General features: G+C 40.4%; 4 protein-coding genes and 1 long non-coding RNA gene across 7 annotated transcripts; 2 read left to right on the top strand and 3 right to left on the bottom strand.

The window, feature by feature from the left end:
* Positions 1-6,465: 6,465 nt before the first annotated feature.
* On the bottom strand, positions 6,466-98,256 carry smad1 (SMAD family member 1). The gene is made up of 7 exons (XM_073042939.1): positions 98,113-98,256; positions 56,981-57,613; positions 29,239-29,490; positions 26,321-26,443; positions 24,433-24,654; positions 21,051-21,307; positions 6,466-10,049 (listed from the first exon to the last, which is right to left on the bottom strand). Exons 2-7 carry the CDS (start codon positions 57,381-57,383, stop codon positions 9,906-9,908), a joined length of 1,401 nt encoding a protein of 466 aa, XP_072899040.1. The 5' UTR covers positions 57,384-57,613; positions 98,113-98,256; the 3' UTR covers positions 6,466-9,905.
* Positions 98,257-160,820: 62,564 nt separating this feature from the next.
* Positions 160,821-173,636, bottom strand: LOC140726490 (uncharacterized). The gene is made up of 3 exons (XR_012098650.1): positions 173,528-173,636; positions 161,730-161,889; positions 160,821-161,374 (listed from the first exon to the last, which is right to left on the bottom strand). It is a non-coding gene; the product is annotated as an uncharacterized lncRNA (long non-coding RNA).
* A 27,780-nt stretch (positions 173,637-201,416) lies between these two features.
* lsm6 (LSM6 homolog, U6 small nuclear RNA and mRNA degradation associated) lies at positions 201,417-209,148 on the top strand. Its single transcript, XM_073042938.1, has 4 exons — positions 201,417-201,543; positions 205,547-205,663; positions 207,743-207,856; positions 208,829-209,148. The coding sequence occupies exons 2-4, from the start codon at positions 205,570-205,572 to the stop codon at positions 208,861-208,863; spliced, it is 243 nt and encodes an 80-aa protein (XP_072899039.1). The 5' UTR covers positions 201,417-201,543; positions 205,547-205,569; the 3' UTR covers positions 208,864-209,148.
* A 29,916-nt stretch (positions 209,149-239,064) lies between these two features.
* LOC140726006 (reelin domain-containing protein 1-like) lies at positions 239,065-279,786 on the top strand. Its single transcript, XM_073041905.1, has 6 exons — positions 239,065-239,242; positions 261,809-262,031; positions 264,138-264,307; positions 269,580-269,835; positions 271,520-271,595; positions 277,656-279,786. The coding sequence occupies exons 1-6, from the start codon at positions 239,065-239,067 to the stop codon at positions 278,304-278,306; spliced, it is 1,554 nt and encodes a 517-aa protein (XP_072898006.1). The 3' UTR covers positions 278,307-279,786.
* A 7,268-nt stretch (positions 279,787-287,054) lies between these two features.
* Positions 287,055-521,013, bottom strand: slc10a7 (solute carrier family 10 member 7). Of its 3 annotated transcripts, none has more exons than XM_073042940.1 (12): positions 520,639-521,013; positions 518,489-518,571; positions 512,196-512,332; positions 510,010-510,085; positions 442,992-443,030; positions 364,951-364,986; positions 348,917-349,000; positions 327,549-327,714; positions 323,947-323,998; positions 320,216-320,289; positions 298,161-298,306; positions 287,055-287,359 (listed from the first exon to the last, which is right to left on the bottom strand). In XM_073042940.1, the coding sequence occupies exons 1-12, from the start codon at positions 520,736-520,738 to the stop codon at positions 287,165-287,167; spliced, it is 1,188 nt and encodes a 395-aa protein (XP_072899041.1). In that variant the 5' UTR covers positions 520,739-521,013; the 3' UTR covers positions 287,055-287,164. The 3 variants fall into 3 exon arrangements, with proteins under 3 accessions (XP_072899041.1, XP_072899042.1, XP_072899043.1); XM_073042941.1 differs by lacking the exon at positions 287,055-287,359 and adding an exon at positions 291,692-293,799 and having other exon boundaries at positions 520,639-521,008; XM_073042942.1 differs by lacking the exons at positions 287,055-287,359; positions 298,161-298,306; positions 320,216-320,289; positions 323,947-323,998; positions 327,549-327,714 and adding an exon at positions 339,384-339,499.
* Between the last annotated feature and the right edge of the window lie 4,261 nt (positions 521,014-525,274).

Here is a 525,274-nt window from a genome sequence, read left to right as displayed (position 1 = left end):
TGCTTTTCCAGAATGTATCACTTGACACTTTTCCAGACTGAAATCCATCTGCCACTTCTCCGTCCAAGTCTAATCAAAGTTCAAAGTAAATTTATTATCACTGTATACTACCCCCAGATTCATATTCTTGCAGGAATTCACAGTAAATACAAAGAAGCACAATAAAATCAATGAAAAACCACACACAAGATGGACAAACAACCAATGTGCAAGAAAAACAAACAAAATAATAATAGAGATGAATATTGAGAACATGAGATGCAGTGTCCTTATAGATTGTGGGAATAGTTCTTTTTTGGGATTAGTCAAGTTGAATTAAGTTATCCCCTCTGGTTGAGGATTAATAACTGTTTCTGAACCTGATGGTTTAGGTCCTGAGGCTCCTGTACTTTCTTTCTGATGATAGCAGCAAGAAGAGAGTATGGCCTGGATGGTGGGGATCTTTGATGAGACAGCTCTCCTTGTGGATGTGCTCAGTGGTGGGGAGAACTTTACCCGTGATGGATTGGGCTGTATCCACCACTTTTTGTAAGCTTTTCTGTTGAAGGGTATTTGTGTTTCTATATTAGGCTGCGAGGCAAGAGTCGGTATGCTCTCCATCACGCATCTATAGAAGTTTGTCAAAGCTTTAGATGACCTGCCAAATTTTTGCAAACTTCTAGTAGAGGAGCTACAGAGCTTTCTTTGTAATGGCACTTACATGCTGAACCCAGGATAGATCCTCTGAAGTGATAATGCAAACAATTTAAAGTTGTTGACCCTCTCCACCTCTAATCCCCTGATGAGGACTGCCTCATAGACCTCCAGTTTTCTCCTCTTGTAGTCAGTAATCAACTCTTTGGTTTTGCTGATATTGAGTGAGAGGTTGTTGTTGTGGCAACATTCATCCAGATTTTTAATCTCCCTCCCACGTGCTGATTCGTCACCACCTTTGATTCTGTCAACGACAGTAGTGTCATCAGCAAATGTAAATATGGCATTGGAGCTGTGCTTAGCCTTACAGTCATAAGTATAAATAAAGTGAGTAGAGCAGGGGACTAAGCACACAGCCTTGTGGTGCACCTGTGCTAATGGTGATTGCGGAGGAGATGTTGTTGCTAACCCAAACTGACTGGGGTCTGTAAGTGAGGAAAACAAGGATCCAGTTGCACAAAGTATTATTGAGGTCTAGGTCCTGAATCTTATTGATTAGTTTTGAGGGGATGATAGTATTGAATACAGAACTGTTGACAATGAAGAGGTTTGAAGAGCCAATGAAATGGCATCTGCTGTTGCAATGGTAGAGTTGCAATGCTGTTGCAACTCCTCTGGCAGGAGTTGATATGTTTCATCACCAACCTCTCAAAGCACTTCATCACAATGGATGTAATTGCTACTGGACAATAGTTATTGAAGCAGGTTACCACATTCTTCTTGGTCAATAATCAAAGAATGACCAAAAATAGGTCATTGAGGTCAAGAGTAGCCTTCTCAGGTCCCCTTCTAGCTCTCCTACTTCCTTTTTTAAGCTTCTTGGCTACCTTATAATCCTCAAAAGCTCTGAATGTTTTTGCTTCCTAAACCTTAAGTATGTTTCCTTCTTCCTCTTGACTAAATGTTCCACAAATGGTTTTTAGCCTATCATTCTTTCCCCATCTCAGTGGAACAAACCTATCCAGAACCCCATGGGAGTGGTGGCCTATACTATCTCCATATCTCTGCTGTGTATTTCCCTAGGATATCTGTTCTGAATTTACACTCAATTTCTGCCTAATACCGTCATAGTTACCCCTACCCAATTAAATACTTGCCCATTATCATCTGCTTCTGTGCTAAATGTCAGGGAGTTATGGTCACCATTTGCAAAATGCTCACCCATAGAAAGGGCCATCTAAACCTTTTACACTAGAGGTGCCAATCAATATTAGGGAAGTTTTAGTCAACCATGGCAACCACCCTGTTACTTTTCCAAAATCTGCCTGTTATTTGCTCCTTGGTGTCATGGTGTGTATCGGGAGATCTATAGATTACTCCCAAAAGAGTGATTGCTTCCTTCCTGTTTCTGACATCCATACAGCCTCCCCTTTTGCAGCTGTGATACCATACCTGATTAGCAATGGCACACTGTCCCACCCCTCTTTTTTAACCTCCCTCCCTATCCCCTTTGGAGTATCAAAACCCTGGAACATCAAGCAGCTATTCCTACCCTTGTGACAGTTAAGTCTCTGTAATGGTCACATCATAATTTCATGTACCAATCCATGTTTAAGTTTGTCACCTTTATTCTTAATACTTCCCACATTTAATACATTTCAGTTCATCCAACTGACTGCATTTATGCCCTTCCTCATTGCATCTACTTTTATTATCACCAGCAGGTGTCATGAAATTTGTTAACAGCAGCAGAAGTTCAATGCAATGCATAATATTGAAGAAGGAAAAATAATAAAATTATAATAAGTAAATCAATTACAGTATATGTATATAGATTAAAAATTGTGCAAAAAACAGAATATATATTTAAAGAAAGTGAGGTAGTGTCCAAGGGTTCAATGTCCATTTAGGAAATCAGACGGCGGGGGAAGAAGCTGTTCCTGAATCGCTGAGTGTGTGCCTTCAGGCTTCAATACCTCCTACCTGATGGTAACAGTGAGAAAAGAGCATGCCCTGGGTACTGAAGGTTCTAATAATGGACACTGTCTTTCTGAAACACCACTCCTAGAAGATGTCTTGGGTACATTGCAGGCTAGTACCCAAGATGGAGCAGACTAAATCTATAACCCTCTGCAGCTTCTTTTGGTCCTGTGTAGTAGCCCCCCTCCCCCACACCAGACAGTAATGCAGCCTGTCAGAATGCTCTCCATGGTACATCTATATAAGTTTTTGAATGTATTTGTTGACATACCAAATCTCTTCAAACTCCTAATTAAGTAGTCACTGTCTTGCTTTCTTTATAACTGCACCGATACGTTGGGACCAGGTTAGGTCCTCAGAGATCCTGACACCCAGCAACTTGAAGCTGCTCACTCTCTCCACTTCTGATCCCTCTATGAGGATTGGTATATGTTTCTTCATCTTACCCTTCCTTAAGTCCACAATCAGCTCTTTAGCCTTACTGACATTGAGCGCCAGGTTGCTGCGGCACCATTCCACTGGTTGGCATATCTCATTCCTGTACGCCCTCTCATCTCCATCTGAGATTCTACCAACAATGGTTGTATCATCAGCAAATTTATAGATGGTATTTGAGCTATACCTAGCAACACAGTCATGGGTATAGAGAGTAGAGCAGTGGGCTAAGCACACATCCAAGGTGCACCAGTGTTGTCAGTGAGGAGGAGATGTTATCACCAATCCGCACAGATAGTGGTGATCCGATTAGTAAGTCAAGGATCCAATTGCAGAGGGAGGTACAGAGGCCCAGGTTCTGTAACTTCACAATTAGGATTGTGGGAATGATGGGTACTAAATGCTGAGCTAGTTGATGAATAGCATCCTTACATAGGTGTTTGTGTTGACCACGTGGTCTAAGGCTGTGTGAAGAGCCATTAAGATTGCATCTGCTGTTGACCTATTGCTATGGGTCCAGGTCCTTGCTGAGGCAGGAGTTCAGTCTAGTCATGACCAACCTCTCAAAGCATTTCATCACTGTAGATGTGAGTGCTACTGGGTGATAGTCATTAAGGCTACTCACATTATTCTTCTTAGGCACTGGTATTAATTGTTGCTTTTTTGAAGCAAGTGGGAACTTAAGCCCGTAGCAGTGAGAGGTTGAAAATGTCCTTGAATACTCCCGCCAGTTGGTTGGCACAGGTTTTCAGAGCCTTACTAGATACTCCATTAGGACCTTCTGCCTTGCAAGGATTCATCCTCTTTAAAGACAGTCTAACATCAACCTCTGAGACAGAGATCACAGGGTCAATGGGTGCAGCAGGGATCTTCACAGCTGTAGTTATATTCTCCCTTTCAAAGCTGGCATAGAAGGCTTTGAGTTGATCTGGTAGTGAAGCATCACTTCCATTTATGCTATTGGGTTTCGCTTTGTACAAAGTAATGTCTTGCAAACCTTGTTGTCGTACATCCCATGTCCCCTCCAACCTCGTACAAAATTGTCTCTTCACCCTTGAAATAGCCCTCTGCAAATCATACCTGGTTTTCTGGTATAGACCTGGGTTACCAGACTTGAATGCCACAGATCTAGCCTTCAGCAGATGACATACCTCTTGGTTCATCCACAGCTTTTGGTTTCGAATGTACAGTAAGTCTTTGTAGGCACACACTCATCCACACAGGTTTTAATGAAGCTGGTAACAACTGCAGCATACTCATTCAGATTCGAAGATGAATCCCTGATTACAGTCCAGTCCACTGATTCAAAGCAGTCCTATAAACGCACCTGTGCTTCCCTTGTCCAACTGCTCCATCATCTGACAACACTCGGCTAACTACCCCTCTGCTAATCTAGTTTAAATCCTTTCCAGCAGCTCTATCAAATCTGCCCACGAGGATATAGGTCCCTCTCAAGTTCAGGTGTACTCTATTCCTTTTGTGTATGTTATATCTTCATCAAAGATTCACAAATTTGAAACCCTGCCCTCTGCACCAACTCTTCAGCCACATCTGTCTAGTCGTATTTTATTTTTACCCTCACTAGTGCTTGGGACAAGCAGCAATCCAGAGATAAATACACAAGATTCAGCTTTTGAGCTTTCTTACCAACTCCCTACATTCTTCAGGACCTCATCCCTCTTCCTATTTATGTTGCTGGCACCAATGTGTACCATGACTTCTAGCTGCTCACCCTCCCTCTAAAGAATTTGTGGACTCGATCCAAGACGTCTCCCTGACCCTGGCAACTGTGAATTTTGTTCCTGTCCACAGAATCTTCTGACCAATGAATTCCCTATCACTATCACTCTCCTCTTTCCTTCTGAATCACAGAGCCAGACTCAGTGCTAGAGACCTAGCCACTGCAGCTCTCTCCTGGTAGGTCATCCCCCTGCAGTATCCAAAGTTAATCAGAGGGAACAGTCACAAAGGTACTCTGCACTGACTGACTCCTTTCCTCTCCTGACAATGACCCAGCTACCAGCATCCTGTAACCTAGATGTGAATGCCTCCCTGTAACTCCTGTGTATCAACCCCTCAGCCTCCTGAAAGATCCTTAGTTCATCTAGATCTAACTCTTTCAATCTTTGAGAACTACCTAGTTCTGATACAAAGTGAAAAGGATGGTTGTCCAAAGTTGTTGGATGAAATATCAAGTCCTGAGAATTATAGCTTGCCCAGTCAGAAGTCAAGATGCTGCTCTCCTACTGGAAGTGAACGAGACAAGAGAATTGCAAAGGGGAAGCTCAATGTCAGGTATCCTAGAAAGCAGCTGCATTTTTGTTTAAACAACATCATGAACATCAAATGCTAGTATGTACACATTAACCACTGCTTCGTTAAGCAATATATGGCTCACTGACTGGTGGGCAGAGGTACTGAAAGAAAGGGGATATACTTTAGTGAATTTGGAAGAGCCAAGGAGATGTAATAGAAACAGTCCTCATAGAATGCTGAAAGAGTGTGTGACTGGTGGTGTTACTATCACTTTGAAAGTGGTAGACATTAAGGATAATGTAATGAATGCAGAATTTTGTGGGATGGAAGGACAGGACAAAGGAAACTCAATTCTTGTCCTGTATGAAGAAGGCCACGAGAGCAATAGAGGGGAAGATATTCCCGATATGGATGATACCCTTGTGAACACTGATAAAGAGGAAACCATAGTTATAAAAAAATGGAAAATATTAGAAGCCCTATTATGCATTTTTGTTTTGTCTCTTCCCTTTTTCATTCAACTCCTCCTGGTTGTGATTTACAAATTTTAAGCACCTTCTCATAGATGGCACAAAGAGATCTAATTCAGTCCTTTTGGTTATCACTCAATCTAAGTTGTTCCTTTTGTTCTTCCCTTAAATAAACCTTGTCTGTTGAAAGTTTCACTCTGAAATGTCAACTGTTTCTGTCAACACAGACACTGCTTAATCTACTGAGTTTTCATCAATTTTTGCTTTTATACAAGATGCCATGGTCTGTGATAAGCTTTACAGAAAGATCTAATTAGAAATGTACCAATTGTAAATATGCAACATACTTCTGATTATTTGAAAACCATACTGAATGTATATATTCTCTATAATGAACTAATTAATTTTGTAAAATGTCTACCAAGGTGAAAGTATGCATTACATTGTCAGCTGCATTAAATACTTCGCTTCTGTGTATGTGGAAAATCTGGGCTCAGGACTTTCTAATTCTAGATTACAAACACCATACAAAAGAAGAACTGAATGTGAAGACAAAAGGCAAATATAAACATACCAATGAAAGTTTGAACTTTAATTATTCTCTGTTAAGCAGCAAGTAAAATAAATTAATATTACTATAATATTTATTACTTCTTGAAGCCAAATGTCACATTGAAGAAATGGTCTAGGGTAATGCACAGAATTTTTTTTATTGAAACATTTCATGCAATTTGATCACAGCACAACACGGTACTCAAGAATATCTCAAATTGTTGAGTGAAAAGTATGTTTATTTTGTACGTTATTTCTGCAAAACACTTCTTTGCTGTCTTCAAGTCTTTTGATTTCTGGGAACATCAATTTACATACTGGTCCATTGTGGATGGAGACATGAGCAACAAAGCAGAAGGTCAATCATATTACATGCTTACGAAAATAATGAACATGATTGAAATAGTTAGTCTGCAATATAATAGTACAAAAAGTGAAATCCTTTCATTGATGTAATTTAGTGAACTGAATCAGCTAAACTAGTCCCATTTATATGTAAAATAGCTGAAATGAAGATAAATAAATCCATAAATAATGCAAGACTTGCCCTTTTACCATTAGAATCTTGATATATCTTAGACTATTATGAAACTTCAAGTTCTCAATTAGTTTCAACGTTGATCTAAATCGAAAGGCTAAACCACCTGAGCAAAATAATCAGTATATGACATTTTGTCAGTAGGAGGGTGAATAGAAAGGGCGTAAATGATGGAAAAATCTTAATATACAGATGACAACACAACCATGCTTCAGCTGACAGTCACTTATTGAGCACCAGGGCAGATACAATAACTTCAGCCAATAAGCCTTGGCTCTCAGCTGGCTGAAGATTCTGCACTGTAGCGCAAACATCTTACTGATAAATACCACGAGCAGTACACTGACTTAGTTCATGTGGGCAATCTACTCATACCATTAGTTTCTCGAATGTCATTTTTGCTGACACTCATTAACCCTTCAACAAAATACATTTGATGTTTCCTAATGGTACTAACAAGCCTCAGCAAAAGCCGTAGCTCACAGTAAGCAAACAAACAGCCCATGTGTGATGATCACAAGGCAAAAGAAACACAAAGTCATACTTATTTAATGAAGTCTTAACAGGTTCAACCAGAGTTGTTCCTATAAAAGTTAGGGTAAGAAACTCGCATCTCTTTAAGTTGGGCTGGCTTCCCATGATCAATGGTATGAAAATCTGAGTTCACAGAATAATCTCATGAATAGTGACCGAGGCACATGGGTATCAAAAAGATATCCCTAGCTGGAGGAGACTTTTTGAAACCAGTACGTTTAGAAGGAACACTTTTTGTACTGGTTTGTTTACAAGGAAGCTCCAAAACACTAATCTATAGAGGAGTAAGACTTAGAAAAGCAAACTCCATCACAAACTATACAGCACCTATCTCAATACCCAAAGACACTGAGAAGACTACTGTGCTATAACAATGTTCTGGCAACCACCAGAACCTGTGACCCAACACTATTTGTCCCCTTAAGAAATGAAAACAGTTATACAGCCTGCTGAATAACATTTTAAGAAATATATCTAACAATGACAAAAATTCTGCAGTTGATTGACATCAAAGCACAGCAGAGATGACTCCATCCTTGAAACCACATGGGGAATGTAGATATGGATCTCCAAACACAAACAGAAAATTCCTCCTAACAATCTGCAGAATTTGTGCCAATACCTTGTCCAAAATGTTGGAAAGTGGTTCTGTTTTATTCTGTGTAGGTGAAGTACTTTACACATGAATGTTGATTCACTGCAGAGTTTTCAACTATCTTTTAGAATGCTTTCATTTTTTTGCAGCACGCTTGTATTATATCACTAAATAATGGTAAATTCAACCATTACAACATTTGTAGTGCAAAGTTATGTGGTTTATTGTAATATTTTGAGCATGTAATCATGGTGAAATTTCCTATTATAAACCATGCACCAATGAACATTCATCAAATATGCTTTTGTTTAAAAAAATCCAGTCATGGCCTCTCATTGCTCCTATGTCTTGTGAGATTATTTTGCACAGGTCTGGGAACAAGGTGACAATCTATACAATCTTGCTTAGGAAAACCCAATTTTTCCCTTGTATAATTCCCTCAATCCCACCCAGCATGCACACAAAAAGTAGATAGTAAACTAAAGATAGTTAGATAAAATATTTAAACAAATAAATCAAAATACTTGCAAATCTGGGTTAGTTGATAAAAGTCAATGTCTTCAAAGATAGAATTTTAGAGATACGTTACCATATAGAATTTGTTGTGGTGCAATTCTCAAATTTGTTACAAAACGTCAAAGGAGACATGTACTTTAAAAATAATGGCAAAAAATTACATGATTTCTAGTAAAGGACTTGTGATCCTCAAAACAAATGTTGATTCCCAATTCCACAGCACAACAGCAAAAGTCTGTGTAAAAGTGCATATACAAGAACTGAAAAGAATCGGGCATTATTTATAAAACAAGCTATCTGGAAAACTACAATGTATTGCAAACATCCAGCCAACTTTAACCAATAAAACTGGAAGATGTACAAGACTATCTTTATCATTGTATAAATAGCTAACTTGTTGGTATCCACTGATCAGCTACTCAGAGGATTTATAGAAATATCTCACTGCTTCTCTTCAAAGAGAAATTAGCACATAAAAGGTGACAAAGCCAGAATAAGGTATACACTACAAATCTTGCTTACCAAAATTGTGTTTTAAAAAAAACGTTTAATTAACAACCTCAAAACTAATGCTTAGCTACTAGTAACTGAACAGTAGCTTTATAGACTTGAAAAAGTACACATTATACAGTATGTAATGGTTAAAAATACTGAATTCACCAAACAGCACAGGTCACATTGCCCACTTACCCACTTCTTCTACTATCAAATTTGAAGTCCCAAAAAATTGAAATGAGGACAAATGTAACAATTTTAAATCTCATCATATCTGTGCATCCATACACACCTTGGAAATCCACTGCAAATTAAATCATAACTTGACACTCTTCTGATTTAATTTTTTTTTTTAAAGTTGACGTCAGCACTTAAGACAGAGCTGCACACAAGGCTCATTTTGTCCACTTCCACATTTGTACTTTAGATTTAAAGTGACCTAATGTATAGAAGATTTGCAAGTCATCCATGCAATATACCTTCAATTTTAACATACCAACTGTGCAGCAATTGTGCTACAATGAATGAAAAAAAGATGTTGCATCTCTTTTTTGCCCACAAACTAGCATTTAAAAACATCAGTTAACATTCAAGAGAATTATCTATGCTTGGTCACCTTTCATCATTTTAGCATTCTAAAATCATAATCTATACAAGCTCTTCAGATTAGGCAGAAGTGGAATACTACAGTGTAAACTGAACACTTTCACAAGAACAGCAGTATACTAAAAAGACTGATCATCTTTCTCCAACAATTGGTCACAAAAGGTCAAGTAACTTCCAGATTCCCATTCATTACAGTCCAGAATGTACCCACTTTATTAGTCCTTCACGATATTACAAACTCCAGAAAATCAACACAAAGATTTATGAGCACTATGAGGCAGCATAACAAGCACTGTTATGACACAGAGGAGATAGGATTATGTGGGGAACCCATCTGGGTGAGAACTTTATCCAGCCACTGCAGAGGACCATGCAAATGAATCTCAATCCAGCAAGGGGTACTTGTTACATCCTGTCGATGATACTCAGCTCCCCAACCCTAAAAGTGCAACAAAAGCAAAATTCATTTTACTACTAAAATATTCAAATACACATAAAATATTTCTTTAACCAAGACAGCAAACAATTGTTAGGTTAGATATGTGATAAAATTCATTATCAATGTGCTAACACACTGCAAAAAGCGGTCTGTCAGCCTAGTGAGTCTGCCCTAGCTATGGAGCACCTACCTACACTAATCCCGTAACAACCCATTTTCTCCTCATATCTCCATCACCTTCTCTCTCAGTTTTCCTATTAGCCACCTATACCAGGAGCAATTTTGGTAGCCAATTAACTTACACCCAGGTATGTATAAGAAAACCAAAATACTCAGTAAAATGTAGTCACATGGAGAACATGCATAGCACTCAAGGCTAGATTCAAACCTGGCAATCCTAAAGCTGAACAGCAACAGCACTAACTGCTGCTCCACCCAGCTTATCCCAATTTCAGATTAGGTTCTGTATGTATTCTTGGTCAAACACAACCTCTCAGTATGTAGAGCCTGGAGTAGCTACTCATCGTGATGTCATTTTAACAAGCCAAGTTCTAGTCTATGTTGCAGAGGATAGAAGTGACGTAATGTAGCTACTGCCAGGACTGAGAATTCCCAACATTGCAAAATAAATTGGATAAGCTTGGTTTCTTGTCTTTTTAGCAAAGGATGCTTCAGAACTATTTAATACAATCATTCCTACAGTTCTGATTGAAAAGCTCCAGAACCTGGGTCTCTGTAACTGGATTCTCAACTTCCTAACTGGTAGACCACAATCTGTGTGGATCAAAGACAACATCTACACGTCACTGACAATCAAAACTGGTGCATCTCATAGATGGGTGCTTAGCCCACTGCTCTACTCTCTCTACACACACGACTGTGTGGCTAGGCACAGTTCAAATGCCATCTATAAATCTGCTGAAGATACAACCATTTTTGACAGAATTTCAGACAGTGATAAGAGGGTGTGAAGGAGTGAGGTATATCACCCGTTAGTTGAGTGGTGTGATCGCAACAATCTTGCACTCAACATCAGTAAACCAAAGAACTGATTATGGACTTCAGAAAGGGTAAGATGAGAAAACACACACCGGTCCTATTAGAGGGATCAGAAGTAGAAAGAGTGACCAATTTCAAATACTTGGGTGTCAATATCTATGAAGATCTAACCTGGATCCAACATATTGATGCTGCTACAAAGATGACAGCAGCTATATTTCATTCGGAGTTTAAGGAGATTTGGGTATGTCACCCAAAAACACTCGAAAATTTCTACAGGTGGAGAGCATTCTAACTAGCTGCATCATGGTCTGGTATGGGGAGGGCTACTGCAAAGCATTGAAGTAAGCTGTAGAGAGTTGAAAACTTAAATCAGCTCCATCATGAGAACTAGCCTCTGTAGGGTCCAGGATATCTTCAAGTAGCAATGCCTCAAAAAGGCGGCATCCATCATTAAGGAGGTACAGAAGTGTGAAGGCATACACTCAACAATTCAGGAACAGCTTCTTCCCCTCTGCCGATTTCTGAATGGACACTGAACCAATGAACCTTACTTTTTAAATTATTTCTGTTTTGCACCATTTTCAATTTAACTAAATATATATCTGTGTATGTGTGTATGTATATATTTACTGTAATTCAGTTCTTCCCTATTATTATGTATGCATTGCGCTGCTGCTGCAAAGTCAACAAATTTCACGACATATGCCAGTGACATTAAACCTAATTCTGATCTTAAATGCCTTCCTTCTATTTCAGTTTGAAGGGGATATGGACAGAAAAATTGTAGATGGAATTTAATCCTATCAAGTGTGAGGTGTATACTTTGGAAAGCTTCATTTAAAGGAAACGTATACAGTAAGTGATAGGACTCCCAATAACACTGATGTATACTGGGACGTTGGGGGCCAAGTCCATAGATCATTTAAAGTATAAGAGTCAGGAAATCATGTTGCAGTTATTTAAAACTTCAGTTAGGGTGTACTTGAAGGACTGTTCTGCAATTCTCGTCTCCCCATGACAGGAAAGATGTGGAAGCTTTGGAAAGGGTGCAGAAGAGGTTTACCAGAATGCTGTCTTGCACTAGAGGATATACAGTGGCATGCAAAAGTTTGGGCACCCCGGTCAAAATTTCTGTTACTGTGAATAGTTAAGTGAGTAGAAGATGAACTGATCTCCAAAAGTCATAAAGTTAAAGATGAAACATTCTTTTCAACATTTTAAGCAAGATTAGTGTATTATTTTTGTTTTGTGCAATTTTAGAGTGAAAACAAAGGAAAGGAGCACCATGCAAAAGCTTGGGCACTCCAAGAGATTTGAGTTCTCAGATAACTTTTACCAAGGTCTCAGACCTTAATTAGCTTGTTAGGGCTATGGCTTGTTCATAGTCATCGTTAGGAAAGGTCAGGTGATGGAAATTTCAAAGCTTTATAAATACCCTGACTCCTCAAACCTTGTTCCAACAATCAGCAGCCATGGGCTCCTCTAAGCAGCTGCCTAGCACTCTGAAAATTAAAATAAATGATGCCCACAAAGCAGGAGAAGGCTACAAGAAGGTAGCAAAGCTTTTTCAGGTAGCTGTTTCCTCAGTTTGTAATGTCATTAAGAAATGGCAGTTAACAGGCACGGTGGAGGTCAAGTTGAAGTCTGGAAGACCAAGAAAACTTTCCAAGAGAACTGCTTGTAGGATTGCTAGAAAGGCAAATCAAAACCCCCGTTTGACTGCAAAAGACCTTCAGAAGATTCAGAAGACCCTGGAGTGGTGGTGCACTGTTCTATTGTGCAGTGACACTTGCACAAATATGACCTTCATGGAAGAGTCATCAGAAGAAAACCTTTCCTGCGTCCTCACCACAAAATTCAGCGTCAGAAGTTTGAAAAATAACATCTAAACAAGCCTGATGCATTTTGGAAACAAGTCCTGTGGACTGATGAAGTTAAAATAGAACTTTTTGGCCGCAATGAGCAAAGGTATGTTTGGAGAAAAAAGGCTACAGAATTTCATGAAAAGAACACCTCTCCAACTGTTAAGCACGTGGGTGGGTCGATCATGCTTTGGGCTTGTATTGCAGCCAGTGGCACGGGGAACATTTCACTGGTAGAGGGAAGAATGAATTCAATTAAATACCAGCAAATTCTGGAAGCAAACATCACACCGTCTGTAAAAAAGCTGAAGGTGAAAAGAGGATGACTTCTACAATAGGATAATGATCCTAAACTCACCTCAAAATCAACAATGGACTACCTCAAGAGGCGCAAGCTGAAGGTTTTGCCATGGCCCTCACAGTCCCACGACCTAAACATCATCGAAAATCTGTGGATAGATCTCAAAAGAGCAGTGCATGCAAGATGGCCCAAGATGGTAAACCTCTTACCAGGATGCACCCTCTCTAAAGCCTCAACATCCTTCCTATAATGGGGTGACCAGAAATGCGGGGCATGCAATACCCCAGATGTGGCCCAACCAGAGTTTTATAAAGTTGCAAAGCAACCTCCTCACTTTTGAAGCCAATGTCCTGACTAATAAAAGCAAGCATTCTTAACTCCTTTAATGACCTGTGTAGTCACTTACAGGGAGCTAGGAGCTTGGATCCCAAGATCTCTCTGCTCAGCAACACTTTAAAGATCTTGCCCTTAACAGTGTACTGTCTTCTTGCAATTGCCCTACCGAGGTGCAACACCTCACATTTATCTGGGTTAAACTTCATCCGCCATTTCTACAACTGATTCTCTTATCTTTCTATCCTTTTTCTTCCTCTTAACAGGAATGTACCTTTCCTATACCTCTCCATGTACCTATCCAAGTACTTCTTAAATAACACTTAAATAACACAAGCACTTTCTCTGGCAGCTCATTTCATAGACCTGCCACCCTCTGAGTGGAAAAATTGTCCCTTATGTCCCTTTTAAATCTTTCCCTTCTCACTCTAAACCTTTGCCCTCTAGTTCTGGACTCCCCCATCCTGGGGAAAAAGCTATTATTATCCACTTTATCTACGCCTCTCAATTTTAAATACTTCTATAAGGTCACTCTTCATTCTCTAATGTTCCAAACAATAAAAACCTAGCCAGGCCAACCTCTCTCTCAATAATTCAGGCTTTCTAGTCCTGACAACATCCTTGAATATACAGTACAGGAATGGAGTGATATGGATCATGCACAGACAGAAAATAATTAGTTTAATTCAATATTGTGTCTGGGGCAGACTATGCAGCCAAAGAGCCTGTTCCTGTGCTGAACTATTCTGTGTTCCATCTGCTGATTCTAAAATCAAACAAATAACCCACTAATAGGATAAGGAATGTAATTGAGAATACGAATGTTAGTTCCTCCTGCATATACAACATCGTTTCATATACCAATGCTTTAGTTTATCCCAGTGTTCCTTTGAGGTAAAACGGCACTTTACAGAATGCCAAGAACATAACCAAGATGTTGGAGGGAGATGAGAAGAGAAAGAGATGAGAAAAAAGAACAAATCTTGCCTTAAATGAAGCATGTTATGAATGATAAATTATTCAAGTGCTAAAAAGGTACCCAACAACTAATTTTATGTAAGGAATAAAACCAAGTGATCAATCTAGCATGTGCAGCCTTCTGCAGTCTTAGCAAGATTACACATCATTGATTTGGGTATTTTGTTATATATTGATTTTACAGTAGACATTCAAAGGATGGAAAAGAATTGCATTCTCTGCTGTCTTAAAGCTAAAAATGTAAGGCGAATTATTAAGATAGAGGATTGGTTAGGAAGCATCGACAGAAAGTTGATACATACTTGAATCAGAAGGAGTAATATCTAACAAGGATAATATGTTATTACGATTAATTACTGTAATTAATGAATTAGCTAGCATAACAATGCCCTTTGTCTGGGTTTGCTAAATGATATAGAAGAGTATAGATAAGAACTTAGCATTAAAACGAGAGATATTGATATATAAATGGGTAGAGAAAAAATTGGCAGGCAACCATTAATAAGTATGAAGTTATCAATCTTGGACTGAAAAGATAGATATTTGAAATAGTGAAAAACTAGAGATAGAGTGAATCCAGATATTTACCATAGAAAGGTCACTAATATGGGAAAATGGCACAAAGTTTTAGAAAACTAATGAACTAGAGGTTGCAATTCAAAAGTCTGAAAACCTCTGAAATCTGAAGCTTTTCGAGCACTTGCACCTTACACAAACGGAAAATTCCACAAGGTGCCGGGAAGGTTCCCAGACAAAGTGCAGATCTCTACGCACTACAGACAGTCCTGAGAAGTGACTTCATATGTAATGAACAGAAGTTAAATGAAAAATAGAAAATAACTGCATAAAGCGAGAAATGAAGATCTCGATCGTGTATTGAAAGAGTGAATTCATCAGCATCACAGGGAACATATGCCTCTTAAGGGTATACTGATGATGAAACAAGCAAAGATCTACCATGACAAACTGAAAATTTAAAATAATTATGAATATACAATGTAGCAGGCTGGTTGTAGAAAATTAAGAAAAGGCAAGGCATTAATTTTTATAGATTAAAAATTTTTTAAAGATAAAGCATCTGCTGATCACAAAGCAGCAGAGAAATTCATTGATGAATCTGTGAAGATTGTTGCGGATGAAAATCTATCAGAACAAGTCTACGATACTGATTGTTTTTATAGCTTACATAAAACCTACAAAAACATACAATGAATTGTAACCTTTTAATCAAAACATGGCATTGTAGGCGGAGACTGAAAGCCTGTTGTTGCTTGTTGTTCAACAGCTGATTCAGGTATTCTCTCAATGCTGCCATGCTGCTTTTGTTACCCTGCAAGCATTATATTTTCATTATGTTGATGGTATGTAATGGTTTTTACTGTTATGTGTGATGAATGAGTGCAAATCAAATACAGCTTACTGGAAATGATGGTGATCCCATGCTATTACATTATATTATACCAAAATCTGAAATACATCTGGCCCAAAGCATTTCAGATTAACTTTTACAAATTTGCTACAGTTGTATAAAGCTCTAAGAGGCAAACCCAGAAGGGAAAAAATGCAGCACAAATTCATGAGGTTACAACTGCATTCATTTTGCAGACTTGGGGAGACAAATGTTTTACTAATGCTGAAATGGCTGAATGAATGTTATAACTTCCATGCTATAACCCAATCATAGAATTCAAAAATACAAAGTGTAATCAGGATAGTCAGGGGCGCAGTAAAGGCAGGGAAAGGAATACCCAGTTAAAGTGTATTTTATTTCAATGCTCAAAGTTTAACAGGTAGGGTAGACAAACTCAGAACATGGATTGATTCTCAGGACTGGGATGTAATAGCCATAACAGAAATGTGGCTGAAAGAAAGACAGTACTGGCAACTCAATATTCTAGGATACAGATGCTACAGGCTTGTGAGATACAGGTAAGGTGGGATTACTACCTTTTGGATAAGGGATGACCTATCAGTAGTATTTAGAAATGGCATTGTTGAAAGATCATCCAGTGAAATCATATGAGTAGAACTTAGAAACAACAAAGGGAGAGCCATTCTACTGGGACTGAATTATAGACACACCAATAGTCAGCAAAATATGGGGTTTATAGAGAAATTGCTCATATTTGTAGAACTGATAGGGTTATATTAGTGGGATATTTTCACTTCCCCAGTTTTAACTGGACTATCTTAAGTGTTAAGGGCATGTATGAGGTGAAATTTACGATACATGGCCCAGAATGTTTCCCGAGCCAACAATAGTTAGGGCCCTACTTAGGAGGGTACAATACCAGACCTCTTGGGCAGGGCAGATAACTAAAGTGATAGTCAGGGAGCACTTTGACTCTGATGACCATAATTCTATTAGTGATGGAAAAGGTTAGGACAGGTCCACGGGTTAGGGTCTAACACTGAAGCAGGACTAATTTTAGGGAAATCAGAGATTTCCCTAAACAGAGGTTGATTGGGTGAACCTTTTCCAAATAAATGGAACAAATGGCAAGTGGGAGGCTTTTAGAGTGTGATATCAAGTGTCCAGGGGCAGCTATTTCCATTAGGGTAACAAATTTAAGGAACTTTGGTTGACATGAGATATTGAAGCTCTGGTGAAGAAAAAGGGAGGGAACATACATTGGGTTTAAGTGGTTGGGGACGAGTGAATCTCTTGATTACTATAAAAGGATTAAGAAAAGATGAATCTGTCAGTTAAGACTACAAATTACATTAAAGTAAAAGGGCGACTCAGGAGAGAACAGGTCCTCGTATAGATCAGTAAAGAGGAGAAGGGTGGGATTTTTAATATATACCCTCTGCTTCCTGAGGAGAGTAACGATAGGTAAAGGAAACAAGTGGGGATGTTTTGGAGGACATTTGTATTAGCAGGAAGGAGGTATCTGCAGTTTTACAGCACATTAAGTTGGAAAAATGCTCAGGGTCTAACCAAGCGTGTCACTGGACTTTGTGGGAGACCATGGAGGAACTGCAGAGGCTATTAGGAGATACTTGCTTCATCATTAGTCACTGTTTAAGTTCCTGAAGTCTGGAAGGTAGCTACTGTTGTTGTATGGGTAGCAAGGGCTAACCATAGAACTACAATTGCTGAGTTTGACATCAGCAATGGGGAAGTTACTGGAGGGAATTCTGAGGGACAGGATCTGCCAGCATTTGGATAAATAAAAGAGTTAGTATGACAATGTGCATGGGAAGTTGTGCTTGATGGTTCTTTGAGTTGTTTGAAAACGTAACCAAAAAGTAGAACAGAATAAGGCAGTGGATGTCGTCTATTTGGACTTTAGCCCTTGACAAGGTCCTGTATGGTATAGGCTGTTCTGGAATGTTAAGTCCTATGGAATCTAAGGAGAGGTAGAAAGCACAGGGTGCTGGTTGTGGTTATTTCTCAGTTTGGAGGCTAGTGACTAGTAATATGCCACAGTTATCAGCATCGGAATCCTTGTTATTTATTAACTATATAAATTATATTTCGGTGCAGTAAAGGAGATTACAATGGCATGAGAGAAGAAATGGCTAAAGTTGACTGGAAAGGGACACTAGCAGGAAGGACAACAGAGCAACAATGGCTGGAGCTTCTGCAAAAACTGAGGGAAGTGCAAGAAAGATATATTCCAAATAAGAAGAAATTTTTGAATGGAAAAAGGACACTACCATGGCTGACAAGTGAAGTCAGAGCCAAAGTAAAAGCAAAAGAGAGGGCATACAAGGAAGCCAAAGCTAGTGGGAAGATAGAGGATTGGGAAGATTTAAAAAAACTTGCAGAAGGAAACTAAGAAGGGCATTAGGAAGAAAAAGATGAATTATGAAAGGACTGGTGACTAATATTAAAGAAGATACTAAAAGCTTTTGTAAGAATACAAAGGGTAAAAGAGAGTCAAGGGTAGATATAGGACCGATAGAAAATGATTCCGGAGATATTGTAATGAGAGATGCAGAGATGGCAGAGGAAATAAATGTGTATTTTACATCAGTCTTCAGTGGGAGACATCTGTAGTATGAGAGTGTCAGGGAAGTGAAGTATGTGCAGTGAAAATCTCCTGGACCTGATGGAATGCACCCTCAAGTTCTGAAGGAAGTAGCTGGAGAGACTGTGGAGGCACTAGCAATTATCTTTCAAAAATCAATAGATGCTGGCATTGTACTGGATGACTGGAAAATTGCAAATGTTACTTCACTATTTAAGAAGGGTGGGAGGCAGCAGAATTATAGACCTGTTAACCTGACATCAATTGTTGTAATCGATGGTTAGGGATGAGATTATGGAGTACCTGGAGGCAAATGACAAGACAGGCCAAAGCCAGCATGATTTCCTGAAAGGAAAATCCTGCCTGACAAACCTACTGCAATTTTTTGAGGAAATTACAAGCAAGGTAGACAAAGGAGATGTAGTAGATGTGGTGTACTTGGATTTTCAGAAGGCCTTTGACAAAGTGCCACACATGAGGCTGCTTAGCAAGATAAAAGCCCATGGAATTACAGGGAAGTTACTAGCATGGGTGGAGCATTGGCTGATCAGCAGAAAACAGAGAGTGGGAATAAAGGGATCCTATTCTGGCAGGCTGCTGGTTACCAGTGGATTTCCACAGGGGTCGGTGTTGGGACCGCTGCTTTTTACAACGCATGTCAATGATTTGGATTATGGGTTTAATGGATTTGTGGCTAAATTTGCTGATGATACAAAGTTAGGTGGAGCAGCGTGTAGTGTTGATGAAACAGGGAGCCTGCAGAGAGTCTTAGATAGTTTAGTAGAATGGGCAAAGAAGTGGCAAATGAAATACAATGTTGGAAAGTGTATGGTCATGCACTTTGGTGGAAGAAATAAATGGGCAGACTATTATTTAGATGGGGAGAGAATTCAAAATGCAGAGATGCAAAGGAACTTGGGAGTCCTTGTGCAGGATACCCTAAAGGTTAACCTCCAGGTTCAGTCGGTGATGAAGAAGGTGAATGCAATGTTAGCATTCATTTCTAGAGGTATAGAATATAAGAGAAGGATGTAATGTTGAGGTTCTATAAGGCATTCGTGAGACCACACAAGAGTATTGTGTGCAGTTTTGGGCTCCTTATTTTAGAAGGGATATACTGACATTGGAGAGAGTTTAGAGAAGATCCACAAGAATCATTCCAGGAATTAAAGGGTTACAATATGAGGAACATCTGGCAGCTCTTGGGTTGTATTCCCTGGAGTTTAGGAGAATGAAGGGGGATCTCAAAGAAACACTCCAAATGTTAAAAGGCCTGAAAAGATCAGATATGGCAAAGTTACTTCCCATGGTAGGGGAGTCTAGGACAAGAGGGAACAACTTCAGGATTGAAGGACGTCCATTTAGAACAGAGGTGTGGAGAAATTACTTTAGTCAAGAGAGTGGTAAATCTGTGGAATTTGTTGCCACGAGAAGCTGTGGAGGCCAAGCCATCGAAGGGTATGGGGAGAAGGCAGGGGAATGGGGATGACTGGGAAAATTGGATCAGCCTATGATTGAATGACGGAGCAGACGTGATGGGCCAAATGGCCTACTTCTGCTCCTATATCTTATGGTCTTACACGGATGGCAAATGCAAAGGCTTGATCAGTAAGCTTGCAGATGACAAAATTAGGAGTAACACCAGGGGGAATTTCTTTACTCGGAGAGTGGTAGCTGTGTGGAACGAGCTTCCAGTAGAAGTGGTAGAGGCAGGTTCAATATTGTCATTTAAAGTAAAACTGGATAGGTATATGGACAGGAAAGGAATGGAGGGTTATGGGCTGAGTGCAGGTTGGTGGGACTAGTGAGAGTAAGCGTTCGGTACAGACTAGAAGGGCCAAGATGGCCTGTTTCCCTGCTGTAAATGTTATATGGTTATAAGAGTGCAGAAAATATATATGAGATAAGTTGGCAAGTATAAAAAGCCTGAGTTATAGGAAGAGGCTGGCCAGACTAGTTCTTTACTCCTTGGAATGTAGGAGGTTTATAAAGTCATGGGGGCATATTTAAGGTGGATGGCAACAGTCTTTTCCCCAGGGTAGTGGAGAGCAAGACAAGGGGTAAAGGTTCAGTACAAGAGAGGAAAGATTTTAAAAGGTACTGCACGGGCAACTTTTTAAAGTAGAGGATTGTGAGTATAAGGAACAACCTGCCAGAAGCAGTTGAGGCAGGTACAATAATAGCATATAAACAGCATTTTGGATAAGTCAATGCAGAACTTGGAGGGATATGGGCTGAACTGAGGAAACTGAGACTAGAAGGGTGGTATGGATTTGTTGGGCCAAAGGGCCTGTAGTCATGCTGTATTATTCTACAAACAGTTCATTCAGTCCAGAGCATGACTCAATGAGCCCAATGATCCAAAACATCCTGGGGCAAGAAGTTTCACTTCAGCAGCATGAACGAACCATTACAATACAAATATACCAGTGTGAACACAGCCTCGTCTCATTCTATTTATTTCATTTTCCCGTTTTGCACTTAGTTACTTCCCTTTACTTATAAAACTAGCAATGTATGTTCCTTTTATATTGAATTATTTTATTACCTTTACAAAACTCATTCGTATGGTGCACATCTTAGTTAGTTCATAAACTGCTTCAAAGCCATGGTTTACTGACTGGGCCAAAAGCTGGGCAAACTCTTGATTGTTGAAGATCTTCAAACTGCATCCACTGGGGATCTTGCAGACAGTTGTTGGATGGAATCCATGATGATAGTTGCAGTTTCGACTTTGTACAAAAATACTACTGTCGCTTAAGCATTCAGCATAGACTTCTCCACCAACATAATAGAGATGAACACCTGAAAGCCAATAGATACAAGTTTGCTTTCTATAAAATACTGCCAATTATGTCCAATAAAAATATTTCAGTGATTGCAAAATGCTTTGATACATGTTCAATAAAATTTACGATACATTTGGACTCCTCTAAGCTATGACAATATGCAGAAACACATCTTCCAAAATATATTCAAAAATATTATATGGGCAAAATAATGGCACAGGACATACAAGTATTAATAAAAGTACATTATCTGGTTTGATGCTTGGAGACAATCAGTATAATTTTAAGGAAATGCTATTATCTCAGAAGCCATGTGTTGTAAATAAATGGTGAAAGTAAAGATCCTATGGTACCACTTAGAAAGGAGCAGATGATCACCCTTTTATTCTTCTCAGTTTTAATATATTTTAGCCCTACTAGCTTGTTAGTAGGAACAATGCTTGCTTTAAGGTCTTTGCCCAAAGCGCTTAATGTAGGCACATGCACTAGGCTTAAAAAGTGACTAAACATACAAAAAATGCCTTAACGTTCTCTGTTATTAAGTGAAAATTTTTTATATGGCAGTTACCTATTCTGATTCCCTCTTATGCATTTCCAAAAGGCAACACTAAAAGGTTCTACCATAAAGGCTTATTCTGGCCTATATGCTCTTTTCTGGTCAATCATTCCCATTTAAGTCAAAGTAGAAATAAAAAAATTCATGGCAGTTTTAGTTCCCTGGCCAACAATTATCCTCAGAAAACTGTGTAAGACTTGTCATTAATAATGTTGTGTAACCTGCCTGCATTACAGCTGTGGCTGCTTTTCAGGTAGGAACATCAGCTACTTGCTATTAATACACATAATTATTTCAATTACAAATTAGGTGACAAAATTTTAAACATTAATGGCAAATAAAGATATAAAATTGAAACACAACCCTCACAAGGGCCATTTTCAGACTGCTACTCTAATTTAAACTCTTCCACCATTCCTGCATGTTGCTACTGCAAGCCATGTAATGGGAAGGCTGAGGGGCAGGTGGGATGGATAGTCAAGAGTGGGGAAGAGTGGGAATTAGAATGGGAAGGAACTGGTAAGAGATTGAGCTGGGCCGAAGTATACAAAATGTTGCCAACGTCCATTCTCACTGTGGCACAGACACCTGCACTTGGTTCTTGTGAAATGGCAGAACTCAGCGAGATGTGATGCCAGCTCTTCAGCTAATGGGTCAAGAATTCACCATGTTTAAGGCAATCGGCAATCACTGGGACTGAAGAAAATTAGTTTTACTTCAGGTTGCAACTTGGATCCTCAACATTTTGAGTTTGATTTGCATCCTTTATTTCACCCAAAAATTGAAATTTTCCCTCATTTTAGTCCATTACTAACAATGAATGGTTATTGAGTTTAGTCAAACTTCTACCAGACTCGGACTGATTTACTTAGGCTCCACATTTTCCTTCTCTGGCAGCATCTCATCCAGAAAAAACAACTTTAATAAATGTACAACCAACCAATGTGATAAAGGACCACAAGGTTACCCAATCAGTAAGGCAAAAGGAATAAGTATATAAGAGGCTTGCATTGAGGAACACCAAGATCCATGGAATGCAGTACTAGGGAAGGCTATACATGATGGAAAGCCCAGAAACATCTAACAATGAGAACTTCAAAGTATACTGAAAGCTTAGACATGTTAAAGTGCCTTCCATTAGAACATTATAGAACATCAAAAATTATAGAGAGTCGTTACGCTTTTTATATAACTGCCATCAGATGATCATCTGCAGTTCAACATCTTCAACTTGCACCACTGCTTACTATTATAGCACATCTGAACCCCACCTCTGCAGCTTGATTTACGTCTGCCTTTGCTATCATGCAATAGCTCCAGAATGTATTGAACTGATGTGCCAAATGCAACTCATTTCTGAATCCAGCAGGCCAGGCAGCATCTATAAGGAGAAGCACTGTCGACGTTTCCGACCGAGACCCTTCATCAGGATCGGCCTGAAACGTCGACAGTGCTTCTCCTTATAGATGCTGCCTGGCCTGCTGTGTTCCACCAGCATTTTGTGTGTGTTACCAAGCTAAATACTTAATTGCCTAAATCTTACAAAATCATTGTCAAAACATTGTGAAGTTGATGTTTGGTCAGTAATAGCCGTATGGCAACAATGTTTGAATTTCCAGCATCTGCAGATTTCCTCGTGTTTGCTCATTTCTGAATCTGCAGCTTCTAGTCAGCTTATATGAAAAAGACATATGTAGCAAAGTCTTAAACTTTACTTATTTCACTGCATGGTAATTTAAAAAAATTAATCCATTCTATGGGGACACTTAAGAAAGAATTCCTTTGATAGCAAATGATTCAATTGCAAGTACAGCTGACGGGTCGGATTGAGCACTATTCTTATTTAATATTGCAATTTTTTTTTACAGCATTTGGCATTTATACAGTGAAAGAACTTTTGATAAGCAGAGGCCTTGAAAGTGATATAGAAATCTATTTTTTTTAAAAAACAGAATGCTCACTGAATGAAACCAGTGTCTCCTTTCATTCAAGCTACAATTTTACTCAAGGCTTCTGGAAGCTTATGTATGGGCTGCTGCAGACTTCCAGGAAGGAGCCCCATACTGTTTAGATTTTCACACTGCTTAAAACAAAATTTGAGGCCAAAAGCCTGAACAGAGAATAAAATAAATAGTTATATCCTCAAATCTTGATAGCAACCATGATTTTGTTTTTGAAAAAAAAGTTCAGTGGTCGCTCCAACCTGAATTTGGAAAACAAATGGTCACATTTATTTTGGATTTGTAAAAGTGAAGATTATGAAGTACATCTAAGAATGGGCTTTAGGTAACTGCAAAAGGTGTTATAGTATCTCCTGTATCTGGGATCAGAATACACTTTCAAACATGGGCTCCTGAACTTTTAATCATTAAGAATAACTGAAAAATGCTGTAGCAGTGATCTTTATCAGCAGAATGCCTTCAAAGCATTATTTGTTTTTTTTTAAGTATAGCATCTTCAACAATTCCATCTTTATCTTCACAGTGCAGCATTCAATCCAAAGAAGGGATGTAAAATTGATCTGATGCATCAAATTCCGAGTCAAGTTGCCAAACTTTGCCATAAAATGGGGAGTGTAAGATTACCTTTGCCAATGTGTCTCCTGGTGTTCTCAATAGTTGAGTTACGATTCACATTGGAAAGAAGACCGAGACAAAATCTATTCTTGTTATTCGAGGGATCAGTAAAACCATCAACCAGGACACTGGTAGAGGAGGCTTGGAAAGCTTCTCCCACGCGATTATTTAGCTCATAATAGACAATGGAGCACCAGTGTTTTGGTTCCTCATAAGCAACTGGTTGAACATCTGTAAGGAGAAAATTCTGCATTAATGTTTTTATGTATGGCCTCATGCGCAATGCCCAACTCCCACAAATTAAAGAATTTAACATCAATACTATACGAGCCAACTCAACCTATTGCATTAACAGAACCACTGTCGTCTCTACCGTCCCTCTAACTTCTTGGAAATTACTAAGGTCTACAAAGTTTAACTAGACCAGCTATTTTAAAGCTATTAGGACATTCACAGGACTTTGAAATCCTCTCTGCCATCTACAAGATTTCAATCAAGCGGTATGTTCATTATTAGCGAATGGCACTTTAGTTGTACCCATTCATGAGGCATAACATCTAAACATACTTCATTTAGCTGTACTCACTCTTATAATTTATCCCAGTGTCCACGATATATGTGAACTACTGAATAAGTAAAGGATGAAACTTGATTCAGTGGTACCCCTACCAGTGCTCTCTACCTACCAGAAAACCTGGCAGAAAATTACCACTAAAACATCTCAAAATTGCCGATCATACTTACATTGCCATATATTCCTCGACTTCATTGGATCAGTTTTGGAATTCCACACATAACTTCCTTATAACATTACTGTCACAACAGGCAATACAATTCAAGGGGAAGGCATTCTGTTTCCTTAAACAACAGTTGGTGACGCCACATATGGAATATTGTCTTCAGTTCTGGGTCATGCTGCTATAGGAAGGGTGCTAGTAAGCTGGAAAGAGTGCGGAGGAGATTTATGAGGATATTGGCAGGACTTGAGGGACTGAGGTATGGAGGGAAGTTGAGCAGGTAGGGACTTTTTTTTCACTGGAGCATAGCAGAACAAGGGCTAATGTTATAAAGATGTACAAATTGATGGGCATAGACAGAAGGAATGTGCACAATGCTTTTCTCAAGGTTGGGGAATCAAGAACTACAGGTTAGGTTTAAGGTAAGAGGGGAGAGATTTAATACGAACCTGACGGGCAACTTTTTCACCGACAGTGGTCAGTAAATGGAATAAGCTGCTCGAGAAGTGACTGGAGGAGGTATATTAGCAGCATTTAAAAGGTACGTTAGATAGGTACATGGATAGAAAGGCTACAGGGATATGGGCCAAATGAACTAGCTTAGATGGGAAACTTGGTTGGCATGAACTGGTTGGGCTGAAGAGCCTGACTTTCCAAGGTGGCCTCATCCCAAAGAAAACAATGTAAACTTACATGGGGCAAAGTAACCAAATCAATGAATCAGTACAAATAAAGAATTTATAATTGACCATACTTTTAAAAAACTTTATTTAAATATTCATTAGCATAAAGCTCAATTGGAATTCACTTTTTCTTCCTGCCCACTATTGCTGAATCACCAGTAGAACCCTTGCTGATATAATCCCTCAGTCCAGCTAAATTAGAGTGCCCTCATGTTTTACTAACTGAGATAAATAGTAGCAACCTGGAATTCTTTTACCTCAGCCCTACACTGAAAAAGGTCTTTATCCACAGTATCAGAATGAAATTAAGATAAAGAGTTAAAGCATATAGCAAAAAATATCATCTTTAACCAACTGGCATATACCTCCAAATACAAATAGACAGCCCCCTATGTAGCTCAAATTTTCCAGTTTACAATTTTAATATACTTAAGAAACAAAAGCTGTATTTTTTTTCCTACAATTCAAGTATTTTACCTGCTCTGTTGGATATATTTGGCGGAACTGTAGATACAAGAACATTTGATGTATCCATGGGTTGTGAGCCATCTTGTGTCATCTGATCATCTGGAGGCATATATGCAGGAGGTGGTGTATCAGCTGTAAACAGGCAAAATAGTAAGAACCAGGTAGTTACAAATCATTATATCAGCACAAACAGGATGTGTGATGTAGATGCATGAGTAGGAAACACTACAGGTACTTAACATCATGACACTCCTTATGACCCTGGGGAAGGAAGAAGGAAACAGTGAATATCTGTTAAAGAGATATATCAAATGGGGAAAGAGCCATAGGTGAAGCATATAGAGTTTAGGGCCAGTACACGAAGTGCCTTACAGCTCAGCCACGTGACTACAGTGCATCCTAGGTACAGTTAGATTAGTTTTACTACTAGCCAGTCAGATTTACATAGGGTGCCTTTCAGGTGCCAGATACCTGAATGTGTTAAATTACATTTTGCCATAAATGAAATAGTAGGCTGGAGGATAGATTTTAACAACTGTATTATGAAAGTGATTGAAAGAATTATAAAATTATTATAAATCACTAAATCAGCATCCTTAGAAAAATGAATGCAGGCTAAGATTACCAGAATACAAACAATTAAATAGATTGCATTTCATTCACTGGAAGAACAGAAACCACAAATCAGAGGAGAGGTCTTCAACCAGCACAATGACTTTATTTCCCCTTCGGTTGGTGCTGCCTGACCTGCTATGTCCAGAACACCTGTTATTTCAAGATTTCCAACATCTGCAGTTGGTTATTTTCAATACCACCATATGTTCACTTAAAACTGTGGTCAAGATAACCTTTTCACTTTTAAGTAAACAATGTTAAAGGATGATAAAGAGATAAATAACAGAAAACAAATAATATTTTTACACACATATTGTGATAATGTAGATTCTGTTGAGATTAACAAAGCATAGATAAAGCAATGGGTGGAAAGCAGCCCATCAAGTTGGACAAAATCTATGTACTTAATTACTGATATGACACTGAGGCTTTACAAGACATTGGTCAGAATGCACTTTAAGTATTGTGAGCAGTTTTGGGCCCCTTATGTACGGAGGGATATGCTGGCATTGAAGAGGGCGTTCATGAGAATGATAACAGGAATGAAAGGATTAACGTATGAGGACTATTTGATGGCTCTGGGCCGGTACTCACTGGAGTTTAGAAGAACGATGGGAATATCTCATTTGAATATTGAAAGACCTAAGTAGAGAGGAAGTGGAGAGGACGTTTCCTATAGTGAGAGAGTCAAGGACCAGAGGGAACAGCCTCAGAATACAAGGACATCCCTTTAGAACAGAGACGACGAGGAATTTCTTTAGCCAGAGGGTGGTGAATCTATGGAATTCACTGTCACAGACAGCTTTATTGGCTGATCATTGGGTACACTTAAAGCAGAGGCTGATAGGTTCTTGACTTGGTAAGGGTGTCAAAATTTACAAGGTAGGAGAGTGGGGTTGAGAGGACACTAAGTTAGCCACGATGGACTGGAGGAGCAGATTCGATGGGCTGAATAACAATTCTGCTTCTAGTGTTATGGTCTTATGAGTCTGCTAAGATTTTGTATTTCAACAGCTGTAAATTTGGTTTTCAATTCTAATAGAACACTGATTTTAAAAAAGGGATGCCTTGAATTGAGCATCTTTGCTCTGTCCACTGTAATCCTGGATATTTTTTGTGCTGCACCTTGAAATTTTCATCTTGGAAAAATGGCAACTGATAGGGCCCCAAGGATACAAAACACCATATGGAATAAAGTAATTTCTAACACTGTAAATTAATTCAAGATGGTGGAATGGAATTGAGGAAGTGATCAAGCGATACAAAGGAGGAAACCTATAACTACTATCTAGAACTTCTTCAAACAAAATTAAGTAACATCTTGGTCAGATAGTGGAGAAAAACAATGGGAAAATAGCCATGCTGGAAATTAGTTAAGTTCTTTGGGGTTTATACAATCTAAGATGGACACAGCGGTATTGTGTATATCCATTTAAGATAATAACTGGATAAAGATGATAGAAATAATACTTTAGCCTGTCAAGACTGTGGTTTAATTTACTGCAACCTCTATTTACTCAAAGGTGTATTTAACTTTTTACAGGTCCATGACAAATGCATAAAATAAACTTTAAGTAAATCCATGATATAAAATAATTGCAAATGCAAAATTAAATAATGGGCTGCACATTAAACTCAGACAAGTGTAACATCTTAAGTATTATGATGCTTCCTATGTTCAATGTACTGTGTTAGTGTTGCATGACTGACAGCATGGCATTAGTTTCTTCAGTGAAATGAAAGGGTTGTGTTACGTACCCATGACACGTGACAGTGGTACCCTTGTCACGTGACTGGGGTTGAAGTTATACTGGACTTGAGGTAATGGTCTTGTGATGGTGGAGTGATGTCATTTTCCCGCCAGTAGAGGTCATGTGACAGGTTTTTTTTTACAGGGTATAAAAGGTGGGGCAGTTCACCTAGTATGACTGCAACCTTCATCAAATCAGTTTATTTTCATTACAATAGAAAAGTATTCAATGAATTGTACCTGATAAATTTGGTGTAACAATGAAATACCATGTCACATTTACAGAGAACAGACTTTTTTACAACAATGAATTCTAAGCATCCATTTACTGTTCTAAAAATGTTACTATTTCTGTGCTCAGGGTCAATCATCATCTTCTTTCCTCTGCATCTTCTAAAAAGGACAGGAGCTTCAAGACTACTTTTTAAAAAAATATCGTAGTCTGTTTCTGGAGAATTACTCCTAAATCAAAATGTACTGGGTTGAATAAGGTCTAGCTGACCGTTAACACAAATATGAAGGGTAATAACACTGTATTGTAGTTGAATGTTACTGCTCTTACCTGGCATCTGAAATGGGCTGCTTGGGCCAGAACTTGCCGGAGAATGAGGATACGTGCTACTTCCAGGGGAGCTTGGATAGCTTCTATTGGGAGAGTTAGGGAATGGGTGGTTGTTTGGTTGCTGAAAGGAAACTGGAAAGGCAGCATTTTGTGGCATAGGAGGATCACTGTGTCCCAAATTACGAAACTGTGCAAGTAGGCTATGCTGTGGGTTAAATTCACTGTGCCTCGGAACCAACACTGGAGGAAGAACTAGAAAGAAAACACAAATATTAAATATTTTACAAGAAAATGAAGCAAATACAAATTGAAAGATTGTAAAATACTCAAATAGCTTCTCTAAAACTACATCAGTTTTAAAACAAGCATGTAGCCAACACAATAAAAATTTCCACTACCCAAAGACAAGCAGTTCCATTAAACCAGGGGTTCCCAACCTTTTTTATGCAATGGACCAATACCATTAAGCAAGGGCTCTATGGACTCAAGGTTGGGACTCCCTGCGTTAAACCGAATTGAACAATGACACCGAGAGCACATTTGTAGGAAGATTAAAATGCCTTCAAGCTCATATTTCTGCTACAACACAGTTTACACTCCTACTGTACTATCCCTATCAGTATATCCTCACCACATACAACACTGAATGACCTTGAATTAATTTATTGTGTGGATCAGAGACTGAAGAATCTAGCAAAAACAGTATGAGACAATTGAATTAACCTTTAAAACAAAATTTTGGAACAATGTATCAACATTTCCTGTCACAACGTTAAGAGATATCAGCCGACCTAGAAGGCTGAGCATGGGCTAATATTCTACTGATAAATGAGGTAAGATAGCCAGTAACACACGCTAGCCTTCATCGAGGCATCAGCAGTGGAAAGGGTAAGTAGTTTCAAGTTCCTGGGTGTCAACATGACTGACAATCTATCCCAGGCCCAACATATTGATGCAATTACAAAGAAGGCATGGCAGCGGCTATGGTTCATTAGGAGTTTGAGGAGATCTGATACGTCACCAAAGACTCTCGCAAATTTCTGCAGGTGTACTGTGGAGAGCATTCTAGCAGGTTGCATCACTGTCTGGTATGGAAGGATTTACTGCACAGGATCAGAAAAAGTTGCAAATTCAGCCAGCTCCACTATGGTGATATCCGTTATTAAGGACCCTCATCACTCAGGACATGCTCTCTTTGCTGATCTCCCATCAAGGTGGTGGTACAGGAGCCTGAACAGCTTCTTCACCTCCACCATCAGATTTCTGAATGGACAAAGAACATTAACTCACTATGTTTGTATTTTTTTGCTCTCTTTCTGTACTACTTACTCAATTTATATAGATATACATTTTTTAATGTAACTTAGATTTTTATTGTTATGTATGGCAATACTGCTACCACAAAACAAATTTCATGACATATGCCAGTGACGTTAAACCTACTTCTGATTCTGACCTTTTAATTTAGAAATCTGCCAAGGAAAGAGCAGTTAGGAAGACGAAAGTAACAGCGTGATCGTATTTCAGATGCTACAATCTTGGTATTTGGGTGAAGAATGAATTAATCTCAAAGGAAGCTCCTAGTTGATCTCAAAACTTACACGTTGAACACATGATGACAATTAAAATTTGACCACACTCCCAGACAACTTGGCTCCCCAAAAAGTTCTATTTCCTTTTCTTTATTGGGAAAATTTAAACACATGCAGGCAAGCTACACTAATTTTTGCTTGCAAATTCTCCAGTGGTTATCTTGTGAGGATTTTTTATTTTTAAAAATTACCGTGAATCATTTGCTGTATGGACTATATCATAACATACAAAATATTCCAAATACAGCATGTCATTCATATGCTATACAACTTGAAAATTATGTTCTCCTCAAGGTTCCATTTCCTAAAGGATCTCCATGCCATGCCCCTACAGGCTTCAGAAGTGGGCATCCCATTGACAAGTAACTTCCAATAAACATACCAAAAATCAGGCAAATAGACAGGAGCTTGAAAGATCGCTCTCTCCTGTCCTTCTTTAAACTCTAATATTAAGGATCATATGGATTAAAATTCAGTATTTAATGACAGATTTTTTTCAACCATTACTTTACAGAATGCACATATTTACAAAATGCCATAATCATTTGAGGAAGGTTCATGCCGCTTTAGACAAACAGGATGCATTTAATCTTTGATTGCATGAAATTAGCTGACTGCTCACAATTAAAAAAGCTTCTTATCCACTGCTCAACAAGACAGGATCCTTATTACATACTGTTGATTGCATTACTCAGTGAAACCATGTCATCCTTTGCCTATGAGTTTGTACAGAACCTTGATATTAGCTAACGAAGCTATCTGATGATCATCTCACCTACTGCAATCAATTGGCCATTTCTCTACCATAGCAAAAAAATCAATATGGAGTTTGTGTACGAAAAGCAGCTAAAGTAATAAGCATCAAGAGTAAGTCAGCAATACTGATTAATCACAAACAAGAGAAAATCTGAAGTTGCTGGAAATCTGAGCAACATGCACAAAATGCTGGAAGAGCTCAGCAGGCCAGGCAGCATCTGGAAAAAGTACAATTGACATTTTGGCCAGAAATCCTTCAGTAGGACCGGTTAATGATACTACTTTTCACACCCTTCAGAAATAGAAACCCTCAATAGAATACACTCAACCCCACCATGACTACATTTCAAACGGACATAAAAACCATACCATATATTGAGTCTATGTTTCATATTTTCATGGGCAAGATAAACTGCTCATTAATTCATCAGGAGTTAATACGCATAGTCCACCTTTACAAAGATTACATCTCATGCGACCTTTACTCTTGCAATTCCACTCATGGACATAACTAATTCTTTTGTTTATTTCTGAATTATTGGTCTACGCGTTGTCTAGATAATACATCATACATACAGACCTTCAAGTTTCTCACTTTGACTTCATAACATCAATATAAAATTCACCACTGGCAAGAAGAGTTGGGAAAAATTAATCATTTGAGGTACATTACACAATTTATTCACTATGTTATACCTACAGAAATATTACTTATACATAATTTTAAGAAAATTGAAACTAGCACCAACTACAAGTATTATCATAGGTCAACGGTAATTTTTTTAAACGAGGCTTTTTATGCATGACATTCATTTTCTGAATAGTGAAACATGAAATATATATTGGCTTAGATGAGGTTATATCTTTAAGAACAAGGGGACATGCCCTGAAATGCTATTACTAATGACTCAAAGTTGATACAGGTTTCCCCCGCTATTTGACGGTAGAACGTTCCTATGAAATGGTTCGTAAGCCGGAATGTCGTAAAGTGAATAAACAATTACCATTTATTTATATGGGGAAAAATTTGTGAGCATTCGCAGACCCAAAAAATAACCTACCAAATCATGCCAAATAACACATAAAACCCAAAATAACAGTAACATATAGTAAAAGCAGGAATGATCTGATAAATACACAGCCTATATAAAGTAGGAATACTTTTCTACAATTATTGCAGCACTGTCCACCGTAGCGAAAATCTCACGCAAGCGCTCTTGGCAGAAACACACAGCGCAAGTGCTCTCGGCAGAAGCACTCTTTCCAGTAACTTTTAAGCCATGAAGCTACCAAATCATACCAAATAACACATAAAAATACATAGCCTATATAAAGCAGAAATAATGTATGTACAGTGTAGTTTCACTTTCCGAAATCGGGAAGACAGTGAGCACACTGATGATAGTGTGTTAGGCTGAGTCGTCAGAGGTTGGGGTGGTGGGACACTGAGGTGTCATCTCATCGTCGTCTGTTTCCATCAGGGCAGGCAGGTCATCTTCTTCTATGTCTACCTGCCTTGATGTCGAAGGTCAAGTTTCATCGTCTGCTGTGGCTGATGTGGAAGGCTTGTAAAACGACAGTATGCTTGACTGCTTAGCCCTGCGCATTTTTCTATCATACAGTTCTTTGCAAGCACTCAAACCATCCTGCAAATATGCCTTAAACCTACTTATCCTTTCAAAATTAAGGTCATACTTTTCTGCAAACATTGCAGTATTGTCAATCGCAGCGAAAATCTCATGCAATTGCTTCACGTTCAGTTCCTGGACGACTTCACTTTCAGGCCGTTCACTACTGTGTTTGGTTTCAATTGTTATCCTTTCCTCTTCATCAGCTCTTCATCTCTCAGTTCTTGGTCATGGAATGCCAAAACCTCTTCAACATCATCTTTGTCAACTTCCACAAACCCTTAGCCAAAATCACTATGTCCTTACTTCGTTCACCACGATTGAAACACTTAATTATGTCTAGTTTTACGCTAAGTGTAACACCTTTACGCGCTCTTTTAGGCTTTTCTGATATCTCAGAACTCAGCTTGCTAACGGATGCACAAAATAAATTGACATAAAGCACAGATGCTCTGAGGCATGTGTTTAAGCAATGCCGGCTAGAATGCAGTTCCGGGGGAGGAGCTTGGCTGCTCGGGGCACGTGCTGCCTTTTTTCAAAACAGTGAAAACACCTTCTGTTAGCGAAAACAGGTAACTAATGTAGGTCTTTCATAACAGCAAGGTGTCGTAAAGCAAACGTTCAAAAAACGGGGGACACCTGTACAAAGGTTGCAACCAGCAGCATGCTGAAAGAATACCATTTGTTCGTTGCTACTACAAAATCAGGTCAGCTATTCTACACATCTTTTGTTAAACTCTTCTTTTATTTTCATAATACCCCTCCAATTTGGCTGCCTCAATGAAAATATACACTGAACTTGTGTTTGAATAATCCAAACCACGTAAAGTGAACAGCAGTGATTCCCATGGAAAATAATTTCTCAGCTCCTGTCAGCCTGAACAAATACTTCTGACTCCTCCTGAATTGTTGTCGGTTTGATATCCAGTCTGTTTTTCCAACTTCAGATACTCTAATTTTATGAATCCAATATACAACCTCAGAAATATGCATTTTAATCATCTACATGTAATGCCCTAGTTAAGATTTCTACTGGTATGCTCTGAGTTATTTTATTTGAGCAGTTTTCTGTAAAAGCAATGTGTCCTGCTGGTGAGAATGTTTTGGCATCGGCTAAAGATAAAGAGCCATGTTGTGTCAGGTAATCAGGAGTGGGAATGGCGTGGAACATTCTCGAGAGCTGGGTGGGAAGAGTTTTCTGAAGGACAGTAGTCTGATTGGGTCTATTGGTGGGAGGTGTGGAGAGAAGAGCACTAGGGAAGATGCCTGGAGGATCCCATCCAAATGGGAGGCCTGATTGCAAGGAGTGTTTCACAAGGCAGAGGATTCCAAGAAGGGATGTTCTACCTGTGGTTGGTGAGAATTCAGTACCATGAGTAAAGCTACGCCCAGCTTTTACAGAAATGCTTATGTGCACATTTAGACTGGTTTAACTGTATTAAGCCCTTTTATCTTCCTTTTTCTTTCCCTGTTAACTGTTTGATAAAGTTGAAAATTGGTAAGTTTACTTTCTTTATAATTTTATGCTGGTGTATGGTCTGTCATTTCTGGGCTACCATAGCTGTGTATGGGCAATATCTACATAACCTGCTGGTAAGAGGTTCCTTTATTCGGAACATCCTAACCATCCTGTGTGGTTGAACCCCAAATCATACTGATCCTAGACGTATATTACTTATGAAGGGCAGCCCTCTCACCGCCTAGTCATGTGGCTTTTAGCAGAGTCGGCTAATGAGCCAAGTTGGTGTACAAGCCCCAGTGAGAGGACTGTATACAGTTGCAAGAAAAAGTTTGTGAATCCTTTGCCTGTTTTTACCTGTTTTCTGCATTAATTACCACAATATGTGGTCTGATCTTCAACTAAGTCACAACATTAGACAAACACAATCTGTCTAAACTAATTACACACAAACAATTGTACTTTTTCTCATCAATACTGAGTACACCATTTAAACATCACAGTTTACGTTCAAAAAAAGTATGTGAAGCTCCTGAGTAATGCCTTCTACAAAAGCTATTTGGAGTCAAGTGTTCCAAATAGTGAGGTGTGAGTTGTAGAGGTGCCCTGCCCTATATAAAAGCCAATCAGGTTACTGATAGAGCCTTCTCTTTTCCAGAAAGATCTGTTTATGTGCACCATGCCTCAATCAAAACAACTGTCAGAGGACCTTTAGAAGAATTGTAGAGATGCATGAAGCTGGAAAAGGCTACTAAAGTATCTCTAGAGACCTGAGTGTTCATCAGTCCATAGTAAAAGAAATTATCTACAAACGGAGGATATTTAGTACTGTTGGTACTCCCCCTAGGAGTGGCAGTTTTGCAAAGATCACACCAAGAGCACAATGTGCAATGCTGAAGGAGGTGATAAAGAACCCAAGGGTAACAACAAAAGACCTGCAGAAATCTCTAGAACTTGCTAAAGTCTCTGTTCATGTGTCCACTATAAGAGAAAATACTGAATAAGGAGGGACACCATGGAGGAAACCACTGTTCTCCAAAATAAAGCATTACTGCACATCTCAAGATTACAAAAGACTACCTGGATGTTCCACAACGCTTCTGGAACAATGTTCTATGGACAGATGAGACAAAAGTTGAACTTTTTGGCAGAAATGCACACCGATATGCTTGGAGGAAACGGGGCACTGCACGCCAGCACCAAAATCTTATTCCAACTGTGAAACATGGTCGAAAGGTCATCATGGTTTGGGACTGGTTTGCTGCCTCAGGGCCTGCACAGCTTGTAATCATTGAGAGAACAATGAATTCAAAATTGTATCAAGCCACTTTACAGGAGAATGTCAGAGTAGCAGTCTGTCACCTGAAGCTTAATAGAAGTTGGATGATGCAACAAGACAATGATCTGAAACACAAGAGTAAATCAGCAAAAAAAAGGAAATTTGTGTTTTGGAATAGCCACGTCAGAGTCTAGACCTTAAGCCAATTGAGATGCTGTGGCATGACCTGAAGAAGGCTGTTCATGCAAGGTATCCCAAAAATACTGATGAATTGAAGCAGATTGTGTACAGAGGAGTGGTCTAAAATTCCTTCTCATTGTTGTGCAAGACTGATCAAAAAGTTTTTGTTGTACAAAAACTTTTGGTGGAGGTTATTACTGCTAAAGGAGGTTCTACCAGTTATTAAATACAAGGGTTCATATACTTTCTCCAGCCTGGACTGTGAATGATTAAACAATGTATTCAATAAAGACATGAAAAGTACAATTGTTTGTGTGTTATTAGTTTAGGCAGATTGTGTTTGCCTCTTATTGTGACTTAGATGAAGATCAGGCCACATTTTATGAGTAATTAATGCAGAAAACCAGGTAATTGCAAAGGAATCACAGACTTCCTCAAAAAGCCAATAACAACAATGTAGACTCTCTTTTTGAAATATGTGCTCACTACCAACAGCGATGTTTGATTTTTGGGTAATTATTACATCTTTCTCGGAAAAGATTCCAGTACTTCCTGCCACCAATATTGGGTGGTGGGATGGAGATACATCTCTACCAAAGGTGGTGTAAAGTGGCTCTTCCCACCACTAGCCTGAAGCTCACTGTTGGGCAAAGTGGCACCCGCTTGGCCACCCAATCAAGATCACATGAAGACATGGGAGCTGGTAGTGGATAGTCGCAAGAGGAGCTGGTGCACATCACAAGTCCTAGTTATGTGAACACTGACACCAGACAAGCAATCTCTGAGGACTACTGAGAGTGGCTGGGGTCACCCGTCTAGTAAAGACACTGCCCAGAAGGCGGCAATGGCAAACCACATTAGAAAAATCTGCCCAGAACAATTATGATCATGGAAAGACCACAATTGCCCACATTATATCACATAGTACCCAACAAATGAACCAATACTAAAATAATTGATTAATAATTAATTAAAATAATCTGCCTAATTTATTCCAATCAAACATAAATGGTAGTATACAATGGTCATATTGATTCACAAAACAAAGACAGCTGTGAGAACAGATGTTGGAAAGATCATCAAATACGGCTAAATGAGCTAAACTAAAAGACAAAAAAGGGGAAACCACAATGTTGTGAGTATACTATAGACCTTCCGTCTGAGAGATTGAAGGCAAGCTCTTCACAAGTGCAACATTATGTGGGTTATAATAGTGGAAACATTTTCACCATCAAAATATTGTCAGAAGATATAGAGGGCACGGAATGATTGATCTGCATTTTAGCCAGTAAGCAACAAGTTAAACAAGAGGGCTGGGGGTGGAGAAACTGCATGTAGGGAGTGCAAGGTGAAATGAATATATCAGTGAAGTAAACACTTGTGGTAGAGATCATGATTTGGTTATATTTAGCACAGTTATGCCAATGGACAAAAATAAAGAAAGAGTAAAGGGTCTAAATTGGGATATGATCAATTTTGTTTGGCAGATAAGTGATTTAGCAAAATTGGAGTGGAACCACTAATTTGAACAGTCAAAAAGCAGTATCAATGTTATAAACACAAGAGATTCTGCAGATGCTGGAGGAACTCAGCAGGAAGGACAACATCTATGGAAAGAAATATAAAGAGTCGATGTTTCGGCCTGAAACCCTTCATCAGGGCTATCTATGTTGTCCTGCTTCAAGTGGATCTTCAGGCTCTGTAGCATCATGTTTTTTTTAAAATCTTGCATTCACCAGAAACCTTTCTTTAGTGTCCACTATCAACATTACTTTGAACAAGGCACTAAACGATCGGCAGCAGGGTTGGTTCAGTGGCAGTATCTCCTACAAACCCCAAGTATATGCTAGTACCTGAAATATTACTGGCACAGCAGCAAATGCTCAACAACTAGAGACAACATAATTGACTGATTTATAAAAATTCATACAGAACTATTCGTTGATTCACAAAAGTGTTTACACGAGAACATTCCACAAATTGAAGCTATGCATTGACCTTGTATTACAGAAAGTAAACAAACAGTCCAGTAGTAAAGAATTATCCTCCAGTCTGTCCTCTGGCATTATTAAGGATGTTTGCCTGTTGCCTTCTTGTTTCCTTGTATTCTAGCTAATAAGGCTCACTTTTTACCACTCACAATATTCACACTGATGACAAATTAATATATCCAGACATGAACCTGTTTTTAGAGCCTGTAAGGCCCATAGTTTACTTCAAGACGAAGGGTTGGTAGTTTTGCTCCCATTGTGCAGACCCTTTGTCAAGCCCGTTTGAGTAATTACAATTTCCTGTATTCATGTCTTCATTAGATAATACAGCTGTCGATAAGTCATTGACCTCATGGCATTCTTCAGGCTTGAGAGATTGTGAATTCACTCTCTATATAGTGCACTCAATCAGCTGTGGTGCAGCATCTGTTATGGCTATTGAGGCCCCCACCAGAGCAGAAATTCATGTTACAGCTGCTGCATTTAAAGATGAGTTTAATTACATCCTGCGCCGATTTTTTTGTGGGTTCGCCTTCCCTGTGCATAGAAGTTTTTCTCTGCTACTTTGGAGGTCTTTGCAGGGCTTGCAATTCCACTGAATGAAATTCTGAGCAGCTGTCTTCCAGTTGTCCTTGTTAACATCTATGGTGCTTTTTATAGATGTCTTTGAAGCTTCTAAGAACACTTCTACCACACCCTCTTCATTAGCCTGAGAAGAGTCATGGCATGTTTTCCCCCAATTTTCAGCTAGAGAAAATAATATCAATCCAAGACTCAATAATCATCAAATCAACCAACAGCCAAGGCAATTCTGGTAGGCAAGTAGGGAAAACAAAATTGTAAGCCAGAATGTTTATAAACACTGTCCTGATGTTCCGAAGGGTCTTGGCATGAAACACTGAATGCTTATTTCTCTGCATAGATGCTGCCTGTTGTTCTGAATTTCTCCAGCATTTTGTGTGTGTTACAGGCAGAAAATTTATGTAGTAGTAAAGCCGAATGTCATGTTAATATCATGAAATTAATCCAACCAGTTATCTGCATATCACAAAAATGCCAAATATCCAAGAATCCTTTTGAGTCTCTTCAGGTGATAGTGGTCAGACAGCTTTTTTTCCCCAAATCAAAATATGAAACCAAGTGAAGGGAGGCACAAGCAAAGCAGAGGAATGGAACCTTTTATAGATTCAGGCTGACTTATGTTGGTTACAACTTAAATGCTATGTTTGTACAAATTACACATGACATTGTGTACCTACATCTGTTTTTTGTAAAAGACATGTGTAACGCCCTGGTTAAGATTTTTACTGCCATGCTATAGGTATTTCATTTTAGCACTTACGTAAGAGCAATCTGTTCTGCTTTTAGCATGTTGGGTTTGAGCTGAGATGGGGCTTTGTTGTTCAACTTAGGAATATTGTGTCACCAATCAGGATGGTAGAATTGGAAGAAGGTTCTAGAGAACGCTGGGTGGAGAAGTCTTTGTGACAGACACTGGTGTGGGTCGAGGTCTATTTGGTGGGAGCTAGGAGAAGATGGAGAGAAGATGACTGAGGATGCCGCCCCTGTTGCACAAGGTGCTTTCTGCAGACAAATGGCTTCAGGGACCAATACTCCCGTGGAGGAGTCCGTACATTTGAGATGGATTTCGAGCAACATTCGGAAGGTGATGTGTGCTTTCACACAGATTGTGGGTCCAGCGTGCAAGTTAAAGATAACTTCAAGATGAGCTTCAACTTATGTGCACATTTGACTGTTTATTAATTATGTTGGGCCCTTTTGTTTTTTGCTTTCTTTTCTTCAATAACTGGTTAACATTCATAAATATACTTTCTTTATAATTGTATGCAGTATATGGCCTGTTATTTTTTGCTGATGGGCAATTGCATGGGGGCAGTAAATTGCACAGTATTCATGCAGATCAGAGTTCGGGCGCACGGGTTTGGCGGGACCCAAGTCACGTTGACCCTAGACATACAGAGTCTGAGAAAGGTGGCTTTCTCACCAGAGCCCAGTGGCTGTTAGCAAGGGGCTAATGAGCCGCATCTCTAGAAACGCCTAGTAAAAAGGGGTTTCGCATAGAAATGCAGATTTTCAAATTTATCTTCGAGGTTTCCAGATTCTCAGTAAAAGTGAATTACATCACCTCTAAAAGATGGAACTTGTATACAATCATTTACATTAGAACATTAAGGCACAGTACAGACACTTCACCCCCAATGCTGTGCTGACCTTTTAACTTACTCTAATTAACCTAACCCTTCCCTCTTACATAGCCCTCCATATCATCCATGTGCCTATCTAACAATTTTTTAAATGAACACCAGGCCTGGCAGATGCTCTATGCACTCACTACTCTGTGCAAAAAAACCTACCTTTGACAACCCCCCCCCCCCCCATATTTTCTTCCAATCATCTTAAAAGTATGCCCCCCTCATTAGCCGTTTCCACCTTGTTAAGTAGTATCTGACTATCCACTCGATCTACATCTCATCATCTTGTACATTTCTGTCAAGTCACCTTTCATTTTTCTTCACTCCAAAGAAAAGTCCTATACTCATAAGGCATACTCTCTAATCCAGGCAGCATCCTGGTAAATCTCTTCTATACCCTCTTTAAAGCTTCCACATCCTTCCCATAACAAAGTAACCAGAACTAAACACAATGTTCCAAATGTGGTCTAACCAGGGTTTAATTGTTGCAACATTACCTCGCAACTCTTGAACCTTCTCCCCTAATGAAGGCCAACACACCCTACATCTTCTTAATAACCCTACCAACTTGCGTGGCAACTTTGAAGGATCTATGGGCATGGGCCCCAAGATCCCTCTGTTCCTCCATAATGCTAAGGATCCTTCTATTAACCTTGTATAACACACACAAAATGCTGGAGAAACTCAACAGGTCAGGCATTATGACAAAGGATCTCCATCAAAGCATTGGCTCTTTATTCTCCGTAGATGCTGCTTGACCTGCTGACATCCTCCAGATTTGTATGTGTGTTAGTCTGGATTTCCAACATCTGCAGAATCACTTGTGTTTATGATTAACCTTGCATCCTGCCTTCAAATTTAAGAATCTGAAGTAAACACTGAAGTAAAACTCACTGGTCTATAACTCCCAGGGTTATCCCAACTCCCTTTCTTGAACAAAGAAACATTAATCACCCTCCGCTCCAATCATTTGACAGTAGTCCTGTGGCCAGTGAGGATGCAAAGATCATCGCCAAAACGCAGCAATCTCTTCCCTCACTTCCCATAGTAACCTGGGGTTTATGAGTCTGGCCCAGGGGATTTACCAATCCTAATATTTTTCAAAAGTTCCAGCATATCCCCTTTCTTAATTTCAATACGTTCTGGCATGTCAGCCTAATTTACGCTGTCCTCACAAACGTCAAGATCCTTCTCACTGGTGAATATTGAAGCAAAGTATTCATTAAGGACCTCCCCTACCTCCTCCGACTCCAGGCACATTTCCACTTCTATCCCTGGTCATCCTAACCTCACTCTACTCATCCTCATGTTCTTCACATATGTGTAGAACGCCTTGGCGTTTTCCTTAATCCTACCTGTAAAGGCCCCTTCATGCCTACTTCTATTGGATTGACTTTATTACTAACATCCTTCATACACGAGGAGTAAACATCATTGTGTTACGTCTCTGTCTAAATGTGCAAATTACAGTAATCTAAAATAAATAGTATGTACAACAGGACAGTCAATATAACATAGAAATACAATTGTATCAGCATGAATTAATCAGTCTGATGGCTTGATGGAAGCTGTCCCGGAGCCTGTTGATCCTGGCTTTTATGCTGCGGTACCGTTTCCCGGATGGTAGCAGCTGGAACAGTTTGTGGTTGGGGTGACTCTGGTCCCCAATGATCCTTTGGGCCCTTTTTACACACCTGTCTTTGTAAATGTCCAGAATAGTGGGAAGTTCACATCTACAGATGCACTGGGCTGTCTATATCACTCTCTGCAGTCCTGCCATTGAGGGAAGTACCAGGCAGTGATGCAGCCAGTCAGGTGCACTCAAATGTGCCCCTGTAGAAAGTTCTTAGGATTTGGGGACCCATACCAAACTTCTTCAACCGTCTGAAGTGAAAGAGGCGCTGTTGTGTCTTTTTCACCGCACAGCTGGTACATACAGACCACGTGAGATCCTCGGTGATGTGGATGCTGAGGAACTTAAAGCTGTTCACCCTCTCAACCCCAGATCCATTGATGTCAATAGGGGTTAGCCTGTCTCCATTCCTCCTGTAGTCCACAACCAGCTCCTTTGTTTTTGCAATATTGAGGGAAGAGGTTGTTTTCTTGACACCACTGTGTCAGGGTGATGACTTCTTCTCTGTAGGCTGCCTCATTATTATTTGAGATCTTAGCTCTCCTAAGATCATTCTTCAGATTTATCCTGGCTACCTTGCAATTCTCTAGAGCCCTGTCCGATCTTTGCTTCCTAAACCTTAATAAAACTTAATCCAAAATAATACGCCTGTTATTTTTGTACCTTTCCAAAATGTCTCCCAATCTCAGTGCCTCTATTGCTATTGGGTGGTCTATTAAAGACTCCCTACAGAGTGATTGCTCCATTCATGTTGCTGTCTTTCATACTATCCCTGACTAGCAATGCCACTGACCACCTGTTTTACCTCCCTCCCTATCCCTTTTGAAGCATTTAAACCCCAGAACATCCAGCAGCAATTCCTGCCCTTGTGACAGCCCAGACTCTGTAATGGCAATTAACTTCAAAGCTTCATGTACTGACCCATGCTACAAGTTCATCACCCTTCTTCCTGATTCATTATTTGTGCAGAATCAAACAAACAGTTATGATGACAAATGCCAATACCAAGAGACTTTGGTTGCATATTTTGAGTATATACAGCATTCTAGATGAATCAGACCTTGTGCCATACACAAGCAAGAACCTACTAAAATGTGCACTTAAAACAAAGAATTTTTAAGTTGGTTAATCCTGCCCATTCAATACTGGCCAGCTGTCCCTGTCAAATCAGATAACCTTTTACTCACTACTAGTATTATTACTTTCTAAGAAAAAAAACATCAAGACCAATGTTCATGTGTTCAATGTCACGCAGGTCAACAGGTTGATAAATAAAGCGAATATCAAATTCCACAGCAAATCATGCCAAAAAATAGAGTTCCATTACGTAGTAACTAAGCTTTATTTTTTAAAGACTGTCTGGATTGAAATTAGGTTGGACAAGATTACATCCATTTTATATAGAGGGGATATAAAACATGTAGAAATAAAGCAAACGACCAGGTTTCAAAAATTTAGCCTTGCGACACATCCAAGGAAAGTCCAGGTTTGGGCTGATACGTAACCCAGGAGTACAAATAAATAGGAGCAGGAGCAGGCCCTCAGACCCTTCAAACTTGTTGCATCATTTAATGTGATTATGACTGATTTCAGCTGGCCTTAACTCCTATTCTATGTCAAAAATAGTGAAGAATAACATTTGCTTCAAAAATAAAAATAGGGCTGCTTCTATGTTGTGGTAGAGAAAAAAGTGAAGAGAGTCAAAGCCCGAGGTTTATCTTTAATCTCCTGGATAATCAGTTTATGTAAAAAGTCAACAAAATCAAATGATGCTTGACACAATTCATCCAGAGGTGCTGTCATATGACCAAACATATTGTAATATATTCTCATCCTGGAAAAGATCGAGATGTATTTAGTACATGGTATAGCATTCAAAGATTGCAAATGGAGGATGAAGATGGATGGTAGTTTACCAGCACTGAGGAGTCAGAGTTCCAAGAGAGCTCACTATGTCAGTTTTCAAAGGAAGAGTGACAATGCTAGTAGAGTGAAAAACATTTACTTAGCAGCTAGAGAAAGCGTTAGGAAGAATAGTCAGCCACTTATTCATCACGTAGGAGTTGCTGTAGACAAAACCAGCTTAGAAAAACTTAAAATAGGAAATGCTGAGGCAAAGAAAGCCTCTAGTAGTTTGCAGTTGGAAGGAAAGCACTATATAGATGATCATATCATTACCAAAGAAGTTCATGAACTTCTCAGGTATGAAGAAAACATTTTGCAGGTCACCTTTTACTGCTGCCACTTCCAGGTGCAGAGGTTGCAAATTTGACATTACCAACCTACACTGTTGATGCGCCATATATAGTTATTGAGGGGCCAACAGTTTAGGTGACCTGATAGGAAATTCGGAGGTATAAACCACAAAGGGAGAGATGGAATAGTTAAGCAAAATGACAAATACTTAAGTTTAAATAGCATGCCAATGTCTCAACAAAGGAGAAAGTTTCATCCAGGAGTACATGTGGGAGAAAATGAAGTTGGAAGGAGATTGGGAGACACAGGATGTATACCCCTTATCCAAAATCATTTTGACCACTGACATAACGTCCCAGATGCAAAATTCCACAAAGTGCTGGGTAGCGTAGCTTCACAGGTGAAGCGCATCACAGATTATTCTGAGAAGTGATCTCACGCATGTAGATAAAATTAGAAAACCACTGAATGAAGTGAAAAATGAAGATCATAATTGTATATTGAAAGAGTGGGAGTGAACATATGCCACTTAATGGTATGCTGATTATGAAACATGAATTGAAGATTGAAGGTTATGTGAATATTCGGCAGGCTGGTTGTAGAAATTTAAGAAAAGGCATGGCATTAAATTTTTAAAGATTTGTGGTGATAAAGCATCTCCTGATCGCAAAGCAGTTGAGAAATTCATTGATGTGTTTGCCAAGATTAGCACTGATGAAAATCTTACATGCTGAATGGCTGCATATGTACATATGCGCGATGAACAAGTGTAAGACAGACTGCTTACTGGTAGCACATAAATTCAGAGTCAGAAATGATGGCAATCCCAAGTTATCTCATTATATGTTCCACACTCTGATAAAATCCAAAATGTTTCCAACCCCAAGGAACTGGGAGTTGAAAAGTGCAGCAAGGATGAAAGGCTCCATCCTCACATATTTTTAAAGCTAGTAACCAGTGATACTATATCACTAAAAAAAACAACAACTCATTGCCAGTTCTTCACATTCACCCCAACATTACACGAAGTACTTTAACCAAGTCCTTAATTGTAACAAAGGTTAACCTCATACAAGGTATTAGAATATAAACTAGATCACAGCCCACAGAATTTGTTACATGATTCACTAAGATCATAATTAAAATTGTAGAACTGCATTGTCATTTGGAATGGAGTTGTACATGTTAACTATGATCTTAGTGAATTGTTTCAATGGCCAAAATTATACATATTAAATCATGTTATTGATAGATACACCCCACTTCACTATGGAGTAGATAATTCAAAGGATTCTCAAGTAAGAAATTTGCACCTTAGTCCTAGGTGGACAGTCCCTTATCCTGAATTTGAATTCCAGTCTCACCAGAGTTCAATTTGATTATTTCCTCAATGGCCTGAAGAAAGTTAGTGCGATTGGAACTTTCTCTTCTGAAGTCATACAAATTAACAATTCATTAGCTTATTAGGGAACAACTATTTCTAAGATTTTCGATTGATAAACAATCCAGTAACATTATTCTAAACAGAACCAAATCTAATGAGTTTGTAGTTGTAAGTTATTCTTTTTACACCTATTTAAAAATAATTATGGAGGTTTATTTCTGATCAACATCTACCATCCTCCGGCTCCTCAGACAATCCCTTGCTATTAAGGATAACTTGCTTCCACACTGGTTTGCAGGTCATGAGGTCAAGAGGTAAATGATGAGATCAATTTAGGAACCACAGAAGGTAGCCTGGGAATGCAGCAGCATTCATGACTTGACATTAAATTTCCCAACTTTCATTGATTCTCTTTGTATTAAAATTCCTATCGATTGGAGCTTATTCTCTGTTGCTGTTTTGTTGTTTGTTGTGTTCTCTTTTGTCATGTTCTGTTGTTCTGCAGTGTATTGCAAGTATGCCATGCTGGTATATGGTGACACTTCCAGGCTGCCCTCTGCACATCCCTAGCTGTGTTGGTTGTTAATGCAAATGATGCATTTCACTGAATGTTTTGAAGGACACGTGACAAATCTGAATCTGAGAATTTTAATTTAAGTCATCCAGTTTTGATTTTAGCTTGGAGTTTACAACAATAAAGCCTCTAACATTAACCCAATTGAATTGGTCACATTTTTTTTGTCCCATCTATTCCTCCCACCAAGTTCTTTGCACCTTAAAAACCTTTTTTTCCTCCTTTGAATGAAATGAGCGAAAAGAAAAAGATTGGTCAAGACAAATGTAGGTCCTTTACAGTCAGAAACAGATGAATTGATCATAGGGAACAAAGACATGGTAGACCAATTGAATAACTACTTTGGTTCTGTCTTTACTAAGGAGGACATAAATAATCTTCCAGAAATAGTAAGGGACTGAGAGTCTAGTGAGATGGAGGAACTGAGGGAAATACATGTTAGTAGGGAAGTGGTGTTAGGTAAATTGAAGGGATTAAAGGCAGATAAATCCCCAGGGCCAGACGGTCTGCATCCCAGAGTGCTTAAGGAAGTAGCCCAAGAAATAGTGGATGCATTAGTGATAATTTTTCAAAACTCCTTAGATTCTGGATTAGATTCCTGAGGATTGGAGGGTGGCTAATGTAACCCCACTTTTTAAAAAACGAGGGAGAGAGAAACTGGGGAATTATAGACTGGTGAGTCTGACATCGGTGGTGGGGAAAATGCTAGAGTCGGTTATCAAAGATATGTTAACAGCACATTTGGAAAGAGGTGAAATCATCGGACAAAGTCAGCATGGATTTGTGAAAGGAAAATCATGTCTGACGAATCATATAGAATTTTTTGAAGAAGTAACTAGTAGAGTGGATAGGGGAGAGCCAGTGGATGTGGTATATTTAGATTTTCAAAAGGCTTTTGACAAGGTCCCACACAGGAGATTAGTGTGCATACTTAAAGCACACGGTATTGGGGGTATGGTATTGATGTGGATAAAGAATTGGTTGGCAGACAGGAAGCAAAGAGTGGGAGTAAACGGGACCTTTTCAGAATGGCAGGCAGTGACTAGTGGGGTACCGCAAGGCTCAGTGCTGGGACCCCAGTTGTTTACAATATATATTAATGATTTAGACGAGGGAATTAAATACAGCATCTCCAAGTTTGTGGATGACACGAAGCTGGGTGGTGGTGTTAGCTGTGAGGAGGATGCTAAGAGGATGCAGGGTGACTTAGATAGGTTAGGTGAGTGGACAAATTCATGGCAGATGCAATTTAATGTGGATAAATGTGAGGTTATCCACTTTGGTTGCAAGAACAGGAAAACAGATTATTATCTGAACGGTGGCCGATTAGGAAAAGGGGAGGTGCAACGAGACCTGGGTGTCATTGTACACCAGTCATTGAAGGTGGGCATGCAGGTACAGCAGGCGGTGAAAAAGGCAAATGGTATGTTGGCATTCATAGCAAAAGGATTTGAGTACAGGAGCAGGGAGGTTCTACTGCAGTTGTACAAGGCCTTGGTGAGACCACACCTAGAATATTGTGTGCAGTTTTGGTCCCCTAATCTGAGGAAATACATTCTTGCCATAAAGGGAGTACAGAGAAGGTTCACCAGATTGATTCCTGGGATGGCAGGACTTTCATATGAAGAAAGACTGGATCGACTAGGCTTATACTCACTAGAATTTAGAAGATTGAGGGGGGATCTTATTGAAAAGTATAAAATTCTAAAGGGATTGGACAGGCTAGATGCAGGAAGATTGTTTCTGATGTTGGGGAAGTCCAGAACGAGGGGTCACAGTTTAAGGATAAAGGGGAAGCCTTTTATGACCGAGATGAGGAGAAACTTCTTCACACAGAGAGTGGTGAATCTGTGGAATTCTCTGCCACAGGAAACAGTTGAGGCCAGTTCATTGGCTATATTTAAGAGGAAGTTAGATATGGCCCTTGTGGCTAAAGGGATCAGGGGGTATGGAGAGAAAGCAGGTACAGGGTTCTGAGTTGGATGATCAGCCATGATCATACTGAATGGCGGTGCAGGCTCGAAGGGCCGAATGGCCTACTCCTGCACCTATTTTCTATGTTTCTAAATCTTTCCCAGTTAAAGGGTCTCTGATCTGAATAATGAGCTTTTTCACCTTCCTGTGGCTGACTACTGAGTATTTCCAACTTTTTCCATTTTTATTATAGAAGCCACAGACTATTTTACAGATGAGCTACAAGGTACTTGATGGAACAGATATATGGGTAGCTTGTCCACCCTTTCTGTCATTTATTCAGGGCCCATTTATTCCTATTATTAAATGAACCAGAGGTCTCAAGTGTTCATTCCCCACTTTGAAAGGTCATGGCCAGATTCCCAGGGATCAATGAGATGTTGCATTTCTTTCTGGCCACAATGAAGACATCCTTAAACAAAGGAAAAGCCATGACAATCTCTTCCTATGACAGTGATGTCACTGCAAAGGCAGCACCTCAGCACCTCTACTTTGTTAGGAATTTGAGATTCAAAATGTCAAAGATATTTAACAAATTTCTATAGATGTACATTGGAGAGCATTCTGGCACAAGGATCAAAGGAGGCAGCAGGTGGTATGTAGACTGAGCTAGTTTCTTCAGAGGCACAAGCCTCCATACCATACAATCATAGAGAAGTACAGCACAGAAACAGGTCCACTGGCGCACCTAGTCCATTTAAACAGCCTATTCCTATCAATCTGCACTGGGACCATAGCCTTCCATATCCCTACTATCCATGTACCTATCCAAACTTCCTTAAACATTGAAATCCAGTGCGTATGCATTTGTGGTGGCTGCTCATTCCACACTCTTAATACCCTCTGAGCGAAGAAGTTTCCCATCATGTCCTCAGACGACTTCTTCAAGATATGGTGCCTCGAGAAAGCAGCATCCAACACCAAGGACCCTCACCATCCAGGACATACTCCCTTCTTGCTATTAACACCAGGGAGAAGATACAGGAGCCTGGAGACCCACACTCAATGATTCAGATAAAGCCTCTTCCCCTCTGCCATCAGGTTTCTGAATGGCCCAAGACCCCTTAAACTACCTTCCTATTCTTTTTAATAAGTACTGTTTTGTAATTTATAGTAATTTTATGTCTTAGCAATGTATTACTGCTGCAAAACAACAATTTTCACATCACCCAAGTCAGGGATAAATCTGACTCTGATCTCAGAACAGATTTTCAGGATTATGGTATCTGGCATGCAAACAAAGAGGCATGCCCTTTAGAACTAACTGTGTATAAGGTCAATCATCTCACTTAATTTCCAAGTTGTATTCCATCTGGCATACAACCCACTTGTCCATGTACCCTCAATGTCTCTCTTTATTCCTGTACTTAAATCCTACCTAGTAGAGTCGCATGTAATGGTACAAAGGTAGATTTGCCTTGAGCCTTGGTTCCCAAAGCGGGCAATATTGCCCCCAAGGGGGCGATAAAGGAGAAGCCAGTAGGTGGGCACTTGGTAGCAAAGCAGGCAGCTGAGCGATTACAGGCTTAATTAAAAAATGACTTATTATAAGCATTTGATCTTCACTGCCTCAATTGATTACAATGATCACATATTACCTCATCTCTTGCTAACCCTCCGTTCTCTTAAGACTTTGCTCAAAATGCATTTATAGTTGTTGAAAAGCAATTTAACACTTCTGTATTTGGCATACCATGAGCAATTTGGACTGAAGAAATTGTGCTATTTACAAGCCCATGCCACACATTATTGCCGTTCATTACTGTAGTATAGTGTTAACTACTACAATTCCCATACTCTAATCACTGAGTGATTCAATTCCTGTGAATTAGGGCATGGCGTTCAGAATCTGGCCTTTTGAATGGTCTTGACCACATTTCTCTAGCCCATGGTTCAACTGAGATATTGCTGCCCTACTTATGTACCTTCAAGAGAGTCGTGCTTTGCCTGAGGTGTTATGATGTCGTGACTTTCCCCCTTTATCGATTGCAGTGTTTGAGGTTGGACTTCTAATAGGTGGTTGACGCAATGAAAATGGCAGAAGTAGACCAAACGAAAAAGTGTAGACAGCATAATATGGAATATCTGAAATATGGATTTATACCAGCACTAAGCAACCAACACTAGCCAATGTGTCTGTTGTACAAAAAAAACTTTTTTTCCCAAATGAGGCAATGAAAACATCCAGGCTCCTTGAACATTTGAAGAGAATACATTCTGAAAAAGCAAATAAGCACTGTTTATTTTCAGTCACTTAATGAAAACTTTCAGAAACAGAAAACACTTCAAAACATGCTTGCCAGCACCTTACAATGAAATAGTGATAGTTTGTCTGCTTCATACATTTCATTGCTAAATCAAGAAAGTGCCGTACAATTGGAGAAGAACTGATTCTGCCAGGAGTAACAAAGGTTCTGAGTACAGTTTTGTACAAGTCACCAAACCAAATAATTAAAACAATTCCACGCAGCGACAACTCTGTTCAAAGACGAACAGATGAAATGTCTGAGAATGTGAAAGACATTGTGCAATACTTAGGCCAATAGAATTTCCTCTGCAGTTGGATGAGTCAACTTTGCCAGACAAAAAAATCTTTGCTTCTTGGTTATGTTCGCTTCATAAAAGATGAAAGCATGTTTCAAGAATTGTTATTTGCAAGGAGACTAGAAACAGATAAGGGGAAGTCAATATTTTAGGGTTATTGAGCACTTTTTCCCCCAAAGAGAAATACATTATGCTCACGAACATTCTTCCTTGTGCAACAGATGGGGCATCATCAATGACAGGACACCACTGTGTTTTTTTAAACCTTTTTTGAAAAAGCTACCCAACAGATTTACTATACATTATGAAATTCACAGGTAACATTTTGTCACAAGAAAACCAGGTAATCAGCTGCACAAGTCATTAAATACTATTATCACAGTGACAAATAAAAGCAAGTCCCGTGCTCTCAATTCTCCATTATTTTGAGAGCTTTGTTTTGAGAACTAAGAACAATTTGAACACTTGCTGCTGCATACAGAAGTTAGATGGATCTTAAAAGGAAACTGCCCGAGATACTTCTATGCACTATGTAATAAAATTCTTTGAAGACATGAATGCATCATTCAGTAATCAACTCAAGAATATTTGGCATGACATTGCTTATCTGTCAGAATTATTTGCAAAGTTTAATGAAATCAATCTTCAATTACAAAGAAATGTGAATCTTATCAAAGTCACATCAGTCACTTCCACATTTCTGTTCAAGTTAACCCTATTTAAGTGTAACATCGGCTGTAGCGACCTCTTCCAATTTTCAAGCCTCGGAGTTGGAAGAGGAAGAATATCAGATAATGATCTTCAAGTATACTGTGCCTTCCTGGGTGAGCTGCATAAAGACATGCCAGAGAGATTTTAGGATCTTCTCTGGATCCAAATTCCAGATAGGGTATTAAATCTACTCCTGAACACTTGTAATGAGGAATTGACAGGAAGAACTATTAATGAGAAGAACTGATCTCACTACAAAATGACTGAGCTGAAATTGAGGATAAAAAAAAATCATAGCATGATTTTTGATTGCAGAAAGAGATCTCTGAATGCTATCCTGCTCTGTGGAAAAAGGTCAAGATGTTCTTTATTGCTTTTCCAACATCATACTTAGTAGAATGCAGTTTAAGTGCAGTCACCCAACTTCCTTCTAAGCAACAAAACAAACTGCAAATGTAGGGATCTGAGACTTGTTCTGACTGACATTGAGAAGCTGATATCACTGCATCCCATTTAAGACGAAAAAAACAATAAAGTAGTGAACAGCTGCATTGCAATGTACACTCTAAAACTGCTGATGAAAATTGTTTTAACTGCAAAATTATTTTATTACAGCTTTAAATAGATTTGAGTAACTTTTGCAATTATTTGTCACTGCTTTGAATTTGCAGTTCCTATTTTCTTTCACTGTGTATCGCAAATCAAAATGCTTTATAGCTTTCATGGTATGCTTGGAAAAGGAGAATGTGTCACCTAGGGGTTGGTGACCCAAAAAAGTTTGGGAACCACTGGTCTAGAACGTAATGGGTAAACATGCTAAGAGACAGGTTTGTTAATGAGCAGTGGCAGATATTCAAAACAGCTGGTCCCTAACACTCAGAAATTAATTCCAATTAGAAACAAGGATTCCAAGAGAAAGAGGAACTGCCCATGATTGAGGAGCCAAGGGTAATATTAATATTAAATCAAAAGGTACAGCACAAAGTGGCAAGGGGTTTGGGAATCTGTTTTAAGAAAGAGTAACAAAAGGCTAAGAAACACAGCCTGCATCTTTGCCTCACTGCAATAATTTTCCAATATTCAGCATTTAGAAGACTCATGGCAAGAACCAATTTCCACCTGATGGCTTGCTGACAATCACATGCAGTGTATCAGATGGGTGGAGAAAGAGCAGGGAATGATCAAGCATTGTGTTAAGGCAACCCTATAAGCATTGTCTGCATAGTCAAAAATAGAAGATGGACTAGAGTCCTCAAAGTTTCATGTGGAAGCTTCAACGGAAGCTTAACTATCACTTTCTTGGTCCACCTCTCCTAGCTTCCAGAATTTACACAGGCAGGTTTCGGACTGCCACATAAAATAGTGCAAGTGACACTGGCAACAAAGGGCATGTCACACTTTCTCAGGAAGACAGCCTCCCCGATGATCTCACAACTTTTCAAAACACTTGAAAGACTGTGTAATTTGGGTCACGTGCAACTCTATTATACAACAATTGGAAACTGGAAGATTATTAATGCAAGGAAAGGGGGAGGGGCAATTTTACTAAAGTGCCTCCAGAGATAAGAGTTGTCAAGAATATTCTACAACTGACAAAGAGCATTGTATTTCTCCCGTTTTATTTTGTAGCTGTAGAAAGGAACTAATTGGAGAGAATTCTTAGGGATAGGATTTGAGCATTTGTAAAACCATGTCCTAATTAGGGAGAACCAGCATGGCTTTGTGCAGGGCGAATTGTATCTCACGCATGTTTTTTGATGATGTGATGAGGGCAGTTGATGAAAGTAGAACTGGGGATGTTGCCTATGTAGATTTCAGTAAGGCATCTGACAAGGTTGCTTATAGGAGGCACATCCAGAGATTTAGATGCATGGGGTCCATGGTGAACTGGCCATTTGGATTCAGAACTGGCTTGCCCATTGAAGACAGAGGGTAGTGGTCAAAGGGACTTATTCTAGCTGGAGGTCTGTCATTAGTTCTGCAGCCACCTCTACTGGGACTTCTGCTGTACACTGGTGAGCTGAATGAAAATGTAGATGCGTGGGTTAATAAGCTTGCAGATGACACAAACACTGTTAGTGTTGTGAATAGTGTAGATTGGCAAAGAATACAATGGGACATAAATTGGTTGCAGATGTGGATGGAGAAATGTCAGATGGTGTTTAACCCTGACAAATGAGAAATGCTGCACCTTGGTCGGTCAAAAGTAAAGAGATAATATACATAAGAACAAGACTCTTAATAATGTTGATGAGCAGAGGGATCTTGGAGTCCAAGTTCATAACTCCCTGCTACAGAGGTTGATAGGGTGGTTACGGCGGCATATGGTATGCTTACCTATATCAGTTGATGCACTGAGTTCAAAAGTCAGGAAGTTATGTTGCAGCTTTACAAAACTCTAGCAGGCCGTATCTTGAGTATTCCATAGTTATGGTCACCGTATTATCTTTATTGAGATAGTTTAGAATAGGCCCTTCTAGTTCTTCAAACCATGCTGCACAGCAACCCTGATTTAACCCTAGCCTAATTATGGGACAATTAACAATGATCAATTACCCTACCAACCGGTAAAACTTCGACTGTGGGAGGAAACCAATGCACTCAGCAGAAACCCACCCGGTCACAGGGAGAATGTAGAAACTCCTTATAAACTGTAGCAGGAATTGAACCCAGGTCACTGGAATTGTAAAGCTTTGTGCTAACCACATTAGTGTGCTGACCAACTCCCAAGTCCCTTTGCATCTCTGGTTTTGAATTTTCTCCTGTTTTAGAAAATAAGCCATGCTATTATTCCTTCTAAAAAAGGGCAAGGCCATTCACTTCCCTAAACTATAATCCATCTGCCACTTCCTTGCCCATTCTCCCAATCTATGTCCTTCGGCAGACTCCCTGCTTCCTCAACACCATCTGCCCCTCCACCAATCTTGGTAGCATCTGAAAACTTGAACACAAAGCCATCAATTTTGTCATCCAAATCTTTGACATTCAGGTCAAGGGAGTTGATAAATTTAGTTAAGAAAAATATAAAGTATGTAAAGCTTAGGAAGCTAGAATCAAACAGTGCCCTTGAGGATTATAAAGATGCTAGAAAAGAACTCAAGAAGCCAGTCAGAACAGCAAGGAAAGGCCTTGAAAAGTCCTTGGCAAGTAGGATTAAAGGCTGCCAAGTCTCACATCAGTGTTAGGAAAGTTAATGGAGAAAAATTTTAGGGATAGGATTTATGAGCATTTGGAAAAACATGGCCTAATTAAAGAGAGTCAGCATAGCTTTGTGCAGGGCAAGTTGTGCCTTACTAACTTGAGTTTTATGGAGTTGATAAAGCTGGGTTGTTGTCTACATGGATTTTAGTAAGGCATTGACAAGGTCCCTCAAGGGAGTATCATTCAGAGGATTAAGATTCATGGGATCTATGAGGAATTGGCCAGACAAATGTTAAGTGTTACACCTTAACAGGTCAAATGTAAAGAGACAGTACACTGATAAGGGCAAAACCCTTAACAGTACTGGTGAGCAGAGAGATCTTGGGGTCCAAATTCATAGCTCCCTGAAAGTGGCTACACAGATTAATAGGTGGTCAAGGTGGCATATTGCATGCCTGCCTTTATTAGTCAAGGCACTGAGTTTAACAGTCAGCAAGTTTTGTTGAAGCATTACAAAACTCTAGATGCTCTGCAATAATCCAGATGCAGCCTATTTCTGGTTGCTTCATTATAAGAAGGACGTCGAGGCTTTGGAAAAGAGGTTTACCAGAATGCTACCTGGATTAGAGGGCATGTGCTATAACGAGAAGTTGGACAAACTTGGGTTGCTTTCACTGGAGCGACGGAGGCTGTGGGGACATCTGATAAAGGTTAATAAGATTATGAGAGGCATAGACAGAAAAGACAGAGCATCTTCTTCCCAGGGTTGAAATGTTTAAATACCAATGCCATGCATTTAAGGTGAAGGAAAGAGGGGTGGGGGATAAGTTCAAAGGAGATGAGGCAAGTTGTTTGTTTAAAAAAAAGTGGTAGGTACCCGGAATGTACTGCATGGGGTGGTGGCAGAAGATATATTAGTGATTTTTAAGAGATGTTTAGATAGGCACATGAATGTGAGGAAATGGAAGGGTATGGACATGTATAGCCAAAAGGGATCAGTTTAGTTGGTCATTTACTAATTTAATTGGTTCAGCACAACACTGTGGGCCGAAGGGCCTGTTCCTATGGTGTACTGTTCTATGCTCTACGCCTTCTGCTGGAGTCTGTTATCTGTGTGATGCAAACATACAGCTAGTGGCCTGCTGGTGTGGACAATGCTCATTTCTTGGAACATCCCAAAAAAATAACATTTCACAGACTAAAACTCTAGGCCATGACTAGTGATAACTTGCAATCAGGAACTGATTTTCCTAATGGGACTGTGGAACTTCTTTACATTGCTTTGCAATGAATTGTAAAGGTCATTTATTGCCTGAACACTTTAGCTTTCACTTTGCAGCCTTCCCCTGCCCTTCAGGTTTCTAGACTGGTGTTGTTGCTTCTCTGTGTAGTAATCTGGCCACAGTGCTATCTTAATCCAATCTGTAATGCCAAGTAAATGATTTCCAGAAGACCTCGACAACAACCAAATCAGCACAAGTATTTAAATTCAGCCAACTAATGTTGTACACAGAACTTGAGGTTCCTTTGAACAAGGCTACTCTCATTCATTGCTTGTATTTTAAGATTACGTCTCACTGCAGTTGCTAAAAATAACACAAATCAGGTGGTCAGTGCAGAGAACTACTTGTAGCTAAAATGCATTCATTCAGTTTCCAGTAAACAATGGTGACCATATATTAGACCAAGATATCTCATTTCAAATGCTCACAGTACACAGGTAACTACAGATAAAAATAAATAACTACAAATAAAATACATGGTTAACTCGTACAATGCTAAGAATTTTCTAACAAGGCTGTCTGAGCCATTTATATAATTTTATTTTCAAGAAATTAAATAATGTCATTTCTTATAATGTGATTAATTGCTACTGGAAGAACCGTTGCAACTTGTTTAACCAAGTACTACACTGCAAGTATCTAAACAGCATTCAGGTGCTCTCCTGCACATCCTTCTAAACTTGGGGGAAACATGTTGGAAAAATAACTCATATCTTCAGTTTAAGGTTTCCAGGAGGTTTTCATTGAAATTAATTTGGAATCTTTGCCTCATTATGTAGAAAAGGGTCAGAGGTAAAATATCATGGAGACCAAGTAAATATTAAGAATTGCCCAGTTTAATCATAGAGGCAGTTTTGCCCACACTGTTTTTATTCAATGGAAGGATCTGGATATCACAAGGTCAGCATTCCCTTACTAACCTTGACAAAATGGTAGATGAGCTGTTTTTGAATCACAGCAGTGATTCTGCATTTGCTCCCACAGCACTGCAGGGCTTGACTTATCTTTTAATAAACCATACAATGTGATAATTAAAAGTCTTGAAAAAATATAAATGTAACCGGTAAAGACTAGATCTGGTTCAGATCATCATTTCCAATAGAGAAGGGGAGAGGAAACACAATCTGGTAGTGCATTTTTCATCTTATCACATGCTTTCAAGGAGTTAACATTATCCAAGATACACATTCTCTTAGCCACCTACCAGGACTTTCTACTCGTTTATAGTGATATGGATTAATGCAGACTTCTTTCTGCTTTGAGCCAAATGGAAATTCACAACATTCTAATGGCTTCAGTTCATGATGACTCTGAAGATCGGGCCAACGCCATACACGACAATAAATAACATGTGGTAGGCCCTTTCGATGCGATACCTGAAGACGACCATCTAGAGACCGAGGAATAGTGACACAGTTACTAGGTTGACCAGGACTGCTTAATGCCTTCTCTAGCTCTTCCATGGCTCCCTTCTTCTTTTTGAGTTTCTTCACCAATGCATCAACTGCTTTTTCAGCCCATTTTTCCTCTTCATCTCCTTGCTTCCAGCCCAGTAGGCGTTTCACAGCCGGGCTGGTGAATGAGAATAAACTTGCCATTGTAGTCATCTCAACCAGTTTTGAAACCAATAGCAGGGTTGCTATTGTGTTTTAAGAGATCAACAGTAGTTCTGAAGTATTTTAAAAAGGAATATTATTTTGGGCATCAAACCAATCTTGAGATACGAACTCTGTTTCTTTGTTCAGCAGGATTGCCCCTAAAAGTCCAGTTTAAAATCCACAGGGTAAAAGAATCTTGAATCGGTTTTGGAATGTATTCAGATAATTTTCTTCCGGATCTATGAGAAAATAAGAGCAAAAAGTTAGATTAAGAAATTAGTTCAAGATTAATTGTACATTCACTCCCACCCTGCCTATGTTAAGCACAATTTCAAAGTCATTTTCCCTACTATAATATTGGCCTCACTTTTAGTTGGTAATTTTGCTAACAAGGATGGAATGGTAGAATCAAAGACTAAATAGGACTCTCATTAATTGGAGTTGCATTTTGATTCTGGTAAACAAATTGTACTTGTCAAATTAACATTTCAGAAAAACATAATTGCAATTGTACAAACTTCATTTGTCCTAGTAATGATTGTTTTTTGAAGCAGTATTTTTAAAAGTCAACACGACTACTCAAACACAAAATATATTAGTTTACGTGTAGGTGCAAAAGGAGTACCTGCCTCTATCCCATCATCTTTGACTCCCAAGACAGCCCTAATAATTGAAATCCTGCATAAAAATTAAAGTATTTCAAATAAATGCAAGGGCAGATTTCAGCAGTATTTTTTTCCTCTCTAATCAGAGAGGACCAAGAGTTAAGCAACGAGAGCATTTTCAACAAAGAAATGCAACTTTGTCCATGGCTGAAAAACAGTGGGAATATTTTTTTTCTCCTTTCTGTTTTATATCTGATGGCCTTATAGCATTAAGCAAAGCAAAAAATGCAAAACCAAACCAGTCAATGCACATATTTCCCAGGATTTATTCTGCATTATTTTTACATTAGTATTCACTCTGGACTTTTTTTATTTGACAGTTACTCAACTTTCTAACAACCCAAGCTTTTCCCATTCAGTATCATCAACATCACCCTTTCAAAGTAAAATTCGAGGAAAGAACTAAAACATCCCCCCCCCCCCCCGCAAAAGGACAGCATTGCAATTCTTTTGTTAAATTTAGATGTGTCAATGAAGATGAGCAATCAGATTGACTAAAAAAAATACCAAATCACAGAATCTTCCAATGGAAAAAGTGGACTGTCAAGCAAGCACAAAACTGCTTCAGAAATAGTAGGTAAAGGCTATACTCATCTACTAGTACCAAGGTGTAGTAAAAGTAATGGGTTTTCTGAAAGCAAGAATATTGGCATTTACATTTACAAATCCCAGTTCAAATACACCAAGCAACTCCAAAGACTGAAAAGTTGATACAAGGCACAAGAAATCAAAAAATTAAAAACATCAAAACTCTGGCAGTAAAATATGTCTCTCATATCAAATTGTACTTTTATTCAAGGCAGCAGGGAAAAAGCAAAGAGGGCAGTGTTATCTAGAGTGGCTCTGTCTAGATAACACTAATATTTCCCAGATTGCTCCTGCATATTTGCCAAAGCTTTGCTTTTGTCAGCAGTTTGAGCATGTCATGATAGTTCATTCTGCCATCAGCCAGCAAGTGAATGCGTCTCTACAAGTGAACCCACCCCCTTTACTTTAGGGGTCCAAGGTGGACAGAGGAGTCTCATGCAACAGATTTTAAAAGTTGGCTGACAGAAACAGTGACCTGGAAGATTCGTCTTCATGATTAAATGAAACACAAGAAGCCGCAGACCATTTGAGTATTTTGAAGAGGTTGCTCTTCAAGTTCCAGTTGCACTTCAGCCCCACAAACCTGACCCACTCCCACAAAAGATAACAGCCATTAACTGGCATTGTTGGTCATTGAAATGTTTAGTAGAGTGCTGCAGTAAGACTGGCAATTTAGAATATCTACATAGTAAGAACACTGTGTGCATCTGGGAAATTCAGTTAATCAAGTTTGGTAACCACAATCATGAGTGATGTTGATCTTCTGTTCATTGCTTTCATATTTTAAACTAGCCCAGCTTCGTTACTTGGCAGCATCTAGCTGGATATACTGTCAACCTGAAATTATTAACCTGCTCAGTTGACGAAAATCACCAGAGACACAAAATTACCTCTGAAACGGTTTTTATTCAGAGAGGAGTTCGCAGCCCCACGCACTTCGGGCGTAAGGTAGCCAACTCCCAATTTGTCGGTTTACAAAGGTCATACTTATACCCAAAAGCTGGATACTACATTCGCAAATATGGTTACCCATTCAAATCCATCAATTGATTGGCTATTGCATAGCTAAGCATGCGAAATACTCAGAATTAGCAAAGATTCAAGCGTAACATTGGAAGCACTTCAAAACACTTGAAATAGGTATGACTCAGAATACTTTGCCAAACACATTGTCTTGAGGTCGCAGGTTCCCTTTTCCTTGTGGTCTCCACGTCTGGCCTGGCACCTTATTTTAGCTACCTCTCCTTACTTCCCCAATGACGTACCTCTCTCTTGTCCTGTCTACGTATTTTGCTACACTTACCCCTCGCCCACCCCCTCTACACGTACCCCTTACCCTTTTCACATTCTCAATACCATAATCTGACAACATGCTCTTGAAGCAGTCATCCATCACCCCAAGAGACCATCTGAGAACACCTTCAAAATAATCAACTACTCTTCAATCTAAATGCTCCCCTTGCTGACTCAAGAAATATAAAACAGAACTGTAAATTTATTCTCACAAAATGTAATTTACAAACTTTGCTTTAGAAGCCAACATTGCTGGATTTCTGGAGTACTCCTAACCTGGAACAAAAGCTCAAATCAAAGAATGCTTGCACATTCAGCCACTTCAGAACTGTGCAGCAAAACTAGATTTTCAATAATTTAAAATATCAGTTTTGATCTACATACATGTCATGCCTTCAAGCCAAATTATAGCAAAATGTTTCCTTTCAATCAAAGACAACTCAGTCACAAGGTTCTAAAGGGCACCACAGAAACACAGCAGTTAGCGTGATGCTATTACAGCTCGCCGTGCTCCAGTGTTTAATTCCAGTGCGCTGTCTGTAGAGTCTGTACATCCCTCCTTGGGTGCTCCAGTTTCCTTCCACAGTCCAAACTCGTACCAGTTAGTAAGGTCATTGTAAATTGTCCCGTGATTAGGTTAGGTTTAATTGGGTTTGTTGGGGGTTACTGGGGCAGTGTGGCTCAAAAGGGCAGAAGGGCCCACTCTGCAACAGACAGACAGAGGATTGTCCAGCAGAGGGAACCGTTTAAATCTTTTCAGATAATGTTTTTTTAAAAAACAGGAAAACAGTAAAACTCCTGTCCAAAAATATGAGTAGTCATGCAACAAATGCTCCCACCCATCAATTTTGGCATTAGTTTATTTGCAGAAATGATACAAGATGCAGAACCCAGATATTACTCTTAAAATGCCTTGTGTCATGCAGTGAAAAAAATCTGGGAAGGCTTACAAGCAGATCACTATTGGTCACTTGATGTACAGTACTGTGCAAAAGTCTTAGGCACCCTAGATGTTTTAATACAAATTTTGTTTTAGATGTTTATAATAAAAATTAATAAACCACTTTTCAGATAAAAGCTTGATGACTTTGTAGATATATAGCCCAGTGCTTGATTAAACAAAGATGACAAACAGGACGCTATGATGACAACATAAAATGAACTAAACTAATTGAAACAGAAATTGTACAATGTACAATGCATCAAACTGGGTAAACGAACAACCAAACTAAAAAGATGAGAGTGTGGCAGACATGTCTGTTTAACCTTCAAATCATCAATTCTTACACCATGGCAAGAGTGAGCATAGCCACAAGGTGGTCATCCTGTATCAGCAAGGTCTCTCCTGTGCAGAAATTCCAGGGTAGTCTAGAGTTTCAGGACATGTTGTTCAAGCTCTTCCAAGGAAGCATGAAGAAATGGGCATAGCTGAAAACCAGAAACGTGGTGGTCAGCCATGGAAACTGAGTGCAGCTGACATGAAATACATCAAGCAGACGTACTTTCTAAATCAGAAGAAATCCATCACTACTATCAGCTCTGAACTCACAGAAAGCACTGGAACCCAAGTACATCCATCTACAGTCCAGAAAAATCTTGTCAGAAGTGGTAACAAAGCCAAAAGACTCACCTAAGGTCTGGAGTGCTGAACAATGGCAACAAGTGCTCTGGAATGACAAATCAAAATTTGAAATTTCTGGCTCAAACAGAAAGCAATTTGTACGTAGAAGAGTTGATGAGTGCTACACAGTTGAGTGTCTGCAGCCAACAGTGAAGCATGGAGGAGGTTCTCTGCAGGTATGGGGTGGCATTTCTACAAGAGGAGTTGATGATCTGGTCAGATCAATGGAATCCTCAATGGCAAGTATAAGCAGATTCTCATCCATCAAGCATCATCATCAAGGAGGCATTTGATCGGTCCTAAATTAATCTCTGCAGCAGGAAAATGACCCCAAACATGTGGTCAACGTCATAAAGAACCATCTTCAGTAAAAAGAACAAGGAGTTCTACAACAGATGGTATGGCCTCTAAAGAGTCCCGATCTCAACATCAAGGCTGACTGGGATTACCTGGAGAGACCGAAGTACACGAAACATACAAAGTCTGCAAAAGAAATGTGGCAGGTTCTCCAAGATGCTTGGAACAACTGGCTGATTTTCAAGTTCAAAGATTCAAAGTACATTTATTATCAAAGTATGTATGCAGTATACAACCCTGAGATCCTTCTTCCCATAGAAAGCCACGAAACAAAGAAAACCATGGAACCCATTCAAAGAAAATCAAACCCCCAATGCACAAGGAACAAATTGCACAAACGGCAAAAAGTGAGCAAAAAAAAAGTATAAAACATCAAACTACAAGTCATCCAAACAGTCCAGGAATGTTCAGTTCACTCAGTCCAACCTAATGCTGTGTCATTCGTTAAACTGCAGACCACAGAGGCAGTTTGCTCCAATCAGAATCGCACAAAATAGCAACAAAAAGGAGCAAACAGAAACCCATAACATGATGAGTTTCTGGTTTCTATTGTGCAGTTTTCTGCTTATATAAGTGCTCAACAGTGTACCGAAAAGAATTGATACAGTTTTAAAGGCCAAGGGTGGTCACACCAAATATTGATTTTATTTCGATTTTTCTGTTTACTCTTGATAATAATTTTTGATATTTAGAAACTTTTCATTTTCTTATTTGAGAAAGCATCTTTACAGATTTTTTCAAACGTACCTGAGACTTCAACACAGTACTATAGATGCAGTTGTGGGTTGTGCAGTTGCTCATGCCTACCAGTCCCTTCAATGTTATGGCTGAAACTTTTACCTCACCGTCAATTTCCATTTTCTTCTCCAAAATCCCTTGGTTACCTTAGAAAAATCTATTAACCTACTGAATTTGGTCAGCAACTGAGCCTCTATAGTCCTTTTGAATAGAAGATGCCAAAGATTCAGTGTTCAGTCAATTAATAAATTTCATTTCAACTACCCCAAATGGTTGACCTTGCTTCCAGACACCTCAAACAAGAAGAAATACCAATTCTGCATCTATCCTGTTAAGTCTATAAAAATAAAGTCTTATATGAGATCACTTGTCATTCATCTATGTTCTAGAGAACATAGTTCCAAATTCACTTAATCTCATCTCAAACAAAACTCACAAATCCCAGGGATTAATCTAGTGAACCTCAGCTACATTCCATTACTTCCACCATAAATCTGTACTTCCTTAGACAGTGGAAGCAGACTCAAAAGATTTTCCAGACCGTCTCACTTTTGTACAATGTCCATATACTCAAATCCTTTAGTAAACATATCATTTGCCTTTCAAATTGTTGCTGAATCTGCAATATTAATTTTCAGTAGTATGTATACAATAGAACCCTCAGAACACCACCTTTAATTATTTCTTTATCAAATGGAGAATGATCTCAGATTTCCCCCCACCCCACATTAAATTCCGTATATTTGCCCATTCACTTCATCTACATTCCTCATCACATTTGATATCCTCATTTAAATCAATGATATAGATTGAGTACAGCTGGGACATTGATTCCCTGGGACACAAAGTAATTATAGCCTGTGGATTCCTACTGTTTTTGGTCCATTTACAAATTCTCAAACGACATCAGTAAAACTGTACACAAAAATCACTTGGAGTAATCTAACAATTAAGTACCTTATGCTATTGCTTTTTAGCTCAAAACAAATTTTTGCTAATACTGTGTTTCTTAGACCAGTGTAACAGATCCTATGAATTTTTGTCAAAAGGAGAATTTTTTACATTTATCTGTGCCGATTCTTCATCTACTTTCTCCAGTTCAGTAAAGCAAATTATTGTCTCCTCAGCAGCCGAAGGGATATTGTCAGCCAATCGCTTCATAGGTCTGCTTCTTTTAAAGACTAGTCAATAAGGCTGCACACTTAACCATCTTGGCCAGAGATTTAGGCATGCAAACATTACTGCCTTACAAGGATTAATTCTAATTACTTCACTAACTATTCACTATGCCTTTGCAGAACACTCAGTCCAGAACACTTGCTGCTATTGTCCAGCACGCCAGTCCTTGTGTTTTTGTGCATTGGTGAGTCTCTTGGCTTTGTAACCACTTCTGGCAAGACTTCACTTGATTGCAGATGGGTGTACTTGGGTTCCAGAGGTTCTCGCGAGTTCAGACTGATAGCAGTGCTGGATTTCTGGAAAATCACCTGCAGCATGGGCAGTTTGGAGAAGGGCTCTCTCCTGCAGACCAAGTGCAAGGCTCTCATATGCTTCAGTGAAAATGTTACCAAAGGTTTCAGCTCAGCCTCTTGAGATACAAGGAATCATCTACACACTGCTGTTCAACTACTGAAGTTTGAATTCTGAACTACAGTTGATTGAACAACTTCTGAAATTTTCATGATTAACTTTACTCTCTCAGTAAGTACATTGGAAACAAAATCAAGACAGATTTTATGCAATGCTGTAGCCTTGTCTGATGCCAGTCTTTGCCAAGACTGGTTCTGCTATACATCTACCAGTTAGGGTGAAGTCTTGCATGCAGTTGTGGATTCATGGGCATCAAATTTGAGGAGCCTGTTCTAAAAGCCTGAATACACAAACCAACAAGCTCAGGAATAGCTTCTATCCTGCTATTATCACACTACTGATTGGTTCCCCTAATAAAACAACATAGATATGCAACCTCTCAATTTACCTTGTCCATCCTTGAAGATAGCTGCAATCATCCCTTCCCAGATGTGAGTGATAAAGCTGTAGATTTATAACATACTCTACACTAAGCCTCAGGATTTCAGTAGTCCTACCATTTATTTGAAGTGTTGAGTAGGAATGTACCATTTTGACTTCTTGTTGGATAGGAGTGGTGGTTTGCTTACAAATAGGTCTCTGTAGGATGGGTGCTCATGCCAAAGAGAGAATGACAGTTCAGAAGGTTTTTTTAAGTGCCTTTCAGCAATGATTGCCACATATCTGATGAATTAACCCCCTCAGCCTTGGGTGCTTGTGCCACAATGACTTTTACAGTGCTGAAGTTAGCCAAGTTTACAAATCCACTACATACATTGCTAAGATTTGTCACAAAGTTCTACTTTCTAGCACAGTTCTTTAAAAAAATGACAGCTATTTACATAAACAGGCTGGGCAATCATCACTATAAAGTGAGGCTGCAATGAGCAATGGTAAAAGGAAAAGTATGTTCTAGAGCTAATTAGCTTGCATGATATTGTGATCTATGTGAACTTTCTGGTGTAATGGGATTTAATTTGCATTAAGAACAAAGGAAATATTTATGGAAGATATCCTTGAAATGATAGGCTGTACCATTACATTTTTCCATTGTTGCATAATGCTCAAGGGAACATTCCATGTGGAATTCTCCTTCTTATATAATTTCCTCCTCCTCAAAAACAATGGAGTTTCACAGGTGTTTGACAGAATCTGCCAGCTGCACCAAGATTTGGTCTAATCTCTAATTAAAACCACTTATTCTGCTCAAAAAAAAAATCACATCCATACTTCAGTGCTTAAAATAGTAGCAACAATAATTAATAAGAAACCAAGGGAGGCAACTGAGAAAAAGGCAGAGCAAGAAATTCATCAACCCAAGAAAAATATTCTTGACATTATCTCCTGGCCTCTACTGCTTGCAAAGTATCCCATGTCTTCGATGTTTTCGAAAGTTGGCTCTGAGCAAACTACAAGTCACCTGCCATTAGTAACAGTCAAAATTAATCACATTGGCATGGCTCCCAATCCAGCAGTGCACCAATTTGAAAATTCCCATCTTTATTATCAAATTCTGCCAGGACAGCATCCTTCCTGACATGTAGTGATCTTAGCCTGTAACTTTCTGTACTCCTCCATTACACTGGACAACAAAGGTTTTGCTTCCTGAATCCTTTGGGGTGTACCATGGATTTCGGGCCGATGATTATGAAAATCACCATGAAATTTCTCTATCACATATCATTTTTTAAAAATCTCCTATATTTGTTACTTCAATTCATAATTCAAGTCAGAAAAACTGATTAAGGAAGGCATTTTTGTTGGTCCACACATCAAACAGTTCATCAATGGCAGGCAACTCAAAGAACTTCCAATGGGACTGGAGAAAAATCAGATGGAAGGCATTCAAGGATATTGCTGTAAATTTTCTTGGCAATTATAGAGTCACCAAACTATGTGCAGGTGGTTGACAACATGCTTCATGCATTAAGTGCAACATGTCATTATAGATTTATTTTCTGCATTCTTATTCAGCCATCTTCCCTGCAAATCTTGCCACTGTCAGTGATGAGAATGGTGATAAGTTTCACCAGGTCATTGTGGTCATGGAGCAACTGTAATCCATCAATGCTGGCTGATTACTGTTGGACACTTAAAGCAAGAAGCCTCAAGACACTGAGCACTGACAAAAATAATTAACAAAACATTTTAGCTTAGTTGTACTATTGCAAAAGCATATGCAACTAAATGCAGTATTTTCAATAAAAGTTAATTTCTTGTCTCTCCAAATTCCTACATGATACAACACGTACAAACGAGTTGGAGGAACTCCGCAGGTCGGGCAGCATCCGTGGAAACGAGGATAGATAGATAGATACTTTATTCATCCCCATGGGGAAATTCAACTTTTTTCCAATGTCCCATACACTTGTTGTAGCAAAACTAATTACATACAATACTTAACTCAGTAAAAAAATATGATATGCATCTAAATCACTATCTCAAAAAGCATTAATAATAGCTTTTAAAAAGTTCTTAAGTCCTGGCGGTAGAATTGTAAAGCCTAATGGCACTGGGGAGTATTGACCTCTTCATCCTGTCTGAGGAGCATTGCATCGATAGTAACCTGTCGCTGAAACTGCTTCTCTGTCTCTGGATGGTGCTATGTAGAGGATGTTCAGAGTTATCCATAATTGACCGTAGCCTACTCAGCGCCCTTCGCTCAGCTACCGATGTTAAACTCTCCAGTACTTTGCCCACGACAGAGCCCGCCTTCCTTACCAGCTTATTAAGACGTGAGGCGTCCCTCTTCTTAATGCTTCCTCCCCAACACGCCACCACAAAGAAGAGGGCGCTCTCCACAACTGACCTATAGAACATCTTCAGCATCTCACTACAGACATTGAATGACGCCAACCTCCTTAGGAAGTACAGTCGACTCTGTGCCTTCCTGCACAAGGCATCTGTGTTGGCAGTCCAGTCTAGCTTCTCGTCTAACTGTACTCCCAGATACTTGTAGGTCTTAACCTGCTCCACACATTCTCCATTAATGATCACTGGCTCCATATGAGGCCTAGATCTCCTAAAGTCCACCACCATCTCCTTGGTCTTGGTGATATTGAGACGCAGGTAGTTTGAGGAGTCAACGTTTCAGGCCTAGACCCTTCGTCAGGACTGTGATGTACTTGTACATGATACAAGTAGCCTGATATTGTATTTGTGTTCAACTTCAAGTCATATACAAAACAAAATTCTGAGGAAGCAACACTTCCAAAATAATTTGTTGTCCAGTGTTATCAGCAGGTCTTTCAGCTGCCTTATCTGAACTATAAATCTATTTCTAGATCTCTCCAAAAAGTTTCTTAAAACTTATGACTTGCTCCAAAATAATTTGCCTTAGAAGTTTAATTTCACTAGTTAATGTTGCTGGAAAGCAGCCTGGAATATTTTACTCCTTTTAAGGTGCTAGATAGAGTTAAATGGGTGTAACAAGTACTGGTGGTTTAACAATAAAATGTTTCAACTTACCCAGGTGTTACTTGAATGACACGTAAGCATACAGACTCACACTTTTTTTTCCCTTTAGTACAGGTACACATTTATGATTAGTTTTTTTAAAATGAAAAACTCATTTTAACAGATAAACGACCCAACCCAACCAGATAAGCTCACTGAAGGAAGGCACACTCAAATTCTATGAATAGACAGCAATGCAGCAAGGCCAGGAAGCACAGCATGCCATGTCATCAAAAGCAACAGAGGAAGATCAAAACTGGAGGAGGTTGCATTAAGTGGGGGAAATTTATATTGAATTTCATGGACTGCTATGGGAAAGCAAGGACAAGGATAACTGAGAAATTGGTAGTGACAGTCAAGCGCCCTTCTCGAATTCCCTTCTCTCCTTTCACTTAAACACGTGACAGCATCTTTGAGTTCCAGTTAAAACACAGATGTGTTCAGCATCTACATTTCCACATTTGGCCTTTTGCCATAGCATTTATGAAGTAATGGAGACAGCTCTTTTTCTTTGAATTCTTTGTTTGAATCATCTATCCTATTTCAAAGGCAAATCCAAATTCAACAATTAAAGTAAAATTACAAGGGCCTTGCTTTCCAATGAGCATGGCATCAATGTACATAAGCAATGAGATGCATGACAGCGGTTATACCAAGCCAGAAGAGGATAGCTTAAACATAGCAGGATCAAGATGTATATTTTAAAGATCATGGAAATGCAGCATGGTTCAAGGTGAATTCCAGAGATTAGGAATTAGATAAATAAACACAAGCAGTTCATACGGCAGGAAGAGATTACAAATACATGCAAAAAGGAGGTCAGAGTCAAGGATACATCCCTTGTGAACAAGGGAAATGTCCTTGTAGGAACATTAAGATCTGCTACAAGTATCCTGACTACAACCAAGTTGTGAACAAGGAAATGCCCGTGCAGAAACAGAAAAATCGGCAATAAGTACCCTGACTACAACTAAAGGTCACACTTACTATGGCAGTTAACTATAAATACATCTGTTTACCATTTAGGAACATATACCAAAGGAAAAATACAGTTACCGAAATCAGGACACGGACTTGGCCTACAAGAAATTTGCGTATAAAATGGCTTTAATTTGTATAATACATTTTAAACTCTGTAGACACTGTAACATGCATACTCATATGCTCCAAAGGAATTACAAACCAATGATTCTGAAACATGCAACTGCTTTGAAATTAAAATGGACATACTGGACAGCAACTCAAAACTCAACTAAAAATGCAAGCACTGAAGTTGCTTTTCTCCAAAATATTTGGAACAATATTCTCATTGCAGATTTCACTTTTTATAAATAGACATTCTTTCAATGTCATCAGGAACTTAGTCAAATCAAATGTTCTATTCAGATTTTGTTAAATTCTTTACAAGTCACAGCACATTTAGCATTGTTTGATAAATTAAACTGCTTACAGATGAGACTGTACAGAAGACAGATGCAACCCAACCTCAAAAGTTTCACAATTACATTTGGCATACTTACTTGAAAGATGTAGTACTGTGCAAAAGTCTTAGACACATACGTGTATGTACACATACCCACCCCTAGGGTGCCTAAGACTTTTGCACTGTACTGTGTTTGTCATCATAGATTGGAGAGCAAGTTTGTAAATTTGACAGGAGCAAAGGATGTTGAGAATGGCAAGAATGGAATACAGCAGGAGGGGTGGGGCCAAACAATTGGTTTATTGATCATTATAGAATGCCTCTCTGGTGCTTCCCAATCTCTTCCCCCTTTTCCATGGTTCCCTTCTCACTCTCAGTCCACATTAGAGACCCGTATCAGAATCAGGTTTATCATCACTCACATGTCATGAATCTGCTTTCTTTTTGTGGCAGCAGTACAGTGCAATATATTAAATTACTACAATAGTGTGCAAGTCTTAAGAACCCTAGCTATAATATTTGTATCCAAGACTTTTGCACAGAACTGTAGAGGCAAACAAATCTCCACTGCCTTTGGGTAGGTATCTAGAGGCAATGGAATTTAGCCAACTCACATAGTAGTTGGATCTACAGATGGATTATGGAGTGTGTGGATAAATAAATTATGATAGACTGTATATTTAGCGAGTAGGTTATACCAGAAAAAAAGATAAACAAACATTTCAGGTAAGCAGATAGTGCAGGAGTTGCCTGTGATCATCCCTATGGTGTAATACAGCAGGGAAGATAAAATTCTAGGTAAGCTGTAGTGGTAAGGGATTCATTACTGAGGGTAAAATATAGGTAATTCTATGGCTGAAAGCGAGACTGCGGAGTGGTGTCTGTTGTCCCTAGTGCTAGATCAGGGATGTCTTGGAGCAGGTACAATGACATGGGTAGAAAGGATAGGAGCCTCCAGTTAATTTACAGAATTCAACAAAATTAAAAAAGACCTCTCACATCACAACCTTGGTATTACTCCCTGTGGCTAGCGAGAGTAAAAGAAGGAACACAGGAGTGATGTATGGCAGAAAAGCTGTAACCTGCTACTGAGAGGACAGGTGACAAGTAAACTGAAAAAGGATCACTACATTAGCAGGGAATTTTGTTCACACTTCTCAGGAAGATTAAAACTAACTTGGCAGAGGTTGGAAATATTAATGTGTGCAGTAATTAGGGGGATCAGCTAAATATAGAGAATGGATCAAGGTAGCTCAGTATGCATTACAGACAGAGGCAGATTAAGGAGTATGGTGGGGGGTGTGGTAGGTTCAAGAAATTATTAATTTAATGCAAAGAGACACGTGGACAAGTCAAATGGGCTCAGTGCACAAACTAGTACTTGGAAGTATGACTTTATTGAAATCACATAAATGGCACTGAGTAAAGAGAATGACTAGCAGCTTAATATTCTGATGAACTAAAGTCTTAGGGGTGATGGGGATGTATGCAGGGGGCAAGGAAAAATATTCTGACTCAGGGTATTATCACAGCAGTGTATAAAGCACTGTTCCCTAACACTGAGCTAAAAAAGCTCAATGTCCCTCTAAAGCATGTTCATACTTTATGAACGCCCCCAAAAGTACTTTCATTCTTACCAACCCCCTCTTAGGCACAATATACTTTCTGGCACCCAGTAGAGTAAAAGCACGTTTACCAAATGCTAACATGAGAAACAGGATTATGCTTTAAATTTTTATTTGTCTTTAAACCTAGCTTACACAGTCAATGTGACCCATAAGCTTAATAGCAAGAGTTGAAATATCTGGTTCAAGTTGTGACAGCAAAAGCGTCAAGTCCCCACATGTAACAACATCCAGGTGGTTTGTTTTTTCTGAGTATGCGGTTCACTTCACCAAAGCCTCTTTCACCAAGATAGAAGGATAGAAATCCAATGAAGAACAGTTTGGCTCTTCTCTTAAGACCAGGAAACTTCGTATGACAGTGTAGCCACATAGCACAAAAGCCAAAATTTTTGAAAATCATTTTTGGCTTCTTCATTATTCTGAATTTCGATATTTTCCTCTTGCAAGTTCTTTCCTGTTCTTCCACCTTGCAAAGAAATGAGTTAATTACCCAGTCCAGAATTTCCAGATCGTTCAGTCCTGCTGAAGGGTCTTGGCCCGAACATCAACTGTACTCTTTTCCATAGATGCTGCCTGGCCTGCTGAGTTCCTCCAGCATTTTGTGTGTTGCTTGGATTTCTGGCATCTGCAGATTTTCTCCTTTGCGCAAGTTTTAAGCTACAGACATCACACTTCAGTGTGAAGCAGCAAGCGTTCTAACTCTTTGTCTTGGCATAATTGTCGAAATATTCTGCTCCTTAATGGATGAGCTGTAATTTTGTTGATAAAAGATATTATAAGAGTCATGCTTGAAAAAAAAGTAGAGGTTTTTGACTGCGCGATATTAACGATGAATTACACAATGTTTTGCAAACAGACCTGCAATTTCTTTTTTCATAAATACCATTACACCAGCATGGTGACCTGTCACATTCGGTGCACAAGAAGTCATGTCCCTAATCTGAATACTTTCATCCTCAAGATACATTTTGAGCTTGTCACAGATATTTGTTTTCAAACTTTTTACAAAAGAGCATCTCCTCATAAACTTTTCCATTATTGATAAATTGTACATATGCCATTAGCAACGCCTCACTGTCTTCCACAGTTAACTCACCAGTCGATTCCCAAATCCTGTTTTTTGTAGCTCTGTGCATAGTTGATACTCAATTTCTTCACTCATTTCGTCAATATGAATTACAGAGGAATTGATTTTAAAATACTGGTATCCATTTTGAGAACAGTGGTGAGCACTTCTGATACAGCAGGCATTATTAATCTTCCACCAATTGTAGAGATTTTCCACACATTGCTATCATTTTGGAAATGTTATAATGAGACCACCATCAAGATCATTTTTAGCTTTCTCAGCAAATGACTCGAGTGTGCAATGCTTTCCAAATGCTTCTTTCATCTTCTGGAACTGAGTAATATCATAAGTAGCCTTTTCAGTGTGTCTTTTACAGAAGTGTTCCAGCAACCTTAATGATTTCATGGTTTCATTAGACAGTACAGTATTACAAATAAGACTCATGGAGTGTTGCTGATCTAACAAGAATACACCATACACCAGGTATGTAACATTGTATTGATAAGCTTTCTGTAGTTTCTCTTTCTTAGTAAGATTAGAATTCAAGGTTTCACTGCCTTCAGACTCAGAGATCAATCACACTACGTATTTATCCATCCATCATTAACGGGGCTAAATTAAAATAACAAAATTATCACAAACTAGAAATGTCTATTGTACAATGATGATGGCTGTGAGTTGACATGGTCAGCCAGGTCTTGTGCCTCAAATTAGGGTGCAACTTACTGTCTTCTCGACACCAAGAATCTTGAATGCCCCCCAACAACTTTTATTTCCCCAACACCCCTTCAGTATATGTAACCGCTCCCATTGTGAATCACTGGTATAAAGAGATTGTCCTAGAGGGATTTTACAACAAAATCATGAGTAAAACTTTCCTGAATGAATTGCCTTAGTACAAGCTTAAATGAGCAGATTTCTAGATTATCATCATTGAGGATTTCTAGATTATCATCATTAATTTTTAAAAACACAAAATACAGGTAATCCTATCAAAGGAGGAGCTATACTTGACCGTAGGAAATTAGACCCAAGTATGTAATAAAAATGTTGTTTGGGGAACTCCACGGAAACGATGACTACAATTCTAATCACAAGAGATTCTGTAGATGCTGCCACTCTCGAGCAACACACACAAAATGCTGGAGGAACTCAGCATCTACGGAGAGGAATAAATGGTCAATACTTCAGACCAAGACCCTTCATTAAGATTGATAAGGAAGGGGGCAAAAGCCAGAGAAAGGTGGGAGATGGGAAAGAGGAATGACCATAATTCTAAGTTTCAAGGGATAAAGTTAGTCTTCAACTTAACATCCAAAGCATATGAGAACTGAAAGGAACTAGAGAGACATTTTGATAGCAGAAGAATAGAGCATCTGGTGAAAGCAGACTGGGAACATACTCATGCAGCTTAAACAGCAGCTGAAATGTAAGAAATTTTAAAAAAATTAGTAAGGGCCAGCATCTTCTGCTAAGGATGAAAAGCAAATATGGCAAAATTAGGGAACTTTGGATGTCAAGGGTTATTTAGATTTGATCATAAAAGCATATAACACGTCCAAGCATAGACAGTCAAGCCAGTTGCTTGAAGAATAAAGAGGGTGCAAGGGAATACTGAATAAATTAAGAGGGTAAAATGAGCCCATGAAATTAAGATCAAGAACCAGCCTAATTATTCTCTGAATATATTAGAATACCCCTTTGGTGTCTGTTTTTTATGTGTGGAGCCAGAGGATACAGGTGAGGTCCTAAATCAATTCTTCTGTCATCACAAAGGAAGGAAGGATATATTGATAATCTGAAGCATGCAGTATTAAGGTAGTAGAGGTGTTACAGATGACTGGGAACACACAAGGTTAGATAAATTTCCAGGAATGGGATGAGATCTAACCCAGAATGGTATGGGAAACAAAGCAGGAGATTGCTGGGGCAAGAGATTTCGCCCGGGATTTCTGCACCAAAGGATAGCTAATGAGTTTTTTAAGTGCAGCAGGGATAAGCCGATAAACCTTCACCATCTATGAAGGTCCATCAGTGGAATGACCTCCATCAGTGGTAGGCAACTTATCGGAGAAAATTCGACGAGACAAGACATTTGGAAAGGCATGAACTATTTAGAAATAGTTAGCATGCCTTTATGGAGGGGAAAATCCTATCTCACTATTTTAAATGCAAGCAAATGGGATTAATGTTGAGGGACGAAATAGCGGACATGGGCCTGCCAGGACAAAAAGGTACATTTCTCTACTGTATAACAATGTTTCTACCCCAGTAATACAAGATTAGTACATTTGAAGTCAACCAAGTGTGGGAAAGGCACCATTAGTCTCAACCATCGTACATCTAGAATGTATCCAAAAATGTAAAATGGCACCTCAATTAGTATGTTTTAAACCAAAGGTCCATTCTTATAACTGAAAACAACCCTGACTTACAGTACAAGATTCTACATTTTCTTTAATTTCCTCAATAGCTTTTCCACCTTCAAACAATCTAAGTATAGATTGCTTAATTGACAAGAGATCTATGTTTTATTCAACACTCTTAAGTAATTACAATCTTAAAGCAGCCCTTCTTCTAATCAACCCACATGTAAACTGAATTACTGTTAGGGACAGGTGACACATTCAGCATCGCTGCCCAATAGCCAGAAGTAAACTTACTATCAAAGTGTATGTTAACTAATTCTACCTTGATTAATTTTCTTGCCAGCATCTACAAAATAAAGAAATACAATAGAATTTGAGAAAAACTATACAAAGACTGACAAACAATGACAAATTGTGCAAAAAAAACTGAAAACATGACCTGTAGAGTAATTGAAAGTGAGTCTGTAGTTGTGAAAACAGCTCTGGGGCTCCCAAGTTCAAACATGAACTTGGATGCTATGTGTAGAATTGGCATGCTCTCACTCTGACTGCATGGGCTTTTTCCTACACATCCCAAAATTACAAGTTAATTGGCTGCAGCAAAGCAACATGTGGGCAAGTGGCAAAAGAATTAAAAGTGAATGAAATGGCACAGGAAAGCAAGTTGCACAGTTACAAGAAAATGAGGAAAACTGAACAGTTCTGGGATTATTCAGCAAAAAGCTGGCCTGGACCCAGTAGACTAAAATGATTCCATACTCTAACAAACAGCCACAAGAGTCCAATATGGTAGAATTCCCAATACTTTGGAACCAATCCCATTTAGATGAGTCACAAGTAGCAAATAATTTGCACATGATCTTAGGAGCAACTGCCTAGGTACAGTTGATCACATCAATACAAAAATTAAAACAGTTAAACTAAATTACCCTGCTTTATTGAAATTCATCTTGAATGGTAGCTTATAGTATAACAAAGTAAATAGATTACATGTATGAAATTACAGTATTTACTGTTCTAACCTCAATTTTAAATTATCAACACTTGGTCGTGAACAAATTGAATAGGAAATTTGAATTGCATGAAGTTGCACAGAACCATTGCTCTGGATTTCTTTCAGAAAGTTTCCATTGATTAAAATACTTTAAAACAAAGCTTGTACACAAACAGTGTGAATATTTAGCCTTTAAAGCATACTTTGTGATTAAGATCATGGCTGATCTGATCTTGACCTCAAGCCTATTTCCTGTCAAATCCCCATAACACTCATTTCTCTTGTATGCCAAAAATGCTCAGATTGTATATAATTAATGATTTAGCATCCATAAGCTCTCAAGTAAATTATAAAGGTGCAGAATTGCAGAATACTTTCTCACCACAGTCTTAAATAATCAAACCCATTATCTTAATGCTATCTTACCCCAGTTAAGCTCCAGATTCCCCACCAAAATATTTTCCCAACACTATCTACTACAAATCCTAAGTTTGGTTTAAAGTGGCAACTCGGTTATCTGAAATCCAAATTATCTATTAAGGTCAATTCTTCCACATTAAGCAAACCATTCAATCCAGCAAATTAATCTAGTTCATTTTCACACCACAGATGCACTTTCTCAAACAGAACAAAAAGTTTGGGTGTTGTATTACCAGAGCCCTGTGAATAGCATCTAGATTTTATTACAACTACAACCAATACCCAACAGATCGTACACATTAGTCTGATATAGCCTTGATATTACATGTAGCTTACAAATGTCATCCAAAAATTTATGAAGCTATGTACATGCAATCTGCATATTGATTCAAACTTACACATTTTAACAAGTATTGTAAGCAAATAAATGCAGTTGCAAGAAAAAGTTTGTGAACCCTTTGCAATTAACTAGTTTTCTACATTAATTACTCATAAAATGTGGTCTGATCATCAACTAAGTCATAATAATAGCCAAACACAATCTGCCCAAACCAATAACACAAACAATTGTACTTTTTCTCATCAATACTGCATACACAATTTGAACCATCACCGTCTATGTTCAAAAAAGCATGAAACCCTGGGGTTTCAAAAGCATGAAATGCTGAAGAGAAGGTGAAAAAGAACAGCAAAGGACCTACAGAAACCTTTAAAACTTGCTAACGTCTCTGTTCGTGTGTCCACTATAAGGAAACACCAAACAAGGAAGGTGTTCATGGAAGGACACCACGAAGGAAACCACTGTTCTCCAAAGAAAAAAAAAGCTGCACATCTCAAGTTTGCAAAAGACCGCCTGGATGTTTCACAATGCCTCTGAGACAATATTCTGTGGACACGAGACAAAAGTTGAAGTTTCTGGCAGAAATGCACACCACTATGTTTGGAGGGAAAAGGGCACTGAACGCCAACACCAAAACCTCATCCCAAATGTGTAGTATGGTGAAAGGAACATTATGGTTGGACAGCTTGCAATCATGAGGGAACAATGAATTCAAAATTGTATCTAGACACTTTGCAGGAGAATGTCAGGGTACCAGTCCGTCAACTGGAGCTTAATAGAAGTTGGATGATGCAACAAGACAATGATCTGAAACACGAGTAAATCAATGGCAGAAGAGTTTAAAAAGAAGAAAATTTGTGTTTTGGAATGGCCAAGTCAGAGTCCAGACCTTAACCCGAGTGAGATGCTGTGGCATGACCTGAAGGAGGCTATTCATGCAGGGTATCTCAGAAATATTGATGATCTGAAACAGTTTTGTATGGAGGAATGGTTTAAAATTCCTCCTTGCCGATGTGCAAGTCTGATCAGCAGCTATAGGAAATGTTTGGTGGAGGTTATTGCTGCTGAAGGGATTCTAGCAGTTATTAAATACAAGGGTTCACAAACTTTCTCCAGTTTGGACTGTGAATGATTAAATAATGTATTCAATAAAGACATAGAAAGTACAATTGTTTGTGCTATTAGCCTAGGCAGATTGCATTTGTCTGTTATTGTGGCTTAGAAGAAGATCAGACCGCATTTTATGAGTAATTAATGCAGAAAACCAGGGAATTGCAAAGGAGATCAAAGTTCTTATTGAGTCATTTCTTTTAAGTAATGAACTGGACTTGGTAGATTATCCCTAGAATAGCTTCAGGTTTACTTCCACTTTAAAATCAGAGCATGCATGTTGTCACTGGGCAAAAAAATCATACAGCACTAGATTTTTGCGTACACTGGTCATTACAAATTAGAGGGAATATTGATAGTGGTGTCTAACAACAGATACTTTGTCTGAAACTCCAACTATATCAACTGCAAATGCCATCAAAAATTAAGAAGGCATGCAAAAATGATTTTTTTCCCCACATCAGTTCTTTATAGCCTTTCACAAACAGTAGGTGTGGACAGTACTCAAGGTCCTAAAGACTAATTTACACAAAACTTTGGGTTTAAGGGGAAACGGGGACAACACAAAAATGCTTTTGGCAGAGAATACACACGATCACCAACTTGGTTCAGAGGTTTACTGGGTCACCATGTCAACCTGTAACTGTTACCTGCTCAGTTGAGGAAAAACACCAGAGACACAAAATTACCTCTGAAACGGTTTTTATTCAGAGAGGAGTTCGCAGCCCCATGCACTTTGGGCGTAAGGTAGCCAACTCCCAATTTGTTGGTTTACAAAGGTCATACTTATACCCAAAAGCAGGGTACTACATTCGCAAATATGGTTACCCATTCAAATTCATAAATTGATTGGCTATTGCATAGTTAAGCATGCAAAATACTCAGAATTTAGCAAAGGTTAAAGTGTAATACCTAGAATTAATACTGACGTACTTCAGGACACTTGAAATAGGTATCCTTAAAATATTTTGCCAAGCACATTGTCTTGTGGTTGTCGGTTCCCTTTTCCTTGTGGTCTCCACGTCTGGCCTGGCACCTTATTTTAGCTACCTCTCCTTACTTCCTCAATGACATACCTCTCTCTTGTCCTGTCTACATATTTTGCTACACTTACCCCTCGCCCACCCCCTCTACACGTACCCCTTACCCTCTTCACATTCTCATTCAGTATAAGTCACAATTATTACTAACATATGGCTTTGAAGAATAAAGATTTAAAGACTCCGAAGTAAAGATTTCTAAGGCTTCTGTGCCAGCAAGGAAGTTCAAAAATCAGATTGATATTTCCAAGAAGTGGATAAAAAGTTACAGAAGCTCTTTAAGAAATGAGGGGAAATTATTTCAAATATTTCTAGAAGAGGTACAATGGTTCCTTTCAACTGAGATAAATGAACACAGCTGGGATTTTAATGCACTTCAGTATCAACAATCTCTTGTATAGAATTTGGCTCATCTCACCTCTCAATACCAGTAAGAATAGGTCCTATCAGCTTAATATTTACTCATATATCAGCCTCTTTATCCCAAGAATCAAGTAATGGAAGTTTCAGTACTTCAAGTAAACCCCTCTTTAACCAAGGTGGAGCAAAGCTACATGCAAATCTCCAGTAGTGGTTTCATCTACACCCACTACAGATGTGACAAGACTTCACTCTGCAATAAAAACATTCATTTGTCTTCCAAATTATGTATTTCACCTCCAAGATAATGCTGCTTCTCAGCTATCAGACCTCTAAATATTCTGCAGATTTTTCCCAGTTAAATAATAACTGCTTCTTCTTACAAAAGCAGGCAAGTTCTCATTTCCCATATTAGAGTGCTTAAATTTTGCCCAGTCCCTTAAAACAATTCATTTCCCATTGCAGTTTTAGGTCTTTTTCATAACTTGCTTTTCCCACACTCCCCTTCTCTCTATACTGGCCACCTCACTCTGCACACTCAGTCCTGGCACAGGGATTTGACAAGAAACACTTACTATCCCTTTCCTCCTAAATGCAGCTCAACCTGCTGAGTTCTTCTAGCAGATGGCTTGCCTTCAATGTTTTCCTACCTTAGTACCATGGCACAATTTAGTTAAGTACACTCAGTCTCCTTATTCAAGTCAAAGATAAACAGCAAACACTGATGTGCCAGCATCTATCCCTATGGCACAAAGCCAATAGTAGTCTGGCAATCTGTAAATGACTGATTATCCTGACTCTTGTTACTCAGCTAATTTCTATCTATTCTTATGTATTACCCCCAACTTACTAAGCTTTTATTTGGCAGCTATAAAATACATTCAGGAAATTCAAATACAATATAGCTACCAGTTCTTCTTTATCCAGAACACATGTAACATCCTTAAAGAGCTCTAATAAATTTGTCAAATAATTCATTTCATAAAACTTTGTTCACCCATTAAGGCCAAACAGAAGAGGGTAACACACTGACAATGCAGCTGAACAGACTTTAATTCTGACTGAACTCGTTGTGCTGTGTGGAACTGGGATGTCTCCCTGTGACTTTGAGTTTTTCTAGCACTTGCTTTGTACCACATTTCAAAAGTGTGGGAGTTGGGTTAACTTCACTGCTCTCAGTGGCAGCAAGGAAAACTAGGACAGGAATAGCAGACATGATGGTCATGAGGTGGTGAGGTTACAGGGGAAAGGTTGATGAAGAGAGATCAATGGGATTGCTTTGATAGATGTCATGAATCCAATGAGCTGAACAGCCGCCACTGTATAGGAAATTATGGAAAAATAAATTACCCTTATTAGCCACACTAGCAATTTTTACCATCCTATCCGCATTCATGATATCACGAGATTGGTGATGGCTGCATGTTGGGTATGACAAATGACATGGAATTAGGTATCTCAAATTTATTCTGAAGTTCTAAAGTCAAAGCCAAAAATCAAATTTGAATTTATTCTCATAAGCACAAGTACACACGAGCTCAACCACAATAAAATAACTCCTTGGAGCAGCATAACAGCATTCACAAAAACAAATGTTTTTACAAGAAAACAATTAGAACAAAGTCTGTTTTAGTACACTCCAGAACAAGCTGTGCTAAATAACCAAATATATTTACAATACAGGTATTTACATATGTGGAAAATTGTCCAGGTAAGATAAAGCTTTCGTTTCTCACAGGTACATCGAGACACTGAAACATACAGTGAATGTGATTCACTCCATCTGATAATCAATAAATGCTGGCCTTGTTTAGAATGTCCAGATCACAAAAACATATGATCAAGCTGTATCAACATGTGTTACGAATTTCTAAACATCCAGCTTCTCCTCTTTTACTAATGAATTGCAGCTCCCTCCATTTTATTGTAATCTCAAATATGGACATTACATTTGAAATCTTCCACCTAACTGCAAAGTTCCTACAATCCAGTAAACTTTGGAAAATCACATTTTTTCTATGCATAAATGAAGGACTAAGTCCAGTGGACCTGTTAGCCTTCAGTTCCACAAACTTGCCTAGTACTTTTATCTATGTGGTAATTGCTTTTAAGTTCCTCCACCCCTTTTACTCCCTGATTTTCTATTACCGGTATGCTTTTGGTACTTTTCACCTAGACAGAAAAAGTATTCAATATCTCTATTTTTCTGGTATTAGCTCCAAAGAAAGGTTCACCCTCAAGGTGACTAACATTCACCTTAAGTAACTTCCCTTTTATATTTCTGATAAAATTTCAATTTGCCTTATTTTATTAAATATTTCTAAATCAATCCCTTTCACGGCTAAGAATCTGCACTACAAAAGAGCCTCTTCTGGTTTACATACAAGATCCAGACTCTTGTTAAGAGATAATTTGGCAAAAGAGAATGTTCTCAAGGAAAAGTGCTTGTAATTTATCACAGTGAACCTGAAAAATGTTGGCATACACTAGATAAGTTATTTACTAAAGCACAAGAAAGCACTTCCTAGTTCTCATTTAAGATCTTCTTTAGAATCCTCAAATGGTACTTCTTGGTAACATCTTCCACCAATGCAATGGACATATCATCCACAGCAAACAGAGTGAACTGTAAACTACTTCTGACAGAGAACAAGACTGTAAATAGTGGAGGAAACAAAATGCAACAACCTCCCAATACAAGGTGCAGCAATTTCTCCAGGAACATTTTAATTGAGGGAATATGCATTACGTGCCCGAATCAATTTCAGGCACATAATGCAGAGTGGTCACCAAATATGACTGATAGCAGAATTGCCCAACATCTCATTCTGGCTGGCATAAGTACTTTCAAAGGACTACAGAAACATTACAGCATAGGTACTGGTCATTTTGCTCTAAAATTAATGCCTTCTTGTGATAGTAATCTAATCTTATTCTCTATAATTCTAGGAATGTTTTGTACCTTACTGGATATTTTCCCATCCTCAATCCAAGTACTTGGTCCAGCAAGGAGTTACTTACCTGTTTCTATTCTGACCATACAATATCTAGATCAATCGTCTTTATTTTGTCAAAACCACCCATTTCTTTAATGCATAAATAAACAATATGTACCTGAAGACAAAATCCAATTCTCTGAAAACTTTCTCTATATCAAAACTCCAGTCACCTCCTCAGGATAAACTATTCTGCATGCAACCTGAGAAACCTGTGTGCTTTCATTCCAGTCCAGTAACTTTTCCTTCTCAGAGGCTGCCTACTTTCAGTTTCAGTATGTTGGACAACTAATCCCAAGCAAATGTTCATTTATTCACTATTTCAAGACTTGATAATCTAATGATAATCGACAAAGTCTCCCTCCCTCACCTCTGAAGATATACTTACCCTGCACTGTCCAATTCACACAATGCTATATTGGCTCCCGATCTTCTAAACACCTCAATTGTAAAGCACCCAACCCTCTGTTTAAATATTGCCTTCTTCTATATCTGTAGCCTCCAAGTTTAAAAGCATAACTTCACCTCAAGAAACCATTTGGTTTCTTTTACAAGACCCATCCCATCAATAATGAATTCACTACAGCCAAGTAAATCCACTTCCTGGAATTTCCTTGTGAAACACACAGCTCCTTAAGTCACTTCTTTGCTCAAACTTCTGATATTCTAATCATCATTCTACAATGACATTTTTTTAAAAGTGCATTTGTTTAATAATAAATTACATTTATGGTTGTGCTATACTTCTCATGAAAATTTCCCCAAGACTGATATCTACCCAATAAGGCTCAAAAAACAGGGTATTCACAAATGCTCAAGCAATAACCAATGGTCAGCAAAAAGCGGCAAGAACCATAATAAAAACACAACATGTTAAGACTGTTATAAGGTACTCCCTCCAATACACATAAATACTCAAAACAGTCTGCTGTAGCATGTTAATAATGATCAGAGGATGCATAAGTACTTGGTCCAAAGCAGGGTTTCCCAACCTGGGGTCCACCGACAGCTTGCTAAATGGTATTGGTCCATGGCATAAAAAAGGTTGGGTACCCCTGGCCCAAAGGAAGAAAAATGATTTGTTTCCCTACTTGGAGCTGCAGATACCTGAAGAGAATTGATACGTTTTGGATGTACAATTTTCTCATAGTTCAGATGACCATTACATCTGCAATGGTAATAGTTTTCCAATGCGCCAAGCACATGATCAGAATTTAATTTTGTTCTAACAACCAAAACTATTAGAAACCAGATAAGCAGGACAAAGGTCTCTTAGAAAATTGTACTCAAGATTAGATGAAGAAAACACTGCTTTTGTGCCCACACTACTTGAGCAGTTTAATTCAACAAGTTCATGAAGTAGAACTTAACACTATACAATACTTTACAATAATAACTTTAATTTTCATTAATGAACATAACCCAATGAACTAATTCAATGAGATATTTAAATGATAAATTGTCACAATTATGTCAACATAGGTGGAAATGTTTATGTCTAGTCTAGCACCCGAGAGCAAATATCAAGATTATTGATTGGTTTAAGATATTTATAAACCCATTTGATTCTTCTTTGATCTGCAAAAAGTCATAAAATGTAAATATATTTTACTATTTAAACACACTTATTGGTGGTTTTGTGTCCATTTAAAGGGCCTTGAATCCTTACAAATGAGTGGATTCATCAGAAGCTTTACAGAATTGTTATTGAGAGTTGGACAGGTGCTTTAGTTCTTATAAAACAATGAGTGCCTGTAACAAAATTAAAATCAATACTAATGATCAAAACCAACTAGATCACACAACTTGTGCTTTAGTCTAATCTGATCTGCTGAGTCGGCCAATTTCTGATAAATTACAGTCAGTCTGAAATTACTGAAATTAAATTTAATCTCATATGTTCTAGTATAAGGAAAAATGTACAAAAAAGTTTAGTAAATGATTAGGTAGATCCAGCGGGAAAAAACTAACATACATACATATTTTATATATATCATACACACACACACACAGTGCTAAGATTTCTAGGCTGATGGACCAAGAATAAGCAAAGTAACAGAAAATTCACTATGCACAGATGGCAATACAGATTACAATCAGGTAAACCACAGCCCTATTAGATGGGATACCAGGCTCAATGGGCTGAGTGGCCTCCTGCTCCCAATTCATATTTGTGAGCATAGAATTAATTAACTTTGAAGCTAAAGCACTTGTGCTGAAAACTAAGTTTTGAGATAAATGCAGTTGAACTGAATTCACAAAAGCATGTGTCTGTCTAAAAAAATTATAGCTTTCACATTTTAAAAAAATATCTAGAGTAAGAGAACCAGTAGTGAAATCTAAAACTTAATCCCGTTATCAGCTTCCCCCACAAAAGTGAGGAATTTATACCCATGTCAATTTTGGGCATGATTTAATTGTCCGATTCTTTAAGAACCCCATAGCAGTGGAAAGTGATGCACCTACCAAGACGGAAAAGAAAAAAAATCAATGAAATCAACAACCCAAAAGGTGCATTTACTGATGTATACAACACTCCAGACCTTTTCCCCTTCTCTGGTTACACAAAACTAGTAGTGAAAACAATAGAGTAAATCACACCAACAAAAGGAGTGAGCACATGATGACAAAGTACTAATCTAATTACTGGATATCCACTTGACATTCATACTCCTCACTAGTTTGTGTAACACCATAATACATTGATTAAACTAAAATGTTATTTCCCTTGGCATAAACTCTTGAAGGAAAAGATGGATACATAACGACCATAAAAGATCACTAGCACCTTGCTTAGCATTAAACATCCACTCCTATGAAAAAGAAAGTTAAATAAATTAGCTCCACTTATTAGCACCATGAATTTGCATCATTGGTGTACCACTGACAGTACTGCTTAACTGAAAACCGGACAAACTTCTTCCCTCACCAACCCCCCTCCCCATACACTTGTGCCAGGAACCTGGTGTTCCAGCAGCAAATATCCATGCCTGATCAAGTGACTGTTTATGAGGCCTGTGACTAGGATTACCATAGTGAGCAATAACAAAGTGAGAGCTTACTGTCTCTTACACATGTACTGGTGAGCTTACACAAGTATGCATATGCACAGAAACAATGAGAAACGTACTGCAGCACCACAAGCACATTGTATAGCAGCATTCGCAAGAACAAACAAAATACCAGTTATACCCAAAAAACAATGTTCAAATTACAACTACCAATATATCCTGTTCACCCTGCTCTGCTGGGCGAGAAGCTGACAGTGATGCAGGTGGATGCTTCCCTGGTGTCATGGCTACGGTGGGAAACTTTGTCACATGGTGCAAGCAGAATCATCTGCAGCTTAATGTGAAAAAGACTAAGGAGCTGGTGGTGGACCTGAGGAGGGCTAAGGCACCGGTTTCCATCCAAGGGGTCAGTGTGGACATGGTGGAAGATTACAAATACCTGGGGATACGAATTGACAATAAACTGGGCTGGTCAAAGAACACTGAGGCTGTCTACAAGAAGGGTCAGAGCCGTCTCTATTTCCTGAGGACACTGAGGTCCTTTAACATCTGCCGGACGGTGCTAAGGATGTTCTACCAGCCTGTGGAGGCCAGTGCTATCATGTTTGCTGGGGCAGCAGGCTGAGGGTAGCAGACACCAACAGAATCAACAAACTCATTCGTAAGGCCAGTGATGTTGTTGGGGTGGAACTGGACTCTGACGGTGGTGTCTGAAAAGAGGATGCTGTCCAAGTTGCATGCCATTTTGGACAATGACTCCCATCCACTCCATAATGTACTGGTTAGGAACATGATCTCGGCGGTACTGAACATCGATTTACAACCCCATCTTATTACCGCAATTTTTGGTTTACCGATGATGGACTCACTCCATTTATCTCCTTCCGCCTGTCGAATGATTGCTTTTCTCACTTTGATGGCTAGAAGATCTATTTTGTTGAATTGGAAGGAAATTAATCCTCCCACGGTATTTCATTGGCTTTCTCAAACTATGTTATGTCTAAATTTAGAAAAAATTAGAAGTGCTGTATTTGATACTTCTATTAAATTTGAAAAGATATGGAGACCATTTATTCAATATTTTCATATGATGTAATGGCCCTGTGCCAAGCTTATTGGTTTTTTCAGCTTTAATCGTATGTATGTTGAGAGGATCGGAGTTGACGACATTGATGTTTATGTATGCTTGTGAGATACTATAAACAGCCCTTTTTTTCCCTCTTTTTTTTGTTTTTTTTTTCTTTCTTTGCTTCTTTTTTTCCCTTAGATATTAGATTAGTAGGTTAGTTAACTTTTCATATATATATTTTTTTCTTTTTTTATATTATATATTATGAAATATCTAGATTTACCTTGTTCATATATATACTATATGGTTTATGTTTCGGGAAAACTTATTTATACTGTATTCATTGCTTATGTATTCCTTCATGTGTAATGGGAATTTGTATGTTTGTAATCCCTTTATTAATATTTTAATTGTATTTTGTTCATAATATTTTTAATACTAATAAAAAGATTGAAAAAGGAACATGAATACATTCAGCCAGAGACTCATTCCACCGAGATGTAACGCTGAGCGTCATAGGAAGTCATTCTGACCTGTGGCCATCAAACTTTACAACTCCTCCCTCGAAGTGTCAGATACCCTGAGCCAATAGGCTGGTCCTGGACTTATTTCCACTCGGCATGATTAACTTATTATTTATTTATTTATGGTTTTATATTGCTATAGTTCTACACTGTTCTTGGTTGGTGTGGCTGTAACGAAACCCAATTTCCCTTGGGATCAATAAAGTATGTCTGTCTGTCCCCATTTTATTCATTAGTGTCATTTCTCGCTTCTTGTTTCTTTACTAAGCACAAGTCCTACCACTTAATGCAATACTGTAACATATTAGCATATCAAACAAATTTACACTACTCCATATTTTTCAGATAAAAATCAGCCACAATCGTACAGATTTCCAGAATCTGCAGTTTTTCATTGACTGATCAATAAATATATCCACAAATTAAAAGCAAACACCATTACCAATTATATAATACATTTCCTTTCCCAAAGAAGAACATATGCAAGAATTGTATTTTTTTTAAACTTTACTTTGCTGGACTTGGAAGTCCCATACAACCCAAAAGGTTTCAAAATAAAACTCTACCATTAAGCCATCACAAGACCAGTTGACAATAACCAGGAAGTGGAGATGCAAAGCTCAGAGTAAATTTATTATCAAATTTCTTATATGTCACCATACAAGACACAAGACTATAAGACATTGGAGCAGAATTAGGCCACCTGGCCCATCGAACCTGCTCTACCATTTCTTCAGGGCTGATACACTTTCCCTCTCAAGCTCATTCACCCGCCTTCTCCCTGTAACCTTTCACACCCTAACTAATCAAGAACCTATCAACCTCCGCCTCAAGTAAATACACAATGACCCGGCCTCCACAACCATCTGAAGTCCACAGATTACAGTTAAAGAAATTCCTCATCTCCATTCTAAAGCAAAGTCCCTCTTATTGAGGCTGTGCCATCTGGTCCTAGACTCCTTCACCATTGGAAACGTTTTCTTCACAACCACTTTTTCAAGGGCTTTCAATGAGATCCCCCACACCCCATTCTTCTAAATTCCAGCAAGCAAAGGACCAGAGCCATCAATTGTTCATGTGATAAGCATTTAATTCCTGGAATTTTTCTTGTGAACCTCCTCTGAAACCTCAGGATATCATCCTTTCTTAAATAAGGGACCCAAAACTACTCACAATATTCGAGTATTTTATCTCTTGTATTTACACAGTTTAAGGCACACTAGTGCCTTATAAACTGTGCAAATATAAGAGATAAAGTAACAAATATCGAGAACACAAGATGAAGAATCCTTGAAAGTGAGTCCATACATAGGTTGTGGAAACAGGTCAATGATTGGGCAAGTTGAATAAAGTGATGCCCATTGGATCAAGAGCCAAAAGGATGAGAGGTAATAAATGTTCCTGAACGTGGTGGTATGAGTCCTGAAGCTCCTGTAACTTCTTCCTGATGGCAGCAATGAGAAGCGAGCATAACCTGGGCAGTGGTGGATCCTGACAATGGATACTGTTTTCCTGCCACAATGTTTGGTTTCCTTGTGCTCAATAGTGGGGACAGCTTTCTACGTGATGGTCTAGGCCATATCCACTACTCTTTGTAGGTTTTTCTGTTCAAGGACATTGGTGTTTCCATACCAGGCTGTGATGCAGCCAGTCAATATACTTTCCACCACACATCTCCAACATTTGTCAAAGTTTCAGATGTCATGCTGAATCTTTGCAAACTTCTAAGTAGAGGCAATGTTGTACTTTCTTTGTAATTGCACTTATGTGCTGAGCCCAGAACAGGTCCTCTGAAATGATAACACTGAGGAATTTAAAGTTGCTGATGCTCTCCACCTCTCATCCCCTGATGAGGGCTGACTCACGGACCCCTGGTTTCCTCCTCCTGGTCAATAATCAGCTACTTGATCTTGCTGACATTGAATAAGAGGTTTTTGTTGTGGCACTACTGAGCCAGATTTGCAACCTTCCCCCCCCCCCCCCCCACCAAATACTGATTCTTCACAACCTTTGATTCAACCAATGACAGCGGTGTCATCACCAAACTTAAATATGGCACTAGAGCTGTGTTTCATCGCACAGTCATAAGTGTAAAGCAAATAGAGCAGAGGGCTAAGCACACAGCCTTGTGGTGCACCTGTGCTGATGGGGATTGTGGTGGAGATGCTGCAAGGCATGAAACCTAACTAAAAGGAGTCACTTAAAACGAGTGAAAGGAAAAGAAAATTGAAAATAGGATGCATGAACCTGCTCTCAGTGACATGATACTGGATGCATCCTGAGAACTATTTCACAGTAAACTGCAAGATGAGGACAACAGATCTAACAGGCAAATTTAAATCCAAAGTATTCCTTCACATAAAATGGAATTTCAAAAACAATGAAAACCTTATGGATTCATGAATGATTGCAAAGCACTTGGTAAAAAGTTAAGATGGACTGTAATAAAGTTTGCATTAGTGATCCCACCCAAATTCAATCCCAATAATCTCTCCCCACCAGCACACTAAAGTATTAGCAACTAGAATTCAGTAACTGGTTGCATCACCATCCTACTTTTTGTAGGATTTTCTGTTTAAGAGCACTGGTGTTTCCATACCAGATTTGTGATGCAACTGCTGCATAGGATCAGAAAAAGGCCTCAGAGTGTTTCAAACTCAGTCAGTTCCATCATGGGTACTACCCTTCCCAGCATCAACGATATATTCAAAAGGTGATGTCTCAAAGGCAGCACCCATCACCCACATCATACCCTCTTCTCACTGCTACCATCAGCGAGATGGTACATAAGCCCAAAAACACACACCCAACATTTTTGGAATAGCTTCTTCCCTCTGAACCAGCCCATGAACACTTTCTATTTTGCTCTTAATTTGCACTACATATATCATAAGACACATACAGTACTGAGCAAAAGTCTTAGGCACATGTAAATTCTGTAAAGTGAAGCTGCTTGCAAAAGTGAAGTTTCTAAATATCAAAGTACTATAAAGAGCAACAAATAGTAAAAACTAAATCAGATCAATATTTGATTTAGTTTTTTGTTTACTGATCAGAGTAATTTTTTGATACTTTTTATTTGATTACTTTTGAAATCATCTTTGTTTTACAGAAATAAGACTTCTGCACAGTACTGTACATACACACAGTACATTGAAAAGTATTCAGCCCAAAACTATTACACATTTACTGTCTCATTTTCTAAATTTAAAATATATTGAAAAAGGATTTTTGTGCAAATCAAAACATTGTGCATCATGACCAATCAAAAGAAAATTTCAAAAACTTGTCAACAATTTACTGAAAATTAACAACCAAAATTGTGAGGCTGAAAAAGTACTTATTCCCCTGTAATTACCATGCTAACTTTCCTCCAGTGCAATACTGTATATTGCCTTACCAAGTGACGAATAAAAATTCTCAGTTAAATTGATCAAAATCCCTGGCTGTAATACTCACATGTGAACAAAGGGGGCTGAATACTTTTACAAGGCACTGTATAATATATACACAGTATACGAGTGGTCACCAACCTTTTTAAGCCCAAGATCCCCTACCTCGGCTTTAGTGAAAGGCGAGATTGACCCCAGATCGATTAGTTACACACATGCGCACTGGGGCAAAAAAGACCGGAAGTAAAACCCCACAACCCAGAAGTAAAAATAATGTATAAACACCAGGGGTCACCACCCTTTTTGCACCACGGACCAGTTTAATATTGACAATATTCTTGAGGACCGGACGACCGGGAGGGAGTGGGGTGTTAAACACGACCGGAATACAGCGATACTCAAAACAGGTTTCTTATGTCCAGTCTATTCCGCAATTTAGTTTTTGCGGCTCTCGTCACTTAACTTCTGTCCCACTTGCTCACGTTTTTTTTTTCTGCTGAAAAAACTCAACGCGTTTGTCTTTAAGTGCAGGGTGCTTGGACTCAAGATGCCGAAGCAGTTTTGGGGGCTTCATTGCCTCGTTAGACAGCCTCCGGGCCCAAACTGCAGCCTCTCACCTGCCCGCCACCAGACGCTTTGGCCAGGTGCTGCTCGTCATGGGTGGGGTGAGAGGACAAGGTACAGGCCGCGGCGGTCGCAGTCCAGAGAGAGTGACCGACCAGCGAGGAGTGCGACAGGGCCCGCGCCCGACCCCTTGTAGGATCTATCGGCCGAAAGAAAGCCTGTTTCAGTAGATCGCAGTGCGGTAGCTGCTCTGTTAACTTACAAAACCCAAATTAGGTCGTCTGCGAATATTTTAGCACTGGCTTCCCCACGAACATTCGGTGTGCTAAACAGGTTTAGAGGTGGCGCCCATCTGTCCACTCTCCAGACCGGTAGCAACGGCACTTCCCGTCGGCTGCGTGAGGCCAACCAGTGATCCCTGGTGTGAGGCTGTCACTGCGTTTAGATGACTGATGACCTCGCGTGTATTCAAGTTCAACAGTGGCATGACAGGGAATGAGGAAATTACATTGTTTCCTCGCGGCCCGGTGGTTGGGGACCACTGAATTACACTGTGTAGTGTTTGGCGGGGGAGCTACACGCATGCACACTGGGCAGAAAGAACGGAACTAAAACCCCGCAACCCAGAAACAATCTCTCAACAGTATTTGTGTATTTTTCTTTTTTTTCCCTCCGGGATCTACTGGGAAAGCCTCAAAGATCGACCAGTCGATCGTGATCGACGGGTTGGCAACCACTACTGTATACTATATTTAGTTTTTATGTATTACACTTTACTGCTGCAACAAAACAAATTTCATGACACGTCAGTGATATTAAACCTGATTCTGAAACTTCTAAGCTACTTCATCTATTACAGCCGTGAAATACGAAGAACTAAAATTTGAAGATTAAAAGCGATCAAAGCATAATTTTAAAATATGAACGTAAAGAAAACTACTGTAGAAAGCATACAAGCTGCACTTACACCACAGATTTAACCAAAAAGTGTTAACTTTTCACAAATGTCAAGCTGTTTGTAGATCCAGAATTGGAAACCACCATGACACCAGGCAAAACGGCAAATCCTCTCTCTCCAATTTATACTGTTGCTAGAGCCATACAGCTCACTAAAAAGCCTGGCAGAGAGTAATTCAATCTTTCAGATCTGATGTTCACCAACCACTCACATTGTACAGCATTAGTAAAGCACAACTGAATTACAGCCCTGTAACTCACTCCCAGACATTTGTTACCTCGCGTAGAATATAGATACCACAGTGCAGAGAATGATGCATCGGTGTATTGCTCATGACATTTTTCACTTTAAAGGTGGGAACGTATGAGAGTATGGGACCAAGCCTACAGAAATAAAACCCCCTTGGACAGCAATTATTCAGTTTTCACAGCAAGAGCAAACATTAAAAACAAAGCTATCCTGACCTTCTATCAGTCTGCTATTCCAAATGTCAATTTACACAGGTCAAAGACTTCTCTAAAAATTGTATCAGATCTACTGAACTGGTTTAAACAGGCATTTTTTTTAAAAAATCTCAGTAATAATCAAATCTATTGGCCACCCACTGCTCAGAACACTAAGGCCACACCAAACACTTTGATTTCCTGTCCAATCAAATGGTTTAATTACTACATCTGGGATAATGGGCTTACTTCTTGACTTTCACTGACTGACCTGATGTAGACGAGAGTATCATTTTGCACCATTTCTGAGCTGTAAATCAATTGAGGATTTCAAAGAAGGTTGAAGAGCCCGGTAATGATGCTTTCTCTGCAGTCTCTGGGGATTCCACATTACAAGGAATGTACATTATTTATAAAGAGTAGCTGGTGTGTCCATTAAAGCTTTCAGGCTCAGAATAAACAAGAGTGTTTGCATTTCAACCCTGACAATCTATGCTGCACTCTTAAATTTTCTCTTTACATAGCTCCTGTCAATTATAAATTATCAGCTGCAGGCAACCACCCTGTTACAATAGTTCAGGTAATGGAAATTCACAAATCACAACCAAAAATATGAGATAGCGGTTGAATATTTGCTCTCACAGAACTTGTGTCAATTTTAATTGTCCCCAAACTTGTATTTCCTGATGCACGTGCAGATGATGTGGCTTCCCATTACACAAAATAGCATTACAAAAACGTTTCCAGAAAGATGTTTAAGAGTGTAGCATAGATATTGTTAGGATCACCAGTATTTTTCCTGGTGCTTGCTCAGCATTTCCACTCTACTGAATATCACAGAATTTTTAACCTGAACCATCAGGCAAGACCTCATGTTTACCAAAACAAGGTGACACACTGACAGCCAACAGGCTGAAGCTAGTAAATATCAATAAAGTTAAAATTTAAAACCCACTAATTTGTAGAACTAGAATGAACAATCAGTTGCGAACAAAACTTTCACATCAATGTCCCAAAGCTAATGACAGCCGATAAGCACTACTTGGTTACTGTTGCAATGTCACTAGAATATGGAGACGAACACCGCATCTTCAAATTAGTAGCACAGAGGAGCCAGGATTATATGTCTCATTCAAAAGCATGGCAGCTTAGCAGTTAGCACGACACAGTTACAGCTCCGGGTGGCATTGCTCAGAGTTCAATTCTGACACCATCTGTAAATTCCACCGCTGTTGTGTAAGGAGTCTCTGTCCATCTTCCTTGTGGATGCATGTTTCCAACCAACCCCCCCCCCCCCCCAAAGACACACCAGTTTCCTCACACAACCCAAAGACATACCAGTTAGTAGATTAATTGGTCATTGTAAACTGGCCGATGATTAAGCTTGGGTTAAATCAGTGGTTGCTGGGCAACATGGCTTCAAGGTCTGGAAGGGCCTATTCAATGCTGTATCTCAATATATATATAAAGCAGCATATCTCAAATAATACAAGATCCACAATACTGCATTGTAAAATCAACGCAGCTGCAAATATTCAGACACAAGAGACTGCAGATATTGGAATCTGGAGTGATAATCTGCTGGAAGAACTCAGCATGTTGAGCATCATCTGTGAGGGGGAAGAAATTGTTGACATTTCAGATTTTCTGAAAGAAACCTGAACACTGAACCTCAAACTCAAGAAAAACACCAAAATCTATCAATTAAACCACATATGTGGGCATTTCAGCTTCTGGGAAGTTCTGACACTAACTCATTTTAGTGGTAAATGTAGAAAACTGACCCAATAGAAGAAAAAAACAAGAGAAAATGAAAATAAGCATGGTTGACATTTTGGGCAGAAACCCTTCAGCAGGACTCTGGTGGGTCTCACTCTGAAACACTGACTGTCCTTTTTCCCCCCCATTGATGACCAGCTGAGTTCCTCCAGGATTTTGTGTGCATTCCTATAGGAGAAGAGTTTAGTACATCTTCCTTACTTTTCATAACTTGTCACACCAGACAGTCAGCCATTCTTGCCTGGTGTGTAGTGTCAGGATTGGTCTCCTTTCAGATTAACCAGGTCATGATATGAATGTTCCTGACTCGACCCAGGTTTTTTTTAAACAAGGCAGAGTGGTTAGCTCGACGCTCAACCCAGCACGGATGGAAAGTGTGCTCGGGGAGAGGCTGACTGAGTTTGAACTTGGGAGACTTTGCTTCTGAAGTCCGGCGCTGATGCCACTGCGCCACCAGCCAGCTATCTTCCTTACTGATTGGTGCTTACAGAACACCTTTCACTGTCTGATCTCACACTAGACAGCTTCAGTGGGCTCAGACTAAAGCAAGACATGTACATCCACAAGGAGAAAGTTATGTTTATTAACATCGTCTTCCTAGAAAAAAACGTTTTAAATAGTGTTAAGTACTCTCAACATACATTTTATTCCTAAAACAATTCCGCAACAATATTAAAGGGAATACAAGATTTTACCCTATCTACTAGTCTTTCCAAAATGGATTTGATGTTTAATTCTAACTCCTAAACATACTCAGTCATTGGGACTAGTTCAAAAAAGGATAAAAAAATGTCTAAGATACAAACTGGTCTGAGAAATTCCTGTCCTACATACCCAAAATACAGTTACTACACTTCAACCAAGATCAACTGATAATAATGAATGGCAGTCTGGTTGATTTTTCTCAATAAACATTACCATATATTCCATCTTTACAGGTGGAAGAGGGCAGACGACCTAAAAGAAAACTTAAAATTATCCTGGTTTGTTTTGCTCATAGCAATATCTACAATTGTACTTTCTCAATGTACAGACTAAAATTTGATGATTCATACATCCAATATGTTGTCAACCATGAATCAATTGATGTCATTGTCTCCTGAGATAAAGTCACAAGTTTAAAGTCCCATTTAACTGACCCAAGCCCAAATTCTGGGCTGACACCTTATTGAAGTAACAAGAAAGTTCCACTTCCAAGGCAGAATTTAGAAAAGAACATACTGGCCAACATTTAAGATGCAACAAGCACTAAAAACTGATTATCTGGTCATTATCACATTACTATTTCAGAACACTTAGGCTACGTCCACACTACACCGGATAAGTCCGTAACTGAAGCTTTTTCTCTTCGTTTTTACCCTCCATCCACACTAAAATGGCGTTTTCATCCCCCGAAACCGGAGCTTTTCATAAACGCTTTCCAGGGTGGGTATTTTTGAAAACGTTGCTCGGGCAGATCAGTGTGGACAGCATAACCAGAGAAATCTGAAAACGCTATCAGACAGCAGCGCGCTATTTCATTGTTTTCTTGAACGCAACCTAACAATTTCAGAACAGACGGCAATGAGACTGAAGCCAGAAGAGTTAGAAATTCTTTGACCCATAACTTACTGAATAAGTAAGTATACTCACTTTGCCCTGTTTTCTGTCCTTGCTCGTATGAAGGTGGTTTACTTATTTATACAAGTACTTCTCTGACAATAGATGTGTAACAGCCTAATGTAACATTGTATGGAAATACAAGATAATACTGATGCAGGCATTAAAACATTTATACATTTAACAAGGTGCTTTATTAATGCAACAGAGTTAGTCAGTTTTTCAATGTTTGTCGTCAGCCGGGTCAATCTGTCCGTGAACTCCCTGTCGGTTGCCTCCATACCCTCCAGTATTTGTTTTTTTTTACTTTTAAGTTCTCCTGCACAACAGCCAACAGCTGTCCGTCATTTTAAGTTTTTCTAGTCTGTAACTACACAAACGCGCACTTTTACGGCGAGATTCAACACCAGACACGTCGCTTGTTTTCGGTAATGTGTCCTGCACATGCCCAGTAGGAGGAGATTCGCCAAAATCTCCGTTTCAATGTGGACAGAGGTATTTTCAAAAACGCATAGTATGGACGCCTATCGTTTTTACGTGAAACCGGTGTTTTCAAAATTATCCGATCTAGTGTGGATGTAGCCTTACTGCCTAGTTATTTAGCAGAAATACTTCAATAGCAAGAGTGCTTTCAAACACTGAAAGGATTGATGTAAAACATATCTTATTTGCTGCAAAAGCTCTTCTACAAACTCACTTGCACCCAATACAGAACAAGAAGTCTTCGTTAAAGATCAAACCTCCTGTCATTAGGTTTGCCACACGGTGTAAGTTTTAAAGATGCAAAATGACACTCCCCTTCTTCTATAAACTATAGTTTTAAAACTCAATCTTTTTTCACTTTCCCCTCAGTACTACCCAATGAAAGGAGGAAGGTGACAATATGAGCAAAATGAGGAAAAGTGACATAGGCACTGTACAATAGCAGTTTACAAACTAAAGGGAAATACATCACAATTCCACATTCAGTAATAATTATCTGCCGCCCACTGAAATCTATTTGTTTTCATTTACACCAAAATCCTGAGATAAATCCTCTTCTAAGACCCAATATGGTTCAGCTTAAAAAAAATTCTGTTGGGGACTCGTTTTTTTTTAAAATTCAGATCAAAAATCAGAATTTGACAAAAATGTTCCCCAGCAGTAATGTCTATAATACCTACCAACTGAAATGCTTTTATTCGCATTCAGTTCAGCAGTAATAAGACTACACCTTCAAGGATCTCAATACCAAATTCAGTTATCTTTTTAGTTAATAACAAGTAATGAATTACTCACCATTGTAATGAAGAACCAATGATGCCACTCCATCAGCATTTTCTAGCCAAGTCATAATCTTTGTACAAAATCCAATTATCCATATTCATTTGAGAATTTTATCAGCCAGCCTGAGGTGATGCTTTCAAACTAGGCACAGCCATGCAGATAGAAAGATTGCACCACCAACATCTGGCTTGCTATACTTAACCAAAACTGCTTTTCTACTGCCCATTCACACAAGCAACTTATCTGCTTGCAAAACCTATACAAACCCAGTAGAGGAGAAGGGAATGCATAAGCACAATTACTACAATGTACACTGGAATCTTGTTAAATGCCCAAAATTAATCTAGGTTTCAAAAGTTACTGAAGACAAAGTTTGCTGTTAAGAAAATACGCCATGACAATAATACAACATTAATTACCTGAATAAAAAAGGTCAGAGGATATACAGATTTATCAATTACAGGGTGAAATTGATGCCAATGTGCATATGAACTGTAGATCAGCTTAATAACTTGGTCAGAGACTACCTACTAATTAAACATAAACCAACATTTATGGGTTAAAATTTTTAAAAATTAACAGGGTTCTGGATCAGCTACAGCATGAACTGGCTTTGTGGCTGTGGACTAACTTTCGTGAACTTTAGTCCTGAGTAAGTGTTATTTGTTTACATTTTTATTGTTTGTACAATTTGTTCTTTTTACACACATTGGGTGTTTGAAGGTCTTTTAAAAAATGGGTTCTATTGGGTTTCTTTGCTTTTGTGGCTGCCCGTAAAAAGACAAATTTCAAGGTTGATATAGTATACATTGATAATAAATGTACTTTGAAATTTAAGGATGTAACATTAATAAAACAACTGGGAAGATATTTTACAACAAACAGTTGAACTCAGAGTGCAGGAAGAACATAAATGAGGGTGAAAGATACTAATAGTGAGAGGATACAATGAAAAAAAACAACACAAGGACAAATTTCCTGTCCTTTCGGTAACTGAATCTCTGCCTTGAACTGATTCCTGTCAAAGTGCCAAAAAGGATGCTTGGCAGATAATGCACTACCACATGCAAAAAAAAAGGTCCTCAATACAGATAAAGGAAATCTACTGAATACATTACATCGTAACGTAAATGTTAATTCACACTAGACATTTCAGTCACTGCATTGATTTGCAGTTTAGACAGACACAAAAAAATCAAAACCTCTGTTATTTTTGGATATAAAATTTTCATACAAATTCAAAAGACTTCGACAAGAACGTAATACCATATTCTATCATATTCAGATAATGTTCAAATATTCATCATTTAAATTCGATCGCTTTACAACACAGGTATTCTTTAAGGAATATTTACTTAAAATATTCTTCATCGCAGCATTAGACTAAATGCTTTAATTACAAGTATAAATGTGGGGCATCTTTGATACTTTGCGTTTTACTGGATGACCCGTGAAATGGAAATTGAATCAAGATGATTTCACAGGATTTATATCAAAGCTGGATATAAACGAATCACATTCAAAACCTGTTTCATTTAATAAAGTACATAAATGAAATATGATCAAAAAGATAGGATTCTTAAAGCTATAAAGCAGTACTTGCCGCACAACCAGAAACTGTTAAATGTAAATGAAATCATTCAATGCATTAGTTTACATCGTTGGAGACTGCAGTGAGTGGTTGTTACAACTCCATTCCAAAAATGTTAAAAAAAATCTATCCTTTCTTTTAACTTTCAGGAGGGAAAAAAAACTTTCACAGCAGCATTCACGATACTGGAGCTAAAATATAGTTACACAAAGGGACCAACAAGCGAATTCAGCAGCTGGAAAGCGGGGAGTGTTGAAACTAAAACGAAGTTTCCCCGGAGATCAGCTACATTTCCCCCCACCCCGGCCTCTGGATCTGACTACTTTTTGCCCCTTTCCCCGGTGACGCCATGTTGGTCGAAAAGTACTTTTTGGAAAAAGGAGGCACAAGAACGCGGCAACTTTCCTCGTTTAGAAGGTTTAGCACCCCCGCAGAAAGAGAGCAAACGGGAGCCGAAAGCGCGACGAGGAAGCGGCGATTGCGGGGACGGTCGGTACCGGGCGAGTTACCTGGGCCGCCGAGGCTGCCTTCCCTGAGCCACCTCCACTCCATGTGCGGCTCGATCAACAAGCTGCGCAGCGCCGAGCCCGGCCCGGCCCGGCGTCAGCCAGCCTGCGCCTCTTCACCGCGCCCGCCCTGTAGCAGCCCGCGGCAGCGCCGCACTACTTTCCCAGGAGGAGCTGGAGCCTCTCCGATCTCCCACCCACCCATCCATCCATCCATCCATCCCCAACCTTGCAACGCTGCCCAGCCTTCCCAGTGCCTCCCGCGCTCTCTCGTTTTGCAGTTCGTTCATTAGTTATTTACATGGTCCTATTATTGTTCTGTGCGCATTATTGCTAATTTTCCATTTATTTTCCAGTACAGAGTTCTTTTTAATTAAGCACCATTACATATAGAAATTACCGCCGGAGGCTTTAACAGGCTGAAGTTTAAAATCAAATCTGTGTTACTTCATCAAAGTTCCTGATATTTGTGAGAAATGAAAAAAATATATCTAATCAAACCGTCATTGGTCTAATTGTAATATTAAATCAGCATTTGTATAGATTCTGCTACTGTGATTGCCATAGTTTCTTGCTTTGTAAAATAACTCCGATCTCCGATAGAGTATTTCCAGTTTCTTTTTTTTAACTCCTTGTAATTTTTTTTTAACTACACAAGATGACTCTTTAGAGTTATAATTGATTTCTTACTGACGCCTTTAGGTGCTGGGAAAAAAACTGCGGTATTGAATGAAATAATTTTGGCAAGAATTAAAAGAACAAGAGACCAGGAGAGAGACAAAACAACCAAATCTGTTCTTTCCTGAAGACGCCATTAAGACAATTACACCTCTCCCCAATTATGCTATAATGGAAGAATCCCAGAAAGGCTCACTCCCCCAAGTTTGCCATGAAAAAAAGACAACATTAGACTAGATTAACTCCACAAGAACAAGATTCTGGTCTTTCATCAGCCTTGAGGCCAATTTCATTCCCCCCCCCCCCCACATGACTAAACGAAGCATCACCTTCAAAATCCTGCAATAATTTAAGTCCGACAGATTTCAGACTGAAGTATTAACTCTATTTCTCTTTCCTTAGATGATGCCTGACCTTTTGAGTGTTTCCAGCTCTTTTTCTGTGTGTGTTTACTACTTATAACTTATAGACCTCAATGTGACCCATCAGCTTCCTTTTATCCTTCCAGCCTTTTGGGGCCACAGTTTCATTACATCATTATTCTGACCTTTCTCTTGTTGTGTGTGGTGTTTCATTGTTTATGTTGTGTTTCTTTGTAGTCACCATGGATGCCCACTGGAAAATGAAGCTCAGGGTAATTTATGATGACATATATGTACCTTGATAATAAATATACTTTGGACCTTGACTTGGCTGATCAACAACTAAACAAGACATATAGATTCCAGGGGGCAGAACATTACCTGACAGGAAGGGGAGTCAATACATTAAAATCACTAACTTCAAAATGCAGAAATGTTAACATAGAATCACAGGTTCTGTTCCTCTTAACCAGAAAAAAAACGTGATGTACTTAAGATCTTGAGGAACATAAATGTCTCCATATATCAAGAGGACCTAATTTAACATTTGTTGGGGTTGGCTATTCCACAATGTGCAGAATAGCTTAGCTTTCTTTAGTAGCTGCAAAGTAATAATTCTTCTAACAATGGTGGCACATCCTACCAAAATATATTTGTGCTACAACCTGAAGTACTTGATTTCTTTTGAGATCTGGGAAAGAACAGATCACCTAACCACCTACTTTGGTCAACCTACTCCCACAAAGTGGTCCAGCTGCTCTTGAATCCAGGAAGGTCATATTCCCAAGTCTAACTGATCAGAACTTGATCTTATCTGATGCGTCATCCATGGCTAATTTAGGACTCAAGGCAAAATAAGCTGCCTCAAATGATTCTAAGTAATAAAGAAATTCAGAAATGCTAACTATTTTCATTATTTCTCTGATTCATTAATAAAAAAACAATATTCTTTGGGAATATTACCCTTTTATCAGCCTATATACACTCAGTGACCATTTTATTAGCTTGTTAATGCAAATATCTAATCAGCCAATCATGTGGCAGCAACTCCATGCATAAAAGGATGCAGACATTGTTAAGAGGTTCAGTTGTTGTTCAGCTCAAAATTCAGAATGGGAAAGAAATATGATCTAAGTGACTTTAACCATGGCATGATTGTTGGTGCCACTTGGGTTGGTTTGAGCATCTCAGGAACTGCTGGGAATTTCATGCACAACAGTTTCTAGAGTTCACAGAGAATGATGCAAAATTCAAAAACATCTCGTCACCCAACCCACTCGTCTCTCGTAGTGGAGACTCTATGAAGACGAATAAAAGAGACAACCCGAAGACCCTCTGAGAGGTGGGATGAAAGATGGGTCCAAAGGGATAGATTACATAGCAACAACTGGAATGAACATGGACCATGAGATAAAGGCCCTTCAGAAGGGCAGGTGTGGATGGGAGAATGTGTTGACACATAGGGGGCTACAAATCCATCGGGGGAGAATGAGGCAGAGCAAGAAAGGCCAACAGTGACCTTGCACTGCAGCGGCAGATCGACAAGAGGGACCCAAAGCCAGAGAGAAAACCACCACGCTGAAGGTCCCAACATTCAAGTGACCTACACATCATGTGGCCGGATCTTGTGGATGCCTGTGGATCTGAGCCTCACTAGCTCATCAACATTGCGATGGAGTTCTTTTACATTCCCCACTGCATTAGGGGCCTGTTTCTGATTACTCTGGTGACCTCCCGATGGGCTTGTCTTTTCGAGACTTTACAAGGGGGTGGTAGCAGCTTGAAGTAGGCATGGCAATGGGGTGTTCCATCTCTCCCACCCTGTTTGTGGCAGTCTTGGAGATCATCCTTATTGGAGCAAGGCAGGTGGTTGGAAGATAAAGCTACAGTCAGAACAGAGGCTTCTTCCACTGAGAAGCAACATGGATGATGTCACAAGCACTCTTCAGCCGGCCACATGCACAAGAAGGCTTCTGAAGAGGCTGGACAAGTTAGTTATATAGGCAAAGATGAAGATCAACTTGTGAACCCTATCCCTCCAAAAAGGGGTAGGAAGTGACAACATCACCTTTGTTGTAGGGGGCTGGGGAAATCATACTGTTGGCCAGGCAGCCCATCCAGAGCTTTAGGAGGCAGTACGCTGCACGGCTCTCTGACAGGCAGATGGGAAAAGCAGCACAGGAGCAGCTCACAGAGGGCCCGGCCAAAATTAACCAGAGCTAACTACCCAGAAAGTATGAAGTGTGATACTACCAGTCCACACTGTACTAAAGGGTGACGTGGCCCCTAAAAATGTGTAAAATTCCCTTATCAGCAGCCAGTAGTATGGATGGGAAAGCCAACTTTTACATCTGGAAATGGCTGGTGATTTTTGGACATTGGCTTCTTCGGGACAACGTGTTGCAACTGAGATCCATCAGCCTGGGTACAAGCAGGAGAAAACCCAATTGGTCATTGAGCTGAGGGAGTCCACTGACCCGCTGGCGAGGATTGCCAACACCCCAATCCATTCCGGCCACAAATGGAGAGCTCAAGCTGAGTTAGATCTCATGGGATGATAATCTCTTGTGAGTGAGAGAGGTCAGAGGAGAATGGCCAGACTAGTTCAAGCTAAGAGGAAGGCGACAATAACTTAAGTAATCATATGTTACAACAATGGTGTGCAGAAGAGCATCTCTGAACACACAACATGTCAAAGCTTGAAGTGGATGGGCTACAGCAGCAGGAGATCATGAACGTCCACTCAGCGGTACAGGAGGTCACATGCCGGTGATAATAAATCTGATTCTGATTCTGAGTGTATTTGTATAGATAATTAAGGAAATATTTTCTATCGCTAACACTTACCAAGTCTTTGTTAATGGACTATCATTATGAGTTGAGTCCTACAGAGATCAGTCATAGGATTTCTGGTAATTTATTAGAACTCATTGTCCTCCACTGTTAGATAAAATACTTATCGAAGTCAGTGTTGTTGATAAGGCCATTTGCATTTGTTGAGAATACAACATTATGAATAAAACTCATTAGAAAGTAGAAAGTTCTCAAATTGATTTGAGAAAGTGATTAATGTCACTGAAACTAAAACGGGTGTAAAAAATCACCTCAACAATATCTTAATAAGATATTGCAAATACTTAAAGTGCCAAAATAGTTTGTGACACACTGATAAACTCATGGGGCATATTATACTGGATTTCATATTGTTAAAACTATTATAATGTGCACAGTGAATGTACACTGGAAATGGGCAGTGCAGACAGATAGCAACATCAATCAATATACAAGGCACATTTGAGCCAACGCTGTATATTCTGGATGTGCATCAAAGTTCCAGCCAACATCTCCCCTTAACCTTTCATGACTAAGTGCACATTCTGCAGCAAGAATAAGACCCCAGCAATTTCAGCAGATTGTCTTTCCTTCATCGTTTCATTCCTATTGATTTACCCTGACTGCTGCTGCAATTCATCAGTTTGTTGCTTTCTACAATTGTTTCAAGTTAGAGAGGTCTGTAGGATATGGTGTGCTGGGTGCTGAAGTCCTGTACTCAGATTCATGGATATGAGTGCTTTAGTAAGTATTACCCTTGAAACATTGAATAATTGAACAAAAACTATTCAGAACATGATGTGTGCTGGAAGCGAGGGCTGGGATTTATGACAGGGAGTTCAGCAGGAGACCATGCCAACCAAAGGCATTCAGGGGAGCAATTTTCTTAATGTTGATGAGGACAATATGTAAGATGTCCGCACTCCATAAGGTGAATCTCACTGAAATCTATCAGTCACAACAGTGCCCTCACACAGGGTACAGACTATATTGCCAGTCAGATGAGTTCATTTTAGCTTCTTTCTGATTGGAGCTCGCCAGTTCCGCAGCATCTCACAGGTTACTCTCCTTTTCCTTCAACAGATCAAATACAGTCTCCATTCAAAAGGAGTGATTAAATTTCATCAACCATTGTAGAGAGAAAAACAATAGGCGTGATCGTCTGGTTTCAGTAGACCATGGGTTTCCCCATGGAGCAGAGCGTCATTTGCTATGCACACATAGTTTAGCAGAGAATGCTTGTTAACCCTGCTGTATACCAAGAGTGGATACATTCACTCAACCTGCAGCTAGAGAAACACTTTACACAGCAAAGCACTCTGTCAAAGCCGGGTTTGATAGCAGTAGGTACAATACTTCCATCATGATACCTCTTCATCTGTATTTTAACCGGCAAATGGTAGCTACATGGTAACTTAGGTTTTCCCACTTGTAACAAGGCTATTGACCCCAATGTACAATTGCTGTTCTTACAAGCAATCAGACAGTCTGCACAACAGTAAGATTACTGCTCTAGTACCCAAGGAGATGGCCTTGAATTCTATCACAGAAGCTGGAGAAGTTATGTACAATTACATAAAGAACGCTGGAATTGTAAAACATGGCATTGGTAATTATTCTAACATTCTAGCAAGTATTCTAGTTCACCATTGTCTGTGTGATCAGATCCATGAATGATTGGTTGTTAACTACCCATCAGTTTTGAGTCAATGGAGAATGGATAAAATTGTTGGCATTGCCAGCAAGCGCACATCCTGTGAATGAACAAGCACATTCTTAAAAATGACCCCAAACATCATTTTATCCCAGGGTCTTAAAATAAATGGCAAGTTTTCCAGACTGCACTAATTTGCAGAAGGTCCTATTAGATTGAAAGATAGGAAATGTAACTCCTTGATTCAAAATGGGAAGGGGACAGGAAAAAGGAAACTTTAGGCTAGTTAGCTGACATGAGATATTGGAAACTATTTTTACAGATGTTACAGAAAGGCACTTGGAGAAGTACAAGGCAATCAGTCAAAATCAATGTAGTTTGGTGAGTTTGACCTATTTATTGAAGATCTTTAAAGTAATCTGTGCTATGGGTAAGAGGGAACCAATAGTTTGTTAAGATTTCCGGAAGGCATTTGATAAAGTGCCAGATCAATGATTATTGTAGAAAATAACAGCTAATGTTGGAGGAAGTGACATTGACATGGATAGGAAATGACTGGCTTACAGGAAGCAAACAGTAGGCTCAAATAGATTTTTTTCTGGCAAGTAAGGTGATGTGCTACAGGGATTGTTGCTAGGACCTCAACATTTGACAATTTTTGTAAATGACTTGGCTGAAAATACCAAAGGTATCATTGTTAAGTATGCTGATTACCCAAGGATAGAAAGGAAAGTAAGATGGGGAAAAGAACATAAGTTACCAACGGATATACAGAAGATAGATTAATTGTGGGCAAGGATCTGGCATTTGTAGTATAACATGGGAAAATCAGAAAATGCACATTTTCACAATCCAAAATATAAAATTACTACATAAAAGGGGATAGATTAAAGAACTCTGAAATGCTGAAAGTACAGTGTACACGAAGAGCTAGAATGCAAGGACTGCAAGTAATTTGGAATGTTATTTATTGTTAAGGAAATTAAATACAAAAGTAAGAGTCCATAATAAAGGGCATTGGTGAGACTACATCAGAAGCATGATATACAGAAATATTCTACTTATTTGTGAAACGGTGTTACTGCATAGGTAATAGCTCAGAGAAATTTTACCGGACTATAACTGGAATGGGCAAATTGTCTTGAGGAAATGAAAAGGCTAAGATGTTTTACACATACTTGAAGAACAGAAGGATGACTAGACTCTTCTTCACTAAAGCTTACTTAAGCCTTTTGCACTGAGGTGATGCTAATCAATATTAGGGAAGTTGAGGTGACTATGACAATACTCTGTTGTTTATGCATTTTCCAAAATCTGCCTCCCGATCTGTATTTCCGAGTCTCTGTGGCCATTTGGGGGGGGGGGGGGGGGTGGAGTCTATAGAATTTGCCCAAGTGAGTACTTGGCCTCTTCCTGTTTCTTACTTCCACCTACACTGACTCTAGACAATACCTCCCTTTCTGAAGTTGCGATACTGTCCCTAATTAGAAATGCCACCCACCCCATTTTACCTCCCTCCCTGTCCCTTTTGAAGCATCTAAATCTCAGAATATTCAACAGCCTTTCCTGATCTTGTGACAGCCAAGCCTCCGTAATGGCCAAAATATCATAGTTCCATGTACTGGCCATGCTCTACATTCATTGCCCTTGTTCCTGATTCTTCTCATATTAAAGTAGCCACATATCAATCCATCCTACTGTCAACAATCATGCCCTTTCCCCTGTCTATCCTTCCTCACATTCTCACTACATGCTGCACCTACTTGAACACAAACTGTCCCATGCTCTGCCATATCACTATGGTTCCCATCCTCTTGCCAAATTTATTTAAACCCTCCCCAACAGCTCTAGCAAACCTGCCTGCAAGGATATTAGTCCACCTTGGGTTCAGGTGTAACCCATTCTTTTTATACAGGTCATACCTTCCCTAGAACAGATCCCAATGATCCACAAATCTGAACCGCTTCCTCTGTATCAATTCCTCAGAGATGTATCAGAATGAAACCAGGTACACAAAGAAGAAATTAGATTAAGAGGAGGAAGAAAAGAAAGATACAGAAAGAAAGTATAAGAAATGTATTTAAAGTGAAGACTTTGATTTTAAAACATCTCTAACTGCAATTGATTACATAGAGGAATGAGAAAAAAAAATTTAGATAGTATCATTCTGGGCCAGAGAGATACATTGGTATTGTAAAGTTGTACTTTTAGCAGTGAGGTCAAACATTCCATAGGATGCTTGTTATGGGCAATTAATGTGTAAAATCAGCAAGTTTTCAAAAAGAAAGAAACTCCTGGTGAATAATGTTTGTGTTCATAATAAATGACAATGTTAATTGACCAGCAAGTCAAAGCTCATGGTATATATCTTAATCCCTGAATCCCTTATTTTTCCATTGCTAACAAAGTGTATTAGAAATTCACACATTTTTTCCTAAAAGGACTTGGTCAACAATTTTTAGACAGCTAACAAGTTGTCTGCAATTCTTTGTGTCAAGTCCTCAATTTACACGGTGATGCCAAAATAATACTTAATTTGCAATTGTAAAATTGTTCAAATGTCATTAATGTTTTAGTTACATTAATAACCTCTTAACTTATCACACTTACATATTTATCCAATTTAAACTAGGATTGTAGGTATTATTAGATAGATAATTAATCCCAAAGGAAATTAGAGTGTCACAATAGCATTGCAAGTACACAAATATACAAATATTAGAAGAGAAGTAAGAAAGAAGGAAAAAATAAGTTACCACAGTCTAACAGGAGGGGGTTATCACTTCTCCGACTGTAGGTTGACTCATTATGGAGCCTAATGGCCAAGGGTAAGAGTGACCTGATATAGTGCTTTTTGCAGCAGTGCAGTTGTCTTAAAAGTGCTTCTCTGCTCAGCCAAGGTGGCATGCAGAGGGTGAGAAACACTGTCCGGAATTGGCAGGATGTTTTGTCACGTCATTTGTTCTACCACAGCCTCCAGTGTGTCCGGTTTGACTCTTACAACAGAGTCAGCCTTTCTAATCAGTTTATTGAGCCTGTTGGCATCACCCTTGTTGATGCCATTGCCCCAGCACACCACCGCATAGAAGATTGTACTGACAACAACAGACTGGTAGAACATGTGAAGGAGAGACCTGCACACTCCTAAGGACCTCAGTCTCCTCAGGAAGTAGAGGCAACTCCGGCCCTTCTTGTGCACAGTCTCCAAGTGGTGATGCCCCATTCAGGACAGTGTGGAGAACCCAGAGTCCATGCGTTGGGAGTACATAGAGGCCTTGCTTCTTAGAAGGAGGGCATCGCCCAGCCCATTAAGCACATCTGCCCGATCTGTGAAGGGCTCTGCAGTTCAGAACCCACAAAACCAGACAGGCAGCATGGCACCCTCAGTGCCAACGGACTGCCTAAGGACAACAATGGGAAGAGGAAAAATGGGGAAGTGAGCGGAAATCAAGAATTTAACATTAGTGGTCAATGATTAGGTGAGAAAAAAGAATATTTTGGTTAAGAAGTAAATCGTGTTTATCTTCCCATAGATAACTGACCAGCATTTTCTTCTTTTGATTCAGATTTCCAATAATTTGATTGAGAGGAGATGGAAAATGTTGAGGTTGCAGCAAGGCCATAGTTAGTGAAATTCAGTGTTGCAGTGCCAGATTGAATGGGGTAGTGAGGGGTTAAAAGTGTTAAATCATCAAACAAGGGAGTGCTGGTTCAAATAAAATTGGCATGAGACAGTATATCAGTGACAGGGGTTTGCGTGGTTAGTAGTAGTAGTAGGTAGCTGTCGATCCCAGGGGACCGTGGGTTTGTGCCTCTGGTGGACTGTGGCCTCTCCAGTGTGCAAGCCGGGGCGGAAAGATTTGAAGAACCGGCTGTTGCCCATGCAGTGGGTTTCCCCCTCTCCACGTCACTGATATAGTTCAAGGGAAGGGTAAGCAGAGGCTGCCAGAGTGAAGTTGTAAACAACATCAAACTGCCTTAATGACCCCAGCTCTGGATTTCTTCTTTGGGGTTTACTCACGAAGCCTTTCCCATGAGTGGGTATGGCCGCAAGGCAGCGGAGGTTTAAAATCAGAATTTTCCTTTTCTTAGGCAAGTTGCCGTCCAAGGCTGACGAGCCCCACCTGCCCGAAGCAACTGGTTTTGAGGTGCCAGTGGTCCGCCTTTGCCCCATCTCTTGTCAGTAGAAACGGTTCTGCTGGGCCTAGTGGGTAAGCCACACGTGAAGGGCAAGAGTTGGACTTTGTTGACAGAGGCTGTTAGTGACGCACGTCATTTGGAGCACTTTATAGGTATTGGGAGCTTATCCCCACTATCACCCCTGGCTATGACAACCTTAGGAATGTGGGATTAACATTATATATATTGGACATTGAAAAACTGAAATCTAGAGGGAACAAAACCCCACAGGATAATTTTAGCAGCCGATGGGTTGACACTGAGACTGAGGGTAATATTATACAGATAGAACTAGATGGTCTTCATATTGAATGCAATAGCAGCTGGAACTTCATAGCTGAAGCACTTTCCAACCAGTCTGCACATAAAAACATGCCTGCAAGAGAATGCATCTTAAGGTAGTATATGGTAACATATATGAACTTTGATAATGAGGTTTGCTTTGACTTGACTTTGAAGTTTTCTGTAAATTATCAGATAATTTGTTGGCCTATTTTCCAAACACTGGGGAACTGGAACAAATTGAAATATTCTCTTACTTTCAGTTCTGAGGGCCATTCCCTCTGACCTCTTGATTTCATGTCCGTGGGCAACTTAAAGTGAAGCAAAATACATCAAGGGTACAGTAACATGGTTACTGAACTAGTCGCCAAAGTTCTGGATGATTGACACAAAAACAAATGTTTGAATCCCTTCAAGACAGCTGGGGGAATTGATATTATAGCAATTAAATAAATCTGGGAGGAAAAGGTTGCTTTTGTAAAGGTAACCCCTAAACTACCGGATTGTTACAAAAATCCGTCTAGTTCATCATCGTTCTTCAGGGAAAGATATCTCCCGTCCTTACCCAGGTTGGCCTAGATGTGTCTCCTGACACATCAAAGCTGATTCTTAACCACACACACACACACACACACACACACACACACACACACACACACACACACACACACACACACACACACACACACACACACACACACACACACACACACACACACACACAATGCTGGAGGAACTCAGGCAGTATCTATGAAGGGGAAAATGCAGTTGATGTCTCAGGCTGAGACTATTCATCGGAACTAGTCAGGAAGGGGAAAGAAGATGGAATAAGATGGAGGAGTCCGTCCTCCCTTGTTCTTCTTCTGGCTTCTTCCCCCTCCCTTTGCAGGTTTCGGCCAGAATCATCGGCTGTTTATTCCGCTCCATTGGTACAGCCCGACCAGCTGACTTCCTCCAGCATTTTGTGTGTGTTGCTTTGGATTTCCTCATGTTTGCAGCACTGGAGCCTGTTTAAATTCTCTCACTGACAGCCCAGGTAGGGTCTAACTCCCTAGTGAACTACAACTCCGCTAATTTTTTGGGCTATTCTACAGAAGCAAGTAGCAGGTTTCTTCATTCAAAGGTCAACCATTGACACGAATTTCTTCCTTGCGTTGAGCTAAATGAGCTGAATTTCATTAATTAATATCCCCCTGTTGAGGAGGCTGTGGGTTTGACGGTACGTGCTCTTGAAGCAAAGTGGATGTCATTTATTGCACACTGGAAGCCAACAACTCCTCAAGATTGATTGGCCATATTTCATCTTGCTGTGACATCCTGGGATGAATTCTCTGTAAAATGTCCTGTAAAGTACATCAGTCTCATGATAAATGCATGCTTGTTCTTCACTTTGAGTGATATTTTAGAGATTCCTGCGCATGGCATCTTGAAAAGCACCACCGCTATTAAGGTTGAGTACAATTTTCACTTTCATAGCCATCGACTAATGCAAGCAGATCTGTGTTGCTTCAGCTTTTCATGAAATATGTGAAGTAATTATTTATTTGTGAAATGCATTTGTCTAATGCACATCCTGCCATGTATTGCCTGCATACTTTATGGGGCAGGGTGGTAAGATCTGGTAGGACGAATGACTCACAAATGACTCCGCCTTCTTTTCATGATCTTGCCTGCTCTTCCTCTGACAATAGTATACAATGATAAAGTCATAATAATGCTATACAGTTCTCCTAGAAGCCCTCATGGTGACTGGATAAGTGATGGAGGGTGTGGTTGTGGAGGAAGACATCATAAATCTACATTGCAAAGACAGATAGAAGCAAACTCAGGGTTGTACAGGAAGGGTAAGCAAACATTTTCCAATCAGGTCACCTTTCCACAAAAGGAAGAACTTGTACTTATATTAAAGCTCAAATCTTAGGATTCTCAAGTGCCTTCAAAGTTCAAGTTCAAAGTAAATTTATTATCAAAGTCACCACATACAAACCTGAGATTCATTTTCTTGTGGCAATCAAAGTAAGTACAAGACAATGATAGACTTTTGAAAGGTAATGTGGAAAACTGTTTCCACACCGGTTTCCTCTAGTTTTGTAATAATAGGTGTATAATTTATTGTTGGTGTGGTGAACTACATATACCTGTCTGGACTGCTCCTGTGGCTCCTCCCACAGACCCCTGTATAAAGGCGATTGAGGCCTGATGCCCGGCCTCATTCTCCAGGATGTAGTGTTGTTCATTCTTCCAGTCAATAAAAGCCGATATCTCGCTTCTTACGTCTCAGAGTGAGTTATTGATGGTGCATCAATTTTATTGACTGGAAGTTAAAACATGGAAACCGTTTTACGTCTGGAAAGATTGGATTTGGACCCCCAAGACCCTGAAGCAGCTCTTGCCTTTGAACTCTGGCTTGCATGCTTCCAATCATACTTGGAGGAGGTTCGTGCAACTGACCCCGCTGCTAGGCACAGAATTCTCCTCTCGAGAGTCGCCCAAAAAGTTTATTCATTCATCAGGCACCTCTCGACCTACGAAGGGGTGCTTGACGCCCTCAAAAGACAGTACCTGCGGCCGGTGAACGCCATCTATGCCAGACATTGCTTGGCCACGCGCAGACAGCGCCCTGCGGAGTCGTCCGCCGAATTTCTCCGAGCTCTACAGGCACTCGTGCGGACTTGTGACTGCAAAACGCTCACGGCGGAACAGCATGCGGAACTCTTGGTACGAGACGCCTTTGTGACCGGAATTAGGTCAGTGTATGTGCGCCAGCGGCTGCTGGAAAATGCCGATCTTACCTTACGCTCGGCGATCGAGACGGCCAACACGCTGGAGGCTGCTCTGCACAACGCTGACGCTGTCCAGCCGCGCGATTCCCCGCCGGTTCCGTGGACACCTCCGACTCCGCCGCCACCGGTTCCCGCGAGCGAATTCGCCAACGCCGCTGCCAGTCGCGGTTCCACGCACTCCCCGAACTCGAAGCAAAAGCTGTGTTATTTCTGTGGGCTTGAGAAACATCCTCGATACCGTTGCCCAGCTCGAGAAGCGACCTGCTCCAGCTGCGAAAAACCGGGCCATTTCGCCAGAGCCTGTAAGTCTAAACCACGCGCGGGGTCGAGCAGCGCTGCGTTTGAGATGTGGGGGCCGCCTTCTTCCATGCCTGGATGTGGGTGGCCATCTTTGCCGGCGTCACCATGCCTCGCCCCCGACTCGCCGGTGTTTACCGGGCACCAAGACGGCATTTCAACTCTGGCCACCGTAACCCTCGACCAAAGCGCACCGCACCAGCTCGCAAGGTCAATGATGGACATCCTGGTGGAGGGACACAGGACTAGCTGCCTGTTTGACACGGGCAGCACTGAGAGTTTTATTGACCCGGACACAGTGCAACGCTGTGGACTCGTGACACGGCCGGTAAGTCACAGGATCACCTTGGCTTCTGGGTCACATCCCACAGACATCCGGGTGGGTTGTGTAGCGATATTGATGGTGCAGGGCACAGAATATCAGAACTTTGCGCTACTGGTCATGCCTCGACTGTGTGCACCTGTGCTATTGGGGCTGGACTTCCAGAGCCATCTCGAAAGTGTGACTATGGCATATGACGGGCCCCTCCCACCGCTCACTGTCAGGAATCCTCAGTTTGGTGGGACTTCACCATATACCCCGTTACCGCACGCACATACACACCGAACCACACGTCCCGCCCAGCACCATGCCGATAGCTGTGCTACTGACACTACTTGCAGCCTCTCCACCCTCAAGATCCCTTCCCCATCGCTGTTCGCCAACCTGGCCCCCGACTGTAAACCGGTGGCGACTAAAAGCAGGAGGTACAGCGCAGGGGACAGGGCCTTCATTCAGTCAGAGGTGCAGCGGCTGCTCAGGGAGGGGATCATCGAGCCAAGCACAAGCCCTTGGCAGTCCCAGGTGGTTGTTGTTCAGACTGGGCAGAAAAATAGGATGGTTGTGGACTATAGTCAGACCATCAGTAGGTTCACGCAGCTTGACGCGTACCCCCTACTCCGCATCACGGATATGGTCAAGAAGATCGCTCAGTACAAGGTGTACTCGACAATAGATCTGAAATCCGCTTATCACCAGCTCCCCATCCGGCCAGAGGACCGCCCCTACACCGCCTTCGAGGCGGGCGGCAGGCTCTATCACTTCCTGCGCGTCCCATTTGGTGTCACCAATGGTGTCTCAGTCTTCCAGAGGGAAATGGACCGGATGGTGGACCAGTACAACCTGAAGGCCACACTTCCCTATCTAGATGACATCACCATCTGTGGTCGTGACTGGTCGGATCACAACACCAACCTCCAATGATTTTTCCAAGTGGCCGAAGCTTTGAACCTTACTTATAACAGGGACAAGTGTGTGTTCAGAACCACCCGACTCGCTATCCTTGGGTATCTCGTGGAAAACGGGGTCATTGGCCCTGACCCCGACCGTATGCGCCCCCTGTTAGAACTCCCTCTTCCCACCACTCTCAAAGCCCTCAGACGGTGCCTGGGTTTTTTTCCTATTACGCCCAATGGGTTCCCCATTATGCAGACAAGGACCGCCCCCTGGTCAAGTCTACCACTTTTCCCCTCTCTGCTGAGGCCTGCGCGGCCTTCAGCTGCATTAAAGGGGACATTGCCAAAGCAATGATGCATGCGGTGGACGAGACCATTCCCTTCCAAGTAGAGAGTGACGCCTCCGATTTCGCGCTTGCCGCTACCCTTAATCAGGAAGGTAGGCCAGTAGCATTCTTTTCTCATACCCTTCAAGGCTCTGAACTTCGGCACTCCGCGGTGGAGAAAGAAGCCCAGGCCATAGTGGAAGCTATTAGGCACTGGAGGCACTATCTCGCCGGCAAAAGGTTCACCTTGCTGACCGACCAGCGCTCGGTTGCGTTCATGTTCAGCAACCAACAGCGGGGCAAAATCAAAAATGATAAAATTTTGTGGTGGAGAATAGAACTCTCCACCTACAATTATGATATCCTGTACCGGCCTGGCAGACTCAATGAGCCCCCTGATGCCCTATCCCGGGGAACGTGTGCTAGCGCACAGCTCGACCAGCTGTATGCCCTTCATGCACATCTTTGCCATCCAGGGGTCACCCGATTTTACCATTTCGTTAAAGCCCGGAACCTGCCGTACTCCCTGGAGGACATCAGGACGATGTCCAGGGACTGCCAAATCTGCGCTGAGTGCAAACCGCACTTCTACCGTCCTGACACGGTGCAACTTGTCAAGGCCACCCGCCCTTTTGAGCGACTGAGTGTTGACTTTAAGGGCCCCCTTCCCTCCACCGACCCCAATGTCTATTTTCTCAATATTATTGACGAGTACTTGCGATTCCCCTTTGCCATTCCCTGCCCCGACACCACTACCACGTCCGTCATAAAAGCCCTGCGCCAGCTCTTCACTCTGTTCGGATATCCCTGCTATATCCACAGTGATAGAGGGTCCTCCTTTATGAGTGATGAGCTGCGCCGGTACCTGCTAGCTAGGGGCATTGCTACTAGTCGAACCACGAGTTACAATCCCCGGGGGAATGGACAGGTGGAGAGGGAGAATGCCACAGTATGGAAGGCCACACTTTTAGCCCTTAAGTCAAAAGGGTTGCCGGTCTCTCGATGGCAGGAGGTCCTCCCTGAGGCACTCCACTCTATCCGCTCCCTGTTATGTACGTCCACCAATGCCACCCCTCACGAACGCCTATTCTCTTTTCCCAGGAAGTCTGTCGCTGGGACCACCCTACCAGTTTGGCTGACGTCCCTGGGGCCAGTGCTGCTACGAAAACATGTGACGAGTAATAAATACTCCCCGCTGGTCGAGAGGGTTCACCTTTTGCATGCTAACCCCCAGTATGCCTAAGTGGTCTTGCCTGATGGGCGGGAGGACACGGTCTCTGTCCGCGACCTGGCGCCCGCAGGAGCAGCAGACCACTACCCCGTACACTCCACGGTAACTATGAACCCTGTACCCGAGGTGACACCGCGCACACCGTGCCCCACACAGACTCCTCACGACGCTTATGTACCAGGGATCTCGCACGCATATATTCCAGGCGCCTCGCACACACGTGAGGGATCCCTGACACCTCCAGTTAGGCCAGAACCAGCACAACCTCCGTCTCCTGTGCAATCACCACCACCGGCACCTGTGCAATCACAGCCAGAGCTACGTAGATCGCAGCGACAGATTCGACCACCTGATAGACTTAACCTGTAAATATACTTGTAAGAAACTTCGCCACCTGGGGACTCTTTTTAAAACAAAGTGGGAGGGGGGGGGGTGAATGTGGTGAACTATATATACCTGTCTGGACTGCTCCTGTGGCTCCTCCCACAGACCCCTGTATAAAGGCGACTGAGGCCTGAGCCCGGCCTCATTCTCCAGGATGTAGTGTTGTTCATTCTTCCAGTCAATAAAAGCCGATATCTCGTTTCTTACGTCTCAGAGTGAGTTATTGATGGTGCATCAGTTGGTGATGTTATTTGCTGTGCAAGCAGGCCAGGACTTCTGCATCATTTACTATAGTTCATCAGGTTTATCAGAGAAGGGGCCATTTTGTTTGGAAAAGCTGACGACAGACGTTTTGGGAATCAAATCTACAAAATGGCTTCTCATCCAAGCAGGTAATAAGAAGAACAAGATAACACAATTTGCTGCTATAACATACTGAAAATTATATGGAATACGATGGACAATTTTTCAAGACTGACATTTAAAAAGTTATTTTTCTATGTTCCGAAGTAGACAAGAATGTTTTGACTGAGTTTACTTACTAGCTATAGTACATAGAATGCAAGAGTCTTCAATGAGTAAATTTATTTTCAGCTTTCACTATCTATATTGAAATAGATCTCCAACTAAACATTTATTTACTTCTGCATCAAACGCAAAAAAATGCATTTAGACACTTATAGTAAACTGATCAATATCTGCAACGTGGAAATATTTAATTAAAAATTCATTTTTCAAGAACAACTTAAAAGTTAAGTGCTAACAATTTTATTAATTTGAGTTTTACACTCAGTGGCCAGTTTATTAGATACGCCTGTACACCTGCTTGTTAATGCAGATATCTAATCAGCCAGTTACGTGACAGCAACTCACTGCGTAAAAGCATGCAGACATGGTCAGGAGTTTCAGTCGTTGTTCAGACCAAACATCAGAATGGGGAAGAGATGTGATCTGAGTGACTTTGACCATGGAATGATTGGTGGTGTCAGTCGGGTGGTTTGAGTACTTCTGAAGTGGCTGATCTCCTGGGATTTTCATGCACGACAGTCTCTAGGGTTTACAGAGAATGGTGCTGTATGGTAAAGGGTTAACCTTTCCACTTGTCGAACATCTCAGCACCACGGCCTTGAGCGTAACAGAACCAGCTGCAGGAGCTGTGAGAATACAACACTGCACGAGAATGCGATACATTGTGAGAGAACGTGAAAGTCAGGTGAACACAGGCGAGGATTCGTGAAGTGTGGTGACGAGATGATTGGTTGTGGTTCGGGGGTTTGAGCTGGTGCTAGTGCATTGGTGTAAAAGTAGACCACTCACGGAGCTTGAGGTCGTTCTTTGCGGCTTCACCCACGGCCTGGTTGTAAGTGGTTGCTGTGGATGGGCAGAACGGGAGGTGTGCTGCAGCGAGTGTGGCCCGTACGCATCCAAGTATTTTAATGCTTGCTCTGTTCAGTCCTAATAAACATAGTTTTAAGTAGATAGTCGAAGATTCATCTTTCTGGCTACCCAAGGTGGATCCAAGAGCCTTTTGTTGTAGAGTAACAGGTACGACAAACGAAAAAGCATCCAGTGAGCATCGGTTCTGTGGGCAAAGATGCCTTGTTAATGAGAGAGGTTCAATGAGAATGGGTAGACCAGTTCAAGCTTGCAAGAAGGCAACAGTAACTCAAATAACCATTTAATACAATGTTGGTGTGCAGAAGAGCATCTCTGAATGTACTTATCGAACTTTGAATATTAACATGATGGAGGCGGAGTTAAGATGGCACTAAAAGGTGACTTCTTTGCTTGCATCTTCGGAAACAGCTCTATTTCCATCTTTAGTATCTTTATTTCACCCTTTCAGGGTTCTTTTGAAGACCCTGACCTGGAGTTACACATTGACTTCGGTTCTTTGTGGGAATGGGACCTATTCTCAGGGTTTCAGGACTGGCTGTTGTTCGGCGCACCAAGGGTTCAGCCTGAGAGTCTGGCTTGGATTTGGAAGCCTAAAATCTCAGGGCTCTGGAAACAGTAGGATTGAGGGTTGGTGTCACAGCAGGAGACCCGTTTGTCATTGGGGAAGTCTACTGCTCTGGGCCCGAAGACCTGAGATCTTAGCGATCTTCAGGCACAGAGCTTGAAAAGAGCGATGTAACAGACTTTTAACATCGTGAATCAGTGAGTTGTTGTTAGGTCTCCCCACTTAATGGGAAAATGGAGAATGGAGACACTTTCCCTTACTAGGGAGAGAGAGAACCTGAGGTATGTCGAATGCAGGATGAAATGCGAAGTCTCTGCAAGTCTGTGTCTTTGCTATTGCCTTGTTCACATTTGAGTGCTCGGTGGGTGGTGCTGATACTTTCTTTTTTGGCTGGTGGGGGGAGGGGGGATTGTTGCTCACCGCCGCTTATGCGCAGGAGGGGGAGCTGGGGGGGGGGTTTGGGGTTCTCACGTTTAACTGTCGTTCATTCTTTGGGGTACTTCTCTGTTTTCGTGGATGTTTGCGAAGAAAAGGCATTTCAGGATGTATATTGTATGCATTTCTCCGATAGTAAATTGGACCTTTCAACCTTTGAAGTGGATGAGGTACAGCAGCAGAAGCCCACACTGGGTGCCTCTCCTGCACCTAATAAAGTGGCCACTGAGTGTATATTCCGATGACTGGAAGGATGTGTTTTTTTCTCCTTTTTTCTAATTTTCTAATTTTATCCTCGAATGGACTGCTCAATCTTTTTTTTGTTTTAGGTTAGTTTAGCGGGGTTTTTTTCCTTCTTATTAATAAAATTTCCAATCTTTTTTTTCTTTATGACTTGTCAAGAGGAGTTGTGGTTTCTTGTTTATATACCATATACAACAGCTTAACATTATATTTAATTGACCTTGACAGTATTTTTTTTTTGTTGTCTCTACGTCTTTCGTATTATGTGTTTGCCTAAACTTCTCTGATTTGTAATTTTCTCTTTGTTGGAAAATTAATAAAAAAAAGATTGAAAATGAAAAATGAGTGTATATTCCAATTGCTAATCAAATTTAAAAAATTACTTCTCCCAAGCTGTCAGACTGATCAACACTTCCACCCATTGACCCATCACAACATCTCCACCTCCACAATATACATATCACCTGGCATCACCTTGCATACATAAAATAACTCCATGTATATAACTGTTATGTGTACATAGTGTTTTATCAGATTGCTTTTATATTTCTATTTATTGTGTTCTTTATGCTGCATCGGATCTGAAGTAATAATCATTTTGTTCTCCTTTACATTCATGTACTGAAAATAACAACAAACAATCTTGAATCTTTAAAGTACCATAGACCATAAACCAATAAGGCACTGGAGCAGAATTAGGCCATTCAGCCCCTTTGATTCTGCTCTGACATTCAATCATGGCTGATTTATTTTTGCTCCCGCCTTCTCCCTGTAGCCATTGATGCCCTTACTAATCAAGAATTTAACAATCTCTACTTTAAATATACCTAATGATTTGGCCTCCACAGATGTCTGTTACAATGAATTCCTCATATTCACCCCATACTGTTAAGAAATTCCTCCTTGGTTCTATTCAAAAGGGGCATCCTTTCATTCTGAGGCTGTGCCCTCCGATTCTAGACTCTCCCACTGTTGAAAATACCCTCTCCATGGCCACTCTTTCCAGGCCCTGTTCAATATTTGGTATGTTTCACTGAGATTCCCATTATTCTTCTCATCACTGACGAGTACAGGTCCAGGGCCACCAGAACTCCTCACACTCAGTCCTGGATCATTTTTGTAAACCTGCTCTGGGACCCAAAACTGCTCACAATACTCTAAATGTAGTCAGACCAGCACCTTATGAAGCCTCAGCATTACATCCTTGCTTTTCTAGTTCCCTCAAAATGAATGCTAACAGTGCATTTGCATTCCTCACCACTGACTCAACCTTCAAATTACACTTTCACTAGGGCTCCCAAGTCTACTTGCACCTCTAATTTCTGAATTCACTCACTTTAGGAACTAGTCCATGCCTTTACTCCTTCTACCAAAGTGCATGACCATTCAGTACACTTCCCTACACCATATTCCATCTACCAGTTTTTCATCCATTCTCCCAATCTGTCCAAGTCCTTCTGCAGACTCCCTGCTTCCTCAACGCTACCTGTCCCTCCATCTAATTTTGTATTATCCATAAATCTGGCCACAAAACCGCCAATTCTATTATTCAGATCTTATTTTGTTAAGCAGCTTTGTTGAAGGTCTTCTGAAAATCCAATTAAACAGCATCCACCGATTCTCCTTGATCTATCCTGAGTGTTACTTCCTTGCAGAATTCCAGCAGCTTGACTTTTCCCTACTGACTTTGCCCTGTTTTATCATGTGCCTCCAAGTACCTTGAAACCTCATCCTTAATACTGGACTCTGACGTCTTACCAACCATTGAAGTTGGGCTAACTGGCCTATAATTTATTTTGCCTCCTTCCCTTTTTAAAGAGTGGGGTGACATTTGAGATTTTCCAGTCCTCTGGAACCATTCCAGAGTCTTGATAATTCTTGAAAGATCTCTTGGTACATGTTGGTACCAATGGCATGGTTAGGAAAAGGGACAATGTCCTGAAGAGCGAATATAGGTAGGAAGCTTTAAAAAAAAACAGGACCTCAAGGGTAGTAATCTCTGGATTGGTGCCTGTACTGTGTGCCATGTGCCATGTGCCAATGAGGGTAAGAATAAGATGATTTGGCAGATTAATATATGGCTGAAGAATTGGCTGCAGCGGGAAAAGTTTCAGATTTGTGTTCTTTGGGATATCTTCTGGGGAAGGTATGACCTGTACAGAAAAGATGGGTTACACCTGAATTTGAGCAGTGAAAATGTCCTTGTGGCCAGGTTTGCTAGAGCTGTTGGTAAGGGTTTAAACTAGACTGGTAGAGGGATGGGTAGCAGAGTGATAGGTCAGTGGATGGGGCAGTTGTTGTAAAGGGATATGCAGGCTGTAGAGACACTGTGAGGAAGGATAGACAGTGGACAGGGCATAAATGTTGCCAGTTGGATGGGTTGAAATGGGTCTAAAGTGAGAAGTATCCGTGACAGGGGTGATAGATTTAGAGCACGGGTCAGTACATGGACCTGTGACATTGTGGCCGTTACAGATACGAGGCTGTCTCAGGGGCAGGAATGGAGGCAGGTTGTTCCTGGGTTTAGATGCTTCAAAAGGGACAGGGAGGGAGGTAAAAGAGGTCAGGTAGTGGCATTGCTAATCAGAGATAGTATCACGGCTGCAGAAAGAGAGGACGTTATGGAAGGATTGTCTACTGAACTGTGTGGGTAGAGCTTATAAACAGGGAAGGAGCAATCACTCTGTTGCAAGTATCTATAGGCCTCTCAATAGCAAAGGAGACAATGAGGTGCAGATTGGATGCAGATTTTGAAAATAAATAATACGGTTGTTTTCATAGCTGACTTCAACTTCCATAATATTGATTGGCACCTCCTTCTTTCTTTTTATATCTTTTTATTAATTTTAAACAAACATAAGAGAAACATAGATACAGAGAGTTTGAGAATACATAAATAGGTTAAAGTATAAATACAAATAGATGATAATCCATATATAATAACCTCCCAAACTCATAGTGATTACGAAAAAAGGAGTAAATAAGAAAAAAAAACCCTCCAAAAAAAAATCTAACCAACATGGGCCATTGCATTAAGTCAAATATACACAGCAGTGTCAATAATTCCATACCTCCATCCAAATAATTAAGGATAATAAAAGTAAGGTTTAGGAAAAGTCAGTTTAGCTCATATGAAAATGTTGAATAAATGGTCTCCAAATTTCTTCAAATTTAACTGAAGGGTCAAAAATAACACTTCTAATTTTTTCTAAACTCAAATAAGAAATAGTTTGAGAAAACCACTGAAATATGGTTGGAGGATTAATTTATTTCCAATTCAATAGGATAGATCTTCTAGCCATTAACGTAACAAATGCAATCATCTGCCGAGCTGAGGGGGGGATAAACAACTATTATCCACCATTGGTAAACCAAAAATTGAAGTAATAGGATGCGGTTGCTATTTAATATTCAGAACTTTTGAAATAATACCGAAAATATCTTTCCAATAATTTTGCAAGCAGGGGCAAGACCAAAATATGTGGGTCAATGAAGCAACTTCAGAATGACATCTGTCACAGGTTGGATTAACATAAGAATAAAATTGAGCAAGTTTATCCTTAGACATATGAGCTCTATGTACAACCTTAAATTGTATTAGGGCATGTTTAGCACAAATAGAAGAAGAATTAACTAATTGTAAAATTTTCTCCCACTGCTCAGTGGGTATAAGACAATGAAGTTCTTTTTCCCATTCCTTCTTAAGTTTTCCTGATACTTCTGGTTGTATTTTCATGATCATATTATAAAAGATGGCTACTAAACCCTTCTGGCAAGGATTCAGAGCTAAAAAAATTTCCGTAATGTCCATTGGACATAATTTCGGAAAAAACTGTAACATGTTATTCAAGAAATTTCTAACTTGCAAGTATCTAAAAAAATGAGTTTTAGGCAAAATATATATTTATTAGATAGCTGTTCAAAGGACATAAAACTATTGTTTAAAAAAATCACGAAAACATGTTATACCTTTTGTTTTCCATAATACAAAGGCATGATCCATAAAAGAGGGTAAAAAAAAGTTAGATATATAGGGCTTGATAAGATAAACTTATTCAAGCCAAAAAATTTACGAAATTGAAACCATATTCGTAATGTATGTTTAACTATGGGATTGGTTATTTGTTTATTCAATTTAGATAAAGTAAAAGGAAGTGAAGATCCTAAAATAGAAAACAATGAGAAGTCTTGTACAGATTTACATTCCAAATTTACCCATTGTGGGCAAGATACTATAATCGATTCTTGTGTCCGAAATATTAAATATCGAATATTAACTGCCCAATAGTAAAATTTCAGGTTTGGCAAAGCCAAACCACCCTCCTTCTTATGCTTCTGTAAATATTCTTTACTTAATCTAGGATTTTTATTCTGCCACACATACGAGGATATTTTGGAGTCAATAATATCAAAAAAAATTTAGGAATAAAAATTGGTAATGCTTGGAATAAATATAAAAATTTGGGTAATACTATCATCTTAATAGCATTAATTCGACCAACCAATGACAAAGATAATGGGGACCACCTGGTAACAAGTTGCTCGATTTGGTCAATTAAAGGTAAAAAATTAACTTTAAATAAATCCTTATGTTTCTTGGTAATTTTAATACCCAAATAAGTAAAATGATCTGTAACAAGTTTAAATGGTAAGTGTTTATAAATTGGAACTTGCATATTTAATGGAAATAATTCACTCTTATTAAAATTCAGTTTGTAATCAGAAAAGCTACTAAACTGAGTAAGCAAGGACGAAATAGCAGGAATAGATCTCTCAGGGTCAGATATGTATAGTAACAAATCATCAGCATATAATGATAACTTATAAGTCCCTTCCCCACGAGTAATACCAAAAATATTAGGTGATTCACGAATGGCAATGGCTAAAGGGTCCAAAACAACGTCAAATAATAATGTCAAACAAGGACAGCCTTGCCTCGTACCACGGGATAACTGAAAAAAAGGAGATCTCTGATTATTGGTAAGAACCGAAGCCAAAGGTTTATAATATATTAATTTAATCCATGATATAAATCTTAAACTAAAATTAAAATTCTGCAACGTATTAAATAAATATGGCCATTCAACTCTTATCGAATGCTTTTTCAGCATCTAAGGAAATAACACATTCTGGTATTTTAGATGAAGGAGTATAAATTATATTAATTAATTTTCTGATGTTAAAATAAATCCGGTCTGATCTTCAGAAATAATTTTAGGTAATATATTTTCTAAACTAGTGGCCAAAATTTTGGTAAAAATCTTAGAATCCTTATTCAGCAAGGATATAGGCCGATAGGATGCACATTCAGTGGGGTCTTTATCTTTTTTAAGAATTAGAGAAATAGAGGCATCATAAAAAGATTGTGGTAATTTACCTACAGTTAATGCATCTTTAAAAATTATACAAAGCCAAGGAGAGAGTATAGAAGAAAAGGATTTTAAAAATTCTGCAGTATAACCATCCGGACCAGGGGCTTTACCTGAATTCATTGAAAAAATAGCCTCTTTTATTTTGGTTTCCGTAATCGGTGCATCTAGAAATATACTGTCTTCTGTTGTTAATTTCGGGATATTCAATATTGGCGCCTTATTGGGATATTGGATATTGGCACCTCCTTAGTGCAAAATATTTAGATGGGGCTGAATTTGTTAGGTGTGTCCAGCAAGGATTTCTGACACAATGTCTGGACAGGCTGACTAGAGGAGAGGCTATGCTGGATCTGGTTCTAGGCAATGAATCTGGTCAGGTGACAGATCTCTTGGTGGGTGAGCATTTTGGTGACAGAGACCACAACAGTGACGGTGAGGGTCAGGTCATGTCTCATGAATCTGAACAACATCTTTGAGAAGTGACAAAACAAAGTGATGAAGGTAGAGCGGTGGATGTTGTGTATTTGAATTTTATTAAAGACTTTTATTATTTTTAGCCTTGGACAAGGAGAGCAGCAGACTGTATGGCAAAGTATATAATTGGGATTAGTGATGTATGATGCTATTAGGCAGGAACTTGGGACCATAAATTTGGAACGATGTACTCAAGTAAATGCACAATAGAAATATGGAGATTGCTTAGCGAGCACTTGCATGCAGCTCTGTGTAGGTGTCAGGACACTGAAGCAGGGACCCAAATCACAGACCACGTACCGTGCGCACTGTGATATTTACTGAGTAGCAAATCCAGAGGGGCAACAAAGTCAGCGTCAAAGTTCAGGCAGAGATCAAAAATTCCAGAGAAATCCAAAAACCAGAATCGGAAAACAGGCAGAGTCAATATTCAGACAGACAGAGTACAGATACGAATGCCGGAGAGGCTCAGGAAAACTCACTGGCACAATCTGGCAATAAAAATGTGACAACACAGCACTAAAATACACTGAGCAATAAACAGAGAGGCAGATGATAGGTGGAGCACAATGAGACAGAAGTGGCAGCAATACAGGTAATAATGAGGAACAAGTGAGAGACAGAGTACTCAGTAATACAGGGGCTGGAGTAGAGCAGGAGTGGGGACAGGAGCACATGGGGCATGAAAACAATCAATAGCACGTGGCAATACAAAACCACAGAGTGACGGCTAGGGGGAAAACATACAAAAAGATGAAGTTCAACTGGAGGTACTGACAATAGGATTGTCACATTGAGACTGGAAAAGGATGGTAGGATGAAGGAACCACAGCTGACAACAGATGTGAAACATTTAGTTAAGAGGAAGAAGGAAGCACATTGAAGTGTTAAGTATGGACCAGACAGGGCTCTTCAATGTTACAAGGTAGCCAGGAAGGAGCTTAGGAATAGACTTAGGAGAGCTAGAAGGGGACATGAGAAGACCTTGGTGAGTAGGGTTAAGGAAAACCCCAAGCTGTTCTACATGTATGTGAAAGACGGGGATGACTAAAGTGAGGTTAGGGCCGATCAGAGATTAAAGTGGAAACATGTGCCTGGAGTCAGTGGTGGCAGGGGACTTTCTGAATGATTAACCAGTGAGAGGGACCTTGACAACGTGAGGCAACATAGAACAGAGTTATGTGCTGAACCATGTCGACAATAAGAAAGAGAATGTGCTGAAACTTTTCTAAAAACGTTCAAATAAGCAGGTACAAACATGAGGAAATCTGCAGATGCTGGAAATTCAAACAACACACACAAAATGCTGGTGGAACACAGCAGGCCAGGCAGCATCTATAAGGAGAAGCACTGTCGACGTTTCGGGCCAAGACCCTTCGTCAGGACTAACTGAAAGGAAAGATACTAAGAGATTTGAAAGTAGGAGGAGGAGGGGGAAATCTGAAATGATAGGAGAAGACCGGAAGGGGAGGGATGAAGCTAAGAGCTGGAAAGGTGATTGGCAAAAGTGATACAGAGCTGGAGAAGGGAAAGGATAGTGAGATGAGAGGCCTAGGGAGAAAGAAAGGGGGAGGGGAGTACCAGAGGGAAATGGAGAACAGGCAGAGTGAAGGGCAGAGAAAGAGAAAAAAACAAACAACTAAATATGTCAGGGATGGGGTAAAAAAGGGGAGGAGGGGCATTAACAGAAGTTAGAGAAGTCAATGTTCATGCCATCAGGTTAAAAATGTTTCACACATTTTAATTCCACATCCCATTCCCATTCTGATATGTCTTTCCATGGCCTCCTCTATTGTCAAAATGAATCCAAACTCAGGTTGGAGGAACAACACCTTATATACCGGCTGGGTAGCCTCCAACCTGATGGCATGAACATTAACTTCTCTAACTTCCGTTAATGCCCCTCCTCCCCTTTTTTACCCCATCCCTGACATATTTAGTTGTTTGTTTTTTTCTCTTTCTCTGCCCTTCACTCTACCTGTTCTCCATTTCCCTCTGGTACTCCCTTCCCCCTTTCTTTCTCCCTAGGCCTCTCGTCTCATTATCCTTTCCCTTCTCCAGCTCTGTATTACTTTTGCCAATCACCTTTCCAGCTCTTAGCTTCATCCCTCCCCTTCCGGTCTTCTCCTATCATTTCAGATTTCCCCCTCCTCTTCCTACTTTCAAATCTCTTACTATCTTTCCTTTCAGTCAGTCCTGACGAAGGGTCTTGGCCCGAAACATTGACAGCGCTTCTTCCTATAGATGCTAAACACAAAAATACAACTGCAGATGCTGTGGATCAAAGAATATGTACACAACGCTGGAAGAACTCAGCAGGCCAGGCAGCATCCTGATGAAGGGTCTCAGCCCGAAACATTGGCTACTCTTTTCTCATGGATGCTGCCTGACCTGCTGAGGTCTTCCAGTGTTGTGTACATATCCTATAGATGCTGCCTGGCCTGCTGTGTTCCACCAGCATTTTGAATAAGCAGGTTCCCAGTTTCAGGTTGGATATACCCCAATTTACTACAAGAAGCAAGTGAAGAGAATACTGTGCGTTTGCTGATGATTTTTGTGCCTTCATTAGCTACAGGAGTCGAACCAGAAGACTGGAGGGTGAAAAATGTTACTCCTTTGTTCAAAAAGGGTAATGGAGATAGTCCTGGGAATTAGCTCAGTGAGTCTTACATCAGTGGTGGGAAAACCATTGGAGAGGATTCTTATGGACAGGATTTAGGAGCTTTTGGAGAAGCATAATCTGGTCAGGGATAGTCAGTATGGCTTTGTGTGGGACAGGTGATGTCTCGTGAACCTGAATGACACCTTTGAGAAGTGATAGAACAAACTGATGAAGGTAGAGCAGTGGATGTTGTGTATATGGATTTTATTAAGGTGTTTGATAGGGTTCCCCATGGTAGGCTTATTCAGAAAGTCAGGAAGCATGAAGACCAGAGGAACTTGACTGCATGAGTTCAGTATTTGCTTGTTCACAGAAGGCAGAGGGTCATTGTAGATAGAGCATGTTCTACCTGGATGTCAGTGACAGCTGGTATTATGCAGGGATCAATTCTGGGCTCCCTGATCTTAGTGATTTTGATAAATGATTTAGATGGAGAAGTGTGAAGGCGGGTTAGTAAGTTTGCAGATGACACGAATATTGGTGGTTGTGGATGGTATAGAGCATTGTTGTAAGTTACAATGGGACATTGTTAAGATGCAGAGCTGGGCTGAGAGCAGGAGATGGAATTCAGTCCAGAGAAATGTGAAGCGATTCACTTTGGAAGGCCAAACTTGAAGGCAAAGTACAGAGTAATAACTAGACTCTTAGCAGTTTTGGAAAACAAAGGGATCTTCGGGTCCATAACCAGAGAACCCTCAAAGTTGCCGCACAAGTTGATAGGGTGATTAAGAAGGTACATGGTGTGTTGGCCTTATTAGTCAGGGACCACAAGTTTCACCTCTATGAAGCCCTGGTTAGACCACACAGGAAGTATTTTCAGTTCTGGTGGCCTCATTACAGGAAGGATGTGGAAGCTTTAGGGAGGGTTCAGAGGAGATTTACTCATTTGTTGTGAAGGAGGATGAGACCTGACTTGATAGATGAGAGGATACTTGAAAGAGATGACTTGATCATAATCTTAGATCTGTGAAAACTAATTTGCTTAGTGTTGCAAGAGCCAAGCATATAAGAACTGGTGATGTGGCATTTTGCTCTTATGGACCAAAAATCTGCAATACTCTGCCACCTGAGGTACACCAGGCTAGGACTGTGGAACATTTCAAAACACTTCTAAACATCTTTTTTTTTTAAAAATCTGGACTACTTATAGGATCACTTAATGCCTATTGATGTTGGTTACATTCATATAATTTTGTATATTCAAATACATTTTATTCTATAGAATGTTTGTCTTATGATTTTGAATTTTGTTTTTTATGACTATATTGATTTATCTTCACAATCTATGGAAAACACTTTGAGTCTACATCTTAATGTATGAAAGGTGTTAAGTAAATAGTTATTAATGATAGAGGTGTATAGGATGATAATAGGCATAGATAGGGTGGACTGCCAGTGCCTTTTTCCCAGGGCGGCAATGGGTAATATGAGGGAATAATGTTAAGGTGATTGGAGTAAAGTATAGGGGGGCGTCAGAGGTAGGATTTTTATACAGAGAGTGGTGAGTGAGTTGAATGCACTGCTGAGGTGGTGGTTGAGGAAGATAAACTAGGAATATTTAAGAGACTCTGATTGGCACATGGATGAAAGAAAAATGGAGGGCTATGTGGGAGGGAAGGGTTAGATTGATCTTGGAGTAAATTGAAAGGTTGGTACAATGCCATGGGTTCAAGAGCCTGTAGTGTACTGTACTATGTTCTATCACTACTAATTCCTCCAATATCAGCTTCCTCTTCAGAACCCTGGGGTGTAGACAATCCAGTCCATGTAACTTATCTACTTCAGACGTTTCAGCTTCCCATGCACATTTTTCATACTATCAGTAACAACACACATTTCTACCCCAAGAATCTCTCCATTTTCTGTTGTGTTGTCCATGTCTTCCACAGTGAAAACTCATGCAAAATACTTTTTCAGCTCATCCACCATTTCTTTATTCCCCATTACTACATCTCCTGCAACAATTTCCAGCAATCAGATGTTCACTCTTGCCTCTCTTTTACTCTTAATATATCTGAAAAAATATTTGGTATCCCCTTTTATATTATTGGCAAGCTTGCTTTCAGATTTCATCTTTTCTCTCCTTATTGATTTTTTTTGGTTGCCTTATGTTGGTTTTTAAAAGCTTTCCAGTCCACTAATTTTGCTGTCTTTGACTTCCCTTGTCAAGATTAAGCTCACATTTAATTGTCATTTAACTATGCATGAATACCCAGAATAGAGCTAAATGAAACAGGATTCTTCCAGGGCAAGGTATAAAACACAGTACCGTCAGTCACACACAACACATGGCACATAGAGCATGTATAAGATAGCAGCAAACATACAGTCATATAATATCACTCAAGTCATTGAGTGCCATGTCCTGTAGATTGGTGATGCATGGATGTTGTCAGCTAGAACATCCGCTGGAGTTTGCAGATAATGCAGCCAGGTTTGTCTTCCGCCAGGCAATCTGTGGAGGAGAGCACTAATGCGAGAGGCTAGCCCCCAGCCCAGGATGGACGCCACATCACACCCTCCAGTGTGTCCACTCCTGGGTGAGTGCAGCAGCTGGCCCCATGGCGTGAGGCCTGGTCTGTGCTACAGCTGAGGCCACGCAACTCCCCTGCTGTCGGTTTCGCCAATCAACCATGAACTGGGCTTGCAGAATTCTACATTACCAATGTCCACCAGGGTCTTGTAATCACAAGAATAATGTCCAAGATAATCATTTGTTGTTAGACCGCACACCACCTTTGTGCACCAACTCCAATGCCTTTCTAGTCGGCAGCAACATGGGGTTGACCTGCAATACTTGAAGTTCTTAATATCCAACAGTGTCTTGCGATCATAAAAACAGCACTTAAAAAAGACAATAGCACCTTTGGTTGGACCTGGAGAAGCTGCTGTGCCCAAGCACACCATTATCTTACTGAACTTACAGCTACGGTTGCTTCATCCTCCCTTTACAATACTTCGTCTTCTCTAGCATGAACTGATCTCACATCTTCCAAATTACTCCTAGAAACTCAAGCTATTGCTCCTCTACTGTTATCCCTGCTCGCATTCCCTTCTAATCAACTTTGGCCATTCCCTCTCTCATGTCTCCATAGATACATTCACTCAACTGTGATACAGATACAAGCAATTTTAGCTCTCCCTCTCAATATGCCGGGAGTATTTTATCTTAAATAGTGGGTACTGGTTGGAAGCCTGTACATCGCCCTCATTAGGATCTTCTTGCCCTTGCAGTTTCCTAACTCTACTACATGGATTCTTTTGATACTGTGTCACTTCTTCGCAAGAATATCCGCTAATTTTTTTTTTACCAAAAGAGCCACTGCAGCCTCTCTGCCCACCCACTGGTCTCTTCTATAGGATACGTGTCATATAGTGAATGGACTGAAAATGGTGCACTTTTCATATAACTTGTTTTCTTCATCTAGATTTTAAAATTACATTTAAGTAGCATCCATAAGCTATGTCATTTTTTATTTTAAAAATCCATGATGTTTTGCCTCATGTTTAGTTGCAATCTATAATTGTTAATGGACTTAAAAATGGTTTGTTTATTAATTAGTGTTGGCATCTTCTTAAAGATTTGATTTAAATGCAAGGTAATGGGGCTGTTGGGATATGTAAAAGGAGGAGTATTACAAGTTGTGATTGTAATCATTCAATTATTTCATGTGCATACAATTTGTCTTAATAAGCATATATTATGTGCACACACAAACTAATTTTACAAGGTGACTTAATCAAATAGATTGGAGACAGTAAGCTTGGCCCTCAACCAAATGTCTTTTCTGTTCATTTCTGCTTAAGTTCATCAATTCAGATTTAACCAATCAATTCTTTCCCTTCTAGCAGTTTATTTTTACCCATTTGATCAGTAAACAGATTACAAAAGTAAAAACTAAACAATTAAAAACATGATGGCATGAATATCAATTTATTCTTCCAGTAAACAAATTCCCCCCCCCCCCCCTTTCTATTCTGCACTTTGACCATTTACCTTTTCTGATCCGCCTATCACTAACTTCTGGGTCCCTTCCTCCTTCTCTTTCTCCCATGGTCTAATCTCCTCTCCTATCAGATCCCTTCTTCTCCAGCCCTTGACCTTTCCCACCCACCTGGCTTCACCTTTCACCTTCCAGCGTAGCCTCTTTCCCCTCCCTCCCCACCATTTTATTCTGACATCCTCCCCCTTCCTTCACAGTCCTGAAGAAGAGTTTCAGCCTGAAATGTCGACTGTACTCTTTTCCATGGATGCTGCCTGACCTACTGAGTTCCTCCAGCATTTTGTGTGTGTTGCTTTGGACTTCTAGCATCTTCAGACTTTCCTGTGTTTATAATTAAAAAGATGTTCCTGTTGATTCCATTCTCAGAAACTTGGAGAAACAGTGTGCGGCTCAGGGTCAAATTGAATGTTGAAGTGGTGAATGATGTGGCGGTGCTAAAGATTATTCAAGAAAGCAAATGGAGTCCTGGTGAGAAATACCACTGAAGCAGGCTTTTGGCCCACTGAATCCATGGCTACCACCAATGACCCATTTGCAATTAATCCAATTTGTTATTCTTGCCATATTCTCATTCAAATTTCTATCACTTAACTGCAGACTAAGGGTAATTTACAATGACCAAGTAATCTACCGACTGGTGTGTCTTTGGCATGTGGGAGAAAACTGGAGCACTTCGAGGAGACCCACATGATCGCAGGGAGAATGTGCATATGCAAACTCCACACAGTCATCGCCAGAGGTGAGGATTGAAACAAGATCTCTGATGCTGTGAGGTCACAGTTCTACTTACCTCACCACCACACTGCCCAGATATCATCTCTGAGCCAGTGGCAAATGCCCCAAGTTTGTTGTGTAGGATTAATAAAAAAAAAGGAAATGAATAATTGTACTCTTTTATGGCTTCAGTATATCCCAAAAATCTTTAGAACCATTGGCATAACTTAAAATCAATTTTTTGCACAGAACTGTCCAAAATGGTAATGCAATAACGACAAGATATTTTATTTTTATAATGTTAGTTGAAGGATAAGTATTGGTCAATAAATTCATATCCTCCTCTTTGATGTAGTCCTGCATCATATCTTATTCACTATCTGAGAGGGATGATAGGCTCTTGCTTTAACCAAGTGCAATGCCCCATTGGTAGTGCACTGGACTGACTGAGTAGATTTTTAGAACCGTACAACTCACTACGGGCTCTTTGGCCCACAATGATTTTTTTCTTTGTTGCCCCAAGAGATGGAATAATGTGGTTTTACGGGATAATGCAGAGATCATAACTGTTTGATAAGGGTAAAGTGTGATAGCTGAACTGTGATTGACGTGGAAGATGATAATTTTCAATGTAAATTTCAAAGTTTAAAGTAGAGTTATTATCAAGGTACATATATGTCATCATATACAACTTTGGGAAAACGGAATCAATGAATGATTCCTAGCTAGAGCAGATAAATGCGTGGCTGAGGATTTGTTGCAGGGGGCAGGGTTGCAGATTTCTGGATCGTTGAGATTTCTTCTGGGGAAGGTATGACCTGTACAAAAAGGATGGGTTGCGCTTGAACCTGAGGGTGACCAATATCCTTACCAGCTGGTTTGCCAGAGCTGTTGAGGAGGTTTAAAATTGTTTTGGCAGGGGATGGGAACTGGAATGATAGAGCTGAGGATGGGGCAGTTGGTATACAAGTAGATGTAGTGTGTAGTGAGACTGTGAGGTAGCACAGGCAGAGGACAGGTCAAAAATTGCTGTCAGTGGGATGAGTTGAAGTGTAATCTGGGGGCAAAATCAAAAAGGTGATGAATACAGGACTGAAGGACAAGTGAATGCACGCAGTGTGCAGAACAAGGCAGATGATCTTGTGTCACCAGTTGGAGCTTGGCAGGTACGACATTGTGGGCATCACTGCTGAGCTTAAGTGTTGCGAGTTAAACTATTAAATATTAATAGTTGGAAGCTTAAATGCAAGGATACACATTGCATTGAAAGGACAGGCAGGTAGGCAGAGGGAGTGGGGTGGCTCTATTGGTAAAAAATCAAATCAAATCCTTAGAAGGAGGTGACATAGGAGCGGAAGATGTAGAATCGTTGTTGGTAGAGTTAAGAAACTGCAAGGATGAAAAGACCCTGATGGAAGTTATAAACAGGCCTCCAAACAGTGGCCAGGATGTGGGATTAAATTATGATGGGAGATAGAAAAGGCATATCAAAAGTGGAATGTTATGAGGGACTTCATGGGGGACTTCAATGTGCAGGAAAATCAGTTGGTGCTGGATCCTAAGAGAGGGAATTTGTAAAATGCCTATGAGATGGCTTTTTAGAGCAGTTTGTGGTTGAGTCCACTAGTGGAAAGACAATTCTGGATTGGGTTTTGTTAATGAACCAGATTCTGATTAGGGAGCTTAAGGTAGAGGAACCCTTAGGGAGCAGTGATCATAATATGATAGAATTCACCCTGCAGTTTGAGAGGGACAAGATAAAGTCTCAGACAAGAGCACAGCCTCAGACTAGAAGGATGTCCATTTAGAACAGAGATCAAGAGGAATTTCTTTAGGCAGAGGGTAGTGAATCTGTGGAATTCATTGCCACAAGTGGCTGTGGAAGTCAAGTCATTGAGTATATTTAAGGTGGAGGTTGATAGCTTATTGATTAGTCAGAGCATTAAAGGTTACAGGGAGAAGGCAGGAGACTGGTGTTGTGAAGAATAATAAATCAAATCTGATGGAATAACTCGATGGGCCAAATGACTTGATTCTGCTCCTATGTCTAATGGGCTAATATATTAGAATGCTCACAAGAGGAAAGGAAGGTTAGAGTTAACCAGTGGTTTGTAAAAATACAGGACTGAGGTTGTTGCAAGAGAAGAGTTGATGGCAAATTGTCCACTTTGTAACCAATACAAAAGTGCCCGAGTATATTGAACTATTAATGATCTTGGTTAGTTGGAAGCCAGCCATGGTGGTTAGGCGGTCAGAGATTTAGCAGAACTTGGGCTCAAGGGAAGAGATAGTAGATTTCATGGAAAAAATCAGATCAGAGTAGGGGAGAAACTAGAAGCAGGTGTGGGCTCCTTGACAGAACATTGGGAGGCTGGAGGAAGGTTTGGCTCAGTTGGCAGAAGGAAATAGCAGAAACAGCTATGGATGGTCTGGCTGTAATGAGGAAATGCCTTCTTGTACTTATGAGCAGGGCAGGTAGCACCATAAGCACTGGGAGGGGATTACCAGTCTTCCTGTATTCACCGTCCACCATTACCTCCTCAGCAATGATAGCTTTGTAATTCCACATAAATAAAGGAAAACATTTTTTAATTGTTGGTTGGTATCTGTCCATCTCGAAGGACAATGGGTGATGATGTTCATCATCACAAGCCTGGGTGGAAGGTATGGAGATCCTGAGATGTCCAGTCATCAAGATCCCCCTCTCGGCCTCACCAGTGCAGTCTAAAGGAAAGTTTATGAAGCAATACGTTTGGCACCAGCTTGGCTGCAGGAGCTGCCGGAAGGATGTTCAATGATGTCCAGCTGCCTTAGGAACTCCATTCTGGATTTGATATCTGTGTTTACTCCCACAGCCTTCATCTCTCCAAAGGCTGCCCACAAGGCAGTGGGGCTAGTTACCCATAGCTGGGGATCTGGTTCACGAGCACCAGGGAGTGTCCACACACATGTGGGCCAGTGTACTATGTGTGCAGGGGCCAGACCTCCTCCCTGTTCTCTGTAGTTCAGCCTGAGCCTGAAAGGAGTTCAATTTCTGTGTGTCACCAGTGAGGAGCCACTGCATGAGGCTTGCTGTTGGAGAGACTGTGTACCGGCAGGGAGAGATTTACATATTCAGCTCTCCTTTTTGTAAGACTGCTAGCCAGTGGTGGAAGCTGAAAGTGAGAGCGACACGCACTACCCAGTACACTCCCACACTAGATGCATCACAACAGCCATTTTGACACCACTTTTTAACTGTACAACCAGACTTATCCTATGTTTTGAATGGTGACAACCCTGTTACATTTAGTGTGTTATCAATATAAACCAGAAGCAAACAAAAAAAAGTCGATGTCGAAAATCTTATACTAAACAAAAAACACTGATGAGGCAACATTGTGCAGAGTGAAAAAGTTAGTTTTCTGATTCACTCCAAAGTGATTGCCCATAGATGAGAAACTTAGGTTTAACTTTGCTCCATTCTCCACAGATCCTACCTTGTCCTCCCAAAGATTTCAGTTTAATTCCCAGACAGGTTCTGAGTGAGTTGACCTTGCAGACAGCTGTTGGTACAAAATACAAGACCTCAAAATCAGTCAAGAATGCTGAAAAATAGCCATGATTCCTGTTTTTGATTTGTGCACTGGAAGTGCATGTCTCAACACTGGATGAGATCCAGCTTGGTTGTAATACTCTGCAAGTAGCTAGCCGTTACTCACAAGCTGGTCTCATAAGACCATTGAGATAAGGTTTTGGAGAGTCCTGATTTGATATGTGTTTCCACTTTAACGAAGTGTCTACACTTACATAGAACAATACAGCACAGTACAGGCCCTTTGGCCCACAATGTTGTGCCGACCTTTAAACCCTGCCTCCCATATACCCCCCACCTTAAATTCCTCCATATATCTGTCTAGTAGTCTCTTAAATTTCACTAGTGTATCTGCCTCCACCACTGACCCAGGCAGTGCATTCCACGCACCAACCACTCTCTGAGTAAAAAACTTTCCTCTAATATCCCCCATGAACTTTACACCCCTTGCCTTTAAGCCATGTCCCCTTGTACTGAGCAGTGGTGCCCTGGGGAAGAGGCGCTGGCTGTCCACTCTATCTATTCCTCTTAATATCGTACACCTCTATCATGTCTCCTCTCATCCTCCTCCTCTCCAGAGAGTAAAGCCTTAGCTTCCTTAATCTCTGATCATAATGCATACTCTCTAAACCAGGCAGCATCCTGGTAAATCTCCTCTGTACCCTTACAGAAGATGATTCATAAAACACAATGTAGCAAGAAGCCATTTGGCTCAACTGTCTGCACTGGTGATTTCCATCCCTGTGAAACAATGAATCCAATCCTATTGACCCCCTTTTCAGAATCAGAATCAGTTTTGTTATCACTGACGTATGTCATGGTATTTGTTGTTTTGTGGCAGCAGTACAGAGCAAGACATGAACAGTTACAATAAAAATAAGTGAACAGTACAAAAGAGGAATAATGAGGCAGTGTTCATGGGTTCGTGGATCATTCAGTAATTGTGGTGAACTACATATACCTGTCCGGACACGCCCCCCCTGGCTGACTGCTCCTGTGGCTCCTCCCACTGACCGTGGCTCCTCCCACAGACCCCGATATAAAGGCGATTGGGGCCTGAGTCCTGTCTCTCAGTCTCCAGGATGTAGCATGGTGGTCAATTGCTGCTTGTTCTTTCTTCCAGTCAATAAAAGCCGATATCTCGCCTCATGTCTCAGAGAGTTATTGATGGTGCATCAGTAATCTGATGAAAGGTGGGAGGAAGCTGTCCCTAAAACGTTAAATGTGGGTTTTCAGGTTCCTGTACTGAAAGCAGTATTGAGAACCAGGCACATCCCAATCGTGAGGTCCTATGATTGATGCCAGCTTTTTGAGGCACTGCCTTCTGCAGATGTCCTATTTGTGGGGAGACTAGAGCCCATGACGGAGCTGACTGATTCTGTTTCCAAATAAGGAAGAAAATACAAAAACAGTTCAGAAAATAAAGATGGGCTTACTATGAAGATTGAACATCTGTTTGTTACTGGGCGGCATTTATTTTATAAAGAATTTAATGGGATTTAGGTAGAATTACCTGTTTAAGTACAAAAAAATTTAATAAAATTATGAAGTCCTTCAGCCCAGAAGTTCTACACCAAGCATCAAGCACCAATTTACACTAATCATACATTAATTTTATTAATTCTCACCACACTCCTGTCGACTTCTTTCAATTCTATTACTTGCCTACACGTTAGGGACAATTTGTTTACAAGGGCCAATTAAACTGCACAGTTTAAGGATGCAGGGCGATACGTGAACACCCAAGGAAAACCCAAGCAGCCACAGTGGCAATGTGTACAATCCACACTGACAGCACCAGGGGTCAGGAATGGCTTCAGGCCACCAGAGTTCTGAGGCAGAAATTAGGAGGCAGAGGCTTTCAAATTTAGAGCAATATTTTAGGAATGAATCATATACTTGCAATTTCTTCTTGGTCAGGATAAAATTCATCAGGATCCCTCATAGAGGGATCAGAAGGGGAGAGAGTGAGCAGCTTCAAGTTCCTGGGTGTCAAGATCTCTGAGGATCTAACCTGGTCCCAACACATTGATGTATTCATAAAGAAAGCAAGACAGTGGCTATACTTTATTAGGAGTTTGAAGAGATTTGGCATGTCAACAAATACACTCAAAAACTTCTATAGTTGTACCGTGGAGAGCATTCTGACAGGCTGCATCACTGTCTGATATGGAGGGGCTACTGCACAGGACCGAATGAAGCTGCAGAAGGTTGTAAATCTAGTCAACTCCATCTTGGGCACGAGCCTACAAAGTACCCAGGACATCTTTAAGGAGCGGTGTCTCAGAAAGGCAGCGGCCATTATTAAGGACCTCCAGCACCCAGGGCATGCCCTTTTCTCACTGTTACCATCAGGTAGGAGGTTCAAAAGCCTGAAGGCACACACTCAGCGATTCAGGAACAGCTTCTTCCCCTCTGCCATCTGATTTGTAAATGGACATTGAAGCTTTGGACACTACCTCACTTTTTTTAATATACAGTATTTCTGTTTTTGCAGATTTTTAAAAGATCTATTCAATACACGTAATTGATTTAGGTACTTGTTTATTTATTATTATGTTTTATTTTATTTTATTTATTATTATTATTTTTTCTCTCTCTGCTAGATTATGTATTGCATTGAACTGCTGCTGCTAAGTTAACAAATTTCACGTCACGTGCTGGTGATAATAAACCTGATTCTGGTTCTGATTCTGAAATTCTAAATATAATTTTCTTCAAGTATGCAATTTGTCAGTGCTTCCAGTTCCCAGGAATTTGTGATCAATCGGTAGTGAGTTTCTGAGTTTGTGTGTGGGTGGATGGGGATTCAGGAAGGAAGTCATAATGATTCACCACATATGTTTAATCAGTACACCCCATCAATCTATAAGTGTAATGTTAATTACTGTAGATGATCAAAGCACTTCCACATAAGTCCACTGCACTCTCTTCATGCAGCCTCTACTTGTTCCCATCAAAAGTAATGATATGGGCCACATTGATTTTGCAACTTTTAAAACCTTTGTAATTCCAGGTCATTGAGAAGGATACTGTCACTTTGAAATGTCCTTATCTTTTAGATTTTTTTCCTTAAAACTAGCAGAAAATCAAATTTGTAAACAAACCATTTTGTTGATTTCATCCCACTCTATATTTTTGAAAAATAAATTCGTTTATCGGCATTATGTTATAACAACTTCCTGTTCTGGCTGTTTTAACATTCAGCAAATTGATCGCTAATAGTTTAAAAGTTAAGATCATAGTTTTGGTTTCACTAGTAAAACTTGGAAGACCATTATAGGTTAAAATGGTCAGGCATGGTCTTCTTCTTCTACTTCAGAAAAAAATAGCACTGGTATGAGGATATTATAAAATTTTCTTTGTTGTTTCTGTAGAACAAAGTATAAAAGACCAAAGGAATGTAAATAGATTTTATCCAATTTCTTCACTTTTAAGTGTGACTTAAGAGGATATCGCAGACTTTAAAGACCATAGGCCCAGCCCAAAGGGTTCTTTGAAAGTTAAAAGTTTAAATTTCAACGTAAATTTATTATCAAAGTTGGGGGTATTGTGGATAGTCTGGAGGGTTGTCAGAGTTTACAGTGGGACATCAATAGGATGCAGAACTGGGCTGAGAAGTGGCAGATAGAGTTCAACACAGATAAGTGTGAAGTGGTTTATTTTGGTAGGTCCATAGGACACTCAAAGCTGCTGCGCAGGTTGACAGAGTTGTTAAGAAGGTGTATGGTGTGACGGCCTTCATCCGCTATGGGATTGAGTTCAAGAGCCGTGAGGTAATGTTACAGCTATATGTCATTTCAGATCCCCCAGAACTGAAATGGCTAACATGAGAGGGGACATATTTTTAAGGTGCTTGGAAGTAGGGTACAAGGGGGAGGTCAGAGGTAAGTTTTTCACACTGAGAGTGGTGGGTGTGTGGAATGCACTGCCAGCAAAGGTGGTAGAGGCAGATACAATAGTGTCTTTTAAGAGACTCTTAGATAGGTAAGTGGAGCTTAGAAAAATAGAGGGCTATGCAGTAGGGTAACTAGGCCATGTTTTAGAGTAGGTTACATGGTCCATACAAAATTGTGGGCCGAAGGGCCTGTAACGTGCTGTAAATTTCTATGATAAAGTACATATATTTTACCATATACAACTTGAGATTCATTTTCCTGCAACCATTTATAGTAAAAAGAAAATAAATCAAAATCAGATTCAGGTTTAATATCACTAGCATATGTTGTGAAATTTGTTGTCTTTGCGACAGCGGTACAATATAATACATGATAATAGAGAAAAAACTGTGATTTACAGTAAGTATCTTCTCTCTCTCTCTCCCCCCTCTCTCTCTCCCTCCCTCTCCCTCCTAGAAGTAGTGAGTTAGTGGTTACGGGTTCAATGTCTATCCAGAAATTGGATGGCAGAGGGTAAGAACCTGTTTCTGAATTGTTGAGTCATTGAGTGTGTGCCTTCAGGCTTCTGTACCTGCTTCTTGATGGTGACAAGGAGAACAAGGTGTGACCTGAGCGAATGGGGTCCTTAATGATGGATTCATATAGTTTTTGAGACTTTATAAATGAACAATTACGGAAAAGCACCAATGTGCAATAGAAGACATAAAAATAATCCCAAGAACGTGAGCTGCAAAGAGCTGGTCCCCATTGAAGATGCTCTTTAGCTATCTGTAGCTCACTGAGGTGATGGCAGTGAGATCTGATGTTCAATATTATTGCTGCTTGGGTCTTTCCATTCAGGCAAGTGAATGTTCCTTACTTCATATCAGTAGAAGCAAAGTTCTAGGCTATCATGTTAATTGAGGAACCTATCACATTTTAAACGAGGAAAAAATGTCATCAATCTATTTTCTTTTAGATTTTTAAAATGACCAGTGCAATTCAAAAATTATTTTAGAATCTATAACACTGCTTCACCACCATCCTAAACCTCCCCAAAACCTAATGTTTAGGAGCATGCCAGAATCGGGCTGGGGAGGCAGTTGATGAGGATGTGGCAAGAATAAACGGGATTAATCCAGGACCAGTAGAATTATCCTGAATGGGTGCTTGGAGGTTGGTGTAGACTTGTTGGACTGAAGGGCCTTCTTTTATGGTGTATGACTCCATCAAAATCAAAGTCAGTATCTGATTTATTATCATTGACTTACGTGACATGAAATTTGTTGTCTAGTGGAATCACTAGAGAACAGGCATAATGATATTAAAGTATACTGTGCACACAAACAGGTGTGACCACTTAATTCCTATTGACCTCTTTCTGTACTGAATTTGTTTTTTGTTACTAGCTGTGGTGAACATCGCTTTGCTTAGATCTTTGGCCAATCTGCCCGAGTAAAGACTTTCAAACCTCAAATCCCAATTGAGAATTAGGAAGATAATGGGAGCTTACGTGTTGCTTGTGTTTGGGCTGGTGTAGGATGCTGGTGATTGTAACATAATTCCATTCATTTCTCCATTCCCATTCCAACATGTCGGTCCATGGTCTTCTCTTCTGTCATGATGAGGCCACTCTCATGGTGGAGAAGCACACCTCATATTCCATCTAGGTAGCCTCCAACCTGATAGCATGAACATTGATTTCTCCTTCTGGTAATTTTTCCCCCTTCCCTTTCCTTCTTCTTCTGTTTCCCACTCTGACCTCGTACCTCTTCTCCTTCCCTTTCTTCCATGGTTCACTCTCCTCTCCTATCAGATTCTTTCTTCTCCAGCCTTTACCTTTCCCACCCTCCTGGCTTCAATCACCTTCTGACTTGTCCTCCTTCCCCTTCCCCCACCTTTTAAATCTGGCATCTTCCCCCTTCCTTTCCAGTCTTGATGAAGGGTCTTCACCTGAAACGTCGACTGTTTATTCATTTCCATATCCTGATCTGCTGAGTTCCTCAGCATTTGTGTGCATTGCACTGGATTTCCAGCATCTGCAGAATCTCTTGCTTTTATGATATTGTCTGAGCTGCTGATTGTTTTAAAAACCTCCCAGTTCATTTTATTTATTTAGTTATCTTATAACGAAACAACTGAAAGTGTTTAGTAGAAAAACCATTTGGAAGAAAATAATATAAGCCAACCACCATAAAATCAAAATCAATGGACTTCAGATGACAAGTTGATGCCAGTGTCTCTATGACTGTGTAGGAAGTCAGACAAGGGTGAGAAACTGTGAAAAATCAGACTAGAAATTAAAATAGAATTTCCAATACTTGAACAACCAGTATTGATGAAATATATATAGGTAGAACAATATAGAATTATTAAAATATAGAGATATATAGAATTAAAGGTTTTTATCCTCAAATATTAACTCCATTTTTCTTTCCACAGAAATAGTGAGTGTTTTAGCATTTTCTTGTTTTCATTTGGGGATTTATATAATATCAATTCATAGTATAAAGTATGTTTTTTTCAGTCTGAAGATATAACCATTGTATATAGATCAGCTTTACGGTAAGAAGACTCTATATGCTTGCTTTTATTAGTGCTGTCTTTAAAAATAGCAATTCAATTACTTCACTTTAACAGCATAAGTCTAATGCCATTTATTCATTGAGAAAAGGTGCAGCGCCTGTGTGGATAGTGTAGAGGGCTGTCAGAGGGACATTGATGGGATGCAAAACTGGGCTGAGAAGTGGCAGATGGAGTTCAACCCAGATAAGAGTGAAGTAGTTCATTTTGGTAGGTCAAATAAGATGGCAGAATATAGCATTAATGGTAAGACTCCTGGCAGTGTGAAGGATCAGAGGGATCTTGGGGTCCGAGTCCATAGGACACTGAAAACTGCTATGCAGGTTGACTCTGTGGTTAAGAAGGTGTATGGTGTTTTGGCCTTCATCAATCATGGGATTGAGTTTAAGTGCTGAGAGGTAATGTTGAAGCTATATAGGACCCTGGTCAGACTCCACTTGGAGTACTGTGCTCAATTCTGGTTGCCTCACTATAAGAAGGACGTGGAAACCATAGAAAGGGTGCAGAGGAGACTTACAAGGATGTTGCCTGGATCGGGGAGCACACCTTATGAGAATAGGTTGAATGAACTTGGCCTTTTCTCCTTGGAGCGATGGAGGATGAGAGGATGACTTGATAGAGGTGAACAAGATAATGAAAGGTATTGATCATGTGGATAGTCAGAGGTTTTTTCCCCAGGGCTGAAATGGCTAGCACGAGAGAGCATAGTTTTAAGGTGCTTGGAAGTAGGTACAGAGGAGATGTCAGGGGTAATTTATGCAGAGAGTGGTGAGTGTGTGGAATGGGCTGCCAGCAGTGGTGGTGGAGGTAGAAACGATAGTGTCTTTTAAGAGACTCCTGGATGGCTACGTGGAGCTTAGAAAAATAGAGGGCTATGGGTAAAGCCTAGGTAGTTCTAAAGTAGGGACATGTTCAGCACAGCTTTGTGAGCCAAAGGGCCTGTATTGTGCTGTAGGTTTTCTATGTTTCTATGTTTCTACCACAAAACTCGAGGTGACAATAAATATCTGCACAGGAATTCCATTTTGTGTAATGTCACAACCACAACTCATTATCCTTGTTTCACTTTATCCTTTGTTTCCCCTCACTCCAGTGACCCTCTTGCCCCTGCTTTCATGGCCTGACCATCATCTCCCTCTGTTTCCCCACCTCCTCCCTTTTATTCTATGGAAAACTGGCCTCTCCTGTCAGATTCCTTCTTCTTCCACCCTTTGCCCCTTCCACCTACTGCCTTCTAGCTTCTCACATCAATCACTTTTATCCCTCTCTGCCACTCACCCACCTTCTTATTCTGGCTTCTGCCCCCTTCCTTCCCAGTCCTGGTGAAAGGCCTCAGCCCCAAACGTCTACTATCAATTTCCCCCCAAAGCTGCTGCCTGGCCTGCTGTGCTCCCCCGATATTTTCAGTGGAAAAGGCAAAGCTATGGAGGGATTGGACATGAGTATTGTGAAGCTACCATGTGGTGAACAGGGGTCAATTTAATTTAACATGCAGGGATGATAGGGTTTATGTTTCTAGGGCTTGATATGAGGACAACTCTGAACCACCACGTCAGTGAAACCTTGAAACATAAGGAATCAGATGTTTCACATTAATCAGCCCAACTTTCTCTGTGGAAAAGCAATTAAAACGGAGGCCTTTTAGCACACAACTCAAAACAAGTGAGTGAGTTTTGTGATACACACAGTTCCTAATACACCTGCATTATACTAGTCACATCACCTTATAACTTCTGTTGGTGCTGCGGGCAGTACTGAACTGAAAATTGAGCACCGATAACAATAGGATTGAGGCTTTTGAAATTCATTTTGATACTGTCTATTCAGCCAAGACAGTGGGTTGTTTAGGTTACAATTAAGCCCTGGTCCTTTAGGTTCTGTACCAACAACATTTGAAGCTAATTTCTCTGAGACTAGGTTGTAAATCATCAGTAGGAAAGCAACATTCTTTTGTTGCTGCAGATCGTGAATACATGAACTCGCATTCGCTACACAAGACTAGGGACCTCCAGAAGAACACTACAGTGTCTGTATCTAAGGCATTAATCCAAAAGCAAAGCACTCCAGATTTTGAAAATTTGTAATAAAAACAGACTATGTTGGAAGTACTCAACACGTCAGGCGGCATCTGTGGAAAGACAAAAGGAACTAACAATTCTGGGCGATGACTTTTTGTTTAGAATTGTTGAGAGTTCTAAACCTTTAAAGTCTCCTTTCATCTGAGTCTATCCAGATTCATTAGGATTTACCTTGGTACATCGAAGCGCACCGAGCATTAGCCAACATCCGCCGTGTGGTTCAGAATTGCAGTCAGAGAGAATTCTTCCCATCTTTTGGTATTATGCTTGCATTAATCCACTTCATGTGACTCATTGTTTATCTAGTCAGCTTTGAGCCACCAGTGCTGCAGGCAAAGACCACTGTCAGAATTTTGAAATCTAATAGCAAATGGGATAAATTCCAACCTGATTATTCACCGCCCGCACCTCCAAACAAAAAGGTAACTTAAGTGTGACTCCTGTACTATTCAGCACAGCCAGAATTCAATAGCTCACTGTTTATTTAGGCTCATTTAGATTAGATTTAGAGAATTTGGATTCAAAAATACCCCGGTTTGCCCTTTCCTCCACTGAAGAAAAGGATTCATTAATTATTATGGTTCCGTGAATAATAAAACTCTTGGTAGCAACTCTAAGGCTATCTTCATGTGTGAACATGGACCATGGTTAGTTAATAGCTCTCTTTTGAAGGATACTATAGCTCTTTTCATCCCAATAAATATCCCAGCTTTAATATTAACACACAGTTAACAGAATACGTATCAAAGCCAATATATAGAATACCATCCGCTGTTCTGTCTTCAATTCACCCAGACTGTGTGAATGTTGATAGTTTGTTTTCAACTACATTGCTGGTGGAATTAGTCGTGTTGGCCAGAAAGAACTACAGTCTACAAATCAGTGGATTCAAATGAATCAAGGACAGTGGAAGCAGACAGACCAATTGCCTTTGTTCTCGTCATGAGGGAGGAGATGGAGGCTGCCATTTTATGAAGAGACTCCAGTTTGTGAGCTGAAGTCATTTGGCTTGATCAGTGTTTTAAAGTAGACACAATGATGCCTTAGGTAATCTGCTGAACTAGGGATAATTTCCAAATAAAATGTTACTTGTGAGGTGTTCTTGGTTGAATATAATATGCAAGTTTGTGAATGTTGGGATCTGTGTCTGGTCTGTGTGATTCAAGCTGGTTGCTGATTGGGAACCCAGAGCCACAAATTATTGATTGTCACTTGCTGGAAAGAGGGCAATAAACGGATGCAGGCCTGGAGCAGAGCTAATGAAAAGGTGTTAGAGGTCAGACCCAGGAACTACAGCCAATGGCACTGGGCTACAATATTTGAATTGGTAAGAAATGAATATAAAAGCAAAGATTTTCGCATACAACACAGCAATGACTCAGTAGGAGGTTTATCATCGTGGATGTGAGGTGCCCCTCAAACACTACGACATTCGAAACGGGGCTACGAGGAACATGTGGCCAGCAGCAGAAACTCCTTATTAACTGGTATTATATTTTCTGTTCTTTGACTGTTCATAGAAGGTCAGTAAAACTCAGGAGGTGTGCGCACAGGTAGTCAGTTGTGTAAGTTCCTGCATTCTTCCGCTGAGACAACAAAGGTATTTGTCGGCAATTACAGATTTTCTCTGTGCCTCCCTGATCATTATAACAAGGGGCGATTGTTGCAACAGTAGCAAGCCTAGACCTGGATTCACACATATCCAGTTTGCAGTCGCTAATTGATGAATACTGAGTAATTAACCTCAATGTTGAATATGTGTGGGTGCTTCATTGCCAAATGTAAAGATAATGAGATTAGATCTGTACTATCTTGAAACAAATCAATGTTTAAACTTGTATGTAATTGTACTGATAGCTGATTGTGGAACCAAAGGTGGTACCCACTTGCCTAATGTTTAATAAGCAAAAGGCAGGGCAGTGAACCAGACTCTCAACTTTTCAAAGACTTAAGTAAAATAAATAAAGTTAATTTACTCAGGCAATTCATGTTTCATAAATAGCCTTATAATTAAGCTGTCTCTTTTATCAAACTTAATCAGGCTGGAATATCTGAACATTTTATTCTAAGGATGGTGCTAAAAGTCAGTTTTGACTTCAGTGCTGTATATTTTTAATGTTAAAATTGGACGTATTTAATGTTTACCAATGATAAAAGAAACAAACTTTCCAATTTATTTAAGTTAGATCAAGTCAAGTTTACTGTTATTTAACTATATGCTGTATTTGTATATCATCAAAAGAGATCATGTTTCTCTGGACCAGGGTTGAAAGCACAGTAGTACATATAATACACACATAACACACATATAACACACATAACATGCATCAGTGGAAGATGTCACTTATAATAGTAAAGCTTATAATAGCTTTCTCACTGGGTACAAGATTTCACTGATGAATATTTCACATGAAACCCCAGCCCACATCTGGGAACGAGGAATGGCCTGCTGTTTGGCCAGTGTAAGCACGGAGCCAGACTGGAAAGGTCAGGGTGTTGGAGCCGGTGTTCAGCTTACTGTTCGATGAGGTTTACTTGACCCTGTGCTGAACTGAAGCTGAGGCCTGAAACTAATGGGCTCCTGGACCAACCTGAGTGATGACTGGTTTTGTGGCACCATCATGAACTTTAGTTCTGAATGTTATTTCTTATCTTTATTATCTGTGCGAGTTGTCTTTTTTTCTGCATGTTGGGTTCTATTGGGGTTCTTTGTTTTCTGGCTGCCTGTAAGGAGATGAATCTCAAGGTTGTATCATGTATACATGCTTTGATAATAAATGTACTTTGAATTTGAACCCTTTTCTATCTGTTATCCTGAAATCCATGAACAGCAATGGCCTGAGGAAGGTGAATCTGCACCAGTTCTTTCATTACATGTTGACAGAACTTTTTTCAATGAGATTACAAGAATTCTGAGCAGTCTGGGAATTTCACCACCAATCTGATTACAAAGACAAACAAAGTGATCGTGTTGGCTCTAAACTTTAAACACCACTAATAGTGACGACTTGCACGATGCCTGATCTATGAGCAATGCAGAGTACGCACCTTGTAGTGTGACTGTGGTGAACTACATATACCTGTCTGGGCTGCTCCTGTGGCTCCTCCCACAGACCCCTGTATAAAGGCGATTGAGGCCTGATGCCCAGCCTCATTCCCCAGGATGTAGTGTTGTTCATTCTTCCAGTCAATAAAAGCCGATACCTCGCTTCTTATGTCTCAGAGTGAGTTATTGATGGTGCATCAGTGACCCCCTTCAGAATTGGTGTGGAACCCAAGCACCAAGATGATCTTCTGAATTCAAGATGATAGAACCCTATCACTGTCACATCTTACACCTTTCACGGGAAGTCAAGTTTTTTGTCATTTAACTATATACATGTATCCTGTCAAACTAAAGAGCATAAACTAAATATTATATGGTGCAGAACAGATTAACCAGTAACACTTTGAATGTGATGAGACAGGGAGTTCAGAAGCCTAATGACCTAGTGAAAGAGGCAGGTTCCCATCCTGACCGTTCTTGTTTTTATGTCACAGTCTCCTGCCTGATGGTAGAAAGTCAAAGAAGATGCTGGCTGGATGGGTGGGATCAGCGTTACATCCTTGCTTTTATGTTCCAGTCCTCTCAAAATGAATGCTAACATTGCATTTGCCTTCCTCAACACAGATTCAACCTGCAAGTTAACCTTCAGGGAATCCTGCATGAAATCTCTCAAGTCCCTTTGCACCTCAGATTTTTAAATTTTCACACTCTCTTATTCTTTCTAGCAAAGTGCCTGACCATGTACTTCCTGACACTGTATTCCATCTGCCACTAATCTGTCTAAGCCCTCCTGCAGCCTCCCTGCTTCCTCAACACTACCTGCCCCTCCACCTATCTTTGTATTGCCCACAAACCTGGCTGCCAAGACATTGATTCCATCATCCAAATCATTGACATAGAATGTAAAAAGAAGCAGTCCCAACACCAACCCCTACAGAACACGACTAGTCACTGGCAGCCAACCAGAAAACCATCCCTTTATTCCCACTCTTTGCCTAATACCAAACAGCTAATGCTCTATCCATGTAAGTATCTTTCTTGTAATGCCATGGGCCCTTACCTTGTTAAGCAACCTCATGTGCAACACCTTGTCAAGTGCCTTCTGAAAATCCAAGTATACAAATCCACCAATTCTCCTTTGTCTATCCCGCTTGTTATTTCCTCAAAAGAATTCCAAGAGATTTATCAGGCAAGATTTTCACTTAAGGAAATCATGCTGATTTTGGCTTAATTTATCATGTGCCTCCAAGTACTCTGAGACCTCATCCTTAACAAGAGACTCCAACATATTCTCAATCACTGAAGTCAGGCTAACTGGCCTACAATTTCCTTTCTTCTGTCTCTCTCCCTCTTGAAGAGTGGAGTGACATTTTCAGTTCTCCAGTCCTCTGGAACCATGCCAGAAACTAGTGATTCTTGGAATATCATTACTAATGCTTCCACAATCTCTTCAGCCACCATTCAGAACCCTAGGGTCCTCCTTTAGATCATGGATCAGATCCAAGTCATCCCTGACCCTGGCATCTGGGAGGAAACATCCCATCTGGGTGTCTCTATCATGTCCACAGAATCCCATGTCTTCTCCGCTAACTATGGAATTCCCTATCATTATTGCAGTCCTCTTCTGCCCCCCTCTGCCTTCCCTTCTGAGCCACAGTGCCAGACTCAGTGCCAGGTACCTGCCTCCTGTAACTTAGAGGCAACTACCTCCCTGTAGCTCCTATATATCTCCTCCTCATTCTCCCGTCTGAACTGAAGGTCATCGAGCGCAGCTGAAGTTCCTTAACACTTTCCCTGTGGAGATACCACTCGGTGTGCCCAGTACAGAAGTCATTATCCAGCATGTTGAAGGTCTCCCAGATTTCCCATATCTCTCATAAAGAACACAACCCAGACCCTGGAGCCATTCTCACTGCACTAACTGTGCATAACAGATGAGGAGTGAAGACGAAGAAACCTACCTGAAACTTATCTCACCAAGCCTGTTGTTGCTAAAGTCTGCTGAGACAAAATCTTCCTACTCTAACATTGTTCTGCTCCAACAATGGCCACTCAGCTTTTCCCTACCTTATTTATATTTGCCATTGCTAATGAATTGCGATTCAATTGCGCTGCTAGATAAAGTCAAAAGCCCAAGGACGCTCCTTTTGATATCTCTTGCTCCAATCTATGTGTAGTCTCCTCTCTCAATTCAATTGGGCCACTGGAAAAAAAAATCCCTAAGGTATCCTCTAAATCTTCTACCTCTTACCTTAAAATTATGCCCTCTAGTTTTTTGATACCCCAATCATGAGAAAAAGATTTGACTATTTAAGCTATCTACACTTCCTATGATCTTCTATCAGGACACCCGTCAGCCTCCTTCACTTCTGGGAAAACAAGTCAAGCCTTTTAAGTCTCTCCCTGTAATTAAACATCTCCAATCCAGGCACCATCCAGGTGAATCTCCTGTGCACTCTCTCCAACACAATCACATCCTTCCTACAGAAAGGTGACTGGAACTATACACATTACACCAATAAGCCAAGTATACCATGATGTCCCAACTCTTATTTTCTGTGCCCCAAACTTTGACGGAGTCAAAACCCTTCTCTACCCCTCCCCTGCCCATATGACCTGCTCATCACCTCTGGTTCTCCACCTACTTCTCTTAAGAGTCATAGAGAAGTACAGCACAGAAACAGGCCCTTCCACCCATCTAGTCAATGCCAAACCATTTAAACTGCCTACTCCCATTGACCTGCACTAGGACCGTAGCCCTTAATACCCCTATCATCCATTTACCTATCCAAACTTCTCTTAAATGCTGAGATCGAGCTCGCATGCACCACGTGCTGGCAGATTGTTCCATACCCTCATGATCCTCTGAGTGAAGAAGTTTCCCTTCATGTTCCACTTAAACATTTTTACCTTTCACCCTTAACCCATGACGTCTAGCTGTAGTCCCACCCGACCTCTGGAAAAAGCCTGCTTGCATTTACCCTATCTATACCACTCATAATTTTGTATCCCTCTATCAAAATGCCTCTCTGTCTTCTACATTCCTCTAAGTTCAGCTGTCCTCTCCTATTAGATTGCTCCTTCTTCTTCAGGCCTTTACCTCTTCTATCTATCACCTCACAGCTTTTCACATTATCCTTCCCCCCCACTCACCCAACTTTCCCCTCACGTGAGCTCACCTATCACTTGCCATGTAGTATTCCTCTACTTCCCTCCACCTTCTTATTCTGACTTCTGCTCCCTTCCTTTCCAGTCCTGCTGGAGGGTGTCAGCCCAAACTGTCAACTGTTCATTTCCGTCCGTAAGTGCAGTCTGTCCTGCTGAGTTCCTCCAGCATTTTGTGAGTGTTGCTCAAGATTTCCAGCCAGAATCTGCAGAACCTCTTGTGGAAGGTAATCGTGCCATATGCTTTCTTCACTGCCCTGTCCACCTGCGTTGCTATTTCCAGGGATCTATGGACTTGGATGTTTGGGTCTCCTTTGACATAGTCTACATGGATTTTAGCACAGTGTTTGACACATGGAAAGATGCCCTAATCGGGAGATCCAAGGGAGAGTGGCAAACTGGATCCAAAACTGACTCATTGCAGGAAGAAAAAGTTAAGAGCCCATAAATGAAATTTTAAAAAAAAACCTGTTAATGCTGGAAATATATAAACAAAAAGCAGAAAATTCTGCTCAGCAAATCAGACCTCAACCAGTGGGAAAAGAAACAGTCAATATATCAGGTTGGAGATGCTCTGTCAGAATTTCAAAGAAGACAAAGAATGCCAGTAAAAACTTCAAGTGAGAGCATGGGAGGGGCAGACATCAAAGTAGCATCTGTGTAGAAGGTTTTGTCATCTGATGAAACTTTCCATACAAATGCCTCTGAAACGCCTTCTTATTTTTCCGGACAGTGGCTACGCCTCTGCAATTGGCAACAAAGCCCTTCACCATATCTCATCCATTTCCTATGCCTCTGTTCTCACCACCACCCCAACTCCTACCTCCTCTGGTACAATTATAGAACTCCTCTGGTCCTTATCTCCCATCCCACCAGCCTTTGTATTCAACAATGAATTCTCTACAATTTCTGTCACTTTCAAAGAGATTTCACCACCAGACATATCTCCCCTTTCAGCATTTTGCTGGGACCATTCCCTTTGCAACACCCTGGTCCACTCTTCTGTACCCATAAACCTCCTCTCTTCTTACAGCTCTCTCCCTTGCAAGTGTAGCCGATGCAATAATTGTTTTTCACCTCTCTTCCACCTCATAAAAGCAAAAGAGACAGTATACCAAATAGCAAAATTAGTGGGAAGCTGGAGGAGTTGGGTAACTTTTAAAAACCAACAGAAAACAACTGAAAAAGCAATAAGGAGAGTAAAGACGAGATATGAAGGCAAACTAGCCAATATAAAAGAAGATACTAAAAGATTTTTCAAAGTAGAGAGGTGAGAGTGGATATTGGACCGCTGGAAAATGACGCTGGAGAGGTAGTAATGGGGAACAAAGAAATGGTATTTTGTATGAATCTTCACTATGGAAGACACCAGCAGCATGCCAGAAATTTGAGAATGTCGGGGCCCAATAGAGTGAAGTTGTTATTAATAATGAGAAGGTGCTTGGGAAACTTTAAAGGTCTGAAGGCAGATAAATCACCTGGACCATATGGACTACATCCCAGGGAGGGCAGGGGAGCTGGGCGGGGGGGAGTGCTTTGGGGTTCTAACATTTAACTGCCATTCATTCTTTGGGGCACTCCTCTGTGTTCGCGGATGGTTGCGAAGAAAAAGTATTTCAGGATGTACACTGTATCCATCTCTCTGACATTAAATATACCTTTGAAAATAGGTGGCTAAAGAGATTGGGGAGACATTAGTTCTGATCTTTCAGGAATCACTAGATTCTGAAATGGTTCTGGAGGACAGGAACATTGCAAATGTTGGGAGATGTTGGAGTCCATTATTAAAGTTGAGGTTTCGATGTACTTTGGGCTCAAGATAAAATAGGCCAAAGTCAGCATGGTTTCCTTAAGGGAAAATCTTGCCTGGCAAATCTGTTGGAATTCTTTGTGGAAATAACAGACAAGGTAGACAGAGGAGAGTCAGTAGATATTGTTTACTTGGATTTTCAGAAGGCTTTTGACAAGGTGCCTCACAAGAGACTGATAAGCAAGATAAGAGCCCATGGGAGATAATAACATGGATAGAAGAATGGCTGACTGGCAGGAGGCAAGGAGTGGGAACAAAGGGGGCCTTTTCTGGTTGGATATCGGTGACTAGTGGTGTTCTGTAGGGGTTGGTGTTCGGACTGCATCTTTTCATGTTAACAGCATGCCAATGATTTGGATGACAATTAATGGCTTTGTGGTCAAGGTTGAAGGCAATATGAAGATAGGTGGAGGTGTTGATGAAGCAAGGAGTCAGCAGAAGGACTTAGATAGATTATGAGAATGGGCAAAGCAGATGGAATAAAGTATAGGGAAGTGGGTGGTTGAAGGAATAAGGGCACAGGCTATTTTCTAAATGGGGAGAAAATTCAGAAATCAGAGGTGTAATGGAACTTGGTAGTTCTTGTGCTGGATTCCCTAAAGATTGACTTGCAGGTTGAGTCAGTGGTAAGGAAGGCAAATGCAATGCTAGCACTCATTTCAAGAGGATTAGAATACAAAAGCTGAGGCTTTATAAGGAATTGGTCAAACTGCATATGGAGTATTGTGAACAGTTTTGGGCTCTTTATCTAAGAAAGGATGTACTGGCATTGGAGAGGGTCCAAAGGAGGTTCACAAGAATGATCTTGGGAATGAAAAGGTTAGCATATGAAGAACATATGATGGCTCCTCGCTTGAGTTCAGAAGAATGAAGGGTGATCTCATTGAAGTCCATTGAAGAATGAAAGGCCTAGATAGGGTGGATGTGGAGAGGATGCTTCCTATTTTGGGGTACTCTAGGACCAGAGGGCACAGCCTCAGAATAGAGGGGCATCCCTTTGGAACAGAGATGAAGAGGGATATCTTTATCGAGAGATGGATGAACATGTGGATTCCATTGCCACAGATGGCTGTGGAGGCCAAGCTACTGGGTATATTTAAAGCAGAGGTTGATTGGATCTTGATTAGTAAGGGTGTCAGAGGTTATGGAGAGATGACAGGAGAATGCTTTTGAGTGGGATAATAATTCAGCCTTGACCAGTCTATACATTCTTCTTTGACCTCTCTCATTTACAAGGCATTCCCCCCCCCCCCCCCAACAGAACTGCCACTTCTTGCACCATCCTCTGTAAACTCTCTGTGGTCTATACTCAAGGTGTATCGCATTCCCATGGTCACCGTACTGTATTCTCACAGTGGTAATCAAAGCTTCCATAGCTAGTGCTGTTACATTCAAGGCCATGGTGAGGAGACATTCAACAAGTACAATGATTAATCCTTTACAATATAGCACCATTCTCAGTAAAAGCTAGAGACTATTGTGCAAGAAAATGCCAGGAGATCAGCAGTTTCTAATAGTCTCAAATTGGCCTGCCTGGCACCAGCAATCATTCCATGGTCAAAGTCACATTCCTTCCCCATTCTGATGTTTGCTCTGAACAACATCTGAACCTCCTGACCATGTTCACATGCTTTTATGTGTTAAGCTGCGGCCACATGATTCACTGATTAAATATTTGCATTAATGGGCAGGTGTACAGGAGCATCTAATAAAAAGGCCACCCAGTGTATATGAACAATGTAGAACTACACACTGGGGTTTAATTAAATGAGCACTCTATCCCTAAATAAATTAATTAATAAATATGTTGCAAATGATTTAATAATTGGCTTTGAGGTAGGCAAAGTACAGTGGAAGATATAGATGATGTGGTTGGCTGGGCAGAAGAATGACAAATTGAGTTTACTTGAGAAAACTATGAGGTCATACATTTGGAGACATGCACAGGACAATGGAATACATAATAAATGAAGAGTATGAGTTTAATGATGTCTTTTATTCGTTTCTCTCTTTTGGTCCCTTTAGCAGCCTGTCCCCTTCTACAAAATTTAAAATTAATAAACCAGAATAGTTTCTACAAACTTGAAACCTTTTATATGAAACAATTTCCTTTTTCTCTAAGAGCTCTTCCCTAATCCAGTTTTCCTTCTCCTCCACCAAAGTACAGAACCTGACTCTGCAATGGTGTAAAATGCGATCAAGTCTGTTTTGACTCTCCCTGTCCAATATGTTTATTCAATGGAGATATAAAACAGATTCCTTATTTATTATCATCTCCAAAAGTACTTCTGAAAGTCATTATCTAACCTATGATTCTGTTTCTGGGATGCAATTCCCTACTGTCCTCTGGAACTGGTCTCGTCATTGAGTCCTGGGAGTGAGCATTGGCAGATAGTCTGACTGCAGAGATCAACTCTGACAATCCTGCTTCCATTGTGCAACTTATAAATAATTCTAGTTTTGTTTTCTCAAACCCCATTGACTATTGACAACATTCGCAGAACTGAAGAAGATCACATAACTAAACAAAATGTGGACCTTAAACCTAAGATCCTCCTAGTTTGCTTCGTGAATAAAATATACAGCCTAAAAAAAACCCAGCCATCTGCACATTGTAGTCAAAATGCTCTGAGAGTTCAAATAATCTAGTTGTCTAAAAATATGGACAACAGGAAAAAAGAAAACAAGGTGCAGGAAATCAGTGCCCGTGGGTCAGGGACAAAACAACATCTTGTGTTTTGATTAAAGTTTCTGTCATCACAATTCTGCTTGTGCATCTGGCCTGAAATTGTAAATAAAGTTTGTGTTTAATTTCACAAGACTGACGCTCTCTTTTGTTCCTTCAACAGCTCCCAAATACAAGGAAATAATAAGAGCAGGAGCAGCAGTTTCGCAATGGCTTTTGATCTGATTCAACAATCCTGTCTTAGTTAAAGATAAGTAAGCTTCAGATCTGACACTTTAAAGCTGCGATATGCCATATTAAACAGAGATTGCTTTCAAATGTGCCAGAGGATATGTGATCTGTGTAACTGCCTACAGCACAGCTGCTCATTTGGGATTGGATGTATCCTGCAGCTGTTCGGATTTAACAGTCTGTTAACCCTAACGTTACTTCAGGGTTAATATTGAACATTCTACCACTGGTTGGAAGGATCAAAATGATTTGACTTGTGCAATCACTCTGATTAGACTCTTTCATGGCTTTCAGCTCCTGAATGCACCAGTGAGCTGAACTGTGAATTGAGAAGATCTGACACACATGGTCATCTTTAGACACTAGAACATCTCAACTCCAAAGTAACAAATTGGAACATAAAGCCAGGCTTCCATAAATGAGATGCTATGCACAGTATTGCAAAGTAGTTACTATAATGTATGGTGTCAGTCGGAATCAGCATTGTGGTTTTAAACTTACAATGTGCTTCAAACTTCTGATAAGTTATTTTAAATCAAAAATATTAATGAGTTACAATCAAAGTAGAGAGTGATAAAAATGAAAGGGTAACACAGAATTAAGGAATTGGGACTGAAACTGGATGAGCTCTGGATCATTTGGGAGACTGAAGGTGGGTGGGTCGTGTGTGGATGAAAATTACACCCAAGGTGCAGGTCACAGGAGACTGGGTAACAGTTAGGATGGGGTGAGAGGTAAATGAGCCAGTGCAGAGAACCCCTGTGGCAATCCACCTCAACAACAGGCATACCACTTTGGATACGATTGGGGAGGTGGGGTGAATGACTTAGCAGAGGAAAGTCACAGTGGTCAGTTCTGTGGCACTGAGTCTGGCTCTGTGACTCTGAAGGGAAGAGGGGAGAAGAGGCGAGCGGTGGTGATAGGGGATTTGTTAGTTAGGATATGAGAAAGGAGGTTCTCTGGACGAGAATAAGATTCCCAGATGGTATGTTGCCTCCTGGGTGCCTGGGACCAGGACATCTTGGATTGAGTTCTCAGCATTCTTAAGTGGGAGAGTGAGGAACCAAAGATTGTGGTCTGTGTAGGTACCAATGACACAGGTGGGAAGAAAGATGAGGTTCTGCAAAATGAGTGCAAGAAGTTAAGTGCTATGTTAAAGGGCAGCACCACCAGGGGTTGTAATCTCAGGACTGTTACCCGTGCCATGGGCTAGTGAGGCCAGAAGTCAGAGAATCATACAGTTTAACGTGGCTAAGGAGTTGGTGTAGGAGGGAGGACATAAGATTATTGGATCATTGGGCTCTCCTCTAGGGAAGGGAAGGTTCGCACCTGAACTGGAAGGGGATTAATATCATAGTGGGAATATTTGCTAGATCTGCACGGAGGAGTTTACACTGGAGTTATGGGGAATGGGAACCAGAGTGCCAGAACAGATAGCAGAGGGCTTGTGGAGACTGATGTTGTTAAGACCTCAGATAAAGAAAGTAATCAAAAGGTTGAGCACGGTGGGACTAGTGTTCTAAGCTGTGTACACTTCAATGCCAGAAATATTGTAGAAAAGGCAGATGAACTCAGGGCATAGATCAATACGTGGAATTATGATATTGAGACCTGGTTGCAGGAGGGCCAGGACTGACAGCCCAATATTCTGGGGTTCTGTTGCTATAGATGTGACAAAGTGGGAGTGAATAAAGAGGGAGGGGTGGTGTTACTAGCATGGGAAAATATCACAGCAGGCTCAGTCACGACAGACTGGAGAATTTGTCTAGTGAAGCTTTATGAGTGGAACTGACAAATAAGAAAGGTATGACCACAATAATGGGATTATGTTACAGACCACCCAACAATCTGAGGGATTTAGAGGAACAAGTTTGTGGAAAGCTCGCAGATTGTTGCAAGAAACACAAGGTTGTTATAGTGGGTGATTTTAACTTTCCCCATTTTGAGTGGAACTCCCATAGTAAATGGGATAGAGTTTGTCACATGTTTTCAGGAGAGTTTCCTTAATCAGTACATCAAAGTCCTGACGAGATAGTGTGCAATATTTGATCTGTCATTAAAGAACGAGACTGGGCAGGTGACTAAAGTTTACATAGGGGGACTTTGCATTGAGTGATCACAATGCCATTAGCTTCAAAGTGAATATGTAATAAGATAGCAACACACACAAAACGCTGGTGGAATGCAGCAGGCCAGGCAGCATCTATAGGGAGAAGCGCTGTCGACATTTCGGGCCGAGACCCTTCGTCGGGACTAACTGAAAGGAAAGATAGTAAGAGATTTGAAAGTAGGAGTGGGAGGGGAAAATGTGAAATGATAGGAGAAGACCGGAGGGGGTGGGGTGAAGCTGAGAGCCAGACAGGTGATTGGCAAAAGGGATACAGAGCTAGAGAAGGGAAAGGATCATGGGATGGGAGGCCTAGGGAGAAAGAAAGGGGGAGGAGAGCACCAGAGGGAGATGGAGAACAGGCAGAGTGATTGGCAGAAAGAGAGAAAAAAAAGGAGGAGGGGGGAAAAAACTAAATATATCAGGGATGGGGTAAGAAGGGGAGGAGGGGCATTAACGGAAGTTAGAGAAGTCAATGTTCATGTCATCAGGTTGGAGGCTACCCAGCCGGTATATAAGGTGTTGTTCCTCCAACCTCAGTGTGACTTCATCTTGACAATAGAGGAGGCCATGGATAGACATATCAGAATGGGAATGGGACGTGGAATTAAAATGTGTGGCCACTGGGAGATCCTGCTTTCTCTGGTGGACAGAGCATAGGTATTCAGCGAAACAGTCTCCCAGTCTGCATCAGGTCTCACCAATATATAAAAGGCCACACCGGGAGCACCGGACGCAGTATACCACACCAGCCGACTCACAGATGAAGTGTCGTCTCACCTGGAAGGACTGTCTGGGGCCCTGAATGGTGGTGAGGGAGGAAGTGTTAAGGGCAGGTGTAGCACTTGTTCTGTTTACAAGGATAAGTGCCAGGGGGGAGATCGGTGGGAAGGGATGGGGGGGGATGAATGGACAAGGGAGTCACGTAGGGAGCGATCCCTGCAGAAAGCAGAAGGGGGGTGGAGGGAAAGATGTGCTTGGTAGTGGGATCCCGTTGGAGGTAGCGGAAGTTACGGAGAATTATACGTTGGGCCTGGAGGCTGGTGGGGTGGTAGGTGAGGACAAGGGGAACCCTATTACAAGTTGGGTGGCGGGCGGATGGGGTGGGGGCAGATGTGCGAGAAATGGGAGAGATGCATTTGAGAGCAGAGTTGATGGTGGAAGAAGGGAAGCCCCTTTGTTTAAAAAAGGAAGACATCTCCTTCGTCCTGGAATGAAAAGCCTCATCCTGAGAGCAGATGCGGCGGAGGCGGAGGAATTGTGAGAAGGGGATAGCATTTTTGCAAGAGACAGGGTGGGAAGAGGAATAGTCCAGGTAGCTGTGAGAGATAATAAGATAGGTCTGGTCTCTGGGTTGAAATTCTAAATTAGAGAAAGCCCAATTTTGATGGCATCAGAAAGGATCTGACAAGTGTGGATTGGGGCGGGCTGTTTCTGGCAAAGGTGTGCTTGGTAAGTGGGAGGCCTTCAAAAGTGACATTTTAAGAGTACAAAGCTTGTATGTGCCTGTTAGAATAGAAGGTAAAGATAACAAGTTTAGGGAACCTTGATTTTCAAGAAATATTGAGGCTTTGGTTTAGAAAAAAAAGGAGGTGCATAGTAGGTATAGACAGGCAGGAATAAATGAGGTACTTGAGGATTTAAGAAATGCCAGAGAACACTTAAGAAAGAAATCAGGAAGACTAAAAGAAGGCATGAGGTTGTTCTAGCAGACAAGGTGAAGGAGAACCCTGTGGGATTCAACAGATATGTTAAGAGCAAAAGAATAGGAAGGGTCAAAACTGATCCTCTGGAAGACCAGAGCGGTACTTTATGCACGGAGCCTAAAGAGATGGGGGAAGTCTTAGATGGATCCTTTGCATCTGCATATACTCAGGAGACAGACACAGCAGTAAAGCAAAGCTGAGGCGAGGTTATCAACCCTATACAGATTACAGGGGAGGAGGTGTTTACTGTCTTGAGGCAAATTAGGGTGGATAAATCCCCGGGGCCTGTTAAGGTGTTCCCTCGGACCCTGTGGGAGGCAAGTGCAGAAATTTCAGGGGCCCGAGCAGAGATATTTAGTTCATCATTAGTAACTGATGAGGTACTGGAGGATTGAAGGACAGCTAATGTTGTTTTGCTGTTTAAGAAAAGCGTTAAAAATAAACCAGGAAATGATAGGCTGGTGAGCCTGGCATTGGTAGAGGGAAAGTTACTGGAAGGTATTCTAAAGGAAAGATGAGTATTTGGATAGGCACAGACTAATTATGAATAGTCAGCATGGCTTCGTGCCTGGTAGGTTATGTCAGTGTTTTTTGAGGAAGTTACCAAGAGGGCTGTTGAAGGTAAAGCAGTGGATGTTGTCTACTTGGACTTTAGCAAGGCATTGTCAAATGTTTTCAAGAGAGTTTCCTTATTTCCAGAAGGCGTTCGATAAGGTGCCGCACGAGAGACTTATAAATGAGATACGGATGCATGGAGTTGGAGGAAGTGTATTAGCATGGATAGTGGATTGGTTAACCAATAGAAGGCAGAGAGTTGGTATAAATGTGTGTTTCTTCGGTTGGCAGTCAGTGGTGAGTGGGGTGCCACAGGGGTCGGTGCTGGGCCACAGCTGTTTACCATTTACATTGATGATTTGGAAGAGGGAATGAGTGTACGTAGCAAAATTTGCTGATGACACTAAACTGAGTGGAAAAGCAAATTGTACAGGGATTGTGGAGAGTCTGCAGAGGGATATAGATAGGTTAAGTGAGTGGGCCAAGGTCTGGCAGATGGAATACAATGTTGGTAAATGCGAGATCATCCACTTTGGAAGGAATAATAGAAGAGCAGATTATTATTTAAATAGTGAAAGATGGCAGCATGCTGTTGCACAGAGGGACTTGGGAGTGCTTGTTCATGAATCGTAAAAAGTTGGCTTGCAGGTACAACAGGTTATTAAGAAGGTAAACAGAATGTTGGCCTTCATTGCTAGAGGGATTGAATTCAAGAACAGGGAGATCATGCTGCAACTATACAGGGTACTGGTGAAACCACATCTGGAGTACTGTGTGCAGTTCTGGTCTCCATACTTGAGGAAGGATATACTGGCTTTGGAGGCAGTGCAGAAGAGGTTTGCCAGGTTGATTCCAGAGATGAAGGGGTTAACCTATGAGGAGAGATTGAGTTGCCTGGGACTATACTTTCTGGAGTTCAGAACAATGAGGGGGGATCTTTTAGAAACATACAAAATTTTGAAAGGGATAGATAAGGTAGAAGTAGGAAAGTTGTTTCCATTGGTAGGTGAGATTAGAACTAGGGGACATTGCCTCAAGATTCAGGAGAGAAGATTTAGGATGGAGATGAGGAGAAACTGTTTTTCTCAGAGAGTGGTGAATCTGTGGAATTCTCTGCCCAGGGATGCAGTTGAGGCTTCTTCACTAAATATATTTAAGATACAGTTAGATAGGTTTGTACATAGTCAGGGAATTAAGAGTTATGGGGAAAAGGCAGGTAGATGGAGCTGAGTTTACAGATAGATCAGCCATGATCTTATTGAATGATGGGTCAGGCTCGATGGGCCGGATGGCCTACTCCTGCTCCTATTTCTTATGTTCTTATTTGCCGCGGTCCTGCATGGGAGGTTGAGTCACCCAGCATTCAAGGTGAGGTAGTAAATTGGAATAGTCTTTGTCTTTGTGGAACAAGTTAGAGGGTGGTAGGAGATGGCTGCATCTTTGACTGGAGGGTTGTGACTAGTGGTGTGCCACAGGAATTGGGTCTCAGCCCAAAATGTCGACTGTTTATCACTTCCATAGATTCTGCCTGACCTGCAGTGTTCCTCCAGCATTTTGTGTGTGTGTTGCTTTAGGTCCATTGTTATTTCTCATCTGTATCAATGATCTGGTTACCTGGATCAGCAAATCCGTGGTTGACACCAAGACTGGGGTGTAGTGGACAGCAAGGAAGACTATCAGAGCTTGCAGCAGGATCTGGACCAGCTGGAAAAGCTGGCTGAAATATTGCAGATGGAATTTAATGCAGCCAGTGCAAGGTGCTGCACTGTGGTGGGATCATCCAAGGTAAGTCTTACACAGTGAATGGTAGGATACTGAGGAGTGTGGTAGAACAAGGGGATCTGGGATTACAGTCATTGAAAGTGGCGGCATAGGTGGATAGAATCATAAAGAAAGCTTTTGGCACATTGGCCTTGATAAATCAAAGTATTGAGTACAGGAGATGGGATGTTGAAGTTGTAGAAGATGTTGGTGAGGCCTAATTCGGAGTATTGTGTGCAGTTTTTGGAAAGATGTAAATAAGTTTTAAAGAGTACAGAGAAAATTTACAAGGATGTTGCCGGGGCTGGAGGAGCTGAGTTATAAGGAAAGATTGAATAGGCTACAACTTTATTCCTTGCAACGTAGGAGGATGAGAGGAGATTTGCTAGAGATATACAAAATTATGAGGGGTATAGATAGGGTAAATACAAGCAGGTTTTCCACTGAGGTTGGGTGGGACTTACAATAGAGGTCACGGGTTAAGGGTGAAAGGTAAAATGTTTAAGGGGAACATGAGGATCTTGAGAGTGTGGAATGAGTTGCCAGCACAAGTGGTGCATGAAAGCTCGACTTTGATGCTTAAGAGAAGTTTGGATAGATATATGGATGGTAGGGGTTTGGAGAGCTGTGGTCCGACTGCAGGTCAATGGAAGTAGGCACTTTAAATGGTTTGCACGGACTAGATGGGATGAAGGGCATATTTCTCTGCTATGACTCTAAGGAACTAAAGGAGTTTTACGTCAGACACAAGAGACTGCAGATGCTGGACTCTGGAACAACAACAATCTATTTAGTGGGTCAAACAGCATGTTTGGGATTGAGAAATTGACAAATTGACAATGCTTTGTGTCAAAACCCTGCATCAGGACACTCCCCCACTGAGGCCGTTTGACCTGCTGAATTCCTTCAGCAGATTCTTTGTTGGCACATAATGTCACACGAACACATTCTACATGTGTTTCTGCAAATGAATAAGCATGTCAGCAATAATGAGATAGTAATTGGGAAACATCTGATGTTGATGATGTCAGTCTCACGCTGTGAATACTAACATCATGAAGCAAATTTCCAGTCAACATTCTTAGCAACATACGTATCAAACAAAAAATAATTAAAGCAAAAAGTGATTAGAATACCCTGTAAAATTAGGAGTATAATAAACATGACAAAAATAAGACTGCAATGTCTGGAGCATAATCAAATAGAGGAATTGAAAAAAAAAGTTATATATCAAAGAATTTTATCTCTTACAATTTATGTTGTTTTTGGAACCACAATTCCACCAGCTCATGGTGTTTATTCCAGATAAATGTATATATGCATTTTATTGCAGTTACAGATATTGGCGTGTTATATTTATCTTTAGCTTTACATTTGATATTTTTTCACTCCTTGTGTTCAATATAGCTAAGATTAAATGTTTTATGATGTAAACTATACAGTACATATTAGAAAATGGACAGCATTGAATTTCAGAGCAGTAATTTAATCAGTTTGGCTCTGCTGATGTTCGTATAAATTGCTTGAGCTTCTTTCTGAGAACTTGTGGCGATGATGTCATCTGAGCTGCATGATTGAATGTCCTGTCAGCCGTCTATTAGCATGTAGAATCCTGATTTTGTTTAAATCTTCAAAAAATACATTGGAAGTAGAAACCTTGCTTAGTTTTGCTCTGTGACTTCATCTTTTTGAAGTGTTATGAATGCATTATACTGGTGTCATTCATTAATGCATGATGTCAATCATAACTCACTGAGTCAGAAATACTTGTGTTCAAGCCCCGAACAAGGTGACTAAGAACATAACACAGGCCAACAGCCCATCGAAGAGCTGAAGGAATGCAACCATTTCGCAGCTGCGATCTATCTGATCCCTCTTCCCTTTCAGACAGATGCAAAACAAAACCTGCAGCAGTATTTCAAGCAGAGCCCCAATGCCGGTTAGAAACTGTGGTTGCAAAGACCAGAAGTAACTGAAGAAGCGGTGCAGCCATAGCTAGTAGAAAATTCGAAGTTAGTATTAGATCAAACAAATTTGGTTGCAATAGGTACATTTAATGTCAGAGAAATGCATGCAATATACATCCTAAAATGCTTTTTCTTCACAAACATCCATTAAAACAGAGAAGTGCCCCAAAGAATGAATGACAGTTAAAACATTAGAACCCCAAAGCTCCCCCCAATTCCACCTCCCACGCACAAGCAGCAGCAAAGCAATGACCCCCCCACTCCCACCAGCAGAAAAGCGTCATCACCCTCCATCGAGCGCTCGAGCGTGTAGCAAAGCATCAATAAAGACACAGACTTGCAGTACCCCCAAAACTACTCGTTCACCCAGTAATTTGACATACCACTGGCTCTCTCTCTCCCTAATGAGGGAAAATGAGGTGTCTCCGTTTCACAGCGAGAGGGGACACATAACAAACAACACGCTGAGGGCTGGGATTGGGACCCATTCCCACAAAAAACCAAAGTCAAAGTGTAACTCCAGGTCAGGGTCTTCAATAGAACCTTGAAAAGGAAAAAAAAGAGATATCAAAGATGGAAATAGAGCTGTTTATGAAGATGCAAGCAAAGGAGTCACCGTTTAGCACCTTGACTGCCCCGCCTCCGACAATGCTGATAATGTTGCTAAAAACAGTCAGCCCAAAGACTGGGAAAACTTCAGAACTGTTCAAAGGAGAACCAAGACACTTTTGAGGACAAGTAAACTAGAACACAAGAGTAGAAGTGAGAAATGTCAAAACATTCCATAACAGCTTAGTACAAAGATCAGGATTAATGTTAACATGGGTCCCTTACAGACTGAGACAGAAAAATACACTGGGGAACAAGGTAGTAGGAGAGAAATTAAACAATTTCTTTATGTCTGTCTTCACAGATAAAGGCACACAAACATCTCAGAAATGGTTAAGGATCAGATGCTTGGAGTAACTGTGGAACTCAAAGAACTTTTTCCCAGTGTTTCTTTGTTGATTAAGGGGGTCTGTGCATGGCCCCACAGATTTCAACAAAGTTCGAAGTAACTTTATTATCAAAGTTCATATCGCTGTATATCACCATATACAACCCTGAGATTCACTTTCTTGCAAGTATATTCAACAAATCTATAGAATAATAACCATAATAGAACCAATGAAAGACTGCACCGGCTTGGGCAATCAACCAGTGTGCAGAAGATAACAAACTATGCAAATAAAAAAATAAATAAATACTAATAATAAATAAATAAATAAATAAATAGATAGATAGATAGATAGATAGATAGATAGATAGATAAACAATAAATATTGAGAATATGAGATGAAGAGACCTTGAAAATGAGTCCATTGGTTGTGGTAACATTTCAATGATGGGACAAGTGAAGTTGAGTCATGTTATAATCTTTGAGTCAAGAGCCTGATGGTTGAGGGGTAATAACTATTCCTGAACTTGGTGGTGTGAGTCTTGAGGCACCTGTACCTTCTTACTGATGGGAGTAGTGAGATGGCCTGAGTGGTGGGGGTCCCTGACGATGGATGTTCCTTTCCTGCGACAATGTTTCACGTAGAAGTGCTCAATGGTGGGGAGAGCTTTAACTGTGACGGACTTGACCACATCCATTACTTTTTGGAGGATTTTCCATTCAAGGGCATTGGTGTTTCCATATCAGCTGTGATGCAACCAGTCAATATATTCTCCACCACACATCTATAGATGTTTGTCAAGGTTTTAGATGTCATGCCATATCTCTACAAACTCTTAAGGAAGTAGAAGCAGCTCCAGTGCTTTCTTCATAATTGCACTTACGTGTTGGGTCCAGGACAGATCCTCTGAAATAATAACACTGAGGAATTTAAAGTTGCTGACCCTCTCCGTCTCTGGTCCTTGGTTGAGGTCTGGCTCATGGACCTCCGGTTTCCTTCTCCTGAAGCCAATAACCAGTTGCTTGTTCTTGCTGAATAAGAGGTTGGTGCTGTGGCACCGCTCAGACAGATGTTCAATCTCCCTGCTATATGCTGACTCATCACCACCCTAGATTCGGCCAACAACAGCGGTGTCCTTACTTTAGGCAGGAAAGAAAGGAGTCAGGGAATTATAAACCAGTCAGCTTAATTGGGAAAGTGCTACAAGGAGACAGCAACAGGGGGCACATCAAAATAAAACGATTGGCAAGAGTCAACAGAGATATTGAAATGGAAGTCATGATTGAGAAATCTGATTTTTTTAAAATTACAACTAGAAGATTAGATTAAGTGAACCAGCCGATGTTGTTAATTTGGAATTTCAGAAAGCCTTTGGTAACAAAAGATTGCTAAACACGATTAAGAACATTTTATTGAGGTAATATACCAATATTGAATGTACTGAGGTTAGGCTGATGGATAAAATGCAAAGGACAGGAATAGACAGGTTACTTTTAATTTAGTGAGACTGTGACTGGTCCAGCACTGTATTACAGAATTTATTGTTTGAACCCTGGTTTTCACAGATTATATCAATGGTTTGGATGAGGAGATCAACCATGATACATCTAAGTTTGCTGATGATGTTAAACCAGGTGACCGTGTGGGGGCTGTAAAGACACTACAAAGTAGGCTTCAGGTAATACAGACATTTATGTGAACATACACGGTCTAGAAACAGAGAACGTGAGCTCATCAAGTCTGGTTAGGGAAATAGGAATGCGGAGTGTTTTATAAAGGCTGATTGATTAAAATATGTCAGTTTGCAAAGGGACCTGGAGATAATTGTTGACAAATTAACATGAAGTTAATATGTGGGTACAACAAACAGGTAGGAAGGCAAACAGTATGTTATAGAGTCATAGAGCAATAGAGCAATACGGGTGTTCCAGCCCAACTCGTCCATGCTGAACACGGTGCTCACCCAGCTATCCCAATTTCCTGCATTCAGCCCACATCCCTCTATGCCCTTATCCACGTGCTTCCTGAATGATATATGGTACCTGCTTCAAGACTTCCTCTGACAGCTCATTCCACATACCTTTAGATCTTTTTCTTCTCACCTTAACTCTATGCCACTTAGTTTTGGCCTTCCCCACCCTGGAGGAAATAACTGTTACCATCCCCCTTATCTATGCCTCTCATAATTTTAAACATTTCTATAAGTTTGCCCCCATCCTCCTGCGTTCCAAGGAATAAATACCTAGTCTGACCACCTTTTCCCTATAGCCTCTCATCCTAGCAATATCCTTGTAATTCCTTCCTGCATTCTTTTCAGTTTTACCACATTTTTCTTACACCAGGACAACTAAAACTGCACGCAGTAATCTAAGTACGGTCTCACCAATAATTTGTACAACTACAACATTATGCCCAAACTCCTAAACAGTTTGTTAAGTACCTTCTTTAGCACCTTGTGCTACTTTAGCTGCTGTCAATGAACTATGGATTTGTACTAAGTCCCTCTGTTCCAGCACACTCCATGTTGCCCTACCATTCATAGCATGAGTTCTATGGTGGTTTGACTTTCCAAAATGCATCACCTCACAGTAATCTGCATTGAAATTCTTTTCCCATTCTCTGGCCCATTTCCCTAACTGATCGAAACTCCCCTGTAATCTATTACAGCCTTCTTCACTTTCAATACCTCCTAATTTCATGTCATCCGCAAACATTTATACAAATAATGAATAACAACTGTCCCAATTCTGGACCCTGCAGCACACTACTACTCAAGGTCTGCCATTCCAAGAAACAATCTTCAACCTCCACCATCTGCTTCCTACCTCTGAGCGAGTTTTCAATCCACCTGACTGTCTCTCCCTAGAATTCTATGGGACCTAATCTTCCAGACCAGTTGACCATGTGAGACTTTGTCAAAGGTCTTGCTCAAGTCAAAATAGACAACATTCACTGACTTATGCAAACTTACCTTTTTGGTTATATCTTTAAAAAACATTAAAAAGTTAATTGAGCATGACATCCATGCACAAAGCCATGTTTACTCATCCTAATCATCTATCAAAATGCTGGTAGATCCTATCCCTCAGAATTCCTTCCAGCAGCTTCCGCACTACTGATATTTGGTTATAGTTCCCTTGTTTGTCCTTGCTACCCTTCTTAAACAATGCAACAATGTTAGCCACCTTCCAGTCTTTGGGAACTTCACCAGCGGCTAATGATGAAGCAAATAGCTCCCCAAGGGTCTCCGCAATTTCCTTTCTAACCTCCACAATGTCCAAGGATGGACTCAGTCAGACCCTGGGTATTTGACCACCTTAATATGCTGTAAGGCTACAAGTTCCTCCTCCTTCATGTTATAAATGTCCTCCATAATATTTCCACTTGTTTCCTTTATCTCTTGAGCAACCATGATTTTCTCTTCACTAAACACCAAGGTGGAATATTCATTAAAAATCTACCATCTCTTGTGGCTCAAGGCATGTGTGGCACTGCTAACCTCCGAGGTTACCTACTCTCTCCCTGGCCAACCTTTTAATCGAACAGTAGAACCTTTTGGGATTGTCCTTAACATTACCTGGCAGATCCACCTCATACACTCTCTTCGATTTCCTGATTTCTTTCTTAAGAGTATTGCTAATCGCTATACAGTCTTCAAGGGATTCACTTGATCCTGACCTCCTAACCTCAATACATGCTTCTTTCTTTTTTCTCTTTATTGATTGTCACCCAAGGTTCCCTAAACTAGCCAGGATTACCCTTTACGCTAACAAGAACATGCTGTTCCTGGACTCTTGATATCTTAAAAGACTCTCAGTTGCTGCTTGTTCCTTTCCCTTCCAAGAGGTTTTCGTCTATACTTTATGGACCTGTCCTGCCCATCTCCATCACTATCTTAAAACAAATAGAACTATAGTCACTAGAGCCAACGTGTTCCCTGACTGCTACTTCAGTTGCTTCTCCTGGCTCTTTCTCTAAGAAGAGGTCCAGCATTGCACCTTCCCATGTTGGACTCTCAATCTATTGTCTCAGGAAACTTTCCAGGACACATTTCACAAATTCCACTCTGTACAAGGCCCTTAGCCCTCTGGGTGGCCCAGTCAATATGGAGGAAATTAAAATCTCCCACTAATATATAACCCTATTATTCTTACAACTATCAGCAATTAACCTTCATTGCAAGAGGATTTGAGTGCAAGAGTTCAGACATTTTGTTCTAATTATATATAAAATAGCATCTAGAATGTTCCTACATGAGGAAGGATAAACTTGTGACAGAAAGACTGTAATGTATGTTCACCAGGTTGATTCCTGGCAAGGTATTTTTGTCATATGACAGGGCCTATAGTCTAGAGTTCAGAAGAATTACAGGTAATTCACTGAAATGTACAAAAGTCTTGTCTGGATTGATGAATTTGAAAGATGAATGAGATTTCCCCTGATCACCTGATCATCCCTGCCTGGGGTGTCTAGAAGCAAGAGTCACATTTTCAAAATAAGGGATTGACCCCTCCCCAAGACAGAGGGGAGAGGAAGTTTCTTTAGAAACTTTGAAATTTTCCACCTAAGCGGCATACAGAGACTCGGTTATTGATTATGTTCGGAAAAGAGATTGGTGGATTTTTAGATATTAAGGGAATCAAGGGATTATGGCTTACTGAAAGCAAGTGACATGAGGTGAAAGTTAAGGTATGATCTTCTGAAATTGGTGGGGGAGGGAGGACACACATGGTCTTCTGCTCTATTTTGTATGTTCTTGTGTTCTTAATCAAATACTTTAAGTATATATTACAATTATTCTTTTAAATTTCATAACACTTTACTGTTTGCTTCTGCTGATTTATTTTTTCTAGTTAACTTAATCAAAGTATAGTAAGTCATTGTCATTGCTATCCAATAAGTGTCACAAACCAACCCGATGTTTGTTTCAAGCTGATCCCCACTTTGCCTTTTCAAATCCATAACATCACTCTCTACAGACTTTGAAACAGCAAGCATCTTTCCTGTACACACTACCTCACTTCCATCAATATGACCATCTGTGTTTAATCACCCTAAACCTGTGGAAATTTTACAGCCTTTTCTCTAATACGATCCTTCACCTAACCTACCACAATTCATCTCACAGGTACATCGCTAATTAGAAACATGTCTCTCTTGTCACATATTGTGACAAAGGGCAATGTGAAGCACCAGACAATGTAAAATGGAGCTGGGATGCCATGGACTGCTCGTAACTAGTACAACTGGTAACATCCCACCTTCCTGGCAACATGTAACGTGAAACCCTGTTGGTTTGGTCTCAGCAGTAAAAATGAAATATAATCATCTTCCTGATGATAAGATATAACATTCTTTTCTTGCCTTTTTTTAAAATCACATTGGCAAAGCTGGCACTTATTGCCCTTCACTGTTTGCTTTCGTGAGAGTGATGATGAATTTCTTGAACTGCTGCAGCGTATCTGGCAGAGATATTCCCATTGTGTTCTGGGCCAGGAAGTTCCGGGGTTTTGACCCAGCAACAATAAAGGAGAAGCCGCTTTAGAAGGCATGCAGCACTTGTTTTTCAATATGATGGATTTGGATGTGGCTCCAGAACATTTCTTTTCGATAGCACATACTGTAGATAGTACATGGTGTGAACTTGTTGGAGGGAACAAAAGTTTAGGCTGGCAAAACGAATGCTGATCAAGTAGAATGTTTCCCTGGATGGTGTCAAGCTGCTGGAATGTTGTTTGCAGCTGCTTGACACCAGGGGAAATATTCCTTTGAAGTCCTGACTTGTGTCTTGTCAATGGTGGAAAAGACTTTTCATGTGAGTCACTTACCTCAGAATATCAGAGTATTCGTGTGCCGATTCCAAGTAGGTTTCTGGATGTTTCTGGATGTTCTGGATCACTCTGATGGCAAGGCCAGTGAGTCCCACCTCTAGCAAATTAGCTGAAGTTGGCTGTTTCTAGGACATTGCTCTGGGGAGCTTGTGTGGAGATATCTTGAGTTGACTCTGGATAGCGAGAGTTGACTGTAACCATTTTCCTTTATGCAATTTATGTCCCTCCACTCTCCCAATGGAGGATTTTCCCATCGATTCCCATTCACTTCAGCTTTACCACAGCTTCTTAATCCCTCACCCAGTTACATCTATAGAGGCTCCCATACATACAGCAGCAATTTAGCTCTTTCTAGCTGAAGAACTCGTCGAGGAAGCTGCTTCATTCTGAGGGTACATTATTACATGAATCATGCTTACTGCACATCAGTTCAAATATACACAAGAGTGTGGATCCAGTTACATAAACGGTTGGGCTTTCATTTGGTGACTCTTAGTTCACCGGTGAGCCAGCCATCTGTGGGAGGGACAGCTTTGGAGAGCCTGAGTAAAGGGCAGAGCCCTCTCCAAGCCAACACTGTACTCTGGAGATAGTGATGAAAATGCTTATCTCTGAAGGGTTGCAGAAGATCGGCATTGATTCGGCATGGCTTCCAGCAACACAATTCGTGATTGCAGAGTTGATGGTCACATCAAGCATGGATGCTGTAGGGAACTGTGTGGATATTTTGCACTGACCAAAAATTTGACTCCATGGAACATGCTTCAAGTCAGTCAAATGAGTACATGGAAAATTGGATCATGTTCAGAAGATGTTGCTCAAGCTTAATGAGGAATGGCACAGGAGGAGATAAACAGAGAGGTCCAATTGGGTGTGGAATGGAGAACTAAAGTTACTGATAACTGGAATCTGAGGATGGAATGTGGAAGCTACTGTGCTCTGGATTCAACAGTTTCAGATAACCAACCATCCAGTTGGTTTCAGAACTGGCTGCTCTGATTAAAGAACCAACTTGAATTTGTTTCTCATTCTCCACAGTTGATGGTTCAGGATTCTCTTTCATTCTGGATTTCCAACAGCTAGAGTGTGTCGGATCTCACAATTCCAGCATTTGTTTTCTTTTCTGTTTTTAATTGTCTCCTTCTGAGCAGATGAGCTCCATTTTAGCAACCCTCCGCCACCCTCTCTAAGCCGGCACAACCACCAGAATTTCAACATTTCAACCATAGAGCCCAGCTAAATAATGCAATGGCTGGCAGCCTTTACATTGAAGCATATTGGGTATTAGTTTCCAATATTTTGCAGGATAAATGCCTCTTGCAAATGCACAATGCCGTAATTCACTGTTATTGAATGTACTATGAGTTAGGGGATCTTTTCAAAGTTCCAGAAAAATCCAGAGAAGTTCAAAGAGAATTTGCATCTGGATACCCTTCTCCTTGGTATAGGTGTGAACATCATTACTACTATAAGCTGTTAAAATTAAAAGAGATATAAATCTCCAGTAAGAAATATACTTTTAAAAAATCTTATTTGTACCTGTTATTTAAATTGGCCGCTGATTTCTCTTGATTACAATACCAATTATTTGTTAGAAATACCGCATTTCCTATAGAGCTATTTGAGAGATTCTGATGTGAAAATGTTATATAAATATAATTTCTTGCATACCTTGTTCATAAAGAATATCAAAAATAAAAGTTTAGTGATTGGAAACAGAAATAAAAATGATCATAATTGTCATGATTGATATTTATTAGCTTATAGGTCAGATATACGAAAGCACATAAAAGGTGGGGTGGAGACATAATGCATGAAAATATATACTCATTTAAAAGGCTCAGATCATGATATATCTGCACATTAGCCATAATAATTTCAAGAGTCCCATGCCCCTGCTGAAACTAACTGACCTGTCCTGATTCACACCATACTGTATATCTGCACCTGCACTAACTCATTATCCAGCTTGGGTTGAACTGTAGAAATAAATGTTGGCACCGACCCAAGATTGGGCATATTCTTTTACTAATGCCAACCTGAACATCCTGATCAAAGTGATGGGCATTGGAAGAGAGGTCCGCTGCACTTGGGAATCCTGGAATCCCCCCCCCCCATGACAAAATGAGAAGACAACGAGAGAAGTCAATCAAGAAGGTAATCACATTCAATATTGCCCATGGAGCATGGTTCCGGATTGGTCAGAAGTTTGATGACCTCACACATATGATCAAGGTCAGAGTAAGAGTAAACAACAGTAAAGTCCACCTGCCAACTATTACACATGGACCTGTTCCGTGCACTATCACCACATTATTCACATAACAATAATGCCCAGCCATCAACACTCCCATCTATGCCCCAAGACACTCGCATGCTTAATACTGTTCCAACAATCATAGGTCCATTTAAAACCTTTTACACTTCTAGCTTTCAAACCTGGCAGAACGTTACACAGACACATTGCAACAGCCTCATTAATATTCTTCAATCCACTTGCAGGGGAGACTAATATGCTAGTGCAACGGGCAGCCATAGATGGCAGGAAGCCCTAGCCACATTAAGTGAAGGATGTCCATGACCTTGGGCTCAGCCACTGCAGATCAATGATCAGCAGAAGAATAGACCTTTTTATATATCTGAGTGTTCAAAATCAATCTTTCTTCTTGCAGTTTACTTCTTCATCCCACAACTCTCCTGCTTTATTCAACGGAGGTGGCTTAAACTAGCTCCTCTTGTAACCATGACTGCCCCATTGAGCCAGATCCATTTCAAGTACCTAGGAAAAAGCACCCGACTTGTCGCAGTTGATGAGCTACCATAGCTGGATAGAGAATACACGGCCTGAAAAATCTGTATTCTCTCTATTTTTTCAGCATTATCAGTACGCCACCCATCCACTTCATGAACACAAAATAAAATCACCAGTGTTCAGTCACTTCCACGACAGTGCTAGTGAACTCCTTTGTTTCCACTCTGTTTCTGCAACAGTGCATTTTATGATTGAATGTTCAGTGTTAGTAGCACCTTTCTTCAGAGCTGGAATCTCAGGAAGTGGCACTGAATAACACACTTACCAAAGCTGAGCCATGCAGCCAGCAGTCCTTCAGTTATCAGTCAGTGTGCGAGAGGAATGAGTGTTTGATACATTGGTGGGAGACAGTGACAGAACCAATATGGATGATAAATATACTTGGCATTAATTTCACCGGCTTAGCTTTTGTAGATCAGCTCCCTGTGACAGTACCAACAGGAATGATTACTGCACAGTGCTTGTGGAGACAGAGTCCAGTCATCATTTCCATTATACTGTGTCGTACTACTAACATACAAAACGCAATTGTCTCTGGCAACTGAAAACTGGGCAGTGAGTCATCAGCTGATGAAGGAAGAGATACCACTACAACCTGTACCCACATGTCCTCTTTGGTGTTAAAATTCTTGAGCGTTGTTGAAGCTTCACCCAGCCAGGCAGTGGGAGAATATTCTGTCACACTCCTGACTTAACCCCAGTAGACGGCAGACAGGCTTTGGGTGAGTTTCTCGCAGCAGGATTCCTAGTTTCTGACCTAGTCCTGAAGCCACATTGTTTATGTGACTACTCCATTTTAATCTGGGGTCAGTGGTATTGACGGTGGGTGATGGCAATGCCATTGAATATCAGGAGATGATAGCTCGATTTCCCCTTGTTGAATGTAGTCATTGCCTGGTGCTTGTATGCTGTGGCTTTTGCTTCACCTCTATCAGCCCAGGCCTGGATATTGTCCAGGGCTTGATTCATTAAATTGTGGTCTGCTCCATTCTCTGAGGAGCTGAGTATGGTGGTGAATATCAGCAAACACCTCTAGCTTCCTCTATTTAACACTGTACAACAGAGAGGGCATAGTCACACAGCTCGTTGATCAACTGCCTCTATTCTGACTTGTGGAGTTTGCATTTCTCTCTGTAATTACATGATTTCTTCTGTGTGTTCCGGTTCCCCACCATGTTCCAAAGCTAGAACATAGATTATAGGACACTACAGCACAGTACAGTCCCGTCAGCCCACAATGTTCAGTCGACCTTATAAGCTACTCGAAGATCAATATAACCCTTCCCTTCTACTGGTTTGTATTGGTTACTGTAAACCTTGGGGGACCATTAACGGGAATGTGGAGAGTATTTTACAAAAATGGTATGAGTGTAGATGAGTACGGTGGCTGGCATCAGTGGCTAGAGTCTGTTCCTATGCTGTCAGACCCTCTCTCAGTGAAATTTTATGGCCCGCTTGTTGTACATACCAGCTCCATAATTTTAAATGTATTTTGGGTAGAAAACTCAAAATATTTACAAATATGCCCTAATCAAGATATATTTTCTCAGCTGGTTTAGTTCTTTGAAAGAAGTGTAAAAGTACCTTTTGTGGCACGATTGTGGTTCACAATTAAGATTCCCTGAATTAACAAGTTGGCAGTTTTCTGAAATCATCTGAGAAAATAGCTGTAATAAAATGAGTCCACAGCACAGCTCCATATTGCCACATAAAGCTTTTGGATCAGGAGCTCCCACAGCAGGCAGATTTGACTTTGTGGTGGGGATCTTACGGGCAGGGGAAAAAAGAGGATATTCAACTCTCCGCAGCTTGGGGCCTGGGAAATTTTAACTGTCTGCTAAATTCAATTTGTTTTCTCCTACTATCCTTAAACAAAGCTCTGTTTAGAATGTTTGAGTTTTTAAACTTTGCAGCTGTTCTGCCGACAAGTTTACTGAGAACAGCTCAGCCACAGAAAATCTGTCAGCAATTGACGTGTTTTTTTTTGTCTCTGTCAGCTGACAAAACAAATGGGCTGAGGATTCCAGAGAATCTGTTTGCAGAGTTGGCCATTCTGATTTGGACGAGCTCACTTTCAGCTGATGGAACAAAGGGTAGAGGTCAAAATGCTGGCTCAGAATTGACTGACTGCACCATCTGTGTTAAGTCAAGAAGAAAAAAATCTTTGTAGTTTGAACAGGGCATCCTGTTCCACCCCTTCCCAGAGTTCCCAAAATGTGGTAATTAAAATATTACACTTAACATCTAACAGAAGCATCCTTTGTTTTGTTTTGTTAGACTGAGAAATAGTTAAAATGAAACTGTGCAGTAAAGTTAAAGGAACGTTGTTGTCTCTTCAGGGAGTTTTCAGGCAGGCTCTGTTTTCTGGAACAGCCTGTTCTTGCAGTTCAGCTGCACAGGCTGCATTTGGCACCAGCAGGAAGGTGGAACTGTTACTAACTTTTTATTGGCTGCCACTCAAACTTTTTGATCAAGTTATTTATTAATCTTGCTTCTTATACTCCTTTAAAAAAAATTTCAACTTGTCCAAGATAATGCTATCAGTTTCATCACCAGTTCAGTTGGTGAGAAGTGATGCATGGCAGGCTTTCCCGTCTCACCTTGTCAGTCAGGTCTCATTGGGTCCTGAATCATCTTATTGCTGCACATATCGGGTGGTGTCGATCATATTTCATATATTTTCAGTTTAAATATAGTGGTTTCTCATACTGAAGTAAAACAGAATATTTATCATTTACCATTTTGATTTAAACTATTTTCCTAAACACTACAATATTTCAATCAATGTCTGAACTACAAATTCTGTACAGTACTTCAAATTTTTATAAAGATATACTCTAGACTAGCTTGTAACTTGGATCATGTGAATGAAAGAGAGAACAGGGGGGAGAGAGGGAGAGAGGGGAAGAGGGGGGAGAGGAGGAGAGGGAGGGAAAGACAGTGAGAGAGAAGGAGAGAGGGAGGGAGGATGTGAGAAAGAGAGGGTGAATAGAATGAATAACATTTCTTCAATGTGAATTACATTAATTAGTTAACCTCCATATCATCTTTAAGGTTTAAGGTTGTTCAAGGTACATTTATTGTCAAAGTATGCGTGTACTATATAACCCTGAGATTCGTCTTCTCCAGATAGTCACGAAACAAAAAAACCATGAAAGGTGTTCAAAGAAAAACAACACACCCAGCACAAAAAAACAAGTTGTGCAAACAGCAACAAGAACATCACCACCCCCCCATGAGCAAAAATACAAATCGTGTAAATGGCAACAAGAACATCAACACCGCCTCCCCCCCAACACCCACCCGCCCACGCGCAAGAAACAAATGAGCAAATCTTGGATATATCAGCAAAAACGTGACTGATCATCAATTCAAAATTCATGTGTTTATTCTTCCAGTATATTGCAAAGTAACTGGTGGTTCAGAACCCTTGACTCTAAATGGACAGTGAATATTTTAGTGAACTCAATGTCTACTTAGAGAGGACTACGTCTACATGCCACAGTAACTGTAGAAGTTCTTGGCACAACACCATTAAAATAGATATATTAATACACACCTCTGGGAAATGATCTAATGGGTGGGTAATTGATAGATAATGCACAAAGTGTCATGTTTAGAACAATGTGACATTATAATGATGTAAAGTGAATCAGAGGTAATCACAAGCCTTCAAGCTATGTGGCCTATCATTCAGAATGTACTGTGCCATTTCAATGTTGATTCTATTAACATTATGATGTACTGACAGACATGATTTTAATGGGCAAATGATCTCAAAGTTTTTGTTAGTTGAAGGATTTGTTCCATAAGAAGACAGTGAACACTGAAAGTGTCATAACTATTACTCAACTTTCCCCATTGTGAAATACTGCAACAGGAACATACTGGGATTCCAATACCTTATGTATTATACACTGCAATTTTCTATACTTCCTGCATACAACAAGAACAACATTCTCATCAATAACCAACAAATGTCAAAAAAAAAGATTATTGCTTTAGGAAATTGGGATATTTATACTCAAAATATTTCAGAGTGGAAGTCAATAGTAATTTCAAATTTAATCAAACATATTAATCTTTTAATCTTGTTCCTGACAAATATCTTGTAAATAAAATTTAAAGTACTGCATTGTACCTTTCTGAGAAATAAAGATATTGGTTGTTCATGTGTAAAGTACCCAAGGTGGGGTTGGAGTGATGAGGAGATGAATGAATGACAGAAAAGAATGAACAATTAGCTGCCACTGCTGAGAAGATTATATGCTACATTAGGCTGGAAAGACAGAGAAATGTAAGGATAGAAGCTCTAAGTAAAGAACTGTGCTAAAATTCTGTGCTTGCGTCTAACAGAATCTTAATTGCTTCATTTAATTGAATGCCTTAGATTTGAATTAGCCTTGGGCGTTGTAGGGAACTGCCATTGGTCAGCTTGTTTCTGACTCCTCTGTGAACACATTGAAAAACAGAAGTCATCGATGAGCGGGGGGTCAATGCCAACCTTCTCTGCTGATCCTGGACGCTCCACTGTGTTCAGTGGCAAAGCACTTTGCATTCACTCTCTGATCTACACCACCCATGCCCAGCATAAGTTGCATAACGACGCTGAATAGATAAGTAGTTTATTTCTTTTTCTTTATGTTTTAATCAATTTCTTTGAACTTGAAGGACCGTTTTTATTAAATTTACTTTGTAACTAGTTTTTATTTTGTTTAAAACATGTTTAAATTGCTGTTCTTGGTCTCTAATTATGTAATATTTAAATACACCAAACAGAGGGAACCATGAGAAGAAGTCACTGGCTATATACTCTATCCATGATTCTCATAATTTTATACACTCAGTGGCCAATTTATTAGTTACCGCCTGTACCTAATGAAGTGGCTGCTGAGTGTATGCTTCTGGTCTTCTGCTGCTGTAGCCCATCCACTTCAAGGTTGTGTGTTCAGAGATGCTCTTCTGCACACCACTGTTTAACAGGTGGTTATTTGATTTACTGTCGCCTTCCTGTTAGCTTGAACCTGTCCGACCATTCTCCTCTGACTTCTTTCAATACCAAGGCATTTTTGCCCATAGATTTGCCATCCACTGGTTTTTTTGCACCATGCTCTGTAAACTCTAGAGACTGTTGTGTGTGAAAGTTCCAGGTAATCAACACTTTCTGAGATACTCAAACCACCCCGTCTGGCACCAACAATTATTCCACGTTCAAAGTCATTTAGATCAGAATTTTTCCTCATTCTGATGTTTGGTCTGAATAACAACTAAATTTCTTGACCTTGCTCACATGCTTTTATGTGTAACTTGCTGCCACATGATTGGCTGATTAGATATTTGCATTAATGAGTAGGTGTACAGGTGTACCTCATAAAGTGACCACTGAGTGTAAATTTCTATCAAGTCTCCCCTCAGCCTTCAGTGCTCCTGAGAAAACACCCCAAGTTTGTCCAACCTCTCCTTACAGTGCATGTCCTTTACTCCTGGTAAACCTCATTGGAACGAACTCCATAGTCCCCACATCCTTCCTATAATGGGGTGGCCAGAACAGAATGTAAAAACTCCAGTTGTGGCCTAATCAGAGTTTTATAAAGCTGCAACATCACGTCCTGGTCCCCTTACTCAATTCTTTGACTAATAAAGGCAAGCATACCATACATCTTCTTCACTGCTCTATCAGCTTGTGTGCCACTTTCAGGGAGACATGGATTTGGCCTCAAAGATTCCTCTGTACATCGGCCCTGCGTTAGTTCCTTTTACACTTGACTCTCAAGGTATAGCATCTCACAATTGCCTGAACTAGATTCCACCTGCCATTTAACTGCCTTTATTTATAATTGATCTATATTATAGAAACATAGAAAACCTACAGCACAATTCAGGGCCTTTGGCCCACAATGCTGTGCTGAACATGTCTTTACCTTAGAAATTACCTAGGATTACCCATAGCCCTCTATTTTCTAAGCTCCATGTTGTGTCTGGCTCCATTCATGAGTGACCATGGTGATCTTCAAGAAGACCAACTTTGTCTCCCGCCATACCCCTGCTCCCAGAAGCTATTGGCACCCCCCACCCCATCCAACCAAGCAACCTCACATCCCCCCCCAGCCCTCCTGATTCCCCTGTCCAACATTCTCCTACATCTCTCACACTCGCCAAGTGCCTCACTTAACAGTAACTTTCAACAACTTGATAGTAATTTAATTTAATAGCAACTTGCTATTAAACAGGTCAGTCAGCATCTGTGGAGGCAGATGGATGGTTCATGTGTCAGGTGTCAGGGTCAAGGTAAAGTTGGTTTACCTTCATCTGAAGAATGTCACTCTTCCTTCAGTGTGACACTGAAGTGTTTGTTCAAAATCATTGTCTTACTGGAGGGGCACATCTTGGATTTGCAATGTTCTCTTTCAAAGATAAGAATTATATAATTGAGCCAAGCGTGAAGAGCATTTAGGTCACAAGCAGTAATATCCCTCACTTAAATTAGGACAGTTAACATACATTTGGCCAAAATAGATTTCTAAACTCGCTTTAACTGTATTACAAGGTCAGAGAGTCATATGTCAGATCTTTCTTCCCTTGTTGGTCCTACATATATAAGTATTTTATGCCCCTCCCATAAGGTGCACTCGAAGGAACAATCGAATAGCTCAGTCATTGGGATCTGGGATTCACTGACACTCTCTTGCTTGATTCTGATACTTTCCTATATGAGCAGCACGGTAGGGTAGTGGCTCATGCAGCTGCTCTACGGGGCCAGCAGTCAGAAGAGTGAGGTTCGATTCCTGCAGCTGTTTGTAAGGAGTTTGCACGTTCTGCCCGTGACCGCATAAATATCCACCAAGTGCTCATCATTTATGATGTACTGAAAATATAGGTTTATGGTGCACATGAGTTTCCAAAACAAAAAACAATTTCACTTTATACTTATGTGTCTGTGTAATACACCTTCCCCTACTGACAAGATTCGTGATGGGAACGTAGTCTTTCTTTGTAAGCCCCTATCATTGCCAAAAATGATTGTAGGAATTTCCCAAACTTCTCATCTCCTGAGGGGGTGAGGGGAGTGTAAATTTAAAGACAGCTGTTCCCTGAAGTAATGCTATTGAGCTTGGAAACTCCTCAGAGGGCAACACAGTAAACTTCATGAGTCACAATGCCCAACACATTATTATTAAATTCTATTTTTTTCCTGTCTTTTAACAAGGGAAGATGTTTAATAACTACATCCTGTTTATGAGAACAATTTGTTTCACAGGTGAGAAGAGGATGTCCTTGTTCCAGACTTGTACAATGCTTGTGAAAGGTCATTGAATGTTTTTGACTGTTATTCAGGTGCACAATCATAACAACTGCACCCAAACTTTTTCTGAGAAATGCTTTTCTACCTGGATCATCCCTGGAGCTGCATCTTAGCATCATCATTCATCAGTACTTGCGAAAGAGAAATGCTTTTGACAAGAGGTAAAGGAACATTGGCAGTGATTAATTCAATGTGAAACACCACAAAACAGCCGGATTGTTTTCTGATTTCTGGGTCAGATAATATCTTACAAAGTTTGTAGTTATTTATTTTGTTCCTGAGGTGTTTACATTCCTCTTTTTTTGTTATCTATTTTTGTATATCTATTCCATTGCCCTTTTGTTCATGGTGTTCAGCTCACATACATTTTTCTTTTCTTTTTACAATATTTTTATTCAGAAGAAAAAAAACAAGATTTACAGAGTGCAACACATAGTTACATCTCAACATAACTTGTGTACATTCATATATTGTAATAAAATTGATCAAAATGTTGTAGCATAACACATAAAGGTATACCACTCTGTAATCAAAAATTTAAAGATAAGTCATACATCATAAAAGAAATTTTTTATATAAAAAAGTCAACCCCCTACCAACTACCAAAGAAAAAAGTTGATGGATGACAATGGATAATTAGAAAAAAAACATATTCACTTAAGAAGAGAAGATAAAAATATACATAAAAGTCTGTGCACTGTTAAACTTTATAAATTGGAAAAGTAATTTTGGAAAGGTCCCCAAATATCATAAAAAGATTGTTTCAAATTTAAGACTGAGCAGCGGATCTTTTCTAAATTTAAATAAGACATAATATCACGTAGCCATTGAAGATGTGTAGGAGGGGTAGACTCCTTCCATTTAAGCAAGATTGCTCTTCTTGCTAAAAGAGAGGTAAGAACTAATACCTGTAGGTTAGTATTTAAAGTTATATCTTCATTTGCAATAATACCAAACAAGGCAGTAAGGGGATTTGGGTCAAATTGGACCCTAAAAAGTTGTGAGAAGGTATGAAATACTTCCTGCCAAAACTTTTCAATTGTAGGGCAAAACCAAAACATATGAATTAAAGAGGCATCAGCAGAGTTGCATTTATTACAAAGTGGAGAAACATTCGGGTAAAATACATCTTTGGACATATTATGCTGGCTAATAGTTTTAGTGCCTATGGTACTCTTCATGGTTTTCTGTATGTTATATTTAATTCCAATTGTACTTACTGCGTTTTGCTTAACTTTCTTCAGATTTTGTTACTATCAAAATTTTAATTACAATGAACAGTAATTGAATGTTGGTAAATGCAAGGTCGTCCACTTTGGAAGGGAAAATGGAAGACAGATTATTATTTAAATAGTAAAAAATTGCAGCATGCTGTTGTGCAGAGGGGGTTGGGAGTGCTTGCGTATGATCACAAAAGGTTGGTTGCAGGTGCAGCAGGCTATCAAGAGGGCGAATGGGATGTTGGCCTTCATTGCTAGAAGGATTGAATTTAAGAACAACTGTACAGGGTACTGGTGAGGCCGCACCCGGAGTACATGTGCGGTTCTGGTCCCCTTACTTGAGGAAGGATATACTGGCTTTGGAGGTGGCGTAGAGGAGGTTCACCAGGTTGATTCCAGAGATGAGGTGGGTAGACTACGTGGAGAGATTGAGTTGCCTGGGAATTCCAAAGAGTGAAAGGAGATATTATAGAAACATATAAAATTATGAAAGAGATAGATAAGATAGAGGCAAAAAAGTTGTTTCCACTGGTAGGTGAGATTAGAACTAGGGAACATAACCTCAAGATTCATGGAGTAGATTTAGGATGGAGATGAGGAGGAACTGCTTTTCCCAGAGAGTGGTGAATCTGTGGAATGCTCTGCCTAATGAAAGGGTGAAGGGTACCTCACTAAATATATTTAAGGTAAGGTTGAATAGATTTTGCATAGTAGGGGAATTAAGGGTTATGGGAAAAGGCAGGTAGGTGGAGATGAATCCATGGGCAGATCATGATCTTATTGTATGGCAGAGCAGGCTCGATGGGCCAGATGGCCTACTACTGCTCCTATTATGTTCTAATTTTCATGGTTACTAACTATAGCTGCATTATCAATAAAAAAGTGCTATTTCATACCACAGATCTTTGAAACATGTAACAGTTAATGGTTAAACTTTGTACTGTGCTAAATATTCTGATGCATTTCCATTTTGTATCATGAATCTGAGAAGCTGTTGGATACAGAGGTCAATAAACAGGTCTTCAAGGTCCACACAATAATAGGATGTATTCAAAATCGTGGTGTGGGGTATATTGGTTGATTGAAGTTATGATACACAGAATGCTTTCAGTATGAAATAAATGCTGAAGAGATTCATTGGTATTGCAATCCATTTTTGGAAAGTTATATTCAAAATATATAATTAAGACATGGGAACATAGGAAATAGAAATAAGACATTTGATGCCTTATATATTTTATCCCTGGATTGTTATCTTGGAGGTATGATTAGCTATTTCTACAAACTGAGATTGCTGTTGTCTAAAATTGATTCACAAGAAACTGCAGTTGCTGAAATCTGGAGCAAAATGCAAATTGCTGGAAGAGCTCAGCAGATTGAGCAGTATGTTTTGCGGGGAGGGGGGTAATGGGGGGAAGAATTGTTAATATTTTGAGTTAAGGCCCTTTAACAGTCCTTTAAAATTGATATCCACCAGAAACTACAATACATGAAGAAAAGCTAAAGTTGCAAGACAGAGATAGTCAGATCTTTGCAGACACTTTCACGATGAGTGGTAAACGTCATAGGGTTTCACTGATGACTGCTCGATCTAGGCTAACATGCCAGATATAATTATTTAGTTGATCTTAGCTCATAAAGTGTTGCAATGCTGCTATGCCTCAGCAGCCATGGGCTTGGACGGATCAAATCACCTGAGTTTAGTTTCATAGATTCATTGAGTTATACAGCATGGAACAAGTCCAACTCACCCACGTTGACCATGATGCCTATCAAAACCTTTCCTATCCACGTAGAGTTTCTAATATTCAGTGTTTCCTGTTGAAAGACACCCTTGCGTGATTGGCTTGTGGAGCCAAACTCAGATGGCGCCAAACCTACCAAAACATTTATTGCTTGGGTTCACATTTAAATGTGTCCACCAGGGGCAACTAAAATTGGCCAAAGAGATGTACTTTATCATTATTCACAAAACACTGGGAAAAATATATTTGAGTAAAGAGAATTACTTTTCATACTCACCCTTGTGTTGCCAAGGAATTTGTTGATGAATGTTATTTCTGTAATACTTCTTGATGCTGAATATACTGGGATCTGTGCCATAAAACAATATGAAATTTTACGTTCCCTAATGGCTTGGTATTTAATTCAAAATATTTTCAACAGAAGAGACTAACAAGACATTAACACTAACCAGTGACATAGTAAGACATGGTGGCTATGATGATCCAGATACAGTCTATGTTGTGCATGGATTTATCCAAATTTTGCACCATAGTCATGGAAGCGAGAAACCACAAAAGTATCTGACTTGCCCACACCACAAGAGCTGGTCACTGCTGGACTATACATTGCTCTATTCATTCTGTTATCTCTCTCAGTCTGGTCCCAAAACAAAAGTTGCGACTCAAACGATGTCACAAGAAATTTGATGTACATAGATCATTTCAAGAAATCTATAAAGATAGCTTTCTTCGGAGAGTGCCTCAGAGGTAACATGAGAATCCATAACCAAAAGAAGATGAGATGTCGGCGCTGTAGAAGCCCACCAGAATTAGCACGTGTGATAGGACTCTTTGCTCCTTCAACAGAAATTACCAGGATTGGTTCAATGGGAATGATTTGAGATCTTGGAGCTAATTATCTGCAAAGCTGTGCTTTAATTGAAACTTTTAGCATGTCTCAAGAGAAAAGAAACAACTCCACAAGCATCTGAAGGTTGAGGAACCAACAGAAAATCTATGACCTAAGGACAGATGGGGGCTTAGAGAGCACAGGAGGTGCAGGACATCTGTAGTGTTCTCGCACAGGTGTAAAAACTCTGAACTAAACACCAAGTATAAACCGGGGTCAATGAGGCACGGTCCCAGTAAGATTAACCGTTTACTGTTCACTCTTCCACATTAACGTATGGTGAAAACTGTTGATAAAACAATACAAAATATATACAGTATTTTTTTCCTTCTTGGCATCACATTTACATCATAAATACTTGGAAAAATAAAACTACAACAAACTATATTACATTAAAGTACAACATACAGTCAGAATCTACCTACGCCATCAATTGCTTTAAACACACTTCAACACAAACTATCCACAACTCTTTAAATAACAAAGAACATAAACTTTATCAACCGTCATTACTTTTAACAGAATCAGCGTTAACATTTTTACTTCAACATATCAATTATCTTATGAATTTACGAAGTTGCTTCTATGATGTTTCTAGTGCGTAGAGAGAAAACTTTTCTCGTGCTGATCCTGCACACACAAGCCCCCTCCTTCCCGTTTCTCCAAACCGGTATTTTCCTACAAGACGCAGCGAAACTGGGTGTGACGTCATCGCATGCTGTGATATATCACAAACAACGAATTTACTTTCAACAACCTTAACTTTAACTAGAAAACAATTACAAATGAATTACTAAAGCGAAAATATAATAATCTAAATGAATGCCTTAAGGACAACACACTCCCCGCCTGTCCTTTGTAAGGTCACTATGAACATAATACAAACTTCAGTCTCTAAATCAGTCCTTAGGTAGAAGTAGAATGACTTCTGCAACTGGCCTTTGGTAAGTTTTCACATCACCTTGGTCAGAAGTTTTCAACTCAACCTTCCTGACATATCCATCCCTACCAGGGAATGTTGCAGTGATTCTGGCCATTGGCCAGCAGTTGCGGGCGATTTGCTTGTCCCTGAGCAGGACTAAATCTCCAACTTGAAGATTCCTGTGAGGTTCTGTCCACTTTTGTCTGTGTTGCAACAAAGGTAGATATTCATGTCTCCAACAAGACCAGAACTGATTTGCGAGAGCCTGAACCTGTCTCCATTGCTTTGTGTACAAATCCTTATCTGAGAAGTCCCCAGGTGGAGGGGGAGCTCCTGTCTTTTGTGTAAGGAGCATTAATGGCAAGAGTATGAAGGGGCTTTCTGGGTCAGAAGACACAGGTAGGAGTGGTCGTGCATTTATAATGGCTGTGACCTCTGCCATCAGTGTGCACAGTACTTCGTGGGTCAGTCGGGTGCGTTGCTGCAGAAACATTGAATCAAGGATCCTTCTGGCGATACCAATCATCCGCTCCCATGAGCCTCCCATGTAAGAGGCGTGTGGTGTGTTGAACTCTCAGTTGCATCCCTGCTCAATGAGGTACCTTTGCACCGTCTTGTCCATCCCGCGCTCCTTGGACGCTCCAATGAAATTCGTGCCGCAATCAGATCTTAACTGTTTTGCAGGGCCTCGTAGTGCAAAGAAGCTCCTGAGAGCGTTAATGCAGCTGGATGTATGCAAAGATTCGATGACCTCAATGTGTACCGCTCTCGAACTCATGCAGCTGAACATGATGGCCCACCGTTTGCTCTCTGCTTGTCCTCCTCTAGTGCGTCTAGTGGTGATAGTCCAGGGACCAAATACATCGAGCCCCACATACGTAAAAGGAGGGCAGGGCTTCAAGGCATTCTGGTGGGAGGTCCGCCATACGTTGAGCTTCCATCTTCCCTCGCAGTTTCCTGCAGGTTATACATCTGTGGAGTACTGAATTGATCAGTGTTTTGCCTCTCAAGATCCACAGTCCCGCTGCCCTGATTGCTCCTTCCGTCAGGTGACGGCCCTGATGCCTTACCTGTTCATGGTGATGGCGAGTAAGCAGTAAGGACACATGGCTGTCTTTGGGCAGGATTACTGGGTTCTTTTCTGCAGCTGAAAGGCGAGAGTGTATTAACTGGCCTCCAATGCGAATGAGATCGTTCTTCAGGATCGGGTTGAGTTTCCTCAAAGGGCTGTCCTTTGGTATTGGTTTATTAACTTGGAGGGCCGAAAACTCCCTTGCAAAAGCTGCTCTTTGAGTTGCTTTAAGGATGACATCCTTTGCCTGGGCCAATTCGTCCTCAGTGTACCTACGTGGGATATGAAGCTGTTTTAGATCTTGAAGTGAATCTCTCCAAGCCTCTCATCTGTTTAGCTTGTCTTCTGGTAGGGGAGTATCCCAGTCGGAGAGCTCAGAGGTAAGTTCTCTGAGAAGGACTCTTCCCTGGATCGTAACTGGTGCGAGTAGACCCAAGGGATCGAAAACACTGTTGACAGTGGAGAGAACTCCACGGCGGGTGAATGGCTTGATCACGGTCGGCACGGAGAACGTGAATGTGTCAGTCGTAATCTCCCAAAGGAGGCCCAAACTCCTTTGTGTGGGTATGGTTTCTCCATCTAGATCTAGGTCCTTGATTGCGGGAGCACAGTCATCGTGTGGAAAGGCCTCCATTACTGCCTGACAGTTTGATGTGAAACTTGTGCAAGCGGAGGTTTGACTCAGCGAGTGAGGCTTGTGTACGTCGGAGCAGATCGATTGCTTCGTCTTCTTTCTGTAGCGATATCAAGCCGTCATCGACATAGAAGTGTCTTTCTACAAACTTAACGGTGTCATCGCCGTGCTCCTGTGCTCTGATGGCTCTTCGCAGCCCATAGATGGCCACGGCAGGTGATGGACTATTGCGAAAACATGGAGTTTCATCCGGTACTCAATGACTTCCTTGTTGATGTCATTGTCCTTGTGCCATAAGAAACGGAGGAAATTGCGATGGTCTTCCTGTACTAAGAAGCAATGGAACATCTGCTGGATGTCCGCTAGGATTGCGACCTTCTCCTTCCGGAAGCGCAGCAGGACCCCGAGAAGGGTATTGTTAAGGTCAGGGCCTGTAAGGAGCACGTCATTAAGGGAGATACCAGCGCACTGAGCACTGGAGTCAAAGACCACCCTGAACTGATTGGGCTTTTGTGGGTGGTAAACCCCAAACGTTGGAAGGTACCAGCACTCCTCACCTTCTCTCAGTGGCGGTGCTACTTCAGCATGTCCATTAGCGAAGATCTTCTCCATGAATGCTATGTACTGTTGCTGCATCTCAGGTTTCCTTTTCAGGGTTTTTTGCAAAGATGTGAACCGCTTGACTGCCTGCTCTTTGTTGTTTGGCAAGCGCTGGCGTGGTTCTCTGAAAGGTAGTGGGATGACCAAGTTATTTGCTTCGTCTCTGAAGACCTTGGTGTCCATTATTTTTAAGAAGATGGCGTCTTGTGCTGATGGAGCAAGCTTATTATCATGCTCAGTTTGAGCGAAGACTGACTGTCCCAGTGTCTTGTCAGTTACTTTACTACACTTGTTGAAGCCTTGTCGTGCCTCCTTGATCCGCATGAAGCTTGTGCAGGGTTGAAAAATTGAATGGCGGCCATTCTCTAGTACATTGGTCTTGAGTGTGTTAACTGTTGGTTTGTGTACATTGCCAAGGCACACCTCTCCTATCACCACCCAGCCCAGATCCAGGCGTTGGGCAAAGGGGGCGTCGTGTGGTCCATTGACCTGCTGCCTGACCTTGTGCACCTGGAGAACGTCTCTTCCTAATAGCAGGAGTATTTCTGCTTTTGGGTCCAGTTCTGGGATGTGCTTGGCGATGTGGTGGAGATGTGGCTGGTGTCGCACAGCGCTTGGCGTCGGGATCTCGGTGTGGTTATTCAAAATTTCATTGCACTCTAAGAGCGGAGGGAGACAGATGACAACTTTACCATCCACCGACTCAAGCTGGAAGCCTTCTGCCTTCCTTCCATATCTTTCTACGCTGCCTGAGCAAGTTCTAAGGTAGTATGGGAACTGATTACTCTCTACGTTGAACAAGTCAAAGAACTCTGATCTGACTAGTGAGCGATTGCTCTGGTCGTCCAGAATTACATAGGCTTTGATGGCCTTGTCTTTGGCTCCCTTAGGGTACACCTTAGTGAGACAGATCTTTGAACAAGAACGGCTTGACTGACCTTGACTGCAAACTTCTGTGCAGCTCGAGCTGACAACAGTTGTCCTGGAGTGAGCCTCTCCCTCCCCGCTGTCCTGTTGTGAGGGTGAAGGAGCTTTGGCGGTTTGCAGTAACGGGCCGGGTTGCATGGCCCCATCATGATTAGTGCTATTACATTCCGAGCACCTCACGGGAATCGTACACTCTCTAGCAAGGTGAGAGGTAGAGGAACAGCATTTAAAACATTTTTTTCTCCTTGAGAAGGGCCATTCTCTCGTCAAAGGGTTTTTTCCTAAAAGTTCTTCATTTTTTGAGGGGGTGGGGTTTGTGGACAATTCTTGCTAGGGTCATTGTTAGTTGTAGAGACTTCAGTTTTATGCACTGAGACAGGTTTATTAATGTTAAAGTTATTTGAAGTGGATTTGACTGGCTTGGTGTGAATTGTACTGCTACTTTGACTCATGAAGCTGGGGTCGTTTCGATTCTTCGCTTCCTTGCGCACAAACCTAGTGAAATACTTAAAGGGAGGAACTCGACCATCGTTCTTTTCCTTGTACTCTGAGCCAACAGAGACACACCTTTCCTGCAGCCCAAATGGAAGTTTGTCCACGATTGGTCTAATTCTGTATGAGGTATCTAAATATGACAGGCCAATTAAATAGCCGTCTTCTTTAGCGCCTTCAATCTCCATGAGTAGATCTCTGAGCTCTCTTAGCTTAGTGTGGTCCTTGGCTGACACCTTAGGAAAATTTTCCAGACGTCGAAATAGTGCCGTTTCAATAATTTCAGGGGCCGCATAGCACTCCCGAAGTCTCTCCCATGCTTTGCGTAAGGCTAGCTTGGGGTTGTTGATGTACACTGAACGTATGTGTCTCACCTGTTCGCATGATTCTTTTCCCAGCCATTTTGTCATAAGATCCAACTCTTGGGTTGCTTCGAGCTGGACTCCGCCAATAACATTGGCGAATGAGGAGTACCATGCATGGTAATTTTCAGGCTTATCGTCAAACTGGTATAGTCCTGAAGTGACGAGATCTCGTCGTGCTAAATACTGTGCTATGGGTTCAACTGCAAGTGGCATGCTGGCTGGGGGAATATGTCGGTGGGTATATGACTGAGGGTGTACATTTGTTATGGGATTTGCTGTTCTGAATTCAGCCTTTGCCTCTCCTCTTGCCAAATCTGGTAATTTTGGTGTCGAGAAGTATTTGTCATCAGCCCTTTCATTCTTGAATTCATCGCAAAGTTGCAAGGGTAAATTGTCTTCCACAGATGGATGTGATGCAATTGAGCTTCTCTTTGACTCCTCATGAAATGGGACGTTAACAATTAAGTATGGAGAGGAAGAACGAATCTTCAAGTCCATTTGAGATCGGATGTAGTCGCTAGTGCGTTCCAATCTGGTCCTTTCTGAAGTAGATTTTACGTCATCCAGAACATGCATTTCTTCAGCATTTTCTAATATTTATGCTTCCACCCTGGCAGCTTCGGCTTCTCAGTGTAGCGTTAGCACTTCTAACTCTGCTTCTATCCTTACCCTTTCCAACTGGTTTTCGGCTTCTCAGTGTAGTGTCAGCACTTCTAACTCTGACTCTATCCTTACCCTTTCCAACTGGTTTTTGGCTTGTCTGGCAGCCTTTTCCATTTTCAGTTTTGCTACCTGTTCAGCATATGACGCTCACACCTTAGCGGTTTCTGCTTTAGCTCTTGCATGGGCAGTCTTATTTGGTGATGCCCTACTGCTCCTGGTGCTGGATGGCAACGACTTGATGCTGGATCGTAATGCCATCGTAGCACTTGAAACACCTGGTAATGCCGCCTTTTCACTGTAGTGTTCTCGCACAGGTGTAAAAACTCTGAACTAAACACCAAGTATAAACCGGAGTCAATGAGGCACGGTCCCAGTAAGATTAACCGTTTACTGTTCACTCTTCCACATTAACGTATGGTGAAAACTGTTGATAAAACAATACAAAATATATACAGTATTTTTTTCCTTCTTGGCATCACATTTACATCATAAATACTTGGAAAAATAAAACTACAACAAACTATATTACATTAAAGTACAACATACAGTCAGAATCTACCTACGCCATCAACTGCTTTAAATACACTTCAACACAAACTATCCACAACTCTTTAAATAACAAAGAACATAAACTTTATCAACCATCATTACTTTTAACAGAATCAGCGTTAACATTTTTACTTCAACATATCAATTATCTTATGAACTTACGAAGTTGCTTCTATGATGTTTCTAGTGCGTAGAGAGAAAACTTTTCTCGCGCTGATCCTGCACACACAAGCCCCCTCCTTCCCGTTTCTCCAAACCGGTATTTTCCCACAAGACGCAGTGAAACCGGGTGTGACGTCATCGCATGCTGTGATATATCACAGACAACGAATTTACTTTCAACAACCTTAACTTTAACTAGAAAATGATTACAAATGAATTACTAAAGCGAAAATATAATAAACGAAACGAATGCCTTAAGGGCAACACAACATCACTAAACCATGACATGCATGGTGCCTCCAATGTCATCAAGACTAGCTATTCCAAAGGCCTATTGTGTTGACTGCCAAGAGTGGAGGGGATCTTATGAAAGATGGTGTAAAGACCATAAGACCATAAGACATAGGAGCAGAATTAGGTCATTTGGTCCATCAAGTCTACTCTGCCATTTCATCATGGCTGATCCAATTTTCCTCTCAGCCCCTGTCTTCTGCCTTCTCCCCATATCCCTTCATGCCCTGACCAATCAAGAATCTATCAACCTCTGCCTTAAATATACATAAACACTTGGCTTCCACAGCAACCTGTGGCACAGAATTCCACAAATTCACTACTCTAACTAAAGAAATTCCTCCTCATCTCCTTTCTAAAAGAACGCTCCTCTATTCTAAGGTTGTGTCCCCTCGTCTTAGACTCTCCCACCATAGGAAACATCCTCTCCACATCCACTCTGTCAAGTCCTTTCACCTTTCAATAGGTTTCCATGAGGTCATCCCTGCACCACCTGCTGAAAGAAGCACTTTGAAAAGTAGTTCCAGGTTTGACATGAACATTCTTGACTTCATTCCTCAGTAAATCATTCAGCCCAGTCTAATTGTCAGTGTTGACCAAGATGTCAAATGAATACTGAAAAATAGGAAGAACTCTAGAGCAGGTAATATCCCTGCAGGTTCTAGCAACCTTAGAATAGAAGGATGTCCCTTTAGAACAGAGATGAGAGGAATTTCTTTAGCCAGAGGTGGTGAATCTGTGGAATTTGTTGCCACAGATGGCTGTGACAGTCAAGTCATTGGGTATATTTAAAGCAGAGGTTAACAGATTCTTCATTAGTCAGAGTATCAAAGGTTAGGGGTAGAAGACTGGCGAATGGGGTTGAGAGGGATAATAAATAAGCCAAGATGGAATGGCATCACAGACGATGGGCCAAATAGCCTAATTCTACACCCATGTCTTCTGGTCTTGTGATCTAGAAAACATGATCATTTTCCATATCATGATCTGCCTATCAGAAATGAAAATCATCAGTGTTTTAAGTTCAACCCAGCACAACACTCATGATCCACCACCGATACCTGCCCTCCTCGGGTAGATGGAGCTCGTCAGCCTGGGAAGGCAGACCATCTACGAGAGGGAAAACTCTGATTTCAAACCTCCGCTGCCTTGTGGCCATTCCCACTCATGGGAAAGGCTTCGGGAATAAACCCTGAGGACAAATCCTGAGCTGGAGTCCCTAAGACAGTCCGACGTTGCCTTCAACCTCGTACTGGCAACTCCTGCGATGACACTGGTGCCAAGCTGTATCGGCCCTTGCCCTTCCCTTGGACAACATCGGTGTCGTGGAGAGGGGAGACTTGCTGCATGGGCAACTGCCAGAGTTCCATACAACCTTGCCCAAGCCTGCGCCCTGGAGAGGATGCAGATCCATGGTCTCGCGAGACTAACGGATGCCACACACCTGCCCCCCTCTGTGCTTCTTGAGAGACACCACCATTGAAAAGTGTTTCAAACCCACTGGCAGGAAAGGCTAACCAATTGCAACATCTTCTCCTGAACAAATATGAGATTAAACTTAACCACACCCAAGTAGCTCCAAAGGGCTGGTCAAGCTGTTCAGTAACTTAATACCAGTCTCCCAAAACGGACACTGTAGTCTGAATTCTGTTACATAGTGTCACACATGCAGTCAGAGAAAATAATTTTCTTAAATAATTTGAGAAAGTACAACATCCCTTGTTATATTTGTTTGCAGAGCTGGAGATGGTGAAGTGAGTTGGAGACGGTTCCTTCTGGAGTTTATGCACGAGTTTTAAAAAGCGAGTGGGCCCCATCGGGACTTGTCTGTGGAGCGGGAGTTTGCTTGCATTAATAGTAACTAGGGTTAACTAGGAAGGACCAACAAAAAGAAGTGGGGTTGGACTGGAGCAGCCATTGTGTGAGAGAACGATGTCAGAGTGTTCACGATTTGGATCAACAGGTTTGGGTAAGCACAGGCACAGGCTAGAATTTAAGTTTGAGAAGCCAGAGGCATAACAAGTATAGGCAGAAATGTAGTTCTGTCAGTGGAATACTCTTCTTGTTAGAGGTGTGATTTCGGGGTACCTAACGGTCAGCCTGATGTCAGCATCTGCAGGAAGTGCACCCAACTTCAGCTCCTGACTGACCAAGTCAAGAAACTAGAGCTGGAGCTGGTTGCACTCTGGACTATCCAGAAGGCTGAAATCTTCATAGATGAATTGCTCCTGAGGTGGTCACACCCAGAGTGCAGGCTTCAGATGGTAGATGGGTGACCACCAGGAGAAGTAAGGGGAGTGATCAGTCAGTGCATGGTTTCCCCTGTGGCCATTCCCCTCAGCAAGAAGACAGCTAGGGAGTTAGGGCAAAGGCTGAAGAATGGGATCTCTAAGGTAGTAATTTCTGGATTACTCCCAGTGCCATGCACAAGCCAGGGCAGGAACAGGATGACAATGCAGATGAATGAATGGCTGAGGAAGTGGTGCAGCAGGCAAAGTCTCAGATTTCTGGATCATTGGGATTTCTCTGGGGAAGGTTTGACCTCTACAGAAAAGGATGGGTTACACCTGAAACCGAGGGGGACCAATATCCATGCAGGCAAGTTTCCTAGAGCTGTTGGGGAAGGTTTAAGCTAATTTGACAAGGGGATGGGAACTGGAGTGATAAGGCTGAGGACCGGACTGTTGGTAGACAAGTTGGTGCTGTGTGCAGTGAGGAAGGACAGGCAGATTCTAGGGCAAAATTGGAATCAGTGAGATGATGTGAAGAGAATCATGGGGGTAAAATGGAAAAAGGTGATGAATACAGCACTGAAAGTGTTATATTTGAATGCACAGAGTGTACGGAATAAGGTGGATGGTCGTGTAGCACAGTTAAAGATTGGCAGGTATGACTGGGCATCACTGGGATGTAGCTGAAAGAAGATCATAGTTGTATCCTTAACATCCAAGGATATGCCTTGTGTTGAAAGGACAGGCAGGTAGGCAAATGGAATAGGATGACTCTGTTGGTAAAAAATGAAATCAAATCCTTAGAAAGAGGTGACTTAGGATCTGAAAATGTAGAATCCTTGTGGGTAGAGTTAAGAAACCGCAAGAGCAAAAAGATCCTGATGGGAGTTATATACAGGCCATCAAACAGGAAGTGGGATGTAAATTTCAAGGGAAAATTGAAAAAACCACATAATAAGGGTAATATTATGATAGTCATGGGGGATTTCGGTATGTAGGCAGATTGGTGGTGGATTCCAAGAGGAGGAATTTCTAGAATGCCTACAAGGTGGCCTTTTAGAGCAGCTCATGGTTGAGCCCACAAGGGGATCAGCTGTTCTGGATTGGGTGTTGTGCAATGAACTGGAATTGAATGGAGACCTTAAGGAAAAAGAATCCTTAGGCCAAAGTGATCATACTATGATCGAATTCATCCTGGAATTTAAGAAGAAGCTGAAGTCAGATGTATTGGTATTTATAATGGAGTAAAGCGAATTACAGAGGCATGAGAGAGGAATTGGCCAAAATTGATTTGAAAAGAACATATCAGGGATGACGACAGAGCAGCAATGGCTGGAATTTCTGGAAGCAATTTGGCAGGCACAAAATATATACATCCCAAAGAGGAAGAAGCATTCTAAAGGCAAGATGACACAAACCTGGCTACCAAGAGAAGTCAAAGCCAACATAAAAGCCAAAGAAAGGGCATATAATAGAGCAGAAATTAATTGGAAGTTGGAGGATTGGGATTAGCATTCATTTCAAGAGAACTAGAATACAGAAGCACGACTTCTGTATTCTAGTTGGGGCTTTATAAAGCACAGCTGAGGCCTCACTTGGAGTATTGTGAGCAGTTTTGGGCCGCTTACCTTTGAAAGGATGTGCTAAAACTGGAGAGGGTTCAAGGAAGGTTCACAAAAATGATTCTGGGATTGAAAGGATTGTCACATAAAGAGTGTTTGATGGCTCTGAGAGGATATTTCCTACGCTGGGAGAGTCTAGGACCAGAGGACACAGCTTCAGAATAGAGGGATATCCATTTAGAACAGAGATAAGGAAAAATCTCTTTAGCCAGAGGGTGGTGAAACTGTGTAATTCATTGCCACAGATGGCTGTGCAGGCCAAGTCATTTGGTATATTTAGGGCAGAGGTTGATAGGTTCTTGATTAGTCAGGGTATGAAAGATTACAAGGAGAAGGCAGGAGAATGGGGTTAATAATTCAGTCGTGATGGAATGGTGGAGCAGACTCAATGGGCTGAATGGCCTAATTCTGCTTCTCCGTCTTATGGCTCCTCCCCACTCATTCACAGGAATCACCAGCTCATGAAGTAAGAGCATCAAGGATGATGCTAAGCACCTGGAACCTATTTGTTGAGAACTCATGGAGGACTACATTAGATGCACTTCTAAATTTGCCACCTAGTGCCTTCTCTTTGCCTATATGAGGACTCCTCATTGGTCTGATCATGGATCTCCTTAGGACCTACAGAAATCCAGTTGAAGCAAGTCATAGGAAGAGGAAAAGAAACAAATTGCAGTAATAAACAGACACTGTTGAGACGCAAGAATGAAGAATATTCTTCGAACACTAACCACTACACTTGAAACACTACCATAGTGAACCAGCGCCATCAGGAGGGAAGATTTATAACACAAACACTTTGAACACAAATTGAACAAACTTTTACTTGAAAGAGAATGTATTGCTAAATTCTTTGCAGAATTAATCATTTGTAGCAAGAGGAATTTTTTGATCATGATTTTGCCTGGAGACAGTGTTTATTATTACCATTAATCAACCCTTTTGATACCATTTCATCAAAATTCAGCACTACATTCCATATCACTATTTTGTAATTTACGGTAATCTTTGGGAAGCCTGGCTTGTCAGGTGTAGTGTCTTGTGTCATATAAGTATCTCTCCAGGCAGATGATGACAGGCATTTTAACACCCATGATATCCCTTCTAGGTTCACAGCCAGTTAGCTGAACCATGTCACAGATTGAATAACAATTATGAGTAACATTTTCTTATAAGTGCAAAATCAAGAGGTCAAGGTGCAGAACTAATGCACTTACTATGAAAGTGAACCATATAATTTCAACCCATGGCCCAACCATCTTCCTGGCATTAAATCTATGATAATCAGGTAATGTCATTTTGTAACAATGGTTTTCAAGAGAAACAAGCAACTTTTCATGCAACCTCTCCACTCTGGATTGACTTCAGGTGCACAGCAAAACAAAAATACCAGAACTGAGAGGTTATAGCTATGAGGGGGGGAAAAAACTAATCAGGCTTTCTAAAAAAAGATAAAAGAAAGAGCTTTCTTGAAAACTATGAAGTTACTTGATAAAGCAAATATAAAGAAGAGATCCCCAAATCTGGATAAACCAGAACTAGGAACCAATAATATAGCACAGTCACTAAAAATAATCCAAATAGGAAACAGAGGAGAAACTTTTTTAAATTTACTGAGGAGTGTTACATTATTGAGTAGTTGAGACACTCATCCCTCCTCCCAAATAGTATTATAGTCTCCAAGGCCCATGAAACAAAATCTTCAATTTCTCTACCCTCAGTCTCTCATCCACCAGATCCCCATCTGACCCATTCTGTCCCATTATTCCCAATCCCAAGACCACATCTCTGATCTCCCCAGTTTAACCAGATCAGACTAGTATACCTCACAATATGACTGGTGCCCTCCCCTTTCCCAAGCCCTCTGCAACCAGCCCTACCCCCAACCCCATCCTACATTAATACAGTTGTTATTTTAGGGTGTAAAATCTGCTTAAGAAAAGGACATCCTATAGTTAATTTCAACAGGATGTCCAGGAAACCAATATTTCCAGGTTTCCCAATTAGAAATCCTGACACACCCCTGTTCGTTTCAGAGCCAAATAAATATCAGAGTTTTTGTTTCGTATGATTCTGTCAGAGTAGATAGAGGATCTGTTAGAAAGAATTTTAATGCTTTTTATCATATCTTTTAACATCATATTTAGTTAATTTTCTATCATCCCAGATGTTCCTGATCTTGCTTGACTAGCTCTATAACAAATAATCTGTGTCTTCTTAATCCATTGTGAGAACTTGTTTGAGGTAGGAAGGGACAACAGTATTAACTTAATAGTTCCAGTGATGCAATTTTGTTTTCCAGCTTGGATGTGGAGTTTGCACATTTACCGAGTCACTATCTGGATTTCCTGTGGGTGCTAGTAATGATGGCACTAAATTGAGTAGAAAAGCAAATTGTGCAGAGGATCCAGAAAGCCTGCAGAGATATGGGCAGGTTACATGAGAGGACCAGAGTCTGGTAAATGGAGCACAATATAGGTAAATATGAGGTCATGCACTTTGGAAGGAAAAATAGAAGTTCAGATTATTATTTTAAGTTTTGAAAGATTTCAGCTGTTGTACAGGTATTTGGGAGTGCTTGTACATGAACCGCAAAAGTTTGCGTTACAGGTACAACAGAATATCAAGAAGTCAAATGGAATGTCGGCCTTCATTACCAGAGGGATTGAATTTAAGAGCAGAGATGTTAAGCTGCAACTGTATATGGTACTGGAGAGGTCGCGCCTTGAGTACTGAGTTCTGGTCTCCTTATTTGAGGAAGGATATACTGGCTTTGGAGGCAGTGCAGAGGAGATTCATCAGGATGACTCTGGAGGTGAGGGGGTTAGCCTATGAGGAGAAGTTGAGACACCTAGGATTAAACTAGCTGGAATTCAGAAGAAGGAAAGGGAGTCTTACTGAAATATATAATATTATTAATGGGATAGATAAGATAGATGCAGGAAAGTTGCTTACATTGGTAGGTGAGACTAGAACTAAGGAACACCGCCTCAAGATTTTGGGGAGTAGATTTTGGATGGAAACTGCTTTCCTCAGAGTAATGAATCTGTGGAATTCTCTGCAGTGGAGGCTACCTCATTAAATATATTGAAGACACAATTATTCATATTCATTAAGAGTAGGTAGGTGGAGCTGAGTCGACAGCTGGATCTGCCATGATCTAATTGAATGGTGGCGCAAGTTCAGTGGAGCAGTTAGCCTACTCCTCTTCCTGTTTTTTTATGTTCTGGTACTGTGAGGCAATGATTACTATCTGTGCCACTGTGTTGCCCAAATTATTTCTCTAACTGATAACCATTGCTCGTTCAGTGACAAATGGGTCAGATGGTCTACTCCTGCTTCTATTTCTTATGTTATTATGACTATATGTTCCTGATCTCAGTGAACCTGAATAGCGCTTCTCATAATCAAATATTATAACTATGGGAGACAGTCACTGGAAATTCTCAATAATTTATGCAAACAATTCTTCCACCAATTTTCAACCTACAGGTATGCTCTATCAGCAACTCAGGAGAAGCAACACAGAAAATGGCAGCTTAATACTTTCTCACAAGGTCTGAAGGAAATAAGTTCACATTGACCAAATCTGGGCAGCAATTTTTCTCTATACTCTGCCCAATATCAATCCCTCAACATCATTAAATCTGATTTCTTTCTGATTATCTTATTGGTTTTTACAGCAAATTGGATTGCAGAGCCTAGTTGTGAGGTTTCCCAAAACTGTAACAGGGATTTCAAAGGTACCTCCTTAGTTGCAAATACACAATGCAGGAGGAACTCAGCAGGCCAGGCAGCATCTATGGAAAAGAGTACATTTGATGTTTCGGGCTGAAACTCTTCATCGGGACAGGAGAGGTCAGTCCATGACCTCCTTTACTGTCGCAATGAGGCTACGCTCCAGTTGGAGGAGCAACACCTTATTTTCCGTCTGGGAACCTCCTCCATTCCCCATTTCCATTTCCCTCTCTCACCTTATCTCTTACCTGCCCATCACCTCCCTCTGGCGCTCCTCCCCTTTTCTTTCTTCCATGGTCCTCTGTCCTCTCCAATCAGATTCCCCCTTCTCCAGCCCTTTATCTCTTTCACCAATCAACTTCCCAGCTCTTTACTTCACTCCTCCCCCTCCTGGTTTCACCTATCACCTTGTGTTTCCTCCTCCCCTCCCCCACCTTCTTACCCTGACTCCTCATCTGTTATTTTATCCAGTCCTGATGAAGCCCTAAGTGTCAACTGTTGACTCTTTTCCATAGATGCTGCCTGACCTGCTGGGTTCCTCCAGCACCTTGCGGGTGTTACTTGTTATTCCAGCACCTGCAGATTTCCTCGTTTGTCCTTGGTTGCAATACTTATTTGGATATCCCAAGTTTGTCAGAGCTCATTTTGCTTAGTTTTCCCAGTGGATCTTTCGAAAAGTTAGTTTATATTTGTTATTTCCATTTTCTTATCCCATGACAACATGAACTATTTCTTAGCTGAGGGCGTGGAATGAATTTCTCACCTGTCTCATTTAAATGTCACCTTCCTATTTGTATTATTGAAGGAGCAAATGATTTCTCTCACACTTTTGAAATTCTAATTTTTTGTGTGTTTTTATAAGTGAAACCTTAAAACTAAATTATGTTCTTGCCGAAAAATAGACACAGTGACATCTGAAAATCATTTAGTCCCAATGGCTCTGATCCTTGTGCTTTGCAGATATTATAAAATTGGATTACATGCAATGAGTCATGAGATAGAAATAAGCTGCAGCCTGGTGAGCTGAGGAGGAATTGGTAGGTCTCATATCAGCTTCTTGAAGGGTAAGGTCCCATATCACTTTAGAGGACAGAGCAGCCGACAGACAAAAGTTGAAGAACATTCACACAGAGATGATTACAGCATTGCCTACATGAGATAGCCAGGCTCAGGTTCAACTCCAACCTTGCAAATAGCTTTCTGTGGAGCCTCGAATTCCTCCCATCCGGCAGTTAAATGATGTCAACCTATGAGGGTAGAAATTCCAGTATTTGTTGTAACACAACCAGAACTCATCCAGCATCAGATGGCTGCACTGGAGATTCTAGCTTTTGGCATCCAAAATCAGCTTGCTGCCAACCAAGGCCATACTGCTGTCATTATGTTCCCTGGTCCTATAGGTTTGACGAGAATCTCAGCACCTTAGAAATGTGTCTTCCGGTACATGATGTCCAGCTTTGACGTTTCTGTGTAGTTTGTATTAGCTTCCTCTTCCATATGACAGCAAATGACTGGTTGTAGCGTTGCCACCCCAACAGGCCCCTTCCAGTTTGTTTTAGGATCTTGATAATCCATAATTACCTGTGAAACGGAGATGGTGACCTATGCTTTGAACTGCTGCAGTCCTTGGGGTAAAGGTATGCCTACTGCGAACAATTTCCAGGAACTAGACTCAGATCCTGTGAAGATGGGTGATTTATTTCCAAGTTAGGAATGTGTGTGGTTTGAAGAAGTACCTTCTGATAGTCCTGACGAAGGGTCTCGGCCCAAAACGTCGACAGTGCTTCTCCTTATAGATGCTGACCGGCCTGCCATGTTCCACCAGCATTTTGTGTGTGTTGTTCTGATAGTTGTGTTCTCTTGCAGTTGCTGCCCTTGTTTTTATAATCATATAACAATTACAGCACAGAAACAGGCCATCTTGGCCCTTCTAGTCCGTGCCGAACGCTTACCCTCACCTAGGCCCACCGACCTGCACTCAGCCCATAACCCTCCATTCCTTTCCTGTCCATATACCTATCCAATTTTACTTTAAATGACAATATCGAACCTGCCTCTACCATATCAAACTCTTTTCTTGCTGTAGAAGTTGTGGGTGCAAGAGGTGCTATCACAGCAGGTAACTTCAGTTCATTTTACAGGAGGTGCACTCTACTGTGAGAGGAAAATCAATGTTTAGGCTGGTTGTTGCATTACTAATCAAGACGGTGTCAGCCTTCTTGAGAGTGGTTGGTGCCATATATACCCAGGCAAAGGGAGAGTATTCCATCATGCTTCTGACGTGTGCCTTGTGCATGATAAAAAATCCTTAGGTGTCAGGAGGTGAGTCACTTATTATAACATACCCAGCTGAACTGCTCTTATAGCCACTGGTCACAAAAACCACATGCTAGGCTCAGTTGTTCATCGTGGGAATTCAGCGATGACAATATCATTGGTTGTAAAGGGCTGGTGGTTAAGCTCTCCCTGCTGGAGTTAGTCATTAGCTGGCACTTTTGTGGAAAACATATACCGCCCCTCAGTAAGTCTACAGCTGGATATTGAATGTGTCTTGTGCATGCGGGTGTGAGCTCCTTCTTTTGGCAAAGATTGCTCATCAGCCAGCTAGCCCGGATTGCTGAAACCCACTCGGTACATCCAGTGCTGTTCACGGCAACCACAATGCCCTCCACTGGAAGTACTGATTATCCATCGTTTTGATAACAGCCATTGGAGAACCATTGCATAAAAGTATGGCAGTCAAAAGCATGCAGAAGATGATCGGTTAACATTGCACAGTTTTGATTGTCATTTTAAGTACAGATGAAATTGGCATGTTATTTGTCCAGTTATGACTTCCATTTGTGCAGACTATAACTTGATCAGTAACAGAGGGGCAAGAACATGCCAACTGTGTCACAATGAGAATTCAGGCTTCTCTCCATTCAGAATTGGTGCTTGCTCTATTCACCAATGGCATGGTGAGAAGTCATTTACTTACTGCAGTGCATACGTCGAGGAAATTCTAATATCGACGTTATGGAGGCAACAACAAGACCAAGTCATGGATGGGGAAGATATATTCCCAGGGGAGAATTTCAAGATTTGGAATTTATTTTCAAATAGCCCCCAGCCCCGAGCCATGATTTCTCCACTATAACAAGCTTGCTATCAGCCACTCGGCTGGCTACCACACAGAGTCTCAAGCTCGAGAGAGCTGTACAGGCACATAGTGAAAGGCAGCAAGTCGCATCACATCAAAACGTATGAGGAACCAGAGTGTAAGGTCCGGCCAGTTTGTCATCACAGGCAGTAGGCGCTGCCAGTTCCCAACAATGGGCACACACACCTGAGTAGCCAGGGTACGGCTCTAAGACCCTCATCTCAGCACCGAGTGGCTGCACCACCTCGCACAGCACCAAGCTCTTGGGAGCCCCTGAACTTGGACATTGGATGCTATATCAAAGTTCAAGGCAAATTTATTATCAAAGTACAACCCTGAGATTCATTTTCTTAAGGGCATTACAGTAAATACAAAGAAACAAATTAAAAAATCAAGTAATATCTCAGCAATAAATGTCAAGAAAATGAGATGAAGAGTCATTGAAAGTGAGTCCATAGATTGTGGGAACAGTTCAGTGAAGGGGTGAGTGAAGTTACCCTCTTTGGTTCAAGAGCCTGATGGTTGAGGCATAATAACTGAACCTGATAGTGTGGGTCTTGAGGCTCCTGCACCTGCTTCCTAATAGCAACTGTGAGAAGAGAGCATGGTCTGAAGATGGTGTTTGATGGTGGATGCACTTTCCTGCGACAGCACTCCACATAGATGTGCTCAATGGTGGGGAGGGCTTTACCCATGATGGACTGAGCTAAATCCTCTACTCTGTGTAGGCTTTTCCATTCAAGGGCATTAGCGTTTCCATTCCAGGCTGTGATGCGGCCAGTCAATATACTCCCCGCTGCAACACACACAAAATGCTGGAGGAACTCAACAGGCCAGGCAGCATCTATGGGAAAAGAGTAAACAGTTGACGTCTTGGGCCAAGACCCTTCATCAGGGCTGGAAAAAAGATGAGAGGTCAGTGTGAGAAGGTGGGGGGAGGTGATAGCTGAAACCAGGAGAGCGGGAGAGGTGAAGTTCATTAGTGAAAGAGATAAAGGGCTGCAGAAGGGAGAATCTGATAAGAGAGGGCTAAAGACCCCATGGAAGAAAGGGACGGGGAAGGAGCATCAGAGGGAGTTGATGGGGAGACAAGGTATGAGGGGGAATGGGGCAAGGGAGGGACAATTACTGGAAGCTGGAGAAATCGATGTCCATGCCATCAGGATGCTGGCTACCCAGACTGAATAAAATGTGTTGCTCCTCCAACCTGAGTGTGGCCTCATCACAGTAGCAGAAGAAGCCATGGACTGACGTGTCGAAATGGGAAGTAGTTCCTTTAGTATTTTGTGTGTGTTGCTTGTATTTCCAGGATCTGCCAATTTTCTCTCCACTGCGCATCTAGAGAAGTTTGTCAAAGCTTTAGATGAGATGCTGAATCTTCGCAAGCTTAGATTCTAAGAAAGCAAGAGGCGCTGCCGTGCTTTCTTTGTAATGGCACTTATGTGCTGGGCCCAGGTCAGATCCTCCGAAATGGTGGCACCGAGGGAATTTACAGTTGCTGACCCTCTCCGCCTCTGATTCCCCCGATGAGGACTGGCTCAGGGATCCCCGATTTCCCCCGTTGAAGTCAGTATTCAGCACTTTGGTCTTGCTGACTCTGAGTAAGAGGTTGCTGCTGGGGCAAAACTGAGCCAGATCTTCAACTTCAAACTCCCTCCCGAATGCTGATTCGTCACGAGTCACTGCGTGATCAGTAAATTTAAATATGGCATTGGCTCTGTGCTTACTACCTTAATATTTATGGAAAAAAACAAACGAGTAAACTAAACTGCAACTTTTCAAGAGTTTTACTTGTTTAAACGCTATATCTTTATCTCGAGAAATAATTCTCCATTTTTAAGGAACATGAATTGACTTTAATTTTGACCCAGCGAGGCTTCTGTAACAGCGATGGGTGTTCGGGCGTGTGATTGGTGGGTTGGCTGCGGGTCGGAGGTCGGAGGTCGGGGTTGGAGCTGCCTGGGCGGTACATATTCGAATCAGTCCGGGATCCGGGTGTCACGTTTGAGACGGTTCGGGCCATATTCGAATTGGTTTCCTCGGCGCGTTGTAAGTGAACGTTTGGTTCCCTCTCTCGGGGTGGCGGCAGGTTCCGAGACCCGCTCCCTGTCGCTGAGATTTACCGTGTCTTGTATCCGAGCACTTACTCGGGCCTTCAGCAACTCTGTCCGACCCGTTCTTACCAGTTGTGTCTGCTTTTATTAGACGGGCAACCTATAACTTAGTAAAAGCTTCTGTACTGATGTCGACTCCTAGCCACAGCAGATTTCTCTCATTTTACGTTCTTGGCATTTCCTTACTCTTCATTGTATGTTGAGCTAGCCTCCCCTTCGATGTTTAAGTGTTGTTCACCCAAATTGCTTCTTATGGTCGAGAACTGAATATTTTATAGTTTGTTTCAAAAATGGAAACAACTTCTCGTGACGAACTCCTATTCACCGTGAAAGCAGTAGATCCTTTTCAACTTGTCGTGACATTAGACAACTGTGTCGCATATAATCATTCACCACGTTTTTTTTTTAAAAAAGAGATATTAACAGCTTTTAGCCTCAATGCCCAAACCCCCTCTATCTCCATCGCAAGGTCCATAAATAATACGTCCATTGCTTCAGTTTTGCCCACTAAACTTATTCTTTTTTACGCTCATTCTGCTGTTTTTGTCTTTGCGCAGTCTTTTCCTGCTTGTACCTGTGGTATGTTTGGCATCCTCTGGCTCTTTAATATCTTCTAATTTCCAACTGCAGCATTTTTCCTATGAATGTCCTGTCCCTTTACACCTTTTTCCCACATCAGGATGTCCTTGCATTTTCCTTGAGAAATGACCTGTTTGCTTGCCTCACCCTCCCTCTGCTTGTTGTAAGTCATTCTCTCATTCAGCATCTTCCCTTTTAGCTAGTTTATTTCCAAGTAAATAATGTAACTGTGGGAACATGTATGTCTGAATTATAAATATTTGTGGAATTTGAACAATATTCTTTGTTTCATTCCTACTTAAGAGTGTGGGGTCCTCTTAACTCTTGTGCATTGACTGTGTTTTGATGTTGCTTCCTTCTCTCATGTGTAATTTAATTATCTTCACTAATTGCTACCCTGCTCTCTCAAGGTCCAGTTCCAATGATTCCCCTCCATTTCTCATCCCAAGGTTAGTGACCAGTATTCATTACAAGCCTACAGATTCTCCTGGCCTTGCTTGGCTAAAGCTTGTGCCTTCCTGCTTCTTGTAAGGACTCTGCTTACAAACTTCTTGTTTCTCTGACCCAGCTGCATCTTTTCTGATGACAGCTCCTTCCTTAGCACAGTTTTTGAGATAGTTTCTCTTTATTTAATTGTGACCTCCCTTCAGCTTAGTTGTCAGAGCTCTGCTCTTGCCTCTTCCCAAGGTGAGCAAAGATAGGGCTCCCTTGTTTTCACTTTCCAGCTCACCAGTTCAATTGTCATCTTTGCAATGTGCATTATCTTAAATGTGACATGACTTTTTCTTCCCTATCCTTTCAGCATTCCAAAGGTACCTTTTCCCAACCTTCTCAACACCCATTCTCTTTTTCCTAGTTTCCCATGAAAATTCAGGAGCTGCAATACTTTCCTCCATCCTTAGGAATGCTTGCAAAATCAATGACCAGATGGTCTGTTTTAGTGTGTTTTTTTTTCTAAAGGGTGAATGGGGAATTGAAACCTGTTGATATCAGTTGCGAAACATCAACAGCTGATGAATCAAGCATGCCTTCAAGTTGAACACCACTTAGCAAAATTTTCCTAGGGCAACAAGAGGCACAATGCCCTTGGAAGCGCAATAAACGGCAGTTCAGAGCGCAACAGGAATGATTTAGTAGCAGTGCTACTGCTGGAGCTGGGCAAGACTTAAAAAAACAAAACACTGTCCAACGGGGTTTCTTGTAGTTAATGAGAGAAATAATACTGAATGTTGTCTTCCCCAATCTATCTGTCACATAATAATATTTTTAGGAGTGGTCTTTTCAGAGATAAAGCCAATCTTCGCACTGACAACAGCCTCATGTTTTAAAACATACCTATTGTCATGAATTTCACAGATTTTCAAATTGTGGACATCCATGACACACTAGAGTCTCCTGTACCAGTTCTATAGCCTCCTTTCACTGTACCATCACTGTTAAGCAAGTAGATCAGCCCTCATTTAGAGAGAAGCAATGCAGCACTGCTGGATATGCCTGTCCTCAAAACAGGAATTCTAATATTAATCCTCACCTGTAACCTGCTCGCTAACACTCGTTTGAATTCCAGCAGAGCACCTGACCTTATTTTAACCTTGGCCTAAACATTCAATCATGAAGTGAAAGTGATTACTTTTGACACCAAGGGGTCCTTTGACAGGCTAAGTGATCAAAGAACCCTGCAAAGTTAAAGTCAATGGGAGTTGAGGGAAAACTTTGGAATCCTCCATATAAAGTGGAATAATTGTTAGATTAGATATGTGGTTTATTTATTTATCTAGCGAGACTGTGGAGTAGGGCCAACTGACCCTTTGAGCCATGCCTCCCCAGTAACCCTGACTAACCCTAACCTAATCACAGGGCAAATTACAATGACCAGTTAACCTGCCCGGTACGTCTCTGGGCTGTGGGAGGGAACGGGAGCACCCAGGGGAATCCACTCATTCCATAGGGAGGATGTAGAGAGTCTCCTTACAGAACAGTGCTGCGATTGAACTCTGAACTGCAACAGCACTGCACTAACCCCAATGCTACCACGGCACCTAAATCACAACATTGTGGTGTTAGAGCCAGCAGCAACTCAGAATGATGCTGTGGAGCTGCTTCCTCCGTTCCGTTCCCTTCAGCTACTTCTGCACTGCACAAAGTGCGAATCAGTTCAGAGCTTCCCCAAAAAATAAAGCAGTCCGCAACAAGATCTCTACAGCATTGAGGCTTGGGCTAATAAGTGACGAACAGAATCTTTGTCTTACAAGTGCTAGGCAGTGGCCATTTCCAGCAAGTCTAACCTCCTCCCTTTCTCTTCAAATGAATAAGCATCATCTGGTTACCCAGCATTAACATCCTAGAACAGAAGTTCCCAACCTGGGGTTTATGGACCCCTTGCATAATAGTATTGGTCTGTGGCATTAAGAAGTTGGGAACCCATGCTCTGGAAGTTATAGGAAGTCTGATCATCCTTGATCAGAAGTGGAGTTAGACCAGATGCACAGATACATGGTTACAAGAGTGGTTGGGCCTGATAACGAGCAACTTCTTGATAGCCCAAAACTTTTCATCCACACATGAGGCCAGGTGTGGAGATGTGACGGAATACTCTTGGTTTATCTGACTGACTGCAGTTCTAACACACGAGTATTTCAGTGTAGCAGGACGCAGTAGTCTCATTCGCTGGCATCCTGTTTGCCAGCCTAAGCTGCCATTCCAGTAGGGATCATTCTGGCTGACAGAAATGCACCTTGGTTACAGGGAAAAGCCACAGCTGCTTCACGTCTCCGATTTCCTCTACAGGCCACTTAGAAACATATTGAAGTTCCTTTGTTGCTGGGTTAAGTTTTGAATCTTACTGCTTAACAACACAGTCGGCAAAGTTTGAAGGCGTTCACTGTTACCATGATGATGTGGGAAGGGTTCCAAGTGCTGCTGCCCACGTCCTGTGCGTGAATGCACACAACAATTTCCCTCTCTTTAAATGGTAACATTGAATATTTTGCTGCTGGTAGAGAGGTCTGGTTTACTGCTTCAGCTAAATAATGGAGGATCATCTTCTCAAGTTTCGGGTGTGGGTTAGAATGTACTCCTTTATGACGCAGTTGTGAGTTCTACTTAGCCTAAAGTTTGTGCTCAAAAGTCAGAACATTTGTTTTCTCCCCCAAAGCTAAACACAGAACTCTAGATGAAATCTTTTAGTATGTACTCAACAGTTTTTCCTCTGTGCTCCCCAATCCACCCATTCCCCCGCATTTGTTTCCAGCTTTTCAGCAAGATTTATAAATTCCTGAAATGCTTTTCACTTCTACAAAGTCTCCTGCTTGAATTATTGAATTATAGTAACTGCTGTTACTGGGTCTCTTCTCTTGCAGGTACTTGGGCATAAGGACGCAAAATGAGCCTGCGAAAGCAAACTCCCAGTGATTTTCTAAAGCAGATTATAGGAAGACCTGTGGTGGTCAAGCTGAACTCGGGTGTGGATTACCGAGGTACTCATGAGTGACAGGCTTGAATGCCTGTCACCTGTTACATCTCGAGGTGGCCCAAAATGCTTTACATTGTGGTACTTGGACATGTAGTCAGGGTTGTAAACTGGATTGTATACAGCAAGCCCAGGCGAACCTTAGTTACAGATTGAGAAGTGTAGGAAAGGATATTAAGGCTGTCTATAAGACATTGAAGCAGAATTAGGCCATTCAGCCCATCGAGTCTGCTCTACAATTTGATGTTGACTGATTGGCCCTTCGAGTCTGATCCATTTCCCTCTCAACCCCATTATCCTGCCTTCCTCCCGTAATCTTTCACACCCTGACATCTACAATCTATCAACCTCTACCTTAAATACACCCAGTGACCTGGCCTCCACGGCTACCTGTGGCAACAAATTCACCACCCTTTGACAAAAGAAATTCCTCTCATCCTGGTCTAAATGGATGTCCATCTATTGTGAGGTTATGCCTTCTGGTGCTCGACTTACCCCACTATTGGAAATCTCTCCACATCCACTCTATATAGGCCTTTCAACTTTTGATAGGTTCCAATGAGATCCCCCCGATTCTTTCAATCGCAGAATTATTTTCGTGAATCTCCTTCGAATCGTCTGCAATGTCAGCACATCCTTTCGCAATACTCCAAGTGGGGCTTCACCAGTGCCTTGTAAAGCCTCAGCATTACATCCTTTTTTATATTCTAGCCTCACCGCCGACTCAGCCTGCAAGTTAACCTTTAGAGAATCCTGCACAAGCACCCCAAGGCCCTTTGCACCTCTGATTTATGAATTTTCTTCCCATTTAGAAAATAGTCTCTGCTTTTATTCCTTCTACCAAAGTGCGTGACCATTTCCATCTACCACTTCTTTACCTATTCTCCTAATCTAATTCCTTCTGTAGCCTCCCTGCTTCCTCAACAGTACCTACATCTCCACCTATCTTCGTATTGTCCGCAGAGTAGCCACAAAACCATCAATTTTGTCATCCAGATCATCGATATACAACGTAAAAAGAAACAGTCCCAATAGCGACACCCGTGGACCACCACTGGTCACCAGCGGCCAGTCAGAAAAGCCTCTCTTTATTCTATTGCCAATCAGCTAAAGCTCTTTCCATCCTTTATCTAATATCATGGGGTCTTATCTTGTTAAGCAGCCTCATGCATACCTTGTCAAAGGCCTTTTGAAAATCCAAGTACACAACATTCACCAATTTTTCTTTGTATATCCTGCTCGTTATTTCCTCAAAAAAATTCTAACAGATTTGCCAGGCAAGATTTTCCCTTGAGGAAACCATGCTGACTCTGTCCCATTTTATCATGTGTCCCCCGAAACCTCATCCTTAACAATCCACTCCAACATCCTCCCACCACTGAGGTCAGGCTAACTATAATTTCTTTTCTTCTGTCTCCTTCCCTTCTTGAAGAGTGGAGAGACATTTGCAGTTTTCCAGTCCTCTGGAACCATGCCAGAATCTAGTGATTCTTGAAAGATCATTATTTTCCTTTGCGTTGAGATGGTGTTGTGCTGTTTTGACCTGACTTTTGTCCTATTCTGTCTTGAAAACAAAAAGGACAAGATCAGTTATAAAGGAACACCTTTTAAAGAATTAATATCCCTAATTTTAGCGAAGAGTTTTTGCTGCTGGGAACATTTGTACTTGTGTTTAAAGAAATTGGCAAATGTGGTTTCTTGTGAAATGAATTTGAATCCTGAGCATTTCAGTTTTAGATTCGACTGTTGATAAATAGTTCCTTTTCTTACAGTGATAAAGGCTTTCACATATTTGATGTTACCATTTTCTTCTATGCATGGATGTGTCAGGATTTTTATTACTATTTTCCCAGTGGGAATATGCTACTTGAGATAAATTGTCCATCCTCACAATTATCAGGTGAAACTATAAACTTACATTTGAAGTTGGTATTAATTTAGTTTTAATAGTCAGTTTTAGTGCATGGCTCCCTGAAGTTTGTAAATAGTTACCAAACTGTATAGCTCGACATTGTAATCATGTATATTCCGGATTCTAGGACTGAATTGGAATATATTTTCATTGCATCTGTCTGATATTTGCTAGGTGTTTTAGCTTGTCTGGATGGGTATATGAACATAGCTTTGGAACAAACAGAAGAATATGTAAATGGTCAACTTAAGAACAAATATGGAGATGCATTTATTCGTGGCAACAATGGTAAATTGGTTTTCCTTTCATAATGAGATCTTTTGAAATAAAATCTTTGCCTGTAACTTTAGACTCTGTGATCCCATGCTTTCTCCTGTTGTACATGTTTTTTTTCTTTTGCCTGTTTGGTTTTCTTCTCATTTAGTATCATATTTTAGCAAGAAATTTAACATTTTAAAAGTGTCATTGCTTTACCTTTGATAGACTTGCTTTGGTTATAGTTGTAAGCCTGGCTTAGCAAGCACATGAAAGTAAAAATCTAACTTTATCTGATCTCATTAAAAAATTTCCCTTGCTGCACAGCACAGTTTGTTTTAGATTGAGAGTTTGCATTTGTTCTGTTCTACTGAAGCTTCACTTGAGAGTTCAATTGTGTTACTGAGCAAAGTAGATTGAGGGAAAAGACAGACTATCAATTGTACTGTATTTGGAAACTTTTCTGATAGTGCATTCCCATTGCAATTTTAAGTAAAATAATCTTAAAATTAAGTATGAGCCCCCCTTTATCAGGCATAATCCCTCCTGAAAATTTACTGTCCTGATGCCCTATTAGGAACTCGTGAGAAAAATAATTTGACAAAATATCCAAATAAGCAAATTTTAATGATTTTGATATCATTAGATATTTTAATGATTTAGGACAGGGATATTTTGAGACTGCTAAATGTAAGATAATTCTGGCAAATTAACTCATCTCTCAAGAAATTAATCATTGTTTACAAACCACCCTCAGAAAATTGACTGAATCCAAGCCTTTGTTTTTGGATATATTAGATGTCCAAATTAATTGGAGCCAAAACAAAGTTTATGAAACAGTATCATACATCACTTAAGCATGATATTTCTTTTGAAAAGTTGATATATTTTCTCTGGTCTTTTTCTTTGCAGTAGTTCTAATGTGTTCTCAGTAGGTAATATACTCTTGTATTCTGTATTTTAAACTAAAGAATCCTGTTTCACTTTTTTTTCTTTTTCTTTCAGTGTTATACATAAGCACACAGAAGAGAAGACTTTAGATGTTGTATACTGAATGTTTTTCTATGTAACTCTGATCTTTAGCTTTTTTGAATATTATTTGTCTACACATGGTTTCTTGAATAAGAATGATTTTTTTAAATACAGAAGTATGTGTCTTAGTTTGGTTTACCAGATAGTGGCTGTAATGTATATGTCAATCACATGTTATTCAGGCAAGCACTCTCCTGTTTTGGAAGTGTTGTATAAAATTAAAACAAAACAATATGTTTTGAGAGAAGCTAATATAGTGCTGAAAATATTGTGAATAAAGGACTTGAAATACATGTACTTTGTTAAAATTCAGTAGCATACAATAAAAAACATCATTACAGGTTTATTTTAGATTGTGCCAGTTGTCAGGGGAGGACAAAGTAGAAACATTTCTTGTATCAGAAATGATAATGATCCAATCATTTCTTTGATACTTTTCATGTTTTGCTATAAATGTCCCTTGGCAATTAGTTCTACAGTATTTATACACAGTATAATCTATACTAGGTACAATGGTGCTGACTAATAGTTTGCAGATGCCTTTGGAAATGCCAGCAATCAGTAGCTTGACCCTCGGAAAATCTCTTGGATCTTGTTGGTCTAAGACTTCCTGCAAGCTGTTCTGTCCGTCAAGAACATTAACACTGAAGAAAGGGTCCACGCTGTCTTCATACCGCTCTTCAAGGAGTCCATGTGTCAATTCATTCAAGCACTGACTGCATAAAAAGGGAAATGCTTTAATATTTTACTTCAAAAGGTAAATTATTTATAACATTAAAATATTTATATTTTTAAAGATAGCTTTAAATGTTTACTCTTTAATTTGTTCTAAATGTCCTAATTACCAGAGAAATGTATAATGTAACATAGGCTTTTACAGCCAGCAAACTGTCATGGCTTTCTATCTCGAGGTATGCCTATTGGGAAGGCGGAGAGGCGGTAAGCCACTTGCTGTTCTGCGTACAAGTGTGGGAGGTGGGTTGGGATCTTGGGCAGTGAACCAGTTCCTGTACTGGCCTCTGGGACACTGCATTGACTGGACATTTTGGAATCACACAATCAAGCTGCAGGATGTTTGAGTCAGCATTCATGTGCTGGCTCTTCAAAAGAGCAAAGGGAAAACCACTTCTGTGCTCTCTCACCAAAGAGCAGCATCTTTTCCTTCGTTTACATATCATCTTCTGTCCTAAAATATATAATTTTATTCTGTATTGGAAACACGAGAATGCAGATGCTGGAAATCCATAGCAAGACAAAATGCTGAAGGAAGTCAGCAGGTCAGGCAACACCTAATGAAAGGAATTGATAGTCAACCCTTCATCAGTGCTGGAAAGGTAGGAGGAAGAAGCTAGAATAAGGTGTTGGGGAGGGGAAGGTGTATAAGCTGGCAGCTCTTAGGTGAAGTCGGTTGAGGGAGAAGGTGGGTGGTGAAGTGAGAAGCTGGGAGGTGATAGGTGGAAAAGGTAAAGTGCTAAAGAAAAATTTGAGAGGAAACCACTTCCCTCCTATCTTATCTATCCCTTTCATTATTTTATATGTTTCTATTAGATCTCCTCTCATTCTTCTGAATTGCAGCGAGTACAGACCCAGGCGACTCAATCTCTCCTCATAGTCTAACCCCCTCATCTCTGGAATTAACCTGGTGAACCTCCTCTGCGCCGTCTCCAAAGTCAGTATATCCTATTAAGGAGACGAGAACTGCACACAGTACTCCAGGTGCAGCCTCACCAGTACCCTGTACAGTTGCAGTATAACCTCCCTGCTCTGAAATTCAATCCCTCCAGCAATGAAGGCCAACATCCCATTTGCCGCCTTGATAGCCTCTGCACCTGCAAACCAAACTTTTGTGATTGATGCACAAGCACTCCCAAGTTCCTTTACACAGCAGCATGCAGCAATCTTTTGCCATTTAAATAATAATCTGCTCTTTCCTTTTCCTTCCAAAGTGGATGACCTCGCATTTGCTAACATTGTACTCCATCTGCCAGACCCTTGCTCACTCACTTAACCTATCTATATCTCTCTGTAGACTCTCAGTATCTTCTGCAAAGTTTGCTTTTCCACTCAATTTAGTATCACAGCAAACTTGGTCCCCTCTTCCAGATTGTTAATGTATATTGTGAACAGTTGCAGGCCCAGCACTGACACCTGTAGCACACCACTCCACTGATTGCCAACCGGAGTAACACCCATGTATCCCAGCTCTCTGCTTTCTATTAGTTACCCAAGCCTCTATCCATGCTAATACATCGTCCCCAACTCTATGCATCCTTACCTTATGGATAAGTCTTTTATGCAACACGTAATCGAATGCCTTCTGGAAATCTAAGTAAATACTGTCCACCTGTTCCCCTCTATCCACTGCACTCTTTATATCCTCAATGAACTCCAGTAAGACATATGAGAAACCTGCCATCCTTGGAATCAGAGAGATTAAACAAACTAGACCTTTACTCCGTAGAATATAGAAAAATACAAAATTCTTGCAGACGCAGGGATGATATTTCCTTAAGTAAGGGTGCCTAGAACAAGCGACCAAAATATAATGTTGGCCATTCAGAGAATCTTCAGAGTTCTCTTCCCTAGAGAGCTATGGAGCTTACTTACTGAATATATTTAAACATAGAGCATTAGATATTAAATACTTAAGGAAATCAAAGTATATGAGGTTAGTAAAGGAAAGAAGGCTTTAGTTAAAAAGATCATTTATGATTTTATTGAAAGAGCAGGCACATGGAATCAGAATCAGGTTTAATATGACAATGTCATAAAATTTGTTTTGCAGCAGCAGTACAGCAATACATAATATAAATATATAAATTTTAAAAAGTAGTGCAAAGAGAGAGGGAGAATAGTGAGGTAGCGTACATGGGTTCATTCATCAGATGGCTGAGGGGAAGGATCTGTTCCTATAATGTTGAATGTCTGTTTCAGGCTCCTGTATCTGTATCAATGAGAAGAGAGCATGTCCTGGGTGATGGGGTTCTTAATGATGGATGCCATAATTTTGAGGTATTGCCTTTTGAAGATGTCCTTGATGCAGGGGAAGTTAGTGTCCATGATGGAGCTGGTTGAGCTTGCAACTTCCTACAGCCTTTTCTGACCCGGTGCAGTGCCCCTCCATACCAGACAGTGGTGCATTGCTTTCCATGGTGCATCTGTAGACATTTGCTAGAGTTTTGGAAATCTCCTCAAACTTCTCTTAAAATATGGCCGCTGTCATGCCTAGTTTATAATTGCCCCAATATGTTGGGTCCAGGATAGATTTTCAGTGATGATGACACTCAGGAACCTGAAACCCTTTTCACTGCTGATCACTTAATGAGGATTGAAGTGTGTTCCTTCAACTTCCCCTTCCTGAAGTCCACAATCAATTTCCTGATCTTGCTGTGAGTGCAAGGTTGTTGTGACTCCACTCAACCAGCTGATCTACCTTACTCTTGTACAACTCCTTATCACCATCTGAAATTCTCTGAACAATACTTGTGTCATTGGAACGTTTACAGATGACATTTGAGCTGTGTCTAGCCACACAATCATGAGTTCAGAGAGAGTAGAGCAGCGGGCTAAACACAAATCCTTGGAGTGCACCAGTGTTGATAGTCAGCAAGGAGATCTGTAATTAACTATGGTATCCTGTGAGGACGTCAAGGATCCAGTTGCAGAGGGAGTTACAGAGGCCCAGGTTTTGGAGCTTGTTGATTAGTACTGAGGGTGTGATGCTGTTGAACACAGCTGTAATCAATAAACAGCAGCCTGCTATTGTCTAAATGTTCCAAGGCTGAGTGGGGAGCCAGTGAAATGGCTTACACAGTAGACCTATTGTGGCGATAGGTAAATTGCAGGGGGTCCAGATCCATAAGACATAGGAGCAGAATTAGGCCATTTGGCCCATCAAGTCTGCTCTGCCATTCAATCATGGCTGATACTTTTTTTTCCCCTCTGCTCAGCCCCACTCCCTGGCCTTATCCCTGTAAGCTTTGATGCTGTAACTAAAACCTGCTTAGACAGGAGTTGATTCTAGCCATGACCAATCTCTGCATTTTATCACAGTTGATGTGAGTGCAACTGGGTGATGGTTGTTGATCCAGCTCACCCTGCTCTTCCTGGGCATTGGTATGAATGTTGCCCTTTAGAAGCAAGTGGGACTCTCTGACTACAGCAGTGAGAGATTGAAGGTATCCTCAAACGCTCTTGCCAATTGGTTGACATGGGTTTTCAGTGCCTTACCAGGTACGTTCTCAGGGCCAGATGCTTTGCGAGGGTTTACCCTCTTGCAAGATTTTCTGACATTGGCCTCTGAGAGAGACAGAGCACAAGGTCACCAGGAACTGCAGGAATTCACAGAGATGCAGTTTTATTCTCCCTTTCAAAGTGTGCATAAAAGGCGTTGAGCTCATCTGGGAGTGAAGCATCACAGCAGTTCATGATGTTAGGTTTCTCCTGGTAGGATTTAATGGTCTGCAAACCCTGCCAGAACTGACGTGCATCCAATTCTGTCTTTAACCCTAAATTAGAGTTGTTTTTTCACTCTTAAAATAGCCTTCCATAGGTTGTACCTGGACTTCTTGTATAGCTCTGGATCACTGGTGTTGAATGTCACTGATCTAGCCCTCAGCAGACTATGAATCTCCCGATTCATCCACAGCTTTTAGTTTGGGTATGTCTGATATGTTCTTGAAGGCACACACTCACCCACACAGGTCTTGATGAAGTTGGTGATAGCTGTGGCTTATTCATTCAGATTCGAAGATGAATCCCTAAATGTTGTCCAGTTCAATTGATTCAAAGCCATCCGGTATACGCTTCTCCAACTCCCTTCATGGGACAAAATGGCCTTATTTCATAACCTTTTCTTTATCTTCCTGCAGAAAGGAAGAAGCAGAGCAAAATTTGTAGTCTGCCCTTTCTAATGGAGTTTTTAGAGGCCTTTGGTCAATGTTGCTGGTACACCCTTAGTTGTAAAAGGATGTAGTGTAGGTGAGAGATTAATGAGGACTTTAAAGATAATTAACTAAAAACTTGAGGGTAAAAGGACTATTCCAAAGCTGGAAAGACTGCAGAACCCGGCCTCCATTGTTCCTGATTCTTTTTTAAACTTCTGGTTTCGAACTACTGAAGAAAGTAATTAGGTTTTATGGTTCTTCCCTGATTTCTCAGTTATTCTAAGTTTGTTGCAATCAATGGCTTGGACTGTGGAATCATTGCCATTTCTCATTTAGTGTGGAAGAAAGTTTGGGACTTTGTGTTTAATTATGCACTTATTGAAGTCTGCAAAGAGCCAAGTGCCAGAGCTTAATCTTGTTAATGATCATCCCACATTTATTTTAAACTAGTGCAGAACCTGTGATTCCATTGATTTTGTGGGGATTGTAAGCCTGCAGAAAAGAAAGTGAAGCATGTATGTTCTAAAATAGATACTTTAAAAAATGACTCTTACCTAATCCTGGTGTAAAAGAGGACTCCTAGAGAAGGTTAATCGAGACAAGAGGAATCATTCTTATAATGGAATGACTATTATTTACTTCATTTTGAATAAATATATTTCAAAAGACTTTGAATCTTAGAGATATATGGGCATTAAAAATCCTAAGCTTGAAGAAGACACATTGCTGATGACACAAATGTTGGGGGTGTTGTGGGTAGTCTGGAAGGCTGTCAGAGGTAACAGCAGGACTGCACTAACTTCTGCCCCCTGACACTCTTGAACTTCTGCATACTGTTGGTATCTTCCGAGTGATGGATATCATCTCTTATAAAGTTAAATCAAGCAACGTAGGTGACAGCAGGGCTTTGCCTGCAGGTGAGCTCAATGCTTGCTTTGACCATCAAAACATGGAGAAACCATCACAAATTCCCACTGCCCCTGGTGATCCTGTGATTTCAGTCTCTGAGGCTGATGTGCGAGCAGCCTTCTGGAAGATAAACTCATGAAAAGCATTTGGCCCAGACAAGGTACTGGCCAAATACTAAAGACCTGTGCTGATCAACTGGCTGGAGTGTTCACTGAGATCTTTAACCTCTCACTTTAGCAGACTGAGGTGCCCATCTGCTTAAAGTAGGCTTCAGTTATACTGGTGCCTAAGAAGAACATGGTACCTGCCTCAATGACTATTGTCCAGTGCCACTTACATCCACAATGATTAAGTGTTTTACGAGGTTGGTGATGAAACATATCAACCCCTGCCTGAGAAGCAACTTGGATCCACTCAAATTTGCCTACTGGAGACACAGTTCCACAACAGCTGCAACCTCATTGGCTCTTCACCCAACACTGGAACATCTGGATAGCAAAGTTGCAAGCATCAGGATGCTCTTTATCAACTACAGCAATACCATCATTCCCTCAAAACTAATCCAGTAGTTCCAAGGCCATGGCATCAGTTGGATCCTTGATTTCCTCAGTTGTAGGCACCAGTTAGTTCAGATTAGCAACAACATTTTCTCCACAATCTCCGTCAGCACAGGTGCACCACAAGGCTGTGTGTTTAGCCCTCTGCTCTACTTGCTTTACACTTAGGATTGTATGGCTAAATACAGCTCCAATGCAGTATTCAAGTTTGCTGGTGACGTTGGCCAAATCAAAGGTGGTGATGAATCAGTATACTGTATAGAAGAAAGAGTGAAAACCTGAGTGAGTGGTGCTATAACACCAATCTCTTACCTAGTGTCAACAAGACCAAGGAACTGATAATTGACTTCAGGAGAAGGAAACCAAAGGTCTACGAGGCAGTTCTCATCAGAGGTGGACAGGGTCAGCAACTTTAAATTCCTCATTTTTATTATCTTGGAGACCTGTCCTGGGCCCAGCACGTAAGTTTAGTTATGAGGATAGCATGGCAGTGCCTCTACTTCCTCAGGAGTTTGTGAAGATTCATCGTGACATCTAAAACTTTGACAAACTTCTTAGATGTGTGGTGGAGAATATATTGACGAGCTGTATCAGCCTGATATGGATACACCAATGCCCTTGAATGGAAAATCCCACAAAAATAGTGGATATGGCCAGCCCATCACGGGTAAAACCCTCCCACCATTGAGCACATCTACATGAAGTGCTGTCGCTGTCACAGGAAAGCAGCAAACATTTTCAAGGATCCCCACTACCCAGGTAATGCTCTCTTCTGGCAGCTGCCATCAGGAAGAAGGTACAGGAGCCTCAGGACCCACACCACTGTGTTCAGGTACAGTTACTGCCCCTCAACCACCAGACTCTTAAGCCAAAGGGGATAACTTCACTCAACTTCACTTACCCATCATTGAAATGTTCCCACAACCTACTGATTTGCTTTCAAGGACATCTCATGTTCTCAGTTGTTTATTGTTCATTTATGTGTAATTATTTTTTTATTTCTTTTTGTATTTGCACAGTTTGTTACTTGAATTTATTTGTATTTGTACTTAATTTATTTCCTACATCCAAGGGAGTAAAAATCTTTATGTTGCGTCTACGTCTCAATGTACAAGCAATAAAGAGGGGAAATGTGGAAGGATATTGCCAAACATAATTGTTTTGTATGCATATATATAGTCAGATACACAATCAGATCTTTTGCACACTGGTTGAATGCCCAAGTTGGTGTGGCCTTTCATTGATTCTGTTATATATATTATTTTATAGATTTATTGAGTATTGCCTCAAGAGAAGAAATCTCAGGGCTGTGTATGGTGACATATATGTACTTTGATGATAAATTTACTCTAAAACTTTGACTGATACAAAATACTTATTATATTTGTATGCCATTTCTTTCTTCCCCAATGCTACCTCTCCAGCATTATTTTCCAACGGTGATATCCTCTCTCACCTCTCTTTTACACTTTATACTGTATATCTGAAAAATTGTTTGGTATCCTCTTTTATATTATTGGCTAGCTTAATTTCATATTTCATCTTTTCTTTCCTTAATGCTGTTTTGTTGTCTTCTGTTAATTTATAAAAGCTTCCCAATCGTCTAGCTTCCCAAAAGTTTTGCTTCTATGCGATCTTTGACTTCCTTTACTCCACTATTATACTAATACATCCAAGTTTAGCATCTCCCTCTATCTGAGATGCTACCAGAGTGGTTGTATCATCAGCAAATTTATAGCTGGTATTTGAGCTATGCCTAGACCCACAGTCATGGGTGTAGAGAGAGTAGAGCAGTGGGCTAAGCACACACCCCTGAGGTGCACCAGTGTTGATCATCAGTGAGGAGGAGGTGTTATCACCAATTCGCACAGATTGTGGTTTTCTGGTTAGGAAGTCGAGGATCCAATTTCAGAGGGGTGTACAGAGGCCCAGGTTCTGTAATTTATCAGTCAGGATTATGGGGATGATGATAGTAAATGCTGAGCTATAGTCAATGAAGAGCATCCTGACATAGGTGTTTGTGTTTTCTAAGGCTGTGTGGAGAGCCAAAGAGATTGTGTCTGCTGTTGACCTATAGTGGCAATAGGTAAACTGCAGTGGGTCCAGGTCCTTGCTGAGCCAGTTCAGTCTAGTAATGACCAACCTCTCAAAGCATTTCATCACTGTAGATGTGAGTGCTACTGCGTGATAGTCATTAAGGCAGCTTACATTATTCTTCTTAGGCATTGGTATGTATAATTGTTGCCTTTTTGAAGCAAGTAGGAACCTCCACCCATAGCACAATAATGATCTTCTTTCAGCCATGACTCAGTGATGCCCACAATGTTATACCTGCCAATTTCTAACTGTGCTACAAGTTCTTCTACTGTACCATTCTGTATGTATCTGTATACTGTGTGCATTTGAATATGAGGGGTGATTAATATGTCCATGGCCTAAGGTAGAAGGGTTCAATTTTAGAAAACCTAGCACATTTATTTTTCAGCATAGTCCCCTCCTACATTTACACACTTAGTCCAGCGGTCGTGGAGCATACGGATCTTGGATCACCAGAAAGTGTCCACATCAGGAGTGATTGATAAGTTCGTGGCCTAAGGTAGAACGAGATGAGTTATACAGCTCTTGTTACACACACATACAGGTCAACTCTTTGAGTGATTATGCAGAAAGTTTGAAGTTAATAACATCTCTTTCTACCTTAGGCCACGAATTTATTAATCACCCCTGATGAGTTATTAACTGATGAGTTATTAACTTCAAGCTTTCTGCATAATCACTCAAAGAGTTGACCTGTATGTGCATGTACTGGTGTCTCAACTATTCATTTTTTTAAAGAAATTACTTTGATGGAGAAATAGAGAAACATGTAGTCCAAGTTTGGAGAGGCATTACACTTTGGTGGCAAAGCCAATAATATGGATATAGAAAATCGCAAAGAGGCAAAAATTGATTAATATAATATGTGTAACTGGCAAATAGATTCAATGTAAAAAGTGTATTTGGTAAAAAAATGGCAATTAACATAGAAACATAGAAAACCTACAGCATAGTACAGGCCCTTCAGCCCACAAAGTTGTGCCAAACATGTCCCTACCTTAGAAATTACTGGGCTTACCTATAGCCCTCTATTTCACTAAGCTCCACGTACCTATCCAAAAGTCTCTTAAAAGACCCTATCGTATCTGCCTCCACCATCATTGCCGGCAGCCCATTCCAAGCACTCACCACTCTCTGAGTAAAAAACTTACCCCTGACATCTCCTCTGTACCTCCCCAGCACCTTAAACCTCTTGTGGCAACCATTTCAGCCTTGGGAAAAAGCCTCTGACTATCCACATGATCAATGCCTCTCATCATCTTATACACCTCTATCAGGTCACCTCCCATCGTCCGTCGCTCCAAGGAGAAAAGGCAGAGTTCACTCAACCTATTCTCATAAGGCATGCTCTCCAATCCAGGCAACATCCTTGTAAGTCTCCTCTGCACCCTTTCTATGGCTTCCACATCCTTCCTGTAGTGAGGTGACCAGAACTGAGCACAGTACTCTAAGTGGGGTCTGACCAAGGTCCTATATAGCTGCAACATTACCTCTCAGCTCATAAATTCAATTCCACGATTGATGAAGGCCAATACACCGTGTGCCTTCTTAACCACAGAGTCAACCTGCACAGCTGCTTTGAGCGTCTTATGGACTGGGACCCCAAGATCCCTCTGGTCCTCCACACTTCCAAGAGTCTTACCATTAATACTATATTCTGCCATCATATTTGACCTACCAAAATGAACCACCTCACACTTATCTAGGTTGAACTCCATCTGCCACTTCTCAGCCCAGTTTTGCATCCTATGAATGTCCCATTGTAATCTCTGACAGCCCTCCACACTATCCACAACACCTCCAACCTTTGTGTCATCAGCAAACTTACTAACCCATCCCTTCACTTTCTCATCCAGGTCATTTATAAAAATCACGAAGAGTAAGGGCCCCAGAACAGATCCCTGAAGCACTCCACTGGCGACCGACCTCCATGCAGAATATGACCCGTCCACAACCACTCTTTGCCTCCTGTGGCAAGCCAGTACTGGATCCACAAAGCAATGTCCCCTTGGATCCCTTACCTCCTTACTTTCTCAGTAAGCCTTGCATGGGGTACCTTATCAAATGCCTTGCTGAAATCCATATACACTACATCTACTGCTCTTCCTTCATCAATGTGTTTAGACACATCCTCCAAAAATTCAACCAGGCTTGTAAGGCACGACCTGCCCTTGACAAAGCCATGCTGACTATTCCTAATCATCTTATACTTCTCCAAATGTTCATAAATCCTGCCTCTCAGGATTTTCTCCATCAACTTACCAACCACTGAGTTAAGACTCACTGGTTTATAATTTCCTGGGCTATCTCTTCTCCCTTTCTTGAATAAAGGAACAACATCTGCAACCCTCCAGTCCTCCGGAACCTCTCCCGTTCCCATTGATGATGCAAAGATCTTCGCCAGAGGCTCAGCAATCTCTTCCCTCACCTCCCACAGTAGCCTGGGGTACATCTCATTTGGTACCAGCGGCTTATCCAACTTGATGCTTTCCAAAAGCTCCAGCACATCCTCTTTCTTAATATCTACATGCTCAAGCTTTTCAGTCTGTTGCAAGTCATCACTACAATCACCAAGATCCTTTCCCATAGTGAATACTGAAGTAAAGTATTCATTAAGTACCTCTGCTATTTCCTCCAGTTTCATACACACTTCCCCACTGTCACACTTGATAGGTCCTATTCTTTCACATCTTATCCTCTTGCTCTTCACATTCTTGCAGAATGCCTTGGAGTTTTCCTTAATCCTGCCTGCCAAGGCCTTCTCATGGCCCTTTCTGTCTCTCCTAATTTACTTCTTAAGCTCCTTCCTACTAGCCTTATAATCTTCTAGATCTATAACATTATCTAGCTCTCTGAACCTTTTGTAAGCTTTTCTTCTTGACTAGATGTATTACAAACTTTGTACACCATGGTTCCTATACCTACCATAACTTTCCTGTTTCATTGGAATGTACCTATGCAGAACTCTACACAAGTATTCCCTGAACATTTGCCAGATTTCTTCCATACCTTTCCCTGAGAACATGTTTCCAATTTAAGCTTCCAATTTCCTGCCTGATAGCCTCATAATTCCCCTTACTCCAATTAAACGCTTTTCTAACTTGGCTGTTCCTATTTCCCTCCAATGCTATTGTAAAGGAGACAGAATTATGATCATTATCTCCAAAATGCTCTCCAACTGAGCGATCTGACACCTGACCAGGTTCATTTCTCAATACCAAATCAAGTACAGTCTCTCCTCTTGTAGGCTTATCTACATACTGTGTCAAAAAACCTTCCTGAACACACCTAACAAACTTCATCCCATCTAACCACCTTGCTCTAGGGAGATGCCAATTGATATTTGGGAAATTAAAATCTCCCATCACAACAACACTGCTACTTTTACACCTTTCCAGGATCTGTTTCCCTATCTGCTCCTTGATATCCCTGTAACTATTGCACAGCCTATAAAAAACACCCAGTAAAGTTATTACTGTTCCTAACCTCCACCCACAGAGACTCCGTAGACAATCCCTCCATGGCGTCCACCTTTTCTGCAGCCGTGACACTGTCTCTGATCAACAGTGCCATGCCCCCACCTCTTTTGCCTCCCTCCCTGTCCTTTCTGAAACATCTAAAACCCGGCATTTGAAGTAACCATTTGAAGAGCCCCCACCTCTTTTGCCTCCCTCCTTGTCCTTTCTGAAGCATCTAAAACCCGGCATTTGAAGTAACCATTCCTGTCCCTGAGCCATCCAAGTCCCTATAATGGCCACCACATCATAGCTCCAAGTACTGATCCACGCTCTAAGCTCATTTAATCAGTATGTTTAACAGGTAAGAATTGGGATCCAAATACAAAATCATTAAAACTAATGGACAGACACAAAAAATAAGCTGACAGTTGGGCATTGTCTTAAAAGAGCTGGAATACAAAGCCATGGGAGCTACAGCTGGACAGAACTCTGGCCAGACATCACTGAAGTGATGTATTTAGATTTGGGCAATACCTCAGGAAGGATATCCTGGCCTGGGAGTGGCCACAGCACAGATTTAGCAGCTGAAAAAGGTTAAACAATGGGGATTGATTTAACAGGATATAAAAGATTGAATGGTTATCTTTTTTTTGGTATATGATGTGTTTGAAGTATTTAATAAGGTTGATGGGGAGATTTCTGACCAAGGGCCCAGAGCAGAGTTGGGCGATTCATTGGTGGTGTTACTACACATTAAGTCTGGTGGAAATCTGGAAATCCTTCCAACCCCAAAGAAGGCTGAAGTAAAATCAAATGAACATAACAGAAAAGATGGTTAGATGTGAGCCAGTGAAAGCTGAATTACTTTATGGGAGTTAGATATTTCTTACAAGAAAAATGTCATAACTGTCACCCAAAGAAACTTGGCCAACCATCACTTGGATTTGATTTTTGCAGGGTAGCAAAGGAAGTGCATTAGTTGAGTAACTGTATTAGTAAAAGGACGTGTGCACTATTTTATGCACTAATTACACATAAAAGGTGTCTTCCACATATTTAAGTGCTTATAATTATTTCCTAACAGAGTTTCCTGCCAATCTGCAAAGTGGATCAGGCGCATCCTGTTGTAATTTACCTTGTCTTAGTTATCATTTCCTCAGTGTATTTTCCACCTGCTGACATCACCAGCATCTGCAGCGTGTGATTCTGACTTACTGACAGATATTGGGCAGCAAACTCATGACCTTCCACCTTTGTTCTTCACTCTCAATAAAACAAGCAGCATACGATGGGGAAGGCTGGGAAACATCTGTGATTTAAAGTGACCTACTGAGGCATATTTGATTTCTTTTAGGTTCTCTCACATTCTGCTTTGCAGAAAGTGCTGGCAAGAATGTAAGTAGATACTGCAATCTGTGGTCCTAACCTTTGACAAAAACTAGGCAATGACTAATATGAAAGAGCATTGCGTTGAACTTTCTGAACTCATGAAAAAAAGAAGTATAAAAGCACCAGAAACCTTGTAAAAGACATGAGGATCTTACCAGACAATGAGTTTTGGAATGCCTCTATCTGGACTTTTGCGTGCATTCATTAGATTGAACAGGCCATGTGTCTTTCTCAGGAAAGAAAGGCACCCGGCCTGTACAGATTAGATATGGCAAAGTTATTCCCCATGGTAGGAGAGTCTAGGACAAGAGGGCATGACTTCAGGATTGAAGGAAGTCCATTTAGAACAGAGATGCGGAGAAATTACTTTAGTCAGAGGGTGGTAAATCTGTGGAATTTGTTGCCACGAGTGGCTGTGGAGGCCAAGTCATTGGGTGTATTTAAGGCAGAGATAGACAGAGTTCTTGATTAGTCAGGACATCAAAGGGTATGAGGAGAAGGCAGGGGAGTGGGGATGACTCGAAAAATTGGATCGGCCCATGATTGAATGGTGGAACAGAGTCGATGGGCCAAATGGCCGGCTTCTGCTCCTATATCTTATGGTCTTATAGAAGGCTCCTGAAGAATCTCAGAGCTGAGAAAATCTGCAACTGGCTACTGCAAGCCAGCGGGAACAGCTACTTTCCCACAATTCAGATTCTTGGACTGACCAGCACAATCTTTTTCCTTCTCTGTCTTTTATAACTAATGTATCATAAATTTTGAGGTTAAGGGCATGATCACATAAATGGTCAGGAAAAGGGAATTCAACAATCAGGTAATTAGCTGTAGCGGGTGGGGTATGGCTCTTGGTTGGAGACTGGTGCCTTCAAAAGAGGGCAATGGAGTCTTGGAGGCTTCCTGGGCTGTAAGCAAACTGTACATTTACATACCTCAGGGGGAATTGTGATAATAGTTATTTCACTCCCTAAGTTTGACTGGGCACCTTCTGGCGTGAGTGGTGCCTCACAGGAGTGGGGCTGGGGAAGGAGACGGAAAGGTCAAAGGATAAAAGGTATTGAGTAACAATGTAAATTCTAGTTTAGAAAGTGCTGTTATTTCAGGAATCACTCCTCACTTATTGGGGTCTAGTGTAACTTGTAAGTGGAACTTGGATCAGCTGTTTGTGCATGACTCACGTGTGGTTACAATTTGAATGGCAGTAGACTAAGAAAGTGGAAGGACTCACGCAACCTTGGAGTCCTTGCGTGCCAGTCACTGAAAGCAAATATTCAGGAAAACAAATGGCATGTTGGTCTTCACTGCAGGAGGATTTGTGTGCAGGAGCAAGATTAAATTACTGCCAAAGCACATGGCCTTGGTGAAATCTCACCTGGAGTTTTGAGTGCAGATTTCCTCTCATTTGTGGAAGGATGCTCTTGCTATGGAGAGAGTTTGACAAAGGTTTACTTGTGAACACAAGATCCTGCAGAAGTTAGAAATCAGAGTAGCACACACTTCCAGTCAAGATGGTGCCCGTGTACAATGCTCCCTCGATCGACATCTGCCAGATAGCTCACTAAAACCTTTTTATACTTCTTTTACGCCTGTTTTTCACCTTAAATGTGTTTCAGGGACTCTAGTTTGGAGATCGCTTGAGTTATCCAGTGCTTTGCTGTCTCTGCGAAGAGTCTGGGAAGCGAGCGCTAATTCGGAGGGTCTCGATGTGAAGAAACTTCGAGATGGGGAGTGAGCTAATGTTCAACTCCATTTCGCCGGTTAAAGTGTCCGTTGATCTCTGATTAAAGTGTCAAGGAAGATTGAGACATCGGGGCAAATGTGGAAGGCAAGCTTGAGTTTCAGCGCCGACTGCCTGCCCTTTGATCACTGGCAGAGAAGGAGACTGTGAGTGCCCTATCGCTGTGGCAGGCTGGCAGGCATATCTGCCTCATATGGTATCCCTCCCTTTCGATGAATGTCAGTGATATTGTAGGCTGGTATTATGGCTCTGTGTTTTTGGATCGGACTGTTGCATTTATAGACTGTGGATTTTTTTCAGACTTACGGTTTTTACCGCTGGTCCTGTGGTAAACCATGTATACCTGTCTGGACACGCCCCCCTGCTGACTGCTCCTGTGGCTCCTCCCACAGACCCCTGTATAAAGGTGATTGGGGCACTGCTTCTCCCACAGTCTTCAACATGGTCATGCCCGTTTTCGCTGTTAATAAAAGCCTATCATTTTGTACTCTACTTTCAGTCTCCTAGAGTTATTGATAGCACATCAGGTCCCTTACTCATCTTGTTGTGTGAGGGGAGGGCGTTTAGGGGTTGGTGTTCTGTTGTATTCTGTTAGTTTATTTGTGCAGAGGAGGGGTTGATTTTTGAGGGTCAGTGTTCCTGTTCTGTTTTGTGCAGGGGAAGGGGGGTTTTGGGTGGGGGGGGGAGGTTGATGATCAGGATGCCGCTGTTTTTTTGTGTGGGGGGTGGTGTTGATGTTTCTCTCTGAATGATTTTCATGTTCTTTCTTTGTTTCGTGGCTCTCTAGAGAAGACAAATTTCAGAGTTGTGTTTGGATAGATGCTTTGATAATAAATGAACCTTTGAACAAAATGCCAGGTCAGCAAGTCAGGCAGCATCATTTGAAAAGAATAAAGAGTCTCCGTTTCAGGTCAAGACCTTTCATCAGGACCTGGGATACGAGACCTGAGGAATGAGAAGAGATAGGGTCAGTCAGATTTATATTCACCGGAGTATTGAAAAATGGAAGTGGATCTAACAAGAACCCATAAAATTATTACAAAGCTAGACTATCTAGATACAGGGAAGATGTTTCTGATAGCTGGAGAGTCTACATTCAAGATTTATGGCCTCAGGAAATAGGATATAGCATTTAGAACAGAGTTCAGGAGAAAATTCTTAGTAAAGTGGGTCAAAGCTGATCAAGTATTAGCACCAGAAATACTGGGGTTTTGTTCAGCTCACAGTTACTGTAAATCTGATGATTGTAGTGCCATGGTTTCCCACTTGCTGCATCACTTTTCAGAAGCCTAATCCCTTGTGTAAAGGGAGACGCCTAAGGAAGGTCAATGTAAGCTAGATGTTTCATCAGAATAAGGATTCTGCCTCAGATTTGTCTGCCAAATCTGTCCACTGGAGGTAGTCATATTAGGAATTTGAGGTGCAGAACAAGAAGAAGAAGATAGAAATCAAAAGATATAATTAATTATGTTATTTACTCTAAATGACAATGCAGAATCAGATATTGCAGATGCCTTGAAAACTGTAATAAGGTTTCCTCCAACAAACAGATCCCAAAAACATTTAATAGCCAATCTGTCCCATTCCTTAAAAACTAAATCAATCATAGAGGGCTTAAAAAATACTAGAATAAATGGGGCTTGAAAGGGTGAACCTCAATAAACCAAACTGTTTTCTAAATTGTATCCAGATCCTCAGAGTATGTTTAACAATTAAATTACCAGTTAGTTTACTTACAGATAAAGAAAGTGAGGATCCAAGAAGAGAAATAATAGAAAATTTATTAACAGAGTTAGCTTCTAAAGAAACGCATACCAGGCAATCTATATGATTAATATAGTATAGCCAAAATGTAAGATATCGTTTATTAACTGCCCAGTAATAAAACCTAAAATTAGGTAAGGCTAAACCTCTAGACTTTTTAGATTTTTGAAGATGAACTTTATTTAAACGAGGATGTTCTTTTTCCAAATATAAGAGGATAAAATAGAATCAAGAGTCAAAGAAGGATTTAGGAATAAAAACGGTTAAAACCTGAAAAAGATATATAAATTTAGGTAGAGTATTCATTTTAATAGAATTAATTCGTCCAGTCAGTGATATTGAAAGTGGTGACCAATTTAATGATATCTTCTTTACATGATTCAATAAAGTAAGAAAGTTTTCTTTAAAGAAGTGTTTGTAATTCTTAGTAATTGTTACACCCAAGTAAGTAAATTGATTTCTTACAACTTTAAAAGGGGAGATTAGTAATAATTGATACCAAATTATTTAAAGGAAATAATTCACTCTTATGTAGGTTCAATTTATATCCTGAAAACTGGCTAAAACTGGAGAGTAAAGAAAGTATGCAAGGTAATGAGGTCTCAACATTAGAGATAAACAACAATATATCATCTGCATAAAGCGAGATTTTGTGAATAATACCTCTCCTTAAAATACCACAGATATGATTAGATTCTCGAAAAGCAATGGCAAGAGGTTCTAAGGCCAGATCAAAGAGCGAAGGGCTCAACGGACAGCCTTGTCTAGTTCCACGATGAAGTTTAAATGGTTTGGAATTTTGAAAATTAGTAACAACCTGGGCAGAAGGAGATAAATAAAATGATTTAATCCAATGAATCAAAAGGAAACCTTTGTTCATTTGTTGGCTAAATATAGTTTACCCAAAACTCATTGTTTTAGATATTTACAAATATTTACAAAGACTTTTTAAGATCTCAATTATGTACATTCCCTATAAACTCAGATAAGAACTCACTAGACGTAATTTTTAGTTTGACACCTTTTCATCATGGTTCAGTATCTGAGATTTATGGTATGATACTGGAGATGAAGAACGTTCCTTAGGACAAAATTAAGAATCTTTGGGAACATGATTTACAGACATCGATATCTGAGGAAACTTGGAATGAAATTTTTAAACTGGTTATTACTTCATCGCTATGTGCTCGCCATTCCCTCATACAATTTAAGATGGTACATAGAGCTCATATGACTAAGGATAAGCTATCTTGTTTTTATTCAGATATATCTCCCTACTGTGACAAATGTAATAATGGCGAAGCCTCATTAATTCATATGTTTTGGTCCTGTCCAAATCTTGAAAAATATTGGAAGTTTTTCAAACTTTTTCCTTACTTTTTAAAGTCAATTTTAAGCCTAACCCTCTGATCGCCCTTTTTGGCATTGTTGCAGGACAAGATATTAAGCTGAAGGCATCCGATCTACATATTTTGGCCTTTAGCTCTCTTATAGCTAGGAGGACGCTTTTGTTTAAATGGAAGGATGTTCTTCCTCCTACTCATGCTCAGTGGTTATGTGACGTTATGTCATCTTTAGATTTATAGAAGATTCGTTGTTCTATTTCTGAATCTCGTCAAGACTTTCAAACATCGTGGGGACCTTTTCTGAATTATTTTCAAAACCTTCAATTCGTTATTTAAACTCAGGTGTTGGCTATTATTAATTTTTATTATATAAGAAGGTATTTACCTTCTTTTCTCCTTAATGAACAGCTTCGATCTTGGTAGGGGTTAGGTTTTTTTTCTTTTGTAATAAATTAGTATAGCTTAATATAACTATTGATTAACATATATGAATACGGGGTAATGTGATTGTTATTATGATCAGATATAATGTTACTGGTGTTTTTGTAATCTTTTCTGACCTCTTATATACACTTTCTTGTACTCTGCATTCCTCTATGTAGAAACTAATAAAAATATTGGAAAGAGAAAACTGTAATAAAGTTACACTGAATCACCTAATAGTTTAAAGTCCTATTGTTGCCCTACATGAATGTATCATTTGGTGCACAAATGGCACTAAGGTTTGTAACTTTACAAGGTCCTAATGTTACGAATGAGGAGCAACTCTGATGGGCAGAAAGTTGCAAAGTCCCCCCCCCCCCCTTTTTGGAGAATCACAAATCGCTACTATGCCGATGCTGTTATCAAGGGAGATGAGAGAGACACAGGATAACAGCAAAGGCAGTTGTTATTGACAACGCTCATGAAAAATTAAAGAGAGAAAGGCCCACAGGTTGGAATGTCTCCTATTGACAAAGAGAGAGATTACTGCTATTGTCTCTTGGAGAAAGATTGTGTATTGAGTGCTGTTCTATTCATTGAAGCCCCTCAGGGCGCAACCAGAGTGGTCTGGGTGATGGGTTGCATCATCCTAACCTGATTGACACATGAGACCCCGTGAGTGGAGATAAAAGTAGGGTCTGGGGAAAACCCCTCAGATGCACCAGGAGAGATGCTACGAGACCGGTGGGGGCTTGTGTGTGTGTCCACTCTTGCCTGGGTGACGAGTCCTCCACAGAACGGTCTAGCTCAAGGATGGAGGGGTCATACGGGAATGGCCACAACAGTAACGCATCGACGGATCAAGATCGTAAAAGGAAAGTCGGCAAGTCAATAGCTGTTACTCTCTCTCTCTCTCCAACAATTGCAACACAGTGATCAACAACTACCGCAGCCTGCATGAACTGAACTGAACTTTATATTTCCATCGGACAATTCATTATCCCCTAGACAACGATAGAGCTTATTTCTTATTGATTATTATTATACCCGCACTTTTAGGTTTAGTATTGATGATGTATATTATCTGTATATTTGCATTGATATTATTTTTGTGTATTTTTACTAATAAATACTGTTAAAAATAGTATCATCAGACTTCAATGGATACTCCTATCTTTGCTGGTAAGATACCCAGTTACGGGGTTCGTAACACTAATAAGTCACATACCGTAGTGCTTTTTATGTTCCACAGCTTAGAGGGTGGGTTTTGATGTCCTAGTGCTACACTTGGCTCCCCTTTTTGCTTGTGGTTTGGCCACGTGCAGTCAGTCACTCTGAGTCCACAAAGATTACCTTGATGATCCGTGGGAAGCTCTTGCCGTAACTGGGTTGCCTTCAGACACTGCAATCCAATTGGGATGGGTGCTATGGGATATATATGAGGGTGCTGCCTCATAGCCGGAGATGAACTGGTATCTTGTGGGGGAGGGCACCGATATTCTACACTTGTACATTGAAGAGTTATTGAGGCTCTGGGAAGACAATAGTGCAACAATCTGCTGATACTCAGCCTACAGCTGAGCTCTACACCATTAGAGGTACAGCTCCTTAACCTGGATTCACACACTCTTAAGCTAACACACATACACAAACTATAAATCACACAGATTATCACAATACTAATACATCCTGCCTTTCCACTATCTCCTTGGTAACTTGTCCCTTCAAACACCACTGTAAGATCATGAAAATCCTTTCAGCATTGCGCCACCATCCTGGAGGGACATTCAGCCAGGTTCCCCTGTTGATGGCTCTGGTGGGTCTCATACCCTCCCTCCCAAGGCATAGAGCCTCCTTCAGACGTGTATTTCATGTACCGGAATTCTGTGCCTTTCTGAAAACTTGGGAATTCCCTCCCACTCTCATGGAGCCGCCCTTTCTTCAATGGCAGCCATCATTCACTGCTGGTACTGTAAGTCTGTAGTGGGGAGTGTGCCTTTAAAGTTTAAAACCCGTAACTGCACTACAGCAAAGCTTTGTCAGATGCATTCAGTTAAGGCTGGTCTGAAGGAGAGCCCATTGAATGTTTTTCTGACCAATTTCTCCATTATTAGAGAATCTGGCAGTAGGAATCTCTCAGTGCACCAAAATGCCTTTTTGAAAATTGCAAAAGTCACTCAACTCTCTAAGATGGGAGGGAGGAAGAAGAAAGGAAATTATAGGCTAGTTAGCCTGACTTTAATGGTTGGGAAGATGTTGGACTCTATTATTAAAATAGGCCAAAGTCAGCATGGTTTCTTTCAGGGGAAATCTTGCCTGATAAATCTGTTGGAATTCTTCGAGGAAGTAACAGGCAGGATAGACGAGCAAAAGTCAGTGGATGTTGTTTACTTGGATTTTCAGAAGGCTTTCGACAAGGTGCTGCACATGAGGCAAGATAACAAGATAAGAGCCCATGGTATTACAGGAAAGATACACTCATGGTTAATAACAATCAAAAAAGAACAATCACTGTTACCAAAATAAACCGAGGCATTTTCCAGGATGACTCTCTAAGCCCACGATGGTTTTGTCTACCTTTAAACCCACTCTCTAATTTACTGAATCTGATGAAAATAATGTATCAAATCAGAGACAACCAGATGAATTATACCTTGACACACCTTCTCTACCTGGATGATTTGAAATTATACGCTCCTTTATCAGTAAGGCAATTAATTCAAATAGTAGTATTATTTTTGAAAGATATAAACATGAACTTTGGACTGGATAAGTGCAGAACATTAAACATAAAGAAAGGTGCAATAGAGCTAATAGAATACAAAACAGAGCAGCAGGATACAATACAGCCGATGGATGAATATGAAACATATAAGTATCCAGGATATCAGCAAACAAGGAAAATAGATCATATTATGATGATGGGAAAACTTTCAACAGAATTTACTTCAAGGCTTAAGGCAATCTTCCAGAATTCAATAGTAAAAATATAACAAAGGCAGTAAACACTTTTGCTATACCCATATTAACATAACCTTTTGGTATAATATCTTGATCTGAAACTGATCTGGAAAATTTACAAAGAAAAATAAGAACTGAAATGACAAATTTTAGAAACCATTATTTACGCTCGAATGCACTTAGATTAACATTACCCAGGGAAGAAGGAAGAAAAGGGAATATAGATTTTAAAAAACATATACAACAGCCAGATAAAGCTTTTAAGCATATACTTTCATCAACGAAACCAAGATTCATTACTCCATGCAAGCATATGCAATTCTGATAAGATGGCCACATGACAAACTTAAATGAAAGCACAACTCAGAAAAGTGAAGAAATTATTACTACAGGAGAAAAAGTTAATGAATGGAAGAGCACGACCCTCCATGGAAGACACCCCGTGATGCGAGCAGAACAGATGTCCCGACAAGGAAGTGTTGAACGCCTGGCTCAGAGTTGGAGGCCTCTTGCCAAAACCAGAGGAATTTCTTGTGGCAATACAGGATCAGGTGGTGAACACACAAAAAATTCAAAAATACATAATAAAACACCAACAAATTCAAGATGATAAATGCAGAAAATGCCATGAGAAACCAGAAACAATCCAACACATTACAGGATCCTGCAGCAGTTTAACTCAATCTGATTACTTACACATCTGCAATCAAGTGACAAATATCTTTCATCAAAATCTTGCTTTAAAATACAAACCCATAAAAAATACTATAGTTTACTATAAATATGTCTGATCCCATTTCAGAGTCAGAGTCCGACAAATTATATTATGACCGATCTGTTATTACAGATAGGACAATTCATAATAACCATCCAGATATACTAATGCAGGATAAACAAGAAAGAACAATGTACTTAATAGATTTAGCCATTCCAAACACACATAACATACAGAAATCAATAAGTGAAAAACTCCAGAAATATGAATTAAATGAATTAAAAGAGGAAACTGAAAGACTATGGGACGGGGTACACATTGTCTCAATAGTAATGACTACATCTGGTGTCATCGCAAAGTCACTACACAATAACATTAAACAATTAGGCCTTCATATCAATATGTATGTAAATCTTCAGAAGGCCACAATACTAAACACCACTAGAATAGTCTGAAAGTTCCTAGCAATTGACAAATGAGCATATTTAGTTATGCCCGTAGCTCAGGTTTCACTAGCTAGAGCTAGGAAAAATAAAAATAATAATAAAGGTTCCTTAAGGTTGTTAATAGGGATTGCCTCCCACTGTCTGTTAAATGCTCCCAATAATGTGTGTCTCAAATAGCCTCTGACAACCAAGTCCAGCTCCTGGGCTTCACAAGTGGCTTAGCTGCTAAGACCGGCAGAGCAGTTTCTACTGACAGGAGAAGGGGCAAAGGCTGGTTATTGGTCCCTTAAAACCAGTCACTTTGGCTCAACAACTGTGGTTGTCAGCTCATCTAGGAGAAGGAAAACTCTGATCTTAAACCTCTGACTGCTGCCTTGCGACTAAACCCAATCGGGGGGAAGTCTTTGGGAGCAAACTCCGAGGAAAAATCCAGAGCTGGAGTCCACAAGGCAATCCTACATTGAGTTCAACACTGACCAGCAACCCTTGTGACACTGCTGGTGCCAACTGTATTGGTCTCTGCTATTCCTTTTGTTTCATCAGCTGTGTGGAGAGGGGAAGCCTGCTCTCCATAATGTACTGCCCTGGCTTGTGTATCACATAGACAGCTGGGATGCAACATCTATGGTCAACTCTGACCGATGGAGGGACTCAATAATAATAATAAATAAGCAGTAAATAACATGAGATGAAGACCCCCATGAGGTGCTTGGACCCCCATGCCTCTGTTTCCAATGTACTGAACTGAAACATTGCAGGATGAGAAAGAGAATACAAGAAGGAAACAGGTGAAGAGATGGCAACAAAATAAGAAGAAAAGATGTTGAAACAGTAGAATTATCAGTGGTTTTTTAGCATGCACCCATGTTTAAATTCAAAACCTTATGCATACTTTCCCAGTTAAAGTAAGTTAATGAATCTTAATTGAAGTTTAAAATGGCACTGTTTCTGAAGAATTAATAACTTGTTTGAAAAATCCTATCTAGAACTTTCAAGTTTTATTCCCAGAATGAATATTAGAGGCAGGTATTTCTAAGACAAGCGAAATACATTCATTTTTATTGGTAAGTCTAAGGGTAACTTCTTTCCTGAAAAATTAACAATAGAGGTATTTGCTGTTAAAAGAAGAAGAACACTTTGCTGTTGGGGAAACAGTATTATCGACAGTATTGTGATCCAGAGTGCTTATTGTCTGTGATGAGAATGACATGAACCAGATGTACTGATTTAATTGGAAGGCAATAAAGAATTTCAACCCTTTAATAAGAGATCAAACATCTGAAAACTATAGCCCACAGGAAGGGAACATGGAGATCAGAAATCTAACCAAATCCCCTTTCTTTATGCAACACAGTTAAGACAGGCAGAAAGAAAAAAGTTTGCTCTCAAAGGGATTAAAGAGAGAGAGAGAGAGCAGATTCACAAAACGTTTCACTGTTATTGGAGCGACAGCTGCTGGGCTTGCCATTAGAGGGAAGAGTTCAGACACTTTTCGGAGATGGGCTTTCCTAATCAGAACCTCTCCATATATTACACGTGGCTAATACACAGCTCGCCTCAGAGCAAAATGCCCACAAAGGTCAGTCTGTTTAATGTTCACGCTTTACTTTTCGTACGTATTAATAAGGTGAGTGATCAGTAACTGTAATCATTTCCATGGATTCTAGGAGGTACAGCAATCTACGTTGTTTCGATAGTTTGCACATCCGCCCTGAGGCGGATCTTCAGATTTTTGTTAAATGGACGGTGTGTGGGCTGGTGGTGGGGGCAGGGTGCTGAAGGTTGTGATATTATATTGGCAAAATGAATAAAGATTTACTGCCATAATTTGCCCATGTTTGTAAAACAAGCGGAATGTAAAACTGGTAGCACTAAATAGGCAGCAATAAATTTGCTGCCTAGTTTAGATCTTAACAGATTTCCATCTCTGTTGAAGTCACTGCAGAAGAAATTCAGGTGGTTGGGATATTGTACCATGCTATACAATGTACTGAACCATTCCAAGACTGGAGTTTGGCATTTGTTGTGATTTTCCTTTATTTTTTAGTATTTGATTAAAACTCTTTCAGAGCACCGACATCTGCAATATCTTTCTGAACACAGCGTTATATGGCAGAGATCATTGTTGTGGCCTTTCTTTGCTTCGCTCTTTGTGTCTGCAGCTTTAAATTGCAAACGTGTGAGTGAGTGTTAGGCTGAAAACTCACACTGTGAAAGCCTCTGCTTCTACTGAGACCAAACATCTGGCCAAGTTACTGAACGTGTCTGATAGCATTTTCAGGGGGTCTTCCGACGAGTAATGTATCATTTATGTTACCTCACTAATGGACTATATTTGAAATATGAATAGATCTAGTTTTAGATGCAAATGAATCAAAGAAAAGCTAAATTCTTACTCGGAAGACCTGCTGGCTTGACGTTTTGCTCACTATGATGTTTTTTGCCCTCCCTTCAAGCAGATCTTGGCGCTATTTCCCATGGTGCCCTTAAACTCACCAGGGACCTTATTCTTCCAATAGTTTTCTGATGGTTACCATTGTCCCTTTAGACTCAGTAGGTGATGGTCCCTTTGCTCTCTTTAAACTCACTGGGGCCGTGTTTCCTGTACTGCTTCCTTTGAACCAGCTGGGGCCCCATTTTCCACACTCCTTTTACTCACTGGGATTTATTTGCAGGAGGTCCCATTAAACCAACCAGGGGCCAGTTCCCCATGCTCACTTTAAATTCTAGCACACATTGAAAAAGCAAAATGTGGTGGGGTATCGGTAGAGTCCTGAAATCTGCTTGAGCTGCACCACCGAAGTCCTGGCAGTACTGGATTAGCCAAGTTCTTGGTGGTTTTGGTTTGAAAAGCAGTAAGTAATGGAATGAGACGAACGAGAAGTATCTCACGCTCTGCCCCTGATTTTTGCAATGATATTTGAGCTTGGTGGAAATGTGAAATTAACTTTTGCCAAGGAGAGTACTTTGGCCTGGTTCTCCTTCCTGTTAGGAATGTTGGGAAGTCTGGGATTGAGGACAATATTAAATGGCTCTAATGCCACATAGAGAAATGCTCTGCTAGCTGGGTAAAACTCGAAGATTGTCCATTTGAATACCCATAAGACATAGGGGCAGAATTAGGCCATTCAGCCCACTGAGTCAGCTCCACCATTCAATCATAACTGATTGATATTCCCTCTCAACCCTATTCTCCTGCCTCTCCCCATAACCTGCAGCAATGGATTCTAGTTAAAGAAATTCATTTGCATCTCTATTCCAAAGGGAAATCCTTATACTCTGAGGATGTTCACTCTTGTTCTAGACTCTCCTAGTATTAGAAATATCCTCTCCACGTCCACTCTATATAGGCTTTCACCCTTCGGTAGGTTTCAGTGAGATCCCCCTTGTTCTGCTAAATTCCACGAGTGCAAGCCCAGAGCCATCAAACTCTCCTCACATGTTAACCCTTTCATTCCCAGGATCATTCTCGTGAACCTTCTCTGACCCTTCTCCAATGCCAGCATATCCTTACCCAGATATAGGACCCAAAACTGCTCATAATACTCCAAATGTGCTCTGACCAAAGCCTTATAAAGTCTCAACATTATATCCTTGCTTTTATATTCTAGTCCTATTGAAATGAATGTTAGTGTTGCATTTGCCTTCCTTACTAACAACTCAACCTGCAAGTTTAGAGAATCCTGTACCAGGACTCACAAGTCCCTTTGCACTTCCAATTTCTAAATTTGCTCCCTGTATAGAAAATAGTCTACACCTTTATTCCCTTTACCAAAATGCCTAGCCATACACTTCCCTACACCTGCCATGTCTTTGCCCATTCTCCTAATCTGTCCAAGTACTTCTACAACCTTCCTGCTTCCTCAGTACTACCTGCCCCTCCACTTAACTTTCTATCCATCTGCAAACACTATCTGTCTCTCCACCTGTCCATGTGAAGGTCATCTATTCCCAAAACACATCCAGTATTTAACCTGGAGCCTCAGTAAGATTACTTTAATGGGCTGTAGATTCTCTGTCAATGATTCCCCACCTCCTGATCTGCCTCTCATGTCACTGGACATCCATCATGATGCGCTCCGGAGCACCTTTGCTTCAGCAATGAACCATAGTGTCCTGAGTCTGACTCTTTCTCCTCTCTGCTCACGTCAGTTATTTCTGTTCCATTGATCTAATCTGAGCTTTTGCTTGGATGTAATTTGTGACTAAAGTAATCTAATATTATGCCAATGTGTAAGAAATGAATTACTGGGGTGCTGTAATTGCTTTTTTCAGTACCATTTCAATGATATTGTACAGATTGACACTATCGGTTTGTTACTGCCACATGAACCAAGGTACAGTGAAAAACCTGTCTGTATGGATCGATTCATTACCAATTGGTTCAGGTAGTTCAAGGTAAAACAATGATAGAGTGCAGAACGGACGTACAGTTACAGAGAAAGGGCACTGCAGAAATCTGATCATTGGCACCATTTTCAAGTGCAAAATGAATATCTAGGCATTGATCTGCTGGGCAGGATAAGGAATTCATTCTACACTGGAACTACACGGAACGGAAAAGCCACTCCCAGTGACGTGCACATCATAACTTTTAGTCTTTGCAGATGGGTGGTACACAAGTAGGTTTTGGAGACCATTAAAGACAAGCAATAAAACTAGGTTTCTAAACACAGACTTCCCTAAACGTGGAAGCTTGGGGAACCTGGCGCCACTACATTTCTGAAGCCTCCACCTGGTTTGGTCTGTCACTCCTGCCTAGCTGACGTAGTTGGGAAAGTGTGGACTGGAATACCGAGTAGAATGAGAGCAGTGAGAGGCATTCAAGGAGAAGATAGTGAGGGATCAGGCCAGTCAATAGGGGTAGCACAGTTGATGCAAGCAATATACTGGAGATATTTGTCAAAACCCAGAAGAAAACCTAACGGAAAGTCTGATGGTGAGGGGTGTCATTAAGAAAGGAGTTAGAAAGGTACATGAAAAGATGTTTGATAGAATGAAAGAAAACTTTTTTATAAGCAAGAGGATAATAAGGGAAATTGTGCTACCTTATAACCAAAGTGATAGACTGAATCAGCAAGTGGAAGACAAATATTCTTCTAAATAAGTACTTTGCCAAAGTCTTCACAGAAGGGGTGAATAATACCGATGTTGACATTAAAGTTCAAACTCGAAGTAAAATGTATTATCAGAGTACATACATGTCACCACATGCAACCCCGAGATTCTTTTTCTGTGGGTATACTTGGCAAATCTATAGAACAGGATCTGTAAACTGTAAACAAATTGTGCAAATGCAGATGATAAATAAATTGCAATGAATAATTAGCATAAAATACAAGATAAAAACTTTCTTCAATGAGTGCAGTTACCCCCTTTTGTTCAAGGGCCTGATGGCTGAGGGGTAGTAACTGTTTCTGTACCTGGTGGTGTGAGTCCTGAGGCTCCTGTACATTCTACCAGACGGCAGCAAGGGTGGTAAGGATCTTTAATAATGGATGCTGTTTTTCTACAGTAATGTTTCATGTAGATGTGCTCAATGGTTGGGAGGGTTTTACCTGTGATGTACAGTGCTGAATCCACTACCTTTTGTAGGATTTTTCACTCAAAGGCTTTGGTGTTCCCAGACCAGGCCATAATGCAGCCAGTCAGCACTCTTTCCACCATACGTCTATAGACGTTTGCCAAGATTTTTAATGACATGCTGAATCACCACAGACTCCTGTGGTCGTATAGGCACTTCTGTGCTTCCTTTGCAATTATATTTATATGATGGGTCCAGGACAGGTCCTCTGAGATAGTGACACCCAGGAATTTAAAGTTACTGACCCTTTCTACTCTTGATCCTCCAATGACTACTGCCTCACGGACCTCTGATTTCCCTCTCCTGAAGTCTACAATCAGTTCCTTGGTCTTATTGACATTGAGTGAGATTTTGTTGTTATTACACCACTCAGCTAAGTTTTCAATCTCCCTGCTGTATGCTGATTCATCACCCCCTTCGATACAGCCCACAACAGTGGTTTCATAAGCAAACTTGTATCAGCTGATGGAGCTAAACTTAGCCACACAGTCATAGGGTAGAGCAGGGGGTCTAAGTACACATCCCTGAGGTGCTTCTGTGCTGATGGAGATTGTGGAGGAGATGCTTTTGCCAATTCAAACTGACTGGGCTCTACAAGATAGGAAATCCAGGATCCTCTTGCACAAGGGGGAATTGAGGCCCAGGTTTTGAAGTTTACTGATTAGTTTAGAGGGGATGATGATGATGTTAAATGCTGAGATGTAATCGATAAAGAGCATCCTGATGTACGCATTAATGAGGAGGTTGTCACACTGATTTATATTCAAATATCGATTTCTAATCTAAACCATTTTTCAGCCAAGCAAAATTAACACTCCTCCACTTTATAAATTTCACTGTTGCTCTATTGTTAACCTTTTCCTTAATTATACTAAATGTTAACAAATCATGATGTCTTCTTCCAAAATACCATAACCCTTCCCACTTGTTTACTAAATTCAGTACTGCCCCGTTATGGATCTTGTATATACTAATCAAAAAGAGTCTGCAAAAGATAATTCAACATCTTATTTTCCTTTTAGTTCTGTCTCAGTTGATGAAATCCCTTGCCATTATTACCATGTTATTTTTGCACCTCAGGAAAATGACCAAAATTTTTGTTGTTTTTCTCTCTCTTCTGGCTTTTTGCTGTCCTTTAGTGCATTTCCAGTAACATTTCCAGCATATCATTCCTCCAAAAAGCTGTAGTTGTACCTTTAACCAGTATCCATAGCCCTCTCTTTTGTCCACGCACCCCCAAGACTATTTTGTCTGCTAACACTATTACAAGAATGCTAGAATGCCTGTCCAGTCCATCATTCATGTGATATTTCAGTCATATTTCTATGACTGTCTATGTCCTCAATTCATTGCTCTTATTTCCAAGATAGGCATTTCCTTTGCCTTCCAGTCCCATTTACAAAATGCCTCTTTGTGCATTAAAATTTGCTTCTTGTCCTTCTGAAACGGTTAGGTTTCTTTCCTCTGCCAGCCCTACTTAATCCTCTCCAAATTGCACAAGCAAATTTCCCCACAAGGTTGTTAGTTTTGGCCCTCTTGAGATGCAGATGGTCTGGTCTAAACACTTCCACTCTTTACAGAATAAGTCCCAAAACCCCAAGCCTCCCTGCAGTCACAAACCCATTTATATGACCTTCCTATTTCTGAACTCACCACTGCGTGGCACTGCTCGTAATTGGGAGATTATTATCAATACTCATCTGTTAAAATGAAACAACCTAACTAAACAAATTTGAGCAACGAGACAATTTGGAGGCGAAGATCTGAGACTGACTACCTCATTTGTTGTCCAGTCGAATGGCATTTGGGAGAAGTTGCGCCTTCCTGACTGATTCCTGATTTGCCCCTGTTCCTTACTTTCTCTTTCTTTCATGTTTCCTGCCTAACGCAGGTTACTTTGAAATCGTTAAGAGACTGGGACACCCTGCTGGCATGGATGATAGGTTCACTTTGCCTGGTGTCCTTCGTCAGTGGATTTTCACATGGGGCCAGTCCATCTGCTTGTGCCGACATGAAGCCGAATCACATCAGTGCTCACTCCCAGGACCCACGCAGCAGCTTCATCACAGTGCACACCAATAAGTCTACCTACCTCCCTGGGGATGAGGTACCAGGTAAGGATATCCCATTATCTGTTGCTTTAGGATACATACTGAGGCTACAGAGAAAGGGAATACTTTGTTAGTAATCTTACAGTAGTTAATGGATTCTGCAAAGGTTCCAGTGAATTCAGAAAGCGTAAATGTAATGGCCCCTCTATCCCTATTCGAGAAAAGAAGAGAGAACACAGCAAACTATATGCTTAGTGGACTCTTTACCAGATACCTTCTGTACCTGATGAAGTCTTCAAGGTTCGATGCATGTTGTGTTCAGAAATGAACCTGCACACCGCTGTTGTGATGTGTGCTTATTTGAGTTAACGTTGCTTTTCAGTCAACTTGAACTAGTCTGGCCCTTCTCCTCTGATCTCTCACATCAACAAGGTGTTTTCGTCCACAGAGCTGCCTCTCACTGGATTTTTTTTTAACTTTTGTTTTTCACACCATTCTCAGTAAACTCTAGGGGCTACTGTGCATGAAAATCCCAGCAAGTCAGCAATTCCTGAGATACCGAAACCATTCAGTCAGGAATCAACAATCATTCCATGATCAAAGTCACTTGGATCACCATTCTGATGTTTGATCTGAACACCAAATGGACCTCTTGACCATGTCTGCATGCTTTTATGCATTGGGTTGCTGCCACGTGATAAGCTGAGTAGATATTTGCATTAACAAGCAGGTGTACCTAATAAACTGGCCACTGAGTGTAGTGCCAGTTAATCTACCATCTGTCATTGGGAAAATGTTGGAGTTCATCAGGACGAAAGTAAAAGCAAGACAACTGGAAAATTACAATACAGTCAACCAGTCAACGTGATTTATTGGCCTCTGGTAGATAAAGGTGAATTAGAAATTGCAGAATGCCCCAAATTGCGTAAAGTTGGGTACAATATTCGAGAGCTCACAGAGAATTGACCAAGTAACAGAGAATAGTGAGTTGTGACAATGACCAGGAACAGTTCAGAATACCAAAATACTATATGGAGTGCTTGTGAACTTGAGTCCACTGGTAAATGTTGCAGGGATGAGCGTGATATTGACGTTAATTGTTCCAGTTTGAAGGTGACCCTACCATCAATTCTAACTAAAGGGATTATCTACTTGCCTAAAGAAATCAACTTCTGCTTGTTCGTTAGATTGTGTAGTAATTGTTTTCTCTAAGTCAGTGACAGAGCACATGATGTGACAGAAGATGAGGCAGCTTAACAACTCTGATGTCTGAGGCTGGCACGTTTATGTGGGGGTCAGTGCATCATTTTACAGTGCCGGCAGTTACTGATTGGGGTTCAATTCCAGAGGACTTTGTACATTCTCCCTATGATTGTGTGGGTTTCCTCCGGGTGCTTTCAAAGATGTATGGTGAGCGTTAGTGAGTTGTGGGCTTGCTTGCATGGTGACAACACTTGCAGGCTGCCCAGCACAATCCTCACTGATTTGATTTAAAGAAATAATTTATTTTATTGTATGTTTTGATGTGCATTCGACAAATAAACTTAATTTCTAATCTCTTTTTTTTAGACCATTTTCAAGTTGACAATTGTTGAGTGTAACAGGGATTAGTTCTGGGACCTCAACTATGTACAATTTATATTAATGACGTAGATAAAGTTACCTAGGGTATTGCAGTTAGATTTACTGATGCAGTTGTGGAAAGCAAATTGTGAGGCGGGAGTAAAAAATAAATGCCAGGGAATTACATGCAATAGGTTACGTGAGACAATGCAAGTCTTGACAAATGGACTGTAGTGTGGGATGATCTAGCTTGGTAGGAAGAATGGAAAAGCAAACTATCATGTCAATGGAGAGAGACCATATAGCCGTGCTGTATAAAGAGATCTAGGTACCCTCTTATATAAAACACAGCAAGCTATGTGCAGGTTCAGGGGGTGATACTGAGGAGAAAGAGAACATTGGCTTTTATTGCAATGAGAATGAAGTGCAGAATTAGGGAAGACTCCCAGTGTACACGGGTTTCCTGAGACCATGTGGAATACTGCACAGAGTTTGTCATCGTCACTGATATATGCAGAGAAGATTATTACTGCGATGAAGATATATCTCAAGAGGAGCAGCTGAGCAGGTTGTGTTGGAGCCACGTATCAATTTTCTGTCTGTATTTAGTGGTGTTCATTATGGTAATCTGTCACATGGGTTGGGCGTGGTAGATACAAATGAGTACAGTTACATATTTATGCTTTGTTTTAGTTTAGTCTAGTGGAGAGTTAGAGGCAACCGGGAATTATATTTTATTGTTTACTACTAATTGGGACATTATTGGAACGCTAATTGGAACACTTACATATGCTAATTAATTATGCCAACTTCATTATTTCGCTAACGATATCACTAATTGGGACACTGTTGGAATGCTTAGTTACGCTAATATCGCTATTAGACCGTAAGTTAGACGGTAATATCACTAGTTTTCAATCGCTGCAAGTTCGTTCGTCTTTGCTGGGTTCGGACTGAAAGATCGAATGTACCTTTCCGATTTGGAAATTCATTATTTGGAAGCGCATCCCGTGTCGAGTACCCTGGCTTGGTCTCGCAGAGGTTTTGGTTTGTTTCTGGTAACCACTGCAGGTTGATTGTATATATATTGATATTTCGAAGAATTGTAGGTGATGTTATCAAAACATCCTAAATGATGTTGCTTGTGGTTTCATGTTAATGACGACATCAATATTGAATTAATTCCACTGATACCTCAACTCTCTAAGCACAACACACAGTCTTATTTTAAATAACAACTATTTTGTCTCTATTATCCTGCCTGCTGTGATTATTGAAGGTGTCTGTCTAAAACCAGCTGAATGCCAGAAAGCAAAGTTCAAAGTGAATTTATGATCAAAGTACACGTATCTCACCAACCCCCAGATTTGTTTTCTTGTGGGCATTCACAGTAAATAGAAGAAACCCAATAGAATCAGTAGCTACCACACCCAGCAGGACAGACAGACTACCAATGTGCAAAGGGCAACAAACTGAGCAAATATGAAAGGTAAGTTAAAATAAACAAGCAGTAAATATCAAGAGCATAAGATGAAGAGTCCTTGAAGATGAGTCCATAGCTTGTGAGAGTATTTCAGTGATGGGTTGAGTGAAGTTACCCCCTCTGGTTCAAGAGCCTGATGGTTGAAGGGTAATAACTGTTCCTGAACCTGGTTCTTGTACCTTCTGCCTGATGGCAGCAGTGAGAAGAGAGCATGTTCTGGGCACGGGGGTAGCCATGGTGATGGATGCTGTTATCCTGCGATGTTGTTCTGTATGGATGTGCTCAGTGGAGGCGAGGGCTTCACTCATGATGGACTGAGCTGCACCCACTACCTTTTGTAGCATTTTTCATTCAAGGACGCTGGTGTTTCCAAAATGCCTTGACCTTGGTGCAACCAGCCAGTATACTCACCACCACACATGTATAGAAGTTTGTCAAAGTTTTATGTGACCCTTGGGTTCGGCTAGCGGCGTACTCTAGGGGACGACAGCCTCTGGCCCAGCCAAACGTGAGAAATCTTGTTTGGGTGGATGCTGTGTGATGTGTTTCCTGTTACAAATCAGTACCACGAAATAACGAACAATACACAATATGCAATTAAATGGTTGAGCTTTATAATTCTCAATTTGACTATAGGTTAGTAAAGAAACAGAAAAGAAAAAGGGCCCATTCTCATTAAGCAGTGTAATATGCAACACTGGAGCACATGGTTTTCTTGTCTGTTCATTCTCCATCGATTCTCCCCTTGGGCGTCGACTCCCAACCCCATTCCAAGTCCACTCCGTCCCACAGTCTATGACTTCCCCATTCTGGCATCTTCTCCCTCCATCTTCCACCGAACAAAAGACCGTGAAACCTTCGCTCAGGCACACAGGAAAGAAAAACATCTCCCCTCATTGGCCAGTGCACATTCCAAAGTCCCTGTTATCTCTTGTCATAACCCAAACACTGCTCTACAGAGAAACCATTACCTTAGCAGTGAAACATTACAGAGAGGCCATTACATTAGCAGTGAAACCTTACAGCGTGTTACATTTAGATATCATGCCAAACCTTCATAAACTTCGAAGGAAGCAGAAGCATTGCTGTGCTTTCTTTGTAGTTGCACTTACGTGCAGGCCCCAGGATAGGTCCACTGAAATGATCACACCGAGGAATTTACAGTTGCTAACCCGCTCCGCCTCTGATCCTGCGATGAGGACTGACTCATGGACCTTCGGTTTCCTCCTCCTGAAGTCACTAATCAGCTCCTTGGTCTTGCTGACTTTCCAGTCTCCCTCCTACATGCTGATTCGTCACCACCTTTGATTCGGCTGACTGCTGTGGTTTCATCGGCAAATTTAAATATGGCATCGGAGCCTCACAGTCGTAAATATAAAGCGACTAGAGCAGGGGGCGAAGCGCAGCCTTGTCATGCACCTGTGCAGATGGAGATGGTGCAAAAAATGTTGTTACCGATCCCAAAATGACAGCCGTCTGCAAGTGAGGAAATCGAGGATTCAATTGCTCAAGGTAGTATTGAGGCCAAGTTCTTGAAGCTGATCGATTAGTTTTGAGGGGATGATTCTATTGAATGCTGAGCTGTATTCGATAAAGAGCATCCTGATATCTGCATCTTTGCTGTCCAGACTTTACAGAGTTGAGTGACAAGCTAATAAAATGGCATCTGCTGTGGATCTGTTGTGCTAGTAGGCAAATTAGAGCAGACCCAAGTCATTTCTCAGAAAGGATTTGATATATTTCATCACCTACCTCTCAAAGCACTTCATTGCTCTGGACATGAGTGCTACCGGACAATAGTCATTGAGGTAGGTCACCATGCTCTCCTTCGGCACCGCTGTAATTGAAGCCTTTCTGAAGCAGGTGGATACCTCGGACAGTCAAAGCTCGAGATTAAAGATATCGGTGAACAGCCCAGCCAGTTGATCAGCTCAGCTCTTTAGATTCGGCCAGGCACCCCATCTGGGCCAGATGCTTTCTGTGGGTTCACCCCTCCAGAAAGATACTCTCACATCAGCCTCAGGGACTGAATTTACAGTGTCACTGGGGACTCTGGGAGTTCTGGCAGTCAAAGCAAGTATAGAAGGCAATGAGCACACCTGGGAGTGAAGCCTTGTCGTCACCTATTTTGCCTCATTTCACTTTGTAAGAGATAATAGCATTCAGGAACAGTCACAGCTGTTGAGCATCTTTCAGTGATTCAAGTTTGGTCCAGAATCGGTACTTCACATGTGAGGTGGATTTCCGGAGATCATACCAGACCCTCAGCAGATTGTTGATCTCGTGGTTCGTCCAGGGCTTCTGGTTGCAGGAGACTGAATGATTTTGTGGGGACACACTTGTCCATGACTGTTTTTATGAAGTCCGTTACAATTGTGGTGCTTTCATTTGTATTCTCTTATGAGTCTTTGAACTCGGCCTGATTGAACTCCCCGACTATGATCTGGAATGCGTCAGGGTGGACTGATTCTTGTTTGGTGTTGGCAGCATTCAAATTCTCAAGTGCCTGGTTAATGTCGGCTTTGGTCAGGATCATGGAACAGGTAAGTAAAGCAGTGAGTGCTTAATCACTGGATATTCCAGGTGGGGGGTACGTAAGTGTGACAAGACCACTGTAACAGAGCACCACAAAGAGCTTATCATGAAACACAAATCCCCACCTTTTGCCTTCTACAAATCAGCAGCTTGGTCTATCCTGTGTATCAGGAAGTCCATGGTCTGATCTATGAATCCAGCCTGATAAGAGTGAGCCGTATCTCCATGAAACACAAAATGCAGCAATTCCTTATTTCCCTCTGATACAGCAATCCTGCCCTTAGGTCCTCAACCTTGCTCTCCAGCAATTGTACATTTGCTAATAAGATGCTGGCTAGAAGAACTTTCATGGCTTGTTATTTTCACGTGGCTTGGAGTCCTCCACTCTTCCCTCTCTTCCAGCTATGGTGATATATCTTATAGGTGCTGTAACAACATGCTTCAGGGTTAAGTCTACTGTGTCTTTCAGAAGATCCTGAAATTGCCCATACATTAAGTCAGTTCAAAGATGTGTTGCTTGAAGGGAAATTACAGGCTGCATACTGCAGCGGGTATAATTCGGAAGAGGTGTATTTAGAAGTTTTGTAAGCAGCCTGCAACACATCACCATGCTTCACCGGCACCATATTAGAGTAATAGTCCATGAATTTTTCAGTGACCTTAAGAAAATAGACAGTTGAGTTTCTCAGGGATTATCTCTCTGTCTCTTATTTTTCATGTATAGATCAATGACTTACATGAACATAAGGGGCATGATTAAGAGATCAAGATATTTGCAATTGATGCTAAGTTGGATTTAGGGTTGATGGTCTCAAAGAAGCTTGCAGATAGGAAGATATTAATGTGGGTAGGAAGTTGCAGCCTATGTTCTGATAGTATTTGCCAAAAACTGAGCTTCAGAATCTTTTCAATCAATGAGAAACTGGATGCACAACACTAGCATCTTTGATGTCAACTACAATTGAACTGATAAAAGCATTAATTACAGTAAAGAAGCAAATTTTTTCTCACAAATTTAAAAATTCTTTAAGACAACATTAGAAAAAAGATCTATCTTGACAGAGCTTCAGTTTCATTATTGTCAGATGTGACGTTCTAGCGGCCTTTGGCTATTACCACTGAGTTTCCTCAGGCTGGACTCAGTGAGATATTACTTTTGTTGGGCTTATGGCAACATCTAGGATTAGATCCCCACCTGTGAGTAAAGTGAAATATCTACCAATGCAGGAATCTGAGGACTGGAATTCTAATGTCTCCTCTGCTGATAGGACAGTAATATTGGATTTGGAGTAGATAATAAATCCCAGAACTGTAGCCGGACGATGCTGAGGATGTTCTATGAGGCTGTGGTGGCCAGTGCTATCATGTTTGCTGTTGTGTGCTGGGGCAGCAGGCTGAGGGTAGCAGACACCAACAGAATCAACAAACTCATTCGTAAGGCCAGTGATGTTGTGGGGGTGGAACTGGACTTTCTGACGGTGGTTTCTGAAAAGAGGATGCTGTCCAAGTTACATGCCATCTTGGACAATGTCTCCCATCCACTCCATAATGTACTGGTTAGGCACAGGAGTACATTCAGCCAGAGACTCATTCCACCGAGATGCAACACTGAGTGTCATAGGAAGTCATTCCTGCCTGTGGCCATCAAACTTTACAACTCCTCCCTTGGAGTGTCAGACACCCTGAGCCAATAGGCTGGTCCTGGACTCATTTCCACTTGGCATAATTTACCTATTATTATTTAATTATTTATGGTTTTATATTGCTATTTCTACACTATTCTTGGTTGGTGCAACTGCAATGAAACCCAATTTCCCTCGGGATCTGTACTCAGTATGTCTGTCTGTCTTCTCCATTTATACAACTAAGCAAAATCCCAGTGTTGAGTAGAAAGGAAAGCAGGTCACTTTACTTGCTTACTTCTTCCTAGCCACAGTTGAGCCGTTCCTATTGTCACCTGTGGAGCACAGGATGTGGCAGAAGGTATGCAATTGGAACTGAGGCTTTCAAGGGAATGATTTGACTCAATGCAATTGCATCTGATGGAGTCTGCGCAGCAGAGTGGATATTCTAACACGTTGAAAGTGTTGGGAGCCCATTATATCCTTAGGTTTTCGGTCCTTCGCTTGAAGTGGTGAAATGCCATTTCCTGACTTCTTGGGGGGGAGGAGGGAGGACTCCTTTGTTCTCTACTCATAATTGATTACCTTGCCCCTGGGATTAGGTGGCATCAAAGCAGTCAGGGGAGCCTTTCCTCATCACCCAGGCAGCAGAACAAGTGTGTACAGTCCACGGTCAGAAGCAGTTCCTGTACGTTGTTAGATGGATGTCACTTTCAATTAATTAAACATAAATACCTAATCTTACATTTGAGTGAAAAGGAAAGAAGCAACTGGGCACTGCCCTGAAATCTATCACAGCACAGTGAACTTACAAGATAGAGAAGGCATGTAAAAAGGATGATGTTATGATGGTCATGGGGAATTTCAAAACGCAGGTAAATTAGGAAAATTCAGATTTGTGTAGAATTTCAAGGCAGGGAATTTGTAGAATGCCAATGATTTGGATTTTTTAGAGCAGCTTGTTGCTGAGCCCACTAGGATAAGGGCAATTTTGGAATGGGATTGTGTAACGAACTAGATTTGATCAGGCTGCTGAAGGTAAAGGAACTCTTAGGAAGCAGTGGTCATAATATGATAGAATTCACTCTGCATGTTTGAGAGGAAGAAGCTAAAGATGTGTCAGTATTATAGTGCAAAGGAATAAGGGAGGCGCTGGCCAACGTTGATTGGAAGGGGACACTAGTATGGACGACGGCAGAGCAGCAATGGCCAAAGTTATGGGAGCAATTCGACATGTGCAGGATAGATTCATCCTAAGGAAGTATTCTAAAGGCAACCATGCTAACAAGGGAAGTTAAAGACAGCATTAAAGCAAAAGAGATGGCATAAAATGTAGCAAAAATTAGTGAAACCTGGAGGATTGGGAAGCTTTTTAGAAACCAACAGAAGGCAACTAAAAAAGCAATAAGGAGAGAAAATATGAAATGTGAAGGTAAGCTAGCCAATAATAGCAAAGTGAATACTGGAAGTTTTTTTTTCAGATATATAAACAGTAAAAGAGAGACAATAGTGGATATGGGACCACTGGAAAGAGACGTTGGAGAGGTGTTAATGAGGGACAAAGAAATGGCGGACGAACTCAATAAGTATTCTGAGTCAGTCTTTATTGTGGAAGATACCAACTGTATGCCAGAAATTCAAGAGTGTTGGGGGTAGAAGTGAGTGTAGTCATTATTACTAAGGTGCTTGGGAAGCTGAAAGGTCTGAAGTTAGATAAGACATCTGGATTATGCCCCAGGGTTTTGAAAGAGGTAGCTGAAGAGATTGGGGCGGAAATAATAATGATCTTTCAAGAATTCTGGGAGCAATTCTGGATGATTGGCTGACTGGCAAGAGGCAAAGAGTGGGAATAAAGAATGCCTTTTCTGGTTGGCTGTGGTGACTCGTGGTGTTCTGCAGATATCAGTGTTAGGACTGCTTCTTTTCACGTTATATGTAAATAATCGGATGATGGAATTAATGGCCAGGTTTGTGGACAATAAAAGATTGGTGAAGGGGTAGGTAGTGTTGAGGAAGCAGGGAGCAAACTCAGAAATCAGAAATGTAAAGGGACTTGGGTGCTCTTATGCAGGATTCCTTGAAGATTAATTTGGAGGATGAGTCAGTGAGGAAGGCAAATGCAATGTTAGCATTCATTTTGAGAGAACTAGAGTATCAAAGCAAGGATGTAATGCTAGGCTTTATAAGTTATTGCTCAGACTGCACTTGGAGAATTACGAGCAGTTTTGGGCCCCTTCTCTAAGAAAGGATGTGCTTGTTCATGAGAATGATCTAGGAATGAAAGGGTTAATGTACGAGGAGCATTTAATGCCTTTGGGCCTGTATTTGCTTGAGTTCAGTAGAATGAGCGGGTGAATCTCATTGAAACCTATCGAAAATTGAAAGACCTAGAAAGAGTGGACGTGGAGAAAATGTTTCCTATAGTAGGGAGTCTAGGTCCAGTAGACACAGAACCTGAATACAAAGATATTCCTTTAGAACAGTGATGAGGAGGAATTTCTTCAGCTTGAGGATGGCGAATCTGTGAACTAAAGAACTGATTGTGGACTTCAGGAAGGGTAAGGCGAGGGAACACAGACCCATCCACATGGAGGAATCAGAAGTGGGGAGAGTGAGTAATTTCAAGTCTGGCTGCCAACATCGCTGAGGGTCTATCCTGGGCCAAACATATCGATGCAGTTACAAAGAAGGCACAACAGCAGCTATATTTCATTCGGAGTTTGAAGAGATTAGGTATGTCACCAAAGGCACTCCTACATTTCTACAGATGTGCCGTGGGTAGCACTCTAACTGGCTGCAACACCATCTGGTATGGGGTTGGGGGAGTGGGTGTGGCTGCTGCACGGGATCGAAAGAAGCTGCAGAAAGTTGTGAACTCAGTCAGCTCCATCATGGGCACTAGCCTCCCCAGCATCCAGGACATCTTCAAGCATCGATGCCTCAAAACGGCGACATCCATCATTAAGGACACCCATCACCCAGGACATCCCCTCTTCTCATTGCTACCATCAAGGCAGAGGCACACATTCAATAATTCAGGAACAACTTCTGCCTATCTACCTTCAGATTCTGAATGGACATGGAACCAATGAACACCAAGTCACTGCTTTTATGCACTACTTATTTAATTCAACTATTATATATATTTACTGTAATTTACAGTTTTATTATTATATATTGCAATGTACTGCTGCCACAAAAGTAAAAAATTTCATGACATATTAAACCTGATTCTGATTCTGAATTCATTGCCACAGAGGCTGTGGAGGCTAGGTCATTGGGTATATTTAAACAGAGGTTGCCAGGTTCTTAATTAGTAAGGGCATCAAAGAGAAAGGCAGAGAGAAGGCAGGAGAGTGGGGTTTAGGCAGGTAATAAATCAGATAAGATGGCAGCGTGTTCGAACACAGTGGCCTCTCAGGGACCAACCATAGATGTATTTTTCTTTGTTAATTATGTTTTTTATGATCACAAGCCAATACTGGACTTCAAGAACTTTAGGTACTGCAGGTCCATCCCATCAGTGAGCTGCTCATTGATCGGAGTATCCGGCTGGGGTGTTGGAGGAGCTGGTTGGCGTGTTGCTGGAGCCAGATTGGGTTCGGAGGAGCTGGCTGCCACTTGAAGGCATCGGAGTTGGTGCATGAAGGTGACCTGCAATGTAACCACGGACGACTGTCTTGGATGTTTCTCTCACGATCACAGGACCCTGTCAGACATTGATAGTGTAAGATGCCACAGGCCTGTTTCCCTTGTTTGGTGTGCAGCAGGCGGTGTGGAAGCTGTGTAGTCTTGGTTCTGGCGAGGACCAGGCCTCAAGCTGTGGACTAGGCCTCAAGCTCTGGGTTAGCCTGCTGCTGCAGTCCAGGAGAGCAGACTCAGGGGAGGGTGCGAGTCGCTCAGGACTATATATGTGTTTTTTTTTTGTGTGACTATGTATTTTTGCTTGCTATTTTGAATGTGCTGAGTATGTTTTGCTCCTTGGCCCCAGAGGAATGCTGCATCATTCGGCTGTATCCATGTATGGTTGAAAGATAATTACACTTGATTTGATGATGGAATAGTGGATCAGAATCGATGGGCCAAATGGCCTACTTACGGTTCTATGTTCACATCCCCCCCTCAGGACACCAGTCCAGTTACCTGCACCCAATGCTCCCTTAACACCAACACCTCCCCTCTCCCTCTCACCCTCCAGTTCAACATGTGGATGAACAACACAGGTTATCACTGTCTACATTCTCTCCTTGCCCTGCACCTACCATCCACACCTCCACATACCAACAGCTTTTGTCCCGATCTTCACCTCACCCTCCACCAACACCCCACTCATCATAGACTCACCTTTCACTACTGAGCAGATTAGAAGGGCTGTGAGGAAACTCAGACATGGCAGTGCATCGGAACCCGATGGTGTGAATCCCAAGGTCCTGAAGGAGTTTGCTGAGCAGTTGTGTGGAGTTCTCCAGTGCATTTTCAATCCGAGTCTCAGCCTGGAAAGGATCCCGACTGTGTGGAAAACGTCATGTGTGGTCCCAGTACCCAAGAAGGGCCAACAGAAAGTCTTGAATGACTGCCATCCAGTGGCCCTGACCTCACACATCATGAAGACCCTGGAGAGGCTGGTCCTGGCTCACCTCCGACCCCTCGTCAGAGCAGTACCGGATCTCTTGCAGTTTGCCTACCAGGAGACATTAGAGTTGACGATGCTGCCATCTACCTGTTGAACAGAGCCTACTCCCATCTGGATAGGCAGGGCAGCATGGTGAGGACCATGTTTTTGATTTCTCAAGTGCAATCAATACCATAACAGCCCTAATTGTTGGGTGAGAAGCTCCATACAATACAGGTTGGCACTTCCACTATATCCTGAATAATGGACTACCTGGCTGGCAGATCACAATTTGTGCAGCTTCAGAGCTGTGTGTCAGACGTAGCTATAAGCAGCACTGGGGCCCCACAGGGGACTGTATTGGCACCCTTCCTGTATACCCTGTATACCTCAGACTTTAGATAAAACATTAAGTCATGTCATCTGCAGAAATTCTCTCATGACTCAGCAATAATTGGGTGTATAAAGGGAGAACAGGATGAATACAGGGCCCTGGTGGAGGACTTTGTCAAATGGTGCAAGTTGAATCATCTGCAGCTCAACATCAGTAAGACAAAGGAGATGGTGATGGACTTTAGGAATATTAAGCCTGCACTGTTCCTTGTAACTATTGATGGTGAGGACCTACAAGTACTTGGGGGTGCACCTGGATGACAGACTTAAGTGGAGCACCAACACAGAGGCTGTGTACAAGAAAGGCCCGAGTCACCTCTACCTCCTGAAGAGACTGACGTCTTTTGGACCACGCAGGCTTCTCCTTCACATGTTCTACCAGTCTGTTGTCACCAGTACTATCTTCTATGGGGCAATGGCATCAACACTGGTGAAGCCAACAAGCTTAATAAACTGATCAGAAAGGCTGGCTCTGTTATAGGAGTCAAACTGGACACACTGGAGACTGTGGTAGAACAAAGGATCCTACGGAAAATCCTGGTGATTCTGGACAACGTGTCTCACCCTCTGCATTCCTCCTTGGCTAAACAGAGGAGCACTTTTAGTAATAGACTAAGACAACTGCGCTGTTTCGAAGAGCGCAATATGAGGTCATTCTTACCCTCCGCCATTAGACTCTATAATGAGTCAACCTATAGCCGGGGAAGTGATGGGAACATCCTGTTAGAATGTTTGAGGTAACTTATTTTCTATTCTTTCTTACTTCTCTTCTAATATTTCTATATTTGTACATCTGTGCACTTGTAATGCTATTGTGGCACTGTGATTTCGTTTGGGCTCAATAAAGTATCTTAAAAGGTGGCTTTGGGCTTTAATTCTGCTGAGAATGCTGAAATTGAGAGCCACATGTATCCTCAGATAAGGAACACTGTATGGGGGAATATGGTACACAGTAAAAGTGAAATGCAGGTTAGAACTTGGTGCTTTAATAATGAATTTCACTTAGAGGGAATCCTGTGCAACACTGAATCTTGCCACTAGGTGTAGTTGGTCACCTTAGAAATATAATTGATTTCAAATTATGTACAGAATACTGTATGTGAATGTCTCTGCATGTTATTTGGGATTTCATGGCGACAAAAGGGGATTGTAATGTTGACCTTAAGTGATACAGAGTTGAAATTATTAACTTTTTTTTTGTAGCTTGATTTGATAAGAAGTTAATTCCTTCTAATTCACGCAGTTCTGCTGTTTCACAAATTAACCTGCCACTTCATGCTTGCAGTTTTTAATCTATAGATGACTGCGGTTGGAAATGCTATACAGTTACAAAGTACGCGTTTTTAGAGACCAAGGAAACGAAACAGCAACATCTTCCATTTATATGGCACCTCAAATGTAGTTAATTCTCAGAAATACAACTTGAAGCTCATAACAATTCAAAGTATTCAGAGGTGTGAACGAAATCATCCTGCAAGAGATCAGTTTTAGAGGGGATCATAAAAGAAGAGAGATTTATGAAGAGGGAATTTCAAAGTGCGAGGTTTAAGTCAACTGATGGGGGAAGCAATGAATGAAAGAGAACTGAAAACTCCTAAGTATTTGCGCTCAAGGCAATTAGGTAAGTATGTTTGCATGAAAAGTTATGTGCAAAGGAAAACCTCGGCTTACGACAGTTTCTGGAATATTCCTTTCAGGTCTGTGTACCTGACGTAGGAATAAGTTGTAGACTCAGCCAGCTCCATTGTGGGCATTAGCCTCCCCATTACTGAGGGTGTTTTAAAAAGGCAATAACTCAAAAAGGCCCCTCACTAAAGAGGACGTGTCCTCTTCTCAATACTACTGTCAGGACAGAGGTTGTAGAGTCGGAAAATGTGCACTCAGCGTCTGATTTCTGAATGGTCAATGAACCCGTGAACTTCACCTCGTTATTTTGCTCTCGTTTTGCTCCAATTTTTTTCTGTATTTATTGTAATTCATAAAACAACAAATTTCATGACATATCAGTGATAATAAATCTGATTCTGATGCTAACACATGGAGCCTACGTGTACACAGTGATGGTCCAAATATCACATCTAAGAGTAATACACACAAAATACTGGAGGAACTCAGCAGGCCAGGCAGCATCTACGGGAAAAGAGTACAGTTGACGTTTTGGGCCGAGATCCTTATTCCATCCTGTTTACTCTTTTCCATCGATGCTGCCTGGCCTGCTGAGCTCCTCCAGCATTTGTGTGTGTGTTGCTCTGGATATTCAGCTTCGGCAGACTTTCTCGTGTTTGTCACATCTAAGACTTACCGGTAATTTTGTTTAGCATATTTGCTCCACTTGTACAAAATCGTTCTTTTGCTGCCATTGTGAGTTTTGCCTTGTTGATTCCAAAGGGGAAATTGCCTGAATATTTCCCAGCAGTGCACATCATCCCCTTCCCCCTCCCACACTCCTTCATCCTCACCTGCTCTCACATATCACGCCTCAGACTGTACTCTTTCCAGTCACGATGAAGGGTCTCGGTCTGACGTGACAACTCTTCATTTCCCTCCATTAGGTGTGCAACACAACAGCACTTCTTCAGGCCCATAGGATCCCTTTCCTGGCCTACACACTGACCCTGACCTTTGACCCAAGCTGGACCCACAACCACGTATTTCCCAATCTGCACGCAGGGTCGTGCTGAACTCATTAAACTAGTAATTAAATGCCAAACAAAACAAATCTCTTCTGCCCCTACAATGTCCACACTTCTCGCTCCCTCAGTACGGCAGTCGACGTAATCAAAGACCCCACACATACTGAACGTTCTCTCTTCTCCTCCTCCCATCAGGCAAAAGGGACAAAAGACTGAAAGCACTCACCACTAGGCTCAAGTACAGCTTCTATCCTGCTGAAATAAAACAACTGAACAATCCTACAGTATAATAAAATGGAGTGTTGACCCCTCAGCCCATCTAATCACAGTTTTTCACTGTGACATGCCAAAAATATTTAAAATGTCGATATCTATGGGTCAGGTGCCAGAGGACTGGAGGATAGCTCATGTAGTTCTGTTGTTCAAAAAAGGCTCAAAAAGAAAGCCGGGAAATTATAGGCCGGTAAGTTTGACATCACTAGTAGGTAAATTATTGGAAGGAATACTAAGAGATAGGATCTACAAGTATTTGGATAGACAGGGACTTACTAGAAAAAGTCAGCATGGCTTTGTGCATGGTAGGTCATGTTTAACCAATCTATTAGAGTTTTTCAAGGAAGTTACAAGGAAAGTGGATGAAGGGAAGGCAGTGGATGTTGTATACAGGGACTTCAGTAAGGCCTTTGACAAGGTCCCGCATGGGAGATTAGTTAGGAAGATTCAGTCGCTAGGTATACATGGAGAGGTAGTAAATTGGATTAGACATTGGCTCAATGGGAGAAGTCAGAGAGTGGTAGTGGAGGATTGCTTCTCTGAGTGGAGGCCTGTGACTAGTGGTGTGTCACAGGGATCAGTGCTGGGTCCATTGTTGTTTGTCATCTATATCAATGATCTGGATGATAATGTGGCAAATTGGATCAGCAACTTTGCTGATGACACAAAGATTGGAGGTGTAGTGGACAGTGAGGAAGGTTTTCAAAGCTTGCAGAGGGATTTGGACCAGTTGGAGGAATGGGCTGAAAAATGGCAGATGGAGTTTAATGTGGACAAGTGTGAGGTATTGCACTTCGGAAGGTCAAACCAAGGTAGAACGTACAAGGTCAAACACGAGGAAATCTGCAGATGCTGGAAATTCAAACAACAACACACACAAAATGCTGGTGGAACACAGCAGGCCAGGCAGCATCTATAGGGAGAAGCACTGTTGACATTTCGGGCTGAGACCCTTCGTCAGGGCTAACTGAAAGGAAAGATAGTAAGAGATTTGAAAGTAGTGGGGGGAGGGGGAAATGTGAAATGATAGGAGAAGACCAGAGGGAGTGGGTTGAAGTTAAGTGCCAGACAGGTGATTGGCGAAAGTGATACAGAGCTGGAGAAGGGAAAGGATCATGGGACGGGAGGCCTCGTGAGAAAGAAAGGGGGAGGGGAGCACCAGAGGGAGATGGAGAACAGGCAGAGTGATGGGCAGAGTGAGAGAAAAAACAAACAACTAAATATGTCAGGGATGGGGTAAGACTGGGAGGAGGGGCATTAACGGAAGTTAGAGAAGTCAATGTTCATGCAATCAGGTTGGAGGCTACCCAGCCAGTATATAAGGTGTTGTTCCTCCAACCTGAGTTTGGATTCATTTTGACAATAGAGGAGGCCATGGATAGACATATCAGAATGGGAATGGGACATGGAATTAAAATGTGTGGCCACTGGGAGATCCTGCTTTCTCTGGCGGACCGAGCGTAGGTGTTCAGCGAAATGGTCTCCCAGTCCGCGTCGGGTCTCACCAATATATAAAAGGCCACACTGGGAGCACCGGACGCAGTATACCACACCAGCCGACTCACAGGTGAAGTGTCGCCTCACCTGGAAGGACTGTCTGGGGCCCTGAATGGTGGTGAGGGAGGAATTGTATGGGCAGGTGTAGCACTTGTTCCGCTTATAAGGATAAGTGCCAGGAGGGAGATCGGTGGGAAGGGATGGGGAGTCGAGTGGACAAGGGAGTCGTGTAGGGAGCGATCCCTGTGGAAAGCAGAAGGGGGGGGGGAGGGAAAGATGTGCTTGGTAGTGGGATCCTATTGGAGGTGGCGGAAGTTACAGAGAATTGTACGTTGGACCTGGAGGCTGGTGGGGTGGTAGGTGAGCACAAGGGGAACCCTATCACGAGTGGGGTGAGGGCAGATGTACGGGAAATATGAGAGATGCGTTTGAGAGCAGAGTTGATGGTGGAAGAAGGGAAGCCCCTTTGTTTAAAAAAGGAAGACATCTCCTTCGTCCTGGAATGAAAAGCCTCATCCTGAGAGCAGATGCGGCGGAGACAGAGGAATTGTGAGAAAGGGATGGCATTTTTGCAAGAGACAGGGTGGGAAGAGGAATAGTCCAGGTAGCTGTGAGAGTCTGTAGGCTTATAGTAGATATCAGTAGATAGGCTGTATCCAGAGATGGAGACAGAAAGATCAAGAAAGGGGAGGGAGGTGTCAGAAATGGACCAGGTAAATTTAAGGCAGGGTGAAAATTGGAGGCAAAGTTAATGAAGTCAACGAGCTCAGCATGCGTGCAGGAGGCAGCGCCAATGCAGTCGTCGATGTAGCGAAGGAAAAGAGGGGGATGGATACCGGTATAGACTTGGAACATGGACTGTTCCACAAAGCCAACAAAAAGGCAGGCGTAACTGGGACCCATGTGGGTGCCCATGGCTACACCCATGGCTACACTCTTGGTTTGGAGGAAGTGGGAGGAGCCAAAGGAGAAATTATTGACAGTAAGAACTAATTCTGCTAGACAGAAGAAAGTGATGGTAGAGGGGAATTGGTTAGGTCTGGAATCCAAAAAGAAGCGAAGAGCTTTGAGACCGTCCGGGTGGGGGTTGGACCTCCAGGTCCAACGCATAATTCTCCGTAACTTCCGCCAACTCCAACGGGATCCCACTACGAAGCACATCTTTCCCTCCCCCCCCCCTTTCTGCTTTCTGCAGGGATCGCTCCCTACGGGACTCCCTTGTCCACTCGTCCCCCCCCCTCCCCCCATCCCTTCCCACCGATCTCCCTCCTGGCACATATCCTTGTAAGCGGAACAAGTGCTACACCTGCCCTTACACTTCCTCCCTCACCACCATTCAGGGCCCCAGACAGTCCTTCCAGGTGAGGCAACACTTCACTTGTGAGTCGGCTGGTGTGGTATACTGCGTCCGGTGCTCCCAGTGTGGCCTTTTATATATTGGTGAGACCCGACGCAGACTGGGAGACCGTTTCGCTGAACACCTACGCTCGGTCCACCAGAGAAAGCAGGATCTCCCAGTGGCCACACATTTTAATTCCACGTCCCATTCCCATTCTGATATGTCTATCCATGGCCTCCTCTATTGTCAAGATGAAGCCACACTCAGGTTGGAGGAACAACACCTTATATACCGGCTGGGTAGCCTCCAACCTGATGGCATGGATATTGACTTCTCTAACTTCCGTTAATGCCCCTCCTCCCCTTCTTACCCTATCCCTGACATATTTAGTTGTTTGTTTTTTTTCTCTCTCTGCCATCACTCTGCCTGTTCTCCATCTCCCTCTGGTGCTCCCCCCTCCCCCTTTCTTTCTCACGAGGCCTCCCGTCCCATGATCCTTTCCCTTCCCCAGCTCTGTATCACTTTCGCCAATCACCTTTCCAGCTCTTAGCTTCATCCCACCCCCTCCGGTCTTCTCCTATCATTTCGCATTTCCCCCTCCCCCCACTACTTTCAAATCTCTTACTATCCTTCCTTTCAGTTAGTCCTGATGAAGGGTCTCGGCCCGAAACGTTGACAGTGCTTCTCCTTATAGATGCTGCCTGGCCTGCTGTGTTCCATCAGCATTTTGTGTGTGTTGTTAGAACATACAAGGTAAATGGTAGGACACTGAGGAGTGCAGTAGAACAGAAGGATCTGGGAGTACAGATACAAAATTCCCTAAAAGTGGCTTCACAAGTAGATAGGGTTGTAAAGAAAGCTTTTGGTACTTTGGCCTTTATAAATCAAAGTATTGAGTATAAGAGTTGGAATGTAATGGTGAGGTTGTATAAGATATTGGTAAGGCTGAATTTGGAGTATTGTGTGCAGTTTTGGTCACCTAATTACAGGAAGGATACTAATAAGGTTGAAAGAATGCAAAGAAGGTTTACAAGGATGTTGCCGGGACTTGAGATGAATTACAGAGAAAGGTTGAGTAGGTTAGGACTTTATTCCCTAGAGTGTAGGAGAATGAGGGGTGATTTGATAGGGGTGTATAAAATTATGATGGGTATAGATAGAGTGAATGCAAGCAGGCTTTTTCCACTGAGGCCAGGGGAGAAAAAAACCAGAGGTCATGGGTTAAGGGTGAAGGGGGAAAGTTTAAAGGGAACATTAGTGGGGGCTTCTTCACGCAGAGAGTGGTGGGAGTGTGGAATGAGCTGCCAGATGAAGTTGTAAATGCGGGCTCACTTTTAATATTTAAGAAAAACTTGGACAGGTACATGGATGAGAGGTGTATGGAGGGATATGGTCCAGGTTCAGGTCAGTGAGACTAGGCAGAAAAATGGTTCTGCACAGCCAAGAAGGGCCAAAAGGCCTGTTTCTGTGCTGTAATGTTCTATGGTTCTAATCAGGTTTCATATCAGCGGTATATGTTGTGAAATTTATTAATTTTACAGCAGCAGTACAATGCAACACATGATAAATAAATATTGAGAGAAAAAAAGAATTACAGCAAAGATATATATATATGTCTATTAAGTAGTTAAATTTAATAAGCATTGCAAAAAATAGAAATTAAAAAAGTAATGTTTATAGATTTAATGTCCATTCAGAAATCAGATGGCAGAGGGAAGAGGCTGTTCCTGAATCACTGAGTGTGTGCCTTCAGGCTTCTGTACCTCCTTCCTGACAGTAACAATGAGAAAAGGGCACGTCCTGGGTGGTGGGGATCCTTAATAATGGATGCTTCCTTTCTGAGGCACTGCTCCTTGGGGCTAGTACCCATGATGAAGCTGACCAATTTTACAAGCTTCTGCAACTTCCTTCAGTCTTGTGCAGTAGCCCCCCTCCACCACCACCCCCATACCAGATGGTGATGCAGCCAGTCAGAATGCTCTCCATGGTACAGTTGTAGACGTTTTCGAGTGTTTTATTTGACAATAATAAACCAATTTATCAATTTATCCCTCCAACGTCATGGCTGAAGGGCCTGTTCCAGTACTGTACTGTTCTGTCATTTCCAGCAGCTGATTGCGATCTCCCTTCTGCCTCTAATGACCAGGCCTGACCCTCCATGCCCTAATCCCACCTGAATGTGCCTTGACATGTGCTGCCGCTGTCCTTCTTCACCCATAATATGGATTGGACAGAGAGAACCTTGATGATCAATAACATAAAAGATCTTAAGATGCTGAAGTCTTGAGCAATGCACACAAAATGCTGGAGGAACTCAACAAATCAGGCAGCATCTATGCAGGGGAATAATCAGTAGGTGTTTCATGCTTAGTTCTTTCACCAGGACCTGTATTTTGTGTGTGTTACTGAAAATGTAATCGTTTTTAAATGTGTTCATTGGTTGTGCCTACTGACACAACTGATTGACAGGTGACGCAATAGCCACTGCTCTACACACTGTCCTTGCACATCTGGAGAAGAGGGATGCTTATGTGAGAATGCTGTTCTTGGACTACAGTTCAGTATTCAACACCATTGTTCCATCCAGGCTCGACAGGAAGCTCAGAGACCTCAGCCTTGACCCTGCCTTCTGTAGCTGGATCCTGGACTTCCAGTCAGATCACCAGCAGGTTGTAAAAGTGGGCTCCCTCACCTCCAACCCTCTGACTCTCAATACAGGAACCCCTCAGGGCTGCGTACTGATTCCCCTCCTTTACTCCCAGAATACCCATGACTGTGTCTCCACCCACAGCTCCAATCTGATAATTAAATTTGCCAATGATACTACATTGATTGGCCTTATCTCAACCAATAACGAGGTGGCCTACAGAGAACAAGTCATCTCTCTGACACAGTGATGTCAAGAAAACAACTTCTCCCTCAATGTCACAAAAACAAAGGAGCTGGTTGTGGATTACAGGAGGAATGGAGACAGGCTAACAACAATGGATCTGGGGTTGAGATGGTAAACGACTTTAAATTCCTCGGCATCCACATTACCAAGGACCTCACGTGGTCTGTACACAGCAGCTGTGTGGTGAAAAAGGCACAACAGCGCCTCTTTCACCTCAGGCGGTTGAGGAAGTTTGGTATGGGCCTCCAAATCCTAAGAACTTTCTACAGGGGCACAATTGAGAGCATCCTGACTGGCTGCATCACTGCCTGGTATGGGAACTGTACCTCCCTTAATCGCAGGACTCTGCAGAGAGTGGTGTGGACAGCCCAGTGCATCTGTACAAGGACAGGTGTGGGGACCAAGCCATCCCAACTACAATCTATTCTAGCTGCTACCATCCGGGAAACGGTACAGCAGCATAAAAGCCAGGACCAACAGGCTCCAGGCCATCAGACTGATGAACTCATGCTGATTTGAGTGTACTCTATATTACATTGACTGTTCTATTTATTGTAAATTATTATAAATTAGTATGATTGCACATGGCACTTTTAGATGGAGACGTAACGTAAAGATTTTTACTCCTCACGTATGTAAAGGATGTAAGAAATAAAGTCAATTCAATTGAATTCAAGTCAGAAATACTTAAAGGGTTATAAGTTCTGAAGTTCATTTCTAGTTTGAACTTGATGGCAAGCTGTTACATGGGATAGTTTAAATTTAGTATGTCCTTGGGTATAGGATATTGTAGTTATCATCCAGAATGGTCCTTTTTAGCGGAGACTTTAGCATACTGATGTTCAATGGGAAATATTTTAACTGATCCACAACTTAGATGTTGGAGAGGCAGGCAGACAGCACAAAACCATTTGCAGGATTAAACACAGAGGTATAGGCAGAACTACATGACATCAGCATATGTAAAGAAGATGACCTTGTGGATAGGCGTCATACTGAAAGGGACAGGATGGAGAGAGCTCCTGTGGTGGCTGAAACAGTGGCAAGGGAAGAATTGTTAGTGATGTGCTGTCTGCATTCAGATTGGTAAGGATGGAAACATATTGAGGGAATCCACTGAACTAGATATTTGAAGAAAGATGATAAAACTACATCTAACCTTATTCAGTATTTTAAAGGAATTTAATAGGGATTGCATACCCTTTATAGCCTGAAAGGAAGGGGCCCTTAGAATGCTTTTATTGATTGTGGCAGTTTAGATACCCATGGGAGGTTGGATGCCAGACTGAAGTGATCCCAATAAAGATTTCAGGAAAAGAAGAACTTGGAGCTGGGAAGCAAAAACACAATTGAGGAACCTTGGGAAAATTGGGAAATTAGAGTTGTAACAGGAACTGAAAAGGATGATTGAACCGTTGACTTTTTGTGAGGAGGTGATAGTGAGGATTTGGAAATGGAAAGACTTTGAGGTAGCGGTGCTGTAGGAGGTGTCTGAATGGAGTAAGATAAAGGGGAGCTGGAGCTGAGGCTTTTGTTATGATCTGTAATCAGGATGACAAAAGACTACTCCATCTACTCGAACCCATCAAAATGCTCAACGTGTTCACTGAAATAGGAATGGCATCTGAGAAAGTGACTCCTTTATGTCCTTGTCCAGAGAGCTGTGAAATCCAGAGGAAGCGGGGAAATACCACCCATTGGTGATGCACCCAGCTAAGCTCCTGGAAAAAAGGAACAAGAATTCTTCCATAAAGTGTGTTACTGCTCTGTGTTTCTTATGCTTCAGTGACTGTAAGAAGCACACAAGACTTCATGGGCTTCCTCATTCAAGCTCGGCGAGTGGCTGATGACCAAGTGGCCGGTACATTCATTCACATCTCTCCTGGGTCCAAACTGCTGAAGTGTTTTGAGGATGGAGATACAGTGACCCACTCGGACAAGTCACTGAAGAGAAACCTCTCCTTTGTCTGGAAAGCACCAGACCAACTCACTGGAGACATCAAGTTTTTGTAATTATATTTTTAATATACTCGTGGAAAAATGTAAAAAATATTAAAAGTATGCAAGGAAATTAGCAAAACTGAAGAAGGGTTGCAATGTTGTTGATGTGTGTTCAACAAAAAAACACAGTTCTTCCATCTGTCAGAATCTCTCTGAGGAAGTTTTGAAACAGTGTTGGAACAGACTGGTTAAGTCCAGGCCTTAAATTCAAGCAACATTAAATTTTGTCAGGCATTAGTCAGTAAATTTTACTTCCAGGTTGAATGAAAGGGGATGAAAAAAGGAAAAAAGGAACTGTTGACAACATTAACATTGTTCTAAAATAATCAGAAAATGCAGGAAATACCTAATGGCTAGGTATTATCTAAATTGTTTGTCAATGACCTTCCATCAAAAAAATATTGCTATTCAAAGGGTCAAATTTAATGCCAGAGAAATGTATGCAATAGACATCCTGAAATGCTTTTTCTTCACAAACATCCACGAAAACAGAGAAGTGCCCCAAAGAATGAACAACAGTTAAACGTGAGAACCCCAAAGTCATCCCCAGCTCCCCTCCCCCCACCAGCAAAAATAATCGCGTATCGGTACCGTCACCGAGCCCAAGCGTGTGCTAAGCAATAGCAAAGACGCAGAGCAAAGTACCCCAAAGGCTTCGCATTTCATCCGAAATTCGACAAACCATTGGTTCGCTCTCTCCCTGGCAAGGGAGAGGGAGGTGACCCCCATTTTAACAGCAAGCAGGAGAGATAATGACAACCCATGGTTTATGATGTTAAACGTCCGTTTTGACCCTTTTTTCGAGCCCCGTGTCGGAAAGACTTCGGGTCTTTGGGCCCACAGCGGAAGATTTTCCGGCCTCCCCGACGACACACAAGTCTCTGGCCGTGACCCTGACCCTCGATCCACCCGTCGCCAGAGCCCCCGAGTTCTTAGGCTTCCGAATCCGAGCTGGACTCTCAGGCTGAACCCTTGGCATGTCGAATAGCGGCCAGTTGTGGAACCCTGAGAATGTGGGTTCCATTCCCACAAAGAACTGAAGCCTGCATGTAACTCCTGTCCAAGGTCTTCAAAAGGGAAAAGTAAAGGTATTAAAGGTAGAAATAGAGCAGTTTCCAAAGATGCCAGCAAAGGAGTAGCCATTAGGCACCATCATTCCTCCTAAGCTCCTATTCCACTGAGGTATTAGAATCATAGAGAAGTACAGCACAGAAACGGGCCCTTTGGCCCATCTAGTCCATGCTGAGACTATTTAACTGCCTACTCTCATCGACCTGCACTAGGACCATAGCCCTTCACGTACCTGTCCAAATTTCTCTAAAACATTGAAATCAAGCTCACATGGACCACTTGTGCTGGCAGCTCGTTCCACACTCTCACCTCCCCTCATGTTCACTGTAAGCATCTCACCTTTCACCCTTAACCCATGACTTTTGGTTGTAGTCCCACCCAACCTCAGTGGAAAAAGCCTGTTTGCATTTACCCTTCTAAACCCCTCATAATTATGTATATCTCTATCAAATCCCCTCTCAATCATTGACATTCTAAAGAATACAGTCCTAACCTATTCAATCTTTCCTTATAACTCAGCTCCTCCAGACCCAGCAACATCCTTGTGAATTTTCTCTGTACTCTTTCAATCTTGTTTCCATCTCTCCAGTATGTAGGTGACCAAAACTGCACACAACACTCCAAATTAGGCCTCACCAACATCTTATACAACTTCAACATAACATCCCAAATATTAGAGTCATAACATAACATATTGTTCCTTACATGCTTCCCCTGCCTTTCAAAGGAATTTGTATGTATGGTGGGAGTAGGGATGAGGAGGATGAGGGAGAATATGGGGATAAATTGAAATGTTTATTTTGACTCCAACAAAATGGATCAGAATGACATTGCATCTTACCTTCTCTTTTGCTTCTCCTTCCTTTCTAACCCCTGACTGCATTTTAAAAGTTGTTTAAACTCTAATATTTTATAAGTTTAGATGAAGGTCCTTTGACTCTTAACTCCTTTTCCCCTCTGATCTCTGATCTGTTGTTTCCGGAATTTTCTATTTTTATTTTATAGTTGGAGTTAATCTGTGCCTTATTGCATCTAACCTACAGTGTTTCAGCCGTCCAGTCATACTTCATATACTGGAGTAGAATCGAGTCTGCTCTTATTTCTGACCAAAAGCATAATGATTCTATGTTGACCAAAAACGAGGAATTAATGGAAACACTCCAGACATCAGTATATAACAATGCAACTGTAAGAACTACTCCTTTTACTGAAGGTACAACGTATTTCATTCTTATCATTGTAATAATTATTTAGAATTATATTGATGTTGTTTTAATCTGGCACCAAATCCTGAGGCCATTTAGATAACAAAGTTAAAACATTTTGTCGCCAATTCTTCCATTAGTATCTGTAACCAGAGAGTAAAATTCTGTTAACAGTAAGCAAACACTTCCTCTGGAATTAATCAACACATTTGGGTGGCTTTGAAATACAGACGCCTCCAGTGCAACTTTTTTGAAGGGCCATTCAGTACTGAGAGGAAAAAAAGACCTTTTAGCAATTATTTTTAGGAGAGATATTCCCTTTACTTTATCATAGATAAATAATAACTCTTTTTACCAAAGCCTCACTATCTATGGGATGTGTCTGATATGATGCATGATGGAGCTGTGCCCTTAGTAATCCAGTCATTTGTTTGGGGGAGGATACAAGAGAAATCAAGTGAAAGGCTGAAAATCTGTGAGGACATTAAGGTCTTGTTTTTCTATTTTGAACGGTTAAATTCCAGCTCATCCAGTTCAGGTCAGAAGGTTTTCTAAAGCACCATTTCACTCTGCCTGTCTTTATGATTGGTTGGTTTTGTAATAGGCACAGACATGAATGATAGAACCTCAAAGTACACATTAGCATCTCACTGCAGAACACTTTATTCCCTATCATAACTGCATACTCCACTATGATGTATTTGCCAATGTCAGTCATATGTAACATTCATTTATCAAAGTTTTCAGTTCCAGGAACTTGAAAACCTATCAATAACAAGGAATCATTCCCTAGAAAATGAAGTACATAAGGTTGTCTTTTTCAGGATTATGCAATTCAAAATCAATATTTTACCCTTCTACATTTATAAAATGAGTTCATAAGACACCGCATGGCCTTTTCAGAGAGGAAGTTCATTTCAAAGGTATCTTTATCAAATTTGTGCTGAGGGCAGGATGTGATGATATGGTCCATTGCTTGATTTTGGACATCCTGTAATTCACCAGCGGAGAATTGATGTTCCAAGTGTTAGGTGGTACATCGCCCATGTATCATTTGGATTCTGTTTCGAACCGCCCATGCCATTCAAGATGGGTCACACCCAGGAAACCTAGTTGTAGGGTTATTACTGTTCCTTACTTTGACTAATCTTTTCAGTCCAGGTTTTATTTGTCGTGGCTGTTAAAATTAATGATATTGTAGAAGTAGCCATCATGCACAACGTTGGAGCTTCAGGGAAATTTAGGTGGCTAAGTAGTAATTGAATTGGAATTAAATGAATTTATTATTGTCAGCTGTAGTGAGATACAGTGAAAAGCTTGTCATACAGATTAAACTTTAACATAGTAGTAAAGAGGTAGTACAAGGTAAAACAATCGCAGAATTCCAGATAAAGTGCAACAGCTACAGAGAAAATGCAGTGAGGGTAAACAATAAGTGCAAGGTCATAAAAATGTGGATTGTGAGGTCAAGTGTCTATCTTACCATTCTAGGAAACTGTTCAATAGTATAATAACAGCAGCATAGAAGATACCCAAGAGCCTGGTGGTACATGTTTTCAGGCTTTTTTATCTTTGCGTTTTGTGAGGGGTTGGTGGGGTCTTTGATTATGCTAGCTACTTTACCGGGGAATGAGAAGTCTAGACAGAGCCTATGGAAAGGACGCTGATTTCTATGATGTGCTTGGCTGCGGCTATCCCCTGCAGTTTCTTCTGGTCATGTGCAGAGCCACACCAAGCCATTATGCATCTCTAGCTATGATGGCACATCAATAAAGATTGGTAAGGGTAAAGAGGAACATGCCAAATTTCTTCAGATTCCTGTAGAAGTAGAGGTGTTGGTGAGCTTTCTTGGCTGCAAGTTGATAATAACTTGCAAATAAGGTGCAGATTAATAATAAATTGCATAATCTTGCTATGCGTCACAGCATCCCAAGAGTGGTGGATCATGGAAGAGGGGTGATTTTTTAAGGATCTGGTAAATGATCAGAGTTCATGGACAACAGCGTCAGAGTAGAGGTCCATCCTAGGTAGTCCCTGTGAATGAGCAAAATATGCTAATCCATCTTATACTCTTGGCTACTGTCTTCCTCAAGGTGGCCACAATAAGTAATCTGTGAAGGGTCATTCCAAATTACAAAGTGCATTTTCTCTCCACAGAGGTTACATTGGTTTTTGTGGATGCTGGGTGGTTAGTAAAAGTAAAATGGTGACTGTGGATTTTGCCAAGTTTGGTTGCAGCCTCCAATCTGGAAGTATTCTGAAATCTACTGTCAGTGTGTTCTCCGGGTCCCTTAAGCTGATTGGCCTATTGAGATTAATTACAATCTTTCTCTACATCTTGTTCTGAGTTCTCTGCCAGTGATACTTACAGCTGGTCACTGGAAGACACTGGACATTAGACAATTTATTTCTCTTCCTGCACAGCTGGGAGCCCTAGGTCTCTTTTTAGAAATTCCAATACCATTACTTCTAAGATTAAAAGCCCTGCAGCTTTGATGCAGACATTTGAAGGCCAAGTCGTTATATATATTTAAGGCAGAGGTTGATAGATTCTTGATTGATTCAGGGCATGAAGGTGATACAGAGAATAGGCTGGAGACTGGACATGAAAGGACAACTGGATCATGCGTGATGAAATGGCGGAGAAGACTCAATGGACAAATTGGCCTAATTCTGCTCCTATATCTTATGGTCTTATGATACTGTGTTGGCTCAATTATACAGAACATAGAACAATACAGCACAGTAACAGGCCATTCGACCCACAATATTGTGCTGAACTAGTTAAAAATAAAATCAAAAATATTCAAACACTAATCCCTCCTTGCCCATATCCCTCCATCTTCCTTACATCCATGTGCCTATCCAAACGTCTCTCTAATGTATTTGCCTCTACTACCATACAAGGCAGTGCATTCCAGGCATCCACCAATCTCTGAGTGAAATACTTACCCGTCACATCCCCTCCTCACATTCCATGCATGCCCTCTAGTATTAGACGTTTCAACCTTGGGTAACAGATGCTCTCTGTCCACTCTATTTATGCCTCTCATAATCTTGTAAACCTCTATCAGATCTCCCCCTCAGCCTCTGGTACTCCAGTTTATCCACTGTTTTGTGATAATGCATTCCCTCTAAACCAGGCACCATCCTGTTAAATCTCTTCTACACTCTCTCCAAAGCCTCAACATCCTTCCTGTAGCGGGGTGACCAGAACTGTACGCAATACTCCAGATGTGGCCTAACCAGAGTTTTAAAAACTTGCAACACAACCTGCTGATTTTTGAACTCAGTACTTCAACTAATAAAAGTAAGGATTCCATAAGCCCTCTTCACCACCTCATTGACCTGTGTAGCCACTTTCATGGAGCTATGAACTTGGATCCCAAGATCTCTCTGCTCATCAACACTGTTAAGGATCTTGCATTTGCTCTACTGAGTTGCAACACCTCACATTTATCTGGGATAAGTTCCATCTGCCGTTTCTCTGCCCATATCTGCAACTGATCTATGTCATGTTGTACTCTTTGCCAGTCTTCTACACTATCCACAACTCCACCAATCTAGATATCATCCGCAAATTTACTAACCCACCCATCTATATTTTCATCCAGGTCATTGATACACAGCACAAACAGCAGAGGTTCCAGCGCAGATCCCTGCAGAACACCACTAATTACAGACCAGCAGCAAAACAAGTCCCTTCAACCACTACCCTCTGTCTTCTGTGCGCAAGTCAGTCTTGAATCCAAGCAGCCAAATCGCCGCAGGCTCCATGCATCCTAATCTGGATTAGCTTCCCAAGAGGGACTTTGTCAAACTCCTTACTAAAATCCATGTAGACAATATCCTCTGTCCTACCTTCATCAATCTCTCTCATCAGCTTGTCATACAACTCAATCAAGTTGGTAAGGCACGACCTGCCACGTACCCAAAGCCATGCTGGCTCTTCCTAATTGGGCCATGAGTTTTCAAATACTCATATATCCTATCCCTAAGCATTTTCTCACAACTGACATGAGAGTCACTGATCTATCATTCCTAGGATTTTCCCTTGTTTCCTTCTTAAATAGAGGTACAACATTAGCCAGTCGCCAGTCCTCCAGGACCTTTCCTATGGACAGAGAGGACACGAAGGGCCCAGCTATCTTGTCTCTTTCCTCCTTCAATAACCTGGGGATAAATCCCTTCAGGCCCTGGGGACTCATCCACTTTAATACTCAGTAGGTTTTCCTGATTCCCTTCTTTAGTTCTTTTCTGGCTTTATAATCCTTGTGTGCTCCGTTTGATCTTAACTTCCGAAACATTACATACTTTTTTTTTCTTCTTAACTAAATTCATCACCTCTCTGGACATCCAAGGTTCTCTTATCTTTCTATTCCTGTTCTTCCTTCTAACAGGAGCATACCTTTCCTGTACTGTGTAATTGACCTCTAAACATCCACTACATGTCTGATGTGGACTAGTCAGAGAAAAGGTGTTCCCAATTAACACTTTTTAGTTCCTGCCTAATGACCTCATAATTTGCCTTACTCTAATTTAAAACTTTCCCACAAGGACCATACCTGTCCTGAGAGTTAAGGAGTTGTGATCTCTGTTCCCTATCTGTTCACCCACTGAAAGGTCAGTCACCTGGCCAGGCTCATTACCAATACCAGGTCCAGCACAGCTCCCTCTCCCATTGGACTGTCCACGTATTGAGTTATGAAACCTTCCTGGAACACTTAACAAATTCTGCTCTATCTACACCCCTTACACTAACAAGGTTTCAGTGTATGTTAGGGAACTTGAAATCCCCCATGACAACAACACTATTATTTTTACACACACCCTTAATCTGATTACATATCTGTGCTCTTCAATGTGACAGTGGCTATTGTGGGTTCTGTCATAGAATCCCATCAGAGTGATTGCTTCCAGTGGGAAGAGCGTGTGCAGCGCACTTTGTCCCAGTTCTTCCCAAATATATTTGGCATAAAGTAGCATACTATTCTCCTAAATAAAACATACTTGTGATGGAAAGGCATGATGGACATATCTTTAAACTCCAAGATTTAAGTATTCAAATGTTCAACATGATACTGCATTAAGTAATTAGAAGAATTGATTTTGTTGGCTCATGGAGTTTCAATACAAATATGAAAAAAAAAATGTTTTACTTTTTAGAATATATTTGAGACTTTGATTATCAATTTCTAATAAAATGTGTACTTCTGGATGCTGGATGGATGAGTGGGATCCTTAGTCTGAAATTCACAGACTTCATTACTCCTCAAGTAGTCACTCAGGTGCTGCAGGACTTTTCACAGACTCTAATGATCACCAAGGAATGGTCCCTCAGATTGCAGTCTACAAATGCGGAAAACTCTTTGTCCAAAGTAGATCAGGACCTTGCACCTGAGGAGTCCAGCTTGGTTCTGCATGGAAGTTTGCAGCTGTCCTTGAGCTCCATAAGCAGAGGGAAACTTACTGAACTCCTATCATCAACTGGTAACAGCTTCCTGTTGAAATCCTCAGAGCCTGAGGCCATGGAAAGGTAAATTCAATCTTGTCTTAGTACTTGCTTCAGTATGTTAAAAAAATTTACATTAATATATCAAGTCAAGTCAAGTTATTGTCACTTAACTCTGTACATGTATACAGTCAAACGAAACATTTCTATAGAACAGGGTGTAAAACTTAGTAGTACACATAATTTAGGAAAGTAAGAATAAAATCTACAGATGAATTTTGCATAAATAAACAAAGTAAAGTGCATTAAATAAATATTTTAAGGTACAGAACAATTAACTGGTGACACTTTGAATGTGATGAGCCAGGGAGTTCAGAAGCCTAATGGCCTGAGGAAAGAGGCAGGTTCCCATCCTGACCGTTCTCGTTTTTATGTCACAGTCTCCTGCCTGATGGTAGAAAGTCAAAAAGGATGCTGGATGGATGAGTGGGATCCTTAGTAATACCAAGGGCCCTGCGAATACAGTGCTCCTGATAGATGTCCCAGATGGATGGTAGGGAGACCCCCATGATCCTCTCAGCTGTTCTCAGCTCTTTGTAGAGACTTCCGGTCCAATGCTCGTCTGCTCCCATACCAGATGGAGATGCAGCTTGTCAAGATGCTCTCAATGGTGTTCCTGTAAAATTCCATTAAGATGGAATTGGGGAGGAGAGCCTCGCTTGCCTCAAGCTCCTTAGGAAGTAGAAAATGTTCTCAGAGGGTAACATCTTCAGGTAGAGTGGATGGTTCATTAATTTATATGTAGGCTCATGGATTCATGGACTGCATTTTCTCCTCCAAGAAATTCACTCTTCTTCAAATTTTGTTTTTTTGCATACAAAATTGTTATTCAACTTCTGATTTTATATTGTTATCTAACTCTATGAGATATTAAACACTGACGTTGCTATCTAAACCCTATTCTGTGATTTCTGTTGGTTAATGTCACTATGATCCTCTTGTGTAGTGTTCTAACTCAGAAGCGTGCCACACAGAATTTATTGTAGGAAGTTCAATTTGCCTGGCTCATTTCAATTATGTAGTTCTTTGCTTGGAAAAGAGGCATCCGGCCTCTTCCTGTCATTTGGGTACACATATGTTTTTTAAAAAAGATCAATATGATTAAACATAGTAATTAAATAAGTTATTCAAGTAATGCAGGTCCTAATATATAAACTGTTTCTGCTGTTCTCTTACTTGCAGGAGGCAAGACAGTTTTCAGCTCTCTAAATATCCTAGGCACAGGGGAAGAGTAAAACTGACTCACTGATTGAGGGGGGAGAAGAAGCTTTAGAGTGGTGGTTAAAGATTTTCCAAGTCCAGGAGTATTAAAGAGCTGAACTTGCTGATATTAGCTTCCTACATAAACATTCAATGGGAAGAATTAATGGAACTAATCTTCAATATCATTAGCTTAGAATATTCAGCAGAGGACAGAGCAATGTACAGGCATTTAGAGTATTGGCTTGAGCATTTACACTGTGCATTTACATTGGATCTTTTGTGGAAGCTTAAATCAAACTGGAAGCAAATTGTACTGAGGAAAAAAAGCTGCATAAAAGGATCTTTGTTGTGATTTTGCTCTGTAACTTAAAAGAACTAGGATGGATTCATAAAGAGAGAATACATGGTTTTGGACCATTTTACACAATTGAAGATTTTTTTGAATAACATATTTATTTACACATGTTACAAAAATTAATTGTTGTCTTATAATTTCATTTTATAGCAACCATATTTTAAATACTGAGAGTGACTTCAACCTTACTTCTCAGTCTTGCATCAGCTGCAGTAATAATGAACAAGTAAGTATTTATTTAACTTTCACATTGTAACAACTGCTATATTTTATAGATTACATATCTATTGATTTAATGTGCTCAACACTGAGGAGTGCAATTCACCAGGACAAATAATTAAAGCAATTGCATTCAGCAACAACTCTGCTCAAAGACGAATAGATGAAATGTTTGAGAATGTGGATAACACATCGTGCAATATACTTTGGACAACAGAATTTGCTCTGCAGTTGGATGTGTCAACTTTGCCAGGCAATGAATCTTTCCTTCTCGGTTTTGTTCACTTCATAAAAGATGAAATCTTGGTTCAAGAGCAAGGGGACTAGAAAGAGATACAAGGGGGGGGGGAAATATTTTGGGTTGTTGGGAAATATTTCAAAGAGAAGGACATTCTGCTCATTAACATTCTGCTTGTGCAACAAACAGGGCACCAGGATGCCACCATGTGGTTATTACTTTTTTGAACAATTTTGAATCTAACATATTTACCATTCACAGTGTAATTCACAAAATACCTGTTAATGACTGCACAAATCATTAAATACTGTTATCACAGTGGTATATAAAATACAATCCCATGCTCTCAATTCTTGACTATTTTGAGATCTTTGTATTGAGAATGATGAAGAGTTTGAATGTTTGCTGTTGCACACAAAGATCAGATAGCTCTCAAAAGGAAACCGTGTGAGCCACTTATATGTGCTTTTTGAAACTGTGATAAAATTCTTTGCAGTCTTGGTTGTTTCATTCAGTCATCAACTCAAGAATATTAGGCATGACATTGTTTATTTGTCAGAATTATTTGTCCAGTTTAATTAAATCAATCTTCAATTGCAAGGAAATGTGAATCTTATCAAAGTCAAATTAGATGTCTCCACATTTCTGTCTAAGTTAACCGTATTTAAGTTCAACATTGGCTGTCTCCACATTTTCCAATTTCCAATTTGGAAGAGAAAGGAAAAACATCAGTAGATGATCTTCATTATCTGCACTGTGGAAAAAGGTCAGGATGTTCTTTATTGCCTTTGCAACATCATACATAGTGGAGTGCAGTTTTAGTGAAGTTGTCCAACTTTGTTCAAAGCAACGAATCAGACTGCAAATTATTGAATGTAGGTATCTGAGACTCATTCTGAGTGACGTTCAGCCTGATGTTGAGAAGCTGATGTCACTGCACCAAGCCCATCGTCTCATTGAAAGGTGAAAGGGCAATGATGTAGTTGATAGTTGGACCACTAATGTATGCTCTAAAATTGTTGATGAAAATTATTTTTACTGCAATTAATTAATTCCATTTGTAGCTTTAAAAAGATGAGAATAATTTTTGCAATTACTTGTCACTGCCTTGAACTTGCAGTTCCTATTTTCTCTCACTGTGCATTGTAAATCAACATTTTTTATAGTTTTATCTAATGGACGGAAAGGGAGAGGGGTCGCTGGGGATGTGGTCTGGGGTAGTAACCCAAAAGAATCTGGGAGCCACTGAGCTGGACATTGCAAGAACACGTGATCCTGAATAATATACTTTGAAAGCCTCTCAAAAAGGGTGTACACATCAATATTTGGATAGTAAACAGATACAATGATATTACTATTTTGAAATTATGTTATTTTTCAATGGTCTTTTTAAAAGATGAATATTAATAATATTTGAACATGTTTTCTAAAACGTTTCATTTATTTCCATCTTTCTCTGTTATACTTCTATTAAAACAATGACTGTACATAAATAAACAGGATTCATCCTTTTCCTTAAAGTCCATAATTATTGTTAATAATTAATCAATGATAATCTCTGTTCAAAATGACCATGGCATGTGAGAGAAATTTTTTTAAAAGATTATCGCCAATTTGGGCACACGCTCCCAGAAAAGTTTGCCAGTCCTGCCTTAGAGCACAGGAGACTTTCAGGTGGTAGTATTACATAATTACGGACGTACAGACGATGCAATCTATCTTTTTCCCAGGGATGGGGAATCAAGGGCACAGGTGTAAGGTGAGAGGGGAAAGATTTAATAGCAACTTTAGGGTCAAAACTTTTACATGAAGGGTGGTATATAGGTGGAATTAGCTGCCAGATGAAGTGGTTGAGGCAAGAACAATAAAAACTTAAAAGAAAGTCGGACAAGTACGTGGATTGGAAAGGTTTAGAAGGTTGTAGGTCAAATACTGAGGTGGGGTGGTCTTGCTTGGATGGGGCCTCTTGCTGACATGGAGAAGTCAACCTATTTCCATGATGTATTAACTCCAGGACTCGATGCCTTGTGCATGGAAATAAACTTTGTGATGTAGCAAATGAGCTAGCCTTACCCTTGTAATATCTTAAAGGTCCAGATGTCTGAGAAGGTGAAGAATATCGAATGTAGTGAGGGGTGGGTGGCAAGGGAGTCTTTCGAGGTGGGAAGGGGGTAGCGCAAGGTGATGTGAATGAGATGCAAGAAAGGGGGCTTAATGTAAGTGATGCGAAGGAGCTGCAGACAGCAGTAAAGGATGGAATGAATGGGAGATTGGTAAGCAGCAGGCTGCCAACCCCAGCAATGTCAGAAGGGCAGTAGGGGTAAGTAAGCCATGTGCAGTGTGCAGCCTCCAGTGGCTGGGATCTGTGTGCAATCATAGAAAGGCTGATGGTTGTCACATGCCCACAGCATCTTGAGTTCAGCTGGCATTCCTTACACAGAATTCCACCATCTGATTTCTGAATGATCCGTGACCTCAGTATTCTGATCCATTTTTGTATAATTTATTTACCTTTTTACATATTCTTATTGTAACATAGTATTATTTACATATCACACTATACTGCCTCCACTAAAAAACAGATTTCACAATGTATGTCAGTGATAATAAATCTGATTCTGATTCTCAACACTGTACGAAAGCCTTTTACACAACCCGTCTGTCTGTGCGCACTGTCCCATTCCATCCCATTCCAGCATCTGCAGATTTCCTCCTGTTTGCCATTCCATTCCTGCTGTGTTTTCTTCAACATCACCCCTATGGAGTGTGTCAGCTCCAAGCAAGAAAGGACCTTCAGTACAGGTTCCAGGGCCAGGCATTACCAGCTCTAGGCATGCATGAGACACATGGGTATTGAGAACTACCCTGTACAACAGCAGCCAGCTGCTCTCTCCACACACCCCCATGCCCCCCATGCCCCCCAAAGAGGGTCAATGCTCAAGCCATAGCCATCAGGCTCCCAGTTCCAATCAGAGCTCTTCTTATTCTTTAGTAGGACACGGACCTTATTGGCATGCCCACAGCGGGAATACAACTCGCAGTACCTAGACATCAGTTCAATAACTTCACATCCAAAATGCTGGTGGAACACAGCAGGCCAGGCAGCATCTATAGGGAGAAGCGCTGTCAACGTTTCGGGCCGAGACCCTTCGTCAGGACTAACGGAAAGGAAAGATATTAAGAGACTTTCCTTTCGGTTAGTCCTGACGAAGGGTCTCGGCCCGAAACGTCAACAGCGCTTCTCCCTATAGATGCTGCCTAGTCTGCTGTGTTCCACCAGCATTTTGTGTGTGTTGTTTGAATTTCCAGCATCTGCAGATTTCCTCGTGTTTGCTCTTAAGTTCAATAACTTAACCATTATGCTACCAGATGGTGGGCTGCTTCACCTGAAAGCAGCTGAGGGGATGTTTGAATGTAACAAAGCTGAATTCCTGGAGCTGGTAGAGTTGTGCCAGAGACAAGGATGAAGGGCACGATGCAAGCTATAGAGGTGGAGCATAGAGGTTTCGCTGGCTGCTCACTGTGCAGAACCTACTCTCTCCTTGGCATTAACCGGGGTGGGGGGGGGTGCAAAGGAAAGAGCCATCAGGATCATCACAGGGGCTCCAGACGTCTGTGGATCAGGAAATGTGACCCGAGGACCAATGCTGCTGGGACACAGGCCAGGGGCTGATCAAGCCTGGCTGGGTCGGTGGGGCAAGAGTGTCCGAAACACTGACTGACTCAGTACATCCAAGGATATATCTCAGCATCGCAGGTCACATGCAGAGGCTGTGCCCCAGGGAAGTGCCGGCAAAAAGGAAAGTTTCCTCTGTTGCACTGATTCTGCACCCAGCCACCCTGCTTTCTGTGGATGTTCAGGGTGTGAATAATGTAAGATTTATTACTCCTTGTACCATTGTCTCCATTCTATTATGTGTTCTTGTTTCTGGTTTATTACTCAATTACTGTTGTTGCCTTTGTCACTGATGTTAAGTGATTTGGTGTAGGAATTTTCAACAATAGAACTTTTTAAAAATAATTAAATATATACAGTACATTCACAATTGACAATCGACAGATGATGCAATGGCCACTGCTCTACATACCATCCTTACACCTCTGGAGAAGAAGAACACCTATGTGAGAATGCTGTTCCTGGACTACAGTTCAGCATTCAACACCATAGTTCCAACCAGGTTCGACAAGAAGCTCAGAGACCTCGGCCCTGACCCTGTCTTGTGCAGCTGGGTCCTGGACTTCCTGTCAGATCACTAGCAGGTTGTAAAAGTGGGCTCCCTCACCTCCAACCCTCTGACTCTCAATACAGGAACCCCTCAGGGCTGAGTACTGAGTCCCCTCCTTTATTTCCTGTATACCCATGACTGTATCGCCACCCACAGCTCCAATCTGCTAATTAAATTTTCTGACAACACTACATTGACTGGCCTTATCTCAACCAATAACAAGGTGGCCTACAGGAAAAAAGTCATCTCTCTGACACAGTGATGTCAAGAAAACAACGTCTCCCTCAATGTCACAAAAACAAAGGAGCTGGTTCTGGATTACAGGAGGAATGGATCTGGGTTTGAGAGTGTAAACAGCTTTAAGTTCCTTGGCATCCACATCGCCGAGGACCTCACATGGTTTGTACACACCAGCTGGATGGTGAAAAAGGCACAACAGCACCTCTTTCACCTCAGATGGTTGAGGAGGTTTGGTATGGGCCTCCAAATCCTAAGAACTTTCTACAAGGGCACAACTGAGAGCATCCTGACTGGCTGCATCACTGCCTGGTATGGGAACTGTACCTCCTTTAATCGCAGGACTCTGCAGAGAGTGGTGCGAACATCCCAGTGCATCTGTAGTTGTGAACTTCCCATGATTCGGGACATTTACAAGGACAGGTGTGTAAAAAGGGCCCGTAGAATCATTGAGGACTCAAGTCATCCCAGTCACAATTTATTCCAGCTGCTACCATCCGGGAAGCAGTACTGCAGCATAAAAGCCAGGACCAACCGGTTCCAGGACAGCTTCTTCCACCAGGCATCTGAGTGATGAATTCACACTAATTTGAGTGTACTCTGTATTACATTGACTTTTCTATTTATTATAAATGACTATGATTGCACATTGCACATTTAGATGGAGACGTAACATAAAGATTTTTACTCCTCGTGTATGTGAAGGATGTCAGAAATAAAGTCAATTCAATTCAATTGTCTCTTATTGGCTCAACAACTGAATTGTTGGACTGTATAAATATTCTGTCATTTTCGCTGTTAATTTTGCCTGCCACACCTTTTGTGATCTGTGATAGTTGTGGAGAGGAATGAATGATAAATTCTGACTTGGATAGGATTGTGCAGCCATAAATCACCAAAAACCAAACCAATGCAGGAACATTTAGACATAAATCCAGTGTTTTACTGGCAAATAGATAATCTGTAGTGTAGAGAACAATATTCCAATGTTCTCAATTTTGTTGAGGCTAACGTCAAATAGAACTTATGCTGTAGCTCTATTTTCACCACAAGGTGTTACATTGCAAGGAATTATTAATGACAGCTTCTTCGAGCACTTACTTTAACGATAATTTTAAGAGTTAATGTAAAATGTTGAATATATTGTTGGCTCTATTCCCTCTCATCTCCAGTTTTTAGAATTCATTTCTTAAGTGGGAGAAGGATTAAGGTAAATAATTAACGTAGGATTATGCAATATCAAATCTGCAGAATTCCAGTTGCGATGACTTTATCATGAGTTTATCTTTTACTAATCAGGAGATAATACCAAGACAGCAATTTGTTTGACTGTTGTGATTTTCAACTGTTTTGTTTTATTTTGAAGGTCACTATATGGACCACTTCTACAGTTGTAAATTTAAGACCTTCTGATGCAACTTCTGGACAAGGTTATTCTACCTTCTTGTCTGCTAACTTCTCTACAGACAGAGAAACGCAATGGGAGTCTTCAGATATGAGAGATCACGCAATACAAGCTGGAGCAGCAACAATTCTGGGCACAGGACCATACCCAGATATGGAGGATGTAAGACCAACAGGGACTATCAAGCAGCTGATGTCACACCGTGCATCAGCAAATTTCCTGCAGTCTTCAAAAAATTCAGGTTCCAAAGTTAATGTGGGTAAAATAGCAAGAAACATGTCAGTCCGGGTGACACAGCATGAACAGAAAGATAATGGCCCAGGTATTGGAGATGATGGCTCTAAAGGTGCAGAGCTGGGCATCCCTCAACTCGGAATCCTGCTTGGCTGCTCTGCTGCTCTTGGCATGGCGCTAGCCATGGGGACACGCCATTTCCTCTCTCAGCACTGTCGGAAACGTACGGAAGTGTCCTTCCGAGATCCTAACGGTAGCATCATGGGAGTGGGAGACAGCGGTGAGCTGGTGCACGTCAGAAAGATACGCGAAAACAGCTTTGTGCTTGTTCAAGCTGAATACAATGTGATCAATCCACCAATCACTGTTGGAAAGTAATTGCAGATTGAAATGTGCAAGATTTATATTATTGATTATACAATGCACCCTCATTATGATACACCCCTTTGTAACACTGACCTTCATTAACTTCTCCATGAACAAAGGAGAACTATCTTCAATCTGTGGCTTCCACTTAGTAATTGCTCCCTTTTGATGTGCAGGTTGTGAAGGCACATTTCACAGGGCAGTGATGCAGCCAGTCAGGATGCTCTCAATTGTTCCCCTGTAGAAGGTTCTTAGGATTTGGAGGCCCATACCAAACTTCCTCAATCGCTTGATGTGAAAGAGGCGCTGTTGCCTTGGTTTATCTGTGCTGTGCACTTGTACAGCAATACCAGTATACATGAACCACAAAGAGGTGAGAGGTTTCCAGATTGATTTTAAACCACAATAGCAGCACTCTCAGTCAATTGTTAAACATAGAACATACAACAGTAAAGCACAGGAACAGGCCCTTTGCCCCACAGTGTTGTGTCAAACAAACTACAAGGTAAATCAAAAACCTCCAAACTCTAATCCTTCCTACCTACACCTGTCCATATCCCTCCATCTTCCTTATACCCATGTGCCTATCGAAACATCTCTTAAAAGCCTCTAATGTATTTGCCTCTACCACCATACCAGGCAGCACATTCCAGGCATCCACCACACTCTTGAGTAAAAAACTTGCCCTTCACTACCCATTTGAACCTACACTTCCTCTCATCTTCAATGCGTGCCCTCTGGTATTAGGCATTTCCTCCCTGTGAAAAAGATACTCCCTGTCCAACTCTACCAATGCCTACTCCTGGAACATACACAAGTCCTTGGCTTCACTCATTAGAGTACGGTTAGACTGCATACAAAAAGTCAACAGTGAGACCACGCCTGACCAACACCATCCCCCTCCCTCCCAGCCCACACACACACTTTTAATGCAGTTCTGGTATAATTTCTTGCTCTATCAAGAGATAAAGTGGTATTTTCCAGCATGTAAGTCACAACAAATACGATTTTTAAGTATATTGTATACATATAGATTTTCAGACCATCTTGTGTCCATATGGAAAAATCACACCTCCTCATTCATGGCATGGATTGATTTTACCAGCATTAGTAAAAACTTCTCATCTTCAAGGCCCTAGAAGTTTTAGTAGTTTAATTTCTTTAAAACATGCAAAATATTTGCCCCTGGAAAGTGCATTTTAGTGAGGGTGGAAAGTAATGCTGAGCACACAGAGCACCTTGGCTTGTAATTAGAATTGCTTAAATTAGATAAGTTCTTGCTGTTATTAGTGTATTAAAATTTTTGTAAATGAACAGCCTCTTGTAAACAATTCCCTTGAGGAAGCTTTGTCATCTTTTGGAATAGATTACTGTCTGTCTGATCTTTGGTGGATATTTGTTACTAAATAGTATTATTTGATACAAACAACACATTCTATAAATTTTGCACATTGCTAGGATGTAGTAATTGATGCCACAATTATTAAAAATGCCTATTTGCAGTGAAATATATTTTAGAGTGATTACTTCTACCACAAAAAATCATCTTCTGAAAATATGTTCTCTATTACACACAATGTAATAGAGGTGTATTGTGTGTGTGTGTGTGTGTGTGTGTGTGTGTGTGTGTGTGTGTGTGTGTGTGTGTGTGTGTGTGTGTGTGTGTGTGTGTGTGTGTGTGTGTGTGTGTGTGTGTGTGTGTGTGTGTGTGTGTGTGAGATAACTATTCATTCCTTTATAATAAAAGTAAACATTGGAGAAAGAAATCCCTTTTTTAAGGACATTTTCCAAAATATTTCTTAATCATTCCTATAGTTAAATAGGACAACATAATGGTGAGATTTATTACACTTATTTTGAGGATGTGGTGAGAGCAGTCCCCAGTTTCACCATTGTTTGGCGCCAACATAGCATTGCACAATGCTTGGTAGAGTATTTTAATCTTACAGGCTTCATTTCTAATTTACCCAGAGATCTGTTTCATCCCATTGAATTTGCCTTGACAAATGACTGATAACCTACTTACACTTTTGTAAAGGCATCTTTTCCCAGTTAGTCCAAAACTCATGATATTATAATTACTGTTGACTAAATATACCCTGTCTAATAATTGTTCCATTGGCCTAATCAAATCCCAAAAGCAATGTTGCTATTCACATTGGGCCAGAAATATACTAATCAAGAAAATTCACCTGAATACAGGTTTCATTGAAAACCGGTGAATTTACTCCCCTCCTTTGACTGTCATTTATTGTTATCCTAGAAATGGAAGGTCACAAAAATTTTTCTTCCCAACTTCACTCCTCCATGACTTTTACACAACTCCTCCTCCATGATCTCCATCAGCAGGGGTGTACGGCAAGGCTCCCTGCTCTACTCACTTTACACTTAAGACACTAAGCACAGCTCCAATGCCATATTTAAGTTTGCTGATGACACCACTGTCATGGGCCGAATCAAAGGAGGTGATGAATCAGCATATAGGAGGGAGATTGAAAAACTGGCAGAGTGGTGCCACAACAACAACCTCTTAGTCAATGTCAGCAAGAACAAGGAGCAGATTGACTTCAGAGGAAGAAACTGAGTGTCCATGAGCCAGTCTTCATCAGGGGATAAGAGATGGAGAGGGTCAGCAACTTTAAACTCTTTAGTGTTTTCATTTAAGAGGATTTGTCCTGGGCCCAGCGTGTAAGTGCAAATATGAAGAAAGCATAGTAGCCCTTCTACTTTCTCAATAATTTGCAAAGATTTGGTATGGCTCTAAAACTCTGACAAATTTCTATAGTTATGTGCTGGAGAATATATTGACTGGCTGCATTACAGCCTGGTATTCAAACGCTAATGTTCTTGAACAGAAAAAGTAGTGAATATGGCCCAGTCCACCATGGGTAAAGCCCACCCCACCATTGAGCACATACACGGAGCATTGCCACAGGAAAGCAGCATCCATCATCAGAGACCCCCATCACGCAGGTCATGCCTTCTTCTCACTGCTGCCATCAGGAAGGTGGTACAGGAGCCCCAGGACTCACACCACCAGCTTCAAGAACAGTTATTACCCCCCAAGCATCAGGCTCTTGAGCCAGTGGTGATTACTTCGCTCAACTTCACTTGCTCCATCACTGAGTCCCACAACCCACGGACTTATTTTCAAGATTTCTTCAGCTCATGTTCTCAATATTTATTGCTTGTTTGTTTGTTTATTTAATTTTTCTTTCTTTTTGTACTTGCACAGTTCGTTGTCTTTTGCACACTGGTTGGCTGTCCTGTTGGTGTGGTCTTTCAATGATTCTAATATGGTTATTGAATTTATTGAATATGCCTGCAAGAAAATGAACCTCAAGGTTGTAAATGGTGACATATATGCACTTTGATAATAAATTCACTTTAACATCTCTGCAAATTCCCTGCTAATCCACACCTCAATAATCCTTCCTAATAAGTGCCTGATAGAATAATCCCAGTAATACATTACACTTCTATTGTTTGCACCAGGGCAGCTGGAAAGGAAAATGAGGAAATGACAGACATGTGAAATAATGATTGTGTCAATGTTTACTGCTTAGAAAGTTACAGCTTACATCTTTCCAAGGAATCCAATAATGACTCAACAATGCGGACCCACCAAGATAAAGGAAACCAAAAAAATACTGTTGAAGAAAATAGGCACAGCAATGAATGGTAGGGTGAATTTATCCTAGAATTTTATAGAAACATGGTGTGAATATTTCAGAGAACTTAACCAATAAGTTCAAAAGATACGTTTCAGGAATCATTAAAAAAACACACACACAAAAATGCTGGAGGAACTCAGCAGACCAGACAGCATCTATGAAAAAGAGTACAGTCAACGTTTTGGGCCAAGACCCTTCATTAGGACTCATGAAGGGCCTCTGCCCAAAACGTCAACTATACTCTTTTCCTTAGATACTGTCTGGCCTGCTGAGTTCCTCCAGCACTTTGCATGTGTTGTTTGGATTTCCAGCATCTGCAGATTTTCTCTTGTTTGTTACGGGAATCATCACTTCAGATTGGAAAACTTCTATCACTTCTATTTAAAAATAAAAAGACAGAGAGAACTAGAAATAATACAGAGAGTCATCCTAACATTTGTTGATGAACTAATAAAAGGAGAGAGTAGCAAAATGCCTTGCAAGTTCTTATAAGGCTGCTCAGAGATAGCCAGCATGAATATATGATTAGTTAGACCATGGCTAATAAACCTGACTGAGTTTTTTTGAAGAAGTGATCATAGTAGTGACTAGAGAGCATCAATAGTAACTGTTACGTAGAGAAAGTGAAAGGTTTTGATTGGTATTCATGGTTCAATGAAATTGATTGACTACCTAATAAATTTTATTGACTTGGGGAAACTGACCATGAGTCAGAACACAAATGAGCAATGCAGAAAGACCAGGCAGGTTCTCTAGCTTGCAGGCGGTAACATGGTTTGCCAGAGCGAGGTTGAAAGCAACGTCGGACTGCCTTAGGGACTCCAGCTCCGGATTTGTCCTCAGGGTTTACTCCTGAAGCCTTCCCTGTGAGTGGGTATGACTGCAAGGCAGCGGAGGTTTGAAATCAGAGTTTTCCCTCTCTTAGATGGACTGCCTTCCCAGGCTTACAAGCTCCATCTACCTGAAGCACTAGTTTTAAGGTGCCAGGACCTGCCTTTGCCCCTCCTCCTGTCAGTAGAAACAGTTCCACCAGGCTTAGTGGCTAAGCCACATGAGAAGGCCAGGAGCTGGACTTGGTTGTCAGAGGCTATTTGAGGCGCATGCCGTGAGGAGCACTTTTAGGTAGTGGGAGCTTGTCCCCACTACCCCTCCTCAGCTTGACAACCTTGGAACTTCTAAATAGTGTAATCCATTTGCCACTTCTTTGCCCATTCTCCTAAACCGTCCAAGTACTTCTGCAGCCTCTCTGCTTCCTCAACACTTCCTGCCTCTCCACCTATCTTCATATTGTCTGGTAACTTAGCCTCAAAACCATCAATTCTGTCATCCAAATCATTAGTGTACAACATAAAAAGCAACAGTGCTAAATACCGACCCCTGCGGAACACGACTAGTCACTGACAGCCAATCAGAGAAAGGCTCGCTTTATTCCCACTCTTTTAGTATCTCTCCTGTAATACAATGGACTCTTATCTTGTTATGCATCCTCATGTGTGGCATCTTGTCAAAGGCTTTCTGAAAATATAAGTACACAACATCTATCATTCTCCTTTGCCTATCCTGCTTGTTATTTCCTCAAAGAATTCTAACAGGTTTGTTAGGCAAGATTTTCTTTTAAGGGAATCATATTGACTTTGGCCTGTTCTATCTTGTGCTTCCAAGTCCTCTGAAACTACTTCCGTAACAATTGACTCTAACAACCTAAACACATTATACATATACAAATATTAATAGAAATAAATAGGCAAACTTATGGCAAATAAAATTTAACACAGACAAATGATGCAGTCATTGACTTCAAAATGGATAATTAACGTAACTTACACATGGTGAACAGCAAAATCTTAAATAGACTACACATATAAAATATCATGGACAGATTTTAAAAAAATCAATTAGAAAGACTACACACAAAATACGAGGAACTCAGAAGCTCAGGTTGCATCATCAAGACTCATGAAGCATCTTGGCAGAGTTGCTGAGTTCCTCCAGCATTTTGTGTATGTTGCTCTGGATTTTCAGCATTGGTAGAATCTCTTGTGCTTATAATTAAAAAAGCTAACCGATTTTTTTTAAAGATTAAGGACTGAAAAAAAGGCAGAAATTGCCTTGCTAAACAAGAGCCCATGGAATTATGGGAAGTTACATACCTGGATAGAGCGTTGACTGATTGGCAGGAAACAGAGAGTGGGAATAAAGGGATCCCATTCTGGTTGGCTGCCAGTTACCAGTGGTGTTCCACAGGGGTCCGTGTTGGGGCCCCTTCTTTTTACGTTGTATATCAATGATTTGGATTATGGAATAGATGGCTTTGTGGCTAAGTTTGCTGATGATACAAAGATAGGTGGAGGGGCTGGTAGTGCTGAGGAAACAGAGTCTGCAGAGAGACTTGGATAGATTGGGGGAATGGGCAAAGAAGTGGCAAATGAATTACAATGTCGGAAAGTGTACGGTCATGCACTTTGGTAGAAGAAATAAATGGGCAGACTATTATTTAAATGGGGAGAGAATTTAAAGTTCTGAGATGCAACGGGACTTGGGGGTCCTCGTGCAGGATACCCTTAAGGTTAACCTCCAGGTTGAGTCGGTGGTGAAGAAGGCAAATGCAATGCTGGCATTCATTTCTAGAGGAATAGAGTATAGGAGCAAGGATGTGATGTTGAGGCTCTATAAGGCACTGGTAAGACCTCATTTGGAATACTGTGTTCAGTTTTGGGCTCCTTATTTAAGAAAGGATGTGCTGATATTGGAGCGGGTTCAGAGAAGATTCACTAGAATGATTCCGGGAATGAGAGGGTTAACATATGAGGAACATTTGACCGCTCTTGGACTGTACTCCTTGGAGTTTAGAAGAATGAGGGGGGACCTCATAGAAACATTTCAAATGTTGAAAGGCATGGACAGAGTGGATGTGGCAAAGTTGTTTCCCATGGTGGGGGAGTCTAGTACAAGAGAACATGACTTGAGGATTGCAGGGAGCCCATTCAGAACAGAGATGCAAAAAAAATTTTTTTAGCCAGAGGGTGGTGAATCTGTGGAATTTGTTGCCACAGGCGGCAGTTGAGGCCAAGTCATTGGGTGTATTTAAGGCAGAGATTGATAGGTATCTGAGTAGTCAGGGCATCAAAGGTTATGGTGAGAAGGCGGGGGAATGGGACTAAAGGGGAGATTGGATCAGCTCATAACGAAATGGCGGAGCAGACTCGATGGGCCGAATGGCCGACTTCTGCTCCTTTGTCTTATGGTCTTATAAAGCTCTGAATGGGACATCTGGGGTAGGGTTTAAAAGTTCGAAGTTTGAAGTAAATTTATTATCAAAGGGATTCATTTTCTTGCAGGCATTCACAGTGGAACAGAAAAATACAATGAAAATACACACAAAGAAAGACTTATAATCAACCAACTTTACCTCTGATGGACTGAGCTGGGTCCACCACATTTTGTAAGCTTTTCTGTTCATGGGCAGTGGTATTTCCACATCAGGCCGTGATGCAAACAGTAAAGACACTCTCCACTGCATTTCTATAGAAAATTCTCTAAGTTTTAGATGGCATGATGAAGCTACGAAAACTTCTAAGTCAGTAAAAGTGTTATTGTGTCTTTTTTGTGATGGCACTTACGTGCTCGAACCAGGATAGGTCCTCTGATATGATAATGGCAAGAAATGTAAAGTTACCATCCCTTTCTACCTCTGATCCCTGAGTGAGGAGTGGCTTATAGACATCCAGTTTCTTCCTCCTTCAGTCAATAATCAGCTCTTTGGTTTTTGCTGACATTGAGAGGTGGTTGTTGTGACACCATTCAACCAGATTTTCAATCTCCCTCCTATATGCCAATTCCTCACCACCTTTGATTTGCCCAACAACAGTGGTGTCATCAGCAAACTTAAATTTGGTGTTGGAGATGAACTTAGCCACACAGTCATAAGTGTAAAGTGAGTAGAGTAGGGGGCTAAAGACACAGCCTTGTGATGCTCCTGTGCTAATGATTGTGGAGATGTTGTTGCCAAACCATACTGACTGGGGTATATAAGTGAGAAAATTGAGGATTCAGTTGCACAAGGGAGTATCCAGGCCTGGCTTTTGGAGCTTAGTGATTAGTTTCAAGGGGACAATAGTGTTGCATTTATTATTTTCAGTTCAAATACAGAGCAGAATAACACTCCTAATTGAACCGTAATGATTTAACAAAAAAATTAGAACTGTATTCTCTGAAATTTGTGACTAATGATAATTTGATTAACATTTTCAATGTATTTAAGGTACTTGAGAGAGGAAATAGACTTTACTGACTGGGTGGGTGGGGGAGGAGGGTATAAACAAAAAAATTGAGTATGCCTTCAGAAATGAAATTAACAAAGACCTTTACACAGAGAGTGATTGGTTTGATGTTTTTTCTGCCAGTGGCAATTGATAGCAGGCCAATTGGCAATTTGAAATGTAACACACACTGAAGTTTATCAAAAATATCAAGGGATATGAGGCAGAGATGACAATGTGGAGTAGTGTCATAAATCAACCATGATTTCATTTAGTCTAAGTTCAAGTTTAATTGTCATTCAACCATACATGAACCCCTATGAATACAGCCAAAGAAAACATCATTACTCCTGGGCCAAGGTGTAAAATACAGTACCAACAGTTATACACATATAGCACGCATAAGACAGCAGTAAAATACAGTCACACAAAAAAAATAATCCAAGTTCCTGAGTCCATTAAATTAATGTAATAAGTTATAATTGAAGTTGAAATTGGCATTTTGTAAACCTTTTATTTCTTTATAATTGCTTGGCATTAATCCTAGAGAAACTTCTTGGTGTTAACCTGCTGAGTTCCTCCAGTATTTTGTGTGTTACTTGGTGTTCTGATACTTTTGGTGATGAATTGCTTGAACAATGCTTGCACTCCCTCATGATAACTGAAAGGGGGACATAGCTGCAAAGAACTAAGGAAGATAGTAATATTTTTAGAATTGTTAAGAAAATTATTTGTATGTATCCTTTTAAGTATTCCAGTTATTTAAAAAAATTATAGAGTTCAAATAGCTTTAGGTTTTGTAATTCAAATTTTTATTATTATTTATTCTTATTTTACAGAGCAGCACAGCATATCATAGAGCAGATACAGTACAGCATATTTACACAGCCATCCCATGACAGGAAAACATATAAAACTAAGAAACAGAAAAAAACTTCTAATTTAAGTTTAAATTAACATACAACCAGAATTGATCCCACGTGTCTTGCACTTTTCCCTCACTGTTAATTCTTCCCAACATGTGTTCATATGATGAAATCTTAACCATTTCCTCAGTCCTTTCCCTCACAGTGGGACATCTGGGTTTTTTCCAGTTTTGCAATATAATTCTTGTAGCTGTGATGAGACCCACCTTTAAAATAGTAAATTTGTCAATGTTTACATTAGGTATCATTGTCCTATCACCCAGGAGACAAAGCCGTGGGCACAAGGGCAGTGTAGGACCCGACCAATTCCCCAATAAATCAAGAACTTTACACCAAAATTGGCGAACCATGTAACACTCCCAAATCATGCCAAAATATTTGCCCAGCAAACACGAGAAAATCTGCAGATGCTGGAAATTCAAACAACACACACAAAATGCTGGTGGAACACAGCAGGCCAGGCAGCATCTATAGGGAGAAGCGCTGTCGACGTTTTGGGCCGAGACCCTTTGTCAGGACTAATCGAAAGGAAAGATAGTAAGAGATTTGAAAGTAGTGGGGGAGGCGGAAATGCAAAATGATAGAAGACCGGAGGGGGTGGGTTGAAGCTAAGAGCTGGAAAGGTGATTGGCGAAAGTGATACAGAGCTGGAGAAGGGAAAGGATAATGGAACGGGAGGCCTCAGGAGAAAGAAAAGTGGGGGGAAGCACCAGAGGGAGATGGAGAACAGGCAAACAACTAAATATGTCAGGGATGGGGTAAGAAGGGGAGGAGGGGCATTAACGGAAATTAGAGACGTCAATGTTCATACCATCAGGTTGGAGGCTACCCAACCAGTATATAAGGTGTTGTTCCTCCAACTTGAGTTCAGATTCATTTTGACAATAGAGGAGGCCATGGATAGACATATCAGAATGGGAATGGGACGTGGAATTAAAATGTGTGGCCACTGGGAGATCCTGCTTTTTCTGGCGGACCGAGCGTAGGTGTTCCACGAAACGGTCTCCCAGTCTGCATCGGGTCTCACCAATATATAAAAGGCCACACCGGGAGCACCGGACGCAGTATACCACACCAGCCGACTCACAGGTGAAGTGTCGCCTCACCTGAAAGGACTGTCTGGGGCCCTAAATGGTGGTGAGGGAGGAAGTGTAAGGGCAGGTGTAGCACTTGTTCCGTTTGTAAACTTACACTTCCTCCCTCACCACCATCCATGGCCTCCTCTATTGTCAAAATGAATCTGAACTCAGGTTGGAGGAACAACACCTTATATACTGGCTGGGTAGCCTCCAACCTGATGGAATGAACATTGACTTCTCTAACTTCCGTTAATGCCCCTCCTCCCCTTCTTACCCCATCCCTGACATAGTTAGTTGTTAGCCTGTTCTCCATCTCCCTCTGGTGCTCCCCCCCCCCTCCTTTCTTTCTCCTGAGGCCTCCAGTCCCATGATCCTTTCCCTTCTCCAGCTCTGTATCACTTTCGCCAATCACCTTTCCAGCTCTTAGCTTCATCCCACCCCCACTACTTTCAAATCTCTTACTATCTTTCCTTTTGGTTAGTCCTGACGAAGGGTCTCGGTCCGAAACATCGACAGTGCTTCTCCCTATAGATGCTGCCTGGCCTGCTGTGTTCCACCAGCATTTTGTGTGAAAATATTTGCCCACCTCATTTTTACATTTCCAGCATAAATGATTATCAACAATCCCCATTTTGTAGAGTCTAGTTGGTGTCCAATAATATCTGTGTACTATCTTATACTGAATAAATTTCCCTCTCGCTTCCCTAATATGTCTACCCACATTTGATAAAATATTTGACCACTGATTATCTTCAATATCACTTCCAAGATCCTTCTGCCATACTGCTTTGAGATTGTTACACGGTTCACCCACAGAGTGCTTGAACATTTTATAAAACACTGATGCTTTATGAACTTCCTGTCATAGTGTATTCAGTTGAAGGGTTACTTTGTGGGCCACCATTCTTGAATATGCTACTAATGCAATTTGAATGTTTTTAACCATCAGATGTATCCATTTCTTGATAGCATCCACATCTGTCAAAATCTGGTAGTATAGTTTAGAAAAAAAATTAGTTTTCAACTATTTTGTGGGTAGGCAAATTCTTACCATCTTTCAGCTCTGTTTCCACACAAATATTTACAAACAGCCTCACCCCCAAGTTCTACATGGGAGGAACTATACTAAGCAAGTCTGTAATTTCAGAGGCCAGCACTGTATGTGAGTGGTTCACCACCTACCATAAATTACATTGTAGGCATTTATAATAGCATAAAAATGAAATATCCAAATTTTTTCATACAAATCTGGATTAGAAAGTGAACTCTGAAGAGAATGCAAGACAATTAACTGACTGGAAAAGAAAGAATGAGTATAATGTAGAAAGTAGTAGCAATATTCATTTTGATAGGAAGAACATCAAAGCAAAATGTTTTTAACTGGTTGGAACTAATAAGTGTTCTTGTGTGGGGGAGTCTTGGTGTGCTGGTTCATGAGGTGAAGAATGCAAAATGCAGGTACAGTGAACAATTAGAAAGACAACTATCACGTTGGCCTTTATTACAAATGCATTGAAATAAACAGTGAGGTAGCTTTGCTGATACTGTACAAACCTTTGGTAAAACTTCATTCAGGGTATAGCTGTGGATCCTGAGGAACACTTGGAAACAACACAAGATTGCATCCTGGGATAAGGGACAATACCAAGCAGGGAGGTAGAACAAGACATGTTCACACATATCACTGTACAGAATGAGAAGTTACCTTACCAAGATTGCACATTACCAGGCAAAACTGACCAGGTAGATGGCCAGACTCTTTCCTCTAGTTACAATGTCTAGAAATAGAGGCAGAGTTTCAAATTGATGACTCAGCCTTTTAGGACAAAGTGAAAAGAAATATCTTTACTTAGAGGCTTATAAGTCTTTGTTAACCCTTACCATAAGAGAACTCTGGATTTTCATTTGTTGAGATCAATAGATTTTTGGAGCAAGTAAAAAAAAAAGTGGAGGACGCACAGTTAAAGCCATGATCACGCTAAATGACAGTGTGTGCTGTTACATACCCCGTGGGTATATTGTGACTGTCACATGACCATGATGTAATTGAGTCTTTGCTGAGCATGATGTAATGGTCTTGTGATGGTGGAGTCATGTAATTTTCCCACCAGTGAGAGGTCATGTGATGGCCTGTTTCAACAGGTATAAAAGGGGAAAGCCTTGCTGTGATGCAGGTCAGTTCGTTGTTTAACTTGTCAGTTACTCCGTTATGCTGTGTGTTTGTCTCATGACACAGTTTTGTTTTAAAGTGGAGTTTTACTTTCTGCCTTAAGTCACAAAGGTTATTGCCGGCAGTTTTGCTACAATACTGCCAGTCTAGTCCAGTCGGAGAGTGAAGATTTATGGAAGTACGGAGACCCGAAGGATCGAGTAAAGTTGGTGTCGTCATCGGTAATACAGGATCGGCCTTATTGAATCCTCATTCAGAAGAGATAGTAACCAGCATCCGAGATAGTTCCTGCTATAAGAGCAGAAAGGGCTGGAGCAGGGTTATTCGTCAAGGAAAGCTCAGTGCCTTTAAGCTGTTTTTATTTCCTTTGTCATAAATCCTTCGGGCAAGGCATATTTCGTCTGGGATCAGCAGTAATGTCACGTTGTTGAGGAATTCGTTACTTCAGGAAAGTCTCTCCTAATTGACTGTAAATCATTTGGACTTTTGCATTTATCGCTTTAAGAACTGTTCGAGTTACCATATAGCAGTTAACTTCCGGTTAAGTTAGTCATTTCTTTATTTTTGGTTTTTTATTGAGCAGTGTTTAATAAATGTTTTATTTGTTTATAAAAAACCTGTCTCAATTCTATATTTATTGTTACCATGTCATAACAGCGCAGAATGAGTCCAAGGACTACCTCCAGCTCTGCTTCTTAAGTTCTAATGTTTCGAAGATAATTACAAATCAGAATCAAATGTAATTTCATTGAATTAATAATGGTAAAGTACATTCTCTGATTATTACTCAATTGTTCAAAATGGTTCAAATGATTCAATTTAATTTCAGAGAATGTGTATAGTATACAACCTGAAATTCTTACCCTTCACAGACATCCATGAAACAAAAACCCCATAGAATGAATGATAGAGACATCAGAATCCCAAAGCCCCCCCTTCCCATGCACAAACAGAAGCATTAACCCTCCCCCACGTGCTCCAGTATAGATTTTTGTAGTAAACACTTTAATATGTTAAAGACAGTATGGTTTTTGTAAGGTAGAGAGACAAAACCAAAGTTTAAAGTTAAAATGGATATTAGTAATTCATCTTCAAACTACTTAAAAATCTCTACAGAAAAAGCATGCAATGTACCAAAATTGATAGAAGCAAAATTGTGAATCTACTGGCCAATCTCATCATGAAGATCTAGAAGGTCAGAATATCAACATCTTAAATGTGCACTTATCACTGACTAAAGAAACTAAGAAAAATATAAAGCACATTTGAGTAATATTACAAAGTCTGTGTGAGCTTTAGAATCATTTTGATTTATTAATAATCCATGTGGTAATAAAAAAGTAAACCGAATGAACAACAAAATAAATTGGTTCTAACAATAATGTGCTACAAGACATTCATTAAGATTTAAACATATTAACAGTAATGGCTCAAAATCAATAATCTTTATATAGTTACCTAACTCTCAAGAAGATACAGCATTTCAATGAGGATGTATTTTCCCCCCAAAAAAATACAAACTGAAGATGTTTAGAAGCAACTGCAAACCAGGAAAACCACTTGGCAAAGGACAGTGGAACCGAAGACCTGATAACCAAATACTTAAGCACAAGTAAAGCCAGATACAAGGAAGAGTTGATCTAATTTGCTCTAACACTAATTGCATCTCACTAATGGCCCCATTATTTCAAAGATAATGCTTGAGAATTTATATTGGAATAATAAAAATTGCATCCCCCATGTTAACATTTAATAAATGAACATATAATTGTCCAAAAGAATTGTGCCTTTAACTGTTGTACTTCTGTAGTAGGAATCCACCAAAGAGTCTAATTTTAGTTCAGGTTGTAACGTAGCACTTTAGATTATCTAAACGTTCATGTAAAATAAATCAATGCAGGTCCTCACTTGGTAACATAAAGTGATATGGAAGCTTCCAGAAATAGGCTTATCAATATTTAATTTAATTTACAAGATTGTTGACATTAGACAAATTCTCCATTAACCAAAACATCAACAAACACAATTTTGTTTATCAAATGTAAAATTAGAATTATACTAAATACACCCAGAGGGTTTCCAGCAGAGAGTTACAGAAGGCTGTATGACTGAATGAATGTAGAATATTCAATATTTTCCACATTCAGTAACTGAGAAACAATAGTATCTACCCTGTGTTTATTTATGTTTCATTTGAATAGGTTAATCTGATTGATTTAAGGGCAGTGATGCAATTTGATTGGAGGCCTTCCATTAATTGCCGCGTCAGCCATCAACCTGGCAAAAAAACAATTAAATATATCCACTACTCCTCAATTCAATTAATGTCAAACACTACAGTTTTAATGGGAACAGGCACTAACAGAGTTATTTTCTGTCCCTTACCCACCAGAACAGCACTTAGATATACTAAGGAATTCTCAAAGGACAAAAGATAAAAAGCTTGGTGAACTGAACATAGAAAGAGGGACGTAATATTAAAACATTATAGACAGTTTTATGCCATGATGCTGGGGGAGGGGCATGCGGAATGCTAATGGAAATGCCTAATACAACGTTTGAACTTATTTAAGAAAATGAGGATAAACATAAAGAAAACCATCTATATTTGACAGTTAAACAACATTTTGAAAAAATAAATGTAACCATTTGTTGTTTATGCCATGAGGATTGTAAATATTTTTTGCCATTTAAAATCATTCATATTCTTTGTACAAATTGCTGGACTTTTCCCCTTGTATTCATGCAACAATTTTTGTGCATGGAGAAAACAAACCGAGAAATTCAGTTGTACTCTTAAGGCACTTAATAACATATATTTTGAATATTAAACAGATATGCAAATTTCTTAAGCATAAATGTTCACTTAATAATTTTCTATTGGTTTTGTCTTCTGTACATTTCATTATATGTACAGTACTGTGTAAAAGTCTTAGGCACCCTAGATTTTTACATGGTTTCAGATAGTATGGCCTCAACTGAGGCCTGATCTCAACCTGGGATTACTTGGAGATACAGAAGCAAATGAAACACAGCCAAAGTCTACAGAAGAACTGTGGCAAGTTTTCCAAGGTGCTTGGAATGACCTACCAGCCGGACTTCTTATAAAACTGCACAACAGTGTACCTTAGAGAAGTGATGCAGTTTCAAAGGCAAAAGGTGATCACACCAAATATTGATTTGATCTAGTTTATTTTTACTGTTCACAGCTCTTTATAGTATGTTTTTGATATTTGGAAACTTTTCATTTTATTAATTTTGAAAGCATCTTGGCTTTACAGATTATTTTTTACATGTGCCTAATACTTTTGCACAGTATTGTATGTACATTGATACAAAATAAAAGATTCAACTGATACTATACAGGAATCTTCACCTGTCTTGAGAGGTTCAGTGCCTGTGAATGAGAAAATTACATTTATTTAATTTTGAATCAAATAGCTAATCAACTTCATCTTTCCATAGTACAAGGGGTGATTGATAAGTTCGTGGCCTAAGGTAGAAGGAGTCAATTTTAGAAAACCTAGCACATTTATTTTTCAACATAGCTCCCTCCTACATTTACACACTTAGTCCAACGGTTGTGGAGCATATGGATCATGGACCTCCAGAAAGTGTCCACAACATGGATGATTGATAAGTTTGTGGCCTAAGGTAGAAGGAGATGAGTTATACAGCTCTCATTACATGTACATGCAGTTTAACTCTGAGTCATTATGCAGAAAGTTTGAAGTTAATAACTCATCTCCTTCTACCTTAGGCCACAAACTTATCAATCACCCCTGATAAGTTATCAACGCGCATGTAATGAGAGCTGTATAACTCATCCCCTTCTACCTTAGGCCACAAACTTAGCAATCACCCATCTGTGGACACTTTCTGGAGATCCAAGATCCGAATGCTCCACGACTGCTGGACTAAGTGTGTAAATGTAGGAGGGGACTATGTTGAAAAATAAATGTGCTAGGTTTTCTAAAATTGACTCCTTCTACCTTAGGCCATGAACTTAACAATCACCCTTCGTATGTATGTGTGTGTGTATAATAAGCTATGTGTAGCATTGAATGTTTTTAAAATTGTAAGCAACCAAATAAATTATGAAAGTCATTGCATTTCCAAAGGTCTTCTTAAAACCAGGTTCTGTTTCAGCTTTAAGAAAAACATGGTGGAGTGAGGTATTAAATCGACTGCTATTGAGCCCTAAGAAATAGGAGCTGGAGAAAGCCCCCTCTGTCAATCATTAAGATCCTGGCTGACCCTACAGCTCAATACCATTCTCTTGAACTGTTCCCATTTGACAGTCACAGCACTGAAATAAGACCCTCGGCCTATCATGTCTCTGCCCACCAAAACTCCTTGAGAACCCACTGTTTTGAATGCAATCACTGAGCCTCCGTATTTCAAAGATCGACCACTCTTTGTGAATGAGGAAATTTTATCTCACCTCTGTCCTGAATGACTGCCCTGGTTTTAGGGTCCTCTATTAGGCGAAACATTCATTTTGCATCCAGCCTGTTGAGCCTTGTAAGAATTTTGTATGTTTCGATAAGATCTCCTTTCATTCAGCTAAACTCTAAAGAATCCAAGCCTGATCTAGTTGTCATAAAGCGAACCTGCCAGCCCTGGAATTAGTATAGTGAATCCTCACTGCACTCCCTCTACGGCAAAGTATATTGTATACATTTTGTTTACGTAGGGAGATCAAAAATTGTGCACAACATTCCAAGCTAGTCTCACCAAGGTCCGATACAATTGTAGTAATACTCATTTATTCTTGTACTAACATTCTCTTACATTTTGGCTTTCAGTAACTTGCGCTCAAGGACAACCCATGAACCTTAACATTACTCAAACTCTCACCATTTACAACTTTTCTACTTGGTACACCAAAGTGGAAAACTTCACAAGTTTTCACATTGTATTCCATCTGTCATGATCTTCTTACTAATTTAACTGACCTGTTTCCTTTAGATGCCTCTTTACCTCACCATCCTAAGCACAATCCACCAAGTTGAGCATTGTCAGTAAATTCAGAAATATGACACCTTACTGAGGGGACCCTCAGTAAAATTGTTGAAAAATATCATGAAAGTTGGAGCAGAAACACCTATCCATGTAGTACCCCATTAGTCAAAGTCCACTAATCTGAGATGGAAAAATCTATTCCCACTCTTTACCTTCTGCTTGATAACCAATTCTCATCCATACACAGTATACTACCCTCCATTCCATGTGCTCTAATCTTGTTGACAACCTTTTGAGCCCTTAATCCAAACCAGCTGACTATCCAAATATGCCACATTCACTGGTTCACTTAAGATTATTCCAAGTTCACATCCTCAAAATTAAACTGCATAGTAAACCATATGGGGAGGGATGAGTAGACAATGGAGTCACGTAGAGAGCAATCCCTATGGAAATCCAAGGGGCGGGGGGGAGGACGGGTGCGAGGTGGGACAGAGTAGGTAAGGACAAGAGGAACCCTATCCTTGTTATGACAATGACAGGTCAGATGTGTGTGAAATGATGGAGATGTGGCTGCCGTATTCTGAAGATTTTGATCCAAGATTCTTTTAGAAGTCAAGAAGGAGGCATAAAACTTGTTGCTTGACAATTGTTTCATTAAATGTTAACATTGGAAGTGGGCAGTTCTAGTAGGGGAAGGGAAAGCAGAAGCAAAAATGGTGGGCCAATATTTTCAGCCCTTCTTATACCCCATAGATAAGAGGCATACCATTCAAATTTGTAGATGTGTTAACCAATCAGATAACCCTTATTCAAATAATACACTACCAAGAAGCTTCCAGAAAGAGACAGAGCTGTAACCAGCAGGCAAACCACTGAACAGTTGCATATACATACTGTGACCCCTAGAAAATATACTAAACACTTACATGTATAGTACATAGGTAATTAAATAAAACACAAATAGTTAATAGTTAACTGCAAATAAAATAACAATTATTCAGTCTAATCCAACACTGGTGAAGGAAGCATTCAGAGTGGTGGAAGAGAAACCACATTTTCTTTCAAAGAGAGGACATCTTCGATATTCTGGAAATGGAAAGCCTCATTCTGAGAACAGATGTGGTGGAGACAGAGCAACTGCAAGAAGGGAATTGCAGTTTTATAAGTGACAGGATGGGAAGAAGTATAGGCTAGATAACTGAGAGTCAGTAGGTTTGTAAAAGATATCAGTAGATATTTGTATGTGGAGATGGAGACAGAAAGATTGAGAGAGTTGTCAGAGATGGACCGTATAAATATGAGGGCAGGGTGAAACTTGGAGGCAAAGATGATGAAATTGATGAGCTCAGCAGGGGTGCAGGAAGGAGCACCAGCACTGTTGTCCACATAATGGAGAAAGAGTTGAGGAACGTTACCAGTGTGGGCTTGTTTCCAGGTAGCAATTAAAAAAACAGGCATAGCTGGGTCCCATATGAGTCCCTGAGAAAGTGGAAGGAATTGAAAGAAAAATTATTGAGGGTGAGGAACAGTTCCACCTGGCAGAGGGGCATGGTAGTGGAGAACTAGTCATGTCTATCATCCAGAAAGAAGTGAAGAGGTTTAAGGCCTTCCTGATGGGGGATGGAAGTTTACAGGGACAGGATATCCATAGTGAAAATAAGTCATCAGGGGAGAACATGTGAAATGTCATGGATGTAGGTAGGAAAGGAGTGAACCAAGGGGGAGAAAATGGAGTCAAGGTATGTGGCCACAGTTCAGTAGAACAGGAGTAGGAATAAATAACAGCCATACCCAGACAGGTAGATTTGTGGAGCTTGGGTAGAAGGTAGAGATGATCAGTGTAGTGTACGGGAGCTATGAAGTTGGTAGCAGTAGATGGGAGATCTCCAGAGTTGAAAAGGTTAGTGATGGTGTATGAGACAATGACCTGATGCTTCTTAGTAGGATCCTGTTTAAGGGGTAAGTAAGAGATATGTGAGTGATGCCACCTGGCCTCAGCAAGATAGAGGTCAGTCCACCCTGGTTTAATGGTAAGGTTGGGATTGGAGTGGAGGCTAGTGCATTTACAAGGAGTGAGGTTAGAATAGGAGAGTGGAGTGGCCAAGTTGAGATGATTGATGTCTCATGAGCAGTCGGAGATATAAAGTGGGCAGAAGGCCAGACCAGGGTTTTTTATTGTTCTGGGATCTTTTAATGTGCACATCATTTGACAGATAAATGATAACATATAAACAACTATGATAGAAAAGTAGGTGAATTGTGTCATTGGCCTACATTCAACAAAGGTCACTGAATTGAGTTGTTAGCTCTGCTTCCACAGATGCCACCTAACCTAATGTGTATCTCCATAATCTTCTGTTTCTATTTCACATTTCCAGCTTCTCCAGGTCTTCTTACTTAACAAAAACTCGGAAGTTGGCACCACTCTAATATTTCCTGATTAATTGTTTTTGTACTGTAATACACAGTTTTGCCTTCTGAAGTTGAAGCAAAAAGGGAGAAGATGGGTTCAGAGGTACAATGGCAATGGGGCAAATCACTCTGTAGTTGGAAAATTTTAAGGAATCTTTGAAGTAGTGCAAAGGTTTCAGAATTTACCAGAACTGCAATAAGAATTAGAGTAAGTTACATCAAACAAGTAGATGTACATCATGCCATCTGAACTCTACTACAGTGAAACAAACCAAGCAGATAAATGTTTGCGTAATCCTTCATTTAAAAAAAAAACAGAATACATTTCTAATAAACTCAAATCATTTTAGGCTACTAATCTGGCTTAGAAGGTCTTACTTTTTGACGAGAGACCATCCAGGATTGCACTGTTCCAACTAACAGACCACCGAGTAAAATCTGGGTGGGATGATAGATGAGTAATGGAACTGAAATGAGGGATAAATGTTCATAACCTGAAAATACTATCTTCAGCATTGGGATTCCTGCAAATAGAAAACAGATACAGAATTGTTAACATTCTCTCAAAGTTTTGATTTTTAATACTTGAGGAAGAAGAAAAGGTGACCATTTTTGTTCCAATTTCACACTCACAGCACTGAAAAGGATGATTTTCAATCCTCCACTGTGTGTGAAAAAATGAATAGTTTAAAGAAAATGACCATTAAACAACTTTCCATTTGAATTGAAGATCCAAATGGATGGCTTAAATACTGGCTGGAAAAAGGCTGAACTATTATTTACTCTTAGAAAATGAAACAAACCATTTAATGGGATCCTGATGCAGCATGTCTCATTTGGGCCTTATAGTTTGCACAAGTGCTAATTATTGTTATTTTGGTTTGAGCAGCCTAAGCGGAAATTCTGAAATGAGCTGTTGTAGCTAGTTCAGGAGAAATTCACAGAAGGTTATGAACAGTTTTTGTGTTCCTTTTAGTTTCAGCAAAACACATCCCTGTTCCCAATCCATATTCAACCAAATGGCGAAGGTTTCCTCTTCGCCATTTAGGAAGTATATGCTGTATGGGCATGACATGTTACTAAGGCTTTTGTTTGGAAAATCATTTGCAGAAAATAAGTGCATGGAAATCAAAAGATTAAGGCATTTTGACGGAAATGCAATCAGCTAATACTGTATTCAGAATAAATGGATTTGATGGATGGGTAGTACATTTATTTACATTATCCTAAGCGTTAAGACATATATGAGTTACTTTTAGTTAAATTATTCATTTTGTACAAATGAGAAGTATTCAACGGAATGGACAGGCTTCTTCACCGCTTCCTATGTCAGAACTTTGACCTAGAATGTTGCAACTCTATCAAATTTTACCTACTGTCCTACATATGGAAAGTCATCTGCAGTCACTCAAGGACAACCAGTGTGTCTTGGAGTTTTATTTACTTCCATTCTTAAGCCTGGTGAAAGTCAAAGGTTTTGAACATATGTTCTCAACAGCCCATACCCTTGTCATAATATAAGGTAGAGAATCACACCATTATGGAATATTAAGAGTCATACAGCAGTGAAGTGGGCACTATCACAAGGTAATGACAGTTGAATAAATCTTTATTTTTTGTATTGGTCTTCTCCATTAAAGTCACTGCAAATATCTCAGTAACAAATGGTCTTCTTTCAAATCATATATGGAAGCATTTGTAAAAAAGAAACAACCAAGCATATGGGATGAAACATTGGAATAACTCATGTGAGTAAAGGTGGACAGGTTGCTAGTACCCGATGGCCTGTCTGAAAGATTTTAATGGCTGCAGAGATAGTGGACCCATTAGTTGAATTTTTTCAGAACTCACAGAATTCCAGGAAGGTACCAGATAATCAAAAAACAGCAAACTTTACTTCCCTATTCCTTGTTGTTAATGAATTTCTTATGAATCACTGCTTCAAGGGGCCTTTGGAGAACTGTTCTGTGTCTTAGAAGCTCAGCAGTCATAGTCAGCTTTTCACATGCATATTGTTGATCTTTCACTAGTTAAGGCTTTCAGAAATGATTATTAATGAGTCTATTTTCATTATCATTGATAAACTGAGAGTCAAATCTGCTATCATGGGCCTTTAATACTACAAGCAGATAGAGTGATGGTGACTTGACATTTCTGCACACTATCTCTATGTCTAGAAGAAAGGCTTGGCAACTGGTGTCGAGGCAAACAAATTAGTCCTTCCTTTGATGTCAGCTGCTGAGATATTCCTCTTCTGCAACCTGCAATGCCTGTTTCTTCACTTCCTCTTCCTCCTCCTTCTGCTACTGGAGGGCTTCAAGGCAATATCAGCAGAACTAGAACCAGGTTTATTATCACTGACTTATACAACATGAAATTTGTTGTTTTGCAGCAGCACAGTAAAGAACATAAAGTTGTTATAAATTATAAAATAAATAAAGTGCAAAAAGAAAGGAACAATGATATAGTGCTCATGAACTGTCCAGAAATCTGATGGCACAGGGTAAGAATCTGTTCCTGAATTACTGGACTTTCAAGCTCCTGCATCTCCTCCCTGATGGTAGGAATGAGTAGAGGGCACGCAAGGTGGTGAAATCCTTAATGATGAAAGCCGCTTTCTTGAGGTACCACCTACCTCCTGAAGGAGTCCTTGATGGTGGGGATGATTGTGTCTGTGATTGAGCTGGTTGAATCTGCAGCTCTCTGCAGCCTCTGCGATGCTGCGTATTGAAGCTTCCATGCCAAGCTGTGATGCAACCAGCCAGAAGGCTCCACCATGTATCCATAGGAATTAGCAAGAGTCTTTGGTGACATACCATATCTCCCTAAAGTCCTAACAAACTAGAGCTGCTGGTATGCCTTCTTTGGAATTTCATCAACATGTTGGGTCCAGGACAAATTCTCTGAGATGTTGACAGTATCTTGAAGGTGCTTACTCTTTCCATTGTTGACCTCTCAACAAGGACTGGTGCATGTTCTCTGGACTTCTTGCAGGTACAACAGGTTATTAAGAAGGCAAATGGAATGTTGGCCTTCATTGCTAGAGGGATTGAATTCAAGATCAGGGAGATCATGCTGCAATTATCAGGGTACTGGTGAGGCCGCCCCTGGAGTACTGTGTGCAGTTCTAGTCTCCATACTTGAGGAAGGATATACTGGCTTTAGAGGCAGTGCAGAGGAAGTTCACTAAGTTGACCCCAGAGATGAAGGGGTTAACCTATGAGGAGAGATCAAGTCGCCTGGGACTATACTCTCTGGAGTTCAGAAGAATGAGGGGGATCTTATAGAAACATACAAAATTTTGAAAGGGATAAAGATAGAAGTAGGAAAGTTGTTTCCATTGGTAGGTGAGACGGTGAGACTAGAACTAGGGGATATTGCCTCAAGATTCAGGGAAGAAGATTTAGGATGGTGATGAGGAAAAACTGTTGTTCTCATAGGGTGGTGAATCTGTGGAATTCTATGCCCAGGGATGCAGTTGAGGCTTCCTCACTAAATATATTTAAGAAACATTTAGATAGGTTTTTACATAGTAAGGGAATTAAGGGTTATGGGGAAAAGGCAGGTAGATGGAGCTGAGTTTACGGACAGATCAGCCATGATCTTATTGAATGGCGGGGCAGGCTCGATGGGCCCAATGGCATACTCCTGCCCCTATTTCTTACGTAAAATTCACAATCAATACCTTGGTCTTGCTGACACTGAGTGAGAGGTTGTTGTTGTGACACCACTCAATTAGCCAATCTATCTCACTCCTGTTTGCCTCCTCGTCACCGTCTGAGATTTTACCAACAACATGGTGCCATCTACAAATTCATGGGTAGTTTTTAAGTACTGTCTTGAACGTTGAGTATGTTCAGGAGGCAGTAGGTGACCGCCAATATGGACTAGTGCAATGTTGGTTTAATTTCTTGAGCCACACAGCTCCTGAGTTTAAACTGTGTTTTTGCATCTTCTACTCTCAAACACCTTTTGTTTAGAAATTCATGGTTATGCAATCCATGATCTCTCTCACCAATCAACTTCCCAGCTCTTTACTTCACCCCAACCTTGGTTTCATCTATCACCTTGAGTATCTCCCTCCCCTCCCTCCACTGACTCATTTTTTTTATCTCTAGTTCTACTGAAGTGTCTTGGCCTGAAACATTGACTGTACTCTTTTCCATAGATCAAGGATAGCCAACCTATGGTGCATTGGATGATTAGAAGTGGCGCATTGCACCCCAGTGATAATAATAAAACAGTAAGCCTACTCATCCAAAAAGTATTAACCAAAAACCTATTTGTAGAAAAAAAATCTAAAACAGGAATTCAAATAGCTCAGAGCTAGAAATGGATTTTACTGAGAATAAATCTAAAACTTAGCAATTATTTTAAGTGATTTTATTATTTCGTGCACATCTTCTGGCGAATGTTATGTTCTTTCACATTAATCTGTTTTCAATTAAAAAAATGTTCAATGAGTCAAACTAGGAAAGAAGGACTTTTGTTCTGCAGTTGATCCATAACACGTTTGATACTTGTTTGATCCTGAAGCACCAGGCGTCCACACCAGCAATGCGACACAGGTTTTGCCAGTCAGTTTACAATTAACACTCGTGCTACGGAGTTGTGCTTTCTTCATCCTTTTGTGAACATTTGCAGTTTTGTACTTTTTCGAAAATTAAGCCTTGTTTTTACATTCAGTTACTCATAGTGCAAAAGAAAATGAGCAAAAGAAAAGCAGAAAGTGATAGTAAGTGTAAATTTAACGAACAGTGGGAAAATGAGTTCTTATTTATAGCGGGTCCATCAGGAAAACCATTGTGCATTGTTTGTGAAAACACTTTCGCACATAATAGAAGACATGATCTTAATAGACACTTTAAAACACAACATCAGACTGAAATGGAAGCTAGTGCTTGGGTCTGAGTTACGAAGAGAATATATGATTAAGAAAAAGGAAGAAATCAAAAGAAGACAGAATATATTTGTTAAAAGTCTCATTAAGGTAAGTAATGTTTATCTTGTTTTTATAGTAAATCAATATGTCATGTAAAAATGCTAAATATATCTATATTAACATATTTTTACAAGAATTGAATGGGGGTACAAGAGTTGTATGGCACATCTGAACTTGTGCGTGAAAAAATTGACTCATGGAATGTAAAAGGTTGGCCACCCCTGCCATAGATGCTGCCTGGCCTGCTGAGTTCCTCCAGCATTTTGTGTGTGTTGCTTTGGATTTCCAGCATCTGCAGATTTTCTCGTTAAAGACTATTAAATATAGTTTCTTACTCAAAAAATGTTTACTAACAGCTGAGATGTACATGATATCAGATTTGCTGTAAGAGTTACAAACATTAATTCTGAAAGATTAAACACAATGTGCTAAAATAAAATGTGTTCTGTTTCAGTTCTATATATGTATTAACATATATTTAAATATAGTCTGCATATATTCCAGTGAGTTATTAATGCTTTTGCATATCTTTTCTGTCACTGTTTGCTTTGAACCCAAAGATTGAATGACAAGTTAGTTTCAAGACAGGTGCATCATTAATCAATAATTAATTAATAAGAATTCTAAAGCTACTCATTGCATGCAAAACATGAAATTATAAATGATATATAAAATGAAATATATTGTGATCAGATTTCATTTGAAACTAATATATTTAAGCATGCGAGAAGTAATCCTGTGGGCATGTTCTCTGACAGAGGCTCTGTGAGCTTTCATGATGACACAGAGACATCTATTATAGTACTCTGTCTATGCATTTATGAGGCACTGAACTCCTGCATTGCAAATATTTATAAAAGATTAATCAAATAGTCCTTGATTACATGTACTGTCTGTAAAGCAGGTGGTTAAGTATGTAATTTAAATGGATTCTTTGCTTCTAATGTAATTTCTAGCAAGAGATTTTTTAGACAAGTACCAAGTGTGGGTTGATATAGAGCACTTTCTCAAAACTTTACTACCCAATAGGAAATGACTAAATTACAAGATGTAATATTTTTATGTCATGCATGGCTCACTCTTCCAAAAGTCAGCAAACAGAAGTTGACATTCCAGTATATTCCATAAGTAAAATCACATTTGTCAAAATCTTTAGTCTGTAATGCAACATACTGTAGGAAGACCAAGTAAACATAAATACTAATTGAATTCCCCTGTATCTATCTACCTATCAATTTATTTAGTGATACAGCTCGGAGTTAGCCCTTCTGGTCTTTTGAGCCATGGCACCCCAGCAACCTTACAACCCCGATTAACCCTAACCCAATCACGGGACAATTTACAATGACCAAATAACCTACTCTGTATGTCTTTGGACTGAGGGATGAAACCAGAACACCTGAGAAAAACCCATGAATTCCACAAGGAAGACACATAGAGACTCCTTACAGAACAGCTCTGGAATTGAACTCCGGAACACTCCAAGCTGTAATACCATTGTGCTAACTACTATACTACTGTGTACACAATGTTCTTTCAATTTCAGGGGGAATAATGCATTTTCCAAAATGTTAATGGCAGTCCTACACTTTAGAGATCACACAATATATAATGGCATTATTACTTCTGGGTTACATTACAAGTCCTTGGTGCAAGCCATCAAATAAATGGAAATATGATGAAAATTAGATCAAAATTGTACTTTTCTTGTTTGATAGTTTGACCAAGTTTTATCCCTCAGTTTTAAGTCCTTCAATAAAATCCATAATTCTCCAGATAAAATGTAGGCACATATTCTCAGAAGATCCACAATAATTATCTGGTGTGATTATTTTCTAATCTCAATTGATTACCTAAACATTTGTTTCTGGGGCTTCTTTGGGTTTTCGCTTTCTAAAAAATGTAATTTGGATCCTTTATTCAGTGATGATGAATTCGTTGGTTCGTTGATCAGGGGAACAGAGAGGAGGTTCTGTGGACAAGAACAAGATTACTAATTGGTTCGTTGCCTCCCAAGTGCCAGGGTCAGGGACATTCCATATCGAGTCAACAACATTCTTTAGTGTCAGGGTGAGCAGCTAGAGGTTGTGGTCCATGTTGGTATCAATGATATGGATAGGATGAGTGATGAGGTCCTGCAAAGTGAGTTCAGGGTGTTAGGTGCTAAGTTAAAGGACAGGACATCCAGGGATGTGTTCTCAGGATTGCTACCTGTCACAGGTGCGAGTGAGGCCAGAAATAGGAAGATCATACAGTTTAATACATAACTAAGGAGTTGGTGTAGGAGGGAGGGCTTCAGATTTTGGTTCATTGGGCTCTCTTCCAGGGAAGGTGGGACCTGTTTTGAAGGGATGGTTTGCACCTGAACTGGAGAGGACTAACATCCTAGCGCGAATAGGACTAATATCCATTTAGTGCATCATAGGAGAGGAGGTTTAAACTAGAGTTTTGGGCGGATAGGAATGTTCACGCAGAATAGATTATGGAGTAGCTGAGGAGAAAGATGTTAAGCTTACATACACAGTTAGGAATCAACAGATTAAGCATGGTGGGACTAATGCTTTGAGCTATGTATATTTCAATGCAAGAAGTACCATGGGGTGATTGAGCTTAGGACATGAATAAGCATGTGGAATTATGACATAGTGAGACTTGGTTGCATGAGGGCAGGCCTGGCAGCTCAATGCTCTGGGGTTCCGTTGTTTTAGACGTGATAGAGTGGGAGGGATTAAAGAGGAAAAATGTCATGGCAGTGCTCAGTTAGGACAGACTGGAGGTTAGGGAGGCTAGTGAGCTAGTGGGTTAAACTGAAGAATAAAAAAGGTATGACCAAGTTAATGGGATTATCTTATAGACCACCCAACAGTCTGCAGGATTTAGAGTAGAAATTTGCAGAGAGATTATGCACTGTTACAAGAAACATAAGGTTGTGATAGTAGGTGACTTTAAATTTCCACATATTGACTGGCAGTCCCAAACCGTTAAAGTTAATGGGAAAGAGCTTGTCAAATACAGTATGTTCAGGAAAGTTTCCTCAATCAGCACATAGATATCCCAACTAGAGAGTGTGATACTAGATCTCCTATTAGGGCATGAGACAGGGTAGGTGACAGAAGTTTGTATAGGGGAACATTTTGCATCTAGTTTAGTTTAATGGTAATTATCAAATAGGATAGGTCCGGTCCTCGGGTTGAAATTCTAAATTGGAGAAAGGCCAATTTTGAAGGTATCAGAAAGGATCTGGCAAGTGTGGATTGGGACAGGTTGTTTTCTGGTAAAGGTGAACTTAGTAAGTGGGAGGCCTTCAAAAGCAAGATTTGGAGTGTACAGAGTTTGTATGTCCCTTTCAGAATACAGGGCAACGTTGACAGGTTTATGGAAGATTGGTTTTGAGATATTGAGGCCCTGTTTAAGAAAAAAGGGATGTACGTAGCAGATATAGGCAGGTAAGAATAAATGAGGTACTTGTGGAGTATAAGCAATGCAAGAGGACACTTAAGAAGGAAATCAGGAGACCTAAAAGAAGACTGAGGTTACTCTAGCAGGCAAGATGAACACCTCCTAAGGGCTTCTACAGATATACAAGAGCAAAAAGATGGCAAGGGACAAAAATTGGTGCTCTGGAAGATCAGAGGGATAATCTATGTATGGAGCCAAAAGTTATGGTGTAGATCTTAAATGGATTTTTTGCATCTGTATTTACTAGGAAAATGGACAGAGTCAAAAGGAGTGAGACAAAGCAGCTGCAAGATCATGAACCCTATTCAGATTACAGAGGAGGAGGTGTTTGTTTTCTTGAGACAAATTAGGGTGGATAGATCCCCAGGGCCTGACACCAAGTGTTCCTTCAGACCCTGTGGGAGGTGAATGCAGAAATTATAGGAGCCCTCACAGAGATATCTAAAATATCCTTAGCCATGGGTAAGATGTTGGAGGATAACTAATGTTGTTCCATTGTTTGAGAAAGGCTCTGAGAATAACCCAGGAAATACGGAAATAGGCTGCTGGGCCTGATATCAGAAGTGGAAAAGTTATTGGAAGGTATTCTAAGTGACCAGATATATGAATATTTGGATAGACAGGGACTGATTAGGGATTGTCAATATGGCTTTGTGCATGGTAGGTCACATCTAGCCAATGGTATAGTCTTTCAAGGAAGTTACTAGGAAAGTTGACTAAGGCAAGGCATTGGACATTGTCTACATGTAATTTGACAAGGTCCCACATGGGTGGATAGTCAAGAAAGTTCAGACACTTAGATTCAATATGAGGTAGTGAATTGGTTTAGACATTGGCTTTGTGGAAGAAGCCAGAGAATGGAAGTACATGGTTGCCTCCCTGACTGGAGACCCATGGCTAGTGGTGTGCTGCAGGGACTGGTGTTGGGTCTGTTGTGGTTTGTCATCTATAGCAATAATCTGAATGAGAATGTGCTAAACTGAATCAGGAAATTTACAGATGACACCAAGATTGGGGTGTAGTGGATAGCGAGGAAGACTAGCAAAGCTTGCAGCTGGATCTGGAGCAGCTGGAAAAATTGTTTGTAAATGGCAGATGGAATTTAATGCAGTCAAATGTGAAGTATTGCACTTTGGGAGGACCAACCAGGGCACTGTAGGTCTTACATGGTGACAGGTAGGGCACTCGAGTGTGGTCAGACAGATCCCTCTGAGAGATTCCCTCTGGGAATACAGATCCATAATCCCTTGAAAATAGCGTCACAGCTATTTTTACTGTGCCTATAGTCTGTTTTTTTTTAATCAATTATGCTATTGTTTGCACTGTTGTAACTATATGTTGTAATTATGTGGTTTTGTGCAGGTCTTGTAGCTTTAGTTTTTGGTCTTGTTTTATCTGGTGGATTTGGAGCTCCTTTCCGGGGAACGCGCTAGAGGGTAGCACGATACTAATACGCAGCAGCTTCTCCGGACTCTGGATTGGGGATTGCCAAACGTTATGTGGATTTTCTGGTGTAGTCTGTTTTGTCATATGCTTTTGTGATATCATTCTGGGGGAACGTTATCTCATTTTTTAACTGCATTTCATTTGTGGTTTCTAAATGACAATAAACTGAATCTGAACAGTTAGATAGGGACATAAAGAAAGTTTTTGACAAACTGGCTTTCATAAATCAATGTACTGAATACAGGGGCTGGGATGTTATGTTAAAATTGTTTAAGACATTTGGTGAGGCCTGATTTGGAGTACTGTATGGAGTTTTGGTCATCTACTTACAGGAAAGATGTCAATAAGATTAAAAGAGTGCAAAGAAAATTTACAAGGATGTTGCCAGGACTTGAGTACCTGCGTTATAGGGAAAGGTTGAATAGGTTAGGACTTTATTCTCCAGATTGTAGAAGATTGAGGGGAGATTTGATAGGGGTGTAGTGTTGCACTTTGGGACATCCTACATTTAAATATTCAAGAATTTTCAAGTGATTTTAAAAAATGAACACAAATGAACATAAATTATAACATGTTAAATTGTTACATTCAAAAATTTTCTGACAGCTGGTAAGAATTTTCTCACAGGTGTATATTCATGCTAGGAGACCTACTCCAAATGTGTGTTCAATGTTCATTCTATTCAGTGAAAGTATTTAGTGGGTTAGTCAAAAATGAGCACCAAGCACCTTCATGGAAATTTTAAGCTACTGTGTTTGGAACACTGATAAAAAATAAGTGGTCAGTAACAAGCTTTCTTTCTCTTTGGAACAAATGGTCATATTTCATTGCTTCAATTTACTAATCATTATATCAGAAAAGTAATTTGGGAATGTTATGGAAGTGCCTGAAAATCTGAATTCCATAATTTCAACAAACTGTTGATGATAAGCCAATATATAGACAGTGATGTTTCAAACAATAACAATACCAATTTCAAAAATACAGTGAATGATGGTACACTGTAAAAAAAACAAAAGGAAATATATAATCCAGGCCTGCATTGATCCATTAAATGATGAGAAATAACCACCATTCCTTACAGTTGTGAACAAAGTAAGTTTTTACTTAGACTACTAGCTGAATTGAGTTTCACAACTTTTTACTGAACTGCTTTGTAAATGCTAATGAAATCTGCATTCTTTTCAAAAGTCTGATCTATTAGGAGATCAAATAGTGCAAAATTTAAATTGAAAATAAGATGTTGATATGGAGGAGAATCCGTTTTATGTAGTAACTTTCAGAGATGAAGTTTGGAAAATCTCTTCAGCAAGTAAGCCCTTCATTTGTCCACCATTGTTATGGATTGTGTACCCATAAGCAAATCTGATAATCAATTCTCTCTCTTGGGCACAATCTTACAGCAGAAACACCTTGAATTATTATTTCTATTAACAACTATGGATAAGTAAGGAGCTGGTACAACTGCAGATTTGATCAGGCCGATTTTGCTACAGAGCATTATCATAATTAGTTTTAAGTAAATCCAAGCATGATGAATTAAAAGAGTTTTAGAAAGTTGATTACAAATGCAGCTGGTACTCAAGACTAGGACTACAAATGAGAACAAACCATGGCCAATAATTTAGTTCTGAAAACTGAGGTGAATGTATTCAATTATATCACTAAGGTTGGAGAAGAATACAGGACAAGTGATCTTCTGGATAAGATATCAATCACTTATAGAATCATTAAGTAAAGGACATTTCATAGATGGGTTGAAGGGTCTTTTGGATCTGTATTTATCATGTCACATTTCAGACAATTTGCGACAGCATTCCAGCCGAGACCAGCAGTAGCTTCATCTAATGCTCACATACTTATCCAACCACTATGATATGATGACACTCATCACCACATTTATCTATCAACAGAGTGGGGCACAGCCAGAAATTCACTGGAAACCAATTCAATGGGAATAAAATTGCGGTGATTTTAAATCTATTGAGAAGGAAGAAGCCCTTGCAGAAATATCAAGACTTCGTAGCTTTAATTTTTCAATTTTTTAAGTGGAACCAGCAGACTGATGAGGTGAAATAGTTAAGTTAAACAGATATTTTTAAAAGTAGAAAACTGAGATAAAATTGTTTATTATAACAATTTTTATCTAATAAAATAACAGCAAATTCTAATGTATCAATATGGACATAAAACTGGAATTGTACACAGCCTATATAACTCTTTGTATACTTTGAAGTTTAAGTAAATAAAAATAAAATTTCTGTACTCTCATACTAAAGAAATGTCAACCTGTCAAGAGACAGCAACATGATATTGGTACACGAATTAAAGTGTTCCCAGCAAATATTTTTATTAAGCCAAGTTTAAAACAAGTTTAGATTTTTTGGATAAGTTGTCAATAGATTTTCAGATTGTCATTTTGTTCTCCATCAATGTACTTCATTCCTAAAACAAAGCAACTATATTTAAACTAGGCCAGTCTGATAACATTATTGATTTGATCCATAGGACCATAAGTCTTTAATTCTGTTTAGTAAAGCACTGTAACTTGTAATGTTTGATTCTCACTAATAGAATCTAAACATTCCCACAAAAATGGAGATAATTTTATAACAAAATGAATAAAATACATACAATTTTAAAGTATCATTTAATCTGATGCAAGTTCAAATATGATAATTTCTTCAGAATAGCTTTCTTTAAAATCTAGTGCATTTATTATACATCATAGCAATAGCAATTTATGACTTTTTTATTATACACCACCATTTTTAATGTAATTTCAGTTTATACTTCTCTATTATTGAGAACTGAAATGAAAAGGAACCGTCATATGAAAACGACACCATTTTAAAATAAAGCAGCATTATTATTTGATTTTAACAGAATTCAAGTGCTCAGGACGTTTGAAGTCCCCAGAAACGTCACTGACCTCTATCTGCACAACTGCCCTCTACAAAGTAATTTCATATTGTGAATGGATATTTATGAGGTTGGAGCAGAAAAACCCTGCGCCACTATATTAACTGAGCTACAATGAACACTACATATTCCCATTAGGACACCCTCCTCTTGTTCAACAAACTCTTGGGAGCTTAAACATGTAGGATTTCCAACTGAACAATGTCAAGCCATAGCTCAATGTCAGGTTCAATGCGACATTCCATGATTAAGGGTCAAATTGTCACCTCATCCACTATCAATCAGTGAAAATGTAATCTGGCAAATAATTTAATGAAGGCAATGAATCAAACAGAATTTCACTAAAAAAAAATCATTAAGTGATTTTATGCTCCATGCAGTTGACATTCACTATAAATTTACATGAAAACTAAATACAACAGATTTTAGAAGAATATGTTTGCATTCAAATAAGCTTACTCTGATAATTCATTCTGCACTCTTTTTCTCTTTTCCAAGAAAGGAAAACATCATTTACAGTTAAAGAAATGTTCTTTTGTATAAACTGGCCTTTGTACTTCTCAGTTATTACAGTGATTATGTCATATTTATCTGGTTTTCTTTAAATAATGTCACGTGGAACCAAAGGCCAATTGCTATCATGTTCCAAGTATTTAAAAGTTCATAGTAAAGCCTCACAATTATTTTCCTCTTTTTTCCCCAATCCACATTTTCACCATTCATCTTTTCCTGCTTTCTGATTGTCTTTTTCCATGAATCACACTTCAAAAGAAATCTGTTGAGAAACCATAAGCATGCCCTCCTGAGCTAAACTACAACCCAGATTGTCACTTCCAAAAAAGACAGCCTTAGTAAATTCAAAAGAAATATTTACTTGCTCCCATACTTTCCTCAGTTTGTGTCCCTGACTAATGGGCATGTGTACTGTGACAGAGTAAATTCTGAGACCCTATTCCTCTGTTCCATAGAATAGACAGAAAACTGACATTCATCAACAAATATGAAATGTTTGCCAGGTACATTGAATCGCAAATATATGAGACCGTCCTGCTGGTTTCCTCTCAGGTTAGTAAAAAAAAATTGGTAAACAACAGTGCTATCAAACCACATTTGTTAGAGTTACGTTATCATAAAACCAGAAGTGGAAGTTTGCAGATGATTGCAGAATGTTCAATCCCATCTGCAGCTCCTTAGCAAATGAAGCGGCTCACGCCTGATTTTTCAAGTAATGGTCACATCACAAAGATGCCAGCAATGACTCTTTCCAATGTACAATGTCCTGTGTATGTTACTCAAAATGGCTTCTTTGGTTTGTTACGAGTAGGAATGCTTCTTTGTCTGATAAATGTTTCTCTCGCTGTTGTTTCACTTTAGAATGGCTGATATGGTAATTGTATTCATTTGTTAATCAATGGGAAATGTTATTGTGTTTTGTGAGGCTGGGAACTTGGGGGAGGGGTTGTGCGGGCTTGGAGTGTGAAGAGAGTCGGGAGGAAGACGGATGAGGAAGGTGGACGGGTGCTGGACTGCTCGTAAGACCACCGGGGTGGTCCCAGGTGCGACGACGTGACTGTCGGATGATTCGTTGATTGAGCTCCTACGATGTGCACTACACTGACTGAATTTTGATAAGTTGGCGCCTTTTGTTTTTTTCTTTCCTTGTATATATTTATTGTATTGCCTAATACTTCTTTAGTTAATGTTAGTAAACTCTATAAAGTGTATTTCATAACGGTATTTGGTGTGGTTGATACGGTGGGCGGCGCGAGGCATAAACTCGATTCTCACAGCACCTGCGTGTACGGGAGGTGGGTTGGTGTGTGGCTGGATCTCCTTTTCCCCTAGACATATACCAGCCTTTTGGGTAAGTGTTACACCAACAAGAAAGAGTCTGATCATCCATGTTAAGATCCTCACTATCAACATTCAGTGGAAGTTCTGAAGTTCATGACTGACTGGAAACTCATCTGGATTAGCCATATAAACAATGTGGCTGAAACAATAAGGCATGGAATGGGCATTCTGTAGGAAATGACTCAATTCTTGACACCCAAAATATCAACAGTGTGATGGAATACTTTCCACTAGTTTGGATGGGTGTTGCTCAATCAGAAACTTTGAAAGATTCAGGAAGAAGCAACCCTTCATCTAAATATTAATTGCCTTCCAACGCTGGTACGCAGTAGGTGAATTGTGTATCATCTACAGAATGCACTCCAATTGCACACACCTAGCAAACTTGCCACATCCACCACTGAAAAAAGATATGACATAAACACCCTAAAAGTTCTTCTCCAAATTATACATCATCCTGACTTGGAAATATATTGCCAGTCCTTCATTAATGTTGAAACTTATTTCTCAAGAGCATTGTGGCAATACCTTCACTAGAAGGACTGCAGCAATTCAAAAAGATGGTTCAGCGCCACTTTCACAAATGCCCAGTTTACATCTTGAAAATGAATAAAAAGTATGCAGTGTTCAATTTGGTCTTTGTCAGAGCTACAGAACACTTCACTTCTTCTGGCTATGGATACAAACTACACATATTAAAAAAAAACCCATAAGACATAAGAGTAGAACTTGGCCATTCAGCCCATCGAATCTTTACTGCCATTCCATCACGGCTGATTTATTATCCCTGTCAACATTCTCCCCTGTAACCTTTGAAGTTCTCACTGAAGTTCCCCCTCTGTCATCTGATTCCTAAATGGACATTGAACCTTTGAACACTTTCTAAAAAATATATATTGCTTCTGTTTTTTGCAAGATTTTTAATCTATTCAATATATGTACACTGTAACTGATATATTTATTATTTTTTTTCTTCTATATTATGCACTGCATTGAACTGCTGCTGCTAAGTTAATAAATTTTACGACACATCAGATAATAAATCTGATTCTGATAATCAAGAACCCAACAACCTCCACTTTAAATATACCCAATGACTCGGCTTCTACAGTTATCTCTGGCAATGAATTCCGCTGATCCACCACCCTGTGGCTAACAAAATTCCTCATCTACGCTCTAAAGAAATATAATTATATTCTGAGGCTGCACCCTCTGGTCCTAGACTCCTCCACTATAGGCAACATCTTTTCCACATCCACTCTCCCTAGGTTTTTCGATGCGATACCCCCTCATTTTTCAAATTTCCAGTGAGTATGAGCCCAGAGCCATCAAATACTCCTCACACTTTCATTCCTGGGATCATTCTCATGACCCTCTTAAATGCCAGCACATCCTTCTTAGATAAGGGCCCAAAACTGCACACAATACTCCAAAGCCTCAGCATTACATCATATAACCATATAACAATTACAGCATGGAAACAGGCCATCTCGGCCCTTCTAGTCCTTGCCGAACGCTTACTCTCACCTAGTCCCACCGACCTGCACTGTCCATAACCCTCCATTCTTTTCCTGTCCATATACCTATCCAATTTTACTTTAAATGACAATATCGAACCTGCCTCTACCACTTCTACTGGAAGCTTGCTCCACACAGCTACCACTCTCTGAGTAAAGAAATTCCCCCTCGTATTACCCCTAAACTTTTGCCCCCTAACTCTCAACTCATGTCCTCTTGTTTGAATCTCCCCTACTCTGAATGGAAAAAGCCTATCAACATCAACTCTATCTATCCCCCTCATAATTTTAAATACCTCTATCAAGTCCCCCCTCAACCTTCTACGCTCCAAAGAATAAAGACCTAACTTGTTCAACCTTTCTCTGTAACTTAGGTGCTTGAAACCCATGTAATATTCTAGTAAATCTTCTTTGTACTCTCTCTATTTTGTTGACATCTTTCCTATAATTCGGTGACCAGAACTGTACACAATACTCCAAATTTGGCCTTACCAATGCCTTGTACAATTTTAACATTACATCCCAACTCCTATACTCAATGCTCTGATTTATAAAGGCCAACATACCAAAAGCTTTCTTCACCACCCTATCCACATGAGATTCCACCTTCAGGGAACTATGCACCATTATTCCTAGATCACTCTGTTCTACTGCATTCTTCAATGCCCTACCATGTACCATGTATGTCCTATTTTGATTATTCCTACCAAAATGTAGCACCTCACACTTCTCAGCATTAAACTCCATCTGCCATCGTTCAGCCCACTCTTCTAACTGGCCTAAATCTCTCTGCAAGCTTTGAAAATCTACTTCATTATCCACAACGCCACCTATCTTAGTATCATCTGCAAATTTACTAATCCAATTTACCACCCCATCATCCAGATCGTTAATGTATATGACAAACAACATTGGACCCAGTACAGATCCCTGAGGCACACCACTAGTCACCGGCCTCCAACCTGACAAACAGTTATCCCCCACTACTCTCTGGCATCTCCCATCCAGCCACTGTTGAATCCATTTTACTACTTCAATATTAACACCTAAAGATTGAACCTTCCTAACTAACCTTCCGTGCAGAACCTTGTCAAAGGCCTTACTGAAGTCCATATAGACAACATCCACTGCTTTACCCTCATCAACTTTCCTAGTAACCTCTTCAAAAAATTCAATAAGATTTGTCAAACATGACCTTCCACATACATCCTTGCTTTTATATTCTAGTTCTTTTGAAATGAATGCCAAAATTGCATTTGCCTTCGTTAGCAATGACTAAACAGGCAAGCTAATCTTTAGAGAATCCTGCATGAGGACTCCCAAGTCCTTTTGCACTTTTGATTTCTGATTTTGCTCCCTGTTTAGAAATAGTCTACACCTTTATTTCTTCTAGCAAAGTGCATGACCATACATATCCCTACAGTATACTCCATCTGCCACTTCTTTTTCCATTCTCCTAATCTTTCCAAGTCCTGCTGCAGACTCCCTGCTTCCTCAACACTACCTGTCTCTCTGTCTACCTTTCATTGTCCACAAACCTGGCCACAAAGCCATCAGTTCATTCATCCACATCACTAGTCATTTGTAGCCAACCAGAATAGGCCCCCTTTATTTCTACTCTTTGCTCTCTGCCAGTCAGGCAATCTTCTATCCGTGCTAGTATCTTCCTTGTAATACCATGGGCTCATATCCTGTTTAGCAGCCTCATGTGCTGCCAATGTTAAGTTTGCAATCAACCAAGGTATGAAATAAAAACTCTGAGCAACTGGAAATCTATTAAGCAGCTACAGTCAATCTGACATACAAGAGGATGGATATGGGTGTTGGAATCTCATAATAACACTTCAATGACATTGTTACTGGAGTTCTTTATTTTTCACATTTATTTGTGGGCTTATGACTGTTGCTAGAAAGCTTTTATTCCCCATCACTATTCTTTCTGGAGAGTCACGTTAATCCATATGGTGAAGGTGCTCACACAGGATCGTAATGGAATGGGATTTATGAGACAGGTCTGGTTATTCAGGTGCATTTTGTTGTGGGCAAACCCAATCTTTAACTGGTTCATGTAGGCACAATATTTATGTGGCTTGTTACTTTGGTTTTGACATGGTTGATAGGGAGGTATTTGATTATGTTAACACTGTTAAGTACCAAAGGGAAGATGGTTAAGCCCTCTTTTATTGGAATTACAAATCGTCTTACATTTCTATAATCCATTGTAGCATTTATAAGCCCAAGACTGAAAATCCTGGAAGTTCCACATAACTTGAGCATTGTGCAATCTTCAGAACATGTCGCTAACTTTTAATCAAGTTGCTGAAAGACCAATGATGAAATAGCTAAAGCTGGCTGAGTTGAGGAAACTGATGCAAGCAATTCACTGTAGCCATCTATTTCAAACTTTTATCAATAGTTTGCCTGTTGTAAAGTATGGTGGAGGTAGCATCATGCTATCAGGATGCTTTTCAGCAGCAGGGTCTGGAAATCTCGTCAGGATTGATGAATGACGCTAAATACTGAGATTCTGGATAAAAAAAAGTCCTGCTAGCCAGAAAGCTTAAACTGTGGAGGAAATTTGTCTTTTAGTAGAACAATGATCCAAAGTACACTGCCTGAGCAACCACAAAGTGGCTTTAAATGAAGACATTTGGTGTCCTCAAGTGGCCCAGTCAGAGTCCTAATCTTAACCTGATCAAACATCTCTGGCATATCCAGAAGATTGCTGTCCACCGCTGTTCCCCAACTAACCTGGCATAGCTTGAGCAATTTTGCAAGAAGGAATGGGCAAGTCTTACTCCATCACATTGTGCAAAGCTAACAGAGACTTATCCAAAAAGACTACTAGCTGCGTGAGGTGTTTAATTAAGTACTAAGCAAGGGGGATGAAGTCTTGTGAACTGCTGACATTTCAGATTTTGAATTTTTAGTATATTGTATATTGTAAAGCAATATACATGCTGTACAATTTTCCTTGGTTTTTGGGCTCTACTGTGAAAAAAGCATATAATTCACAAATAAAAAATCTTAGTGAAATTGATCAAATTCCTGATTGTAATACTCATATATGTGAACAGAGGGCTGTGAGCTGAATACTTTTCCCAAGGCACTGTTTTGAGTTTCAGATTGAGACTTTACCAGCTCAACAATTTATTTTTTAGGTACCTTTGATAAAATAGTCTCAAGTAGGACCAAACATACAACTTCAGACTACTCTTCTAGACACTTCATTGATTCAAAAGTTTGTTCTCCAGCTTGCTGGTTATAGTGCATACAGGGCAGGAGGTTAATAATTTATGTAGAATACGGCTCTGCTGATAATGATGCCTATAGTATCTCATGAAAATCCATTTTTAAATATTTGTCCATTCTAAATATATGTCATTTAGCATAGGTGGTATACAGCATGACAGAAAGCTCCCTTAGTGTGATTATAATACTTTTGTTTTCACAAAGATAGTTCAGTAATTACTTTTATCAACAATTTCACGACAGATATATCAGCAACAGACTGATGTGGATGATGACAAGATTTTTTTCTTATCTTGTCATTATACCACCCTGCTATAGGGATTGTAAGAATCAACAGACCATCAGATTTTGACTGACATACTTGATATCTTCCAGGTTTCAGGTAAGACTTACTTTCTTCGGGTTGTGGTTGAGAAGGGGTGGGGCCTTTGATCTTTGCCCCAGGTGCCCATTTTCCAGTGTTACAATATCATGGGGATGTTTGGAGCCCATTCCCATTACCAACTTTCTAGCTAAAGTGAAAACTTCCTGAAATCTGCTCCACTATTTGATATAGCAATTCCTGCTGAAAATTAATGTTTTAACAGTTCTTGCTGTGGTAAGAATTTACACTTCTATGTTTATGCTCACAGAAGACAAAGAGTGGTTGTAGACGGGTCATATTCTGCATGGAGGCCAGTGACCAGTGTTATGCCTCAGGGATCTGTTCTGGGACCCCTACTCTTTGTGATTTTTATAAATGACCTGGATGAGGAAGTGGAGGCATGGGTTAGTAAATTTGCTGATGGCACAATGGTTGGGGGCGTTGTGGATAGTGTGGAGGGCTGTCAGAGGTTACAGCGGGACATTGATAGGATGCAAAACTGGGCTGAGAAGTGGCAGATGGAGTTCAACCCAGATAAGTGTGAGGTGGTTCATTCTGGTAGGTCAAATAAGATGGCAGAATATAACGTTAATGGTAAGACTCTTGGCAGTATGGAGGATCAGAGGGATCTTGAGGTCCGAGTCCACAGGATACTCAAACCTGCTACGCAGATTTACTCTGTGTATAAGAAGGCATACGATGCATTGGCCTTCATCAATCGTGGGATTGAGTTTAAGACCTGAGAGGTAATGTTGCAGCTATATAGGACAATGGTCAGACCCCACTTGAAGTACTGTGCACAGTTCTGGTTGCCTCACTTACAGGAAGGACATGGAAACCATAGAAAGGGTGCAGAGGAGATTTACGAGGATGTTGCCTGGATTGGGGAGCATGCCTTATGAGAATAGGTTGAGTGAACTTGGCCTTTTCTTCTTGAAGCGATGGAGGATGAGAGGTGACCTGATAGAGGTGTATAAGATGATGAGAAGCATTGATCGTGTGGATAGTCAGAGACTTTTCCCCAGGGCTGAAATGGCTAGCACGAGAGGGCACAGTTTTAAGGTGCTTAGAAGTAGGTACAGAGGAGATGTCAGGGGTGTTTTTTTTTACGCAAGTGGTGAGTTCATGGAATGGGCTGCTGTCGGTGGCAGTGGAGGTAGAAACAATAGGGTCTTTTAAAGAGACTCCTGGATGGCTATATGGAGCTTAGAAAAAGAGGGTTATGGGTAAGGCCTAGGTAATTTCTAAGGTAAAGACATGTTTGGCACAGCTTTGTGGGCCGAGGGGCCTGTATTCTGCTGTATGTTTTCTATGCTTTGTACTCAACTTTCAAAACAATGTGCAGTTATTAAGGCAGATTATTAAAGCTCCAATAAGGCAGATAATCCACCAGACATGATCACGATTAATAACATTATTGTGACATCTGGGCTTTATTTGACAGGCATTGAAAATTTGGAGCAAAACACATACAAAACACTTGAGTAAAAATTAATTAATCAGAGAGTGTGATCAGAATTTGTTGTCTACAGACGTGGTGCAAGTAGAGCTAACTTAGCGTTTTCAAAAGGGAAATGAATAGGCACAGCAGAAAACTAATTTGCCAGGCTAAGGGGAAAGAACAGCAGAGTTGGTCATGTCAGATTGGCCTATGAGGATTGGTAAAGGTGTAATGGGCGGAATGGCTTTCAAACCTTTAATATTTTGTATTTTCCACCTATAACTTGTCCTGCAGTAATAAGTGCAGAGGTCTTGAATGCTTCTTTGCTGGCATTTTATTGACTTTGGAATAAGTTAGTAAATTGCATTTTAACTTATTAATTTTGGCAAGAAAAAAAGTTAACACATTGATGTACTTTAGGAATTAACATGTTCTGTCAATGTATTTGCCACACATCTTTACTAATTATTGATTCTCCAATATCTTTCCTCATTATTTCCTGCAAGTAGGAGATATTGCAATATAACCTTGATAACAGCAGAACTGCCAAGAAACCTTGTGGTCAATGAAATACCTCTGAGCTATAGCTCAAAATGGGAAGTTGTAGCTGTGTTTGCTTATGGGATGCTTAGCAAAAGCTGCTAATGATCTGAAAAGCTTCTGCTAAATTCTATCAAGATTATCACATTCACCTATCCAGATTGCATAATTAATGCAACTCTGCGATTTGAGGTAAATTCCAAGTAAAGACTGACTTTCAAGATAGATAGATAGATAGATAGATACTTTATTCATCCCCATGGGGAAATTCAACATTTTTCCCAATGTCCCATACACTTATTGTAGCAAAACTAATTACATGCAATACTTAACTCAGTATAAATATGATATGCATCTAAAATCACCCTCTCAAAAAGCATTAATAAATAGCTTTTAAAAAGTTCTTAAATAGTTTACTAAAAGAGGCCTCCTTAAAAATACTCCAGCTATGTTTGGCAAACAAGCTGTAAGAACTAGAACATTTTGTATTCAATATTTGTGTCTGATATCAATCAATGATTATGCACTACAGATAACATTGACAGATCTCAACATTTTGTTAATTCTCTTGCTTAATAATAATTGTGCTGACTGAATTGGTTATTATCAATAATTTTTGAATTATGGAAACAAAAATAACATTTAAGGACTGATTGTACTGCTGACATTGCCATTTCTAAAATTGGATTTACTTACCAAGAGTCAGTGATTTATGTGTGGAACAGAACATTATGGCAACTGTATCTGCAGGTGTAAAACCAGACTTTTTTCTAAAAGAGAAATAGAATACACATCTACCTTAAAAAAATTGTTGCATTGAACTTTTATGGAAATAACAGAAGCATGGGAATATACAAGAAAAAAATTAATCTGGTCTATTATACCCATACTAGCCAAAATAAGAGTTGTCTAACCAAATTTTACATTCCTGTTTATGTCTCTTGCCTTATAGTTAATATATCAGGTGCTCATTCAAGGGGGGTGGGGTGTGTGTGTGTGAGAGAGTGAGAGAGAGAGAGAAAGAGAGAGAGAGAGAAAACACTATTCAGTCTTCATTGTTACAGGCAATGAGATCAAGATTGCCATCATCCTCTGGGTAAACACATTTCTTCTCAATTCCATTCTAATGTTCCTTACCATATCTATACTTTGTACTCATCTGTCTTTTAAAGGAAATGTCATTTCTATCCACTTTTTCATGGCTTCTCATATTTTGATATACTTCCATTAAACCTTCCCAAGACTTCTCTCTTTTACAGAGGACAACTCCTTCTTCTCTGATATTTCCTCCTAGCTCAAATTCCTGGAAAATTTCTTGGAAATCTCTTTAGTGTGTATTTCAGCATTTTCAAATTCTTCCTATGATGTTGTGACCTGAACCATATGCATATGTTTTATATTGTTCTACCCTAACCTTCCTTATCTTGTACTCTGAAGGAAATCAACCATCATGTCTTCAGTTCTGTATTCAGTTTCAGAGAAAGAAACTTGGGTCAGAAAAAATTGTGTTTAACTTTAATGAAGACAATTATAAGACAATAGCATTGGCTAAAGAAGACTGGGTAGTTAACTGACCAGAAAATACAGGAGATAAATTGCAGATATTAAAGGAGACATATCCCAGTAAGGAGGTATTAATCAACCATTATTACCCAAGAAATTTAAAGAGTGTATTAAGATGAAAGAGAAAACATATAATTAGACTGAAGTAAATGGTAGATCTGAAGGCTGGGATAAATTCAGGATCCAGCAAATGAGAGCAAAATTAATAAAGAAAATAAAATAAATCACGAGGGCAATGGATCAAGAGTATTAGTACAACAAAAGTTTTGCAGACTATTTTAAAGGAAGACAGAAGTCTAAAAGAACATATGCCCCTTGACAATGTAACTAGGGAAATAGCTATGGGGAACAAGGAAGCGTCTGAGGAGCTAATTATGTATTTGGCACTGGTCTTTACAGTAGAAGACATACAAGCATCCAACTAACCTTAAATCATTCCAGCAAAAATTAATTATAGAGGAAGAGTATGAGTCAAATTACTGGGGCAAAAGGCTGATAATTTTCCTGGCCCAGATGGCTTACGCCTTAGATCCCTAAAAAAAGTGACTACTTAGAATTAGTTATAATCTTGCAAACATCATGAAATTCTAAGAAGTACCAAAGGATTAGAAGACTGCTAATATAACAACCCTATTCAAAGAGGAAGGGGATCAAAATACATGCAGTATATTAAGAGCAGGAGGATAACTAGAGAGAGGGTGGGACCACTCAAGAATGAAGGAGGGAACATTTACTTGGATGTGGAGAATGCGAATGAGGTACTTAATGAATACTTTGCTTCAATATTTACCAAGAAGAGTATGGAGGACCAGGAGATCAGTGCTGAGTGTATAAATGCATTAGGGCATTGAGAAGTCAAGGAGAAGGAAGAGTTGGGCCTCCTAATGAGTATTAAGGTGGATAAGTCCCTGAATCCTGATGGGATTTACCCCCAGGTTATTGAAGGAAGTAAGAAATGAGATTGCTGGGGCCTTGACCTCCTTGTGTCCTCTCTAGCCACAGGTGAGGTCCTGGAGGACTGGTGAGTGGCTAATGTTGTACCTCTAGTTAAGAAACATACAAGGGAAAATCCTGGGAACTATAGACCGGTGAGTCTCATGTCAGCTGTAGGGAAATTGCTGGAGAAAATTCTTAGGAGTAGGATATATGAGCATTTGGAAATCCAAGGCCTTATTAGGCAGGGCTAACACAGCATGAGTGGGACAGGTCGTCTCTTACCAACTTCGTTGAGTTTTTTGGCAAGGTGATGAGAGAGATTGATGAGAGTAGTGCAGTGGATGATGTGTATCTGGATTTTAGTAAGCTGTTTGCCAAAGTCCCTCATGGGAGGCTAATCCAGAAGATTAAGATGCATGTGCTGGGACCTCTATTGTTTATGATGTATATATATATATATGTATATATATGTAGATGGGTGGGTTAGTAAATTTGCGGTATAGATCAGATTCAGAGAAATGGCAGATGGAGTTTAACGCAGATAAATGTGAGGTGGGGTAAATGTAAGGAGACGGTACACTGTTAAAGGCAAGGTCCTTAACAGTATTGCTGAGCAGAGAGATCTTCTGATCCAAGTTCATAGCTCCTTGAAAGTGGCTACACAGGTTGACAAGGTGGTTAAGAAGGGTTATGGAATGGTTGCTTTTATTAACCGAGGCACTGAGTTCAAAAGTCAGGAGGTTATGTTGCAATTTTATAAAAACCCTGGTCAGGCTATATCTGGAGTATTGTGTACATTTCTGGTCACCCCACTATAGGAAGGATATTGAGGCTTTGGAGAAGGTGCAGAAGAGGTTTACCAAGATGCTACCTGGTTTGAAGGGCATGTGGTATCATGAGAGGCTGGATAAACTTGGGGTGTTTTCTCTGGAATGGCAGACGATAGAGGTTTAAGATTATGAGGGGCATAGACAGAGTAGACAGGCAATATCTGTTTCGCAGGGGTGATATGTCTAATACCCAAGGGCGTGCACTGAAGGTGAGAGGGGGTAGATTCAAGGGTGTTGTGAGGAGTAAGTTTTTCACTCAGAGAGTGGTGGATGCCTGGAAATCACTGCCTGGCATGGTAGTAGAGGCAAATACATTAGAGGCTTTTAAGAAACGTTTGGATAGGCACATGGATGCAAGGAAGATGGAGGGATATGGACATGGTGTAGCTAGTAGGGATTAGTATTTGGGTGTTTTTGATTTGCTTTTCAGCTGGTTCGGCACAACACTGTGGGCCAAAATGTCTGCCCTTGTGCTGTACTGTTTTGTGTTCTATGTAAAAAGTAGACGATTATCAATAACAATTATTGGCAAATGTTAGAATAAATTAGCAAGGAATTACTAGCAGCACATTTCAAGCAGAGTCAGGATGGCTCCATGAAGGAGAGATCACATCTGATAAATTTACTGAAATTGTTTTGAGGAAGCCTCAATTCGAGCAAATGTTCATCCAGAAGGAGAGTCTTTGACAAAATATTAATTCTCTTTCCATAGATGCTACTTGACCTGCTGAGTGTTTCTAGCATTTAGCTGACTTTACACAGATGTTAATAAGTTAAGTAAGAGGGTTAAATATTGGGAAAGTGTTTTCTGTGAAAACGTGTTGTTAATTTTAGAAGAAAAAAAATAAGGAAATAAAGAGTATAATATCCATGACTAAAAGTTGTGTCTATGTTTCTATACCTATGTTTCTATACAGGCCTCAGTATCCTACTGTTGTTGTGCAATCCAATGTCTAATTTGTTCGCCTGAGAGTATTGTCTAAAATTTCAGACTGAATTTTTCACCCAACAGGACAAGCTGATATTTTCAAATTATACATTTTATATTAACCATATTCTATCTGCAAATAGAAATGTACTCAAAGAAAAATAACCCACCTTGTAGAGACGAAAAATGTTAAAAACATGAAACTCAGCTGAAGGGAAAATACTAAAAGAAAAAAGGAAATAATATTTGATATTGTTAAAAACTACAATTATTTTCAATGTGCATGCAATTAGAATGAAAAACCAAACAACTATTAACATAAATTCATATTAAACTTTTCAGCATTTTATCCTTTTTATTGTCAGATTTTTAACAGTCAAGTATAAATTTTCATGCACAATATTAACAATGAAGTTATCATTATTATTTGCAATTTATTAAAACAACTGCAAGTTCCTTATATGAATACTAGTCAACATGATAATGGCCCACTCTACAATTTCAAACATATCTATATGACTTAATAATAAAATTTGTTAAAATAATTAAACTAGTAATATCAAAGAGCTTACATAAAGAAAGCATATCCAGCAGTTAATTAGAACCACTGCTATACTAAACATCAGTTTCATCTTGCCCTAAACTGTGTAACTTCTAGTATTAAAAGTAATTTATATCAGAATCTGAAATCCTATAACAATTAAGTCCAAAGATTACACTCAATTCAAAAACAAAAACACAATGCTTCTGAATAAAATTTTAAGTAAAAATTGCTGGAAACATATTTGAATACTAGTGTTTTTGACATAGGCTACTGTAATCTTCAAACACAAATGACCTTCAAAATATTTAGTTCAGATTGAGTTCAGAATTATAGTGAACTAATTTCAGGCTGTTTACAAGGTTATCCTGAATATATAAAACTTGGTAATAGGGGTTATAACTACAAACCCCATTTCCAGAAAAGTTGGGATATTTTCCAAAATGCAATAAAAACAAAAATCTGTGATATGTTAATTCACGTGAACCTTTATTTAACTGACAAAAGTACAAAGAAAAGATTTTCAATAGTTTTACTGACCAACTTAATTGTATTTTGTAAATGTACACAAGTTTAGAATTTGACGGCTGCAACACACTCAACAAAAGTTGGGACAGAGTTAAAATAAGATTGAAAAGTGCACAGAATATTCAAGTAACACCAGTTTGGAAGACTCCACATTAAGCAGGCTATTTGGTAGCAGGTGAGGTATCATGACTGGATATAAAAGTAGCGTCCATCAAAGGCTCAGTCTTTGCAAGCAAGGATGGGTCGTGGCTCACCCCTTTGTGCCAAAATTCATGAGAGAATTGTTAGTCAGTTCAAAAGGAACATTTCTCAACGCAAGACTGCAGAGAATTTAGGTCTTTCAACATCTACAGTACATAATATTGTGAAAAGATTCAGAGAATTCAGAGACATCTCAGTGCGTAAAGGGCAAGGTCGGAAACCACTGTTGAATGCGCGTGATCTTTGAGCCCTCAGGCGGCACTGCCTAAGAAACCGTCATGCTACTGTGACAATTATATCCACCTGGGCTCAGGAGTACTTCGGAAAACCATTGTCACTTAACACACTTAACACAGCTGCATCCAGAACTTGAAACTGTATTACGCAAGGAGGAAGCCATACATCAACTCTATGCAGAAACGCCAGCGAGTTCTCTGGGCCCGAGCTCACCTCAGATGGACCGAAAGACTGTGGAACCGTGTGCTGTGGTCAGATGAGTCCACATTTCAGCTAGTTTTCAGAAAAAATGGGCGTCGAGTTCTCCGTGCCAAAGATGAAAACGACCATCCTGATTGTTATCAGCGAATGGTGCAAAAGCCAGTATCTGTGATGGTATGGGGGTGCATCAGTGCCCATGGCATGGGTGAGTTGCATGTATGTGAAGGTACCATTGACTCTGAAGCATATATTAGGATTTTAGAGAGACTTATGTTGCCATCAAGGCAACGTCTCTTCCTGGGATGTCCATGCTTATTTCAGCAGGACAATGCCAGACCACATTCTGTATGTAGACACAGAGTGCGTGTGCTTGACTGGCCTGCTGCCAGTCCAGATCTACCTCCTATTGAAAACGAAGAGGAGAATCAGACAATGGAGACCACGGACCATTGAGCAGCTAAAGTCTTATATCAAGCAAGAATGGACAAAATTTCCAATCGCAAATCTACTACAATTAGTATCCTCAGTTCCAAAACGATTAAAAAGTGTTATTAAAAGGAAAGGTGATGTAACACAATAGTAAACATGCCTCTGTCCCAACTTTTGTTGAGTGTGTTGCAGCCATCAAATTTTAAATTTGTGTATATTTACAAAATACAATTAAGTTGGTCAGTAAAACTATTGAAAATCTTTTCTTAGAGCAAACACGAGGGAATCTGCAGATGCTGGAAATTCAAACAACAATACACAAAATGCTGGTGGAACACAGCAGGCCAGGCAGCATCTATAGGGAGAAGCGCTATCGACGTTTCGGGCCGAGACGAAACATCGACAGTGCTTCTCCCTATAGATGCTGCCTGGCCTGCTGTGTTCCACCAGCATTTTGTGTGTGTTGTTGTTTGAAAATCTTTCCTTTGTACTTTTGTCAGTTAAATAAAGGTTCACGTGAATTAACATATCACAGATTTTTGTTTTTATTGCATTTTGGAAAATATCCCAACTTTTCTGGAAATGGGGTTTGTAGCTGTGAATTCCATTCTTCCTAGACAGTCTCTTGGGATTGAGGATGACCTTCTTCCTCTCTAGTTCTGCGGGTTCTAAGATGGCTGAGGTGACTAAAGTGGTACCTCTAGACACTGTCACAGCTGGGACATAAGATGTTTTATGGGATGAGTGGATGGGGTGCTTGGGAGATGATGTGCTCCTCTAAATTTACTCTGGGCTTCTAAAAGCTCTCTAGGGTTCACAATATCTTCCCTTATTCTCCTTCATTTCGAATGGTTCAGAGATCAGGTTTCCATGAGTTGGTGGGAATGCTCTTCTTTTTCAAGGAGGCTTTGAGAACATCTTTAGATCTGTTCCTCTGTCTCTTACAGTGAGCTCAAAATAGAATGTCTATTTCAGGAGTTTAGTATCAGGCATCTGAACAAGGTGGTGTGCCATTTACAATTAACATGTATAACAAGTTGATTTGGGAGACGATGATGATAGTTTGCTTTGGAGAATTTTGAATGTACTCCTACAGTGTTTTGATGTACCAGCTGCATATATGTTTCAGAAGCTTACAAGAAATCAAGTTTCACAGCTGCCAGGAGATCTCTGCTGTTTTTAAGGATTTGTCTTAAAACTTTATTTTCCTCAGAAAGCAATGATGAATTTCATCATCTATGCTGGATACATAACAAGAAAACCTAAAAATATAGTGAAGAAAAATGTTTCGGTTTCTCTGGTTATAATGTATATGCCTTTCCAAAGCTGCAATGAGAGTGAGGGACTTTCTGTACATTGGAAAAGGAGTACTAGCACCCATTATATGCTATTTATAAGCAAAATAAAATTAACCTATCAAAATTACTTCTGATTCTTTTTTAACATCATGGTTCATAGTTGTGCTCTATGAAAGTGACACCAGAATGCTGAAGATATCACATGGACCCACCATATACTTAGGCGATTAGTTTCTTACAACTTACTGTGTGATCTAATCTTCTATAGCTAACAATGATCTACTTGCAATTAAAAATGAATATTATGTATTCTTATTGAATATTGTTTGTTACTTACTTATAAAAACAATTAATATAAGGCTAAAGGTATCCAGGTCAATTTTCGGATTGGAGAAAGTATCACAAAATGTTGAATATATGATCATAAGGAGCACACAGCTGCTAATAGCACCAAATGGTGGCTTCTTTCTTTCAAGCCAATCCTTGATGTATCGTCGAGCAATCTGTGCACAACAAGAAATCAACAAATTATGTTGGAGGCTGAGTCAAGTTGGGCATAACAAAATAAATGTGACACTAAAATGGCATTGAGGACATGGATTAATTCCACTGGTGAACACAATGGATTTCAAAGCTTTCCAGCTGCACAACTGTTCTGGGTGCAGGGGAATTCTAACAAGAATACATTTTAAACTATAGTCAAACACATTGTAGCAAAAACTCTTTGTTAGTTGCCACAGGAATATACCCATTAAGCTTTGCTTAAAATTTAATTCTCTATGAAGACATGCAGTAACTAGCTATTCTTCTTTGTGACCAACAATTTTCGTTTAACCTCAGTACTGCAAATATTGGACACCAGGAATTACATAAAGATGAATAATCAAAAGTGATCCTTAGAAAATTTTAATATTTAAATAGCTAGTATTGCACTAGGTTTCTCATTAACTATAGTTCATGCTTGAAACTTCAAAGATGAGGGAGCTTAAATATTCAATCTCTGAATATTCAGTCTAAATGTAAACCTGTATATGATGACATTCAAAATATATTAAAATAGGAGCATTATCAGTTGAAAACTAAATAATGAAGTGAAAATCAAATTACCAACAAAGATGCTAATTCTATTAATTAAAACATGATGAAATATTTCTTTGATTTGTATTTCAAACATCTTTTGACTTGAACTAAACAATTTGCCAACACACATTATATAAAATTGGAGCCAAAATAAAGTTTCTACATGACATTGAAACTTTTAACACAGAAGTCAAAAACATTACTTTGGGACCAGAAGACATTTTCACACACATACAGTATTTTCTGAGACAAAAATCTTTTCAATGATCAAAAAAATGCATTAGATCCATTAAGTGAATATGGACAATGTTTCGGAACACAATGTTTATTTTCACACTTCTGAGTACATCTATTTAAGGTCAATACATAAAGGGAGGGTGTTTGGGGATTGATGTTCTGTTAAGTTATTTGTGTGGAAGTGGGAATGCTTTTTGGGGTGGTCAGTGTGTGGAGGGAGGGGGTTGATGATCGGGATGCTGTTTGGTTTTGTATGGGGGGGTGGGTTTGATGTTTCTCTCAGAACGACTTTCATATTCTTTATGTTTTTGTGGCTATCTGGAGAATACAAATTTCAAGTTGTATATGGATATATGCTTTGATAATAAATTAACTTTTGAATGTTTAAGTACAATGAACTGTTAATATAAGCAATTAGTACCGTTGATCAGTCAGTTATTTCAGTATAAATTGTATATTTTATACATAGATATCAAGATTGCAATCTGATTTAAGTTCCAAATTATATTCGGTCATTAGAACACAGAACATAGAACAGTACAGCACTGTACAGGCCCTTGGTGCTCAATATTGCACCAACTTTTTTCCTGTTCTACAATCAATCTAATCTTTCCCTCCCATTATTCTTTCATCCATTTGGCTATGTAAGAGTCTCTTAAATGCCCCTAATGTATCTGCTTCTACCATCACCCTTGGCAGAGCATTCCTACCTCTGTTATGCCCCCCTATACTTTCTTCCAAACACATTAAAGTTATGCCCCCTCATGTTAGTCATTTCCGTCCTGGGAAAAAGTCTCTGACTGTTCACTCTATCTATGCCTCTTATCATCTTGTACACCTTTGTCAAATCACCTCTCATCCTCCTTTTTGATAAAGAGAAAAGCCCTAGTTCACTCAACCTATCCTCATAAGGCATACTCCCTAAATCAGGCAGCATCCTGAGAAATCTCCTCTGCAGCCACTCTAATGCTTCACATACTTCCTGTAATGAGGTGATCAAGTGTGGTCTAATCAGTTTTATAGAGCTGCAACATTACTTCACAGCTCTTTAACACAGTAACTTCACAAATGAAGGCCAACACAACATACCATATGCCTTCTTAATGACCTTTTCAACTTGTGCTGCAACTTTGAGGAATCTATAGATGTGAATCCCACACCGCTAAGAAACCTGCCATAACCCTATATTAAGTTCGACCTTATATCAAGTTTGACCTTCCAAATTAAATTATTACAAACTTTTCTGGAATGAGCTCCATCTGCCATTTGGCATCCTATCAATGCCCCAAGGAAACCTACAACAACCTTCCACACAATCCACAATGTCATCTCACAACTTACAAAGTTTGTACTAACACACTTTCACTTCCTCATCCAAGTCATTTATAAAAATCACAAAGAGCAGGGGTCCGAGAACAAGTCCCTGCTGAACACCACTGGTCACTTACCTCCAGGCAGAAAATTTTCCATCTATTACCACCCTCTGCCTTCTGTAGGCAAGCCAACTCTGAATCCACACAGCCAAGTTTCCATGGATCTCATGCCTCCTGACTTTCTGAATGAACCAACCATGGGAAACCTTGTCAAATGCTTTCCTAAACTCCATACAACACCACATTCACTGCTCTATCTTCATCAATTTGTTTTACTCACAAGTCTGATTGAACTCTTTTGTCATTTCCTTTAAGGATTCAATCAGGCTCGTGAGGCATGACCCACGTCCTCACAAAGCCATGATGACTATCCTTATGCTTCTTCAAATGCTCTTAAGTACTGTCTCTAAGAATCTTCTCCAACAGTTTGCCTACCACTGACGTAAGACTCAATGGTCTATAATTCTCAGGTTTATACCTATTACCTTTTTTAAACAAAGGAGTAACATTTACCACATTCCAACTATCCTGCACTACTCCTGTGGCTATTGAGGATGTAAAGATCATCGTCAAAGGCAGTGCAATCTCTTCCCTCGCTTCCGGTAGTAACATGGCGTTTATCCCATTGACTACAGGAACTTAACTATCCTAATCCCTTTCAAAAGCTGCTGAACAACCTCTTTCCTAACACTGAGAAATTAGGCACAGAAATAAATCTCTAATATATAACCATATTGCATAGTAAACTACAATATTGGGCTAGTGCCCCAAAAACTTGATAAACAAAAAGACCCAAGAAAGATGCGATTTGGTGTACATATTCATACAAAGATCCACAGAATATACTTGCATCAGAAATATCAGAGGCAACCACAGAACTTAGAGACTCATCCTCATAACTAAAGAGATGCATCTATGTAGGCTAGGGACTCACCAAAACAATTCTACACAGAGATCTGTAGCTTCCTGCAACCTCACATATAGGTTCACACATTGTGCTTGGGCTACTTAGCTTATGGAGATAAAGGTCATAGCCATTCTCAGCTTCCTAGTTTGCAGACTACTCCAGATTGCTCTTGTGATGTCACACCTCACAAATTTTTCAGACTATATACTCAGGAAAGGAATACTTAATGTACTTTTTTCAATAGCCCATGTGAGCAGACAGAGTGGGAATGAGGATTTGCCAGCATTGTAACCTCCCTGAAAGGACAATCATACACCACATTCATGTGGTATTGCTCCTTGGTATCAAGTCAAACAAGGCTGGTTGCATAGACTTGGATGGTCTTTATGAATCCCCTACCCACGAAGATGTCTCTAGTGTTTATTGTTTTCCAGCACCCTCTCTCCCTTCTCTTATATTTACAACATTCATTCTAAAGCCAGTAGGAATTGCTAGAAGAAAATTATATTCTATCTGTATCTCTTTAAAGTCCACATCCCATGGTCACAAATGTAAAGAGCTTGTAATAACATCAATAACACATGATGAAGCTGACACAGCATAGAGTTACTAAGCTCATGGATTTGAGCTTTGTCATTAGAAACGGGAACGGTGCCGGAGGATTGGCGTATTGCTCATGTTGTTCCATTGTTTAAAAAGGATCCTAAGAGTAAACCTAGCAATTATAGGCCTGTAAGTTTGACGTCAGTGGTGGGTAAATTAATGGAAAGTATTCTTAGAGATGGTATATATAATTATCTGGATAAACAGGGTCTGATTAGGAACAGTCAACATGGATTTGTGTGTGGAAGGTCATGTTTGACAAATCTTGATGACATTTTTGAAGAGGTTACTAGGAAAGTTGATGAGGGTAAAGCAGTGGATGTTGTCTATATGGACTTCAGTAAGGCCTTTGACAAGGTTCTGCACGGAAGGTTATTTAGGAAGGTTCAATCTTTAGGTGTTAATATTGAAGTAGTAAAATGGATTCAACAGTGACTGGATGGGAGATGCCAGAGAGTAGTGGTGGATAACTGTTTGTCAGGTTGGAGGCCGGTGACTAGTGGTGTGCCTCAGGGATCTGTACTGGGTCCAATGTTGTTTGTCATATACATTAACGATCTGGATGATGGGGTGGTAAATTGGATTAGTAAATTTGCAGATGATACTAAGATAGGTGGCATTGTGGATAATGAAGTAGATTTTCAAAGCTTGCAGAGAGATTTAGGCCAGTTAGAAGAGTGGGCTGAACGATGGCAGATGGAGTTTAATGCTGATAAGTGTGAGGTGCTACATTTTGGTAGGAATAATCAAAATAGGACGTACATGGTACATGGTAGGGCATTGAAGAATGCAGTAAAACAGAGTGATCTAGGAATAATGGTGCATAGTTCCCTGAAGGTGGAATCTCATGTGGATAGGGTGGTGAAGAAAACTTTTGGTATGTTGGCCTTTATAAATCAGAGCATTGAGTATAGGAGTTGGGATGTAATGTTAAAATTGTACAAGGCATTGGTAAGGCCAAATTTGGAGTATTGTGTACAGTTCTGGTCACCAAATTATAGGAAAGATGTCAATAAAATAGAGATTACAGAGGAGATTTACTAGAATGTTACATGGGTTTCAGCACCTAAGTTACAGAGAAAGGTTGAACAAGTTAGGTCTTTATTCTTTGGAGCGCAGAAGGTTGAGGGGGGACTTGATAGAGGTATTTAAAATTATGAGGGGGATAGACAGAGTTGATGTTGATAGACTTTTTCCATTCAGAGTAGGGGAGATTCAAACAAGAGCACGAGTTGAGAGTTAGGAGGCAAAAGTTTAGGGTTAACATGAGGGGGAATTTCTTTACTCAAACAGTGGTAGCTGTGTGGAATGAGCTTCCAGTAGAAGTGGTAGAGGCAGGTTCGATATTGTCATTTAATGTAAAATTGGATAGGTATATGGACAGGAAAGGAATGGAATGGAGGGTTATGGGCTGAGTGCAAGTCGGTGGGACTAGGTGAGAGTGAGTGTTCAGCATGGACTAGAAGGGCCGAGATGGCCTGTTTCCATGCTGTAATTGTCATATGGTTATATGGATTTGATCATCATAATATTCAACCGAAAACAAAGCTAAGTTTTACCCTGAATTGAAAATGGGGGGGGGGGGGGGGGGGGAGAGGAAGAGATAGAGGTAATGATATTGTAAAGGGTCAGAATATAGATGAGAAAGCAGCTAGTGAGTGGATCCTATGAAGAAGGACTTGCTCAAATAAATATATGACCCAGCAGCAAAAAATTATGAAATGCAAGGTACAATTGATTTTACACATTAAATTTATAAGTTACTACTGTGAGATGGTTTAAAAGTTTGTGATTGAGTCATTTGGTGTATCCATTTCAAAAAGATCTGGGCATTTATAAGATGTTTGGAAAATTGAATTAAACATTTAAAAAATGTATTATTGCATTGTAGAATTATCAATTAAAATGGATATTGATGGAAGTTACAGGAACACATTGAGATTTCAAAATTTAATTCCAATAGATCTCTGGTAAAGTGGCTTTACAGGGAATAGTTAATGTGGCACAATAGGCCCACTGGATCCATGCTGGCTCCAGTAGAACAATCCCATCATTCTCCTTTTCTTTTTTTCTGTGTTGCCCACTACCTATTGCATCCCACATAGCCAGATACTGTGATTCTTTTGCCACTCGTTGTCTCTAAGGAATACTTTATAATAGTCAATTAAAGGACAACTTATGGCAGCTAATTAGACTACTGGCATATCTGTGGGATGTGGAATGAAAATGGAACACAAGACGAAAATTCATAGTCATGCAAGGAGACATGCTGACTCCACACAGACACCACCCAAGTTCAGGATCAAACATCGGTCCCTGGAACTTTGAGGCAGCTGTATTAATTGCTGTACTACTGTGCCATGCAGTTGAATCTCTGGTATTGCCCTCTGCAATATCCTCAACCTAAGATGGCAAGAAATAAGCAAAAAAGGCAATCTAGAACTGTTTGACTCACTGCAGTTTCAAACATTCAGGCTTAAAGATGCCAAAAATGGCCAGGAGTGAACATGAACCAATTTCACTATTTCAGCAAATAGTAAAATTTGAAGGTACTGGCAATCATCTTGAATGTTACAATGAAAATGAAGTTTTGGAGAATGCAATCATCAACAGCATTGTATGAAGATAGTCCATTATCTACACTATATGTCTGCACTGATTTTGTTCATTTACAGTTGATCAAAAGAACACGGCAGCGTACAGGTGTACTGGATAAATTCTTTTGTTGATAACAGTTAGGAACTAATACACAGTTTTAAAGTTTTGTAGTATTATTGATAACGTTCTAATTTGTTTTGTATTTCCACTGAATAGATTATTTGTTACTCAGTTGAATGGTAGCTTGTCTTTTTTATACCTTTTTAACTGTTTTCATGAAACTCTGGCTAATTGGGGCAGCCACTTAATTGGATCAAAATGTACTGGTCCCAATGTGTCCCAATTAACCAGAATCTACTGTATTAGGGAAAATGTTAATTGATTACATTTTTAAAGGAATTAAAAGACTACTTGACAGGTGATCCTCTGCAAGAGTTTCCTTTGACAGTGTACCAAACATTGATTAGTCGGTATACTTTCCTGTAAAAATTTTAAACTAACACCATCTGGTGTGCAATCACATAATCTTATACTATCAGAATTTGCTCCAGTCATGCTACTCTGAAATCTGGATCCACCAATGTTATGCAATGGCACATGATTATCAGTTCAAAAATTGCAATGTAATTGAAGCTACAATAATGACTGGCGATATTGTCGGGGAAAATGTCTTCACCTTTCAAATACCAATTACTGCACTTAATTTACCTTTTCAGTTTAGGTGACTTCAGTTCCCTGTTCAACATAGTTTTGATATGAGCTTAAGAACAATCAACCTTAATCACAAAACTCAGCACTTTTCCCATGCAAGCCAGACAAAACACTTGAGAAAGTCAGCAGGCGAGGCAGCGTTTAGGGAAGCGAATAAACAGTCGACGTTTCGGGCCAAACTGCTTCAGCAGGACAGATGAAAAGCTCGATGAAGGTCCTGTTGAAGGGTCTCAGCCTGAAATGTCGACTGTTTATTCACTTCCATAGATGATGCCTGACCTGCTGAGTTCCTCCATTATTTTGTGCGTGTTGCTTTGGATTTCCAGCATCTACAGAATCTCTTGTACTTTTCTCATGTCAGCTATATGTTGGTTGCTTCAGATTTAGAAATATAAATAATATGTTTTCATGTGATTCAAAAGCAAGAAATATAGTGCATTATGAAGCACTTCAACATTGAACATCCTGGTTCAGAGAACCGTTGTCTAACTTCTATATACATTCAATGGTCAAATACATTATCTATATAGTTAAACAACAATAAACTTGACTTGATATCAAGTAAATACAAACACTGTGCATAGGTGGACACTTACTTAAAAAGTGCCAAATTAAAATATTTCTATATAAATTTTTATGTACAATATCTGTTTTTTATTTATAATTTAAGAATAAACTACATAATTTAACCCACCAATCAGATTACCCACAGACTCACTATCTATTTATTTTAGGTTTTATTTCATTTACAGGAAATATTACAAAATCCAACTGCATGGAAATAAATGCTAATATCAAGATTGCCAGAACAATAACCTGAAAGCTCATATTCCCTAAATGAGACTCAGTCAAATTTGAAATTTGTGGAACTAAAGGCAAATTATGACTAGCTTAGGAAAATGGCTATGACAAAAACAGGAAGTAGTGGTACTCAAATTGGCAAGATGTGATTTAAGTGTCCAACAAAAAATCGATATTGAAGCATAACTGTTTACCATATTTATTAGTAACCAGTGATGAACAGAAAGATTCAAGATTGTTTAATGTCATTTCCTGTACAAAAATGTAAAAGACAAAAAAAATTGTTACTCCAGAGCTGTAGCAGCACAATAAAAACGTAAAAGATAAAAATCACAATAATTAAAAAACTATGTATATAAATACATGATAGTTTATATAAATAGATAAATTGTACATCCATAAATTGACAGGAGGCTCTACATAAGGTGATTGACAGGAAATAATAAAGTAGTGGTGGGAGCTTGTGGGTAGATGTGTTCATCAGTTTTACTGCTTGCAGAAAGTAACTGTTTCTGAGTCTGGTGGTTCTGGCTACGTAGCCTCCACCCTGATGGAAGGGAGACCAACAGTCCGTGAGCAGGGTGGGTGGGATCCCTCATGGTGTTGCTGGCCTTTTTCCAGTACCTTTCTGCATAAATGTCCTTGATGGTAGGTAGGCTGGTACCAGTGATGGTTTGGGAAGTTTTGACTACCCGTTGCAGAGCCTTCCTGTCTGTCACAGTGCAGTTCCCAGACCACTCTTGATGTAGCTTGTCAGGATGCTCTCTACTGCGCAACTACTGTGAACATGGATGAACAAAGTCCTGCTTTCTTCAGCCTCCACAAAAAGTAGAGGTGTTGATGAGTTTTCTTGACGGTGTAGATGTGATCTGGGACCATGAGAGGTTGTGTGTCATGTACACACCCAGGAGTATGGAACTGCTTGAAATTTTCACTGTTGTACAGCTGATGAAAAGGGGAAGGGGTGGGTTGAGTGCTGCGAGTTCTCCTAAAAATCATCTGCTTTGTCTTGTTTAAATTAAAGAAGAGGTTATTTGCCAGGTACCAGGTCTCAAGCTCTTCCACCTCTTCTCTGTAGGCCATCTCATTGTTGTTGGAGATGAGCCCCACCGCTGTCATGGTTCACCACTGGCGAACTTGACAATGTAACTGCTCCAGTGTTGGGCCATGCAGTCACATGTGTGCAGAGTGTACAGTAATAGGCTCACCACACAGTCCTAGGGTCACCCATGTTAAGGATAATGGGGAACGAAGCACAGATGTACATCCTGATTATCTAAGGTCTGTTGGTTAGGAAGTCTAATACACTGTTGCACAGTGGTGTATTTAGACTATGGAGCAGCAGTTGTTCACTAAGGTCTACGGGACAATAGTGTTGAATGCCAAACTGAAATCCAGAAACAGCAATCTAACATTAGTGTCCTTGTTTTCTAGGTGAGTCAGGGCCAAGTGCATGACAGACCTTATGTCATCTGTCGTAGAGTGGTTCTGTCAGTAAGCATACTATATTAGTCCAATATAGCATGAATAGAGTTTTTGATATGTGCCATTTTCAGCTGTTCGCATGTGTCACTTCAGGTTGACTGGCGTCAGTGCCACTGGACGGTAGTAATTCAGTTCTGAAGGAATTGTGTTCTTTGATACAGGAAGGATGGTGGTTGATTTGAAGCATGTGGGGACAGTAACCTGGCCAAGTAATGTGTTGAAGATGTTCATGAAGACGTCAGTGAGTTGGTGTGACCACTCCCTGAGAACTCAGTCTGAGATGTTGTCTGGCCCGGCTGCCATACGGGAGTTGACTCTCTGCAGGGTCCTTTTTACATATGCTGCTCTTATAAGAGGGCAAAAAAATTCCCCAACACATACCTAATAATGATCCCTCTTGATGCTTAAGATGAGGTTTCTCCTGGCTGCTCTGTGAGTTATTTTGTCATTGGATTTGAAGGCAGCATCCTGGGCTTTTAGTAGGAGAGCACCTCTGCATTCAGGCAAGGGTTCTGGTTGGACCGAGATGACCACCCTTGAGGTACCAATGGCATCTCCACACTTACTGATATAGTTGATGACAGACTCTTGATCTCCTACATATGACAGCAGGTGCATATCACTCCACTATGGCATTACTACCCGTCCAATAAACAAATGCAGTGGACCATAGAAAGTGTGCAGAGGAGATTTGCAAGGATGTTGCCTGGATTGGGGAGCATGCCTGAAGAGTAAGTTGAGTAAACTTGGGCTTTTCTCTTTGGAGCAACGGAGGATGAGAGGTGACCTGACAGAGGTGTACAAGATAATGAGAGGCATTGATCATGTGGATAGGCAGAAGCTTTTCTCCAGGACTGAAATGGCTCATATTCCTTGAGGTCTTTGTCTTTGTTTGTGGCAGCCTCCTTGAACATCTGCCAATTAGTCCGTTCTAAACAGTCCTGGAGCATAGAGATTGCCTCATTAGGCCATACAGCGATGGTCCTCTTAGCTGGTTTCTCCATTTTCAGCAGCGGTTGATATGCTAGGATTAAGATAATGAAGATGTAGCCAGAGAGGCCAAGATGAGGGTGTGAGATGGCTTTGTAAGTTCTGTGTCTGTTTGTATTGACATGGCCCAGCCTGTTTGATCTCGTAGTGGCCATGGTGATGTGTTGGTGGAATTGGGGTAAAATGTCCTGCAGGTTAACATGACTGAAGTCTCCTGAAATTATGAAGTAACCATCTGGATGCTTGTTTGGTGGAGAGCTGATGATACTGTGAAGCTCTCCCAGTGTGACCTTGGCATTCACTATCAGGTGATGTAGACAGCAGTAAACTCCCAGTGCAGGTAATATGACCAGCATTTAATTGCAAGTAGCTCAATTTCCTCAGAACAGCGACTGGTACTAGACACAAGTTTGTGAATCAACCTTTGTTAATGTGTACACATTTATTTACAAATGGATATAAATCCATACATCTCAGCATGCCTGTGATATAAGGATTGACTCCATTGTAAGCAGTGTTGGTAAAAGACCAAATAATAGAAGAGGTAGGAAGAGATTAAGCGAATGGAGTTTAATGTGGGCAAATGCAAGGACATCTGCTTTGGAATGAGAGTGGGTAAAACAGACAACACAAAAGGAGATCATGCCAATGTCTGTGTCTGCAAGAATTGGGAAAGAACTGCCTGGCTTAATCCATCTTCTACATCTGTAGCCTTACTGACCTTAAATTTTCAAATCTGCTTCTTAGTAATATAACTCCACCAAGCACAGCCCAAAGCCTGGCTGTGAAATGAGAAGGGCTTGGCATGGGGCCAGCAACCCCATCCAAAAACAACCCAGAGCTACAGAAACAGCAACAGGAGCTCCAAAGACCTCATCCCTGGGACAGGAAGGATCCTTGAAGATCAGTTACACCTGGGGAGAACTTGAAAGAATGATCCAAGACAGAGGACTCTGGTGAGGTGTTGTCAGCAGCCTACGCCCCATTAGAGGTGATGGGCTTAACAACAACCATTGAAGTAATATATAAATGTGATAATGATGTCAGCCTCCACCTCCTTTTCAGGCAGCTGTTCCAAGACCCTCATCTAACTTAATCTACCTCAGGTAAGATTCTTAATTCACAAGAAAAACAAGCCGTACATTCAATCTTTATCAGAGGTGTAATTTTCCAGTGCTCACATTTCTTCATTGCACCCCCTCCACTATAATCACATCTTTCCTATCACGTGGTGACCGGCAATGTATGTAAAATTTAAGCTGTTGTCAAACTTTTGTTGTATGTATTTATGGCGCAACATCCTTATACTTGTATTCTGTGGCTCAGCTAATGCAAGTAAGCAAATAGCATGCCTAATTAACTATTTTATTGACATGATCTGCTACCTTCAAAGATCTGTGGGTATATACTCCCTTTCTTCCTCTGCACCAGTCAATATCGTCCTGGTTATTGTGGGTTTCTTGTCCTGTTGCAGGCTCCTCAAATGCATTACCTCACATGGATCTAGATTAAAGGAAAAAAATGCAGATGCTGGGAATCTAAAATAAAAACAGAAAAAGCTGGAAATAATCAGCAGGTTAGGCAGCATCTGTGGGAAGAGAAACAGACCTTGCGTTTAAGGTCAAAGACTCTTCATCAGAATTGGTTTAAAATATGATTTTGCCATTTTTCTACCCAAATGACCAGAAATATATATGCTCCTGCAATGCAAAGCATTCTTCCTCATTGTTAGCCACATGGACAATTCCAAACAACAAAAACAAAGACCTGATTATTGACTACAAGAGGAAGAAACCGGGGGGCCCATGAGCCAGTGTTGACTAGGGGATTTGAGGTGCAGAAGGTCAATAACTTTAAATTCCTCTATGTTATCGTATAAGAGGATCTATCCTGGGACCAGCATACAAGTGCCATAACAAAGAAGACATGGCAGTGCTTCTACTTTCATAGAAATTTGCGCAGGTTCAGCATGTTATCTAAAATTTTGAGAAACTTCTACAGATGCACAGTGGAGAGTATCCTATCTGGTGTTAGAGCATATTCTGGACTTAGGGTATGTAGCAAAGTATTAACTCCAGCAACTAACTTCAGCCACCAATCCTCAGACCTGAACATGGAATAAATATTAAACTTAAAATGCAGCTATGGACAATAGGTTCCTAGAACCATTAATTGAAAAATCAGACAATGTGGATTAATATTTATTTTGGTTGTTTGGAGTGTGGATGCGGAGGAGATATGGAAGTTATGTGCAATTCAAAGGAAGCATTGTAGATACATTGTAAATACAGAATTGTCCATTGATCTTTAGCATATAAAATGTCATGTAACGTTGGGTCAAATGGGCCTCTTTCTCTGAAAGGGTTTCAAGATGATGCCTGCTGTTACTCCTTTTGTCGAATAAAAGACTACTTCCTATCTATAGCTGTGTCTCTCTGGTCACTTTGTTCACATTACAACAACTGGTTACATCATGGCCTGGTATGTAAACACGGATGTCCAAGAACAGAAAAGCCTACAAAAAGTGGTGGATACAACAGAGTGCATCACAGGCAAATCCCTCCCTACAATTCAACACATCTACAAGGAGCACTGCCACAAAAAAAGCAGCATCCATCGTCAAGGACCCCCAGGCCAGGCTCTCTTATTTCTGCTGCCATTAGGAAGGAGGTACAAGAGCTTTAGGTCTCACACCACCAGGTTAGAAACAGTTATTATCTTTCAACCATTAGGCTCCTGAACCAGTGTAGATAACTTCACTCACCTCAACACTAAATAGATTCCACAACCTATGGACACACTTTCAGGGACTCTACAACTCATGTTCTCAGTATTACTTACTTATTTGTTATTATTATTATTTTTGTATTTGCACTGTTCATCTTCTTTTACTCATTGGTTGGTTGTGCATCTTTGTTTACGTAGTTTTTCATTGATCTATTGTATTTCTTTGTTCTGCTGTGAATGCCCACAAGAAAATGAATCTCAGGACAGTATATGATGACATTATGTACTTTAATAATAAATTTACTTTAAACTTTTGAATACAGGGATAAAGGGAAATGACATAGAAGAAGAGATGATGCCAGCATAGATCAGCCATGATCACTGGCATATGTCATGAAATTTGTTGTAGATTGCATTACATAATAATAAAAACTATAAATTACAGTAAGTACTGCATATATAAAAAAGAAAATCTGTTCCTGAAATATGGCTGGAAGAGAGGCAAGATGATGGCTTAACTTTCCTAGTTACAGGATTTTCAGATGAAATAGGTTGGGCTGCAAATGAGGGAGCTGGGGGCAATACTAAAATAACAACTTAGCTGTGAGAAAGGAATAATCCACAGATCCTCAAATGACACTTTGTGGATTGAGGAAAGCAACAATAAAGGGCAGCCACAATGTTAGGATGGTCTGAGCTAGGTGGAAGAGTAGATTCCAGAAAATTTCTGAAAATTTAAAAAGAGGGCAGAATCAATGAGGAATTTAATTTATGCTATTATAACTGGATGCAGTTGGTGTATTGTACATGAAGAGCACAACATTTCAAACTTGCATTCAGGAGAACTTTTTCAGTCAGGCCCAATAAGAGCAACTGCAGGACGAGGTCTTGGTTATGAGGCCTTCAATGTTCTCCTCCCATGACACAAGCAGCTGCCTGCTTGCCTCTAATACCTATGTTTCCTTTCACTGTTGTCCTGCAAAACACAGACCCATTGGTATCAAGTTTCCAGTGCAGAAATATACATGTGTGACTAGTCTGCACAATAAGCAAAGGGGCTACAGATGCTGTGCAGCGTTATGTTAAATAATGTGCTTGATTATGCAAACTGTATTTAAATTAAAATTCCATTCATCTTACTCCACTTCTGCAATATTTTGCTCTTAATTAAGATTTAATATAATGTTGTGGCACTTTACAAATGCATGAATGGTAATGCACCAAAAATGATTATTAATACATGGAAAGAGCAGATTTAATTTAAGCTCACGAGATGTCTAAAATGTCTCCAAGTATGGTTTTACATGGCATATAAATATTTTACTTTAATTATTATAAATTCTCAAGAACTTGCAACAGAGAAAGACTAGTTCCATATAGACTTAATGGGTCAGAACTTATTCATTTGTAAGGAATTCCTTAAATGACAGGAATTGTCAGTAATGACAAGTGCAATTGCTGATAGTTCCTTCAAAAATCCCACCAATATTTTATTATGGGCTAATATAGATCTTAATTTTGCATGAGCCATTATTGAAGAAAATTTGGTACTGACAATAAAATGGAACTATTAGCATAACAATGCATAGTCAGTAGCAGATTTTAAGAGAATTTCAAAGGAAGCAAAATCCATTTAAAGAGAGATTCAGAAAAGGAATTCTGGAGTCGTACTCCTTTCCCTTATTCATAATATAAAAACAAATCTAGAAAAGGTAGCATTTATTGCTCTTTAGGAAATGGAATTAACTGACCATTTTTGCAAACGTTTCACTGAAATTACTGCCAGTGCTGTTAAAGAGAAAGCTCTCGGATTCTGACCCAGCAATAATAGAAGGTGGCATATAACTTGGCAGTGATAGTATTTTCATGTGCCTGCTACTTTGACCTTCAAGGAAGAACAGGTCAACTAGTTGATCTGATTCAAGTGCTATTTCCTGAGATAAATTGAGCAGCAGTACTCTTTTATTTTTGGCTAGACCAGTGTAGGTGACGAAGAGGTGTCTAAGGTCTGCTGCTCAAGGCACCTACAACTTTTCATATAAGATTTGTTCATATTTTGACTTTTGCTCTGATATTCCGAGGAGTCCTTGGTAAGAGAGTATATAATCTAGCATAACAATGTCTTGGTGTTGGATCATAAATGAGTGCCTGACACAAAGCTGAAGATTAGTCAGTGGGGTTCCAGGATTGGTGATAGGACTTCTACTTGTGACACGTGTTGATGACCTGGATGAAAATATAGATGGATGGATTAATGGTTCGATGCACAAGATCCTGCTGCCTTGCAGGGTTCATCATTTTAAATTCAGATTTATCACTCTACAAGTTCAGATAATCAGATAAAGTGCACAACAATAGCGAGGGCACTAGGCATTTCTGGCTGAAAATTTCTTTGAGTGATATTACTTAAATTGAACCAAGTCATGTGTTTCAGTCTACAAATGCATCTTATGACCCTTAATGAAGCATGCCTACAATTGTTTGAATTTTCATTTTGTTTTTTTAAAGAATAAAGATAAGAATTTTCTCAGTGCAATAGGAAATGGTGAAACACTGCTTTGAGTACTAATCCACTTGTTTTTGAGATTTGGATTCCCATAGATAACTCAACTCTCTTCTTGTTATGTCATGATCTCATTTGAAAAATAAATTAGAAACAAGTTGTCACACAAACCAAAGGAAGTGAAATTGCACAAATAAGAATAAATAATACAGTGCCTTGAAAAAGAATTCGGCCCCTGCAACTATTTCACATTTTACTGTCTCATTTTCTAAATTAAAATAATCTGAAGTAAGATTTTGAGCTAATCTACAAAACATTGTGCATCATGTCTAATCAAAAGAAAAATTCCAAAACTTGTCAACAATTTACTAAAAACTAAACACCAAAATTGTGAGGCTGATAAAAGTATTCAGCCCCTTTGTAATTACTACGCTAACTTTCTTCAGGTGCAATATTACCTTACCAGTTCACCCAATTTGTTGATGTAAAAACTTGGAGGATCACCTGTTTCCAATGAATTCATAAGAATAAACACCCCCTCTCTCTGTAAGGTCCAACAGCATGGTAGATTTTCAACATACCAAACCAAAATGAAACGAAAGAGCATTCAAGGTAAGCCGGGGAAATGATAATCAAATCTTGGGAAGGGCACAAGACCATCTCAATGGCACTGAACATACTTTGGAGCTCAGTGCAGTCCATCATGAAAAATATGAAACCACAGCCACACTACCTAGGTCAGCACCCCCCCCCACCCCCAAACTTAATCACCGGAGAAGAATGGCACTTGTAGGAGAGGCTACTGTGACGCCAACAGTCACTCTGAGTAAGCTGCAGAAATCAGTTCATGGCTCCACAATCCCTAAAGCCTTGCACAAAAAGGGGATTATTGGAAGAGTGGCAAGGAAGAAGATCTCAAAGATTGAATTTAATGTCAGAGAAATGTATAAATATACATCCTGAAATGCTTTTTCTTCACAAACATCCATGAAAACAGAGAAGTGCCCAAAGAATAAATGACAGTTAAACATGGGAACCCCAAATTCCACTCCCCCCCAAGTTCACCCCTCCCGCACGTAAGCAGCAGCAAGCAACTTGGTTAAAAAAAAACATAACCGTGCCCAAAAAGCATTAACAAAGCATCACTCAGAATATACTGTAAAGATGTGGAAGGTGGTCTTGTGGTTGGATGAGATTAAAGTGGAATTTTTGGGCCTCAACACTAAGGAGGTACATGAGGCATAAATCTAATACTGAGCATTAGACAGGTAACAACATTCCTATGGGGATGCTTTTCAGCAGCAGGGACTGGAAATCTGGTCAGGGTTGATGGGAAGTTGAATGCTGCTAAATACAGAGAGATCCTGCATTTAAAACCAGCTTGCCTCTGCCAGAAAGCTTAAACTGGGAAAGACTGTTGTTCGTCTTTCAGCAAGACAATAACCCAAAGCATACTGCCAGAGCAACCATGGAGTGGTTTCAAATGAAAAAATTAATGTCCTTGAGTGGCCCAGTCAGAGTCCTAACCTTAAACTAATTGACCACCTCTGGCAAGACCTCAAAACTGGTGTCCATCACCGCTTCTCAACTAACCTGGCACAGCTTGAGCAAGTTTGCAAGGAGGAATGGGTAAATCTTGCTCCATCACATTGTGCAAAGCTAATACATACCTGGCTGTATTAGCTGCGAGAAGTGGTTCAACTAAGTACAGAGCAAAGGGGGATGAATACTGATGACAATTTCAAGTTTTGAATTGTTAGCTTTTCATGCTTTACAAATTTCACTTTTTTTTTGGGCTCCACTGTGAGATAAAATGAGCTTGTGATTCACAAATAATAATTCTCTGTTAAATTGAGCCAAATTCCTGGTTGTAATGTTTATTTGTGTGAATAAAGTGTTTGGGTCTGAATACTTCTTCAGGGCACCGTAAATGACAATAATGTCAACGTGAAAGTGATTGCCTACCACCAGTTTTGTTAACTAATGTATGAGCTGTATTAAGATACTAAATATGTATACTTATCTATAAAAAAGATAAAATATATTTCTTACACTATTTTGATACTAATGGAAAAAGTCTTGATTCACACTCACATCCTCATTCAACATTCTCCACATATGTCAGTTACACCCTTCTAGGAAACTGCCCAGTTAAGTGGCAACATATCAGTGTTCACAGAAATCTTTTAAAAGCATAGAATGATATCACTTGACGATGTTCAGGCTGGCCAAAAACATTTATTTGGGTTAAACCCAGCTCTTGGGGACTGGGGACCATAATTGTTCAAGAATGCATCCAGGTCTTTTTGAATATGATGAACATTTCTAGCTCCACACATTCTTTTGGTGAATATATTTCCAATCCTTGCAATAAATTCCACTCCTCCAAGGGAAAAAGATTATTCTTGTTCATCCTGTTTACTCCCGACTTCTCAATTTCTGACATCCCAATTAAACTTTATTTCCCCAACGTTCTTTTTTCTCATACTTCCAGCAACAGCTCTGCTCTGCACCCCACTGTTCCACCAACATTTATTTTTCAGCATGCCTCTCATTCATCTCTTTCTAGTTGCACTCCTCCAGTTAGATCAGCTATCATCAAGAGTCATTAAACACTTTGCTTTGATGGCATCAATAATATTTGTGCCTTCCAGTGAAGCTGCATTTCACATCTATTTACAATTTTGTGTAAGACATTGCTCATAATATGGTTACATCTGCTTTGGAGATGCCAAATGCAGATTGGGCAACCGCTTTGCTGGGCCCACCAGCTCAAGTCAAGTGTGATACTGAGCATCCAATTGCCTATCACCTTAGTTTGTCATCTTACTCCTAGCCTGATCTCTCTGTCTCTGGCCTTGCCTTTTCCAGTGAAGCTGAATGTAAGAGTGAGAAACTGCACCTCATTTCGGAATCAAAATTGAATTAAACAATTCTACATAATCAGGATTTTCTGTTTGTGTCAGAATTGGACAAATCTGATACAAGGCCATCCTCTTGTAACATTAACTTTGTTCTCCTGACAGATGCCACATGCCCTTTTGAGTATTTCTAGCATTCTCTTCTATTTCACATTTCTGGCAAGAGCTGTGCTCTTTACCTCATGGTTATATTACTTGGACTAGTGGTCGCCAACCTGACGATCGCGATCGACTGGTCGATCTTTGAGATTCCCCCAGTAGATCCCGAAAAAAATGAAAAATAAATACACAAATACTGTTGTGATGTGAGCATTATAAAAATAAGTAATACAAATTAGGATAGTGGTAATATAGCAATACTCCCGCTACTGAAAGCTGTTTGTAAAGAGAGATTGTTTCCGGGTTGCAGGGTTTTAGTTCCGTTCTTTCTGCCCAGTGTGCATGTGTGTATAGCTCCCGTCATGCACTGCGGTAGAAAAGACTGGAAGTAAAACCCCGCAACCTGGAAGCAACCTCTCTTTACAAATAACTTTCCGTAGCGGGAGTATTGCTATATTACCATTATCCTAATTTGTATTACTTATTTTTATAATGCTCACATTACAACACTTCTCCCTCTTTAAATTCCAACATTCCCCAAATGTAAATAACTGGGAAACAAAGAACACTGGTGTCATTATCTGCATACTTCTGAAACTTATACTAGTGTCTCAGTAATGGTTAACCAATACAAAACATCTGAACAATGTGGCAGATTCAACATTCAGTCTAACAAAGGAAACTGTCCATTCAAATATTCAGTCTGTCAGGAGGTTTGCGAGGGCGCTGTGCTGCAACAGATGAAAATTATGAAATCTAAGTACAGGAGCTGTCTTACTGACAGACACCCCACAGTCTGTCTTAGACTGGCTGTCTGTAGTTATGAGCCAAATTTCAGGGAACTAGCAGAAAGTATTCGGCCCCAGTCATCACACTGAGTGCAACAGTCAATTTTTATTCATTTATTTTTCATGTTGAACTAAAATTAAATAATGAAACATAGAATTAAAGGTGTTGTAATGTGAACATTATAAAAATAAGTTAATTAAGATAATGGTAATATAGCAATACTCCTGCTACGGAAAGCTGTTTGTAAAGTGAGGTTGTTTCCCGGTTGCGGGGTTTTACTTCCGGTCTTTTCCTCCTGGTGCGCATGCATGTGACTAAATGATTTACTAGGTCGATCTTGCCTTTCACCAAGGGTGAGGTAGGGGATCTTGGGCTTAAAAAGGTTGGCGACCACTAACTTGGACAATCTTAGTCACCACCCTCCCATTGACATTCCCTTTGTTTTCCCCCCTAACAATGTGCTACAGTACTGGTGAGCACAGCTCTGTCACCCTGCTATCACCATGACTTCCAATGGGCTACTGGCTAACAGTACAATCTGGTCTAATAGCACAGACTCTGGTGTCACAAGTCACTTTGCCGTTTATTGGTCTTCCAAGTACGTGATTACTTTAAAAATTTTTCATGAAGCAAGATGCCAGAAGCATCAGTAGACAACATCATAGTGAGGGAATTCTTGTATTTTATCTTAGCGAATAACACAACTAATCAGAAAGAAGAACTAAGAAATCGGAGCAGAAAGAGTAGAAGAACTAATGGGAAAATTCAATGCTAAATCAGGCAATGAAAGGAAAATTAATATTGAATTGCAAGTTACAAATGAGACAAAGGAAAAGTCAAAAAGAGCAATGTTTTAAGATAACACACACAAAATGTTTTAAGATGTTTTCTAAAATTTCAAACAACCATTCAAGCCGAGGAATGAAATTCAAAACTTAAAATAATAAATTTTCATTGGTAGAGAGGATAATTCTTACATGTTAAAAAATACCAAGTCTTGGAACACACTGACAAGACACTCTGCAGCATGCAGGCATTTTCGATGGAACTGTTGGCTAGCTATCAGCGTAATCCAGTTTGTCATTATACAGCTCTCTGATGCTTTGGCAAAGCTTTTGTTATTTTATTTAGTTTTAAATTTAATATTTAGTTTTAAATGTTTAAAGATTTATATTATATTATATGCCAATTACTGTTACATTTATTGAAATAATACCATGACTTAAAACATTACTTGATGTTGCTAAATAGGATGTTGGATTTCTTTGATCTGAAACTGGTTTATGACATATAACCATATAACAATCACAGCACGGAAACAGGCCATTCCGGCCCTCCTAGTCCGTGCCGAACTCTTAATCTCACCTAGTCCCACCTACCCGCACTCAGCCCATAACCCTCCACTCCTTTCCTATCCATATACCTATCCAATTTTACCTTAAATGACACAACTGAACTGGCCTCTACTACTTCTACAGGAAGCTCATTCCACACAGCTATCACTCTCTGAGTAAAGAAATACCCCCTCGTGTTTCCCTTAAACTTTTGCCCCCTAACTCTCAAATCATGTCCTCTCGTTTGAATCTCCCCTACTCTCAATGGAAACAGCCTATTCACGTCAACTCTATCTATCCCTCTCAACATTTTAAATACCTCGATCAAATCCCCCCTCAACCTTCTACGCTCCAATGAATAGAGACCTAACTTGTTCATATTTAATATACTCCAGACAAAAAAAATCATATATCCTTTTTATTAAATCTGTAGCTTAGTTTATGCACATTACTCCTGACCATTAATGCTTAAGATTTGTATAAACAGTAGCATTACTACAGAAGCTATCAGACAGGGAAAAGATGAAATACTGGTAATTATGCTTACCTGCCCTATAATGAGAGGAACTACTACAGTCATGAACAACTGAGAGAAAATGGAAGTAAATGGCACTGTAGATGAAGATCCCAGCTGCAAAATGAAAAATTATAAAATAAATAAAACAAAACACAATACAGACAACCAATCAAAACATATACCTATGTGTACAATGATTACATAAAAAAGTCACTACCTTCTTCAGTAGAAGTTCTTTAAGAACCATTGCGCCATAATTACACAAACACACACACACACAACACATAGACTTGAGTATTTAATAAGGAGAGTTAATGCACTACCTTAAAAACTTTACTGCATCAACATCATTAATTTCCCACATGGCGCTATATTTACTCCTAGCTTCATCATACACTTAAGACAAATTTCAGAACAAAGAATTGTTCTCAGTCTGTATTTTGTTGAATTCACTATTGTCTATAAACAAAAAAGGGAAATTTTGGGAGGCAACAATTTGAGATAATTTTTTCATCATTTGTCATTTAATACAGCAGCAATGTATTTAGCATGTTTTTGCAGGGCACCTGCATTTTAGAATGGCACCCTCCATTTTCGATTTGGAACCTGTGTCAACCAGATAAGCAACTGCGTGCATCCTTCACCAATCAAACTGAAAAATCCTCAGACTCTGAACCAGGAAGTATATATTGGCATAGTTAATTCAAATCATACTAACAACTTGAATTAAGCAAAGAGAGAAAGATGATAGGGTCAAGGAAAAAAAAAATTTGCTTTTTAAAAATAGCCTGAGGTAGCAACATTTTCAGTGCTGGCGAATTTGGTTAATAATAAGCAATCTGAAAAAAAACACTATCACTGGAATGAGCAAAAGTTACGTTCACTTTGTATATGGTATTTAAGTTTGAGAACTTTGCATCATTCTGTAATATAAACACAAGAGAGTTTGCAAATGCTGGAAATCTTGAGCAAGACACACAAAATACCAGGATATTCAGCAAGTCCAGTAGCATATATGGAGGTGAATAAACAATTGATGCTTAGAGGCAACATCCTTCATCAAAACTGGAAAGGAAGCGGGAAGAAACCAGAATAAGAATGTGGGTGAGGGGAAGGAGAACAAGTTTGTTTCTATGATAGGAAAGACCAGGTGAAAGGGAAGGTGGGAGGTGGGGGAAGGGGATATGAAGTAAAAAGCTGGGAGGTGATATGTGGAAGAGGTAAAGGCACGAAGAAGAAGGAATCTAATAGGAGAGGACAGTGGACCATGCAAGAAAGGGAAGGAAGGAAGGGAACCAGAGGGAGATGATCAACAGGTAAGGAGAAGACCTCAACTCCCAGAACCTCATCTCACATACTACAACTCTATGATCCTCAGAGCACTGATTATCAACTGCCACCATCCCAAACATCACTACAGGTCCTTTCATATCCTCCAACCTCAAACTTCTTAAATTGCTGAACTTTTTCTAATATCTTCCCTGTACCCCACCATCCAGCATTGCCTGGCTCACCAAAATTCCACCAGCAATATCCTACGACAATTACCAAGCATCTTCAGTTACAGGGTTATCATGATCCCATGTTGTTATAAAACTGTAATTGTCAGAAGTTTGATCTGACATAGTCACAGAGTCACAGAACACCACAGGACAGAAACAGGCCTTTCAGCCTATCCAGTCTGTGCTGATCTATTAATCTGTCTAGTCCCATCGATCTGCACCCAGACTGCAGCACTCTATATCCCTCCATCCATGTATCTATCCAAATTTCTCTAAAATGTTGAAATCAAACCCAAATCCACCACTTCTGCTGGCGTTCATTCCACACTCTCATCTCCCTCTGAGTGAAGAAGTTCCCCCTCATGTTCCCCTTAAACATTTCACCTTTCATCATTAACACGTGACCTCTTGTCCAAAGTTGTAGTCTCACTCAACCTCAGTGGAAAAATAGCCTGCTTGCATTTGTCCTATCTATACCCCTCATAATTTTGTATACTTCTAACAAATCTCTCCTTGTTCTCCTATACACTAGGGAATAAAGACTTAATCTATTCAACCTTCCCCTAAAACTCAGGTCTTCAAGTCCTGGCAACATTCTTGACAATTTTTTTTCTGCACTCTTTCAATCTTATTGATATTTTTCCTGTAGGTGGGTGACCAGAATACTACAAATTAGGCCTCACCAACATCTTATACAATTTCAACATAACATCCTAACTCCTGTACTCAATACTTTGATTTATGAAGGCCAAAGTGTCAAAAGTTCTCTTTACAACCCTGCCTGCTTGCAACACCACAAATATGGATCTATATTCCTAGATCCCTCTGTTCCATCCATCTCCTCAGTGCCCTATTGCTCAGCGTACAAGTCCTACTGGTTTGTCCTCCCAAAGTGTAACTCCTCACTAACGTCTGCGTTAACTTACGTTATTTTTCGGTCCATTTTTCAAAATGGTCCAGATCGCATACTGTAAGCTTTGATGGCCTTCTTTGCTGACTAATACGCCCCCAATCTTGGTGTCATTCACAAATCTGCTGATCCAGATTATTACATTAACATCCGGATTGTTAAAATAGATGACAAACGACAATGGACCAGGACCTATTCCTGTGGCACACCATTAGTCATGGGTTTCCAGTCGGAGAGGCAACCATCTACTACCACACTCTAGCTTCTCCAGCAAAGCCAAAGTCTAATCCAATTTACTACCTCATTGTAAATGCTCAGCAACTAAGCCTTTCTGACCAATCTGCCATGTGGGATTTTGCCAAAGGCTTTGCTAAAGTCCATTTAGACAACATCTTTTATGTTTTGCCTTCATCAACTTTCCTGCTAACTTCTTCAAAAAACTATAGGTTCGGTAATATTTTGAAACGCAATAATGAATAAAGAAATGAGAAAGAGTTGGTTAACCAACTTAACCCAAGGAAGATTCTATTTAGAAATGTTATTGAATCAAGGTTACATGATTCCATTGTTACATTTGGTATATTATATATAGGTATACTGTTAAATTTACAAATTAAAAAATCATTAGTTTTTCAATAGAACAGGATTTAAACCCAAATGAACTACAAAAATGATGCAAAATATGCCAAAGTACATTGGATTCACCTGGGTATTAGTTTCAGATCACTGGTTCAATTTCAAAATTATAGTTACCAATATACATATTGCATAATTTAAGCACAATCTTAAACACAAGGGATCTAGTACAAATTTGCTCCTCCTAAAATTACGTAACACAAAGATATACAGTCGGCCCTCCTTATCTGCGGGGGATTGGTTCCGGGACCCACTTGGATGCCAAAAAATGTGAATACTCAAGTCAGTGGACTTTAGGACCCGGCGGGGCTCCGGGGCTTATTTAACCTGTCTCAGTGCGGTGGACTTTAGGACCCGGCGGAGCTCGGGACCCGCCGCCCGCAGTGTTTCTGTTCTGGAAAATGATCACGATTGGAAAAAAAAGTGGAAATAATAAAGCGATTGGAAACGCCATTGGTCATTGGAAAAACGTTAGGCTACAGTTGGTTAATGATCAGAACAATTTTAAAGGGTAAAGTGAGAATAACGGAGCATGTGAAGGCCCTGCCCCAATGAAGGCTACAATTATTAGTAAGCAACGCAGTGGTTTAATTATTGAAATAAATACGTTTCTTAAGTGTCTTATATGCATAGAAAGATAAAATATATACTATATACTAAGACAAACATTTGACTAACTGACATTAAATAATACTGGATGTACCTGTTCCGACTTAGAGAACTTCCATTTTTTTTTATTCCCGATCTGCGGTAACCTAGGCACATCCTCCTGTATACTTTAAATCATCTCTAGATTACATATAATACCTAATACAATGTAAATGCTATGTAAATAGTTGGTATACTGTACTGTTTAGGGAATAATGACAAGAAAAAAAAGTCTGTGCATGCTCAAACAACAAGGGCTGGAGAAAGAACTTCCGGGTTTTCCCAATCCGCAGTTGATTGAATCCGTGCATGTGGAGCCTGCGGATAAGGAGGGCCAACTGTATACTATGTATTCCCTTATGATTTAGTAATGCAGTAAATGACAAAAGTTACAACTTGATAGCAACTATGTCAATTTTCTTACAAGTGCAGTTTTGCAATCATTCCTTATCATTGTTAGTCCACATTCACTGATGACTCTGGTATACTACAAAAGATCTATGAGCCACATCTGGCTGGGGGCTGGCCAATCAGACCTGCACTCGCTGTCATTTTTGATGTCAGCTGTTCTGGCTGTGGGTCCTCAACTCCTTAAAATTAGCAACTAATGATAGTAGCCGGAGAAATATATGGAAATCAGGAGGAATGCAGTGGAGGCTGCACTGAAGACTTGAGGTAGGACACCTCCCCACTGCTCACTAAGACTCTGGGACTAGAGATCCAAATTAGCTAAGAACTCAAGGACCAGGAGAACTTCCCCCACCCCCCAAAAACACAATAGCCTCATTAGCTCAGCCCAACCATACAGCTCTAGATATTGGCATAATTTTACATTTGGAATAGATTTTTCACAATAAAACAGTGGCAGTACTGGTAAGCACAGGTTTATTTCTGCATAACACAGGAACACTGTACTGGGTACTCAGGTCTGAAATGGTGCTAAACTGTAGGATTGTTGTCCAACAATCTTTCACTGTATAGCAATGAGGTGAAGTATTGGTCTGGAAGATGGGTAAGAGAACTGGAAATGTAGCACATGAACCAAAGTGAAGGCAGTAAGTGGAACAAAGAGAGGACAACTGAATAGTGAAGAGCCATCAAAGAGGTAGTAGCGCTGTAACGAGTACATCTGTCAGGAAATGGTGAGTTGGACAATGAAATAACCAAGAATGGAGCAACGAGGAGTTATTGAGTGGAGCAGTGAAGAGCTAAGTGGAAACACCAAGTAAAGCAACAAAGAGATGGTAATCAGAACAGTGAAAGGGCTCTACGTGGAATGGCTAGGAGTAGTGAGAAGAATAGTGACATGTCAGTGAGTGGAGCAGTGTGGAAAAAGTGAGGCAGCAGGAAGTATTCTTTTGTACAAGAAGGAAAGAAACAAATCAGAATTTGGTGATACACAGTTAAGCCGTATCTTGTGAATGTTCTAAGGGAGTGGTTTGGATTAGAAATTTGGACTCCTGTTGTGCCTCCTGCTTTTATTCCACAAGAAAAAGAGCCGTACTTTCTCTGGCATGACAGTTCAGAGCAGAGTGTGCTTTGAGGATCTGGTGATATGCATGCAAACCTGGACGCCAATCAGGAACTGAACATCCAGTTGAATGCGTGCTCATATAGGTGGACAATTAAGATAAAGTGCAGGAAGAATGAACATCAATACTGTTTCAGTCAGCGGCAGGCCAGAAGTCAATTTTGAAAAAATTTGTTCCGCTTAACTGATTACTTGAAGAAGCGGATTGAATGACAGTTAGTTAAAGTGATAGAAAATAGAAATGTAATGTCTAAAGACAAATTGAATAAGATGGCCAGCAACCAAAAACACATACAACGACCTTTCCAGTCCCAAAGGACCAAAAAAAACTGGGGGAGATTGGTGGGTTGGAGGGAACACTATTATGGGTAGAGGGATGAAACAAACCATCACCCATGTGTAACTGAGCACATTGTGGTTGAAGAATGTATATCACTCACCTAGCCATCTATCACCTGCAAACCATTAAGTAGGAAGAAGAAGAAGGAAGAGGAGGAGGAAGATAACAATATTACATTGTGCACAGCAGCTCCTGTTTTGCTTTGGTAAAACTAGAACTGATCTTCTTTGGTTTAGTTGTTCAGATTTTTGATAAATGATGTTGAAAAATATAACTTTTTACTATAAAACATTTGTTTTATCTCATTTTAAAGTGATTTGCAGCCTGTGAGGTGCTTTTAGAGTGCAATAATTGTTGTAATTCAAAATACTTTGGATAGATACCCAATTGCACTCAAAGTATATGGTTTCATTCAAAGTGGTTCCACAGCTCAATCTCCTGAATGACTGAAACACCCTGAATACCCTGGCTGGCTCTGCTGTTATATTATCAAAATTACTAACAGAATAAATAAATCCACATAATGCAATTCTTGTTAAGGAGGTATGAAGTAAAACAAGAATAGCAGAACTTCAAAAAGTTGGTCAAACATAAAGTAAAGTAATGCACACAAAATGCTGGACAAACTCAGCAGGACAGGCAGCATCTACGGAAAAAAGTATAGTCTTTTCTTCCCCTGTCCTGATGAAGGGTCTCAGCCTGAAATACCGACTATACTCTTTTCCATAGATGTTGCCTGGCCTGCTGAATTCCTCCAGCATTTTGTGTGTGTTGCTTGAATTTCCAGCAGCTGCAGATTTTCTCTTGTTTCTGAATAAAATAATTGCCTAGGTTGGCACACTATTTTGTCTCTGGTCTCACCCAGGAGAGGTGGAGAGTACTAACTCCTCTTGAACCCATCAACAATTTTATCTGGAGACTTTGCATGATACCATGAAAGATGAACGGGTTGCTGATATTCTGATTTATAGCTTTCAGATGAGTTGAAAGTGGCAGAACTTCAATACCTAAAAATCTAAATGATTCCAAAAAGTCAGGGGCAAAATAAAAAAGTGGTTTCTGTCATGCCTCATTTGGCATTGGAATCTTCTTTGCACACCTTCTACTAGCCGTGCTTCAGTAGACTACAATGGGCTTGCAATAACAGGCAGGTTAATGCCAAACATTATGATGAACTCAACATCACACTGTAGGTACTCCAACATTGGGATGTAGTGAATCGGTGACAATCCTCTGATTGTCTCCAGTTTAGAGACAAACTAAACTGGAGATATAATCTTCTGCATAAGAAGGCTAGGAAGTCCATTGAAATGATTCTCAATGATTCTCAAGTGGCTAATTAAATACAATATTCTTTCGGCATTAGATAGGGCAATTTTTATAGCAAAGATTCCAATGAAAATATGGAAAAGGTGACTAGCCACAAAATATTCACAAATATTGTCTGTAATGATGGACATTTTATTTCTCTTCACATTACTTGTGAAATAAAGGAACCTAAAGTTTTGTGATTGCATTTGGGGCCAAACCAAATCACTAATAAAGGATACACATTATGGAGGATAACATTTAAAATCAGATCTCTGTCACTTTTAATGTCCTTCTTCACCCAGATTTAATGAGCTTATCTAGTCTCTGTTCATGTTGTTTAAACATGAGTATATGCAGTCCTTCTTCTATTTGGCATCCACACTATTATATTTTAGGGGGAGGGGGAGGAGGGAGAGAGAGAGAGGGAGTGTGTGTGTGTGTATGTCTGTCTGTCTGTCTAGGGGCTTTCTCAAAGTCCAACCCTACAACCCTGTTGCTAGAGATAGAAATGGGTAAGGCTGGTCAGTGGGGCTCTGGTGAAGCTGCATAGGCCAATCCCCTATCCTGTGGGTACAATGGATTACAGAAACATTGTTGAACTCCAACTACTCCAACCATAGGGAGGTCATCGGTGGCCTATGCTCCACTGGGAGCTAAGGGCCCAAGAAGTGGAGTGTGAAAGAGGTGAGAGGAAGGAATTAGGTCTCCGATAGAAATTATTGGATGAAGAATAATATCACTTTGTACACTGTTGATATGTAAAGGTTGAAGCACTGTCAAGAGTACCTGGTGAAAATTTCTGATTGGCACGATGCAGTTTGGAAATTGTTGCAAACATGACCCCCGCCAAGCAAAAATTTTCATTTGCAAAACACAAAAACATACTCATGTAATCCTTCAGAAATCTATTTTAAATCTTTCAAATGTTAGAACGGTTTGGCACAGACAGCATAATCAGAAGGCATCATGAAAGCTGGTTACCACGAAATCCAGTAAAGAATTCAACATCCTTTACCCAAATGGTGATAAAAATGTCGAAACCGCAAGAAAGGAGTGTGACTGAATTTAAGAGAAGGAAGAGGGAATTAGAGATGGTTTAGCTGATGGATTTAGTTGAGGGAAAATGGAGCAAAATCATCAAAATGGACTGGTTGATCCAAACGGCAAGTTTTTTTACTTATATCCTATGTTACAGAAGCAGACAATTCAGCACCAGTGATGCAATACCAACAGTGGCATTTCTTCTTTCTTTCTGAAGAGTCCTGGAAACAATTCCCTCAAGTGGCTATACAGTTTCTTTATCAATCTTCTGACTGGCTCCATTTCCATCTCTCTGATAGGGAGTAAATTCCAAATTATAACACACTTCCACGTTTAAAAAAAAAGCTTCTCATGCATCCCCTTTGTAAATGCTGACCAAACTGTGGCTTTGTAGCGGTGTGCTACACGCAGCGCTGCAATAACGACACGGAGTCGGTGAGCTGCAGTTACAAAAAAACTTCATTCAAACATCACGGCCTCACTTTAAAGCCTTCCTGATCCCACCTGCCCCGGGCGGGAATGCTGTAGGGGGCGCGTATTCACACTCCCGTGCCGCGCGCAGGCTTTCCCCCTTGCTGGTGAAGCAGGCTTGGCGCCCTCTTTGGGACCTGCCTCAATGCCGACGCGCGCCACTTTGTGAGCCGGATCGAGTGCACTAGGAAGTGGGTCACCACATAACCCCCCCCCCCCCCCCAGAACCGGTGATACACCCCCCAATGTCCACAGTCTGGGTCGGACTCTGTTTGGGAGGTCTGCCTCTGCGCCGCGGTGCCTGAATCTCGACCGGCTGTGCCGTCCACATTGGCCGGTTTGAGTTGGTCCACCGTGAAAACCACCTCTTTCCCTCCAATGTCCAGCACGAATGTGGACCCGTTGTTTCTGATCACCGTAAATGGCCCCTCGTAGGGCCGCTGTAGCGGTGCCTGATGTCTGCCCCGTCGTACAAAAACGAACTTACAGTTTTGCAGGTCTTTGGGTATGCAGGTTGGGTTCTGCCCATGCTGTGAAGTGGGTATGGGGGCCAGGTTACCGAGCCTCTCGCGTAGTCTGCCCAGGACTGCTGCGGGTTCTTCCTCTTGCCCCCTTGGGGCTGGTATGAACTCTCCTGGGACAACCAGGGGTGCGCCATACACCAACTCGGCCGACAAGGTGTGCAGATCCTCTTTGGGCGCCGTGCAGATTCCGAGCAGGACCCAGGGAAGCTCGTCCACCCAGTTAGGCCCTTTGAGGTGGGCCATGAGAGCCGACTTCAGGTGACGGTGGTAACGCTCCACTAGTCCGTTCGACTGTGGGTGATAGGCAGTTGTGTGGTGCAGCTGTGTCCCCAAAAGGCTGGCCATAGCTGACCACAGGCTGGAGGTGAACTGGGCATCTCTGTCGGAGGTAATGTGGGCCGGTACACCAAAGCGAGATACCCAGGTGGCAATCAGTGCCCGGGCGCAAGATTCGGAGGTGGTGTCAGTGAGCGGGACTGCCTCTGGCCATCTTGTGAACCGGTCCACGATAGTCAGGAGGTGCCGCACTCCTCGCGACACTGGCAGGGGGCCCACGATATCCACATGAATGTGGTCGAAACGCCGGTGGGTGGGGTGGAACTGCTGCGGCAGAGCTTTGGTGTGCCGCTGCACCTTGGCTGTTTGGCAGTGCATGCACGTTCTGGCCCATTCACTGACCTGCTTGCTGAGTCCGTGCCAAACGTACCTGTTGGCTACCATCCAGACGGTTGACCTGATGGAGGGGTGCGCTAAGTTGTGAATGGAGTTGAAAACGTGCCACCGCCAGGCTGCCAGGATGACGGGGCGAGGTTGGCCAGTGGTGACGTCACAGAGTAGGGTCCTCTCACCTGGGCCTACGGGGAGGTCCTGGAGCTGCAAACCGGAGACTGCAGTCCTGTAGCTAGGGATCTCCTCGTCTGCCTGCTGCGCCTCCGCCAGTGCTTCATAGTCTACCCCCGGGACAGGGCTTGGATTTTAGGGCGGGGGAGGGTGTCTGCCACGACATTGTCCTTTCCCGAGACATGCCGGACATCTGTCATGTATTCGGAGATGTAGGACAGATGTCACTGCTGGCGGGACGACCAGAGTCAGATGCTTTCGTGAACGCAAAGGTAAGCGGTTTTCTGGTCCATGAAGGGCCTACCTTCTAAGAAGTACCTGAAATGCCGGATTGCCAGGTATAGCGCCAACAGTTCCCAGTCGAAAGCACTGTATTTCAGCTCGGGTGGTCGTAGGTGTTTGCTGAAAAACGCCAGGGGTTGCCAGCGACTCTCGATGAGTTGTTCCAGCACTCCACCGACTGCCATGTTGGATGCGTCCACCGTGAGGGCGGTAGGGACGTCCATTCTGGGGTGCACTAACATCGCGGCATTTGCCAAGGCTTCTTTGGTTTTAATGAAAGCGGCGGCTGACTCCTCGTCCCAGGTAATGTCCTTGCCCTTACCCGACATCAGGGCGAACGGGGGCGCATGATTTGGGCAGCTGAAGGGAGGAAGCGGTGGTAGAAATTCACCATACCCACGAATTCCTGAAGGCCTTTGATTGTGTTAGGTCAGGGGAAATGGCGGACCGCGTCTACCTTGGCGGGCAGAGGGGTTGCCCCGTCTTTAGTAATCTTGTGGCCCAGGAAGTCGATGGTGTCGAGCCCGAACTGGTATTTGGCCGGGTTGATTGTCAGGCCGTATTCACTCAGTCGGGCGTAGAGTTGATGGAGGTGGGACAGATGCTCCTGACGACTGCTGCTGGCTAGGAGGATGTCATCCAAATAGATGAAAGCGAAGTCCAGGTCGCGTCCCACCGCATCCATTAACCGCTGAAACGTCTGTGCGGCATTCTTTAGGCCCAACGGCATGCGGAGGAACTCGAAAAGGCTGAAAGGGGTGATGACTGCTGTTTTGGGGACATCGTCCGGATGCATCGGGATTTGATGGTATCACCGGACCAGGTCTACCTTGGAGAAGATCCGTGCGCCGTGCAGGTTTGCTGCAAAGTCCTGAATGTGCGGCACAGGGTAGCAGTCCGGTGTTGTAGCCTCGTTCAGCCTGCGGTAATCGCCGCATGGTCTCCAGCCCCCTGTTGCTTTGGGCACCATGTGCAGGGGGGAGGCCCATGGGCTGTCGGACCGCCGTATGATCCCCAATTCCTCCATCCTCTTGAACTCCTCCTTCGCCAGCCGGAGCTTGTCCGGTGGAAGCCTTCGAGCATGGGCGTGGAGGGGTGGTCCTTGTGTCGGGATGTGGTACTGTACGCCGTGTCTGGGCATGGCTGCTATGAACTGCGGTGCCAGAACCGATGGGAAATCCGCCAAGACTCTGGTGAAGTCGTTGTCGGAAAGCATGATGGAGTCTAGGTGTGGGGCCGGCAACTGGGCTTCACCCAGGGAGAATGTTTGAAGAGTCTTGGCGTGGATCAGTCTCTTCCTGGGCAGGTCGACCAGTAGGCTGTGAGCTCGCAAAAAATCCGCTCCCAGGAGCGGTTGGGTTACGGTGGCCAGAGTGAAGTCCCACGTGAACCGGCTGGAGCCGAACTGTAGCCGCACTGTACGGCTGCCATAGGTCCTTACTGTGCTGCCGTTCGCGGCCCTCAGGGTGGGACCCGGTTCTCTGTTGCAGGTGTCGTAACTCGTCGGAGGTAAGATGCTGATCTTGGCTCTGGTTTCGACCAAAAAGCGGTGGCCAGACTGCTTGTCCCAGACATACAGGAGGCTATCCTGATGGCCAGCCGCCGTAGCCATCAGCGGCGGCTGGCCCTGGCATTTCCCAGGAACTTGCAGGGCGGGTTACAGCAGCGGGCTTCTGCGCCCCACCGCTGGTGGTAGAAGCACCATTGTTTGTTGGTCTCCTCACCCCTGCCTCTGGGGTTAGCGGGCTCTGTGGCCGGGCCTGGTCTGGGCTGCTGCTGGGAGCGTGGCCTGGTGATCTGTGCGACGGACGCCCCACTCTCCATATTGGCTTTCCACAGCACGTCTGCCCGGGCCGCCACCTTCCGGGGGTCGCTGAAATCCGCGTCACACAGCAGCAGGCGTATGTCCTCGGGCAGCTGCTCCAGGAATGCCTGCTCAAGCATGAGGCAGGGCTTGTGACCTCCGGCCAGGGACAGCATCTTGTTCATCAAAGCCGATGGTGGCCTGTCCCCCAAACCATCCAGGTGCAGTAAGCGGGCAGCTCGCTTGCGCCGTGAGAGTCCGAAAGTCCTTATGAGCAAGGCTTTGAATTCTGTGTATTTGCCGTCCGCTGGGGGCGATTGTATGAACTCCTCAACCTGGGCAGCTGTCTCCTGGTCGAGGGAGCTCACCACGTAGTAGTAACGTGTGGCATCTGAGGTTATCTGCCGAATGTGGAATTGGGCTTCTGCTTGCTGGAACCATAGGTGAGGTCGCAGCGTCCAGAAGCTTGGCAGTTTTAACGAAACTGCATGAAACAGATGTGGCGTTGTTCATCGCCGGTCCAAATATCGTTTGGGCCGTCGTGGTCACCAATTGTAGCGGTTTGCTACATGCAGCACTGCAATAACGTTACGGAGTCGGTGAGCTGCAGTTACAAAAAAACTTTATTCAAACTTCACGGCCTCGCTTTAAAGCCTTCCTGATCCTGCCCTCCCCGGGCGGGAACCAGTCCCGTGCGCGGGCTTTTCCCCTTGCTGGTGAAGCAGGCTTGGCGCCCTCTTTAGGACCTGCCTCAATGCCGGTGCATGCCGCTTTGTGAGCCGGTTCAAGTGCGCTGGGAAGTGGGTCGCCACAGCTTGATCCTTGAACAATTTAATGAAGGGAACAGCTTCTCTCTACTTATATATGTAATGCCCTGGTTAAGATTTCTACTGCTATGCTGTGAGGTAATCTGTGTTAGCAGTTTTCTGAAAAAGCAGTGTGCCATGCTGCAAAGTGTGTTTTCAGTTCAGCTAAGGTAAGCATGCATGTTGTCCAACTTGGAAATGTGAGGCTGCAAATCAGGATTGTGAGATGTGGGAGAAGGTTAGAGAGCTGTGAGGAAGAGTTTTCTGAAGACAGAGTCTGATTCGTGGTCTTTAGGCGGGAGATGCGGAGAGAAGATTGAAAAGATGGCCCGTAGGATTCGATTCAATGGTAAGATGCTATTGCAAGGAATCCTTCACAAGACGAAGAAGTCCACGATAGGAAATTCTACCAGTGATTGGTGATGAGAATTCAGTGCTGTGAGTAGCGGTTATACCCAGCTTTTAGAAGAGACATCTCCAATGATCATGTGCACATTTAGACTAGTCTAACTGTAATGGGCCCTTTTATTTATTTTTTCTTTTTCTTAATAACTGTTTGATAAGACTGAAATTAGTAAATATACTTTTGTTATACTTTTATGTGGTGTACAATCTGTTATTTCTTGCTGACTGATAAATGTGCACGAGCATATTTACATAGCATTCGCTCAAATTAAGATTCCTTTAATCAGAACATCCCAACAGTATGATTTGGTTGAAGCCCAAATCATACTGACCCTAGATGTATACAATATATGAAAAGTAACCTTCTCACGCTGTTAACAAACCAAGTTTGCATATGAGCCCGGTGAAAGGGTTACATTTATCTAACAGAACGTAACCTTGCAGAGCTCCATCGAATCTCCTCTTAACCTTTGTTGATCCTAGAGAATAGCACAGACTTTGTCACTTTGAAATTATTCTAATAGTTTACTGCAACTTTCCTTAGAACTTCACAGCTTCCCAAAGTTTGGTGTATATAACTGGACACAAAATAGCATTAAGATTGTTATAGCCACGTGTGGTAATGGGGAGAAGCTCCCACTACCAATTAAATGTTCTCAATGGCATGTGCCTCAGATAGCCTCTGACAACGAAGTCCAGCTCCTGGCCTTCACAAGTGGCTTAGCTACCAAGCTGGTGGAACTGTTTCTACTGACAGGAGAAGGGGCAAAGGCAGTTTACTGGCACCTTAAAACCAGTCTCTTCAGGTAGATGGGGCTCGTCAGCCGTGGTTGGCAGCTCATCTAGAAGAAGGAAAACTCTAATCTGAAACTTTCCCCGAGGGAAAAATCCACAGCTGGAATCCCTAAGGCAGCCCTATATTGAGTTCACTGCTGACTGGCAACTCCTGCGACGCTGCTGGTACCAAACTGTATCGGTCTCTGCCATTCCTCTGGGTTTATCAGATGCATAGAGAGGGGGAGCTTGCTACATGGGCAACAGCCTGTTCTCCATATCATACTGCCCAGGCTTGAGTATCTAAACAGCTAGAATGCAATATCCATGGTTAACTCTGACTGATGAAGACCTCAAAAATAAAGCACTGTATTATCCATAGAATTCGGAAAATCTACATGGCACATTTATACTCAGTGGCATTTTATTAAGTACAAGAGTAGAACACAACATGGTCTCCTGTTGCTGTAACCCATCCTCTTCAAGGTTCGACATGCTGTGCATTCAGAAGTTCTCTTTGACATGGCACTATTGATTGGCTACTTAGATATTTGCATTAATGAGTAGGTGTACAAGTGTACCTAATAAAGTGGCCACAGAGTGTATATCTAAGCCTTGAATTAATATCAAAGACAGCAGTATTCCATGCACTGATTCCTGAGGAACAGTGCTTTTACATATCATCCAGTCCAAAAAAACTTCCTACGATTATTTTCTGCCTTTAATTCAAATCTCCTATCTATACTGCAGCTGACCATTTAACGACTGTCTTACTTCAGTTAATTGCACTGAACCATCAATAACTTACTTGAAAATCCTTGTGAATACCATCTATTTCATTCTCTTCATCACCATTCTCACTTATCTCAAATTGGTCAGACCCAATTTGCCTTTAATAAATCTATGGTAGCTAACTTTATAAGTATCTTAAAGAGCACCTGGAAGTTTTCTGATTATTGTTCTAAGTGGAGCTTCAGAGACAATGGTGCCTAACAGCCACTCCTTTGCTTGCATCTTTGGACACATATTTAATATCTCTATTTTTCCCTTTCAGGGTTCTGTTGAAGACCTTGACCTGGAGTTAAACACTGACTTCTTTACGGGAATGGGACCCGCTCTCAGGGTCTCACGACTGGCTGTTATTCGACATACCAAGAATGCAGCCTAGATTAGCTTGCCTTCGGAGTTTTGGAATTTGTGGCTCTGGAGGCGGGCGGACATGAGGTTGGTGCCTCTGCAGGAAATTGGTGTGTCATGCGAGATGGAAGATCACTGGCTGTGTGCCTAGAGACCTGAGTTCTTTGGGCACAGAGCTTGGAAAAAGTGATGCAACGGACTTTTAACATTGTAAATCAGTGAGTTGTTTGTTATGTCTCCCTCTCGCTGTGAAACGGAGTCACCTCTTTTTCCCTTATTGGGGGGGGGGGGAGGAGGGAGGGAGAGAGAGGGAGAGAGAGGGAGGGAGGGAGGGAGAGAGGGAGAGAGGGAGAGAGGGAGAGAGGGAGAGGGAGAGAGGGAGAGAGAGAGGGAGAGAGAGAGAGAGAGAGAGAGAGAGAGAGAGAGAGACACACACACACACACACACACACACACTGTGGTATGTTGAACTACCAAGCGAATAAGTAATCTTGGGGGTACTGCAAGTTTGTGTCTTTATTGATGTTTTTCTGCACACTTGCACACTACAGTACATTTGTTCTTACCCCTCTCCTCCTCCTCAAATTCCAAAGCTCTTCTTTAACAATCTTTCAATAATATCACTGCCTTCTTTTAAAAAATTGTGTTTCAACACTTGAAAAAATCATGCTTTTAAGTTCATAAAAGAATTCCACTATGCTTAATCCATGAAAAACAGATATTTAGATGCATGAGGCCTTAGCTTTTGCAATTCATTCAACAGAAATTATTAGCATCATTTATCTTGTTATTATTAACGCTAACATAAAGAATTTTATATTGATGAATAGCTGATAGTCAGCTGCCAGCTTGTGCAGATCTCAGGCATGTTGTAAAATCAACAAAGCATAATGTTTATCATTTTGTAGTTTAGAAAATATGCTTATTATCAATTACATTTTCATTTTTCTCACTCCTAATAAGTTCTTCGCAAGGCCAAGTACTTATTTCTACTGATAGTTCATTGCTTAGATGAAAAATTACTTAGTATTAGCTTGTGGGCATTACAATTGGACATGCATTTTTTGAAACACAAAAAATATACAAAATGATTGGTACTCACAAACAACAGTAGTAATAATGGTGTGATGACAATCCCCTGAAAGAAAACATTAAATTGTTAGTTGTTCCTCAAAGGAAAAAATTGTAAACTTAACTTTATGAGTAGTGTTCATCCTTAAAGAATATTAAGCACCTCTGTGACCTTTCTGCATCCTTCAAACCGAAGTCTCAAAGAGGCGGCATCTGTCATTTAATGGCCCCCAATCTCCCAAGACATGCCCTCTTCTTATTACTACTATCAGAGAGGCGCATGGCCAAGTGGTTAAGACGTTCGTCTAGTGATCTGAAGGTTGCTAGTTCGAGCCTCAGCTAAGGCAGCGTGTTGTGTCCTTGAGCAAGGCACTTAACCACACATTGCTCTGCGACGACACTGGTATCAAGCTGTATGGGTCCTAATGCCCTTCCCTTGCCCAACATTGGTGGCGTGGAGAGGGGAGACTTGCAGCTTGGGCAACTGCTGGTCTTCCATTAAAAAAAACCTTGCATGGTCTTGCATGACCATGCCCAGGCATGGTCTGTCGAGACTAACGGAGGCCTACATCAGAGAGGAGGTACAGGAGCCTGAAGCCACATGCTCAACACTTTAGAAATAGCTTATTTTCCTCCACCATTAGACTTCTAAACAGACAATAAAACAACCCATGAACACCAGCTCAATATTTTTGCACTACTTATTTAGTTATATATATTTATATAAAATAATAAAAATCCCCGTTACTACTTTGGAAGTCTGTTTCTCCAGAGCAGTATTAATATACCCATGGGAAGAAGCCCATCAATCGTAAACATGGCTTCAGAATTGTCCTCAGTACTGTTTCTGATGGAAAAAAAAGCGAAGATCGAAACATTGGTGCTGAGAGGAGGGTGAGAAGGAGAGGGAGAACTTATTACGGGTCGATGGATAAGGATTGTTATCATTTGGTCAGATGATACAGGAAAAGAAACAAGGAAATAGAATAATAAAGGAAAAAAGAGAAAATAAACTAAGGGAAGAAAGAGATGTCCTTACATCTGGTTTGCATAGAGAGAAGCATGAAAATGTTCTCCCTTACCAGTTCTATATCTCTCATAGCCAGAAATATGACAGGTATCTTCTTTTTGTGATTCTAGGAACACTTTCAGTACTCTGCTGATCATATAGGAATGGTAAGCATAGTGTCGACAGATTTAGTAGCCTATATTGAACAAAATGCCATGATCCCGTATCAACATTATTCTCCTCGCAGCAACTGGTTTACCATTTATTAGCTGGGTATCTTAAATTACTATAATTATTTTAAGTTTGTTCCCATTTGCAGAACCTGTACCGAACGACACAAGCTCCTGCATAGAGAGAGGGAGGAATAATATATATATATATTCAGACTGGAAGAGGTGGAAGGAGAAGTGAGAAGTTAAGGGGAAAACGAAATACAAACCAGTTGAAGGGAAAATGCAAAAATCAGGTGAAATGAGACCATTGAAATATCTTAAAACAATCATGAAAACTTTAAATTTGAGATCTAATACAAGTCATTAAGCACTGGGGTAAAGTGTGGATGCAAATTAGGAAACTGATGAATCACAGATAACAGTTACAGGAGTCCCATAAATTCAAAGGATTACTGAACCAAAAAGATAACAGCAGATAAGATTTTTAACCTGTAAAGGCTTCATTCAAAACTGACTTCAAAACAGAAGAAAAACTGGTGTGTGACTGATACACATAATTTTATTATGAACCTTAAGGCTGATTTATACTTCTGCATCAAATGAACGCCGTAGGTATGGCTTAGGGTACCTACGCTGTACCCTACGCCCTAGCCTGACGTGCACCTCTCCAAAAATGTAACTGCGCGTCACGGCGATGCAGAACGCAACAACTGTGATTGGTCTGCTTGGTAGCATCGTATTTCCTCCTGTCTATAGGCATACTGTGCGTACACTGATGCGAAATAATGGTTGGAGACGATGAACCAAATCGTCAAATCTACCTGCTGATAACTGAAAATATTTGAAATGCATTTCCTCGTCCATGTCTCTCAGTGGCTGGACAAGCACAGAAAATTCACCCTCCTTCTGCCTCAATCCGTTCAATGGTCATACGTACCATCTCCTCCGACGTAATCTCACTTTACTGTGTTGCAGTAATTTCAATAAAAGTAACCCTTGTTCACCATTTATTTACTCCAAATCCAACATGATGCGCTCAGTCACCATTAGAAACCCTACTGCCAACCAGCGTTTTGGCTGTGGATTGCAGAGCGACGCAGGCACACCAACGCACAGGTATAAGTGCTCACAAAGGCGCAGGACACTTACGAAGGCTACGGCGTAGGACACTACGCAGAAGCATAAATTAGCCTTTTGTCATCAGCTAGTGGCAAGGAAGAGATAGCTATGGATTGAGAGATCACAATTTCCAGATTCAAAGTAAATTTATCAGAATAGATTATACAGTCAGCCCTCCTTATCCGCGGATTCCGCATGTGCGGATTCAACCAACCGCAGATCGGGAAAACCCGGAAGTTCTCTCTCCAGCACTCGTTGCTTGAGCATGTACAGATTATTTTTTTCTTGTCATTATTTCCTAAACAATACAGTCTAACAACTATTTACATAGCATTTACATTGTATGAGGTATTATAAGTAATCAAGAAATGACTTAAAAGTACAGGCAGTCCCTGGATTACGAATGAGTTCCATTCCTGAGTCCGTCTTTAAGTCGGATTTGAAGTCGGAACAGGTACATCTGGTATTATTTAGCATCAGTTAGTCAAACATTTTTCTTAGTATATAGTACATATTTTACCTTTCTATGCATATAAAACACTTATGAAACATACGTATTTCAATCATTTAACCACTGCGTTGCTTAGTAATAATCATAGCTTTCATCGGGGCAGTGCCTTTCACATGCTCCATTAAAATTGTTCTGATCGTGGACCGACTGTAGCCGAACACTTTTCCAATGACCGATGGCGTTTTACCTCTTTCTGATCTCGTTACTACTTCCACCTTATTTTCAATCGCGATCGTGATTATTTTCATGAACAGAAACACTGCAGATTCAGAGCAGCGCCGCCAGGTCCTAATGTCCACTGCACAGAGACATTTAAATAAAGTCTGGTTCCGCTGGGTCCTAAAGACCACTGCACTATTACATGTTAAATAAGGGACTTGAGCATCCGCAAATTTTGGTATCCGTGGGGGGTCCCGGAACCAATCCCTCGCAGATAAGGAGGGATAACTGTTCTTATGTCACCATTTACAATCCTGAGATTCATTTTCTTGCAGACAATCACAGTAAGTACAAAGAAACATAATAGAATCAATGAAAGACCACAGCCAACAGGATGGACAACAAACTATCTGCAAAAAAAAACACAGATGAATAATAAATAGTGAGAACATGAGATGAAGAGTCTTTGAAAGTGAGTCCATAGGTTGTGGGAACTGTTCCATGATGGAGTGAGTGAAGTTATTCCCTCTAGTTCAAAAGCCTGATGGTTGAGGGGATAATACTTGTTCCTGAACCTGGTGGTCTGGGTCCTGAGGCTCCTGTACCTTCTTCCTGATGGCAGCAGCAAAAAGAGAGCATGGCCTGGATGGTGGGGTCCTTGATGATGGATGCTGCTTTCTCTGCATAAATGTCCTCACTGATGGGGAGGGCTTTACCTGTGATGGACTGGGCTGTATTCACTACTTTTTATGGGTTTTTCTGTACAAGAGCATTGGTGTTTCCAGAACAGGCCATGACGCAACTAGCCAATATACTCTCCACCACACATCTATAGAAGTTTGTCAGACTTTTAGATGGCATGCCAAATCTTTGCAAATTTCTAAGCAGAGGCACTGCTGTGCTTTCTTCATAATGGTACTTAAGTGCTGGACCCAGGACAGATCCTTTAAAATGATGACACAGAGGAATTTAAAGTTGCTGATTCCCTCCAGATTTGATCTCCTAACGAGGACGGGCTTATGGACCTCCAGATTCTTCCTCCTGAAGTCAATAATCATCTCCTTGATTTTGCTGACATTGAATGAGAAGTTGTTGCTGTGACAGCACTCAACCAGATTTATGCCATTTTGCCTTAGCTGAATATTTTCCATGGTGATTAAATTGGATCATTAATTGCTCACTTAAAATTAACTTAAATGGCCTTTAAGTGACCTGATTGTTGATAATCACTGCTAATAAAATACCTTCACAGTAACTTAACAAACATTGCATTCCTTAAGATTATGGAGATTTTTTAATATGTAAATAGTTTCTTTTCTCACTCTTTTCATTCTTCTCTGCAATCTAAACTTCCACTCTCCATTTTTCTTGTAGTACTACGGTAATTCCTTACTGCATTCAACCGCTTCAACTCACCAAGCTTGGTCTCTTCTCTTGTCTCTCAATCCTCAAACCTTATTGCTTAACAAGAAACACTATCATTGTTCACTAAGGATCTTGTGTTCTGTTTCCTTGGTTGCCCTGTTATCAGCTCATATATCAAACATTTTTGTAGGCAAAATAGCTGTATATGCAAAAAGGGCACACAATGAATTCACCTGTATCATCAGAAATTCAGCTACTACTGATATATTAATTTCAAGTGTGGATTACATTCTAATGCTAATTTGTTAAAGCATTATTAGCAACAACTGTATTTTATTTAATGTTCAAGTAGGGCATCCTTCACAAATTTGATAGAATTTATTCTCTACCTAGATTCTCTACTTGTTACTGTTTATGTTTGAAACACATGGACCAATCTTTCTTAACAATCTTCTCTATTACAACGAAGTACCCTTATGTTCAGTGCAAAAGCAACGATTATATAGCTCTTGTAAGAGTAATCATGCCAGCTTACTTTCTTTGGACTTTTGTATCCTTCTGCCATTAAGTAGGCCAAAATAAAGAGCTAGAAAGGACTTACAATCAATATGCCTGCATAAACATTAACAATATTTCCTCTTATTTGATGATATTTGCAGAACAGGCAGAATCAATATAACACTTTTGCAGTGCTACTATCTATTTTTTTAAATTCTGAAATACAGCGTGGAATCAGTCCTTCTGGCTCTTGGAACCATGCCAACAGTAATCCACTGATTTAACCCTAGCCTAATCATGAGACAGTTTACAATGACCTACTAACCGGTATGTCTTTGGACTGTGGGAGGAAATCAGAGCACCTGGAGGAAAGCCACACGTTCATGGGAAGGACATACAAACTCCTTACAGACTTCACTGGAATTGAATGCTGAACTCCGATGCCCCAAGCTGCAACAGCATCGTTAGTAATTGCAACGCTACCATGGCAGAAACTTACAAAGTTGCTCTGTTTAACATTGAACTATCTAAAAATTTCACTTTAAATAACTAACTGCATTGCATAAACCATTAACATGCCTCGGCCATCTTTGAGATAACTAATGAAAAAGAAAATTGATGATTTTATTTAAGAATCATTGGCTTCTCAATGACAGGAATTTTTCAACAATGGTTTAGATAAAAGAATGTTAATTAATATTTTGTTAGTAGGAACCAAGCTGATAATTATGCCCATGGATAAATGTTTAAAGGCTATGTGAATTAAACCCAATTCATCAAAGTATAAATTTATACAGAAATTTTGAAAGGTATATAGTTTATCAATTTAGAACTCAGACACAAGTAGATGAAAATGTGAAAATGTTTGAAATGCTGTCACTCTTCATCTGCCTATATATTTGACATATATAATGAAATTTTCATGTAGCCAAAGAGCAAAGCATAGAAGAGGTTGTATGGCATATTGTATGTGTACTGGTTCTCTTCCAGAAAAGTTCAAAACTAATCCAATTTCTCCAGCAGAAATGTCAACCTCTTCCCCCCTTAAAAGATGCAACAGCCTCTGGCTTTACTATTCCACTTAGCAGTTTTCCCCAACTACATTGTTAGTTGCCATTTTAGTGATACGTCAACAATGACTTCATAAAAAGAGAAAAAATTTGTTGCTATTTCACTCATGTGATCAAAACTTTGTAATTTTTTGAGGAAAACCTTTTAAATCACTCTTCAATTCTCACTAGATACAGGCTACAGTCCTGTTCTCTATGTCTCATTTCACTCTGTGCCCTGTGTACATCATGATTCCACAGGACTGTTGGAAAAAACAAGTTGTACCTCCTCCCATAGATGCTGTCTGGCCTGCTGAGTTCTGCCAGCATTTTGTGTTTTTATTGATAACAGTGCCACTGGTTAAACATCTAGAACTGTCTCTCTTCTTAACCAGACAATTAAAAAAAAGGCAAGACTGAAAATGTAAATTGAACTGGTAGACTTTTTAAGAGACAGAGAGGAAAAGGTCAGACTAAGAAAGAAACCTGAAAGGAGAATGGTTGAGGATTTGCAAATTGTTTCCTGTTTCTTCTTGAAACAAAAACATGAAATATAAAACAGCAAACACGAGGAAATCTGCAGATACTGGAAATTCAAACAACACACACAAAATGCTGGTGGAATGCAGCAGGTCAGGCAGCATCTATAGGAAGAAGCACTGTCGATGTTTTGGGCTGAGACCCTTCGTCCTGACACAAAATGAGTTTGAACGCCACTTCAAAGATACCGAACTGAAGCCTGCAAAGTTCAAAGTACATTTATTAGAAAAGTATTTTTAACTATATGCAGCCTTGAGCTTCATCTCCTTACAGGCAGCCACAGAACAAAGAAATCCAATACAACCCATTAAAAAAACAGAAGACTGTCAAACACCCAATGTGCAGTAAAAAAAAACAAATCATACAAACAACAAAAGCTAGCAAACAACTGAAGTTCATGAAAGTGAGTCCACAGCTGCAGAGCCAGTCATCTCTGCAGCCAATCCAGTAGATATTTTAACTAGCCCATCCCTTAAGTGTCACATGGAGTCTAAACAAGTTATTGTGCTGACAGTTCCTGCACAGAAAAACAACTAAGACCAAAATATTCAAAACTCTATACAGTTTTATTCTATTCAAAGGTCAAGACCCTACTGGTAAAAAGTAAAATCTTCAATTTTGCACCAATTACAGATTTCAGTTGCAAGTTCAAGCATTTAAAATATGCTCACTCTTGTGGCAAAAACTTGTAATATCAGCAATGAAACAAGCTATGTAGACTATCAGGTAGGTACTGAATTTAACTGCACAATCTGAACAATAGATCAGACGTTCTGTGGTAGTGATGACAGCAGTGGACCACAGATTATTTGCCACAGAATGAACAAAAGATGATGAAATTGGCAAGCAGAGAGGAGAATTAACTCGAGTGGAAGTGAAGAGAACAATTCTTATTCCACAATTTTAATCACACACCACCAATAACATAAATCTCTGGAATTCCCTCCCCATGCATTGTTGCTTCTTTCCTCCTTTAAAATGTTCCTTAATATCTATTTCCCTGAACAAGGATTTGTAGCTTTGCCAAATGTTGGCTGATAATAAATATAAGAGGTTCTGACAGAAGCTGGAAATCCAAAGCAACACACACAAAATGCTGGAGGAACTCAGCAGGTCAGGCAGCACCTGTCATCAGGTCCCGAAACATTGACTATTTATTCATTTCCACAGATGCTGCCCTATGTACTGAATTCCTCTAGCATTTGTATGTGTTGTGTTGGTTGATAAAAGTCTTTACAAGAACATTGACATGTTTTTGGTACCCCAAAAGGACTATAGAAAAGTTTTCAATTTTTGTATCGCAGGCTTCAGGGAATCCTACAGCTCAGAGAGGCAAGGACAGCTTTAGGAAAAATGCAGGTTCCTTTTATGATAACAGTATTGGCTATTGGCTAGAAAAGCACTTTGATGCTTATTTCGTTCCCTGAGATCAGACAATCCCCAAATCAGATTCTTCAGGTATTTCCAAGAGCATAGGTAAGCTCATTCAGCCCATCATACCTATACTGGCTTTCAGACTATTCCCAACAATCACATTCTTTCACTGATTTTCCCTTCATCCTTATCTCTTTCACATAACCACCAACACTGGGGTTAATTTACGAAAACTAATTAACCTATCAGCCAATGCATCTTTGGGGTGTGGGAGGAAACCGGAGCACTCCAGGAGAATATCACACAGTCATAGGGAGAACAAATGAACTCCACACAGACAACACCAGTGGTCAGGATCGAACCTGGGTTGCTGAAACTGTGGAACAACTAACGTGCTGCTCTAGTATTACCTTAGGAGTCAAGGGTCAAAGCGTGTGGGTGAAAGGCAAAGTCGACATGAGGTCAAGGCATGTTGGGGTGAGGTTGTAGCATACTCGAGGCAAAGTCAGGACAAGCGGAGTGGAGCAAAGTCAGAGCAGAGAAGAGGCAGGTTCAAGGCATGTTCACCTAAACCGATAGTGAGGCTTGATCAATCTAAGCACCAGGCCAATTTGGAATGGTTGGGTATGGGCCAAAACATGGTGGCAGGGTCCAGGCCCACAGCATATTGATGTGACAAGGCCTGGGTCCTAGCGTGAGGATGGTTGGATGATTTAAACACCGGGTCAGGTGGATTGAAAGGCAGGGTTTTGGGACAAGAGGCGAGGGTTGGGCTGGTTCTGCTCATTGCTCCATGGCATTTACTTGGCTCTGCTTTGAATTAAGGCTGAGGCTATGGCCTATTCAGCTGCTCTGGAATCTGTGTTTGAGGGCTCTGCACAGAACTGAGGCTGAGATTGTGGCCTGCTCTGGGCTTCGTGTCTATGGACTTAGTTTTGTTGTCAATGCTATTTGCTTACTTTTATTGTTTGCATGATTTGTTTTTTCTCTCTCTGCACACTGGGTGTTTGAAGGTTTCTTCTTATGGGTTCTTTTGGGTTTCTTTGTTTTGTGGCTGCATGTAAAGAGATGAATCTCAAGGTTGTATAATGTACAAATGCTCTGATAATAAATGTACTTTGAACTTTGAAGATTGGAGCTCTGACCAGATCAAGTCTCAACATTTCATAATTGACTTTGGATTTTATTATCTTACACTACCTGTCTAGTACTAGAAGTTTGCAGTCTGAATTCTGCTTGGGCAGGAGTTCGGCTGGTAAATCAGTTTGACTTCTAGCTGGAAATCTTGTCAAAAGGGAAAAAAAATCCATCATGTGAAGTTAAAATCTCCACAGCATGAGAGGAAACCATCCAATATTTTGCCCCCTCTCACCCTGTTCATATAACAGCAAACAACAAAAACTCAGGATATGTTTCAAGGTTGTATTTACTCATTTCATACACAATATTTTATAACGGGTTTCCACCATCAGATATATTTCATTCATAGGTTGTTTCTCTGTGCAAGAAACATAACCTATGAAGTTGCCACTAGATGGCAAAATAAGCCCATTTGCAAGAAGCAGTTTATCTTTCAGCTTATTTTACATATTCCTCAAAGCGTCAGGAGAAGGGAAAGTCTGAGGAAATAATACTTCTGTTTGATCAAATTTCTTGACTTCAATTATTTTTACACGGAGTAGTTAATTCTACAGAAAAAGGTGGCAGTGAAGATTAAAGATATCAATTTTATTTGGGAAAAAGTAACCCATTGAAACCACTTCAGTGACATTAACCAAAGATAGAATCTGATTACAGACCCATAAATAGTGAAACTAGATCAAGGTTCCCCCCCCCCAAATATCTACTCCCAGTCCTCAAAAAAGCTTAATTCTAGGAATATAATTGAACATCTTATGGGCTATTTTGTGCTACATTAACATAATACTTCTATGTGTGATCATATATTTCCACTTTATGAATAAGGGTTAAAAATGCTAAGTTACATAAGGTACCCATTATTATAAATAATCAGTGGGTCACGATTGAAAAATCATTCTTTATCTTAAGAGACACAGACACAAATTGCTGGAGGAACTCAGCAAGTTAGATGCTAACTGACCTGCTGAGTTCCTCCAGTATTTTGTGCCTATTGCTTTAAGATTTCCAGCGACTACAGAAGCTCTTGTATTGCTTTATATAAAAGTCCTTGACCATAATGGTAACATTCTTGTCTGATAATCAAGTTAGCTTATTTTTGGAAAAAAAGCATCCTGATGAGATCTAACAATTGAATAAATGATAGTTACAAGATATCTCTCACTCAGCAAGATGAAAGCCATACTTTTAACCTTCATAACAAAAATCACAAAGATATTTGTTGTTGAACATACATAAAAACAATCAGCAAGTCAGCAGCATCTATGCAAAAAGGAATAGAGCTTAGGGTTTCAGGTCAGTGGTCCTTTATTTGAACTGGAAAAAAGAGACAATCAAGAGAATTTTAAGTTGCAGAGAAGACAGAGGGAGAGAGAGAGAGAGAGAGAGAGAGAGTAAAATCTATGATAAGGTCAAATTTGTAAATGGAGAAGTTAGAAGGTTGTTAGTTTGTCAAGTTTATTGTCATCAACACAAGCAGATGTTTGCATAGATGCAATGAAAAGCCTACTTGCAGCAGCATCATAGGCAATTGGCATCGTATATTCAACACTCAGAAGAATAACATAAAAACAAGAAAACACAGACAAAAAGTGAAATCTATTTTAGTGTTAAGTTATTACAATGTTATAGTGTTGATAAACTGTACTGATTAGGATTTGTCAGTTGGTTTAAGAACAGCTTTTGAAGGAGGAAGCAGTTCTTAAACTTAGTGGAGTGGGTCTTCAAGCCTCTGTAGCTCATATCCAATGGTAGCTGCAAAAAAAAAATGATGTGATCTAGATGGTAGGAATTTTTGATTATGCTTGTTGTCTACTTGAGGCAGTTCCTCCTGTAGATATTATCAATGCCCATGATGCACTGGACAGATTCTTGATTTCCTGTGCATTTGAATTACCAGATCACAATACATCGGTCAGGATGCTTTCAACAGTACATCTTTCGAAGTTGCTCTTTTTGGTGACAAGTTGAACTTCCTTAATGTTGTAAGAAAGTAAAGATATTGGCGCACTTTCCTTATGACTGCATCCATGTGAACAGCCCAGGATTGGTTATCCAATGCATTAATGCCTAGTAACTTAAAGCTACTGACTCTCCATTACCAATCCCCCAGTGTAGACTGGTACATGTTTGCCCTCCATCCCCTTTCAGAAGTCCACAATCAGCTCTTTAGCTTTGCCAAAGTTGAGTGAGAGGTTGTTGCGGAACCACTCATTCAAGTCCTATCTCGCTCCAATAAGCTGACTCATCACCACCAGAGATTCATTCAATAACAGTAATATCATCATGAATTTGTACATGGTATTGGAACTGTGCTTAGCCATACAATCATGTGTGCATAGAAAGTAGAGGAGGGGCTAAGCACACAGCCTTGAGGTGTATCTGAATTGATGTTCAGTGAGGAGGAGATATTGTTACCAATCCTCACTGATTGAGATCTGTCAATGAGGAAGTTTGAGTACTCAGTTTTACAGGGAGGGTCAGAGGCCTGGGTCATGAAGTTTCATGATAAGTTTGAATGAAATGAATGTGCTGCATGCAGAGCTGTGGTCAATAAATGGTAGCCTGACATAGGAGTTCCTGTTGTCTAGATGGTCCAGAGCACTGTGAAGAGCCATAGAAAATGTATCTGCTGTTGACCTATTATGGCAAAAGGCAAACTGGAATGGATTCAGGTCATTTCTGAGGTAGGAATTACTTTGCACCATTACCAATCTCTTGAAGCACTTTAATACAGTTACAACCAGACGTTAGTTATTGAGGGAAATTATCACACTCTTCTGGGGTACCAGTATAATAGATACCTTTTTGAAGCAGGTAGGAACCTCAGATCGCAGAAGCATAAGATTGAATTTGCCTATAAATACTCCAACTCAGTTAGTTCACACAATTATTTAGCATTCAGTCTGGTTTACTGCTTGGACCAGACACCTTTAATGGATTCACCTTCTTGAAGAATACCTCAGTGTTAGCCTCAGAAACTGAGGCTACAGGGTCATCTGAAGATGTAGGGGCTCATGTGGGTGTGCCATAGGTGTCTCTATCAAATTGTGTATGGAAGGCATTGCACTCGTCTGAGAATAATAGGTCATTACTACTTACTTAGTGTTATGTGTTGTTAATAGCAGGGTTGTGGGACACACAAAGCAGATTAGGCTGTCCTAACAAAAAATGAAGTAAGCAAACTGGCAGAAATAGCCAGATCTGATATGTAAAGAACATGTAAGTAATCTGAAGTTGGAAAATTTGATTCTGAATTTGGAAGAGTGCAATGTGAACAAACTTTAGATGAGAACCTATTCTTCAAGTTTGCATTGGGCCTCACTATAACCATTATAGAAACACATGGAGAGGAGGCAGCATTGTGAATGCTAATTGTTCCCTGTCCATGAAAGGAAGTGCAAAATTGTTTGGATCTCTGTATGGTGTGAAGGGGAGAAGTAAAAAGATAGCTGTTGCATTTTTCAGCTTTGCCTGGGAAAGTGCAATCAGAAGGGAAATGATTTGTGTGGAAGGAAGAGGAGACTAGAGAGGTAAGAAGAGAATAATTTCTTTGAAATGCTGGAAGAGAATGGAAGGACAATGCGTGTCTGGTAATAGATGGAGCCCACAGAAATTACAAATTATGATACATCGAATGTGGAGGCAGATGATGATCAGGTGACCTTTCCGTCCAGGAAGAATGGGGGGGGGGGGGGGGGTGAGAGCTGAGGCATGGAAGACAGAAGAGTTGTAGTCAGAATAAGACTCAGGTTTAATATCACCGGCGTATGTCATGAAATTTAACTTTGCAGCAGCAGTACAATGAAATGCACGATGAACATAGAGATAAAATTATAGAATGTATACATTGCCTATAAAAAGTATTGGAAGTTTTCATGTTTTATTGTTTTACAACACTGAATCACAGTGGATTTAATTTGGCTTTTATTTGACACAGATCAACAGAAAAAGACTCTTTTGTGTCAAAGTGAAAACAGATCTCTACAAAGTGATCTAAATTAATTACAAATATAATTAAATTATAAATTAAATTACACAAAATAATTAATTGCACAACTATTCACCCCTTCAATTCAGTATTTAGCCGATGCACCTTTGGCAGCAATTACAGCTTTGAGTCAGTGTTGATAGGTTTCCATCAGGTTTGCACATCTGGATAACTGTTCAAGCTCTGTCAGGTTGCATGGGCATCGCAAGTGAACATCCCTTTTCAAGACCTGCCACAGATTATCAATTGGATTGTGGCCTGGACTCTGACTTGGCCACTCTAGGACATTAACTTTGTTCTTTTTAAACCCTTCTTGTGTAGCTTTGGCTTTTTGCTTGGGATCATTGTCTTGCTGGAAAACAAATTTTCTCCCAAGTTACAGTTCTCTTGAAGACTGCATCAGATTTTCCTTCAGGATTCCCCTGTATTTTACTGCATTCATTTTACTCTCTACCTTCACAAGCCTTCCAGGGCTTGCTGCAGTGAAGCATCCCCACAGCATGATGCAGCCACCACTATGCTTCACGATAGGGATGGTGTGTTTTTGATGATGTGCAGTGTTTGGCTTACACAAAACATAGCATTTAGTCTGATGGCCAAAAAGCTCAAATTTGGTTTCATCAGACCATAGAACCTTCTTCCAGCTGACTTCAGAGTCTCCCACATGCATTTTGGCAAACTCTAGCCAAGATCTCATGTGGGTCTTTTTTCAACAGTGGTTTTCTCTTTGCTACTCTCCCAAAAAGCTGTAACTGGTGAAGCACCCGGGCAACAGTTGTTGTATGCATAGTCTCTTCCATCTCAGCCACTGAAGCTCGTAACTCCTCCAGAGTTGTCATAGGTCTCTTGGTGACCTCCCTCACTAGTCCCCTTCTTGCACAATCACTCAGTTTTTGAGGAAGACCTGCTCTAGGCAGATTTACAGCTGTGCCATACTCTTTCCATTTCTTGATGATTGACTTAACTGAAGTCCAAGGGATATTCAGTGACTTGGAAGTCTTCTTGTATCCATCTTTTGACTTGTGCTTTTTAATAACCTTTTTGCGGAGTTGCTCGGAGAGTTCTTTTGTCTTCATGGTGTAGTTTTTGCCTGGATACTGACTCACCAGCAGCTGGACCTTCCAGAGACAGGTATATTTTTACTAAAATCAACTGACACACCTTGACTGCACACGTCTCCAAAAACAGATCTCTATTTAACTTATTATGTGACTTCTAAAGCCTGGCTGCACCAGTGATGATTTAGTGTGTCATATTATTTTGTGTTTTATATTTGTAATCAATTTAGATCACTTTGTAGAGATCTGTTTTCTCTTTGACACAGAAGAATCTTTTCCTGTTGAGCAGTAAAAAAGCCAAATTAAATCCACTGTGATTCAATGCAATAAAACAATAAAACATGATAACTTCTGGGGCGGGGGGGGGGGGGTGGTGAATACTTTTATAGGCACTGTATGTATATTAAATAGTGCAAAATTGAAATTTAAAAAAAAGTAATGAGGTAGTGTTCATGGGTTCAATGTCCATTTAAAAAAAAGTCAGATGACAGAAGGGGAAGAAGCTGTTCCTGAATCACTAAGTACGTGTCTTCTCATTGATGGTAACAATGAGAAGAGGACATGTCCTGGGTGTTGGGGAGTCCTTAATGATGGACGCTGCTTTCTGAGACACCACTCCTACCACTCCTTGAAGATATCTTGGATATTACTAAGCCTAGTATCCACAATGGAGTGGACTAATTTTACAGCTTTCTGCTGCTTAACTTGATCCTGTGCCCACCACACCACCCCCCCCCCCCCCAAGATGGTGATGCAGCCAGTCAGAATGCTCTCTATGGTAGTTAATTGCTCTGTGTACAGGAGGAATGAGTCATATTGGGAAGCATCTGTGTAGAACATCTCATCATTGAAGCAAATGCAACAGAGATGGAAGAACTGTGAGAATGGAATGGAGTCCTTCTACAAGGTAGTGAGAGAGGAAACTAGATAACTATGGAAGTTTGTGTCCGGAATGGAAATGAGTGGTTAGCCTATTCTCTGATTGGGAAATGGACAGAAAAAGAAAGGAAAAATTAGTAATTGACTATATGAGGGTAAGGGCCGAGTGAAAAATGGCAGCAAAATGAATGAAATTTTCACAAGAGCAAACACGAGGAAATCTGTAGATGCTGGAAATTCAAACAACACACACAAAATACTGGTGGAACATAGCAGGTCAGGCAGCATCTATAAGGAGAAGCACTGTCGACATTTTGGGCTGAAAACCCTGACGAAGGGTCTCGGCCCGAAACGTCGACAGTGCTTCTTCTTTTAGATGCTGCCTGACCTGCTGTGTTCCACCAGCATTTTGTGTGTGAAATTTTCACAATCTGTATTAGTGCAGGGGGCAGCACCATTGATGTACCACAATTACTTGTTAATAAAATTTTCAACATTAAGGTTTAGTGATTTGAAGCTCATATTTTTATAATGCTGACAATACACAATTCACACAAAATGAAATTCAAAAAAAACCACTGTTCCATTTCACTTCATCCGGTAAAAATACGATTTTATAATTGATAATAGACAGTGCTTTATTTGTCCACATTAACATAGTCTTCTGGAAACAAACTTGCTATGGAATCTGTAAATTAATGAAACTTAGCTTCAGGTGCTTATAAAATAATGCATGATTTATGTGCTATGTTGCAGGATCTTTAATTATTTAACCTAGATCTAACTTCAGGTTATTTACATTAAGATACTGCTATTAAGTTAAAGTTACTTCATGGGCATTAAAGTCTATAACACACAGGAACGCAGGTTAAAATTCTGTGTGGAATTTTGTCTCCTGCATATCATGGCAACCAGAGATGACAGAGGTATATTAAAAATGTTTCAACAATATTAACACATGCTGTAAATACTTAACCTCTCAGCTGGACTGATCAATAACTTATCAAGCACAGATAGAGCAAGGTAAGAGGACAACATTTGATTACTAATTTGGCTGCATAACAATAAGTAATTTCATGGGTCTGTTAAAGATGACAGATATAGGGTGCTGATTGGAAAGCATGTCAAGTACAAGCAGAAGTGAAGCTCACCTCATTTTGCCATCTATATCTCATAGGCGCGTGACAGCAAGCCAGAGATCCCAAACAAATGATACACATTGATTCTGAGAGTACAAGCATCTCCACAGCTTCCAGGCAGAACATGAGAGGAAGAGCTTAAAAGGACTAAATAACTGTTAATAGCTTTGAGAATGAGCATGATAGCAATCAGAGATAAACTTTGGTAAAACTGCAATCTGGGATAATTGTTGTTCTACTAGTGAATTACACCATTTGTAGAACACAGAGTGTCATAACTTTAAGGCATGAGGCATATAATCTGCTGATGTACATGTTCTAATAAAACTTTAATATATTTTGGCCCAGCTTTAATGAAGTACCATAAATATCAGAGTGGTGTGTGAAATAATTGGAAATTTGGAGCTGACAGTGCTCCTTTGGATTTGCAGTCTATACTTTTGTTAATCATTGCGATCCTAGCATGTAAACAGAGCTGATGAGCTCACTTTTTATGAGCAAAATGTAAATAAGTTAATACCAAATCAGAGTTAATTACACCCTTCACAAAAATGATAGTTTTCTAATGTGGATCTTCTTGTGGCAACACTCCTGTTCACGTAAATGCTTTGGGTCAAGCTTATGGATGTAAAAGCATTGTACAGTGGTCAGTCCAATATTTATTAGTCGCTGTTAAGACACAGATAATAGAAACTTTCTGAGGTCCTTCAGACAAAGCGGGTGCCAGTGCGTGGACCAGGGGTGTTGCCACACACCTTGTGTTTCACCCCTGATTTTAAAAAAAAGTGTTCATTATGACAAGGCCATGCTCCAAGAATGTTATCAAAAGAAGGGCCTGATGAAGTTGGTCTTTTCTACTCCTTCCTGGCCATTGACATTGGATTGCATCCATTCCCATCCTAGCATGAAGATGCCCAAGGGATCAATTTGTTTTGCTGTGAGATGCAGACCAGGATAGTCTTCACTATCAGAATAGAAGTGTATCTGGGTGTCATCTGAAGCCTTCAAGATATGATGAAGCACAACATGAATTCTGTCCACTTACAGGCACAATGCACATTACCTTCACTACATGGCAATACCAAGCCAACGTAGGGAGCAGCCCCAGCATTATACATGTCCTTCTTCAACCTCACCAAAGCTTTATGACTGTAGAAGGACTGTGAACACCATTCTCAAATTTGATTGCTTACAAAAATTTTGTCATCTTACATTTGCTCCATGACAGCATGCAAGCCATGATATCTAATTAGAAGTAAGTTAAATCGTCAAGGCAAACAAAATGCTGGTAAACAGAATTGGTACACATGATATGATGGTCAAACATTGACAGGGTAGGTTGAATGACTTGTTTCTGTTCTGTATGATTTTATGATTAACCAATCTTAGTGAAAACTGATGTCAAACAAGGCTTGATTGCCCCAACACTTCACTCAATCTTTCTCACAGCAATAGACTATCCATGGAAATACAGCTAAGTTTGAGAACAAATTGGGAACTGTTCAACTTATGGTAACACCATTCCAGAACTAAGTTCACCCTAAGCCCAGTCATTGAATTGCAGTATGTTGATAACGTTCATCCTCATGCTCAATTGGAGCCTGAGCTCTAAGACACCGTCAAGTCGTTTGCTGATGCATATATAGTTATAAGACCAGAATCATTGACCATTTGTCCTTGCTTGGACGACACTGTACTTTGACAATAAAATGTCATTGCAAGACTGTAGAAAACATAGTCCACTTCACAGATCTTGGGAGTTACCTCTCAGATAGGGCAGATATCAGTGATGAAATTTACTACTGCCTTCAGTGTTTCAGCTCAGCCTCTTGTTCAGCAATAGATTACTTGAAAATCAAGATCTCAGATCTGGAACAAAATTCACGGTCTTCCAGGCATCAGTGATCACTGACCTCCAATATGATTCTGAGACCTAGAGTACCTATTGGAAAAGTACTATCAATTATTACTCAAAATCCTCCAAATACAATAGAAGGATCAATATCAGAGTCCTCTCCAAGGACATCCCCAGCACTAAGGCCCCAGTTACTCTCAATTGGTCATGTTGCTCAAAGAGTCATACTGCAGAGAAATAAACACTTTGGGCCATCATGACCATGTCAGCCACTAAGTAGTATTCCATACTATTCCATTTTCCAGCACAAGGTCCATAGTCCTCCATGCATTGGCAATTCAAGATAATTCTTAAATATTGCCAGAGTAACTACTTCCACCACCAACTCAGGCTCTGCACTCCAGAATCCAAACACCTTGTGGGTGAAAAAATCTTCCTCAGGTCTCCTATAGACAATTTATCACTTATCCTAACCCCATGTCCTTTGATTTTTTATTTTATTTTGTATGCCTCTATCAGGCTTCCTTCATTTGCTTTAAGGAAAACAAACACAATCTACCTATTTCACCTCATAACCAAAACATTCTATCCAAGAGAACATGTTGGTAACTCTCCACTGTACTCTTTCCAATGCAATCACATTCTTCCTAAATGAAGAGAAATACACACAATACTCCACTTTTGACTTAAACAAAGTTTTATAAAGTTGTACCATGAGCTTCATTGCTCTTGTATTCATTACCCTGACCATTAAAGACAATGCATTTCACATGTCTTCTTCACTACCTTATTTGCCTGAGATCAATGGACTTATACACCAGGATCCCTAGGTTCTTCAATCGATCCCAGCGTCCTACCATGTATTGTGCACACACTATTGAAGCTTTATCATCGGAGCAGACTGCGCACAATGTACCAACGGAAAGATTCAAGGACCTTCTCAAAGTTTCCTTGAAGAAGTTCACTCACCTTCCATCGAGGAACCTCTGGATCAAGACCACTCAAAGCGAAGAACAGCATTTGGGCAGTATTGACAACCTTGAGGCTATGCAACAGATGGGCAGATTAGTTCTGCATAACTGGCAGGAGTGCAGGGTGCCACAAACCAGTTAGCAGCCACCTACTGCCCCATCAGTGATTCCCTCAGTGGCCAACTTAGAAGCCACTAAAACTATTTGGAAGTAAATCATCCTATATCAGAGGGACTCCCTAAGCTGCCTAAGAGCTGGAAGTACTTGTTACTGTATATGACTGGTCACTCCTGAAGGTCATGGTCCTTGGTGAGGAGGCAAAATACAACATATCCTACCTAGATCTATCTGACCAATAATGCAGTGTTAGGTTTTTCAAAGATGTCTTTACTGGGATATGTGGAGTAATGCAGGAAGCCCTTCAGCCATCTCTCTTCGTGGATTGCTCTCCTTGCGGAGGCTAAGGTGATCCTGATTCTGAAGGTTCTTATGATGGGAACTTTTGAAACTATTGCGCAAATCTTGGCTGCATCATTCAATTCACAGATGTCCCCCAGCATTATGTCAAACGAGAAATGACTTCATCTATTCTGCTTTCAGTGACAACCAGATAGCCTCTCCAGCACTACTATTTGTCGGCAATTGTGCCTTCCCATAAGTGGATGCAGTCACTTATACATTCATGTGCTCACAGTTCCCATTAAAAACTTGGGTAATATTATCAACAAGTCAGATTTCTATTTCTACAAGGTGCAACTTGTTATGAGCCCTAAAACAATTTCCCTTTGGACCCTGGCTCCTCACACCTACTTTTATGTGCCTTTGTAATAGGATCCACACAAGAACATGATAACTAGAGAAAGGACCACTGGTCAAAAAATGAGATTCTGTTGCCTGCAGGTCTGGGGGGTAGGGGGCATCTAGTGCCAGCTATCCACATGGTATGCAGCATGATCTTAGGAGCACAAAACAGCTCTGCACCTGAAGACCATGCCACAGATCCTAAAGAACAGCAAGCACAAGTAGAAGGCTGCAGCTACTCGAGAAATGTTATGACTAGCACTTAGCGCCTTACCTTACAGCTAAACCAATGAGAAAAGCAATAGCCACAAGGGATAAATGGGGATATATCTCTGATAGCAAGACATTTTCCTCAATGAGCTTGCAGTATTGTAGTCTCTCAAGCAAAACCAATAAACATCTCCACACTTGAATGGTTGCCAACAATATAAATCAATCTTAATCAAGTGACAAATGCCCAAAGACATTTATTAATTTCTTACAGGCTGCTTTGCATACCACCTGTACTCAGTGTAAACTGAGTACTGAATATAGGAGTTGAAACATCAAGTTGCAGCTGTACAAGCATTGGTTAGACTGCATTTTGAGTATTGTATACTGCTCTGGTTGCCACACTATAGAAAGGACATGGTAGTAACAGAGAGTGCAAAAGAACAATCACCAGTGTTGCCTGGAATAAAGGGCAAAATTCTGGTGAAGGTGAGGGAGAGAAATTTAGAAATCTGTCTATTTTTTTTATATAAAGGAGAGGGCAATGGATATCTGGAATAAGTTGCAGGAGGAGGTGGTGGAGGTAGATACAATGACAACATATAAAAGCAGTTTGGAGAGGTACTTGTTTAGGAAAGGCAGAGAGATATTAGCCTAATGCAGGTAAATGGGATCAGCGTAGACAGGCATCATGGTTAGCATAGATGAGGTAGGCCCAAAGGACTCATTTCTGTGCTGTACAATTCTGTGATTTGAGAACAATTTTTGTGAGAATGTAAAATTTATTTGTTTATTGCTCCACTGAGTGAAGATTCTCATATCATGAGGAGACAAACTCCCTTATGGGGCTTTCCTTTTAACTATTGCTGTAAAATAGATGCTTGCAGGGCTGGAAATCAAAGGAAGTAGTTCAGCAATTTTCACACAATGAACTGAAAGCTCTTTAATTCTGACTATATAGAGCAATATTTATTAAAGTCATAATCACAGTCATAGTCATACAACATAGAAACAGGCCCTTGGGCCCACCCTATCAATAGTGGCCATCAATTTACCTACCCATACTAAATATATTTTACAGCACTCAGCTTACGGCCTTCAATACCATGACTTTACAAGTGCTCACCTAAATACTTCTTAAATATTGTTAAAGTACCTAACTCCACCATCCCTTCAGGCAGTGAATTCCAGATTTCAACCCCCTCTCTGAATGGAGAAAAAATATAAACCACAAATAGCCTCAGAACCAATTACTCCTTAGCTTAAATCCATGCTCTCTGGCTTTAAGTACTTCTGCTAAGGATAAATGTTCCTTCTAATTTTTCCACTCACAATTTTGTATATGTCCTCCCTCAACTTTTCCACTCTATCCAGTCTCTCTTTATTTTTGAAACAATCCATCTCAGTGAAAGCAAAAGCCCAGTGTATCACCTCTTCATCTTTTCCAGTCCAATCACATCCTTCCTATAGTGTGGCAGCCAGAACTACACAAAGTACTCTAACTGTGGTTTAACTGATGCTTTGTACAAATATATCATAACTTCCTTGCTTTTATATTCCATGTCTCAGTTTTCACAAAATGCATCACATTTTTTCAGAATTAAATTCCACTTGCCCCAAACATTCCTTCCTTCCACTATTGAGGAAAATGTGCCACCTAAATTATGTTCAGCAACCTTACTCCATCAGCACCTTGAAACCCTGTGAACTCTGCCACCAAGAAAGAGGGAAGCAAGGACAGGGGAATATTAGCATCTGGAAATTCTCTTCAATTTTTGCACCACACTCCTTTGGTTGAAGAAGGAAGTTTATCACTACCTTCTTGAGGGCAATGAGAGATGGTCATTAAAGCTGCTCTTGAATTCAAAATTTGAAAAATGATTAAAGAAGACATGCATATTATTGTCTGTTTGCACTGTGGTGATTGAAAATTCCTGTTCTCGATCAGGATATTAGGATTTCTCTGGCATCAACAATTTCTCAGGTGTTACCCTCAATGGCACACCCAACATACACTTTTAGGCCAACATTTATGTTGCCGGTTAATCATGTATAAGGACTCATTGTGGGAGCCCTTGTAAGACATCTGATACTCTTAGCCTAAAAGAGGGTCAAGCCTTTCAGCAGTGTCTAGCATATGAACTACCTGCTTTATCATTAGGTGCAGATACACCCAGCCCTGAGAAACCAAACAAGGTCATTTGATTCCAATCAACTGGCTTACTGATCATTATAAAATGTCTCTGGTGTTTCCCTCTCCCTTCCCCTTTTCCCAGCCATGATTCCCCTCTCCCTGCCTCCTTTCCACCGCCAGCCTACAACGGAGACTCATATGAGAAGCAGGTTTATTGTCATTCACATGTCATGAAATTTGTGGGGTTTTTTGCAACAGGAGCAATACCGTGCAATATATAAAATTACTACAGTGCTGCGCAAAAGCCTTAGGCACACTAGATATATATATGTGCCAAGATTCTTACACAATTCACACACACACACAAAACAGATGGCAATCTTGTCATTAATATACTAACCTTGGAATTATTTCAATTTTTTCACAAATAAACTTCCCAAATTTATCCACCCCTTTTCTCACGATGCTTAATTTTTCAGTTTGGTTCTCGATACCCCTACAATGTGCTGTACACAGAACTATTTAATGTGTTGGCTTACCAAAGCATTAGTTTTATTATGGATTTCTCTGAAAGTACAGTTTTTGAAAGTCAAGGGTAAGTGGATACATTATCATCTTAGGTTACATCCACACTAGACCGGATAATTTTGAAAACGCCAGTTTCGCGTAAAAACGATAGGCGTCCACACTATGCATTTTTGAAAATATCTCTATCCACATTGAAACAGAGATTTCGGCGAATTTCCTCCTCATGTGCAGGACACATCTACCGAAAACAAGCAACATGTTTGGTGTTGAATCTCACCGTAGAAGTGTGCGTTTGTGTAGCTACAGACTAGAAAAACTTAAAACAATGGACAGCTGTTGGCTGTCGCGCAGGAGAACTTAAAACTAAAAAAAACAATACTGGAGCGTACGGTGGCAACCGATAGGGAGTTCACGGACAGATGAACCGGCTGACGACAAACATTGAAAAACTGACTAACTCTGTTGCTTAATAAAGCACCTTGTTAAATGTATAAAACAAGTCTGCATCAGTGCTACCTTGTATTTCCATACAATGTTACATTAGGCTGTTACACATCTATTGTCAGAGAAGTACTTGCATAAATAGGTAAATCACCTTCATACGAGCAAGGACAGTACAGTATGCTTATTTATTCAGTAAGTTATGGGTCAAAGTATTTGGTGAGTACATTTCTAACTCTTCTAGCTTCAGTCTCGTTGCCATCTGTTCTGAAATTGTTAGGTTGCGTTCAAGAAAACAATGAAATAGCGCGCAGCTGTATGATAGCGTTTTCAGAAGTCTCTGGTTACCCCATCCACACTGATCTGCCCGAACAGCGTTTCCAGCCTGGAAGGCGTTTCTGAAAAGCTCTGGTTTCGGGGGATGAAAACGCCGTTTTAGTGTGGATGGAGTGTAAAAACGAAGAGAAAAAGCTTCGGTTACGGATTTATCTGGTGTAGTGTGGACGTAGCCTTAGTGGTGTCTATTGCTTAGCTGTTGTGTGGTGCAAATGCTACTTGCCATTACTATCCCATGTTTGAATAATGATCACATTTTGCTGCAAGCTTCATTATCTGAGGAATGCAGATCGAACCATCAGGGAATATCTCTGCCTCTGAAATTGATGTTAGTTTCTGAGTACAAGTCTTTAAAATAAACTGAAAATTCCATTGCTGCTAACTTGAATCCCTAAAACACTTCATCAGCCTAAATTAACACTTTTAAAAAGGACTAGTTAATTTCATTATTTAAGCTTCTTTTTATTCATGCCCAAGATTAAGGGTTTGACTAAAAGTCTTTCCTGTGTGAAAATCTGAATACAGAGTGCTAGAAGACTAGCTACAATTGACTGAGGGACAGAACTAAGATGTTGTTTTCATGAAAGTCAGATTTTGGGTTAAGAGACAGCTACCCTATCCAGAGAGATGGAGAAGAAAGAGAGTGCAGCTATTGCAACCTGGACCAAAAATACAAAACGTTATAGGAACTCGGCAGATGAAGCAGAATCTGTGGGGGCAAAGGAACAGTTGACATTTTGAGTTAAAACCATACATTAGTTTCAGTCTGAAATATCGATTATCTCTTTGCTCTCACAGACACTGTTCAGCCTGCTGAACTTCTGCAATATTTCGTTTTTAGTTTTCTTATCCAAACCATGGACAGCTACTAAGCTATTACTGCTGAAGCAGTTTTCAAACTTATATTAACTAACAAATTCCATGGACTAGAAAATCCACTGGATAACAAAATGACTTTGTGCACACCACCATTGAATTTTATCAAAAACATAGTTACAATATGTATAGCAAATTGCTCCAGCATACATATACATGTTAGCACTTGGAGACACCCGGAAAGGCATGATGGTTTTAAACCAATGCAGAATAGGATACTGTAGTGAGGAGACTATGCACAAAACATGCATCGAATCACTCCATGTCAGTCCCATACATCATCACTTTTTCATGCATGGAACAATCTCCAGTCCATTATTTTACTCAAAACTAAAGAAAGATTAATGCTTCTAGAGTTGCCTGTACCCAATTTAATGCACTTTCTTCTGAATATGGGCACTTATGTTGTCCTGTTCACAATCTATTGCCATTTTCCTGCATCCTGTTGAAAAGATCAGTGTGTTATTTGGTGTATAACTTCAGTTACATAAATAGTGTTATATTTAAAATATTGCATATATCCTATGCATACATGCGTTGTAGCATGAAATTAAATGGCTTTGTGTCTCTTAAAATAATTTAATTCCAATATTTGCTTATTAAAAGCATGAATCCTGGAGTTTGCAAACTGACAAAAGTATCCAAATTAGCATTTTTAATACCACAATGGTGTTGCATCAAAATTACTTGCCATTCATTCTTTAAGTAAAGATTATATTTCATGCTGTTGAACTGCTACAGAGAAACATTTAATAAGTTTCCATTTACTCAATACTTAGCCTAAGCATACTTTATTCTGCAAAGACTCAAATTATAATATCTCTATTTCTCACCTTCAGCACAATAAAAAATCTAAGATTTTTCTTAAAGGACTTTCTTTCTTTAAAAAGTTATAAAAGCTTATCAATAGGGGTGGCTCTCAATTTTACACATGCAAAAAAAATTAAAGTAATGTTCTAAAAATTTCTAAGAAATCCTAAAATTATAAATGCAATGGTAATTTTCTGTTATACGAGAACCTATTTATGCAATCAGCCTAATTTGTACATGCAAATTAAGTTCAATTAGCATAATTGTTCCTAACTAAATGATGATACCTTCAAATTTTGATAATGAAAGGCTTTTCTAATTAAATGTACACTCATAAATTAGGTACGATTTGCATAATTAGTATTAGTATGACTAATACCCTGCAAGTTTTATAAAAGGATTTACACTTTTAAGATTCTAATTAAAACATTAAAATATCTATACCAATGCCACCTTTTCTTAGCTCTTACAATAATACACTATTATGAATTATTGAAAAGTAGAAAAAAAGCATTGGAATCACATTTATATAGCACAGAAACAGATAATTTGGCCCTCCGTATCCATGCCAGCCATCAAGTACCCATTTATACTAATCCTCTTTACCAGAAGTTAATCCATAGCCTTCAATGCCTTGGCAATTCAATTCTTCTTACGTTTGTGAGTGTATCTGGCTCCACACACCATAAGCAGGGCATTCCAGATTTCAACCAACCTCTGGGCAAAATGAAATCCCTTGTAAATCTCTCACACATTGGCTTAAACTTTCCCCTCTGCTTTAGACACCTTTGTCTATCCAGTCTCTCATAACTGAAATACTCCATCGCCAGCAATATTCTGTGAATCTCCTGTAAGTTTGTAAAAACAAACAGAATGACTGAATTATAGCTGAAAGTGATAGAATCACTGGTACTGGTGTGGGGTGTAAGGCGGGGGGTGGGGTTAGAATGTAACATCCTTAATTAATCTGTTCAAACAGTCATCTGGGTAAAATAAAAGCCAACTTTCTTTGCAATGTTGAAGGTACAGCACTGCCTCCTCCTGTTGCCAGCAGCAGGAACACCTAACCTGCTGGTTTCATTTATAATGGTTATTTCATCAATGCTTGTTGGTCTTTTTATTCTTTTGGACTATTCAAACTTCACTACAGTTAACCCAGACAAAATGCTGGGGGAAATCAGCAGGTCAGGCAGCATCTAAAGAGAGGAATTAACAAGCAACACACACAAAATGCTGGTGGAACATAGCAGGCCAGGCAGCATCTATAGGGAGAAGCACTGTTGACGTTTCGGGCCGAGACCCTTCGTCAGGACTAACTGAAAGGAAAGATAGTAAGAGATTTGAAAGTAGGAGGGAGAGGGGGAAATGCGAAATGATAGGAGAAGACCGGAGGGGGTGGGATGAAGCTGAGAGCTGGAAAGGTGATTGGCAAAAGGGATACAGAGCTGGAGAAGGGAAAGGATCATGGGATGGGAGGCCTAGGGAGAAAGAAAGGGGGAGGGGAGCACCAGAGGGAGATGGAGAACAGGCAGAGTGATGGGCAGAGAGAGAGAAAAAAACAGAGGGAGGGAGGAAAAAAACTAAATATCTCAGGGATGGGGTAAGAAGGGAAGGAGGGGCATTAACGGAAGTTAGAGAAGTCAATTAAAATGTGTGGCCACTGGGAGTTCCTGCTTTTTCTGGCAGACGGAGCGTAGGTGTTCAGCGAAACAGTCTCCCAGTCTGCGTCGGGTCTCACCAATATATAAAAGGCCACACCAGGAGCACCGGACGCAGTACACCACATCAGCCGACTCACAGGTGAAGTGTCGCCTCACCTGGAAGGACTGTCTGGGGCCCTGAATGGTGGTGAGGGAGGAAGTGTAAGGGCAGGTTTTGCACTTGTTCCGCTTACAAGGATAAGTGCCAGGAGAGAGATCGGTGGGAAAGGATGGGGGGAACGAATGGACAAGGGAGTCGCGTAGGGAGCGATCCCTGCAGAAAGCAGAAAGGGGGGGGGGGGGGGAGAAAAGATGTGCTTGGTAGTGGGATCCCTTTGGAGATGGCGGAAGTTACAGAGGATTATACGTTGGACCCGGAGGCTGGTGGAGTGGTAGGTGAGGACAAGGGGAACCCCATCCCGAATGGGGTGGCGGGTGGATGGGGTGAGGGCAGATGTGTGGGAAATGGGAGAGATGTGTTTGAAAGCAGAGTTGATGGTGGAAGAAGGGAAGCCCCTTTGTTTAAAAAAGGAAGACATCTCCTTCGTCCTGGAATGAAAAGCCTCATCCTGAGAGCAGATGCGGCAGAGACGGAGGAATTGCAAGAAGGGGATAGCATTTTTGCAAGAGACAGGGTGGGAAGAGGAATAGTCCAGGTAGCTGTGAGAGTCTGTAGGCTTATAGTAGATATCAGTAGATAAGCCGTCTCCAGAGATGGAGACAAAAAGATCAAGAAAGGGGAGGGGGGTGTCGGAAATGGACCAGGTAAATTTGAGGGCAGGATGAAAGTTGGAGGCAAAGTTAATGAAGTCAACAAGCTCAGCATGCGTGCAGGCGGCAGCGCCAATGCAGTCGTCGATGTAGCGAAGGAAAAGAGGGGGACGCATACCCGTATAGGCTTGGAACATGGACTGTTCCACAAAGCCAACAAAAAGGCAGGCATAACTGGGACCCATGCAGGTGCCCATGGCTACACCTTTGGTTTGGAGGAAGTGGGAGGAGCCAAAGGAGAAATTATTGAGAGTAAGAACTAATTCCACTAGATGGAGGAGAGTGGTGGTAGAGGGGAATTGGTTAGGTCTGGAATCCAAAAAGAAGCGAAGAGCTTTGAGACCTTCCTGGTGGGGGATGGAGGTATATAAAGACTGGATGTCCATGGTGAAAATAAGGCAGTGGGGACCAGGGAACTTAAAATCATTGAAAAAATTCAAAGCGTGAGAAGTGTCACGAACATAGGTGGGAAGGGAATGAACAAGGGGGGATAAAACAGTGTCAAGGTATGCAGAAACGAGTTTGGTGGGGCAGGAGCAAGCTGAGACAATGGGTCTACCTGGACAGGCAGGTTTGTGGATCTTGGGTAGGAGGTAGAAACGGGAAATGCGGGGTGTGGGAACTATGAGGTTGGTGGCAGTGGATGGGAGATCCCCAGAGCAGATAAGGTTGGTGATGGTATAGGAGACAGTGGCCTGGTTGCTCCTTAGTGGGGTCATGATCAAGGGGTAAATAAGAGAAGGTATCAGAGAGTTGTTGCTGTGCCTCGGCCAGGTAGAATTGGTCCACTGATGATGCCATTGCTTCTGCACTCTACACCGCCCTGTCCCACCTAGAAAATGGTGTCTCAAATGGCAGGATGCTTTTGACTTCAGTTTGGCATTAAATATGATGATCTCTTGGAAGCTGGTGGGTAAACTGACCTCACTGGGTCTCATCTCTGTAACTGTATCTTGGATTTCTTGATAGAAAGGTCTCAATCAGACTATGTTGGCAGAAACATCTCTAGTTCTGCTGAGCAGCAGTGTCCCTGAAGGCTGCGTTTTCAGATCCAGTTCAAACAGAATCAAGTTTGCTGATGACATACAATGGTTGGCCTCATCAATGACAATGAGATGGCGCAAAGAGAGGTGGTACAGCGGCTGGCAGAATGATGCAAACACCACAACTTGAATCTCAATGTGGATTAGACCAAAGAGATAATTGCTACCGTGGAAATACTGAGGAGCACCAAGTTTTTGGAAGTACACATAACAGATGATCTAACCTGATCCCTTAACATAGTGGTCGCCAACCGGTCGAGCTTTGAGACTTTCCCAGTAGATCCCGAAAAAAATGAAAAATAAATACACAAATACATTATGCCTGATAAACCTTTTGATGCAAATATCTAGTAACTTCTACTTTGAAAAAGGACCACTTGATAAATTCATGCCCAAAAGGAACAACTTTACCTAGGACGGTAAAACGATATTCGCATAGATGTTTTCACGAATACGCACCGGGCAGAAAAGACCGGAAGGAAAACCCAGCTACCCCGGAAACAATCTCTCTTTACAAACAGTTTTCCGTAGTGGGAGTATTGCTATATTACCATAATCCTAATTGGTATTAATTTATATTTATAATGCTCACATTACAACACTTCTCCCCCTTTAAATTCCAATGTCCCCTCAATGTAAAAGAAATGGGAAACAAAAACAGTGGTGTCATTAGCTTGTGTACCTCTGAAACTTATACTAGTGTCTCAGTAAGTTTACCAATATCAGGAAAGTTGAGGAGCTGAAATCAGGGTTGAAGGCCCAGCAACCATGCTGCTTAGAGGATGTGGATCGACAAGTGTTAAAGGACTTGTCACTCTGTGAATATTTTTCACGACAGTTCGATGAATCCCTGGACGTAATGCAAACAGCTCAGCTTGTTGTATTCGTCAGACTGGCTTTCCAGCATTTTACAGCAAAGGAGGACTTCCTCACTCTTTTGCACTTAAAGGAGAGAACGAGAGGTGAGGATATTTACAATGAGATAAAAAAATGTCCGTGAAAATGACATCCCCATTCATAAATTGGTGGCAATTACTACTGATGGGGCCCCAGCAATGTGTGGTGTGCATGTTGGTTTTATAGCACTGTGCTGTAATGACCCTGATTTTCCTGACTTCCTGGATTATCACTGTGTGATTCATCAGCAGCCTTGGCTGGGAAGGTTGTGGATTTTTCTAATTGAATGACACTGGTGGTCAAACTGATAAGCTTGATTCGAGCAAAAACACTTAAGCACTGCTTATTCAAGGCGTTATTGGATGAGCTCGAAGCCACTGTGGCCTGTTTGATATGCTAGTTACAGTGTTTTCTTGGTTGAATTAATTTTATAAGTTTGACAAAAGTATTTTATGTAATTCAAATACAATTAGCCCAAATAAAGTGCCTCAAGCCGGAAGTACAATTGAGCTGTTTTTTCTCTAAACGATTTAGTAGGTCGATCTTGCCTTTCACTAAGGCTGAGGTAGGGGATCTTGGGCTTAAAAAGGTTGGTGACTACCTTAACATCACCTCTTTGGTCAAAAAAGTGCAGCAGCATTTACACTTACTTTGAAAATTGAAACGAGTGAGGCTCCCCCCACTCATTCTCAACAAATTTTGCTGGAGCATCATTGAGAGCATCCACACCAGCTGCATTACCATATGCTACAGGAATTGCAAGGTACCTGACTGGAAGTCCCTACAAAAAATTGCGAGGACTGCTGTAAGGATCATTGGGATCTCTCTTCCACCCATCAGATATATTTATCTTGAGCTCTGTGTACACAGGGCCCTTAGCATTGTCACTGATCCCTTCCATCTGTCCAACAATCTCTTTGACCCTCTACCAGGCAGAAGGTACTGTATTATTAGGACAAGAACTGTTGGGATGAGAAATAGCTTCTTTCCCCAGGCCGTAACACTACTGAACTTCCTGCCACCATTCAAAACCTCATCACATATGAAGCGCCAGTAGCGTTATACTGCTTACTTTTTAACTTGTGTCAAAAGTGCACCTTATTGTTTGTGCCAATATTATTATACGTGTTGTGTGTATGAATTATATGTATTGTGTTGTGCAGTTTGGTCCAGAGGAAAGTTGTTTCATTTGGCAGTATGCATGTGTTTGATTGAATGACAATAAACTGAACTTGAACTTCAAGATGTGTGCTTAGCCCACTGTTCTATTCTCTCTATAGCCATGACTGGGTGGCTAGGCACAACACAAATGCTATCTATAAATTTGACAATGACACAACTGCTGTTGGCAGAATCTCAGATGACGATGAGGAGGCATACAGGAGTAAAACAGATCAGCTGGTTGAGTGGTGTCACAACAACAACCTTATATTTAATATCAGTAAGACCAAGGACTAAGGAACTGATTGTGGACTTCACACAGAGGAAGTCAAGGGAAAACACACCAGTCCTCATTGAGTGATCTGGAATGGAAATGGTGAGCAACTATATTTCATTAGGAACTTGAGGAGATTTGATATGTCACTAAAGACTCCAGCAAATTTCCACTGATGTACCGTGGGAGAGCATTCTAACAGATTGCATCACCATCTGGTATGGAGGGGCCACTGTACAGGATTTGAAAAAGCTGCAGAAGGTTGCAAACTCAGCCAGCTCCAACATGAGCACTAGCCTCTCAGTCTCAAGGACACCTTGAAAAGGCGATGTCCCAAAAGGCAGCATCCATCATTAAAGACCCCCATCACCTAGAACAAGCCATGTTCTTATTGCTACCACTAGGGAGGTGGTACAGCAGCCTGAAGACACACAATCAACATTTTAGGAATAGTTTCTTACCCTTTGTCATTCAATTTCTTAGTGGGCAATCAACCAACAGATGAACACTACTTCAAGATTTTTTGCTCTCTTTTTGCACAACTTAATATAAATTTGTTTTAAATATATATATTTCTTATTGTCAATTTTGTTCTTTTACTGTACTACTGCTATAAAATACATTTCATTACAAATGCCAGTGATATTAAACCTAAGCTTGGCCTGCTGAGTTCCTCCAGCAATTTGCATATGTTACTTGGATTTCCAGCATCTGCAGATTTTTATTTGTGATATTAAACCTGATTCTGATTTCCCACTGCAGGTTATTTATAATTCTAAACAATATGGATACTGCTTTTCAATTCAAACTTCTTATTCAACCATGTGCCCCAGATTATAAAAATTAACATGATCCTCCTACTGCAATTGTGCACTTCTTCCTCCCAGCCAGTAAAAAGTAACTCCATCTTAAGGATACACAGGGTTAACAGCCAATTTCTTCAAAACCAATGCATGTAAGGTTTTGTATTACTTTGCAAATTATGTCTATATTTTACATATTTTTCACCTCAATGCAGATAGTTACGGCTATTGCTAAGTCAGCTGTAGGCAAATCATTAGCAAGGAAGTGTTCATTCGGGATGATAATTTCAAAATTACTGATAGCTCTTAATTCATGATGATGTGTATCAACCATTGATGGAACACTTCCTGTACACAAGTTAAATCCTGTTGGTTTGACACCTCTTTATAAAAAAACAACAATCTTATGGAGGAAAGAGTGCAAATGCCTTGTGTTTTTCAATCAAAGCATGTACTTAGTAGATCTCTGCTAACATTAATTGAATCAGAGAGCAGTTTTTAGAACTTAGATTGCATAGTGCAATTTTTTTTTCACCATATGCGACTGAAAATCCATTTAACCCACAGTAATTCATGTTTGTGAATAACACCCTTTCAAATAACACCAATATGGAAATTTGACCTGGTATTTCCAGTCACAAGCTACAGTTGCAACCTAAAGTTCTTCGTCAGAGCTGTGTGATGCAATGTTGCATTTGGGTGAGGAGATGATGGAGTTGGACTGCAGTACTACTGGTATCTACTGTTAGGGTTCCTGGTACAATGCTGAACTGGGAGACTTGCAAGTTGAGCAAAATTCTTACCTTCATCCATTGTTTCATCTCTCTGAGACTCCATTTTATCAACTGAACCTGTGACTTCTCCCTTTGGTCCTTCTCACCTTTACTGCCACTTACCCTCCAAACTCATCTCTGCCTCTTGTAAGGCTTTCAAATCCCTGCTGGAAATTAATGATTGAAATTTCCTGCTTCTCAGATACTACGGAGACATTTCGCTTCAACCTTCTCCCCAAGGCTATTCTATTATTCTGATCCTCCTCAGTAGGAAAGGACAGTATTGTTTTCCTCAATCAACAAATGAAAGCTGTCTGACTTCTTCTTATTCAACAGACTCTCCATATCCCCCTTTTCTGAAGAAAAAAATTCCAATGCCTCTAGGTTCTCCAAATCTCTGCTGCCCAGATGAATGTGCTATTCGCTCCTCCCAGTCAAAAGATGATCCAATATTTCCCTCAATTCCAGAAAAGGAGTCACTAATTCCATTCAACCAACAGAAAACTCTAATTACTCCTTCCCCAACAAGAGAAACATGCCCATTTCTCCCATACCTGATAGAAGACAACTCAATTTCTCCTCAGTGACATAAAGATACTATAATTCTTCAATTCCTAATACAGAACTCTTCAATTCATCACTCCCCATCAGAAGACATGTCCTCAATTCTATCCTCTCAGAAAGAAGACACTCTGCTTCTTTCTTCCCTGACAATTCTCCATTCCTACCTTTCCTGAAAGAAGATTCTTAAATTCTGACATTCCAGATTGCAGAATGCTTTTCAATTTACTCTGCCCCATCAGAAGCGTATTATCTGATTCTGGTTCCACAAAACTATCTGCTTCTTCTTATCACCCCATTCCTTTCTGACCACAAAAACACTGCACTATCCTCAGTACCTCCCAGTTAAGCTAAAGGTCTGATTGCGCCTGTGGCCAACATCTAGAGAACATTTGAACCTAAGCTGCACGATGAATGGTATTTCGCAGGCCTTCATTGAAAAGCTATGATTTCCTCCCACATCTCAAAGATGTGCAAATTTGTAGGCTAACTGGCCACTGTAAACTGCCCCTAGTGTGCAGGTGAGTGGTAGAATTTTGGGGGGGGGGGTTGTTTATAAGAACGTAGGGGAAAAAAAATGTGGATTCATGGAGGATTAGAATAAATGGTTAGATGACCAGTACAGAGTTGGTGGACCAATAAGCCGGTTTTTATGCTGTATTTCTCTATACCACTGTAAGTTTTGTCAGGAAATATAGAGGAGATTTGACCAAAAAGCAGAGCAGCAGAGACCATTCAGTGATAAATGGTAACTTTAATAATAGTCTGCAAAATAACACACCACAAGGGGCCTCAAGACAAGAGAGTACAGATACTTAACACGACAAGGCAACAAGGTAATGGAAGGCTAGGAGCAACTGGTTGAGGCAAACTACATGTTGAAGAACCAGGTCTGCTATCTCAACTGCTGACAGAAATTTGGGGAGAGCAATGAAGTGGGCTGTCTGGAGAACCGGCCCACAACTGTCATGATCACCATGGTCCCATCAGAAGGTGGCAAACCCATGATGAAATCTATGGCAATGTGGGACCAGCAGGGGTTGTAGGAGTGCAGAGGGTCACTGGTTGGAGGAACTGGACTAGGCACATTGAGAGCAGGCAGTGATGAACTGATGTACATCTGCGATCATGGTGGGCCATGAACCAGCATCGCAGAAAACTCAGAGTCCCATGCACCTGGATGTCTGGAGAAGGCCGAGGAGTGGGCCCACTCAAAGCTTAGGGCGGCCAATACATACAAGCGAAGAGAAGACTCGTTCTGTAGAGACTGGATGTTCTGGTTCTCAGGGTCCCAGATGATCAGGGTGAAGATCTGGAAGGATGGAGTAATGGCAAAGTGTCAATCTCCATTTCAGCTAGGATGAACTGTCATCACAGGACATCTACCTTAGTGTTCCTGGAGCTGGGTTGGTAGATGGTGAAGTTGAATTGCTTGATGAAAAGCAATTGAATTGTCTAATGTGTGTTGGGTTAGGGTGTCTGTTAGTGTGTGGATATGACATTCTGGTGGTCAGTCCAGATCAGGAAGGGCTTGGTGTTTCCTATCAGCCAATGTTTCCATTCCCCCAAGGCCCATTTGATGTTGAGTTAACTCCCTGTTTCCTACTCCATAAAGCAGCAGCAGACCTGATTACCTAAGTGTTAATATCTGGTGAGGGAGGTGAGTGGAGTGGCGATTTTGCTGTTGTTCCTGATGAAACAGTGGCAGAAGTTGGATAAGCCCAAGAAGCACTGTAGCTTCTTTAAGGGAGCACAGTTGGGACCATTCAATGATGACATACACTTTCTCTGAGTCTATGGCTATGCCTTGGGGTGAAAGTACATAACCCAGGGATGGAAGTAAATGAGTTTTTGAAGAGACGTTGAAGGACTGAATGGACATGACAGATATAGTCTTGGGGATCCTTGGAGAAGGTGACAATATTGTCAAGGTAGACGAATGCATACCTGTGTAGCATGCCTCTGTGGATCTCGTTAATGAAGGCTTGAAAAACAGCTGGACTGTTGAAGAGTCCAAAAGGCACCGCCAAGTATTCATAGTGGACAGAAGGTATTATGAACGCTATCTTCCACTCATCCCCCTGGTGGATATGGATCAGATTGTACACACACTGAGATCCAGTTTGGTGAAGATCTGATGCAATCAAGGAAAGAGGGAAACTGTTGAATCCACGGTAGTCAATACAGGGACAAAGACTTCCACCTCCCTGCATTGGCTGTAGCGCTTCTGCGATATAGTCATTCGTGGTTTAGGTCTCAGAAGGGGAGAATGAGAACAGATGACCCTAGGGAAAGGTGGTGCCCAGGAGGTCAACTGTGCAGTTGTGTTGTCTGTGATGTGGCAGGGTGCTACTAGCTTCCCTTTTACTTAAGTCAATGGCAAAGTCGTGGTATTCCTGTGGGAGTCTGGTGAGGTCGAGAGTTTCTTTCAACTCCAAGAATCTGTGGGGTGAAGTCCGCTGAGTTTGCAGGCAGGTGGTCCCCGACTCAGCAGTGAACCAGATGGCCAGGCAGAGTGAGGGCCGTAAGGGGGAGCCAGGGGTTACCCAAGATGAGAGGAGTATTGGGTGAGTCAGTAAGGAAGAACTGGATGGACTCGACAGCTTACAGGATAGATGACCCCTTGTCTCTACTGTCAGTCACACAAGTCCCAGGTGGAGACTCAGGAATGCCATCATACTCAGATGTAGAAGGATTCTTCATTGCTGTTTTTGTAACACTTTTGTTTGACCAGAGAAATGAGTGGGTCAGGTACATGGGGAAATGGTGCTTCAGGTGAGATAAAAGGGACAGTGAGAAATGGGGTACAGTTAGTTTAAATGAAGCATGGGAAATGAGACACCAGTGAGTTGAAAGAGATCATGGAAAGTAAAGCATAGTGAATTTAAAAGAAGCTTGAGAAATAAGGCTCCAGTGAGCTTACAAGGAATGGGGCAAATAAGCTCAAGAGCCAAACAATTGTGAGATCTGAAAAATCAGTTAGCGGATTATCCAGAGTTTTACTGTAGTAACAGAGCTTTTTTAAAAAAAAAACTTTGAGGAAAGACAGTTTTCGATACTGTTAACAGGTTTTATTTGAATTAAATAAATGCCTGTTTAATACAGCATTTCCTGCATGGAATAGTGCACCTTAACAATATCTGCTTATTCTAATATAAGACAGCTCTTCATACAATATGTTTTGGTTTCAAATAACAACTCCTTTCCATCATTTAGAAGGGACAGCCTTTCTTACTGACTTTACAAAGCAAAGCATACATCAATTCTTTATCTTTGACGTGATTTATCAAGAGAATTAAGGTAGCAAATCAAAAAATTGTTTCACACATGAATGCCCAAATTAATGTCACAGATTTTATTAAAGAATTACTGGTGACCCTAGGCAATTTATTCGCAATAACTGCAGGTTACAAACAGAAATTGTAAATGGAATAGAAAAAACCTTTTAACTGAGTGTTACTAATCTTGTATAAAAGAAATAAAAGGAATCATGACAATTGCCCAACTATTTATCCATGGTTTAGGATTAGCTCTCCCACAGGTAAGGATCAGAAATCTCTACTGTTATGCAAATTAATTTACGCTAGCAGTTTAAGACAAAGCATTATGTTTACTACATAAATCAAGTTTAAAGGTGCTCATCCTAGGAATTTTAAACAATATTAAACAAGATTATCAAATCATAAATGAAAAAGTGGGAAATAATTTGATACATTAATACAATTGCTGAACTATAACCCCATGTGTGTTAACTAATTTTTAAAAATATTATTTTTATCTACTGGCACTTCTGCTCCTTGCTTCTTTTGAAAGACAGAGCTTCTGAGATGCACATTTCTGGCTGTGCCGTTCCTTTAATAGGAATGTTGGATTTGGGCTATCTCTCTTGAAAACAATCAGGAAAAATGGTTAGGGAATAAAAATCAGCATACCAGTCAAATTCTGGTATACTGCCTAGGTGACCATTATTCATTCACAAACCCCAAGCTCCCTATTTTATCATTGGGATTGGATTGAATCATTAGGGAGCACAAACTGTTAGAAGTCAGCTTTTGCTGAAATATTTAATGCTTAGTAAATCTGTACGAACAAGTACAAAAGAACTCACACACTAGATTAACACAACAACTGCTATCCAACAGAATTCATTAAAAAACTATAAAATCTAACTTTAGTCACAACAGAGACTTTTGTCACAATTGGGAGTTTCTGGTCAGCAAGACTGTCCCCAATTGCCACATTTATAATGCATTCTTAACTACAGAGAAATTCCAACTTAATTTAAAAACTGCAGTGTAAATTAGACACAATGACATGTAGCTGAGAGGAGAAATCTTTGAATAATTTTATCCATCAAGCTCAGAGAAAAGTGTGAATGTAGGAGTGCAGAAGTCTAACTCTAATGGGGAATCAGAGGATAGATATAGAAAAGAACTGGTCCTGCAGGAACCAGTCCTGTGGAGCAGATAGGATCTACTTCAATGGTTCTCAGCATGTGCCATATTGTCCCCCAGGGGGCCACGTCAGATTTTATAGGGGCCACATGTGCTCCCACCAGATTTAAAAACTCACTCTTTGCTCCACATTGACCAAATACAGTACAGTGCAAAAGTCTGTACTTTTTTTTATTAGGAAAAAACTGATTCCTCATATCATGCAAAGGGACTATTACCACTTTCCTTGAAAACTCAAACTTTTCAGCAGTAATATTGGACATCGTAAATGTATGCAATTTCCTTCACTCTTAAAATAGTATTGCAAAATGATTTGAGGGGACACAACTTTAAATTATGTGGAAAATGTCCAGGTGGATGTCAGTGTTTCAATTTTTATACAGAGAGTGGTGGGTGCATGAAATGTACTGCCAAAGGTGGTGGTAGAGGCAGATACATTAGGGGCATTTAAGAGACTCTTAGATAGAGTGGGAATGAAGATTTAGTTTGATCTGAGAGTAAGTTAAAGGGTCAGCAAACAACATGGGCCAAGGGGCCTGTGCTGTGCTATGCCGTTATGTGTCCTATGCCGTTACATGTCCTATATAATCTAATGCTGCATCGTATAATTTTATGAACTTAATTCAGGTTTTCCCTTGGTCTCCAATGCTCCAGAAAAAAAATCCAAATTTATGCAATACTCTCCAATCCAGGTAACATCCTGGAACAACCTCTTCTGCACCCTCTCCACAATACTCCAATGTGGCCTAACCAAAATTTTACACAACTGTATCATGACTTCTCCATTTTTGTAATCAGTGCCCCAACCAATAACAAAAACAGACTCTGTACCTTCTATACTGCCCTATCTACTTGTGATACCACTTTCAGGGAGGTGGAATTTGCACCACTAGATCCCTCTGTACATCAGTGCTCTTAAGGGTTCTGTAGTTTTCTGTATGTTTTCCCTAACATGCAATGCATGATACTTGTCAGGATTAAACACCATCTACGTCACCTCTGCTTAGATCTCAAATCTACATCTTGATGAATCCTCTGACAAGCTACTTCATTATCCAAAGCTACACCAATTTTTCATCTAAATCATTTATTTGCAGATGTCCTAGCAGAGGTATTTAACATCCTTAGCTGGAGGATTGGAGGGTGGCTAATATTGTTCAGTTGTTTAAGAAAGTCTCCAACAATAAGATGGGAAATTATAGGCTGATGAGCCTGTAGTGGGTAAGTAATTGGAAGGTATTCTAAGGGACCAGATATGCAAGTAGTTGGATAGATAGGGACTGATTAAAGATAGTCAATGTGGCTTTGTGAGTGGTAGGTTGTATCTAACCAATCTTATAGAGTTTTTTTGAGGAGGTTATCAAGAATATTGATTAAGGAAAGGCAGTGGATGGAGCCTATATGGACTTTAGCAAGGCCTTGACAAGGTCCCGTCTGAGAGGTTGGTCAAGAAGATTCAGTCACTTGGCATTCAAAATGAGGTAGCAAATTGGATCTGATATTGGTTTCATGGGAGAAGTCAGAGAGTGGTAGTTCAAAGTTACCTCTGGAGGCCTGTGACTAGTGGTGTGCAACAGGGATCAGTGTTGCTTGTCACTTACATCAATCTTGATATACTAAACTGGATCAGAAGATTTATGGATGATAGCAAGATGGGGGTGTAGTGGACAGTGAAGAAGGCTGTTAAAGCTTGCAGTGGCATCTGGACCAGTTGGAGAAATGGGCTGAAAAATGGTATATGGTATTTTATACAGAAAAGGGTGAGGTGTTAAATTTTGAGAGGACAAAGCAGGGAAGGATTTATACAGTGAATGGTAGGGCACTGAGGAGTGTAATAGAAAAGAGGGATCTGGAAATACAATCCTTGAAAGTGATAAATAGGGTCATAAGCGCAAACACGAGGAAATCTGCAGATGCTGGAAATTCAAGCAACACACAGAAAATGCTGGTGGAACGCAGCAGGCCAGGTACCATCTATAGGAAGAAGTACAGTCGACGTTTTGGGTGGAGACCCTTCGTCAGGATTAACTGAAAGAAGAGATAGTAAGAGATTTGAAAGTGGGAGGGGAAGGGGAGATCTAAAATGATAGGAGAAGACTGGAGGGGGAGGGATGAAGTTAAGAGCTGGAAAGGTGATTGGCAAAAGGGATACACAGCTGGAGAAGGGAAAGGATCATGGGACAGGAGGCCTAGGGAGAAAGAAAGGGGGAGGGGAGCACCACAGAGAGATGGAGAGCAGGCAAGGAAATAGTGAGAGGAGCAGAGAGCGGAAAAAGAGAGAAAAGAAAAAAGGGGGGGGGATAATAAATAAATAAGGGATGGGGTAAGAAGGGGAGGGGGGCATTAACGGAAGTTAGAGAAATCAATGTTTATGCCATCAGGTTGGAGGCTACCTAGATGGAATATAAGGTGTTGTTCCTCCACCTGAGTGTGGCTTCATCTTGACAGTAGAGGAGGCCATGAATAGACATATCAGAATGGGAATGGGACGTGGAATTAAAATGTATGGCCACTGGGAGATCCTGCTTTCTCTGGCAGACAGAGCGTAGCTGTTCAGTGAAATGGTCTCCCAGTCTGCGTCGGGTCTCACCAATACATAGAAGGCTGCACCAGGAGCAATGGATGCAGTATATCACACACACACACACAACAGGGTCATAAGAGAGCTTTTGGAACACTGGCCTTCATAAATCAAAGTACTGAATATAGGTGTTGGGATGTTATATAGAAGTTCAACAGGATATTGGTGAAGCCTAATTTGGAGTACTACTACAGTTCCTGTCACTTACCTACGGGAAAGATATCAAAAAGATTGAAAAAGTACAGAGAAAATTTGCAAGGATGCTGCCAGGATGTAAGGACCTGAGTTATAAGAAATTTAAGAGGTTGGGAATTTTTTTCCCTAGACCATAGAGATTTGATTGAGGTATATAAAATTATGAATGGTGTGGGCAGGGTAAATGCAAGTAGGCTTTTTCCACTGAGGTTGGTTGAGACTAGAACTAGAGGTCATAGGTTTAGCTTGTAAGGTGAAAAGTTTAAGGGAACATGAGAGGGAACTTCGCTGATGACACGGCCATAGTGGGGTGTGTCAGGAATGGACAGGAGGAGGAGTATAGGAAACTGATACAGGACTTTGTGATATGGTGCAACTCAAACTACCTGCGTCTCAATATCACCAAGACCAAGGAGATGGTGGTGGACTTTAGGAGATCTAGGCCTCATATGGAGTCAGTGATCATTAATGGAGAATGTGTGGAGCAGGTTAAGACCTACAAGTATCTGGGAGTACAGTTAGACGAGAAGCTAGACTGGACTGCCAACACAGATGCCTTGTGCAGGAAGGCACAGAGTCGACTGTACTTCCTTAGAAGGTTGGCGTCATTCAATGTCTGTAGTGAGATGCTGAAGATGTTCTATAGGTCAGTTGTGGGGAGCGCCCTCTTCTTTGTGGTGGCGTGTTGGGGAGGAAGCATTAAGAAGAGGGACGCCTCACGTCTTAATAAGCTGGTAAGGAAGGCGGGTTCTGTCAAGGGCAAAGTACTGGAGAGTTTAACATCAGTAGCTGAGCGAAGGGCGCTGAGTAGGCTACGGTCAATTATGGAAAACTCTGAACATCCTCTACATAGCACCATCCAGAGACAGAGAAGCAGTTTCAGCAACAGGTTACTGTCGATGCAATGCTCCTCAGACAGGATGAAGAGGTCAATACTCCCCAATGCCATTAGGCTTTACAATTCAACCGCCAGGACTTAAGAACTTTTTAAAAGCTATTATTAATGCTTTTTGAGATAGTGATTTAGATGCATATCATATTTTTTTACTGAGTTAAGTATTGTATGTAATTAGTTTTGCTACAACAAGTGTATGGGACATTGGAAAAAAAAGTTGAATTTCCCCATGGGGATGAATAAAGTATCTATCTATCTACTTTACTAAGATGGTGGTGAGAGTGCAGAACAAGCTGCTAGTAGAATGATGGTTACAAGTTAGATTTCAACATTTATGAGAAGTGTGGATAAGTACATTGATGGGAGGGATATGGAGAGCTACGGTCCAGCTGCAAGTCAATGAGACTAGGCAGAATAGTTCTCCATAGACTAAATGGGCTGAAGGGCCTGTTTCTGTGCTGTAGTGCTATATATATGTGACAGGGGTCTGCAGAACACCACTGGTTATAAACCTAGTTAGAGAAACATTACTACACCACTACCTGTTGTCTTCTACAGCCAAGTCAATTTTGAATCCCGCCTACCAGGTAACCATGGAACAAACAGATTGTTCTTCCTTCAGGCAACTTTAATCTTGTAGTAGCATTTACAGAAAATGAAACAGAACACTGTGTTTAGCCTGAGTAATTGTAAAAATCTGAAGAAAATTAATTTTCATAAACACAGTTTTCAACATTCTTGTGCAAAATGAATGAATAAGAGTGTAAAGCCAAACCTAACTTATTGCCACTGACTTTCCCCAAGTTTTACACAAGGACATAAAAAACAAGTGTAGCTGGTAGCCCAAATAGATTCTGAATCCTGCTGTACTTGCAGTATGATCAAGGCTGTTTTGAATTTGGCCTCATCTGCACAATATGCCTGTTCTCCATAATGATTTGCTTCACTATAAATCAATGTTCTCTTGAGTTTGGCCTTAAGTACATTCAGTGATTCGTCCTTCAAAGCTCAGGAAGAGAGTTTCAGAGATTCACAACCCGTGGTGAGAAAAAATTTCTCCCATCTTCACTTTATACTGCATGGCCAGCCCTTTGTTCGCCCACAATTTTAGCTTTCACCATGAGGGAAAACATAATTTCAATGTCTTTCCTGTTAGGTCCCCTCAGATGTGCGCAGAAGATCACCTCTCATTCATTTAAATTCCATTAAGTATATTCCACTGTGCTAAATCTTCCCTATATCATCCACTTCATTACAGAAATAGATCTGAGGGGCTTTCAATACAGCTGTGGGCCAAGATGTAACAAGAATTTCTTACTTTTTATTTGCATCCCCATTGCATTAATGACCAATATTTCATTTCTATTCCTAATTACTTAATGTACCTAGAGGTAACTTGATTTGTCTTTTAAATATATAGGTGTGATGATCACAAAATTAGATTCAGCACTTCCAATTAAGATACGATTTCTTCAGAAGATTTTCCAGCATCTGATACACACCTAATGATGTCAATTGTTGTGGAACTTAACTAAAAGTTCCCAGTTGCAACAAATGACCAAGGTTTGGCAGTCACAGAGAAGATGATGCACAATCTGTTGTGTTTTCTGGTCAGATGTTTAAAGAGCTCTCTTCTGACAGCAGGAAACTTCCAAAACATGGAGAATGTATGTACGAGTCTGCTTAATCTCTCCTCACATCACCAATTTAACATCATGTGGTCAGTCTGGTTAATTTTGGTGTACTCTCTCCACCACAAGTATACTTTGTTATTGGGTATATTTAAAGCTAAGGTTGATAGGTTCTTGAATTGAAATGAATTGACTATATTTCTTACATCCTTCACATAAATGTGGAATAAAAATCTTTACGTTACATCTCCGTCATAGTAATCATAGTAATTTATAATAATTTGTAATAAACAGAACGGTCAGTGTAACATAGAAATACACTCAAATCAGCACGAGTTAATCAGTCTGATGGCCTGGTGGAAGAAATTGTCCCAGAGCCTGTTGGTCCTGGCTTTTATGCTGTGGTACCGTTTCCTGGATGGTAGCAGCTAGAATAGATTGTGGTTGGGGTGATTTGGGACCCCAATGATCCATTGGGCCCTTTTTCACACCTGTCTTTGTAAATGTCCTGAATCATGGGAAGTTCACAACTACAGATGCTCTGGGCTGTTCGCACCACTCTCTTCAGAGTCCTGCGATTAAGGGAAGTACAGTTCCCATACCAGGCAGTGATGCAGCCAGTCAGGATGCTCTCAATTGTGCCCCTGTAGAAAGTTCTTAGGATTTGGGGGCCCATACTAAACTTCCTCAACCATCTGAGGTGAAAGAGGCAATGCCTTTTTCACCGCACAGCTGGTGTGTACAGACCACGTGAGTTCCTCGGTGATGTGGATGCCAAGGAACTTCAAGCAGTTTACCCGCTCAACCCCAGATGCATTGATGTCAATAGGGGTCAGCCCATCTCCATTCCTCCTGTAATCCACAACCAGCTCCATTGTTTTTACGACATTCAGGGAGAGGTTGTTTCCTTGACACCACGGTGTCAGAGATGACTTCTTCCCTGTAGGCCACTTTATTATTGTTTGAGATTAGGCTAATCAAAGTAGTGTCATTGGCAAATTCAATTAGCAGATTAGAGCTGTGGGTGGCGACAATTCATGGGTATACAGAGAGGAAAAGAGGGGATTTAGCACACAGCCCAGAGATTAGTAAGGCTATCATTAGAAGGCAGGACAATGGGTTTGAGAGTGATAATAAATCAGCCATGATTTGATGCCAGAGCAGACCTGATGGGCCAAATGGCCTAATTCTGCTCCAATGTCTTATGGACTTATTTTTCTTTCAGTAGGGAATCTGGACATGTAGACAATATTATAGGTGTGACCCTATTTTTGCAGGAAGACTTCTGAACTCCTATAGCTCTTGGCATCATGCCGTCAATATGAATTTTGGCCTCAATCCTGATCATGAAAAGCAGTATCTTTGCTAATTATTGAAAAATACATAAGCATGAACATTCTGTTCTGCTCTTCATTTCTTGCCTGCCATCCCTAAGCATTTCCCTAACCCAACATCTTCAGACCTGCAGGGAGGACCATCCTGCAGCCTAGATCCTTGACCATGCATCAAGTATCAAGTAATGGATGGCTGTTTCAGGTGAAATTGTTAAGGATTAGAGTCCATAGGTCTAAATTAAATGGAAAAAGAATTAATAATGACATTAGCCGCATGTGGTTAGGATATGGAATGTGCTGCCTACAGATATGGTGAAAGCAGACATGGCCTTCAAGAAGGAGCAGGATAAGTATAAAAATTGCAGGACCAAAGAGAAGCTGGGAGAGGTCTGAGGTAGAATTATGAGTTGCTCTGGCAGAGAGCTGGCAAGGACCCAAAAGAACAAATGAACCAATTTTTAAAAAGTATAATCAATCTATGTTTCTTCAAAATTATGTCATTTCCATGAATGCTCCTTTTAAAATTTTCCCAGATAAATTAGTCTATGTTATACTAGATTACTCTTTGTGGTTACTCATGGGATAAATATGGTTTAATATTGCTACTCTGCTCACATGAGTATATTTACTTATTTCCTGATTTCTGGCAATTCCCAGTGTTGCTATAACACAACTGAACACTGCTCACTATCTCACAGCTATGACTATCATCTCTCCTCTGATAATTCTTTGACCTCCAAGTTGGTCAGCCTATGCTTGCAGCTCAGCATTTAACACAGAAATTCCTACAGTCCTGATTGAAAAGCTCCCGAATCTGGGCCTCTGTACCTCCCTCTGCAACTGGATCTTCAACTTCCTAACTCAAAGACCACAATTTGTGCAGATCAGAAATAACATCTCTACCTTGCTGACAATCAATACTAGTGCACCTCATGGATGTGTGCTTCGCCCACTATTCTCTTTACACCCATAACTATGTGGGTGTGCACAGCTCACAGCTGATGATACAACCATTGTTGGCAGAATCTCAGATGGTACAGGAGTGAGATATACCAGTTAGATGAGTGGTGTTGCAGCAACAACCTGGCACTCAATGTCAAAAAGACCAAAGAGCTGACTGTGGACTTCAGGATAATCAGGATAAGATGAGGGAATGAACACACACACAGACACACACACACACACACACACACACACACACACACACACACACACACACACACACACACTCACTCACTCTCTCTCTCTCTCTCTCTCTCTCTCTCTCTCCCCCCCCCATAGAGGGATCAGAAGTGGAAAAAATGAGCAATTTCAAGACCTAACCTGATCCCGAAATATTGATGTAGCTAGAAAGAAGACTAGACAGCAGCTACAGTTCATTATAGTCTGAGGAGATTTGGCCTTTCACCGAAAACACTTGCAAATTTCTACAGATATATCATGGAGAGCATTCTGACTGGCTGCATCACTGCCTGGTACGGGGGAACTACTGCACAGGATCGAAAAATACTGCAGAGAGTTGTAAAATTAGTCAACTCCATCATGGGCACTAGCCTCCATAGTATTCAAGACATCTTCAAGGAGTAGTGCCTCAGAAAGGTGACAGCCATCATTAAGGACCTCCACCACCCAGGACATACCCTCTTCTCGTTGTTACCACCAGGAGGTACAGAAGCTTGAAGGCACATACTCAGTGATTCAGGAACCAGCTTCTTCCTCTCTGCCATCTTATTTCTTAACGGCCAATGAACCCATGAACTCTGATTCCCTACACACCCTTTGAACAACTTACACAACCCTGGCCTCTATTTAATCTCCAAAGCTTTGTCAACAACTACAATCAGACTCCTGACCCTCCCTTATTCTGGAAGCAGCCTAAAGTTTGTTACAGCAAGCCCAGGACTCTTAAAGTTCATCTTCTATAGTGCACAACAATTTGTAGGTTAGTCTTCTGATCACATTCCATTGCTAATCTAATTAACACTGGAATCTTGGAGTAAATTTTCTGGAATTTGAAATAAAGTATTAGAAGTACTGGCCATTAGAATACTAGATTATTGTCTGCCATCTACATGAGATCCAGGCTGCATGTGAGTCTAATTTTTTTTCAATTAAGTTGAAGCACAACAAAGAAGAGACAATATACCAACAAAGGGCACATGATATGAATTAATAAAAATAATCAGGAAAAGTTGAATCTGAATATCATGATATTGTTTAAATGCATTAATCACAAAATTCATTATTCAGTTCTCAATTCGGATTTAAAGTTCCATAAGGTCTGGGGGCCTTTTATTGAGTACTTTCATAACCTTCCTCTTGACTAGGGTTTTTTTTCTTCTTTTCGGTCCCTTGCTTTCAGCTCCCTTTTTTTTCTGGTAGTAGGCATTATTATCCTCTGTTGCTAAGTGTATTCACAGTCTGGGAGTTTGACTGTCCGGACTTATACTCTCTATATTGTGTGGTGGTTGGTCTGGAATTGTTGTTTTTTTCTTGTGTTGTGGGGTTTGGGGAGGACACTAAGCTCACTTGTCTTTAATTTAGGTGCTTTTTTGTTAAATTCTCTTCCTCTGTAGCATATTGTTATTGTATGCTTAACCTTGCTCTGTATTAATGCTCCTCATTGGGATTTGGAGTTTTTCATTTGTAAAATGTTTTGAAAAACTAATTAAAAATTTTAATTAAAAAAGCATTAATCACATGTAATGATGTTTAATAGAAAACTTGTACTGGTCATGGAAAAACATATAGAATTTTCTGGTCATTTCTTATAATGATGCAAGTAAGCCTTACTCAACAAATATCAGTAATATACTAACAATTCCTCCTCCAATGTTATGCATCATTAACAGAGATTGTACAGTATATTTATGATAAAAGCGCTGATATGTAAGATTTGCTGTAAAAACATTGGAATAAATTATAAAAAATGATAAAGTATATCTGGAAAGGCCTTTAACTATCTATCACTGGATAATCAGTCTTTTTGGAAGTGTAAACAACGGAAGATTGTTAATGCAAGTATCCATTAATTATAAACATACTAGAAAGCCCCAAGATCCCTTCGCCAATTAACTGGAAGAGGTACAGTCTGACAAATGGTGAAAGCTATTTAATCTTGGTAAATAGCTATGTGTTCCACATACAACTGTTCTGATACCAAACAGAATGCAGCATAACCAACTGTACTTTATACCAATTAAAAACAGAATTGCATCTCACCTCAGTATAGGAAAACAGAATATGGCAAAATACCAATCAAAATTACAGAACACTGGAGAGTAAATTACAAGTCTCCAAGGACTTGTTTGGATCATAAGCAAAGTAAGCAATTATGTGCAACCATCACTTCAATGTAACCTTTGCAAGTTAAAATTTAAATATATAACTTTATCTTTCCAATATACATCCAGTTCTAATAAATACAATAACTTAAAATTACTTTGAATTCAGATGTTTACTCTAAAAGTGCAGGTAAACAATCTAATCTGACTATCCCAACTGAAGACACAGATTTTCTGGCCCATTCCCATAATATGGCAATCTACTGCAATTCACCTACCACTCTCTGAAGCATTGGGACAGCAAAGACACACGCATTAGACTACTGTTTATCAACTGCAGCTTGGCCTTTAATACTATCATTCCAAACAAACTCATCTCCAAACTCCTTCACCTGGGACTCAACACCAAATTTTGCAACTGGATCCTTGACTTCCTGACCAACAATTGACAATCAGTAAAGATAGAAAATAGCCCAGTAAGAAAGTAGGATGAGGTGCTTGTTTCTCTACTGTTTGACTCCAACTCTAAAATCTACAAATGTTTCAGCATAACAACAACTTGACTTTCTGATAGGATTCCCAGGATATTGCAAGAGGCTAGTACAATTAGCACTGAAGTTTTGGAACTCATAAATATAAAAAGAGTGTGTATACTGGCCAAGTGTGGAGTGATGCAGTTCGTTAGGAATCCATATCTCTTGAAAACAAGTGTCTTGACATGGTTAGGCTTAAATCAAAAGTACAAATCATACCTTTAAAACCACAACAGAGGTTAGCAAAGTTTTTAAGTGCAAACAAAGCACTGTCATTTATATTGCAAGGAACTGAACTTAAAAATCAAACAATATTAAACTGGTAAACAAAATTACACAGATTTCTATGTACAGTGCCTTAAAAATATTCAGCCCCCAGAACTTTGTTCACATAAATGAGTATTACAACCAGGGATCTTGATCAAGATAACTGAAAAGTTTTTCTTTATGAATCTCAAGCTTCATTTTTCCCCCCACAGAAGAGCCCACAAAGCAAGGAAAATTGTAAAGTATGAAAAATTAAAATTCAAAAACCGAAATGTTAGCAGTTCAAAAGTATTCAATCCCCCTTTGTTCAGTACTTAGTTGAACCACCTCTCGCAGCTATTGCGTCCGTAATCTTTTTGTGTAAGTCTCTCTCCACAAACAAGAAAAAATCTGCAGATGCTGGAAATCCATGTAAGACACACAAAATGCTGGAGGAACTTCATCCTAATGAAGGGTCTCGGCCCGAAAAGTCCACTATATTTTTTTTCCATAGATGCTGCCAGGCCTGCTGAGTTCCTCCAGCATTTTGAGTGTGTTGCATAGATAAGTCTCTATCAGCTCTGCACAATGTGAAGGAACAAGATCTGTCCATTCCTCCTTACAAAATTGCTCAAGCTGTTCCAGGTTACTTGGGAAGCTGCAGTGGACAAACAGCAATCTTGAGGTTTTGCCAGAGATGTTCGATTGGGTTAAGGTCAGGACTCTGACTGGGCCACTCAAGGACATCAATTTTCTTCATTTGAAACTGCTAAATGGCTCCTCTGGCAGTGGGCTTTGGGTCGTTGTCCTGCTGAAAGATGAACTTTGAATGTCGTAAAACAAAGCAACATGAAAACTTCCAAGGAGTGTGACTTTTTATAGGTACTGTATGTATATGAGGAAGGAAGGAACATATGGATATTTTGATATTTTAAGCAAGATAAGTTAGGAAATAAATACCTCTGAGCTCTTTTGGATTAAATTTATGTTGCATGAATTCTGCATTAATAAATTAAATCCATATATAATTATATTCTTAACCGAGACATTTAATTGTATAAGAATATTTCAAATCAAAGTACATAATCTCCACATAAAGTACATAAACTTAATCCTCATCGCTGAGGCTGAAGTTGGAGGTGAAAATTTGCAACATTAGCATTGCCATCTCAGGAGCAAATATACAAACAGCATGGTTCAGTTTCAGGAATTTGCCTAGAAGTTAGTCCAGAAGAATGTCAGCTGCTTCGAGTAGAACAGTACAACAAAGGAATATAAAATAAATGGGAGGAAACTGAGAGGTGTGGTGGGGAAAAAAAATCAAATGGTAGTTAATCTATCTGAAAGAGGGTTAAATAAAGGTTGAATAAAAGAGACAAAAGCGTAAAAATACCGCAGCTGTGACATCCATAGTTCAGTAGTTGTTAAAATAAAGAAAGCTGGGAAATTCCAGCAGGTCAAACAAGATTTATGATATGTGGAAAGAGATTCCCTTATGTATTATATAGGAACTAAGCAGCAATTCAAAACAAATAATTAGAAGATGTTGGAAATCTATAACAAGAACAGAAAGTGCTGGAAACATTCAGAAGATCACACAGTATCTGCAGAGAGAGAAATATACAAGCTAAGAAGACTTAAATTGATGATTTCCCCATGTATCTTAAACCCCCAACGCTGTTTTGTCATTGAATTCAATGCTGTGGTCAGCAGAGTGCTTAGAAGGAAGATGAAATGATGTTCGTCAAGTCTACATAGGGATTTGTTGAAACAGTGCAGGGAGCAAAGACAGATAAGTTAAAATGGGAGTGGGATGAAGAATTAATATGAAAGACAACTGAAAGCACATGGAATGCAGATTGAATGGAGGTGTCCCACAAAGTGAACACCTATACTTCACTTGTCTTCTCTAATGCAGAAGAGACTACATCTTGAGCACTAAATGCAATATGCTAAATTGGATGAAGTGTGAAGTAGATGATCACCTCAGGTTTACAGTAGTGTATAAACAAAACATTGCAAACACTCTCAAAGAGGTCTGAAAACAAAATATTTTAAGAACTCCGTCAAGTCCTTCTTTAATCACTGACCCAGCATTTTGTGAGCACCTCAATCATGATTTATTTTTCTAGACAGAGGCCCACCTATACAGAAAAATAGTCCATGAACTCATGACAACTTCCCTGATATCACAAAAGTACAAGCAATGTGAATCTTGTAAAAGCAACATGCTCTTAATCATAAAACCCAAAGTGGTATCTGTTGCTCAGTATGCTGCAAACAGGTGTAAACATAAATTTACCTAACTTGGTATTTGCATACTCAAAGCACCTAACCAGCACATGATATCAAGAGACACCTTCAAATTGAAAGGATAAACATCAAGTATAAGTTCATCTCTACTTTTAGTTGTGTCTAAAGTATTTCTTTCTTATAATTTTTATATTATTTTGTAGACTTTACTTCTCTTCTATATTCTCTGTATTTGTTTTTGTTCTTTTACTTATTTAAGTACTTATAAATTTCATTCAATGTTCACTTCAATGGGACAGAATGTTCCATAATTATAATTAGTGGTCTTTTTTTAATATAAATTAGTAGACTGCATTCTCCTTAGACTGTGCTAATTACTACTTTAAAAATGTTCTATTGTTTTACTGTCCCTGTCAGCGTCTCTGAATTGTGTTGTTCTCAATCCCAATATTAAACGTATTGTTCGTGATCATTACCACATAAAGCACCACTGAGAAGCTCTTCACATTTATTTCACTGACTGATTGACCATTTTACGATCAGATCAATAATGTTTTTGGATTTCTTGCACACTGGCTAAGAAACGAGTCTTCATAAACAAAAAGAAAGAATCAATTATCTGTCTCCTATGTTACTTTTTCTTACCAGGCTATTGATGCGTAGCTGAAAATGCCCCTGATCCAGATTCCATGTCTTTACTCACTTCAAACATCTACATTCTACATAATTTTAACACAGTCTTTGTTATCCATCATGTGAGATACAGTATCCCAACACCTTTTTATTTTACACTCAATCTAAATCAAATTTCTATCTATCTTCATATTACTTACGTGCTTTCCTCCTATTGCTGTATGCCAAGCTGCAGTTCTTTGACTGCAGCTTGGTGTTCTACCCAATCAATCCATCCAAACTTATCATCGAGCTTCAAGACCTGGGCCTCTGTACCTCCTTCTGCAGCTGAATACTTGACTTCCTCATCAGTAAACTTTAATCAGTGAGGATTGATAACAATATATCCTCCTCACTGACCATCAACATAGCTGCAGCTGAAAGCAACATATTTAGCTCACTGCTCTATTCCTTATTAACACAAGAGCATGCTTAAGCACAGCTCCTTTTATAACGTGAAAGCACCACTGTTGTATGAATCACAGGTGGTATTGAGTCAGTTTACTGAAGAGATACGACACCTCGTTGAATGGTGCTGCATCACAACCTCTCACTTTGTGTCTGTAAAAAAGCTGATTGCTGATTTCAGGAAGTGGAATGAGGGCAATCACGTGCCAGTCTACATTAGGGAAAATCAGCAGTGGAGAGTTAACAGCTTTAACTTTCCTGATTTTAACAGAACAGATGACACATCCTGGGCCTTAGCTTGTCACTGGACACCCTAACAAATTTCTACATTTGTATTTTTGAAAGTTTCCTGACTGTCTGCATCATGGTCTGGTACCACAATTCGAGTATGCAGGAATGTAAGAAGCTGTCGATACACTAGCAGCACATCCCTCCCCATCAATAGCAGCATCTACAGGAAGTACTACTGTAGCTCCAGAAGACAACATTCAAAGATTCTCATCATCTGGGCGTGTCATCTTCTCACAATTACAATCAGAGAGGAGGCAGAGAAGCCTGAAGTCCTAGCAACAGCTACATCCCTTCAACCATTCAATACTTGAACCAACTGGCACATTCATAATCACAAGAGTTTAGCAACATTATGACCACTTTGATCACATTACAATAAAATTGACCCTTTCTTGTTCTGTATTCTTTCTTGTAAAGATAGCGCTTACTTTGGTTTTTTTTTTGTGGATGCTGTTTATATGATGTTATGTAAGTTTTTCATTGCATCTGTGCATTAATGTACCTGTGCACTAATGTACCTGTGCACATAGCAATAAATTCAACTGACGATATATATTTAACTAGTACAGTCATTGATCCCCTTTCTTCTTAATTAAAAGAGGGTGGGCTCTGGACTTGTTGCTGTAGGAAGGTGCAACAGCTACAAGATATTAGACAAAAAAATTATGTTCATCCTTTTGTTTAAAATCCCAGGTTCTAATGAAGTTCATTTGATAGAGAAATTGAATTCAAGGTGATAAATATAAAATATATCATATAATATATACAAAATACTATATACAAATTATAAATCCTCCATAAAGTATTTCCATTTTCAAGTTCAAGTGAACAGTACATTTAAATTTTCTCAATATCTGCTGTACAGGTGTTATTGATCACTATGGACTAACAGTCTTCCATGCCTGTGCTAGTTTTCCTGGTTCACTTTTCAACTTCACCCATCAAAGAGCCATACCAACATCTGGTTTGGTATTAGTAGTGGGCACATTATTTAATACAACTGTTAGTTACAAATTAAAATGAGAAATCTGGCATACAGCTAGTAGAATGAGTCAAAAATACTGCAAGTCTGCCATTTATCACAGAAATGGTAATTATACCGATGCTTATATTCCTTGTAAGCTGTAAACAAAAAGGTAGGATATTTATCAATACGAGTGAAAGATTTGCTGAACCTCAGATTACATTACACAAAAATCTCAAATCACAAAGGATTTCAGTCATCATGGAACACTGAACTGTCTCCCAAATCAGGCTTTGAAATTTTTAACGTGATCTGTTTCAAACCAATGGAGTAAAGCTTTTCACATTTACTGTTTTCAACCATGCAAAAGTATGAAAAAGTCAGTTGTATAACTAAACCAAAAGTAAAGATTTTGTTTTAGAAAAATTAGGACATTTAAAAGTCATTCTAAGATTATAAACACTACTTCTTAACAAAAGTTAATGCTAATAGCTGAAAGATAAATGGATAAGATACAGAATGTTTAGATAATTGATCCAAATTCACAAGTTTTAATAGTTGCATTCAAGAGTAAATTTAATTAATCAAGAGCTTAACCTACTGTTATTCATTTATGATTACTTTAGTTCTAGTATTAACTGATATCTTAACAAATGTACCAATCCTTTTTCGGATGCAATACTAAGCTTTGTACACAATATCTGTACACAGAAGAGTTAATGAATGTTTTATTCAATTACATGGGGAAATGTTGAAATGTGTCCACTTGTAAGGGAAGATTAAAATCAGGGACCGTGAACCTATGAAATTTACCAATAAAACAAATCAGGAATTCAGAAGAAAGCATCGTCTACCCAGAGTGATGTCAAAATGTGAAACTGACCAACAGAAGTAGCTGTTGAGAACTATACAGATGTGTTTATGAAGGAAGTGATTATAAAAAATGAGGGGAAAATTGGTTAATGTTGAAAAGAGATCAAAAAACAAATACTGGGCAGGGCCAAATAGCCATTTCATGTACAATTCCCTATATTTATTTGACTCCTTTCATCTTTCTACCCCACTTGGTTCTTTTATTATAACTCATTAATATTTCTGGCTTTGAATTTCAGTAATTGGTTGGTTCTGGTGTTAAATAGGAGTGAATAAATTATTCCATATGTCATTCTATAATGTTGTTGCTGCACAAAGCACTGAGACCACCATATGGAAATCAGTGTGATTAAAATAAACGTTCAGAAGTGCACTGGTGACATCAGCTCCAATGCACGATGCCAAACAGTGAAGAAATTTATTGCTTATGGTTTTCTTTAACTGCAGGAGCTGAATATTTTAAGTGAAGAACAAAAACTGCTGGGAAAGGCAGGCCTGTCACATTCAATACCCAGGATAGGTTAATCTAAGAAATTACTGTATGGAGACTATGCAGGTACATGACTTACCGATCATTTCAAGTGAAATAATACTTAATTATATTCTTTTGTAGGATAATAAAATGGTTGTTTTGTCATTTTAGCTTTTCTTTGTGGATCAAAAAGTATAGGGGTAGGTTCCAACTTACAATGTAACCCATCTTAAGAAAGACTGAGACATTTTGTTTCACAGATTTGAAGCTTTTCATCACGACTTCCATCAAATGCGACTATACTTTGAACACTTGATCAATATTACTTGGTAGATAGTTCTCCCGTGAGTTGTATTTTTCTGGGTATTGAAAAATTAACAAAGAATACATTGAGCATGGCAACATAGTTGAAACATGATTGAAGCAGGTGTTGGACAGCAGGATGAAACAAGCTGATTAAGGAAAGCAAATCTTAAGTTAAAAATGCCAGAAGCATGCTTCACTTCAGTTTGTATAAAGTTTCAGGGACTTAAATTATTCATTCTTGTTATTTCAGATACAGCAAGTTTAAAAATTTGTTTCTGACACTTATTATACATTTTCATTTGATAAAATGTTTGTTAGCTGGTGCATACATTTGAATCTTGTGAAGCTCAGATTTCATGAAGCATAGCACAAATGATTTTTAAAATATTTATCTATTTCTGTAATCTATTAACAGAAAAGCTTTTATTATGTAAAATGCACTTAGAACTACTGAGCACCTTCATCTCTGCAAAACACCACAAAATGCAGCATATTATTTTGTAATGTAATGAAAGAAAGCTAAGCTGTATAAACACTTCAGCATTCCAAACAGAAATCAAAATGATCCACATTGGCATCTTACTGACACATTAAAATAGAACAGAAGAGTACAGCACAATAGACACTTCAGCCCAGGATGTGGTGCTGACTGCTTCAAGAACAATCTAAACCTTCCCTCCCACATAAAAAAAAACTACTATACCTATATCCCTCCTTAACATTTCTACAAACACCTGAAAATTGTTTAGACATCTCTGCCCTGGGAAAAAGTCTCGGGCTATCTACTTGATCTATCATCTTACACACCTCTATCAAGTCATCTCTCATCCTCCTTTGCTCCAAACTGAAAACCCTTAGCTCACTCAACCTATCCTCATTCAGTATGCCCTCTAATCCAGGCAGCATCCTGATAAATCCTCTCTGCACCCTCTCTGAAGGTTCCACATCCTTCCTATAATTAGGTGACCAGAACTGAACACAATACTCAAGTGTGGTCCAATTAGAGTTTTATATTACATCATTATCTTACTGCTCGTGAACTCAGTCTACTGACTAATGAAGGCTTCTTAACCATATCAGCTTACCTTCATCAATTTATTTTGTCTCTTCCTCGAATAATTCCTCAGGCTCGTGAGGCATGTTCTGCCCCTTACAAAGCTATGTTGACTATCCCTAATCAGACTATGTTTCTCTAAGCATAGAAACTTAGAAAACATGCAGCACAATATAGGCCCTTCGGCCCTCAAAGTTGTGCTGAACATGTCCCTACCTTAGAAATTACTAGGCTTACCTATAGCCCTCTGTTTTTCTAAGTTCCATGTACCTATCCAAAAGTCTCTTAAAAGACCCCATCATATCCGCCTCCACCACCGTTGCTGGCAGCCCATTCCATACATTCACCATTCTCTGAGTAAAAAACTTACCCCTGACATCTCCTCTGTACCGACTCCCCAGCACCTTAAACCTGTGTCCTCTTGTGGCAACCATTTCAGCCCTGGTAACTTTTTATTTTATTTTTACAGAGGGAGGATAGGCAGGTGATAGAAAAATGCTTGTAAATTCTGTCTCTAAGAATCCTCTACCCACCACTGATGTAAGACTGGTCAATAATTCCTAGGGTTATCCCAATTACCTTTCTTGAATAAAGGAATAACATTTGCCACCTTCCACTTTTCTGGTACTATTCGTGCGGCCAGTGAGGATACATAGATCAACGCCAAAGGCGCAGCAATCTTTTCTCTTGCATTTCTTGGTAACCTGAGGCATATTCCGTCCAGACCCTGGGACTTATCTTCTAATGTTTTTCAACAGTTCCAGCACATCCTCTTTCTTAATGTCAAGATGTTCCAGCATATATGCTTGGTTTACACTGCCTCCACATTTGTCGAAGTCCCTTTCACCGGTGAATACTGAAGTAAAGTATTAACTAAAGACCTCCCCTACCTCCTCTGACTCTGGTTCACATTTCTTTTTATTCTTGATAAGCCCTACCCTCACTCTAGTAATCCCCCAGTTCCTTACATATGTATTGATGGCTTGGTGTTTTCCTTAATCCTCCTTGCCAACACCTTCTCATATCCCCTTATAACTTTTCTTAAAAACTCCTTCCTGGCTACCTTATAACTCTCAAATACCCTTCTGACCTTTGCTTCTGAAACCTAAAGTATATTTCCTTTCTCCTATTGACTAAAAGCTAAAAGAAGTTACGAGTTTGGTTTGGCAAATAAGGTGGAAGTAAATCCGAAAGGCTTCTACAGTTATATTAAAAGCAAGAGGATAGTGAGGGATAAAATTGGTCCCTTAGAGAATCAGGGTGGTCAGCTATGTGTGGAGCCGAGGGAGATGGGAGAGATTTTGAACGATTTCTTCTCTTTGGTATTCACTAAGGAGAAGGATATTGAATGGTGTAAGGTGTGGGAAACAAGTAAGGAAGTTATGGAACCTATGACAATTAAAGAGGTGGAAGTACTGGCGCTTTTAAGAAATTTAAAAGTGGATAAATCTCCAGGTCCTGACCGGATATTCCCCAGGACCTTGAGGGAAGTTTGTGTAGAGATAGCAGGAGCTCTGACGGAGATCTTTCAGATGTCATTAGAAAAGGGGATTGTGCCGGAGGATTGGCGTATTGCTCATGTGGTTCCATTGTTTAAAAACGGTTCTAGAAGTAAGCCTGGCAATTATAGACCTGTCAGTTTGACATCAGTGGTGGGTAAATTAATGGAAAGTATTCTTAGAGATAGTATTTATAATTATCTGGATAGACAGGATCTGATTAGGAGTAGCCAGCATGGATTTGTGCGTGGAAGGTCATGTTTGACAAACCTTATTGAATTTTTTGAAGTAGTTACGAAGAATGTTGACGAGGGTAAGGCAGTGGATGTAGTCTATATGGACTTCAGCAAGGCCTTTGACAAAGTTCCACATGGAAGGTTAGTTAAGAAGGTTCAGTCGTTAGGTATTAATGCTGGAGTAATAAAATGGATTCAACAGTGGCTAGATGGGAGATGCCAGAGAGTAGTGGTGGATAATTGTTTATCGGGATGGAGGCCGGTGACTAGCGGGGTGCCTCAGGGATCTGTTTTGGGCCCAATGTTGTTTGTAATATACATAAATGATCTGGATGATGGGGTGGTAAATTGGATTAGTAAGTATGCTGATGATACTAAGGTAGGAGGTGTTGTGGATAATGAGGTGGGTTTTCAAAGCTTGCAGGGAGATTTATGCCGGTTAGAAGAATGGGCTGAACGTTGGCAGATGGAGTTTAATGCTGAGAAGTGTGAGGTTCTACATTTTGGCAGGAATAATCCAAATAGAACATACAGGGTAAATGGTAGGGCATTGAGGAATGCAGTGGAACAGAGAGATCTAGGAATAACAGTGCATAGTTCCCTGAAGGTGGAGTCTCATGTAGATAGGGTGGTGAAGAAGGCTTTTGGAACGCTGGCCTTTATAAATCAGAGCATTGAGTACAGAAGTTGGGATGTAATGTTAAAATTGTACAAGGCATTGGTAAGGCCAAATTTGGAATATTGTGTACAGTTCTGGTCACCGAATTATAGGAAAGATATCAATAAATTAGAGAGAGTGCAGAGACGATTTACTAGGATGTTACCTGGGTTTCAGCACTTAAGTTACAGAGAAAGGTTGAACAAGTTAGGTCTCTATTCATTGGAGCGTAGAAGGTTGAGGGGGGATTTGATCGAGGTACTTAAAATGTTGAGAGGGATAGATAGAGTTGACGTGAATAGGCTGTTTCCATTGAGAGTAGGGGAGATTCAAACGAGAGGCCATGATTTGAGAGTTAGGGGGCAAAAGTTTAAGGGAAACACGAGGGGGTATTTCTTTACTCAGAGAGTGATAGCTGTGTGGAATGAGCTTCCTGTAGAAGTAGTAGAGGCCAGTTCAGTTGTGTCATTTAAGGTAAAATTGGATAGGTATATGGACAGGAAAGGAGTGGAGGGTTATGGGCTGAGTGCGGGTAGGTGGGACTAGGTGAGATTAAGAGTTCGGCACGGACTAGGAGGGCCGGAATGGCCTGTTTCCGTGCTGTGATTGTTATATATGGTTATATATTATATATATAGTTATATATGGACTAGATGTGTTAACCATGGTTCCTTCATGCTACCATCATTTCTTTGACTTAATGGGACAAACCTATCCAGAAACCCATGCAGGTGCTCCCTAAACAACCTCCATATTTCCTTGAGTCCATCTGTTCCTAATTTACATCCCAAGCTCCTGCCTAATATCATTATAATTTACCCTCCCCAACTGAATACTTTTCCATACCATCTGCTCCTAGCCACATCCTAAACAATGCTAAAGGTCAGGGAGTGTTGGACACTATCTCCAAAATGCATGCTCACCAAGAATTCTGTCACCTGACCAGTTTCCTTCACTTTCTAGAGAGAATCATATTGACACTCCCCTAGTTGGCCAGTCCTTCCTGGACACATCTAACAAGTTCTGCCCTATCTAATCCTTTTGAACTAAGGAGGTGCCAATCAATATTAGGGAAGTTGAAGCCATCCATGACAACAGCACTGTTATTTTTGCACTTTTCCAATCTGCTCAACTGTCTCTGCTGCTTTGTGGGGGGGGGGGGCGGGGGCGGGTATGGAGGGGGAGGTCTATAGAATACCACCAATAATATGATTGCTTCTTTTTTGTTTCTGACTTAACATCTACAATGACTCAGTTCACGATCCTTTCACAACATCCTCTCTTTCTGCAGCTCTGATACTGTTATGAACCCCGTAACTGGGTCACTTACCAGCAAAGATGGAGACGTCCATTGAAGTCTGATGATACTATTTTTAACAGTATTTATTAATAAAAATACACTAAAATAATATCAATGCAAATATACAGATAATATACGTCGTCAATACTAAATCTAAAAGTGCGGGTATAATAATAACCAATAAGAAATAAGCTCTATCGTTGTCTAGGGGATAATGTATTGTCCGATGGAAATACAAAGTTCACTCAGTTCATGCAGGCTGCAGCCTTTGGGGACCGCTGTGTGGCAATGGTTGGACAGAGATAGAGATTTGGAGAAAAACTTGCCGGCTTTCCTTTTATGATTTCGATCCGTCAGGAGTCCCGTTGGTGTGGTCGTTCACTTGTGGCCTCTCCTTTAGCTAAACCGTTCTTCCGTGATGAGCCCGCCATCCTGGCAAGGGAGGACGCACACGAGCCCCCACCGGCTTCGCTATTAAACGCTGTCACGGGATTTCTAGCGTTTCTCCTGGTGCGCCTGAAGGGGTTGTTCCCCAGGCCCTCTTTTATCCTTACTCATGGGGTCTCAGATGTCAATCAGGTTGGGATGATGCAATCCCTCAACCAGCCCACTCTGGTTGTCCCGAGGGGTTTCAATGAATAGTACAGTACTCAATACACAATTCCATCTCCAAGAGACAATAGCCGTTATCAGTGGTTCCGTTTTGCTGAGGCCAGGACACACTCTAAACCCTGTGTATTCTGCGTGTCTCTCTCTCATTTCCTGGGTCCCAGACCCAAATTAATAGCGATCTTGCGAATCTCAAAAAGGAGGGGGCGACTTTGTACCCTTCTGCCCCTCAGAGTTGCGTCACATTCGTAACAATACTATCAGTGATTAGAACATCCAGCAGCTATTCCTGCCCTTCTGACAGCCAAATCTCTGTAATGGCCACAATTTCGTAGTTCTATGTACTGATCTGTGCTCTAAGTTCATCACCCTTATTCTTGATACTTCTCAATTTAAGGTTGACACATTTCAAACCATCCAACTGAGTGTCCTTATGGCCTAGCTTTCCTCAGACTCTCTACACATTTCACCTGCCATTACACCAAATGCTCCATCTCCTAAACGTTCATTCTAGCTCTCATCCCCACTCAACCTAGTTTAAACTTTCCCCAACAGCTCTAGTAAACTTACCCACAAGGATATCATGACATTTTTAATCCATGTTAGGGTCCATGACATCTTTATCCATGTCATTTTTTAAGATATCATTATTAGCTGGCATTGTGCTCAAAGATAGCAAAGCCCAGCTAGCAGATGTTCTCATTGACATTTTCAACATCTCCCTGGATCAGACCATGATCCCCAAATGCTTCAAGGTTATCACCATCATCTCAACACCCAAGAAGCTGATGGTATCCTGCCTTAATTACTACCATCCACATTATTATTGTGGCACTGACCTCAATAATAATGAAGTGCTTCGAATGGCTTGTCATGAACTGCATTAAATCCAGCCCTCCCATCACACTGGACTCCTACTAGTTTGCATATCACCCAAATGAGTCCATCAATTATAACATAATCTCTGCCTTTTCAACAATCCTGCCTTGTCTCAACAAGGTTGTCTCATGTCAGAATGCTCTTCATTCACCTCAGTTCTTATGTCAGAATGCTCTCCATTCACTTCAGTTCTGATTTCAATACAATCATTCCCTGGAAGCTAATGGATCTCAATACCTTGTTCTGTAACTGGAACTCGGACTTGCTGAGGAAGAAACCCCAGATGGTCCGTATTGGCAGCAACATCTCCACCTTCATGACGCTGAGTACCTGTGTCCCAAAGCTTGAGCTTAGCCTGATGCTGTTCACATTGCTAACATACAACTGTACTGCCAAATCCTGTTCTAATCACATCATTGAGCTCAATGACAACACAGCAGTGGTAGGTCTCATCAGCAGCAATGATAAAATAGCATTGTGCAGCTTGTGGACTGGTTTAATCACAACAAGCTAAGTCTCAACATGGACCTCAAGGAGGTGCAGGCTGACCACTCCCCACTGCATATCAACTGAGAGCATCAGGAGCACCAAGTTTCTTAGCGTGCACATTACCTACAATCTCACTTGGTCCCTCAACACCACCTATTTAGCACAGCACAGCAGCACTTCCACTTCCTGAGGAGACTGAGGCAAGCGAGGTTCCCCCCACCCTCCCATCTTCATCACATTCTGCTGGAGTACCATTGAGAGTGTCCCAAACAGCTGCATCACCATCTGGTATGGGAATTGCAATACAACAGATCACAGGACCCTACAAGATAGTGAGGACTGCTGAAAACATCATTGGGGTCTCTCTCCACACCCCCATTCAGCACATATATTAGAAGTGCTGCATATGCAGTGCCTCTAGCACTGTCAAAAACCCCTGCCATCCTTCCCACCATCTTTTTGACCACCTGCCATCAGGCAGAAAGTACCACAGCACCAGAAAGCAAGAACTGTCAGGCTGGGTAACAGCTTCCTCTCCCTGGCAGTTAGTTTTCTTAACACCCTTCTGCCACCCATCAAATATGTCTACCCTGCCTGAATGTCTTGCCGTGCACCCCACTCCACTCCCCACTCTCCAACTCAAAGACTCATTCTCATGCTGCACTGGTTACTTTTCATCTCTTATTGCTATTGTTTCACATAGTTATATGACTGTTTTATTTTAAGAGTGCCAGTAACATTATACTGTCTTACATAAACATGTACTTCACACTTTGTCAACCTGTCAATCTTCAGGCCATCCCAATCGGGGACTTGAGCTAAAATAATTTTGTGACTGTATGTGCTGGATTGTACCTATATGTGCTGTGTGCGACCCTATGTACTGAGTTTCGCACCTTGGCCCAAGAGGAACAATGCTTCATTTAGCTGTATACATGTGCAAGGTTGATTGACAATAAACTTCAACTTCTGAATTGTTCTTCTACACCTGCAGATGACATTATTACTCAAAACATATTTTATTTACTGGAAGGTATATACCAATTATGGACTGCCAAAGTGGATTTGTAACAAACAGTGTTTTTTTAAAAAATTTTTTTAAAAGGACCCTCTGGAAAATCCTGGCAATTCTGGACAATGTTTATCACACCCCACATGCCACCTTGACTGAACAGAGGAGCACTTTCAGTAATAGACTAAGGCAACTGCGTTGCTCCAAAGGGTGCTATATGAGGTCATTCTTAACCTCAGCCACTAGGATCTATAATGAATCAACCTATAGCCAGGAAGAGATCTTGTAATCTTTCCTTGTAAATCTTGGACATCTTATTTTTGAAGTCACTTATTTTTATTGTTTCTTCTCTTCTAATATTTGTATATCTGTACACTTGTAATGTTACTGTGACACTGTAATTTCCTTTGGGATCAATAAAGTATCTATCGATCACTGTAAAGATAAAGAAAATTTTATGGTGTTGTATATATTAATTTCCTTAAAACACTTGTTCAAGATAGCTGTTACCAAAATCGAAGCACAAAATGTAGTTACATGGGTAAAAAGGATTGAGGATACAAAGCAAATAGAAGGGTTTATAAAGCAAAAGCAAAATGCTGCAGGTGGTAACAATCTAAAACAGAACAGAAAAATCCACCAGGTGAGCTACCAACTAGAACACAACATTAGAGTCAACATCTCAACTCAGTAACATTTCATCAGAACTCCTCTGATGTAGTTATAAAGAAAACCATTGGCAGCAATAAATGCTGCCCAATTTCTGAGAATTTTCCACCAACTTTTTTTATTTTAGTTTTGGCAGAGAAATATTTTGCTGTTTGGCACCTGTGTGCTAGTCTTATTTTATGTACAGACACAAGGCAATCTAATTTGGAATTTCCTAAGGATACCAAATTACAGGAAACTTAAGTAAGGATGCTGGAGAACATGCTGGTAGACAAAATTTAATACATAGAAGTGACTCACTAATCTTTTAGAAATACTGGTTGAGAGGAGTTTACTGGTTTGAATATCAAGAGAATCCAGCACTCTCCAAATAATGTCATATATTTTCTAAGCACAACTAGATTATGCATCTAAATCTTAGAATCAGGATCGGGTTTGGTATCATTGGCATATGTCATGAAATTTGTTGTTTTCCAACAGCAGAATATTGCAATACATACTAATTTTAAAAAAGAAAACAAGAAAAAAACATCACGTAGTGTGCATGTGGTTCATTGTCTATTCCGAAATCTGATGGTGGAGGGGAAGAAGCTGTTCTTAAAACATTGAGTACTTGTCTCCAGGCTCCTGTACCTCCTCCTTGATAGTAGTAATGGGAAAAGGGCAAGTCCTGGGTAATGGGGGTTCTCAATGATGGCATTGCACGTGCCCACGATGGAGTTAGCTGAGTTTGCAACTATTTCTTTGTCCCACATTGCTACTTCTATCATGTCATTTTTCAGTTGTCCAATATCCACTCTCACCTCTCTTTTACTCTTTAGGTATCTCTTTTATGTTACTGGCTAGCTTAAATTCATATTTCATCTCTTCCCTCCCAATGCAATTTATTTATGGACAGCCTTGAAATAAAAGCGTTTGCTACAACAACTAAAAGCTAGACTTATGGCTGACCTATTAGAGGCATTTTTAACACATTTAAAAAATCAGAACAAGGCAATAGAGTTTACTATGGAGGTAGATAGTGAGGGTACTTCACCGTTTTTAGATGTTATGGTAAAACAAATGGCAGACAAGCTGGAGTTGAGTGTTTACAGGAAGAAGACTTGCACAGACCAGTCAAATCATCCAAAAAAAAACAATGCTTGCCATTGTTCGAGGCATAGCACTAAAAGCAAATACCTTGTGCACAACTAGAGCTGCAAAGGAGGAAGAGTATAAGAAAATCAGAGAAGCATTCAAGAAAAATGACTATCCTATGCACACAACTGAGAAAGGAATGGAGTGAAACACAACACCACAACAAAGACAACCTCCAGATAGAATGGTTAGTGTGCCATACAGTGGTAGCTTAAGTGAAAAGCTAAGATGAATTTGCCAAAAATATGGTGTCCAGTTATTAACAAAATGGGAGGACAAAATTAGAAAAGGCTAAGCAAAGTGGCACCTAGAATACCTAAAGAACAGTGTCAGGGAGTTGTGTACTCCATATCTCTGTCACTATGTCTAAAAGTATATATTGGTGAGACTGGAAGGTCACTGAAGAACAGGATAGCAGAACATAAGAGTGCCTTAAAAAACTTGAAAGCAGAACGAAGTGGGATCACTGAACACTGCCTTTCATACTCATGTAGACCAAGATTTGATGAGGCCAACATCCTTGGCAAGGAAGAGAAGCCTACAAGAGAAAGATTAGGAAATCATTAGAGATGGAGTACATGGGAGAACCAAATTAGGTACTAAGTGTGTAAAGATAGCTCTAGTTTGGCACCACATATACCTGAAGAGGGTTCGGCCTAAAAAACACAACCAATCAGAACAGGGCTAATTCAAACTAACCAATCAGGAATAGGCAATTCGGACCCAACCAATCAGGGTCGAGCATTAAGCCCCACCCATGGCCTGCTCACTCAAGAAAGTATATAAGTAGGTGTCTCTTGGGGATGTCATTTGACTAACTTGCGTATGAAGAAAATGGTTGGTTTACTGTTGAAATGTTGCTATCATATCTGTAAGTATGTGACTGTTATGGCCAAAGGATAGTATGGATAGATGTGATAACCAATCACCAAGCTTCTGTAGTTGGTTTTTAAAAGCTTCCCATCCTCTAACTTTACAGTATGCCCTCTTTTTGCTTTTATGCTGCCTTTGAATTCCTTTGTCAGCTGTGGTTGCCTCATCCTCCTTTTAGAATACAGGGGTGCGCCGCTTAACGTCCATTCAGACAATGTCCGATCGCATATATGTCCATAGTCCCGATTGGAGAACGTGACGTAGTGGACGTAACCAACCTCGTGTATCGCACATCTTGAGTGTAGTAGCATTATCTCTGTTTAATTTTCTTCCGAAAATATTACCGTACAGTGCATCATGGCTTCCAAATGCAGCAAAACCACTCCTAGTGATAGCAGCAGCAAGAGGCAAAGATAAAGTATTGATTTGGAAGTGAAACAAAAGGTTATTAAACAATATGAAGGAGGAAAACCAGTGAATGCTATTGCTCGGGATTTAGGCGTGTCACATTCAACAATCACAATGATCCTGAAAAACAAAGAAAAAATTCTTGAAGCTGTTAAAGGATCGGCTTCACTGAAAACTACAAGGCTCACGAAAATGTGAGAGGGACCTATATTGGATATGGAGAAATTGCTAATGACATGGATTTAGACAATACAGGTACACTACAGTATTCCATATAGGTTTGCTAAGTATATAATATGCTGTTCGCAAAATGTCCAAACCACATAATGTCCAATTTCACAGAACGTATCGTGGACGTTAAGCAATGCATACCTGTACTTATTTAGAATGTATCTATCCTGCATCTTATGAATTGCTGCCAGAAATTCCAGCCTTTGCTGTTCTGATGACATCCCTGGTAGTGTCCCCTTCTGATCATCTCTGGGTAGCTCTTTTCTCATGTCTCTGCCCTTTACTGTAATATTGATACATCTGCTTTTTGCTTTTCTCTCTCAAACTGCAGGGTGAATTCTATCATTTTAAGATCACTGCCTCCTAAAGGTTCCTTTACCTTACACTCTCCCATCAAATCTGGTTCTTTATAAAATGCCCAATCCAGAAACGCCTTTTCCCTAGTGGGTTCAACCACATGTTGCCCTTAAAAAAAAAACATCTTGTCGGTATTCTACAAATTCCTTCTCATGATCCAGCACTAACCTGATTTTCCCAATCTAACTGCACATCGAAATTCAACTGTGACTATCATAGTACATTGCTCTTCTCGTGCCTGTTGTAATTTGTACCCTGCATTCAAACTACTGTCCAGAAGCCTGCATAACTTCTATCAGTGTCTTTTTAACCTTACAGTTCTTAACTCTACAGTCCTTCTGCCAAATTAGTTTAAATCCTCCCAAACAGCTCTAACAAACATGCCCCAAGAATATTGGTCCTCCTCAAGTTCAGGTGTAATCTGTCCTTTTTGAACAGGTCATTCTTTCCCCAGAACAGATCCCAATGATGAAACCTGAAACCCTGCTTCTGCACCAATTCCTCAGCCACACACTGATTTGCCAAATCATCTTATTCTTGTCCTCATTGGTGCATGGCACAGGCAGCAATCCAGAGGTTACTATCCTTGAGATCCTGCATTTCAGCTTTCTACCTAACTCCCAATATTTTCTCTTCAGGACCTCATGCCTTTTGCTACCTATATCAATGGTACCAATAATCACCACAACTTCTTGCTGCTAACATTCACTCTTAAGATTGCTGTGGACCCGATCTAAGATGTCCCTGATCCTGGCACCTGTGAGGCAACATATCATCGGATGTTTCATGTCCACAGAATCTCCTGTCTGCTCCTCTGTGGAATCCTCTATCACTACTGTATTCCTCTTCTTCCCCCCCTTTCCCTTCAGAGCCACAGCAACAGACTTAGTGCCAGAGACCTGATCGCTGTGGGCTTCCCCTAGTACGTTATTCCCCCAACAGTTTACAAAGAGTATACATGTTATTCAAGTTCAAGCTCAAGTTTAAACATCATTTAACCATATCCATGAATACAGCCACAGAAAGCACCACTTCTTTGGGGCCAAGTTGCAAAACACAGTACCAACAGTCATACGCAGCACAGAACATGCAATTATGATAGCAGAAAAACAAAGTTACAAAGAAAAATATATATCCTGAGTCCCTGTTTCATGACCTGTAGATTGATGGTGCATGGATATTGTCCTGAAGCCATATTTCTACAAGAACAGCCAGCAGCAGTTCCTCATCCAGCAGTCGCAGGCAAACACAATTCAGCTTGTTTTCCCATCGATCAAAAACTGGAGGGCAGCAACGGCAGGAGTGGGCAGTGCCCAACCCAGCACAGAATCCAGCAGCACACAGCCAGCTCCAGGTTTCTCTCCTCAGTGGCCACAGCAGGTGATCCCTAGGCATAAATGAGAGTCTGGTCCGCTCCAGAACTGAGGTCACACAGCTGCCTGCCATCAGTCTTGCCAATGAATCAGACACGTAATATTCTTCATTACTAATGTCCAACAGGGACTTGCGATTACAACAAAAGCGTCCAAGACAATCACCTGCACCATCAGTTAGATCATGCACCAAGCTTTGTCTGAAGTAGGCTGCAACAAGCTAATAAAGATTTCCTTGTTTGAAGTGAAGAAAATTTCAATTTTCTGTTTTGTGACAGCATAATTTTCATGAAATCACTGTTTAGCCTTTACCACTCCCAGAAACTCAATTTCAGTCTGAGCCAATATCAAAGTGACATCTACCGTAATTCAAACCATTTCCTCCCAGTCAATCTGTTAACTTCTTTTGATGGCCATTCAAAACTCTTTCCAAGAGCAATCAGGGTACCAAAATATCCTGATTTCTAAATTTTCTGGTTGCTTGATGCATCTCAGCATTTTTGCTCTCTTTTTGCATTACTTATTTAATATATATATTTTTTATTGTAACATAATTTGTTTTGTTTTGCTTGTACTGCTGCCGCAAAACAACAAATTTCACAACATGTGTCAGTCACATTAAACTTGATTCGGATCCTGATTCTGACTTCATCACTCTTTATCTTTCCCCACCAACCAGCTCAATGCACTCTCCCACACAAAATCTTTGGTGTTGCCAGCCCAGAAGTATATTGAATCTCTCACTGAATAACAGCACAAATGAACTTTCAGGTACGAAGGACAAGTTAAGGCAGTGATGCACATTAAAAAAAAAACAGGTATTGCTACATTTATTACCTAAATCACTTACAAAGATTAGACATGAGAAACATATTTTACTGGGATAATGATAATTTCAGTTATTTTTATAAACAGTTTTCCTCACTTGCTGTTCTAGTTGCTGCCTTCTCAATAACCCCTCATTGCTTCTTTAATTGTTCTCACATTGGTCAACATGTGGTCAACCTCAGTGGTTCTTTTCAGTATGCCAGACTCACAATACTAGTCTTCCAGCAGTACTGTATCGTAGTGTTACATTGCCACATAACTGAACCTAACACTGTGTTGTGACAGTCCCATTCCCAACAATAAAATACGTCCAGGTGTAGAATTGCATACAGATGTGGCTCTGGACTCGGGTCAAACAAGATCACTAGTCATCTTATTTGTGGTCCCTGATGCTAGATCTAGTGCTTTTCCAGTGCAAGGTACACCATCAGACCCGGTGTTGCAAAGAGCCTCAAGTCTCAGGATGCAGCAGTATGGATCAAGTCCTACCATAGACCTTTTGCCCAGCCTTTCAGCATGTCTCCTGGCTACCACATCTTTTACTAATAACATCACTGGTTGCTCCTTTTAAGTAATAGACAATTTATTGCCAGATTTATAGCCAGAGCATCAAGAGTAAAGGGTAACTAAATGGGATAGAAATAAGGTTCGGAAGATGGCGAGCACTGAGTTACTGGATTTTTGTCATGTGTTGTGTATTTTAGGACTTGGGCACTGACTGATAAATCTCCTGTTCATAAACAAGTAAGCACCTAAAATTTCCTTAAGAGTAATCCCATGTATTAAATGCCAAAATTTTGGTAGAGGCTCAAAATTTGTCAGTTGGAAGTGTGGAGATATGTATAGCAAACAAAAAACAGAAATTTAAGTAGTTCAGAGTTTCTCAGACAGAGAAACATAGAAAACCTACATCACAATATAGGCCCTTCGGCCCACAATGCTGTGCCGAACATGTACCCACATAGAAATTATCTAAAGTTATCCATAGCCCTATATTTTTCTAAGCTCCATGTACCTATTCAAGAGTTTCTTAAAAGACCCTACCCACCTCCACCGCCATTGCCAGCAGCCCATTCCACACATTCACCACTCTCTGCATAAAAAAATCTCACCCCTCTCATCCCTCTGTACCTTCTTCCAAGCACCTTAAAACTGTGCCCTCTCGTGTTAGCCTTTTCAGTCCTGGAAAAAAGCCTCTGACTATCCACACGATCAAAGTCTCTCATCATCTTATACACCTCTATCAGGTCACCTCTCATCCTCCGTCGCTCCAAGGAGAAAAGTCCGAGTTCACTCAACCTATTCTCATTAGGCATCCTCCCCAATCCAGGCAACATCCTTGTAAATCTCCTCTGCACCCTTTCTATAGTTTCTACATCCCAGTACTCCAAGTGGGGTCTGAGCAAGGTCCTTTCTAGCTGTAACATTACCTCTTGGCTCTTAAACTCAATCCCACGATTGATGAAGGCCAATGCACCATATGCCTTCTTAACCAGTCAACCTGCGCAGCAGCTTTGAGTGTCCTATGGACTCGGACTCCAAGGTCCCTCTGATCCTCCACACTGCCAAGAGTCTTACCGTTAACGCTATATAATGCCGTCATATTTGACCTACTGAAATAAACCACCTCACACTTACCTGGGTTGAACTCCATCTGCCACTTCTCAGACCAGTATTGCATCCTATCAATGTCCCACTGTAACCTCTGACAGCCCTCCATACTATCCACAACACCCCCAACATTTGTGTCATCAGCAAATTTACTAACCCAACCCTCCACTTCCTCATCCAGATCATTTATAAAAATCACAAAGAGGTCCCAGAATAGATCCCTGAGGCACACCACTGGTCACCGACCTTCATGCAGAGTATGACCCATCTACAACCATTCTTTGCCTTCTGTGAGCAAGCCAGTTCTGGATCCACAAAGCAAGGTCCCCTTGGATCCCATTCTTCCTTACTTTCTCAAAAAGCCTTGCATGGGGTACCTTATCAAATAGCTTGCTGAAATCCAGGTACACTACACCTACTGCTCTTCCTTCATCAATGTGTTTAGTCACATCCTCAAAAAATTCAATCTGCCTTTGACAAAGCCATACTGATTATTCTTAATCATATTATACCTCTCCAAGTGTTCATAAATCCTGCCTCTCAGGATGTTTTCCATCAACATACCAACCACTGAAGTAAGACTCACTGGTCTATAATTTCCTGGGCTATCTCTACTCCCTTTCTTGAATAAGGGTACAATATCTGCAACCCTCCCATCCTCCGGAATCTCTCCCATCCCCACTGATGATGCAAATATCATTGCCAGAGGCTCAGCAATCTCCTCCCTCGTCTGTCACAGTAGCCTGGGGTACAGCTCATCCAGTCCTGGAGACTTATCCAACTTGATGCTTTCCAAAAACTCCAGCACATGCTCTTTCTTAATGTCAATATGTTCATGCTTTTCAATCCACTGTAAGTCATCCCTACAATTGCCTAGATCCTTTTCCATAGTGAATACTGAAGCAAAGTATTCATTAAGTATCTCTGCTATCTCCTCCAGTTCCATACACACTTTTCCACTGTCACACTTGATTGGTCCTATTGTTTCAAGTCTTATCCTCTTGCTCTTCACATACTGTAGAATGCCTTGGGGTTTTCCTTAATCTTGCTCACCAAGGCCTTCCCATGGCCCCTTCTGGCTCTCCTAATTTCATCCTTAAGCTCCTTCCTCCTAGCCTGATAATCTTCTACATCTCTATCATTACCTAGTTTTTGAATCTTTCGTAAGCTTTTCTTTTCTCCTTGACTTGATTTCCAACAGCCTTTGTACACCACAGTCCCTGTACCCTACCATCTTTTCCCTGTCTCATTGGAATGTACCTATGCAGAATGCCACGCAAATATCCCCTGAACATTTGCCACAGGTGACAACTGACCAGGTTCATTTCCCAATACCAGATCAAGTACAGCCTCTCAACTTGTAGGCATATCTACATATTGTGTCACAAAAGCTTCCTGAACACACCTAACGAACTCCACGCCATCTAAACCCCTTGCTCTAGGGAGAAGCCAATCAATATTTGGGAAATTAAAATCTCCTACCACGACAATTATTACTCCTTTATTACTCCTTTCTAGGATCTGTCTCGCTATCTGCTCCTGTATGTCCCTGTTACTACTGGGTGGTCTATAAAAAAAACACCCAGTAGAATTATTGATCCCTTCCGATTTCTAACTTCCACCCGGAGACTCAGTAGACAATCTCTCCATGACTTCCTCTTTTTCTGCAGCCATGACACATTCTCTGATCAGCAGTGCCATGCCCCCACCTCTTTCACCTCCCTCCCTATCCTTTCAGAAACATCTACAGCCTGACACTCTAAGTAACCCTACCTGCCCCTGAACCATCCAAGACTCTGCAATGGTCACATCATAGCTCTAAGCTCATCTGCTTTGTTCATGATGTTTCTTGCATTAAAATAGACACATCTCAAACCATCAATCTGAGCGCTTCTCTTCTCTATCACCTGCCTATCCTCCCTCTCACACTGTCTCCAAGCTTTCTCTATTTGTGAGCCAACAGCCCCCTTCCTCCATCTCTTTAGTTCAGTTCCCACCTCCCAGCAATTCTAGTTTAAACTCTCCACAATAGCCTTAGCAAACCTCCCTGCCAGGATATTGGTCCCCCTCAGATTCAAGTGCAGCCCATCCTTTTTGTACAGGTCACGCCTGCCCCAAAAGAGGCCCCAATGATTCAGAAACCTGAATCACTTCCCCTTGCTCCAATCCCTCAACCACGCATTTATCCTCCACCTAACTTTATTCTTATACTCACTGTTGCATGGCATAGGCAGTAATCCCGCGATTACTACTTTTGACAGTCTGCTTCTCAACTTCCTTCCTAACTCCCTGCAGTCTGTTTTCAGGACCTCCTCCCTTTTCCTACTTATGTTGTTGGTACCAATATGTACCACAACCTCTGGCTGTTCACCTTCCCACTTCAGGATACCATGGATGTGATTAGAAACACCCCAGACCCTGTCACCTGGGAGGCAAACCACCATCCGCGTTTCTTTCCTGTGTCCACAGAATCGCCTGTCTGACCCCCTAACTATAGAGTCCCCGATTACTGCTGCTTTCCTCCTTTCCCTACCCTTCTGAGCCACAGAGCCAGATTCTGTGCCAGAGGTGCAGCCACCGTTGCTTCCCACAGGTAGGCCGTCGTCCCCAACACTACTCAAACAGGAGTACTTATTGTTAAGGGGGAGAGCCACAGGGGTGCTTTCTAGTATCTGCCTCTTGCCCTTCCCTCTCCTGACTGTTACCCACTTATCTGTCTTCCGAGGCCCTGGTATGAATACTTGCCTATAGTTACTCTCTATCACCTCCTCACTTTCCCTGACCAGACGAAGGTCATCAAGCTGCAGCTCCAGTTCCCTCACCCAGTCCCTAAGGAGCTGCAACTCGATGTATCTGGTGCAGATGTGGCCTTTCGGGAGGCTGAGAGTCTCCCGGACTTCTCACATCTGACACCCAGTAAAGAACACCGGCCTCACAGACATACTTCCTGTTTCTATTCTTCACAGATAACCTACCTGGCCTTGACCCGTTATACCAAAGCTCTCCTACTCTGTCTCCTTCTACTCTGTTGTCTCCTTTTAAACTTCGTGATGGTGTAATTCACTGATTTCCACGCGCTTGCACAGTCATGCCTTGATCAAAATCCATCAGGTTTTAGTGGTTAGAATTGGACATTTTTAAAGATCTTGGCATTTCTTTTTCTTTTTTGGTCAAAATATCAACAAGTGAATGTTGGCAATGCAGGGAAGACCTCTGCTTCTCCCAATTGCCCCTCACTACCACTGTGAAATTTTCAGAATTTGGGAATATGGCGAGTGAATGTGGAAATAATATTTTAATTTCAGTTTTAACTTTTCTTTCTTTAATTCTCTTCATACTTAATAATTTAAGTCATTTTTTGAGGATCCAATTACCATATATTCCGGACTATAAGCCGACCTGGCGTATAAGACGACCCCCCCCCCCCCCATTTTCAAGGTTAAAAAATTGACTTTTTCTTGTTACCTTTGTATTAGCCGATCCCTTTTGAAGAAGTTTTTGATTTAACCAGAAAAGATCACAAGATCTCACATGCCGGTACTCAGCTTTGCCGGATCCGGACCCTGGAGATTTTGTGAACCAGTACCTGTTAAGAAAACAGGCCTACAGGTTGTAGAGCGTTATAGGCGAATTCTTAATAAATAAATCAGGGAGAGAAATTTTGGATTAGGTTTCCAATGGAAAAGAATCCTCTGAAATGTAACCCCTGTGAAACCATTTAGTGCCCGTCATAATCTCGTTAAAACATAACACGGGGTGGCGGATCATTACATGTACTCAGTATTGAATTTGCGACCACCAAGTACAAAAGATTAAAACAAATGCGATATGATGCTGGCTTCAAGCTGAAGGTTGTTGATTTTGCTAAAGGAACGAATAATTCTACAACTGCTAAGAAGTTTAGTGTAAACAAGAGAGAGTGGAGAACGGCAGAGGACATGCTGAGGGAAATGCCAAAGACGAAATGTGCAAACCACAGGAAAACATGCCAGTGGCCAGAACTGGAAGAAAGAGTTTTAGAGTGGGTGAATCACCAGCGATCCTCTGGATACATTGTTACCAGAGAACTGATTTGAGTTCAAACGTTGAAATGGGACAAAAAACACCGTGAGGTCAGCAAAAATTTCAAAGCTACGCGAAGTTGGTGCACCCGATTTATGAATGGATATGATCTTGTGCTGAGACAAAAAACAAAGATTGCTCAGAAAATTCCCGTGGGGTGTTGTTTACGTTCAAGAACGCTGCTGGATGGATGAAGCGGGTTGCTTGAAGTGGGTTAAAGAGGTGTGGTGTCAACATCCCGAAGGTGTCAGGAAGGAAAAATCGCTACTTGTCTGGGACATGTCCAAAGCGCACTTGTCAGGTGAGACAAAAGCAGCAGTGAAAGCTGAAAATACGGACATTGCAGTCATCCCCAATGGTTTGATGTCCGTGGTCCAGCCACTAGATGTGAGTTTAAACAAACCAAAGAATTCATGCGTCGACAGTGGAACCAATTTGACTCAAAAACAGCCAATAAATACGACCAGTCTTCCGTGTAGTCGTTTTTCCAAAGTTGTCACCCTCTATATAAGCCAACCCTCTAATTTTAGGACCAAAATTTAGGGCCAAATTTTCGGCTTATACACTGGAATTTACGGTAATGATGCTAATTCACAAACAGCATTCGTATATCTATTCTGTCTGGCGAATAAGCAAGAAAACTTGCATCTACCTGTGCTACGATAGAAATGCATCTGACAAAGTATGTCCCAACCCAGATGAAGATTCCAAACTAAAATGTTGACTGCCTATCTCTCTCCTAACCCAGTGAGTTCCTACAATATTTTGTACATGTGCCATTCTTTGCTGGGACAACGTGCTTGATAACTAAAAGTTTAATAACTGTTGATCTAATAGCATTGATTTCAAGTCATTATTTGGAGATGATGAACATATTGGAAACATCACACATTCATTGAATTGCCTAAACTCCAGCACTGATCATACAGTGGCATGCAAAAGTTTGGGCACCCCTGGTCAAAACTTCTGTTACTGTGAATAGCTAAGCGAGTAAAAGATGACCTGATTTTAATATTGACAATATTCTTGCGGACCGGCCAACGGGGGAGGGGGAGGGGTGTTAAACACAACGGGAATACAGCGATACTCGAAGTGGGTTCCTTACGTCCAGTCTATTCCGCAATTTAGTTTTCGCGGCTCTCGGCACTTAGCTTCTGTCCCGCTTGCTCACATTTTCTCCGCTGAAAAAACTCAGCGGGTTTTCTCTTTAAGTACAGGGTGCTTGGACTCAAGGTACCGAAGCAGTTTTGAGGGCTTCATTGCCTCATTAGACAGCCTCAGGGCCCGAACTCCAGCTCCCGCCCGCCCGCCACCTTGGCCAGGTGCGGCTGGGCGTGGGTGGGGTGAGAGGACAAGGTAAGGGCCGGAGGTCCCCGTACCAAGGCTGCGGCGGTCGCAGTCTGGAGAGAGCGACTGACCGAGCAAAGAGAGCGACAGGGCGCCCCCCCCCCCCCCGTAGGATCTATCGGATTTGTTTGTTTCAGTAGATCGCAGCGCGGTAGATGCTCTGCTACTTACAGAACCCTGAGCCCGAATTAGGTCATCCGCGAATATTTTAGCACCAGGTTCCCCACGAACATTCAGAGTGGTAAACACGTTCAGAGGCGGCACCCATCTGTCCGTGCTCCAGGCCAGAAGCAACGGCACTTCTCCCCGGCCGATTACCCGAGGCCAACCAGTGATCCCTGGCGCAAGGGTGTCACTGCGTTTAGGCGACTGATGACCTCGCGTGCGTTCAAATTCAACAGTCGGCTGACAGAGAATGAGGAAAGGTGCAGCTGACTTATATTGTTTCCTCGCGGCCCAGTGGTTGGAGACTACTGAAGTACACTGTGTAGTGCAGGGGAGCTACATGCATGTGCACTGGGCAGAAAGAACGTAACTAAAAACCCGCAATCTGGAAACAATCTCTCAACAGTATTTGTGTATTTATTTTTCATTTTCTTTCGGGATCTACTGGGAAAGTCTCAAAGATCGATCCGTCGATCGCGACCACTAGTCTAGATGCAGGTCAGTGGGACCAGGCAGAAAAATGGTTGGGCATAGCCAAGAAGGGCCAAAAGGCCTGTTTCTGTGCTGTAATGTTCTATGGTTCAGATGATGGTCAAAACTTGGAACTTCCTAAAGGCTTTCATTTTGCTGATGTGATAGCATAAGTTATCAATCATTATCAAAGGCACCAATGTCATACTGTATCTCTTTGACTCTGACTTACAGTGAGAAGACCCCAATAAGAGGGGTTGTAGCTGTCAAGAATATGTTGCCCAACCATTATTAGATAGACACCGATTAGAGATAAGCACTGAACTTCCAGAATGTATACATGAAAAGGAAGTTGAGAATTAAATATGTGAAGACAGGCGATATTCCCTCCCCCAAATAGAAACAACTGAATCTTTGCTGTGAGCTTGTAAATATCATAGAATTCTACTCTGTCTTCTCAAGCAAAACATCACTCATTTTAATTCCAAGTTGAATTATCTTCACAAAGTTCTATTTTGAACTTAGGCTCAGTGCTCACACACTGAAAAAGAATGGGAATTCTTTTTACAAATCTTGTAAATGTAAATGGACCCTCCATACCCCATACCTCTTGCATAACTATTTATACAACATTTTAAATATGTTTGTCCTTACAGTATAACCTTAATTCAAAGCTAAAAATATCACTTGTCCATTCTTATTACTATTTGGAACACGTATTTTCAAAGAGGAAAAAAAATCCATTACCTAAGAAAATCAACTTGATTCAAACAAAATTAAATTTGAAACTACTGGCCATCACACTAATTCAATTCATGTCACAAATTTGCACAAAAAATGAACATGACTACTATATTTACATTCTGCCCAATTACATAGATATCAGGGCAAAACTCTCTTGTGAAGTAGATAATTAATTAACACAAATTTGGTGGAAAAAATATCAATTTAAACACAAATAATGAAACCAATAATTTTCAAATATGTATTTTATCAAGACTCATCATTAAAACTAAGGTATAAAAACATAATATTTATTCTAAGATGCTTTTGTCTGATTATAGATTAAAAATTCTGCAAACTTTACTGACAAAGGGGTATCTGAAATGCTTGATGTTCATCTGTTTATTCTTTACATCTTTCACTGCCTCAAATAATTAGAAATTATGGTAATATTCACAACAGAGCTCCAAATTCCAAATAAATACAGCAGTTAGAAAAGTCTAAAAAAAGTATAAAATTTTCATTATTTGGAATGATAACAGTAAAGGCAGATTTTATTAGCTGGCAATTCAGCAGACTATAATTGATCTGCCATCAAATATTATTACTGCACATCAAGGAGGGAAATCAAATCATTTACTCCAATCTCTTTTATTGTAAAACAGCATGTATAAAATAAAGGAAAGATGATAATGAAATTATGCTTCTAACTTAGAGCAATTCTCTGTGGCACAATGCAAAGACACTACAAAGTCTGGAATTTATGTAAATTATATTAATCTATCAAATAAAAATAGGATATCTACATTAAAATAATCCAGAAGATACAAAATCTGTGTTTTATAGTAATCAAACAGGCATCAGTCTAAATAAAGGTTTGTATGATAAATGTCTTGACTATGAGTAAGGATCTACCAACACTATATACATGGAAAGCAAAAATATAGATATATACAAAGTACAGCGACAAATTAAATCATCCTCCCCTGCTATATGCTATTTGCTCCCCTCCATATGCTATTTGGTGTCCAAATATGAATCCTTCTATATTCAATCCTTCTATATTCAACGAGTATTTGATGATCCTCATAAAAACATTCTCTTTATCAATTCATGCTTCTACTAGGTCCTATAAATCATATAACCAATTGATATTCTATCCAAAACTATATTTACAAAGGTTTTGAAATGTAGTGGAAAGGTTCACCATAACAAGAGAACTGAAATATAATTCAGTTTATACATGTTAAGCAGTAAATGAGATTTTAGAATTCCATTCTTGTCAAGATTAACAGCTATTTAAAAATATATGCAACTACACTGTAAAAATAATTTAAACAGTAATAAAACTAATATTTTTGTCGCATCAGCATCCATTTACAGCCACAGTTCAGAGAGGCACACAAATTTCAATGCTAAAGTCAACTTCAAGATCAAGAATACCAACAAAGTACCTTAGAAAAGATATCTAAAATTCTGAATTAGTACTCTTATTAAAGAAAACTTTTTAAATATCATGAAATTCTTCATTTTGCTCATGAGTAATTTATGACAAATTGCAAAATTAAAAATTAACCATAACTTAAAATAGATAATTTTTGATATATAGCTATTGCAAAGAAATCACCCAAGAAACTCTACTTTTGTTTACTTTTGAAATAACACAATAATAAACTATTGAGCACTGAGCTATGATTATGAAATTAATTTTGTATTGCAATCATTAAATATTTTGATTCTTACCAGAAAGCTTCCAAAGGCAGAATTGAAAATAGCAGCTGCCTGTAAAACAAAATTCAATTATTCAGGCAAGAAAAACAGCATTTTTTTCATAATTAAATATTTCTAACTGATTAATTTTATTTTAAATCATTATTTTGAATAAAATACTTTAGACAAACTAAAATTTGTCTATTTAACCAAATACAGCAATGAAAGCATTTGCTTGATTCAAACTGAAAATTAATATAGTAGCATTCCATTAAGATATCAACAAATAGTGTAAGATATTTTAAACATCTTTAGCGAACAGTTGCAACTTACCTTCTAAATCAGTTTAAAAACTAATACAGCAAAACCTACCAAAAGACAAATCTCAAGGTTGTGTACTGCATAAATGTACTTTGAATCTGAATCAATATGTAAGATTCCTGGTGCAAGTCTTGAACAAAATATGGAAATAATAAAACAAAATAAAGATCTTGAACAAAGAGTCAAAAAGTAAGTAGGTAATGAGGTCAAAACACTCAGTAGATTCACTCATAAACACTGAAACAAATAGCAGCCATACAACTCCCTCAAGAAAATTAACAATATTTCTGTCTGTACACTGTTTAAACACAAAACAGCACACAAGTACCAAATAAATCTAAAACTACATTCAAAAGACTAAATTAAACCTATGTACTGCTCTCAAAGAGGAAAAGATAATGTAGATAGACAATATGAACTACTATTATGGTCCACAGTATTTAGCTTTCTTATCCAGGTTCATAATTAATTCAAGAACATTGGTAATCTCATTAGATTTCTCAAGATATCAATAAATGATAGCAATAGACCACATCTCTATAATGCCTGGAATATTGCAGGACCCACAGACACTTAATCCTGTTCATTATGAAGGATGTGGTATTTGGTGTTTTTTGCCACATCAGAACATTTTCAGTATCTTAGTGAAGTAATTAGCTCCTATCAGATGAGAAGCAAGTTCTTACAATGAAGCTTGCAATTGAAATGGTAGCTGAAACACACTTGTGTGCCTTTCTGAATTATATCCAGTTGTATTATGCTTAAGAACAAAAAGAGGTTTCCTTTATCCATACTTGAAATAGGCCATTAGCACAAATAAGGAGCCCAATTGATCCTGCTATGATATTGAATTGTCCTGTCCTGCAAGATGCAGACTTGTCTCACTTCAAACCATTTCCCCTCCTTTCCTATACACACTCTTTAGCACCTAAAAGTTAACTATAGCTTCCTACATGGCCCAGTAAGAACACAAAGTCTGCAATGTACTTATTTATTGCCTCCATAATGCTACCATGTCCAGCCTCCAAATCCTCAAAGATTATAAAGCCAAGCCGGACCTCCATCAGAATCCTGTGTTCAATTCTGGAAAGTAGGGTACTATCCAAACCATCCCTTACCCGAGTCTCATCACTTTTAATATGAAATCAAAGTATTAATATTTGGACATTACTAGATAGTCCACTGGTCTAGGAATCCAAAAATGGCCATTCTGAATTTGATTTTTTCTTCTGTAAACAGTTGAACAAGGTAGCTTTGCATTCTTCATGCCCCCCCACTCCTACTCAAAATCTATACAAGCTCTGTATTGTGCAGCTGTAACTTCTAGGGTCTTTCCAATATCAGAAAGTTACAAGTCAGGAGTGTTTTAGATCCACTCACAACAATTAAAGTTCACATCCATCTAAAACAAAGGAGCCTGCTTGATCATTATCCCATCCAAGACAATAAACATTCCCTTCCTAAAGCATCAGCGGAGCAAAGTTGCAGTGTATACCCTCTAACAAGTCTCTAAGGCCCCATTAGCAGTGTTTCACAATCCACAAGATCTACCATTTTGAAGACCAAAAGCAATGTATTTAAGAACATCAATTTCAAGTCCCCTACCAAATCATAATCTGCGCTAACTTGGATAAACTTTGCCATTTCTACATTGCTATATACTCCTCTTCACTGTAGTGTAATCTTGGAACTGCTTCTTGAACATCATTTGATATCACTCAAGAAAGAAACTACAGCAGGTTAAGGTGCAGCTCACCTTTACATTCATTGAGGGAATTAGGAGTGAGCAATAAATGCCCACATCTCACAAAGAAACAGTAAAAAAAATAGAATCACATACAAAAATGACAACCACTAAATGTAAGAATAACACAAGCATAATGAATTCTAAAATTCTAAATTTTAACAAGATGCTTAAAACCTCTCATTTCCAAATTCTTTGTAATTACCGGTAGATATTTAACCATTTTTGCTTCCATAGAAAAAGCATTTTAACCAATAAGTATTAATTATTGGATATAAAATTAAACAACCTTAATTAGATTATGTGTGTATGCATGACAGATAACTTGGTTATTGAAGATAAAATACTGGAGGGGATGATGGGGGATGATGAACAAGTGCAGTGAGAACATGCACGTTTACTGTATCATTTCAGCTGGCTGTCATTTGCAGTCATTATGCTGCTTGGAACTATACACTAGATAAAAATATCTAAGACGCTCTGCAAATGAGGGACATCAAGTATTCCAATTAACTACCTAGACTGTATGATGTACTAATGTCAAATTTGTATACACTGAAATCAAATGATAGCAAAAGCTGTCGGCAAAAAGCAGCACAGAAGTGCCCTATAGGAGCAGCAACTTCGAGTGAAGAAAAAGAAGTTAAGGTAAAGAAAAGTTATCAAGGCCCTCCGTTATTTTTGGATGCGATAAAGGTGGTGTACTAGTCAGGGAAAATGTCACGGCAGTGCTCAGTTAGGACAGACTGAAGAACTTGTCTAGTGAGGCTTTATAGGTGGATTTGAGGAATAAGGAATGTATGAACATGTTAGTGAATGAAGCTGGGCAGGTTACAGAAATTTGTGTAGGGTAGTGGTCACCAACCTTTTTAAGCCCAAGATCCCCTACCTCGGCCTCAATAAAAGGCCCCACATCAATTAGTTACACGCATGCGCACCAAGGCAGAAAAGACCGGAAGTAAAACCCCACAACCCGGAAGTAGAAATAATATATAAACACTGGGGGTACCCACCCTTTTTTTTGCACCGCGGACCGGTTTAATATCGATAATATTCTTGCGGACCGGCCGATGGGGGTGCCGGGGGGGGAGGAGGGTGTTAAACACGACTGGAATACAGCGATACTCGAAGCAGGTTCCTTATGTCCTGTCTATTCTAGTTTTCGCGGCTCTCGGCTTCTGTCCCGCTTGCTCAAGTTTTTTCCGCTGAGAAAACTCAGCGGGGTCGTCTTTAAGTGCAGGGTGCTTGGACTCAGGGTACTGAAGCAGTTTTGAGACATTGCCTCATTAGACAGCCTCCGGCCCCGAACTCAGCCTCCCGCCCTCCCACCACCAGATGCCTTGGCCAGGTGCGGCTGGTCGTGGATGGGATGAGAGGACAAGGTCAGGGCCAGAGGTCCCCGTACTGGGGCCGTGGCGGTCACAGTCCGGAGAGCGTGGCCGACTGAGCAGGGAGTGCGACAGAGCGCCTGCCCACCCCCCTTGTAGGATCTATCGGTCAACAAAGGTTTGTTTCAGTAGATCGCAGCGCGGTAGCTGCTCTGATACTTACGAAATGCTGAGTCCGAATTAGGTCGTCTGTGAATATTTTAGCACCGGGTTCCCCACGAACATTGGGTGTGCTAAACAGGTTCAGAGGCAGCGCTCCAGGCCAGTAGCGACGGCACTTCCCACCGTCCACCCGAGGCCAACCGGTGATCCCTGGCACGAGGGTATCACTGTGTTTAGTCGCCTGATGACTTTGCGTGGGTTCAAGTTCAACAGTGGGCTGACAGGGAATGAGGAAAAGTGCAGCTGACTCATAGCGTTTCCTCGCAGCCCGGTGGTTGGGGACCAGTGAATTACACTCTGTAGTGCGGGGGGAGCTATACACATGTGCACAGGACAGAAAGAACGGAACTAAAACCCCGCAACCTGGAAACAATCTCTCAACAGTATTTGTCTATTTATTTTTCTTTTTTTTTTTTCGGGATCAACTGGGAAAGTCTCAAAGATCGGCTAGTTGATTGCGAGCGACGGGCTGGTGACCACTAGTGTAGGGGAACACTTTGCATCTAGTGATCACAATGTCATTAGTTTCAAAGTAAATATGGTAAAGATAGGTATTGTCCATGGGTTGAGGTTCTAAATTGGAGAAAGACCAACTTTGATGGTATCAGAAAGGATCTAGCAAGTGTGGATTGGGATAAGCTATTTTCTGGCAAAGGTGTACTTTGTAAATGGGAGGCCTTCAAAAGTGAAATTTTGAAAGTACAAAGTTTATATGTGCTTGTCAGAATAAAAGGCAAGATAACAGGCATAGGGAACCTTGGTTTTCAAGAGATATTGAGGCCCTGCATAGAGGTATAGGCAGTTAGCAACGAATGAGGTACTTGGGAATATAAGAGATGCAAGACAACAAATAAGAAAGAAACCAAAAAAGATAAAATTCTGAAGTTAGCATTAAGAAGCTATGGTTTTGGTATAAGACATGAAGCTTCAGTCTTTGAATAGCCTAGGGAGTATTTAATATGCTCCATATCACATGATATAGTATACTATTCAAATGGAATACAGTGGCATGCAAAATTTTGGACACCCCTGGTCAAAATTTCTGTTACTGTGAATAGCTAAGGAGTAAAAGATGACCAGATTTCCAAAAGGCATTAAGTTAAAGATGACACATTTCTTTAATATTTTAAGCAGGATTACATTTTATTTCCATCTTTTACAGTTTCAAAATAGCAAAAAAGAAAAAGGGCACGAAGCAAAAGTTTGGGCACCCTGCATGGTCAGTACTTAGTAACACCACCTTTGGCAAGTATCACAGCTTATAAACACTTTCTGTAGACAGCTAAGAGTCCTTCGATTTTTGTTTGGGGGAATTTTTGTCCATTCTTCCTTGCAAAAGGCTTCTAGTTCTGTGAGATTCTTGGGTTGTCTTGCATGCACTGCTCTTTTGAGGTCTATCCACAGTATTCGATGATGTTTAGGTTGGGGGTTTGTGCCTGTTGAGGTAGTCCACTGTGGATTTTGAAGCATGTTTAGGATCATTATCCTGTTATAGAAGCCATCCTCTTTTCATCTTAAGCTTTTTTAAAAGATTGTGTGATGTTTGCTTCCAGAATTTGTTGGTATTTAATTGAATTCATTCTTCCCTCTACCAATGAAATGTTCCCCATGCCACTGGCTACAACACAAGCCCAAAGCATGATCAATCCACCCCCATGCTTAACAGTTGGATAGAGTTCTTTTCATGAAATTCTGCACCCTTTTATCTCCAAACATACCTTTGCTCATTGCAGCCAAAAAGTTCTATTTTAACTTCATCAGTCCACAGGACTTGTTTCCAAAATGCATCAGGCTTGTTTAGATGTTCCTTTGCAAACTTCTGACACCGAATTTTGTGGGGAGGTCGCAGGAAAGGTTTTCTTCTGATGACTCTTCCATGAAGGTCATATTTGTGAAGGTGTCACTGCACAGTAGAACAGTGCACCACCACTCCAGAATCTGCTAAATCTTCCTGAAGGTCTTTTGCAGTCAAACGGGGGTTTTGATTTGCCTTTCTAGCAATACTATGAGCAGTTCTCTCGGAAAGTTTTCTTGGTCTTCCAGACCTCAACTTGACCTCTGCCATTCCTGTTAACTGCCATTTCTTAATTACATTACGAACTGAGGAAATGGCTACCTGAAACTCTTTGCGATCTTCTTATAGCCTTCTCCTGCTTTGTAGACAGCATTTATTTTAATTTTCAGAGTGCTAGGCAGCTGCTGATTGTTGGGACAAGGTTTGAGGACTCAGGGTATTTATAAAACTTTGAAATTTGCATCACCTGGCCTTTCCTAACGATGACTGTGAACAAGTGATAGACCTAACATGCTAATTAAGGTCTGAGACCTTGGTACTGTAAAAGTTATCTGACAGCTCAAATCTCTTGGGGTGCCCAAACTTTTGCATGGTGCTCCTTTCCTTTTCCCCCCACTCTAAAATTGTACAAAACAAAAATAATACACTAATCTTACTTAAAATGGTGAAATGAATGTTTCATCTTTAACTTTATGGCTTTTGGAGATCAGTTCATCTTCTACTCACTTACCGTAGATTCCGGACTACAGAGCGCACCTGATTAAAAGCCGCTGGCTCTAATTTTAGAAATAAAATCAATTTTTTAATTGTAAAGGCCGCACCGGATTTTAGGCCGCACCGCTACTTTTAAATATACATACGTATCGGTAACACAAATTACGTTGCATATACTTTTTTACTGAACAGCACGAACAACATTCCAATATCTCCTAGCGACTGGTAAAAATATATATACTGCAGCCTACCAGGAAAAGTTATTGATCGCCTTTAACTTAAAAGCAGCGTTTTCGCTCGGGTCTGACGCGCTCGCGTAACGCGATCGGGTCTAATCGGGTCTGATGCGCTCGGGTCTGACGCGCTCGCGTAACGCGATCGGGTCTAATCAGGTCTGATGCGCTCGGGTCTGACGCGCTCGCGTAACGCGATCGGGTCTAATCGGGTCTGATGCGCTTGGGTCTGACGCGCTCGCGTAACGCGATCGGGTCTAATCGGGTCTGATGCGCTCGGGTCTGACGCGCTCGCGTAACGCGATCGGGTCTAATCGGGTCTGATGCGCTCGGGTCTGACGCGCTCAGGTCTGACGCGCTCGCGTCTAATCGGGTCTGATGCGCTCGGGTCTGACGCGCTCGGGTCTTGCTTTTCTTCGAGTGTTTTCCATGTTGATGAGGGTGAGTACAAATGACTGATTTACAATAATTTAATTGTGAAAGTGCGCTTGATTTATCGTACAATTTCATTGGACCTCTGTGAACTACTCATCAATTTTATTGGTCTACTGTTACGAGGCAAAATGTTTATGAGGCGGCATGAAAAAAAACCATGTATTAGCCAAAGCTGTTCAAGATGTGGGAAAAAAGTAGCGGCTTATAATCTGGAATCTACAGTAACTATTCACAGTAACAGAAATTTTGACCAGGGGTGCCCAAACTTTTGCATGCCACTGTATCAAGAACACTAAAACACTGAAGCAACCTACAGTATTATCACACAGAATAATGGTGTAAGGTGTGGGAAACAAGTAAGGAAGTTATGGAACCTATGACAATTAAAGAGGTGGAAGTACTGGCGCTTTTAAGAAATTTAAAAGTGGATAAATCTCCAGGTCCTGACCGGATATTCCCCAGGACCTTGAGGGAAGTTTGTGTAGAGATAGCAGGAGCTCTGACGGAGATCTTTCAGATGTCATTAGAAACAGGGATTGTGCCGGAGGATTGGCGTATTGCTCATGTGGTTCCATTGTTTAAAAAGGGTTCTAGAAGTAAGCCTGGCAATTATAGACCTGTCAGTTTGACATCAGTGGTGGGTAAATTAATGGAAAGTATTCTTAGAGATAGTATTTATAATTATCTGGATAGACAGGATCTGATTAGGAGTAGCCAGCATGGATTTGTGCGTGGAAGGTCATGTTTGACAAACCTTATTGAATTTTTTGAAGTAGTTACGAGGAATGTTGACGAGGGTAAGGCAGTGGATGTAGTCTATATGGACTTCAGCAAGGCCTTTGACAAAGTTCCACATGGAAGGTTAGTTAAGAAGGTTCAGTCGTTAGGTATTAATGCTGGAGTAATAAAATGGATTCAACAGTGGCTAGATGGGAGATGCCAGAGAGTAGTGGTGGATAATTGTTTATCGGGATGGAGGCCGGTGACTAGCGGGGTGCCTCAGGGATCTGTTTTGGGCCCAATGTTGTTTGTAATATACATAAATGATCTGGATGATGGGGTGGTAAATTGGATTAGTAAGTATGCTGATGATACTAAGGTAGGAGGTGTTGTGGATAATGAGGTGGGTTTTCAAAGCTTGCAGGGAGATTTATGCCGGTTAGAAGAATGGGCTGAACGTTGGCAGATGGAGTTTAATGCTGAGAAGTGTGAGGTTCTACATTTTGGCAGGAATAATCCAAATAGAACATACAGGGTAAATGGTAGGGCATTGAGGAATGCAGTGGAACAGAGAGATCTAGGAATAACAGTGCATAGTTCCCTGAAGGTGGAGTCTCATGTAGATAGGGTGGTGAAGAAGGCTTTTAGAACGCTGGCCTTTATAAATCAGAGCATTGAGTACAGAAGTTGGGATGTAATGTTAAAATTGTACAAGGCATTGGTAAGGCCAAATTTGGAATATTGTGTACAGTTCTGGTCACTGAATTATAGGAAAGATATCAATAAATTAGAGAGAGTGCAGAGACGATTTACTAGGATGTTACCTGGGTTTCAGCACTTAAGTTACAGAGAAAGGTTGAACAAGTTAGGTCTCTATTCATTGGAGCGTAGAAGGTTGAGGGGGGATTTGATCGAGGTATTTAAAATGTTGAGAGGGATAGATAGAGTTGACGTGAATAGGCTATTTCCATTGAGAGTAGGGGAGATTCAAACGAGAGGACATGATTTGAGAGTTAGGGGGCAAAAGTTTAAGGGAAACACGAGGGGGTATTTCTTTACTCAGAGAGTGATAGCTGTGTGGAATGAGCTTCCTGTAGAAGTAGTAGAGGCCAGTTCAGTTGTGTCATTTAAGGTAAAATTGGATAGGTATATGGATAGGAAAGGAGTGGAGGGTTATGGGCTGAGTGCGGGTAGGTGGGACTAGGTGAGATTAAGAGTTCGGCACGGACTAGGAGGGCCGGAATGGCCTGTTTCCGTGCTGTGATTGTTATATGGTTAATGAAATACACTAATGGAACTATTAATATGCTTCAACTCCTTTCAATTTTATATATTTTCCTGATATGTTATTATTACATTATTATTTTTTTAAATTTTAAATGTTATTCTTCCAAAATTATTTTCCTGATTAAAAATCATTCACCAGTTCAGTTCAGTTTCAGTTTATTGTCATTTAGAAACCACAAATGCAATGCAGTTAAAAAATGAGACATCATTTCTCCAGAATGATATCACAAAAGCACACGACAAAACAGACTACACCAGAAAATCCACATAACATTCGGTAATCCCCAAATCCAGAGTCCAGAGAGGCTGCTGCATATTAGTATTGCGCTACCATCTCAGCGCGTTCCCCGGAAAGGAGCTCCAAACCCACCAGACAAAACAGGACTACGCAGACACACCAAGTCAGGAGACCAACTCTACCACCCAACAAACCAAAAACTAAAGCTACAAGACCTACACAAAACCACATACCGTAGATTCCGGATTTTAAGCCGCTACTTTTTTCCCACATTTTGAACAGCTTTGAACTCTGCGGCCTTTAAAACGGAGCGGCTAATGTATTATTTTTTTTCATGCCGCCGAAAACATTTTGCCTCGTAACAGTAGACCAATAAAATTGATGAGTAGTTCACAGAGGTCCAATGAAATTGTACGATAAATCAAGCGCACTTTCACAATTAAATTATTGTAAATCAGTCATTTGTACTCACCCTCATCAACATGGAAAACACTCGAAGAAAAGCATTGTGCTGCCTTTATGGCAGTTATTTAGTTTATAATATTTTCGCTTAGTAATTCATTTTCTAGTTAAAGTTAGAAGAGTTTTAACTATATTTGTTTTCTGTACTACATCGCGGGATGCTATGACGTCACACCCGGTTTCGCCGCGTCTTGTGGGATACCGGTTTGCGATAAACGGGACGGCGGGGGGGGGGAGCGGCGGAGCGAAAACGCTGCTTTTAAGTTAAAGGCGATCAATAACTTTTCCTGGTAGGCTGCAGTATATATATTTTTTACCAGTCGTTAGGAGATATTGGAATGTTGTTCAGTAAAGAAGTATACGCAACGTATATTTAAAAGTAGCCGCGTTACGGGCACGGTTCGAAAAAAAGCATTTGCAATATGTATTTGTTTTTGTTACCATATGGATTTAATTAAAAGTTAAAAAATCCTCACGTGTAATATCTTTCTGTGTAAATATCTCATATTACAACATGGGACACCTGCAGCCGAAAATCCGGTGCGGCCTTTACAAGTAAAAAATTGATTTTATTTCTAAAATTAGAGCCAGCGGCTTTTAATCAGGTGCGCTCTGTAGTCCGGAATCTACGGTAGTTACATATAGTTATAGTTAACATATAGTTACAACAGTGCAATTACGGCTAATAAGCATACTATTTCTTACAACAGCTTCAGTGCATTTTTTTTACAAAACTATATTCAGAATAGTGCAAAATGTAAAATTCAATGACCTTTAGGTTCTCAGCATTCAACTTTGGAAACAGCTGTTTCATAAAAGGCAAGAATTTGTTTATGAATGTGCCCTATCTAAATTGATCATCAACATTACATTAAAAACCAAGTATTTTTCAGAGCTTTGTGATAACTGTGATTGATATTATTTGAAATGTGAATGAAAATAGTATACAAAACTGAAAAATTAAACTGAGCAACAATTCATATTTTAATTGGAAAAATAACTGAAAAGTATCTTTCAATTCTTCAAAGGTCTTTGCAGAACAAAAGTAATAGATTAAACTTCTCAACATGTGCATGAAATTGAATTAAGTGTCTTGTCCTCTTACGGAAATTAAGCTCTTTTTGTTAAATTGAATTTAATGAGAACATGGTCTGCCGACATTGATGAATGAGATCAACCCGGAAAGAGTACGTAAGCAGGACAATATCTCAGTGGTGCAATATTATTGACTATTTTTCACTTAATACCTGAAAGTATATTACAACATTAATCCTAAATTTAAGCATTACACATCATTTAACTATATATTGTTTTGCAGAGAATAACAGATAATTACAATTTTTTGCAAGCTAGATTTTGTACTTTATTTCAAATGTACTCACACCCTTTGTTTGCCAGATTTAAATTTCATTTTTCAGACATTATAAGTAAACCTACTTCCTGCTTACTATAAACTCAACATGGCTTCGATAATTATCTACTCACTAGTTAAAGCAAATCACTTGATTTCATGGGAAATAATTAAGAAACAAAACAAAAATTTGTGTAATAATCTTTACAGACACTGAATAGAAAATGATAACTTGGGATTAGGAAATAACAAAATTGTCTTTTTTAAAAAAAAAACATGAAATGAGGCTGGAAAGGTCAAACCACAATACAGTCCAGAAGACAATTATGATCCAGACTTCAGACTCAAGAAAGCAGCAATGCAAACAGACTCACAGTGACCTGTTCTAATTATTTATTGAAAACACTAGAACTTGAATAAAGAAATAAAGTATTTACCATTCTCTCCTTCCACAATAGGGTTAGAAAACTATTGCTTTAAACATACTCTTTTGAATACAACATTCTAATGATAAAATATGCATTTCCCATACTCATTCTGTGAACTATTCCGCGAAGATTATTACAAGAAAGAAAAGCTCCAATTGAAAGTACAGATTAACATGTAGAAAAGAAGCAACTCTGGTTTTTCTTATTCAATATCAAGGAGGGCATAATTAAAGAAGTTATTTTCTTTTACAAAGCCTTTTTTCTTGCACGAAAATGGAAGGTAAAGTAAATATAACAAATTTTAACTAATTTTTTAAAACTTATTTTAAAACCCAATGCATTGAAATAGAAGTTCAACCCAAATAGATCAAGATTTTGCAATGATATGATTAATGCAAGATTAAAAACTTGACCAGTGCCTCATACAATGAAACATAACATTTTCATAATTTTATTTTACAGAAATAGAAAGATTTTCAGTGTAATGCAATAGCCAGCTAGCATTATGAACAAAGAATCTAGGCCATTGTCTCCTGTGTTACAATAATCTGCCAATAATCACTATCCAGACCAACATAGAAAGAAGAATAACTGGAAAGGATACCAGAAGATAGAGAATTCTATTGAAAGAAAATGTGAATGAAAAGAATAGAATTAATACAAGACAAAAAAAACAAGAAAAAGAAAGAAAGCAAAGAAAAATTACCATTCCTTTCTTCAAAAATGATTTTTTTTTACAAACATGGGAGAATCTTCCAACAGTGATTGAGGATGGAGCAGGGCAATTCATGGTCCCCGAGGTGTTTCTAAGTTTCATGGAAAGCTAAATGTCAGAAGGTAATGAACAGAGTATCATAAACGTTTAAAATACCTGTAAGTAATTAATCACCTTTCACTCCAAAGGTATTTAAGCAATGTAAAATTTAAGTAAAAATGCTGTCCTCAAAAAATGTCCACAAATGTACCCCACAGCCAGCTATCCCAGAATACAACATCGCTCACTCTGTGCCATCGGCAGTTGGCTCTTTCGATTAGACAGTAGTTAATTGTACTATAGACAAAGTCTCGAAAACTCCACGGGCCCAAGTACTGATGAAAAAGCTCTCTCTGATTTATCTTCAAATTCAGCCAAACTGGCTGTTTGCTGTAGTATACTGTTTAAAGTAAAAAGATTTGTTGCAGTTACATAAATACCAGAGGAATACTCTAGTCCTCAGGTCAACAAAAACGGTCAGCATTGTCCTTTTCTCACTGCAGAGATAATTTATTCCTTCCTGCATCAAATACCAATTTCTTGGTAATGAACCCTGAACAATTGAATAAGAACAAAAGAATATAAGTAACAGAAGTTGGAGTTGACAATTCGTCTGCTGCACTGTTCATAAAATTATGAATAATATTTCATCTAATGTTCCTTAATATCTAAAAGTTTCTCAACTGACATCTTAAATACAGTCTGCTGGCTTAGATACAGACTGCGCTTCTACAGCCTTCTTGGGCACTGATTTACAAAAATTCACCCAACCCTGGATGAAAAAATATGATCTCTGTCCTGAATGGGTGAACCCCTTCCTTTGACATTGTTATTCTTGTTTCTAGATACCCCAGTCTGGGGAAATAGCAATTCCACATTTGCGTTGTCCAGCTTCTAAAGAATGAGATGGCCTCTCATATTCCTCAAATCTAGAGCGCATATTTCCAGTCTATTTAATTTCTCCTCTTACAACAATCCTGCCATTGAAAAAACAATTCCACAAACCTTACAAATACTTCAGCTATTGCAAGAATATTCTTCCTTGGGTAAGGAAATCAGATTTGTACACAATATTCAAGATGGGGGTCTCACCAGGCCTGTATCATATTTGGGGTGAGCTATTTCTACTCTTGTAGTCAAATTCTCCTCCATTAAAGCTCACCGTATTCTTTCCCTTTCTAATTGCTTGATGAACCTCCAGATTAATCTTCAGTGATTGCGTGTAAGAACACGTCTCTTTAAAACCAATACTTTCTAATAAATTTCATTAAAGTGGTTGTGTGACTTGACTTCTCAACTGCAGCCTGCCTTCAAAGTTGCCTGCTGAGATAACTGTCAGAAAGGTGAATGGCCCTTTAACTAGCACAGATGTAGAGAATAAAGTGCTGTGAAAACATGGTTTCCTATGACTGGTCAACAGTCTTTCTAAATTAGAAAACTATGACTCAATTTCAGCAGCCAATATCCCAAACATAAAACATGACCTGGTGCATATTACCACTGTAAGTGCTGGCTCATATTTCTTGATCTGCACAAGTCTTGTGCTTTCTTTTTCCATAATTCACTCAACACTGATATTCAATCAGCACTGTTAGCCAAATCTTAGACTGCTATTTTACTAGCTGCATGCCATTCAATGAACAAATTGCTAAATTGTTTAAATAATAGCTATGATTTCTTTTAACCGAATCATTCATGTATGAAATGTAAATTGGAACAATCCGCAATCACAGAAACTGCTAAAGATTTATTATCACAAACCACAATAAACACTATATGATCGATTAATATCTACCTTGCAACTTATGAGCAATCACCCACTATTCTAATTAGGGTTATTTCAAGAAAGTTAGGATAGTATTGTTATGACCCCAGCCCCCTCCTTTGTGAGAATCGCAAGAGCCCTAGTGAAGGGGGGGGTCAATGACCCAAGAGAGAGAGCGAAGTGCTGAATTGGACTCAGGAAAATAAGAGAGAAGCCTTAAGATTTGGAATGTGGTCTGGCCTCTCAGCCAGACAAAAGCCACGGACATGGTCATTGTCTCTTGGAGACACCTTTGTGGAATGGGGACTGGGTTACGTGCAAACCCTCAGGGCAATGTGGGCTGGGAGATGAGGAGAGATTGCCTCACCCCACCCTGATTGACAGCTACAACCCTGCAAGTCCCGATAAAAGGTGGGCTGCCGAGGCGGCCCCTCAGACGCACCAAGGAGACACACTAAGAAGACACGATAGCGCTTCCCGTCGGAGCGGGAAGCCATTTTGAAGGAAGCCACGTGCGTTAGATTCCGGGTCAGGAGTCTGTGGCTGAAACCAAAGGAAAAACCGTTTTTAACTAACAACAGGGATTTGCTTCGCAAAGACAACGGGCAAGTGTTCCTTTCTCTCACCAATCCCTCTCTCCAACACGTGAAATGCCAGCGGTTCCCAAACGGAAAAGCCTGCAGATTTATGAGTGACTTTTATATTTCCATTGGAATCAGTATTATCTCCTAGACAACAATAGAGCTTATTTCTGATTGACTATTACTATACCTGTGCTTTAGATTGAGTATTGACGACGTATATGATCTGAATGTTTTGTATTAACCATACGTTTGTGCCCCTTTATAAATAAAAAACGTTTGAAAATACTACCATCAGACTTCAGCGGACCTCTCTATCTTTGCTGGTAAGTCACCCAGTTACGGGGAACGTAACAAGTGGGGTATTTGTCTCGGGATTTGAAACCAAAGGGGAGGGTCAGTGAATCGGGCTGTAAGTCCAAACTTGAATCTGGTTACGCAGGTAGCCAGACAGGAAACCAGCAAAGATGGACGTGGATGAATTTATGAGAAACCCGACTCCGGGGGCGCTAGGGAAGGCTACCAAATTAGACGGTAAATCTGGCGAAGGGGTTAGACCTCACAGAGGTGAGGTCATCAATGAAAAAGCGGGAAGTGCGAAGGGTCATAACTCAGTATTATATTGGGAAGAAGGTGTTTGCAGCTGAGGATTTGGAAAATATCCCCGGAAAGATATTAGCGAGTGGGACAGTTCAGTTAGAGTTGGAGAAAGTAAGGTTGGAACATGAATTTAAAGTAAAGCAGCTGGAAGCAGCTGAGAAGGAAAAGGAACGGGCTGAAAAGGAAAAGGAACGGGAGCAGGCGTTCAAACTAAAGGAATTAGAGGTGAAATGTGTTCATGAGCTCCAGTTAAAAGAGCTAGAAGCAGCCGAGAAAGAGAAACAAAGGAGCCATGAGTTGGAGCTGGACAGGCGAAGGCAAGAGCGAAGAGAGAAAGGGGTAGAGAGAGAGGAGGGGTTTGATGTTAGTCGGGCGTTGAGGTTGGTCCCCCCGTTCGAGGAGACGGATGTTGATAGTTATTTCTTGCTTTTTGAAAAGGTGGCAGTGAATCAGAAGTGGCCCAGAGAGCAGTGGGTGGCGTTGTTACAAAGTGTGTTATGAGGGAAAGCACAGCGGGCATATGCAGTGTTGCCCCCGGAAGGGGAAGGGAATTATGACCAAGTAAAGGAGGCCATTCTCCGGGGTTACGAGTTAGTACCTGAAGCGTATAGACAAAGGTTCAGAAATTTAAGGAAAGGGTGGAATCAAACGTATACCGAGCTAGCCCATGAGAAGGGTGTGCTCTTGGACCGTTGGTGCACCGCGGAAAAGGTGTCCCTTTATAAATAAAAAACGTTTGAAAATAGTACCATCAGACTTCAGCGGACCTCTCTATCTTTGCTGGTAAGTCACCCAGTTACGGGGAACGTAACAGTATTATAATAGAATAGTATTATATTATAATAGTAAAATAATAGTATTATATTAAAATAGTATTATATTCCTCTATTCTGCTGCACAGTTCAGATTTAAAGCAGCTTTAGACAAAAATCAGCACTTTAGCCCTTTAGATTACTCTTGAATACTAACCCTGTTATTATTGTATTGGAGTGACTAGTTGTTTCTTGAATGGATCCAGGGTTCTGCTTTAATCAACATTTTTGGTGGAATATCATTCAACTGAAATAATTCTGTTCATCCTTTAGTGCTGTAATGTTCTATGGTTCTAAATGCTGCCTGAGCTGCTGAACACTGTCAGCCTTTTGTGTTTTCTGCTGCACAGCAACTGGAATATTTTACTTACGTAAAGAAATACTATTAAGTATCAGTCTCCCTTGAATGTTGTTGTTTTACAAACTTTGAGTATACTTTCTCGATTTTGCTGAGTACCTCATGTTCCTCTCTCAGATTCCATAAGACTATAAGGCTTGAGAGCAGAATTAGGCATAAACACTACAGATTCAGAGCCGCGGATAAGGAGGGCTGACTATATTTGCCCTATTTGATCACGAGCCTTCAAATACCCTGAAACCACATCCTTCAACTTCAACATCTTCCCAATCAATGAAGTCAGGCTTACTGGCCTATAATATCCTTTCTTCTGCCTCTGGAAAGGCTACAAGAGCATTTCTAAAGAACGGAATGTTCATCAACCCACAATAAGAGAAATTGTCTACAAATGGAGGAAACTCAGTACTGTTGCTACTCTCCCTACAAGTGGGCATCCTGCAAAGTCATACCAAGAGCACAACGGGAAATGTTGAAGGAGGTAATAAAGAACCCAAGGGTAACAGCAAAAGATCTGCAGAAATCTCTAGAACTTGAAGTGCCTGTTCATGTGTCCACTATAAGAAAACCCCTGAACAAGAATGCTGTTCATGGAAGGACACCACAAAAAAAAAATTGCTGTATACTCAAGATTGCAAAAGACAACCTGGATGTTCTACAATGCTTCTGAATGTTCTGTGGACATATGAGACAAAAGTTGAACTTTTTGGCAAAAATGTACATTGCTACATTTGGAGGAGAAAGGGCACTACATACTAACACCAAAACCTCATCCCAACTGTGAAGCATGGTGGAAGGAGCACCACTGTTTGGGGCTGCTTTGCTGCTTCAGGACCAGGACCGCTTGCAATCAAGGAAGGAACAATGAATTCAAAAGTGTATCAAGTCATTTGGCAGAAAAATGTCAGAGTAGCAGTCCGTCACTTAAAGCTTAATAGAAGTTGGATAATGCAACAATACGATGATCCAAAAGACAAGAGTAAATCAACAACAGAATGATCTAAAATGAAGAAAATTTGTGTTTTGGAATGGCTGAGTCAAAATCCTGACCCTAATCCTATAGAAATGTTGTGGAAGGACCTGAATCAAGCAGTTCATACAAGGAAGCCCACCAACATCCCGGAGTTGAAGTATTTTTGTAGGGAGGAATGGCCTAAAATTCCTCCAAGCTGATGTGCAGGACTGATCAACAGTTATCGGAAAAGGTTAGTTGAAGCTATTGCTGTGCAAGGGTGTCACACCAGTTACTGAAAGCAAAGGTTCACATACCTTTTCCAACAAATCCATGTAATATTGGATCCTTTTTTCTCAATAAATAAATGAACAAGTACAATGTTTTTGTGCTATTTATTTAGTTGGGTTCTCTTTATCTAGTTTTAGGACATATGTGAAGATCTGATCACAATTTAGACCATATTTATGCAGAAATAGGCAATTCTACAGGGTACACAAACTTTCTAGCACCACTGTAATTATCTTTACTCCACAATAATACTGATACATCTGAATTTAGCTTCTCCCTCTCAAATTGCAGGGTGAATTCTATCATATTATGGCTCCTAAGGGTTCCTTTATCTTAAGCTCCCTAATCAAATCTGGTTCATTATACAACAATCTAGAATAGCTAATCTCCTGGTGGGTTCAACCACAAGCTGCTCTAAAAAGCCATCTCGTATACATTCTACAAATTTCCCCCCTTGGGATACAGCAACAACCTGATTTTCCCTATCTGCCTGCATATTGAAATCTCCCAGGATTATTGTAACATTGTCCTTTTGGCATGCCTTTTCTATCTCCCATTGTAATTTGTAGCCCATATCCTGGCTACTATTCAGAAACATGTATATAACTCCCATTGGGGTCTTGTTACACCTTTCAGTTTCTTAACTCTACGCACAAGTGTTTTATATCTTCCGATCCTAGGTCACCTCTTTCTCGGAATCAGAATCAGGTTTATTATCCCCAGCATGTGACGTGAAATTTGTTAACTTAGCAGCAGCAGTTCAATGCAATACATAATCTAGCAGAGAGAGAAAAAAAAAATAAAACATAATAATAAACAAACAAATAAATCAATCACGTATATTAAAAAATGTGCAAAAACAGAAATATTGTATATTAAAAAATGTAAAGTGGGGTCCAAAGCTTCAAAGTCCATTCAAAAATCAGATGGCAGAGGAGAAGAAGCTGTTCCTGAATTGCTGAGTGTGTGCCTTCAGGTTTCTGTATCTCCTACCTGATAGTAACAGTGAGAAAACGGCATGCCCTGAGTGCTGGTGGTCCTTAATAATGGACGCTGCCTTTCTGAGACACCACTCCTTGAAGATGTCCTGGTTACTTTGTAGGCTAGTGCCCAAGATGGAGCTGACTAGATTTACAACCTTCTGCAGCTTCTTTTGGTCCTGTGCAGTAGCCCCTCCATACCAGTGATGCAGCCTGTCAGAATGATCTCCACGGTACAACTATATAAGTTTTTGAGTGTATTTGTTGACATGCCAAATCGCTTCAAACTCCTAATAAATTATAACCACTATCTTGCCTTTTTTATGACTACATCAATGTGTTAGGACCAGGTTAGATCCTCAGAGATCTTGACACCCAGGAACTTGAAGCTGCTCACTCTCTCCACTTCTGATCCCTCTATGAGGATTGGTATGTATTCCTTTATCTTACCCTTCCTGAAGTCCACAATCAGCTCTTTCGTCTTACTGACATTGAGTAGCAGGTTGTTGCTGCGGCACCATTCCACTAGTTGGCATATCTCACTCCTGTACACCCCCTCGTCACCACCTGAGATTCTACCAACAGTGGTTGTATCATCAGCATATTTGAAGATAGTATTTGAACTATGCCTAGCCACAAAGTCATGTGTATACAGAGAGTACAGCAGCACACCCCTGAAGTGCGCCAGTGTTGATAGTTAGTGAAGAGGATATGTTATCACCAATCCGCACAGACTGTGGTCTTCCAGTTAGGAAGTCGAGGATCCAATTACAGAGGGAGGTTCTACAACTTCTCAATCAGGATTATGGGACTGATGGTATTAAATGCTGAGCTATAGTCGATGAACAGCATCCTGACGTAGGTGTTTGTGTTGTCTAGGTGGTCTAAAGCTATGTGAAGAGCCATGGAGATTGCGTCTGCTGTTTACCTATTGTGACGATAGGCAAACTGCAATGGGTCCAGGTCCTTGCTGAGACAGGAGTTCAGGCTCATCATAACCAACCTCTCACAGCATTTCAACACCGTTGATGTGAGAGTCGTTAAGGAAGCCCACGTTATTTGATTTCATTTTTTTTTTTAAACCAACAGAGCCATGCCACTCCCTCAGTCTACCTGCCTGTTCTTTTGATACGTGTATCCTTGGATGTTAAGCTCCTAACTATAATCTTCTTTTAGCCATGACTCAGTGATGCCCATAACATCATACCTGCCAGTCATTTGTTGTGCTACATGATAATCTACATTATTCCACGTACTGCAAGTATCAAATACAACTTCAGATCTGTGACCCTTCTCAATTGTGTCTTCCTTTTACACTGCAACTTATCCCACTGACTACTATTTTGTCCTATCATCTGCCTGTCCTTCCTGACAGTCTCACTACACACTGCCTCTACTTGTAAACCAATAGCCTTATCAGTCCGGTTCCCATCCCCCTGCCAAATTAGTTTAAATCCTCCCCAAAAACTCTAGCAAACCTGCCTGCAAGTTTATTGGTCCCTCTCTGGTTCATGTGTGACCATTCCCTTTTGTATAGGTCATACCTTCCCCCAGAAGAGATCTTAATGATCCAAAAATCTGAAACACTGCCCCCTACACCAGCTCCTCCCAAGCACTCATCTGCCAAATCATGCTATTCTTACCCTGACTGGTGTGTGACACAGGCAGCAAACCAGAGATTGCTACCCTGGAGGTCCTGCATTTCAGCTTTTACCTAACTCCCTATATTCCACACAGATTTTCTCTGGAGGGCCTAAATAACATGTCAATCTGCATATTTCTAACATCAAGAAGCAATTACTGCTCTCCACCAATTTAAGGGAAACCAATTAACATCATGGGAATCAAAATGAATCAAACTGTAAGGTATTATATTTAACATGCAGATTATAAGAAAGTACACAGCATCTTTACTTTTTTGGTGGTTAAGATGGCTGGGCTTGTCATTGATCACTCTAATCAACTTCTACAGAGGTACTGTTCCAAGTATCCTGACTGGTTGTATCATGGTCTGGTACATGATTCATACATGTAGAAACACAAGAAATTGCACGGAGTAGTGGACTCTGCCCAATTCATCATGGGCATATCACTCACCTCAACTGGTAGTACTGCATCTACAGAAGGCAACATCCATCATCAAAGATCCCCACCATATTGTCCATGCCATCTTCTCAAGGCTATCATCGCACCATAAGATCAGAATCCTTAAGTCCCACATCATCTGATTCAACAGCAGCTACTTCCCTTCCCTTGACTTTAAACTTTGAGATTATAAATTTTAAAATACTTTTCCAAGTATATCTTAGAGACCCTTCAAATGATTCATATAACAGATTACCCAAGATAATACAGACCATCAACTCAGGGCCCATGAAATGTCAAGACAAACACAGATAAAGATGAAGATGAAGCTTTGTTAAACACTTATCTATTGTCCTCGCTCAGCTGATGAATCTGAATTCTAATACGTTGATCAGAATTTGAAAGAGACAGTGAGAGTGACAATGAAGCAGCATGTTCTCTAAGGCTACATCCGCACTAGACCGGATAATTTTGAAAACGCTGGTTTTGCGTAAAAATGATAGGTGTCCACACTACGCGTTTCTGAAAATATCTCTATCCACACTGAAACGGAGATTTTGGCGGATCTCCTCCTCCTGCGCATGCGCAGGACACATCTACCGAAAACAAGCGACATGCTTGGTGTCGTATCTCACCGTAGAAGTGCGCGTTTGTGTAGCTACAGACTAGAAAAATTTAAAACGATGGACAGCTGTTGGCCCTCACGCAGGAGAACTTAAAACAAAAAAAAACAAATACTGGAGCATACGGAGGTAACCGACAGGGAATTCACGGACCGTATGACCCGGCTGACAACAAACATTGAAAAACTGACTAACTTTGTTGCATTAATAAAACACCTTGTTAAATGTATAAAACATGTCTGCATCAGTGTTATCTTGTTTCCAATTAGGCTGTTACACATCTATTGTCAGAGAAGTACTTGCATAAATAGGTAAATCACCTTCATACGAGCAAGGACAGAAAACGGCAAAGTGAGTATACTTATTTATTCAGTAAGTTATGGGTCAAAGTATTTGGTGAGTACATTTCTAACTCTTCTGGCTTCAGTCTCGTTGCCGTCTGTTCTGAAATTGTTAGGTTGTGTTAAGAAAACAATGAAATAGCGCGCTGCCGTCTGATAGCATTTTCAAAAGTCTCTGGTTATGCTGTCCACACTGACCTGCCCGAGCAACGTTTTCAAAAATATCCACCTTGGAAAAAGCGTTTCTGAAAAGCTCTGGTTTCGGGGGATGAAAACACCGTTTTAGTGTGGACGGAGGGTAAAAACGAAGAGAAAAAGCTTCAGTTACGGATTTATCCGGTGTAGTATGGATGTAGCCTAGATTTGACTCTTCAAAGTTCAGCATCAACAGTGGATCAGAGGACACACTGCTGACCAAGTCGAGGAGGATCCAAATGCCAGACTAAGTCAGCAGCAGATTGTGACTGGATCAAAAAAAAAGTGCTTAACTTTATCCACATTAATCCTCCTATTGAAGATACATCTTTTTATGACAGTATTGTTCAGAACAAGCACAACACAATACTTGTTCCATGTCATGGTAGCGTAGCAGTTAGTGCAACACTATTACAGCTCGGGGGCTCGGAGTTCAACCCCAGCACTGTTGGTAAGGAGTTTGAATGTTCTTTCCGTAACCACATGGGTTTCCTCTAGGTGTACCGGTTTCCTCCCACAGTTCAAAGATATATCAATTAGTAGGTTAATTTGTTGTGATTAATTGTACTGTGATTATGCTAGGGTTAAATAGGTGAATTGCTGGATGGTGTGGCTCATTGGACTGGAAATAAATAAAAATAAAATAACTTTTGCAGAAAAAAAGTCCAAATTTCATACTCTCCAGCATCTTTTGGCTTGCAACACCATCATACTAAATAGAAATTTTGCTGGTATCAGCACCAGCAAATTGATTGTCCACTACAATCTGTAACTTCAATGCCTGGTATATTCCTACCTCTAAACACTCACTTCTTTAGTTACCTATTAATAATTTCTAAAGCTTCTTTAATCATCAAGTATATAGAGTCATTGATCATAAAACACTACACTAGTCCCAAAAACCTGCATCTGGACCATAGCCCTCGCATTCATCTACCTGTCCAAATTCCACTTAAATGTTAAAATTGACCCACATCCACCACTTGTGCTGGCAGCTCATCCCACACTCTCACCACCCTCTGAGTGAAGTTGTTCCCCCTCATGTTCCCCTTAAACATTTCACCTTTCACCCTTAACCCATGACCTCTAGTTGTAGTCTCACCAAAACTCAGTGGAAAAAGCCTGCTTGCATTTACCCAACTACACCCCTCATAACTTTGTATACCTCTTTCAAATCTCTCCCTATAACTCAGGTCTTGGCAACGTACTTAAAAATTTTCTCTTCACTCTTTCAATTTACATCTTTCCTGTAAGTAGGTGACAAAAACTGCACACAATACTCTAAATTAGGCCTTACCAACAACTTAAACAATTTCAACAAAACATCCTAACTCCTGTACTCAATATATTGATTTATGAAGGCGAATGTGCCAAAGATTTTCTTTACATCCCTATCTATTTGAATTGTCACTTTCAAAGAATTATGAATCTGCATTCCTAGATCCCTCTGTTCCACTGTGCCCTACCACTCACCGTGTAAGACCTACACTGGTTGGTCCAATGGAAGTGCAATACTCATACTGTCTGCATTGAATTTCATCCACCATTTTTCAGGCTATTTTTCCAGCTGGTCCAGATTAGATAGATAGATAGATACTTTATTCATCTCCATGGGGAAATTCAACTTTTTTCCAATGTCCCATACACTTGTTGTAGCAAAACTAATTACATACAATACTTAACTTAGTAAAAAATATGATATGCATCTAAATCACTATCTCAAAAAGCATTAATAATAGCTTTTAAAAAGTTCTTAAGTCCTGGCGGTAGAATTGTAAAGCCTAATGGCATTGGGGAGTATTGACCTCTTCATCCTGTCTGAGGAGCATTGCAGCGATAGTAACCTGTCGCTGAAACTGCTTCTCTGTCTCTGGATGGTGCTATGTAGAGGATGTTCAGAGTTATCCATAATTGACCGTAGCCTACTCAGCGCCCTTCGCTCAGCTACCGATGTTAAACTCTCCAGTACTTTGCCCACGACAGAGGGCAAACTTTCTGCTGCAAACTTTCATCATCTTTTGCACTATCCCCTACATCTTCAATCTTCGTGTCGCCTGCAAATTTGCTGATCCAGTTTACCACATTATCATCCTGATCATTAATTTTGATGACAAACCACAACGGATGCAGCACTGATCCCTGTGCACACCATTACTCACAGACCTCCAATCACACAGGCAACCATATACAACTGCGAAGCCAATGTCTAATCCAGTTTACTACCTTATCTTATATATCTGGTTATTGGAATATCTTCCAATAATTTTCCCACTACTGATGTCAGGTTCACTGACCTATAATTTCCTGCCTTATTCAACTTGGAACATTAGCCCAACCATGCTCAACCTCTTGATTCCTAACCTTACATGTAGCCTAAACAACATGTTTCTCCACAACCACTCCACTTTCTGGCGCTCTGGTCCCATCTCTATGCAACTCTGGTTTAAACGCACCCCTTGCCCCTTGCAGCACCAGCAAACCTCCCCACTAGGATATTAGTCCCACTGCATTTCAAGTGCAAACCATCCCTTCTGTACAGGTCAAACCTTCTCTGAAGGAAATCCAAATATCCAGGAATCTGAAGCTCTCCCTCCTGCAACAACTACTTAGCCACGTGTTAAATTGCATGATATTCCTATTTCTAGCCTCACTAGAACATGGTATGGGTAGCAATCATGAGATCTTAATCCTGGCGGTCCTGTCCTTTAACTTAGCACCAATAACCCTGAACTTTGAGGATCGTCACCTACTGTACCCAGGTCACTGGTACTAACATGGACCACAAGCTCTAGTTGCTCACCCTCCCACTGAAGAATGCTGTGGACTCGATCTAAGATGCCCCTGACCATTGCACCCAGGAGGCAAAACCAATCCAGGAATCTCATTCTCATCCACAGAATCTCTTTTCTGTTCTCCAAGCCAATGAATCCTCTATCATTACAGCTTGCCTCTTGCCTCTCTTTCCTTCTGAGCCACAGAGCCAGACTCAGTGCCAGAGATCCCCCTGGTAGGTCATCCCCCCCAAAACAGTACCCAAAGAGGTTCACTTATTACTGAGGGGAATGGCCACAAAGGAACTCTGCACTGACTGTCTATTTTTTTCCTCTCCCGATAAGTCACCCAGGTACCTGCCTGTATAACTACCTCCTGGAACTCCTATCTATCACCTCCTCATTCTCCTGTATGAGCCGAAGGCCATCAAGCTACAACTCCAGTTCCTTAGCACAGTCTCTAAGGAGCTGCAATGCAGTGTGCTTCATGCAGATGTGGTAATCAGGGACACTGGAGGTCTCCCAAAGTGCCCACATCTCACACAAGGACAGACCACTAACTCTGGACCCATTTCCAGCACACTAGTTATGTACTAACAGAAAATAAAACTTGCTGGAAACTTACCGAGAGCCTGGTTTTGAGCTCGCCCAAGCCTGTTCTCGCCGAAACCAGACCACCGTAACACTGTCCCACTCCAACATTATTCTTCATATGAATGTATTTTGTTCTGTCAAATATTGCCCTTAGTCTCTTAGTTAACCATAAGTGAATCACTTTTCTCTTAGAACATTTTGCTTCTCAGAGGAATTAACATTTGTTGACAAATATGAAATACTTATTTAAATGTTACTTTGCCAATCTTCGTCATCTGAATTTTCTGATTATGTAAGTCACTGGAATCAAGACTCTGGTTTCTGACTTTTTTTTTGCTCCTTATTATCTCTTATCTTCATTATCTCTAATTCTATGTCTATTCTTCAAGTCAAAATCACCACTGCCTTTGTCATTCTTTATTAAGTTAGTGCACTCAACCCAACCTGAGGTTTGTTTTCATTTTTCTCCTTATTTCCTCTTTTTAAATGATCAGCTCCCTAAGTATTAAATTCCCAACTTTGATCACCACACCATCACTTCTCTATTGACTATTTGATCAAACTTATTCTATTCTATTCTGGCCAATGATTTATCTAATTACACAAACTTTATTTATTTTATTTTCTCGATAACATGGTGGAGTTTCTGATACACTATTCACCATTAAACCTGCTCTCTCTGCCTGATATACACCATTTCTGATTATCCAAATTACTAATTTACTCAATTATTTTGAAATTTTTTCTTTAAATCTATAGTTTTTCTTTTACCTGAATCAGTAAACATTTGGTTTAAAGAAGCAATAAATAGAACTTCTCAGCTGCAACAACAAGCAGTAATGCTAAAGATTTGAAATTATCAGCAGTAGTACCACAAATGACACAGATCTTTAGAGATCTTCGTTATTTATTTCAAAGGTGGTGGTACTTTGGGCATCAAAAGGTGGGAGAAGAATTTGGTGGGAAGGGAGCAAACTGAAAGGCTATCTGAGAAAGTTATCAGACAGACACAGTGTGAGAGACAGAGGCACAGAAACAGAAGACAGAGGGAAATAGAAAAGGTAGAGAGGGGGAAGGGGAGAGTGGGGCATCAGAGATAGAGGAATAGGGAAAGAGTGTCAGAAAGACACACACATGTGGAAACAAAGAAACAAGACGAACAGAAAGACACATAGAGATGGACATAATGATAAAGATGTACAGGGTAAAGGAAATGACAAGATAAGGAAATGAAGGGAAACACAGACATGGTTACATCATGGCCAGTCAAAACAGAGCAAACCACTTAATTTCACAATATTCACAGAGCCGTAAAAATTTTTGAGAGGAGCAAAAATTGGGCAAAAACGTGAAAACAGACCACAACAGTTCAAATTATTTCTGCTGACCCAGTTCTTAACTGATAGCAAAACAATCAAAATATAATGTGCTGAGTTATGAAATTGACATTTCAAAATATTTAAAGTCAGTTATCAAATGGCTAAAGTCAGTTTTTTACAGTTACATGATTTTCCATATTGTGATTATTCTGCTAAATTGGCATTGGTTTGATTTTATTTGGCTTAGTTTCATATAAACATGGAAAATCTATGACATGGAAGATCATTTGACCCATCGTATTGTGACAGAGAAAAGCATTCTGCAACCTAATGGCACATTCCCGCAGGTGGTCTGTAGACATGCATATCACACTCTTCAAGTGCACATCCACTGCTTTTTAAGTTTTTAATCCCTGCCACCTTTTCAGACAGTGGCTTCCAGATCCCTACCATCCTCATGTTCCAAAATAAAACTCTGACCTTTTCCGTAATTCCAAATGGCTTCAGATTTCCAGTCTAAGCAATGTCTTTCTAAATGTACTTTACACTCTCTGCAGTTTAAACACATCCTTCACAAGTAAGCAAAAGTCAATAAAAGATAATCAAGATATACAGTGTACTACAGTATTCAACATTCACAGAGCACCAATCCAATTTGGGTTTTAGACCAACGATACACCAGGGATGCAACAAGATGATACTGGTACAGTTATGTCATAGAATTATTACAGGACAGGAGACTGCCATTTCACCCAGCAATCTCTCCTTTGCTAGCGGTATTACATTTATTGAATCTTTTATCATTTCACCACCCAGGAGGAAAATAGCTTATTGATTACCTTAACTTACAAAAATTGAATCAAACCACTGATTCTGCATTCATTCAGAATAGGAATTAAGTTATTGCATTTGCTATAAACTATATACACATAGTATTTACTTCTATATAGAACTTGAGTCATTCGCATACTTAGATTTTAAAATAGATATTAAAGTTAGCGTGTTTATAGTAATCTTCTAACCCATTCCTGCACAATACTCATTTGTCGATGTTTACTCATACCAATACCCACACGGTCGATGTTTCAGGCCAAAGACTCTTCATCATGAAGGTTCTTGGACTGAAACGTCGACTGTTTATCCCCATCCGTAGATGCTGCCTGACCTGCTGAGCTCCTCCAGTTGTGTGTGTATTGCTCTAGATTTCCAGCATCCGCAGTACCTCTTGTGTCAATGATACTCATTAATCTTCTTCCAAATTTAACAATAGCTGATTCATCAAAAGTGAAATACAGTTCTTTACTACAAACATATACAGACATATCAGCTGTCCAACACAATAGTGAAACTGAAAAAACTTGTACTTGCTGTCATAAAATGAAGCACGTAAATATCATAATGTTATTACATATTATCCGTATGTAAGTCACTGTGATTCAGAATTTTAAAACTTTCAATACATTGAGTAATGGGATTGATTTCCTGTTGAATTTTGCAGAAAATCATTCATTAAAACCTTCTTACATTCTTGTTATTAAATTTGCATATCTGTACATATCTCTTCTTTATTTTCAAGCTCTTTTGCCCTTTCAATCATGAAGCATATTACTCCTCTGTCACCACAAAGCAGTTCCTAACAACAGGGAACCCAGCTGGGAAAGGAAGAGGGCAGCAGGCTCATACATTAACATAATAATCCAACTGTGTTCCCATAAGCCCTCAAGGCAGACAGCATATTAGCTCGCCCTCCTGTGCTGGCCCTGGCTGGAGCTGCCTCATCACCTTCCTGTCAACCTGTAGCACTCACAGTCTACTCGAAGGTAGCAGATGATACAATATCGTGATCATCTATCAGTGTGCTAATAATACAAATAGATCCCCCTGTATTTTATTAAAAATAACAAAAAGTGATCACAGGCTACCAGTAGAAATACACTGAAGTTGCCAAGTAATTAACAGGTCAACAGTAAGAGGCTTTTTACAATATTATAAGCTTCCTCATTTTTGATTATATCATTAATTCTTCAAATACTCAATGCTCTACCTAATTTTTAAAAATAGTTTTCTTTACACACATTCTCTGTGAAAACTGTGGACTGCTCACATCCACATTTAATGATTACTGAACTGCAAAAGTATACAGGTTATTTAAAGTAGTCTATGGTTTTAAAATAAATTAAAAATGTATGTATAGCACATTTAGTTGGAGAAATCTTGCTGAATTTCTTGAAGTCTTAAATGAAATTAGATGCCTGATTACATGGAATGTACGTGATAAGTTCCACCTGATTACACGTATAATGGTTGGTCAATTTTTTGCAAAATATCTTTGTATAATATTTGGAGGGTGCTTATATGGATTCATGCTGTTACCAGCACTGATGAGTTTATCTGTAGCAAGTCTATAATCTCTTCTTCCTATTCTTCCCTCAAAGTGCTCCTTACTACCTAATCATCACAATCAGTATCTCCTTTTATAGGTCAATATCCATTTGACTGATTCACAATCAAGTGGAATTACAAGCCCATTAATTGCCATGGAAGATTTTTTCACAGTAAAACTACTGTAGTGCTGTTCAGTGGGTGCCATTTAAATTCAATTATACTCTATTATAAAAATTCTTGCTGCAGTAAAAATGTGCATACTTTGTGGTATTTGCAGATGCCCTTATTTTTGGCACCAATCAAAAAGAAGTCCTAGCTCTCTTGGATGTGTACACTTCTCATAGTCCCTCTTACAAATAATGGAATATATTATAATGGAACAACTATAACTAATAGATTAGTTTCAAAACAATTTTTAATACCCTTGCCAAGAGGAACAGCAGTCAACCACCAACCCTATAGACATTACAAACACCATCTCTGCTTTTCCTGAAAAAAACTCATAGGGCAGAATTGTGCTGCCCCATCTGACCACCAATATATTGCTGGACTCATCAGGGAGTCCAATGGTGGAGAAGTAACTCCTTGAAATGGGGACTGGACATCATATCAACTTTATGCTGAAGACTAGGGAAAAGGTAAATGCATGTAAGTGTTTTACTTATATGACTGTATTTTAATGCTTTAAATTGTTTATTAACATTTTAATTGGTTTTAACTAGACTCCATTTAAAAAAATTATTTTAAATTATTTACATTCATTTTGATAGATTTTAAATGTTCTGTATCTCAGAGATATATACATATTATTAAAATATCTTTTATAAATTCGTCAGCCTGCACACTGTCAAAGATTGCCATAGTGTTGCAAAGGCTCAGGATAAGAAAACTCACAGGATCTACTTGGCCTTCTGCATCTCAAAGAAGTATGGGCAGGCAGTTGTATAGAAAAAGTATACAAATAGGGTAATGGTGGGATAGTCATGGGGAATTTAAATATGCAGGTAGTTTGGGAAAATCGGGTTGGTGCTGAAATCCAAGAGAAGGAATTTGTAGAATGTCTATGAGACGGCTTTTTACAGAGGCTTATGGTTGAACACACTAGGGAAAAGGCAATTCTGGATTGGGTGTTGTGTGCTGGATCAGAATTGAATGAGGATCCTGGGGTAGGGGAGCCCTTGGGAGACAGTGATCATGGATCATGGGTGGAATTCACCCTGCAGTTTAGAAGGAGGGAGGCCGGGATCAGGTGCGTAAGAGTTGCAGTAGAGTGGAGTGAATACCTAAAGATAGTTACAAATTCCTATAGTTACAAAAGGAGCAAACAATTTCAAACATAAAACAGTGCTCAGCATTAGTTCCATCCATATATGATAGACCGTTCTTTGTAAATTTGATGGTCAGATTCCAATGGTGCTCAGCCTTGCAGCAGATAATGTTACCATGAGACAGATAAATTTCTTGGTAAATGTGTATTATCATAGGTTTATAAAGTTAGGGGGATGAATAAAAGACAATTAATTAGATTTTCTTCATAATAAAAAAACATGGTAAACTTCATGATCTCCTGTTATGTATTGGGGGTTACGAACAGAGAAACACAAATATTTTAGATAAAGAAGCAGTATAAAAAGTAGTTACAATAGCTCAGTGAGTTGTCAATAAATTAAATAAATAAAACCTACTCTTACTCCAATTTCGGGTAACCCACATCTTCTGTGCTCCTTTCCCAGTCCACCCACATCATCTTAACAGTGTCACACGTCAACACGAGTAAATCTGCAAATGCTGGAAATAAATAAAAAGCAAAAACACAAAATGCTGGCAGAACGCAGCAGGCCAGACACCTCTATGGGAGGAGATAGTGACGACGTTTCGGGCCAAAACCCTTCATCAGGAGTCACTTCATCACACGTCACTTTGTTTCATTTTACGGGAAATAAGGATACCATGCCTCAGGAAGGCATTTATAAAACAATAAAAGATCTTATTATGGTGTTACTAATAATAATTAACAATACTTGATTTTACTAAAAACTCTTAACCAAGAACATTAAGTTCACTACATTCTCAGATATTTTGGAGTGATAATTATAAGCATGATTTAAGACACGAGCCAAAACAACCCAGGTCAAATTTGTAGAAAGAAAATCTCAAAACATACAAGTGTCTTGCTACTCATCTCTCCATCGTGGATCAAGTAGGGAAGAAGGGTGCTAAAAGAGAAATATGATTTATATGATGCCAATTAGAATGTACCTCCCTTTATTCATTATCAAGATGGTTACTGTCCAGCAACTCCACTACAGGACTCTTCAGGAATCTTTTTAAATAAACTGGGTACTAGTTGTAAGAAGCCCCTTTCTCTGCCTCGTTTCATCTGCTATCAACTGCACATTTAACCCCCTGGACCTCTTATTCCCGCTATCTACCTCCACTCTTCCTTGCCTACTTCTGCCCATCATCCTCCTCAACTGGTTCCACCTATTGTCTGCCAATTCCTACCTCACCCCCTCTATCAATTCTTTATACTAGCTATCTCAACCCAAAATGCTGATTATCCTTCTTCCTCAAGTCAACGACCTAAGAATGAGGGATGTAAATTTCAATGGCATTAAGGAACTTGCAGAAGTTCATTAAGGGAGGCTCTTTGCCAGTAAAGGAGCATTTGACAAATAAAGGTTTTCTGAAGTGAGATATAAAGAATTCAGTGCCACCATATTTCTGTTGGAGAGAAGGACATGGCTGGCATGTTTAGGGAACCTTGCTTGACAAGGAATATTAAGTGTCTGGTAGGAAAAGGAAGTATAGGCAATGTACAGCTAGGATTACATGATTCTTTTGGGAAGTATAAATGATGTAAGAATACACATAAAAGAGAAATTAGGAGGGCAAAAAGGGGATACAAGCAATTAATCTGCTGGAGGAACTCAGCACACTGAGCAGTAATTGATGCAGAGAAATGAACTCAGTAACTTCAGTCTCAATCTTGTTTCAAATTTGCATGCATGCAAGAATGTAATTAACCTAGAAAGGGAGCAGAAAAGAATCACAAGACAATTGCCTGGATTGGAGGGTTTGAGTTATCAGGACAGATTAGGAGGAGTGGATTGGGACAGTTTGTTTTATGGGAAGGATGTAATAGAGAAATGGAGGTATTTAAAGGTGAAATTTTGAAGGTTCCTGTTAGGTTGAAAGGAAAGGTTAAAAGTTTGAGAGAGCCATGGTTTTCAAGGGATATTGGAAACTTAGTTTGGAAAAAGAGGGAGATCTACAATAAACATAGGCAGCATGGAGTAAATGAGGTGCTCAAGGAATATAAAGTATGTAAAAAAAATCTTAATTAAGAAATCAGAAAAGCTAAAAGAAGATATGAGGTTGCTTTGGCAGGTAAGGTGAAAATAAATCCAAAGAGTTTCTACAGTTATAGTAATAGCAAAAGGATAGTGAGGGATAAAATTGGTCCCTTAGAGAATCAGAGTGGACAGCTATGTGCGGAGCCAAAAGAGATGGGGGAGATTTTGAACAATTTCTTTTCTTCGGTATTCACTAAGGAGAAGGATATTGAATTGCGTAAGGTAAGGGAAACAAGTAGGGTAGTTATGGAAACTATGATGATTAAGGAAGAGGAAGTACTGGCACTTTTAAAGAATATAAAAGTGGATAAGTCTCCAGGTCCTGACAGCATATTCCCTAGGACCTTGAGGGAAGTTAGTGTAGAAATAGCAGGGGCTCTGACAGAAATATTTCAAATGTCATTAGAGATGGGGATGGTGCCGGAGGATTGGTGTATTGCTCATATGGTTCCATTGTATAAAAAGGGTTCTAAGAGTAAACCTAGCAATTATAGGCCTGTAAGTTTGTCGTCAGTGGTGGGTAAATTAATGGAAAGTATTCTTAGAGATGGTAAATATAATTATCTGGATAGACAGGGTCTGATTAGGAACAGTCAACATGGATTTGTGCGTGCAAGGTCACGTTTGACAAATCTTATTGAATTTTTTGAAGAGGTTACGAGGAAAGTTGACGAGGGTAAAGCAGTGGATGTTGTCTATATGGACTTCAGAAAGGCCTTTGACACGGTTCCACACAGAAGGTTAGTTAGGAAGGTTCAATCGTTAGGTATTAATATTGAAGTGGTAAAATGGATTCAACAGTGGCTGGATGGGAGATGCCAGAAAGCAGTGGTGGACAACTGTTTACCAGGTTGGAGGCCGGCGACTAGTGGTGTGCCTCAGGGATCTGTACTAGGTCCAATGTTGCTTATCATATACATTAATGATCTGGATGATGGGGTGGTAAATTGGATTAGTAAGTATGCAGATGATACCAAGATACGTGGCGTTGTGGATAATGAAGTAGATTTTCAAAGCTTGCAGAGAGATTTAGGCCAGTTAGAAGAGTGGGCTGAAAGATGGCAGATGGAGTTTAATGCTGATAAGTGTAAGGTGCTACATTTTGGTAGGAATAATCAAAATAGGACATACATGGTAAATGGTAGGGCATTGAGGAATGCAGTAGAACAGAGTGATCTAGGAATAATGGTGCATAGTTCCCTGAAGGTGGAATCTCATGTGGATAGGGTGGTGAAGAAAGCTTTTGGTAGGCTGGCCTTTCTAAATCAGAGCTTTGAGTATAGGAGTTGGGATATAATGTTAAAATTATATAAGGCATTGGTGAGGCCAAATTTGGAGTACTGTGTACAGTTCTGGTCACTGAATTATTGGAAATTTGTCAACAAAATAGAGTACAGAGGAGATTTATTAGAATGTTACCTGGGTTTCAGCACCTAAGTTACAGAGAAAGGTTGAACAAGTTAGGTCTTTATTCTTTGGAGCGTAGAAGGTTGAGGGAGGACTTGATAGAGGTATTTAAAATTATGAGGGGGATAGAGTTGATGTGGATAGGTTTTTTCCATTGAGAGTAGGGGAGATTCAAACAAGAGGACATGAGTTGAGAGTTAAAGGGGCAAAAGTTTAGGGGTAACACAAGGGGGAAGTTCTTTACTCAGAGAGTGGTAGCTATGTGGAACATCCTTCCAGTAGAAGTGGTAGAGGCAGGTTTGATTTTATCATTTAAAAAAAATTGGATAGGTATATGGACAGGAAAGGAATGGAGGGTTATGGGCTGAGTGTGGGTAGGTGGGACTAAGTGAGAGTAAGCATTCGGCATGGATTAGAAGGGCCAAGATGGCCTGTTTCCGTGCTGTAATTGTTATATGGTTATAGATAGGTTGGATTTGTTTGCCCTGGAGCAAAGGAAGCTAAGATGTGACATGATAGAGGCTTATAAAATTATGAGAGGCATAAATAAGGTGGACAGTCTGTTTTCCACAACAGGGGTGTTGTAAACTACAAGACACAGGCTTAAGATGAGAGGGAAGAGATTTAAAAGCAATTTGTGAGTTAAATTTTTCACACAAGTAGTGTTGGAATCTGAAACAAGCTACCAGATGAGGTGGCTGAGGCAGGAACGGTAACAATACTTCAGTGATACATGGACAGATATTTACATAAATCAGTGGGAAATGAGAAACAAGAGATTCGGCAGATGCTGGAAATTTTGAGTAACACACAAAAATGCTGGGAAACTCAGCAAGTCAGGCAGTAAATTTGGAGCAGAATAAATAATGTTTCAAGCTAAGACCCTTTATCGGGACTGGTAAAGGAAGGGGCCAGGAGCTACCATAAGAAGGTGGTGGCAGGTGTTACAGGAGACCATGTCCGGGTGAAGGTGGTGGGGAGGAAGAGGGAATAAAGTAAGAAACTGAGAGGGAATAGGACTCAGGGATTCCCAACCTAGAGTCAACAAAACCCTTGCTTAATGGTATTGGTCCATGGCATAAAAAAGGTTGGCAACCCCTGAAGTAGGTGGAAGGGATAAAGGGCTGAAAAAGAAGGCAACTAATAGCAGAGGGCAGTGGACCATGGAAGAGAGGGAAGGAGATGGAGAAACAGAAGGAGATGATGGGCAGGTGAGAAGAGAAAAGGTGAAAGGGTAACCAAAATGGGGAGTGGAAAAAAAGGTGTGCAGGTAATTACCAAAAGTTCGAAAAATTGATGTTCATGCCATCAGGATTGCAGCTATACAGATGGAATATGAGGTATTACTCCTCCAACCTGAGTGTGGGCAAGCAGTCCCCAATCCATGTCGAATCTCACCGATGTGGAGGAGGCTGCACTGGGAGCACTGGATACAGTGGATGATCCAGACAGACTTACAGGTGAAGTGTTGCCTCACCTGGATGGACTTTCTATGGCCCTGAATAGTGGTGAGGGAAATATGTGTAGCACTTGTCCTCTTTGCAGATTAAGTGCCTGAAGGTAGATATGTGAGGAGGGACGAGTGGCCAAAGGAGTCATGTAGAGAGTGATCCCTACTGAAAGTGGAGAGTAGATGTGGGCGAGGAGGGAAAGATTGCTTCGTGATAGGATCCTGTTGAAGATGGTGGAAATTATGGAGAATGATGTGCTGGATACAGAGACTTGTGGGGTGGAAGCTAAAGACAAGGGCAACCCTATCCCAGTTATAACAAAGGAAGGATGGGGTATGGGCAGATGTGCAGGAAATGGTGGAGATAAGGACAAGAATAGCATTGAGCATCAACAGTGATAAAAGGAATTGGAAATTAATCCAGGAAAGTGGGATTAGTATAGACAGACATGATGGTCAGCATGGACCATGCTGTACAACTCGGTGTCTTAAAGATGAAAAGAGTGCAAGAAGAAAGAAACATCACTGATGAAATCACCAGTCTTATTGAGGAATCAGATGGATGTTCCCAATGATTAGACAGTTCCTTGTACTTCTCAAATTATTTTTAAGAAAAAGCAAAGAGCTGAATTCTCATCCCCATAGGGATAATTAGCATTCTCATTTTCATATCAGATCATGATCTTGTGACCATCTAGCTCAGATCTCTTCAGACCTTCCAATCAATATTATTATAAGCTTTATTCTACACCCTATCCTCGTTATATGCGTCTTCAGATAACGCGGATTCAGTTATGCGTCAAACCTATTTCTACCAACGTCTCCTTATATGCATCCAAAACTCAGTAATGGGAGGTTGTCGGGACGAGAAGCAACGCTTTCCCACCAGTACAAGTCACATGCACACGCTTCACAGTCTCACTCCCACCAGTCTCGCATTGGTTTCGGCAGTGTGTGGATGTGCTATCTTGTGCTCTTAAACTTTTGTTGTTATTACCTACGGTGCACTGATTTTGTGCTTGAAATATTTAACTATGCCTCCTAAGCGTCCTGGACTATCAGCCAAGCAGCACAGAACTGCTTTAACACTTGAAAAAAGGTTGGAAGTTATAAACAGGGCCACGTCAGGTGAAAGTAACACAGCTCTGGGACACTACCTCAGCCTGGGCGAGTCCACGATCAGAAACATGAAGAAAAATGCTGAGAAAATAAAAAGTACAGTAATTGATTCATCACAAGTGCCTTCAAAGATTGTTACCAAAGTGCGTAACCCGATTATGACAAAAATGGAGAAAATGTTGAGTTTGTACATTGAGCATGAAACAAAGAAAAAAAACAACATTCAGTTCTGATCATCTTCGTGTGAAAGCTTTGGAAATTTATCGTCGCCTTTGTTCAGAGGCTAGTGAGGAAGTGTCAAGTGATATTGTTAGCTTTAATGCAAGTAGGGCGTGGTTTTCTAAGTTTGTTAATCATCACAGGCTTCACAAATTGGCTGTGCGTGGTGAGCAAGCTAGTGCTGACCGCGAAGCTGCTGAACGCTACCCTTTGCAGCTGCAGGCTATGATAGCTGAGTTAGGCATCACACCAAAGCAGGTGTTTAATGCAGACAAGACCAGGCTTTTTTGGAAGTGTATGCCAAAACGCACTTACATAAGTAAGGATGAAAAGACTGCGTTAACTTTCTATGATTTATTACGTTGAATATTACCTTAAATTAATGAAATACGAATGTTGCCTTGTGGTATTGCTTTTGAGTCTTATTGGTATGAAAATGTGAATAAATTACAGATAAAACATATTTAGGAAGCCCTCCAGAATGCATCCCTATTTTCTCCATTTAAGTACTTATTCACATTATGCATTTTCCATACTATGCATCGACTGCAAGAAATGTATCCCCCGTATATAACGAGGATAGGGTGTAGTTGTGTAAGGGCATGGTGTCATTGTGCTAATCTTGCAAGCCTACTGGGAAAATAAACTGTAGGGAAAATGGGATATTTTTGTATTAGGACATTTTGGCAGAAGTAAAGGGTAGGTTAAGCAAGGAACTAATGCTTGATAGATGAAGAGCTAAAGAAAAGGTCAAGTCCAGTAGGAAAACCTTTTTTCAAGATGGTGCCAGCAATCATTGGCAAGATTCTGTGGGCTGCAGAAAATTGTTCCAAAACTGTATCACAGCCTGGTAAGGAAACACCAATACCCTAGAATGAAAAATTCTACAAATGTCGTGGATATGGCCAATCTATCATGGGTAAAGCCCTCCCAACCACTGAGCACATCTCATGAAACACTGCCATAGGAAAGCTGCATCCATCATCAGGGACCTCAACCACCCAGGACATGCTCTCTTCTCGTTGCTTGCATCAGAAAGATACATGAGCCTTAAGTCTCGCGCCACCAAGTTTAGGAACAGTTACTACCACTCCACCATCAGGCTCTTGAACAAAGGGGATAACTTCACTTGCCCCATCAATGAAGTGTTCCCACAATGTATGGACTCACTTTCAAGGACTCATCATCTCCTGTTCTTGATATTTTTTGCTTATCTATTTATATTATTGTTTCTTCTTTTTGCATTTGCAGTTTGTGTCTTCTGTACTCTGGTTGAAAGCTCTAGTTTGGTGGCCGTTCATTGATTCTGTTATATTTACTATCCTATAGATTTGTTGAGTATGCCCACAGGAAAATGAATTCCAGGGTTGTACATGACCAATGGAAAATAGTGCTGGAGAAATAGTAATGGGGGACAAAGAAATGGCAGATGGACTTAAGTATATTTCATCAGTCTTCACTGTAGCAGGTACTAGCAGTATACCAAAAATTCAAGGGTGTCAGGGAGTAGAAGTGAGTGTAGTTGCAATTACTAAGGAGAAGGAGTTTGTGAAGTTGAAAGGTCTGAAGGAAGCTACATAGGTCACCTGGACCATATGGACTACACTCCAGAGCTCTGAAAGTGGTAACTGAAGAGACTGTGGAGGCATTAGTAATGATCTTTCAAGAATCAGTTGATTCTAGAATGGTTCCTGAGGCCTCAAAATTTGCAAATATCACTCCACCCTTTAAGAAGGGAGGGAGGCAGAAGGAAGAATCTTATAGGCTGACCAGTGGTTGGCAAGATGTTAGAGTCCATCATTAATGATGAGGTTTTGGATATTGGACATAGGTGATAAAAACAGGTCAAAATCAGCATGGTTTCCTTAAGGGGAAATATTGCCTGACACACCTGTTAGAATTCCGTAAGAAAACAATAGGCTGGATAGATAAAGGAAAGTAAGAAGATGTTGTTTGCTTGATTTTCAGAAGGCTTTTGGCAAGATCCCGCTCATGAGGCTGTTAAACAAGATAAGAGTCCACGGTATTACAGGAAAGATACTAACATAGATAGGTGAACATGGCATAGGTCAAAGAGTGGGAATAAAGGGGCTTTTATGGTTGGCTGCAGGTGTCAATGTTGAGACTACTTCTTTTCATGTTATATGTCAATGATCTGTATGATGGAATTAGTGGCTTTTTGGCCATGTTTGAAGATGATACAAAGATAGGTGGACAGGTAGGCAGTGTTGAGGAAGCAGAGAGTCTGCAGAAGAACTTACACAGATTACGAGAATGGGCAAAGAGGTGCCAGATGGAATAGAATGTAGGGAAGTGTATGGTCATACACTTTGGTAGAAAGAATAAAGGTGTAGACCAGGGATTCCCAACCTTTTTTATGCCATGGACCAATAGCAGTAAGCAAGAGGTCTGCCAACACCAGGCTGGGAATCCGTGGTGTGGAGTATACTCTAAACGGAGCAAATTTAGAAATCAGAGGTGCAAAGGGACTTGTGAGTCCTAGTGCAGGATTCCCTAAAGGTCAACTTGAAGGGTGATTTGACAGAAAGGAAGGCAAATACAATGTCAGCATTCAAGAGGACTAAAACATAAAAGCAAGGGTGTAATATTGAAAGGCCAGATGCAAAGGAACTTGTGGCTGTATATTAACTGTGGTAGTCTGCAGCACACAAATATATATGACAGCTGGCTAAACGTTTCTTTACCATGGTTGACAATTACGTTTTCTTTAAATGCACAAGGCAGCTATTTATATTCCTAATTAAGGTTGGCTTCAGCAGGACAACAGTCCTGTCTCTATGTGTTTTATAAATTTAGATTGCAAACGTGGCAATAAAGACAACTATAGCCAGGACCACTGATGGACCATTAATGTTAGAGACTGCATTCAATGTACAGCCGATATGCAACACCAGAAAAATACGCACAGATGCAGAAGGTGCATCTTCTCCTTTATATCCTCTTACATTGAACAAGAATCATCAAGCTGCCTGTTCAGTCATGGAATGCCATTTTAAAACTTCATTTTGCCACCTCTCAGTAGCTAAAGGAATGAGGTCCAAAGGCAACACAATGAATGTCACAAGACCATCACATATGCAATTAAACAAGTTATCTGTAAACTGAAGATGAGCCTCTGGGGCCTAGGCAGAACCGAAGATACCACTTATGGACCATCAGCATCTCCTGTACTCTTGATAATGTTGTGCAGAACTGTGTTTAGACCTCTATGTAAAACGAGCACATCTGTTAAAATACATTTATTACAGCCCACATTTCTTTTCTAATATTGTTTGAATTTGTACTTGACTGACAAAGCTGGCTCAGTTTTTATTGGAATTTACACATTTTTTAAAAAATTATATGCCACTTTACAGATTGCTGAAACTGGTAAACTTTTATGTATGATTAAATAATCAAATTTGCAATAATTCTTGAGTATTTAATAAAACTCTGTATTCATTTTTAATATTTATTGAAGTACTATATATGTAAAACATTTTGTCCTATTAAATATTAACAGTTGGGTAAGACTTGGGTATTTATAATAGTTGCTTTCAGATAAAATTAGTGGCTTCTTGTATTTATTACTCCTGGAGGATTTTTCAGGACGTTTCTCAGACGTTATGAGCAAAATATGCAAATATTTGAACTGTAACTCCTTGGTTTACAAATCGGCAAAATGACTGCCTATTAATCTTTAGTCTTTAGACTAAGAATATATGGTTCATCTTGTTTTTGTAATGTGCACTACCAATAGCCAATTGTGCCTTGTGAACCTTGAAGCATTATAGTGTAATTACTTTCACTTTATAAATGTGTCTAAGAAGATTATACTTATTTCATGAAAACCTAGCTGTTTGAAATTCTTTATTAACATGCAAAAGTGTTCAGATGATTTATATATTTTAAGATACTCATTTAATATGGCTCTGAAATGCAGTATCATGATATATTGAAATCACTGCATCCCTAGAGAAGAAAAGCTGCAAGGCCCCCTGTCGACAAATGAACACCATTTTTAAACTATAATCCATTGAAATGCACCAGTAATTCTTTTTTTCTGTGAGGACACTCCCTGCCTGGTGTCACTATATGTGCTCTCATGGGATGAAATCAGCCAATAACAACCAAATCGCCAGATGTCAGGTTTATCAGGAATCCCAAAGGCCAATCAATGGAACAGCAGCATTTGCTGTGGGCAGAAGATCAAAGATTTCTGATCATTTCTTTGGGGCATTTTGTATGTTGCTCATCTTTCAGTTCACATTCACAGACAAAATTAAATACATTAACTCAAAGATCAGTGAAAATTTAAACCATCGTTGTTTCATAATTTTAAAAATTAACTATCCATGCCTTCTACAACAACAGATTACCAAAATTTTCATTGTATAGTTGAATATTATTTGTATTTCTATTTTTCTACTTAAAAGCCACTACACTAACAACAATTTGCCTTATTAAGTAATTCATTGCAATATGATACAAGGTTTTTCATTCCTTGTCCCCTCCCCATATGCAAAATGTAATTTAAAACAGCAAGCTAAATGAGCAAAATCTTTTTCTGGGGATTTGGTAAAACTGGTAAATCTAACGTAGAATGGGAGACTGCTTCGCTGAGCACCTACGATCTGTCTGCCAGAAAAAAAGTGGGATCTCTCAATGGCTACCCATTTTAATTCCACTTCCCAGTCCCATTCCAATATGTCAGTCCACAGCCCCCCTCTACTGTCACAAAAAGGTCGCACTCAAACTGGAGGCGCAACACCTTATACTCCATCCGGGTAGCCTCCAACCTGATGGCATGAACATTGATTTCTCAAACTTCTGGTAATTCCCTATTCCTTTTTCCCTCTCTCACCTATCTCCATACCTGCCCATCACCTCCCCCAGTGCTCCTCCCCCTTTTCTTTCTTCCATGGCCTCTGTCCTCTCCTATCAGATTTACCCTTCTCCAGCCCTTTATCTCTTTCACCAACTTCCCAGCCCTTTACTTCACCCCTCCTGGTTTCACCTATCACCTTGTATTTCTTCTTCCCTCCCCCCCCCCCCCCACTTTCTAACTCCTCATCTTTTGTTCTCCAGTCCTGCTGAAGGGTCACGGCCCGAAAGATTAACTATACTCTTTTCCATAGAGCAAACACGAGGAAATCTGCAGATGCTGGAAATTCAAACGACACACACAAAATGCTGATGAAGGGTCTCGGCCCGAAACGTCGACAGTGCTTCTCCTTATAGATGCTGCCTGGCCTGCTGTGTTTCACCAGCATTTTGTGTGTGTCTTTTCCATAGATGCTGCCTGGCCTCCCAAGTTCCTCCAGCATTTTGGGAAAGGTGAAGGGTTAGAGAAGACTGAATCTGATAGGAGAGGAGAGAGGCAAAGAGGAGAAAAGGAAGGAGGAGCAGCACCAGTGGGGAGATAATAGGCAGGTGAGAAGAGGCAAGAGGCAAGAAGCCAGAATGGGGAACAGAAGAAAAGGGAAGGGGGAAAGGGAAAAAAAATTATCGGAAGGAGAAGTGGATATTCATGCCATCAACCAGATGGAATATGTAGTTCCTCCAGCTTGCGTGGAGAGATGGGGTGAGGTAAACCAAACACATCTTTACCTTCCCCCACCCCTCCCCACTTTCCGCAGGAATCACTCACTCTGAGATTCTTTTGTCCATTCATCGCACCCACTAATTTCCCGCCTGGTATTTAACCCTGCAAGCAGCCAAAGTGCTACACCTGCCCACTTACCTCCTCCGTCACTTCTATTCAGGGCCCCAACCAGTGCTTCCAGGTGAGGCAAAACTTCACCTGCAGATATGCTAGAGCCTCTTCTAGATTGATGAGACCGATTGTATATTGGGAGACCACTTCATCGAGCATCTCCGCTCCATCCACTGAAAGTGCAACTTTCCATGGCCTCTTCTTGTGGCACAATGAAGTTAACCTCGGGGTGAAGAAGTAACACCTTATATTCCATCTAGGTAGCCTCCAGCCTGATGATATGAATATCGATTTCTCCTTCCATTAAAAAATATTTCCCTCCCCTCCGCACTTCTTCTATTCCCCACTCTGGCCTCTTACCTACCCATTACTCCTCCTACTTCCTTCCATTTCTCCTATCTTATCAGATTCCTTCCTCTCCAGCCTTTTACCTTTCCTACCCACTTGGCTTCACCCATCACCTTCCAGCTGTTCTCCTTGCCCTTCCCCCACCTATTTATTCTGGCATCTTGCCCCTTTCTTCCCAGTCCTGAAAAAGGGTCTCAGCCTGAAACATCAATTGTTTGTTCATTTCTATGGTTGTTGCCAGACCTGCTGAGTTTCTCCAGCACTTTCTATGAGTTGTAGTAAATATGATCTTGCAGTTGCCACCTGCATCTGGAAGGGAAAAGGCTCATCTTTTTTACACCGCTTTAACACCAAAGCTAAGTGAAGATTTTCTTTAAACAATAATTTCATTATCACCAACAAGTAACTTAATATTCTTGAAAACATTTTCACTTTAGATGATTAAGATTAAATGCTTCACTCTATGGAATTTATATCGACATCATGGGTTATACCTACAGAGAAATGCTGCAGTTTCATGCAGAGCAGCTGGTATTTACCCAAGCAATGGCCTGCAGGTTCAAGGCTCGTGAAAGTCTTGAATTTGATGACGTCTGTCCAGTAGCAATTTCCCCATCTGTGCTTTGAAGCTGGCAACCACGCCCAATCACAGCAATACTCCAGCACTCATGTTAGAGGAAATGTTAAAAATTATCTATGCCAGATTAGACAATAAAATTTTCCTCCATTGATTTCTGGGAGGTTTTGCAGTAAGGAATTAAGGTTTGTGATTGTGTGTCTTTTTTATTGTTTTAGTTTATTTAAATATTCTTCAGTCTGTTGGCAACTTTAGATCTTATGTTAATTATCTGATTTATTTGCAGTAGTTTTGGAATGCTTTTGAATGTTTCTGAACCAGCCACTAAAAAGGCTTAATGTAATATGGGTCTTTATAGACAACCTTGGAGCCAACATCTTTCAGCAAGGTGACCTGAGGACAATCACACAAGGCAAAAACAATTTTATTTTATAGGTCAGGCCCAGTGCCTTGAAAAAGTATTCAACCCCCACAACTATTTTCACATTTTACTGTCTCATTTTCTAAATTTAAAATACATTAAAGTGGGGTTTTTTGAGCTAATCTACAAAACATTGTGCATCATGTCCAAGCAAAAGAAAAATTCCAAAACCTGTCAATAATTTACTGATTTAAAACCAAAATTGTGAGTATTCATCCCCTTTACAATCACGAAACTTTCCTCAGGTTCAATATTACTTTACCAACTCACCATCTCCATTGTAAAGTATGGTGGAGGTAGCATCATGCAATGGGAATACTTTTCAGAAGCAGGGCCTAGAAATCTGATCCGGATTGATGGGAAGATGAATATTGCCAAATACAGAGATATCCTAGATAAGAACCTGCTAGGCTCTGCCAGAGCTGAAACTGGGGAGGAGGTTCATCTTTCAGCAGGACAACAACCCAAAGCATACTGCCAGAACAACCATGGATGGCTTCAGATGAAGAAAACTGATGCCCTTGACTGGCCCAGTCAGAACACTGACCTTAACACTCTGGGTTGACCTCAAGATTGGTGTCCACCACTGCTCCCCAACTAACCTGGCACAGCTTGAGCAATTTTGACAAATCTTACTCCATCATATTGTGCAAATTCAATAAAGATTTATCCAAAAAGATCACAGGCTTTAATAGTTGCAAGAGGTGGTTTAACTAAGTACTGAAGAAAGGGAGATGAATACTTATGGATGGCTGACATTTCAGGTTTTGAATTTTTAGTCTTTCCATGCTTTGCAATTTTCCTTTTTTTGGGCACTGCAGTGAAAAAAATGAACTTGTGATTCAGAAATAAAAATCCTCAGTTAAATTGATCAAAATCCATGGTAGTAATACTCATTTATGTGAACAAAGGGTTAAGAGCTGAATAATTTTTCAAGGCACTATATTCCAGGCACTGTGCCACAGTGTATTGAGGTATGGTATTTTAACAATCTTACACCATAGCTGATAGTCCCTTATCCTCATGTTAAATTCTCCTACATGCACAAACAAGGCAGGAAGGCCGGTTAAAATGATGTGAAACATTTAATTCACTCATTTTGCTTGCTGCATTTCCATGAGACCCATGTGCTATCCACAGATAAATGACTTAAAATACATTTTCTTGATTATGTACATTTATATACTCCTTCTTTGTCTTATCTGACTTATTATGCTGAATGGCTCTATAATAATTTACAAGGCTATTGTGTCTTCCCCACTTTTCTATTATATTACTAGTAACCCATTTCTGAAGGAATTTTATAAATGGACCAAGAAATTCCAAATGAAATTGTTCAATATAATCATTTTCTCATTGTAATCTACTGTTTTAGTTTATCCTATAATTACTCAAGAACAGAAGGAACTGTATATTCTGGATCAACCACAGTTGACATTTTTAGTTTCACTATTTCCACTGATTAATCATGGCAACTTTTTTTGAAATAGGCCAAAGCTATCACAGCAGTCAATCAATTACTCAGGACCACAAACTACTGACATATTCCTGAAGATATGCTGCATTCAATTAATAAACCACTCAATAAAAGGAACGATAAATTAGAGATCCATGATGGCCTGCAACCATCTTTTCCATTCTGTATTTATTCTTTATATTTTACTGTTTTTGTTTAAAAACAGGATATAGATATTTGTTGCCAAAGCCAACATTTATTCCCATTTCTAATTATCTTAGTTGGTAGCGAGTTTCTAATGTGAACCGTTATGCTCTTCTGTTGTCAAGAAGAAAGTTCTAGAATAAAGATCCATAAACAGTGAAAGTAAGGCACTGCATTTCTCTGCCACAATGATGTGCAATAATGAAAATGAACTGAATAGCCTTAGAGTTCCCCTGTGCTTACTGATGGATGTCACAGATTTGACAGAAGCTGTTGATGCTGGGGATTCAATGAGATAATGGCATTAAATATCAAGTCACAAACAAGAGAAAAATTTGCAGATGCTGGAAATCTAAGCAACACACACAAAATGCTGTAGGAACTCAGCAGGCCAGGCACCACCTGTGGAAAAAAAAAGAGTACAGTCACCGTTTCGGGCCGAGACCCTTCAGTAGGACTGGAGATAAAAAGATGAGGAGTTCCGCTGAAGGGTCTTGGCCTGAAACGTCAACTGAACTTTTTTCCATAGGTGCTGCCTAGCCTGCTGATTTCCTCCAGCATTTTTTGTGTTGCTTAGATGTCATGCAAGCTTTTCATCCTGTTGATAATGATTGCATCAAGCTTATGGTATGAGTGTTACTTGCCACTTTTCAGCCCATGCCAAAATGTCTGAAATTTGCTGTGTACAGATATGGGCTGCCGCATTTTCCTGAAGAATTCCTATTGGAATTGAACATGGTGAAGTCGTTATTGAGCGTTCCTATTTCCGACATTACAATGAAAGAAAGAATCATAGTAAAAACAGATGAACATGTCTGGGCTTAGGATATTACATTGAAGACACCTTTCAGTAATGTCCTTTGTGCTCAGATAGCTGATTTCCCAAGGCCATCACTCACCATCTTTTGAGAGGTAGGAACATAAATAAAAGCATCAGCAAGCCACTCTTGCATGATATGCAATTATGATTATGCTTGCCTTTACATCAGGGGTTCCCAGCCTTTCTTATGCAATGGACACTTCCCATTAACTGAGGGATTTGTGGACCCCTGGTTGGGAACCCCTGCTTTACATCAACACTTGCACAAACCCTATATTCCTTTATTTGCTTAATATCTAAAATTATGTCAAATCTCTTTCTTAAATGTACAAATCAAATGAGCCCCAAAGCCCTTCTTATCATAAAGTTCCAAGGATTTATATCCATTATAGTTAAGGCTTATTTTTAAATCTATGTCTTGAGTAGCCAATCCCTTAATATGATGTCTTGAAGTGTTCTTGTAGATAACCCTGCCAGGGAAAACACAGCCACATAGACTTAATAGGGTAGATGGTGGCTATGTTTCTTCTAAACTCAAGTAGCTATGACCTGATTTGCTTAATCTTTCTTCATACACATAGCCACTAACTCCATAATCAATCAGATTATCTAAATTTCAATAGATGTACAGTGGAGAGCATTCTGATTGGTTGTATCACAGGTTGGTGTGGAAGCTCCAACGCTGAAAAAGTGATGTGTACTCATTGAATGCGTATTACCTATGGATCCATAGTCTTTGCTATGAAGCTTAAGAAAGACTGCATGTTCAATATGAACAACTGGTTGCAAATATCCCACTCATTGGCACACCATACACAAGGGCATGCATTTGGGAGACCAGCTGTATGGATGGGGATGGATTGATATGATTTCCTGTTTGCCCTGCTACTATAAAATAATAGATTCGAACATTTCTCTAATAACTCATTTTGGATTGACTTGGTCTTTAAGTCTTTATTCTCTATCTCCTTCTTTTATTGAGGAGCATGGTTATATTTTTCCACAGCAATCAAGATCTTTGGAATTTTTTTCTTGTGGTATCTTTTCTGTTGCTACCACTATTTTAGGCAGGCTAATGAAAATCATAGACAGTGTGGCTGTGGTCAATTATGAGGGAAGAGAGATAAATTTATTAATATAGCTGAAGTTAAATTTCTTTTAAAAATCCAGAAAATGAACAATCGCAACCATAATTCTCAACAAAACTATATATCTTAATGTGAAATAAAAATATCCAATGCAAAACTGGTCCATCCTTGGGCATCTAAAACACTAAGGGTACACTTTTTGATTCGGAGCAAGAAGGCTGCAAGTGGAATGGCTAAGGATTTCCGGAGCGAAGGCATTTTACTATTCCGGGTAAAAGAGAGGCAAGACTGTTCAGGCGCATGACATCAGCCAGTAGAGGGGGAAAAGTTTAAAAAAGACCGCCATACCAAGCGGGCAGCGGAGTGATAGGTGGCAGAGTGATAGGGCTTTAGCTCAACAGACTTAGGTAAACCTACCTTGCCTCATTACCACCTGTGTTAATTGCAGAAAGGAAGTATGTGTGTAAGGCCAGTTTTCTGTGCTCAGGTGTCAGATGTGGGAGGTCCTGGAGTCTCCCAGCCTCCCGGACAGCCACATCTGCACCCGGTGCATCGAGCTGCAGCTCCTAAGGGACTGCATTAAGAAACTGGAGATGCAGCTCGATGACCTTTGACTGGTCAGGGGGAGAGAAGAGGTGATAGAGAGGAGCTACAGGCAGGTGGTCACACCGGGGCCATGGGAGACAGACAAGTGGGTCACTGTCAAGAGAGGGAAGGGGAAAGAGTCAGGTACTAGAGAGTACACCTGTGGCTATACCCCTTGACAATAAGTACTTCTGTTTGAGTACCATTGGGGGGACAGTCTACCTAGAGGAAGCAACAGTGGCCGCGTCTCTGGCACAGAGTCCAGCCCTGTGGTTCAGAAGGGTAAGGAAAGGAAGAGGAAGGCAGTAGTGTCAGGGGACTCTATAGTTAAGGGGTCAGACGGGCAATTCTGTGGACGCAGGAAAGAAATGCTGATGGTAGTTTGCCTCCCAGGTGCCAGGGTCCGGAATGTTTCAGATCACATCCACGATATCCTGCAGTGAGAGGGAGAACAGCCAGAGATCACGGTACATATTGGTACCAACGGCATAAGTAGGAAAAGGGAAGAGGTCCTGAAAACAGACTACAGGGATTTAGAAAGGAAGTTGAGAAGCAGGACCTCAAAGGTAGTAATCTCAGGATTACTGCCTGTGCCACACGACAGTGAGAATAGGAATAGGATGAGGTGGAGGATAAATGCGTGGTTGAGGGATTGGAGGAGGGGGCAGGGATTCAGAATTCTGGATCACTGGGACCTCTTTGGGGCAGGTGTGACCTGTACAAAAAGGACGGGTTGCACTTGAATCCCGGGGGACCAATAGCCTGGCGGGGAGGTTTGCTGAGGCTACTAGGGAAGAGTTTAAACTAGAATTGTTGGGGGTTGGGAACCGAACTGGGGAAGAGGCAGTTGGCTCACAAATAGAGAAAGCTTGGAGACAATGTGTGAGGGAGAATCGGCAGGTGATAGAGAAGGGATGTGCTCACCGACGGTTTGAGATGTGTCTATTTTAACACAAAGAGTATTGTGAACAAAGTGGATGAGCTTAGAACGTGGATCAGTACTTGGAGCTATAATGTGGTGGCCATTACAGAGACTTGGATGGCTCAGGGACAGAAATGGTTACTTCAAGTGCTGGGTTTTAGATGTTTCAGAAAGGACAGGGAGGGAGGAAAAAGAGGTGGGGGCATGGCACTGTTGATCAGAGATAGTGTCACGGCTGCAGAAAAGGTGGACGTCATGGAGGGATTGTCTACGGAGTCTCTGTGGGTGGAGGTTAGGAACAGGAAGGGGTCAATAACTTTACTGGGTGTTTTTTTTTTATAGGCCGCCCAATAGTAACAGGGATATAGAGGAGCAGGTAGGGAAATAGATCCTGGAAAGTTGTAATAATAACAGAGTTGTCGTGATGGGAGATTTTAATTTCCCAAATATCGACTGGCATCTCCCTAGAGCGAGGGGTTTAGATGGGGTGGAGTTTGTTAGGTGTGTTCAGGAAGATTTCTTGACATAATACGTCGATAAGCCTACAAGAGGAGAGACTGTACTTGATTTGGTAGTGGGAAATTAACCTGTTCAAGTGTCAAATCTCTCAGTGGGAGAGCATTTTGGAGATAGTGGTAATAATTCTATCTCCTTTACAATAGCATTGGAGGGAGATATGAACAGACAAGCTAGAAAAGCATTTAATTGGAGTAAGGGGAATTATGAGGCTATCAGGCAAGAAATTGGAAGCTTAAACTGGGAACAGATGTTCTCGGGGAAAAGTACGGAAGAAATGTGGCAAACGTTCAAGGGATATTTGTGTGGAGTTCTGCATAGGTATGTTCCAATGAAACAGGGAAGTTATGGTAGGGTACAGGAACCTTGGTGTACAAAGGCTGTAATAAATCTAAACAAGGAGAAAAGAAAAGCTTCCAAAAGGTTCAGAGAGCTAGGTAATGTTAGAGATGTAGAAGATTATAAGGCTAACAGGAAGAAGTTTAAAAAGGAAATTAGGAAAGTCAGAAGGGGCCATGAGAAGGCCTTGGCGGGCAGGATTAAGGAAAACACCAAGGCATTCTGCAAGTATGTGAAGAGCAAAAGGATAAGACGTGAAAGAATAGGACTTATCAAGTATGACAATAGGAAAGTGTGTATGCAACCGGAGGAAATAGTACAGGTACTTAATGAACACTTTACTTCAGTATTCACTACGAAAAAGGATCTTGGTGATTGTAGTGATGACTTGCAGCAGACTGAAATGCTTCAGCATGTAGATATTAAGAAAGAGGATGTGCTGGAGCTTTTGGAAAACATCAAGTTGGATAAGTTGCCAGCAGCAGATGAGATGTACCCCAGGCTACTGTGGGAGGCGAGGGAGGAGATTGCTGAGCCTCTAACAATTATCGCTGAATCATCAATGGGGATAGGAGAGGTTCCGGAGGATTACAAGGTTGTGGATGTTGTTCCTTTATTCAAGAAAGGGAGTAGAGATAGCCCAGGAAATTATAGACCAGAGAGTCTTATTTCAGTGGTTGGTAAGTTGATTTAAAAGATCCTGAGAGGCAGAATTTATGCACATTTGGAGAAGTATAATATGATTAGGAATAGTCAGCATGGCTTTGTCAAGGGCAGGTTGTGCCTTACGAGCCTGATTGAATTTTTTGAGGATGTGAGTAAACACATTCATGAAGGAAGAGCAGTAGGTGTACTGTATATGGATTTCAGCAAGGCATTTAATAAGGTACACCATGCAAGGCTTATTGAGAAAGTAAGCAGGCATGGGATCTAAGGGGACATTGCTTTGTGGATCCGGAACTGACTTGCCCACAGAAGGCAAAGAGTGGTTGTAGACGGGTCATATTTCACATGGAGTTTGGTGACCAGTGGTGTGCCTCAGTGATCTGTTCTGGGACCCTTACTCTTCGTCATTTTATAAATGACCTGGATGAGGAAGTGGAGGGATGGGTTAGTAAGTTTGCTGATGACACAAAGGTTGGAGGTATTGTGGATAGTGTGGAGGGCTGTCAGAGGTTACAGCAGGACATTGATAGGATGCAAAACTGGGCTGAGATGTGGCAGATGGAGTTCAACCCAGGTAAGTGTGAAGTGGTTCATTTTGCTAGGTCAAGTAAGATGGCAGAATATAGTATTAATGGTAAGACTCTTGGCAGTTTGGAGGATCAGAGGGATCTTGGGGTCCAAGTCCATAGGACGCTCAAAGCAGCTGCGTAGGTTGACTCTGTGATTAAGAATGCATACGGTGTATTGGCCTTCATTAATTGTGTAATTGAATTTAGGAGCCAAGAAGTAATGTTGCAGCTATATAGCACCCTGGTCAGACCCCACTTGGAGTACTGTGCTCAGTTCTGGTCGCCTTATGACAAGAAGGATGTGGAAGCCATAGAAAGGGTGCAGAGGAGATTTACAAGGATGTTGCCTGGATTGGGGAACATGCCTTATGAAGACAGGTTGAGTAAACTCGTCCTTTTCTCCTTGGAGTGACAGAGGATGAGAGGTGACCTAATAGAGGTGTATAAGATTATGAGAGGCATTGATCGTGTGGAGGCTTTTTCCCAGGGTTGAAATGATTGCCACAAGAGGACACAGGTTTAAGGTGCTGGAGAGTAGGTACAGAGGAGATGTCCAGGGTAAGTTATTGTTTTTTTAAAAAATTTATGCAGAGAGTGGTGAGTGCATGGAATGGGCTGCTGGCAACAGTGGTGGAGGCAGATACGATAGGGTCTTTTAAGAGACTTTTGGATAGGTACAGGGAGCTTAGAAAAGTAGAGGGCTATACGTAAACCTAGTAATTTTGTAAGGTAGGGACATGTTCAGCACAACTTTGTGGGCCGAAGGGCCTGTATTGTGCTGTAGGTTTTCTATGTTTTAAAAAACCCTTATGATATTGAGGTATCTGAGGATTGGTAGAGATTTAGAAACTAACAGTGGCTGATTAAAAAACATCTGATATAAAGTAAAATAATATTTTAGTAAATTGGACTATAAGACCACAAGATATAGAAGCAGAATTAGGCCATTTGGCATCTTGAGCAAGTAATGAAAAAAATAAGATCTTCTGCAATTTTGTAAAATGAAAAATAACAAACATAAATGTGAGCACTCTGTAAGCCTAGGCATGATAGACTTTAAATGTCAGGTAAAGAAATGGTAGAGGCAGCACACATTTTGTATCCCACTACACTACAGCACAGATTAAATGAACCAAAAGTGGAAATATGAAGATCTGATGACAATATTGTTTTAAAATATTCATTAAGAAATATAATCGAAAAGTTCAGAGTAAAAGATAACAATCCTCCAAACCCTATAGTATGCACCTTAGGGGTTTTAAAACAAGATACTAGATTCTAGAAATTCCATGGATTGGAAGGCACCACCTACATTAGCCTTACTTCACAACTAACCACCACCTAACCTGCCATCTTGCCAATTTTCTACCCGTGCTGTTAGGCTTTTATTCCATGGCCTTCAACCTTTTGTAGAAGCCTATTTTGTGACACTAACAAAACACATTTTGGAAAACTATGTAAATCATATTACCTCCAACCTTTTCTGTTGTATCATTAAACACAATATGCTTTTCATAATCCCATTAAATTATTCTCCAATATATCCACATTTATCTAAATGATTATTACTTCCATTCTGGATTATTCTTCCTACAGCATTTCCCACTACTTCAGCTGACTGCTCAGTGGTTACTGGGTTATCACTACATACCCTACATATCACTGTTCCATACCCCACTGCAATACTAAGATAAGGAGTGCCTACCATTCCACACCCAGACTGCATTTCAGTAAATTGGATCACTTGGCTGTCCTTTTCCTACCTGCATACAGGGAGAGGCTAATGTGCAAAGTTTCAGAACAAAGAGGTGGTCATGGGAGGCAGAGGAGCGGCTACGGGATTGCTTCAAATCAGTGGAGTGGGCCGTGTTCAAGGATTCATCTATGGATCTGAATTAATACACAACGGTTGTCACAAACTTTATTAAAATAGTTGTAGACAAGTTCATCCACACAAAACCATTCAGAGTCTTCCCCAGTCAGAAGCCCTGAATGAACCATGAGATCAACAATCTGCTGAGAGTCAGATCAGTGACCAAGGAAGTTACAAGAGGTCCGGGTATGGACTAAACTTGAATCTGTGAGGGAATCACAACAATTGTGGAAGGGCTTGAAGACTACCATCCCTTATAAAGCAACACAAGCAACTGCAGTGCTTCACTTCCAAATGAGCTCAATGCCTTCTATGCTTGCTTTGACCATCAAAACATGGAGGAACCATCATACTCCCACAGCCCCTGATGATACTATGACTTCAGTCTCTGATGCTGATGTGCGAGCAGCCTTTAGGAGGGTGAACCCTCAAAAAACATCTGGCCCAGATGGGGTACCTAGCCTAGAACTAAAGACCTGGAGAGTGTTCTCCAAGATGTTTAATCTTTCTCTTCGACAGTCTGAGGATCCACTACTTCAATTATACCAGTGCCAAAGAAGAAGTTGCAACCTGCCTCAATGACCATCATCCAGTAGCACTTACATCCACTTTGAGGAAGTGCTTTGAGAGGCTGGTGATGAAACGTATTAACTGAGATGAGACTTAGATCCACTCCAATTTACCTACTGGAGCACCAGGTTCACAGCAGATGCTATCTCATTGGTTCTTTACCTAACCCTGGAACATCTGGACAGCAAAGATAAATACATCAGGATGCTCTTTTATCAACTACAGCTCAGCATTCAATAGCAACATCCCTGAAAACTATTCAATAAGCTCCAAGACCTTGGTCTCAATACCTCCTTGTGCACATGAATTCTCGATTTCCTCACTTGCAGAACCCAGTCAGTCGGATTGGCAACATCTCCTCTATGATCTCCATCAACACAAGTGCACCACAAAGCTGTGTGCTTAGCCCCTTGCTCCACCTGCTTTAGTGTGACTAAGTACAGCTCCAATGCCAAATTCAAGTTTACTGACAACACCACTGTCATAGGCCAAATCAAAGGTTGTGATGAATCAGCATATAGGAGGAAGATTGAAAATCTGGCTGGGTGATGGCATAACAACAACAGGAGCTGATTATTGACTTCAGGAAAAGGAAACCAGTTGTCCATGAGCCAATCCGCATCTCAGGATCAGTGGAGAGGGTCACCAACTTTAAATTCCTCAGTGTTATTTCGGAGGATCTGTTCAGGACACACCACACAAGTACAATTATGAAGAAAGCACAGTAGTGCCTCTGCTTCCTTAGGAATTTACAAAGATTCAGAATGACATTGAAAACTTTGATAAACTTCGAGGTGAAGAGTATACCGAATGGCTGTGTCACAAACAGGTATTGAAAGACTTGAACGGAAGACTTCCCTTGAAAGGAAAATCCTACAAAAAGGAGTGGATATGGCTCAGTCCATCACAGCCTTCCCCACCTTTGAGCATATCTACATGAAACACTATCACAGTAACACAGCACCCATCATCAGGGACCCCCACCCCCCAGGCTATGTTCTCTTCTCTTAGATACAGAGATGTCAGGGGTGAGTTGTTGTTGTTTGTTCACGCAGAGAGTGGTGAGTGCGTGGACTGGAATGCCAGCAGTGGTGGTTGAGATGGATACAATAGGGTCTTTTAAGAGACTCCTGGATAGGTACACGGAGCTCACAAAAATAGAGAGCTATGGGTAACTCTATGTAATTTCTAAGGTAAGGCCATGTTTGGCACAGTTTTGTGGGCCAAAGTGCCTGTATTGTGCTGTAGGGTTTCTGTTTCTTACTGCTGCCATCAGATGGAAGGTGACACCACCAGGTTCAACCCCTCAACCATCAAGGCTCTTGAACCAAAGGGGATAACATCACTTGTCTCATCACTGAAAAAGTACCCACTTTTAAGGACTCTTCATCTTATGTTCTTGACATTTATTGATTATTTATCAATATTTCTTTCTTTTTGCATTTGCAGAGTTTGTTGTCCTTTTCACACTGGTTCAGCAAATCTTGGGAGAAATCTCCATTGTATACTCTGGTCATTCCTGCTGTATGACACCATGAATTCCAAATATGCCCGTCAGTGTTTTCCACTGCTACATTCACTTTATATCTATGAAATCATCGGGTAGATGGAGCTCGTCAGCCTGGGAAGGCAGTCTATCTAAGAGAGGGAAAACTCTGATTTCAAACCTCCACTGCCTTGCAGCCATACCCACTCATGGGAAAGGCTTCGGGAGTAAACCCTGAGGACAAATCCGGAGCTAGAGTCCCTAAGGCAATCTGACGTTGCCTTCAACCTCTTTTAGGTAACTCCATCGACGACACTGGTGCCAAGCTGTATCAGCCCTCGGACAACATCGATGTCGTAGAGAGGGGAGACTTGCTGCATGGGCAACTGCTGGTCTTCCATACAACCTTGCCCAGTTCTGCGCCCTGGAAACTATTCCAGACACAGATCCATGGTTTTGCGAGACTAACGGATGCCACCACCATCTACAATCATTTCCTTTCCTGGTTCACCCTTTCCAAGTGCAATGGGTTGAATTTGATTTCCCATTCTGAACTGATACCTTTCTCTAGATCAGTGTTCCACAAGGTGGGTGATATTGCCCCTGGAATCAGTGGGGGTATCTAAGGGGACAATAAAGATAAAGGAGGCAGAAGAGAGCACTCAGTAGCAAGGGGAGTAGCTGGGGGATTACAGGTTTAAATGAAGAAATTAATTATTTTAAACCGATTAAACATGCATGCAATGTTTCCAACCAACACCCAGTACAGTGGGAATTTTTTCATTGGAGAGATTGGGCTAAGTTGTGCCAAATCAATAATGCGACAACGTAAGCAGCATCACATAGTGAGCAATGAAGCCGTTAGTCAAAGTTGGGTGCAGCAGCAGAAGCAGGATTTTTTTGGTGTTAGCAAATCAAATAAGTTGGTGAAGTTATGGATGGGTGTGGAGTCAGGAGGGAGCAACATGGTATGTGAGTGAACATAAGAAGGGGTAATAGCCACATATTAAACCATGATGGCTACAGTACTTGATACAACATTTCATTGCCCATTGCTAAATCTGGAAAGACCCATAGAATTGGAGACGAACTGATTCTACCAGCAGTAAGAGAATGTCTGAGTACAGTTTTGTATAAATCATCAGACTAAATAATTAAAGTGATTCCACACAGTGACAACTCTGCTCAAAGACGAATAGATGAAATGTCTGAGAATGTGGAAGATACATTGTGCAACATACTAAAGATAACAGAATGTGCTCTACCATCAACTTTGCCAGGCAACAAATCTTTGCTTCTTGGTTACGTTTGCTTCATAAAAGATGAAAGCATGGTTCAAGAGTTGTTATTTGCAAGGGGTCTAGAAACAGACACAAAGGGAGATTCAATATTTTGGGTTGTTGAGTAGTGTTTACTTTTTTTAAAAAAGAGGATATGCAACTCACCGATGTTCTTGCTTGTGCAACAGACAGGGCACCATCAATGAAATGACACCACAATAGGATTATTACTTCCTTGAAAAAAAATGGTATCTAACATATTTAACATTCACTGTGTAACTCACAGTTATTTTGTTACAAAATACCCACAGGATCAGCTGCACAAATCATTAAATACTGTTATCAGTGGTATAAAAAAAATTTCTCATATTTTACCGGGATTTTTCCCACTTTATAATTTCTTGATGCTCGTCTCATTACTTATTTTCCTACCTAACTTCGCATTTAAGCAAATCTAGCAATCATAACATTTGTGTCTACATCCAAACCAATGTCTAAATTCTCTTTCTGAACTGTAGTGTTCTCCGACTCTAAATAAATAAGCGTAATTTCTCTTTCACAAAACCAAATTTACTCTGGCTAATTATCGCAAATACCATTACAATAGAAGCTAAGTGCCCTGCTATAAACCCTTAAATGTAGCTTTTAACATTTTACCAATAACAGTGATTTAGCTAACTAATTTTGTTTCCTGCCTTTTACTTCCATCACTTTTTCAATAATGGAGGGAAGTTATTCAAAAAAGTAGGGAGCTAGAAACCAGCAAAGGTTCCCATTAAAGATTGGCTATTTTCCAAATCTAACAGAGATTTTTGGAAAATGAAACCAATACAGCAGCTTTCAAAACCCTAAGCTTCAGTTCATTAGGACCCAGAAACTTGTCAGCACACAGCTCCAACAATTTGCACAGTATTACTATTCTGATAATTGTAATTGCCTGCTAATTAATGGTGTCATGGTGGTGAAGTAGTTAACACAATGCCATTATTATGCTCCAGCAACCCAGGTTTGAATCCAAGGCTGTTCGTAAGAAGTTTGTACGTTCTCCCAGTGATCACATGGCTTTCCTCTGGGTGCTTCAGTTCCTCCTATATTCCAAAGAAGTACTGATTAATTGGTCACATAGCTGTAATAGAGCAGCACGGAAGGGCTTGTTACCACGCTGTATATCTAAACGGAAAAGAAAAATCTTCCTTTACTTCTCTTTTCTAACTTACATTCATTTCTGGGATGTTACTTGGATACTCAACAGTGATGACAGATGCAAAATGACTGTTTAATTCATCCATTATTTCCTTCCTTTCCATTATTAATTTTCCAGATTTCTTTTCTAACCATTACCCTTTGCTTAGTTCTATAGTCACTTTTGAATCTAGTTTGCCACTTTCCCTTAGATAACACAACAGATGATGGGTGTCCTGCCGAAGTATCTTGACCAAAAATGTCAACTACTTAGTCCCCCCCCCAGATGCTACCTGGCCTGCTGAGTTTTTCCATCTTTGTGTGTGTTGCTGGATTTCTAGCATCTCCAAATTTTCTCTTGTAGATGATGGGTGTGGATATTTTTACTTTCTTGATTAATTTATCCTGCAATGCTGTCAAATTCCTTGATGAAATCCGTGTACATTCAGGCTTCATTACTCACAAGAAATAGAAACACAAAATTTCCACAGATGACAATAAGCATAGATACCACTGAAACCCTCTCGCATATGTAATACATACTCCAAAATAAACATAAGTGATCAGCTTTGAAATCACAAGCTGTAGCTGTGTAACCAAAAAGTACTCTATTAGAACAGCAGCTTTAAGCTTGCGCAGCCTGGAGCCATTGACATTAGTGGCCTGGAAACTGCTGGGTGTTTAAAGCATTAATCTTATTTGGTTGGTATTGACAAGCATCATAAACAAAGCTATATACATTCCCAAACTTGAGGCATTTCAAATCATTTGGTATGGTTCAACTTTATTAAAAAAAGATTCCAAATGGAGCTGCCTTTGCTAAAAAACACAGATCTGCAAATTGCAAATCATTGGAAAAAAGGAACAGAGTACGGTATATCACATTTAATGCACTACTGCAATCAAATTCCCTTTCCAAGCTACCATCTCAAATGATCAAACTTCCCATAGCAAATCTGTAATGATAGCTCTCAAGTACCTTCTCTTCTCTATATGCAGATTTATGCTCCCAGAATTTTTCCCATGTCAGGCAGATCAGTCTGGAGTCACTTAATTTGTACTTTTCTTTTAAATGATGGTACCATGGTCAGTCTTCCAATTCTCAATCATATAGCAAACGAGTACTAGAAAATGATATTCAATCAAAGTGTTACTTCATCCCATTTTCTTTGCAAATCGGTAATACGTTTTATCCAATTCTGGTAACTTGTCTACTTCTTAAAATTCTAGATACCTTATTGCCTTCTTCTCTAAACCAATTATTTCTGGTGTTTCACATTTTCCTCCTTAAGGGCTAATGCCTAGATAAACCTATAGCAGTTAGGACTTACAGACAGAGTTGTAGAACACTATAGCACAGAAACAGGCCCTTCAGCCCATCTAGTGCCAAACCATACCTTAATATCTCTCAAACACTGTGGACATCTCTAAACCTGTTATCCTTGCCCTTTTATTCTGAGGGGAACATACAAACTCCATACTCTCAAAATTTCACTTTTGAAGGCCTCTCACATACCAAGTACACATCTTTGCCAGAAAGCTACTTCTCCCAATCCACACTTGCCAGATCCTTTCTAATACCATCAAATTGGCCTTTCTCCAATTTTTAATTTAACCCACAGACCAGATCAATCCTTCTCCATAATTACCTTGAAACTAATAATTACTTGAGAAACCGAGTTAGAGAAAGGTTGAATAGGTTATGACTTTATTCCCTGGAGCGTAGAAGAATGAGGGGAGATTTGATAGAGATGTATAAAATTATGATGGGTATAGATAGAGTGAATGCAAGCACAGGCTTTTTCCACAGGCTAGGGGAGAAAAAAAACTAGAGGACATGGGTTAAGGGTGAAAAGGGAAAAGTTAAAGGGAACATTAGGGGGAGTTTCTTCACACAAAGAGTAGTGGGAGTGTGGAATGAGCTGCCAGATTAAGTGGTAAATGCAGGCTCACTTTTAACATTTAAGAAAAACTTAGAAAGGTACATGGATAAGAAGGGCATGGAGGGATATGGTCTAAAGGCAGGGCAGTGGGACTAGGCAGAAAAATGGTCTGGCACAGCCAAGAAAGGCCAAAAGACCTGTTTCTGTGCATTGGTTCTATTGTTCTAATAGCATTATGACACTAGATGCAAAGCATTCCCTATACAAACTTCTATCACCTTCCTTGTCTCATTCCCTAATAGGAGATGTAGTATCACATTCTCTCTAGCTGGGACTTGTATGTACTGATTCAGGAAACTTTCCTGACCACATTTTTCAAACCCTTTCCCATCCAGTCCTTTTACAGTATGGGAGTGCCAGTCAATATGTGTTAAGCTAAAGTCTTCTTCCATCACAACCTTATGTTTCTTGTAACAGTGTGCGATCCTTTTACAAATTTGTTCCTCTAAATCCTGCAGACTGTTGGGTGGTCTATAATATCATCCCATTAATATGGTCATACCTTTCTTATTCCTCTGTTTACCCATAAAGCCTCACTGGACAAGCTCTCTAGTCTCTCTTCTCTGAGCACCGTCATGACATTTTCCCTGACTAGTAATGCCCCCACTTCTCCTTTAATCCCTTCCGCTCTTATCACGTCCAAAACAATAAAGCCCCGAAACACTGAGCTGCCAGTCCTGCTCCCCCCCCCCAACCATGTGCTGATCCATGCCCTAAGCTCATCCACCTTTCCTACAATACACCTTGCAGCTCAGAACATTAGCCCCACCATGCTCGACATTTTGATTCCAGACTTTGGATGTAGGTTTAACAACATATTTCTGCACAACCATTCCACTACCTGTTCTGATGCTCTGGTTCCCACCCCCATTTAACTCTAGTTTAAACCCACTCCCCCCGCAGCACTAGCAAACCTTCCTACTATGATTCTTCCATCTCCTTATGCAGACCACCATTTTATCACTAGTCAGAGCTACTTTCCTCTACCAAGATATGAGGGGTGATTGATAAGTTCATGGCCTAAGGTAGAAGGAGTCAATTTTAGAAAACCTAGCACATTTATTTTTCCTACATCTACACACTTAGTCCAGCGGTCGTGGAGCATACGGATCCTTTCTTTGTAGAAGTCGATGTCTTGGACCTCCAGAAGTGGTGATTGATAAGTTTGTGTCCTAAGGAAGAAGGAGCTGAGTTATTAACTTCAAACTTCCTGCATTTTCACTCAAAGAGTTGAACTGCATGTGCATGTAACGAGAACTGTATAACTCATCTCCCTCCACTTTAGGCCGCCTGGAGGTCCAAGACGCTACCGTTACATGTACATGCAGTTCAACTCTGAATGATAATGCAGAAAGTCTGAAGTTAATAACTCATCTCCTTCTACCTTAGGCCACAAACTTATCAATCACCCCCGCTGTGGATCATTTCTACAAAAACGGGATCCGTATGCTCCACAACCGCTGGACTAAGTGTGTACATGTAGGAGGGGGCTATATTGAAAAATAAATATGCTACGTTTTCTAAAATTGACTCCTTCTACCTTAGGCCACAAACATATCAATCACCCCTCATATATTCTTTCCTTCAACCTTAGACCTACAAATCACAAATTTCTATTGTTTTCAACCTTGCACTAGGAGCTTTTGTACTTCACTGCAGTTTGATCCCTCAATTAAAAACTCTTGGAAATTTAACTCTTTGCTGGGGTTATATTCATTTTTAATAAATACAGAACAATTTCACAATTCATTATTTTTACTTGTATGACTATGTCAGCCTTGCAAATCTCAGGCACAGAATAGATTTAAATAATTTTCCAATGGCAAGATGAAAGAAAAATGTAAAATTAAAAGAGCAAATCACAACACCCAATAAAAATAAGGACAATGTTGATGGAAGATATAACATGCTGCCTCTCTGACTAAAAATCCTATTCATCTCCTACTGTATTTCAAATGATGTCGGACAAGTTTATCCGCAGAATCACTTGTATTTGTATTTCACAGCAAGTATGTGCAAAAAAAAAGTACTGTATATACAGAATGCATGAGGATGAGCTTGGGGCATGAAGTCACTGGAACACACCCAGTTTTAAATGACAATCATTCAATTTATACTGGCTTGGAGATGGCAATGTTCATTAGTAGTTGTTCAATCACCTTTTATAATTATTATCAAATCTGATATCTGAGAAATTAGCAAAAATAAGCCAAAGCAAAAACAATTCTAGTGAAATTGATAAAAAACCAAAACTATGAAGAAAAAAATAACCACACTTCTCAGATCTGTCAGGTTAGTCAGTTTTAGCTTGGCTGTTTATTTTTTTAGTTTGCATAATCTGAAAAAAGATTGTTTTTATATTCACAGATGAAGAAAATACAAATAGATTTCCTCCTCCACCAATCTCCATTGCCATAGGAACCAGTCTTTAGTGAATTCAATTCTCTGTTAAAAGCAGAGGATAAAGCATTTGCTGCACGAGTTGATAGTGAAGAGCGTGTATATGGTGTGCTGGCCTTCATCAGTTGGGGGACTGTGGTGCTTGGACGTAGTGGTCTGGTTGCACTCTTATTCCCCCAACCTGGAACATCTAATAATTAAGTGCCATCCCTTCTACTTACCAAGAGAGTTCGCCTACGTGATTCTGACCGCAGTTTACATACTATCAAAGGCCAATGCCAAGAAAGCACTCAAGGTATTGAGTGCCATGACTGACATAGAAGAAGCAACCTACCCTAACTGTTTTCCACTTGTTTTCAGGGACTTCAGCCAGGCTTGTTTGAAGGAATCTCTGCCCAATTATCATCAATTTATCACCTGCGGCACTAGGGGTCCCAATACACTCAACCATTGTTATTTACGATTAGGAATGCCTACTGTTCAATCTCTAGACCACATTTCAGAAAATCTGATCTTCTATCTGGCTGTTCTCCTATCTGCATACAGATTGAGGCTAAAGAGCAAGGGTCCAGAAGTAAGGACAACAAAAAGGTGGTCATGGTAGAGAGCTTGAATGTATCACCTCCTACAAAATGAAACCAAGTGACATGTGACAATAAGGTTTTGCTCCAAAATGAATTCAAAGCCTTTTATGCTTGCTTTGACTGTCAAAACATGGAGGTATCTTCACAAACTCCCATAACTCCTTGTGACCATGTGATTTCAGTCTTTGAAGAAGACATGAGAGTACCCTTCAGGAGGGTGAACCCACAGAAAGCAACCAGCCCAGAGGACCTGTGCTATTCAACTGGCTGATGTATTCACTGATATCTCTAACGTTTCACTTTGACAGTCTGAGATACCCACCTGTTTCAAGCAGGCTTCAATTATATCAGTGCCCAAGAAGAATGTGATAACCAGCCTCAAACACTATCATCCAGTAATACTTATATCCATCGTGAGGAAGTGCTTTGAGAGGTTTGTGATGAAATATATCAACTCCTGCCTGAAGAGCAACTTCCACTCCAATTTGCCTACTGTCATGACAGGCCAATGCCAGATGCCATTCCATTGTTTCTTCACTCAGCACTGGAACATCTGGACAGTAAAAATGCATACGTCAGGATGTTCTTTATTGATTGCAGCTCTGCATTCAATACTAACATCCCCTCAAAACTAATCCAAAAGCTCTAAGACCTTCTTGTGCAACTGTATCTTCAATTTCCTCACTTGTAAACCCATCAGTTTGAATTAGCAACAACATCTGGCTGAATGGTGCCACAACAAAAACTGCTTATTGAACGTCAGCAAGATCAAAGAGCTTAGTATTGTCTACAGGAAGAGGAAACAACAATGAGGTCCATGATCGGACGTGGAAAGGGTCAGCAGCTTTAAATTCCTCAGAGGTATCATTTCAGAGGATCTGTCCTGGGTCCAGCACACAACTGCCATTACAAAGAAGGCTTGGCAGTGCCTCTACTTTCTAAGAAGTTTGTGCAGATTCAACATATCATCGAAAACTTTGACAATCTTCTATAGATGTGTGGCAGAGAGTATACTGACTGATTGCATCAAAGCCCCGTAGCGGAATAACAATACCTTTGAATGGAGAAAACTATAAAAAGTAGTGGATACAGCCCAGTTCACAGGTAAAGCCCTCCCCATATTAAGTATATTTACAAGGAGCACTGTTGCAGGAAAGCAGCATCCATCAAGGATACCCGTTATCTGGAACATGCCCTCTCCTCCTACCATCAGGAAGGAGGTACGGGAGTCTCAAGCCCTACATCACCAGATGCAGGAACAGTATTACCCCTCAACTATCAGACTCTTGAACCAGAGGGGATAGCTCCACTGACCCCAACATTGAACTGATTCCTCAAGCTATGCACTCACTTTTAAAGACTCAACTCATGTTCTCAATATTTGGTGCTTATTTATTATTTTCTTTCCTTTTTGTATTTGCACATTGGTTGTTTGCCCCTCTCTGTCCTGTGTGGTTCTTCATTGATTCAATTCCATTACTTTCTACTTACTATGAATGCCCACAAGAAAATGAATCTCATGGTAGAACAGATGATTCCAGTTAATTGGGACATCTCGGGAGCAATACATTTTGGCCCAATTAAACAGCTGCCCCAATTAGCCTAAGTTTCGTGGAAATAGCTTAAAAAGATGTACAAAAGACAAACTACTGTTTCACTATGTAACAAATTATTTTAATTATTTAAGCAATACAGTGTGGAGTAGGCCCTTTCCGGCCTTCGAGCAACCTCAATTATGAAATACAAACAAATCAGAACACTATCAATACTACTACCATACTATAAAACTGTATTAGTTCCTAATAGTTACTGACAGAGAAATTCAGCCTATGCTGCCGTGCTCTTTTGATTGGCTGTAATTAACAAAATCAGTGCAGACACACAGTAGATAACTTCCTTTGGGATCAATAAAGCAATGGACTGCCTTCCTACAATGCTATCAACGATTGCATTATTTGCATTCTTAGTTTTCATTATAACATTCAAGATGGTTGTTGATACCTTCAGATTCTTTGAAGCTCCTAACTTGAAGTAGTGAAATCATTTCATTTCATTTTCACTCCTGGGCATTTCTGCATCTCCAAGCCTGAATGCTTGAAACCAGTCAGTAAATCAGTTCTGAATTGTTTTGTGCTTATTTCTCACCAACTATCAATGACAAAAATCACTGCTTTATAAACACAAGCACACACAACTGATGCTACTTAAAACTGTCTGCTCTAGGCATGGTGTAATGTATAATGGTGACACAATTGAACAGTTAGAAACTGTTCAGCAACAGTGTCCTGTCCCAATCAAGCGGCATAATATTCCAAGTAAACAAAGAGAACCCTGGCTATTTTCTCAATTATTTTGTTTTCTTTCAGGGTGGCCCAAGTAAACGGTTGCCCCTATTAACTAATGGCCTAAATAACCAAAATCCACTGTAAATGGTGACATAAATGTACTTTGATAATAAATTTACTTTGAATGTTGATTGAGTTTAAAAGTCGTAAGGAAATGTTGCAACTCTATAGACCACACATCAATGCTAATTTATTATTAAAGTACATACATGTTACCATATACTGTACTATTTTGATTCATTTTCATGTAGACATTTACAGGAAAAATATAGTACAATCTTGTAAAACCCCATTATATAAAGAAAGACGGACAAACAACCAGTGTGCAACAAAAGGCAAAATGTGCAAACAATAATAATACTGAGAATGTGCATTGGAAGAAGTCATTGAAAATGAGTCTGTAGGCTGCAGAATCAGTTTAGAGTAGTGGCGAAGTTTTCCATGCCAATGATGGTTGTAAGGTAACAATTGTACCTGAAGCTGGTGGTGTGGGACCTAAGGAGCAGCACATTAGTGTAGCAATAAGCATAATGTTTTACAGCATCAGTGATCGGGAATCAATTCCTGCTGTTATCTGTAAGGAGTTTATACGTTCTCCATCCAACCAAGTGAATTTCTGTCGAGTGCTCCAGTTTCCTCCCACTTTTCAAAGCTATATGGATTAGTAATGTGTGGGCAGGCATGATATGTTGGTGCCAGAAGCATGGAGACACCTGCAGGCTACCCCCAGCACATCCTTGGAATGTGCAGGTTATTGATCTAAATGATGCATTTTACTGTATGTTTCGATATAAATGGCAAATATAGCTAATCTTCCTTTTGCAAGGTTTCTGTACCTCCTGTGCAACGATAGTAGCGAGAAGAGGGTGTAGCCTGGATAGTGGAAATCCTTAATGATGATGCTGCTTTCTTACAGCTATACGCCATGTAAATGTTTGGAGGGTTTTGCCTGTGATGAATTAGGCTTTATCCGTTACTTTCTGTAGCTTGTCCCATTCCTTGGCATTGGTGTTTCCATACAAGGCCACAATTAAACCAGTTAGGTTACAGTCCACAGTGCATTTACAGAAGTTTGACAAAGTTTTAACAAACTTCAAGTTTTGACTTGGAGTACTGTATTCATTCTTGTAACTTCATTATAGCAAGGATATGAAAGCTTTAGAGAGGGTGCAGAAGAGGTTTGTCATTTTCCTACCTGGATTAGAGACATGTCTTATGAGGAAAGTTTAAGCAAGCCAAGGCATTTATCTTTTGTACAACGGAAATGAGAGGTGGACTTGATAAGAGTCATATAGAGCATGGGCAGCCAGCACCCTTTCCCCCCCAGGGTGGCAATGACCATTGAACAATACCAAAGGAAATCTATTTAAGGCAAGTGGAGGAAAATTTGGGGAAATGTCAGTTAGGTTTTGTTTTATACAGAGTGGTGGATACCTGGAATGCATTGCCAGTGGTGCTAGTACAAGGGATATTTAAAAGTCTTTCAGACAGGTGTAAGCATGCAAGTAAAATGGAGGGTTATGTATGGCTTGTGTAGGAGGAAAGGTTAAGATTGATTGTGGAATAGGCTTATAGTGGTTGGCATAACATAGTGAACTGAAGGGTCCATACCATGTTGTACTATTCTACGGTGTAACGGTGTATGTTCTACATCCTAAAGTAAAGGTAATGGAAAGATACAACATCTTTGTACTGCATCACTGATGCTGCAGTACAAAGATGTGTTCTAGCTGTGCCTCCAGCTAACTTACTGCAATGCAGTAATAAAATCTGCATATCTAGAAAAGGAAAACTGTCCAGCTATGACGCGTCCATAAAAAAGCAGGGCAGATTCCCTCATAAGTTTATGTATTTGTTGATGATTTGGCAATGTTCAATTTCTTAAACAACTCAGAAAATTATGCTATCAATGGTTGTGTGCAGCAAGACCCAAATAACATTCAAGCATGAGTTGATAAAAGCCAAAGAACATTTATACCAAACAACTGCCAAGAAATGAATATCTTCAGCAAGGGAGAATCTGACTATTAACCTTCAAAGCTCAACAGCATTAATACTGTCAAATGCCCCACCATCAACGTCTTTGTTTTCCAGCATTGTGCAGGAAACCAGTTGACCAGTCACGGAAATACTGTGGGTAGAAGGTTATCCTAAAGAGAATGACTTACCTTTACCTCGTGATATAATGCATGTATCAGAGATGTTATAGAATACTGTCTACAAGCCTGGATAAGTGTAGCAATAGCATTCCAGAAGCTCAACATTATCCAGGACAACACTAGCTTTTCAAATGGCACCCCAAAGACCATCCTAAGTATCCACATTCATCACCAGTGCAATGTGACAACAGTGTGTACCATCTACAAAATTAACTACAGCTATTTCCCTAACTTATTGCAATACCATGTCATAAAACTGTGGCTCATGCCACCAGGAATGGCAATACCTCCAAAAGTTCTTTGCAGTCATAAATATCAGAAATATGACACAGCTCCTTTTTCATTGCTGGATCTAAGTTCTAGAACTTCCTACCCAACACCAGTCTATTCACTTCCACCAGAAGATTATCATCACCTTCACAAGAGTGATTAGGAGTGAACAATTAATCTGGACTTAACAATGATCTATAATTCCACTAAATAGATGTATTAAAAACATACACATATAGGTATTTCCTATGGGTTAGATAAGTGGAGATATTTTAAAGCAGAGTGAAAGAAGAGGAACCACCAATACTTATACAGCAGGCAGACTGAAATTAGTTGCCAGGTCTTTTCCTTCCCCTGCTGATCTTATGTATTATCATTATTATAAATGATAAACTTACTATAAAGACACAAATTAAGCCAGAAAAAAAATTAAATGAATTATAATAATGTCTCTGGAATTGAACTCTAATATACGATTAAAGATCCAATGTCACACCTACCTCATTTCCACCTACTGCTTTGGTAAGGATTACAGCAGATGACACTGGAGGCGGCATACAACCAACAGTCTGCAAACTGGAACAGAAGCCCAAAACACAGTTAGAAGAGTAGTATTTTCCAAAGCATTTGCCTTGTATAAACTTCTTAGCCGGTTTAAATAGGTGCAAATGAATTTCATACGCCTTGTACAAGCATTCAATTCCAATAGTAATTATTTATTTATCAGTTAAGTATGTATCATCAAAAATATTTCAATGTTTTAAACCTGTAAATAATAAAACATCTTCCTTTGATTTAATGTATTATCTGCTATATTTACTGAATACCCCATTATGAATCTTGAAGCTTTAAGAAGGAAGTTGAACTTCAAAATTTATGATCGCATTTTACAATAGTCAGCAATAAAAAGATGTCCGGCAACTGATCGGTGCCCTGCTCCATCCTTGTATCAGCAATCACTTCTCCAGTTAAAGATGTTTATGTTAAAGTTTGAAGCATTTCTAAAATCTGTACATAATGTAATTCTTTGATTAGAAAGTTTAAAAAAAATAGCAATCAGAAATTACAGAATCACTTTCAAACATGTATTTCTGTAATTCCTATTCATCTTCTCAAAATAAAAATCAAGATCCATTGAAGGATCTTCCCAAAGACACTCATATTCTGCATTTTCTAATATTATTTACAATTTCTAAACTCAGCAACATTTGAATCAAAATTTTAAAAAGGCTCACCTTCATTTGATTACTATATTATTGAAAGTACATAAAACTTGGGAATAATTGTCCTGGGACATCAATAGGGGCTAGCCAATGCATTTACCCTTCTAGATAAAAGAGAACATTGGCTGAAAGCAATGTTCTATTATACTAAAACATCTGAGATGCATGCTCTGAATGGTCTTGTTTTCATTCAGCTTTAGAATGAGTTTCACGCACAAACATAAACCTGGTTTGTCCCTTACCAATCCTAGCTGTTACACAATGTATGAATACCAGAAATCTTGGATGTTGGAAATAAAGAAATGTGGCATTGCTGAGACAAAAATAAAAGACTAATTTTATTCTGTAGAAAAGAATTAGCATAAATATTGTGCCATTGAGTCCATCAAGATTTTATGGAATATTTTATTTCTTAGCAGTTTGATTGGGCTGAATTTTCTTAAGTCCAAGATTTTCTTGCTGCCTTTCAGATCTTCACTACCATTACATTAGACAGGATTAACAGTGCAGAGAAAGCTATTTGTACCAGAATCTTTGGGAACTTCTACAGAATTGCATTGTATTTCTTTCTTTATACCAAGAATGATGCTCATTATACAGATGGAATCAATTTGTCTCTATGTACAGATCATCCCCAGCTTACGAGCACCCAACCTATAGACAGCCCATACATTTAAACAAACATTTGGGAGACCAGCAGCATGGGTTTGCTGACTGCTGTCACCATCTGCCACCTGGAAATTCAGTTCACAGTCACATTTCATACTTGTAGACCGTTCGGTTACAATCAGTTTGGAGGAACTGAACACTTCCATAACTGAATAGATCTCCAGAGTTATTAGTCACCTTGAATTTCTAATGGAAATACTAGACTTTTGTGAAGTAATATGCAATACTTTGTGATAATTTATACAAGTCCAATAAAAATGCAACTCATGTGCAGAAGTTAAACCTGAGTAACTAATGTCAGAAGTCTCCAAATTCTGGAGATACATGTATACATAAAGTCAAGTGTGTTTCAAATACGTGGGTTAATACCCTGGGGGAAATCAGGTCAGCATTTCTCAATAATTGCAACTGAAACAGTACTCTAAAGGGTCTAGTATGTTTGCTTCCTTTCAAAGGAAATAAGTTTATTGACTTCTAATCAAGTAGTTTAACACTCAAGATTAAACTGCCACAAACAGTTTCCCAGCATAATTAGAAAACGTACGATAGTTCCTTTGCCAATATTTTCCTCATTCATCCTCCCCCCCCCCCCCCCAAGAGCACAGGTTAGGAAGTATTAGATGTTAATTTGCTGTGAAAATTTAATAATATTGAAAACTTCACTAAGTAACAATCACTTTCTAACTCAAACCCTCTGCATTGGAAAATGTCATATTTAAGAAATACTTCCTAAAAATTAAAAAATATCAAATATTGAAACATATTAAAATCAGAATTAGAAGCAAAAGTCTTACCCTTTTAAAAGCCACGGGTTTATAGATGTCAGAGCTAATAACTTAAGATAAAACCAAATAGCCATTGGGAAAAATGCAAGCGTAAAGGTCTGTACAAACATATGAAGTTTGACGTGCATCAGAGCATTGGTCAGCTCCTGAAACATGAGAAAGAGAGAAAAATAGTTTACCGAAGAGCACAATACTTTCGTGAACTTCAAGTATTTATTTACTTTCCAAACAAACCTTACTGAAACCACAAACAGTATTTACTGAAAAAGCACCTCCATGATCTTCTCTCTCTTCCAGTTACAATACTCAATATCCAAAACCTATTACATCATAGGTATAAAATCTCAGAATACTATTAAAATTATGTCTGGATAGTATCACCAATGAGTTTTCCATACATTTAGTCTGGTCTTCAGCCAAATATAATAATAAACAATATGGCATTCTTGGCTCAGTGACTGTGCTTTCACTTCAAGTCAAATGTTCATGGGCACCATCTGCAGGCTAGTCTGAAGTTCTGACATGTCAGTTCATGGCCTCCTCTTGTGCTAAGATAAGAACACCTCAGGGTGGTAGTGCAACACCTTATATTCCAGTGTAGCCTCCAACCTAATGGCATGAATATTGATTTCCCTTTCTGGTTTTTAGAAAAATCTTCCTTCCCCCCCACTCTTTTCCCTACATTGACCTTTCATCTCTTCTCACCTATTTATCAGTCCCCTCAGGGTCCCCTCCTCCTTCCCTTTCTCCCATGGTCCACTGTCCTTTACTATCTATCAGAGTCTTTCTTCTCCACTCCTTGACTTTTCCCACCCAGCTTCATCCATCAGCTTCCAGCTAGCCTCTTTCTCCTCCCCCATCTTTTTATTCTAGCATCTTCCCCCCCCCCACTTCTTTCTCAGTCCAGAAAAAGGGTCTACGCCTGAAATGTCAACTGTTTATTCATCCCCATAGATGCTGCCTGACCTGCTGACTTTCTCTAGCATTTTGTATGTATTGCTTTGAATTTCCAGCATTTGCAGACTTGCTCACGTTTATAGTCTGAAGTAATGTTCCATTGCTGAATTACCACCGTTTGTATAATGTTTTTAAAAGATGAATGTGAAGATCCAGAAAATGTCTTCAAAGTGAAAGATATACATATGTGCAGGTTTAAGTTCATTTTCAACCAACAATGCTGGGGAGGGTTTAAACTAGATTTGCAGGGGGTTGGGAACCAGAGTAGATAGTGGAACGGGGGTAAAAATAAATGATGTTAGTAGTTCATGCAAAGTCATAAATAGTAAGGTTGTGTGTGGTGGTAACAATCTTCTGAGGTGTGTATATTTCAATGCAAGGAGTATTGTGGGAAAGGCAGATGAGCTGAGGGCCTGGATTGACATGTGGAATTATGACATCATAGCCATTACTGAAACCTGGCTACAGGAGGGGCAGGACTGGCAGCTCAATGTTCCAGGATTCCGATGTTTCAGACGTGATAGGGGCAGAGGTATGAAGGGCGGGGGGATGGGGGGTGGCTTTATTACAGCAATAAATATTACAGCAGTGCTTCGGCAGGAAAGATTAAAGGGCTTGTCTACTGAGGCCATATGGGTGGAGCTGAGAAACAGGTAAGGTATGACCACATTAATAGGGTTGTATTATAGACTACCCAATAGTCAACGAGAATTGGAGGAGCAAATCTGCAGAGAGATAACAGACAACTGCAGGAGACAGAAAGTTGTGATTGTAGGGGATTTTAATTTTCCATACATTGATTTGGACTCCCATACTGTTAAAGGTCTAGATGCATTAGAGTTTGTGAAATGTGTTCAGGAAAGTTTTCTAAATCAATATATAGATGTACCAACTAGGGAGGATGTAATATTTTGTAGATCTCCTATTAGGAAATGTTAGGACAGGTGACGGAAGTGTGTACAGGGGAACACTTTGGTTCCAGTGATCATAACGTCATTAGTTTCAACTTGATCATGGATAAAGATAGATCTGGTCCTCGGGTTGAAGTTCTAAACTGGAAAAAGGCCAAATTTGAAGAAATGAGAAAGGATCTAAAAAGCGTAGATTGGGACAGGTTGTTCTCTGGCAAGGATGTGATTGGTAAGTGGGAGGCCTTCAAAGGAGAAATTTTGAGAGTGCAGAGCTTGTATGTTCTTGTCAGGGTTAAAGGCAAAATGAATAAGAATAAGGAACCTTGGTTCTCGAGGGATATTGGAACTCTGATAAAGAAGAGAGAGATGTATAACATGTATAGGCAACAGGAGGAAGTAAGATGCTTGAGGAGTACAAAAAGAGTAAGAAAATACTTAAGAAAGAAATCAGGAGGGCTAGAAGAAGACATGAGGTTGCTTTGGCAGTCAGGGTGAAGGATAATACTAAGAGCTTCTACAGGTATGTTAAGAGCAAAAGAATAGTAAGGGATAAAATTGGTCCTCTTGAAGATCAGAGTGGTCGGCTATGTATGGAACCAAAAGAAATGGGAGAGATATTAAATGGGTTTTTTGCATCTGTATTTACTAAGGAAACTGGAATAGAGTCTATAGAAACAAGGCAACCAAGTAGGGAGGTCATGGAACTTATACAGATTAAAGAGGAGGAGGTGCTTGCTGTCTTGAGGCAAATCACCCCAGGATCTGACAGGGTATTCCCTCGGACCTTGAGGGAGACTAGTGTTGAAATAGCAGGGGCACTGGCAGAAATACTTAAAATGTCGATATCCACGGGTCAGGTGCCGGAGGATTGGAGGATAGCTCATGTAGTTCCGTTGTTTAAAAAAGGCTCAAAAAGTAAGCCAGGAAATTATAGGCCAGTAAGTTTGACATTGGTAGTAGGTAAATTATTGGAAGGAATACTAAGAGATAGGATCTACAAATACTTGGATAGACAGGGACTTATTAGAAACAGTGAGCATGGCTTTGTGTGTGGTAGGTCATGTTTAACCAATCTATTAGAGTTTTCAAGGAAGTTACCAGGAAAGTGGATGTTATATACATGGACTTCAGTAAGGCCTTTGACAAGGTCCCGCATGGGAGGTTAGTTAGGAAGATTCAGTCACTTGGTATACATGGAGAGGTAGTAAATTGGATTAGACATTGGCTCAATGGAAGAAGCCAGAGAGTGGTAGTGGAGGATTGCTACTCTGAGTGGAGGCCCGTGACAAGTGGCGTGCCACAGGGATCAGTGCTGGGTCCATTGTTATTTGTCATCTATATCAATGATCTGGATGATAATGTGGCAAATTGAATCAGCAAATTTACTGATGATACAAAGATTGGAGGTGTAGTGGACAGTGAGGAAGGTTTTCAAAGCTTGCAGAGGGATTTGGACCAGTTGGAGGAATGGGCAGAAAAATGGCAGATGGAGTTTAACGCGGACAAGTGTGAGGTATTGCCCTTTGGAAGGTCAAAGCAAGGTTGAACATAGAAGGTAAATGGTAGGACACTGAGGAGTGCAGTAGAACAGAGGGATCTGGGAATACAGATACATAATTCCCTAAAAGTGGCGTCACAAGTAGATAGGGTTGTAAAGAGAGCTTTTGGTACATTGGCCTTTATAAATCAAAGTATTGAGTATAAGAGTTGGAATGTAATGGTGAGGTTGTACAAGACATTGGTGAGACCGAATTTGGAGTATTGTGTGCAGTTTTGGTCACCTAATTACAGGAAGGATATTAATACGGTTGAAAGAGTTCAGAGAAGGTTTGCAAGGATGTTGCCGGGACTTGAGAAACTGAGTTACAGAGAAAGGTTGAATAGGTTAGGATTTTATTCCCTGAAGCGTAGGAGAATGAGGGGTGATTTGATAGAGGTGTATAAAATTATGATGGGTATAGATAGAGTGAATGCAAGCACAGGCTTTTTCCACTGAGGCCAGGGGAGAAAAAAACCCAGAGGTCATGGGTTAAGGGTGAAAGGGGAAAAGTTTAAAGGGAACATGGGGTGGGGGCTTCTTCACACAGAGAGTGGTGGGAGTGTGGAATGAGCTGCCAGATGAAGTGGTGAATGCGGGCTCACTTTTGACATTTAAGAAAAACCTGGACAGGTATATGGATGAGAGGGGTTTGGAGGGTTATGGCCCAAGTGCAAGTCAGTAGGACTAGGCAGAAAAATGGTTCGGCACAGCCAAGAAGGGCCAAAAGGCCTGTTTCTGTGCTGTAATGTTCATTGGTTCTATGGTTCTATGCTAAAATAAACAGTTTTTATCTCATTGTTAATTCTGGGATCAAGCTGAGTACACATCAGTGTTGAACATCCACACAGCACATCTGTGTCTGCAGAACATTAGCCCTGGTTGGTTTAGGTGCGGTGAGGCGAATTCTCCAGCATACTGCTGGGAAATACTAGCAAGACAAGTTCTGTCATTGGATTCCATGCAACTCCTTTGACAGACAGAAAGTAGTGACAGGTATGCCGTTATTCGTCACCTGATAAGTTTGCAAGTATCCAATACCTGATGTAACCTGTATTCTCACATGATCAATAGTCATTCAAACCAGAAAAGTTTTGCCAAGATATTTAAGATTTCTAACTACTTGTTTCTTTCCCTCCCTCCACCCACCACCCCCCCCCCCCACCATTTCAGATTGCGCTGTTCACTTGCAGCTAAAATAGGGCACTTTTCAATTCCTTGTAATGATTTTTATGCTTGTTAAGATATAACAGGTAAGAAACACTGTCGTTTCTTGGAAGATGCTAGATTACCAGAGAACTACAACTTGGGTTTCCAAACTAACACGGTAGAGCTACAAGGTGGTATAACATAAAATCAAATTCAGTGTTTGTAATATGTGTAATCATGTGAAATGAACAGGTGGTGTATCGCCCAAAAAACAAACAGTTCTTTTCAAAGTGGGATCTTCTCACTTACAAGGTTATGATACAGATCTCCTGGGCACTGCTGCTAACATCAACTGATTATCTAAAAGTAACCAATTTGTCTCTACTTTTAACCAAAGTGACATTTAACCAAGGAACCTTCAAGGGGATAAATGAACAGAAATCAAGCCATTTGCTATTAGGAGAGAAACAAAAGTAACACACAGCCACCTTTATGCATCTCTTGGCAGCTTGATTAGAGTCAAGTGTATAAAATTTAAATTATTACACATAGTGTATAAAATTATAAAAACAATAAATGGGCAGGGGAGAAAACTAAGGTAGCATTTGTCTAATCACATCCAATGAAACAGGTTTTGAAATGTAGTATCACTATAATGGATTTGGCTCAGAGTTCAAAGTAAATTTATTTCCAAAGTATATAGATTTCACCATATACAACCCTGAGAAACATTTTCCTGCGGGCATTCTCAGCAAATCTATAGAATAGTAACCAGAACAAGATCAATAAAAGATCAACCAGAATGCAGAAGATAACAAACTGTGCAAATGCAAACATAAATAAATAGCAATAAATAATGAGATAACAAAATAAAAAGTCCTTAAAATGAGATCACTGGTTGTAGGAATATCTCAGTGGATGGGCAAGTGAGTGTAGTTTGTTCGACAGCTTGAGGTTGAGGGGTAGTAGCTGTTCTTGAACCTGGTGGAGCGAGTCCTGAGGCTCTTGTATGTTCTTCTAGAGCATCACAAACAACAATAAAGCATAATTATAAAAGATGATTTAGTGGTGTTCACTAAGGTATAGATTGCCATACCAAAAGGATCCTTCTACTTTTCTCCAAATTGTTCTGCAGAAACATTATGGTCTAACCAAACCATTATATGGATGCTCAATTAAATTTTTATCCACAAGACAGAACTCTAAATGAGGAGTATTTGGATTGATACTTAAGCTATGACTTCCTGACTGAAACATTCACATATGTTCAGAGCTGCAACTCAGCAGAAAATCTTTAGAAATCTTTTGAAGTAGGCTTCATATTTTAAAAAAATCCTACAATTTGTTCCTAATATTTCAAGGCAGTAAACTGGATATTAAAATGAATCTAATAAAACTGCACATGTATACAAAACCAGAAAATGCTGCCAACAAGTCATGCAGCACTTCTGCAGCAAGAGAGAAAGGATGAATAAAACTCCCATTGGAACTGAAAAATGTAATTTATCACATCTCTAACATGAAACTGCTAAGTTTTGTCAGGAGTTTCTAGCATTCAGCTTTTTGATATATACATATTCTAAATTCAGCTCTAATTACATTTTGGCTTGCACATGACATACCTCATTGACAATGAAACACAGGCCTACACATAGTAGCTGGAAATTTGTTGGCAATATTTTGTTTGTTTGCCAATATTTTACAAAGCCATGCTTTGACTGCATCAAGTCTGAATCATGAAACCTTACCTCAGTCTTTAATGAAAGCCCACTGTTAAAAAATATAGTTGAAACGGCAATATAAGTTATCGTAATTTCTGGTTTCAATGGCCCTATTAAAAAGTAAAATACAAAATCAAAACTTGATTAGAAAAGAGATAATGTTTTAAGTGTTTAAGTTCAGTACACAAAATATTTAAGTAAAATATCAAAATGAAATATCAGGTATCTTCAAATATAAAAAAGTAAAAAATACTTTTACTTTTCTATTTGTTCAGTTTATTGCTTAATATTACATTATTGGCTGTATAGTCTATACTGAGCTTAAGTCGTCTAAACTTGGGAATGCTTTAATTTGTTCATCAAATCTGTATTTCCTCCAGTTAAAAATTTAAATGACTGACTCTTAATAATTCTTAAAGTTCCGGAAAGTAATTTGTATTGGCTAAGTTACAGAAATTATTTTATAATAGTGCAATGATTTTTTTGTATAAAAATTCAACTGAACTGGTTAGGCCGCAGTTTAACACTTTATCAAAAGGCTGTACTTTTTTGATGTCATTTGTAAACAATAGATATTAAAGATGCTCTATAGTACACTCAAAATTCTGAGGAGGAATATTAAAAGATTAGGAGATTATTAGGGATGGTTGGTTTGCTGATTACTATACTTCTACTAATACGTCTACTCTGATCAACATACAAGGAAACCCACATATTTAATGTAACTCAAGAGAAAGTATGTAAAAATACATCCAGCATAGAAATCAGCAGCACAAAATAATTCCCCATAGGGAAAAAACATTATAATAGTTCAAATTTATAACTTAAATTATGAGATCAATACACTTGCAGTCAAATAAAATCAATTTTCAATGCAATATTTGGCATGCCACAATACACAATAACCACTATGAATAATATGACATTTTAAGTAGAACAAAAGAAGTTTCAGTCACTATTTGTTCAGGTTTAGCTCACTTTAAGCAGCCATTCCTGTTGCTTTACTGTTCTACCACAAAAACATTAGTGACATTCTCCAAGTTGGCTGATTGCATGTTACATCACACAAAACTTTTAAGCTGGCATTCTAATAATAGAGGGAGAGCTGCAAACTTTTTACATTTAAACCAAGACTTCTTTTAGAGCCTGCCACCATTTCAAAGAAGCTAACCCAGTGTCTTAAAAAAATCCCCCAATTTACAACATAAAAATGTTATTGCCATTGGGTAAGCTGTTAAGTTTGCTTTGGACAAATTGGCTGACATCTTAGCTAAATTTTGAAGTACTTCATTGACAAAGTGGTTTGGGGTGTCCAAAGAATAGTGCTATACAAATACATTTTGAGAATGATTCACTTACTGTACCAATGGGAATGATGTTGAAAATATACAGACTAGATTTAAAGTTAATCTTCATTCTTTGTAAAGCAATAAAAACATAAATACTACCAAAACATCACCATGAACGATGAGTGGCATTTCTCTTTCCCAGTCCTCATTCTGAATAACTTCTCACATCTTCTCTTCTCTGCACCTGCCCATCATCTCTCTCTGGTTACCCCTTCCTTCCCTTCCATCCACTGTTCTCTCTTATTAGATCCCTTCTTCTTCAACCCTTTATTTCTTCCACCTATCCTTCCCCAGTTTCTTACTTCTACCCCTTACCACACCTGGTCTGACTCATCACCTAATAGCCTGTACTCCTTCCCCTCTCATCTCCTTATTCTGAATTCTGCCCCTTTGCCTCTCCAGTGCTGAATCTGGTTCCGGCTTGCAACGTCGACTGTTTATTCCCTTCCATTGATGGTGTCTGACTTGCTGAATTTCTCCAGCATTGTGTGTGTATTATTGCTCAAGATGTCTAGCATCTGCAGAATCTTTCGTGTTTATAATGGATAAGCATGTTGTGAGTAGATATGTATTTGTGTTTTAAATCACCGAGGTATCATTACGATCACAAACAAGAAGTGAGTTTGAAACGTGTCATCCGCAAGGTTGGTAATATGCACAAGGAGGCAAAATCTGCACCGCTTCCAGTCTTACTGAGTATCAGAAGCGGCTTGGACGCGAGTTCAAGTTGCTCCCCTGAATGACTCCCATACAAACGGGCCTGTTCGTGTACAGCTCGGCCACCAGGTTTCTCTCCCTCTGCCCTACACCCCGACCGCTGAGGCTTACCTCCATGCATCCCCACGGAAGGCTGCAGTTTGGCAAAGGTGATCACCAGCACGATGCCCAGCAGGAACCACTGCCGCCTCGCACGCTCAAACAGCCCCATGACGGGGACGAGAACAGAGCCGGTCTCGCCCCTCGACGTCTGCACGTCTCACTGCGCCGCAACAACCCAATTCCGCTTCCACCGCCGAGCAAGCGGCACGTCAGGAGGCGGAACCGAGGAGGGGCAACACCGGGGCGGGGGCAGGCGTCTCTTTAAAGGATAGCCCGGCTGCGAGCCATGGGCCTGCGGTCGTTCACCGTGGATCCATTCCGACAGGACGGCGGCGACTCGCGAGTCCCCGCGCAGCCGCGCCATCGGCGGCGCGAGGCTCGGGAACGCGCCGTGCAAGCTTAGCACCAGCTGATCAATATGCTGCTTTAAGGAATCTGTGATTATATAACGTGTGCTTAAAAATATTAAAACAGCATTCCAACAGTGCAATATTACATACCTGTCGTGTGTGGGCGCCAGGCATCGCGTTGCATGTCTAAATTTTTCATTTAAATCCAAAACAGATCTTATTGTTCTAGTTCAGCGAATGGTTATTATTGGAATTATTTAAAACTTGTTCTAAAGTGTGTTAGTAATGTATATTATTATGTATAGTCAGCTCTAAAAACTGCTGATGGCATGAAGAGGGAAATGAATGAATATTCGGTCAGAGTCTGGCTTCTCAACCAATGTGCGGTCCAGGCAACATGCAGGGAAGGTCTCCACCGTTATCTACAAATTACGTGCGTGAAATTATGCCTTTGGCAATATTTATGCCTCGTGTCATGGAAGAAACTGCAGCCCATTTTTACCAAACGGATTCGGAAAGGACGCTGAACAATGTTGTGGAGACTTGAACTGAGGCAAATAGTGGAAATGTACAGTATTTTGCATTTCCTAGTGTAATGCTCTGAGTGAAAATATTTCATGCCGCGGTGAGATTGCAAAATTAACTCGCATTTCTAATTACCAATTCTATTCACCTTGTGCATATTTTAATTTAAAATAAATGAGGAGCAAATTTGATGCCATGTTATTCTATGATCTCTTTGTTTCGAATTGACTTTTTAACTGAATAAAAATAATTCAAGTAACATCCAATATTCAACGCCGTAGGATCCTTTCATTTATTGGAAAATGTTATTTGTCTATGCATGAAGCAAGTTCAGAGAAACGATGTTGTATGAGTAGGGAATTTAGGAAATTCCTCACTATGTAAAAGATTAAAAATACTGGAGAATTCCGAGGGATGTAGGGATTTAAAGAGAGGTGCAAACTGTACTTGAAGTAAGATTGCATAAATAACAAGTTGAGTAAACAAACAAATCCACAAGGGAAAAACGGTCTGGCATTTTTCCTTGGGATAATACATGTTTGGATCTCCACTTTCCTGGTTATCACTTGGTTAGTAAATGCTAAGGGAGGAAGTGGATTTTTATCCTGATCTTTAAGATTGGAAGATTATAAGGACCAACTGTTTGGAAAATTGGTTTCACCTTGGTAGAGAATCATGGTAGTGTTATCTGAAAAATGTAAAAAGTAGATCATTACTCCCAGTAACTGACAAAGTGGTGGTTATTATCTGTCTTAGTTTGTTGTGAGAAGGCCTCGAGAACTCAATTATAAAACAAGCGATTGGATAGATTAAATTTCAAGTATAGATGTACTAAAATCAGACTAGACCAAGGTGATCAAGTTAGCTGTTTACAACTAAATAGCCAATTTTAAAATGTTTTGAATTGCTTACTCACAAGAACGTGGCTTGTTGGACCAGAAGGGTCGTTACTGTGCTGTATCACTTAAAAATAATTCTACACCATGGGAACAGGCCATTGGAACCAACTCATCCATGCTAACCAGTGGTACCTTCCATATTAACCCCATCACCCAACACTTTGTCCATAGCCCTCTATGTTTAAGTGATTCAAGTGCTCCTTTAGATGCCTAAATACTAACACATCCCAGCTTTAAGCACTCTCTCAGTCAATGCATTTAAGCCACTTAACACTCTGGGTAAAGAGGGTTCCCCTCTTGTCCTCACTGTACCATTTCTCTTTACCCTAAATCTTTGTCCTCTAGTTTTCCTGCAGTCTACCCTATCTATATTGCTCATAGTTTTGTATACTTCATTCACCTCCTCCATACCAGAGCAGTCAGATCTACCTTCTCAAGCCTCGGTGTACAATGAAATGGTTCCATCACTAGCAACATCCAGGTGAATTTCCTTTGCAACTTCTCCAGTTCTATTACCTCTTAGACCTTGGTGACTAGGACTGCATATGATACTCCAGCTGAGGTCAAAAAAGATTTTAAAAAAAGAAAAAAGACAGTCCTGAAGAAGGCTCTCGGCCCGAAACATTGACTGTTTATTCATTTCTATAGATGCTGCCTGACCTGCTGAGTTCCTCCAGTATTTTGAGTGTGTTGCTTTGGATCTCCAGCATCTGCAGGCCTTCTTGTGTTTATGTATTTTATTTATTTTGAAATTGTATTTAGAGATTACAAGTTTGAGGAACAATATTTCATAAGACCCTACCACTTATGGTTTATGTTCCAGCAGTATATGACCTACTCTTATTAGTGCTCCTAAAATGCAACACCTTACATCTGTCTGAATTAAACTCCATCTACAGCATTTTTCACCATTCCTTCCGACCTTCCCCTCTCGGAGGGGGCAAGTTCTGTCCTCAGTAAGGGCCTTACCTTTTCCCCCTTCACCCACACCTCAGTGAGTTCTGTGTCCGCCACAACACCAAGCTCTACTTGTGTCACCTCCATCTGAGCCCACTTGTTTGGCAAGAACACTCCACCTTGCACCGATGACCCCTTCTCCGGTCTCCAGTCCTCCTCCTCTTCTTGGACACACCGCTCTGGCTTTCTGTATGCTCTGGATCCTTTCATCTCTTATTGCCAATGAGGCATCAAACTGGCTTGACTTCAGCACTCCTCCCTCCTCCTCGAGCTTCACACCCTCTGAATACACTGCCCTCCCCTCTCTCCACACCAATCCCAACCTTACCATCAAACCAGCAGACAAAAGAGATGCCGTTGCAGTCTGGCAGACTGACCGCACCCTTGCTGAGATCAGGCAACAACCCCCTGACCCCTCCTCTTCCTTACCCCACTGCGGACCAAAATTGTCTCTGACACCATTGACCTCATCAATTCTGGAGAATTCCATCCACTGCCACCAAACTCATAGTTCCCTTATCTGCACTGCTTGTTTCTATCTCCTATCCAAGATCCAAAAACCTGACTGTCTGGGCAGGCCCATTGTCTCTACCTACTTCAACCCCAATGAACTCATGTCTTCATACCTTGACTCCATTCTAACCCCTTTGATTCAATCCCTTTCCACCTACATCCACGATACTTCACATCCTCTTGATCTCCTTGACAAGTTTCAATTCCCTGGCCCTTAATGCCTCATTTTCACCATGGATGTTCAGTCCCTATGACTTCTATCCCCTATCAAGGTGGCTTTAAAGATCTCAGCTTTTCATTTCTTTATTTATTGAGATACAGCGCAGAATAGGCATCAAGCCTTCAAGCCACGCTGCCCAGCAATCCCTTGATTTAATCGTATCCTAATTACTGGACAATTTACAATGACCAATTAACCTACTAACTGGTACATTTTATTTGGATTGTGGAGTGCTCGTTTCTCAACAAATTACCTAACCAGTTCCCCTCCACACTACCCTCAACAATTTCTCCTTTGGCTCCTGACACTTTCTCCAGGCTCAAGAGCAGCCACTTGGACCCCAGCTATGCCTGCCTTTTTTTGGGCTACATAGAGCAGTTCATATTCTAAGCCTTCCCTTGTAATGCTCACCAACTCACGCACCCACATTCAGCCCATCAATTTTTGCCTCCAACTTTCACCCTGCTCTTAAGTTCACTTGGTCTATTTCTGACACCTCTTGCCCCTTTCTCAGTCTCTCTGTCTCCATCTTCAGAGACAAACTGTCTACTGACATCTTTTATAAACCTGCGGATTCCCACAGCTATCTCCACTATACTTCTTCCCACCCTGTCGCTTGTAAAACTGCTATTCCCTTTTCTCAGTGCTTTGTCTCCACCATATTTGTTCCCAGGATGATGCTTTCCTTTCCAGGACATCAGAGATGTCTTTCTTCAAAGAATGGTGTTTCCCTTCCTACAGCATTGATGCTGCCCTCACCTGCATCTCCTCCATTTCCCAGATATCCCCATTCATCCCATCTTCCTGCCACCTTAACAGGGATAGAGTTCCTATCACCCCATCAGCCTCTGCATCCACCATATCATTCTTTGCAATTTCTACCATCTTAAACAGGATCCTACCACCAAACGCAATTTTATCTCCTCCCCCCACCCCCACTCTCTGCTTTCTGCAGGGATCACTCCCTCTATGATTTCCTTGTCTATTTGTCCCTCCCCACTAATCTCCCTCCTGGCACATATCCCTGCAAGTGACAGAAATGCTACACTTGCCCTTTCATCTCTTCCATTACCTCCAAACAGTCCTTCCAGGTGAGGCAACATTTCACCTGCAAATCTGTTGGGGCTATCCATTGTATCTGGTACTTCCGATGCAGCCTCCTCTATACTGATGAGACTGGA

Source organism: Hemitrygon akajei, chromosome 4 (genome assembly GCF_048418815.1).
Source record: "Hemitrygon akajei chromosome 4, sHemAka1.3, whole genome shotgun sequence".
Taxonomy (NCBI): Eukaryota; Metazoa; Chordata; class Chondrichthyes; order Myliobatiformes; family Dasyatidae; genus Hemitrygon; species Hemitrygon akajei.
This window is presented reverse-complemented; position numbering and strand designations above follow the sequence as displayed.

What these genes read in the sequence shown, in the direction of transcription:
- smad1 (XM_073042939.1), bottom strand. Translation starts at nt 57,383, where the DNA reads ATGACTACAATGGCAAGTTTATTCTCATTCACCAGCCCGGCTGTGAAA. An exon ending in TAAACGAGTAGAAAGTCCTG is followed by an intron (nt 29,491 to 56,980) that starts GTAGGTGGCTAA and finishes TTTTCTTTCTAG; the next exon opens with TTCTTCCTCCAGTGTTGGTT. An exon ending in CAGGAGACACATTGGCAAAG is followed by an intron (nt 21,308 to 24,432) that starts GTAATCTTACAC and finishes ATTGGCTTTCAG; the next exon opens with GTGTTCATCTCTATTATGTT.
- lsm6 (XM_073042938.1), top strand. Translation starts at nt 205,570, where the DNA reads ATGAGCCTGCGAAAGCAAACTCCCAGTGATTTTCTAAAGCAGATTATA. An exon ending in CTCGGGTGTGGATTACCGAG is followed by an intron (nt 205,664 to 207,742) that starts GTACTCATGAGT and finishes GATATTTGCTAG; the next exon opens with GTGTTTTAGCTTGTCTGGAT. An exon ending in ATTTATTCGTGGCAACAATG is followed by an intron (nt 207,857 to 208,828) that starts GTAAATTGGTTT and finishes TTTTTCTTTCAG; the next exon opens with TGTTATACATAAGCACACAG.
- LOC140726006 (XM_073041905.1), top strand. Translation starts at nt 239,065, where the DNA reads ATGATAGGTTCACTTTGCCTGGTGTCCTTCGTCAGTGGATTTTCACAT. An exon ending in GAGCCTGAGGCCATGGAAAG is followed by an intron (nt 269,836 to 271,519) that starts GTAAATTCAATC and finishes TTCATTTTATAG; the next exon opens with CAACCATATTTTAAATACTG. An exon ending in GCTGCAGTAATAATGAACAA is followed by an intron (nt 271,596 to 277,655) that starts GTAAGTATTTAT and finishes TTTATTTTGAAG; the next exon opens with GTCACTATATGGACCACTTC.
- slc10a7 (XM_073042940.1), bottom strand. Translation starts at nt 520,738, where the DNA reads ATGGGGCTGTTTGAGCGTGCGAGGCGGCAGTGGTTCCTGCTGGGCATC. An exon ending in GGCTTTCATTAAAGACTGAG is followed by an intron (nt 512,333 to 518,488) that starts GTAAGGTTTCAT and finishes CTCATGTTTCAG; the next exon opens with GAGCTGACCAATGCTCTGAT. An exon ending in TATATTAATTGTTTTTATAA is followed by an intron (nt 323,999 to 327,548) that starts GTAAGTAACAAA and finishes TTTTTCTTTTAG; the next exon opens with TATTTTCCCTTCAGCTGAGT.